The sequence below is a fragment of the Stegodyphus dumicola genome, chromosome 4 (genome assembly GCF_044657685.1).
Source record: "Stegodyphus dumicola isolate Sdum_Otavi_A_Nest chromosome 4, ASM4465768v1".
NCBI classification, from domain to species: Eukaryota; Metazoa; Arthropoda; class Arachnida; order Araneae; family Eresidae; genus Stegodyphus; species Stegodyphus dumicola.
This window is the reverse complement of record NC_140771.1, coordinates 60435589-61012304: the sequence shown is the minus strand read 5'-3', so window position 1 is coordinate 61012304 and position 576716 is coordinate 60435589. Positions and strand designations below refer to the sequence as shown.

The 576716-nt window shown below is 32.8% G+C and overlaps 5 protein-coding genes across 11 annotated transcripts in view; 3 read left to right on the top strand and 2 right to left on the bottom strand.

Moving 5' to 3' along the window:
* The window catches only part of Prp39 (pre-mRNA processing factor 39), a 106287-nt gene extending 42096 nt beyond the window's left edge, over positions 1 to 64191 (bottom strand). For both annotated transcript variants that reach the window (XM_085815004.1, XM_085815005.1), the window contains exons 1-12: positions 64059 to 64191; positions 63625 to 63671; positions 56776 to 56885; positions 55551 to 55676; positions 47462 to 47577; positions 47202 to 47369; positions 46347 to 46584; positions 41459 to 41569; positions 41020 to 41184; positions 25934 to 26060; positions 2283 to 2491; positions 2079 to 2138 (exon numbers count right to left, since the gene is read on the bottom strand). In XM_085815004.1, coding sequence (XP_085671130.1) covers positions 2079 to 2138; positions 2283 to 2491; positions 25934 to 26060; positions 41020 to 41184; positions 41459 to 41569; positions 46347 to 46584; positions 47202 to 47369; positions 47462 to 47577; positions 55551 to 55676; positions 56776 to 56885; positions 63625 to 63652 — 1458 coding nt within the window. In that variant the 5' untranslated portion in view covers positions 63653 to 63671; positions 64059 to 64191. The remainder of the gene's footprint in view (positions 1 to 2078; positions 2139 to 2282; positions 2492 to 25933; positions 26061 to 41019; positions 41185 to 41458; positions 41570 to 46346; positions 46585 to 47201; positions 47370 to 47461; positions 47578 to 55550; positions 55677 to 56775; positions 56886 to 63624; positions 63672 to 64058) is intronic.
* A 242-nt stretch (positions 64192 to 64433) lies between these two features.
* Positions 64434 to 199559, top strand: LOC118197492 (mitogen-activated protein kinase kinase kinase 7-like). Of its 3 annotated transcripts, XM_085815003.1 has the most exons (20): positions 64434 to 64686; positions 74461 to 74518; positions 82382 to 82593; positions 82692 to 82741; positions 86282 to 86375; positions 97792 to 97902; positions 98014 to 98082; positions 99053 to 99098; positions 105124 to 105259; positions 109222 to 109346; positions 115415 to 115546; positions 119394 to 119451; positions 125738 to 125856; positions 129081 to 129178; positions 148890 to 149034; positions 163371 to 163490; positions 177522 to 177592; positions 182134 to 182246; positions 184435 to 184516; positions 195766 to 199559. In XM_085815003.1, exons 5-20 carry the CDS (start codon positions 86319 to 86321, stop codon positions 195871 to 195873), a joined length of 1590 nt encoding a protein of 529 aa, XP_085671129.1. In that variant the 5' UTR covers positions 64434 to 64686; positions 74461 to 74518; positions 82382 to 82593; positions 82692 to 82741; positions 86282 to 86318; the 3' UTR covers positions 195874 to 199559. The 3 variants fall into 3 exon arrangements, with proteins under 3 accessions (XP_085671129.1, XP_035224895.1, XP_035224894.1); XM_035369004.2 differs by lacking the exons at positions 82382 to 82593; positions 82692 to 82741; XM_035369003.2 differs by lacking the exons at positions 74461 to 74518; positions 82382 to 82593; positions 82692 to 82741 and having other exon boundaries at positions 64435 to 64686.
* A 44047-nt stretch (positions 199560 to 243606) lies between these two features.
* Positions 243607 to 350325, top strand: LOC118199404 (protein eva-1 homolog C-like). 4 transcript variants are annotated; one of them, XM_085815001.1, is made up of 8 exons: positions 243607 to 243779; positions 289626 to 289819; positions 294761 to 294884; positions 303409 to 303555; positions 307073 to 307213; positions 311405 to 311530; positions 323020 to 323172; positions 350188 to 350325. In XM_085815001.1, exons 1-8 carry the CDS (start codon positions 243692 to 243694, stop codon positions 350223 to 350225), a joined length of 1011 nt encoding a protein of 336 aa, XP_085671127.1. In that variant the 5' UTR covers positions 243607 to 243691; the 3' UTR covers positions 350226 to 350325. The 4 variants fall into 4 exon arrangements, with proteins under 4 accessions (XP_085671127.1, XP_085671126.1, XP_085671125.1 ...); XM_085815000.1 differs by lacking the exon at positions 350188 to 350325 and adding an exon at positions 333997 to 342236 and having other exon boundaries at positions 243609 to 243779; positions 323023 to 323172; XM_085814999.1 differs by lacking the exon at positions 350188 to 350325 and adding an exon at positions 333997 to 342236 and having other exon boundaries at positions 243611 to 243779.
* LOC118199405 (protein eva-1-like) lies at positions 340500 to 552609 on the bottom strand. The gene is made up of 8 exons (XM_085814998.1): positions 552246 to 552609; positions 400635 to 400834; positions 383970 to 384093; positions 380820 to 380969; positions 374558 to 374704; positions 374290 to 374451; positions 365806 to 365964; positions 340500 to 359299 (listed from the first exon to the last, which is right to left on the bottom strand). Exons 1-8 carry the CDS (start codon positions 552322 to 552324, stop codon positions 358986 to 358988), a joined length of 1335 nt encoding a protein of 444 aa, XP_085671124.1. The 5' UTR covers positions 552325 to 552609; the 3' UTR covers positions 340500 to 358985.
* Positions 552610 to 552989: 380 nt separating this feature from the next.
* LOC118189096 (guanine nucleotide-binding protein subunit beta-like protein 1) lies at positions 552990 to 576042 on the top strand. Its single transcript, XM_085814997.1, has 3 exons — positions 552990 to 553283; positions 556146 to 556290; positions 572756 to 576042. The coding sequence occupies exons 1-3, from the start codon at positions 553125 to 553127 to the stop codon at positions 573418 to 573420; spliced, it is 969 nt and encodes a 322-aa protein (XP_085671123.1). The 5' UTR covers positions 552990 to 553124; the 3' UTR covers positions 573421 to 576042.
* The last annotated feature ends 674 nt before the right edge of the window (positions 576043 to 576716 follow it).

Below are 576716 nucleotides of genomic sequence, written 5' to 3'. Positions count from 1 at the left end.
GAGAAAAAGGTTTAAATAAGCCTTTTATTTAAAAATAATTTAGGACATAAAGGCATGTTCTTATGCTAATAAAGTCAATTACAGCTCGTAAGGATGCAATTAAGAAGAGTCAAATTCAAACTAAAAGTGTGGACTAGTGGTCAAAGACTATACAATTTTAATTTAAGCTGGATCGGTAACTCTTATCATAATAACAAATTCAAATGTCGGCAGCGATAATGCAAAGATAAATAATTACAAATTATCATAGCTGGCAGGAACTAATGCAGCAAACAAGCGAAGGTCAGAAACACACTCTGTCTTACACTCCAAAAACCTAAGTTTAAAAACTGTGTTTCATTCTGGTGAAGGAAATAGAAATGGGAAATTATAGTAAAGACTGAAATTACAAACAACTGTGTAATTTATATAATAAAAATTGTACATATCTTTGAAGAATAATCTTCTTGCTCTCTATGTATTCAGTTTCTTTCTTCAACACCTTCCTGAATTTGGAATGTATAGAAAATGCTGCTAATTTTATTTCTTTGGTAATAAAACATTCAGAAGAAATATGAAATACGTATGGTAAGGGCCAGTTACAGAACTGGTATGGCAGAATTTTTAAAACTTAGAGCAGACATTTAAAGCAGAATTTAGAAAGGCACTAACTAGGCAACAGTATTTAAGATGCACAGAGATTGCATCAGGTGAGAAAATACCTAGTTCCAGCCCTGTGTATGATGCATTAATACACATTAAATGAATTGTTTAAATTGTCAGTCTTCAATTTCTTTACTAATAAAAAAATTCCTTTCTATAATGCCTGTCCCTGTGATTAGAAGCATTTTTGATATTTTCTATGCTTGTGTCTAGTGAAAAGTAGAGAAGATATACATGTTAAAAAAGATTCTAGTATCAGAATAAAGACATTCAAATATTATGTTTTCATTGTTCTTCCAGACGTTCTCCAAAAAGTAAGAAATTCATTGTAAACTTTCCGTAAAATACATCTATTACCTGTGAATACCAAGAAGACATTTTCTGGAATGTTCTAGAAATGTAGGTCTATAAAGTTTGCCTTCAAATCCCCCCCCCCAAAAAAAATTACCCTTACCAATTCTGTAATAACAAAAAAAGCAGAAATATATATTTTAAAAAAAAGGGGGGGGGAGAAAAAAAGTGTAAAATTAATTTTATAGGAAACTGATGCCTATTATAAGACAATTACATGGGAAAGACTTTTATCATAAAACATTAAAAAGGCATTTTAAATTAATTACATAGCTATTTTGTTTTTGCTAAGAACTGCTTCATAAATTGTGCCTTATAGCTGGTGCTTATAGCATTACACCTTGTTTATTTATCAATGATACAATGTAAAAAAAAATTCCAGATCTTGGAATTAAAAATTGTCTATTGAAACTGATCTTAAAATCGCCGAAATGTTAATAAATTTCCAAACTTAGAAATATTTAATAAAAGAATTCACAACCCTAAAAGTGAAACGTTGTTTAAGAGCTCTTCATAGAAAAAAATGAAATAATTTCAAAATGCTTATGTTTTACTTCTTGCTTAGAAACTCGAGTACCCCACCATTTATATTAGAAATAAGAACAAATTATAATCCATTAACTCATTTAAAAGATAACCTATTTATCAGTAAATCACCAAAAATATTCGTCCAAAATGCTAATTCACAGTCAACACTGCAGTTGTAAAAACAGACAGAAATTTCAGATGATTAAGGACCTTCTGCCAAACTTTTAAGAACCAAAAATTGATTCCAAAAAACCTAAACACCTTTAAGGACCGTACGAACCCTGATTTACTCTAAAACTGAAGACAGAACTAGATCAATTTACATTTGCATTTGAAAAACCTAGCTTTAAAAATGGGTGGGGGGGGTGAGAAAAGAAAAATGTTACATAAAAATCAAACTTCAGCTAATCTTAAAGTTGCTATGCTTCTCTTACATGTATTCTATATATCTATAATTATTAGAATAAAATTATGAAGCAAAATCAGAATAAAAATTTACTGCAGTTAAAATTTTTACTGCAGTTTAAAATAATACACGTAATCCATAATATACTTACAGGATCATTCTTCAATGCATCTTTTAAAATTTGTGTTGCTTTTTCAAAATCATTTCTGATCTGTAAAATAGTTTGAAAATTATAAAGAGAAATTTCATTGTGAATAGATATATACCTAACACAAAATTATTGGAAACTAAGAAGGAAAAAAAAAAAAAAAAGAAAAGAAAAAGAAAAAGAAAAAAGAAAAACTATCAATTTTACCTTGTAAAGGTACCTAGCATATTTTGTAGCAAAGTGTGAAGACATCTGGGAGTTTTTAGCTTCAGCAATGCACTTTAAATATAGTTCATCTACTTTAGCATCATTCCCACGTCTCCTTTCCAAGTTAATCTTTCGAATAGTTATTTCAAGCATGTCCTTTATGCTTTCACCTAAATCTTCTAATATCTGTGCAGCTTTATCTACCTTACCTTAAAATAATAATAATAATAATAATAATAATAATAATATATATATATATATACTAAAAGAGATGACTTGGAGAAAGTTGCAATGGATTGGTGGTGGTTCTTTACGTTATAACTTAGAGAGACTTTATTGCATAGTTAGAAAGATGATACTTGAAAGAGAGACTGTTAAGACAGACATTGCCAACTCGAGCATAATTTTTATTGATGGACACGAACTAATTATCAAAACATATTCTTCGTCACACAAAATATGGGCCCAAAACACACCCCACAATTTTATATACAGTATCACATTTTAGATAGCGGCATAGTTAGGATTAGGAACGGGGAAGACGGGCACACCTTTACCATTTGGTTAATTAGTTTAGCATCGTCTCCCCACTACATGATCCCAGCCGTTTGTTGAATAAATACATAAATTACACAATACATAAACAGTGGCATAGTTAGCAGAACAGCACAGCAAGGGGAGCAAAGTAGCATCTTGGGTTCAGGAGAGCTAAAGCTATGCACAATTATCCATTATGGAGGCTCACCAAGAGAGGGTTTTGGTTTAACTCAGAAAGGGTTCAGTTCTCTAAACTTTGAGTTCAGGTTCCAAATTAGCTGTCATCAGCGTTACGCAAGCCATGCAAGATAAAATGATTTACAAATAACACAGTCCAGAAAAGTTATTATATTACGATTTTTAGAATACAGAAGGGGAATTAACGATTCTAATTTTAAATTTTTTAAAGTTAAATTAGTAGTAGTCCTCAATTTTTCCTCTCTATTCTAAAAATCGAAAAACTATAATAACTTTTCTGGACTGCATCATTTCTAGATCAATCTATCTTAACACTGATGACATACCTAATTCGGAACCTGGACTCAAAATCTTGAGAACTGAAACCTTTCTGACCTAAATCAAAACCTCTTGGTCCATATTGGATATAATTAAGCCTCTATATTGGATTAACTGTGCACTTTAGCTTCAGCACTCCTGCACCCAAGATGCTACTTCACTCCTTTTTGTGATACTCTACATAAAACTGTCGCGCTAATGGTCATATGTGATGAAGAATATGTGACTAGTTCGTGCCTAGCAACAAAAATTATGTCCGATTTGGCAACATCTCTCTACAAGTCTCTCCACCGAGTATCATCTTTCTAACTACACAATAAAGTCTCTCCAAGTTATAACAACAGAGAACCGCCGTCAATACGTTGTAGGTTTCTTCAAGTTCTTATTACACACACATGTATGAATTTTTTAGAGCACAGAGTTTTATTATTTAAACTTAATTATTACCAAGATAAGGCATTCAAACATATTTTTAAAAAGGGGAAATATCACTGTTTAAATCATTCTGTAAAATAGAAATAAAAATTTCTAGCAGCTCTCATTTTATATACAGTTTACACAAAACAAGAAGTTATGTGATTTGTTACTTCCCCGCTCATCACTGCACAAGCATTTATTAGCGTCATTCTTGCAACAGCAGGTATTTGCATGAAATATTTGTACAAATTCCATACATAATTTAGACACCTAGTTTTCTTCTGGAAAAATATGCTATGAATAAAAAGGCAATTCAGCTGCATTTATTTTCTGTGATGGAAGATATCTCATTTTTGGACAAACAATTTCCAATTAGACAAATAGTATCAACTTATTTTTGCTTTGTCTTGCTATTGAATAAACAATACTGATTTATTCTGTATTTTGAATTTTAGGGCAGTGTTATTTCTCACCAAACTGGCACTACTGACTTTTCTTGCTTTCACTTTTTCCCACCCCCTTTGAAAGAATGATTCATATTACAAGTCTTTAAGTAGTTCTGAGGTTCTCTTCACAGCAGGACGATACAATTGATGAAATTTATGACTTTTGTTATGCTTATTATAATGCTTAATATATATATATATATATATATATATATATGTTTATTATAATGCTTAACAATATCATCTAAATGAAGTAACAGTGATTCTTCTGCATCTCATAAGAAAAGGCTATGCTAACATTGGAAAGTAAATGTCACATTCAGAATTTTGATAACAGAATGAAAATTTGTGAATTAACAAAGAAATATCAGCTACAGGAATTCACATTAAAAGGAAGAATTCCTACAGCTGTGAAAAATTCCCAATTTTTGAACTCAAGCATAATTTGGAAGCATCATGCAAAATGAAAGTAATGCTGAAATTATGATATGAAATTCAAGTAATAATCAAGCATCATCCAGTCAATCAGAACATTGTACGTTATCACATTGACATTTGAAAGGTTGAAGGAAGAAGCTGCAACAGATAAAAACTTCATAGCTAGTAATGAAAGGTTCAACTGATTAAATATCCGTAATTGGCACAGTAGAGAGGCAGCAAGTGCAGATAAAAAATAAGATCTTTTCTCTGAGACAATTGTTACAATAAGCTGATCTGTAACATGAATTTGAAACTCTTCTGCCTTTAATTTACTATCAATGCTTCCCCTCACTCCATCATCTAAAGGTTGATGTTACTCATTTTACAACACTGTTTATAAAATTTAAAAAAATTATAGCTAATCAATCATATCACAATTGCCACTCAAACAGGAGAATGAAATTCCCTGACCTTTCAAGGTTTCCGTTTCCAGTATATACGCATAGTGCTTGTTGGCTGTGATGAGGGTACATAAATTATGGTACCCTTGAAAATGCAAAAATTTGCCAATTACATATAATATAAATAATATTTTATGTATATTTAGTCCAAATAAATTTTCTTTTTAATTACATGAAAATAGTATATAATACCGGAAGTGATCATTAATACATCTGAAATATTTGCAGTCACTGGAACTGAAATGCATTTATAATAAAATGTAAGCACAAATATAATTAGTTAAGAGTGTAACTTGAAAATTAATTCTACATTTACAAAGGAAATTAAATACTTACAATACATTCCATCAAAGTAACAGATAAAATCAGAAATGAAAATTGTTGATTTTTCAGTGCAATGTATGAAATTTTAAACATTTTTTTTCACCATTAATTGTGATAAAATTGTCATGAATGTCTGCTTTAGAATTTTAAAAAATGTTAAAGAAAAATTCTGCAATGGAAGTTACTATTTAGAAAATGGTGATGGGGGGGGCAATTTATACCTATCTTATTAAATATTAATTAAATTATTAATATCTAATTGCTAAATTCTGAAAGGTCAAAAAATCAGTTTACCTTAAGTCAACAGACTTTTCATCAAAAACTTTTAATATAAGCATATATAATACAAATTAAATGCAATTTTTATTGGAATTCCCCCCCCCCGAAAGAAAAGAAAAGAGCATTTCGACTATTTTAACAAAATATTAATAAAAAATACTAATGAAAAATTAGCAAAAAATTATATTTCTTGCTATTGGGCTTTCAACTAATTTCTGATGCAAGCTTAACCAAAAACGCTCTACACCGAGTTCTAAATTCTCTTTTCTTTAGATCAGATAGTTATTTTTAGCTAAACTCACACCAGCAGCAAAACCCACATCCATGTCTGCAACATTACAATAAACGGTTTGATCCAGAAAATCTATTTTTATCAGTTTCACAGGAGTTTTTGCCTCTCATAGTAAATCTCTTTTGACAAACTTGGAGAGATGACATAGCATACTATGGAAAATTGTATATAAAGAGGAGCACATAGGGTCAGCTGTCTGAAATGATTTTAGAAATAGATGTAGAACTGCCGCAACAGAAATAAAAAGATTTTTGTCAAAAGAAGCTCATCTTTAATAGCTTCTCTCAATCTTTCAAAAGACCCAGTTTTTGGCAGTTCTGATGATCCTACATATTTTTTCACATCAGGAAAAATATCAATAGTTCTCTCAGCAACAGGTCTGTTTCCACAACATCTTACTTTACAAAACTTTAACTGAAAAGTCATACAACTCATGATGGCAATATAATCTGCACACCAAGCAGGACTATCTTTAAATACTGTTTGCATGTCTTTAAATAATGCATTTAGATTCCAGTTAGTAGCTCGATGCCTAGCTCTAAAGGCACTGTGAACGGCATGCAAACCACAGTATCCAATACATGACAGTCATTATTATTTGCTAAATTTTCTTTCAAATCTCTGAAGAATTTAAGATTGACATTTTGTCCATCCAATGATACTTGAATAAATTTCTTTCTATCTAGTTCAGAGGTTCTTCTCAAAAAAAAAAACTTCTCAGAAGGTCATAGGCAGAAGCATGCCCCCCAAAATTGATGTGAAGTAGTTTGTACTCACTTCATTCTTCACACTGTCCTAAAATCTAACAAACAGGCCCATTTGACCTCTCTGAACAATTCTATTTAATGCTTCATTGAAGCATATTATGAATTCAGTGCTCTTAAGACCATAAATGAGCATCTTTTTGAAGCATGGAACTAAATCAAATTATACTAAACTTGACATTTTCATACATCCTAGGGTCATAGCTTTAGCTTTATTAGTAGCATCATTAAACACATTAATTATAAGAAATGTGAACAAAGTTTCATAGCTTTCATAGCAACTCCACAGCTAAAAATTTGTCCTTAGTTAAAAGGTGTTTAAATTTGATGATACAGCAACTGATTCCAGAGACTGCTGTGCTTCAGAACGGTTTTATCTGAACAGAAATTTTTTTTTATCTTCCTAGAAATTGTTTTCTAATGCTTTAGACCACCTATGTGGCTTGTGATTGCTTTCTTTCCCATATTAAAACTAAGCGGTGTAACAGCCCGCCAAGGCCTGCAGTGCCCGAAATCAGCTTTCTTGACTGTGGACCCTGGAGTGCGTAAACATATGCCCTGAACAAGTGGTCAGCTTGTCGCAGGATCCCCAGTATTTAGTCCCCAAGTGAACTTGGTACTCATTTTATCGACCCAAGTGATGAAAATCAAAGGATGAAAGGCTGAGTCAACCTTGCCCAGCCCGGAAATCGAACACCAGACCTGTAGTGCTGCTGCGCGATGTGCAAGCCACTGCACCACTGGGCCTTTTCCTTCCCATATTACTAAGCTCTTTTGGGGGGAGATGGCAAAATGTGCATCTTGCCATGTTAAGAGTTCCTTCTATACCTTGCAACCATGGACTCTACCGAGGACTGAGATTAGAACCTGTCCAATCTGGATTACAAAATTTGCAGACATTTTACAATCTGAATTAAAAAATTTTTCAGGCATTTTGCAGCTAAAGGAAAGAAAGAAATCTATTTAATATTTTAAAATAAATTCAATTATTTCATATTTATTTAGCAGCATACATAAGTAAAAAATATGTGCACTAAATTTCTTAATGGTAGGTATTCACACTGAAAGAATTAGTTTCACGAGTATGCCAGAGAAAATTGCCTGAAATTTGAAAATTAACTAATAATAAATAAATTTAGAAAGCAGAAGCCACATTAAATAATATGAATAACATTAAAGTTAATTACTGAAAGATTAAAAAATGAATTACAATAATCAATGGTATTTTGGTGAATGTAGATATATTAAATGGTTAATCTAGATGATTGATTATTATTATTTTTTATTTTACTGACAAATAAGGTATTTATTAAAAAGAAAAAAAAAAAGTTTAAGAGATTTCATTTTGTAGGAGAATGGGTAGTAGAGGGCAGAACAAAATCGAAAATTTCAAGCGGAAGCACGACTGATTACTTTTTTGCTATATGATGTGTGTAAAAACAGGGGGCAAACATATTTATCGTATTTGTTTCTTAATTTTGCCATCAGTTCTTAGGGTTTGAATGTAAATGGAAGTACTTTTAAGAACAATTCATGAAAAAAATTAAGGACCTATCTACAAATGGGAACCGAATATATTCAATTAAAGTTATTATCCATGCCTGAACTTCTCTTTTGTAACACCATCCTAAGAATAAAATACATCCGTAAGTAGGATGCATACAACAAAATATTTATGCGTCTTTTTAATTTGAAGCCTTACGAAACATTTTGGCTAATTTATAGCAATCTCCTCCTAAGCATCTCTTATAACAATTAGAAGTTTGTTTCAACGCACAAACCTATGTTCCCATCAGTTTTTCTGTGCTTCATTTCGTAACTTCAATATCTTGACAGTGTATCAATGAGGTTTCACTTGATCTAGTAAAAGGTAAATAGTCCGAAATCCCTGACAGATATGTACTAATAATAGATAATGATAAGTAAACTACCGCTGTGTCTGAAAATAACTACAAAGTCATGAAAAGGTTTAATTTGGTTTGGTTTACGTGATTACAGTAAAGGCTCAAGGGCTATTTGTTTAAAGGAAGGTATGCCTTCGTGACGACTTTTTAAGGGAAACTGGCTCGTATACATGTTACACATCAGATAAAGGTTTATATAAACCTCTTATAAAAAAAATCTGATGTATACACCACATGACTTCCTTGCACGGTATATTAAATTATAAAAATTTTTTCTTACTTACATTTAAACTTAATGGATTGAATTAAATCTACATCGTTGATAGCGCATAAACTACAATAGAATAAATGCACTTTTTAAAATTTACTATATAGGTTTACTTTACAGCATTACATTTTGTCCATATTATAACTCGGAATACACATAAATTTATATCATTTGAAGAATTATCTAATCGTTGCCACATGTTCTATTCAAATACCATAACAAATCTAAAACGATGTATAAAAGAAATTAAGCAAAGAACAACAACAAAAAGACACAGTTTTTCACAGACGATTCAGTATTTCTCATTCAATTAATTCAGTTCTCACTTCCCGACAATGCAAAAATACATAAAAACTTGAAATATCTATATTAAAAATTACGAAGTAAATCTATACACTTATTTCCTCGAATAAATTCCAGAATGGATTAAGCATGATTTAATTCGCAATAATAAAAAAAGGCTTTATCTTTGTTGTTGTGAAGCTTAGTTTCTCTAGATTGGCAACAAATCCGCTATTTTGCCAACTTTAAAATGTAAACAAACATGTCCACCATCGCAAAATTCATTAGGCTTAGCTGCACTTAAACAACTTTTAAATTGCTGATAACTCCACAAACATTGCATGCAGATTTACTAAAGGCATAAAAACCTTAACCGGAAGATAAGAACAAGATAATTCAATCATTTTTAAAGCAAAAAAATTCAAAACCTACAAATATATAAGAATAAAGAAACTGAGGCGAGTAACAGAGTGGATATATACATACATATATTTATATAATTTTGGTGCGGCAAATTGCAACCAAAATACGAGATGCACATCTACATGTTATAGCAGGCCTACATACAAAATTTCCATGTTATGAGGCTACTCATTTTTGAGTTATGCGAGATACGTACATACGTACGTACAGATGCCACGAAAATTTCTCTTCAGAATTTATTTTAAATCAGTTTTATAAATTTTTTTGGGAGTGTTAAGAGTCCTTTATTCTGTCCTGACTTGCGGATGTCACACAAAAACATCATTAAATTGCATTGTACAATAATCAAAATCGATATTTTCGCTGAAACATGATACCCGAAATTTTTCGTGATTACAATACTTCCTATTTACTTCGTACAAAGAAGTAAAAACATACAACATAAAAGCACCTCATGCTAACAAAATCAACTACAGTAGAATTTTTATATTTAATTTTTATAATTAAGTTTTCTGTTATTCTAAAAAGCTAAATGCATTTAGAATAAATAGAAAAAGCTGCTAAATTTATTTCTTTTGTAAACTGAACATTCAGAACAAATATGAAATGATATATGATAAGGGCCGGCTATAGAGCCGGTGTAGTTTCACACCGAGCAACAAAATCTAGGAATGGCAAAACTTTTAGAATTAGGGACAGGCACTGGGAGCAGAATTTAGGCAGGCAATAGGTAACAGAATTTAAGATCCACGGGAGACTGCGTTAGGTAGGAAAATACCTTGTGCAGCCCTTGTATAATGCATTGAGACATACAAGATGAATCTTTTAATTTGCCAGTTTTAAATTTCTTTACTAATAGAAAAATTCGTTTCTATAAATGCCTGTCCATGTGATAAGATTAGAAGCATTTTTGATATTTTTCATGTTTGTGTCTAGTGGAAGGTAGAGAAAATAAAAGGAAGATAAACATGTAAAAAAAAAAAAAAAAAAAAAAACTTCTAGTATCAAAAGTAAAACATTCAAATATTTTGTTTTCATTGTTCTTCCAAAAATTCTACTAAAACAGGGTTCATAGCCACATTTTACTTAAAAAAATAAGCACCTATAAGCACTTTTCAAGCACATTTTAAGAAAAAAAATAAGCGCCTGTCTAATTACATTATACACAACTGCATAACCTTAAAAGAAAAATTAGACTTGCAATTCAAAATATGAGCAATGCAATATTTATTAAATAAATAAGCATTACCTCAACCATGGAAAACAATTAATTTTTTTTTTTTTTAATTTTAAATGACAGTTCAATTTACAGAATTTGTTTACAATGAGAGAAAAAAAAAACTATGCAGAACTAAAATATATCACAAGATTTAATGATGAAATTTCAGTTCAAAATATAGAAAATAAATAATAATAAGCCATATTAATTGTATTTGCTTGGCAGATAAATACAATTTATTTTTCCTCTTATATTATATTTAAAGAATTTAACTTAAATCAAAATTCTGAACATTTTCTAAAATTTCATTGCATAACTGTTTTTCCTTAACATATATTCCAAGCAAAGTAATTTAAGTAAAAAAGAGGAACATTTCTGAAATCAGGAGATGGGAAATTGCTTCATGCAGTCATTCTTTAACAGTAAAAGCTTAACTAACCCGCATACTCAGAAATTGCCAAATATTCTGTATAGTCGAGCGTAAGTGGAAAAAGAGGAGGAGGGGAGATCGTAGCCGTTTTTTAGATTGTTCGGCTAAATAAATGATTTTGACATTCCTATATGTGCTTCATATAAAAATAGACCAACGGAACTGAGAAATATTTTGCTTAGAAAGAACAGTAAAAATCTTTTAACTGTTCATAAATAAATCTCAGACTGAACATCAAAATTAATTATCTCTGCAAAATACCGCAAACGTTATTGCACAATACGTGCAAACGTTATTGCACAATACGTGCGGCGTAATTCTTCCATACGTGATATTACGCAATCGGAATCAACAGCTGCAGGTATTCGGACAATAAAGAACTAAATAAAGGAAAAGAAAGAGACTTACTACTCTGGGGTGGTTTTGATTCTAATTTTGAACAGACCGTTAAATTTCCAGAATAGAATCATTCTTCACTTGGGTTGGGTAGACCGCAAAAACTTTTAGTCCTATTCAATACAGATTGGACAGTGACAAAAAAAAGTCAGCTGCTTCAATATTAGAGATTTTGCGGAGAAACTCCCAACCTCCATACTGTATAATGTATTGGGGGGAAAAAAATTATTATGACTATTCGATTACTTTCCTTTTATTTAAGCCATTCCGAATATTATTCCTTAGAAAGCTAATGTATGTAAAAATAAACCCATTTTTGGAAGTTTATCTACAGTTCAGTAGCTACTGCAACTATATTATAAATATTCATACATATGCTCACAATATAAGGATAACGATCATAATAAGCACGAATATGCACTGACCACGCGGAATGAGAATGCAAACGGGACGTCGCATCTCGCAATGAACTGGAAGTTGATCTGTCAGCACTATCGTTATCTTCAGGGCAGATGTTTTTATTTTATTCTGCTTATTGATCTGTCAGCAAACAAAGTAAACAAATAAATATTAAGTGTTTTTTTTTTTTTTTTGTAAAGTCCCCACGAGTCCGGATTAAAGACTTTTGACTGTACTTAGTTTTAGATTCAAAATATTGTATAATAAGTCACTGAAATAAAAAGCAACGTCACTTTATAATATGACAATGAAAAATAAAACTGTTTTATTTTAATGTTATTTCTTATTTATAATTTTAATATATTACCATTATTTTAATGAAATTTATCAGTGTTATAATGTTTGCAAAAAATCATTGAAAAATTCCAGATCTCAGATTTCAGAAGTTAAAAATTTCCTATAAAAATTGATTTTAAAATCTTCGAAATGTTGCTGATAAGTCACCAAATTTAGAATTTGGATCCCCAAATGCTTAAAGTTGTTTAAGTTAAGACCTACACTAGAAAAAATTAAGTAATTTTGAAATGCTTCTTCAACTTCCTGCCCAGAAACTCGAGTATTCCACTTTTATATTAGAAATGGGAACATATTACAACCCATGAACCCATTCAAAAGATAATCATATTTGTCAGTGAATTGTCAAAAATGTTCCTCCAAAATACCAATTTACACTCAAAATGGCAGCTGTAAATTTGTGATATCTTAAGAACATGTATATGCATGCATAAAATTTGTCAAAGAAATTAAGGCAATATATCAAAAGAAAACAAATCCAGGTATGAAATACCAGGAGAGTTTTTACATTAAAATAAAAAAAATAATAATTTGTTTTCACAGTAGTTTTAGGAAATTCATGCTTTCTTAGCAAAAACCCTAGCCGCTCAGAGGGTTAAGGACTGTATGAACCCTGGTCCTGTCACTGTCCATTCTTTGAAAATAAAATTTTAAATGCCAATGATTCAAAAATCGAAATGACAAAAAATCAAGTTTAGAACAAATAAATATTTGGGCATTTACCAACAAAAATTTTTTTTAATGTCATTTATAAAGTATCAGATTTCTTCTTCTTCTTCTCTCTCTCTCTCTCTTTTTTTTTTTTTTTTTCCCTGCACAATAATATGGTTAAAAAAGCATTAACTTTAAAAATACACTGCATAAATTCTTATCAAACATGTCCACTATCGCAAAATTCATTAGGCTTAGCTGCACTTAAACAACTTTTAAATTGTTGATAATTCCACAAATATTGCATGCAGATTTACTAAAGGCATAAAAACCTTAATCGGAAGATAAGAACAAGATAATTCAATCATTGATAATGCAAAAAATTTAAAACTTACAAATATATAAGAATAAAGAAACTGAGGCGAGTAACAGAGTGGATATATATATATATATATAAATTTAAATTTAAACAAATACGTATAAAAGTAAAAAAGTACAAAAGCAAATTTAAATTCTAAAAAAAGGAAAAAAGCCAAAATAATTTAAAATAATTTTAAAATATGCAAACATGTAAAAGATTTAATTCTCGAACTAATCTACAATATCATTTAAATTCAGAAGCATAAGCAAATCAAGTGTAAAATCTATTCATGAAAATAAATCTACTAATTTAATAAATTAAAATTAAATTAAACAATTTTTTTAAAAAATGCATATGTGAATGATCGTAGAGTAGGCAGGAGACAGACTTATCAAGGGGAAGTTGCTTCCAAACCTAACTCTCCAATCATGCAATTCGTGTTTCGTCATTCATGCAGGCAAGGGTGAAAGTCAAAACCAAAAGTAATTCCAATAAAGTGGTACCCTTAGAAATTAACATTTAAGTATTAACATTTAAGAATTAAAGTTCAAAAAGGAAAATACTAATTAAGTCTTTTGAGAAACAAACAAGTAAAGTCAAGAATTAAACTTTTTCTTAAAAAATTAAATTTTTTAAAAATTAATTTTTTATAAAATAATAAAAAAATCTAGAAACCAATGTATTTTAGAAATACTTGTCTACAGAAACTTCCCCTACACGAATATGCATATCAATAAAAAGAAACTATAAAAGAACTATACATAATCCATATAAACCAATTAGAAATAAAAAACAAAAAGAAACAAAAAGAACTAATTCACAATTTTTAAAATAAATATATATTTAAAAATATAATTTCATATTTAGAAAATACTTAGATACTACATAAAAATTTTTTTAAAAAAATACTTAAAGCAAGTAAATAGTAAGTTTTAATTCTAACTTACCTACCATATGAGTGTTGGGGTCTGCAAAAGTGTTGTGAAAGAGAAGTAAGTGTGTCCTTCAAATTATATAGATGGCGCTTATGTAGGTAAAGTTGAGTGTCAAGCTGCTATCTTTGTTATAGTAAAAAATTTTTTGTAAATATTAATATTAATTAAATTAAATTAAATTAAAAATCCTAAAGGTAGTGATATCAATTATTTAGGGAGTTAAGTAACTGAGCCAATCAAGAGATGTATGTTTGCTTGAAGGAAATTAAAGTGAAGTGGTATGTGAAAAAAATTAAAGTGGTATGTGAAAAAAATGTAAACTGTATGTAATTTGAAATGTGTGTTCTGTTGAAAAATTGTGAAAATTGTTAAAAAAAATTAAGTGAAAGATATTTTGTGTGAAAATTGCAAAAAATTAAAGTAATTAAGAAAAACTGAAATGTTTTAATATTAAAGTTTTAAAGTAAAATTTCCCAAAATTTTTTTGAAATGAAGTCCTTAAAAAACCTCTAAAAATTCCCACAAATTTCTCAAAATTTCCTTTAGGAAGTTAAATAAAACTTAAATTTGATGAAAGAAAATATTAAAAGTTTAATGAACTTGATTTAATTGGTATATCAAAACTTAACTAAATACTGGCTAAAGTATGAAAAATTAGAAGAAGATTAAAATCTTCACTCAATTCGGGCTATAATTGAGACTTTTGAAAAGAGTTAGCCCTTTATTAGTAAAAGGAAAGAATCCAGTATTGATTAAATATACATATTTACAAAATATTTACCATAAAAATTTACAATAATTTCTCTACTCTTTTATATCCTTCATTACCCTCCAGTTAAGGTTTAAGGTAATGTTATCATATCCAAAAGAGCCAAAAAATTATAAAGTAAAGTTAAGGCCTGCCTTTTTAATATATAAATTAATAAAATTTTGGTGGTACTTGGTTATCAACTTGTAAATTAATTAGTTTTATGATTTCTTCCTTTAAATCGTCATTTTCAGTACATATATTTTTTATTCTGATAATTTGGCTATGAAACGTGTTTTCTATTACTTTTCTAGAGATATTACAGTTCCAATTAATTAGTTTAATAGTAGGAAAATGGAAATTCCTTCTTTTATCAAATAATTTAATTTTGTTGTGTTTAATAATTTGCAGGTCTAGGAATTCAATAGTATCTTGATTCGTATTCATTTTATTAAGTGTTAAACTATTTGGGTAAATTTTGAATTTCTCAAAAGTAGAATTATTATTGAAAGTTATAATATCATCTATGTATCTAAAAGTATAAGCAAATAGCTTTAATTCATTTTTATTTAAACTGAGTTGGAATTTATATTCAAATGTAAAAAGAAATAGGTTACAAATTTGTGTAGAACTGTTTGCTCCCATAGGAATTCCTCTAACTTGCTGAAAGATCTTATTATTGTATTTAATGTAGTTATTAAATAATGCACAATTCAGATAAGTATTCCATCTTTCAATACAAAGGATGTCAAGTATGTCAGGAAAAAGTTGTGGGAGTTGCATTAGACTAGTAAAAATTTCTTCTAATGGTAGAGAAGTATAAAGGTTTTTAAAGTCATAGCACTTAATGTTCTTAATTGTTAAACTTTTAAAACTGCTGAGAACTGGAGCATTATTATAAATAATCCAACTATAATTGTGTTGTTTGTTAACGAGATGGATTAAACTACAGATTTTTTTAAGTATAATTGCAAATATGTAATCTATATTCTTTTTATAATTATTTGTACCATTAGCAATAAATCTAAATTTGGGTGGTGATTTATGAAATTTTGGGAGAGCATATAGATTTGCTAATCTATTGTAGTTAGATGGTTGTGAAATTTTCAGTTTCTTATGAAATGCTTTTAGCTTTTTTGCAATAACATTTTCTTGTAGATTGGTGCATTTGTAAGTAATGGTATTATTGAGTTCAGTATTAATTAATGAGACATAAAAAAATTTTCATATTATGCTAAAGTTATTATTGGCTTTGTTTATTTTGGTAATTATGAACTTTTGTTTTAAATCCTGTAAAAGAGGTAAGAGAATATTCCACTGTAAATGGCTATTAAATTCAATTCTTCGAATTTTTTGCTTGAATTCTTCTAATACTGCATGTTTCCATGCCATAAAGGTAGAATTTGGAATATTTAATTTGAAACTAGTTTTAACTATAAATTCGTCTATATTTTTTACGAAACTTTTAAAACTGTGATGTTTGTTAATTTTTAGTACTGGTCTAAATTTGGTACCTTTTTCCATTAAAATTCTTAAATGTTGGTTTTGAACTATTGCTAAATTACCTGTTATAATATGTTGATGAAATTTATCTATGAAATCTTTGTATTGAAGCTCTTTACAGTATCAATTATTTATATACTTTTGATGCAGCCAATTGCAACCAAAATACGAGGTGCACATTTACATGTTATAGCAGTCCTACATACAAAATTTCAATGTTCTGAGGCTACTCATTTTTGAGTTATACGAGATACGTACGTACACAGACGCCATGAAAAATTCTCTTCAGAATTCCTTTGAAATCAGTTTTATAAATTTTTTTAGGGGGGGAAGAGTCCTTTATTCTGTCCTTACTTGCGGATGTCACGCAAGAACATCATTAAATTGCATTGTATAGCGATCAAAATCGATATTTTCGCTGAAACACGATAACCGAAATTTTTCACATTTACAATACTTCTTATTTATTTCGTACAACGAAGTAAAAACATACAACATAAAAGCACCTTATGCTAACAAAATCAACTACAGCTCATCATGATGTAATTAAACACGAACAGTCAAATTCAAACTAACTGATACTTTATCAGACATTTTTTTTTTTTGGTGCATAATTAGGTAATCATGATATATCCATGTAGCATAGTCAGGTAATCCTGATATATCCACGTAGCCAACGATGTAGAAAAGCTTAACAGTTCAATTCGGTTTTTTAATACTGCACAATAATATGGTTCAAAAAGCATTAACTTTAAAAATACACTGCATGAATTCTTATCAGTTTAATAAAAACTTTAATTTAACAGATTTTTTAAGTAGAAACAGAAAAGCTTCTCTTAACCAAAAGGCAGAATTTTCTTTCATTCAACATGCACTGCACATGCGCAGTCAAATCTCAGGATTTTGGAGATCACTGGAAACCAAAAATGCTGGAAACTTGCTTTGCCTTTCTGAAAGACAATCCGATTGGCAAAAAATTAGCTCTATGGCAGCTGCCCGAATGATGGTCACACTGCATAATTCGGCAAGAGAGAAATCGCTTCCAAAGTTGCCGTGAGAATAGCTTTGGGGGGGGGGTCGCCGTATGAAATCCCCTACTTTTTTGTTCCAATTTTTTTTATTCCTTAACTTTTCGTGATTTTCCAGGTGATTAATGCTTAACAACTTGACCATATAACTTCCACTTTTGTCCACTATTTCCTGAGAAATTTGTTTAAAGTGTTTATTCTATTAAATTTAAACACAAATGAATGTTCTTCATTACTACTGTATTTACAATAAGCGTAAACCCAACAAAATTAAATTTTGAACAATAATAGTTTTAAGAAGAAGGCACAGTTTAAGAATATTTTAACAAGTTGCAGTGTAGTTTGGTTTATTTATTAAGCATTCGAGTACTACCTACTAAAGGGGAGGGATGCCTTAATGTAGGGCCAAGTTACACATGTGGAAAACCACAAAAATGCCAATGCGGACAGCCCATTTGCTAGAAATTGTACCCTGGACCGAACTGCCAATGTTCCATGGCTTTACTATTTGGCCGCTTGTGGGTCTCAAGTTTCAGAGTTATAAGCTCAGCTTGATAAAATTATTTGCACATAGCAGTATACATAAGCTCTACCAGGGTTCATAGCCACATTTTAGTTAAAAAAAATAAGCACTTTTCAAGCACATTTTAAGGAAAAAAATAAGCACCTGTCTAATTACATTATACACAACTGCATAACATTCATGCAGTCATCCTTTAACAGTAAAAGCTTCACTACCCGCATACTTGAAAATTGGCGAATATTCCGACAGTGGTGCGTAACTTGAAAAAGAGGAGCGGAGGGGAGGGATAGACTGTAGACCTTCTTTAGATTTTTCCACTAAATAAATGCTTTTGACATTTCGATATGTGCAACATATAAAAACAAACCAACGGAACAGAAAAATATTCTGCTTAAGCAAACACAGTAAAACTCTTTTAAGTGTTCATAAACAAATCTCGCACCAAACATCAAAATTAATTATCTCTGCAAAATACCATAAACGTTATTGCTCACTATGTGCGCCGTAATTCCTCCCTACATGATATTACACAATCGGATTCAACAGCTGCCGATATTGGGAGAATAAAGAACTAAATAAAGGTAAAGAAAGAGACTTGGGGTGTTTTTCATTCTAATTTTCAACAGACTGCGTTAAATTTCTGGAATAGAATCATTCTTCACTGGGGTTGGTTGACCGCAGAACTTTTAGTCCTATTAGTCCTTAGTTTTTCCATTCTTTCTACACCACGCAACTAGTTGGAGGGCAATGTAAGCGTATATGCACGCCCTTTTCGAGTTTCCTCGTCACCAGAGAAGACGGCATTCCAGGTCTGTTTTTTTTTCTTTAATTTTTTCTATAAGTTTTCTAGGTCTTGGCAAGACCCATGCTGCTTGTCGTCTTTTATTTATTTTTTTTTATTTAAATTTATTTACGGTTTCTTTGTAAATTAATAATCCTTTAAGCTAGCAGGTCCTGCCCATAAGTTTTTGTATATTTTAACTAACAGCATACCGCTATTTATTTTTTCTGTACATCGGAATTGCTTTTCCATTTTTACACCTTAATATGTCAATGTATGCGGACGCGTTGGGTAATTGGAACAGAGAATTGAGACTAAAGTTTTTTAGACATAGGTTATTTAATCCATTAAAAAATTTGTTGCGCAAAGTTTAAATTGTCTTGTTTCGGCGAAACACGTAATGGGGTTAGCTTAGTTTGAGGTTCATTTTAAAGAAATTTCCCTTGAAAAGCCAAAATGAGCTTCGAATTGGACTAATTAACCATTTTCCGCTTCCAGGGGTGTTTGTGGGACCCCAAAAAACCCCCTGAAACTTTTACGGACTTACTTTACCGACATTTTGGAGTTTCGAGAAGGGGGGGGGAGAAAAATGAAAAATTACAATTATGAAGTATTGAATGACCTAATTATAAAAGTTCAATGAATTACTTTTTTTGCAAAATTAATAACCATAAATTTTCAAAAATATTTTAAATTACCTGAATTAATTCTTTAAAAAAATTATCTAATTTCTCCTGCTTTTTTTTTTTTTTTTATTATTATTTTATTTTATTTTCTGATGTTTGTGGGCTTGTCTTTCTTTTGTGGTGAACTTCATAATTGCAGGAAGGTTGACTTTTATTTTCCTCATTTACAGTTGAAGAAATTTCCTCGAGAACTGCACATGCAGAGGTAGAAGCAGTTTGCTTTTCTGCTAATGTAGAAGGTTTTTCAGAGACTTTTATAGGTGACTCATCTGAAATACATGTTTTTAAGTCCTCTTGATATGTTTTCCAACTTCTGTTCATATTCAGTAAGAGATCTTTGTGAATTGGATCAGTCATTGGATTTTTTTAGCCATATTTTTCACATGAGGTTTCTTTAGAAGCCATTAAATCATATTTAATAGTCTGCACTGCATCTAGGGAATCAATCTTAAGAAAGGTTCTATAGTCAGTGACAAGTGTATCCATTAAGTTGAATGCACTTTCCACTAATGGGCCATAGAAGCAGCTAAGGCAGGCTTTGACCAATTTAGCCAATGTAGGATACTTATAATCATTTGTGAAATCATCTTTTAAATTAAAAACTTTAGACCAATATTTATCAATTGTACACTTGACTTGATTTCCACTTTCATCAGATGTGTAGAGCATTTCTTTGGTGATATCACTCTGGTATAACCTTATTTCAGCTTCTACTTTTGACTTTTCATCATCACTAAAAATATGGGACATAAAAGATGATAATTTTTCAAAAGCTAATATTGTACTGGTTTTACCTCTTAGCTCTGGATCTAATGCTGTAAAACTAATTAGATATGAATTTTTAAGGGGTAATTTCTGTTTCATATGCTGTCCTGTATTAGTATAAGCTTTAATAACTATAAGCTAACTATAAGCTCTTTTGCTACTGGATGATTTTTTGATAATTTTTTCAGGAGAGTGGAAGCTTCTGCACCAGTAAATATTACTTTGCTAGGTAGATGGAATTCTGGATTTGTGACATCAACCTTTAATAAATCATTATAAGATGTGCACTCTATATTTTCTGGCTTCATAAAAAAGGAGAAAAATTTTGCCATCAATTTATAAATACTGGAATGTATTAAATGAAGCATTGTTTTTTTTTGTTTCAAATAATTTAATATATGTGTTGAACTCTGGTAATACTGCTGAATATAATGCCATATGCAATAAAGTTTTGTTTTGCATAACAAATATAACCCATTCAGTATTCTTTTTTTCCGAGCTAAAGCATCCATTGTGAGTTGTTGGGAATGCAAGCAAGAATACACCCCTTCAACAATTTTTTTCTGAGCTGCAGAAATATTTCTTTTATTGTATACAGTTTCAACATAAGAAAAATAATCCCCTTTATCAGTTTTATCCAAGTAGTGAAAATAAAATGCAATAAGAGCATCCCACAGATCTTTGATTCTTTCTAAAACACATAAAATGTACACCCACCTATGGTCTGGTCTCTTCAAGAGCTTAAGTTTTTTAATGGCAAAGGATTCACAGGATTTTGAAAAAATTTTCTCTTTTACTGCAGCTTTTCATATCAAAATAGATGTCATCAAACAAATCTTCTAAGTATCTATAAAAACATGAAGCAAATTTTTTTGCACAGTTACTAGCTGTGTGACATGTGTCACCATCAATATCTAATAAGTGGGGTGCTTTGTTTGATCGTAGTCTGGTTTCAACACCCTTTTTTTTTTCCACGCATGGTGTTACATGAGTCCATTAATACACTAATTAAGTTTGCCCATGGAATATTATTATCTTCAATAGTATTAACAACTGCTTTAAAAACAGCTTCTGAATTGCAAGATTCCATCTTTAAAGATGCAACATGATGAACTACAACTTCATTTTGATTGTTGTCATAAAACTGCACCAATATTGCCAGTATACTTTCTTGAGCATTGCTAGTACTTTCATCCAAATTTAGAGAAAATGGAGTCTCCTTTAAAGTTTTAATGATATTTTCCTTAATAGTTTTTGCGAGCCCATATTTCCTCTTATAACATGCAGTAGTCCTGGACATTTCCAACGAGTTTAGTGCCGTCTGATCGCGGCTCAACTATTTGCAGTGTTCAATCAAATTGGGAGCTACATTGAAAGAAAGAGAATTCTCGGCGATAAACGAAGTTATTAATACCTCTTGGCATGCTTTCAGTCTCCAGTAAGTCATCAGTATTTTTTGAATTAGCAAAATTACTTAAAGTCTTTGAATGTCTAATGCACTTTGAATATTTTATGTGCGTCACAGTTTTAGAATGATTTGTGAATGCCTTGAATACTTCTCCATCATACTTCAGCAGTGAGTTACAGAAAACACAATATGCTTGTCCAGCAACATTTATTTTCTTGCACCATGTGCCGATGGTATCCCCATTACCATCTCTCCGTTCAATCCAATTCCACCTAAATGCATTCCGGACACCTTCTTCTAATTGTATAATATCACTATTTATATCGAGAAATTTCATAGTGAAATTCTCTTGCGTACATAAATAAAAAAATATTTCAATAAACGAAATGAAAAATTTACACGTGCATCAATAAATTAAACGAAAATTTGACACAGCGGAGAAAAAAAAGTTGAGAAGCGATCAATGACAAATAGCTAATATGGCGAAAAATCCCCCTTCTCTACTTATTGGCGCCACGCCAGGAGAGATAAGACCTTTGAACCCAGAGTCACGTGATCGCACATCTGGCCGAACAAAGTCTCTCCCTTTTTTTTCTGCTGCGCCTACTTGCCGAAAAGAATCCAGAAGAGAATGTCCGAGAACCGGGAGAATGAGTCATAACTTGCAATAAGGAAAGAACAAAAAAGAAGTTTTTTCCCACTTTTCACGCATTATCACTGCCTTTGGAGTAAGAAAGGAAAAGTTTTCACCACACACACTGACCTTGCATTTTCTGCTTTCAAAGCAAACAAAATTACCCAGATCAAAATAAATAATTCATTATTATTCCTACTTCCTTTTGAACGACGATCCCCGGAATTTCTGGGTATCGAAGTTCAAAATCCACGGAATTCCGGGGTTTCCCCGGAGCACAAACACCCCTGCGCTTCTTTATTTTAATATTTTTGTTTTTTACCTTGTTCAGTTGATTAGTATTTTTCTGTGTTTATAATTAACGTTTTATTGAGCATCTAGCCAATTATTTTACCATGTTCAATTGATTTTTATTATATTAAAATTCCTAATTAGTTTAGAAAATAGTTTTTTATTAATTTAAAAAAAATTTCTCCTTTTCACACTTTTCATAGATACTAAATATGTTAACTCAAATTGTAAATTTTCAAATATTTTTTCTCCTCTTTCACACTTTTCATAGTAATTAAATATGCTTATGATGGAGTTTTCTCGGAGCCACAGTTTTCGGTAACTTTTTGGCAAGCTTTCTAAAATTTCTCTAATTTCCTTAATTTTGCAGCACAATATGCAAAATTTTGACCTAAATTGGTCTTTTTTTGTTTGTTCTTACAACTTTACTTATAATAATAGCAATTAAATAATACACAAAAAGCATCAGTCTAGCTTCAATTTTTTGAAAATAAATATTCTCAGCAAAAATATGACATAACATACAAAATACATAAATGCAACTCACTCTTCCTACATGTATTTCAATATGAATATTCACTAAAAGTCCCTTTTTAAAATATGATCCAAAAATAATTATAAAAATGAACAACAGGTTAAAATAATTGTATTTCATTTATTTACACAATTCAACAAAATATTCACGTATACTCTTTTAAAAATTACGATACTGTGGAGAAGACACGGGGTTAGTTAAATAATACAAGAGATAATGATTTCATAAATTTTACTTCATTCATTAAAATTTAATTTTAACTGTTTATGAAAAGAATTAATACTAAAACAGTTTAATTCACTTTTGATACATAAATGTTCTTTATATTCCTAACACTACAAGCCGTTTCATGACTGCAGTTAAAACCTGGCGTGAAGTTGCCTTACGTTTTCCAGCACATTACAGAAAATTACCTGTGAAATTCCTTCTCATTTCAACATGTGAGTAAAGGTCTTGATTTTAAATTCCTGTTAGTTCCCAAAATGTTAAAAATCTAAAAATTTTCTGTTTCCTTCTATTTGATACTTTAACAAGATTATCTTTGATGGTCTAATATATTCACTGTTTCTTTTCTAGCATGAACTATCATTCTAGTGAACATATTCTATCATGAGCACTTTTTATCCATTTAGCTTTATTAGTACAAAATGGAAAAACTCTGAGTTTGTTGCACAGAGCTGAGACAGACAAGCCCACAGCTTCAAAATTTTACACACATTTTGTCAAAATGATGAAGAAGCAGTTTTTCCATGCTTAATAGTTTATTATTATTATTATTATTATTATTATTATTTATTTTTAAAATTTTATTTTCAGCCATATTCTTGCTTACAAATTAAATATTTTAGAATTTTATTGCTTATATTACCAGCTAGAGCATGGGAACAAATCTTTCAAATTAAGTTTATGTTAAATATTTAACATAATTTATTAGTTTTTTTACATTTTTTTTTTTAAATTACTTCACATTCATTATTTTAAAATTCCAACAACCAAAAGTGCATCATCTGTTGTAAGTTTTGAAATTTTTACAAGTTACAAAACAAACTTCCTATTTCCTAGAATTTTTCTTTTAATCAACTGTTTGAATGGCTAACCTTTACTCTCGTATGCATTAAATCATCAGATCAAAGCTGGCTGAACAAGCGGCTAGTACATCTAATAACGCAAATTTCAGACACAATACAAGTACTAACAGTTCTTTCCAGTGAATGGGACATCAATTATCAAATGTGGTAGCCTGTTCTATCACATCATGAACAGCTATTCAATGATGCTGTTGCAAATTTGACAGACATTTTTGCTGTGAAATTTTCTTAGGTTTTTAGTTGCTTAAGCCAGTGATCCCAAACTCAACTTTATATATGGATACAATACTTTTATAACCTGGGATTACATGTGTGTACAGCATGTTGCATATGAGCTTAAACATTTGGAAAATTAACATTTACAATTCAATTTGAATTGAACATAGCTTAATTTAAAATTCCTTTCAATAATTTTCAGTTAGGTTTTCTATAGTATTTTCCTCTATATTCGTTTTTTTATTTCTCATATATATATTTTTTTCCCTTCTCTCACTGACTAAAAATCATGATTCTTCTAGCAATAGTACTTCTGATTCAATAATCACAGGTTATGATGTGACATGAAATAGTTTCATACCCAATTCAGAACAGCAAATCTATAAAATAGCAAGGGCTACTGCATAAGACTCTTTTTTGGGGGTGGATCCTATTTTGTTTAGACACCCAATCACTTACTAAATATTCATCTACACAATGCACAACTAAGAATAATGTAAAGGAACAGATTCAAATTTATATTTTTGTTAGTCTAATCTGTAGGATGTAGCCCACGGGCCATAAGTTTGGAACCACTGGCTTAAGTGGAAAATTTGGCATCTCTCAAATATGAATACCAGCAAGTTAAAAATAAATACAGCTTTACTGATTCTAAAATGGGATGCCAAATGCTTGGTGAAATAAAAACAACAAAGCAACATCAGTCATCATCATCTAGATTCCTGCTTCACTGAATTCATGTGATACCTATTGCACGAAAGGACACAAATGTTTTCAGCAAGGTTGAATGAAAGTCAGTTTTATGCTTCTCGTGTAAACTGAAATTAATCTCGTATTTTATAATTCGCATTTATTCTGGATTTAATAAAATAGTTGCCCTTTTCACATAGGTTAAGTTATTTGGATATGGCAGTGGCATGTTAGCTATTTTCCTACGAGGAAGGATACCTTTGTAGAGGACTTCCTGAAGAAAACTATCTCCTAATCATGTACATGGAAAAAAAACCCAAAACTAACCATGCAGTTAGCCCTTTTGCCAGGGTTCAAATACAAATCTGGCTGCACTACTAGTATTCAGCAGTCTTAATGACTCGGCCACTGCTAGGTGGCTCTTTTCACAAATCTTTATGTTGCTAAGTTTGCCCACCATCTAGTTAGATCTTGCATCAATGTTTAAGTTTGTTCCTAAAGGACAACATAGTAACAGAAAAGTACAACATCTATTTTTAAATGCTGGAAACATTTACCATAAATTATCCACCCCCCCCCAAAAAAAGTGACAGAGAAAATAAAAATTTGTTCTACAGAATAAACTTAACAAATATTATTAACTAAGAATATATACAAATAAATTTATGCAATTTTACCTCTTTTTTCTTCAAATGAAGCCCACGAAAAATGAATGCTAGGTTTTCTGGGTAAATGAATTTTACATGCTCTTTCATAAACTTCACCTGCAGCATCAGGGTCTCGCTCTTCCATATATTTAGCATACTAGAATTTTCATAAAAGAAAAATTATAAAAAGTGATGTACTACAAATGATTTCAAATATAGAATTTTAAAAACACACAAAATTTCAAAATTTTAAATCTATCATCTCAAAGAATTTACCATTAAAGTTTCAAAAAGTTAAAACTATAAAGGGGGGAAACTTTGAATGTCAAATGCATTTACAGCAGTTTTTAAGTTGAACAGTTACAACTAGCCTACTAGTTTAACACTAGAACGGTGGTAGAAGTCATTTTGACCCCTGAACACTTCTGACCATTAATTACTTTTGTTTTATTGGAAATCGTTTGGAATTTTTTTACTTTTCTTAAATAGATAATGAATATTTGTAAAATAATTTTCAGCATTCTAAGTTTGTTAGTTTTTGAAGTATTGTATTCCTAGAACGGCGGATGGGGGTCATTTTGACTCCTTTACTTTTATCCCTCTTTCTGCTCGAAGCATTGTCAAATAACCCATGAAAAAAATTCACTGATAAGGATTTTTCTATTGCATTCATACTATCTCACAGAGAGATAAAAACCTGGGTGGTCTCACTACTTTGTAATGTCTACATAAGTTGTTATTCCTTTGTTTGCAATTATCTATTCGTTTAAAGAAAATACTACAAGGAAGGTAGATGCAACAGGGTTTTTCATGCTTACATTTCTTTTCAGAAATAATTTATTTTACAGATGTATTTTCCCATTTGTTAGTTCAGCTTACTTACTGTGGGTGATAACAGTTAGGACAGATGTTTTCTTGGTAATCCCAAATCAGTATTTGAGTACATATGAATTCCGCCGTCAAGTTCATTATAACCTTTCCCTTACACTATGAAAATCATATGCTAAAATATATTCCCTATCGTTTTTTGATAGTTCGATATTTTTCCACTTTTTCCACTTTTACAAAGTATGTCTAATAAGCGGAAAAAAGGTCTTATGGATGAAGAAATTAAAAAATTGTTGCAGGAGCTACCTGAAAATGAGTTTAACAGAGGTAAAATTGGTAATTTTTCTGTAGAAAGTAAAGATGAATTCCAGGCACAAACTATTAGTGAATCTGAGGACAGCGAAGTAAACGAAGAAAAACTCAGTAGAAATGAAAGGGCAAAAACGGATCAGGGTATTTGCAAAACTATTTTTACAGCTCCTGATAACACTATATGGAATGAAATAAATTCCAAAAATTCAGTCTGTGGCCGTGTTCCTGCTTATAATGTTTTAAAAGAAACAGCAGGACCAACATCTTTTGTAAAAGAGTCATGTTTCTGAGGACAGAGTGTCTAGTGCTTTCAAAGACTTTTATTGATGATGATATCTTGATGCATATAAAGAAATGTACAGAATCCAAAGCTCATCAGCAACTTGGAAATAAAGACTGGAAGTTATCTCTAGCTGAGTTAGATGCTTTTATCGCTATAGCGTATGTTCGAGGAGTAATACGAGCAAAGGGCTTAGATTTATATTCCTTGTGGTCCGAAGCGTGAGGAATACCATTTTGCAAAGAAACTAAATGAAGAGATTCAAAGAAATAAAACGATTTTTAAGGTTCGATGAAAAGACAAGAAGATCTACTCGATTACAGACTGAGAAATTTGCTCTTGCATCAGACATGTGGAACAAATTTATTGAAAGCTGCAAAACAAGCTACCGGCCAGGACAAAATATTATAGTTGATGAACAATTATTCCCTTCTAAAGCTGCGTGTAGATTTACACAATATATGCCTAATAAACCTGACAAATTTGGAATAAAATTTTGGTTATCTGTTGACATTGATACTAAATACTTCTTGAATGGATTTCCTTATCTAGAAAAAGATGAAACAGCAAATACTCAATTACATTTGTCTGAAAATGTTGTCATAAAATTAACGGAGCCACATCTAAACAATAGTTATATTACCATGGATAACTATTTTACTAGCATTAAATAAGCAGAAATACTAAAATAAAAAAATACAACTATGGTCGGCACAATGAAAAAGAACAGAAGAGAAATTCCATTATCTTTGAAAAATATCCGTAGTAATCTTTATTCATCGACAATAGTGGAACACATATGACACTTTACCATCTATCAAGGCAAAAGAAACAAAAGCGTTTTTCTACTGAGCTCATTACATTCTACTGTAAAAACTAAAGACAGTCTCAAAAAGTTGCCCAATCAGATGTGCTGAAAATAGTTAAATCGGCTTCAAGACGATGGCCTGTACATAGCTTTTTCAATATTTTGGATCGTGCAGCTTTGAACGCCTGGATAATTTATAGAAGTGTAACAGGAAACACCATTAACAGGAGAGATTTTCTACTGAAATTAGGAGAGGAGTTAAGAGTGGTACATATGGCTTCAAAACTCTCAAAGATACTGAGTCTTCAGAAAAAACACATGAAAAGAAAATGGATATAAAGAGAAAAAATGTCAAGTACAGAGATGCAATGGAAACAAATCTCAAGAATATTGTGCATCTTGTTCCAAAGTTGTGTGCGGAAAATGCACTGGAAAAATTGTTAAAAATTATTTTTGTATCAACTGCATTAATTCTTAATACGTATGTGTAATCTCTAATATTTTAAACATTAAATAGAATTGAAACAAAATGCTTTACATATTCCATTCAGCTACACATATAATGACAGTTCAAGTCATTTCTTAAAAAAAAAGGGATACAATAACTGCACACGATGACGAAGATGATTTCTATTAGCTAAACGGATAATGCAAGTCCTAATCTTTCCATCTTGTCTTGGTTGACACGCCTGTACAACTCCCATATTCCATAATAATCTGGTAGTTTCTCTTCATGTACTAAAACTACAGATCCCTTCAAAAGATATGTAATGGCATTACTTCCCTGAATTTGCTTTGCATTTCTAATTTTAAATAAGTATTCCCTTTTCCAAAAACTTTTTAATAATTTTAGCCGATAATTATATAGCCTTGTTAAATTTTCTTTAGTTGGATCGGGTTCAAGAAAATTGTCAGATGGTAAAGATGTCACTCCTTGTCCAATTAGAAAATAAGCTGGTGTCAGCAGTTCTGGTTTTCCAACTTCACTATAAGCATAGGTCATCAAACGTGAATTTAATATTGTCTCAATTTCAATAAAAACCTTCATTTTCGTGAAATGAAATATTTTGTTGATTGAAGCATTTTCTTCAAGCACGATTTGATAGATCTAATTGGCCTTTCCCAGAAACTGCCCCACCAGGCCGCCTTTCCACATTAAATATTTCCACTCAATAGCTTTATTAACTAAATTAATTTTGAACTTCTGTGTCCTTGATGGTATTGCATGCCCTTTCGAAGGCTTTTGCATTGTCTGAATGTATCATTCAATATACTCCTCTTCTTGAAATAAATCTTCGAAAGGACAGAAGAAATTTTTTGAAAAAAAAAAAAAAAAAAAAAATGGGGGGGGGATGCTAGTTCCAGATGCACAGCTCTTGTTACAGTGCATGTATACAAAGCAATATAAGCCTTCCCAGTTTCATCCTTTGTACTCATAGGACCAGCAAAATCGATTTCAACACCTTCAAAGGGATTTGCCTCTGTTATTCTTTCGGTTGGTAAAGGAGTGATATCTTGACTTGGCTTAGCTTTAACCCTTTGAAGGGCACCAGTATATAATATATACCGGCTGTTTGAAAATTTTTTAACCTCCGAAAAAATGCTAATTCCTCTACACCAAAAGCTATAATCATAAGTTTCTAGTGTTTCCTTTCGATTCTAAATGGCAGCACCACCCTATGAATGCTCAATATTTTGCAGTTATGAAATTAATATACCTCATTTCAAGGTATCATGTTTGAAGATTTATAAAGTCTATTAGAGGGGGAAAAAATTCAAAATCTGTAAATATATGACGTACACATGCTGAACCTTTTATATTTACTGCATTTCAATCAAACCTGATAATGAAAAGATTATGTATACATTTTTAATACCACTATATAATATATACCTGCGCCCCTACTGAGGGTACCTTGCCAATAGCTGGCAGTACCAGGCTTCTCTTTTCTACTCTGTGAGATGACAGCATTTCTTTACATTATAATAGTTCATGATGTAATAATTTGTTTATGATTAACTTACAAGTTGTTTAGAATTCAGTATTATGTTCATAAAAGGATGGGGAGTTTACTGACCCTGCACTAGGACTGAATATAAGTATATTTGTTTCTTTTTATTCTTTTTTTCTTGAGTTTCATTCGTATCTATTTAGCTTAAATTTTAACTTTAGCACTTCACCCTTTCCCAAGAGAAAGACTCATCGAATTCAAAATTGCTGTCTGGGATCAAAATTTTACACAATTGTAGGAGTTAAATGTGGCATGTTAGCCCCCAAAAGACACTCACACGTTGCTTCGTGTTTTCCAAAATCATACAATCCAACAAAAATGAAAGGACGTGATTGACAACTGATTTGTCATTCCAGAGTCACGCCTTTTTCCCTTTGTGTGGTGTGATCTTATCACACAAACAGAAAGCTTACTTAAAAATATGGGAAATGGAAGTGCACTTAAGGTCCATCTCTTCGTGCAATCACAAAAACTGGTGATTTGAAAGTATGCTTTTATTCTTATCGTCTTTATTAATTTCAGATGAAAGACTAGGGAATGCAAGAGAAATTTAGGGTTAGGTTACAAATAGGTTGTTTTTCAAAAAAATTTTCCAGTTGGTGAAATGAGGGAAAATATTTCTAAGGCCCGTTTTAGATGCAAACTAGAATTTACCCAAAAGTTGAAAAGGAGACCCTAGGAGGCCAAAGGGGTTGAAAATCGAAATAAGAGCTTTGAGGTGTATAAAATAATAAAGTTGTTTAATGTCATTTCTTCCTGAACAAAAAGATATATTACAACCTATATTTACAAAAAATAAAAAAGTGGCCTTTGCGGTCCTCGATAATCTAAAGTGTGTGTGCATGGGGAGAGGGGGGGGGGGATTCTTGGTGTCATAGCATGAGCCACGGTTTTTTTGCATATTATCTAAAGCATAAAATATGCCTTCAAAAATGCAACATACTTTCTCATCTGAGTCGTAGCGTTTCATTTTTCAATTTTTTATTTTTCGGCTGTTATATCTCCTTGTAATATAGTAGTTCAGTTCATGATACAATTTATGCATGCAGTATCATATTTGCTAATTTTTTTATAAAATAATGATACTGAATTTAAATCAAGTTCAAAAGCTTTTTACTCTTATTTTGCATAAGTATGTTCAGCTGGCTTGCATCATCAATATGCATAAAAACATAAATTTTATTTTTTAAATTTTAAAAGTTTTTGTCTTCAGACTTACATAACTATATTCAAGCACCCATCTCTACAGGTGCCTGTCAAAAGTACACAAAATTAATTTAAAAAACAAAAATTAACAATTGGCAGCTACCTGGAAAAAAATGTCTAAGAGGAGAGCCGGTATAAAATGTATACCGGCTCTCGAAATTTAGGATTTTGCTCTAGATTTTTTTTAAGTCTCAATTTTATGTCCTTAGGGTCCATAAGTTAGAGTTCATTCAAAATTTTACGACAATTTAAATTATTTTATATACCGCCCCTCAAAGGGTTAAATCTGTAGCAAATCACACACTCATTACTATCACCCAAAATTTCTCTCTAACTTCAGTTAAAGTTTCAGCTACACCAGTGTATGCTTGCATTTCGTGACAATCTTTAATGATATGATCTGTTAAATTATACTTCTCAGGTAATATTGCTGGGTAAGTTTGAATATAGCTTAACTCAGAATTTTGAAGCCTTTCAACTACTCAATTTAAATTGACAAATGAACTTAATGTAAATAGTTACAAACTATCTATGCTTTTTTTCATCTTATTTGTTCTCTGAAAATTTCCTTATTTGAAAGAAACAACAAATCATTTCCTTATTTGTTCCCTGAAAATTTCTTCCCGAGTCTTCTTGACCCAGAAATTCTCTGCTTCAGTCATCTCTTCAGCATTGACGGGTCCAATTCTTCTTAGTTTTGAGTTTTTCATATTATTGATAAATCTGAAAACATAAGATGTTAGATGTTATTCTGTATACTTTCTTTATGTCACTGAAGTTCTCGACAGGAATAGGTTCGCTCTTTTCAACAATACACTTTGCTGTTAAGATTTCTTGTTTCTTTCTTTTTCGTTTCTAAGAATTTGTTATTTTATCACCTTCATTAAAATTTCTTAAAGATCTGGGCCAAAGGATGTTTGTTATCTTTAACAAGGAAAGATGGCCATACCACCACAGTTCATTTTTTAAAGGGTTTATACTATCTGTTCTCTCATTAATACGTCCGAAGGCTTCTCATAAAGCTGGGGCAATAATTCCACCAATCTGGATTAGTTTTCTTCTGGGTTTCCGCACCATCTTGAATTATTGTCTGCATTTCTAATTTGTATTTTTTTATTTTTACCTTCAACATTTAACAATATTTGATGAGCAAACCTCTCTGCTTACGTTTTCTTGATAAAATCCACAGGATACTTGGAATTTTTGCCATTTTGTAACACGGAAAATTTTATTTACAGCTATTTACAAGTTGTTTTCTTGGAGAAAATTCACCTTATTTTCTATCGCTGCTGCTGTATCTCAATCAAATAATTCGCAAAGCGGTAAGAAAAAATGACAGAAATAAAAAAGCTGTGCCCTATTGTGGCCAGCAACATAAAACTATAGCATATTTATTATTTACCAGAAATGTCTCTGACCTTTTTTTATGCGTGTTTTTGGTTTGCTTGTGTTCTATCTAGTCTTGGAAAACCTAGTCTTGTGTTCTACCTAGTCTAGTGTTCCACCTAGTCTACCTCCCAAAGCATTAAATAAACTGAGGCATCTCATCAAAACTCACCATCTCTTTTGGCAAATGGACTGAGTTTTTCTCTCCTTCCTACAATGTGAGGACTGCTTAAAGTAGGTAGACTATAACATGTACTTAATTTCCTTAGACTCCCAGCTGTCATCGTTCTGACGCTCCTTTTCTAGCTGCAGATTAGGTTCCTTTGGAGTTTTGTTTATTCACTCTTTTCATTAATCCAGCACTCCTTCTCTAGCTGCAGATCTGGCTCCTGCACAGTTTCGATTATTTGTTCTTTTTGCTTTTAGCTTTCGCTCTGCATCTGCTCAGCTTCGATTTCTCAGTTTGGAGCACTTCTTTTGAGTTTTCGTTTCTGTTCTTCAAACTTTGTCACAGTATAAGGTGCCTATATGACGTATTACCTTTTTTATATAATATTATAATAGCATTTATATAAAATAATAAATTATACTTTTATTTATTTACTTAATTTTCTAACATCTTGCAGACAAAAGCTGGGAAATTCTCCTTAATCTTCTTCAGAATTAATATATGTTTATAAACATAAATTTTTTCATCTAATGCATTTTTTCAAGGTTGCAGAATAAAATGTCAACCCTCCCACATAGATGAACCTTGAAAAATATTTAGTATCATATTGCCAAATCAGAAAAAAAAAAAAAAAAAAAAAAAAAAAAAAAAAAAAAAAAAAGGAAAATGCTGGTACTGCCAGCAGTCAAATTTCCTTTTCCTCAAGATCTGCCTCCAATCTAAAAAGATATTTAAAGGGGAAAAAAAACCAACAGTGCCATTTAAGTGGTCAGGATAAGGTAGCCACCCAAGGCTGCTGTCAACTGACAATGAAACTGCAGCAGAAGTTAGGGAAATCCTTTCACATCTCAAATATTGGCTTTGAGTCTTCCTTTAACATCCAACTCAACTGAAGACTTTGGTCCAAAATTCGATTCTCACTCTGAATGTGGATGTAGATCCAGTTTTTCCTCACTCTCTACTACTTTACAATCGTCTATAAGCAAATTCATTAATGTAAGAAAGCAGTAGGAGTATATCATTGAACACATAGCTTTTAAAAATGGTATACAAAGAATACTATACATTTTTTATAGTTGAAGACATGGAATTTAAAAAGTTCATTCCCATGCTTTGCACAAATTTTCCAAGTTGGAACACTTTATCCAATTTGTTATTGTCGAGTATCTTTAATGAATTTGTACTTAAAATTAAAAATGACTTGACGAGTGCAAAAGCTGTTTATTTGACTTTGGATGGGTGGATAAATATCAACAAACTTAATTTTTATGCTCTTAGAGTGCACTTTATAGATGAAAGTTCAAAATTAAAATCATATATATTAGAACACTCATAATTCAAAGAAAGGCACACCATGAAAAATATTTCCAGTTGGGTCAATGCTGTTTGTTGCAAGAACATTTGATATACATTTGAAAAATAGCAGCCATAGTCACTGACAGTGCTTCAAATGTGAAATCAGCTGCTATTATTTCAAAATTTCCACACCTGCCATACTCTGCGCATTCATTAAACCTGATTTTGCAATATGTCATTAGGTTATCGCTATAGAAAATTGTTGATATAGTTAAAGAGATAGAGATGTATTTGAAAGAAAGGTTAATTTGCTTCATGTGAACTTGCTGAAATGCAGTAGAATTTAAAGATAAATTAAAATAAATGAAATTAATTCTTCCCTTATTATATTACGGGGAAAATTGTTTAATTTGTCAGATCAATACTGGAATATTATGAAACAAGCAACAGAGGTTTTAAATATGTCATCAGAACTGCTTATCTTTCCAAAATAAGAATTCTATTAAGAAAAAACATGCACGCTAGATGAAAGCTCAAGGACAGAAATAAAGACACAGGGTTTTTACAAGAAACAGAGTTGTTAATTGATGATAAACTGAAAGGGTTGTCAGAATGGTTTAGGCCTATCTCTAACAACGAGCCAGTGATGCAGGCAATTTTCCTGGATGCTCGCTTTAAAAAACATAGTTTTCCTGATGAACTGAAATGCCAAGAATGCTACAGCAATGTAGTAATAATGAAAACTTTAGGTGTGCAGTATCAGACACTGTAGGAGGAGTCAAATACAATTGTAACATATACTGAGAACTCTTCCATATGGGAAGAATTCGATGAAACTATCAACAAACTTCAAGGGACACAGGATTTGGGATTTGCTGCAATAGTGGAAATAAATAAATATTTATTGGAGGATTATTTACTTAGAAGACCCCTTATTGTGATTGGGGGACACAGAAGTTGATATATTCCATCTTGTATGAACTCGTTATAAAATGATTAAACATTCCAGCTACTTCATTGCAGAAAGACACTGTTTGACTTTTTTTTTATGCATCGTCATACTAAAAAACCTGCGTCTGATTCGATTCCACTCCCGTACCTCCCTACTATGGATTATCAGCAAACTTACCAATCAATGCTATATCTCCAAAGTTTTGCAGCCTGCCCTCCTTCCTAACGTTCAGAGCTTGCAAGTGGCCACATTTTAACAGGACAATGCACAACCACATGTTGCACATAATGTCGAGCTTTCTTCTTAGCTCACCGTATTGCCCTGTTACACAGCCTATCCATTCTCCAGATCTAATGACCGTCAAACATGTCTGGACAATGACTGGAGAAGGCTTAACCCAGAATGCCACACCTGCAAAATGCAATGAATATACCAAATGAACTTTGGCTACAAGTGGAAGCAGCATAGCAATGAACAACCACATGTTGCACATAATGTTGAGCTTTCTTCTTAGCTCACCGTATTGCCCTGTTACACAGCCTATCCATTCTCCAGATCTAACGACCATCAAACATGTCTGGACAATGACTGGAGAACGCTTAACCCAGAATGCCACACCTGCAAAATGCAATGAATATACCAAATGAACTTTGGCTACAAGTGGAAGCAGCATAGGCTACCATTCCCCACCAACACAACCAAAGCCTCTTTCACTCAAAGCCACATTGTGTTGCAGCAGTTTTGACAAATGCGAAGGAAAACTCATTACTGACTTTCCCCCCTTCCTCACCTCAAAGGAGGCTGTATTTCAAATCAATATACACTACACAATAAAAAGGGGGGCAGTTCTATATCTCCTGTTCTACTGAGACAATTGACAAAATTCAAATTGTGTTTTCCATGTCTCGAAAGCGCAACATAAGATATATATTAGATTTATATATAGCTTTGTTCTAACATAACATTTTGACACAAAATTGGCCTTTTTCTGAAATAACATACCAATTGTTTTTCATATTTCAATTCTACAACTCAAATTATGCCTAGATATTAAATTTTGTAATTTTTGGTGAGAAATTTATGGAGAACTTTAAAAATTTATCTCGGCAAATTATTTTCAGGTTATGCCAAGAATAATTCACTTGGCGAACTTCGAATTTATACCAAATTTTTTCCTTTCCTTTTTCTTCATTGTCCATGGAGACAGGAAAAAGTCATTGTTCATACTTTCAAATAATTTTATCAAAGTGCGTAAACCACATTTTCATTATTATTGTTTATAATATGCCAAATTTCAAAACATGCCAAAATGTAAAATTATGTATATCTTAGGAAGCTTTGAATGAAAAACTATAATTTTTTGCAGGTATGCTTAGAAATACATCTACTTGATAAGATGATGGCAAAACATTTATAGGTTATAAATTAAAAATGTTTTTTGAAAAATTTATAAAAATTATTTTAAAATATAAATTTTAAAAATAAATCAATAAAAAAGAATGTTTTATTTGGAATGAACCTAAATTTCGAATTCTGAAAGAAGGAATCAAGTAAATTTAATAAAAAAAGAGATATTAATAAATACATATCAAATTCAATTAACATACAAAACTTGGCAATCTGGCATAATCTGAGTCATAGAATTGAAATATTGATAAAAATCGCCATGTCATTAAAAAAAAAAGTCGGATTGTGTCCAAATACCTATTTTAGAACAATGCCATATATATAAATCTAATACATATCCTAGGTCGCACTTTTGAGACATGAAAAAAGCAATTTGAATTTGGTCCATCGGCCCAGTAGAACAGGAGATGTAAAACTGTGCCGCCTTTTTTTGCACACTGTACATTGATACTATGTATAATCTCTGGTATCTCTTGTCCTTCTTCATGTTGCATTTTAGATGGCTAACAGTGTACCTTTACACACTGAGCTGTAATACAAAAACCTTAAGAAGTTTCAGTTAGTTCTTCAAAGTTTCTGGTCCTAAAGAATAACAATGACATGCACATATACTGCCCAGTAAAAGTATATGGAAGGCCACATACATAATTAATATTCATAATGGTCATAAAACAGACCACATAAACACTGCACCTAATAAAATTATGTTTACTCCAAAAGATCTTTATTAGGAAAAAATATAAACAGGAAGCTATCAATATGAATACTGTACCTATCTCTTTGATCATCTGTTCATTTGACACTACTGAACATATTTCTATTCAACTGACTGCAGAACTTAAACCTAGTTTGACAAATGTGATAATGACTGCAGAAAGTACATTCAAGATATTTATCTGAAACTTGGTTGTTATTTTACACTTTGTATATTTCATGTAGAAAAAAAATATGACTCAGTAAGTATGTTTTCCAAAAAAAAAACCTCATAAATAAGAAATGCTCATGAAACCCTAGAAATTTTTTTAGACATGCATAACTACTAAAAAAATTCTTAATCTTCTTTACTTTGTAACTCGACTGTAACTCTACATTTTGTTTATAATTTTATAATTTTGCACATAAGCCTGATACTAACTTAGAATGCAACAGCAAATACCGTATTAAGTCCAAAATATGGATCTCCAATATCCAAAATGATCTAATACATAAGAACCTGCTGACTACCCCCAATTCATACATACATACATACATACATACATACATATACATACATATATATATAATTTAGGAATGGAGAATATAATACTCTAGAAAAGCAGGTATACCACAAAAGCAATTTTTGTTCCAAATCAGTTTCCTACATGTCATTTTTGAATACCTGCTGGATAGAAATCACATGGTGGCTAATGACAATACACTAACTGATGTTAGCAACAACTGACTTTCTAGCCTTGAGTGCTTGTAAAGGTTGGCAAAGAGGAAAAGAAATGATATTTTTCAAGTTGTCCTGCAGGCTATTATTACAGCTACCTTACCAAAATTACAGTTGGAATTTTAATCATGTCAAAAAGTCTTTGAGATTCTGGCAGCTGTAGCAGGATCTGAAAAGTGAACGTATATTTGGTACTTGATTTCTAATACAGCCTTAGGAGAGAAAATAATGTTGCCACATTTCGGACTTAATAAAGTACAAATTCAAAATTAATATACTGTGGTCTGAAGAGAAATGCTATTTCTTAAAATTAAATCGTTATAAACAGCAACTCTCTTTAGACCAGAATATAACGCAAACCAACTCAACACCCAGCAATAATACCCTTCATCTGCAAAAAAGAGCTACCTTTTATTTCTACTTGAAACCTGCTAAGGATTTCTGTTCCACATTGGAGTTACAGGCAATTGAATATAATTACATACCAAAAATTCTGAAAACAATAAATATCCTACTGATTTTGTCAAAAAACTCACCAAAGAAATCAGTAAATAAACTTCAAGGCATTTCTCAAAAACATTAGTCTGTAAGTCTTTACCGATGCAAGCATCAAATATAGTACATTTATAGGAACTTTTCACTACTATCCGATCATCCTATTCATTAAAACATTTGGTTATAAACTTATCATTATCCATCTGGAAATTGTTAAGATCAAATAAATCAGATATTGCTACAAGAGATTTTTTAAATGTATATACTATTCCAATTCGCAATGAAGACACAAGCATAAAAACTCAATATATCAGCTCAAAATCCAGAAAACTATTGATAGGAATTGCCAAACATAAAAACGATATGTCCAACCTCTCTGCCAACTAGTTAATCAATGAAAACAACACATCTTCAATCAAGTAATTTGCCAAGCATCTACATTCAGTAACTGAATGAAATAAGACCAAACTCATAACCAAACACTGACAAAAAAACACTCTAAAAAATTACACAAGCAAATGAAACCACCACCAAAATGTGTTGCAAAATACCTTTCTTATAAGTGAATCACATCCATCCTGTGGAAAGCAATAAAAGAGCATGAATCTGATGAAGCCACATATTCCAGCTCCAGCTGATAAAGCTCTTGCATTTTCACTTTATTAGTGTTTAATCATGATTTCAAACTGTTGGCCTAGAGCAGAGTTTCTTAAACAGTGGGTCACGGTACTTGCAGCAAGGGGGGTTGACAAAAATTTTAGCAGTTTTGATATTTCTTATTACAGTCAAAAGTCGTTAATTCGGACACCCATAATTCGGAATGATCTATAATCCGGACATCAAAACTAAAAACTTTCTGCGCATGCGCCACGTTGACACATGCGCAGAAGACCTTTTACGACTGCGCATATGAGTGTGCGCAAGTACAGAATACGTTTTCGCGTGCGCATTTTATGTATAATGGACGTATAAGCTAAAATTATCTAATTATCTGTTTCAGTTAATGTTGATGATTGCGTTGTTCCTTAATTTTCGAATTGCATCCGGCTTATTATTTTTTGCAGACTGTAAGAGCAATTTTATAAAAGTAAGCTTAAACTTTCGATTATATCAAATAGAATTTCCGATATATATTTGTTAATATGTAAAGGATCTAAAGCGAAAGTATGTTTTGAAATCCGAAATCTGTTTATCAATTTCACGCTGCTCGGTGGCGGGCGCCTAATGAGTTGGAAGTTGATTTGTCAGCACTATCCTTATCTTCAGCGCAGATGTTTTTATTTTATTTGGCTTATAATTCCTTGTAGTATTTCATCTCGATATGCTCCGTCTTTGATATGATTTAAAACAAGTTCCTCGTCATTATAATTCGCTTCCGATAGCGAAGAAAAGTGACAGAGGTTATTGAAAACAAAAAACAAGAAATTATGTCTGTTTAATAGAATTAAAGAGAAAGTATTATCACATGAAACGAAGCAAAACTTAAACAACTTACATTGAAAGAAATGTTTAATAAAGTAAACAAATAAATATTAAGCTTTTTCTTTTTGCAAATTTTGATACCCTTTAGATAATAATTGTTCTTTATTTCATAAATTTCGGTTTCATATTTTTAATTTTAGAATTTCTGCATGCCATCTTACGAGATTTAAACTGATGATCTATAATCCGGAAAAATCGATAATCCGGAATCGCCGAAGTCCCGACGAGTCCGGATTAACGACTTTTGACTGTATAATAATTTTGCAATTACCAAATGTTTTTACACAATGTATCTGAAAATAGATAAAAAAAAAGACAATAAACAAAGAAAAACAAAAACATTTCAAAGCATTCTTTTTATAATAGAAACGTTCATTTTACTTGCTTTGCACTCTGTTACTTATTTAAAATTTTCACATTTTCTGTCTTAAAGTTAATGACCTAAAACTGCAATAGTATATTACAGTACAAGTGAAAAAATTGACAGTTTCATACACGCGTGTGTTGGATTTGCGTAATGCTTATGGGATCCCACAAAATTTTCATACATATTATGGGGTCCTGGGAGCCATGACTGAAAAAAGTTTAAGAAGCCCTGCCCTACAGTATTTTATCTTGCTTTTAACTTCAATTAAAAATCCTTTAACAAGTTTTTGTTTTCAGTGTTGCATATACTTATTTTTATTTATATGATGAGAGATGAAGGTAAGAGATTTAAAGCCACAAGTTTTCAGATGACCTATTTTGTAAAATAAAATCACATGTTGAGCATAAAATACAATTTTGTTCCTAAAAAATTTCTTAATTTGTTTCCATAAAAGAGATTTTAGTAATATATTTTCAAACTGCACCTAGCTCTGAATGCCAAAGAACGCAAATATGAAGTAAAATAACTTCCAATGAAAAGCAGTTATGCAACTGATCAGTCATAAGCAAGCAATAGATAATTAATAAATGCTATCCAAAATAGAAACTCGATTTTTAATTTCATTCTCTAACTTTAATTATTGTTAAAAATAATAAAATTAAATCTTGGGGGGGGGAATACTACCTTAAGCCACATATCTTCATATAGGGCGCAGGCAATCATACACCGTTCAAAAAGGATAACAGTGCTCTCATGTGTCCCATTTTCAATTTCAAAATCCAGATAGTCCTTCCAGTTCTTCAACTGTGCTCTTTCCAGTGGCTTTACATGAAAATACGGACGTTTGATCTGAAAAGAAAAATAGTCCTCATGTTAGTTGAAAAAACACCATCCTGTGGGATAATACTAAAGTTACCCTAAGGGACTACAGTAATTTCCATACCTGAGACGGGCCGCTGTCATGATAAAGAAATCAGGGCTTCAAAAATCACATTCTCAGCATAGAAACTGCATGTAAATGGTCATATACAGACATTGTTATAAAATAATTTCTATGCACTGGGGCATGCTGGTTTTTGTATTATGTTCTCTCAACTCCATGATATTAAATAATTATACTTACGGCTTCCTCGAAAGACCATCGTTTTCCAACTTCAATTTCATTCTTTTCATGCAAGAGCTTTCGTTTTTCAACAATCTTTTGCTTCATGATATCGATTTCCCGGGCACTCATCTACAACAAACATTTCATAGCATTATTATTTTATCATAAAACTAACATATTTATATATTTTATTCATAGCATATAACAAAATACAAAATAATAGTAGAATAATATATATGTGCTTCAAGTGTTTTTTAGCTTGTATAAATGATTAAAAATGTCTCCTATAACAAGAGAGATTTCAATTTCACTCGTTTTAGACATTGACATAATTATTTGCATTAGAAGGATGATTTATTTTTCATACATTTTAGTCTATATTTAACATTTAATTATTTACATTTCCTTGTATTATCTTAAATACTGAAAATCTTTGCTATATAGTTTCAAATAAAATCTTAACAGCAGTTTCAAACCTATGATAATGCTTCAATTGTAATTTCACTTACACTCGAATCCTGTAGCTTCTTTTACACCTTTGTGTACTTTTTCATCTTAAACCCATTAAAAAATATTTTAATTACTATTTATTTATGTTAAATATCAAATGAAAGGAAAAAAAGTTCAACAATAGAATATATTATGAAGACCATGTTACAGTTTATGTAGCTGGCCACGAGAGGGCGCAGCTTTTTTACTTTTAGCTTGTTATTTTTTTCTTACCGCATTGCGGATTTTGATATAGATGTAGTGGCAACCAGAGAAACATGATGAATGTTCTAATGTAAGCATACAATTGTTGTACATAGCTGTAAATAAAGCTTCTGTGTGAAAAAAAATGGAAAAGAATTCCAAGCGTTCCTGAGGATTTTCATCAAGAAAGGTAAGCAAAAGATTATTCTGAGACACGAAAAGGAAAGAAGCAAGAAATCTTAACAGCAAACTATTGTTGAAAACAGCGAACCTATCATCCCTATCGAGAACTTCAGTGACCCAAAATTAAGAAGAATTGGACCTGTCAAGGCTGAAGAGATGAATGAAGCAGAGAATTTCTGGATCAAGAAAACTCAGAAAATTTTAGAGAAGAAATAAGGAAATTAATGATGAAACAAAGCATACATAGTTCGAAAATATTTACATTAAATCCATTTGTAGACTCAAAGTAGGTGGAAGGCTTCAAAATGCTGAGTTAAGCTATAATCAAACATACCCAGCAATATTACCTGAGAAGTCTCATTTGACAGACCAATACCATTAAAGATTGTCACGTAACGCAAGGACACACTGGTGTAGCCGAAACTTTAACTCAAGTTAGAGAAAAATTTTGGATACTTAAGGGTCAAACGCGTGTAAAGAGTAATATTAACAAGTGTGTGATTTGCTACAGATTTAAAGCTAAGCCAAGAAGTCAGGATATCGCTCCCTTATCAACCAAAAGAATAACATAGGCAAATCCCTTCGAAGTTGTAGGACTTTATTTTGCTGGTCCTAGGAGTACAAAGGATGAAACTGGGAAAGCTTATATTGCTCCGTATACATGCGCTGTAACCAGAGCAGTGCATCTGGAACTAGTGTCTAGCGAAACTGCAAACAATTTTTTTCTATCCTTTAGAAGATTTATTTCAAGAAGAGGAGTATGTCGAATAATATATTCAGACAATGCAAAAACCTTCAAAAGAGCAGACAAGGATTTAAAAAACTATAGAATTCCATCAAGGACAGAGAAGTTCAAAATTATTTTGGTAATAAAGGTACTGAGTGGAAATTCAATGTGGAGAAGGCAGCCTGGCGGGCTGGTTTCTGGGAAAGGCTTGTTAGATCTATCAAATCATGTTTGAAGAAAATACTCATGAAGGCTTCACTTAAATTTGAAGAGTTGGAAACAGTTGTAATTGAAATTGAGGCAATATTGAATTCACGTCTGCTGACTTATGTTTATAGTGAAGTTGGAGAAACAGAACCGATGACACCAGCTCATTTTCTAGTTGGACGAAGGCTGACATCCTTACCATCTGGCAAAATTCTTGAACTCAATTCAACTAAAGAAAATTTAAAAAGGCGATATAAATACTGGCTCAGGTTATTAGAAGGGTTTTGGAAAAGATGGAAAAGGGAATACTTACTTGAAAATAAGAAACGCAAACAAACTCAGAGAGGTAATGCCGTAACAGATCTTTTGAAGGGATCTGTAGTTCTAGTGCATGAAGAAAAATTACCAAGATTATTATGGAAGATGAGAGTTCTACAGAAGTGTCATCCAGGACGAGATGGGAAAATAAGGGCTTGTGTCCGTTTAGCTAATGAAACTCATCTTCGTCATCCTGTGCAGTTATTGTACCCGATAGAAATGACTTGAACTTTTTGAACTGAATACAGTGAATTTAAATTACGAACACTGCGTCTATGAACATTTTAAACTTATAGAACATTAAAAACATTTAGTGTTTAAGATAGCTTAAGAATCCAATCCTTTGATGAACCAAGAGTTCATCTAAGGGGAGGATGTTACAGTTTATGTAGCTGGCTATGATAGGGTGCAGCCTTTTTATTTTTCGCTTGTTATTTTTTCCTTACCGCATTGCATGGTATAGATAATTGGTATATATGTAGTGGCAACCGGAGAATCATGATGAATGTTCTGATGTAAGCATACAATTGTTGTACATAGCTGTAAATAAAGCTTCTGTGTGAAAAAAATGGAAAAGAATTCCAAGCATTACTGAGGATTTTCATCAAGAAAGGTAAGCAAAAGATTATTTATCAAATGTTAAAAATACAAATAAGAAAAAAGATCATAAATTTCAACAGACCATACTTTCCAAAACAACTGTATGTACATGCTCTTTGGGAAAAAAAAGGGGGAGCCAAATAATATAACTTGATATATAACATGTGTTGTGTATTTTATCCTAAACCCATTAAGAAAATAATTTGAATTACTATTTATTTATGTTAAAATATCAAATGAAAGAAAAAAAAGTTCAACAATAGAATAGATTATGAAGACCATACTTTCCAAAACAACTGTATGTACATGCTCTTTGGAGGGGAAAAAAAAAAAAAGACAAATAATATAATTTTATATATAACACATGTTTGCATCATATTTGAGTAAACATGAAAAACATATTTCAGTTATACAATTATAAATCACTTTTTTTTAAGCAATTCTGATTCAGATCTAGAACCAAATCCTCCCACCCCCAAATTTTTAATGTGTTACGTCTTAAAAGTTTTACATACAGTAAAAGCCTAACTATTTGACATTCAACTAACTAAATAAGAATTTTTCAAATTTTATAAACTTAAATATTAAAAATTGCAAACGAAAGACATGTAAAGCCATTACAAGCTCAGATAGGACTACATGGATCTTTTTTGTATACTAATTCCCCCTTAGACTTTGACAAAGAGAAGACACGAATTAATACAGCACAGGGAATTAGAATATGAGATTCGTGATATGCATTTAGTCTGTCTATCACAAGAACTTTTCTCCGCAGCATCGACAATTTACAACTATCTCATTGACAAATTTTGACAAAAACTAATACTAAAACAGAACAATTCAGCTCCAATAATGGATATACATGGCATTTACACAATGACAATGCAGTGTGAAGGCATTGTCATTGTGTAAATGTATTTTAAAATTAAGGCAATTAAATGAAGTTTTTTATATGCTATATTTGCAACTTGTATGTCTTGATTATCTAGTTTGAAAAACAGTGATGCTTTCTTTCAAACTTCTATTGGAATGACTGGCGCAAGTTTCGTTGATCTCCACCAACTTTCATGTTCAACAGGATTTTACAATCAGGTATGATGTTTTACTTTTATACGTTTTTAAGGACTACAGCAACATGACAGTTCTGAAATAGACTTCCTTTTCAAAATCTTACATATGTTAAATGTAGGTGTTTTATATTAATACTTATAACAAATACTATGAGACTATAATTTTAGATTACAAATTTCCTCTCCATTAATTTGCTTCTTCTATCATGAATTCCAATTTTTATATGCTCATCTATCCAGAATTCCCACCAAGATTAATTAAACACCCTTGCAGCAGTACAATTTCCATTTTCGCAAATTGAATGACTTTGCATCTGAAACCAGCATTGTATTTGTTTTGTTTGGCAGAACCCACATTTTCTACTAAAAAGATCCCGGGATCAACTGTATTTCAACTAAAGGAAATGTAATTTACTTAAGTCTTCGATGTTTACTTCAAAATCATGGTTTCAAATCACTATATAAAGAGAAAACATCTGACTCGTATGTGAATTCATTCAGGTTGGAAGTACATTCTTACCCAAAATTATGTCCCTCTTTTCTCGATACGCTAAAATATCATTCTTGTGCACACCTGCATTGTATATAACTCACTGTCTTAGCAGAATGTTTTACTCTCTCAAACATTTCTCGACATACATATTGTTTCCATTATTTCTTGTGAATTCACTATACCATTATCAAAAGCCTCAGAAAAATCTTTGAATAAATGACTTCAAAAGATAAGAGCATTATGCATATATCTTTACGGTTTCTTTATAAATAAAAAAAGCTGCCCATTATACTGCAAATATACCTAAAAGTTTAAAACTACAATTTGAAATTATAGGTGCGAGTTATATTCCGGAATATGCAGTAAATGAAAATATAGTAAGCAATGTAAATTATAGGGTGTTACAATTCTTCCATATGTACGATAAGTTGATACATACATCAAAGTTTATCTGGGGGAACAGACATAATTAGGAAAGTTGTTTTATGCTATTAAAATAAAAATTTTGCTGCGCACAATATTTCACAATGTCAGTCTACACATGAAAACTTCTGTGCAATCTTGTATATAATGCTCAGATTCTAAACTGGAAGAAAAATTATAACATAAATATACCATGTCCTTTTCAATAGTAGTACCATCTGCTTCTAAGCCAGGTGGAGCATCATCTATTTCCATCCCGGGTGGTAATGCATCTTCACACTTATCAGCGATCTTTTCATCATCATCCTCATCATCTATTATTGAATCTGCAGTACTTTTGAGAGCTTTTACAACACTCTGTCTCAACTCAAGAAATTCATCAGTTGAAAGAATTTCCCTGGGAGTATTTTTCTTTACATGTTTACGAAACCTGTAAAAATTAAGAAAAGTTTGTAAATATCCAATTCTTCTGGGAAATAAACATGTTTAATTCTCAGTTTGATAAAGTCTCATAGACTCAACAAAAAAAAAAAAAATTTTTTTAATTAATAATACTATTAACATTGCGAACAGTGCTCTAGTTGTTCAATTAAGCAATGAAATATTTTCATGAAGAATAAATTAGTTTTAGTAATACAATGGTAAAAAAAAAATCAAAATACATATTTCTTTTTTTTCTTTCAGATGGCATGAGAGAATAATGTAAAGAAGATAATCAGTCTTTTAAAAATGAAAGACTTTAGTTTCCTTTTCCCTTATAAATATTTTACAATATAGATAAATTAGAATACAAGATCTGAAGTCAAAGCTTCTTGATAAATAATATAAATAAATTCAAAACTTCAAGGAAAAATCATAGTTGTAATACAAGTATCTACATCTGGGCACCTGTAATAAGAAAAATTTGAAGTTTTTTGGATGTCAATACATGGGATGACTGACAATTCTCTGCCCCCCTCCAAAAAAAAAAAACTTATCACACATAATTTTACCTTAAAACATTCTCATAAAGAAATTCTATTAAAAAGAGACAATTCTCAAACTTACATCTCAAAATGATGGCTATATAACTGAGTAGGAATGGTTAGAAGCTGATCATACGCATTGGTAACTTCTTTGAGCTTTTTATTTTTTTCTTCCCAGTTCACATACAAATCCCACAGACGATCAGATCTGAATTCCCGTCCTGCTGCTGCTAAGGCACGTTTAAATAACCTACATTAATGACGAATATAAAATTAAATTTAAGCAGTTTGTTTTTATGTAACAACACAAGAAGCTAATTAATGCAAAATTAAAAAACTCACGCTTTAATATTTTCATAAGAATTTTCCTTATCAGCCTGTTGAGCTATATAAAAATTTATATAATGAATCCACAGGTCAACACTCAAAGGAATAGCTTTTGTACCTTCTTCAAATATCTAAATCAAAATGTAAAAGAAAGAACATGTAAATAACACAAAATAATTAACAATTAAATTTTTTCTATGATTTGCAGCTCAAATGACAAATTATATCTATTTGATATAAACTAAAAACATCCTTAAAAGTACAAAATTTAAAACACAGAAATTATATAAAATAATCAGTAAATTTAACTATGCAAAGCAATTTATGGCAAAAATTTTGGGTGTCATATTTCAAAGAAAATATCCATTTTGACTGCTCTCGAATCCATCTGAACGATATTTTTGCATAACATCTGTATGTATGGCCGGAATAAAGGTCTCTTTTTCCCAAAACGTATTAATGTACATTTGTATGTATATGTATGCGTCTCGCATAAATCAAAAGCAAGTAGCCCCAGAACATTGAAATTTTGTATATGGGACTTCTGTAACGTACTTGAGCACCTCCCTTTCTGGTTGCAATCGGCAGCACAAAAAGTATATACAGTAGAAGTCCGTAATCCAGACTCGTAGGGACTTCGGTTCCGGATTAGGGTTTTTTCCGAATCATAGATCATCAATTTAAATCTGGTAAGATGGAATGCAGAAATTATACAATTAAAAATATGAAACCATAATTTATGAAATAAAGAGCAATTATGATCTAAATGGTATCAAATTTTACAAAAAAAGCTTAATATTTATCTGTTTACTTTATTAAATATTTCTTTCAACACTGTAATATTTTGTTATTTATCAAATAACTATATTTATTGCTGAAGTGGCAATGCCATATTTGTATGATGTAACCATTGCTCAGCAATGTAAGAAATAGTTTTAAGTTTGGAATACTGAAGTTTTACTAGCTAGTAGATGTATGAAAATTTTGCCACTTAAGAATTGTATACAAATTATCTATCTCTGTAAACTAAAAATAATATTTATGTTTTAAAGAAGATTATCTGTTTTGTCAATTACTGAAAAATACGTAACAGTCATATAAATTGAGGTTTCACCAAGATCCTGGAAATTAGGAGTGCAATTATCGATTTCGATGGTGCTGGTCCTCCAGAAAATTGCTGAATTTTTTAGAACAAGTTTGCTAATACCAATTGCCAAGTTTGTTTATTTCAAGGAGAAATGGATGTCAGAAGTCTGCCGTTTTAAAGCCAGATTTTGAAGCGGATCATTCAAAGGTTATCTTCTGTGTTTCTATAACTCGCATCCGAGCAAAGAATTGTCAGAACAGGATATTGCTGATCCTCAAAGATAAGATTAACTTTTGGTTTCATAAAAAAGTGTTTATTGAATTCAAATATTTCATTTCAGAATTATATTTAAATAGTGTAAGTTTTTGTGTGAAATAACTGATAAAAAAAAAAGAACTCCCAGCTGAGTTTTTGAATTTGTTGCCAAGCAGGTACATGGAAAATAAGTAGTAGTCTTTAACTAACATGATTTGATTAACTTGCAGAATTGGCAAAAGTCTTTTATTTAGTTCTCGCCATCCAGGCGTGTGGTAAAAATAGTAATGTCATCCTGATTTATTACAGATTGTATATTCTAAAAGTTGTATTGCCAAACTGGCAAAAATTGCTTGTTATTGCCAACCAGGCGTGGAGAGAGATAGTAAAATCGTCAAACTGACGTGCGTAAAATTCCATTGTATTGCCTAACTGGCAAAGGTGTTTATAGCTTACGAGGCTTGTGAATAGCGAGTTAAAACATCAACCCGACATAGTATTACATTATTTTGTGCCAACCTGGCAAAGTTGTTTAAATAATTCTCTCCAATTGATTAGTGTGAATTTCGTATTAGAGAAGAAAGGGAAAGAAAAGAAGAAAACAAAAGAGAAGAAAGAGAAAAGGAATCCGAAAGAGAAGAAAGGGAAAGAAATAAAGAGCGTGAAAGAGAAGAGCAAATTAGAGCCTTTAAGCTACAGAAACTTCAGTTGGAAGCAATGGCTGCCAGAGCACAGCCAGTAGAAACAATGCAGTTACCTGAGCAGCCTTTAAAAATCAGAATTCACGATGTCATGTCATGCTTCAACACTAAAGAAGATAAAATAAGTTTATTTCTGGTGTTATTTGAGCATCAAGCTAAAATAATGAATATACCTGCTGAAAATCAAGTGACTCAACTTATTTCAATGCTGGCTCCTGACATTGTTCAGCATATTGCTAGAGAACCAGAAGAGGATGAGAAAAAATATGAATATGTAAAAAATTTTACTGTTACAACGATTAAACTGAGAGCGGAAAAATTTTGACAACTATTAACCTTCCAGAACACGCGTGTCGTATTTTTTACGACATCCTTTATTTTACCGTTTTTGGCACGAAAAACGACAGAAATGAGTGAATATTGATAATAAATTTGTTAAGAAATAAATATTCACATTCAAATATAAGTAAATTATTTTTAAGTTCTTATGTTAGTGAGATGGAAATGCAATGATTATAGAAAATTTTAAATTTATTATTTAATAATTATATTTTAAAATCGAAGCTAATTTTAATATTCATCAAAGACAAGTATAGACAATAAAAAAGGAAAACACCTTGGTAGGAAAAAAAGTAAGTTTAGCATTACTTACTTCTGGAAGGAAATTTACTTCTTACTGGTTACAAAAACCTACTTTAATCTAACTTTAATGTTTTTATTTATTTCTAAGAAATAGAAATAAAATAAAATAAGGAATGGAAATCACTATTGTTCTCCCATCCAAAGGTTTCCTTTTCTTCATCAGATAATTCTTGAAGAATCCGAGCAAAATCAGCTGGTTGCACATATTTTTTGGCTATGAAAACCAATATAAAATTTACAGAGCCAAATGTATTTAAATTAAAATAATACACGGCAATTAATAACGCAAAATATTTAAGAAAAAAATTAATTTCCAAATTTTAAAACACAACTATGTGTGCGTCGTAACTTTTATGAAAACGCGGCGACATAACCCAAAAGCCCAGTTAAAAAAAATAGTCAAATGAGTTCCTGTTGGCACATTCTATGATGTGGGGAAGGGTAGAAAGGAGGAATAAAAATGACCTTCAGATGTCAGCTTCGATATGCAAAAAAAGTGCATTAAAAACTGAATTTGTAGTAAATTTTGCGCATGCACGCGTGCTGGAAGGTTAAATAAACACCAAAAATCTACTGAAACTACTTGGTATGATTTCTACTATGAATTAAAGAATTATTTAGAAGGATGGCTTAACAGATGAGTAAGACGAAGTACATCGAGATGAAATACTACATTTAGTAAGGAATTATAAGCCGAATAAAATAAAAACATCTGTCCTGAAGATGAGGATAGTGCTGACAGATCAATTTCCAGTTCATTGCACGCCGTGACACCCCCCCCCTCCGCAGACCAGCATGAAATTGATAAACAGATTTCAGAGTGGTTAGAGAAACAAATCATTAAGCCAAGCTGTTCTGATTACACAAGTAATATCGTGCTAAGTAGAAAAAATGCGGTTCATTTAGACTATGCCTAGACTTAAACGACACTTAAAACCTGGTGGATCCTTTCCATATATTTAATTGCCATGTGTGAAATAGCCAGTCAGGTTCTGTTAATGATTCTTCAATTCTTGATTATGTAATCAATGGGATACCGGATCAGAGTAGTAACAAAATTATTTTGCATGGGTGTAACACTATTTCTGAATTCAAAGAGAAATTAAAAATTTATGAGAAAAATCCGCTTTTAAGATACAAAGAATAAGGGTTATTCAAGTACTAACACAAATATAGCATGCGCTATACCTAATAAGAGGACAGAATAAAGGTGTTATGACCGTGGAAGTATAGGGCGCGTAATGAATGCGCATTCTTTACACGCATGCGTAAAGCATACAAAAAAAAGTTTGTGGCTTTGATGTCCGGATTATAGATTATTCCGAATAATGGACGTCTGGATTACGGACTTTGTAAAGTTAAGTTAAATTTAAATAATTCTCTTGTGCCATTGCTGCAAGGAATGAAATTTGAATTTAACAAATATTCTCTATTCGTATAAAGCTAATATAAATTTAATAAATTTAAATAAAAAATCAAAACTAAGAGCATATGTAAATTACGCGCACGTATCTAAAACCATGGAAAAATATATACACGTATCTAAAACCATGGAAAAATATATAATATTCCAAAAAATTAATCTCAAAAAATTTTTAAGGAATTTTTAAGACCAAATTAAATTACATTAGTGAATAATTGTTGAGCAGTAGTAATTTAGGTTTTACTTTTTGTTGTGAATTTTACTTTTACCCTTGCCTATATGGATGAGGAAACACGAATTGAGTAATTGAAGAGTTAAGTTTGGAGGTTTGATAAGTCTGTCTCCTGCCTGCCAACAATTATATACTTATGCAATTTAATTTGGTCTTAAAAATTCCTTAAAAAAATTTTTGAGATTAATTTTTTGGAATATATATGGTTTTAGATACGTGCACTTAATTTACATATGCTCTTAGAATTTAAATGATATTGTAAATTAGTTCTCAGCATTAATTTTATTTTTACAATTAAAATTTCTTTATTAAATTTTAAATTTATATTAGCTTTATACTAATAGAGAATATAAACAACCACTCTGTTACCCGGCTGAGCTGAGTTTTTTTATTCTTATATCTCGGTAAATGGTGCATTTTTTGCAAGAAAAGTGATTGAATTATGTTGTTCTTATGTTCTGGTTAAGGATTTTATACCTTTAGTTAATCAACTGAATAGTTGTAGAATTATAAACAATTTAAAAGTTGTAAGTGCAACAAAGCCTAATGTAGCAGCCCTCTGCTTACATTTGAAAATAGTAGAATAGTTAATGAAGTCAATTTTTGGACTATCAATGTCCTTTTTGCTGAGTGGGACCAAAAGTAAACTTTCAGTTTGATACACCAAAAAATATGCTGTCTTGTCTGCTGGCTGAATCGCCTGTTTCTATGTAGAAACTCTAATTTCAAAAACTGTTTTTTAAAGAGTTTTAATTTGGTGTTCTATGTTATTCTATATTTTTAAATTTTTAATGAAGATGTTTTTAGTTTTTATGCATTTTTGCCTTGCTGCAAAGTGAGAACAGAATTAAAAGAGAAATATATCTCTAATGAAATTCGAGGAAATAAGTTTAAATGGAACGCAGAAGAAAATGTATAGAATTTAATAGGCCATACAAGGAAGTCATGTCCCCATTAGATTTTTTCTTTAATGTGAGTTGGATTGTATAAGAGGAGTGAGGTCTGAACATTTGACTTGTTGAATAGATATTGTTGAATAGAAAACTAAACAAAAAGACTTCATCCTGTCATCTTGATGTTAAAACATTTGATACTCATCAATAAATTTATTGAAATTAGATAGCTTTTCCCAGCACCTGTTTAAATTTTAGATATGTACAGTGAATTTGGACTTACTTAAATTAAACATACAAGACACTTGTTCTCAGAAAGACAAACTTAATGTAAGTCAAGTATTGACATGCATCTGATGTAGTTTTCAAGGAATAAATAAATAAGCGAAAAAAAAAAAGGACTCCTGAATTATACATGGATTTGACAAAAGGTTGACAAAAATTGCCTGAAGTACCCTTCTAGATGTGGATCATACACACAATGTTCTGCTCTTTGACAGCAGCAGAGTATCAGCGCCAGAGTAGCAAGCCTGTTAACAGCAAGATGTCAAATTTTTTAGCCCCGCTTTCTTTGAACTAGTAGTACAAGAATCCCTGACATATTACTGGTATATTAAAATAATGAGCATTTAAAAATGGTACAAATGCATGTTGACCTTGAAGGTGTATCACATTCCACTGTTTTTAAAACACCTGAAACTTCTGTAAATTATTAGTTTTGTGTGCAGTATTTGGTATTTCAGTTTATATCAAATAGATATAATTTGTCAATTGAGCTGCAAATCATAGAAAAAATGTATTTATTAATTATTTTCTCTATAAATTATGAAGTATTTTCTCCATGAATTTTGTAAACTGCATAGCTTTAACTCGCTCAGAAACACAGCTTTTTGAAGTTGCTCATGAACACCTGTATTTAAACAGCATTTATTAGCCAAATTTGTATAACTACTTACTTTAGAATCTGTTTTCATAAACTTCCATTCCTTAAAATGATATTTACATCGTTAAAGCAAGTAAGAAAGTACCAAATTTTAAATAAAAAGCTAATGTATTAATAAGTGACAAAAAAATCTCGTGACTGTATAAAAGCGGTCATGCAACTCAGAAAGGTTAATACACATGTTATAGTGAATTAATAAAATAATTAGCAATTCTACTGATACTTTGTTTTTATAAGACAAAGTGTGAGCCCTTTGCTAAAACACTTCCAACATCAACAACACAGTGCTAAGATTGATAACCAGGGTTCATAGCCACATTTTAGTTAAAAAAATAAGCACCTATAAGCACTTTTCATGCACATTTTAAGAAAAAAAATAAGCACCTGCCTAATTACATCATACACAACTGCATAACCTTAAAAATTAGACTGGTAATTTAAAATATGAGAAATGCAGTACTTGTTAAGAGAGAATAAGCATTACCTCAACCATGGAAAATAATTACTTTTTTTTTTTTTAATAATAGTTCAATTTACAGAACTAGTTTACAATGAGAGAAAAAAAACTATGCAGAACTAAACTATATTGTAATAACAAGATTTAATGATGAAATTTCAGTTCAAAATAGAGAAAATAAATAATAATAAGGCATATTTATTGTATTCGCTTGGAACCTAATAATAAATACAATTTCTTTTTCCATTCATATTGATATTTAAATAATTTAAATCTAAATTCTGAACATTTTCTAAATTTTCGTTGTATATCAGTTTTCCCTTAACAAATATTGCAAGCAAAGTAATTTAAGTAAAAAAGAGGAATATTTCTGAAATCAGAAGACAGAAATTTGCTTCATGCAGTCATCCTTTAACAGTAAAAGCTTAACTAACCCAAATACTTGGAAATTGGCGAATATTCGGACAGTCGAGCGTAACTTGAAGGAGCGGAAGGGGGGGGGTAGACTGTAGCCGCTCTTTAGATTTTTCCGCAAAATAAATGCTTTTGACATTTCAATATGTGCACCATATAAAAATAAACCAACGGAACTAAAAAATATTCTGCTTAGCAAGCACAGTAAAACTCTTTTAAGTGTTCATTGTGCAATATGTGCACTGTAATTCTTCCCTACATGATATTACGCAATCGGAAGCAACAACTGCCGGTATTGGGAGAATAAAGAATTAAATAACTGGGGTGTTTTTCATTCTAATTTTCAACAGACGCGTTAAATTTCCGGAATAGAATCATTCTTCACTTGGGTTGGTAGCCGCAGAACTTTTAGTCCTATTCAATCCAGATTGGAAAGTGACAACAAAAAAAAAAAAAAAAAAAAAAAAAAAAAAAAGGTCCGTTGCTTGTTTTGCAGTGAACTGTAACAGTTTCAATATTCAAGATTTTGTGGAGAAAGGGGAGACCTCCCAACCTTCGTACTGTATAATGTATTGGCCAAAAAAATGAAATTATTTTGACTATTCGATTACTTTCCCTTTATTTAAGCCATTCTGAATATTATTCCTTGTTTCATCAACAGATGGTATCAGTAGCTTAACTCCTGTTTAATCTTTCTTATCCTATCTAATCTTATCTTGTTCATTTGTGCTTTTGCAGTTGAGGATGATGGTTCGGTAAAACCGTTGAAACTAGTCCTGTGAAAATTTGAAAATATAACGCTGGTTTTTGTTGTTCGACTTCTAAATTAATACTTGTTCAGCGTGTTATTGTATTTTAAACTAATTGTGGGTAAAATAATCTCAAGGTAACAGACTTGACATGAAGCAGAAGACAAATTTTTTTATTGATATGCTAAATTTAATACTAAAAAATTTCAATCGATTTTCTGAGATAGCATATGTAAGCAAATATGGGTCTCTAAGTCAAACATCTGCTCCAGTTTGAAAGAAAAATGCAATCTTGCAGAGCTAATTACCTTTTCAGCAGCTTCAGGATTATTCAGAGTTTTCTCCATATCAGCAAATTTTTTCCAGTAACCATAGCAATATGGGTAATGTTGAAAAAATGCATGAAATGCTTCTCTTGCTGCTTCAATATTATTCTGTTAAAACAAAAATTCATAATGGAACAACTTTAATATACTTTCAAATTCAGATTAAAACAAAGATAATCAAAAATCAATGAAAACTATGATATAGAAAGAATTTCAATTTAAGGATTACAACAAAATGAAATTAAGGATAACAAACAAAATGAAAAATTCTTATACAGTTAATATTTATACAACTTACTCTAACTACTATTTAAAACAGAAACATGAAGTCAATGTCCAACACAAGCAAAATAAAAGTCCCACTGATACTACGAAGAAAATTATTATTTTTTACTTATATAAATTTCTTTTTTTTTATTTACAAGCAATATCTAATTATATAAGATTTTACATAAAAATTAAAAAATTAAATTGTTTAAGAATTATGCTTCATTTTCTTCAAAATATAAATAACTTGAGTGAAACAAGAACAATTTTATTCTATTGTATTTGAATATATTAAAGAAAAGAAAATTCAGTATAATATATAACATGTATTATTGTGTGGACTGTGAAACTATATCTAAACAGCATAATTTAGTGCCAATTATGGCTACGTGTCATATAACAATACACTAATAACAGCTGCTCTTTCATCTGATTTTTAACCCTTCTCGATAAACCATGTTTTGTTTTTATGAACAAGGATTTAAATTAGTTATTACCGCTGTATTTTTTAAACACATTTTGTAAAAATGATTTAAAGTTTGGGACCTACATTCTATAGAACAGTAATCCAATATATTTTTTTTTAAAGTTATGGGATCCTATCATCAAAAAAGTATACAATTAGGAACACGACATGGTCAGCTGAATATGGCAGACAAAAAAGTAATAGATTGGAAAAATTACTACTCAAAATGTTCTAAATAAAGCTTTTGATAAAATTGGAGAACCTATCAAAATAGCAGAAACTGAGAAAAGCCTTTTATGAAGCACACAAAAATGAAGCAGGTTCAACAGTGATTGTTTATTAAATATACAGGTGTCAGTTCACTGAGAACTGATCTAACTTTTAAGAGATCTATCTCTGTCTGTTCTAGGGTAGCCAACTTTTACAGTGACAGGATAATACGTAAGCACCAAAAATTTTTTAATTAATACTCACTTCTTGTTCTATTTGATGAAGCAAAAAAGTCCAGCCAGCAAAATCAAAGGGATTATCACGTACAACTTGCCAATATTTTTCAAGTTCTGATGGTTTAGCCGCTTCTTTTTCTATAGCAAACAAAATACAATTTAAATCACAAAACTGCATCACAAGAAGCTATAAATCTAATGCTATTTTATTGCCAGTTGAAAATCACACAGAAAAAAAACCATCAAATGTATTTATTTCATTATTCTTAGTTACATGTTATATATTTTTAATATTTTTACTTATATTACAAAGCCAAGTAAAGTGGACATATAAAAAATTATATAAAACTAAATTAGTTTTATGTAATAAATATCATATTTAGATATTAGTCTAAATAAATAATATAAAATAGGAAAAGTAAGGGAAGGGGAAACCTAAATGTAATTTTAAGTGCAAGCAGTTGAACTGCAAACAATTACTATTATGTTGCACAATGAACGCAAAGTATTTCAGGACTATTATTATGTGAGGCTATTTTCACAGGTTAATGTGAATGATTTTAATCAATTCAAGTCCAGTCGAAGATTGCAAAACATCATAAAAAAATTGAGAGGCTATTAAAAACACAATAAAGTTAGAAATGCTGTAAATTTACAAACGTATTATATATATATTTTTACAAACTATTTGTAAGTACAGTCTTATAATTCAGTTCTATACGAAAATTCACAATCCCTTATTAGATATGAAAATCTTAACTGTCCTTGATCTTTGTTTTTTTTTAGGGGTGTCCATATAGTATTTGGTAACATTATTAGTGAATATATCTGACACACTGTCCACTTCTGTTTCACTGGAATACCTCTGGTTAGCTGCAGCCTGCATCTCTTCTGACTTCTTCCAAAGTTTATTAATTAATTGCAGTAGGCATGAACTATTTGTAGTCTTCTCATCGGAAGAAACTTCCTTTCAGTTTTCTCGTGTTCCTGCTTAAGAAATGGTTGCAACTCTTCAATCTATACTATTAAAATCTCTGCACGTATGCCTATGTGTTTGTAACATCATCTCCTAGTAAACCTGGATTCCAAAAATTCATTAGAAGGCATTTCGATCATTCTCATCTTCGTATCACTTTAATCAGAAGTTATATTAATTAAAAACTCTGAAAACACTAATTTTCACATTCATTTTTCTGCATGGCAACAGTCTCACATGCTAGAGATAAAAAATGTTTTCCTTCGAAAAGCGCTGCCACTGCTCACTTTCAAATCGTAGAATTCGTTAATAAAAATTTTGTAAGTGTTACAAAATATGCAATAAAAATAGCACTATTTTTTACATCTGTTATTTTAATGTTTTGGGCATGAAAAACAACAGAAATGAGTTAATACTGATAATGAATTTGTTAAGAAATAAAATATTAAACTTACTATTGCAAAATACAAATATGTTGCATTGAAATAAAAGTAAATTATTTTTGAATACTTAAATTAGTGAGGTGGATAGGCAATGATGTATTTTATTATAGAAAATTTAAAAATTTGGCTTATCTTTGGAATATGGTAACAGGTAGTTTGGCGACATTTTGGTAAGGCGATAAAGGTTACTAGCTAGGACTTTAGCAGAGTACATGGATAAAGTCAAGTGTGCGCAATGCCATTTTTGTGCAATTCTGGGATGTTTTTTTAAGTGAAAATAGGTCAACGTGTACATGGATGATACTGTGTATGTGCAATTCTTAAAAACGCGGCAAGCAGTTTGCGATTCTACACTTTCTCCCAATTTCGCACCTAATCTTCATCGTGATTAAGCACTTTTGTTCCATAAAAGTTCTAGCATAAGCGTAATTCGGCTAGCAGATTGTTGGAAAAAAATGTTGAGTAAAAGGAAAAAAAATGCCTTTGCTTCGTGAAAACAAAATGGCGTCCAAACAAGTGTGCTATCTGCCTGAGGGAATTGATGCCTTTGTGGAGGACTTTCTAAGGAAAACTGGCTCCTAAACACATTACACATGGTAAAAACCACAGCAGGTTGCTGTTGCAGGGTTGGTCGTCAAATTTTCGCCAAAAAATCGCCAAGTTACCATAATCCAAAGATTAACCAAAAATTTTTCATTTAATAACTGTATTTTAAAATATAAGCTAGTTTTAATACTCATCAAAGGCAAGTGTAGATAAATAAAAAAGGAAACTACACACACCTTGCTAGGAAAAAAACATAAGCTTAGCATTACTTAACTCTGCAAGGAAATTTACTTCTTACTGGTTACAAAAACTAATTTTAAACTAACTTTAATTTCAATATTTTTTTATTTCTAAATAAAAGAAAATAAAGAATAGTTAAATAGAAATAGAAAAGAGTACAGTAAAAAAAGAAAAACATATTTCTCAATGTTCAAAGTTCACATTGCTTTCCATGCAAATAATTTTGGTAACAGAATGATGTTTGTCTGTGTATTATCTAAGGCATGTCTTGCACTTCGATGCCATGATCACTTTTTTTCCTCTGATATGCAAACTGCATGTTCCTCACTTCAATGAGGATTGCTCTGTCACTTCAGAATTAGGAGCAGCATAATTAACACTGAAGATGTCAGAAGGTAATGTGCCCAAACGAAGATGCTCTTTCATACGACTAATAGATAAATTCTTCAGGAAAATTCTTTGGCTATATTAACTGGCTTTGCAGGAATGTGCTAAACCTATGCATTTATTGCAGTAATATTCAGAAGACTGAAAAAGATAGTAAAGGCCATCTCGTTATGATTCTCGAAACTATATAGGTTGCACACAATTTATCGACAGTGTCCACTCCTCTTTTTGCAGCATTATAATCCACGATTATTTCAGTTTTACTTGTGATTATATATGATGCATCAGGCATAGTAGAAAGAAAAGTTACAGCTTTGTTTCTAAGAGAAATGTAAGAAACAAGGACTTTGCCCGGCTGGAAAACAAATACTGCTGTTCGCATCATCCGTCCCTTATTTGGCAAACATTCCTTGGCACTTCCCTCTTATTTTTTCAATTTTCCAATAAGAGACAGTTTCTTTTTCAGTAACTAATCTGCAAGTGGGATGCTTATGTAGTTATTATTTGTTGTAATATTCCTGCATGAGTTTTCAAGTGGAGAGATCACCCTTTTCAGAACACCCATACGACTGTTTCAAACAGCGTAACAACTGTTAGGTTGCGCTCTATAATAAATTTCGAGGCCAGATGTATAAAATGTTTTTAAGTCTCACAAAGCATACATTTTTGTGCCACAGTTCTATGGTTTACTAGGCATGTACTGAAGCTATTGAAAGCAACCTCGAAAAGGATGCAACATCTCACTGATAGTGACGAATTCATCCAAAGTAAAGCAATCATTACATTTTTTTAGAAATGATTCAAAGATATTCTGAACAACTGGCAATTGGTCCATTTTACGTCCAGTCAAGAAGAGTATGAACAGTTGTATATTTTGATTTGGATTAAGCCCTCAGGCATAGAATAAATATACTTGCAAATGTTGCTCTGAATGTTGGATTTATATAAAAAAATATTTTTACGCTGCCATCGCGTGGGCTCGAACCACCAACCTTTCGGTTAACAGCCGAACGCGCTATCCGATTGCAACTGCTGACACAATTGGATGTAGTTTTAAAGAATGTCAATCCATATGCAAAAGCTTACAAGATGCGGAAAGAATCTGAAGGAACTAAAAAGGACATCACAACACTCAAAAAGAAAATGAAGCACTTGTTTTCAAGAGTGCAGATGACGGGCTGATCTTTAGAATATGATAACTGGTAGTTTGGCGAGATTTTGGAGGCGATAAAGGTTACTACTTGGGACTTTGGTAATAATGTGAGCAGTACTCAGTTCCGATTACGCATTATTTTGTGTGAGGGAAATGAGAGATCATGGGATATGTCATGTGATATTAATAGACGAATTACGGTTCTTTAATCGGAAAAGGGGGGAATTTGGAAAAATATCTGTGGCTGTATATTATTTTGTATTAAGCTTCATTGTGTGTTGTGTGAAGTAGGGTTGAATAATTTTGGGATTGTATGGCGCTGTCTAAAGTGAATTCTAGATTTTTAATGCGTTTGTGTGATAATTCAAAAGAATTGGTTGAATGGTGCATGAGTGTAGGTTTAATTGTGGATAAGTAAATATGAATGTCCAAAATGTGGGAATCAAATGAGATTGTGTGAAAGGAAGGATATTACTGATAAGTTTGAATGGCGGTGCAAGAAATCAGGTGAAAATGGACATTTTGTGATCTGCCATGCACTCAAGATTCTGTAAAAGATTAAGTAAGTTAGTATTTTTAATCACTTGAGGATATTATTTTTATGCATTGTTCTAAATATAAGGAATAAATAAATTAATATGTTATTATTGGAAAAATTTTATAAGCACTAAATTAGTTTAAAGTAATTAAGATTTTAAGCTAATTTTTATTAATTTAATGTATGTGCTTATTTATATTTTAAGTAGTGTTTTTGAATTTAATTATATTTTAATTAAATGATAGTTATTTTGTGAATTTTATGTTTGTAGGAATTTGGTATACGTTTTAATTGAAGTAATGCATGGAAATAATTTAAATATTTGACACTAAGTATTTGTAATGTTTGCGGTATGAATTCGTTGGTGACGTTTATAATATAATAGATAATTTAGAAGTAAAAGTTTTTGGATATTTTATTTATTTTATACGTGGAAATGTTCATATTTGGAAAGGGTATATACTTTTTCGTTATTAGGTAATTTCATATATGTTCTTTCTAACGGGTTTAAAGATTCAGAAAATTGTCATGCATTTTCCTGAAATTTTTCTAATTTATGAGAAAAAAGCAGTGCACATGGATATGGTAAAGAGTGTGCGCAATGCCATTTTTGTGCAATTCTGGGATTTTTTTTTTTAAGTAAAAATAAGTCGACATGTACATGGTTTAGTGATATTTTAATTAAATGATAGTTATTTTGTGAATTTTATGTTTGTAGTAATTTGGTATACGTTTTAGTTGAAGTAAACTTGCATGGAAACAATTTAAATATTTGACACTAAGTATTTGTAATGCTTGGGGTATGAATTCGTTGGTGACGTTTATAATATAATAGATGATTTAGAGGTAAAAGTTTTTAGATATTTTATTTATTTTATATGTGGAAATGCTCATATTTGGAAAGGGTATATACGTTTTCGCAATCAGGTAATTTTATATATGTTCTTTTTACCGGGTTTAAAGATTCAGAAAATTGCCATGTATTTTCATGAAATTTTTCTAATTTATGAGAAAAAAGCAGTGTACATGGATATAGTGAAGAGTGTGCGCAATGCCATTTTTGTGTAATTCTGGGATTTTTTTTTAAGTAAAAATAAGTCGACGTGTACATGGTTTATGTGTATGTGTTATTTTGAGAAACGCGTAAGGAGTATGGTATTGTGCACTTTTTCCCAATTTTGCAGTGAATATTTGTCATGATTAAGCAGTTTTGTTAGATAAAATTTCTAGCATAAGTGTAATTCGGCTAGTAGATTGTTGGAAGAAGTGTTCAGTAGATAAAAAGAAAAGAAACATGTCTTCATGAAGACATTACTTCATGAAGACAAAATGGCGGCGGGGAAAAAAAAATAGAGGGTTGCTGTAAGAGAGTTGGTCGCCAAATTTTCGCCAAAAAATCGCCAAGTTACCATAATCTAAAGATCAACCCAGATGACATTCCTCTATAAAATTTAGATATTGAGATACTAGCAAGAGGTGTTGGTCTTATTAATATCAGTACTTAAATCTTAACTTGAAACCAATGACATATGTAATTTCCTATCCTCATGATGATCAAGGATTCAGAGTTCGACAGCAGTATTATAGTCACAGATGGCCTGTACAAGATTGCTACAACCCTATTTTATATGGCTAAAAATTGTTAGTCAAGCCAATATAAAGCTGAAACATTTCATATTGAAATGCTTTTATGGATTTTCTTTTAAGAGTAAATACTGTATAAATGTTGCTTTGGCCACAGCCCACTCATCTGGCGGGTTTGCGAGCTAGTGTAATAAAATAAAAAAAATGATTAATGGTTGCTTCTCTGTCTGCTTTTTCTGTTTCATACACTGATGCACTTTTTGTATTTATGCACCAGCTAAATAGAATGTAAACCAAATTAGGCTCCTAACACATTAATAATGTACATGGGATATTTATCAACCTACACACTTGTTTATTATAAGGGGCATTCATTATTTGAGGCAACAATGTTGCATATTGATAATAAATGTTGGAACTCTTTTGTTATTAGGACCAGATTCAAAAATGTATGTATGATTTTATATATGCATTTATACATATGCATATACACATACACAAATATAGTATACAATTCTGAATCTGGTCACGATAACAGAAAAGTACAGAAATTTTTAAAATAATGTGTTACACCGTGTTTACTGAACATCATAATGTCGCCAAATACCGTGTATCCCATATTAAACTCAAAACTGCAATAATTAAAATAAGAAATATCAGTTTACATTAAATTGCATTACATAAACTGTACACATCGGATAAATTACTTGTATGTATTAGTAACCATGTTTCTTGGCAAGGCTAAATCACACACCCTCGCCAACACCAACACGGACTATCATATCAATTACATACAGCAAATTTTGTACATTTATTTTTCCTAAACACTAAATAAACGGCATTTGGGACTAAAAGTCGACGACAGTATTTAATGATTTACAAATGTCATTTTTTGTGCCTGAGAGAACAAATTTGCAATTTTAACCACGAAAGTCAGAAATAACAATCTACTGACAAATATATACAAAAAATGTTTCAGGGTATTAAAAGCAGATTTAAGATAGTCTTACCTTTCTTTTTTGATCGTTCCTCTTCCATTTTTATCTTGCTTTTTTCACTAAACATAAAAATAGAAAGAAAAGCAATATAAAAATGCTAGCAAATTCTTTAAAACTAATATATATATTTGTGAAAATGTACAAAAGTTCTTCAAAAGAATCTGAAAATGATAATAAACCGGTATGTTTTACGAACGCAGTTTGAATAATGCATTCGAGAAATGTTCTAAAAAGGGATCGGCACTATATTAAACAATTTAGGGATTCAAATACCAAGGATGTGGCTACAAAGAAATAACTTGAGATCCACACATAATTTTTATAACACGGGTGACAAAAAGTAATGCAATAGGCTTATGAAGCAAAGAACAATACCGGTTTGTTTCTAGACAATGACATAAAATAAAGAAGTATAATAATTTAATAATAAAGCTTTATAAACTTACACAAAAACACTCAATGACGAAAAAGCCGAAGATTTAGTACGACAAAAACACTTAGGAAATAGGAATAAAACAATACACGTTAGTGTACAATAAACCGCGGAGAAGTACGTTAACTATGACCGTAATTAGTGGTCAGATATCTTTTTCTTTATCTGTCTACTTTGTCTGTCTGTCTGTCATTATTATTATTTTTTATTATTATTATTTCTTTTATTTTCATTTAGCTGAAAATTTTAGATAGTTCTAATTATATCAGATAAATATATCCTAGTTTGAAAAAAAATTAATTTTTTAATTTTCTATAATCAAAATAATTTTGAAAATGTGGGAAGAAAGCCTGGCAACAGCAAATTTAGTTTTTGCCTAAAAGTGAGCTGAAGAGTTGTATCCTGGTTGTTGATGTTAGTAATGTGGAACCACCGTGTGTGTGAAACAGAAACAGGTTAAATTCAAAATAAAATATCCGTCTGAATTTTTAAGGCAGTGATTTGATTGAGTAATCTGTATTCTCAAATTCATTATTACTTTCCCTTCATTGATTTAAATCTGTGTATAAGTATGATTTAAGAAAAAAAACTTACTAATTATTCATATTGGTGACTTTTGATGTTGAAAATTATTTTTGAGTGTAAGTATCTCGTTAAATTTTATGTAATGAAATTTAGCCATTCTTTCTGTGTTGGTTATAAAGTGCATGCGAAACAACTATGACAAATTATTATTAAGCCGAAATACTGGAGAGCAGAATAACATTTAATTTAAAAAAAGTGAACTAGTCATTTCCAGTTCTTTAGAAACTACCCGCTCCTTACACGAACACGTTATTTTATTCTTTACAGTTAACGATTCATATATATTTTTAACGGAAGCAAATGATCAGTATTATAAGCAAAATGTGAATTTTTTTTCCGGGAAATGACTTCGTGTATCTACTTTTATTAATGAACTGTATGAAGTCACTTTAAAATAAAAAAAATAGCGGAAAGTTTTTTTGGTTGATCTTTGGATTATGGTAACTTGGTGAAAATTTGGCGACCAAATCTGCTACAGCAACCCTCTATTTTTTTTTCCGCCGCCATTTTGTCTTCACGAAGTAAAGATATGTTTCTTTTCTTTTTATCTACTGAACACTTTTTCCAACAATCTACTAGCCAAATTACACTTATACTAGAAATTTTATCTAACAAAACTGCTTAATCATGACAAATGTTCACTGCAAAATTGGGAAAAAGTGCACAATCGGAAACTCTTTGCACATTTTTCACAATAACACATACACATAAACCATGTACATGTCGACTTATTTTTACTTAAAAAAACATTCCAGAATTGCACAAAAATGGCATTGCGCACACTCTTCACTATATCCATGTACACTGCTTTTTTCTCATAAATTAGAAAAATTTCAGGAAAATGCATGACAATTTTCTGAATCTTTAAACCCGGTAAAAAGAACATATATGAAATTACTTTATCGCGAAAAAGTATATACCCTTTCCAAATATGAACATTTCCACGTATAAAATAAATAAAATATCTAAAACTTTTACCTCTAAATTATCTATTATATTATAAAAGTCACCAACGAATTCATACCGCAAACATTACAAATGCTTAGTGTCAAATATTTAAATTATTTCCATGCACGTTTACTTTAACTAAAACGTATACCAAATTCCTACAAACATAAAATTCACAAAATAACTATCATTTAATTAAAATATCACTAAACCATGTACACATTGACTTATTTTTACTTAAAAAACCATCTCAGAATTGCACAAAAATGGCATTGCGCACACTCTTCACTATATCCATGTACACTGCTTTTTTCTCATAAATTAGAAAAATTTCACGAAAATGCATGAAAATAATACTACAAATATATAACTCACAAAATCACGATCATTAAGTTAAAATATAATTAAATTAAAAAAACACTACTTAAAATATAAATAAGCACATACATTAAATTAATAAAAATTAGATTACAATCCTAATTACTTTAAACTAAATCATTGCTAATAACAATTTTCAAATAAAACCATTTTAATTTATTTACTCTTTACATTTAGAACAATGCATAAAAATAATATCCTCAAATGATTAAAAATACTAACTTAACTAATCTTCTTCAGAATCTTCATTACGTCGCTGCAGTATTACTGCTAATTTCTAAATCCTAAATCCAGTAGTCAACTGGAAGTCTATTCACCAAGTAATAAGAAATTAATAAAATTTCACCAATACTCAAACTACTTTACGCAAACCACGTACCCTTCCTTACACTCCTTTTCACAAAATGTCCATTTTCACCATATTTCTTGCATCGCCATTTAAACTTGTAATATCCTTCCTTTCACACAATCTCAACTTATTATTATTATCAGATAAACACATTAAAAATTTAGAATTCACTTTACATAGCGCCATGCAATCTGAAAATTAATCAACACTATTTCACACAACACACAATGAAGCTTTTCCAAATTAACCCCCTTTTCCGATTAAAGAACTGTAATTCGTCCATTAATGTCACATTTCACACAACACAGAATATAGCTAAATACGAAATTTCCAGATTTCCCCCCTTTTCCGATTAAACAACTGTAATTCGTCCATTAATGTCACATGACATATCTCGTGATCTCTCATTTCCCTCACACAAAATAATGCGTAATCGGATCTGAGTGCTTCTCACATTATTACCAAAGTCCTAGGTAGTAGCCTTTATCGCCTCCAAAATGTCGCCAAACTACCAGTTACCATATTCCAAAGATCAGCCCTTTTTTTAAGTTGCCGAAAATGAAAACATAAAAAATTCACATTAATTATCAAAAACAATTATTTTGCTGTGTATCCCCAGTGAGAATTGCATTGCCATAAGATAATTTGTCACTGGAAATCGCCAATGTCCACAATATTCTTGTGGAGGGTTTTTTCTTTCTTTTAAAGTAGAAGTCTCCGGGCTATTAATTGACGTTATAATTTTTTGGTAAAATATATTTTAGGGTACGCCTTGGTGATTTTTGGAGGTACATGGATACCAAGTTTGTGCAATTCTTTGACTTGTTATTTTGGCTTTGTGTAGGAGCGATTTTTGCACTAAAATTTGGCAACCAACCCTGCTACAGCAACCTCTTAGTTTTTTTTTTCGGTGCCATTTTGTCTTCACGAAGTAAAGAAATATTTCTTTTTTTTTATTTACTGAACAATTTGCTAGCCGAATTTCGCTTATGCTAGAAATTTTATGGAACAAAAGTGCTTAATCATGACGAATATTAAGTGCAAAATTGGGAGAAAGTGAAGAATCGCAAACTCCTTGCCGCGTTTTTAAGAATTGCACATACACGGTAACCATGTACACGTCAACCTATTTTCACTGTAAAAAACATCCCAGAATTGCACAAAAATGTCATTGCGCACACTCTTGACTTTATCCATGTACACTGCTTTTTTTCTCATAAATTAGAAAAATTTCCACGAAAATGCAAGAAAGTTTTGTGAATCTTTAAAGTCGGTAAAAAGGACATATATGAAATTACCTGATCGCGAAAAAGTATATACCCTTTCCAAGGATGAACATTTGCACGTATAAAATAAATAAAATATCCAAAAACGTTTCCCTCTAAATTATCCATTATAAACATCACCTGCGAATTTATAAGGCAAACATTAAAAATAATTGCAAATACTTAGTGTCAAATATTTAACTTATTTCCATGCAGGTTTACTTTTACTGAAATCTATTCCAAAATGCTACAAACGCATAATTCACAAAATCACTATCATTTAATTAAAATATAATTAAATTAAAAAACACTAGTTAAAATATAAATAAACACATACATTAAATTAATAAAAATTAGCTTAAAATCTTAATTACTTTAAACTAATTTATTGCTAATAAAAATTTTCCAATAATAACATATTAATTTATTTATTCCTTATATTTAGAACAATGCATAAAAGTAATATCCTCAAGTGATTAAAAATACTAACTTACTTAATCTTTTACAGAATCTTGAGTGCATGGCAGATCACAAAATGTCCATTTTCACCAGATTTCTTGCACCGCCTTTCAAACTTATCTGTTATATCCTTCCTTTCACACAATCTCATTTCATTCCCACAAGTTGGACATTCATACTTATCCGCAATTAATCCTACACTCATACACCATTCAAGCAATTCTTTTGGATTATCACATAAACGCAATAAAAATTTCGAATTTACTTTACATGAGGCCATGGGATCAAATATTAAGCAACACTGTTTCACACAACATAGAATGAAGCTAAATACAAAATGCTATAAAGTACTGCAGATATTTTTGCAAATTTCCCCCCTTTTCGATTAAAGAACTGTGATTCGTCCATAAATGTCACATGACATATCTCATGATCTCTCATTTCTCTCAGACAAAATAATCCGTAATTGAAACTGGGTAAGTAACCTTTATCGCCTACCAAAATGTCGCCAAACTGCCTGTTACCATATTCCAAAGATTAGCCACCAATAGCAAGAGAAAAATTGCACAAAAATGGCATTGTGCACTCCCTTGACTTTATCCATGTATACATCAACCTATTTTCACTTATAAAAACATCACAGAATTGCACAAACTAAGCTAAATCGCCATTACACAAAGACAAAATAGCAAGCACAAACTCAGTATTCATGTACACATCGACCTATTTGCACTTAAAACAAATCCCAGAATCGCACAAAAATGGCATTGCGCACTCCCTTGACTTTATCCATGTACATATCGACCTATTTTCACTTAAAAAAACATCAGATAATTGTGCAAACTATGCTTTACGCACTTTCTTGAGTTTGTCCATGTACACATCGATATATTTTCACTTGAAAAGTCAAAAGAGCACCCAATTCTACAGTAGAGGCAAACAAAAAATACATAATCTAAATAAACTACATTTTAAACCAAACAATAAAATAACATAATAAAGGAAAAACTGTTATGTACTATTTTAGCACTACACAAAGTAAATATCCACTTACGTAATTTAGAAATTCCTTCGTCTTCATTCTTTGGCACACAAAATTCCTTAACAGCATCCAAAAACTCCCTAACATTAATTATCTGAACTACAATCCGTATATTGGCATCACCATATAAATTCACAAAAATAAGAGTCAAAAACATAGTTCCGGACTGTCTGGAAAATGGCCACTAAGTAAACCTTCATTTACACACCAGTCAATTAATGCACATTTCCCCTTTCGTTCCAAATCGTACAGAAACTTCAAATTAATCCTACTACATTCAGCTACTGTACCGTCTAAACAATGAAACAAGCAATGTACTTCTAAGCAATACACACCACAAAAGCTCTTACAAAACATCCCACGATTCAAAATTTCCTGGAATAATGCAAGCGGTTACGTCATAAAAGGGTTTCCATAACATTCAACTACTCGGGTTACCGTATAAATGATACAACAGCTTTGCAATAATATAAGGGGTACCTTAAAGTCAATTCTTATTTTTTTTAAGTTATACTTTTATGAATTTCATTTACTTTTTGTTAATATCAAAGTCAGCGTTAACAAGTTAAAATTTTTTTGTCTGCATCTCAAAACCGCTCAATTTGAGTGACTGAGTAATCATATTGAATGTTACTAAAAATCTTCTTCGTGCCTTACTGTCTTCACTACTACAAGTGACCGTATAACTCCACACCTCTTTAAAACCACTACTGATTAGTGTATTATGTGTAAATTACAATACTATTAATTTTTCTAAGCTCTATAATCCTAGTATACAGTACATACGAGATTTGGCGACATTATGATAAGCTGTTAACGCAGAATTTAGGATGATCATAAACGAGCTAGGATTTTACCAAACACTTTAAAATTCATTTATGAGACATTTGTTTAGTTATATAGAAGTGAAAATTGTGATTAAATTTTGGGTAATGGGCAGAATCACCCACTTTTTTGCACGTTTCTCACAATCACCAACTTGAAAATAACAAGTCAAAGAATTGCACAAACTCGGTATCCATGTACACATCGACTTATTTTCACTTAAAAAAAAATCAGAGAGTTGCACAAACTTGGCATTGCTCACTCCCTTGACTTTATCCATGTGTACATCGATATGTGCCATATAAGTGGGCGATTCCTCATCAACTTGAAAATAAAAAGTCAGGTTCAGGTCGTAGTGCAGCGCACACCCAATGTTTAACCATAGGTAATGTGGTTATTTTCCAACTGCACTATCTTTTTATTTTAACATTATAATATTGTTTGAAAGAATTTTGACATATGTACATTTTTTCATATGATTACAATATAGTTGTGACATATGGTGCCTTTCATACTCGAATACATAACGGTAAATGTTGAACATAATAATAAGTACAGAACATAAAGGCAAATATATAACATAAAGGTAAATATATAACATATTGGGTCATAATGACATACATATAACAATACATAGCTAATCTTTGGAATGTGGTAACAGGTAGTTTGGCGACATTTTGGTAAGGCGATAAAGGTTACTAGCTAGGACTTTAGCAGTGTACATGGATAAAGTCAAGAGTTTGTGCAATTCTGGGATGTTTTTTTAAGTGAAAATAGGTCGACGTGTACATGGATACCGTGTATGTGCAATTCTTAAAAGATGCTGCAAGCAGTGCGCAATTCTGTACTTTCTCCCAATTTTGCACCTAATCTTCGTCATGATTATGCACTTTTGTTCCATAAAAGTTCTAGCATAAGCGTAATTCGGCTAACAGATTGTTGGAAAAAAAAATGTTGAGTTAAAAAAAGAAAAAACGTTTATTTTGTGAAAACAAAATGGCGTCCAAAAAAAAAACGGTACTTACGTATTAACGCAACCAGGCCAAAATTCGCATAAATCGCCAAATTTGGCGACCCTACTTACGGCAACCCTACGTGTTATACGTAGTTTTCTGCAAAGAAATTATTTTTCTTACTGGTTAGATTGAATGCCCTGAAATACTTTAATTACTTTTTTGCAGAATTACTTTTTTGGTTACTGTACCTCATGGAAAAAATTTGCGAAAATATCAAGGAAGAAAGCATCATTTATTCGGATTGCTGGAAAGGATACAATACAAGTGAGTTCGAAAATGCTGGATTTCTGCATGGAACTGTTAATCACAAATATAACTTTGTGGATCCCAACACGGGCATTCACACACAACATGTATAGCGCATGTGGGGCTCAGCCAAATGGCGCAGCAAAAAACAGAGAGGAACAGCCCGTCATCATCTTGACTCATACCTTCTCGAATTTATATGCCGCCAAGCTCAAGCTGTTAATGGCGAAGACGGTTTTGAATCAGTGCTAAAAGCAATAGCCAAAAGATTTCCGCCGAAAAAATAATTCTGCAACTTATTCAAATTCGAAACCGGAAGGGTTTAATTGCTATTTTATATTTTAAAACAAAATAATAGAAAAAACTGTATTAAAAATTATCTGTAATTAATAAATGTACATTTTATTTCTATTCATACTTTTTTACTCAAACTTACAAATCGCGCCAACCTGGTTGCGATAATATGTAAGTACCAAAAAACTAGCAGGTTGCTGTAGCAGGGTTGGTCGCCAAAAAAATCGCCAAGTTACCATAATCCGAAGATTAACCCAATGCATTTAGAAACATATATATAGCATTATTATATACATAAATACAAAGAGCACTTTTTTGCCTGTATATGTAAGAGAGTATATACTGAGTCAGGCAGAAATTATTTTGTATATTTTTTTTTTCAGAATATTTTTTATTTTTTAAAATTTTATTGGATGCATAGGGGTGTTGTATCGTCCTCTAGTCGTTATATTAATTTTAGTCTGTACTTTTGTCAATTTTGTCCTTCAATATTTTGTCAAGTAGGTAGTTTTGTCAATTCTAATTTAAATTTTTTTTAAGTTCCAGTGTGTTATTTTTTGCCTGTATTGCACAATTCTTCTCCTCTACTAGCGAGGAATATAACGGAGAGTTCTATTTTTCATCTTAGTTGTTTTATTTTAAAGCTATTTGCAAGCACTGATATATGTTAGTCTCAGGAAGTATCAAGTAATAATTTTTTGTTAACGGACATTTGAAGATGTAATGGTTGGGGTCGCCCCTTTCCCCACATATACATTGCTCGGAAAAAGCTATGTTTCGTTCGTAAAAATACTTGGGAAAAGGGCCATGTCCTGTCATAAACCAATTCATTAGATGATTCGTACTGAGTCTGTCTGTATTGATATAAGGTATGAGTTGGAAGAGTCTTCTCTCCTTATTGCTATTTTTCCATTCTTCTTCCAATACATGTTCCCGTAAGCATTTAAGTTGGTATTTTAGCTGAGATTGGGGCCAAGAGGGATTTTTTAATTCTGAGTCAGTGTCAATAATAGCAGATTTTGCTGCTTCATCTGCTTCTTCATTTCCAGAAATACAAACATGGAATTTAACCCATTAAATAGTAGGATGCATATCGGGATTCAAGATGGAGATATTATAGATATCTTGAATGATCAGAGAATTATGTTTAGTATTTTTCATAGCTAGAATCGTGGATAGACTATCTGTGTATATTTGAATTTTTTTCGTTTTCGGTACAATATTCTAGGGCCATTTTTATTGCTGATAACTCAGCGTGGAAAATACTGTTTTCATTTTGAAGTTTAGCTTTTCGTATTATTTTAATTTGAGAATTTATATAAATAATGCATGCACATCCGACTCCTTCTTCCATTTTGGAGCCATCTGTGTATGTGCATGGGTAGTAGTCTCTAGTTTGTGTATCTTTTGCAATACAGTTGATTTTTGGATTTACTGCTGGGTGCCTTCTGTATGGGTTACAAGGAGATTCATAATGGGAATATTCGAAGTCTCTATCTTTTATGGAACAGTTCCTTTTAACCCTTAAAATTGTGCCTTTGGTATGTTCCGTTTGAGCTGTTATATGCAGGGGGCCTATTCCTGCCAACACACAGAGTGCTGCATTTGAAGTTGTTCTGTAGCACCTTGTAATGCATCTACAGCTGTGTTTTCTTTCTTTTGGTAAGAGGTTGGGCCCAGATCTCTGCCCCATATAACACAATTTTTTCAATAACTGTATTAAAGAGAGTTTTTTGAATATATGGACTTAATCCCCAATTTAATCCTTTCAATTTTCGGATGTTGTTTGCAATTTTGGAGGTTTTATTTTTAATGAATTTTAAATGCTCAATCCAATTTAGTTTCTTGTCAATGATTAGGCCAAGGAATTTGATGCTATCAGCAATTTTTATTTTCTTATCTTCTATAGCAAATCTAGGCAGGCGTGTAAACTTGGGAGGGCTTTGGAAATATAATGGCCTTAGACTTATCTTGGCTAATGGTTAATTTCAGACTTTTACAGAGGGAGTTGAAGTTACATAGTGTTTCGTTAATATTTTTCTCTAAGAGATTTCTGGTTCTTCCTGCTATGATAAATGCAGCGTCATCCGCAAATGCTATTCCTTTTGAATGGGTTGGCCATATGTAGTTAGTAATGGAATTGAAAGTTATGTTCCATAAATTCGCACTTAGGCAAGAACCTTGAGGGCAACCTCTTTCTTGGTACTTTTCAATTATTCTACTGTTATGAATAATTATGCTTTTCCTGTTTTGTAGAAAATTCTGTAATATGATGAATATATTTTTTGGGCATTTCGCATCCCTGAGGGCCTGCAGAACTGCGGGCCACCACATAGAATCGAATGCCTTTTTCAAGTCAAGGCAAAGTAATGTTGAGTGTAAATCTTGAACTCTGTTTTTCTGTATTTGAGACAATGCTTTGTCTGTTGCATTTAGTCTTGTTAGGTAAGAATCCAAACTGGTTTTCACTTATGATCTTGTTTTTTGTAATGTTGTGATGTAAACGGCCTGCTAATTGCTCTTTCTAGAACTTTTCCAATTGTTGGTAGAAGGTTTATTGGCCTATATGAGTTTGGGCTTTCTGGAAAATAAAAAGTCAAAGAATTGCACAATCTCAGTGTCCATGTACACATCGACCTATTTTAACTTTAAAAAAAAATCAGAGAATTGCACAAACTTGGCATTACGCACTCTCTTGACTTTATCCATGTACACCTCAGTACGTGTCATATAAGTGGGCAATTCTACACTTTACCCAAAATTTTTTGAAAAATTGTACCTCCTCTTTTTATCTGCGGTGGAGGAGGGGTAATTTTTCATGCACATTATTTCTTTTGGCATTTACATAATATCCCATTGGCCATGAAAGTTCGCAGAAGTTCTGCCAAAGTTACTCAATCGTCGTTCCTGCAGATTTTGATGCCTCTTTGTTTAATAAACTATGAGTATTTGATCCACTTTGTTCCTGCACTTTACAAAACTTTTTCTATCAATTTCTTTTTTGTTAGGTCATCTTATTTTATTAAAAGCTCTGTTCAGAATGCTTTGAGTGCAGATTTCCCATAGGTAAGTGTTTCAATCTATAACTGTTTTGCTGGTAATATCATGTCCTTAAATAAACACTTTTTTTGATGGCAGGATCATGTAACTTTGAAAATAATCTGCTGTTTATTGTTCTGTAAAATGCAGGTCCAAGATTTTAATAACTGCTTTTTTCAGAATGCAGGGGGAAAATACGGCAATGATAGGTTATGTATATCCTTTTTCACAAAACGTAAAGGTGTTTATCTGGAAATGATCGGAATTATGAACATTAAAATAAAGCTGATATTATGAGTTTCTAGTTATGTCACATATATCCATAAGTAGCTCTAAATCGGACAATTTCAGGGTTGATGAGATAATATGCAAGTACCTTTTTTTTACACAGTCTATTGTTAAAAGTATTGTATTAAATTGCCAATACTGTATGTTGTTTACTACTAAATTTTATGCAAAACATTTTATGACATTAATTAGTTTTGAGTATATATTTAAAAATGTGTGTCATATAATCTTAAATAAGTAGGTAAAATCCTAGTATATGATATAGCCTTGGTGCGATTTTGAATATTGTCGCCAACACCAAAATGACATTTACCGCTAATCATAATCATCATAATAGATGGCATCCTATGTCCATTACTTTTGAAATGAACACAGTTTTAGATTCCTGACCTTGAGTTTGATATATTCTACCTGACTTTGGTATTTTACTCATCAGCTGTTACGAGGGTGGGAAGGAGGGAAAGCATAAACAGAGGTGGGCTGTTTAAATACCCGCATGTAATATAAACATTCAAGCCTCACCTCCAGTCTATTATGGTGGGAAGGCGCTATTTATCAGCGGAAGAATACGCTCTTATTGTTAATAAACTATTTACTAACATAGATAAGAGTGATGATTCATTTTCTAAAGAGTTAGAAAGTGATACTTTTTCTAAGGGTTAGAAAGTGATACTTCTCCGTGCTTTGAGATTTTCCACACTCAGTCTTCATTTTTAATTTTGTTACTTCTTAATGTAACTAGTCTTTATTGTGTTGTTTTGTTAATTTTAAACTTTATTGATGGATTTTATCTATTAAAACTTTGGAATAATTTGATTAGAGTATCCGAAATTTATTTTACAAGAAAAGCAATTTTTTAAATATATTTTCATGTAAAATAAAGGAAAAAAGGTTATTAAGTGCTAATTTTAACATATATAAGAGCTCAAGTAATAATCTAAAATGATACCAAAAATTACAATGCTAGAAGTGAAAGTTCTTTTCTTCTGATTTTGTTTTTATAAAATTAGGCTTAGCTATGCAAAATCCCCGTCCTGTATGATTGATTGCCTACGATTCCCTTCCATCCTGCACAAGCGTCTCAAACAAAGGTGCACCATCGCAAAAGGGTTAAGGTATAGATGGAAGGGGCTGTCAAATCAGTTTAAGAAAAAATTGAAGCAGGCAGGGGCATAGCTAGAGGGGGGCAAGGGGAGGCATCTGTTCCCGGGCACAGAATCCAAGGGGTGCCAAACTGATGTTACGACTTTCCATCCTTGGCAAGGAATAAGGGGCGTGAAATCTTCAGTTGTACCTGGGCGCTGAAAACCCTAGCTACGACTCTGGAAGCAGGTCAAGAGGAAATGAAAAGAGAAATTACTTGCATAACAGAAAAAAAAAATTTTAACATGGAAGGCAGAACAGACATGGTTGAAAATAAAGTTGGAGAAATTGAAGGAGAGATTCTTCTGTCAAACAAAACATCAAAGGCAGAGTTTCTGCCATCCAACAACAAATTCATGGCAGAGTTTCTGCTGCTGTTTCCAAAGAATTGAAAGTTTAAGGAAATCCATAATGGCAGCTGATCACATTCTGATGCCTTTAAATTCAAATGTATGTTGTCATGACCCTCTCTAAAGCTCTCATTATACGATGGAAAGTTTATCTGGCAAGTGTACAAAACGCAGTTCTCTATAGTACCTAGCAGAAATGGATGGGATTCTGAAGCTAAAGCCTGCCATCTCGCTGCTTCTCTGAGACCTAATGCACCGGATATTCTTCAAATTCTGCTTGAAAACTGGATGCTAGACCTCAAAGCTCTATCCAGCATGTTAGAGTTGCGCTTTGGGGAGAAATGTTTGAAAATCTATAGCTGGCTTCAGCTAAAATCTCACCAACAGAAGCTCACAGAAACACTCCAGGAGCTCATCACAGATGTTGAAAGGCTGTCCCGTCTTCCTTTTTTGAACTGCCCAACAGAGACTTAGGAAATATTGTTACATCAGTACTCATCGATGACATCTAAGATCATGAGATATAAAAAACCCTGAGAATGAGGATGTGAAGGATTTAAAAAAATGCTTTGGTGTATGCCATGAAATTCGAGGCAGCCTAGCAAGCAACTCAGAGACTGCCACCCAGTCAGAGTTGCTCAAGTCCAGGAGCCAGTGGATCAACTGGCTGCTCATCTAGATGACTCACAAATTTAATACTCGCAAAGATTGCCTTGAGCGCAAAATACATAGTGCCAGTCCTGCTTGCCAGACGGGTAACTGCCCCCTTTTTATACAGGCTTTCTTCAAGATGCCATGGTTCTCATCCACAGAGGACTTCTTTTCTAATCTTCTGTTTAACCCGTAATGATATTTTTTACAGTCTTTTCAGCCAATGCTTCCCTTATGTATTTCCATCTTTCATTTCGATGACTGTAAATGTTTGATGCAGAAATAACTGTAAATGTTTTACAAATGTACTTCATAAACATCGCATTGGTCCTTGGTCCTTTTCTGAGTTCTTGAGCATCTTTACGTGATGCTCTAAGCGAGTACTTATTTTGCTAGGGCTAATGCACAAGTGTATTCAATAATAGGCTTCTAAATTTCCCAAGGCCAAAATTTTATTTCCTGCTGAAAGGTTTAATAAACTGGAATTTAAACGAATAAATGCAGTACATAAATTTTTTTTATGATTTTTCTTTTTAAAAAAGTGTAAGTATTGAGTTGCATATTAAATACCTATTGTCTTTATAAAAATATATATATGTGAAACATTTATTACTATTTCCATACTTTCTGAAATGTAAAATTTATCAGTAACCTTTAAAAAATCTACTTGTTTAATTATGCTATTAATAAATATTTTTGTAAGAGCTAATGCCTAAAATGACCTCAATAAGCATTTGAGAGCATGAAAAATAAATCGTTCGCTATTTTTTCGAGGATATGTATTTAAAGTTCCCTCTGACACAGGACAAGGACACAGTGACAGGAACAGTCCAGTCCCACATTATGAATGAATGCTGAACTACCATTTATTCTGAAGTATTTTAATGAACTTTATCAATAACAATAGGATGCAATTAAATTGGGACACCATCATAACACTGCCACAACAGGGAGCGTGCACAAACTGGAGATCAGGTTCTCCCTTGAAACTGATCGTTGTCACCCTTATGCATATTTGATTTTCATTTCAGTTACTGATTAATTAATTAAGCAGGATATGAAAGATATATATTTGGAATCTTTATGAAAAGGGACTTTGAATAAGTGTCTGTACTCTTAGGTAAAATATTAAATTGTTATAAAGCTGTTCAGACCTTTATGAAAAATGGTGAGTTGGCATCAGAATAGTTTTTCAGGTTGGGCTTCTAGGAAGAGCACTTGGGTATTTTAATAAATTAATATTTTGTTCTCTCCATAATAGGTTTTCAAGTGGAAGATTTTAATTTAAATAATATTGGAAATAAAACAAATAAATAAATAAACTTGAACATATTTTTATATAATGATGATGTATCACTAGTAATGTTACAAAAAACGTAAATATATATATATATATATATATTCTACTGAATAATATTGGACAAAGGAAATTTGAAGTAGTGTATATTACTAAAAGAATATTCTGCATTGACTTTCAGATATTACTAAAAGAATATTCTGCATTCAGATAAAAATATTCTAAATAGATTAATGAATATACGTTCAGATAAAATATTACTAAAATAATATTCTGCATTCAGGTAGAAAAATTCTTAGTTCAGTTTTTTTTTTTTTTTTTTTCCCTCAAAGATTATTTATACTTTGCTTCACATGTTAAATGGCGGCTCAAATTAATAAAACTTGCATTCATAATTCAACAAAGCAAAATTATAAAAATATATGTGGTATACTCTTGGTTATCTGGCTGTGAATCATCCGGTTTGCGAATTATCCATGCATGCCTGGGCAGGCATGCTCATTACTGTGCGTGAGAGTGTGTAAAAAAACAAACACGCAAAGTCAATCATGGAAAAAGATTCTTCCTAATACAGAAATCGGAGATTTATCTAATTCTAAAGAAGTCGAGGCAGTAACTGAAGTTGTTTGCCAAAAAGATTGAAAATGTAAAAATTCTGGATACCAGGGAAAATTCCATGACAGTCCATCATATACAAAGCATTATGTTATAATTATTTGTAATCTTTTTTTTTTTTTTTTTCATTCATGAATCAAGTTAAACTTTGTTAATGTTACCAGCTTCACTACAAGAGATCCTGTTGGTGTTTTGATACATTATAAGCTATAAATGCAAACATTTTTTATAGTGTCCTTCTAAGGAGAATTAGTTCTTACACTTAAATCGTGAAAACTTCAATGCAGACAGTTCATTCGCTGGGGTGTGAACTGGAGTTGATCTACCTGTTTTAAACAATTTACCACGGGCTGCTGATGGATCTTAAAACTTGTTTTCATATATGTAAAAATTTGAAGCTAATGCATGGTTTACAACACTGTCAATTATAGGCATTATCGTGCATAAGTTGATGCATATCAGTGGATAATCAATCAGCAAGTTCCTTATTATAGATATAACAGCACATAGCTTGGTAACACTTCCTTTTTTGAAAGACGTTGAATTTTAATTTTCCTGTTCAAGAGAAAATAGTAAGGCTTACTGCCAAGTGCTAATAAAGAGCTGAAACACAGATATCAGAACTTAAATTTACAATGTATTCACATGTTTTTATAACTAACAGACACATATTTTTATCCAGGTAACTTGCTTCCTTTTTTGTATTTTTCATATAAATTTAATTAATGCTTTTTGTTATGTATGCAAACTTCATCTTCCTTTCTTTAATTCTTGTGATGTCAGACACAGTGGCATAGCTAGAGTGAGCCAGGCTACTTCGGATGACACCATTTTGCAGGTGGCGTTTTCATATGAAATAATATTTAATAGAGGTTAGTTCTGTGGATGGTTCAAACAGATGGAAATCAGCAAAATTCTGAATTTGCATATGAAATTAATTTAAGAAGAAAAGTAATTTTTTCTGTAGGTCTGGCATCCAAAGAAATCACCACGAGATTTCAACAGCTGCGCACTCTTATACCATTTTTATTTCTTTAAAACTTTAAAATTACGAATATCAACTAAATTATTATCATGGTGACATTAAGCCTTCAGAGTTTACAAGATTAAGGAATTCTTTCTTCCCAATATGCACAATATCTGTCATTCATAAATTTGTAATGCAAGCTACAATCACATTATAAATTTATAGTACTAAATCACTGGAATAGAGCTGAGTTCATTGAGTATCATTCATTAAAAGGTTAATGAGGTGGTGGTGACAGGTGAATGCAGGGCCAGACTCTCAAATGGCTTTATATAATTAACCGGCTGTCGTCAAGTACCTGCCATTCTGGTGCCTCGCATGACAACATCAGGAGTTTGTAAAATCAGATAAAGTGCAGTAAAGATAAAGATTACATATTCCCTTACAAGGGCTAAGTGAAAACACATCACCATTATAAATATACCAAAATACAGTACGTAAATACATTATGATAATTAAAAACACCTATATGTTCATACCTAGCACGGTTATTGGATGTATATATACACTAATACACAACATATTTATATATAATACATGTATTACTACACATTACAGTAAGAAGATATCTATATAATAAGCACACTAGAGTTGTACATATGAATAATACACTATTTATATACATTAATGCACATAAATATAATGCACAATTTATGAAGGTTAATATATAGATATATATAATACACTAGTTATACATATTTGATTCCTAAACATGTATATGTAATACACAATTAACGAAGATAACAAATACCTGTATATACTATGCTGCACAAATTACACCTGATTAATACACAAGTACTTATATATGATACTTACCAATATGATGGTAAAATATTTCTGGAGTACTGTAGTATGGGTTGTAGATTGTTTTGTACCTAAGAATTGCACTTAGGTACATAACAATCTACAACCCTGCTCAACACTTAGAAACTAGACTGTGGATCAGCAGCTACTGCCTACTGCTGTCCACTAATTGGAACTGTACAAGTAAAGATTAATGAGAAAGAATTCCTTGGTAAATGAGAAATGTTTCAAAGTTTTATTTGCATTAGTATTGGTAAAAAAAAAAAGAAAAAAAAAATTAGGAATGTGTGAAAGGTGGTCCTATTGGCATTTTATAATTTATTCTAAAATACAATTCTTCAGAACAAAGTTCCAAATATTGTAATACTGCTGCAGACTTCTCCCACAATTGCTTTCAGTGTTTCTAGTTGTAATAAGAGAATTTTTTTTAATGAAAACCATTTCAGAAGTACAAATGATAAATTTTGCATTTAAAAAATAGGTCTGTTCTATCAGCATAGCAGCAAATGGAGCAATCAAATAGGCCTCTAATGTGTTAAAGGTAGTTTAGAAAACAAATCATGATGATAATAATAATAATAAAATTTTTAAATGATTGAATTATAATTTTTCTTCAAAAATAAAGGTAGCTTAAAATTATTTTTCTCTATGTCATTTTTATGAGTAAATTAATTTTTCTTTATGTCATTTTTACATTTTTGAAAGTTATTTTCGTATATCAAGAGGATCGAGAAATTCAAAGATGCCCAGGTGGACAAACTCAGGGTCTGCCCCAGGGGCAAATGTTCTAGCTTTGCCACTAGTCAGATATGACATATATATGTATATATGCTATGTTATTGTGAGGATGATGAAAATACCATATTCAGTCTCTGATTTATTATTTAAATTGAAGACATTTACAGAATAGAATATACAATCTTCTACATTTCCAAAGGATTTGGTTTTCTGTGGAGATGATTGTTTAAACGAAATGATGTTGAATACCAATGTTTTATCTGTGTTTCAGAAAAATTGGTCATTTTCAGTTATCATACAAGAAGTTTGATTATAACAGCTTTATTTTTATTTTAACCACTTGTGTTACAACTAAACTTCACGGTTGCAGTGCTGTGTGCTACAATATAACAAGTGGTAAAGTGTCTCATTTACGCCGCTCCGCATCTGCAAGTGCAATCCAGAGCTGTAACTCGAGAAATAAACAATCTCTTTGTTAGGCGACGTGTGCACCACGTTATTTTCATTTTTGCGATAAATGCCTATCGACGTGGTGTTCACATCGCTCGCGGTTTGAGACAAAAACATCTCGGCGTGTGTGGCACGTCTTTTTAGCGCAAGTGATTAATGCTTGTGTCACTTTTTCTTTATGTCATAAAAATGTTATAATATCTGATGCTGAATAGATCAAAATTTGTAAATAAAACAAGAATAAAAAAATTAACAACATAACACTTGCTTTCTGTGGAAGATAAAAAGGTTGCTTTGATTATTAATAATTATTATCTTAGAGTTTATAATCCTACCGAAAAGTGAGTCAGTGTCTTCAAATATAATTTACTAAATCTACAGAAGGCAGTAAATGAACAGACGATATTTATTAATTCTTTACGGCCGTTAACAGGGGACAGTAATAATTTTAGATGATCACTGAATGTATTTTCTTTCTGCTTTGAAAAAAGCTTATATACTTCCTACTGAAACCTTTTTACCTCTAGTATTTCAGATAGTGTCCATAGCTTAAGGCATTGTGTTAATTAAATCCAAATGCAGTGCTGCTATGGTTACCCCGGTCATTAGCTTCAATGGTCTTTGGCAGAAAGTTCCATTTTGATCTTGGCGAGAATCCTGCCAAAGGTAGCAACCAACTCGTAATTCTGACATCAGAAATCCAGTGTAGCTAACTGTCAATGCCATCTGTTGACAAAAGGTAACATTGACTTTTCTCAAAGCATACTCTAAGCACTCCAATTTTTCAGCCATATTCAACTGATCATATCATGTCCACTAATGCACATTTTTTTATAGTAGGATCCCATAATTTTGAAAATGATCCACTGCTTGCTCTTTTGTAGAAGGTGGGTTCAAAATTTTGATCATTTTTTTTTTTTTAATGCAAAGACAAATACAGCAACAACAGTTAATTTATATCCTTGTTCATAAAAACAAATCATGGCTAATCGAGAATAAATCGGACTACATCAAATGAAAGTGCAAATATTATTATGAGTGTTTTGTGATTTCTTGCTGATCCATGATCGCAATTAAATTGCATTTCTTGGTGACAGTTCCACAGTCAGTGGGATAATACTTAAGTACCCACTTCCAAGTTTAAGATTATTTTTTCAGTTTTGTTTTGTATTCTTAGATTTAGTGTAAAGTTGCTTACTTCCTGTGAAAATTTGTTACTTCTCATAGTTCAAATAAACAAACCTGTTACTGATTATAATTTATTTGCACCAGAATTCAGAGATATAGTAATTCCTTACCAAATGTGGACTTGCAGAACATGATTTTATGCATACTCACTTTCATAATTGTCTCCATTTAATGTGTTTAGTGCGAGAACTTCAATTATACATGGTATTCTGTACAGCATCGGCTATGTTGCAATAGCCCTCTAATTACTGATTTGAAAATTCATTCATTAAAGAAGTCAAACATTATTTAGAACATCAAAATCTGAACTTTAAAATTCTCCAGTTCTGAATAATGCTCCAAGGCACAACTGAAGCCCTCATAGCATTGTATCCACTTTAAAGATGTATAAAGGTGTTCTTTCCACCGAATACCACTTCCTTATCTAACCAGTAGATCAAGGAATCATTAAACTATTAAACATTTTTATTGTTTACATCTTTACAAATAAAGCACTAGATGAAGGTAAGGACAGCACACTAAGGTCATTTTGGAAGCAATTTAATATAAGACACTGCATAGAAATGATTAGACTCGCATGGGCGGAAGTGAATTCATCAACAGTGAATGCTTGCTGGCATCAACTATGGCCAGAAGTTGTTAAGAGTTTTAAAGAATTCCATCAATTTAAATTGAAGCCGAGGAAATTGTACAAATTTCTAAAAGCAATAGGTAACATATGATTTTCAGAAGGAGAAATCAAAGGATTAGTTGAGAATGATGCTCGTAAAATGGCAAATGAAAAATTAGATGATCATATAACACCAGCAGATGGTGAAAGCTGTGATAGTGAAGAAGATAAAGAGCCTTTAGCATGTAAAAAGTTAAACTAATTGTTAAACAAGACACGAATAGTCTGATTTTGTAATGAAGTTTGATCGAAATGAGGAAAAAAGAGGACACTTTATGAAAGATATGGAAAACTTGGTGCTACTTTGGTAGACAGTTGCACGTATTTTGGCGATTTTTCTTTTGGTGAGTAATACGACTTATGGTAAACCAATTGCTGGATAAGTTATTTATGGTAACCGATACTTTGTTGTCATTTTATTTTTAAAATAATGCATTTTATTATGCATAAATTCCATGTTTTAAATATTGTTTATGCCTTCTAAATATTAAAAAATCAATTTAATTTTGCATTTTTATTTGAAATAAAAATTTTATTATTTATGATATTTCACGGGGGGGTTAAAGAATTTTAAAAACAATACCTATTACTGGAGGAAGTTTTTTTTTTTTTTGTTTTTTTTTTTTTTTTTTTTTTTCTTTTTAAATCTTTATGATCCATTACTTTGGCTCTAAATTGCTTTACCTATTTATAATTTTTTTTAATTTCTGGCCTTGCTTGATATCATTACATTTTTCAAATTTTTTTCGGTGATATCTAAATTATGATTCCGATTTTTTTGTGGTACTTATCAATAAACAACAGGTTAAATGACTCAAAAAAATGTTAAGTACATATTTTTCTTTTATTTTATAATTCTATACTTCAATTTTTGTTAAAAAATTAATACACTATTTTCAAAAATTGCTGAGATAATTATTGTCACATATGTTTTAATGTTAATTATATTCTATATAATGTATTTTAAAGTATTTGACTTTAGTAATACTATTTTAATTCTTTTAACCTATCATAAATGTTGGTATAATGTTTTTAATTCGATATTCAATTTAAGTAATATTTTAATCTAATTAAACGTTGGTACAATGTTTTTTAAGTAATATTTTAATCTAATTAAACGTTGGTACAATGTTTTTATAGCGGTGTTTTTATTATCTTCTTTGCTATATGAAAGTAATAATAAGCTTACTTTAGTATTTTATACTCATAGTAAATGTTAATTTACACTTGCCTGCCATGTTAAAAAAACGACATTTTCAACAAAAAATTCATCCATTACTTTTAACGATATTTATTTTTTTTTAAGTTTCGAATACTTTACTATGCGTAAAAAGATCATTTTTCAAGATGGCTGCCGATTGTAAAAACTGCACCAACAATTGTGCCAACGTACATCGCCAAAATCCGTGCAACCGTCTACCAAAGTAGCACCGAAAACCTTTGCACTCCTTATTTTAAAACTTTAAATGAGTTGTATCATTGTTCCAAACAAAAATCACCAGCTATTAAAAAAAATACTGTCATGTGCTTATTTTAAGCAGTAATAAAAACCCTTTCAATTAACATTTGTGTGATTTTTCCCTTTCAGTTAGAATAATAGTTTGGTTTGTTGAAATTATATATACTATAATAATCTGAACTATAACCTAACACCTTTTTTCTTCTATAGTTAACTTTGCCATACATGGGATATGTTATTGACATAACATCTCATGTTTAGCAGGGGTTTATTGTATCTAAGATTAAACATGCTTAAAATTAATATATTAACATAAAAGTATACAAAATATATATATAAAAATTTAAATTCAATTATACTTTTAGTCATCAAATATATCCTGGGCCCACCAGCGGCCGAGAGGTAACGTCGCTGAACATTGGTAGTTCGGTCCGAGGTTCGAATCCCACAAACAAGCTGGCTGCATGGGTGTTTTCGTGGTTTCCCCCATGTGTAACGTGTATACAGCCCAGTTTCTCTTAAAAAGTCCTCCACAAAGGCATCCCTCCCTTAAGGCAGATAGCCCTCGAGTGCTTTGCTGTAATCTAATAAACCAAACCAACCAAATATATCCTGATGTGTTTTATATGCAATATAGAAAACTGCATATAGAAAAATCAGATTGTTTAAAATTTCATATTCTTTGCTGTCTGCAGTTACTTTTTTATAGTTTTCTCCCATTCTAAAAAAATTATTTTTAATAGTTAATTGTCAGAGAGGCTGTTTATTAATCATTAACTTTGATTATTAGTTAGGAAGTAATATAATACTGTTCTATTTTTGATTAGTGTAATGGATAAATTCTATTATGTGTATAGTGATAGGTAATTAAAATTTGGAAAATGTGTGAATAAATAAAAAAACTGACTTAATATACTAAGTTCTAAAAATTAGTAGCAATCAAAATTTAAATGACAGTAATAGTATGCACTATGCTAGGTAATTCATATATGAAAAAAATTACAAAAACAATTCTAGTTATATGCCAAATTTTTCAGAATTTCATCTAATTTTGCATTTTCTTATATTTAATGCCTGTTAATTTCTTGTTTGTTGTTATTACCCTCTTAGGTTTTGAATTATGTGAGAAAGCGTAATATTTGTTGCCATGGCAGGCAATCCATTTGTTGAAGAAATTGACTTTAAAGAAATCACCTTGGAAGGGGTAATAAGTATATTCAGTTTTTGATTATTTGGTGATATTCTATCGTAATAATGCATTTTTGTTATGCAAGTTTATAGTATGATCATTATATTCTTATGCACTTGTAATGTGTTGCTACCAAATCTAATGTTTCAAACATTATTTAACTTGTAATGTGTTACTGGTGCTATAGAATGTCAACTAATTAATTAAGAGCATAAATGTAATTTTAATGTGTGACTATATAAAAACAAACTATCTAATAAGAGTAACAATAATGAAAATTCAAATAGTGAAAGTTAAAACAAAAATTGATTTGTTGTAAGAATATGAGGAAATTTAAGCAAAGGTTTTTATTTCAAAATTTTCTGAGTAAATTTGTTTTTTAATTAGCAGTTCTTGCAGATAGCATTAACCATGCATTAGTAGTGTTCTCAGTTTAACCCTTTGACGCACGGTGGTCGCGCCTTGAAACCACCAATTTTCGAATTTTTTTCTCCTCTTCCTTCTGAAATTTTTGAGTGAAAATCAATTGATTACTGATCTTTTACCTCTAAATAACACAAAATGACTGCAGAATCATACGTGTTTTAGGTCTTAGTACTTCAAAACGGATGCCTTTTAAAATTTGTTTTCAATGAGATAAAATAACTTCCTTTTATTAATATAAACAACTTTAAATTTCAAAAGTTATTCATCGCACATCATGATTTCTATCATAAACAATAAAAAATAGCAATAATTAAACTGCATATATTAAAAAAACCTCTATATGTATGACATTTGCTTTGTGCTTTCAGGGCACGACCACTGCACCACTTGAGCATTGTGTCACAATACTCTAGAAGCTCGGTGGTCCCGCCTTGAAACCACTGCTCTTCACAATGGCATTTGTTTGCTTCTCAAATAGGAATGTTTATTTTTACCCGGATATAAATAAGGGGTTGTGAAATCACAGAGTTATTTTATTACTAAACAATACATGCACCTGCCCAGTAAAAAAGTCTTTCTTTTCCAGAGACTTTTCTCTGACCTCAACACACTTGCTCCCCAAGCTAGTATTGTGATTTTATAAATTATTTCCTGTGGTTTAAATTTAATGTAAATATACCTTGCTGTAATTAAAAATAGAAATTGCGTAAAGTTTTATTTAAGTTAAAAATATATTCTGAATTTTGTGACGAAATACAAATAAAATAAGTATGAATGGGAAACGAATGATCCGTATCAAAGCCTAAAAGACCAAGCCCCCTCCTCATTAACATAAAAAAACCACAAATTTCATGTGCCAGATGAAAAGAAACTAAATAACACTGGACATATACCAGTGAAATTTAGATCAAATCAGTGTACATTTTGTAGCACAAGGAAGAAACCTCGTAGAAGAAGCTACATGTGGCAAAACGTGCAATGTGGGCATGCATGTACCAAAAAGACAAAACATGCTTTGAACAGTGACACAAAAAATATTTATTCTTTGAAATAAAAAAAAAAAAAAAAAAAAACTGAGTCTTTTTTTTTTATCCTTATTTTATTGAGTTTTTTAATCCATGTAGCCAAACGTCCTAATTATGTAGGTACTTTCACTGCTATAGAAAAATTACATAAATGTTTATTTTTTCAGACGATTTACTTTGTAAAATAATGTAAAAAATATATGTATTAGATATTATGCAATTCCTACATGCATTTTGTTTTAAATTCGTAAATTTCGTCATTTATTGGAAATGCGCACGGAGAAAGGTAAGTTTTTTTTTCCTACTTACCTCGGTAAGTTTCAAAGTCCTAGATGCGCGGTGGTTTCACAGTGCGACCACCACCCACAGAACAATGGGCAAGAGTAGATTTTTTTAAATCCGTATATTATTTGTCTCTAGGATCATAATATTTAATTTCTAGAGTTTTTAGTTTAAAAAATTATAAAAATAATATCGCATGCATCAAAGGGTTAAAGCATTTGCATTCATTGTGATTTATATGATGCAGAGTATTAAAATGCACTAGAAATTTGAAGTATAATTAAAAAAAAGTTCTGATTTTTATCAGAACATATGAACTATGTTTATAAGAAAAGCTTTAGTAAAAAAATGTGAAGGAATCTTTATATCAAATTACATTGATGAGAAATTTGGGTAATGATATAGTGGGCCATCTGTTTTTTAGTTATTTATATTTTAGATGGCATCATTAAAGTTGTTTGTTGTTTTAAACATTTCTTTTTCCCACCATTGTATTGCATTTTCAAACACTAAAGCAGCTGAATTTTTTATTTTATGAAGCTATTTAGATTTAAGGGAACAGAAAATGTAATGAGTTATTAAATTAATTGATGGGATCATTTGCATTTATTTTCATATTTTATAATATATATGGCTGGATGACTGATAAAAAATGGGTCCCAAAGCAAAAGCACTAGAAATTTAACTTTAATGCCATCAAAAAATAACTAACTAAAAGCAATATATCACATACTACATTAATATTGAAATTTGAATAAACATCATGACAAATTGCTAATCTGCAACTATGTTATTTAGATTCTGTGATGAAATTCAAAAGAACTTTTTCATAGAAAATGTGTTTAGTAGATAATTATCATTATACAGTACAAAGTCCGAAATCCGGTCTTCTCGGGACTGTTTGGACAAGTGGAAAGATATAAAGCTCGTTTAGTTGCTCGTGGCTACATCCAAGTCAAAAGAATTGACTAGAAAGAGATGTTTTCTCCTGTAATAAAAACAAAATTAATTAGAACTTTATTAGCATTCTCAGTTGAGCAAGACTGGCAGGTTTATTAACTGTATATTACTGAAGCCTATTTAAATGGAAAATTGAGTGAGACAATTTTCATGAAACAGCCACCAGTGAGTCTGCACGAGGAAACACATAGAGACATTTGCTTGCTAAAGAGAAGCCGTTATGGACTTCATCAGTCTGGGAGAGAGTGGAATATCTGCCTCGATAAATTTCTGAAATCAGGGAACGTAACAAGATTCAGAGCAGATCCTTGTGTTTACTTCAGTAAAGAAAAGGAGTTAATTGTAGATGTGTATGTGGATGATCTCCTTGTAATGTCCAGCAAAGATTTCATCATTCAGGAATTTAAGGGCAATATTGCAGCCATATTTAAAATGAAGGACTTGGGAGAAGTACATCACCTTCTTTCAATTAGGATAAGCAAAAAGGAAGATGGCTGTGTGACTCTTGACCAAAGTGTCTATGCTAGTGAGCTCTTGGAAACAACTAATATGCAAGACGCTAAAGAAGCATCAACACCATTAGACCCAAGTATGAAATATGTAACAGCCATTAAGGATAACATGTTGAATGCTGAAGGAGCATTAAAATATAGGCAGGCTGTTGGAGGGCTCTTGTACCTAGCAGGAGGAACAAGGCCGGATTTAGCTTTTGCTACTACTTACATGAGCCAATTCAATAATTACCCAAGCAAGGAACATTGGGCTGGCATACAACAAATATATCCTTCGTTACCTAAAACAGACCAAGGAATTAAAGCTGACTTTCCAAAAGACTGAAAAGGATTTGGAAGCGTTCTATGATTCTGATTGGGCTGGTGATAAAATTGATAGATAATCATTTGGTGGCTATGTGGTATTACTAGGAGGGGGAACTGTCTCATGGAGCAGTAAGAAACAACAGACAACTGCATTGTCAACAGTTGAAGCTGAGTACCTCTCAATGTGCCACACAGCCAAGAAAGTACCATGGTTCCAAAATTTTTTTAAGAAAATTGTGGGAGAAAATTTTTTAAATTTTCCACAAAACTTATTTGTTGATAATCAGGGTGCCATTTCTTTAGCTGAAAACTATGTCACTTCAGAGCGTAACAAACATATTGAACTTGGGCATTTTTTTCTTGAGAGAGAAGGTTGAAGAGAAGTTGTCGAACTTTACCTATGTGCCTTCTAGTTCAAATGCAGCAGACATGTTGACAAAGAGTGTGCAAAAGAAAGCCTTGTTCAATCAAAGGTTCAGTGTAGGACTGAGGGAAATTTAATCAAGGAGGAGTGCTGCAAATAACTTTTAATTTGTGATTATATTTCCCATTTGTATTTTGCAACATATGTGGCAACACGATTTTTATTTCTTGTTTTTGGGAAGGTTTTCAGTTGTTGTCACTTGTTAACTTTACTATGCTTACCATGTAACATTTACCGTGCCTATAATGATTTTGTATTTCAATATATGATAATCCAGATGAATCTTTGCTTATTTATTTGTCTCCATTCCTATCAGGAACGTCAGTGATTCGATTTGGGATTTGAGATTTTTCCTGATATTAGATCATCAATTTAAATCTAGTAAGATGGCATGTAGAAATTATAAAATTAAAAATATGAAATTGTAATTTATGAAATAATTAAGTATTTATGATCTAAAGGGTATAAAAAAAAAGCATAATATTTATTTGTTTACCTTATTACACATTTCTTTCAATTGAGTTGTTTAAGTTGTTCGTTTTTTGTGTTAATACTTTCTCTTTAATTCTGTAGACAGACATAATCTCTTGTTTAGTTACATTGTTAAGTCCTGTAACTGCTGTGTCGAGAATTCCGACTAACTTGTCAATCGAATTTTTTTTAATTTTCAGTAACTTCACTGTAACTTTCTTCACTATCAGTAGCAGTATTTTCTGGATCTAGAACCATACTACAGATTTCTCCATTCATTAATTGATTGATGATTGAGCAGCATTGTCATCACAATGAAAAACTTCTTTTATATCATCTTCATTTATTACCGCTTCTCTACATTTCTTTACAAAATCCGTTAATTGGAAAATTTCACCTTTGTTTTGCAATATCCAAAAACCTTTAAAATATCATCAAATTTAGCTATCGTTCACTGTACATATTTGAGTTTATATATGCATCATGAGCTTGGCGACTAATGATAAAATGTTCCGTTGAATTTTATCTTGCTTCTATCGCACACTGAGACAATTAAGCCTGAATTGTATTAGTTACTTATTATACTTATGTCTATTTCTTGCACATGCTTAAGGGTTATCCGAGTTCTGAATAAATAAATTTTATCATATACTTAAGCCTTATTGAGGGCCTGCGCATGTGATGCAGTCTCAGCAAGTCCTAAATTCTGCGACCCGTTGCAGTAGTACAAGCCCTGGCGCTGGTTCTGGGTTTATGTGAATAACAAATCAATTATTAATTCAAATAGCCCTAAATGTAATCTTTGGGTCTATGAGTATCATCAACAAAATCTATTTTTAGCATATTGTAAGAAATTTTTGTTAAATTTTTCATCATCAACATTTTTTTTAGCGCATTTAACTTAAATCTGTAATCATCGCCTAGTGTAATGTCAACATAAAAGGTTACTATACATCTTTATTGTTCAATTACTAACATTAAAAAAAAAAAAAATGTTTAGGCATTGCTACATAAGTCATTACTCAAGTTATCATATGTTGGTAAACATGCGGTGATGAAAGGAAAGTATAATAAATAATGGTTCGCCAGGTTGGCGTCATTTCGATGATGTATCTGTGTAAAATGTTTTAGTTTGAGATGTGTGCCAAGCAGATACGCAGAACGGAGCCAAATTACTGATTGTACAAATTTATGCTAAAATGATTTTTTCTTGAATAACAAGGTATTTTATTTAGTGTTGAAGTGAAATTAAGAATAAGTACTCCCCAGATGTTTTATTATGCGCGGAGGGGGGAATTAAGTGCGCATGCATAAAGCCTACGAGATAAATTTTGTTGGTGGTTTTGAGGTCCGGATATTAGATGTCCTGATTTCGGACTTTGTACTATATAATAAAATTACTGGAATTTCCAGACAGTGTTCTGGATTTCCATTTTAATCAATGAAGTTGTTACTATTCAGTATTGATTATTTTTAGAAGAATCTTGAGGAGTTACAGGTAGGAAATAAAAAACATGATTAATGTTTAAACTGTCTTAAAGTTTTACCCGGCATTTGTTTATGTATTGTGTTGGAATTATTTGCGTAAAATTTAAAAGAAAAAAAAAATCGCATCAATTTTGAAGAGCAAAATCTAATAGTTGCTTTAAAATTGGAAAGCTATGTAATAGATTTGTCATTTCTCTATTTGAGGAGTTTATAAAATTAACAGCAGAATATGATTTACAACAGCTTTAGTTATTGTAGAAAATAAATATCCAAAGCCTTTGACTAAACTTAATTTTTCACTGTTTGTTCTGCATTAATACCCACCTGTAATCATTTCATAGTTACATCATGAGTCCATTTCATAATTTTCTCCTCTATGCGAAATCTTGGCTTTTCAACTTTTAGTCGATATCAGGCAGCCTAGTAAAGTCTAGAAATAAGCAGAAAGTTTACATCATCTACATAATTACTTGCTGCAGTATTATTAAAAGCAGGGCAGATGTAGAGGTAGTCACCAGCTGTATCAGCCAAACCACAGAGCAGGACCATTGGTGAATCCACCAGATCCATATGATGGAGATAGTTTTGCAAATAGTCATGACCAGTTCTTAGATAAAAATTTTCTGCACATACAGTTCTGTGTAGATTATATGTAACTGAAGTACTCAAAAAGAATTCTAGGCCTTTTCCCGAGGAAATTCTGTAAAGAGTTTTCTCCAATATACGGTGCCCGAAACAATTAGGGGATATAATGATTTTGGATATGAACTGCAGATGAAAAAATGTTTTGGTGACTGACAAATTATTGCACAAGCAAACAAAAAACGTGATTTCTCAGATAAAAATGAGTTTCATTAAGGAGTATGGATTCCTCTGACCAAAAACAATGTCATACATCTACAAGACATGGAGTCATTGAGGTTATCAATGAGGGACTGAAATATTCTCTTTCACTCCTGTTAAAGAGAACTTTCAAACTGCTGCATTGTTTCTGGGGGGGATAAGTAACTAGCAGTTCTCCCTAGAATGCCCCAAACATGTTCTTTTGGGTTCATATCTGGGAAACAGGCTGGCCAATCCATTCAAAGGAGTCCATCATCAAAAAGGAAATTGTTCACTAGCTGAGCACATTCAGGCATTATTATCTGTGAGAATGAATCCATGCCCTATTGTTACCGATTCAGCTCAGTCATATTGCTGAAACATCATATTCGCTGTTACAAAACGTTCAGTGCATGTCAGTTGTATTTAATCTCCTACAGAAAGAGTGCTGCAGGTGGCTTTTCACTACTTATGTAAAACGTGTAATTTTTGATATCACAGACAAAATTTCCATATTCCCAGCTTTGCAAATGTTTTAATTTTCCTTTTTAAGCTCTTTTATTTCATTTTTTAATAAAAATTACTGATTATGTGGTTATTTTGTACCAAACTCGCAACATCCCCTGATTTTTTTTTAGTATTGTGCATTGAAGCTGGTCTTAATAAGCTACTTAAAGAGTAGAAAAATCAACAAAAGAATATGGTTGAGGTAAATCAGAAACAGCTTTAGACAGGACATCTGTCGAACTACTTCCAACAGTGCGAAATTTGAGGTTAGATCCATTGTAATGGATCCACCTCATTCATTGCATTGGTTCTAGGTGCCACAATTATCAATCAATGCAGAGGATATACATGCATACAGATTTTCCATTATTTTATAATAGAATTAAATATAAAACTTTTTCCTATAGAATTTTGTATCTATGCTGAGAGATATAATTGAGTGCTCGCCCAATTCAAATTACCACATGCATATTTTGTAAAAGAACATTTTTCAGCCTTTCTTACTGTAGGAAAATCATGATTTTGTTTGCTATATGATTACTGTAAATGTGTAAGGTGCTAATTAAACTAACCTTTAAGTTTTACTTTCTCTTATTCTCATTTCAACTCAAGTCTGTCCAGAAAATGCATAACAGGTATCAAAGAAGATGCTGAGAGAGCAATTAATAAATAATTAAAAATCTCTTCTCTATAGATTTATGGCACATTTTTAGCCTGATATTCATTGTAAAGAATGGCACAGCATTTTCTTGTATTCCATTTCAGAAGATACTGTGCTTGCAGTTAAGTTTATTCAAGTTTCTAGGAGTAACAAAGTCTAAACTGTTAAAGTGTTTGGTTAAAGTAGCTATCCATTTGACTGTTAGTGCTTGCTTTTAGTATTTAAGGTTTCCATTGTATTTATTAGTTGTTTGCAATTTATATCACATCTTTGATTTCTTATTTAAATTTTTGTAATTCTTTTTTGCCAGAGATTAGCAAACTGTAGGTTGAATTTAAATTTGATGTTTCTTTATTATAGTTAAGATGTGCATGATAGTCATGAACTACCAAGTAGTCTTGCATATTATTTGATATTTTTTAAGTTAAGAATATTGGAAAGATTACAGTTTGTTTTGTAAATATCTTAAGAAGAAAAATTATTAATTAGAAATATTGAAGTGACTCTAATTTAAATTAAAACTAATGTTCTTTTAAAGCATGATGAAGGTAAATATTATTTAATTTTAAAGTAGTAATTAAATAATTTATGTATAATTTATTAATTTTAAATAATCTCATTTGCCTTGATATTTATAAACTTTTACCCTGCCAACCAAATAAGGTGAACACTTTTTATTAAAAACTCAGTAATGATTCATGAAGCATGGAACCATCTATCATGACAAATGCATTACATAACATTTTAGGGAATAAGCTTGTTTGTACTTATTACGAATGAATGAGTATGTAGTAAGATTTTAGATTGAATGGTTGCTGGCCGTATTTCTAGCGATAACACTGATTTCATAAGCATAAACTTTTTTATCAGTTTTTTTTCCATCTGTTTATCAGTTCCTAAATCTGTAATCAGTTCCTGAAGTGAAAGCTGAAAAATGAATTGTTATCAATCAGTTCTTTTCCCAACTTTCATTTACTTTATAATAAAATATTTTGAGTCTGAAATTTTTTTTTAACATTGCTTCCTTGTTTAAAAACTGCAATGTTAACTATGAAAATCTTAGATCTTTATATAAAATTAATTTTACAAGCATGTTAAAATAATGCAGTAAATCATTTTTTTTAAGTAAATGTGATGCATTGTAAAGTAATATTTGTAGGCTATTCATAAAGTTTTTGTGTTAAAAGTTATGAAAAAATTATTGAGCTGCATTGTTAATTTACATAATCACATACATTACATAAATCTCTTTTCCATTTTTCTGTTTTAAGATATTATAAACATATACATTAAAGTGAATAAAAAGTTTTATATAATATAAATACAACATCTGTCCAGAAAGTTTGGTGAATATGTCTATAGTTACAATGGCTTGTTGTCGTATGTAAAACAGCTGTTACTGTCGTTTGAAGTAATCCTGTTGGTGGTAATGCACATCTGGGAATGGCTGTACAAGTCGTGCAAACTTCTGGTGTAATTGTCTTCTTTAGGGATGGCCTTCAGCTGGGGTCGTAGCATTACGTTGGATGTCCAAAAATCTCTGGCCCTTCAGGGCTGATTTCAGTTTGGAAAACAAGAAAAAGTTCGGGGAAAAAAAATCTGGAGAGTAGGTTGGGTGATTCAGGAATACAACTGCACTGTTGGCCAGGAAAGGTCGTGTGTGGGTGGACAACACTGTCATGGAGCAGGGTTCTATTGTGTTGCTTGGCATACTGGGGGCATAGACACTTGATCCATTGCAGACATTTCAGTATTTCTATGTATGTAGTGGCATTTAACATGGCACCCTCAGCAAGGAATTCTTTATAGATGAGTCACTCAGAGTCAAAGAACACTACAAGCATTGTCTTGATGCGGGATTTCTCATTTCGCACCTTCTTGCTTTTCAATGACCCTGGACCCTGCCACTCCGTACTTTCACTCTTGCCTTCGGGGTTGAGCCTCATTCACCAGGTCTTGTCACCCATGATGATGTCTATCAGGAAATTTGAGTTTTGATCCAGCATGTCGATGAGGTATCCACTGGCATTAAGCCGAAGTTGTATTTGTTCTGGCACCAGGATGTGGGGCATAAGTTGGAAACAAAGCTTGTGTTTACCCAAATTATGGGCCACTATGAGTGGGCCATCTCACAACTAGTTCCCACTTTTCTGCTATCATTTACACTGTCACGCGACGATTCTGGGCCAAAAGTTCCTTCACTTTCTGTACGTTTTCCGGGTACGGGCAACTGCAGGCCAGCCACTTCGATGGGAATCTTCAATAATGTCCCACTATTCTCAGAAGCATTTAAACCAGACACACACTTCAAGATGATGTACTTTCTTTGTAAACTTTTATCAGCATTTCACGAGTTACTTTTACTGATTTTACAAGTTTGAAACAGAGCAGCATATTCGTTCGCTGATCCTTTTAAAGTTTCAACTGCACATACAATATCTACACTCTAGGATGAGTTGTTTCCATGTGATAAATGCACTTGCAATGTTGCCGCTTGAGAACTGGTTCAGAACGGTATTGACCAGTCCAGTGCTGCGCACTCATATGACTGTGAGCACTGTGATATCACACACACACGTAAGGATTAAATACTTTCTGGACAGAGGTTTTATATGTATACACACACACACACATAAAGATTAAATTTCGCTGAAGAAATAAAAGGAAGTCTTTGATGATGAGGGCTTAGCTCCTGTGAGCCAGTTTAACGATCACAACAAATTTTTATATACAAGAATCAAAGTCCATATAAAAGTAAAATATATGAAAAAATTAGAAAGTTGCAAATGTGAGAATTTAAAATAAAATAAAATGTAATGCATATCATCAAACACGCACACATATTTTTTTTTTATTATTATTATTTATTTAAACCAATATGAAAATTAAAAAGACTATGAAACTGTACATACATATTATCAGGATGCAATACAGCGATACTATATAATTGTATTAAAAAATTTCTTTTATTGAGTATTTTTATTTACATTGCATATTTTGTTACTAATTTAATTGCTGCATTTGCAGATTTTTTAAAATTGTCAAACTAGTCCTAGGTGAGAAGAGCTGTCATTATTAAATACTTTCTTTGTATCTTCTGACTATATGCATTGCCATGAAGAGTCACCAACACATTGATGATTATATAATGATACAAAAATGTTTGTTTCCCTATCTTTACAGCTTTTAAATAATATTCTGCTTAGAAGTATTAGGAAAACTGCTCTTGGCAGGAGTGTTTAGTAACCAATGAAACAATGGTTATAGTGTGTAAATCCATGCACCCTCAGATATGTGTGTGTGGTAATAAAAAATCGTATGTTTACAAAGGTAGGGGAGAATTACGTGGAGGGGGAATATTTGAATAGATATGATAGTGCTCTTTAGTATATAATTACACATTCAAGTTAATTTGTGCTAGTTTTGCTTACTACTGACTACTGGTTTTATAAAACTTACAAGTCAAAATGATAAAGAATGTCCATTTCTAAGATTTTCAGTATTTTCTATTAATTATTGTTTCTTATTTTATTTGTTCATTTCCAAGATTCTTGGGAAAGGTTCATTTGGTACTGTAAGAAAAGGAAAGTGGCGTAATATAGATGTGGCAGTTAAAGTTATAGAAACAGAGCAAGAAAAAAAAGCTTTTATTGTGGAGGTTTGTATTGATGAAAATTATATTCAGTTGTGAACTATCTTATATCAAACGTACTCATTCATAAGTCTTATTTTTTTTTTTTTTTTTTTTTTTTTTTTTTTTTCATTTTAGGTTCAGCAACTATCTAGAGTGAATCACCCTAATATTGTAAAATTATATGGAGCTTGTACAAAACAGCCAGTAAGTTTTAAAAAAAAATATTGGAATTCTTTTAGAGAATTCTTTTGCATCAATATTCTATCAAACAGCTTATTTTAATATTTTAAATTATAAAACTTGTAATAAAATCCATTCTGATTTGGAATACTTGCTCATTGTCATAAATTAAATAAATAATATTAAATGAGATTTAAAAAAGTTAGTACTGAAAACATAAATTGTAAATTAGCTGCATATTTGTTCATCTGATTTGTAATTAATGTTTCAATATTATATCTATAATTAAAGTATAATTTTCTTAGTTTTATTTCTATTCTTCATGTGTGTATAAAATGTGATTTATTCCACAAAGGAGATCATGTATTTAAAAATATATATATAGGAAATGAAAAAATAAATATTGAATCATGTTTGTATGTATAGATATTTTGCCAGAATTTTTTTTTAATTCATTCACCAAATCTAATAAAATGCTCTGGAAAAGTTATAAAAAATACTAAATAATTTAAATAAAGCTAGACATCTTATCATTAAGTTTTGCAGTTTGTTTAGAAAAACCACCAAAGTTAAATTTTGTAAATTCAAAAGTTATTAATATGTGTCACACATTCATGCTCAAGACATTAAAAATAAAACTACTGGTGAAATAAGGAAAGGAATAAAAGCTGTTTTAGACTGGAAAAGTGTCTCGTGTATATATACATAATATGTTATGAATAAATTCATTACATAATGTGCTCTTGATAAAGCTGTGTTTTAAATGGCAATGTATCCTCAGTGCAGTGCAAGACAAAAATGATAGGTTGGGTTTCTTTTTTTCCCCATAATGTTAACTGATAAGCTTATTTGTGTTAATAATATGTATTGTCACTCTAGACAATTTTAATTTTAGAATGAGATTATGCAAATTTTTTTTTCCCACATTTATGTAAGGAAAATGTGTGATTATTCAGATTAAAAATGCGTTTTTTCATTATTTCTTTTTACACAGGTGTGTCTAATAATGGAATATGCTGAAGGTGGATCACTGTATGATGGTAATTAAAGTATTTCATTTTGTTGGAAAAAATTTTCTTAACTGCAGTTTGCATTTATTATATTGTTCTTTAATGCATTTACAAATAAAATTTTACTACGTACATCTGATTATAAGATAAATTGATTTCTTTCACTTTTGTAGTTGACATCTAAAACTTTGCTTTTCCAAATAGATAGCTGTTATGATAAAAAATGAGCTTAAAAAAATAGTGTTATTAATCTAAGAAAATGCGAGTTCTCTTTGTTTTCTGTTATGATAATTATATGTTACTTATGACAATTATATGTTAACTACATTTAATAAAGCCTGAAACTACAAAATTATTCTTTGCTTTATTTTAATTGAAGTAAAAATAATGTTATTTAATTTTTAAAAAAGAGAACAGCCGCCTTTAAAAAATTTTTTGTAATAATCTAACCAAATAAGAAGCAAATGATTCATATTTATTTAATTTAATAACATTTTTCATTGATTATAAATGGAAATAGCTGAAAGATATTTTTAGATTTCGCTAATGTATAATCAGCTTTAAAAGTGAATAATATAAGATACCTGAAATTTTTTAGCTTTGCTGGAAAGGTAATGAAATGGTAAGATTCTTAAAACGTTTGCCTTTTTTAAGATTCGACAACATCTGGTCTTAGTATCATAGCATTTTATTTGTAACTATTCAAAACAGGGCTGTGGAGTCGGAATCAGAGTCCGGCGGCAGATTTTAGGGTAAAAAGAGTCGGGGCTGGAGTCGCTAAAAACAGGTTGACTGTGACTCCAGTTTTTGTTGGACAGTTTGAATTTGAAATGAAAGTAAAATTAATTGAAAAAAAATTAATGACAAGCTGAGTTATTATTTTTATTTATGAACTATATACATTAATGAATAGTTATCTTCTATTTTATTGACATATTAATAAATAAATATAAAGGAGGAGGATAGATGTGATAATTGCCATTAGTAATTAAACTGATTCATTTAGTTACAAATTTCACTGGTAAATTTAGGTAAGCAACTATAGCAGCAAGAACTCCTAAAATTGATGCCATTCTTATTAAGCGAGCAGGAAAAGGAGCCATTATTGATCAAGCAGTGTGATAAAGAAGTACATATTCAATGATAAAGACATTGTTAGAATTAAGAACTTTTTTAGAAGATGTAGATAACCCTAATGTTTCACTAACGGAAAGACTGTGGAATGATCTTGCAAAATTGGAAACTCTTCTTTCTACACCCTATATAGCCACAAAAAAAAGCTACAATCTGAAGAATTGATAGGAGGCGAGAATAGAAGAATGGGATGTTTGTTCTTTCTGAAATGGAGGATTTATTGCAGATGGAATCATTCCTTCAATGAAGAAAAGAGAAACTAGTTTGCAAGACAAGGAGATCGTGCTGTGTTCAATATATGTAGATCTGAAACACTGAATTTTCTTGGATGACGAACAAATTAAAAAGGCAAAGAAAGCCATCTATGAACTTTCATTAAGAATGAAATTATTCTTAGAACAATTGGAGAATTCAAATCGGGACAGTCAAACTGCAGACATTTTAATTGAGTCTCTATCATCCTCTTCCAATGATGAATTAGATTTTGATAAATATTTTTGGATAATATTGAAAAGGCTAAGACAAAGCGAATGAAAATGAAGAACCAAGAGCCTTTAGACGTAAAAATGAAAAAATACAAACAAAATTTCTACACGGTCTTTGAAGAAATAGAGAAATATTATTGCACTTGCAAGACACCTATTTTAGAAAATCTATCCTGAAAAGTTAAAAGAAGTAGCCCTAATAGTAAGAGCTCTTCTTCCTACTCAAGTTAGTGTGGAAAGACTCTTCTCAGGTTATTAAATTGGATCTATGGCCCTCCAACAAAGAAGATCTTGCCAAAGCTATACTGTTTCTTAGAAATAATTAATGCAAGTTTTTCCATTTCTTAATAAATGCTAATTAATGTAAATAATTTGCTATGTTTCCTGTAGCATCTATTACTTCTTTTATGTTAAAAAAATAAGCTGTAACCCATGTGTATATGTTTACATATATATACATGAGGAAATCGGAGTCTTTAAAATTCCAGGAGTCAGAGTCAGACATTTTCCCTACCAACTCCACAGCCCCGATTCAAAATATGCCTCTGATGACAGAGTTAAGATCTGAAATTTTGGGATAACTCTTTATTAAACAAATAATCACAAAAATGAGTTTAAATTCAGAAAATCTTAAGGCTAATTATTTGTTTTCTTTATAAGTATGTTCATTGATCCAGAATATGATTCAGAAAGTCATTAACAATGATACTGCAAAATTTGTTGTTGATACAAAAAAGAATTTTGCAAAATACCAGTACTCGCTAGTCATACTAATACCAGTGGAAATGTTGTTTTTAAAAAAAGATTTTCATACAAATAGGTTGGTTTAGCAGTAGCAGATATGCATTTTTAATATCCCAAAGTCAGCAATTGTAACAAGTGATGTAATTACAGTGCAATGTAATAGAAATGACCTTTTTTAGAGAATTAGATTTTTGAGTTAAAAAAAAGTATTATTTGCTATATTCATACCAGAATGATTAATATAAATTCATAAAATAAGACACAGAATTATTCATATTAACATCAGAATTTATTTACGTGAGTTAATTAGGAATGCAGAAACTATTACAGCACTTCTGGAAACAATAACAGTAGCTCTGAAAAGCGTACTTCCAAACACCAAGTCGAATACAAGAAGACTTCGATGCCCATTCATTTCTCCTCCAAGTGAGCTGCGTCACATGCTCTCCTCTCCTGTCTTCATCTGCTGCACCCCTCCATATGTAATTTGATGACCTTTGCAACGCCTTTGTTGAAAATCAAGGGCTAGGGACTGAAAATATAAGGCTTACTTTTTATTTTATATTGTGAGTTTATAGAAATGTGACTATAATTATCAAATATTACACAGGGCAAGGTCAGTTTTAATTGTCTGTGAAGATCCATCCGATAGGAAATATGTGAATTATGTGTCATTATATACAGTCAACTATACTATTGTTTTCAAGATTTTCATATTAATTGAACAGATTATAAAGTTTTGGCAGTGGGCAAAGGAGATGCAGAAATTGTACATGAAGTAACCGAAGAGGTTACAAGCAACGATGAACTAGACATAGATGGTCTTCATCCTTTCTCTGTTACAAGTCACTGCTACACTATAATCTCCAACAACTTGGCATGAATCATTATTACTGGTTCTCCACTGTGCTTTTGTTTTCCCAGTTTTGGAAGAATAAACTGCAGTGTACATGCACGTACCACCGAAAGTCTGTGTGCATTGAATCATTTCCATTTTGTGCTCAGATCACTATTGAAATTTCACTGAAAAAATCACACCTTTCTGTGATCCTTGAACTTAACCTTGTTCAAACAGAAAAAAAAAAAACAAGAATCACCGTGAAACAGTCGCCAGTCACCTTCGCCTAAGTCAGAATCCACTTAAAATGAGTGCATTTAAAGACATTTTACTGTGAGATAATTCCACCAAGTTACTTTTTTAGTAATTGTAAGCCTCTATTACTAAATAAATTTTGAATACTTGTACTTGATTTAAATTAAATAGGACTTGAGATTTTAAATACTGGTGGGATTTCATGTCAGGAACAGAAAGGAGATCAGAATTGCTTAAAGAAAGATCATTGTAGATCTTTGGAAAAGAAGGAGATTTCTTAGAGCAGTTGCTGAAACTGTTAATAGGAGACATTCGTTGATGAAAAAAGTGATCATGAATTACAAATCAACAATGTACTTGGGGTTTACGTACTTAGCTACATGATTTCAGTCCCGTAGATTTGTTCCTGGAACTCTATGAAGCAGCATGAAAATTTATGATTAAACTTTGATAAAAATGCATTTGTTGATTGAAGTTAATGCGATTATTGAGCAGTGTTACTCGTACTGACTATGTTTTAAAGAATAATATTCTGGAATGTTTTTAATTCAATGAGATAGAACATTTCTGAATGCCGTCCTATCAGAGAAAATATAGGACAAATATCAGAGGACTTTGAAAGTTCATGTTAAATGGAAGAAATCTAATGACACAACAGACTGAAAAACGATTCGTAATGACCCCGAATACCAGTATACATGGTGAGGCTATGGCTACTCTACCATATGTCAAACTATTACTCCAATACCCAGACCTAAACCCAAAGAGTATTTGTGGAATTTACTGGAATAGAGAAACAGGGAGCATGAAATAACATCTAAAGAAATGCTTAGATATATAATATAATAATGGAACAAATTATTATGAAAATAATTACAGAAATGACCTCCAAACTGGTTGAATCCATGCCAAATAGGTTGTGAGAGATTATAAAAAGGAAAGGATGCTTCACAAAGTATTATTTTTTAGTTACAATCAGTTTTTATAAATGTTTTTGTTAGTGTACATAGACTTTTGATGCACACACTTCGTCTCATTCTTTAAGCTTTGAATATTTGGATAATTTTATGTAACACTTAGGTGATTGTTGCTTGTACCATAAGATGTTTGAGGAATCAATGAAAGTTGTATTGATTCAGAAAAGTTCTGTTTACATAGTGATCCTTGCAGGATAGGTTACTTGTATGCAGACTTTTGATAGTAAATGTATATTATTTTTGTTTATATGATTTGATCTTACAAATCGAAATCGTAAACCTCTTAAGTAAGGATAAATCCTTTAAGTTCCTTTTCCTTTTAATTAAAAAAGAAATTATTAAATTTGAAAGAAAAAAAACTTTTCAATTGGGTTCTAAAAACACTGTGACAGTTGGTCCACAACTTGGGAATATTCATATGTGTGTATGCAAAAAATAAATGCAAAATTTTTTTATATTTTATTCATAACAGCTCATGTATTTGTATGTGATAAATGTAGATTTTTCTTGTAATTTTTTTATATATAATAAAGTAAATATTTTAAATAACTTTGTTATTAAAAATAGAATTAGCCAGAAATAGAGTGTAAGATTTTTCTTTTCAATTCTATGTATGCACTTGAAATATAACACTCATTTATTATAGAACAGATTTCTTTGGAAATATTAGCCATATTTTGCTTAATATTTCATTAATTTTAATCTTAAAATTTTGTATTAATATGTTGCTTGTACCATAAGATGTTTGAGGAATCAATAAAAGTTGTATTTAGTTAGAAAAACTCTGTTTAAATAGTGATCATTGCATGATAGGTCACTTGTATGCAGATTTTTTATAGTAAGTGTATATTATTTCTGTTTATATGATTCTGTATACATACCATATTACAGCCTGTACTGCAGTGGGGAAAAAAAAAAAAACTATTATAGGGTAAAACACAAAAAGGGAACAACTCCGCTGCCTGCTATGAGCCTTCACTATTGTGATTCTCTATTGAAGGTAGTACATCTGCCTAAACTCCTTCAGAATTTTTTTTTAAACCTATGTGATCTGATCATGGATTTTGTAATCTCTATGATAGCCTACAGTTGTCATAACAATGATGCAGGAGAGACAAACTAGCATCAATCTGATATTTTACCTGCCACTTTGTATAAATGCCAAAAATACTGGATAGATTAAAAAAACAACTTGTGAACATTAAAGTGTGATGATATTATGGTTTAAAGAAGGATTAAAAAGTTTGAATGAAAATGTATAATGAGAAAGATAAAATGGTGTAAAAACCTCTGAAATGTAGAAAAATGAGGAGATAAATATTAGGGGGGAAGGAGAAATGCATACCGTCTCCTCCCGAAAAGAATCAAAACAACAGAGTTAGTTGATTTCTTCAGGAAAACACACAGTGTAGAATGGAATTCAATAAAAATAATTATATTTCCATTTGAGGTATTTGTTGGTTGGTTGGACATAAATTTATATGAGTTTGTTAGTTATGTATAATTTATTTTCTGTGATGGTGGTATCATTTCTGTATTGAGAATATTTAATTAATTTACAGCTATTTTATCATTTAGCGTGATTGTAAGATGCTGTTTTTTCTATTTCTTTATATTTAAAGTTCTTCATGTTATGAAACAAGTTCAGTATACAGCAGCACATGCCATCAGTTGGCTCCTTCAGACAGCCAATGGTGTTGCATATCTTCATAATATGAAACCACGTCCTCTTATCCATCGAGATCTTAAGCCTCCCAAGTAAGGATAAATTCTTTAAGTTCTTTTCCTCTTAATTAAAAGAGAAATTATTAAATTTTTTAAAAAAACTTTTCTATTGAGTTCTAAAAACAGTTGGACCACAACTTGGGAATATTCATATGTATGTATGCAAAAAATAAATGCAATTTTTTTTATATATATATTTTATTCATAACAGCTCATGTATCTGTGTGTGATAAATGTAGATTTTTCTTGTAACTTTTTTTATATATAATAAAGTAAATATTTTAAATAACTTTGTTATTAAAAAATAGAATTAGCCAGAAATAGTGTTCTTTTAGAAATAGAGTGCAAGATTTTTCTTTTCAATTTTATGTATGCACTCTAAATATAACATTCATTTATTACTGAACACATTTATTTGGGAATGTTAGCCATATTCTGCTTAATATTTCTTTAATTTTAGTGTTAAAATTTTGTATTAATATGAAATATAAACAAAATCAATTGATTCAAGTTTTTTTTTTTTTTTTTAAATCCATAAATAAACAACAATATTCATTTATCTCAAAAATGGTTAAAAAAACCATAGCTTTGTTGTACAATTTATAAAATCTCAAATATTCCCTTCCATGTTTATTATCCAAATTTAGGTCATACTGAATAGTAGTACAGTTAAAAGTCTTTAATCCGAACTCGTCGGGACTTCGGCGATTCCAGATTATCAGTTTTTCCGGATTATAGATCATCAGTTTAAATCTGGTAAGATGGCATGCAGAAATCATAAAATTAAAAATATGAAACCATAATTTATGAAATAAAAAGCAATTATGATCTAAAGGGTATCAAAATTTACAAAAAAAAAATTTGTATTTTTATTTGTTTACTTTATTAAACATTTCTTTCAATGCGCACATGCCTAAAGCATACATTACGCATAGTCGAAATTAGAAAATTGCAACCAGACAACTATTTGATGTGTATTCGTGATATTTATAATGACGAGGAATTTGATTTATATCATATCAAAGACAGAGTACATCGAGATGAAATACTACATTTAGTAAGGAATTATAAGCCGAATAAAATAAAAACATCTGCCTTGAAGATAAGGATAGTGCTGACAGATCAACTTCCAGTTCATTGCGCTGCCGCGACGTTTCCCCCCACGAGAGCAGCGTGAAATTGATAAACAGATTCGGAATGGTTAGAGAAACAAAGGATATGCCTTTATCCATTTTTTGCAGCAATTCCACTTTTTGTTTGATGGACATCGAAACATGCTTTCGCTTTGTAGATCCTTTGGTAGCTCCAGAATCGGAAATTCTTTTTGACATAATCGAAAGTTCAAGCTTAGTTTTATAAAATTGCTCTAACAGTCTGCAAAAAATAATAAGCCAGATCCAATTAGAAGATTAAGGAACAAAGCAATCTGCAACATTAACTGAAATAGATAATTAGATAATTTTAGCTTAGCTTATACCGTCCGTTAATAATACCGTTTAATGTATAACATTAAATGCGCATGCGTAAACGTATATGTGCATAATACCTTTGCATGCGCCAAAAGTTTGTAGCTTTGAGGTCCGGATTATAGATCATTCCGGATTAAAGACTTTTGACTGTATATGTAATTAATTTCTAACATGTGTCATATAGCATTGAATAAAAGAGTATATTTTCCTTCCTTAAAATGTATTTCTGAAAAACATATCTGTTTCGCATAAATAACCTAACATTTTTAAAATGCATATAATAAATATAATATATCATTTAATTTTGTCTGGAGTTAAAATCCCAGCAAACGCTCCATGGGGATTTGCATGATTTTCTTTTTGTGTACGAGCCAATTTCCCTCATGAAGTCCTCGATGAGGGCATCCTTTCCCTTAAGCAGATAGCCTTCAAGTGCTTTGTCATAATTAAAATAGCTAATCATCGTTTAATTTTTGTATTGAAAGATAATGTACTTACATTCTTCAAGAAACTAGAAGTTTAAAGATTGAATATAGTTCATCCAATTCACTATCTAATAGATAAAAACATGGATAAAGTGCAGGAAATCATTATTTTATTTATTTATTTATTTTTAATAACAGTGAATCCTTTGAACATAATTCAAACTGAGATAAATCTGAATTGTGTAGGCATTTTGTTCAAGAGGTCAAGAAAAATTCTTCCACAGATGTTTTAAGGTGCTGAGCCTTTAAGACTGCTGGCACTGAATGTCCAGAGTGTGAGTAGTTATACATGTATATGGATGTGTCATATTCTGATGTCTGTATGATAGCAAGCTTGGAAGTTTTTCTGAGTCTTTTCTGTTTTTATGCTTTTGCAGGTAAACATAGATGATTTTCAGTGAAGAGATAGAGGCCATTCAGATTGCATTAAAACAAGTATTGTTTAAAGCATAAATTTGAGAAAGTGTGGGGGAGGGGGCAATTCATTGGCAGCAGTCTAGATTTTAAGCTCAGTAGTGGCTGGTACATTAACTAAAATTATCACTGCTAGGACTTTCTTCAGCTTTTGAAACTGAAAGATAAATAGTTTATGTTACAATTGGATTCCTAAGCATAATAGTATTTTTGCAAATGGGAAAAATATAGCAGTGTAAAATTAAAATGAGAAATAATCTTCTTTGTATTATAACTGCTCTGCAGTCATCTTAGCTATTAATTTAATTATGTACATTGCTAATTTTTACTTTTCCTAATTTACAGTCTGTAAGTCCAAAAATTTGTATTCTTATTTAGCAACTGCATGTTACAAGTATGAATATTACAGAGATAAAAGACATAAATAAGACAGATTTTATCACATAATTTAGCATGCATAACTTTCCTTCCATCCATTTTATTTATTATTTATTTCAAAATCATTTGTTATTGCAAGTTGTTTTTTAACTTTAAAAGCATGATGTACAGTATTCACATAATATTCTCTTAAAACTATGAAACTCTGAAATGTATACATTTATAATATTTGCCCTGAATTAAATGCTAATAACCATTTTAACAGAACATTGCCTGTTCTTTGGTCTCAAAATCTGCAGCTTTATGTAATAAATTGCATTTTTAAACTTGCTACATCCATTTTAATATTTGCTTTAGCACATGCAAAGATCATATTACATTGTTATTGGCTTATTTTTTGTTATTTAAGCTCTGATAATTAAGTGGTTGGTATTATTAATGTAGTATTTCTTTCAGGTTTGATCTTTTTATCATTTAAAAAATATAGTTGAATCAAATCTAAAATTTCAAATAATAAAAAAAAAAAAAAAAAATCATTTACTTTGAATTTGTTTGTGTAAAATGCAATACAGTCTTATTTAACTTTATGAAGCCTTAGAATCACTAATTCATCTTTTGATATTAAAAATTAGGGTAATAAATAAAAACTATCCCAAGTTTCTTTGTTGTTATGCTGGCACTATATTTAAACTGCCATGTCTCATGCAAAGTTTTAATTAATAATCAATTAAAACTTTGCATGAGACATGGCAGTTTCAATTAAAACTTTGCATGAGACATGGCAGTTTAAATATAGTGTCAGCGTAACAACAACGCATGTAAAGTTTTATTTAATAATCAATTCTGACTTTATGAATTACTGCTTTAGGAATTTCTGTTGGAAACAAATTAGTTCATAAAAGTGTAATTTTCATGTATATTGTGTATGTTATTGAACCTTTTCAGTCCTAATGGGCACATATGTCCCAGAGATTAGATTTCATTCCCTATTGGGCAAACAAAACCCACCTTAAAATGGGTTTTTACATTTGCAAGTGTTTTTAAGGAATTAGGGAACAAATATATGACTAAAGAAACTTGGCCTATTTTCGCCAAATGTGTCAAGTTGCACTTTGTAAAGACTGCTTTACACCATATCATACTTAACTTGTACTGTAAGCATAAAATATTTGGTACATTTCATTCAACTTTATTACTTATTCACATGCATTGTTCATGCCTTCTATCATGTTTTATTTATTTTTGGCAGCCTTTTATTAGTAAATGGTGGTACTGTATTGAAAATATGTGATTTTGGCACTGCATGTGATAAGCACACAAATATGACTAATAGTAAAGGTAGTGCTGCTTGGATGGCTCCAGAAGTGTTTGAAGGTATTAAATTTTTGTATTAATATTTTTTAGTGTGCAATTTTTTTAAGAAGTTCTTATGTTAGTTTTACATTATTAATCTTATATTTGGATTTATTCTGGACTGAGGAATGTTAGATTATCCCTCTCTTTTATTTATTTATGCATCTTTATGTTAACAAGCGATCATTTGTGAAACAGAATTGTGCATTTTTATAAGTAGTAACTGCTACCTTACTAGAAGTATTAAAAAAAAAGTCTTTTAAAAAACTGTGCTTAGCAGCTGTGTTCTGTACATCTGAACTTCTAACTGAGTTATACAGCTGGTGTAAATTAATCAGGCATTTGAGCAGAAAAAAAAATGATTTTTTTTTTTCAACTCACCTCTGGTAACCCTAGAAATGCCAAGATGCGTGCGTGTCAATCACGCCCAATTACTGTATCTTATGATTCTTTTGCTCTTTATTCTTATTAAGCTTTCATACGTGCTTGTATACAACATTAATGTATCTATCGTTATATATTATTTTAGTTACAGTCATTAGTGTTTAAATCTGCATCCTATTATTAATGGATAGATCCCTCACACCAACAAAATTTGGGAGACTTAACCACACTGCTGGGTGCGAAAAAGGTTAGCTAAATTTTGCTATCTTTTTTTTCCTTCAGCTGCGATATCCCCCTTTTTATCTCTACATGTAATAAAACAAAGAGTCTGTCTGTATGTGTGTGTGTGTGTGTGTCTTTCATTCGCGCTGCGCGTAAGCTAATAGACCCACGGCTACGAAATTTGGTACATAGGTGCATCTAGACAAGAGCCAGTGCACCTCGAAGCAATTTTTTCGAAATTCAAATTAGGATTTTTTTATTTTATGTATTGTGATGAAATCGCATCATTTTGAGACATAATGGGCTATAGGAAGGCGAGATTTTACTCTGCACACTCCATTTTCACATCGTCATGAAACGTAGGCACTTAGCTATTTTACGAACTTAAAATAAATTTCGTGTTTCAATAAATCGATTAAATACGAATTTATTTAACAACGTGAGCTTAACACCTTTTCAACGGGATTTTTTCTAAAAAAACTTTTTTTTAAAAATGTACAGTTTATTTTTCTTTGATTTTTGGACACGTTAAACTTTCATCCTTGTGACTGCTTTTAAAAAGAGAATTTTAGAAAAATGATAATATTTTGTATTTTTAAAAGATTTTTTAAATGAAGCTTCCGAGTACACTTTTCACATCTCACATCTTTAAAAATGTGATTTTGGCAACAATTTTCCTTATTGTTGTTGATAGATTTTTAATGAAATTGCATCATTTTAAATAGTTTCATTCTTTTAGAAATATGGGTTTGGCAACAGGTTTTCATCATATTTCTAATGTCACTGTTTTTAAGAGATTAGCGTATTTCATTGTCATTTTTACATACATATAATACATTTTTATTTATTTATTTATTTATTTTTTTATAAAGTTGTTCTGCAGAGTAAAATTCTGTGCGGAATTTTCTGGTTTTTGAGTTGCTTTCATGTTATTGTTTGCTTATTTCACTGTTTGTAAGATATTGAAAAGTTTTGCATGATTTTTTTTTTTCAACGGAAAGTTTGTTAATTTTTTATTAGGATAATTAATATTTGTATTAAGAGATATAGCTTATTTCATTGTAATTTTTTTCTCTTGAAAATATGAGATAAAATGTCATTAATTATACTTCTCTTTTCAGAATTTTTTTGTTTTTTGTATTCTTTTATGTTATTTATTGCTTATTTCACTGCTTTTAAGATATTGAAAAGTTTTGAGTGATTTTTCTAGGAAACAATGTTTTTAAGATATTGAAAAGTTTTGAGTGATTTTTTTTAGGAAACAAAGTTCTTAACCTCCTTTATACCATTTGAGTTCTTAAGATTTTGCAAGGGGAATTTGGTTAATTTATTTATTAGGGTAACTAATATTTGTATTAAGGGATATTGCTTATTTCATTGTAATTTTGGTATACGTAATAACTTTTTTTTTTTTTTTTTTTTTTTTTTTTTTTTTTTTTTTTTTTTGTGAAGTTGTTCTGCAGAGTAAAATTCTATGCAGTTTTTAAATTATTTGTTTGGTGTTTCCTTCAGCCATTTTTCAGGTACATTTAAAAGCCAGACGAAGGCTGGCAGCGAAGCTGCTAATATTCACATAAGTTTCATCCCCCCTGACAGATAATCTTTCAGTCCGAGCAGGGAAAATAATAATTTCTATGTGGAAAGCAAAAGTAAATATTTTAATATTTAATGTAGGTAAAATTGTTAAATTTGCAAATAATCGTATGAAGAAAAATTATCAAGAGCTGTTAATTTAAGTAAGACTAAAATATTTTTCTAAGACTATAATGCAATAATAAATGTTTTAATATGTATAGATAAATATGAAATATTAATCTTTGAATCACATTGTGAAGAAAAAGAATTGGATATAGAAACTAATGATGCAACTAAAACAGTTTTAGTGAGTTATCTGTCATAGTCCAGATTTAGTTATTTTTTTGTTATTAGTATTATATATTGAAAGAGATAAGTTTAAACAATGATAAAATTATATACTAGGTTAATAATATTTTTTTATTGTAAAGTGTTTAGATCAAAAATTCCTTATTCTGCTGAAACACAAAACCAAAGCATGCCCTCTTCTTCTCCCTTACATATTTGTCAGAATTGGTTATTCTGTTATGTCCAAATACATTCTTTCAATTTCAAGTTTAAATTAATTTAAACTTTTATTTATTTCTACCTGTACTGAAAAACCCCATTACAGTTTATTAGAAATATGCAAAATAAATTTTTTAAAAAATTTCGTTGGTCTTTTTGCAGAGAAACATTCCAGTTTTTTAATTGTTCCTCATCCCATTAAAAGATCATTTAGAAGATAACCTACTTCTGCAATAAAAATTATAAAAATTGTATGATTTTGAGATCAATGTTTCTGTGTTAATCTATCTGATAAATAATATGGGATCAGTATAAGTTTGGTAAGGCACCCCATGTTATCTCCAGAATCTTCCTAAATGTACTATAGCTTTCAGCTAGTTTACTTTCAAAGTCTGATAGTTAAGACTTTTTCTCATCTGTAAGAGCATCACATCATCTGATTTCATTCATATATTATGTAGTCTGTTGTCAATGAAAATAGCTAAGACTTTTTCTCATCTGTAAGAACATCACATCGTCTGATTTCATTCATATATTATGTTTGCTTCATAGAAGCAGTAAATGCAAAATGTGTGTGATAAATATGAAGAAATTCTGAAGCTTACAAGCTTATTTTTATTATTAAAGAATCATCTGTTTTAGAAAGCTAATCAGGAACATTGAGCCATTATCATGGGACCCGTCAATGGCATGCCCTGACTGCAATGCTGTCTGGCCCATTCAATCATCACTTTATCATGATTGTAACTTCTAGCATAATGAATAATTTTTCAGTTATTCATTGTAAGTGTGGTGTCAGAATTCATGAAAAATTCCATTTTTTTAATGCCATATACAATTGACTTTTGAATGCCATACTCCTCTTATACTTTTTAAACAGATATACCTTTATCCATTTTTTGCAGCTATTCCACTTTTTGTTTAATGGACTTCGAAACATGTTTTTGCTTCGTAGATCCTGCTGCAGCTCCAGAATTAGAAACTCTTTTCGACATAATCAAAAGCTCAAACTTCATTTATCATAAAAGTGCTGTAATAATAACAGCTTGCAAAAATAAAAAATAATAATAATAATAATAATAAAGTAATAAGCTGGATCAAATTAGAAAGTTAAGGAACAGTGCAGTCTGCTATATTAACTGAAATTCCTTGAAATTAGTAAAGTATAATTTTAGCTTAGCCTTATAGCATCCACTATACATTATTGGCTATGTATCATGAGATTGGCGACGCAACACCAGTTCTTCCGCTAAATTTTGTGTTTCTTCTATTGCACACTGAGACAATTAACTTTATTAGTTTAGCTATTTATTATACTTATGTCTATTTCTTGTATATGCTTAAGGCTTATCCAAGTCCTGAATAAATAAATTCCCACATATACTTAATGCTTATCGAGGGCTGCCACTAGCTATCTTACTCCCTGGTACAGTCTCTGCAGGTCCTAAATTCTGCTACCAAGCACCTCCGTTAGTTATACATTTTTGCCGCCCTTAAAGTTTGGGTCCCAATGCTTTCATTAATTCTAAAAATTTGGTCATCCCTTAATTTTGTTGCTCAGTGCTTCTCTAAATTCCAAAAATGCTGTCTTCCCTAAATTCTGTCGTCTGGTGCCGCCATATGAGTTCTGGCATTGGTTCTAGGTTTGTGTGAATAACAAATTAGTTATTATTAATTCAAGTAGCACTAAATGTAATCTTTTAGCCTATGAGTATCATTAAAAAAATCTATTTTTAGCATATGGAAAGTAATTTTTGTTAAATTTTTCCTGGTCAACATTTTTAGCACATTTAACTTAAATCTGTAATCATCCCCAAGCATAATGTCAATGTAAAAGGTTACCATACTCTTTGTTATTCAGTTACTGTTATAAAAACAAAAAAATTGTTAGGGTATTGCTGCATGAGTCATTACTCAAGTTGTCATGTGTTGATAAACATGCAATGATGAAAGCAAAATATAAGAAATAATGATTTGCCAGGTGGGTGTCAGGGAAATAAAATATTAGTAGGTGTAATATCAACGATGTTTCAACATAGAATGTTTCAGTTTGAGATGTATGCCAAGCAGATGCACAGCTATAGAGCCAAGTAATTGATGACACAAATTTATGCTAAAGTTATTGTTTCTTCAATAATGGGGTATCTTATTTCGTGCCTAAGTGAAATTAAGAATCGGGTTTGAGGCACGGATTTTCATTCATTTTGGATATTGGACGTCCACATCTCGGACTTTGTACTGTATCAATATTGTTTTAATATATTTCACTAGATAGCTTTTCCAAAATGTGAGTCATGGTTTCCAACATATTCTGTGTAGAAATGTGATATGTGATTTTCATTCTGTCATTGTGCATGGGAATGTAACATCATTAAAAACAGCGCTGGAAATCACTGTCACTTATTTATATTCAGGCTTATATGAGCTTGATGTTCTAAATAAAATTTCTTTGCACCATTTTTTATTAGTATTCAAAATTGTTTATTAATGTTACTGTCTAGGTTTTCTGATGAGCATAGTGCAGTTTTTCTAAGCATGACATCCTGTGCATTCTTATAAGAAACACCAACAAGCAAAATCGGGTGGATGAGACTATAAAATCATTTTTAAAGTGAGATGCATGTATTTTGCAGCAGAACATAAACAATCATTCGGCTCAAATGCACATCTGTTAAACATTCCCTATTCTGAATACCATGCATTTGGCAAGGCACAAGTGCCCATCAGTGATTTAGTGAATAAGACAGCTGAATTTTGATCAAATCTTGTAAACACACTAGCTGCATGGGCATTTATGTAATGTATAATCATGCATTATCTAAATATGAACCAATTCCTCTTAGAAAATTTTCCATAAAGGCATCTGCCTTTTATGCATATAGCCCGTTTATGCTTCTCATTAATCTGTTTACATAATCTATTCTTAATAAGACTCAAGCTCATTTGAAAATTATCTTTTTGTGGGTAGGGAGAGGAAAGATATAGGATCTGTCTTTGTAGATACTAGTGAAATAGTTTGGGTAAATAAATTTGCTGCTAATTTGCAATAAATAGCTTACTTATAAAATGATTTGCAATTGCAGCATCCATCCAGCTTCAGTTAATTCAATCCAGCTTCAGTTAATTCTGAAGTGATTTTGGTTTATCACAAAATGCTTCTTTAATGAATATGTGTTGACCCATATTCCTGTATTTTCACTTTTTGCTAAAAATTATCACAGTGTGTAACATGAAAGTGTAATTTTTCTTTGTTATTTTAAGGATATAAGTCACCATACTAAGAATGAAATAACAGATATGTAATTTTGTATGTTGTTTCGTGTATAAAATTATTAATAAATTACCATATAATATGTTGTTTTATATGCACATTTGAGAAGGGAAAAAATTATGCATTTTAGGTTCCCAGTATAGTGAAAAATGTGATATATTCAGTTGGTCTATAATCTTGTGGGAAGTTCTGACCCGACAAAAGCCTTTTCATGATGGTGAGCGTGCTACTGCATTCTGCATCATGTGGGCTGTCCATAATGGTATAGTATTTTTACTTACTTTTATTAGTTAAAATAATCATAATGATGACGTGCATAAATTGCAATTGCATACTTGTGGTTCTGACATAAAGTAATCAGTTATTGATGAAGAAAAAAATTAAATTAATAACACAATGAACATATGATATAACAAAAGAATATTGAAACTCTACCTAATGTGAACTGAGAGGGTGACAAGTTGCCGAAATATTGAGTTTGATGAAAGAAGGAGTGGGTTATTCACAACTCATATTATTTCATCCAGCACCTTAATCCATGGCAATTTTATTAATATTTCAATTCCTTGTCCAGCCTCTTAAGGCATCCAGTTTCATTTCCATTATCATGTTAATTTCTTTTCTTTTCTTCTCATTCAACATCTCCACTAGCATATACAACACAATACAGCACTTTTAATCTTGGGTATAAACTGAAACATTTTACCCAGAACGAATTAACAGTTTAATTCACAGTAGGATTCAGCTATAAGCTTTTAGCAAGTGTACTAATGACTAGCAACAGAAAGGAATATGAGTTTAATCAACAGCAGCTACCTGACTTTCTTCAGCCACTTTGAAAGAAGGAATGAGCTGAATCAGAATTTCCTGTAAAAGAACAAAACCTGTCCTCAGACTTGCTAAATGGGTTTTAAGAAATAGTCTTGCAAAGGGAAAGGGGCAAAAATTGCAAAATTAGAATACTGTAAAAAAATCTTTGAATCTAACAGGAAAATGTACAGACATTCATATGGATAAATATGTATTGTAATACCAACAATATGTTAATTAAAATGTACTTGAACTGTTTAGGCAATGTTCAAAATTATTACAGTCTATCTTAGTGGTTCTCATTCCCCCCCCCACGCATCCCTTTCACCATTTCTAAACAATAATCTCCCACCTTCTTTCCAAAACTCTAAAAATACATATACATTTATTTATAGTTAGATACCTTATATATATATATATATATATATATATATATATATATAAACTAAACAAGGAAAAGTATAGAAACCATTGATAAGGATCAAATCTTGAATAAAAGTTTTTCATATTCATAAATTAAAAGTAAATACTTAATTTGTAAATAAAAGTCTAATTGCATCACTCCCTCCTGAAACTATGAAATATCCCCTGGAGGGTCTCTTCTAATTGAAAATCCTGGTTAACCAGCAGAAATCATTTAGCAATTTAAAAAAGGAGAAATCATAGAGTTTGCGGAACTCTACTCAGTCAAGTACTGTAGCTCCAAACATGTTAGGGGGGGAAAGCTTCAGACTATTTAAGATCTGTTTTTCATTCTTAAAAAGTTTTAGTGTTATTTAAAGATAAGTTAAATAAAGCAACTCAAAATTAAAATTTTATTTTAAATAAAGTAATTGCAACTTGTTTTTCCATGCATGCAAAGAAAGACTAAGCAAAAATGGTTTGAAAATGCAATAATCAAGATAAGAATTAACAGAATTAAATTTTGATTAAATTAAATAATTCACATAATTTTGCATTCTTATTTATCTTTGAATTAATCAAGTTAAACTACATATGTGTATGCATTTTGTGTTATTATAGTTAAATACCTTCCTTTGAATTCAGTGTAATGCATGCTCTTCTTCAAGCTAATTGTTTAAGTGATTATTTGACAGCTTTCCTTTATATTTGAATATATATTAGAATTTGATTTTTGCTTAAGACATTGCAACAATTCTGCATGCTCACAAAAAAGACTTTAGTATCTGGGCTTGGACTTTAGCATTTGCACTTAGGACATAATTTTAGTGGTTCCTTAAGTACTTGCAATGAAACTATATGTCTGACAGTGGGAAACATGGCACTTTCAACTTCCAATTCTTTTCTTTTACAAGATGCCATTTAGCATTAAAGCATAAATTTAGGCATAAAATCTAACTAGAACGCAAACCTAACAATATATACCTTCAAGCAAAAGCAGACTTTTTTTAATTAAATCCAGATAAAAAAATTAATAAATGAAAAAGAAATATAAAAGTAGGAAATAGATTTTCCCACACATATTTCTGATTAGACAGGTTGCATAAAGCTGCCTGTTTTACTTGATATTGCAAAAAATATTTGCATCTTCTGATACCACATAAATTCAATTATGTAAGAATCTAGAGATGGAGAACAATGCCTTGCTGACATTGATTTCTTTATTCCTCACAACCAATCAACAGTCTCTTTCTTTTCTTTAAAGAAAGGGAAAAAAAAAAAAATCAGAATTTGGAAAAAAAGCAACTCAAAATTTAGGAGAGAAAAGGACTGAATTGATGTTCTTTGTGTATTTATTTACATTGACATCATTGTTTAAACAAGCTACCAAATTTTACATTTTGACTCAGAATTACAGCTCGTGTCTTGCTAACTGAAAAGAATTCAAATTAGTTTTGAAAGTTGATACTACTACTGTAACCTATTATAAAAATTAAATAGAAGATCATTGCTTTATTGTAAGTTATCAAAATATTTTCTACATCTGTAACAGAGGTATGAAGCAAAATTGACGATTAGCTCTCTCTTTTGACAGTAGGCACAGTATCATAATGAGTTAGAAAAATAACTATTTTTTAGCCTAAAAGTGCTAACTGTGTTAGAAATTTTTATAAAAAAATTGAAGGTAGGTTAGTTTGAAGAGGCTCTGGTGTTTAATGCATAGGATTACTAATGGAAGTATGAGGATGTTATAAAACAAACAAAAGATCTTACACACACATACTATATTTTATTTTATTTTTTTATTTATTATAATTATTCATTAAATGTCCTTATGTAAAATTGGTCAATGATATGAGAAATAAGATATATAATTTAAGATGTCTACAGTTGTATACTAAATGTAAATCTATAAATGAATTGCAAAGTGTATTTGGATAGTTACTTTGCACCATATTGTGATTAAAATGATGTTTCATAAAATCAAATGCCTTTTCATTTCATATAACATCTACATTGAAATCTATCACAGTAATAGATTTCAATGTAGGCATTATTTCAATGTAGCTGTATCTACTGTAAACACTTCATTGGTCAATAAAATATTCTCAGAATATTTCATCAATGCACTAAACAAGAACATCTTCAAATTTCCTGAATTAACAGTTGGCTAAATATATGCGAATGCTAGAATAAATCTTGACTGTCCATTAACAATTATATCAACCATACAAATATCGCCTGCTTCTGTATCCTGTATTCTCTTACGCTGCTTAACAGTATATTCTCTTGGTACACAATCAGCTACTCCTGTCAAATTTCTATAAACAATAACATCACTACCTTAATAAAATAAAACAAAATACAGCAAACACCACCTAAACACACTGACTGTCTACCAGACAACCTTTCCCCTCACATGCAGTCACACAACTGCACGAAGCTTTGACTTCACAAAAACTTCACTATTCTTAATGCATTACTTTGTCCAATTTAAAAATTTGTATGTTTGCTAATGTGGTCTTTTAACTATCTAATGATGTAGTTAAATTGATTGTAACATTTTTAGTTTTGAAGATATAAGCAATTGCGCACACCTCAAAATAGTATCTTCATTTTTGCTTTCCCATCAGACCATTATAAAGGAATGTAATCCTATATTAAAAGGAGTTTAGCCCTTTATTTAAAAAACATTAAGACCATATTTCCATATTTTTCATTCAGATATTCAGTCATTTTGCTATTATACTATTTATAGTAAATATATCAAGTTTATATTAGTGAATATAAAATTCTGTGTTTGAAAAATGGCATACAGCTGAAGTGATGATATGTTAAATGCTTAATTCTCTTGAAAAAAATTCATTTTTATAATAAACATGCATACTTTTTTATAGGTAAACGTCCTCCCTTAATCCAGGGTTGTCCCAAGCCTCTTGAAAGCCTGATGACAAGGTGATGTTTCAAAGCTATTTTCGGTTTCTAAATTCTAATCTTAGTCAAAATATGTCTGTGTTCAAAATATTCATGAAAAATTTTCATAAGGCAGTTATGTTTGAGATGTGAGAGATTGTTATTTTGTTGCCTTCAACTGGTCCAGGAAACTAGATAATTATTGCCATGGTAACACGTACCACTAACTTCATTCTGGTCATTTCCGAAAACAATGGTAGAATGCATTTTATGGTATCATTATGTTGGCCATTATGTTATTCTGTATATTTGAACAATCTGTTACATTCATTTCATTTGCTTAGAATCAAAGCCTTAATTTTCTGGTGATGGTATTTTAATTGAAAGATAGGTCTTGGATTTAGGGATATGTACATTTTTATATATATAGCTACATTACAGTGTACTAAAAGAAAATACGGTTCATATTTTCATAGCAACCATCTCCCTATTATGTCCCCTAGTCAAAAGTGACTTGTATTTGTGAACATAAGCAAATGTCAACATCGAGTATCCCTTCTCTAAGATGATCACCTCTACAGAAGAAAATATAATCTGGTTAGTTAGTTATCTTAAAGAAGATTCACTCACTAAGATAATGATTTGCAATTCAATACCATGGTGAATTTTCAGTTTTACATATTATCTGACATCAAAGTCTTAATGTGTAGACACTACAACATATATTGGGAACAGAATGGGACATAACAAAATACGGTGATAGGCATTAAATTATTCAAAATAAAATAAATTCAGAACTAGTTTTGGAACTACTCTTATACATGCACTCGGCTGGTGACAAATTTCTCGCCAAACATTTTTGGCAAGATTCTCCATGGTGCCATATTACTATCTCAATTTTGTGTCTACATTCCAAGCTTCAAGCTTAAAATGTCTACAAAAAACATGTTTTTAACACACAATTTAGATAGCAAAAACGTAAAGTTTCTAACCAAAATATTTGACAAGAATCCATGTACACAACGATCTGTTTTAACTTAAAAAAACATCAGAGAATTTCACAATCTGTGCAGCGTAGGAATCTAAGAATTACGGACACCTCACTAAAATAAAGTAACATAACAACAGTAAATTTCAAACAATACCATGTACACAGCATTCTGTTTTAACTTAAAAAACATCAGCGGATTGCACAATCTGTATTGTGCACAGCCTTGGCATTACACATAAATCAACAAAATAAACTAAAATACAAAGAATTCAAAAAACAACAATAATGACAGAAATTCATAACAAAAAAACAATGAACATAACATTCTACAAAATAAGAACAACAATAAAATAAAATGCACTCACCATTGTAAATGTTTCTTCAAACAGCATAAATATCAATTTCAAACATCATCAAAACTTATCAATTTCCACCACTTTGGCCTTCCCCCCTATCTTCTGAGACAGAGAGCATACATTCGTGAATAAAATTTCACCAGTCTCACAATGTCTGTGAATAAAAGTGCCACGATTTTGCAATATTGCATGTCTTTCTACGATTCAAAATTTCGAAAGTAGCGATAAAAACTTCCTCCAAAGTTAAATTTACTACATGAAAACCAGGATCCAAATCTTAAACTTCACTGACAGCCACATACTTTACCTGCAATCATTTGCCTGCAAACCCACACAAGTCAATCAGAAATGCCATTCTTTGTATGAGTTCTCATATCAGTTCCGCATTTGAAACAACCACTCCAGCAAAATAATGTTTAAACTTCAAAAGGGTTGCCATAAAATCATCGCAGAACACACAATTGTGCCAAAAACCAGCGCAGAACACATATCGCCACATTTGGCAACGCCAGACATCTGAGGGCGTATATAAGAGTAGTAGTGTACTAGTTTTATTAGTTTCATTCGTACTGCAGATAATAAAAAATAGTATCCTGAAATGAAAGTCCATAGCTACTAAACTTGTTAATTTTTGAAACTTGTAAGTAAAAGTGGGAAGTAGTAATTTTTAACTTTTGCATATAATTCGTAAAGTTTTGTGATTAAAAGCAGACACTGCTATTCTTTAAATAAAACAGTACCCACATAGCACAAAAACATCCTTGGGATATCCTGAGGATGTTGCTCGCGGGATATGCGCACATCCTCAGGACATCCCGGAATATCCTGCGAACCTCCTAAACACCTCCTCCCGAGTGCTTAATGTCACATCCCAGGATATCCTCAGGACATCCTAACTAAGTCCCATTGACAGTGTGCGGGATGTTATTAGGATATGAACTCCTACTTACTGCATCCTCAGGACATCCCGGGATATCCCACTAACTTCCTAAACACATCCCATTATATCCTAAAAACATCCTATCTATGTCCCATTGACAGCGTATGGGATGTTATTAGGATTTAAAGTCCTACTTACTACATCCTCAGGACATCCCGTAATAACCCAGTTTCCTCCTAAACTCATCCTCCCGAGTGCTTAATGTCACATCCCAGTATATCCTTAGGACATCCTATCTAGGTCCTACCGACAGCGTATGGGATGTTATCAGGATTTGAAATACTAGTTACAATATCCCTTTAACCTCTTAAATACATACTCTCAACTGCTTAATGTTACATCCCAGTATATCCCAGAAATCTTCTTTATATTCCAGTGAAAGTGTGTGAAGGTGTTGTGATAACCTGAAACTTGCTTATTTTCCACAGACAGTCTCAGGTCCTCCATCTGTGGTTACTATGGAAAAATAAGAAATTTTAAGAATATTTATACAATTTATTTTCTAATTTGAATTTCAATTTATTTAATAATTTGTAAATATATATAAAACTGAGCAAGAAACTTGAAATGAATTATTAATACAAAATATTATAAGAGAAAATTTTGCTTTAAAATATTAAAAATCTTTCGATCATTTTTAACCATTCAATAGCCCAAAACTGAATTCTTCGATATATTCATAATTAAATTATTGTACAAATTCAGTTCTGACTTCAGTTAATTTGTATTCAAAATTCAATAGTAAAATTAAGCATTCAATAACCTTTAAGTAGTGGACCAGATGTGTGTAAATTTTGAAATTCTGAACTTAAGTCGGTTACGTTGATTGAATCATTATTCATGGCTACAATATGATTAAACAATTCATGAGTTCGTCTTGCTATTTGCTGTAATGGAGCAGAAGATTTTCTAATCAATTTTTTTATAGAAGATATATAGCTTTCAAATTTAAATGCACTGTAATTATCTAACGGCCCAAACATTTTTACATCTTCGCAAATATGCAGTAGGCCGTGAACATTATGAGCAATATACTGTTTTTCATAATAAAGCTCAAAATTTACTACGAAGAGTTTTAATAGAGACTGTGCGTATTCATCAATTGCCGTCTGATTCTGTATTTTGCATAAGAGTCTAATCGAAATATAAAGTAGTAAAAAATTATCATGTAGCTTTTTGTTAAATTTTAAAAAAATAATAAATAAGTGGGCTAGTGTGCGGTAAAAATTGACGGTATTCTGTAGCTTTCTAGTGTTTCAATTCTTTTAGAGTTGATTCCTTGGTTTTCTTGCAAATTCAATTGGTACATAAGGCTTTAAAAACTGGTCATTTAAAAAAAATTAGTTCAACATTTTTATGTGGTAATCGTGCTTGTAAGGTGCCTCCGCCTATCCTAATAGTAATCATTTTTTGTACTACTCCTAAGCACACAAGGGACATAAAGTCTAACGGAATATTTATTAGTCCTATATTTGGAATATTCCTTAAAATGGGATAATCGTTTTGGTAATCGTCATCAGTCAGTTCTTCTTGAGACATAAAAGTTCGTATTCCGAATCACGGTTTGAAATGGAACTTAAAGAATATTTGTTAGCGCGAAAATTTGACACAGTCCTTTTTCATAATTAAATACTACTTCATCTTCTGACAAATCCGATAATATATGTTGATTTATTCTGCTGTAAATCTGTCTTTTAGATATCTGAGATATTTTTTTTTTAGTTCTGATCATTTTTGTAGAATAAAGGAAACATTTAGAAACTTACTTTTCACACTCTGTCAATGTAACGCTTGCAAGCGTCAGCAAGTCAGTTCGTAACTGCAAGAGAATTTGGAACGACGGCTATTAACGTTTAGCAGAATAGCTGAATTCTGGAAATCAGAAAGTAAGTACGTGTACTTACTTTCTGATTTTTGATTTTGACTTTGGGGATTCTTCAAGGATATCACTATTACGGAGCAATTAAAACCGTTGGAGGCATTCTGCGTCCTTTGTTGTGAAGGGATGTTTCCCTTGTAGGGGGATACAAAAGAAGGGGAGGTCTGACACATAAATCTGCCACGTTAACAAAAGAGAAATCTTCTTGAGGCATACAGAAAAAGTGCTCAGAGCGGAGCTCGGTTTTTCAAAAGCTTTCATACTTTCATTCTGAGCGGAGCTCGGTTTTTCAAAAGCAAAGAAAATTTGAGAAGCAGTTTTACGGACAATGATAATGATGGAATCGAAACTTTAAGATTTTCAACTTCAATTGTTATTTAGAGTATAAAATAAAGTAATAAAACTGCTGAGTTTAAAGAACGTGTTTAATTTAAAAATTAAATCATTTTAATTTAAAGTTTGAACATCTATTTAATCTGTTATCTAATTTTGAGTTTTCATAACAACATTTAACTTTGTGTTATATACCTTGAAGAAACGTGTTTACTGCATTTTCTGGATGTTACAAATAAATTAATAAAGCAGCAATTATTGTTAAATTATGAGGAGTCATGTAGCATTGTCGGCATAACGTATAAGACTGCAGAGCGCTGGATATACTTTTTTCGCGCTTTGTTTAGCAAAGACCGAATATTTGTATGGTTAAAGAGGTAGCAAAGTGTGGTTTGAGGAGAGTAAGAACTTAATGTTAGTTCTTCCCCTTCTCAAACCTTATTTTCCTATTACAGAGAGGTAAAAAATAAGTTACTTCTTATCTCAGTCGCTTTGAAAGACTAATTCTCATTATTAAAGAACTTACCAGAAAATGAACGAAGAAACTGCAATGAATTTTTTAGCCCAATAAAATTATGCTTCTGTTTATAAATTCAAATTAAAGGAGGTTAAACCTCATACAGACTAGTTTCTAACTGCGTCTGTAAACTAAAATTTCGTTTGTTAAAAAAATATATTGTTACTTATTACTGCACAGCACTGAACATCATTCATTACTAATATAATAGTGTAACAGATCAAAAAGTATTTTTTTCTTTTGCAGTTTCAAAGTATAGTTATTTCTATGCTAAGAACTATCGATGAATTTAATAGAATACTTTTATAACTTGATATTTCTGATTAGTGCCTCAGAGACGAGTAAGTGAATATAGTGACTGATTGCCGTACAGAAGGGCTCAAGTTCGAATGCCATATAAGGCATGGATGCACATCATGCCCATCTGTTCATAGGATAAATGTCTTCGTAAAAGATTTTCTGAGTTAACCTGTAACGTAAGTAATATTTGTGTTCAAAGATATTAGAAAAGTATTTACAAAATATATTATGTAGCAATTAGAATTTAATCGTAAACACACTTTCAATATGAAACTCAAAACGGATGAAAACACGTGCCTGTAATTTGTAAGAAAGTACTCTGATCAATAGACACTGTGAAACAACAACAAAAATTTGAAAATATTATTACTTAATACTTACAGCCAACATATGCAAGACGAAAACCAATGTAAGCATAACGATTAAATTTTCATATGCAGAATAGGTAATCCATAGAGTAAGATTTCGATTCTTATAACATGACTTGCGTGTGGTACTAGGTTACTTTAATATTTTCAGATATGAGCTTCCATAAAAAGTAAGTACTGAAGATATCTGAGAAACAACATCCTCAGGAGATCTTCATATATCCCGGGACATTACGACTTGAACAGGACATCCTTAAGATGTTGATGTACGAAGTCCTCAGGATATCTGAAAATCAACATCCTGAGGAGATCTTCATATATCCCAGGACATTGAGACTTGAATAGGATATCCTCAGGATGTTGACTTAAGAAGTCCTCAGGATATCTGAGAATCAACATCCTCAGGATATCCTAACTGCTTCCCCAGACAGTGCGACTTAAATATGATATCCTAAGGATGTCTTGTGTTATGGGGGTATAATGTAACATCCAGACTTCAATGAAGTGCTAGGTAAAATGTTTAAATAACAATTTTCAAAAGAATATGATTAAAAGTTTTACACAATTTCTGATATATATTTTAGCTGTTTCAATATATGGACTGTTAACATTATTTGACAATACTGTGAAATGTATTTATCTAGGTGTTGGGCCAAAAATGCTAAAGACAGGCCTGATATGATAGATGTACAAAGTGAACTTTCAGAAATATTTAAATATATGAAAGGTGCTGACCAACCAATTACATTATTACGCTCAGAAGGTTAGTTATTTGTATTATGTATTTCTTTATTCTTGAAGATGTCCAGTATTTGTATTTAACTGATCTTATATAGTGCTTATCATTTTCAAAAGGTGTCTGTTTCAACAGTGTGAGATTTTAATCTTAGTCAAAATAATATATTCCTTTAAAAATAGCATGTAAAATGTTAAAAATTTGTAAGATTAATGTTTTAAAACAATTATTCATTTCTCAGCGAAATTTACACGTATTAAAAAAGGAGATGCTGTTTCACCAGTTGTATATTGTTGCATAAATATTTTTAATGTATTTTAAATGCATTTATGACCCAGAATCCACTAAAAAAATTCCTGTATTTTCTAATATGATGCAAAACTTTATAAAAGTGCATTATCTATTTTTAGGTAACAGTTTTTGTTTTGCTTGGTACAGTCAAAAGTCGTTAATTCGGACACCCATAATCCGGAATAATCTATAATCCGGACCTCAAAGCTACAAACTTTCTGTGCATGTGCGTAAGACTTTTACAGCTGCGAATATGCATGTGTGCATGCACATAATACGTTTACGCATGCACGTTTAATGTATAACGGACGGTATAAGCTAAGCTAAAATTATCTAATTCAGTTAATGTTGCAGATTGCGTTGTTCCTTAAACTTCAAATTGGATCCGGCTTATTATTTTTTTGCAGACTATTAGAGCAATTTTATAAAAGTAAGCTTAGAATTTCCCATATATATTTACTAATATGTAAAGGATCTACAAAGCGAAAGTAAGTTTCGAAGTCCATTAAACAAAAAGTGGAATTGCTGCAAAAAATTGATAAAGGCATATCCTTAGTTTCTCTAACCATTCCGAAATCTGTTTATCAATTTCACGCTGCTCTGTGGGGGGGGGGCAATGAATTGGAAGTTGATCTCTCAGCACTATCCTTATCTTCAGGGCAGATGTTTTTATTTTATTTGGCTTATAATTCCTTACTAAATGTAGTATTTTATCTCGATGTACTCCGTCTTTGATATGATTTAAATCAAATTCCAAGTCATTATAATTCGCTTCCCATAATGAAGAAAGTGACACAGAGGTTATTGAAAACGGTTATTGAAATTAATCGGTATTCTCGATCATAATTGTTCTTTATTTCATAAATTACGGTTTCATATTTTTAATTTTATAATTTCTGCATGCCATCTTACTAGATTTAAACTGATGATCTATAATCTGGAAAAATTGATAATCCGGAATCGCCGAACACCCGATGAGTCCAGATTAACAACTTTTGACTGTATTAATATTGTTTCTTCTTTTTGGACTCATACTGTCACTTGATAGAAAATTTTTACAGTCAAAAGTCTTTAATCCGGACTCGTTGGAACTTCGGCGATTCCGGATTATCGGTTTTTCCGGATTATAGACCATCAGTTTAAATCTGGTAAGATGGCGTGCAGAAATTATAAAATTAAAAATATGAAACTGTACTTTATGAAATAAAGAGCAATTATGATCTAAAGGGTATCAAAATTTACAAAAAAAAAAAAAAAAAAAAAAGCTTTATATGTATTTGTTTATTTTATTAAACATTTCTTTCAACGCGCGCATTCATAAAGCATGCATTACGTATTGTTAAAATTAGAAAATTGCAACCAGAAAACTATTTGATGTGTATTCGTGATATTTATAATGACGAGGAATTTGATTTAAATCATATCAAAGGCGGAATACGTCGAGATGAAGTACTACATTTAGTAAGGAATTATGAGCCGAATAAAATAAAAATATCTGCCCTAAAGATAAGGATAGTGCTGACAGATCAACTTCCAGTTCATTGCGCGCCGCGATTCCCCCCCCCCCCCAGAGCAGCATGAAATTGATAAACATATTTCGTAATGATTAGAGAATCAAAGGATATGCCTTTACCCATTTTTTGCAGCAATTCCACTTTTTGTTTGATGGACATCGAAACATGCTTTCATTTTGTATATGCTTTGGTAGCTCCAGAATTGGAAATTCTTTTTGACATAATCGAAAGTTCAAGCTTACTTTTATAAAATTGCTCTAACAGTCTGCAAAAAATAATAAGCCGGATCCAATTAGAAGATTAAGGAACAACACAATCTGCAACATTAACTGAAATAGATAATTGGATAATTTTAGCTTAGCTTATGCCGTCCGTTATACGTTAAACGAGCGTGCGTAAACGTATGTGCATGCGTTGCTGCATGCACAGAAAGTTTGTAGCTTTGAGGTCCAGATTATAGATCGTTCCGGATTAAAGACTTTTGACTGTAATTTTTTATTTTTGTTTGTTGAATAATAAATAGGTGAAAATGTAAAAATACAATCTTGATTAATAGGATTGACAATCTTGTATTGGTTTTATAGAAGTAAAAAAAATATTTTTATAAGAAAATACATTTGAATCTTTATTTTTTGAATGAATTAAAAAGAAGAAGCATCACTGTGGGTCAATGTCTAATTACCATTTTTTATAGGCTATAAATTGGTGTAAATTTAAGGTTGAATTATGGTTTGTTACTTTTTTAAGCATGGTGTTGCAACTATATTAGCATCAAATATAAGTGAAAGTTGATAATTTTCATTTTTTTTTAATCGTTCTCAAACTATTAATATTTATTGTAATTCCGAAAACATTATCAACATATGAAAAGAAATCATGCTTAAATTTAAAATACACATTTTTAATTATTAAATAAGGATTGTATGATGCATTAAAAAAAATAAAATACATTCTTCACTAACATTTTCTGCAATTTTTCATGCTGTTCAACCATCTGTTTTTACTTTAAAAAACTCACAGAACTGTGCAAACTTAGGCAACATGGACTAACTACCAAATGCATCTCATTTCTGTTCTCTTTGGTGATTTTATGACAAAATTCTGTATTCATGCAGATTTTTACTGCCTTTTCTCTCATTGTTGGCCACTCTCCCAAGCACATATTTTTAAAATTGATATTAAGGCAAAATATATAACGATTTGTCAATAAAATCTGTTGGAATCACAAATACAATAAAGAGAATGCATTTGAGAATGGTGATGTTGCTTAACAGAAAGGTTGTTATGAGCATGATTGCCTTAAGAATGGTTATGCGCGTGGTTGCCAGAGTTTGGCACATTCTAAAAATTTGACAACTTCTATTAAGGTGATTGTAATAATATGTAAGAACCGTTATTTCTAAGAAATTTTATGCTATTAATTCTGAAATTTTATTGCCATTTCAGAAACCAATACTACAGTAGAAACATCACCCTTGACAACACCTGCAGCAAAGAATGAAAACGGAGGTTCAAATTCCAAGACTGTACTGCCATGCAGGCTTGTAAGTGTATAAGCTATCTGTATAAAGTTTAAATCTTTATGATAAAAAGACGTAGTACAATTTCATATTGTGCTTCAAAACCTCTTCCAGATCAGTTACTAAAATATTGATTTATTTCAAGAATATTATCATCTTAAAATAGGAAAGAAGTTGAAAAAACATTTAACTTTCTGTTGCCTTTAAAACTGTCAATTGCAACAAGCCTTTCCTTATTCTCAATTTCAATCATATTCATTTATTGCATTACTTCAGCACTTTTTGCTGCTTGAGCAGCAAAGAATAACTTTTTGGTGATGTATTCTTGTCACATATGAAAAAGGATCTAATTACTTTAAATGCAAGCATGTTCTTCAATCAGTTTTTGAGTTTTGGGTTATACGTTATATTGATAGTGCGTATAGTATTGAGTAGTTTTAATTTGTTGCTTTGTAATAAATTATACTGAAACTCTGAGTGACTTAAATTCTAGAAAATATAAATTGATATCTTTAAAACATATCCCATCAAAATATGGAGATTCAACAATAGCTAACTTGGCAGCAGATGATGAAAAAAGAAATTATTATCTTAAAAGTGTTATATTCAACTTTCTGAAGAAGCACTTGAAGAAATAAATAGTGTAGATAATATTTTTAACTTCAAAAGAAAAGTTAATAAATGTTATGATTACAAATTGGAGAAAAAGTATACTTTATAAATGGATATCAGTTGTCAAGAAGTTTCAAGGATAGTTAAATTATCTGAAGGTTTGATTAGAAATTTTGAAAATGCTGTGAATTGGACTAGTATTTCAAAATATCAGATAATATCAGAGCTTTTGTATTAGAATATAAGCACAAAGCAGATTAGCATAATATTTATGCATATCAAAGATTATCTGAAAAATAAAATATCATCAAGAATGAGCATTTAATTCATTGAGTTATCCTTTCTAGATATTAGCTGAAAAGTTTATAATTGAAAATACTTCTAATGTGGATTGGGAAAAAAATTCAGAATTTCAAACTTTAAATTATAGTTTTGTTGTAGAGAACTCTGATAAATTAAGTATGACATTAGTGCATAGGTATAAACAATTATCCAAAAGTACTATAAAATGCTTGAAAGATGTTATAGATTGAAATGAAACACTTTCAAAACCTTTTGTAGTTAAGTATATAGTAAAATACAGGATTGTAACATTATTCTGAAAATGAATGGGGCACTAATCACTGAGTGGTAAAGTTGCTGAACACTGGTAGTCAGTGTGGGATCGGTCCATTTTCAGATTTTGGTGAATGGGCTGGTTTCATGGTTTTCCCCATGTGTAATGTGTATACGAGCTGGTTTCCCTTAGAAAGTCCTCCACGAAGGCATCTTTTCCCTTAGGCAGATAGCCCTCGAGTGTTTTGCCATAACGGAATAAACCAATCTGAAAACAGACATGTCAGAAGAAGTCATGAATTTTATATTCAAGAAAATGGTTTTAAATTATTTAGCTAAATTTTCAAAAATCTGAATTTTATTATTATGTTTAATTAATTTATTCCAATTCTTATTTTTATGCCTTCTTTTTTATCATTCATCCAATTTTATATATTTTATAATTCTACTCTCGTCCATTTTTACATTTTTTTTGATCTTCATCCATTAATTTTACCTTTTAAAAACATGACTTCAGCTACCATTAAAAACTCTCAAAATAAATTTTAATTTACATACATAGTATGTTTACATGTTTACATAGATTTTTTTTTTTTTTTTTTTTATGTTTCATGAGCCCTTTTCTATGTGTTTGCAAGGGCAAGAGACCTTTTGTTGCCACATTAAAAGGCTGAAGGAACCAAAAAAAATTATCATTTTTTTTTTATATGGTAGATAATTCCTCTTCAGAATTTTGAATTTTCAGTTTTGATTATCTTCAGTTTTTTTAAAGTTCTTTTCATTCTATTTTTCAAGTTTTGAGGATTTTCCTTTAATTGGCAATTTTTAATTTTTTGTATGCATAATGATTTTTCAAGTGAATTGACAGACTCTTTAGTTATGGCCGCAGTTGTACAAACACTACAAAAACACATCCAAGCATTAGAGTCCTGGATGACCAGATGGAAAATCAGAAGCTATTTACTTTACTAACAAGAAAAACATCAACCTGAAGATCGCTCTCAAAATGTATGATATCAGCATTCCCAAGCAAATTAAGTACCTTGGTTTCATTTTAGACCAAAGACTCACTTGGGCCCAACACGTAACATACACTTTAAATAAGTTTCAGGGTGCTAAAGCTTTACTCAATCCCTTAATTTCCCTAAACTCGAGTTTATCTAAGTCCTTAATTTTAATCATCTGAAATTTCTATCTGTTTTTACGACTACCATTTTGAGTGTGAGTTAGCATTTTGGAGGAATATTTTTGACGATTCACTGATGTATATGGTTATCTTTTGAATGGGTTCATGGGTTATAATTTGCTTCTATTTCTAATATAAATAATGGGATATTCGAGGTTCTAAGCAAGAAGGGAAACACAAGCATAGCGAAATTCATTTTTTCTAATAAAGAGCTCTTAAACAACTTTTCGCTTTTGGTGATGTGAACTCTTTTATTAAACGATTCTAAATTTGGCGACTTATCAACATTTTGGCGATTTTAAGATCAGTTTCTATAAAAAAAAAAAAATTTTAATTCCAAGATATAAGAATTTTTCAACTTTTTTTTCCCCCCATCGTAACATTGATAAGCTTCATTAAAATAATGGTAATATATTGAAATTATATTTAAAAAATAGTACTAAAATAAAACATTTTTATTGTTCGTTGTCATATTATAAAGTTTCATTTTGGCAACTTATTATACAACATTTTGAATCCAAAAAATAAACAAGGTATAAGGCTATAAAGCACAGTTTATGAAACAGCTCTTAGCAAAAGCAAAATTAGCTATGTAATTAATTAAAAATGTCTTCTTTTTAATTTTTTTCATAGTAAGCATTTTTCCCATGTAATGGTCTCAGAATATTTAGAATTCTCAGAATTTGCATCTGTTTTTACCTATAAAATTTATTTTACACTTTTCCCCCTCCCCCCTTTTTTCCCAAAATATTTCTGGCCTTTTGCTGTTACAGAATTGGTAGCGATAATTTTTCTTTAGGATTTTAGACATTGCAGCTTGGAAGGATTTGAAGGCAAGATTTATAGAGTCACAATTCTAGGAGATTCAAGAAATGTGTGTCAAAATGAGAACTGTCTCCATGGTATCAACAAGTAATGGATGCATTTTATAGAAAGTTTGCGATGAATTTCTTACTTTTCGGAGAACGTCTGGAAGAACAATCAAAACATAATATTTGAATGTTTTATACTCCTGATACTAGAATCTTTTTCTTAACATGTTTATTTTCCCTTTATTTTCTCTACTTTTCACTAGACACAAGCATGGAAAATATCAAAAATGCTTCTAATTTTATCACTTGGGCAGGTATTATAGAAGGAGATTTTTTATTAATAAAAAAATTGAAAACTTACAATTTAAAAGATTCATCTAATATGTCTTAATGCATCATACATAGAGATGGCACTAGGCATTTTTCCGCCTAATGCAATCTCTGTGGATCCTAATTCTGCTGATTAGTGCCTTTCTAAATTCTGCTTCCAATGCTTGCTCTAAATTCTAAAATTTTTGCTATTTCTAGATTTTGTTTTAACGGTGTGTCACTAAATTCTAAAAATTCCACCACACCAGCTCTGTAACCAACTTTTACCATATATATTTCATATTTCTTGTGAATGTTCATATTACTAAAGAAATAAAATGAGCCACTTTTTCTGTACATTCTAAATGCATTTAGTGTTTTTTAGAATAACAGAAATCCTTAATTAAATTCTAAAATGAAAAGAAAACATGCTGAAGAAAGAAACTGAATACATAAAAAAAATTATTCTTCAAAGATATGTGCAGTTATTATTATGTAAATTACCCAATTGTTTATGATTTCAGCCTTTACTATAATTTCCCCTTTCTATTTCTTCATATGATAGAGTTACTGTGCCAGATTAAATTGAAATTAGATTGTATAATCTTTGACAACTAGTCCATATTTTTAGTTTGAATTTAACTGTTCTTGTTTAATTACCTCACTGTGAGCTATAATTGATTTTGTTAGCATCAGAACATGTCTTTATGTTCTAAGTTGCTTATTTAAATCGTTATCTGATATTGTAGCTACTTTCAGACATAGTGATAGTTTGTTTGACATCTGTGGGGGGTTTTTGACTATTTAACTTTTCCCAGATCAAGTAAACCCTCATAGGTACATTGTGGAGAGATTGGCAAGTTAGGAGGTAAAGCACGTGGAAACTTGCAAGAGCATTGGTTTGCATGGTGAGACAAATCTGTAATTGTTAGAAAAGATGCTTAAAGAGAAAGAAATCGTTTATATACTAACCAAAATGTTTCGGAGGGCTTCAAATTAAAATGACGGATAAATATTTTGTTGAGTGTTGTTGTTACAAAACATAAATGTTTTGTAGCCTTTAATGTGTCCTAATATCATTTAAGAATCAATGTCATAAATAGCATGCATTTTAAACTGTGAAATTTTATTAGCTTTTGATTTTAATAGGGCATTTTTAATAAATTTTGTTAAAAAATAAAATTTAATAGTGGCTATGTAATTCCATAATGACTAAGGTTATCTAATTACCTAATAATTATCTAAAAATAGTTGTTTTTTATTATTTTAAGCAGTTATAAATAATCTAATTAATTATTTATAACTAACTGCTTAAAAGAATATAAAACAACGTATCACCTCTGGTGCTTTAATGGCTTATTGGAACCTTAAAGTATATTAACTGGGTTACAACCCCTGGAACTCTACATGAAGCTACGACACTAACTGCGTCAAACAGAGCCTGACTAACTTTCAACACTTGGCAACTGTGCTTATATCAGGCCTTTCAGGTTTGTTCTTATCAGCAGGTCTCTAGAAAAGCAGCAGCGGTGACAATATTAGTCTTTTGGTATGAATCATGCTGATAATGATCTTACTTCTCATTTTAACCTATGCCATTTGACATAAAATCTACCTGCTATTTACTAAACCTCTAGATTGACTAAGTATGTGACAAAGTGAGACATTTAAAAAAAAAAAAAAAAAAAAATCAACATAAAGCTAACTGTTAGTAAAACATAAATGTCACTTATCTTCTGTCAAATATGTCCAACTATTATAAGTGTAAAATATTTAATGCTACTTGATAAATTGCATAAAGTTTATTTTATTCTCAAACTTATTAATAATTATGTTAATTAATTCATGTTTAGTAATGATGAATACTACTCAGGGATCTATTTTATTTTTAGAATGGTATTACAAAAGGGAAATTCAGGCATAGGTAATATATTTAATTGAATTTATTCAGTTCCCATTTGCTCATAGATCCTTAATTTTTTTCATTAATGGTCCTTAAAAGTATTTAATTGCTGTGTGCAGAAATGTGTACAAACCCTGTAATAAAATTCTTGAATTCAAATCCATGTTGCATCCCATCATTACCTATGCCTGTCCGGTCTGGGGTTTTGTATGTGATACCACTATAAAAAAATTCCAGCAAATTCAGAATATTAAGACAAATGGCAAACTGATGACCTTGATGTGGATAAGATCAATGTATGTTTTGCAAAAAATTTCAAAGAAATTCTTTAGAAACATTCATAAAGTTTTCAACAGTTCTATTCCTCAGTTAGATTACAACTACCATAATAGAGATACCAGAAAACAACCGAAAGTGGTCTTAATGCATTTAAATGCTTAATTTGTAAATTGTAACTGTGTGCTCTATTTAATTTTATGCTGCAGTCTCTTTATTCTACCTTAAATTTATTAAAGTTTATCATTTTAATAACAGTTCAATACAATTGCATATGTTGGATCTAGGATGGAAAGTTAGAACTATTATAACTTCACTCTGCAACTGTGTTGCCATCTAAGGCTTAAAGGCTCAACTACTACATGTCTACAATGCAACTGTGTCGCCATCTAGGAGGCATTTTCATATTCTACCTTCAGTTACAATAATTTCATTGCCTATAATTTTCTCATTTTAAATTTGACCTTTCAACTTCATGTTTTATCTTAATAGATGTTTAGGCCACTTATTATTTCATTCCTTGATCTTATTATTTTAAAATAGTTAAAATTAAACTTCTAACTTAAGCTGTAATGCTTATTTCAACTTAACCCCCCCCGACCAATGCCTGATTTGCAAGTAGATGCACTTCCTTTCCATGTTCACCATTGGACAGCTGACAACTGAACCAGTAGCGCTCCAGCCCCACCATCCAGATACCTCCAGTGACTATGCCTCTCCACTCCTTCAAGCCTTCACCGTCCTGACGCTAGCACGTAGCAAAGTTATGCCTATAATTGCTCGTTAGGGAAACAGTTGCTAAATTGCATTAGCACCACCAGACATAGTTAGATGGAGTAACTGACGTATATGCCAAGACTTGTTCAATGCAGTTGCAGGAGATTTATTCTCAGACTTTTGTTCACGTTATGCCAGAAAAGTTATGCGATTTCATATGAGTTCCATACAGGATGCAGTTTTCATCCAGGCATCTGATACCAAGTGTTTCTAACACCTGAGTCTTTAAGTGTGTCCTCATTTTAAGACTTTTTTATTGGAAAATTTAAATCTCTTGCAAAGTGTTCTAGGTCGGGGACCTGTAGGGGAAATATGAGCCTGTAAATAATGGGAGATTTGGAAAATTGTTAATTTATACATATTAATTCTCTATCTATATTATATTCTTATTTGTTAGAAAAATTACATTTCCTTTTTGTTACTCTTAAAGTGTCCTATCTCGAGCCTTTATTAACTACCTGTTTGTGATGGATATTGTAAATAGGAGGTGTTATATGGATGGAAAATAAAACCTTTCACAGCTAACATTAGCAGTTATTATTACGTGATATTAATTAGACCATTATGAAGAGTTATTTTAAAATGTACTAGCGATATCAAGAAGAAACATGATATGCAATGTTATATACTAAAATTAAATTATGACTAAGTGTATTTCTAATAGTTTGATGACTTCTTCACTTACTGCATAGTTTAAAATGAGGGGGGGGGTCTTTCAGGATAGTGTTACAAAATCATCATCAGAAGTATAATGAAATTTACGAAAAGCTTTCAGTTTTCCACCAAAATCTGTAATTAGGTGTATTTTTCAAATGCCATGAGAAAATGGTGACTATTTAGCATGTATCTTATGTTAAAATTTAATAGAAAATTTATCTCATTTGTGAGGTTTTTTTTTTTTTTTTTTTTTTTTTTTTTTTTTTTTTTTTTTGAGGGGAGAGACTAAATCTCTCTCTCTCTCTCCTTCTTTCCCCCCCCCTAAGTTCTTTCTAAGTAATATTCTTTCAGAGGCATCTATATAAAATATCTTAATGACAATAAAATCGTGCATTTATTTATTTTTTTCAATGAAAATTTTTAAGATCATGCATGGAAGTACTCTGGTTTTAAAAATTGTTCACAAAAAAATGTTTATAGGGCAATTACGTTTGACATAACATTTATTTAAAAAAGAAAAAAGTCCTTTTTCGCCATAGAAGTAACATCCATTGGAACACAGTCAATTTATTACTTTTGCTATTGAGAAACCATTAACCTTCTGAGTGGCACATGTTTTTGGACCTGTATTTAAAGAGCCTTTATTAGCTAAATATGTATATTTACCTATTTAGTCTGTATTTTCGTAAGCTTACGTTCATCAAGATGGTATTTATATTATTAATGAAAGTAAGAAAGCAAAATATCTTAAATTATAAGCTAATATATAAGAAGTGACAAAAAATCTCATCAGTCATGGCACATAGAGAGGGTTTTTTTTTTTTTTTTTTTTTTTTTTTTTTTTTTTTTTTTTTTCCCATTCATAGGCCAGGCCATTGCATTGTGTCATTTTGCTTAATTCTCTGAAAATTCGACCTCCATGAAACCATCGTATTAAAACAAAACAGTGCTCAGAGAGGGAGAAATCTGGAAAATTAAATGGTTGTAACATGATAGGAGTTTGCTTCTATCATGTTACAACCATTTGCTTCTATCATATCACAAACACTTGCTACTCAAAATGTGTCATTGTACCAAATGATAAAAAGAGAATATAAGTCCATTTGCATCACAAAATACATTGTAATTGATGATGTCATTTAATACATTTTTTAAATGGAGTTAAATGTCTTTTGGCAACCAAATTCAATTACTCTTAATTTTACATCCTTTTTCATGAACTTTTTTAACATAGAAGCATGACTCAACTTATATCGATGTTATGAGGTGAATGACTCGCTGCATAACACACCTTGATTATGCCAGGTTGCCACGCTAACTGGAAAACCGGAAAAGGTCAGGGAATTCGAAAGTAGACCAAAAAATTCAGGGAAAAATCAGGGAATTTCATATGACGATCCCTAAAAAATGTGAGTTTTGCGCTGATGTTGGAAGCAATCACTTTCTTGGCAAATTATGTATCTCGTAAGCGTTATTCAGCCAGCTGGCATTTTCCAGCCAGTGCCAGTTTTCGCAGCTCCAATTAGATTGTCTTTTAAAAAGACAAAGCAAGTTTTTTTCAAGGTTATGCATATTTCTCGTATGAAACAAAATCAGTTTTATCCCAGTCTATGGTACTATGAAAGTTAGAATAGCCTCCATGTACCGTACTCATGAGATTTGGCGACATTATGATGAACTGTAAACAAGTCATTTTGGTGTTGGTGACAGTTTTCAAAATAGTGCCAAGGCCATCATAGGACTTTAGGATTTTACCGCAAAATCTTTTAAGCCTTTTCTTTTTAATAAATGCTTTATTTGTCATTTTGCATTAAAATAAAAAAAATAATAATAATCAGTCACAGGGTTCGTAGCGGTCCTTATAAGTGCTTATATATATTATTATATATGAAAATAAAATATAAAGGCCCTTATAGGTGCTTACTTTTTCTTTAAAGCCCTTATTTTTTTCCTTTTACTGCTTTTTTTTTTTTTTTTTTTTTTTTTTGAACGCGCTATTTTTTCCCGTACCAAAGCCGAAACTAAATAAACAACTTTTCTTTCTAACATGGAATGTCAGATGGTGAGTCATACTCCCGGAAATAGCTTTTACCCCCTTTCTCTGCATTAACATAACCTTTGGTGTGCACGAAGAGTACAGACAGGTGCCCGTCGTTCTATTGGTCAAAGAATTGCAAAAACAGTAGAAAATTCCGCTACATTCGGCATTCTTTTCCTCCCACCCAAATACTACACACGTTTGAATTTCTATCAAGATCTTAATAATTTGCATTCTCATTCCACTTGGTCAGTTCATATTCGTATTTATTATGATTATTATGCTTATATTATGAGTATATGTATGAATGTTTATAATAACATAGTTGCAGTAACTGCTGAAGTATAGTAAACTTCCAAAAATTGTTGTGTTTTAACACAGATTAGCTTTCTAAGGAATAATATTCGGAATGGCTTAAATAAAGGGAAAGTAATCGAATAGTCAAAATAATTTAATTTTTTTGGCCAATACATTATACAGTATGAAGATTGGGAGGTTCTCACTTTTCTTCGCAAAATCTCGAATATTGGAACTGTTACAGTTCGCTGCAAAACAAGCAACGGACTTTTTTTTTTTTTTTTTTTTTTGGGGTCACTTTCCAATCTGGATTGAATAGGACTAAAAGTTCTGCGGTCTGCCAAGCAAAGGATGATTCTATTCTGGAAATTTAACGCCGTCTGTTGAAAATTAGAATGAAAAACACCCCAGTTATTTAGTTTTTTATTCTCCCAATACCGGCAGCTGTTGATTCCGATTGCATAATATGACGTAGGGAAGAATTACGGCACGCGTATTGCGCAATAACGTTTGCGATATTGTGCAGAGATAATTAATTTTGATGTTCTGTCCGAGATTTGTTTATGAACACTTAAAAGAGTTTTACTGTGCTTGCTAAGCTGAATATTTTTCAGTTCCATTGGTTTGTTTTTGTAGGATGCAGTCTATCCCCCCCCGCTCCTCTTTTTCGAGTTAAGCCGACACCACCGAGACTTAAGAAGGCCGTATCACTGAAAAGTGACGTCACGGCAAGGAGACCACAGCCAACTCTATCATGGCCTTGAAGCGAAATCAGTTTCGGAAGGTCACGTGATCAAAATAGTCTATCTTTTTCTCTTCGCTATAAGCGCGAAATTTAACTTGCCAAAAAAAGGTCCGGCCGAAAACGGAAAATTCCTTTTCTCTTAATATAAATATAAGTAAAATAAATAAACGTGACTAGGTCGCATTAAATTTTTCATAGTGTAATATTTTCACAGCCGGTAAAATGAATATCTTCAATAATTTTTAAAACAATTGTACTTTGTTTATGTAACTAAAAATATCATTGAGAATCACCAGATAAAAACTTTATTTCTGCAATTTTAATAAAAATGGAATCCATTTATGTAATCTAAATCAAATTTGTTCCCAAAATAATATAAAATCCACAAAAGGGGAAAAATTCAATAGGTTTATAGATGTAAATTTTATTTAGATTTTCTCAACACTAAAATAAATATTAAGAGCAGAATATTTTGTAAAAATTCATGCCGCTCCCATTGCATCAGCTATATAAATTTTTAGAATGCAAATATTCATAGTCATCTCTCATCACTTCATTCACTAATAAAAACTTAAATATCACAATTTTATCAAAACAGGGAAATTAATTAAAAATTCCTTAAATGCTAGGAAATTTGTGTATAAAAACAAACTTACATGCATGTTATGCTATAAATAAATCTTTCAAGAAAATTTTGGCAAATTAAATGCTAATTACATTCATAAAAAGGACAGCCTTCTATTTGTGCCAGCTCCAGTTTTATGTTGTATCACTTTTTCCAAACCACCGAAGAGGTAAGTGATTAGGATCGTTTTTTTTTTACAAATTTACAGATTGCCCCAAATTACAGGCCTATTCCATTATCAAAAATAGATTCATAAAACTTGGAGCTGTGCCATATACACACATCCTACATATCATACATCATTTATGCAGAAGCATACATAAAAACAAACAGTTGTGACTTATTAACTGAAATTAACTGGTAAATTTTTTAACATTTTTATATGAACATTTTATATTAATTTTGTCATTTTTATATTTTGTGTAATTATTTAACATTATTTTACAAGTTATCAAACAGATATTTTCTAATCGGGTTTGCAAAGTCATTCCACAAATGCAAGAATATGTTAAATTAAAGTTAATTCTACCTAACTGTATGCAAGATAACTTATATAAAATACCCAGTTGCTTTCCTGATATAAGAAATGTATCTTCCATGCTTTCAAGAATTCCACCAAATAAGAAATGTACAATTGAAGATGTTAGTAAAGCAACTTCAGACGGTAAAGTTAATTTCCCCCTATCTAATTCTTTAAGAAAACCAAAAATATCATCTGCTATATCTACCGAATGAACACTTTGCAACCAGTCCTGGCAAATACTGCATTTTACCACCCTTAATTCTTTCATGGAAGCATAACCTGAAATATAAACTAGCACTGGTAAAATATCAGAAGGAACATTTTCTGTAGAAAAATCATTAACTAGTAAATTTGAATAATCATCAATATTCACAAAGGTAAAGATAGAATCCTTATCATAATCTGGTAAAAGAGAAGTTAAAGGGATATTGATATTTGATGATGAAATTATAATATTGCTTTTAAAACGAAGCTTCTTCTCACTTTCTAATAATTGTACGTAATTTATGTAATAATTTGAACCTGACATTTGCCGATACATTCCAAAACGTGATTCAAGAGCATCAGTTTGAAATTTTCCTAATAATACGTATTCAGCCTCATACTTTTGAAACAAATATGGAATCAATTGAATGAATGCATCTGTAGTTATTATCAATGCCTGAAATGTTTGTGGTGATAAAGTTTCTTTTATTGGAACAGACTGTTTCCATATCTTAAGCCACAATACTAGTTTCTTTAAGAAATTAATCTGCTCAACATTCTGAGAGTTAATAGCACCACGAAATTTATCATTAAAGCGCTTACTTTCAAAATTGCTTTTACAGTTTACAATTTTCCACCATGTTGTGAACACTGAAATAAAATCACAAGTTTCATCTGAGTTCACAAAAACATCTGCATGATCCTTTGATATACATTTTAGTGCTGCTATGTTTTTTTCATTTAAGACTTGAAGTGATAGTTTCACGTTTTGTTTCTGAATTGTTGAAGGATAAAGAGCTTTATTTGTAAGTAAATGGCCATATTTAACAATGGAAGATTTCTCTATATCATACATGATTTCCAAATGCTTAAAGTTAGCTTTCTTTAAAATATCCTTATTTTCTAGATCAGGAAATGTAATTAATTTTTTGTTGCACCAATTATTGCGTACTGATTTTAACATATGAACTGTGTCAAAAAGAAAGAAGAGAAGCATTGAATCATCTAAAGGGTGCTTAATATATGGCTGCAAAGTTTTATTAGGGGTCATTAGTTCAAATGCGCGTTTATTCACAGCATTATTATCAGAAATCAAACAAACAACTTTAAATCCTATATTTTCTAATGCTATTAAAATCTGCTGAATCATATCTTGTAGCTCATTAGCTTGCAATCCATTAACTGGAACAATACTAACTACATCCTTATATGAAGAAAAAACTGATGTTATCATGAAAACCTGAGCTGTTTTGGCAGTAAGTGCTGGTTTATCATGAGAACCTCCATAAATAGAACCACCTTTAAAGTTGAACATAGGCTGAATGTAAATTTCATCTAATAAAACATTTACTACAAGTTCTTGTTCATTAAGAAAACATTTTTTCCTCTCTAAATAATTAATGCTGCCAGCCAAACTTAATTTTGACAACGAATAACTACTCATAATATTGCGTAAGACTCGAGTACTTGGAATGCACAAATAGTCGCAGTTTAGTAAAGCATTGTATGCCGAAGAAGATTGCACAAATAATGTTGAAGCTAAAATTAAAGTTCTATTACTGTAACGCCTATTATTTTTTGATACTCTTAACAATTTTAATTGCTCTATTATAAAAGAAATATGTTCAGAATTATCTAAATTACAATCAACAGAATTTAGTAATGTAATTGCTGATTCTAACACAGATGGAAATGTTGTATTAGTAACAGAAGTTTCAACATTGTTCATTAAATCATGTAATACTGAAATTGTATCAACAACGGGTGATTTTGAAAATTTCTTCTTACTTTCTTTCCGATTTTCAATGTATACTTCAAAATTCATGTCAGTACTTATATTGATGCATCCTAAAATTTTTGGACAATTTTCATGAGCTGCATATAAACATAAGCGAATTATATCATCATCATCGTCATCTAAGTAAAACCATTTATTTTTATATTTACATATGTTTTCCCGAAAGTAATTGACCACATCTTGAGGACATTTTAATGCACTTTTTTCTAAATCAGCTTTCTGCTGAAGTAAACTTTCCTGAACAGCTTTCTTATAATTTACTTCTTCTACATCAACAAGTCTGCGAGGTTTGGATTTATTTGTACTTAAATATGAGGGAGCATTTTCAAATATACATGGCACAGCGCCTTGAATGAGACCAGGGATTTTTCTGTCATATTCCTTATATTCATTTTTATAGATTACACAGTGCTTTCTTATTATCTGTGATTCATCAAAATGCTTTATACAAATTACGGGGTTTTTTAATTTGCTTAAATCTCTCGGAATTTTCCTTAACCACTGAGCTCTTCTTTTAGGTGATTTAGGTAAAGAGTAAGTAGTGACATTCTCATTTTTGTCGTAATTGGATTTGCAGCCAAATACACTGCAATGTCGAGGCATTCTGTATTCCAATATGTTATTAGAAACAAATAATCAAAAATAATAAAGAATTCCTGATTTCCAAACAAATAGTCAAACCAATACTACTCAAAATGTTCAAACTAAAGTAAATGCATTCGCTGTTAAAACGAAACACTTGCATAGGCTTGAAAACAACTACATATTTTCCCAAATAAATCTAAAATTTAAAAATATATAAAACGAAATATAGATAAAACTATTATTTACCATTACATAAAGCTCACGTTATTTAAAATCACTTAGAATACCAAAATAATCTACTTACATAACACTAATGGCAAAATATATATCCACAAAATTCACGACCACAGTTTCGTAGCCACACGCTACCATAAGAACCAAGGGGGTTAGAATAGACCTCTGACCTCCTTGGTCAGAACAAATCGACCATCTTGATCACGTGACTTTTGCGCTTCAAGGCCATTATAGAGTTGGCTGTGAAGGAGACCCCGTACCTTCGAGCGCCGGGAGGAAAAATGATCATTGCTGTTGAGTAGAAAGATACAACTTCTTTTGCGTCAGATCTGAAAGCGGCGTTTTGGCTAGTGTTTATATATTTTGTGCTTTTAATAATGAATGTTATTTTTTTCCTAGAGAATTGCAGAAAACCATATAGATAAAAGGAAACTATTATTAATTTTTATATTCAGATGGATAATATCATATCTTGTTTAATCATGTTTACGTCGACCCAAAATTAATATATTAATTTTCTAGATTTTTTTTAATTTTCCAAAAAATTTCTATTCAGTATTTTAAAACTTTATATAATAATTATCTTCTAGCATCTAACTAGAAAGCAAAGTTAACAAAGTAATATTCAGTAGCATACTACTGGCTAAAAATATATTTACAAAAATTACCATTAGTTTCGTTAATCCAAAAAAACTTAGTTCCATGTAAAGAAAAGAATGCAAAAAGTTTTGCGTCAAAAAACAAATTTTTATTAGCATTTCAAAGATTATAAAATATTAAAAATTCACAAGGAAAAAAACAGACTCCATGTAGCAGATAAGTGACATAAACATGCTTTTCTTTAATACTCTTATTTTAATGCAATTATTTATTTAGTATTACTGCAGTTTTTAATTCCAAGAATAAATGAGCAATTAATAGCATTATCCCATTTCTCAAAGCTCAAAACATTATAGAGCTTTAAAAAAGCATGAAAATGCCTTTTCAGTTGAGTATATAAAGTAAATTACAGGTAAAAAGCTAAAACAAAACTCAAATTTTAAAAACACTATGCATTATTCAAACAAATTACTGCACCACTGTAGCAAGTGAATTCCTTTCCATATAAATTTAAATGCTAGCAGCAAAAATTATAATAACAATAAAATTACCTTTATATGTATATTTGCACATTATTTATGCCTTGAGTTTAAAAAAATCATCTAAATAAATCCGATTTTGCAATACATGAAATAACAATTACATTACATATTAGCACATTAGATGCAGCAAAACATTAAGGTTTCTACATTTAGAAAAATATACACATAAGAAATAAAGCATTGAAATAAAAGTAGTACGTTTCGTGCTTTATAAAATATATAAAGGAGTTTTGCTAAATCAAAAGCTTAATGTCGTATAAAAAGAGTAAACTGCTACTTTGACCTTTCTATAGAATTCATTTTCACACATCTATAATAAATTCGCATGGTATCATAAGTATTGTTGATCATCATACATAATGCAAATAGCATATTATTTATATTAGTAGAACTGAAATTAAACTAACTCTATAAATATTTCTTTGCAAATTGTTTATGCTTATTTTTCTAGAAAAATGCCTAAAACTTAATTAGTATAAAAATGAAATAAATGTATACATTTGCATATTAATATTGCAAATATTATGGGTACACAAGTACTACCTCATACATCTTTATCTATCATTCTTAATCACACTAATCAAAACTAATAACACTACTTTCTCTTTTCAATTGTAACCAGAAATCGTTAAATACAATTAAAATATATAAGTCATCTAAATGTTTAATTAAAGATTAGATTTCCATTAAATTATGAAGTTTGCATATAATACAACAAAATAAATAATTCATTCAAATTGCCATAAAAATATATGTATATGTTTCATTAATATTTAAAACATTTTATACAAGCATAAATAAAACTTACAGTTACATAAACTTAAGGCCTTATTTAAACTGAACACAAATTATCTATTTTACTAGAGTTTGAAGCTTTCGTTTCCTTAAAGTACTTCTCAGCACATCATTCTTTTGATTACAGTAATTTTTAAAAAAAGTATTGCATGATGCTTTTATAACAAAATTTAGAATATTTTCTAAGGTTATTACATTGGTCATAGGTTATGCATTCACCGTCTATTAAAATTTGATACGTTAATGCCCATGCAAGAGATCGCTGATTGCGTACCTTTAAAAAATTGTCTTCATGTTCTTCAGATACTAATTTTTTTACTACAATATAGGTATATGATACGACAGTTATTACATCTGGTTGTGGACATAGCAATCCGCCTCTGTCCATATTCAGTATGAAACGATATTCTTCATCCAATTCCAAAGTTTTGTCTAAAGTTAGGTTTCCCGACAATACTCGCATTTCACAGTCTTCAGAAATCTATATACGCAATATCCAGCGAGATATGTTATGAGTGGCATTACATTAATAGAATCCAGTTCATTTTGAGTTACTTGTAACGTACAGAAGGCACTAATAAAATTCTTGTCAGTATTAATGAGGTCAATATTATCTGTATCAAAACTTCTGATTTCAATTTTTCCAGGAACAGCATTGCATGCTAGACGAGGATGCTGTAAAACTGCTGTCACTTTTCTGCCAGTTCTTTCATCTTAGATTTCTGAAACTCTTTCGATGTCACATGCAGCAAAATGAAGCTCACAGACCTAATAAAATAAAAGAGACAATTAGAATCCTCATAAAAATTCTATAAGGAAAAAAATTCTTTTTTTAAAACTTTCTAAAATGTTGCAATAGGTTTATTTAAGTAAAAAATATTAGCTTAATTGAAAATCAAGAATTTTCATTAATCAGTAAGTTCAAAAAATTACTTCTTATAACAAGAAAACAAAATATGGTTATTTTAAAATTTGATGGTTTTGCCAGATTCTTTATTAGCTTAAATTCGAAGCTAAATTTTAGGGAACATATACTTTTAAAATATTTATCATTATAGTTCAAGAATATATTTAATGGAAATTTTCTTCTTTTGTTTACCTTTTTTAAATTATAAATACAGTTTTGACTAATGTACTTCCTAATGTTTTACAATTGGTCTCTTTTAACTATTACTGAATTTGAAAACGGACGTCAATTGTTCAGTTTTTATGTGAACTAAGTATTAAAATATTTTGGGCCTAAAATGCTACATTTTTAATACCTATTATAATTAATATTGGAGTTCTCTTATGTCAATATCACTCTAGATTGCTAATTCTAAATATTTGTTAGTTACAATACTTAAATTATTTAACCATTTAATTAACATTTTCTAAAATTAACGATTCGTTAAAAGATTAGAATTATAACTAGGATAATCATGAATTTTTTCATTACAAATTTACGTTAACCAAAAAGTATTTTATTATTCAGTTGTGAAAGGTGACAACTGAAATTTTCAAATCATCTGACATTTTGCATACAAAAATATATAGCTAATTTTTTTTTCCTCTTAATTCTTTTGAAAATATTTCTTACCTAGACCAAAAAATTCAGTTGCATAAATACAGTGAACGATAAAATATATAGTGAATGATATAGAATACATTAAAATATATAATGAGCAGATTGATATTTAGTATGATAGACAGTAATCAGTAATCAAGAAAACACATGTTTCTTACCCTAGAAGCTTTCGTAGGCTGGAAGTTTTTTCGATGGATCGCCATTATCCATTTCTTTCGAAGATCTGGATCCCTCGGGAAACGAAAAATTGACACTTTGGGCTGTCCTTTGTAGTTGATGTGTGTTTAATCCAAAACGTAAGCATAAAACAAAAGGAAGAGAAAAACGTTTTCTACAGGAGATACAAAAATACAGCAATGGCGAACGGTCACACCAAGACTACTGAGAGCTCGTGAACATATCAGTCAAAGGTCAAGGCTACGAGTCGCAAGAGGTCTCCTCATCGTGACGTAAGATGACGTAGCGAGGGGAGTGATACGGCCTTCTAAGTCTCGGTGGTGTCGGTTAAGCTCGACTGTCCGAATATTCGCCAATTTCCAAGTATGCGAGTTAGTTAAGCTTTTACTGTTAAAGGATGACTGCATGAAGCAAATTTCTGTCTTCTGATTTCAGAAATGTTCCTCTTTTTTATTTAAATTACTTTTCTTGCAGTATCTGTTAAGGGAAAACTGATATACAATGAAAATTTAGAAAATGTTCATAATTTATATTTAAATTATTTAAATATCAATATGAGTGGAAAAATAAATTGTATTTATTATTAGGTTCCAAGCGAATACAATAAATATGCCTTATTATTATTTATTTTCTCTATTTTGAACTGAAATTTCATCATTAAATCTTGTAATATAGTTTACTTCTGCATAGTTTTTTTCCCCCTCTTATTGTAAACTAGTTCTGTAAATTGAACTGTTATTTAAAATAAAAAATAAAAAAGTAATTATTTTCCATGGTTTAGGTAATGCTTATTCTCTCTTAATATCTTATTTCACATATTTTAAATTACAAGTCTAATTTTTAAGGTTATGCAGTTGTGTATAATGTAATTAGACAGGTGCTTTTTTTTTTTTTTTTTTTTTTTTTTTTTCTTAAAATGTGCTTGAAAAGTGCTTATAGGTGCTGAACCCTGAGTAACCTATGCTAACCATTTAATATAACTGTATTCGCCAAAATATCTTTGATTATTCTAATTCAAATTTTAAGCAATTATCTTTATTTTAATGTTATTCGTATCATTTAATGTTGTTTCTTCCCTCTAAATTTATTTATTATTAGTAAATAATACTTTCAAATTTCAGGAAATTTTCTGTGGCATAATCCTGAAACTAATTATTGTGGCAGTATGATGACATATCATCACAAAATTTAATTTGCATATTTTTTGCTTATGTATGCTGCTAAATAAATATAAAATACCTGAGTTTATTTTAAAATATCATTAAATAGATTTCTTTCTTTCGTTTAGCTGCAAAATGTCTGCAGAAAAAGACATTTCTTAATCCATATTGGGCAGATTCTAATCTTAGTCTTCAGTGGAGAAAACAACTTCTATTATAGTTATAAAAATAATGCTTTGATAATTATATATTAAAGTCATATGTAATTGGCAAATTTTTGTGCTTTCAAGTGATACCATAATTAATTTACCACTAAACACAACCAACGTGCATTATGCGGATAGACTGGAATTTTGTTAAAACACACTTGGAAAACCTGGAAAAGTCAGGAAATTTCATTCTTCTGCTTGAGTGGCAACCCTGTTATGTAATCCAGCTGAAATGGTGAAACTGAATGTGTGTGTTCACAAATTATGTGATCCAACTGAAATTGTGAAAGGAATAACATCACTTACAATAGTATTATTCTTTTCACCTCTTCAATTCACAATTTTGTTTGTTCATAATCTTTTATTTAGAAATCTCTTTTTTGCTCTTGGAATTGTGTTCTTTTTTTATTAATTTTATTTCTTAATTTTTAAATGATTAAGTAAATGTAGAAATGTACAGAAAGTGCATTTGAAATTGTATTTGTTAAAGAAATTAATGTATTTCATAATATTCATTTTATGTGTATAACTTTATTTCGTTTTTCCTAGGAGGAGATTCCACTCAGTTCACTTTTTATGAGTGATGATAAATTTCTTTCTGTTGAAAATGCTGGGGAAAAATATGCAAAAGATGCAAGAAAACGTCGTTCTACTGATTTTAGCATTTGTGATATAAAATTGCCTGACAATTTAGGTTTGTACCTGTTTTGTTTGGTTCTTCAATTTCTTTTGCTTGTGAAAGAAATTTCCTTAAAGTTATATTTAAAATAATTTTTTCAACATACTCTCGTTCACTTATGTCCCAAACCAAGTTTTTCCCCCTCTAATATCCAGAAGGAAGGATTGGATTGAAATATTATTTGGAAAGAAACTGGTAACCATAAAAATAATAAGTAATTGAAAAATGAGAATGGTATGACCAATATTTATTGCACAACATATAAAAACAGTATAACTCTCAATAGAATGTCATGCTGTCATTATTTCTAATGTATTTTATCACATGCTGCTGCATGCTCTTTAATCTAGTCTTGCATTAACTTATCCCATGCAGACTGAACTCTGTCTTGTAGTTATGCAGACTTTGTGGCAGTACTGGAGTCTTGAGTGGCACATAGCATTTCAAATATTTCTATTGGGGACCAATCTAACAATATATCTGGTTAACAGTTGAGTGTCCATGGCTGCAGAACAAGCTCTTGAGATTCCAGTTGCCAGTGAATGTTATCCTGCTTAAATAGAGCACTGGGATATGTATTCACAAATGGCAGAGCCATTGGTTGAAAGATTTCATTATCATACCACTGGCTGTCAAAGTGCTCAAGTTGAAGCTGATAGTAATTGGAGTCATATGAAATGATATCCTCCATCTGTGCCACCCTCCATTTGGAGATGTGACATCAAACAAAATATCTTGACACTGATCACATTGCCTTTACAAGTAAATACATTGGTCATCTGCACGCCGAAAAACTCAAGACTCATTTCTTAAGATTACCTACTGTCATTCAGTATAGCTTCGTGATGCTCTCTCGTATTCTGTGGTATCATAGGCAACTACATTAACATCTGCGTTCCTATAATCCAATAGTGTGCAGATGTATGCTAATAATACAGTACAAAGTCTTTAATCTGGTCTTGTCGGGGCTTCGGCGATTCTGGATTATTGATTTTTCCGGATTATAGATCATCATTTTAAATCTGGTAAGATGGCATGTAAAAATTATAAAATTAAAAATCTGAAACTGTAATTTATGAAATAAAGAACAATTATGATCTATAGGGTATCAAAATTTACAAAAAAAAAAAAAAAAAAAAAAAAAAAAAGCTTAATATTTATTTGTTTACTTTATTAAATATTTCTTTCAATGTAAGTTGTTTAAGTTGCTTCGTTTTATGTGATAATAGTTTCTCTTTAATTCTATAAACAGACATAATTCTTCTTCAGTTACAAAGTTACGCTGTTCAAGTCCTATAATTGCTGTGTCGAAAGTACTGACTAATTTGTCAATCGAAATTTTTTCGTTTTCAGTAACCTCTCTGTCACTTTCTTCACTATCAGAAACGGTACATCGAAACATGCCTTCACTTTGTAGATCCTTTGGCAGCTCCAGAATCGGAAAGTCTTTTTGACATAATCGAAAGTTTAAGCTTACTTTTTATAAAATTGCTCTAACAGTCTGCACAAAATAATAAGCCGAATCCAACTAGAAGATTAAGGAACAACGCATTCTGCAACATTAATTGAAATAGATAATTAGATATTTTTAGCCTACCTTATACCATGCGTTATATATTAAACGCGCATGCGTAAAGGTATTATGCATGTTTGTAGCTTTGAGGTCTGGATTTTAGATCATTCCGGATTATGGACGTCCGGATTAAAGACTTTGTACTGTACTTGTTTTAAAAGAATGCTGCAGGAAGTGAATCACTGCTTGCTGAATATCTGCAGTCATGGGTTATGCAGCAGGTTGGGCATGTCAGACAACCCTTTCGGCCTTTCCTTATTATCTGTAGAGGTCTCCTAGAGCCTGCATATCATAAGTGCATACCTTCCTGATTTCGGTACTATCAGTAGTATGCATAAGTAACATTTACTCAAATAAAATGGTGCGCTATCTGATTAAATGACCACCTGCCTTTATGCATGCGTATAATGCAACCCTTCTGGAAAGTCTCTAACTGCTGATATTGTTTTAATTTTTTTTCAAAGGCACAGTGAAACCAATGATTTTAACATACTTATTGAACAATACTCAAAATGAAACTTACACTTATGTGAATGATCTTGGAAGAATGTGACAGATATAACTTTGTCCTTGCTCACTCATGCAGACAAGTTTAGAATTTGAATCATTCGCAACAATGATTAATCTGTATGCTTGAGTTTTTGATTGTTGTTTCCCTTTTAGGTGGGTGTTATATACAGATTGATGTGTAGTTTTATAATTGAGAATAATTACAATACTTGAATTTCTTTCAGATTATTTGTATTCTGAATATTGATTATCTTTATTATTATTTATCTCTAGGTTTTTTTTTTCAGTTTTTTAAATTTATTTTCAATAACTTTCTTCTGTATTCTGAATTACTGCATTAATTGAATAATTATCATAAAAATAAATGGCCCATGTAGCACAGCAACATCGTAACAACGTTGCAAACTCGTTGCGGATGTCATTGTAAAAACGTTGCAGTATGTCGTCTTTAAGATACCCAGATGTTCGTGAAACTCCACTGTTTTGCAACCATTGAAAAGACATCCTTATTATGTCTTTGCGGATGAGGTTTTTGTTGCATAGATGTCATTATTGCATCTTTCGCAGGTGATATTTTGGTTGTGAAAACATCATATCACGACGCCTAAATGTTTGCAAAATTCTACCTTTTTGCAACAGTTGTGAAAATGTCATTATTATGTCCTTGTGTTACATATTGATTTATGCAGAAAAATAAGCTTAATAGTTAATATATATATATATGATGTACCAGCTTTTGTCCGGAATAAATAGATTGGTGAAGAATCATAAACGTAGTCGAAGCTCAAAGTATCAGACAATAAGTTTAAAAAACAGGATCCATTTATTATTATTCAGGAGAAATAGCAGTTACAAAAGTCAGATATCCGGAGTAAATAAAAAAAACTACTAATAACTTTTTGTATGAAGTTTACTGCATTGTTATATTAAAGAAAAGACCCCGATATTCCTTTGCGAGTCTTTTTATAGTCTCTGGAAAGGCCAAGAAATGACGTCAGCCATTCCAGTTCGCTTTAATTATCTCCAGAACATTCTATAACTGTACGTGTAGAAAAAGCGGGAAAAACAACTTTACTACGGGGCTGTGGGTTTAATTCCACGTACTTTCAAATAAAAGACCGTCGCCATTAAAAATGAAAAGAACATACAGTTAGAATTTTAAGTGTATTTTTGACTATGGAATTTTATTATTACATACAGTGGATGGACAAAAATATGGAAACACCTTGTGAAATGCATGTTTGAAAAGAAAGATTGATTTTAATGAAATATGTAGGTGGCGCTGGCGTTTTTGACTACTGACGCCACCTATACAACTTCGTAAATGTGCTAAACAGTTCAGTTGTTGTCGGAGTACTGTTATGTGAGGTTGTCATTACATTATGTCAGAGTTAACAGACTTCGAACGTGGGCAAATTGTTGGAGCATGTATGGTAGGTGCTTCCGTAAGCAAGGTAGCCGAGGTGTTTAGTGTTTCAAGAGGTACTATATCGAAGATTTATTCCGCATATTTGAAAAGCGGAAAAACATAATCTGCTAAATCACAGCGCGGACGAAAGTGTGTCCTGAGTGATCGTGACAGACGATCATTGAGGGCGATTGCAACGAAAAATAAGAAGACCACAGCTGCAAAAGTTACTGCTGAAATGAATGTTGTGTTACCGAACCCTGTGAGTACCAAAACAATTAGAAGGGAGCTTCATAAACAGGGAATTGCTGGCCATGCTGCAATTGAGAAGCCACTCATCAGTGATGCTAATGCCCGTAACAGGAAAAGGTGGTGTTTAAGTCATAAAGCCTGGACTATAGAGCAGTGGAAGCGAGTAATATGGTCTGACGAGTCTTCTTTCACATTGTTTCCCACTTCTGGCCGAGTTTATGTCTGGAGAACGCCATCTCAAGCCTATAATACAGACTGCTTGTTGCCAAGAGTGAAACATGGCGGGGGTTCTGTTATGGTTTGGGCAGCCATATCGTGGTTCTCTGCTAGCCCCATGATAACTGTGTCAGGGCACATGACTGCCAAGACTTATGTGAACATTTTGGCTGATCAAGTTCATCACATGGTACAAACTTTGTTCCCCAATGGTGATGGTGTCTTCCAAGACGACAAAGTCCCTGTTCATACAGCTCACATTGTCCAGGACTGGTTTTCTGAGCACGAGGATGAGTTGTCCCATCTCCCCTGGCCACCACAGTCACCAGACCTGAATATTATCGAACCTTTGTGGTCTACATTGGAACGGAAAGTGCGTTCTCGTTATCCACCGCCAACATCATTATCTGAACTTGCCACCGTTTTGCAGGAAGAATGGTATAATATTCCCTTGGCAAGCATACAGGAACTGTATTTATCCATTCCGAGAAGATTGCAAGCTGTTTTGGATGCCAACGGGTTTCCTACACCATATTAAGCAAAGAAACATGTTTTTTTAAAGGTGTTTCCATATTTTTGTCCAACCCCTGTATATATATATATTTTTTTTTTAATTTTTTATTCCTTGTATTTATTTAAAGTTTAAATATTTTATCATTTCCTGAAAACCAGAAGGTAATACAATTTTTTTCTCTTTAGACTAAATACGCATAATTAATAATATTCTTAATTATTTTCAGTACTTTAAACTATATTTTTTAAATAACTAAAATTCTAAGTTACGATTATTTAAGATTTCATCATTTTTTTCCCTTAAGTGAGAGTAATTATGAAAGTGGTTATTATAAATATGTAACATTAATAGTAGGCAGAGTTGCCAACTCTCCCAATTTTCGACCGCTCTCCCGCCAACCCGATTTACAATATATTTCTCCCGACTTTTTCTTATTCTTAATATTTCTCACGATTTTTATGGAACTTAGCTTAATACTTCATTATATGAACGAAAAAAAAAGTGATTTTCGACGTCTGAAAGCAACTGAATTTTCTCTACATTATATCTAAAATGAAACCTTGCGAATCAGATGAGAATTTCTGCTTTGTGATTGACAGCATACGTATCCAGAAACGTCGTTCTCCAGTTGTCCAATGGGCATCGAGCTCCACTGCGTGTCATCTGGCATATATTAGCCAATGAGCACAAAGCAAGCTCAAGGCCGTTGGCCGTTCTTTGGATGTTCTTTCGCTATTTCGTTCATCTTGTTCTGAGTTGTGTGAGTACACGTGCCTTTAGGAAATAGTTTTAGAAATTATCGTCTTTTGATACGTCTGCGAGAAAGGTGAAATACTCATGCACGTTTCAAAAATCGTACACAGTTGACTTTCCTTCATTATTTCTTCAAGGAAATGTAATAAATTTGCGAGGTGTACCATCTGTCGTTGCGATTTTTCGATTTCGCTTGGTGGAAGGGCAGATGTTCTCAAACATGTGCGTACACAAAAACACAAGGACAACATGAGTTGTTTTGAAAAAACGAAAAATTAAATTTTTCTTCGGAAACAAAAGACCAAAAAGTGATTAATGCAGAATGTCTGTTCTCTGCCTTTTTACTGGAGCACAACCTGCAACTGAATGCATCGGATCACGCTGCAGCTTTATTTAGAAAAATGTTTCCCGATAGTGAAATCGCTAAGAAATACTCAAGTGCAAGGACCAAAACAGGTGCAATTGTTAAAGAAATGGGTTTGAAAAATAAATCTTCAGTTATTGATTGCATTATAACAGCTCCGTTCTGCCTCTCTACGGATGGAAGCAATAATACCAATTCAAAACTGTATCCAATTGTTGTTTCTTTTTTTAATCCAGAGTCTTCAGAAATTGAGTGCAGTTTACTTTCTGTCCCCACTTTAGAAGGACATTCGACAGGCTTTAATATAGCACAGCTAATTATTAAAACTTTAAAATAAAATGCAGTCCCTCTGGATAATTGCTTAGCGCTTGGTGCCGATAATGCACCAGTAATGGTAGGCTTGAAGACTGGTGTTCCAGGCATCTTAAGAAAGGCAAATTCAGATTTGCAGATTATGAGGTGCACCTGTCACCTCTTAAATTTAGCAGCTGAAAAAGGGGCAGCTTCTTTACCATTAAATGTGGATGAACACATTGTTGATATTTATTATTATCTTGAAAGGAGTTCTAAAAGAAAGGAAAAATTGAAACAGTTCCAACAGCTGCATAATACTGAAATGAGAAAAATTTTGATTTTTTGTAATTTCTGCATCATTCAGCAATTCAACTGGCAGTTCTCAAAATAATACTGCAAAATATAAGCGTAAAGCTGATACAAATTTCTCTCAAAATAAGAAATTAAAAAAATTGCTCAACACACGAAAAATTTTCCGATTACTGTAAGTTTATCTTGTGAAGAACGAATATTTATGTTTTTTTCTTTGGACCTTAGCAAAGCTTTTTGCTTTTTTTTTACAATTCATTTTGCCATCATTCGATGTTCTGAACACAATTATACAAAGCAGAATTCCATTAATTCATGTTTTGCAATCAATGATTTATGATCTGTTTAAAGACATTTTATCAAAGTTTGTAAAACCAGTCTGTGTTTTATCTTGTAATTCTATATATGATGTGATTTATGGTGAAACAGAAAATCAGAAGGAAGATGAAGATTTGGTAATAGGAGCTGCAACTACAAAAGTAGTGGAAGAACTTTCAGAAGAAGACAAAAATAAGTTTTATCTTCATGTTAGAAGTTACTTCTGTCAAGTATGTGATTACACACTACATAAATTTCCAGTCAACGATGAAGTGATTTTGCATGCTAAAGTTGCTGATGTTTCTGCTCTAGCAAATGCATCTTTTTTTGATATAAGGTACTTTTTGAACAGATTTCCTGTGTTACTTCGTTTAGTCATGAAAGATGATGATATTGATGTTGCTACTGATATACTGCAGTCGCAATTTTGCAGTTTACAATTAGAAAACTTATATGAAGTTATAAAATCAGCTAAGATTGACACCCAGTGGAGGTTAATTGGAAAATTGACAGGTGCTGATGGAATTTTAAAATATAGTGAACTTTATGTCTAAAGTATTTTTGTTTTGCTTGCATTTAAGACTTAGTAACTATTTAAAGTTAATTCATTATTAAAAACTATATTTTTATCATTTAAAAAGTCTTTTTAACATTGTGAAAAATCTCCTGATTTCTTAAAAAAATCTGATTTTTGAGTGTCATAGGTTGGCAAGTATGTAGTAGGTTTTAAGTAACTAAATTAGATATAAATAAAAGTAAAGATATATATGTGGGTTTAAAAAAATGTTTCTGATAACTGCATTATCACATTTATTTCTGTTAAATCTCAGAGACATTGCAACTTGCCCCTGTCATGATAAATTAGGAAGCAGTTCTTAAGGTAACATAATCAGTATTTTACCTGAACTCAAGTATAAATTTATTCACGTTTCACAGTAAAAAATGTAACCATTAACTTCTATATTTCCAAGATATGCAAATGAAAGGCAGTATAAAGTAGTTAATAAATGTGATCAGAAATATTTCATACAAAAATATACCTAAATCTAATAACTTCCCATATTCATATTTAAAATGAAATAATAACCTAACAAACAGCATACAACACTATTTAAGAAAAAACATGAACTAGTAGTGTTTGAAAGAATAAATAGCAGAAGGAAGATAGCAGAACTAAAATTTCCAATTAATAAAAAAAAAATTGTGTTTTTTAAATAGTAAACAATTGAAAGTGCAATAATTATGGATTGCAGTATTTACTGGTAATGCTGATGTTTCTTAACACCATTTCTTTCGGTCATATGTAAATGTATTTACCTATTTTTAGTTTCTAGATTTTAGAATAGTGCTAGATTACAATGATCATTTCAGGGACTTCTTATAATCAATAACTTTCCTTTTGATACTGTACAGAAATAATTTAAATAATATACGATAGTAAGCTAAGTACATTAAAGTAAGCTCTTCGTTAAATAGCACACGATGAAACTATTTGTTTCTATTTATTATGAATTTCTTTGTTATCACAAGCACATAAAATGTAAGCGAAGAATATACTTAATGAATTTACTTAAATTATGAATATAATATACTTAAATGACTTACTTAATATACTTATTTAAGTATAATGAATATACTTAAATTTAAAAAAGAACAAAACTAAATTTCCAACATTCATTTATTGAGATAATCTAATAGACATACATAACAGCAATATTTAAAAAAACGTGAATTACACAGTGTTTGGAAGAATAGATACCAAATGACAAGTAATAAAACAAAACTGCAATTTGCAATCAATAAAAAATATTTAGTGTTTTTAGTAATATTACACAATTATGTGTGGCATAATTATCGATTACAAAATTTCATAGTAATGCTAATGTTTCCTTAACACTATTTTTTCAATCATATGTGCAAAGTCTGAGCACCAACTTGTATCATGAACACAATAATTGATTAATATGAATGATATACAATATAGCACTTAGGATGTTATAACCGAATCTGTGTATCCAAATATACCGATAATCTGTATATCCAAATATTGCATGACGTTATAACTGAATCTGTGTATCCAAATATAACAATAATCCATATATCCAAATGCTGCACCGCTGGAGCCACTGAATGGGAAACCACAATAACATTTTAATCATCGGAAAGTCATAAAACACCAAAACAGAACACTATTTAACTGTATGGATGATTTTAGCACATTGCAAACAGATGTTCACAAACAAAATAAGCAGAAATTCAGCATTACCATGATGATTTCTCCTTAATTCAAAATAAACTGCCATCATTATATTTTTGTACGTCGTTCTCTTTCTGTATTGAAGCTCTCCAGCATTTAATTCTGACAGTAAATTACAAAAGCGTGAAGAAAATATTCCTGAAAATAAGATGGAGTAAAATTATTGCGCAGCTACTAACTTGTTCAAATTCGGCAGCTAGCCAAAGCGTCCAAGCCTCGAGCTTAGATGTTTGTTTATGTAATCATCCAGTAAATAATATACATTAAACCTTTCAACTGTTCTTCTGATAATTTAATATAATCTTTTTTAAATGGCTTAGAAGAATTATTTCAACTGAATAGAATTACAAACAATGTTCGCAAAATTCAAAATTTACAAAAAAATATTTATCGGGCTCGCTAAAACATTTGTAATGTCAATGTCGCTAAATTCCGAGTGTGCCATAATACTAGGATTAAACCAAGCATTTTTTAATGCACGGGAATAGCGTAAAAAACATAACAAACAGTTCATCAGAATTTTTATAAGTAATGAATTTCGTATTTTTGTTTACAGTTTCTCTAATTTTGATGTCAACATTTATTAGTAATTTATCAAAGCCATTAATTTTGTTGTTTTCCATTAAAATTGTTAATATTGCTTTCTCCTTTTCCAGTAATTTTTTTGTTCTGCTTCTCCTGACTTTCGATGATTTTTCCGTCATATATATTGGACAGATGTTAAAAATGCATGGATATGCATCGTCTTTTAACATTGGAAGTTTTCTCGGAATTCTTAAAATTGCCCCATTTGTATCCATGTATACATCTTCGCAAAAATTGTACTTTTTGCTCTGTATGCGCTAAAATGTTTCATATTATGTCAGCATATTAATTCAAATAAATTCATCCTTACTTAAAAAATAAAAAATAGTCATCTTTTAGCAGTGAAATAATTGCTAACATGTGATTTGCATTGATTTCAGAAATATAATTTTTTTAAATATATAAAATGCATAACTACTTATAGAACATAAAATACAACTTACTTTATAATTTAGTTTCATTTTTAAATATTTTGCTATAATATTTATTAAAAAAATATTTTAAGTATTAATTATTTTTCAAAATTTAAACAATAATTTATCATGTATTTTTAGTACTAATTAAATTTAATAATTCAAGTATTTATATTAAATTTATATTTCATTAGATGAATCTACCTTAGATTAATATATTTAGATGAAATAAAGTAGTGAAACATTGCAAAATAAATCTTATGCAGACTTCAGATTCTTGAAAAGGCAGATTTAGTCTGTTTTCATTCTAAAAGTAATGCTGATGAGCTATGAAAAAGATGCTAAAATGACCACGTCTTAAAGCGGTCATATCATGACTTTTCAACGACGTCAACAAATGGCCAAGATGCAATGGCAAATATTTTGCATCTTCGCAATGTTGTAAAGACGTTGTAAAAGTTACCATGACCACTTTGCAACCTCTCTGACCAGTTTGTAACGTGTGTACTAGTTGGGGGGTACATCATAGTTTTTGAATTTTTTGCAACATTATGTATCGGACATTTGTCTATTCAGAAGCCCCAAAAATGTAGACTAAAGTTAAAATATGTATTTAATAGTTTATGCCCGTTTGTTTGGCTGTTATTAAACTTCTGCAGAATCCCAAACTTTCAGTCAGTTTGCATAAAGAACACGTGGCATTCATATAGCAACATAAAAATTTATGCTGTCACCCATGGAAGTTAGAATTGGCAACCTTTGTTCTGATCAAAGGCAGCATTTTAAATGCTAAAAATTTTTCAAATTGACATGAAAAACTGCAAAGAACCAAGTTTCTACCACTTTTAGATGACTTAAGTTTAACTAATAAATAATCTGTTCAATAAAGAATAAGAATGATTCTTCCCCAAAAAAGGGTTTTTGTTCTAGATTGTAACTGCTAATGATCTAATGAATCTAATTTCAAAATAATTATCATTAATTGAAGTATTCTTCTAGATATGTTTCTTTCAGTCATCAAATATGTGCTTCAGGCAGTTTTCATGCAAGTATAAGATGAAGGCATCTAATTTATGTTAGATAAGAAATAAATTCAATTTATTTTTTAGCAGATACTCTGTTATGATGTTTGTGGATTGAGCATGTGTTTTATCTTGATGAAGGCACATATAAGAAGGATGCATTTCTGGATGTTTCTTATGCTATGATGTGGTAATTCAATCTGAAAAGACCTTGAACCAGTGAAATGTTGTATGTCTGTATTTGTTTTCTGGAGCATTTCATAGTGTTTTTTTATAGACTGATAGCTACTATTAAATTGTCAATTTTGCCAGAGATGAAAGCACAAGGGAAACTTTGTTGCCAAGTTAAGACCCACAACCTCCCAAAAAAGAGGCTTTTAAATGAAAAAATTTTGAGGGAAATACATATGAAAAAGGAGCTTATTTTATTTCTAAAAATACATATTTCTACCTAAAACAAAAGTTATAGTTTATTTTTCATGTGACCATAAGGCTGCTGTCAGGAATGTTGCAACAGACTAATGTGATGCCTCTGGGGCTTTACAAGGCACTTGAGCCAATGTCTAGTTCAATTACCATTTGATAAAGTTAACATTACTATGCATTCTTATCTGAATGTATGTTTCTTTTAAGGGAATAATATTGTGATAATTAACAGTAGTTTGCCCATGACTCTTTTTCATTTATGTTCTTACTATAACTGCTTTCTTCGGAAACTGAATTACTCACATAATTTTCCCCTCTTGATTTTCATACAATAACGTGAGTTAAGAAAAGGTGAATAGTACACGAGGAAATACTGGCTGAATGATAAATTTTCTGTCTGTTTTCAAAATTTTAGCCTCCAGTAATAATTTTAGTGATATCTGATTCATAGAAGTCTTACAATTAAATATTTTTAAAAAACTGTTATTCTTTCAGTCAAGAATTAGCATTATTCTTTCAATTTTATTTCAAACTTTAGAAATGAGATTTACTACTTCAGAAATTTTGAGTTTCTTAAACAAATCACAAATTTTTCTTTAAGTATCAGTTAAAGAATATTTTTGGAGGACAGCATGTGGATAATCTGCAAACCAGATAATTGGAGTTCAGAATATTAATGGCTTTTCATTTTGGTAGAAAAAAAAAAAAACAGTAATTTTAAACATAGTAAAAGAATGACTCTTCCAAAAACTCAGGAAATGTCAGATACATGAAAATTCCAAAATTTAGTCTAGCGTATCAAAATTTCAATTCAGGGGTGAAAACCAAATGAATGGAAGAAGAAATTTCCTGTCTAAAATTATAAAAACAGTCATCTTATTTCTTAGGTACTTTAATATCAAAATCCTACATTTACTTAATATTGTAAGATTTTTTTTAAAGTGCATTTTAGACATAAATACTGACATAGTTTCATAAGCCTTAAATATCTGATTGGATTATAAAATTGTGTTGACTATGAAATTTGCTGATTTCATTAAGCTTGTGCTAGTCTTTTCAGCAGAATTTTGAAGGAAGTGACTTTTTTTTTTTTTTTTTTTTTTTTAGTCAGTCTTTATTTAATTAGATAATCAAAAAATACAAGTTAAGAATATAGCATATAAAAAACATCAAATTATTTGTGGTAATTTTTCACATTGCATTGCAGTTGTTTCTATTTTCAAGTGAAGTCACATATCATGCTCATTAATGCACATTCCTAATGCCAGGATTCCATAATTTTAGAAATACGCCATTGCATATTGTTCAGTTGAAGGCAGATCCCAAATTTTAAATTATATTCTTCTGTGCAAAAATTAAACCTACTTATGAAGTTTACATAAAGCGAAGATGAAGATCTTTTGTTTCTATTGTCATTTATGCACTAAATCAAACTGTTTCACGACAGTTTTTGTTTGTCAAAAATTGTTGATGTCAAACATACTGGTGAGAGTAGTTCTCACAATAGTTAGAATAAAAGCACGTTGTGAACTCTGGTGGTGTGGTGTATTTAATTATGGCAAAGCATACTAGGGCTATCTGCCTAAGGGGAGAGATGCCTTCGTGGAGGACTTTCTAAGGGAAACTGGCTCGTATACACGTTACACATGGGGAAAACCACGAAGACACCCATGCAGCCACCCCGTTCGCGGGATTCGAACCTCGGACCGAACTACCAGTGTTCAGCGACTTTACCACTCGGCCGCAGGTGTGCTGTGAACTCTGGAACCTCTCATATGTTCCTGTGCCATATAGATATAATGATAGGATAAGTATAATCAGCATCTCAAAGATAGCCAGGGGTATTTACATTTTAGATACTAAAAGCAGAATTTTGAATCTTAATCATAAGCATTATTTATGATGGCTTTGCAAGTCTCTCATTTGCTTAATTTTTCATTAAACTGTGTGAGCTTTCTGTTTACATGAATGCTGGATAGTTGAGCTTTTAACTGTATTTATTAATTTTTATTATGGTTAGACTTCACATCTTTAGTTTATTTGAGCATTGAGTTTTTATTGACAAAATAATTTATTTTAGAGATCAGTTACAAAGTAATTTTATTACAGAGTGTTATAGTAAAATTTATTGCAGTATAGTCATGTTGAAATTTATAATTAAAAATCCCCTCTTAGATATAAATCTTCATTTCAGAATATGAGAAATACATTAGTCTGTTTTAATGAAAAATTTGATTTTTTCCACTATAAAGTAGCTTGTGCCAGTTTTCTACAGAAGGGTATATGCATTTACATTGCCTGTTGACCAATATTAAAATTAAATGTGCTCCTGTTCTCTGTTTTAAAACTGTTTTCAGAATACATATTATCAATAAAAAGTTTTTAAATACAGTCATAAGTCTTTAATCCAGACGTCCATAAACCGGAATGATCTGTAATCCAAACCTCAAAGCTACAAACTTTCTGCGCATGCATTTAAATGCGTTTGCGCATGCGATTTTAATGTATAATGGACAGTATAAGCTAAGCTAAAATTATCTAATTATCTATTTCAGTTAATGTTAAAGTAAACAAATAAATATTAAGCTTTTTTTGTAAATTTTGATACCCTTTAGATCATAATTGCTCTTTATTTCATAAATTACAGTTTCATATTTTTAATTTTATAATTTCTTCATGCCATCTTACCAGATTTAAACTGATGATCTATAATCCGGAAAAACTGATAATCCGGAATCGCCGAAGCCCCGAGAGTCCGGATTAAAGACTGTATGTCATTTTGTTTTATTCTTTGTTTATTGAAAAACTACATTTATGCTTAGAAAAATATTTTGCCACTGTTAATAAAAAGTGAAAATAAAAGTATGTTTCCTTGATGCATATATCGTTCTAAAGAAAATTGCTCGCCACTTATTATCCTATAATGAGAAAAGATCCAAACATTAAAATTTTTATTGGCAATAAAAGGTAAAAAATTTTATAATTTTTCCTCCTATTTTCAGTTGTTTTCATAATGTTATTTTTGTGATCTTTTTATTATTCTGTTTGTTTTTGAACAACAATTAAAATAATTGTTTAAAAATATATTAAATAAAAATATTCTTGTGATTTTCCTTTCTGCTCAATTTATATTTTAGGTCATCGTAGATCTAGATCTTGTGATTCCCCTCAGTGGAAGTCTCCAGATAGTGATGTTAAAAATGACAGTAACCTTCTTATTTCAAATGAATTAACTAATAGAAACATCAGCAAAAATGGTTTGTAAATTGTTATCAGAATTCTTTTAAATTTATCATATCTCTCCATTTCTCAGTTTAAAGAAAGCTTTTTTGTATATTTTTTTATGGTTTATTATAATTTGTAATAATTTATCATATTTTGCATATGTACATTTCAAGCTATCTTTATGCTTTATCTCTCCTGTTTACTGGAAGCATATTATTAAGAGTTTATTTTATCTTCATCTCTACATATAATAAAAGAAAGAGTGTGTCAGTGTGTATGTCTTTCGTTCGCGCTGCGCGTAAGCTAATAGACCCACGGCTACGAAATTGGTAAGTAGGTGCACCTAGACAAGAGCCAGTGCACCTCAAAGCGATTTTTTTCAAAATTCGAATCAGTTTTTTTTTTTTTTTTTTTTTTTTTATGTTTTATGACGAAATTGCATCATCTTATAGTGGGCTATAGGAAAGCGAGATTTTACCCTACACACTCGATTTTCACATCATCATGAAACGTAGGCACTTAGCTATTTTACGAACTTAAAATAAATTTCGTGTTTCAATAAATCGATTAAATACAAATTTATTTAATAAAGTGAGCTTAACATCTTTTCAATGGGATTTTTTCTAAAAAAGTTTATTTTTAAAAATGTACAGTTTATTTTTCTTTGATTTTTGGACATGTTAAACTTTCATCCTTGTGACTGCTTTTACAAAAAGAATTTTGGAAAAATGATAATATTTTGTAATTTAAAAAAAAAAAAAATTTAATGAAGCTTCCGAGTACACTTCTCATGTCTCACATCTTTAAAAATATGACTTTGGTTACAATTTTCCTTTCTTTTTGTTATTGATAGATTTTTGATGAAATCACATCATTTTGAATAGTTTCATTCTTTTAGAAATATGGGTTTGGCAACAATTTTTCATCGTATTTCATATGTCACTGTTTTTAAGAGATTGGCATATTTCATTGTCATTTTTTTATATATATAATAGGAAGAAATATTGTAGAGAGCTCGCTAAAAAGTTACCAGGAGCTCTGGCTCCAAGAAATAGTTCAACGCAGAATTTTTTTAAAAATTAACATGGAAGTAATTTTTAAAATATTAACATGGAAAGGTGAAAAAACAGCCTACACGCGAAATAAAATACAGAACAAAAAACTGTTAAAATCAATTGTTGGAAACATGTGAATGCACAAAAAAAAAGAGAAAAACCTATCGATGTGATATGTGTTAAGTTAACACTTATAAAAAACTGATCGACGGAACAAGTTAAAACAAAATTAAAACATAAAAATAAAACATAAATTGCAAAAACTAAAATGATAAAAATTACAAAGAGGAAAATGGTAAATTAGCCCAATTGGATCTCCAACCAGGCTTTACAAGGGAAAATTAGTTGAATGTCGAATCAAGCTAACACCATTACGCGTTTCGTCAAAACAGACAATTGAAGCTCTTGTTTGACGAAAAAAAATTTTTAAATAAAATGAATTGACCCGAAAAAATCTTTTTTGGAGCCTCAATTTTCTGTTCCATTTTCCCGACGGGTCCGCAAAAAAAACACATTAAGGTGTAAGAAATAGTAAATGCAACACCGAGCAAATTAAAATTAAAATAAAATAAATAGCGGTCTGCTATTAGTCAAATTCAGTAACGTACGGGCTGGTCCTGCTAGCTTAGAGAATAAGACCTTTATAAATATTATGGTTCTGAAATCAAAATCTAAAGAAATTAAATACTAATGAAAACAAACGTCGTGGGTCTTGCTAAGACCAAGAAAAAGATTTTAAAAAACAGACCTGTGGCTGAGCCGTCCTCCTGATCGCGAAACATATTTAAAAAGGGATGTAATCCCCTCCGAGTCGTACAAAGCCAACCATCTCGTCGTGTGACGTAGGCGAGTGAAACATTTCATATCAGCCAATGCGATTAGATTGTACTTTGGATGTCATTTCGTATCAGCCAATGCGATTAGATTGTACTTTGGACACTTTACTTATAAGCTTTTCAATTTCTATTTTAATTATATATATATATATATAAAGTTGTTCTGCCGAGTAAAATTCTGCACAGAATTTTTTCAGTTTCTTTCATGTTATTTTTTGCTTATTTCACTATTTTAAGATATTGAAAAGTTTTGCATGATTTTTTTTTTCTTCAACGGAAAGTTGGTTAATTTTTTTATTAGGATAATTAATATTTGTATTAAGGGATATAGCTTATTTCTTTGTAATTTTTTTCTTTTAAAAATATAAGATAAAATATCATTAATTATACTTTGCTTTTCAGAATTTTTTGTTTTTTGTATTCTTTTATGTTGCTCATTTCGCTGTCTTTTAATATATTGAAAAGTTTTGAGTGATTTTTTTAGGAAACAAAGTTCTTAACCTCCTTTATACCATTTGAGGTCTTAAGATTGTGATACTTCTTTGGCAATATGAAGCAACTCCAATGATGGAACACAGAAAAAACTTTATTTAGCACTCAAAATGGCGACATACCAAAAGAAGAAAAAAAAATTCTAACATTTAAAAATAAATTACATTCTTCGTGCGAGAGTCGCACGTGGCACTCGAGTCTGGTTTCAAATATTTCCATTCACAAATACCTTAATGTTCCTCTATTTAAATTATTTTAAACTACAAGATTTTAATAATATTTAAAGCTGTTACAACCTCTCCCCCAACAGAGAGACTTTTACCGAAGGGTAAAGTTCTGTAAAATTCGAAAGTTTACAAGCTCGGCTTGCTCAATTGCTTAAAGAGAAAAGGTAACTTCTCTCATAAGTTTCCAAATTTCAGGCCAAAAATTGTAAGTTTTAAACAAATACTTTTACACCATATTTAAATAGAAAGAAATGGAGAATGTTCAAATACATCAGTTGAGCATACATTAAATAATAAAATAAATTCTAAACGTGGTTACATATACTAAGAGTTATTATATTACTTAATTCTACTCAGAACATCTACGTTCTTGTGCAAAAATCCTTTCCGATGAATGACCTTAAAATTATAAGGTTGTAATGAGAGTGCCCAGTGCATCAATCCAGAGTTACATTTGGCATTGGATTGTAGCCAGACCAAAGAGTTATGATCAGTTTGAATCAAGAATTCTTGCTGACCATCCAGATAAAAATGTAGTTTCTTGATAGCGTAGATGATAGCAGCACACTCCTTTTCAGTAGTACAATAATTCTTTTCAAATTTAGTATATTTTTTGCTTATATACAAGATAGGATGTTCATGTTGTTTATCATCTAATTGGCATAGTACTATACCCATGCCATTGTCTGAGGCATCGGTTTGTATAATAAACCTTTTATCAAAGTTGGGAGCATACAGAATTGGTTTCTTGCATAGCAACTCTTTTAAATTTTTAAAAGCTTTGTCACATATTTCAGACCATTGTATATTTCCTTTTTTTGTTACCCCCTTCAAAGCGTCCGTGAGGGGTGAAGCAATTTCCGAAAATCTCGGTATGTACTGGCGATAATACCCTACTAGTCCTAAGAAAGCACATACTTCTGTTTTGGTTTTAGGTGTAGAATACTCCTTTACAGCCAGGATCTTTTCTTCATCCGGGGTTCGTTGTCCTTGTCCCACAACATGGCCTAGGTATCTCACTTGATCTTGTGCAAATTTACATTTTGATGGTTTTAGTCGTATGTTTGCTTTCTGTATTCTCTCTAGAACAGAAGTTAGGTTTTTAAGGTGCTCTTCCCAGTTTTCTGAGTAAATGGCAATGTCATCCAGGTGCAGCCAGTATGGTACAGCGAATCCTTCGCATCCAGCCAGGACTTTAGTCATAACTTTGCTTAAAAAATATGGGGCATTTTTTAATCCAAAGGGTAAACGTAGAGGCCTGAAACTTCCAAAACTAGTTACAAATGTTGCATATCTTTGGGCTCTTTCTGTTAACGGAATTTGCCAGTAGCCTCTAGATAAATGTAATATGGTAATATATTTTGCTTTTGCTACAGTTTCGATACGTTCTTCAATATTAGGCAAAAGATAGTATTTAGTTTTAGTAACAGCATTGAGTTTACAGTACATTGAATCAGTACAAGGCCGAGGATCCTTTGATGAAGATTCTATCAAAATCATGGGAGATTTATAGTCCGGTTCTCCCGGCTCTATAATTTTAAGATCGAGCATTTTCTGGATTTCCTTTTTGAGAATTTCAGTCTGTCGGGGCAACAGTCTGTATGGCTTTATTTGTATTGGTTCATTATTTAATAACTCAATATGGTGACAAACTAAGTTTGTTAGTCCAGGATTATTTGAAAAACAACCAGAATATTTTCATAAAACCTCTCGTAAATCTTCTATTTGCTCGGGTTTCAACCTATTCTCGAGTTCATTCTCCTCTATGATGTCCGAGAAATTTAATATACTTGGATTGGAAGATAGATGAGGAATGTCCATTTCTAAGTCTCCTTCCACTTCAGTTATCATATTAATCATTTCTGGTCTTTTGTAATATGGTTTAAGCATGCTAATGTGATATACTTGATTTGGCTCATTTTGTTTCTCGAAACTTACAATAAAATTGGTTTCTGAAATTTTCTGCTCTTTTTTTCCAAGTCCTTTCCATTGTACTTCTAGTTTACATTGATGATTCGTTGATAAAACAAGAACTAAACCTCCTCTAGCAAATTCCCTTTTCACTGTGTTTTGATCGTACCATGTTTTCCTCCGTTGTTGAGCTTCTTTCATGTTTTCCAAGGCAAGTTCTTGGCATCTCTTCATTTGATTAATAAGTTCGAAAATGTAACTGACAACATTATTACTTTCTTCAATCGGTTCTAGCCACTGCTCATAAAGTGACTGGCGTTCGTAGGTTTTTGCCATGAACTAATTCTGCTGGAGTAAAACCAGTGCTTTCGTGTGTGACTGTTCTGAGAGCAAAAAGAAGATGGTAGATAATTCTCCCAATCTGAAGTCGCTCCTATACATACGACTCTTAACACCCTTTTTAGCATTCTATGGAATCGCTCAACAGGATTACTCTGCAGATGATACACAGAGCTTCTTACATGTTTAATGCCGAAATGCTCCAAAAATTCCTCTGTCAAAGCACTGACGAAAGAGGTCCCCTGATCTGTTTGGATTGGGAAACCCTTATGACTGAAAATCTGTAAGAAAGCATCAGTCACAGATGGCGAAGAAATGTCTGTCACCGCAACAGCATCTGGATATTTGGACGACATACACAGAGCTGTAATAATATATTTTTTCCAGTCTTTGAAATAAGTAGCGGACCAACAGCATCGACATTTATTTTAGTGAATATTTTGGAAATTACTGGTACTAATGTCATTGAAGCCTTCTTTTTGTCATTTCCTTTTCCAGCGCACTGACAAGCATCACAGGTTCTTACAAAATCATCGGTTTCTTTGTAACACCTCGTCCAGTAAAAATATCTAGCAAGTCTGTCTTTGGTCTTTTTGACACCCAAATGACCAGAAGTTCCTTCGTGGCACATCTTTATAATTGACGGCTTGAGTTTTTCAGGTATAACGACAAGCTGTCTTTCAAAGCCTGTTTTATTCATCGTTTTTTTAACTAAAAGCTCTTTTCTTGTCAGACTATAGTTCTCATTTTGCATGTACCTTCTTTAACTTCTTTGATGATTTTAGGCAGTTCCTTATCAGTAAGCTGAGTTCAGTGATGAACTAATAACATAAAGCAATTCAATATTAACAGGTAGTAATAATCTGGTATCGCCAATATTGCATTCAGTGATGAACTAATAACATAAAGCAATTCAATATTAACAGGAAGTAATAATCTGGTATCACTAATATTATGTTCAGTGATGAACTAATAAAATAAAAATATGCACGATTATTCGATCCCGGCCGTTGCCTCCAAAATAATTATTTATGACTGTGATACTTCTTTGGCAATATGAAGCAACTCCAATGATGAAACACAAAAAAAAAAAAAAAACTTTATTTAGCACTCAAAATGGCGACATACCAAAAGAAGAAAAAAAAATGTAATTTATTTATTAGGATAATTAATATTTATCTTCTTCTGAGTCAATGTTTACCAGCTTCATAAGAGCTTCATCTTCCGTATTTAGTTCCGGTAAATTATCTTCTTCTTCAAAAACATCTCTGGATGCTTTATTTTCTTCCTTCATTGGTTCCAAGATCTTCTCTTCAGCTATTTCTCTTTTCCTTTGAGCTCGGTTACAGCCGAAAACATCGCGGAGAAAACTATGCAAGGCGAAAACGTCGTGCTACAAAACATCGTGGGAGAAAACATCGCAGTTCTAAAACATCGTGGTACAAAACATCATCGTCGAAAATAAAGCGGTTCAAAAATTTCGTAGTTTAGAAACATCATCGTCGAAAATATCGCGGTAAAAAATAAAGTATCTACAAATCATCGCATGATGATAACATCGTAGACAAGCTTTTTTCAGGCTTTGATAACTGTAAATGGATATTCCCATAATGATTTGTGTTGGCAAGATGGAAAGAAGGATAATATTTACTTTCATATTTTTTATTAATCAATAAATTTTTGCTGAGAAAATCAAAAAGGAAACTTAAGCATAGAAAATTAATGCAACTTATGGTACTTAATAGAATTTTAAACCGACATAATTAACTAACAAAGACCATTAATAAATAATTTTTTATAAAGTTTTTACTGGCAATTTTTCATGAGAAGTATAATCTATAAGTTACATTTAATTTTCTATGCTTAAATTTCCTTACGTTTTCAGCAAAAATTTATTAGTTAATAAAAAAATGTGAAAGTAAAAATTATCTTTCTTTACATCTTGCGCTCACAAATCATTATGAGAATATCCATTTACAATTATTAAAACCTGAAAAAGCATGTCTGCGATGTTATCGGCATGCGATGATTTGTAGATACTTTATTTTTTACCACAATATTTTCGACGACGATGTTTTTAAACTGCGAAGTTTTTGAACCGCTTTATTTTCGACGACGATATTTTGTACCGCGATGTTTCAGAACTGCAATGTTTTCTCCCACAATGTTTTGTAGCACGACGTTTTCGCCTTGCGTTGTTTTCTCCGCGATGTTATCGGCGGACACCTTTCAGCTCTAGTAGAGACAGCATTAACCTGGTGAGGACAACTATCAGGCTTGTTTCCTTGTTTATTAAACAGTGCAAAAGTTCGATTGCCTAATAAATACCTTCCTTTGTCGAGTTCATTTCTAATAATGGTAGCCTTAGTTATTACTCACTCAAGATCGCAATTTAGTTCGATCTCAGCCAATGGTAAACAGGTTGGATTCAAATCTAATGGCTGTTGCACCCACACATTTTCACCTGTCAGCATTTCCGATGTGATGTATTTGCGACAAACTATATCAATACTAGCATCCGAATCCCTTAATATAGGAATTTTATGACCGTTTACGTAACCCATACTAATATAAGGTAATGGAAATTTATCCTCTGGTTTTGCACTAATTCTGTTAAGGTTAGCAGGAGATTCAGTACTATTCTTAAGTTTTGGACAATGGGGTCTTAAATGTTGATAGGACCCACACTGATAGCATTGTGGCGTCTTTTGTTTTTCATATTTTTCATCTGGACATGGACTTCTAGGTCTATGAAACCAGCTTTGCGAATTAAATCCTGATGACAATTTTTTTTCACTTTTATTTTTATTATCTGAACTCAATTTACCTTGAGTTAGTGTATTGTGTCTTTCTTTCTGCCGATCCACTACAGGCAATTCAATTACTTTAATTAATTAATGCAGTCAGGAATCACAGAATTAAATGTACTCTGTTAAATACGTATACCTCAAAAATGAAATATTTAAATTATATGAAGTTCATTCTCTCTACCACATTAATTGTGACTAAAATAAGAAAACAACATAGAGCAATATATACATCTACTGTCTGGACAACTAAAATGAATATTAAAAATAATATCCAATACGGTAATAAGACAATTCAATATTAACAGGAAGTAATAATCTGGTATCCCTAATGTTGCGTTCAGTGATGAACTAATAACATAAAGCAATTCAATATTAACAGGAATTAATAATCTGGTATCACTAATATTATGTTCAGTAATGAACTAATAAAATAAAAATATGCACGATTATTCGATCCCGGCCGTTGCCTCCAAAATAATTATTTATGGCTGTGATACTTCTTTGGCAATATGAAGCAACTCCAATGATGAAACACAAAAAAAAAAAAAACTTTATTTAGCACTCAAAATGGCGACATACCAAAAGAAGAAAAAAAAAATTCTAACATTTAAAAATAAATTACATTCTTCATGCGAGAGTCGCACGTGGCACTCGAGTCTGGTTTCAAATATTGCCATTCACAAATACCTTAATGTTCCTCTATTTAAATTATTTAAACTACAAGATTTTAATAATATTTAAAGCTATTACACCTCCTTTATACCATTTGAGGTCTTAAGATTTTACAAAGGGAAGTTGAGTAATTTATTTATTAGGATAATTAATATTTGTATTAAGGGGTATTGCTTATTTCATTGTAATTTTGTTATATGTAATAACTTTTTTTTATGAAGTTGTTCTGCAGAGTAAAATTCTAAGCAGTTTTTAAATTTAACATTTGGTGTTCCCTTCAGCCGTTTTTCTGGTACATTTAAAAGCCAGACGATTGTTTTATATAAGCAAATCTTTGGGGAGACTATTGCCAGTTTTAGAAAATGTATTGTGTCTTTAGTTCATTTAAATAATTAGATGCATAGTTTCAAACTAAAATTTTAATGATTTGGTTTATCATGACAAAGCATATGAAGGCTATCTGCCTAGGGAGAGGCATGCCTTCATGGAGGACTTTCTAAGGGAAACTGGCTTATATACATGTTAGATGTGAGGAAAACTACAAAAACACCCATGCAGCCAACCCATTTGGTTTGATTCCAACCCCAGATTGAACTACCAGTGTTCAGCGAATTTACTGCTCGGCTGCTGGTGGGCCAGTAAAATTTTGAATTAAGTACTGTTTTTATATTTAAATTCAGTAGATATGTTGCTTCTATAATGTTTGCTGTAACTAATTTTCTAAGATAAAAAAGTGCATTTTTAGATTATCCGTGAGTAGTTATAGCTTTTTCTAACTTCCTACTTCTTGTTGTGAACTTCTTTCTACTTTTCATTGTGAACTCTTAATTTTTATATACATAAACAAACTGTTATTTTATTTTTAATGAAAAAGTATTTTCAGTTTCTCCAATACTTTAATAGCATGCTTATAATATTTATTTTCAATCTTATTTTGGTTTTTAGTTTAGTTATTGATGTAATTTATTAACATTTTACATGCTGCACTATGATCCAAAAATGAAAGTTACAACCAAGTCATCAAATTCACATTAGAATACACCCATAAAGACTATAAAACAAAAAAAAAAAAAAATTCTGTCTATGATTTCTTGGATGTTCTATTTTTGGAACATTGGCATGTGATGCTGTCTTTTCTCTTCCCCCCCCCCTTCATGGAAACAAAGCATTGTATGATGAATCATTTAAAATTTTATGCTTTAATAATGGTTTATTGAACAATTTAATGTGAAATTAGTAAAATTTAAATAAAACTCATTTAAAAAATTCACATAATATTTAATTAGCATACTATTTTGAAGAAATGCAATGCAAAAGTGTAAAGAAACAATAAAAACAAATTTACACTTAAACACAAGCTTGACTAACAACATACATAATATGAATAAGTGCGATTTTAAAAATGAAAATACCTTACCAATAAAAAATAAAATATTTTATCATTCAGATGACATGTTCGATTTCAATCAGTAGCACAAAAAATGTAAAACACTAATTTTTTGTAATCCTTTTTAGCAGTTTCTCAGTATGCCTGATATTTCAAGAAGCAATATATATTGAGCATTTTTTTGCATTCAAAATACATATTTCTAGTGGGGGTTTTTATGGCACACTACACAACACCCTTGTGATGATGTAACGATATAATGTGCATCTGATTTTCTTGCAGATGTCGACTGATGGGCATGGGATCCAGGTATAATGGGAATTTTATGTTTCGCCTCGAAGCAAATTCAAAGTAATTTCTCTTATAAAATTAACATGAGTCATTTCTAATGTGGTCTTTTTTGTGTAAATCAGTGTGTAAGATCCACCCAGCAGCCACAACCGTATTCAGTACATTGATTAGTTCCAGTACCATTTTTGACTGTGAAATTTTGGTCGATAACTCCAAGAAGTCAGTCCAGCAGGTCTACTTCACCTATTCCTTCATTATATAATTTTATAATGTAAGGTTGGAGAGCATCAACCTTCTTTTTTTTAAGCTCGGACACATCTTTTTTCTTTTCCTAGTGGTTCATGAGTGATAAAATTTGATGCAATAGTTACAACAGAATTGTTTTCCCAACGGCACATATAAACTTCTCCATCGCATTGGTAATCAAATTCTCCATGATGAAATTTCAACATCTCTTTTGCTGTTCTGCTCTTTGCATCTCTTTTACTCGTACTGTGCAAATTGCCTTAAAGCCTCTGTTATACAAATCTGTCAGCAGACTGTGCGATGAAAAAAATTTATCGAAAAATACTTTGTGTTTCTGTGGATTGTAAATAAAAGATAATTGTTCAGAGAAAACTTGTGATCCAAGCGGCAAATTTTCATTTTTCGAACTTTTCAAAAGACCTAATATAAACAATGAAGCAGATATGATCATTTCTAACAAAAGAAACAAGCAGATATCAGAGCTTAAAACAGCGAAATACAGCTGAAACCAATTACCACCACCCCTTGGTGAGAGAGGTCATACCCCCTTCCAGTCCCTGCCCCCTCATTTCTACAGAAATAAATGTCACACCATTAATGCGTCTAAAAAAAGGCATGTTAACGAGATTATGAGCGCTGAAGGTATTTAAAATCTAATAAAGAAAAATATATGTGTGATATCACTGTCTATGTATATCGTTACATGCCAATGTTCCTTTTTTTGGAACATTGCAATTTTGCAATTTTAGTATTTGTTGTTATTATCTGAATTTCTTTTAACTCATTAAAGTTGTCCTTTGCAAGTACAATGGGAAATGATTGGGTGGATTGGAATTTTATAGAATTTTTTCCTGAAGTGCTGTAAAAATCGTAAAAAAAAAGTCAATTTTTAGAAATTTTCGATGCTGAAATATTTATATTTGAAAAAAAATTATGTCAAAAAATCAGTCATACTTTCTATAATAAACGGTAATATTTTTCAAATTGACAGATATGATAGTTTATTTTTTAAAAAATATTAAACATTATGTTCCAAAAAAGTAACATTGGCATTTAAAAGGTTAAGTAGTTAATCCATTGAACTTAATAATATATAAATTTTTAGTTTTTCTACACTCATTTTCAAGTTAATCAACGAATGGATATTAAAACTTTCTGTATATTTTGTGCATCTGGATTTATTGTAATATTTCTTAAGTATGGTTCTTCTATCTCTTTTATTAACCAATGAGCCTGTTTTATTTCCAAGTGTTCTTGATTGAAGTTCCTTCTTTTTTATCATCTGCCCTTTTATTCACTTTTTTTAGTTGTTTATTAAATATTTTCTACTGTAGTTTGCTGATTACTACCTTGCAATGATTCTGTTTGTAAGCTTATTTGTCACTTTGCTTTTATTTCCATTATTTTAGCATATTTATATACAGACGCTACTTTATTTCTCTATATGTAATTAGTTTTTATAAAGTACCCATGGAATGGGAAAGGAAGCATAGTTGATTGGGGTTAAAAACCAACATTAACATACTAAAACATAACGGACAGTTTTGTTGATTTAAAAAATTATAATAAGAAACCAGCTTTTATTACTGTTTCATAAATCATCCTGGATTAAATATAGCAAAATATTTCTTCATTCAGAGTGGTCTTTTTATCTTATTATATTGTTTTTAATTGCCTTCCTTTACACTCGTTAATTTTCCTACATCAATTCATTGGTATAATAAATTTTTACTATACAAAATTAGAATACAGGAAATTTTATTAATACCCTACTATGTATATATGGTACCTCTTTTATTTCCTTTTACAGCTATAACAACACTGCCTTCTTAAATTGTCCTTAAAAACAAAAAAAAAGCAGAAAATTTAAAGTTCTACTTATTCAGATAATTAGACTGTTTAAAATCAAACCTTTGAAAACAAGAACAAGAATAGCGTATATTGTCATTATATTTTTTAATAATTTTCCAGCTTCTCCTATTTTTCATCAAGATTTTAAAAGAATAAAGTTTGTCATGTATAAAAATATTGCCTTTTATTTTGGAGAAATTTGCTCAGAGTTATGTATCTGATATAATTTTTTTCTCTTTTATGCAAAAATTAGAATTAATAACAAATTTTGACATTTTTCTATCTCTGTTTCTTTTTCATATTTTATAAAATCTAAGAAGTATTTGTTTTTGTGGAAAACAGAGAGAATTTATGTGTAAAATATTGAATTGTATTGATGTTTGCAATAAAAGTGTGTTTATGGTGAGCAGGGATGGTGATAGGCTTTTTGCTACTTGGTTCAGTCTCTACAATTCCCAAATTCTGGCACCCAGTGCATCCAAGTTTAAAATAATTTGCTGTATGGTACAGCCACCATTGGCTCAGCCAATCCTGATGATCAGATGTCATTAATGCATACAAATCTGAAGCTGTTCACAGAAAAAAGAAAGCTTCAAACAAATTTATTATAACAAATGCGATCATCATCTTTTATCTTCATTTCTGTGAAAATCTCGGATGCATAAAAAAATGTCCTTCTTTAGGGAGAGATACCCTCATATGCTCTGACTTAGTAAGATGTAAGTACTAACTTTTACCAGAAAAATAAAACTAGAATTATTAGCAAGCCCTTTTTTATGATAAATGAGTCATATGTATTAAAACATAAATATTTTTTAGATAAATTAATTGGAGAGGGAATCAACCATATAATAAAGTCATATGTATTTAAACTTTAATATTTTTTAAGTAAATTAATTGGAGACAGAATTAACCATAAAATAAACATACTGAAAGATTCCTTATGAAAAACCATATACAAAAGTGCCCGACCCCTTTTTATTGAACTTTGCCTTCCAGAAGTACATATGATGAAAATAAAAAAACACTTCCAGTAATGCAAGTTCTTGATAAAGAACATCATAAATAATTGTATAGACATATATATCATAAAATAGATCTCACAGAATTTCCGCTGTCAGTTCTTATACTCTTTGTAATACATCAGTTGTGTGCACCATTCAGCCTTAGAGCCAAGCAGCCAGATGAAGCCTAGGGTATTCTCGAACTGATTATATATTCTCATTGCGCCTCTGATGTAGTATAATGAAAATTTCAGAACATTTAATTTCAGAAAATAGCATGCAATCTTCCTTTCTCCCCCCCCCTCTCTCTCTCTTTTTTTTTTTTTTTTTTTTTTAAAATAACAGTGTTTGATTTTCAAAACCACTATAAACTTTGTTGTAATATCTTCTTGGACTGAGATCTATTTATATTATTAAAATGACATATTGAACAGAATGTTGTGCCTGTATGTTTGGGTGCTGTATCATTCACCTTATTATTATTTTAAAAAATCTATGTTTCTATTCTTATATGATTAATATTTTGTGTTTCTTCAACAGCTATCAGTCATCAAAATGCTTAATACTGTAGATCTCTCCTAACAAGTACATGAAATAGACAATAGTGTTGTCTATTGTATCTGAAAAATAAGATTTGTATATTAAAAATTGAAAAACTTCATTCTTTTAAAATCTTAATGAAAAATAGGAGAAGCTGGAAAATTATTTAAAAATATGATGACAATATACGCTATTCTTGTTCTTGTTTTCAAAGGTTTGATTTTAATGGGTCTAATTATCTGAATAAGTAGAACTTTAAATTTTCTGCCTTGCCTCTCAAGGCAGTGTTGTTATAGCTGTAAAAGAAAATAAAAGAGGTACCATGTATATATAGTAGGGGTATTAATGAAATTCCCTGTATTGTAATTTTAAAGCTATATTTTTTTTTTTCTCTCCTTACAGTTGCAGATGGAAATGTTGGCAGTGTGTCATATCCTGGAAACTACGTTTTACTTCTTGAACCAAAATTTCAGGTAATTACGTTTAATAAATTTGTAAATATTTGGTCAGAATAGGAGCTTATGTGTATTGGATTCTATTTATTTTTTAAAGGGAAATTATATTGATAATGCGATTAATAAATAATAATATTGAATGAAAATTAAATTGTTTTTTGTGACCTTTTTTCCTTCTACAGTTATATGTAATGTCAGATTTTACTGAAAACTAAAAGCTAACTTTTCATACTTTTGAAAGTAGTATTTCAAATCAATCAAAAAATTTGAGTCGTGATTTATTTGTATGCTATAAGTAGTTTAAATTACCCCTGCATGAAAATCATATGTTTCATTAAGCTGGAAATTCAGAGCAAACTGATGCTACGACATTTTAGAATTAAATCTTTTCCATCCTTGACAAGCAGTAGGGGGCGCGAAATCTTCAGTTGTCCCTGGGCACTGAAAACCCTAGCTACGACTCTGACTTTTACCAGTACTTCAGTTCATCCATGCATCAGGACTGCCATGCTACCAGAAAAAGGCAGGGAATTTAAATATTTTAGTCAAAATCTGGGAAAGTCAGGGAATTTCATACAGCAATCCCCAAAAATGTAAGTTTTGTGCCAACACTAGAAATGATCACTTTCTTGGCGAATTATGCTTCGCTTGGGAATCATTTAAGCAGCTGGCGTAGAGCCAATTTTTGCAGTTCCAATCAGATTGTCTTTTAGATAACCAAAGCAAGTTGTCAGTAGCTTTGGTTTCCAGTAATCTCAAAAACCGCATGTGCATTGCATGTTGAACGAAAAAAAATACCTTCCATTTCCCGTTTAAAACAAAATCATTTTAATCCTAGTAACGGTACACATAGGATTTGGCGCCATTATGGTCATTTTGACGTTGGCGACAGTTTTCAAAATCGTGCGAAGGCCGTAGCATATATTGAGATTTTACAGCAAATTTTTAAACCTCCTCTCTCCCCTTAATAAATGCTTTATTTGTCATTTTGCAGTAAAATTTTAAAAAAATAGTAATCAATCAATATAACTATATTCACCAAAAAATCATTCATTTTTGCAATTTAATTTTTAAGTAATTAACTTTATTTTAATATTCATATCATTTACTGTTTGCTTCTTCCCTCTAAATTTATTTATTATTAGTTAATAATACATTCAAATTTAGGCAATTTTCTCTGGCAAAATCTTGAAACTAATTCTAGCAGTATGATAGCATACCATCACAAAATTTAATGCACATATTTTTTGCTTATGTATGCTGCTAAATAAATATGAAATACCTTAATTTATTTTAAAATATAATTAAATAGTTTTCTTTCTTTCGTTTAGTTGCAAAATGTCTGCAAAAAAGAAAATTTTTTAATCCTGATTGGGCAGATTCTAATCTCGAACTTCAGAGGAGAAAACAACTCCTATTACAGTTATAATAGTAATGCTTTGGGGATTATATATAATGTATATAATCATATGCAATTAACAAATTTTTGTGTTTTCAATTAATTTACCTCTCAGAACAGCCAATGCGCACTGCGCAGATAGACTGGGATTTTTTTTAAACACACCTGGAAAAGTCAGGGAATTTCATTCTCCTGTTTGAGTGGCAACCCTGATGCATCTACAGAGGGTGTTTGTATAGTTTTAGAATGGTATCACTAATAAATTTTAAAAAGGCAAATGTTTTGAAATAAAAATTTTTGGCAACAGCTTATTATTTGAAATGAGAAATAGTGTCTCCCACTTCTTAAATGTATTCTTCTTTCAAAATGCATGTAAATAAGCTATGGATTGAAGGATGTTTTTTGCACTTTCCAAAGAGAAGCATTCCTATAACATAATTGAAAAGCTTCATGAAATACACGGTATTAAAATTTCAAGGTGCAAAATAAGTGTCATTATTTATCAAAAAAGGAGAAACCATAAATCATTAATTAAGACACAATAGCACGCCGAACAAATACTAATTCAGAAGTCAAACAACAAAAATCAGCATTATATTATCAAATTTGTACAAAACTAGTGGTTTGGTAAAACCATCAAAACTAGTCCTGTGAAAATTTGAAAATATAATACTGATTTTTGTTGTTTGACTTCTGAATTAGCATCAATCGTTACTTTGAAATGGAAAGAAGACTCCAAACGCATACCCAAAAAAGATGCATATTGTTTCAAATATTTTTAAAGTTAAACCATTTGTAAGAAGGGAAAATATGGCAATTCAGAAAATAAGCTCAGATTCTTTAAATACATCTATAGAAACAATAAATAAAATAATAAACAAAGATGTACAACTTAAAAAATCTAAAAAACATAATGTTCACCAGCCTTTGCTGAGCATGTAGGTCAACACAGAATTATTTCTAAAATCCTGTATGAGAAAACTATTTACCAGGAGATAAATGAAAATGCGACCCTTGATGAAGCGTGAAAATGACTGAAATAAAAAAAAGGGTATTAGTATCGAAGACCAAGAGAGGGAAAAAAAGTGTACAAACATGTTTTCTTCAGCGCAAGGGTAGCCTCAGTAAAGGGTATGATTTTCACAGGAATTTCTTATGATGTGAAGTTAAAAATAAGAAAAGTGGAAGAAAATGTTAAAATCAGCTCAACATACTATCAAAAGAAAGTTTTGCATCTGATATTTACAGAAGAAATTCTGTTTCTTTATCCCAATGATTTTCAGAGAATGAAACCTAGTGAAGACAAAGCTACAAAGTCATACTTCAAAAAGTGCCACTGCATTCCTTGAAAAAATTAAGACTGATATAGATAATGTATTCCTATGAAGTTCCTTGACATTTCATTGACAGAATATTTTGCATCGCTAAATCCAACTTTAAAAAAAAAAAAAAAAAAAAAAAAATCATTAAAAATTATTTTTTATCAATTGGTTTTATTTTTTCTGTATTGGTATCTAACAGTAATATAATCATAAATACAAAATATCAAATGGTCTCTTGAAAAGAGCTGTTTCTACGCACATGCAAACCCACCACAGTTGATTGACTTTGGAAAGTACTGAAAGTGGAATGTCTTTTATATAAGTCAATATTCCTGGAAATTTACAAAAAAACTTTTGTATCAAGGAAATCACTACACAGGCTTATAATCCAGTGAGGGAAGGCTATCAGATCAAACGTTAAAAAAAAATACTCTTTACATTTTAAATATTAATCAAACAGCCCCAAAATCGTTCCAAAAATTTTTAAACACTCTCTGTATTTGAGTAATAAAAATCATTTTTTATTACTACAGGTACATCATATATGATTGCATATTCCTTCAACTAATTTACAAATATTTAAAGCAGCATTTGAGCAAAAAAATGTGCCTTAAATACTGAAATGTTATTGAGCAAATGTTGTTATTTTTTCATACTTGTCACTTAGTTTAAAAAGAATATCACTGATAATTTAAAAAGCATCATATAAGTATAATGCATATTTCTAAATTTAATTAAACCTTTTATGTTTATTTTTACTGCATTAACATACTCACTCATAACTTCTATGTATCTTCTATGTATACAAGAAATTATGCAAAAAAAATTGTCTATTAAAGGAAGGTACTGTTCAATAGGAAAGAGGGGGAAAAAATTGGTATTTTTCCTTTTCGCCGGCGCAAATCTCGCCAAGCAGACTTGACAACACACCGTATACACATGAAAAATGTTGACAAATGTTAGTTCTAAGAATTTTTTGTTTTGAAGGTATAAACATTTTAATGCTTCAAATTTTGTAAAAAAGCCAATAAATTTGTAAAAAGACATTAATTTAAGAATTTACTGTGCTTTCATGGTACAACATCCTGATTCCCTGGATCATATCACATGACCCTAAGTGATCTTATCTCACATAAACTATGCTACAAAAATCTAATTCTCTCAATAATTATCTACATTAATTTCAAGTTAAATCTTAATTTGGAACACAAGTTTAAATGCAAGGATTATTTCAATTCGTGCGAATAGCTTACTCAGAATTTATCTAAAACTGCAGTGCTTTACTTCACTAGTGCATTCTCATTGGAATTGATGAATTTAACCCTTGGCTTTGCTTTTCTATATTTTCACCATTGGGTGAGCAGTGTAATTGCATCCTAATGGACTTAATTACCTCCTGTAAATGCCCTTAGGGCATAAAATTTAACTATCTGGTAAAAATTCTATGAATTGTATGCCAGTATTGAAAGAAACAATCAATCTGATAAGAAATGGCTGGGACTTGTTTTGAAAATGAGGAGTAAATGTTACCAGCAAGGATATTCCATTTGGCATTGGTTGTACCATTATTGGCGACTTTATCGCCTGTGCTGGCAAAACAGAAAAGTACCAAAAAATCTAACCCACTAATAAACGCCCTATGTATAGGCAACAAGTGCCTTATTGCAATAAATCATGAGAAAGTATCTTTCATGTAATTAAAATCCTTACAGACCTAATTTGTTATTTTGTTCACTGATGACAAAGTATATAATATGTTTTAAGAATTTATTAAACTTTTCTCATTTAATAAAGAGAATATTGCAATGTCTATTCTTTTAATTTATTTCATATTGTAGCCATTGCCTCCAGTGCAATGTCCAGAATCTATAGAAATCTATCAAAAGCACCTTAACCTTGCACGTGAATTGTTTCTGTGTAGGAATGAAGTAGCTCTGTTAACGGAAAGGAGGTAAAAATATTTTCTAATCTATCTATCTAATCTATTGCATTTTAAATTACAGAAAAGTATTCTAAATGGTTTTTAATATGACTTCTTGATTTTACATTTGTTATTCCATTTACTTAATATAATGTTATTCCATTTACTTTATGCACAAGCAATTATTTGAAATTTTTTACCTTTTTGAGGAAATAAAGGTCATAAAAACTTGTAGATAATCTTCGTATTTAAATGGAAAAATTTTAATTTTTTCCTGAATGTTTTAATTCTAAAGCATACAGTTATAAAACAACAATCAAAGGGAATTATTTTTTTTAACCCCTTAATAACAGATATAGCATTTATGCATCAACAGTTAATCCTCTTACGCGATGGCGTGCCGCTTAGCGCAACTCACCTTGGAGATGGTGTGTTGTAGTAGTATGATCTCGCAAGACAGAATATTTCGTGTTGCTAAGCCTAACTTTAAAAAAAATTCAATAAATTTTTTTTTAATTCATTGATTTTTCTGTAATGGTATCTAACAGTAATATAATCATAAATACTGAATATCAAGAGATTCTGAACAAACTTTAATTAAAATTTAGATGCAAAATAAAATATTTGACTCGTCTTGATGAAATGGGTAAAAAACTTACTTGAATCAATATCTTAACATATGTAAAAAATAATAAAATATATGATCAAATATTATAGCATAAATTATTCAGAAAGGAGACAATGTGTGATAATCTAGTTGCTATCATTTCATTAGTTATGAAACACATTTTCAGTTCAAACTTTAATTCCATCCCTGCAGAATAATTAATTAATCCTAGGAATCCCCTCATTTTAGCCACATCTAGAGGAGTTTGTTGATTTTGGATGAAAATGGATTTTCACCCATCTTTTGTTTGTAGAAATTATTATATCTTCAGCTAGTATGTTCATTAGATTATCGGAAAAAAAGGTAAAAAAAGTCAATTTCATTTGCATAATTCTGAATTAAGTTTACTTCTGTGATTCCTGTAAATTCATAAAGCTTCAATTGCTGAACAGAATGAGTTCATGACGGAGTAGCTACTATTCTGTTGGATTGTGAGGTGAAAACAAAACAAACTTCCAGTTCAGCCTTTGAGAAAATTTGGTATTAAAATCGCTATTCTCACTTAAGTCTAGAGTTTTTGGTGTCAGAATAGTCACTCATAGGCTTTACAATTCAAATATACTCCTTCTTCTGTTAAAAACTTCTTTGTCCTGGATATTGCACTATTAGTCTTTTACCCAGTGCAAAACACTTACGTCTGCCATCTAAAGAAGATGCAAACTGAATACAAATCGGAGTTCCTAAAACCACAACTCCACTCTCAATCTTCCCATGGGGAGGTGGAATTGAAGCATCAAAAACTGTTCAATGTTTATATCATGCAAAGCCAACTGGGCATCAGCTTGGTTTTGTTTAATTTACATCATCTGCTCGTACATCTAAGTGAATCACCAGAATCAGAAAGTACTTCACCAATACAAGGTCAACGATGTATATGTTCATATTAGCTAACTGTAATGGACACGGAGTGCCATCTAGTGATTTTAAAAAATTCTAAAAGTGTGTGTTTGAAAGTGCATATATGCCGCATCCAACTGAAAGATCAATAAGCGTCGATGTACCAGTTGCATCCAGCTGCTAGTGACTGATGAGTATATGACACATCTATCTGCATAGGGTTCTTAGTTCAACAACATGCCGTCATGAAGGAGTTAAATCTAGTAATGCGAAAAATTTGCTTAAAGTCAGATTATTATTATTATTATTAATGTTATTGTTATTACTAATGCTTAAATTTAACCTGATAAAACAGCTGCTGAAGCCTAATGAGACTTAAGTGATATTGAGTAAGCTAGCTTATTAACCTAAAAGCTTTGCATATTTTCATTTTTCCAATGCTATTTTGAATATTTTTGTTCATAGCATTGTAAGGAAGTTCTTAAAAGTTTAAATAATAATTTTTTAATTTATCAGTATATTATTTCTTCTAATGTACCAATTTCAAACTATTGCTGTTCCCTACCCTAAAACTTTATTACATTTTTTTATTGTGTATTTATAGATTTTGTAATACATTTACTTGTGTTTTGCTTTTTTATTTTAATGTTATTCTTTTGGTATTTTTTCATGAAAACAAATAACTTTTATTCCCTTATCTTTGATGTTTAATAGGAATGAATTGAAAGCTCAGCTGCAAGACAGAGATTCTTCAAGCACTTATATTGATGAATACTTGCATTTGAAAACAGAAAAAGTAAGTATTCCTTCTTATTTTTTTTTATTATTATTATTTTATTTAATTTTTGATTTGATGAAGCTGTTAGACTGTTATTGTGTTTTAAAAAAAATATTATTATTATTTTATGTAAGTATTTAAGGCTATATAGATGTTTAATAGGAAAAGATATCAGAAATTTAAGAATAGTTAATTAATAAATGATATTAACTAAGGCAAAGTATATAGAATTGATATCAGACTATGTAACAGGAAGGCACAAATTGAAAACAATTAAAGCAAAAACTAGGAAAACAAAACTGAAGGAAAGGTTAATTATGCAAATAAAATAATGTTAACTCTTAAAGGATGATTAATAATTATCATAAATAATAATTGAAAAGTACTTGGTCTTAGACCAAGTTGCTTCTAGACCTATTTTAAGATAATTGAATGAGATTATTAGATAATTGAAGAGATATTTATATAATATTTTTAAAAAATTTTAAGAAATTTCGGCACCTCGGCAGTCATTAAGATATAGCCTGCTCTGTGACTCAAAAGAAAATATGTAAATAATTTACAAGAAAAAAATAATAAATCAAAATTCATAAACAAGATAGGAAAATTTTTTATTTTAAACATTAATAATTTAGAATACAGTGCGGTAAAATGTACAAGTTGCTAGTAATAAGACGATTGGAATGAAAAATCGTGTAAATCAAAATTATAACTTAAACTAGCAATAGCCTTTTAATTTGAGTGTTTTCCCTTTCCATCCTGTGCATAACCATGATAATGCAACTAATTAGGAATTTAAAATTTCTGGAACCGAAAACTTGCTCCTGAACTAAACTTGCATGCTGAATAACTAGACACTTGGTTCCAGCACCTCGGCATAGTTAGACTACTACTTGCTTCTTCTCTCCATAACACAAAGCTATCAAAAGATGTAAATGTTTGAATCAGGCACAATTAGAGTGCCAAATGAATTGTGATTACAAATGTATATTTAATCTGCCAAATTTGCTGTTCATAATGGATCAACGTCTGTGCAATCAATAATTATGCTACATTGCATTTAGTTGTAAGGATCTCACATGTGCAGGTACATGAATGGAAAATTCATCTATGGAATTATAAAGCATGTTAATGACAAGGATTGAGGGTTTGTTATACTGCTAATTTTATGTTATTTTGCATCCATATGAAACATTGCTCTTGAACTCTATCTGGAAGTGAAAAAAATTCCTATCATTGTTCTCCTGCGGCTATATGAAAAATAATCCAACATGATGTCTATATTAAATGTGATGTAATGAGTTTTTCAAGGATGAATAATTGTTCCTGTGCAAAAATAAAAATGGTATTTTAACCATCAAGCCAGTTGTGATTTTTGCACCAGTCATCTTCTAAGCACCAGTCTGCTCAGCTGTGTCTAAAGAGTGTATTGTTTTCATCACCTGCTATTGTGTAGTGGTATCTTAAATTTAAATTAATAAACATAGGAATATATCTTTGTGAGTGGACTGTAATTCAGTTTTTATTCAGCGATTTCAACTTTAGAACACAACATAGCAAAAAGGCAAAGCATGAAAGTTACAGTTAGCATTTTGAAGAATGCAAAACAAAATACGAGCTGGCATGCGAACTGTGCGTTGCAAAATAAGATCTCACTGACAGGCAGACGATCTGGTGGCTAAAATATTCCGCCCGGCATTGAAACATCATTTCAAATCTAAATACCTTTTACAAAATAAAAATTGTCATAACAAAATTATGCATAAATTATGCAAAAATGTGTCATTAAAATATTAACAATAAACATAATATGAAATTATTAAATGAGACTAAATTGTTCTCAAAACAGATGCACAGAAGCCTTGATACAGTTTAGGAACTTAATTATATTTAAAGCAAAGTACAAAGTTATAATGCTGTATGAGAAAAAAACTTAAGCACTGAATAAACAAAACACTAAGTTTGTGAACTGGCCTTTTGAAAACTCCATTAGCAGTTTTGAGCTTCACGACACACACAATATTATCTGAGCTAGGAAAAACTTCTAGCACTCTTCCTAATTTCCATCCTAGCAGAGGTAAATTGTCCTCCTTTATGATAACTAAATCATTAATTTTTAAATTAGGTTGCTCTTTAAACCATTTTGAACGTCGTTACAAATTAGAAATGTATTCATTGGACCACCTTTTCCAAAAGCTTTGAAACATTTTCTCAACAAGCTTCCAGCATTGTAATATGGGAATTTTTTGATCATGTAAACTTTCTTCCGGTAAAGCAGTTAGTGGGGTACCAGTTAAGAAATGGTCTGGCGTAAGTGCAGAAAATTCTGATGGATCTTTAGACATTGGACACAAAAGTCGCGAATTTAAACAAGCTTCAATCTGAGCTAACAATCTCGTAAATTCTTGCTTTAGAAATTGTTCACCTACAGTTTGCTTGAGATGTAACTTTGTAGATTTGACTGCAGCTTCCCATAATCATCCAAAATGTGATGCAATGAGAGACTTAAATATTCACTTAATACCTTCAGTAGAGCAATATTTGTTAACCAATTTATTACTCTTTTCAATTCCTTATCTGCAGCAATTGCCACAGTCGCTATGCACTTCTATTGCTTTTCTTTTCTGAGATACAAAGCGCTTCAGAGCGGCACTAAACGATTCTGATGTTAGATTACCTACTAATTCAATATGTATAGCTCTTGTAGTAAAACACATGAATACACAAATGTAGCATTTCATTGGTTTTACTCCTCGAACTTGTTGGGCTTCACATGAAAGGACCCGGTGTAGTCAATTCCAACCTTAGAGAAAACCTTTGATGAAACGACTCTAGACAATGGTAAGTCAGACATTATCTGGGTAGATGTTTTAGCACATACACGATGACATTTCACACATTTCCAAACCTGTTGTCTTTTAACTGACCTAGTGTGGATTATCAAATATTATCTTCTAATCACTGATAGCAATAGCAGAGGGTCAGCATGAAGATGGAATTCATGGAAATGATTCACTATAATCTGGGTTATGTGATATTTCTTGAGCAACAAATTAGGATATTTTCTGTCCTACATGATGTTTCTGTCCTACTTAATCTTCCTCCGACGCATATAAGTCCATTCTTATCGATAAAGGGGTTCAAAGAAAGGATCTTACTATTTGAGTTTAACAGATAGTTCTCCTTCAGAAGATTATATTCATTCAAAAACTCGTCCCTTTGAACTACTCTAACAATTGCATTTCTAGCGTATTGCAATTTTTCGGTTTTAAGGTAACCCTTAATCCTTGTTGCTGTAGATTTAGCTGAAGTATTCGCAAACCGAAAACACCATGTTATATGATTCTTTTAAGTTTCAAGAATGATGAAACTCCATTAACACTTTGACATGCACAATATTATTTTTATAATTTTTTTAACTAAAAACTGTAGAAATTGAATATTATGATCATAGAGACAAAGAATATATGAATTTAAAAAAATCTACCCTTGCCCATTGTACTGTGGGTGGTGGTCGCACTGTAAGACCACCGCACGTCTAGGACTCTGAAACTTACTGAGGTAGTGGGGGGGGGAACTTACCTTTCTCCGTGCAGATTTCCAATAAATGATGAAATATACAAATTTTAAAAACAATTTATATAAGAATTGCATTATAGTACAAAGTCCATAATCTGGACTTGTTGGGACTTCGATGATTCCGTATTAAGAGTTTTTCCAGATTATAGATAATCAATTTAAATCTGATAAGATGGGATGCAGAAATTATAAAATTAAAAATATGAAACCGTAATTTATGAAATAAAGAGCAATTATGATCTAAAGGGTATCAAAATGTACAAAAAAAAAAAGCTTAATATTTATTTGTTTACTTTATTAAATATTTCTTTCAGTGTAAGTTTTTTAAGTTGCTTCATTTTTTGTGCTAAACGTGCATGCATAAACATTAAACGCACATACGTAAAACATACCAAAAAAAAAAGTTTGTGGCTTTGAGGTCCAGATTATAGATCATTCCGGATAATGAACGTCCGGATTACAGACTTTGTACTGTATATATATATATATATATATATATATATATATATATATATATACTTACATTATTTTACAAAGTAAATCTTCAGAAAAAATTAAAAAATAAACATTTATGCAATTTTTCTCTAGCAGTGAAAATATAAGTACCTACATAATAAGGACGTTTGGCTAAATGGATTAAAAAAACTCATTAAAATAAGGATTTTAAAAAAAAAATTAAAAAACCCTACCCTCCCCCCTTTATATATATGTAATAATAAAATTCCGTAGTCAAGAATACACTTAAATTTCTAACTGTATGTTCTTTTCATTTTTAATGGTGACATTCTCTTATTTGAAAATACGTGGAATTAAATCCACAGCCCCGTAGTCAAGTTGTTTTTCCCGCCTTTTCTACACGTACAGTTTTAGAATGTTCTGGAAATATTTAAAGTGAACTGGATTGGCTGACATCATTTCTTGGAAGCTCTGCCTTTCCAGAGGCTATAAAAGGACTTTCAAAAGAATATTGGGGGCTTTTTCTTAAATGTCACGATGCAGTAAACTTCATACAAAAAGTTATTAGTAATTCTTTTTATTTACTCCGGATATCTGATTTTGTAACTGCTATTTCTCCTGAATAATAATAAATAGATCCTTTTTTTTTTTAAACTTATCGTCTGATAATTTAAGCTACGACTAAAGCTGGTACATCACATATATATATATATATATATATATATATAAATTTCAAAGAACAAAGTTTTTTTGTGACACTGTTTAAAGCATGTTTCGTCTTTTTGGTACATACATAGACCCACGTTGCACGTTTCGCACATGTATCTTCTATGAGGTTTCTTCCTTGTGCTACAAAATGTGCACTGCCTGGATCTAAATTTCACTGGTATATGTCCAGCGTTATTTAGTTTCTTTTTGTCTGGCACATGAAATTTGTGGTTTTTTATACTAATGGGGGGGGGCTTGGCCTTTCTGGCTTTGGTATGGATCATTCGTTTCCCGTTCATACTTATTTTTTTCGTATTTCGTCCCAAAATATTCAGAAAGTATTTTTAATTTAAATAAAGCTTTAAGCAATTTCTATTTTTAATTACAGCAAAGTATATTTACATTAATAACTCTGTGATTTCACAACCCCTTATCTATATCCGGGTAAAAATAAACATTCCTATTTGAGAAGCAAGCAAATGCCATTGTGAAGAGCGGTGTTTTCAAGGCGTGACCACCGAGCTTCTAGAGCATTGTGACACAATGCTCTACTGGTGCAGTGGTCATGCCCTGAAACCACAAAGCAAATGCCATACATATAGAGGTTTTTTTTCTTTAATATGTAGTTTAATTATTGCTATTTTTTATTGTTTATGAGAGAAATCATCATGTGCGAAGAATAACTTTTGAAATTTAAAGTTTTTTATATTAATAAAAGAAAGTTATTTTGTCTCATTGAAAACGAATTTTAAAAGGCATCCGATTTGAAGTTCTAAGACCTAAAACATGTTTGATTCTGCAGTCATTTTGTATTATTTAGAGGTAAAAGATCAGTAATCAATTGATTTTCTCTCAAAAATTTCGGAAAGAAGAGGAGAATAATTTCAAAAATTGGTGGTTTCAGGGTGCGGGTCAAAGGGTTAAAGACTAGAATTTGTGAAACGACTGTTCCAATTAGACAAGAAACATTTTTCTGTTGTTCTTTTAAAGACTTTTCTGAAAATGGTAAGTTGATAGAGAACAGAATATTATTTGAATTAAGCCACTGAGGACCTGTCCACCATAAGTCATGAGTAGAAAGTTCTGAGGGCAAAAGACCTCTTAATGCGCAATCAGCTGGACTCTCCTTGCCTCTTATGCGATGATGGTAAAACTGATTGAATTTCCGAAACGCGGTTGGCTACGAAGGTTTGCCAGCGTGTGGGTTCTGATTGTATCTATGACAAAACAATCATTGAATCACTCCATGTGTAAATATTATCAATATGAATTTGTAATGAATTCTGCACAGCTTGAACCAAATGCACTAATAGAACGGCAGAGCAGAGTTCTAAACGAGGAATAGAAATTACTTTCCAGGGAGCTACATGAGTCTTTGATGTTAGTAGCTGCATCGAAACTGAAGAATTATTTGAAGACTTTAAATAAATCACTGCAGCGTAAGCTTTCTCTGATGCGTCACAGAAACAATGAAGTTCTACATTTGTAGCTTTGGGTAATAATACTCTTCTAGGAATGCAAATGCATTCAAGATGTGCAATATCTTTACAATAGATTTTTCATTTTTTATTGATTTCATCTGGTAAGGGATCATCCCACGAGATTTGTAATTTCCATATATTTTAAAGCAAGATTTTTGCTGCAATTATGAAAGGTGCTAACCAACCAAGTGGATCAAAGATTTTCAAAATAGAAGTCAAAATCATTCTATTAGTAGAATGCTGTATGTTCTCGAGATTTTCAAAGTGACAAGTAAACTCGTCTTGCGTTTGATACCACTCCAAACCCAATAATTTTATTGAATTAGTATCAACAATTGTGCATGAAGAATTAGCGTTCTGAGCATTCAATGCAGTTTTTAAAATCGAGCAATCATTTGTACACCATTTACGCAATTGAAAACCACCATTTTGTAAAAGTTCACTCAGTTGTGAAATAAACTCTACCATGTTCTCTGCTGTGTCTGAACCAAATGTGACATTATCAATATAACAGTTTTGTAATATTATCTCAGCTGCTTTTGGGAATTTAGCTCCTTCATCAAATATTAATTGTTTGAGTACGCGAATAGCCAGATATGAAGCTGAAGTAGTGCCGTGCGCAACTGTGCTCAACCTATAAGTTTTAATCGGCTTCGATGGATCATCTCTCTACAATTATTTTTCGGTAATCATGATCTTCATCATGATTTTGAACTTGTAGATACATTTCCAATAAGTTGCTAGTGATGGCTGTGGGATAGTATCTAAACCTCAAAAGAATAGTAAATGAGTCATCTTGCAACTTGGGATCATTCAGTAGCGTGTCGTTAAGCGATCGATATCCCTGATGTAGTTTTGGCACTAGTATTGAAAACAACATGTAGTTTTGTGGTAAGACTTGATTTCTTTAGCACGGGATGATGAGGTATGTAGTAATGCTCATTTACTTTATCTAGATTATCATCGGATAATTCTTCCATATGTCCAAGTGATGAATTTTTGGACATGAAATCTTTATATTGTTGATATATTTCAGGAGATTCAGAGAGATTTATATTGTTGATATATTTCAGGAGAGAGAAGTTTTTGTTCCAGACTAAGAAACCTGCAAACAGTTAATGGTCTGGAATTGCCTAACTTTTTTTTTTTTTTTTAGGTTTGAATGGCAATTTTACTGAGTAATGACCGTTTTCACTGCAGACGTACGTGATTTTCCACAAAATGGTTTTCACACAATCTTTCCTCTTTAGTTAAAGGTTTTGATGTGGGAATTTGTTCGAATTCCCAAAATGATATAACTAATTCCTCAGTGTTTACATTTAGCGTATTGGCTGAAACTTGCTCATGGTTTGGGAATTCAAAATATGTAGTTCCAGCAATTACCATCCTAACTTAGAACAAAATACAAATGGAAGATTTTTGTCCCTTTTAATTACCTCTCCATTGATTAAAATAAGGAATACATTAACTCCCAGCAAAATATCAATTTCTCCCAATTCATGAAATGTAGAATCTGCTAAAGTTAAATCTTAGCTTTTATATAAATTCAAAGGTAATGTTACACTTGGAATGTTTCCTGTAATTTTGTCTATTATGTAAGCGGATGTAAAAATTCTGTAACTAGTATTAAAATGAGGTGTAAACAATAAGTCAACTTCTCCAGTAGTAGTTGTATTGAAACTTCCTCAGCATGACACTAATATCTTCGAATCCTTTATGCTCAATCCTAAATTGATAACTGTTTCCCAATGAATGAATGATTTTTCACTACCTGAATCTAGTAAACATCTACAATTTATGAATTCATTTTTTGAGTTTTTAACCTTAATTAAAGCAGTACACAGTACACAAAAGTACATGACTACGTTTAACATTAGCATGAGCTCCAAAATGGTGATTTTCATAGTTGTTTGCACAAACAGTTCGAAAAACATCACTCAAGTTGTTTTCTGTTTTTATTTTCGATTTCAGAACAAACACTTGTGCTTCCGGTGAAAAGAAATTAGATGCATATTTTGGTTTGAAATTATTTTCTAAAATCAAAATGCTATTATGATGCTTAAAACAAAGTTTACAAGTATTTGAACTCTTACACATTTTAACTTTATGGACATTAGACAAGCAATTAAAACAAAGTTTATTCAAAACAAACTCTATTCATTTTTGCACTGGTAAGTTTAAAAAATTAGAACATTTGTGTAAAAAATTATCTTCTTTACAAAATAAGCAAGTAGAATTACTAATCAGAGAAGTAACCCTATTATACACTGGTTTATCTGATTTATGCGTTTTACTAATTAAAGGTTTACTGTTCTGTAATGTTCTAGCGTAATTCTTCAAAAATTCTATCAAGTCATTCAATTTTAGTATTTCGTCTTTTTTTAATTGACGCTCCCACCACAACTTTGTCAAAATATCAAGCTTTTTCAAAATAATATACATCAACAAAGTATCATTAAAATTATCTGTCTTTTGATCTAATAATTCCAATGAGCGAGTTATTTCATTTACATTACCTACTAAATTTAATATCGAGGATGCAGATTCCGTTTGTATATGTGAAACATTAAGAATTCTTTTAATAATATAAGCAAATATCTGTTCTCTTTTATTAGAAAATCTCTCTTCTAGTAAATTCCAATCAATACTGAAATTTTGATTACTTATGGGAATTGACTGAATAATGCGATAAGCATCATTTTTTAAAGAACTCTTTAAATATTGTAATTTTTGAGCTCCAGAAAGATTTGGATTGTTGGGAACACTAGCATTAAATAAATATTTAAATGTTATCCATTCTGTTAAATTTCTGCTAAATGTGGGTAAAGATAATTTTGGTAACTTAAAACTTTCAGCGGTTGATTCAGGTACGACAGGTTTGTCGCCATTAGCATTTACGACCTTGTCCATCTTTAACTTACGAATAATTTTTAAGTGAACCTCTTCAGTTTTCTCTAAAATCGACTGTTCTTCCTCAACGAAAGTGTCTACATTATTATTATCACAATTTGTATAAATTTTGCTAAAACGAGATTTGAAATCTTCCTTAAAGATTTTACATTTTCCTAAAATTAATTCTGCTTCAGCATTATCTAAGTTACCATAATATATTTTCTCGATGAATTTTGTTAACTGTGTTTTCAAAACTCTCTTTCGTTTTTTTCTGTATCTGACATTTTGAAAATATTCTAAATTCTTGATTTTACTAATATACTTTAATCACAACAAAGCAGCAATAAAGAAATGTCAAATGCAATTAAAATGCATTAATGTTTTCACTCACCTCGTACACTGTATCCATTGCGTAACTCTTGATAATTCTAAACCGAAAGTGCATTATCAGCAACATCATGAAGACGTAAAATTTTTATTCACAAGCGCATTTTTTTCTCGAAGTTCCGGCATATGATGGAACAAATATTATGTTACGTAGCGGTATCTAAATTTAAATTAATAAACATAAGAATACATCTTTGCGAGCGGCATGTAATTCAACTTTTATTCAGCGATTTCAACTTTAGAACAGCAAAAAGGCAAAGCGTGAAAATTACAGTTAGCGTTTTGAAGAATGCAAAAACAAAATGCGACTGCGCATGCGAACTGCGCGTCGCAAAATAAGATCTCACAGACAGGCAGACAATCTAGTGGCCGAAACAGCTGCAAAAACCACATCATCATCATCATCATCATATATGTATATATATATATGTAGCTTTTAATAAAAATTGTGTATTTTAAAAATTATTTGATTATTTTAAGTAGTTAATTCTGATTGCCAGTTTTGGGGAGGGGATGATCATTAACCCTCTCGCTGCATAATTTTTTTTATCAAAATAGGTTAAAAAATTGTGTTACATATTTCAAATTTTGTAACTATAATATATATATATTAAAATTAAAATATACAAAATAATTTTGTAGAATTATATCATAAAGGTTGTTGGAAAATTGAAACAGAAAAATAATCATATAAAAGCAAAATTTTGAAAATTAATCTTGGTTAAATTATGATTTATTTTATAAAATGCCAAGGTAAAATGTATATACTAATGAAAATAGGCAAAATATTTACAAAACATTTATTAGAAATGAAGTTTAATATGATATACTTTGAAACAAAGCTTTACTTTGCAGTCCTTTCACCAAATTTTATTTCCTTTGCATTCCCCCCCCCAACAAACAGCACACTGTCTACGAGTCTCTTTCTTGATGTAATTAGGTGGTATATGGCTAGCAAAATGTCAGCCAGTTAGTCTCATGGGATTGAGAGCTAAGCTACATCTGCCAAAGTAAACACTGGAATTTCCTTCTCAATAATTTGAAAAAGAAACTCTAGAAGCATTATATTTCACTATGGGTTATCCTTTTCATGAAGAATAAAAGCATTCTACAGTGATTACATTTGAAATCAGAGTCAGAACTGCTATTAGTGTCAGAAATATTGTCAGGAATGAAGGTTATATCACTCGCTTAACGCTTCCTGCCAAACATCTTTGAGTTTTGAAAATAGTATAAAACATGCTTTTATATTTTGTAGAAATATGGACAACTGACACCATCCATTAACCCCGATCTGACTAAACAACTAAACATCATAGAGAAGCCAAAAAGAATGGGTTGCACAGTTAAATAGACGGAGGGAAATGCATCCCCGTGGAAATCACTGGTTGTGCAAATTTTGGAACTTCTACATTGCCCGTGGGAATCATGGGATACGCAGCGAGAAGGTTAAATGAAGTTACATTAACTTTCTAAAACATGCATCTTTCTGTTGTAATGTCCTACCCCAAACAAGTTCTTTGCTATCCAAACAAGAATTATTGAATAAGATCTCTTTTTTTTTTTTTTTTTTTTTTTTTCAAATTTAGTAACGTTTTTAATAATATTTCAATCTATTGAAAAATTTTTAAATCCAAATAATTTAATACCTTCCATATTAATATTATTGATTTTCTGAGAGTCATCATACCACTTTCTAAATATCACTTTGGGCATTTTGAACATATTCAAATTGAATTCTCAAAATATGTTTCATAATTTTAGGAAGGTCTTCTTCAACTTCGACAGAATCTTAAAAGACAGCTTGAAATCATCCGTAATCGACAGCAGCAAAATCAAACCAAGAATTCTGATGACTGGGTCATGCTTTGATAGGAAGCTATACCTTGAAGTTAAGAAAAGCTGATTGTTATAGAAACTGTATTGTTTCTAATACACTAAACTGAATTTTAAGGGTAATTAATATACTTTATTTACTATAATAAATGTATCATTTTAAGTTCCCTCTCCTTTTTTAACAAATTAAATTTTAGTGATGTAGGTCAGTAGTACTGTATCCTCAGTTTATTTACATTTTGATTACTTACTTTTATATAAACTTTTCCCATTAAATGCATGTCTGCAAACCAGATGTCTGAAATAATGTGAACTTAGCATTATTTTCTATTTTGGAAGATTATTTAATTGAAAGTGAAATTTATCAGATTGTGATTCATCTGTATAGAAAAGTGTACTGTGACTTTGTAATGATATTAATCCTCAGTAATGCATATATGCATTTTGTTTTAGTGCCTTTATTTATTGTTAAAATTTTTAATTATAAAAAGAAATATATGTAGGAAAACGCGTTCGGTGCAAACACTAATTGACTTAGCAACCCGTTAAGGTATAGTTATGTAATGTAGTGAAATTAAGTGTTGATTTATAAACCCTAACAGCAGATGGCTTCTGTTATATTACAAAAATAAAATGTGAAGTACAATTTGAATGTGAATTGAAACCCAAAATATTACACTAAACAAGTATTCTTCCTAAATGTTCTGAATATGTGGTATAGCTTTACAGCTAAGCCTTACTTATCCTTGATTACAAATTAATAGTCAACCTCCACCAAGCACCATATCATCCAGGATGGCAAAAAAACATTATATAAAAATGAATATGCTACAAGAATTTCAAAAAATATATCTGAAGAGTGCTGTAAGCAAACAAAGTACCGTATTTGACTGCATATAAGACGCACCCTTATTTAGAAGGCCATACACGTGTAGATGGAGAAAAAGTTATGTGTGTCTAGACCTTTATCCGGGCTAAAAATAGCATTCAGTATTGAAAGTTGACCTGTGTCCTTCACGTATAAGATGAAGGTAACTTTTTTTTAGACCAAATTTAGGAAAAAAGTGCGTCTTATATGCCGTCAAATATGCTAAATAGTCTCCATACAAGATACCCACCCACTTGAACTATATCTTGCTTCCAAGAGGATCCATCATAAGATTTACAACATAGTTATATCTTGCAATTGAGTGTATCATCTGGTACCTATACTCATTAGTCTGTTTGATTTTTTTCCATACTGTAGAGCTGTCTTGCTTTATGTATATGGTAGTTTTTGTGTCGTGTGACAGGTGTTGAGCAGAGGTATCTGAGTTGACTGATTGCTTCTATACCTCATAGTGAAGAGTCCATTCTGGATGATATGACTGCTCGCACTTCACTATACCTCATAGTGAAGAGTTCATTCTGGATGATATGACTGCTTGCACTTCACTGTTCTCCAACATTAGTTTGTTGGCTGATCTGCTGTACTGTGGCTTGTCTCTCTGCTGCTACTGAGCTACCCCACAGCAAAGCTTTTTATTCACAAGTTTTTATGCCACGAGAGTTTATTTTGTCAATGGTAATATTATTAAAATCCACGTACTCATAACAGACTATTAACATAATGGCTTGTGAAAAGCTTAATGTCTGCGTGAGTATGGAGATGAATGTCCCGTATGTCTAACCCTGACAATCTGGCCATGATCAAATACACCAAGGTTTCTAGTCATACCCATCAGAAGCTCTTATGTCTTTGATGTATAGTATAAGTTTCAATGAGTTCCCAATCATGTGCGTTTTCATAATTTTCATTTGCCACCGATGCATAATGTAACATTGCCAGAATGCCAACCATCTCTCATTAAATTCCTCATCGGTATACTGGTAGTAAGTTTTTTATAATATTGGTATTTATAAATAACAGTTTGCTGCCTGGATGCTGCAGTCCAATTGGCATATATTTTATCAACAATTAAATTTATACAGTATAATAATACCTCTGTTGGTTGCATTATTAACCAATATACTGTTACAATTTGAAAAGCATATTAAAGGTACTGTATGGTTGGTTGATTCATCCACTTATGGCCCACCATTTTATTTTCTTTCTTTTATAAATGAAGAAATTATGATAATGATTATATAAACGATACTCATGGAATTATATATACGATTACTTATTGAATTAAATTTTTAAAATTTTTGTATTAATTTTTAAAGGAATATATTTTTTTCTTTTTTGGGAAGGAAGGGCAGGATAGGTGCATCACTTTAATTCTCCCCCCCCCAAAAAAAACAAATCGCTAAATATTGGTAGTTCAATCCAGGTTTGAGTCTTTGTGAATGGGCTGGTTGGATGGAAATTTTCATGGTTTTTCCTATGTATAACGTAAATATCAGCTAGTTAGCCTTAAAAAGTCCTCCATAAAAACTCTCATTTCTCTTAAGCAAAAAGCCCTCACATGCTTTGTTATAATTTGAATAATTTTCTGACCCTCAAAATATAACTAAAAATTCAAACAGATTTGTAATTCTCATTACAACTTAGTTGCTTTTCAATTTTTAATATAAATTTATAAATGTAAAGTTTGAAAAAAAATTCTTTTTTCCTACCAAACTAAGTACATTAGTTTGGTAGTTCAAAGAATAAGTTTTTATTATTATTATTATTATTTCCTCTTTATCCTTTTGCTTATAAATGGAGACTTGTTTTAATGTATTCCTCTTCTTGACGAAATTCCAAATAATATATGTAAAAGTATATTGATTACTAGAATGGAAATAAACAAGCTTGTAATATTTATTGTTTATAGTTATATTTTTAAGTAATAAAATGAAATACATACATAAATAAAGTATGTAATTTTATATGTTTCCTCTGAAGAGTGAAATGTCATTTTTGTATTCAGACCACTTTGAAGAATAGGTTTGCAACAAATTTCAAGTAAGGATATGGCATTTCATCAATGCATATCATCATTATGAATGATATTGTTATCAGTAAAATAAAAAAAATTATATTAAATATTAATCAGAAGTATAATGTAGGTAATGTTAATTTTTAAAATGCACCTTTATGTAAAAAGGTGAGTAATAAATAGTATTTCACTCAAAAAAAAATTGGAGATCATGTAGCTTATGATTATTTTTTGCATTATTATTGAACTTTGCACATTAAATGCTTGCTAGTTACTTTTATACTGCATAATTTTAGATTTGTGTGAAATGCAGCTTATTAATAGTTGTGATCTTCCAGTATGATTGTGTTTGTAAAATCTCAGTGTGCAGCATATTTAATCTGTTATGACTGTAATCAATCAAAGCTTTCAGTCTTGTTTCAAATTTACAAATAAATATTTTTCATAAATGTTTTATATTGCATACTCACGTGTAATTTATCTTGTCTTACTAGAGTACTGATTGATTCAGCTTTTAATGCTGTGAATATAGATTTTAAATATTGACTTTTTACCAAATGTACAGTTGCTGTAACATTGAACGTGAGATTTTGTACAAAATGTATTTATGCTCAAGTTGAAATTTAACGTTCTGGCTTATAAGCAGATGGTTTAAATGTAAAATTCAAAATGCTCATATTATATGAGTTAAGTGGTACAAAAGAAATTCTTGATCATATCTTATAGCAGTTAATTGTTCTTGTTTAAAGTTTATTATTAATGTTTATGTAAACAGCCTGTACAGTATAATTATGTTTAAATAAACTGTTTTTCCAAACATTTTAAGCATTTTGATTAATGATTTTACATAAAACCCATTATTTGAATGGATTAATTATTAGAAGCTTGTATAAACACAAGTTAAAATATAAAAGAATGGAATGTATTTCAGTGCATTCAGTTTAAATTTCACTATTTATGCTTGATACATATTTACATTTTCATAAGTCACACACATCTCTCTCTCTATCTATCTATCTAAATAAATAATAAAAAATACATAAATCTCAAAATTATAATTTAAACTAGCCATGGCTTCTTAATTCTTCCTCTCTATTTTAAAAAATAGTTATGTAGACTATGTCATTATTGTAATGAAAGCATGTAATGAATATTGTAGAGACAATGACTTAGATGGAGAAATATGGCATTTTGGCATTGTAACGAAAAAGATGTAGCAGTATTGGTGGCGTAGAATGCTGGATCTATAATGAACAGCAAACCTGGCAGTCGAGCCATATTAAATATTCATTTTATTTCAATTGTCATTTGCAGCCACAATTAATTCACTTGGCACTTTAATTGGGCCTATTCAAGAAGATATTAATATGTAAAATAAATTACTAAATTAGGAATAGCTTTTCAAATTTCTTCTTTAGATTTTTATGACTCCTCTTAGCATCTACACTGCATTTTTAAATTTAAAAAATCTGGTGTGAACATCACATGACTTTTTTGTACAGCATATTAAATTATAAAGATTTTTTGCTGCACTTAATTAAATCTTTTTTCCTCAAATTATTGTTACTTAATTAACCAGTCCCTCAAGGCAAGTTGAAAATAACATCAAAAACTGCAATTTTTTAAATTAAATATCCCACTTAATTTTTGTCATATGGGAGTCAAACTTGTTACAGTTTTATTTTTTTCACAATGAGTATAAAACTTTTCCAGATATAAGAACTGGGAGACTGCATTAAAAGTTAAACTTTGCTGTATGTCCAAAATAAATATTTTTTTTTAATTTGACATTGTGAACACATGAATATATGTAATTTTTGTCATTTAAAACACTTCTCTAATTGGAAGCATATGACTACAAACAACGATTGCAAAAATAAAGGCTGGGTAAGGGATTTTAAATATATATATTGGGTGTACAAAATAGTTTTGAGAAATTTACATAAGATGGCTTTACTAGTATTAAATCCTGTCAGACAATCTTGTAGCATTTCCATCTAAAAAATCATCTGTTTCATTTTGCTGAAGTGTAATAACAAACTTTCTTTGTGCTCAACCCATGTCAACCTTTGAACCAACAAAACAAAATTTCTGGTAAGTCTTTCTTTTTTGTTTAAATTTGAAAAAAAGTGCAGCTGATGGACATGGGGAACATTCTCCATCAATAACTCCATGTGACCATTTAAGTTTGAAGATGCTGATTTGGAGAGGTTCACGCCAAACCAAGATTCATGCCAAACTTAAGAGGAGCTCGCCAGAAACCTTGGAAGTGACTTAACAAGTGATTTCAAAGTGTCCCAAGGCCATGGATGTGGTGCAGAAACAAGAAAATTGGGTTCGGTATGAACTCAACCTAACAGACGCCGAATGCCGTTTTTTCACTTGCAAACAGCTGCTCCAAAGGCAAAATCGGAAGCTGTTTTTGCATCTAATCATGACAGGGGACAAAAACGTATCTACTATGACAATCCAAAGAGCAGAAAATCGTGTTCACCTTGTCCTAATGATGGTATAGTACCATAAGTTACCAATTCTCTGAGAGCCTTAAAATTGCATAAATATTAAATATTGCATCCATGTGTTTTTGATAAAAACATCGGGGTCTATAATTTCAGTGGTTGTCCCTCCAAATAACGAATGCTGTAATTTTTCTTTGCATTTGCTCATAAATTGTATTTTCATAGCGGTATTCTTCAAAACATAGGACCCATGTGACACTGAATCAGTGATAGCTCTTGCTTGTCATTTTTTATTTTTTCCTCTCAAAGTAACCATCAGAGTTTGTAATAAGACGTTTGTAGTTTTCGACAAATTTGCAAGTGTCTCGTCATATTTTGGTATTTGTTTATCGTCTTCTCTGATACTGCTGTTGGCATTACTTTTGGGTTTAGACTTGATGTTTTCGCACAAAAGTATGTGATGCTTTTTCCCACAAACTGCACATAAAACTTTTTCCGACATTTAGCTATTCCATGTCCCCTATCCAAATACAAGAAACAGCTGCGGCTGTTTTGTACTATGCCTAAGCTTTCTTCTACTGACATCTTTCTGTCTTTCCAACAATCACTGGGTTCATGAACTCGCGAAAAAAATGTGCACAAATTTTGATTTTTTTTCTTTTGTCATAATTAAGGTGGAGGCCGATGGTATTGGCAGAGATTGGCTATGATTTTTTAAAACGAGCGTTTTGTGTTCCGTTGTCTGGAAGATGATTGGCTATGATTTTTTAAAACGAGCGTTTTGTGTTCCGTTGTCTGGAAGATTGATCTTTGACAAAACCTTTGCTAGCTATGGATACACATTCTTCACCCTCAATTTCATCAAGCAAAAACGAAGGTAAACCATCTAAATCCAAATGATGTGTCAATTCCTTTTCTCTTTTATTATTATTTTCCCCTTTTGCTTCTAGTTGTCTGTGGTCACGAATAACTGATCTAAATCTTTGCCACGCACAAAGAGTATCATCAGGTAATGATGATTCTACAGGTGTGTATAACATAGTTGCATGTTTATCTGTAGCAACACCAAGAACTTCTAACATGCAAAGTTTTGGTTCTAAATTATCATATCATATACAATTTTCTCGAACAAAATTTATGATTCGAATTCTTTTGCAGCACTAAAGAGAGAAGATCCCTCACATAAACTTCTATAAGACTGTCTTCTTTATCAAAACGTAATTGAAGTTGTTGCTAAGCTTTGTTGTAACATCACCCCCAGGGGGGAAACTTTTAATTAACTGTTAGGCAGGTGCCCCTCTTTCCATAGATTGTAATAAATATGCAAACTCGTCATCATTATCCAAATTATAATCGTAGTTTATTTTTTTAAATTGCCCTCAAAACCCTAATCAATTCTTTAAGTGTCCTCCGAAAACATCGTCGGAGAAAATAAAGCAAAGAGAAAATATCGCAGTTTTAAAACATCGTGGTACAAAATATCGTTGTCGAAAATAAAGCGGTTCAAAAACTTCGCAGTTTAGAAACATCGTCGTCAAAAATATCGTGATAAAAAATAAAGTACCTACAAATCATTGCATGCTGATAACATCGCAGATATGCGTTTTTATTAACTAATTAATATTTAGAAGTCAGACAACAAAAATCAGCGTTATATTTTCAAATTTTCACAGGTGATTTTTGTTGTCTGACTTCTAAATTAATATTTGTTCGGCATGTTATTGTATCTTAATTAATACTTGTTGAAAATGCAAAATGGAAACTTAAGCATAGAAAATTAATGCAACTTATAGCACTTAATAGAATTTTAAACTGACATAGTTAACTAACAAAGGTCATTGATAAATTATTTTTTATAAAGTTTTACTGGTAAATTTTCATGAAAAATATAATCTAAAAAGGAAAATAAGTAACTATGAGTTTATCTATAAAAAATCTGATTTTTACACCACATGACTGATAGTGTTTGTTTATAAAGCATAATTTTAAGTTTTAATATTTTGGCAACATTGATATTAAATTGTAAAAAGAATGAGTTAAAAATGTATCTGGAAGAGGGAGAGTTTCATTATTAAGGTTTGGTAGAATGTGGTAAGATTTGTATTTTTGTTAGAAGTGGATCTTAAAAACCAACATATGGTACCAGAGCGTGGCTGCCCCCTCTGTTAATAAACTTTCAGATAGAACATTGATGTAGTTTAGGCTTAACAAAATCGCCAATTTCTCTAAGAGATAAATTAGACTTTTATTATAATTAGTGAATATAAATTAAAAAATATGGCATATAATATGATAAATTTGAGTCATATAGAAAAATTAAGTGACGCTAATTATCTTATTTGGGACAACAGAATTGAAATTGAATTAATTATGGAGTTTAAAAATATGGAGAAGTGTGATAGAAGCTGATGAACCACCAAAACCATATAAATAGGATGATGTTAATTTCGAAAATGAAATAAAAACTTGGGAAATATGGGATGATAATAACGCGATAGCAAGAAATATAATGAATCAAACTATGACAGCTCCACAAGCGTTAAAATATGCGAATGAAAAGTACGCAAAGAAGTTATGGGAGAAAATCAAAAATGAAATGGCAGCAAGAACAGAAGATATTCAAATCAAATGTAGAATAGAATTAGCTCAGCTGAAAATGAGTCAAAATGAATCAGTAGATGATTATATGAATAGAGCTGTAATTCTGAAAAGTAAAAGTATTCAAGTTGGAGATGAAATAAGAGATAAAGAATTAATTTACTTCATACTAAAAGGACTTAGAAAGGAATTTGATGTTAAAGTTATTAAAAGCAAGAAAGAGAAAGATCTAGCTTCAATTAGACAATCTTTAAAAGAAACAGAAGGAAAAAATAAACAAAGAGGAAAAGAAATAGAAGTACGTTCTAAGGCAAAAGAAAACTGAATAAAATCGAAATATGAAAGAAGATGCTTTAATTGTGGAAAATTAGGACATTTAATAAAAGAATGTCGAAATAATAATAATAGTATAAAGTGCTTTTGCTATGGAAAATTCGGCCACAAATCAACTGAATGTAAAATGAAAACTAAACTAGAACACCGACAGCAGAGAAATGTAACAAATAAAACTTATAGAATGTCAAGCAAGGAAAGAGAATATGAATAAGCTACATGCTTATTTGACGTTATCTTAATCAAGATAGAAATGATGGAAAGAATAAAATAAATGAACAAGAGAATAGAAAAATGGATTATTGATTCAGGAGCCACTTCTCACATGGCAACTAATAAAGAAATATTTACTAGTTTTAAAGATGAAGAATGACAAATAATGACTGCTGAAAAAGGGGCCATGATCAAATCAGTTGGTATTGGTAACATTAAAATGCACACTGATAGAAATAAGAACATCTTGAGAGTAGAAAATATTCTGTAAGTACCGAATTTAAGAGAAAATCTGCTGTCAGTATCAAAAATTGTAGATCATGATTTAAAAGTAATTTTTACCAAGAATAAAGCAGAAGTGATCAATAAACAGGGAAACATTCTATATATAGCTAACAGAAATGGAAATAAATTGGAATGGAAATAAAGTTGAAGGAAATATTGTTGAAGAAGCTAAAATTAGTTATGTTAATGATGTACTATGGCATCAGAGACTAGGTCATATAAATTATCAAAGGCTGATAGAAATGAAAAAACACTCATCGGTCATTGGATTAGAAAATGTAAAAATTTCTAAAAATAATTGTGAACCTTGTACATTAGGTAAAATAACACGAACATCTTATAAAAGTGTGAAATTTAAGCAATCTGAAGATATTTTAGAATTATGGCACATAGATTTAGTTGGACCAATTGAGAAATCAATAGATGGAAGCTGTTACTTTTTAACAATGGTAGATGATTACAGTAATTTCATATTTGTGATAACAATTGAGAAGAAGAGTGAAACTTCAGAAGCTCTAATCAAACTTATCATTCAAGAAGAAAGACAAACAGGAAAGAAACTAAAAAGAATTCGTAGTGATAATGGTAGTGAGTTTTTAGTTAAAAATATACAAGAGTTTTTTGAAAAAATGGGAATTAAACATGAACTTACAACCCCTTATACTCCGGAAAGTAATGGAAAAGCTGAACGTTCTAATCGTACTATAATTGAATCTGCTAGAACTATGTTAATTGATGCAGAATTACTGATAAAATTTTGGTCTGAAAGCGTTAAAGTAGCTGTACATGTGAATAACAGGAGTCACAAATATGATAAAAGGTTTACACCATATGAACTATATAAAGGACGCAAGCCTAACATTGCTTATCTTAAAAGATTTGCATGTGAAGCATATGTTCATATAAGATGAGAAAAACGTAGAAAGATGGATCTAAAAGCTAAAAAGGGAATTATGATAGGCCATAGCATGAAGAGAAAAGCATACAAAATTTATATCCCTGAACTAAATAAAATTCAAGAAGGGAGAGATGTAAAATTTGATGAACAGAAACTTGGATCACCTTTACTAAAAGAAAATTATTTAAACTTCGATAAAAATCAAATATTAGAAGAACTTATTATTTTTTATAAGGAACAAACTAATGGAAATGTAAATAATTCAGAAATAACTGACAGATACTATATAGAGAAGATAATAAATACAACAGATGAAGAAGCAGAGAAAATTTTGCCATCCAACAGTGATGATGAACACGATGATAACAATTCATTGAAAAAGCCAACCGAGATCGCCAACCGAATCATTTGTGGATACAAATAAATGAAGAACCTGAAAATGATAGTCATGGAAATTCTGTACAGAAAAGACCAACGCGAACTACGAAGCCCCCAGAAAAATTAAAAGATTATGTAGTATACAATACAAATGAAGGATTACCTAAGACGTATGATGAAGCTATAGAATCTGCTGAAAGTGAATTCTGGCTACACGCAATGACAGAAGAATTGAGTTCATTGGAGGCTAATGAAGTCTGGGAATTAGTTGAAAGACCCATCGATAAGAAAGTTATTAAAAACCGCTGGATATTCTCAAAAAGGGATGAAAAGGGTAATTTAGAAACAATTTACAAAGCAAGACTAGTAGCAATCGGATTTAATCAAAGAAAAGGAATTGATTATGAAGATGGATTTAGCCCAGTAATGAGACTTGCAACCTTTAGAACATTACTATCGATTGCAGTTTACAAAAACTACAAAATAAGATTTTTCGATGTAAAAACTGCATATTTAAATGGATACTTGGATAAGCCAATTTACATGGAACAACCACCTGGCTTTATATGAGATCCGAACAAAGTATATCTTGTAAACAAAAGTATATATGGATTACCACAATCAGGAAAATGCTGGTATGATGAATTATGTAAAGTTCTTAAAGAAAAGAATTTAACTAGACTAAAGTCAGATCCCTGTGTTTCTATTTATAAAGATAAGATCAAATATTTTATCATAGCAGTATATGTAGATGACTTAATGGTGATTGGAAATTCAAATTCTGAGATAAATGACATCATCTCTCAACTATCTAAATCGTTCACATTACGAGAAGTCACTAAAACACAAAAGTTTTTAAGAATAGACATCCGGCAAGAATCTGAAAAACTTATACTCAGTCAAGAAAACTATATAACAAAAATCTTTAAAAACTTTGAAATGGATGATTGTAAACCTATCAAGACTCCAGGAATATTGGGTGCAAATCTTGATGACATAGCATCTTCGCCACTTGTGTCGAAGACAAAATATCAAGAAGCATTAGGTTCATTGATGCACTTAACAACAGGCACAAGGCCAGACTTAGCTTTTGCAGTAAGTAATTTGTCAAGATATAATCAAGATCCCAGAGAGAAACACTGGAAAGCTGTAAAGAGGATATTTATATATATTAAAGGAACAGAAAATGCTTGTTTAGTGTATACTTCAGACAATGGGAAATTAAATGCTACATCAGATGCAAGTTGGTGTACCACTGAAGATGGAAAATCATTTGGAGGTTATTTCATTAAATTAGGTAAAATTTTCATAAATTGGAAGTGCAACAAACAAAGAATAGTTGCTCTATCTACAATGGAAGCTGAACTTTTAGCATTTTGTGAATGTGCATGTGAAGTTAAATGGTACGTCTTTTTACTTGAAGAATTGGGTCAAGATGATCTAATTGACAAACCAATAGAAATTAAAACAGACTGTCAAGCATTAATAGATTGGATTAAAAAACCAAAACAAAGTAGGAGTTTAAGGCACATTAATAGAAAATATTTCTTTGTTAAGGATAAATATGAAATGAATCAAATCATTCCTCAGTTTGTGTGTTCACAAAATCAAGAAGCGGATATTTTAACAAAGTATCTATCTAGGGTGAAATTAAAAGATGGACTATTAAAGTATGGACATGACCGACTGATTAAAATTATATCTTTAAATACAAATAAGGGGAGGAATTGATAGTATTTGTTTATAAAGCATAATTTTAAGTTTTAATATTTTGGGAAACATTGATATTAGATTGTAAAAAGAATGAGTTAAAAATGTATCTGGAAGAGAGAGAGTTTCATTATTAGGTTTGGCAGAATGTGGTGAGATTTCTTATGTCTGATTTTCTTTAGTAAAGTTTCCTTTTTGTATATTGCCATAATGTATTTTTGTTAGAAGTGAATGATTCTTTTGAGAATGTTATATATGTGCCAATCTTAAAAACTAAGGTACTTTTCCGTTTTGCCGGCGCAAGCGATAAAGTCGCCAATAATGGTACAACCGATGCCAAACGGAATATTCTCGCTGGTAACCTTTCACGCCTCATTTTCAAAACAAGTCGCTGCTTTTCCCTATCAGATTGATTGTTTCTTTCAATAGTGGCATATAATTACATAGAATTTTTATCAGATAGTTCAGTTTTATGTCTAAGGCCATTTTCGGTAATTAAGTCAATCAGGATGCAATCAAATCGCTTACCCGAAGCCGAAAATATAGAAAAGGTAAAGTCAAGGGTTAAATTCATCAATTCTAATGAGAATGCATTAGCGAAGTAAAGCACTGCAGTTTTACATATTTTCTGAGTAAGATATTCGTACAAATTGAAATATTTCTTGCATTTAAACTTGCGTTCCAAATTAAGATTTAACTTGAAATTAATGTAGATAATTACTGAAAGCATTAGATTTTTGTAGAGTAGTTTACGCGAGATGAGATCGCTTGGGGTCACGTGATATGAACCAGCGAATCAGGATGTTGAACCATGAAAGCATAGTAAATTCTTAAATTAATGTCTTTTTACAAATTTATTGTCTTTATTTATTGGCTTTTTATAAAATTTTAAGCGATATTAAAATGTTTATGCCTTAAAAAAAAAGAATTCTTAGAACTAACATTTTTTTAAAATATTTTTTTATGTGTATACTGTATGTTGTCGCCAATAAAGTCTGCTTGGCGAGATTTGCGCCGGCCAAACGGAAAAGTACCAAAACTAACAATGACTTCCTTTCACGGAATATTAAATTATACACATTTTTCTTGCATTTCATTTAAACTTATTGGATTGAATTAAATCTACATCGTCAATAACGCATAAACCACAATAGAATAAATGCACTTTTTTAAAATTCACTATATTTGTTTACCATAGCGACACTCTGGCGCTATGCTAAACAAATATAGTGACACTATGGCGCTAGGTTCACTTAACAGCTTTATATGTCGCCCATATTATAATTCAGAATGCATATAATTTTATCCCTGCTAAAAATGCCCCGTAGAAACCCATAAAATTTTTTACGGGGAATTGGCCTACGGGTACCCGTACAGCTCTGTGGGTACCCGTAGGCCAAATCCCCATAAAAACCCACAGACAGAAACCCGTACAACTGTACGGGTACCCGTAGGCCAAATCCCCGTAAAAACCCATAGAAAGAAACCCGTATGGTTGTACGGGTACCCGTAGGCCAAATCCCCGTAAAAACCCATAGAAAGAAACCTGTACGTTTGTACGGGTACCCGTAGGCCAAATTCCCGTAAAAACCAATAAAAAGAAACCCGTACGATTGTACGGGTACCCATAGGGCGTATACCCGTAAAAACCCATTGAAAGAAACCTGCACGGCTGTATAGGTACCTGTAGGCGAAATATCCATAAAAAACCTGTAAACGGAAACCCGTACGACTGTACGGTTACGAGTAGGCCATATCTCTGTAGAACTGTAGGCACTATAAACAAAATCCCAGTAAAAACCCATAGCCAAAAATCAAAACTTTATATGCATATCCATTGGCCAAATTTCTATTAAAAAAATGGATATTCCGTAGGGTAATGCTTTGTAAAAACCAGTAAACAAAAGCATGTACACCTATACAGGCACCCATACGCCAAATCCTGTAAAAACCACTACACAAAAATCCACAGACCTATAAAGGTACCTCTTGGAAAAATCGCTGCACAAAACCCATAAACAGAACCAATAGCATTATACCATAATGGAGTATCCATACAAAGAATCGTGCATAGAACGGGTATCCATATACAGAATCCCTATAAAAAACAATACACAAAAATAGAACTGTAAATCAAATTTCCATAAAAACATAAACCAGCAGAAGTACATAATTAGCACTGATGAAATGTACAGATCTAAATTGCGGAGAAAGCATGTAAAGTAATTTTAAATAAAACTCAATGCGAATAAATAAAAATTTTAAAATATCTAGAAGCCTACGAGCCCGTCCTTCTTAATGCATGTCAATATCTATAAACATATTACAAAATATTTGTATAAATTCTCTTTACAAAATTTTAAACTACCTTTATATAATTCTGAAAATAAAATGAATAGAAAGATAATAACCAAAGTCATGATTCACAACCATCGAATGATAAATGTACATATACATATGTAAGAAAAATAAGGAATATGCAAAAGATTAAATTAGCAGCGTAAAATTAATTTTCCTTCTCTATTCTAAAAACAGTAATCTTTCTGCACTGCATCATTTGGAGATTAATTCATGTCATATGACTCTTACATAATTTGATGTTGTAAAAGAAACTAAAACTCAAACAGCCAATAGTAATTTTACAGCAGTATTAACTATCAAAGACGAGTAAAAATGCATCGAGAACCAAAATTAACTCGGTCTGAATTAAGATTTCACCCTTAACATAACACATTTGCTTTTTATGCTTTGTATTAGCTGGATTGCAGTCTGTCTGCTCCTTGTTTCTTACTACACATTTATCAAAAATGTTAATTTTTGGAATAGGCATAAATAATGTGCCAACTTGTTTGTGGCTGCAACATATTTGCTGAAAGATAAGTTGAATTAAATCTACCTCAACTGCCAAATTTCTTATTCATTGCGGATTGGAGTTTCATCATCTCTAAGCCATCAAAATTCTTGCTGTTCATTACAGATTCAGCTGTTTGTATTCGACTACAGAATCTATTACATATATATATAATATCATTTCATTTGATGGTTGTGAATCATTACTTTGACTGTATATATATTATTGATTTCATTATAAATATATACATATAGTACTGTACCTCACTGCATATATTTGTATTTCAGTTCTTTAATTGGGAAATTAAACAATTGTATTTAATCACATCAGCTTGTTTAACAATTTGATACCTAATGAGAAATGTATTGCCAAAGGATGGTACTTTCTAGCATCTGCTTAAATTTTAAGTTACCTACAATGCACTAAACCAAATTTAAAAAAAAAAAAAAAAAAAAAAAAACTAGAAGAAACCCAAATTTTCAGGAAGAGAAACATTATTAACAAGCAAGCAAAAAGAATACGGGACTTGCAAATTAGAAACTTAACATAGAGTTCAAATTTAGCATACTTGCTATCCCCTTAAAGCTCGCTTACCAATGATAGTAACATCCTGCAGCTTATTATGACATGCATACACATAGATGTTTTGCGTGGAAGAAAGGATGAATCCAAGAATATAATGTAGTGAAGAAATAACAATATACAAACACTGTGTCGACCCCTTATTACAATACTTTGAATGTTACCTGTATCTCTCAAAAGATAAATGAAACATGAAGATAACATATAATAAACTTAATAGTACCCAAAATACAATAAATTATATTGTAACAAAATGAATTTTAAAAAATTTACAAGTTTCAACAAATACTAATTCTCAACGCACAGTTCGGAAATTAAGAAAATATCTCATAGCGTATAATGTTTTATTCCGTATCTCACTTTTAGTGCTATATAATCTTCCACAGATTTTACATAAATAAAATCTATAACATAATGGGTATTTATAGTATATGTAGTTCTTGATGTAAAAAAGATTAACTTTTGTACTGTAAAAATTCCATCTATGTGAATAAGTATGAATATACTCATATACACATAATTATACTAAATAACTAATTTAATGAAACTAAATTCCTATAGAAAAATGGGGAAAGTGTAGAATCGCCCACTGCTTGGCGTGTTTTTAAGAATTGCATATACTCGGTATCCATGTACACATCAACCTATTTTCACTTAAAAAAACATCTCAGAATTGCACAAAAATGACATTGTGCACTCCTTTGACTTTATTCATGTACACATCAACCTATTTTCACTTAAAAAGTCAAAAGAAAATTGACAAAAATCCAACTCCTTTTACTTTTGTACAAAGTGCCAAATAAATAAGTGGGCGATTCTGCAATTTACCCGAAAAAATATATAAAAATACCATTTACCTATATATATTAATAATTTATTATTACACAAGATTTTTCATATATCATCTCAAAGGAACATAAATTTAATTAAAGCGATGCATTATTGGAATAAATTTGAGTCAGTGTTTTACGTGCAAGTTATTTAGATTTCTATTATAGAAAGAATACTTGAAATAATGTATAGAAATATTATTTTGAACCATAAAAATTCTCAATAGTAAAATTTAAAGTACTGAAAAGGTAGCTATTGTTTTTGACAGTAGATTATATAATATAAAAATACCTCATGCCGAGCATTTTCTGAAATTACAATGCTAAATGAAATTGATATAGTGCAGTATTTAGCAATAATAACTTTTTGTAAACAAATGTGGCTATATTCGCTTAATTGTAACGACAGTAATTTTAACTGCATTTGTATAAGGCTGTACAGAAGATTTATTTATATGGGTTTTCATTCGCAGAGAACAACCAGATTCCCTGTGGAAGTGCTTCCGAAAATAATGTTTAAATATTACTCATTTGAAAGCAATGCTATAACAGTGCCCTTATAAGACTCATGATCCGAAGAGCTTTGGTTTTAAATGTCTCGTAAAAACTTTCAATTACTTCTGCAAAATTCATACCCACGTAAAAATTACTACACCGAAGTCAATTGATTATACAGCAAAACGTTCCTAAAACAATCAACTCCACAATTCGAGATAATGCCAGTTTCCTGTAGCCTGACAAAACTATGAATGATTTTTAAGTCCTGTTATTTAATTATTGTCCTGACAAATGTGTCATTATCAGAGGTGGTCATTTAAGAAAATAACCACTATATGAGGTTTCAACTTAATGTAATTTTTTTCAAATAAATAATTCACTTTTTATACTCCCAAGACTAGTACATTTAATATTACATTTAATATTACATAAATCTTATTCACAAATCTATTTCTATTTCAAAAGCAATTTATGAAAAACACATTTGAAATTTTCTTCATCAAACTAATAATAATGAAAATTAAAGTATGCATAAAAATGATTATATGTGTTTTAACAAAATAGCACAAAATATTTAATGTAAAAATGTGGTTCTAGTCTCATACTTGTAAAGAAAAATAGACCAAAAAGGAAAAACAATGTAAACTACTATGATCATCTAAATTTTCACATAATTTTAGTAGTGGAATAAAGATTCCTTAAGCTTGTATGTCTTGTCTACCCCATTCAATAAGTAATAAACACATTAAATACTTCAATGTTAATTTCATTAATAAAACTTACCTTTTTTGCTCGCGAAATATAATTAGTACATTTTTTAAAACATAAAAAAACATTCTTTTTGCTCGGCCACATCACATTAGTCGAAAAATTCAAAATTGAATCATGCAAGATCATTTTTAAGTAAGGTATGCTCAAATTTATTAGTACATAGTATTCAAATGATAAAGCATCTACATGAACAAGCTTTAAAAAAGTATTCCTAAACTGTAATCAAAAAAATAAATTTTCCAAAATACAGTTTCAGTAGAATGCAAAAACTACATTTCTGCATCTGCACACTGAAACAAATTATCAAGCCTGAAATTATCACTTTTCAGTCTTCAAGCACATTGTTTTTCAGGATAAAAGTAAAGATGGAAAATCAATTTCACGCTCAGAAACTCCATTTCACAACTAGTCAGTTATCAGCAACGTTCTCTCAAACATTAGACACGATTACACGTGCATGGCTTTAGTGGTATATTCATAGTCAGTGCTGGTATTTTATTATTTATTACTAATTTCTAAACAGTAAAACATAGTAAAATTTGTAATACAGTAAATCCTAGTAAATAATATACTGCATTACTACAACTACGAAGAAAATAACACCACCATCACACAACAATAACTAGAGCGGCGCCATATTGCTTGTTTGGGAAACTTCTGAGAGTGGGGGAGGGAGGGGGAATTTTTTTTTTTTTCACGTCAGCGTTAACAGGGAGAAAAGTTTTGCGATTGTGAATGAACTTGTTCGCGTTAAAGAGATGTTGGTTGATATCGGTGTTTATTTGTAATATCAGAAATGTAAGTGCTTATGTGTGTGTATTCAGAGAACCAACTCGTAGCAAAAACCACCTCCCTAAGACGACCGCCTCTGAAAGAAACCAGTATTTCTAAAAACATAAGTATACTTTGGTATTGAATATTCCCTCTGTAAAGCGACCATTCACAAAGAAAAGTCTGCAAGTGTGTCTGGTCGCCTTAGAGAGCTTCATTCCGTAGATGCAATCTCCCTAAGACGACCACCTCTAAAAGATAAACGTATCTCTGAGAACGTGAGATTCTATTGGTATTGAGCATCACGTCTCTAAGGCGACCACTTACAAAGATGAATTTTTATTTGCGGCTGGTCGCCTTGGAGAGACCTCGTTGTGTGTGGTGTATATTACTGTTATTGTTTCCGAAAAAAATTTAAATCAAATAAATAAGCATATTTAGTAAAAACCCTCTCTAAAACGACCACCTGCGTTTCCAGGTTACTTTGGTGATCTTAAAGAGATCATATTTTCATTCTGTTAATTTTATTGTTTACAAGGAGTATATTAACGTCAGATAAAAAAATAGCACAAACCCATATAAACCAACAAAAGATTTATTATTATATTGATAATAGTAAGTCAATATAAACCTATACAAACCAGTACAAAGTTCTGCCATTGAATGTTGGTTGTATGGGTGTCAATTGATACCAGTAAGAAAAACCCACAGAGATCAATAGAAACCAGTAAAAGTCAATAGAGACCATCAAAAATTCTATAGGTACCAGTAGAAAGTTTTACTGGTTTATATGGGTCATTTTGAAACCAGTAAAAAAAACCCACAGAGACCAACAGAAACCAGTAAAAGTCAATAGAAACCCATAAAATCTTATGGGTACCCATAAAAAGTTTTACTGGTTTCTATGGGGCATTTTTAGTAGGGATATCATTTGAAGAATTATCTAATCTTTGCCAAATGTTCTATTCAAATACTATAATAAATCTTAAACGATGTATAAAAGAAATTAAGCAAACAAAACAAAAAAGAAATGGCTTTTCACAGACGTATTTCTCATTCAATTAATTCAGTTCTCACTTCCCGACAAGGCAAAAATATATAAAAACTCAAAATATCTATATTAAAAATTACGAAGTAAATTTGAAACACTTATTTCCTCAAATAAATTCCAGAATGGATTAAGCATGATTTAATTCGCAATAATAAATGAAGGCGTTAGCTTTGTTGTTGCGAAGCTTAGTATCTCTAGGATGGCAACAAATTGAAATCGCAAAATTAATTAGCTGCACTTAAAGAACTTTTAAATTGTTGATAATTGCACAATGCAGATTTACTAAAGGCATAAAAACCTAACCGGAAGATAAGAACAACATAATTCAATCATTTTAAAGCAAAAAAATGCGCAATTTACAAACATATAAGAATAAAGAAACTGAGCTCACTGAGCTGAGTAACACAGGGGATATATATAGTATATATATACCTATATATATATACTTTTGGTGTGGCCGATTGCAATCAAAATACGAGGTGCACATCTACATGTTATAACTGTCCTACATACAAAATTTCAATGTTCTGAGGCTACTCGTTTGTGAGTTATGCGAGATACGTACGTACGCACAGACGCCACGAAAAATTCTCTTCAGAATTAATTTTAAATCAGTTCTATAATTTTTTTGGGGGGAAAAGAGTCCTTTATTCTGTCCTTACTTGCGGATGCTTTGTAGGTACTTTAGTTTTTATAACGATATTTTCGACGATGATGTTTTTAAAGCGCTTTATTTTCGACGACGATAGTTTGTACCACGACGTTTTAGAACTGCGGTGTTTTCTGTTTGCTTTATTTTCTCCTACGATGTTTTGTACCACGACGTTTTCGCCTTGCGTTGTTTTCTATGCGAAGTTTTTGTCGACGATGTTTTTACCGCAATGTTTTCGACTGTGACCATTCTTTACATTACCGTCAAAAGTCAGCAATTTATGTTTTGGGTAACGCAGAATTGTGTTCTGCAAAACATTCATATCAGCAGCATTAAAACTGTTGACCTTCTCATTCAATAGGTTAGCTAACTCAGTTTCTGTTATTCTCCATTTATCTATATAAGATTCTGATTCATCAAATTCTTTATTAACTATATCCTCACATTCCTCAAATTTAAGAAACTCTTCTCTAATCGCTTGTTCAACTTCTCTTTTCAGCAATTATTAATTATTCAAAAATGTAAATGTTCTTGAGCAGGCTCAATTAGTGTGCCAAGTTATTTTTGCCTGCAAAAGTCAGTCAAAATTTAAAAAAAAATAAATATTTAAATCTGCCACGACTGCTGCTTATTGCATCTACACTCTTTCGGGGGAAAAAAAGAACTTTTGCGATCGTGACGAAATTTGGTATGCAAAAACATCTTAATCAAACATGCAAATGATCAAAGTTTCAAGGCAAATGATCAGGAATTGCGATCATAGCGCGCATTTCTAGTGCGCAATTCGCAAAGTATAAAACCAGTAGCAGAGGCGGAAAATTTAACGTTTTGTTGTGTAAGAATTTCGTAAAGAAGCAACTAAAGATGCCATTGCGACGATATCGAAGACCTTAGACAATTAAACGACGAACGTGGTCGCATTGTAGGGTTGCGTGAAGCTGGGTGGTCATACCGAGCAATAGGCGGCCATCTGCAGCGTACAGACACTGCTGTGCAAAGATGTTGTCAGCAATGGTTGCTACAAGGAAACTGCCGACGAAATGAAGGCTCTGGAAGGCCAAGAATCACAAATACGAGGCAAGATAGGATAATTGTTCGCCAGGCCCGAAACGCCCCAACGGTATCATTGTCGACTATTCAACGCATTACAGCCACGTCTACACCTCCCGTGGTACCATCCACCACCTCACGGCGCTTGTATGAGGCGGGGTTACTCTCACAGAAGCCTTTAACACTTTACCGACCGCTAGCGGTTCAACAGCATACGCACGTCCGAGTGGCCGCAGATTCTTCACGTTCTAAACAACTGTCAGGACAATCTGATAAATCGTCTAAATAAAACTCTCCAGTACCATTTTTTTCGCTCATCGTGAAGGGTAATTTTTTTTAAAACGGTGTGAAAATGCGGAAGTTGTCCGAAGCAACGCACTTAACGCAAGTGAGCAATGTACCTCCATACTAATAATAAAATGCAGATGATATTGCAAATGGCAATTGTTTATCGCCATGGCTACCGATTGATAGGCTATTTTTAGGTAGCCCCGAGAAAAAAGCGATTAATAGGCTATCGGTCGATAGGCGTTGCCTAAAAAAAGCCGATTAATAGGCGATCGGTCGGTAGACATTGGTAATGAAAAGCCGATTAATAGGTTATCGGTCGATAAGCGTTGGCGATAAAAAGCCGATTAATAGGTTACCGGTCCGTAATGTGTTAAGGCGTTTGCCTTTGACCCCACAATATCGGCGGAGTCGTCTAGAGTGGTGTCCCAGCCGATCATCATGGCTGCCATCAGACTGGCATCGTATAGTATTCAGCGATGAATCCCGCTTCACTCTTGAAGCAGATGACTACCGTGTTCGTGTTTGGAGAGGACGGGGCCAACGGTCCCAATCAGCCTTTGTTTTACAAAGACATACAGCCATAAACTTTGGTGTGATGGTGTGTGGCGCTATTTCTTATGACAGCAGGTGATCTTTAGTCATCCTCCGTACATCTTTAACAGCTCAACAATATGTTGATACCATCCTGCGGCCCGGTTGCATTACCCTTCATGGCATGCCATCCTCGGGCCATTTTCCAACAAGATAATGCCAGGCCACATACCGCTCGCATATCTTTGGACTAGTGCGCTACAAACCGAAAATTACCGTACAAAGTTAGATGAAACGGGCTCCAGAAGGGACTCATCAGTGGCGGCGGCGCAGACCCCACAGTCCCTGCCCGGCTTTATACATAGCCTCGGCGAGGTAAAAAAGAAGCTTAATACGAAAAAAATACACTAGGACACCTTTGCCTCGGGGCACCACTCCCTCAGCAGCAGATATATTCGTGTGGGTGCCTCACCTTACTTTGTCAGTCCCCGTCACTGGGACAATGAGGGCTAAACCCCCATCGAAGAGACCCACTTAAATCTACATATAGCTCCACCACAGCCGTAGGAACAGACACGACAGTACCAGTACGGTCCCTGCCAAGCCTGAACCAACCTAAGTACAATACTCGGGTTCTAGTCCTGTGAAGACTGTTTGTTTGCCCCCGTGGTTGAGACTGCCTAGGTACAGATCCTAACTAGTACTTCCCAGGAATTCTCCTGAGTCAACCCCCGGGGGGCATATCTTTGGACTGTCTCCGTGCGATTGATACTCTTCCTTGGCCAGCAAGTTCACCAGATCTTTCACCAATCGAGCATGGTAGGCCGCCAGATTCGGGCACCACAAAATATCGCAGATCTGGAGCGACAACTGATGAATGCCTGGCAGAATGTGTCGTAGGATAACATAAGGAAACTCTAACCACTCCTCGCCTCGACGAATTCAAACATGCATTGCCGCCAGGGGCGGTTCAACCAAGTACTAATTTGAACACTCAGTGGGTGATTGTGAGCCGTGAACAAGTACTATGACCTTGATTTTTTAATCATTTTACTATCTATGTATGAGTTATACACATATTCAATTTCATCAAAAACCACCACATCCTTCGTGGTGCTTCGAGTTTTGCAAAAGAGTGTATATCAGCGGTCGTCAACCCTTGGATTTTTATGGACCACTACATATATAATTTTATATTTGGCGGACCACTAATATGAATTTATAAAAAAGGTATATACATTTATGCAATAATAATCAGCAAATTACACATATTTCGCTGACATTGAAAAATTACATGAAAAGTACAAAAATCTTACCTTCTTGTACAGAAAGCTTCACATTTCCATATCACTGAAAAGGAACTTTACGAAAAGCAAGAACAAACCGGCGAACGCAAAGCAATATCAATAAACTGACAGTGTTACGCCGCCAATTTTTAATTATTGTAAACATAATAACCATCGCTTACTCAGCAATTTCGCTATCGATCAACAGTTAGACAAAACAAAAACGAAAACTTCCAGTGATGCAATTATAAACAAGTATACAGATGGTTCTCATAACAATCATCAAGATGCTTATTGACACGGGAAAAAACTGTTATTAACGACCATAATAGCGTATGTTTGTAATTCAAAAGGAAAACGAATTCCAGTTAATAGCAGCAGCATATCCATGGATGCCAGCTATCACTATCAAATGTGGCTAGATACACCTGCAAAAGTAGCTAAAAAGTCGCTAAATTCAGAAGGAATTTCGCTAAAAGTAGTAGCTAAAATTTAAAAAAAAACGTATAATCCATACTCCATAATAGGTTTTGTTACTCGTCATTTTTTAAACTGAATCTTCATAAAAATATAAATAATGCCCCAATTTTTCTGCGGACTATCAAAAAGCTTTCGTGGACCACCAGTGGCCTGTGGGACACCGGTTGGAGACCGCTGATCTATATAACTTCGAATATTTCTAAAATATGGATCAAAATCTATGCCGTCAGTTTTTCAAATTATCCTAATTATTACATCTAGTCGATAGGATGCCATCTGCCTCAAAAAATCCTTACCTTAAAACTAACCATATACAAAATTCAAGCAAGTGCATTTATTCTCATCTGAAATTCAAAATTTTTCAACTCAGTGCATGAACGCATGTCTTCAACCATCTCTCTACGCCGTAGCGTAATAGTGTTACGAATTTGGCATTTAAATAATTAACGTTAGTTGAATTGTAAATTAAATGGTTTTATTTCCCGCGCAGTACAGCGCGTGACGAATATTAAAAGAAAGCTAAGACGGAAAATTAAAAATACAAGAGCGCATGCATGTAACATTTAATAAATATCTCTTTTTGATTTCGAGAAAGTACTAGAAAATTCCCGCGCGCGATTTTAAAATCTTATAAAAGGAGGAAAACCTCTCAGTTCGTAGTAGTTACTTAGTTTGTTGTTTAGAAAACTGCTCTGGTTGACTGTAGCGAATTCGCGGATTTGCTTTCTTTAGCTATTTTGAATTAAGTTCTATTGAACGTTTGAGTAGTTCAAAGATAACTACTGTGAGATATTGTACTACTGCACGAATATTTTAGGAAATTTAAGCATATTTGTTATGATAATAATAAATTTTTGTTCACTTTTCATCGGACTTGTGCATTCATTTCGTAACGAACCCGTACGCACGCAACAATTTTTGGTGTCAGGAGTGGGGTTTGAATGCCAATTACTAAAGCGATGGAAGAACAATTGAGGCAGCTCATCAGTGCTTTTACTGCATTCCAAGAAAAGATGGAAGCTGGCCAAGCATCTGTTAAAGAAGAGATTAAATCCGTTAAAAAGGAGATAAAATCTAGCCATGAAAAGATTGAAAAGGTCAAGAAGATGAAAAGAGAAATTACCTGCATAATAGAAAATAAATTTGAAGCTATGGAAGGCAGAATTGACACAGTTGAAAATAAAGTTGGACAAATTGAAGAAAAAGTTTCTTCCTTAAAAGAAAGAGTTTCTTCGGTGAAAGGAGAAATAGAAAAAAAGAGTTTCTTCTGTAAAAGAACATATAGAAGGGAGAGTTTCTGCTGTGGAGGAACGAATTGAAGGAAGAGTTTGTGCCGTCCAACACCAAATCGAACAACAAATTGATGATAGGGTTTCTGAAGTAGCCAAAGAAGTGGATATTTTAAAGAAATTCGTATCGCCGGCACGGAACAATAGTGATGATTTTAAATTTTTACTCGTGCCTGCTCGTCCCTCTCTGAAGTTATCTACATATGAAAGCAAGACCTCCTGGTAAATGTATAAAATACAATTTTCTATCGTTGCGGATGCGAATGGATGGGATTCCCAAACTAAGGCCTGTCATCTCGCCGCTTCTCTGAGAGCAGACGCAGCGGATATCTTGCTGACGCTTCCAGAAAACCAGAGACTTGACTTCGAAACTCTATCCGGCGCATTGGAGCTGCGCTTTGGCGAGAAATGTTTAAAAGACTACAGCAGACTTCAACTAAAATCCCGTCAACAGAAGCCCACCCAAACACTTCAGGAGCTCGCCACGGATGTTGAAAGGCTGTCACATCACGCCTTTTCGGAGTGCCCGACAGAAACAAGAGAAATCCTGTCGCTGCAATATTTCATCGATGGCATCCGGGACCCTGAAATACAGAAAGCACTGCGAATGGCGGATGTTAAAGATTTGAAAAGCGCTTTAGTGTACGCCATGAAATTCGAGGCAGCCCAGCAAGCCACTCGTCGAGACCGCCACCCAGTCAGAGCTGCTCAAGTCCAGGAGCCAGGGGATCAAGTCAGTGCTCGTCAAGACGATTTATCTAGACAACTGAACTTCTTGAGACGGAATATTGATGATAAGAAACCGACCGTTAAGTGCTGTAAACTGCTGTGCTGAAGGACACGTACGACAAAACTGCAGAATACGCCAGGGTACGGATGTTAAGACCGCTACTAACAAACAACAGGGAAACTAATTAGTGGCCATCTCGCGAGGCGGAGGTTGCCAGATAATGAAAAGCCCCGATTTAAAGCGCTTCAGATTTCTGCAGTGAGAGGCGGCAGTAATGAACTTTTCATAATAGGACATCTTAATGGAGTTCCCTGCAATATGACGATAGATACAGGAGCCAACGTTACCATCATCCGAAAAGATTTGGCTCAACAACTGGAAAACAAATTTATCTGGACGCCGCGCTGCGTTACCCTCCAGACTGTGTCCGGCGAGAAGATCGACATCGACGGAAAAGTAAACGTTAACATCACGTTTGGAAGTGCCGTTTACCATCACACGGCCTATGTAGCAGAGATCACTGATTCTTGCATACTCGGATTGGACTTTCTAAGGAAATACAATTTTTCCTTGGACTTTAAAAATAACGAATTGCATTCTACATCTGAGGACATAGCCCTATTCGGAATTAATGATGGAGTGAAATCTATCCACAAAATTATAGCTCAAGATGATATCACAATACCCGCAAGAACCAAGTTTTTACTTCCTGGATCCATAGCCGAAAATAGGAATTTTCGCTACGGCATCATAGAATATCCCAGTAACTGTAATAGCCCAAAAGGAGTATTATTAGCCTCAACATTCGTCGACCTATCCAGAACGGTTATCCCGGTGAGAGTCGCCAATGTAACTGAGAAGATGAGAGTTATTAAGAAAGGTGAAGTGGTTGCAACATGTACTCCAGTAACCAGCGTTGAAAGAAAGTGTAACATCCCAGAATCCGTATACTCAGAGAGCATTACATCGGAGTTATTGCAGAATGCACAATTAAACGATAAACAGAGAAATGCTGCCGAACGCGTCATTAAAAATCTTAAAGTTGTTTTCTCCCGCTCGTCTTCTGACGTGGGTTGAACTAGTTTGACACAACATAGAATAGATACCGGCAATCAACCCCCGATCAAGCAACATCCAGGACATCTACCATTTGCTAAACAGGAAGAGGTGCGAACACTGTTAAAAGATATGGAAGAAGGCGATGTCATCGAGCCTTCAGCAAGTCCATGGGCATCTCCCATCGTTCTCGTCAGAAAGAAAGACGGCTCAACAAAATTTTGCGTTGACTATCGCCGGTTGAATGAGGTTACGAAGAAAGACAGTTACCCTCTTCCTAGAATTGACGACATTCTAGACACTCTTTCTGGAAGCAAGTGATTCTCAACACTTGATTTAAAGAGTGGGTCTTGGCAGGTAGAAATACAGCCTGATGACCGAGAAAAGACGGCATTTACTATGGGACAAGGGCTTTGGCAATTCAAGGTGATGCTGTTTGGACTGTGTAATGCGCCGGCAACATTCGAACGTCTTTTGGAGACTGTTTTGAAAGGCCTTTCCTACGAAGCCTGCCTCACATACCTGGACGACATCGTCGGAAAGAGTTTTGAAGAACATTTAGAAAATCTTAGGAATGTGCTTCAGAAACTGACAGAAGCCAATCTAAAGCTGAATCCCGCTAAATGCAAATTGTTCCCGAAGGAAGTGACTTACCTGGGACATGTCATCTCTGCAGAAGGTGTGTGCACGGATCCTGAAAAGGTGTCAACCGTTAAATCATGGAAACGTCCCGAAAATTTCCATCAGCTGAGAAGCTTCCTAGGGCTTTGCACCTACTATAGGAGATTAGTGAAGGACTTTTCTTCCATCGCAAGACCCCTTCACAAGCTGACAGAAAGCAAGCAAAGGTTCTTGTGGACAAAAGAATGCGAGGATGCATTTAACAACTTAAAGGAAGCTTTAACAACTGCTCCAATCCTGACGTATCCTCAGCTCGACAGACCATTTATTCTCGACACCGACGCGAGCAATGAAAGTGTCGGTGCTGTTTTGTCCCAAGAAATAAGACGGCCAAGAACGTGTAGTAGCTTACTGGAGCAAGTGCCTGTCTAAACCGGAGAGGAATTACTGTGTCACCAGGAAAGAATTGCTCGCCATAGTCAAAGCCGTAGAGCATTTCCATCATTATGTATACGGCAGAAAATTCCTGCTCCGCACCGATCATGCATCATTGACCTGGCTTTTAAATTTCAAGAATCCTGAGGGTCAAATAGCCAAGTGGATACAGAGACTCCAGGAATATGACATCAATATCCGTCATCGTAAGGGATCATCACACGGAAACGCGGACGCCCTGTCTAGAAGACCTTGCCAAGAAAGCTGCCGATATTGTTCCAGGGTCGAAGCGAAATACGAGCTGCTGAGTCCGGTCGCACGACAAATTACATCAACATCGGCTGATCCAGACCCGTGGAATGATGATGAAATCAGGAAAGACCAGCTGGAAGATCGTGACATTAAACCCATAATTGATTTGATGGAGTCATCAAACAGAAAACCTACATGGCAGGACATTTCTGTCTATAGTCCTACAACAAAAGAATACTGGGCACTCTGGGATTCACTTCACATTCGAAACGGCGTCTTATACCGAAAATTCGAATCGAATGATGGGAAGACGTTCCAATGACAACTGATACTTCCAAGATCCCGGATTCCTGATGTCCTTAAAGAACTACATACAGGAGGTCACTTTGGAATAACGAAGACCTTACAGAGAGTTCGTGAGCGCTTTTACTGGAATAATGCAAAGGATGACGTGCAAAAGTGGTGCCGATCTTGCGATGCCTGTGCAGGTCGGAAAGGGCCGAAGAGACGCAGCCGAGGCAAGCTGCAACGTTACAACGTAGGGGCGCCTTTTGAACGTATCGCCTTTGACATTTTGGGACCTCTGCCACGAACTGCTGATGGCAACAAATACATACTCGTTGTCATTGATTACTTCACCAAGTGTGCCTGAAGCGTACCCTATTCCTGATCAAGAGGCTGTCACAATAGCTGAGGTGATGGTACAACACTGGATTTCCAGGACAAGGAGACAAGGTGTGATTGTGGAGTGCCTCTGCAGTTACATTCCGATCAGCGAAGGAATTTTACCTAGGCAGTAATAAAAGAACTATGCAAACTACTCGGGATTGACAAAACCCAAACAACGCCATTGCATCCCCAGTCGGACGGCATGGTAGAGAGGTTCAATCGAACCATCCTTAATAACTTCTCATTAGTGATTTTCAGAAGCCAACAAGACTGGGACAAGAAATTACCACTGTTTTTACTGGCTTACCGCAGTGCTGTCCATGAGACTACCGCCTATTCCCCATCACAGATGCTCTTCGGTCGTCTACCTTGTGATCTCTTGTTTGGTGGACCTCTGGATGCTCCTTCATCGCTTGAGGAATATATTCAAGATCTCCAGGCCCGGTTTGAAGTGATGTACAACTTTGCACGAGAGCGAGTCAACTTGGCGACGGAGAAGTTGAAGACCCGTTACGACACAAGAGCTACTAAACCACGAAGGAGACAAGGTGTGATTGTGGAATCCGACTCGACGGAAAGGACTTTGCCCGAAATTACAGTCACCTTGGGATGGTCCGTACACAGTCCTGAACAGACTGAATGACGTCGTGGTTCGTATCCTTCGAAGTCTTTGAAAATCTTCGAACTCTAAACCTAAAGTCGTTCATTACGACAGGTTAGCTCATTACTATAGCCATAGTACGTAGTGTAAATAATTGTAAATATTGTAAGACCATGGTCCTTTATGTTTCTAAATGTGTATTTGATTTGTATTTGGTATTTCATTTGAGTTGTAGTTAGTATTTGATTTGTATTTTGTATTTGATTTGTATTTGATAGCATTTGATTTGTTTTATTTATTGCATTTAGTGTTCATGTTGTATATTGTATTTATGCCATAGTTGTAAGTTTGGCTTCCTGTCCAGGGATTGTACTGCCCGGGACGTGCAATCCTTGGGAAGGGGTAGTGTTACGAATTTGGCATTTAAATAATTAACGTTAGTTGAATGGTAAATTAAATGGTTTTATTTACCGCGCAATGCAGCGCGTGACGAATATTAAAAGAAAGCTAAGACGGAAGATTGAAAATACAAGAGCGCGTGCATGTAACATTTAATAAATATCCCTTTTTGATTTCGAGAAAGTACTAGAAAATTCTCGCGAGCGATTTTAAAATCTTATAAAAGGAGGAAAACCTCTCAGTTCGTAGTAGTTACTTAGTTTGTTGTTGTTTAGAAAACTGCTCTTGCTGACTGTAGCGAATTCGCGGATTAGCTTTCTTTAGCTGTTTTGAATTAAGTTCTATTGAACGTTTCAGTAGTTAGAAGATAATTACTGTGATATATTATGATAGTGCACGATTATTTGAGGACACTTAACCATATTTGTTGTGATAATAACAAATTTTCTTCATTTTTCATCGGACTTGTGCATTCATTTCGTAACGAACCCGTACGCACGCAACAATACTTATAATAAAAGCCATTAAAAGTGCTTGAGAAGATTTTTCTCTTCTATTCAAGGCTAGAGCTAAGCTTTCTGGCGGTCGGATCCTCCTAAATTTTGCAGCCCGATTCCTGCCTAAATTTTAAAAATTTGCAGCCCCTGCATTCCTCTGCACTGTGCGATAGCACTGGCTCTTCTATTTTCAGTTTAATTTAGTAAGGTCATCGATCTTCGTTCACCTTTCGCTATTCTTTATTTCCTTCGGCTATTCCATCGAATAAATTAAATAGAACGTGATTTAATTTATTCGATGGAATAGCCGAATTTTTCACCTGATGCAAGAATAGAAAACTATGCTACGAGTATCTATATAAAGTGCTTAAAGTTTATTTCTAATTTTGCTGTTTTGAGAAAAAATAATTTATTGTTCAAAAATTTAAAATAAGGATTTGACTAACTTTGAATTTATATATTTTTAACGTGCCTAAAATAGCGGTTATGAAAAAAGAAAATATATATAATGATTTTAATGAGTCCTGCTAGTGTAATTTCATAAAAACATTTAATATTTCTAATAAGAAATTTCATAATTTAAATCCATTTTTATTATAAATCAATCAGATTAAAAAGTAGAAATACTATTCTTAAAAACAGTGCTTTTTTAATAGTGTTGTTTGTTAATCAGTAACAGACATATAAAATTTGAATGTTAAATATATTATGCTTTTGCGAATGGCTACTCCTTGGCAAGATAAAAAGATTTTATTTTAAGCAATGGCAATTTATTGATTTTAAATAGCCAAATTTGTTTATTTCTAACTTCTGATAGTACTGGTGTATCACTGGAGTGCCTGTTTTTCAAGATCTACATTCATCGAGAAAGCAAATAATTGCCAACATATCACAACGAGATTTGATAACTAAAGCTGATGCAACAAACAGTGCGAATTAGTAAAGAGTAAAATATTGGCTTACGTCAAGAATTATGTCTAGAAAATAGTATCATCACTATAATCGAAGCAGAACTAGTGAACGGAAATTGAGTATAGTGACAACTTGTAGGGTTTATATTTATTTTAACTAACATTTATTTTAAGTTTAAACTATCTTTCCTGTCAAGCCTTACTTTCCCCTAGAATTGCCAATGCCAGAGTATATAAATTTTAGTAGAACGCGCAAAGTATTCAAAATTGTCAGCGGAAGTAATCTGAGTTAAATAGAAGGGAAACGAGTTCGAAAGTGTGCTTTCTTGCTTCACGAGCGTGGAAGTGGCTAGTTAGAAATTGAAGAACCACGCGTTTCGGTCTGTGTGCTTGCCTCGGTAGATAGTTAAATCTTTCAACGTAATATTCAGAAGTTTGCTGAATTGTCAGCGGTATCTTAGAACGCGATTAGGTTAGTTACGTTTTAGAGAGCCTCGTAGGTAGTCACTTGTTATTATTCATTTTTAGTTTCTTATTTTTATTTTACCGCCGGGTCGGCGTAGTTTGTGAGCGTCAAGAGCACGCATCTGTAATTTCTAAAGTTGAATAAAAAGGGATTTAAAGCCTTTTCAAGACTTTGTGTAATTTCCAGTTCATAGCAATGGTTGAAATTTGGATGGAAGCTGCTGGACAACAACAAGAAATGGCAAACCAATTGGAAGGATTTGGATACCTGGTCCAGACGATGAGAGCGTCAATCAAGCCAAACGTCAATTTCGACGGAAAAAATTCGGTGGCGATATTTCTAGAAGGCCTCGAAAACCACTTCCAGCTCTACCCTGTGCCTGAAAGACAAAAAGTTGCCATTGCCACATCTGCACTAAGAGGACAGGCCTCGCTATGGTGGAAGAATATAGGCAAATTTTTATTAGGGGAATTGAGGCCAGACATATACATTTGAAAATTTCAAAAAATTGTTATTAAAGGCCTATCCCATAGTGAAAGACCGAGCAAGGCTAGAAACCGAACTATATAGTTTTTATCAACGGGATATAGAAGAGTTGACGGACTTTATTCTGCGAAAAATTAAACTGACGGATATGCTGTATGGGAAGAAACCCGACGCGGAGATTATTGAAATAATCTTACCAAGATTGCTACCTGCTGCTCAAGATTACTTCGAAATTAGAAACCCAAGCACATTCAGGAAAATTAGAAACCCAAGCAGGAGCTCTTCGAATTGGCGGTCAAGTTCCAAAATCGCAGAATAGCGGAAAAAGTTAAAGGGGCATCGTATTCTCAAAGTATCCGAAGGCAATCTTCAAATGAGCAGACTAGAAATGCAAACCGCTGTTATGGGGGAAAGAGCTATCAAGCTAACTCATCGAAGCTCGAAGGTCAAGGCCCAAAAAGGAAATTTGAAAACAACCGTCCGCGTACCCAGAAGGCAGAAGTTGAAAGGAAAGCTTTAAACGAGTAGAGGGGCCTGTGAAAGCGAGGGTCCAGACCCCGGAAGTTTTGAAAAAACCCTCAAGAAGATACTTAAATACGGTCATCGTAAAAAACTCACAATTACCAATTATACAAGTCTTGGTTGGCGATGTACCAGTAGAAGCCATCATCGATACAGGAGCAGAAGGTAATTTTATGAGTGATATTTTTTTAAGAAGAATTTTAATAGGTTTCGATTATTTAACAATAAAAACACAGAAATCATAGCAGCGCAAGGACAAACTTGTCATTGTATTGGAAAACTATCTTTAAAAATACAGGTTCAAAACGAAAGCCCTAAAGTATTAATTTTTGTAGTAAAAAACTTTCAAAGTCCACTTATTTTAGGTATGGAGTTTTTAAAAGCCGCGAAGGCCAAACTGAATTTTCAGGAAAGTTCTATCGTGCTGGAGATGGATCGGAGGGTGGTGGAACCAGTGGAACAACCGCAAGTCGACCTTAGCCATTTTGAATGACCATGAAAGCCAAGCCATCCAGTAAGTGGTGAGTACTTTTTCGAACTTGTTTTCAGAACGGCCTGGTAGTTGTCAAATAGTTACGCATGAGATACAGTTAACTGCCGACAAACCCTGTAGGACTAAACCTTACCGCTATGATAAAGAGAAAGAGCAAATCATAGAAGAACACATTCAGGAAACGTTAAAGAACCAAATAATAACGCCCATAAATAATGAGTACGCGAGTCCAGTCGTACTATGTAGGAAAAAGAACGAGTTTCCTCCTTCGGATAAAAGGGCTTGGAGGTTTGCTATCGATTACAGAAAACTTAATAGTGTTACTAAATTCCCAGTTTACCCTTTGCCGGTTATAGAGGAAATTATTAGAAAGATTAAATCTACAAGATACATGACTACGTTGGACTTAACGTCTGGCTACTATCAAATAGCTATGAGACCCGAAGACATACATAAAAACGCGTTTATAACAAAATCGGGCACTTATGCATTTTTACGCATGCCCTTTGGGTTGTGTAGGGCCCCGTCAACATTCCAGATAGCTATGGACGTTGTTCTAAAGCCTGTCCTAGGAAAATCGATTTTAATCTATCTAGATGATATAATTATAACGTTGGAACAACATATTAAAGACCTAGAAGAAGTTTTTAAATTATTAAAAGAGGCCAGTCTTACAATTAACGCCTCAAAATGCAAGTTCGCAACTAAAGAACTTAAATATCTGGGTTATAAAATTTCGCACAAGGGTATAGAAACTCAAGATTCAAAAATAAAAGCAATCAAGAATTTTCCACCGCCCAACACCGCCAAGAAACTTTCTTCTTTCCTTGGGTTATGTTCTTATTATCGGTCATTCATAAAAGATTTTGCTAATATTGTTGAACCCTTGTTAGTAATTAAAAGAAAGAAAAGTAAATTCACGTGGACAGCAGAAGCAAATACCGCATTTGAAAGGTTAAAAGAAGCGCTCATCAATGCCCCTGTTTTGAAATTCCCGGAGGGGGACGAAAACCTGGAAATTGCAGCAGATGCGTCGGACTATGCTGTGGGTGCTGTTCTCATGCAAAATGGCTATCTTTTGGTATTTTTTAGTAAAACGTTGAACCCTACACAAAGGAATTATACAGCTACAGAGAGAGAAACATTAGCCGTATTAATGGCTGTACACAAATTTCGAGTTTATTTCGGCAAAGCGCCAGTAACAGTCTTTTCGGATCATGCGGCTGTTGGTAGACTTTACTCGGGGAAAAACCTAACGCCCAGGTTAATAAGATGGGCTTTAAAACTTCAAGAATATAATCTCATAATTAAATATAAACCGGGTAAGGAAAACAATGTAGCTGACGCACTTTCTCGTATAAAACTGGACGATGAAGGAAATGAACTCAAATGCGCTGTGTTAACTTCAAAAATTTTAGATTCTAGAGAAACAATTATTGCTGAATTGAAAGCTGATCCTGAATTTGGAAGTATCTATGCATATTTGAAAGACCCCGAAAGCTTTGAGCACACAGATATCGATGCGATAAGAAATAGAGCAGAAAATTATGAAATAATAGATAATTTATTATTTTATACGAAAACAACAAACGAAAATCTCGAGTACAAACCAGTCATCCCAGCCTCGCTTCGATTAAGCATTTTGAAGGAATTATACGACGCGAAAACAGCGGGTTATTTAGGGGTCAGAAAGACTTTAAAAAGGGTACGCGAAGCGGTATATTTCCCGTAATTATACAAAATAGTAACTGCGTATGTCAGGTCCTGCAATCAATGTCAGTTAATAAATGATATTAATTACAGCCCGGCCGGGTACTTAAATAGCATTCGCGCTACATTTCCGAATGAAATTTTAGGCATAGATCTTCTTGGTCCTTTCCCCCAGAGTGAGTTAAATAAAAATCGTTTTCTTTTAGTAATTGTAGATCATTTTTCAAAATGGACAGAAATTGTTCCACTTAAACGCGCGTCAGCCAAAACAGTCGCAGATGCATTCTTACACGGATACATTTTAAAATACGGTGCACCGATAAAAGTCATTAGCGATAACGGTAAACAATTCGTTAGCCAAATATTTGAAAACATTTGCATTGGACTTGGCATACGCCATATCAAAATGGTTCCGTATAGACCACAGGCAAACATAGCAGAAAGAGTTAATAAAAATATTGTAAAAATAATTCGAAGTTATGTTAGCACACATCACAAGCGCTGGGATGGCTACATAAATGAGTTAGCTTATGCTTTAAGAACGGCAAATCACGATACTACGGGAAAAACTCCAGCAGAATTATTTTTAGGACGGAAGTTAATTACGCCATTAGATAAATTATTCTTTGTGCAACAAAGAAAGCAAGAATTTAAACAAAAAGATGTGCAAAAACTCATTGACCAGGCGGTTAAAAGCTCGGATACGGCAAGAAATAGACAAAAATTATACTATGATAGAAAACGCCGTGAAGCAGATTTTAAAGTTGGAGATAAAGTGTTGAAGCGGAAATTTTCTTTATCAAGTGCCCCAGACAATTTTACTGCAAAGTTAGCTCCAAAATTTGAAGGTCCCTATGTAATTCAGGAAATAAAGGGAGTCGTATTGTACCTTAAGAACGAGAGAGGGGAAATCTGTAAAGCAAGTCCCGACCAGGTGAAAAAATATTATAATCAAAATGATTTTGAAATCCTTAAAAGTTTCTTGCAAGACTCAAGCGTAAAAGAAGTAGAAGGTCTAGAAGTAACGTCACCCGCTCCACCACCCAAGAAGCAGAGAACTGAAGAGAAACCTAGCCCTGCTACAAGTCATGCGACGGTACCGAAAAGAAGAAATGAAAACGTGCAGACTCCAGCATTTAAGAAAGACAAGAAAGCAACGCCGCCGCGTAAAGAAGCTTTGGTAAAGAGGAAAAGACCACTTACAACGTGTCGCAGTAGAAATTCTGCATCCAGGAAAACGCTTCCAGGGCCAGAGTGTCAGGTGCAAACAAGGCCGCCGTTCCCGAGAACGAAAAGACAGCAGGAGGAACGAAAAGACCACCACCAACAGAAGAAATTCAAGCATGATTCCAGACCGGAGGACGCCAAGACCAGCCGTCCAGGTTCAAAACGGAAAAGACAGCAACCCGACGACTACCACTCCAAGAGGCCAGCATGCAGAGGGCGAAAAAGAAATATCAACATGGACGACACTCGAAGGACACAAAGGAGACGACTGACGTCGGTGAATTCCATATCGTGGGAGCAGTTCTGCCAGAAGAGGATGTCGGAGTTCCAATCATCGAAAACTCAAAGATAAGTTAAAATCTTCTATAATTTTTTTTCTTTTGTTCCGAAATGTTATGCGTAAATACGAAGTTCTATGTTTTGACGGAAGTCAATTTGTCTCGGTTGAGACTTAGTTTTGTTTTACTTTATTTAGCTAAGGCAAAAGTATTATTTTCTTTAAGTATAAAATCTAAGAACAAGCAGTTTCTGTTGGTCGAAAGACTAATTCTGTTATGTTAAAGCCAAAATTTGGCCGAAGATAAAAATAACTTCGTATTCTTGTATTAATAAGAAATTTAGTTTCAGTGCCGCTAGCTTGGCGAAGAATGCGTAAAGTAAAAATTTATTTTTCTCTTATTCATTTTATGGTAAATTGTAAAAAGCATATGTATTAAACTTTTGTAAATGTATGTAAATACTTGCATGTTATGTAAAAGTAGAATTTAGTCTAGAAGCATAAAATTGTAGATGCTAAAAGTGAATGCTTAAAAGCAATGAAGTCAAAATTTAAGTATTAAACTGTAAAGTCATGCTTTAGAGCGAAAGCCTGCATGTTTAAAAGATGAATGAGGGGGAAGTTAGAATGAATGTGTTTTGTAGGGTTCTCCACCTACATTTGAATTTTTAAGAATATTAAAATAGCTCATCGAGTTTTAGAATGTCGAGTAAGGTGTGTCTATTTGGTCGTTGAATTCTAACAAATCATTGTGGTTAGGGAAAGTGTTGCAATACTAAAACACGAATATTCCCGTTTGACACCACACATGGTGGAGAGCCAGGGTAAAGTTAAATTCATGTTTGAATACTTGAATGAATGTGAATTAAGCAGTAACTAAGGGAAATAAATCGATCAAAAACAAAAACTTATTCAGTGTCAAGAAAGTGTAAATTATAATGTATTTAGAAAGATACTGATACTTATTCCTTCCAGATGCTGGAAGGAAGAAAACAGATTGATTGCTGAAGTCCAGGAAAGGTTGCTGTAAGAAGAGAGGGTTAAATAAGTATCTACAGAAATTTATTCTACCTTTTGTGAGGAAACAGTTTTTTTATGTAAACGAGGCTCTTAAACTTTAGTTCAGAATTGTGGAAACTTTTCAACAGGTCGTTTCTAGGACCTGCTTCCAAGTTTACCAAATTCTGGCAGCGGCAAATGTAGGGTTTATATTTATTTTAACTAACATTTATTTTAAGTTTAAACTATCTTTCCTGTCAAGCCTTACTTTCCCCTGGAATTGCCAATGCCAGAGTATGTAAATTTTAGTAGAACGCGCAAGGATTCAAATTGTCAGCGGACGTAATCTGAGTTAAATAGAAGGGAAACGAGTTCGAAAGTGTGCTTTCTTGCTTCACGAGCATGGAGGTGGCTAGTTAGAAATTGAAGAACCACGCGTTTCGGTCTGTGTGCTTGCCTCGGTAGATAGTTAAATCTTTCAACGTAATATTCAGAAGTTTGCTGAATTGTCAGCGGTATCTTAGAACGCGATTAGGTTAGTTACGTTTTAGAGAGCCTCGTAGGTAGTCACTTGTTATTATTCATTTTTAGTTTCTTATTTTTATTTTACCGCCGGGTCGGCGTAGTTTGTGAGCGTCAAGAGCACGCATCTGTAATTTCTAAAGTTGAATAAAAAGGGATTTAAAGCCTTTTCAAGACTTTGTGTAATTTCCAGTTCATAGCAGTCACCACTATTGTTGCGTGCAGGTTGGGAGCGCACAGCATTACAAACTCATAACAATTGAAAGGCAACATAAATACTTACGGCAACACAACAATCAAAATACGATAAAAAGAAAATAAAGTATGCAAGAAAAGCTAACAAATAGAGACAAAAAAATGAAAAAGTCTGAATAATATGTTCTAAAATCAATTATTTTCACAAGGGGTACAATTGTTGAATAAGAAAAATATTTTATCATTTGAACTTGGGACACTTTTAACCTCATACTTAATCCAGAATTGAAAATTCCTGGAAAATTTCCTTTACTTCATTAATGATTTTAAAAGTGTCGAGAAAGGTAATAGAAATACTCCCGATACTGTTTTGCGGTTTCTTTTTCGAAGTTTTGTGCCTCTCGGTTGCTCGAGTATGCTAATTTTTCCATGAAGGTGATATTTTTCAAAGAGTACTAAGTTGAAATATCTGCTTGGTGACTTTCACGAGAGAGATAATTTTTTTTTTTTCTTGGTTCGATGGTTTGGCTTGTGCAGTGAGGTCTATCATTCTACCACTTGGTTCCTAGACAGTTGCTGTAGGAGCTTGGGTTCTGTCTGGAGATTTTCTCTTGATACTCCGTAGACTTTTTTTAAGTTTTTTTTTTTTTTTTTATTATTGTCGGCATAATCCCCGCGATAATTGCAACAGATCAGCTTGGTAAGCTTCGCAATCAGAACTTTTTGCGGAAGCCCATACTTCAAGCGCCTTAGAACAAGCAGTCGATTTTTGTTGAAAGAATATTTTAAAGGGTTTAATTAATTAACGAAAATCAATCCTTGCTTAGTTTTTTTCGCGTCATGGATGCCGAAAGTGACGAACGCTCGCTCACGAGCTCTGAGCCCGCCAGCGCAGCTTATGTAAACCGAAATGCGGCTCCGCGAACATGCAATGTCTTAGCTATGATGAATAACTCTCAAGTCTCTGTACCTCTGACCGTTAATATCTGCACTGAGATGGATACCTCTGCTCCTCCAAAGCTCACCGAAGATGAACTTGTTCATAATTCTCTTCAAATCTACGCTCTCAAAAATCGATACACTGAAACTTATCCAACTAGAAAGACAGAACCAGGACTACTCTGACAAGGACCGGATGCTAGCTCCGCAACGAGGGTAAGAAAATTTTACTTTTTCTAAATCTACTCAGTACGAGATTAGGAGTTAATGTTTTTTTCCCTTCCGGCCGCCGAAGCAGACTTTATAACAAAAGCTCTAAACGTACTGATGCAAAAAAGGCTGAAAAATCAAAAACCAATACCCTGCTCCTTTACCTAGCCCAGCTAATTATACTAGAAGCAAAACCGAAAGTAAACCGAAAGAAACCGATTATGTTGTTCTTATCTTCCGGTCAGGGGCGTAGCTAGAGGGGGGAAAGGGGGGCATCTGTCCCCGGGCGCAGAATCCAAGGGGCGCCAAACTGATGTTACGACATTTTAGAATTAAATGTTTTCCATCCTTGGCAAGCAGTAGGGGGAGAGAAATTTTCAGTTGCCCCTGGGCGCTGAAAATCCTAGCTACGACTCTGCTTCCGGTTAAGGTTTTTATGCCTTTTGTAAATCTGCATGCGATATTTTTAGAATTATTAACAATTTAAAAGTTGTTTAAGTGCCGCTAAGCCTTATGCAATGGCTGCAATGTTTGTTTACATTTGAAACAGCAGATAGTAGATTTGTTGCCAATGTAGAGAAAGTAAGCTTCGCAAAAACAAAGATAACGCCTTCTTTTATTATTGCGAATTAAATCATGCTTAATCCATTCTGGAATTTATTCGAGGAAATAAATGTTTAAGATTTCCTTCATAATTTTCAATACAGATATTTTGAGTTTTATGTATTTTTGCCTTCTTGCGAAGTAAAAACTAAATTAATTGAATGAGAAATACTGAATTCGTCTGTGGAAAACCTTTTTTTTTTTTTTTTTTTTTTGGTTGTTTGCTTAATTTCTTTTATATATCGTTTTATATTTATTATAGTATTTGAATAGAATATGTGGCAACGATTAGATAATTCTTAAGATGATATAAATTTTCTGCATTCTGAGTTAAAAAATGAATGGAACTTAACGCTGTTAAGCGAACCTAGGGGCAGAGTGTTTTTTATGGTAAACAAATATAGTGAATTTTAAAGAGTGCATTTATTCTATTGTGGTTTATGCGCTAATGACGAAATAAATTTAATTCAATCCGATAAGTTTAAATGAAATGCAAGAAAAAATGCGTATAATTTAATATCCGGTACAAGGAAGTCATGCGGTGTGCACATCAGATTTTTAATTTTTAATTTTACACATATAGTTGAATATTTAACTGATAAATAATTTAGTTGCACTAATATATAATATCTCTATATACCTTAATTAAGGTTTATGGTAATTTACCAAAAATCCTTTAGGACTTTTCTTTTTCCCTCTCCCCCATTTTTTTTTTTTTTTTTTTTTTTTTGGAGGGGGGAGGGACGGTTCAGTTTATTTCAGAAAAGTCCTCGTTTGAAATATGTAAGTTTATATTTTACTAGCAGCTATGCGGCCAGCCTTCGTCTGGCTTTTAAACGTATCGGAAAAATGCCTAAAAGACACACCTGGGACCGATGGCCACGTAAGTTCTTCCAACTTTTTCTCTTTGTTAAGATTCCAGCCCTACCTTGCATACGGCCCTGATGTATCTCCAGAAAAATATATACATCTTGAATTTTTAGCAAACTGATTGCATGAGATGTGCATTAAACATTTGTTAAAGCATAATTTATATCCTCCTTCTTAACCACCACCCTAACTACATAAAAAATTATATAAAAATCAAAATTTTTTAAACAGTTTGAATAATTCTTTTTCTGAAATATTGAAATGTTATGATACTGTTGCATGCGTACGGGTTCGTTACGAAAAGAATGCACAAGTCTGATGAAAAATGAACAAAAATTTATTATTATCACAACAAATATGCTTAAATTTCCTAAAGTATTCGTGCAGTAGTACAATATCTCACAGTAGTTATCTTTTAACTACTCAAACGTTCAATAGAACTTAATTCAAAATAGCTAAAGACAACTAATCCGCGAATTCGCTACAGTCAACAAGAGCAGTTTTCTAAACAACAGCAAACTAAGTAACTACTAGGAATCGAGAGGTTTTCCTCTTATTATAAGATTTTAAAGTCGCGCGCGAGAATTTTCTAGTACTTTCTCGAAATCGAAAAGAGATATTTATTAAATATTAAATGCACGTGCTCTAGTATTTTCAATTTTCCGGCTTAACTTTCTTTTAATGTTCGTCACGCGCTGCACTGCGCGAGAAATAAAACCATTTAATTTATAATTGAACTAACATTAGCTTTTTAAATACCAAATTCGTAACACTGCCTCCTTCCCAAGAACTGCACGTCCCGGGCAGTGCAATCCCTGGACAGGAAGCCAAAGTTACAACTAAGGCATGAATACAATAATAAAAATTACATTACAATAACAACCAACATGAACAATAAACGCGATCAATCAAATACTAAATACACAAATCAAATACTAAATACACATTTAGAAACAAAAAGGACCATGGCCTTACACTATTTACAATTATTTACATTACGTACTATGGCCATTGTAGTGAGCTAACCTGTCGTAATGAACGACTTTAGGTTTAGAGTTCGAAGACTTACGTATCATAACTTCATTCAGTCTCTTCAAGACTGTATATATACCATCCAAAGGTGACTGTAATTTAGAACTGAGTTCTTTTCGTTGAATCGGGTTCCACAACAACACCTTGTCTCCTTCTTTGAATTGATGTTGAGTAGCCCTTGTGTCGTATCGGGTTTCACTTTCTCCGTCGCCAGGTTCACTTGCTTTCGTGCGGAACGGTGCATCACTTCAAAACGGGCCTGGACATCTTAGATGTATTCCTCAGGCGATGAAGGCGCATCCGTTTAAAAGTTGTTTAAGTGCCGCTAAGCCTTTTGCAATGGCTGCAATGTTTGTTTACATTTGAAACAGCAGATAGTAGATTTGTTGCCAATCTAGAGAAAGTAAGCTTCGCAAAAACAAAGATAACGCCTTCTTTTATTATTGCGAATTAAATCATGCTTAATCCATTCTGGAATTTATTCGAGGAAGTAAATGTTTAAGATTTACTTCATAATTTTCAATACAGCTATTTTGCTTAAAGACGCCTAAAAATGCCTAAAAGACACACATGGGACCAATGGCCGAGTAAGTTCTTCCAACTATTTTCTCTTTGTTAAGATTCCAACCCTCCCTTGCATACGGCCCTGATGTATCTCCAGAAAAAACATATACACCTTGAATTTTTAGCAAACTGATTGCATAGGCGTAGGGCGACCAAACAGACGGTCACAAGGCTGACGAAGGTCTCGACCGAAGAGCATCTGGGATAGAGAATAGCCGGTACTCTGGTGTTTCTCTTCGACACTAGTATGATTTCGGCAGGTTTCTAAGCTGGGTCTTTCAGACAAGGCGTCGGCGTTTCCTGGTGAGGATCCCTTCTGACGATGGATAGCATGTCCTCAGATGCTGAAAGCATTTTGTTGTTTTTGAAGTCTAAGGAAAAATTGTATTTCCTTAAAAAGTCCAGTCCGAGTATGCATGGATTTGTAATATCCGCCACATAAGCCGTAAGATGGTAAGCGGCACTTCCAAACGTGATGCTCAAGTTTAACTTCCCAGCTATGTCGATCTTATGACCAGACGCAGTCTGAAGGGTAACACAGGATGGTGTCCAAATAAGTTTATCTTTAAAATGTTCAGCTAAATCTTTCCTAATGATGGTAACATTAGCTCCTGTGTCAATGATCATATTGCAAGGAATTCCATCGATATGCCCATTGATGGACAGTCCGTTACTGTTGCCACTCATTGTAGAAATCTTGAGTGCTTTAAAACAAGATTTTTTATTGTCTGGCAACCTCCGTTCCTTGATATGGTCATTAATTTGTTTCTTGCGTCGTTGCTGAGAAATGGTCTCAATTTTCGTACCCTGGGGTGTTCTACAATTCTTTCGTACGTGGCCTTTAGCTCCACAGTTCCAGCATTTTAGTTTCTTGTCAATCCTTTTCCGTCCCATGGCATTTAATTGTCTGTTTAACCCGCCTCTCTTATTTTTCGTGCTCTGGGGTATTCTGCAGTTCCTTCGTATGTGGCCTGCAACACCGCAGTTCCAGCACTTTAGGGTTGGTTTCTTCTCGCCAGTATTCCGTCTCAAGGCATTCACTGATCTTATCAAATCATCGATTTTATTATCCGTGCTCTGGGGTGTTCTGCAATGCCGTTGGATATGCCCTTCAATACCACATTTCCAACACCTTAGAGCCACTTTGTTCTCACTCCTACTCTGTATCAAAGCATTGACTTCTCTGGCTAAATCATCTAAACGAGCCATCAGTTGATCCCCTGGCTCGTGGACTCGCACAGCTCTGACTGGGTAGTGATCTCTACGAGTTGCTTGCTGGGCTGACTCCAATTTCACGGCGTACAACAGAGCGCTTTTTACATCTTTAACATCCGCCATTCGCAGTGCTTTCTGTATTTCAGGGTCCCGGATGCCATCGATGAAATATTGCAGCGACAGGATTTCTCTTGTTTCTGTCGGGCACTCCGAAGAGACGTGATATGACAGCCTTTCAACATCCGTGGCGAGCTCCTGAAGTGTTTCGGTGGGCTTCTGCTGACGGGATTTTCGTTGAAGCCTGTGTAGTCTTTTAAACATTTCTCTCACAAGCGCAGCTCCAATGCCCCGGATAGAGCTTCAAAGTCTAATCTCTGGTTTTCAGGAAGCGTCTGCCGGATATCCGCTACGTCTGCTCTCAGCGAAACGGCGAGATGACAGGTCTTAGTTTGGGAATCCTATCCATTCGCATCCGCCACTATAGAAAATTGTGTTTTATACAATTTTTAGTAGCCAGGAGGTCGTCCCATCATAAGTGGATAACTTCAGAGCGGGACGAGCAAGCATGGGTAAAAATTTAAAAACATCACTATTGTTCCCTGCCGGCGCTACGAATTTCTTTAAAATATCCACTTCTTTGGCTACTTCAGAAACCCTATCATCAATTTGTTGTTCGATTTGGTGTTGGACGGCACAAACTCTTCCTTCAATTCGTTCCTCCACAGCAGAAACTCTCCCTTCTATATGTTCTTTTACAGAAGAAACTCTTTCTTTTATTTCTTCTTTCACCGAAGAAACTCTTTCTTCAATTTGATCTTTTAAGGAAGAAACTTTTTCTTCAATTTGTCCAACTTTATTTTCAACTGTGTCAATTCTGCCTTCCATAGCTTCAAATTTATTTTCTATTATGCAGGTAATTTCTCTTTTCATTTCTTCTTGACCTGCTTCAATCTTTTCTTGACCAGCTTGAACGGCTTTCATTTCGTCGTTAACGGATTCCTGGCCCACTTTCATTTCCGCTTTAACAGAATCTTTCATCTGTTCTTTAAATGATGCTTGGCCAGCTTCCATCTTTTCTTGGAATGCAGCAAAAGCAGTAATAAGCTGCCTCAATTGTTCTTCCATCGCTCTAGTAACTGGCATTAAAATCCCACTTCTGACACCAAAAATTGTTGCGTGCGCACGGGTTCGTTACGAAATGAATGCACAAGTCCGATGAAAAATGAACAAAAATTTATTATTATCACAACAAATATGCTTAAATTTCCTAAAATATTCATGCAGTAGTACAATATCTCACAGTAGTTATCTTTTAACTACTCAAACGTTCAATAGAACTTAATTCAAAACAGCTAAAGAAAGCTAATCCGCGAATTTGCTACAGTCAACAAGAGCAGTTTTCTAAACAACAACAAACTAAGTAACTACTACGAACTGAGATGTTTTCCTCCTTTTATAAGATTTTAAAATCCCGCGCGAGAATTTTCTAGTACTTTCTCGAAATCAAAAAGAGATATTTATTAAATGTTAAATGCACGCGCGCCCTTGTATTTTCAATTTTCCGGCTTAGCTTTCTTTTAATATTCGTCACGCGCTGCACTGCGCGGGAAATAAAACGATTTAATTTATAATTGAACTAACATTAGCTTTTTAAATACCAAATTCGTAAGAATACTTAGTAATCTTCTGAGAAAATGTGTCAGTAGTCACATCGCAGCCATTTAACCTGTAAAAAACATAAAAGAATACAAAAAACAAAAAGTTCTGAAAAGCAAAATATAATTAATGATATTTTATCTTACATTTTCAAGAGAAAAATATTGCAATGAAATAAGCTATATCCCTTAATACAGATATTAATTATCCTAATTAAAAAAATGGTACTATTCGGTTTTGAGCGCCGTAAAATATCGCCAAACTATTGTTGATGCCAGTGCTGCCAAAAATAATTGCGACATCCCTAATGCAAGAAAGGAAGTATAATAGTAAATAACTATTTAAGATTGATGTTTTATTTTAGATGAAAGGTTAATTTCATATAATACTTTTTTATTATTATAATTTATATAAAAAATGCTAAATATGACTGAATGGAAGCATAAGAGTAAATAACTGTTTCAAATCATTATTATAATTTATATAAAAATTGCTAAACACAACTGAATGGATTCCTGCATCGCTATTTCGCTATCGAGTTATCGCTAAAGCATAATTTCATCTCGTTAGTTGTTCAAACATAATTTTCTATAATAAATTATGTCTTTTCTTTGAAAAAATTCAGGGTAAAGTGCAGAATCGCCACTTATTTGTTTGCCGTTTTTACAAAGGTAAAAACAATTGGATTTTTGTCAATTTTCTTTTACTTTTTAAGTGAAAATAGGTCGATATGTACATAGATAAAGTCAAGGGTTGTGCGCAGTGCCGTTTTTGTGCAATTCTGGGATTTTTTTTTTTTTTTTAAGTGAAAATAGGTCGATGTGTACATGGATACTGAGTATGTGCAATTCTTAAAAGCATGTCAAGCAGTGGGTGATTCTGCACTTTACCCAAAATTCTATTGCAGACTTTTCGTCATGGGCAATTCCGAAATTGCTAAATCCACAGGATATCGAAAAAGGATTTAAAATCAAAAAAGGATTTAAAAATTAAACTAGTATTTCAATGGCGTCTTAAGAAATATAGAACTATATAAACTTACGCAATCTGAAATCAGCTGCAATTTTTTTACTTTCCTCAAAACGGAATAGTGCCAAAAAAATTAACCAACTTTCCGTTGAACAAAAAAAAAAAAAAAAAAAATCAAAACTTTTCAATATCTTACAAACAGTGAAATAAGCAAAAAATAACATGAAACTCAAAAAACATAAAATTCCGCGCAGAATTTTACTCTGCAGAACAACTTTATCAAAATAAAATCAATAAAAATGTATTATATATATAAAAAAATGACAATGAAATATGCCAATCTCTTAAAAACAGTGACATAAGAAATACGATGAAAACTTGTTACCAAACCCATATTTCTAAAAGAATGAAATTATTCAAAATGATGCGATTTCATCAAAAATCTATCAACAACAATAAGAAAGGAAAATTGTTGCCAAAATTACATTTTTGAAGATGTGAGATGTGAGAAATGTACTCGGAAGCTTCATTTAAAAAATTTTTTTAAAATACAAAATATTATCATTTTTCCAAAATTCTTTTTGTAAAAGCAGTTGCAAGGATAAAAGTTTAACATGTCCAAAAATCAAAGAAAAATAAACTGTACATTTTTAAAAATAAAGTTTTTTTAGAAAAAATCCCGTTGAAAAGATGTTAAGCTCACTTTGTTACATAAATTCGTATTTAATCGATTTATTTGAAACACGAAAGTTCGTAAAATAGCTAAGTGCCTACGTTTCATGACGATAGAGTAAAATCTCGCTTTCCTATAGCCCATTATGTCTCAAAATGACGCGATTTCGCCACGAAACATAAAATAAAAAAATTCTAATTCGAATTTTGAAAAAATCGCTTCGAGGTGCACTGGCTCTTGTCTAGATACACCTATGTACCAAATTTTGTAGCCGTGGGTCTGTTAGCTTACGCGCAGCGCGAACGAAAGACACACACACAGACAAGCTCTTTCTTTTATTATATGTAGAGAAGATGGTGTATTTTTTTTTTTTTTTTGGTGTATTTAATTATGGCAAAGCACACTAGGGCTATCTGCCTAAGAGGAGGGATGCCTTCGTGGAGGACTTTCTAAGGGAAACTGGCTCGTATACACGTTACACATGGGGAAAACCACGAAAACACCCATGCAGCCAGCCCGTTCGCGGGATTCGAACCTCGGACCGAACTACCAGTGTTCAGCGACTTTACCGCTCGGCCGCTGGTGGGCCATGTAGAGAAGATGAACAGGTATTGATCTGAAATCATGATATGAAACGTTCAAAAACGGGAAATGTGAATTTATTAAATTTAAGAACATTTCATAAAATATTTTAAAATTTAACTGTTCTTATTCAGATTCGAATGGATTTTGCATCAAATATAACTAAGCACCAACGATTTCTAATATTTTAAAAAAGTTAGGCAAGCATTCTTCACAAGTTTTTCCCCAGGTCTCCAGTTTTGTAAGGCCCACCCTAATCCTCTCCACACACAAATTTTGCCCCTTTCTCGCCATTATAAAATTATTGCCTATATAATTAAATGTCTTGTTTCACATAAATAATTTTACTCAGAGAGCAACAAAGCAATCAATTTTGATGCGTTTGTATGATATCAAATTTGATGACTTGTATCCGATCAATGGTATCAACCGATAAGCTAAGAATTAAAAATAAAGATTTAAAAAAAAAAAAAAAAAAGTTGCAAGATAGGCTACTTGTTCTTGTAACGGAAAAAAAAAATAGTTCATATCACATCGATATCTACAATACTTTTCTTATAATAAATCATGAAAGCCCTTACTGTCTTGAGAAAAAAACGAAGATAAAAGTGTGTTTATATCAACGGATCTTTTGGCGATTTGGCGATTATTGGCTTCTTCTTCAGACAAGAGATAAGTGTGTGGTTGAGAATTGAGGGAAAGTGGTTAGCTGCTGTTGAAGACCAAACTGGGTAGAAAATGTGATCTTCGCAACCGAGAAAAAATGGATTTAAATTTTCTTTCTGGATTAAGCATTTCTTTATTTTTGGCGTTTTGTGTCTTAGAGCGAACAACAGCACAAGATAATTTTGGTATGTATTTTAAATATGCTATTATATATTTTTAAATATGTTTTATTAAAAATAGATTTTATCATAATTCAGAAACATAATTTTATATTTGATAATATTGGAATTATAATTTAACTGTTATATTAGTAAACTAAAATTAATGCTTAACAGAAATTTTCAGAAATATAGGTCGTGTTTTTCAGCATTTGATTTTGTAAAATTTGTAACCTTACCAGAAGGGGGAAACACTAATTAAATGTTTTAAAAATTTCATGCTATTATAAATTGAAAATTATGACATTTCATAACTAAGTTGTTGAATAAATGTTTAGAATGTTATGTAAAATAACCCATAGTATTAGACGTACTACCTGCAACTTCTTTCCATCCAAACTGTTTACAAATTGAAAAATATTAGTGACCAAGAGAGATTTTAAATTATACTTGTATGACTTTTGAGAAAATTGAGACGAGGGCTTTTATTTCGCTAAGACAAAATGTAAAATAAAGTTTTATGAAAAAATTAGACAACGTATTGGACTAAAAATTAAAATACTTTTTGTGGACATAGTTGCTTTATCCCTGAGGGAGTATTGTTTACGTTTTGCGATTTTTCGTCGAATCACTCTGAATGTCCGTTTCACTTTTCAAACTGTTGCCACCAAATATTATCGCCCTTTATTATATTTGAAGAAATTAAATAATGAAGAATCTGCATAAATATATATTTTTTTCTGACATTGTGAAAAACAACGGTACTTAAGAACCACAAATTTTGAATGACGTAATCCTACTGCAAATATGGACATCTGGAAGCTTAAATTTGCAGTTTGCTTTATTATTGATTTCATATTTTGTAAAACTTTAACGAATTTTTGATTAACAAACTCAAGGATTTCAAAGCGAGCAATGGCAATGTTGTATAGAAAAATAATTTTTATCTCCAGCGCGCGAGACTGTGTATCGGAAATTCTAAAGATAGGCTCAATTTAAAATTATTTTGTGATATTGCTCTGGAACTGAATTTTACGGTTTAATAGGAAGAACATGATATTTAATAAACAAAGGTAACGCACAAAAATTTAAAAAAAAAACGCTCCTTTGGACGTAATTTAATATCTGAAACCTTTCAGATTTTTTTTAGTTAATTAATAAAATGCAATATATTATTAACATTTACTCTTTAAAGATTGTAATAAATTTATGATTTTAATGATAATGTTGATGAAAAGAATGACGTCACATTTAATTAGCCTTTTTTTCTTTTTTTTTGAAAGCATTTGATGTGATTAAGTTGTGACTAATAGAGTGAACACAGATTAAGTCTGTTAAGGACAAAAAAGTTTTATCTAACGCAAGTAATGAAGGCGCCTCTTAATGTGATCAGATTTGTCCACGACTATTTTGATAACATTACACGATTAGAAAATATACCTTTCAAAACTAATAGAATTTAATCTAATACAAATGCAAAAAGAGAACTATAAATAAGTGCTTTCACAGAATTTTTATTACGACAATGAAAAAATTTGTTTATGAACTGTTCATAAGTTCATTCATAAACTGTCTTGGAATTTATTTGACTGGAAATAAACATTTCTGGAAATTATTTGACTGATGCTGTAGCCTTAATATTTCGAAGGACATCTCTCATCCACGGGAAGAGAACACGCAAATGTAAAATTTATTAGGGAAGCACTTCCGCAGAGAACCCGGTAAATGTAAACATCGCCAATTTTGGCGATAATAGTTCAAACCTGGTAACCTAGCCAATTCCACCTATTCGCTTATGCGAAGGTTGTCGTTGTTCGTATTTGAAGATTTATATTATTCTTCTCTTATTTATTTATTTTTTTTTTCTGAATTTTTTAACAACGAATAGAAATATTTTCGCATAATTAAAGAAGTTTTCGTCGAAAGATGCCGGTTCTCGGCTCGTCAGTTCGGTATCAAAGGAAGAAAATATGGCGGGAGGAGTGAATGCTAATTTGTAAGATGGTTGTACACGTTATGTTCTTAATTATTAACAGCTGTAAGCACGCAAAACCATGAGGTTTCCAACCCCTATAATAATTTTAAAATGTATAAAGTTCTAGTTTTATTGACAATGTTACTGAAGAAAATTTGATTACTGTTGAAGGTTATTTGTATTGTGAAATATATTATGAAAAAGGATAGGTATTTGTTTCAACGTAAAATGCTTTAAGCTATATGCAAGTAACTTGAAAAAAAAAATACTGAAAACTATGTAAAATGGATGTATTAAAGGTCATGCATTCATTAATTTATTACATGGGATACCGAAATACATCAATCCACAGGCAAAGTACTTAATAATGAAAAAAGACACTTCTAATAGAAACATTAGTATTCTTTATGAATTAGAGAAAATACGTATAAGTATAATGTAAACATAAGTATAAGAATACTAATTGTTATTTTTTTAATGAATTTTTACTTCCCGTTACGTTTAATACATTGTTTTCTGTCCTAACTTGAATTTAATATAAATTTATTTTCGTATATCACGTTTAACCTGTTAGTTTTACATCTACATACTTATTATCTGTGAATTTTTACTACCACTGCCTGCTAACTTAAATTTACATATACTAAAAACCACGTTTACAAAACATCACGCTTACGGCTCGGCTCATAGCTTGGCGAGTAAAAATGCAACGGCGCCAACGGGTTCTCTGCGGATGAAAACCCTTTATTAGTATGGCAAAACAAGCAACTTTTAGTTTATTTAGCCTAGTTGTTTTCAGGTGAATCTTTCTTAAGGACTAAGAGAAAAAAAAAATGAATCTGATTTTTTTAGTTCATGAAGAAGCGAGACCTGTGTCTGATCATCCGCAGAAGCGAAAAGAAATATTCAGAATTTAAGCCGAACTAAGGTTGCTTTTTTTGCGTATTTTTAAATGGTTGATTAAAATAGAAGGTATGCTGTTTAACGACACAGTCCTTTACCTGACGACATTTTTCTGTTGCTTTGTAATTTTCAGGACCCATTTTGATCGTATTTGAGGACATTATCCGTTGTATGGCATCTTTACTTAAAAAAATTACTGGATAATAAATAACCTTGATAATATTAACCGAATTATGCGATGCATTTTCCATGTTTTTGTATACAAACCAATGGGACTTCGGTAATTCGATAAAAATATCCGAATGATGACAATAGTGGCGTCGCGTCTACTGTAATTCATTCATCAGCTAATGTGCCTTAAACGAACACAGTAAACGGTTTTTGGTTTCGTTGATTATGGCAAAGCACAACAGGGCTATCTTCCTAAAGGGAGGAATGTCTTTGTGGAGGTATTTGTAATGGATCTGCCTCGTATTCAAGTTACACTTGGGGAAAACCACGAAAACGCTCATGCAGCCAGCCCGTTCGCCTGAAATCGAACCTAGGTCTTAACTACCATTGTCCATCGATTTTATCGTAGTAATTTTTTTTATCACATACTAAAGTGTGGTACGGTGAGTAAAGGGAGGACACTTTACTCAATGATAAAAAAAAAAAAAAAAAAAAAAAAAATTACTAGCTAATTACTCTTAGATGTTCTCGGAAATATTATACACACACACACACCATATGTATGCATATATACACGGAAATATTTCATTCTAAAGTGTATTTAAAAGTATTGTTACGTGTGTACGGGTTCGTTTGGAATTGAATGCACAAGTCCGATGAAAAATGAATAAGATTTATTATTATCACAAATAAATAAAACACAATACTTCAATTTCCTCAGATATTCGTACAGTATCTCACAGTAGTTACCTTTTAACTACTCAAACGTTCAACAGAACTTAATTCAAAACAGCTAGAGAAAGCTAATCCGCGAATTCACTACGGTCGTCAACAAGAGCAGTTTTCTAAACAAACTAATTAAATTGTTCAAGTTCCAAGTACCGCTGGATGCGCCGCTGATTAACTTGCAGGATTTGCAAGTTTTGTTCCGGCTGTCTGAGTTAGTTGCTATAGAGCGCTGAAAGTAGGAGAATGCATGAGTGAGACCTATGTCAGGATTGCAGATGTTGAGAGGGCGTGACTACCTTGTCACGTGAGGTGAAGAAGAAGTCATTAATACGTTGCGAGATTTCAGGTAAGAAATGCTGAAGAAAACATTAAATGTACAAATTTGCAGAAATAATTACATAAAATGGAAATTTTTCTAGTAATCTTCAGAGTAACAACATATGGAATAAACCAAATTTCATCACATAATACAGTCTAAATATCAAATCAGACAAATTATTGCTGGGATAGCGCGCGAAGCGCGCTGTTTCCAGCTCATGAAGAGTTGCGTAAAGCACATGACTTTAAAAAATTCTGAAGTTGCAGCTGAACTATTGAAGTGATGAAAAAGAAGGCCTAAAGCATGGCAGGCGTAGAGGTAGGTATCAGTCATGAGAAGTAGGCGTGTCTACTAACCAGAGCAGGAACGCAGAGTCCGGAGGGCGGTGCTATCCCCTGAAGCCCGAGCAAACTCGAAATTAAGCAAAGTTAACATCATGCAAAAGAATAATAGAAAATTTACAAGTCCATTTTTATCATCTGTTCAACCATTCCCAGGGCAAGTAATATGTTGTCCTGCGGCGAATCAATTTTCTTACATTTTTCAACAAATTCTAGGAATTTGACTGCAATCTTCTGAAGGTTTTTATCCATCGCGAAATCCACTTTAGCTGGAGTACTAGCATCTGAGTGGGAGTCTGATGGCATACTATTTTCTTTCTGTAGTGGTATTTCAGTCAACGGAGACATATTCATAGACTGCGACTTACGCGCTGAAATCCTTTTCATCCTGTCAGAGACAACACGAATTTTTGGTTTAAATTCGCATAACTTCGAAGTTGCAATATGATCCTTTTTACAGTTCGCGCAAGTAGGTTTCAGTTCTTTGGCTAATTTGCATGTGTAGGTCAGGTGTCCCTGCCCACACTTGAGACATCTTGGCGAATTGTTACAAAACCTCTGACCATGTCCATATCGTTGACATCTGAAGCAAATCATGTTGCTTAGATTGCATCTGTATCTTCTAAACTTGGCTCTGAGGTCCAGCAGAGTGTTCTTTCTGTAGATGTTTCTACTCACTCCGTCCCTCTTGAATGATGCAAAGAAAACTGGTAACTTTATTTCTTTTCCATCAACTTTCTTGGTAAACTGCGTTACGTTTAATACAGAGAATCCATCTTTAACCAACTCAGCCTTGATTTCTTCCACAGACGAGTCGTCAGGCAATCCACGAATAACCACTTTAAGCGGTGTATCTTTCTTAGGGCGAAAGGTGCTAAATTGCACTTCATCTTTCATTAGCACAGCTAGTGCTCTATCTCTTTGATCGGCTGTATTAAAAATCAGCTTGATTTTATCGTTAGTCAAAACATTAACGTAATCCTTGACATCAAATTTGTTAAATTGTCCTCTCAATTCGCTCCATTTCACATCCGGTCTTGGGCAGAAAATCGGTGGAAGTCGTTCACTTTTATGATCAGTCTTAGCGTTAGAAACAAACATAAGATCTTTATCAGCTTTCTCGGAATTATCAGCACAGTCCATATGGATCAGGAACTGTAGCGAGAGCTTCAAAACAATTCGACGTTACTACTTTGGAAATCTCAGTAGCAGTGGAAGTCTTCTTCGTAGGGGTTTTCAACGGTTCCTTAACAGGAGCAGCGAAAATCTTAGCAGTCTTCGTAGGCTTTTGCCATTCATCATCTGTAGTTTTATCTGATATGAGAAACTGCTTTCTCTTCCTTTCAGCTTGCCTTCGGTGAAATTCAATCACAATCGGATGTTTTTTGGGAAATTCTTTCATGAAATCTTTATCACAGAATCGATCTAATGAAAGGCTTTCCTTCTCCATAAGGGCAAGGAAAATCTTCTCCGCTTTCCTTAGCGCTGCTTTAGCAGGCCTGCCGTTTCGTAATTTTTCTTGCAGAACAACCATTTTGTTAAGAGCTTCGTATATCTCATTATTTGCAGGATCATCCAAAGCATGTCCAAAATTCATTAATACAGCATACGACTGATCCACAAGGACCGAACGATGTTCATTAGGCATAGCGATAATGCACGAGGCAAGGGACGTACTTCGAAAAATTCACGTGGTTAAAACCAGAGAAGCGTCGAAGAAAGACAACCTTCACGTATGATAGCCACACCTCGAATGAACGAAATACAGTCTAGCAGTCCTGTAAGTTGAAGTTCTGAGTCCAGGAAAACGTGATGCGGGTGGTGTAAACAGAATCATGGTTTCATTATAACAGTCGAAGATGTTTCAGGAAAGCAATAATTTTAGTAAGAGTTACAAAATAACAGAATAAATGCAGAACAAATGTTAACACAAAATGCATATATACAAATTCAAAATGTCTATCCCAGAGTATACTTAGAATAAGTCACAGATCACGTGAGCGGAATCAGAGGTTTTCCTCCTTTTTATAAGATTTTAAATCGCGCGCGAGAATTTTCTGGAATCTACTCGAAATCAAAAAGAGATATTTATTTGTTAAATGTTAAATGCATGTGCTCTCGTATTTTTAATTTTCCGGCTTAGCTTTCCTATAATATTCGTCATGCGCTACACTGCACGGGGGAATAAAACAATTTAATTTATAATTCAACTAACATTAGCTATTTAAATACCAAATGCTTAACACTATATATATTGTTTCTCAAGAATATAGTAAAGTTAAATAAAATTTAAATAATTCTCTCGCGCGATTGCTGCAAGGAAGGAAATTTGAATTTAACAGACATTCTCTATTCGTATAAAGCTAATATAAATTAAAAATTTAATTAAGAAATTTTAATTGCGAAAAATAAAAATAAAATTACTTATTGCTGCGAACTAATTTACAATATCATTTAAATTCTAAGAGCACATGTAAATTAAGCGCACGTATCTAAAACCATGGAAAATATATATATATATAATATTCCACAAAAAATCTCAAAAATTTTTTTAAGGAATTTTTAAGACCAAATTAAATTGCATAAGTGAATAATTGTTTTTTTACCCATGGTTTAAGATACGTGCACTTAATTTGCATATGCTCTTAGAATTTAAATGATATTGTAAATTAGTTCGCAGCAATAATTAATTTTATTTTTATTTTCTGTAATTAAAATTTCTTAATTAAATTTTAAATTTATATTAGCTTTATACAAATAGAGAATATTTGTTAAATTTAAAAGTATATATATATTTAAAAGTATTTTAAATTTAACAACCGTTTGCAACCTTCGTCGGCGCAAGCGATAAAGTCGCCGAAAATGATACAACCGACGCCAAATAGTATAACCCGACTGGTTATCTTTTACCGCCACATTTTCAGAACAAGTCGCGACCATTTTTTTTATCACTCACGTCTTTTTCTAATACGTCAAAAATGGATTATAAACCAATGAAAATTTGGAATTTGCCCAGAACAGAGTAAGAATCTGTCAAATTCTTTCAAGTGACAGGCGTTTTGTCTAAAATTGCTATTTATGATAAAAATCATGGCATGAAATTGTATTTCGGAGACGAAATTCAGGGGCGCTGCAACCTTTAAATTTGTCGCAGTAAAAGAAGTTTCAGGTGTGGTGTGGTGTTAATGCTTCAACGGTGTGGTGTTGAACTCCAATGAAAACTCTAATGATGGAACACCGCATGAAAATTTTACTGAACGCCCAAAATAAAAGGCTGCATACAATCAACAAGAGAAAAACTTAAATCTTCCTTTTTTTTCTTCAAACAAATTCCAATATTTCTACAATTTTCGTGCAAAAGCCGTACGTGGCTTTCGAGCCTGGGTTTGAAACAATGCCAACATATTAATATTATTTTTAAAACAATTAATCCAACGTAACAACTATTGAAAACGTGTTCAGAAGTTTAATAATAATAATATTCATCTTATGCCGTCGAGACATCCTTGTCTATATTAATCTTCAGTTTCTTCTTCCTTTATGCGACCTTATCACACCGGAAAGGCACATTGTTTGAGACATCGAAATTGAATTTTTTGACGTGTGCGAGGTTCGTTTATGGTTGGAGCGAAGAATTAACTTCAGTTAAATGGTGTGAAAATCAGCCATTTGAAAATCGGTCATGGAAAAATTGTGGACTGAAATAACTACATGCGCGAGGTTTTTGTGGATTCTTTGCTTAAATGTAAACAACGGAAAATAGGAGGACCGGGTATGATCCTTAAAGTGGATGAAGTATGTTCACGAAGCGCAAAAACAATGCGAGACGGATTCTACCACAGCAGTGCATCTTTGGTGGAGCATGCCGTGAAACAAACGAATGTTTCGTTGTTGAAGCTGCCAAACCGATCCATGAGCATTATATTAGAAGCAATTAAGGAAAATATCGAAAAAGGAACTATAATATATTCGGATTCGTGGAAATCATATTGCACTGAAAAACTGGAAGAGGGAAGTTTCAAACATTTTAAAGTGAACTATAAATACAATTTTGTCGATCCGGAAACTGGAACGCACACATAAAAAATAGACGATGAGGTAGCGCCAAATAGCGAAATAAGAAATATAGAACACAGCACTTCAATTATCTGAAAAGTTATCTCGCGGCATTTATGTAAAGAGGGGAAACAAAAGACCCATTTGAAAAAAAAAAAAAAAAAAAAAAAAAAAAAAAAAAATCGATATTAAAATGTTATGCCTCTAAAGAAAAAAAATTCTTAGAACTAACATTTGTTAAAATTTTTTATGTGTACACTGTTTGTTGTCGTCAATAAAATCTGCTTGGCGACATTTACGCCGACGAAATGGAAAAGCACCATATGATATGGTATATAAGCTAATTTAAATTTAAATTTTAAAATATGAAAATTTAATTGTATACAAATAAAAAGTTAGTTACTGCTGCGAACTAATTTGCAATATCATTCAAATTCAGAAAGCGTATGTAAATTAAGTGCAATTATCTAAAGACTTGAAAAAATATATAATAATCCAAAAAGTTAATCCTAAAAATTTTTAAGGAATTCTCTTAAGGCTAAATTAATTTGCATAAAGTGAATAATTGTTGAGCAGGCAGGAGACGGATCTTTTCAAAGGGTAGTTGCCTCCATACCTAACTCTTCAATTAGTCAATTCGTGTTTCGTCGATTAATTTTTTGGATTATTATATATTTTTTCAAGTTTTTAGATACTTGCACTTAATTTACATACGCTTTCTGAATTTGAATGATGTTGCAAATTAGTTCGCAGCAATCACTAACTTTTTATTTGTATACAATTAAATTTTCATAATTTAAAATAAATTTAAATTAGCTTTATATGAATGAGAGATTATTTGTTAAATTCAAATTTCATTCCTTGCAGCAATGGCGCAAGAGAATTATTTAATTTTAATTGAACTCTACTATTAGTATATATTCACTTTTGGTGCAGCCGATTGCAACCAAAAAAGGGACTTCATGCTATATCAGTCCTACATACAAAATTTCAACGTTCTGAGGCTACTCGCTTTTGAGTTATGCGAGACACGTACATACGTACGCACGTCCTTACGTACAGATGTCACGAAAAAATATCTCCTGAGTCCATTTTAAATCCTTTTTGTAACCCAGTTTAGGATAAAGGAGTCCTTTATTCTGTAATACGTGCAGATGTCACGCAAAAACATCATTAATTGCATTAGTTAGCGATCCAAATGGATAATTTTCGTTGAAATATGACATCCTAAAATTTTCGCGATTACAGTATTTCCTTTACCTCGTACAAGTAAGTAAAAATTGTCTTTTAATTTCACGGGAACAAATATTTTGAAAAATTTTGTACAAAATTCCTCTACAGTTTTATATAACGAATAATGAATCGATGGGACGCCCTTAATTAAATTATAAACGTAGCGACTTATACTTTTTACAGTACAATTCGATTAATATGTTTCGTTATTTGGACAACTTCGCCAATAAATGTGTCACGTCAGATGGTTGAAAAAGGCGAGCAGTCTCCGAAAATTCGGCCAAAATCGGAAATTACGTGAAAATTTTTAAATAAACTTCATTTAAACGATTTTTCCCGGCTGTAACCAATGGTACAACAGCAAAATTATGAAGAGTTTAGTTTTCTCGTGAAATGAAGATATGGGCGAAAGTCGTTTCAATATTAAGCCCACCAGCGGCCGAGCGGTAAAGACGCTGAACACTGGTAGTTCGGTCCGAGGTTCGAATCCCGCGAACGGGCTGGCTGCATGGGCGTTTTCGTGGTTTTCCCCATGTGTAACGTGTATACGAGCCAGTTTCCCTTAGAAAGTCCTCCACAAAAGGCATCCCTCCCCTTAGGCAGATAGCCCTAGTGTGCTTTGCCATAATTAAATACACCAACACCGTTTCAATATTAAAATAAAAAAGAATACCGAATTTTTAAAAGCACATCCCTTTATGACATTGCAATGACATCATCAGGAAATAGTTTTTTTTTTTTTTTTTTCTATGTTAAAGTTTTGACCGCAGCGACAAAACCATGTTCGAATTAAAAAAAAAAAAAGTAGTAATAATAAAAATTTTAAAAACCCTAAAATATCTGAAAATTTTCAGATTTTATATTACGTTCAAAGGGGGCTTTTTTTTTTTTTTTTTTTTTTTTTTTTTTAACGTTTTGTGTGTTACCTTTATTTATTAATTATCATGTTCTGGCCACGAAATCCCTCGTGCCACCTCTCCTTGCCACGAAATTTCTCGTTGCAAGGAGCGCAAGTTTACGCCTGTCGCTTTGAGCACTTTATAGATGACAGCGCGATTTAGCTCAGATCTGCCCCGAATTTTGATAGAGAGCTTCCAGGGAAGACCCTCTGCCGCCATGCTGCACCGACACTATGCATTTACAAACATTCATGCCTTCTCCGGGATTCGAACCCAGGCCCTTCGGTGCGGCAGTCAGCAACACTAACCACTATACCGCTTGGGTGGCTGACTATGGACTTGCCCTTGCAACCTTATTTTTGCGACGAAGTTTCTCATTCATGAGGCCTTTCCCATTACATTATACAAGAGATAGTACAATTTTTATATAATTTCACTAAAATGATTACCATGTATACAAAATTCCTAACAATGATGTTCCTAAGCCCTCGAACTGTTTTAATAAGGCCCTTGGCGCGTATCTTTGTTTATTGGTCTTACCGACTGCCCACTTCCTTTTTGTTCGAGACATATCTTAAGGAAGAAATTTCAGCAGGTGAAAATGATAGGAACTGTTTTCCTTTTTAGGGGACAAATGCCGTTTATTTGATATTCACTCATGAAAAAACATATAAATATATTAATAAATCGTAATTAGATTTAGAAACAAGACCGTTTGCTTGAGATAAATCTTTAGTAAAAATATCATAAAAAATGAACATAAATTATTTTTCCTCATATGGCACCCGTACTTTAACAGAGAACGCTTTATTACGGATATTTGAGATTTCAATGCTTAAAAATTACAGCGAACATCTCAGAGTTTGACTTACTTCGGTAGCATAAACTACACTCATGTCCATAAATTAAGGATAAAGCAAAATCAGGCAAAGGAAGAGTTATGAGCAAAACAAATTTGACTTATATGTAAAGCTTATTAATTAAACAAAAGGTAAAGAGCAAAAAAAGATGCTATATGTTTGATATTATTAAAAAAATTAGCGATTTTTTCTCCCTGGAGAAAATTACAAAAAAAAAAAACCTATTTACAAAAAACCAATATTACATGGTTGGTATGATTGTTAATATATTGTATGTCTCCCAGACGATGCAATGCAGTCCCGTACAACGCCTAGGCATGCTGAGTATCAAATTATCGATCTGATCTTGGGAGATATTACACCACTCATAAAGCAATGCTCTCCGAAGTTCCGGTAGACATGTAGGAGGAGGTTGATGGGCTGCAACTCGTTGGCCAAGCATGTCCCACACTTGCTCTACTGGATTCAAGTCCGGTGAGCATATTTCACAAGTGCACATAAGCGTAGCCACTGAGGGAGGGGTTTCGAAAATAGACCAATGAGCGTCTATTGCTCTTGTGACGCTAAATCTTCATGCATGTGAGCGTATTTCGTTTACTTTTTAATTTGAATTTGTTTCGCGGTAAAAAATGTATGGCGTAGTAGAAGAAAATCTCGTAGTGCATTCGTTTCATGAGTTTAATTAATCGCTGACATTTTACTTTCGCGATTTTTATCACAATATTTGGATTGATGTTCACGGCATATTATCGCTCTTTTCATCGAGAAAATGACTCAAGCTATAATTAGCTTCGAATATTATGCATTTACTTAACACCTGTGAATTAAGAAAATTCGAGTGTATAGTTTTTTTAAATAATTTTTCATGTAGACCGCAATAAAAAGTTCTGACTTCTATTTACATATATAATTGGTGTAAATATGTTTCTCATATGCATAGTTTTATATAAAGATAGCATTTGGGCTCAGATGTTTAGCACATACTTCTTTGTTCATCTTATTTACCATTTATTAAGTAATATTTCACATGGATATTTTTGCGGAGTATACAAAATGTGTTTTTATTTATTTTAAATTCTTTCAACCAAGTAGTGAAATCTTCACATTTGCTTATATTTGATCTAACTTCGCAATGAAAATTTTCAGAAGAACTTGACGGTACTTTAATTATTTTGTACAGAAAATAGCGTGGCAAAATATTTTAAACCCTTTCACTTAAATTTTAAAGCACGCGAAAGGTCATGTGACAGGTCAGAAATATTAATGGATGCCCATTGGTCCATCCTAGAAGCCCCACCCTCGGTGGCTACACAAATGTGCACTTGTGAAATATGCGTCCGGTGAGAATGCTGGCCAGTCTATACGGGTGATATCCTCCGATTGAAGGCATTTGCTTACGATGTTTGCACGGTGAGGACGGGCGTTGTCATCCATAAATACAAATTGTGCGCCCATGGCGCCCCGAAACAAACGTGCATGTTGTTCCAGAATGACGTCCCGATAGATTTGGCTTGTGATGGTTCCAATTTGAACATGCAGGTCAGTTCTGGAACCCAGAATAATTCCACCTCAAACGAGCACTCCTGCACCACCGTAACGGTGTCGTTCAATGATGTTTTCTTGGTGGTAACGGGTACCTGGAGCTCTCCATATGAAAGTCCGGAGAATCAGACTGCAAGCTAAACCTGGACTCGTCGGAAAACATCACATAAGCCCACTGTTGCGGTGTCCACAATGCTCTCTACTCCAGGCTAACCGCAGGCGACAGTGAGTTGCAGTAAGTGGAACGCATCTGACAGGTCTACGAGCATATAGACCAATCTGCCCTAAGCGTCTCTACACGGTCTGCCTTGAAATTGTCGTACCAGTGGCTGAAGAGAGCTGACGAGACAGGTCTGAGGCTGTGCTCCGCCTGTTTTTTTTTGGCAGTAACTGCCAAATACCGGCCCTCATTCGGCGCTGTAATTCTGGGGCGACCTATGCTGTAACGTCTACTCACATTACCATCCTCTTGGAATCGTTGCCAAAGCCTGGAGATGACACTCTGGGCAATTCCAAGTTCGTCTGATACTTCCAGTTGGGTACGCTCACATTCCAGACGGCCGATAATTCTACCACGTAAAAAATCATCCAAATGCGTCCTTTGTGTCATAATTATTCCGTTATTGCACTGAAATGCTTATAAAGCGCCTGCGAACAATTTTACTTCTTTGCCTGTATTCCTTATATATTAGTCTCTTACACTCTCGTCATTGTGACGTACCATCGGTGTCATCTGGTTACTTTCTGAAATTTGCATATGATTCTTGAAGATGTGTGTAGTGATTTTGCAGGTGATATATTTATTTTAGAGTTCGATTTCCGCGTGACTCCGAATTATCCTTAATTTATGGACATGAGTGTAGTATCAAACCCCAACAGACTTGGAGCGAATTCTCGCTGTGTCTGAAATTAACTACAAAGTCTTGAAAAGGTTTTAAAATAATCTGCTTATTAAAACGGAACTTGAACATAAACGTGCTTCTTGTGCTTGCTAAGATCAATTACTACTTGTGGCGATGAAACGTAAATTCAAATTCAGATTAAAACTTAACCTAACAGTCAAAGACTACACAATTTAATTTAAAACTAAGTTGGCTCAAAACTTTGCACTGGCGTAACAATTTAAATTGACGGCAACCATAACGCAAAGCCGAGTAATTACAATCTTATGAGAGATAGCGAAACCTTGTAATGTGGTCTCTAAAGATAGAAAGACGCTGTGTCCTAGGGTATAAAAACCTTAGCTTAAATACTCTCTTAACTCACTTCGGTAAGGAAACGAAAAGAAGTGATAGTAAAGGCAAAAAATATAGACAACTGGTTAATGCAAAGTAATAGTAACTGTACAACTTTAGTCAGTTGTTTATTTACGTTAAGAAAAAAATATTTTCGAAATTTAATTTGCACAGAGATTTTTATAGACTTGAAGGTGTTACTTAAACACACTGAAATTTTTTAGTCAGTTACAAAAATATTTCTTGATGACGCTTCAGAAAGAAATTTGTTCTTTTTATTGAAGTTTAGCAAATGAGTATTGTTCTTGCCGAAGATAGCTCGAACTTATTTAATGATACTTAACTTCAGTAAGTGGACTGTAATATTAACAATAACAAATTTATTTTAACAAAAACAACATTATTGAATACTAGCACACGCATGTGCTTATAGTTACCTATGTAACTTAGCTAAGAGCGAGCAACCATATGCTCTTACATCAAGTCAGAAATCATTCATACTAATAAAGCAAAAACGAAATAACTTTAGGGTTACACTAAAGCCAAACTCTGCTTGGCGTAAAACAATGCTGCCAAGCAATACTCTTTCAGACACCGAACAAGTATCAAAATATGCAGTCTATTTGTCTTCGTTCAGTGAGTCCGTTAATTGATGAATTGAAGAGCACATGAGTCCTGTTTGCCGAATGCCTTGTGAAAGACTTTGGGCAGTAGCACTCTCTCTGGTTTTCTAGAAGTGGCTTTTCATCGGTTTCGTTGAATCAGCTGTTACGTAGGCTGGACCGGAGTGAACTATGACACCGAAGTCACGCATTTATTGATATCTACACTTCAAGATAAATTATCTGTAGTCCTATTCTCTTGCAGAATCCAAGCTTAAAAAATATAAAAATAATCCATAGCCAAACTTGACAAGCGGGGGGAGGGGGACATACTAAAGAGTTCAATATGTTCTTGGTTTACTGCGGGTTACTTGGTTTACTTTAAAAATAACGTCTCAATTAAGTGAAAAACTACGGTAGTTAAAATAATATCCTCTAATAAACTTACAGTACCCATATTCCTCATTTTTCCTCTTCCTGTTGAAGGAAATGGGAGACATTACTTTTTTTTTCCGGCAAGCGTGAAATTCTCTTCCGGCCAGTTACCGTCTTTTGTTTACACTTCGTCGTCTATCGTCGGCATTTAACATCTGCTGTGCACCCAGTTCACCGCGCCGCTTGCGTAGAAGGCACGTGTAGCGTGATTATTAACGATAGTTCTCAGGAATGCTTTGGGCAACTAGACGTTTCCTACATCAGTCGGAGGGGGGAATAAGAGAAGCCCTTTTTTTTAACTTTGTTTGATGCGAAATGTATTTTTTTACAAATAATTGGCCGTTCTTATTCAGTCAACTATTTCTAAAAATAAAATAAATATAAAAAAATTACAAAATATTGAACTCTAGTAATCCAAATTTCAGATGCCAAGACTGCCTTTGTTTAGATCGCTTGTTCATTTTCCCCTTCCAAATGAAATCATAAGCTTATAACAAGGACCATTACTCCAAGTCGAAAGAAACAATGGTAAAAGTTTCCTACTGTGATGGCCCAGCGTGTACACCCGTAAGAGGTAGGTATGAAGCTTAAACGGAACAAGAAATTGTTATATACACCAAGAATTTCACGTACCACAATTTTTGTCTAAAATGACCGGTTTCTGAATTAAGCGTTCTGTTAATTTATCTACATGTTTTTGTTCTCACCCCACTGGTTTAAATATGAAAAAGTAATATAATGCAGTATATATTTTTAAGCTATCGATTTAGGTGAATGTGTATAGTACATAGATAGATCTTGACAAATGTAGTCTATAATTATTATTGAAAAAGCCGTTGCGTACTATGTGGATATTTAGAAGATGGTAGGCTTCTTGTTCTTTGTTTAATTCGTGAATCATCATTCCTTTGCTGTAAAAAGACTGCATTCGTTACATCAGACGTCTCCAAATGATTGAACCCTTGCTTTTCGAACATTCGTGAGAAATAACCTTACCATAAGCTATTTAACCGTCTTTCATTTGAAGAAATGCTTCGAATACATCATAGGAGGCGACCGACATTAAACCTGCGAAGTAAGATGACACATACCTAAGCCTAACCTGAGAATCGAACTCTTAACTTCGGGTTACAGCCTAGGCTCGCTACTGCTTTTTGTAAGACAGCTCATTATAGTTGACTATAAACCTGTGCTGAAGTTATATCAACTCCTTCTTCTATAATAAAATTTTTGGGGTTAAAATATGCAGCATAATTTATATGTTGTCTGTTTGGTGTAAGTCCTTACTCCTTGATGTGTATGCGAGATAGAGAAATTGCAGCTGGTTGGTGTTTCTTTCCCCGTAAATGCAAAGTGTATTTATTTGTTTATTTTTTACTTTCTTATACGAATCATAAATGAGGTATTGCAATAGCGAAATATTTCGGTTTTCAGATTTCAATAGAAATACCTGTCTTGACCGTTCCCAAATCCATTTGGATGATTTTTGCGTGGCGTCTGTACGTACGGGCAGAATAAAGATCTCTTTTTCCCAAACTGGATTGTAAAATGGATTCAGAAGGTATTTTTTCGTTGCAAAAAGTTTTAAACTGTGTGGTTTCTAAGATTAATAGTATGAAATAGTAAATGAAAAATATATGTATAAAAATGGGGCGAAGAAGAAGTATGATTTATAAAACGGCATAAGACTTCCGTAACGAGCTTTATTCTTTGCGAGTAATTATTTCTAGCTAAGAGAGGGAGGTAAATAAATAAAACCAGTGTTAAATGTTATCAGCAAAATATGAAATCCTGCATTCTGTAAAATATCTAGTAACATTTTATAGAATGTCGAAAACTACCCGGTAATATATAAAACGATTAAATATTTCAAGTACTGCCTAGGTATTCTGTAGAATGCTAAATGACAAACCAGCAAAGTATGAAATACATCTCCGTAATTATACAGGGTGAATTTGAACAAGTGGGCAAAACTTTAGGGGCTGATAGAAGGCAGCTATACGAGCCAGTATGCTTCCTAGAATGTATAGTCGGAACGCAAAAGGCGAGCCGCTACGTGGTATTGTAAATAAATACTATAAAAAGGGTCCGTCATCGCACCCAACGGGGTTTCTATCATGGATTGCCGAGAGGATTGCTAGTTATACGAATCACAAAGTTTTCAGGGCGATGAGTTGGTCGAGGTGGTCCCATAGCTTGATAGCCGCCAAGATCACCGGATGCCTTGTGTTTGGACTTTTTCCTTTGGGGGCCATATGAAAAGCTTGATCTGCCCCGAGTGCTCCATTGAAACCAATAGGGATCTAGTCGCCAGGACCGCCGTTGTTGGTGGCGATATTCGGGAAATGCCTGGTGTCGCAAGTGTGCATCAATCCCTATCCCGCAGGTGTGAAGCCTGCATTATAGCTGGCGTAAGGCCTTTCCAGCAATTTCTATGAGCATATTCATTCAATAAAATGTCTTCTGAAGTATCTCCTCTCATTCGTGTGTTAATTCTTTAAATGTGACAGTAAAACACTACCCTATAACTTCTCACTTTGCTTGCGTTCTGTGAGGAATATTGCTTGTATAGCTGACTTCTACACCCCCTAAAGTTTTGCCTACTTTTTCTGATTCACCTTGTATACAATGCCTAGGGAAAGTATAATAGTTCGTGCAATATATTAGTAGTTGTAATGAGCGTGACACAGTACAGTTTCTATCGGCTTTGAACTTCTGAAAGAATTTTAAAACAACTACTACATACGAGATGACAGTTCATTTTATGTTCTAAGAACTTCTTAGAATTGAAGATATTCCTAACGACGAAATTTCTCTGTGGTGAATTGCAATTACTCAATCCAGTGAAAAGTAGCTAAGGATTCATCGAGTGTGTGTAAAACAAAGTTTTGAAATATGAAATGTCTTTGTGTCAAAAAGTAATGAGTAAATTCAAAATGTCATTTAAGCCTGCCGTGTTGCAACAAATAGATTAATTTTAATTTTTTACTTTTTGCATGAAAATTTTGGTTACTTTAATAAGAAAGGCATGAATTTTGTTTCGTATAACTTTCATTTTTCATTCATTCATTTAATGGCATTCTTTAATTATTATTTTATAAATATTATTATTTTTTTTCAAAATAACATTAGTATTTTTGAAGAAAGAATGTGTATTAAATAATAGTCTTATCATGACTTTTTTGCATGCTTTGCCTAAAGAACATTTTCCATTCTATGGAATGCCTAGTTATTATATACAATGCCTAGGTAAAGTATATAATAATTCTCATATTTTATATTTTGCCAAAAAACGCCAGGTAAATGCCGAGGTATTCTATAGAATGCCGGCGTTTCATACGTTTCCAGTGACATATACATGAGCAAGAAAACGCATTATGAGGTCATAACTTTGAAACTGTTTCCAAACGAATCATGTAATTACCGAGGGAAAAAAGAATTTACTCTTCTGCTTACTGTAGCAGTCATTCTGCATACTGTCTCATATTTGTTTTAATGCTAAAAATTGCCCATTTAATAACTTTCTTGTTTTAAAAGTTCTTGTTTTAAAAGAGCAACGGCAAATTATAAAAGAGGGTGAAGAATATGTTGAAAAATCTGTGAAAATTTCAAAACTGTACAACAAATACAGTTTTAGTTGCATTTTCAGATGTTGAAATTTAAAAATAATTGATGTGAAATAATTAAAAAAATTGGGCAACTGTGGCAAATTCCCCAGAAAATCAGGCATTGCATTAAAAATTTTATATAAATCTCATTCAAAAGATTTTTTTTCTGCTATACCTGATGGCAGACAGTAAAATTGTGAAATTTTTAGCTTGTTTCGTAAAAGAAGAAAAAAAATTGAAGAAAAAAAATCGTGTGTGAAAAATTGTTTCAGTATTAAATTAAAAATAATCGAAATCGAATTTTTAAAAATTGCGTCTGTGCATTGTATTGTCTTCCACAATATGTGTGCAAAATTTGAGCTCGGTAGTGTATCATAAAGTACTTTAAATCGATGACAAACTTTTAAATATAGCAATAAACACGAATAGCTAAATAAAGGCCTTTAAATGTGCTACCATTCTCCCTCCAGGTTTCTCCTGTTTGAAAATTGTTTAAGACTTTCAAAATTGTGTAGATTAAACTAAAATAGCTCTTTTGCCAAAAGCAGGATTTCACGCTGCAGATTTGGAGGATAAATACTAGTTCCTTGTTATGTCTCGTCTGGGAATAGCTTCTTCTTTGGAGTTCCTGGAAGTACCTCTAGTTCCTGCAAATCTTTTTCTCTCTGTTTTCATGACTTGAAAATGTTTCTATATGAATATATATATATATCGAAAATTGCTGCACTTGTTTAAATAAAATTAATATAGTTTATAGCGAAGCAAAACTATATTTAAAAACTAAATTGCGTATTCATAGTAAAAAAGTGGATTAAAAGAATGACTAGGCTAGCCATGGACGTCATGGACGTCCCTGGAAAAAAAATGGAATTTATCGAAAATTGCAACACTTGTTTTATAAGGTATTTCTTCTGCCTTCGTGGTGTGGTGGTCGACACTCTGGACCATGCAAACCAAATGGAGGCAAGGAAAATTCGACTTGACATGAATAACACCCTCAGCATGTATAATACAGCAATCCCATGGGCGAAGAAAGGAAAACATTTTGGTATTATTTTAGACCAAAACCAAGGTATAGTTTTAGATTGACATGGACTCCATCACATATGTTACTACAAGTTTCGGGGTACTAAAGCTTTACTCAACGATTAATCGTGTATAAAAGTCGTGTATTATTTACTCGTGTATAAAACCATATTGCGTCCCATTATTATCTATGGATATCATGGCTAGGGTTTTTCTCTGCAATATCGTTTGAAAGTGACTTCAAATTGTGCAAAACATTATTCTACGGCAAATTATCAAAAGCCTGTGGTCTATCAGCAACGATGTCATCCACTATGAAATGAATGTTGGTAAAATAGCAGAACTTATTGCTAAAATAGCTAAAAAATTCTTTAAAAAATCCCCCGAATGAATAATATCTATTTTCTTTTGATGAATTAAGACTGCTGAGAACAAAGTAACAGAAACAGGCTCCCGGAGCAGTTTTGCTCCACTTAACATAATTCTATTAAAAAAAATTAAAATGCATAAATAAATCGTACTATTTCCTTAAATTCTTTAATGTAATTCTCGTGTACTTTGCTTATTCTCCCCTTCCCCTATTATTATTAAAAATTTATATATGGTTCTACGAGAATCTACCATTAACCTATGCCTGACATGCTTTAAGTTACACTTTACTTCCAGCCTCCTTATTGTGGGCCCACCAGCGGCTGAGCGGTAACGTCGCTGAACACTGGTAGTTCGGTCTGAGGTTCGAATCCCGCGAACGGGCTGGCTGCATGGGTGTTTTCGTGGTTTTCCCCATGTGTAACGTGTATACGAGCCAGTTTCCCTTAAAAAGTCCTCCATGAAGGCATCCCTCCCTTAAGGCAGATAGCCCTCGAGTGCTTTGCCGTAATCTAATAAACCAAACCAAACCTTATTGTGGACCAATTCATAACGACAGCAAAGAGGCTGTACAACAACTCCGACGTTAGTTTCCCCCTCACCCCCGCTAACTGTAATTGGACTTGATAAAAAAAAAAAAAAAAAAAAAAAAAAAAAAAAAAAAGAAGAAGAAGAAGGAGAAACAATTTCTCCTTGTATGACTCACTTCTCGCGTTATGCAATGGATAGTAAACAACGCTTGTAACCATCGCTATTTTTTCTCTTCTAATACCTAATAAATATGTTATTTTGTGTTTGCTAATATAATGATCGTGTTCCTTACATCAGCAGCTTGGATTACACTTTATTAAGGTAAGAACTTTAATTATGTTTTATTCATCTGCTCGTCTCGATTTAGCGAAGTTGTAAGAGTAAACAAAAATGAACCACGAATACCTTCAACACTTATTGCCCTGAGTTGATCTGTCCAGAAGCTCCGGCTGCTACATCATCTTTCCATGCCTTCATCTTGTTCTTGAACATTTTGGACACTGAACTGATTGGCTCGCCTACTCTGATGTAGCTGCAGACTTTCTTACGAGTAATGGCTTTACCAACCGTTAATTGCGTATTTTTCTTTATCTTCCCTAAGCATCTTCAGCCGAACAATAGTTCTCCATGCTATTATATCTTCACTGTTTAGTACGGACGTAACTTGGCATCCGAAAGACTTTCTACGCAGCAGGAGATTAGACTAGCCTTTTTCCCGTCATCTGTATTCTTATGTTAGCCAAAAGAATGCTATGACCATTTCCACCAACGTCGTTAAAAGCAGGATGGGGCTTACTCCCAGGTGTCTGGTTTCTGTGAACACATTTACCTAAGTTTTTTAAAGTAAGTCTAAATAAGATCGACACTGGCATACAGTTGACAGTGCACAGTATAGATGAGATTTACAATTTACGACCAAGAGGGAATCAAGAGGGAAATTTTTTCTTTAGACTATCATAATTACCAACTTTAAAAATATCAAAAAGGTTTTCGCAACTCATGGCAACTCGACTTTAGAAGGACTCCAAACTATCAACTTGAAGTCAAATGCATAATTGGATTATTAAACTGTTTATAACATGATTTTAATATAAAATATATTTAATTAAAATTTAGAATAACGAATTATTACATGGCATGACAATAAACAGGAGCGGATGGGGCTATGAGAAATGTTCGCAGGCACCGGTTGCTATAATTCCGACGTTTCACTAAAATTACCGGCACCTTTATGCAGTTCGGCGACTGTTCGCCAAGACAGAAGCCAACATAAAGGTGTTGGCATCGCGACGAAAGATACTTCCGAAAGGTAACGTCACCATTATGAAGTTCAATTTATAACGCGCAAAAGAACTTTCCGCGCGTTTAAATTGAACCTCATAATGGTGATGTTACCTTTATGGGGACTTTTGCCAAGACTTGGTAAAGGTGTTTGATATAGAGGTACCAGCACCTTCATGAAAGTTGCTTTCAGACATTCCTTATGTCTTGATTAACAATGGTTAACTTGCAGAAGGTGCCGACACCGTTATTGAAGTCCGTGGATTCACTTAGATCTCCGAAGGAATGTTTCGGAATCTTGATGGAAGTTGCATTCTTCACTGTAGATATTCAATTTAATAAATTTGCCTGGCCCCTCTGTGTCTTAACCCATTATCCGCTAGTGTTGCGTTGACGCAACGGTCAAACTAAATGCGTATATAAATGTAACTACCTAAGATATTTTATACCAGCAGATGATTTTGTGTAGGGAATATTATGAAGATTATTTCTGTAAAAAAATATTTGCCTTCAACAATCATTTTGTTTATAATAATTAATCTCATACTTTAACCAAAATTTTCGACCGGGTATTTTTGCTGAAAATATTTAACCAAAGAATCGCCGTCTTTATAAGTGATCTATTTTTAGTCAAGGTCACCGTTTATCAGAACATTACATCAGTCAGATGTTTATATTTGTGTTGGGAAGGAAGGGAAAACAGGTGTTGCGCTGACGCAACGTCAGCAGAAAATGGGTAAATCAATCTCCTTTTTCACTCATTCCTTTCGATGTTCTGGTTCATGTTCTCGCTGCTTTGAAAATGCGTAGAACGAGGTATCTTACATTAGGAGAAGCCTTTCAAAGATTTTTTGATGAAGAAACAGATGATGATAATGTTAATAATGACCAGAATGAAACTGATATTGTTGTTGTTCCCCCAGAAATTGCAGAAGCTAGTGATGAAGAGGAAAGGAATAACAATGTTTTGTTGTTGTTATTCCTTTCCTGCATATTCCGCAAATGTATTACTGCTGGGGAAGTTGAAATTCACGTAAGAAGTAAGTTTCAGCCTTCTAAAAGCCTTTGTAGTCATACTAAATAGTTTAAAAAACAGAAGACTGAAAGCTTGAAGTGGATAAAAAAGGAACTGTTAGTTATGTCTCAGAAAGAACATGAAGAAAGAGATAGAAGAGAAACTATAAAAGACAAAATACAAGGTAAACTAGTGCACAGATTTTTGATTCCCTTTCAGGTTTAGACATTTACCCTCTTCTCGTTGAACACACAAATATATACGCTGAGCGGGGGGAAAAATGCCCAGCATTTATTACATCTGAAGCCTATATGAGAAGATTTATTGGAATATTATTGCTTACAGGATATCATTCTTTACCTCAAGAAAAAAATGTATTGTTTATTTGATAATGACATTTCTGTTCCTGTTGTACGAGAATCGATAACACGTTTGCAGTACAGGAATATGAAGCAGAATTTGCATTTGACAATAGTCAAATTGACAATACTGATAAATTATATGATGTGAGACCGTATCTAAACTTACTAAATATCGCCACTTTTTACTTGTGGAAATATAAAGTCTCTTTTAGATTTCAGACGCGAGAATGCATTATTCCTTTTGCAAACTCCTATTGAGAGTGTAGAATTAGCCAGAAATAAATCAGCAACAGGAAGACCTAGTAAATTCAGCATTCAAAAACCATTTCATGGAGATGGTAGACATTTTATCGTAAAGTACGTTGATAACAAAAGACTTTGTTGTAAAGAGTACCACAGCCAGACTGTTTATAGATGCAAACTATGTAATGTAGCGTTATATCATGATTGTAATCAAGCTTTTCATGCTTGAATCTTTCAATTGAAATAAGCTGTATTTGTAAAAGAAATACAATGTATATTTTAATATTAAATTAGTTACAAGAAAAGTGATTTGTAGATTTATAGTTATATAGATAAAAAGTAATCCTGCGCTCCACTCAAAGAAAACATCGCACACGAGTACAATCCTACTCACTAAACATCCGTAACTTATTCCGCTGACGTTGCGCGAACGCAACACTCGCTTTTTACACAGGTAAGAGCATTTTTTTTTTAAATTTTCAATGTAAATTTACGTTATAAATGCTTGTTATTATTTTCACGAGAAAAGAATCATTCCTTGTAGTTTTGGCGGTTAATGGGTTAATGCTGAAGCATCCTTGAGCCTTGGCGAACAATGCTCAACATGTATAAAGGTGCCGCACACTTATGCAAATTGGCCGCACTAGTCCGATTACCTTCATTCGTTTCTAATAATAAAGTTTGGTGAATGTGTCCATTAAGCAAACTATTATTTAAATAAGAGAGGCGGCGACCGTTTATATTCCTTTGAAGTAATGTTCGTCGTTTGCTTTGCAATTTTGACAAGACTGTGCAGTTCCTGAAAACTATGGCTAAAGTTCTCTTTTGGTAATGTATGGAGAACCATCGTCACATGACTTTGAACGTCTGGAATATTCAAAACTTGCTCATATGTTTCGAGTGTGGGAATAGGGAAAAAAAGGCCTGCTGGGAGGCAAGATCAAGTAAGTACAGTGATGATAGAGGGTTACTGTTTCTTTAAAGGTCTTTAACTATTTTACGATGAGGACTGAATGTGGCTGAGCATTATAACGAACAAGAAGCTTAGAGACACCTTGGCGTATTCTGGAAGTACAGAAGAGAGTGTTTCTTCCTAAACATTCCTTGTATATATGTTAGTATTCATTGTTTCCTCATTCTGGCTAACATTTTCCCTTCATCTATGTTTTCATCAGCGTCTTTAGTGAAATTCCATCCATCATACTTTAAAGATACCGCTTCATCAGCGCAAATTTGTTTCAGCGCGTATCATAACTTTCTTTTGCAGATTACTAAGCCTGAAACAAAGCTTTAAAGTCGTTTGCTGTCCCATTTTACAGCCACTGTTATACATTTAATAATTAACGTGTATATAATTCTATGAATAAAATTAGCTATGTAGTATTAAAAATTTTTCGGCAAACAAAGTTAATGCAAATAATTCCTCTTAAATATTTGTTAAGTCTTCACAAAATGTAAATCTCTAATGCCTTAGAACAGTTCAAATCTAATTAAAGTTAAACAGAGCAGGTACTCTCCAAATCACCTCGCAAAAAGCAGAATTTATTCAGTTTAAGTTTCATTAAAAGATGAGAACATCTTTTCTTTTAACATTTTAAAGATTTTGTTACCGAAATAGCTTACTTTATTATCAAATGAATATTTAAAAATTTCTTCATGGTATCCCCTACCTTTGACTCCTAGCGATCAAAATGACTTTCAGATTTACTTTTGAAAGAGACAATATGAATTCATACATATTAAAATCCAAGAAGTTTGCTGAATATCGTGAGATGTGATGAAAAACCGAGAATCTCCCAGGTTTCAACGGAAGACTGGCAAATTATTGTTTTAGATGTAAATTTTTTTTTAGAGATCAAATCTAAAATATTTTGTTTTTAATTCTACATTTGATCCACATTGGCATTGACAGTTTTCTTATATAAAAATATATAAAGGTTGAGGAATTAGGAAAGTTCCTTCCTCACAAGGATGATTTCATTTTCGTAAGGGGAGGAAAAATCGCCTCACAGCCGCAGATCTAGGTTGCATAATGAATAACCCAGATCTGCGAAAATTTTGGGCCAGGCACAGTGTCACAAGCATGTGAGCCCCTGCATTTTCCTGGTGAAGAGGGATGTAGTTTTTGAGGTTTCCATCGGATCTTACATCTAGATTTACAGTGTAATGTAACTGTTCCAGTTCGGTGAAATGTGCTTGGTTAAACCAATACATTTCCCCCTTCTCGCTTCTGTCTCACTTTCTACTGCCTGGGCCAGATGCCAGTGATTTGAAACTGGTGGCTCCTGAAGCAATTTTATGCGGCCCGCGAATACGTTTAAGCTATATATTTATAGTGTTACGAAATGTCCAGCCGCGGTGAGATAGCTTCTCCGCAAAGAAGTTTTAGGGTTGCCATAAAATGGCAAGATAAGGCAGGGTTGCGATATTTAGCGAGAAATCGCCCATTTGGCGTCAAGCCATGAACGGATGGAGAACCTTCTGGAACGAATTCTTACCGGTTGAGCCCAGAATGTTTTCGAACACCAGCCAAAAGCTATATAAACCCTGCTGGTACGCGGAGAGTTAGTTAGTACCGAGTTGGTGTCTCGTCTAGCAAGTCAATCCCTGTGGAGTCGATCGAGTTGACAGCCGGGCAGCGAGTGCCGAGTGCACCGAAAGAGTCTCGTAGTGTATCGTGTTTAGTGCATTGTCGAGAGAGCGTATTGAGCTCCGGGAACGACTGAACCGAAGAGTCGGGAGCTGTGCTCTGTGTGTCGTCGATTGCATCGCGAGTTGTAGCGTGGAGAGTCTCGAGAGTACGTGGAGTTCCGGAAATGACCAAGCAGAGTCGGGAGCTGTACTCTAGTGCTTTGCCGTGAAGCTGTCTCCACCGTGATAGCCTGATGACCTGGAGCCTGTGTCGCTGATCGTGTCAGCGTGTTTATATTAGTTCATCGACGACTGCAAAAATGTGTTTTGGAGCTGTCCTGATTAATACTGAAAATTACAGTGAGTTTCGATACTGCATCTAGTAGTATTGCCATTATTCACCCCAAATCTCCACGAACCCTGTATGAACGTGAAGGAAGAAAATAACGTAACAACTGGTGTCAGAAGAGAAAAACGTAACAACATGCGTCAGAAGTGGGATTTGTAAGTGAATGCCAGTGACTCGCCTGCAGAGGAAAACCATGGCGGTAGAGATGAAGATTGATGGACATTTTAGCCGAGACAAAAGCCGGATATGATGAGATAATAGCTGTATATAAAGAGAAAAAAGCCCGACGAGAAGAAATAAATGTCGGCCAAGAAAAGGTGCGAGAGCAACTCCAACAGGTGAAATTGGAGTTTACAGAAGATATTGGAGGTATAAAAGCTGATGTGGAAATGAGAGAAGTGGCAGTTAAGAATCAAAGGATGAAGAAAAGAAGGAAGTAGCTAATGAACTATCTGAGAAAGATCCAGAAATGAAGGATGAACTATCTAACGAGATTAAAGATAGAGATCGAAAAGATGAAGAAATGAAGGACGGGAAAGAAGCTTTTGATTCTCAAGTGCCTGAAGTGGAAGAAAGTGAAAATGCGACTGTTTAAGTTCGTCGAAACTGATAGTGAAATTACGAAGTCGCAGTTAGCAAGTGTTGAACATCTGAAAATGTATGTGATACAGAGATGGGAGAAGCTGATGAACAGCTTAAGCAGTGTGCTCCAGTATTGCAATAAAATTCACCCACCTCGCAAATTATGTGTTCGTCTCATAGTGCAGGTTTTGCAGACAAGGACTTGATTCTAAACTTGAATACTTCTCCTTCTAAAGGACCGGATTCTATTCATGGCTCTGATGCAGAATTTGGAACTGGTTCCTAGGCAACGGAGGTAAATGGGCATGTACCAGCGGCTGAAAATACCGAGATGAACTGTATACATGGTGGGAATAAACTACAGAGTGGTGAACGAACTGTTTTGGATTTTCCTGTGGGTGAAAAGTCTGAGAGAACTGAATCTCCAGACTGTGATATGCAAAACAGAAATACATCTGCGAACTGCAGTGGAAAAGTATTTGGCCCGGGTATAAATTAATGCAAAGACTGAGACTGAATTTCATTATGAAATTTAATTTGCAAAATTTAAAATTGTTGTGTGTTTAATTTGTGTGTATAAGTTGTACATAGTGTAAATATTTATTTCTTTAGTTATGTTACCTATATGTTTTAAAACGTTTTGTTTGTATCGAATTTGGCTTCTGACCAAGGGTTGTACTGCCCGGGACGTGCAGTCCTTGGGAGGGGCAGTGTTACGAAATGTCCAGGCGCGGTGAGATAGCTTCCCCGCAAGTGAGTTTTAAGGTTGCCATAAAATGGCAAGATAAGGCAGGTCTGAGATATTTAGCGAGAATTCGCCCATTTGGCGACAAAATTGGCGATATGCCATGGACGGATGGAGAACCTTTTGGAACAAATTCTTACCGGTTTAGCCCAGAATGTTCTCGAACACCAGCCAAAAGCTATATAAACCTTGCTGGAACGCGGAGAGTTACTAGCTAGTATCGAGTTGGTGTCTCGTCTAGCGAGTCAGTCTCTGCGGAGTCAATCGAGTTGACAGCCGGGCAGCGAGTGCCAAGTGGGTCGTCGAGTGCACCGAAAGAGTCTTGTAGTGTATCGCGGTTAGTGCATCGTCGAGAGAGCGTGTTGAGCTCCGGGAACGACTGAACCGAAGAGTCGGGAGCTGTGCTCTGTGTGTGGTCGAGTGCATCGCGAGTTGTATATGGAGTACGTGGAGTTCTGGGAACGACCATGCAGCGTCGGGAACTGTACTCTAGTGCTTTGCCGTGAAGCTGTCTCCACCGTGATAGCCTGATAATCTGGAGGCTGTGTCACTGATCATGTCAGCGTGTTTATGGTAGTTCATCGACGACTGTAAAAACGTGTTTTAGAGCTGTCCTGATTAATATTGATAAATAAAGTGAGTTTCGTTACTGCATCAAGTAGTATTGTCATTATTTGCTCCAAATCCCCACGAACCCTGTACGAACGTGAAGGAAGAAAATAACGTAACAACTGGTGTCAGAAGAGAAAAACGTAACAATAGCAAATATTTTACATATGCCTATTTACTTATTTGAAGTAATTTACATTTTTTTCATTACCATGAAAAACGAACGTTAATGACCCGTTAAAAAATCTACAAATGGAGCTATATATTTTAAAATTTGTTATAAATCCTATTCAAAGATTTGAAGATACAGATTTGAATTAACTTTTCTTGGTACTTATAAAAAGATAAATATGCTGAATTACAAGTTTTTTCTGTTAAGAATAATCGTTTTATTTGGGTTTACATTTATTTGTGAACAGCGCTTTTTTCACAACTGAAAATGAATAATAAAAGAATCTGATTGACCAATGAGCAACTGCAATCCATGATAAAAATAGTTTCTAGTAATTTTTTAAAGGCTTCAAACTTTATCGGAATCAAGTCTCAAGTGTCGAGATGTAGAAGAAGTTTATAATTGTTTACATACATGCATATGTTTTTTACGTATGAGCGGAAGAAGTATTTAATGAATAAAAGAGAAAAAAAAAAAAAGGTTGTCACTATTCATTCTCAAGACTTTCCCTTTCGGGAGGTTTTTTCTGAAAGTTTTCATATTTTTGTTAAATTTAAAGTAAATTATTAAACGATTAATCAAACATAATAAAAATTTATCTGAAATAAATAGCAGTCTCAAAATTTAATATTTAGTTGATTGTATATTTGACTTACAATGTATAAATAACAAAAATGTCTTATAAGTACCGAACTTTAGATTTCAGATAATAAACATAAATTTGAATTTTTTCTTTTCGGCTATTATTATTACTATTTACGTATGTTTTGATGAATATTTAATGATTTATTATTTGCTTATGTTTTGATAAATATTTAACGAGCCAAATTTAAAATTTAATTAAAATATTTTTTGTTTTGTTAGTGAAAAGAAATTTGGCCCGTCGTTTGCTTTCAAATGGTGCATTTAGCTCACATGCAATTAGAATCTTATGGTTTGATCAATGCAAGCAGCTTAAAACAAGGTGCCGGTATATTTTCGGGTTATCCTGCACTCGCCAGCGCGCGAGAGTGCCACGTCATAATAATGTGTCGCCCACCATTGTGAAGTTAAATAACATTATGAGAAAAGCAACCTCATCAAAGCTGCCGTGACGCTCATGTGAAGGTCTTGGCGACCAGTCGTCAAAAGTCACAATTGACAAACGTTTGCCAAGTCATAAAGGTGCATCGTCATAAAGGCACAAATGTTCTTTATGAAGTTTAGTATTACGAAGAAAGCAACCCTCATCAACGCTGCCGAAACACTCATGGTAAGGTCTTAGTCTTGGCGAACAGTTGGCTATTTGTATAAAAGTGAAAGCATCTTCATAACGTTTTATGAAATCATCATGTGAAGGTTTTAATGTTATGAAGGTCTTAATCCCATGTGAAGGTCTTAATCTTGGCGACCAGTAGTGAAGAGTGCACAGAATTTACAACTGGCAAATGTTTGCCAAGACATAAAGGTGCTCTATCATAAAAGCACAACTGTTCCTTATGAAGTTTAGTATCACGAAGAAAGAAAACCTCATCAAGCTGAAAAAACACCCATGGTAAGATCTGAATCTTTACGAACAGTTGCCTACTTGTATAGAGGTGAAAGCATCTTTTAACATTTTATGAAATCATCCGGATGGCAGGGCATGAAAAGTTCTAGCTTTTATACTCTGAAATAAAGGACTTAGGAACACTTGCACAGAGAAAAATTCTAACATTTGCGCAGAAAAACATTCAAACACTTGCACAGAAAAACATTCAGATACTTGCGCAGAAAAACATTTATTACTAAATGGGTAATAGAAGTTTGCATTGTTTAGTGGCATTTCCCAGCGCAAAATTATTTTTTTGATTATGTTTTGATAACTTGAGACAGCGACTTAGATTATTAATTTGCTTTACAAACTATTAAGCTACTGGACTTTACAAATATAAATCTTAACGAAATGTTTATATTATGTACGTGTTATCCGTGTTAAGAATGATAAAAACCTAAAGGAGTCAGGTACATTTAAAATTTCAAAATCCGCAAAATGCAACATATTTTGAAGCTTAATATTTTTATAACTGGTTTATGAGAGTAAAATTTTGTGTACTTGTTTCGATATTTTGAATGATGTATTCACTACTTTTATTTTACATTCCAAATATTAAAATATTTTACTTAAAATACCTTTTTTGTCATACAAATAATATTGTAGTATATACGAGTACAATATAATTCTGTCAAAAGTATTAAAAAAAAAAAAGGCATTTGCTCTCTCTCTCTCTTTTTTTTTTAAGTGTGTGTGTAACTTCAAAATCAGTTATTTAATAGTAATAAAACCTCCTTAAGATTTTAAAGCGACCTATGTGAATTCATTCTTGAAACTGATAGCGTTTAATTAAAAATCTATGCGAATCTAAGGTTGCTCCTCCGTCTAATTTTAATTTTTACATTACCATGTTTCTTCTGTATATAATCCTAATTATACTGTTTATTCTAAACAGTCTTATCTTTAATTAGTTTCTTGAAATATAAATAATTATAAGAATGGCAAGTATGTTAAAATGTCTTTCTCGTATTTTCCTTCAAAATTAAGAAAACTTCGATTAGATATACTAGCTATCTAAAGTTAACGGTAAATTCAACAAAAGGGGGAAAATAAAGTTTTGATTAATATCAAAATTAGACATGAAGGTAGCGAATGTGTTTATGCGTGAAAGAAAACAAGCATTATATACACAGATGAAAGCAATATTTTTGTAATTTGATGGCGTTACATTTGGTGGTGTATTTAATTATGGCAAAGCACACGAGGGCTATCTGCCTAAGGGGAGGGATGCCTTTCGTGGAGGACTTTCTAAGGGAAACTGGCTCGTATACACGTTACACATGGGGAAAACCACGAAAACGCCCATGCAGCCAGCCCGTTCGCGGGATTCGAACCTCGGACCGAACTACCAGTGTTCAGCGACTTTACCGCTCGGCCGCTGGTGGGCCCCGGCGTTACATTTGGGTCATCAACATTTGGGTGTTTAAAGCTAAAAACAAATGAAGAAAAACTTGCATTAATAAGATGCGTGACCTCCCGACCGAGCATAAAAACTTTGCAGCGATTGCACATGGTTTTAGTACGGTGATCAACAACCGCAGATGCTATAGTTTGTTGCTTTAGAATGGGCACTTCAAGGCCATATCCTACCCTCAAACCGTGATTCATGACTATGATTGCTACTGCTATGGAAAAAAAAAGGTCCAATCCTTTAATTTACTAAGTTCGCCTACTTTTTTTTGTGCAATCATGACGAACCCGGTACCATCATAAATGAGGGGAAGGTCCTATGATCTTTAAGTGCCTGTTCTAAAGTAATAAACCGTAACCATTCCTCCATTAGGGTGCAACTTTCAACTGTCTGAGACCGACTGGAGGAGAACGTCAGAGAATATCAAAAGATTTTCATTGGAATTAAGGTCAAAGGAATACGGCGGTCACTCCGCACTAGAAATGTCCACTTTTTTCAGGTATTCGTTAACGATGTTGCTCGATGAGGACGGGGATTATCATCTATCAGAAGGTTATCATGACCAATTGCTGCAGTATAGAATCCCAGAGTTGGATATAGGACTTACCCCAATATTTTACAGCCGTCACAGAACAGTCTTTAAAGATTTGCAGCTGGGTGTTGTATCCCATTGAAATTTGAGCCCAGACTGCCACCTCTGAATTGGTGATGTTCAGTGATATTCTTTCTATCCAGATCCTTACATGCTTATCATCTAATTCTAGGGTATATCTGGACTCGTCGGTGAACAGAACGTGGAGTCAATCTGAGAGAGTCCAATAGAGATTCCCATGATACCAATTTAATCTTTCTACTCTGGATTAGTCGGTTTGTGAAACCCAGGAGCTTGTTACTTAGGCCCAATAATGGTAGCTACTCTAACAAAAGTGATGATAACCTTTGCCCTACTGGGAACAGGTCTCTGGACAACTGCTTGACTTATTTGGAATTGTTTTCACATTCGAGAACATAAAAAAGATCAACACCAAAGAAAATAGCTATATCTTTAAGTCAGTGCTCCGCAACCGGTGTGCCGCGGCACACTGGTGTGCCATGAGTAGGATATAGGTGTGCCGCAATCAAATACATGTATTTGACATTTTGCAATTTTTTATCATGTATTTAATACACAATGACAATTTGTTTTCCTTAATAATGTCTATTTTAAATGTTTTTATATATTTCACTGTTGTGTGGTTGTGTTTGTGATTGTAAGTGTGGCAGCATTTGAATTTTTTCGACACTTCCTTGATAACTCGGAACTCTTTGGTGTGCCACGAAATTCCAGAAAGATTTTTTGTGCGTCGCAGGTGAGAAAAGGTTGCGGAGCACTGCTTTAAGTGACTATCCTGTTTCTTTGTGTCTGACAGCACGCCAACGCTCACCATATGCCTTCATCTACTATCAGCCATAGAAGCGCAAATATCATAAAATATCATCCTACGAATGTTATAATATCGTCATTGAAACGAATCTGCTTAAACCTTCATCTTCAACAACTGTATTAGTTCGGATAGTCAGTTGTGATTTTCTGTAGCATACGGTATTTGATTACTGCCGTCTGCGTTCGCAGCGATTTTCAGCCACTCAAATTCAACTCCGTTTTCGAAAATTGGTAATTTGCATCGCATACTTAATTTTTGGAAGCCTGTGTATGAAGTCCAGTACACTGTTAAAGTTTGTGTATTTTGCAATGGCAATAAATAGAACTTTATCAGTAAAAATATCAACATCTCGATACTTTATTTTTTCTAGAAATGACTGATAAAGTTAACCGTGTCATATATCCCTTGCTTGGAATAATTCAAGTTTTTCCAAAATTTTCAGTTGGGGGCTTTTTTCCAGCCCTCAATCTAAAGTTTCGTATGAATTGTACCTGCAATTAAAGCCCCGTTCACAAGAGCAGATTCGACCGGTAGCGAAAACCGGTTCTTCCAACGTGTCCCGTTCACATGGGACAAGCATTAACTGCCTCGCCGAATTGGAGGTAGAACTTGGTTGAATTTTCCTTACCTCTCGGGAGCAGGGCAAATGGGGAGATTTCCCGTACTATACAGCGCGGTTCACTTAATTTTAGTTAGTGCTCGCTGGACTGTCAGCGAAACAATCGCGCTGATAGATGTCTGGGGATGTGATAGCATTCCCCCCAAAAATTAGATAGAGCTGTACAAGATACGGAAATTATAGACAAATACAGACAAGGTTATCTGATGCTAGGTATTCCAGAAATATCGTTCAAATTAAAACTAAAGTTAAGACAAATGCTTATCGGCTTCAACGCGACAAGGGACTCGGTACCTTTTGAATGATTTTTTTAAAAAACTTTAAGCATTTTCATCTACTTTTTATGAATATTATTAAATGGTTTTGTGAGACAAAATAATTTTGAGATAAAAAAAAGTTTTTGCTAGTAATTTTTTTATTTTAAATTTTTGAAGAAAAATTTTACAATTAAAATGTCTTTCTTCTCCTACAATTTTCAATGTCCCCCCCCCAAGGTTTTTTATTGTACTTATTAGAGTGTTCTTAATAACGTCAAGGAATGATTTTGCAATTAATGAATTAGTTTCTGAGAAAAAAATAAAAATACAATTTTATCTAAAAACTTTAAAACAAATATGATCTCAGTAACATTTTCATTTCAAATAATTTTTCCTTTCAGTATTTTTCGAAACCCATCCTTGTTTCTATAAAGTTTATGATTTTAAATAAGCAGTAAAAATAATAAAAAATTTAGTCCATACCTGTATATGTTTTAGGAGTTTAAGTAAAATTATTTATTGAAAAAAATGCGAAAGGTTTCTCAGTTTGCATTTGCAGTTTAAAGAATACAAACTGTCTAAACAGACATTTAATCATTTCAAATCTTTAAAATTTTATTATTGAATTTCAATAAACATATATATATATAAATCAAACCTAGGGCTATTTATTCAATTGGTAAATATAAACATAAATTACAAACCTTTTTTTAAAACTTTATGTGGCCAGAAAAATTGCAAACTCATAAAACGCAAGCAGAATTTTCCTTTACCTGCTTTTCTTTTGTAAAACACGTTCAAAACAATTTTAATACATTGATTAATTATAATATTGTTGCGTGCGTACAGGTTTGTAATAGATTGATAATAGTTCGTAAATGATTGTCATTGGACTCAAATCCGATGATAGCTTAATTAAATTTATTTTATAAACAGAAACACTTCAAAGTTCTGGAATTTTCCACAAATACTCGCACAAGTGTGTAGAATATCACTAAGTATAATCAGTAGTTATGCTTCAATCTAATAAGAACGTTAAACACAACGGAATGCAAAACGCATCTTAAGAGAAAGTTAATTCAGAAATATCTCCAATCTCACACTGAACTAACAACTGGTAACAATAACAACTTATATAGCATAAATAATGTCATAAAAATAGTGTGGTATAATGAGATTATTACTTTGAAACCGATGTTTCGAATTGATACCCAAGAAGAACCAATATTTCCCATTCTGCTTCATTGCATATCTTTCAAAAAAGTAAAAAAATTCCTCCAATTAATTTTCTTTATCATTTTTTTAAATGCGAAAAGTTTGTTTTATAAGCTGTGAAAATGTCGGAAGTTTGTAACCGATATATTTCTAGATATAAAATTTTAAAATTAATGGGCGTCAAAAAGTCTAAAAATATGAACGATTTTTAAAAATTCTCCCAAAATATTTTTAAAAAACATTACGCTAAAAATTTCATTTAATTTTTTTTCCCTCCACAGTGTGTTATGGTGCAAAGTATAATATTCTGAGATTCTCAGTTTATTTGTTAATATTTGCAAAAAACCGTTTCAACTTTAAATTTGAAAAAAAATCTAAAGTTCAGGTACCAGTTGCGAAAGTACAGATTGCAAAAGTAACAACAGTAAACAACGTTAAAAATATGTAAACAGTATTAGAAATCTGCCAATTCAGAGACGTGATTGTTCACAGAGGCTTAGGTGTAAAGGGTAGGAAGACGGTGGTCTTCTGAACGGGTCCTAAAGACAAAACTCTTTCATGTCTCCTTTTTCTCCTCTTGCTAACGGCAGCTGTGCGAAGGAGCGTTGCATGTGAACGGGGCTTAATGCTCTAGATAAAGAATTTTGTAAGAAAATCATAAAAATCTGTACATGTAACACAGTTTAATTAACAGTAATGTGTACCGATGCAAGAAAATTAATTTTAGATATTTATTCTTCACTCCCCGTTCTGTAAATTTTAGATTCCAGAAGCTTTACTTCAAGAGTTATGACGCAGATAATGTGCAAAATAAAAAAGCTATTAAATGCAAATATTTATCTTAAGCATTTCTGTTATCAAAAAGAGCCAGTCAGTTTCGTAAGAGCATCCACTTTTAACCTCATCCGTGAAATATCAGATAATATATAATGATGTAATGTAGTAGTTACAGCAGTCTTTTAAGTAAAAAATACCATTTCGGAGGAATAACATATTGTTGATGTGATGATGCCACTCCAACATAAAATTTGCCAGATGCCAGGAATGTGTCATTGCTTACAGTGTATGTCAGGCTTCATTAATTAAATAATCTTAAATTAATCATATTTTGGGTTTATTTTGGTTCTGTGAATATTAGGAAGTGCAAGTGGGCGAAGAACTGCACACTGCTTAGGAAATGCTGTTGTTGAAACTTCGTTTAGAAAAGTTCTTTAATTCTTAAATTCCTGAGGTAAGTGAGCCTCATGATCCCACATTCATGAACACTTTATTTCCATATATAATCCATGGCTTTCAATAATATGAATTATTAGGCTTACACTTTCATATCCATTCGTAAACTTCATAGCCGTGTTTCTCCTCGCAAAAGTTCTGAAGACATGAATCTTGAACTGCCACAGGCTGAAGTATGAAGCTGTCTTACATGCTGCATAGAGAAAAACTGAAACGGAACAATTTTCTTAAATGCTTCATCTAGGAAACTATGAAGTAGAATATAATTAATTTTCCCAATACAAAACACGAATCGAAAAAACGATTCGTGACTACGATTCATGTTTTATTTATTAAATTTGAGATCAAGATTTCTACCTTATGTGCTTACTGCCAGGAATAGAAAAGTCATTTCAGTCAATAAATTCATTCTGAAATATCTCGCCTCGGAATTTGCACCTTTAATTATAGATCTTTTTTAATTTATTAGAGCATTATCAAAACATCCTGTATCAAGATAACAGTTTCATACAAAATATTGTTGCACTGATGTTGTATACTGATAATGCTGTTACCCTAATAAGTTGTTGCAGAGGTATTGTAAACTAATATTTAAACATTTGACATTGATATTTAGATATTTTATACCGATTTTACTCTGATTATCCTTTGAAGTAAGTTACATTCTTGCATCACATAAAAAGGGCATATTCAAACGAGGCCACTGTGACAGAAACAATGCTGGCGATGTCAGTTTTTTTAAAAATTTATTTCACGAATTTAAAAACAGAAATGAAATAATCTCAACTATAAAGGAGATGCCTCTATCATGAAACACGGTGGCACTACGAATGGACAACATGGCGAACGATATCTATGTACAGATAAGATCTGATTTGGAAAAATGTGCGCATTTTCCCTTGCAGTTTGATGAATCCATCACTGGTATTACTAACACCAACTTCTGATGCTCACGAGAATGGTGTTCTGCGTGAAAGAAGCATTATTGACTATGTTTAACTTTGGCAAAACACACTGGAGGGCAAGGCATATATGATGTAGTTAAAAACTACGTTATTGGAAAAAAAGTACCAATAAAAACTCATCTTTGTAAGCATGACACATTTTCCCACCACTGCATCATTCTTTAAGAAAATTTAGCCGCTAAGAAACTCAATCGCAGAAGTGAGGTGGCTGAGTCGAAGAAAGGTTTTAACAAGATTTTTGCTGGAATGCTGTTGGAGGTTAAAACTTTTCTCATAAAGAGTAACAGGAATTTTCATCATTTACCATCATTTATTCTGGACATTATTATAATTTATTCTGAAGTATGATTCATACATGTTGAAAGCATCTTCAGTAGCTCACCGGCAGCCGAGCGGTAAAGTCGCTGAACACTGGTAGTTCGGTCCGAGTTTCCAATCCCGCGAACGGGCTGGCTGCATGGGCGTTATCGTGTTTTTCCTATGTGTAACGTGTATACAAGCCAGTTTCTTTTATAAAGTCCTCCAAGAAAGCATCCCTCCTCTTAGGCAGATAGCCTCGAGACTTTATCATAATCACATAAACTAAACCAAAGTAAATATCTTCTGTAGCTTAGGTTAGAATTTAAAAGCTGATTCCCAAGACATGTTTTTCACAGAGCCCTATTTATTGTTCCCAAAAGGTCTTTTCTTATAATAAGGGAGAATAGAAATGACTTTGTCAATGAAAAAAATTTGTTTTATTAACAAATCGAAAACTAAATGACAGATTACTACTCTTCATATTGATATAACACTCAAAATCACATAAAATAAAGTTTTTACACCTCTAAAGTTTGGTATATTTAGCAGTCATTAGTTAGTGACCAAACGTTTAGTAGACGTTAAGCACATTATCGCTAAGTCTAAAATTAGAGCTGAAACTTGAAAAGGGTGTAAAAGATTCTTATTTAAAACTAGGAAGAACAGAAGCACACCTGGTGCTTAATGTTGGCGAGATAACTTAAATGAATAATTGAAATGTCTTTCATTTAACACAGATAAGGCGTTTGAGTACACTATGCTCTATTTAGCACAGTTTTATTAAAGAATCATAAGTTAGAATAACTATGAAATCTTTATTTAACAAGTTACAGAGTTTGCTTAACTCAGAACACAAATAGCATATAAATCAAAGTTAACAACCATTACAAGCATTTAAATCGAAGTGCTGGAAATAAAAAAAAAAAATAAAAAAAACTTACAAGAGATTTATTTATGAATTTTAAATAGCTTCAGGCTTACGTATTAGGCAATATTATCAGAAGTATATTCCAGAAAATAAGGTAACGCGCTGAAAAGAATGAAGCACAAATACAATGCAAGTACAAAAGTCTTTTTAAGACTTTTGCATCTAAAAATATAAATAGAATCCTCTCTCGTCAATATATTGTTTGGCGCTCGTTTGTTTTTAACGTTTGCCCAATTTCATTATGCGAAAGTTGCACTAATTTATTCCAACAATAATTCAGTATAAATTTAAATTAAAGCTAATTGCCGAAGGTTACACAGATCATTTTAACGCGAAGTTGGCTCACAATCCCAACCAGCTAGATATTCAAATGTCGTCAAATATAATGTTCAGATAAGACTACAAATATTATCTGAGCTAGCAGTAACTTAGCAACTTGGCCTCGAAAGGCAGCGCACGCTCTGACTTATAATCTAAAAAGCTCAATTTAAATACTCGCGAACTAATTTGCATTCTTGCGTGAAAACGGAAAGAAGTGACAGTAAAAGTCTGAATAATAAAATAATTGGTTAAATACATAAAACAAACTAATGGACCCTATTAAATACAAAAGCATATTTAGGTATGCACTAACGGTGAAAGCATTTTTTGGATCAACATATTTCTGTAAGCAGGCTTCTTCACAGCTTAAAATAATAAAAAGCAAGTGCGTGAAAAACAACAATGGTGCTGGCATGCTGGGGCTCGGAATATACTCCAAATTTTAATAAATTGTTATTGAATAATAATAATCAAATATCTCATTAATAGCAAGACTCAATGCAGTACCCGTTTAATAAGTTATTTGACAATTTAACAGTTACATTTTCTAGTATTAGCAATTAGTTAATTAGTATGTCCCTTTCTTTATTTTCTAATGTGAAACAAAATGAGTTTGAACCTATACCGCATTTGCGTTTTATAAGTGGATTTTTTTAACTTTTTTGTAGGCTCTTATTAATTTTCCCTATTATTTGGAAACGCAAAAAGCATCCAGTAAAATCACATATTTTAATGAAATTGTTATTTTTCCAAACGTAAAACACCAGGTGTCCGTGGCAGGACGGAAAATTAAAAGTAGCTCTTAAGGCGAAACCGGTTGGACACCGCTGAACTAAGTAAAAGTATATTTGCTTTGAATTATTAATATGTTCAATTCATGGAGGATGGGGGCGCTATGAGTTTCGATTGTCTAGGATGCCGAAAACGCTGCAGTATGGCTTATCCATGTAATGAATTTATATTGAAAGGCATTAGGTGAAACTTCAGGCAATTTGTCATCAGTATAGTTTAAATTTCAGTCATAAAGGTGCTTCTTAAGAATCTGAAGGCGTGATTCAAATAATTCAAATGTTAAAAGCTGTATATTATTATTAATGTAAATGCGAGTATATTATGCAATTGAGTATCAAGATCACTCATCATTTAAGTGATCGTCAGTTGACTTGTGGAATTAAGAGAATAAAGAATTTCATTTGAAACGAAACTTCAGCATGATCCTCAGTATAACTCTAGTATGCTTTGCCATAATAGAACTGTCAGCAATCAACAGTTTCAGAATAAATACAATGTAGCATCACAAGGATTTGCTAACTGTCTTTAGTGAATCAAAATGCGTAGCGAGATTTATTAATATAAGGAATATTTATTTTCGGCGCTAATTTAGTCTTTTATTTTTACTTATTTATTTTTTAAGTAATGAGATTATGACAAGTTTATTACCGTATTATACATCCATTTTTTTTCCTATACTAAAACACCGGGAATGTTGGACTGCCGATCTTTACTAAACAATTTTAACTCGTATTGAATGGCAATAGACTTTTAGACCCAAGAATGGGTAGGCCATTAGTTCTCTTCGACCCAACCCTTAATCCCCCAAGGGAAATACCAATTGCAAAATGGTTTCCGTTTTCGAGGAAAATAAAATTTGCAACGACCGCGCGTCTAACATTTATCGCTTCTCGTTTCTGTAAACTCCGCTGACATTTGTTTACGTTCTCACATACTGTCAGGATGTTGAACGCAACTGCGAGAAATTTCGTGGGAAGACACGATTCCCTGTACATTTCTTTCTCCCCGTGCCTCTATGCTTATCTGCTTACATCATCCCAGATGGTGAAGGATTCGATAATTATTATTTGCTTAGATAATACACTAAATAGGCCAGTTGAGAGTTGGTAAGCGATGACCGCAAAAATGCTTATTTAATGAGATCGGATGGAGGTCTCAACTTGTGTGGTTAAAGCCTTCAGTGGCAATCTTGACTCTTTGTTTATTTCAGATTTTATTATCCATAGCTCTTTGTTAAACTTCAGCTTGAGGAATTTTAAATGATTAAAAGCTGAAGGAAGAAAAATGTTATTCTTCGTAAGGTTGCAATTTAGTAGAAATAGGGGGGATTGCGTCATTTTGTATTTTATATTCAAAATATATCTCTTTGATACTTTTCTATCATTATGGATTCCGTTAGATAACATTATTTAAAAATAGCCAACGTAATGTCTCAAATCTTCGGAAATGATCGCCGTTTCTTGGATCTTCTTCATTCTTTGGTAAACAAAAGTTGTTAACACTTTTTTTTGGCGGGGGGAGAGAAATTGCCGACGAGGCTCATAGCCGATAAAACATTCGAGCTCGGACAGTCAGCCGACACGGACATTTACCGACAGGGACATTTAACTCAAAGCACATGTAGTCGACAAGACATGTAGCCGACAGCATGTTTAAGCATATTAAGTACGTATAGAAATAGATGACAACGCGTACATGTAGACAAAAAACATGCGACAATAATGAAATTTGTCATTATTTACATGACAAAAGGCTATTCTCAGGGTACACAACGAGAAGACATGAACATGTACTCCGTTTTTGACTAATGATGCTACATGTACTAAGTTTTTGACTAATGATGTAATGCCAAAGAGAGTATAGATTCTTAAGTTTGACAAAAAAATTTATTTTGGCGTACATTTTGAAATCAGTTTCGAGAGAAATCAGACATAGAAAGAAATAGACATTCCATGAGGAGCGAAACGATTTTATATGGAAAGATATGAGCGAAGCAAAACGAAAACAAATGTAACATGACCTGTCGAGGAAATTAATAATGAAACTTAGGAAAAAATTTTAGAATATTAGAAATGTGAAATCGTTAAAAAATTAATATCATTAACTAAAGCATAAAAATTGTTGTTAATGCGAAAGGCTTCAAAGAAATCTTATTTACTGACAGAAGAAAATTTACGGATAATTTTTGTAGATCCATTATGATTATGTAGATCCATATTGTAGATCCATTATGATCTATGATTAAGTGCCCAATTGTGATTAGCTATCAAAATTTTGTTTATTTCTCTTTATTCTTTTTCCTATTAATGTTCCCTGACTAAAAATTTCAAAGCTCTTTCAGTTTGGCCGGTATTGTCAAACCATTGTGAAATGTTAAGCTAAAATTCCACACAAATTAAAGCCATAAATGCGATCTTAAAGAAATGAATAGCGAGTTTTAGTGACGGTTGCAAAAATAACGGAAAATTGATTTTTTAGAGAACTCGAGCAATTTTGTAACTCATAGAGGGATTAAATGGTATTGAAAGAAGATTGTTAGGATTAATCTGATAGCTGAATATATTTTATGATAGCAAAGAGAACACTTTAAAAGACTTTATCACTGTCGTTGCAAATAATATCCCCTCTCAAGAGAAATTGATTTTAAATAATTGGTTTCTTAGAAAGCAAGTATTCTGAAAAGCAAATTTTGAAAAGTAGATATATATATGTAAAGGTAAAAAGAAGATATTTTTTAGTTGACAGAATGACATGATTTTGCATAGAGAGGAAAACGAACATAAAAAAGATTTATGATAAACAATTTCAATTCCAGACCAAGAATTAGGATCAATATATGAATAATTAGAAGTCAAATTGGCTGTTTAAACCTGGCTAGCAAATGGCGATTGTAGTGTCGCTTCAGTTCCGTCAAGTTTCTAATTTAGTTAAAGCCGAGTGGCAACACTTTCTAGTCTCCACGAAGAACGAAGTAAACAAAGTTCGGTTTTCTATCACGCGATTCAACGTGCACGTAAAATGTAAATAAATTTATGAATAAGTATGTATAACTTCGTAAGGAATAAAATATTGGTTCTGTTGGAGTCAGAGAAGTGTTATTTTTCCACATTTGCGTACGAGACACTTCAGCGATCATGTTTGTTAAATCGAAACATGCCTCTGAGACGATGAAATGAAATGTTCCTAATATGGCGTTGCTTAAATAGGTTTTTAGTAAAAAGTTATAAAAATTCGTAATAAAATATGAGGCTGTGATGAATTCAATGAAATACAAGGCATATACTATCAATGAAAAATATAATGCACAGTATTAGAAGAAAAACTATTAAGCAATACTATGAAATAGGATGTTTAACACTGAAGTATTTCAAATTATATTTATGGGTGTTTAACAGAAAACTTCTCATTTTAATTTGCTGCTAAATTTTTATTTGAGTAATTTGTTAATAAAAACAAATAGCTCCATTTCGTAGTCACCAGCCTTCAAACAACCAAAAATATGTTTAAAAAATACAAGTTGTCTAAATTTAATAATTTTATTTCATTCTTGCTTTTATAAATTTAACAAGCTTGATTAAATTATTTGTCTTAAAATCAAGTTTGATTTAAAAAGTTTATTTACACAGTTATGAATTTATCCGTTGCAGATGCTGAAGTTTGATAATTATTACATTTATTTTAACTCTTAGCTTGCACATATAATTATAAATCTTCAGGATACAGTAAGAAAAATTGCATTTTGTAAAACAGGTTTATGTTAAAAAATACATCAAAATAACAACAAAAAACAAACAAACAAAAAAGTCAGTATAGCGTATAACCATATTTGATAGGCAATTCAGAAATACCTCTTGCCGTCATAAAATGCATTTCGCAATTAAAAATAATCCTAACAAAATACTGTGTAATGTTTCTATCATTTACGGAATTACTTGAATTCGTCATAAGTTCAACTGTGATGTTATTTTCTCACTTATCAGTAAATTTCGTTGTTCAGTTCTTAAAGATCCCATCTCTGATTTTATTTCTTAAGAAATTTCAGCCTGTCAGTCATCGCGGTTTGACATATATCGGCCAAACTGTTAACTGGGTACAAAATTCTCGTCATGTAACATGAATCATATGTTTGAAAGGAAAACAAGCAAAGTTTTTATAGCTAATCATATGTGGCACTTAATCGTAGTTTTAACCTAAGATCTACAAATTTTATCCTTAGAGCTTCTTCAGCTAGTAAATTGTATTTCTTTGAAATTTTCACATTAAAAAACACTTTTCTTCTGTCATTAATGACATTAATTTTTCTGCGCTTTCAAAATGCTAATATCTTACTTTTTTTCACGTTTTAGTACTATTTTCCTCGACAGATTACGTTACATTTATTTTCGTTTTCGTCCTCTCATTGCTTACCATAGAAAATCGTTTTGCTCCTCCGATTGCTGAAATTTTCTTTTCCTTCTTCCAAGATACACCTATGTCTGATTACTCTCGAAATTGATTTCAAAATCTGCGTTAAAATAAAGGTTGTTTTTCTGCCTAATTTTAAAATCTGTAGTCTCTCTAGCATTAAATAGGCAAAACAAAAATGTGGTACTTGTTCATAAATCTTCCCAATGTGTACCTTGGAAGCAGTCTTTTATCAGATGAACATGGACAAATTTGGACATTATCGCACGCTTTCTGTTTACATGTACGTATTGTCAATATAAAACGTGTTTTCGGCTAAATGTGCTGTCGACTAATCATCTTGTGGGCTAAATGTTCTGTCTACTAACCGTCCATGGTAAATTCAGGGACCCAGATAAGACGTAGCCTAATCAGAGCTCTTTTCGTGACGAGCGTCAATGACTGTGGTTAGGATTACTAGACATTTGGCGATGGTGTGTGATATACATTGGCAATTTATCGACATTATTGGCATAGTTTAAACAACAGGAGTCATAATGTTAAGAAGTTTGTTTTCGTACATTTTTAATAAAACGTCTATTATATTATTTACTTATTAATTTTACATTTTAAGTGAATCTTTTTGAAGACAGAAACACCGGTAAATTACTACAAAATTACTTTTAATTGGATTCCAATTAAAACTAATTTAGCCTTATTTTTATAATAAATTTCCGATGATTGAAGAATCGTTTTCTTTGATGATTTTTAAATAACTATCTCACGTGCTAGAAAATAAATCCTCACATTTCGGAAACATTATTTTTAAACTAACAAAAAGGTAAAAATCTGCTGATTATTATTATTATTTCTCATATGGTATCTCATATTTTCGATGGTTCAGAAAGATTTCTAAATAATTTAAACAACTTCAGTCTTTCAAGATCCTTCTAAATGCAATTATTCGCAATATTACTCCTATTTAAGTTTTATTTGAGGGTATGTTTGAAAGATAGTAAACGTATTAGCATTTTCCTATAAGTTTTTTTTCCCCCAAACATTGAAATTCCGTAACGTGTATATATTAGAATTCAGTTGTACAACATTGTTCAACTTGTTACAAGCAGTATTTGTGTAACTGATATGGACATATGCCATAGCAAGAATTCCGGAATGCAATAAAAAATTATTACAAAATTTTCAATAAATGGAAGGAGGAAAATGGTTTAGAAGGGTTCATTAATTAAAGGTTCAAAGAGATTGACAATGATCTATCTCAGCTGGAAATTACTAGAATTCAGTCGTATGTTTCGCCAATCAGTTTTGTTGTCAGTCACTTTGTTTTTCATTCAGTCGTTTGTACAAACTGTCAAACAAATTTCTGCTTTTCTTCGCAAAATATTCGTTATTTTAAATAATAGCTTTAATTATGTATTAACACTTATAAAGCTTAAACTAGTTTAATAACATCTTATTATGTCGATATTTAGGAATCGAATTAACAGAAAGTTTGCATATGTCTTCTCAATTGCTCATAAAATAACCAATTAACAGTTACATTTTCTTGTATAAGTGCTTTAATATATTAAAATACTTTATTTCACTAAGTATGATCTCTCTTTCACATAGGTCTGTTGTACGGGACTTTAAGTACCTTTCAAGCCCATGCATGCGATGGCGAAGACCTTCATCTCACTTGTCCCAACAACACCATCATCAGTATCAATTTCGTACGTTACGGAAGACAAGAGAAATCTGGACATCTTTGTCCGGGTATCAACACAGAAAATGCTAAGACATGCCACTTAGATAGTGCCCCGAAGGTCTGATACCCAAAAGTTATTCTGAAAATCTATACTGAAATTAACAACTATTATCTTTAATATGATTTATAGTTCTATGTTACCTTTGAAACTGAAACTTTTCGAGGAAAGCCATGAAATTAAATGCTATAATATTTTACTTACACGACCATCCTTAGTTTCAGAAGCTTTACGTCTTTTGCGGAGGTGATCACATTACCTTCGTTTCCGTATCTGTGAAATTCGAATTTATGAATGCTCCAAACAAAACAAAAAAATTATTTCGGCAAAATCATGGTACCTTTATTTTCTACTTGAAGGTATGCACATTTACCTGCTTTTAAACAACCCGCGACAACGATCAATTGATGAAAATTTATGTAACACTCATTATGTCTCATTGCTGAAGCTTGAAGAGCCATAATAAACTAAAACTCTTAAATAATATAAAAGTTCAACGAAAAACAAATACGAGCATAATGGAGTCGAAACTGCACTATGCTTCAACAATAGATAATTAATTACATTAAAATACTTAATTTTCTTTGTTGTAATTCTTGCAATGTCCAAGAAGAGTTTAAATAGCAAAGAAAATTATATTTTTATTGGCTTTTAATGTCGTTTTATAAGTAATCGAAGAAGCTGCTTTAAAAAGCTATATTACGAATGATTTTAATTATATTGTTACGGATTTGGTATTTAAATAGCTAATGCTAGTTGAATTATAAATTATACTGTTTTATTCCCCGTGCAGTGTAGCGCGTGATGAATATTTAAGGAAAGCTAAGCTGGAAAATTAAAAATACAAGAGCACGTGCATTTAACATTTAATAAATATCTCCTTTTGATTTCGAAGAAGTTCCAGAAAGTTCTCGCGCACGATTTAAAATCTTATAAAAAGGAGGAAAACATCTCAGTTTGTAGTACGCTGTTGTCAAAAATTTTTGTGTCTATAAATAAGTCATTAATTTGCGAAATCGAAAAACAAAAATGTCCTTTTATAGGACACCACTCGATAGTTCTGATGAAGAGGACTACCGAAGCGAGCGTTCGTCCAAAACCAACAAGACCTATCCATTGAAGAAAGAGGATTTCATTCTTATGGCCAAAGAAAAGAAAAGTAAAGCGAAAAAGGCGAAAACTATGTCAGATACGGAAAGCGAACAACCAAGTAAGAAGAAAGATGTTAAACCTGGTAAGGAAAAAAGAGACATTCAAACAACGAATGGAGAAGCTACTGATGAACAGACACCAGAAGATTTATCAATGGGAAATGATGAGGACATCCCAAAATTCAAGTCATGTTCTGAAGAAGAAATCCGGGACCAGATTGCGAAATTTGGATTTGACGTAATTTGCAATTACTTTCATAAAAGAACTAAGGGTGAGATGGATGTAGAGACATTCACGAAAAAATTTTATCCAGGGCAGATAACTGAAAGAGGAACAGACAGCAGGGAACAAGAATGGATTTCTCCTAAGAAAACCGCGAAAGTATCAGAAAACGAAGCTCCAATGGAAGTTACGACGGAAAATCGATTTGAGTAGCTAAGTGCAGTAGAAGGTATGGAAGAAGAAGGAGGAGCCGAAAAAGAGGAAACTCCACCCCCAATAATTTTCCAGCAAAGCGAAGTGGATTGGCCTAAAATTCATGAAATCCTTATCAATACCTGCAGTGAAGAATTCGGAGCCGATATGAAAATGAAACTACTATATGTTAATTTAAAGTCAGTAGACGATTACAGAAAAGCAACTCTGTTTTGCAGAAAAGAAATATACCATTTCATACTTTCCAGTTACTCAGCGAAAAACCTATTAAGGTTGTTCTTAAGGGCCGTCCATCGACGATGAAGGAAGAACTAATCCAGGCAGATCTGGAGAGAAGGAAATTACCAATAAGTAAAGTCAAGCAGTTTTCCAGACGAAGAGGAGACGCTATCGAGAAACTTCCGATTTTCCTGTTGGAGCTGAAGAAAACGAAGGAAGGACGTGCAATTCATGGACTCAAGAATATGTTAAGTGTTAATGTCAAGATCGAGAAGTTTGCCCCGAAAAAACGCGTAATTCAATGCTATAGATGTCAAGAATATGGACATTCGCAACATCTTTGCTCAAATCCTGAGCAATGCTGCAAGTGTGGACAGCACCATAGAAGTAAAGAATGCCCTCTAAAGCCAGAAGAAAAACCTAAGTGCATCTTCTGCTCACTACCGCATGTAAGTTCATACAGGGGTTGCCCCGTGTACAAGAAGCGATATGAAGCAAAGAAGCAGCAGGCGAAGCCAGCAGCTAAGATCCCTACGCCGGCAGATTTTCCGAAATTCATCGAAACATAGGAAGACAGCAGTAAAACCCAGATGAAACCTCTCTACAGTGATAGAGTAAAAAAAAAATTGGAAAACCCACCCACAGAGTACAAGGATATCATAAACTGGATCCAAGATCCTAAAATCAAAAAATTTCTGAACAGTATGGTTGAGCACGTTGAGAAGATCCGCTCTGCAAAAACCACGGCTGAGAAGTTTACTGCCGGGTTCAAAGCAGCCATGACACTGATGAGATTTGCTGAAAGTGAAGAGTAATCAATCACCAGCTTAGAAGCATTTGAGGGAATTTGACTATGTTTACGATTTCTTTTCACTATTTAACACACAGGTTCCCCTGTTTACAGCAGCAGAGCTCAGGGTCAGTACTTGGGTGGGTGATCACCCACGTGACTGGCCTCGACGTATCATCTTTCTTCAACTAGTAAAGATACATCACAGCTTGTACGGCGGCCAGATGCTTGAACCCTCCTTCTCCAAAGTCTACTTGACCAACTCACGTGCATTAGCACATGTTCCTGCTTCACCTTTGCCGGTGCGGTGTAAATCACCTTAATTTTTAATTCTTCCCAACGCCTTAGGGCATATCTCCAACACAGTCGGTTAAAGTAGCATAGGCTACTAAATGCCGCCTAACCATTCACTCGATTTCGATTTCAATTCGATGATTTTAGTTTGTTTGTTGTTGTTTTAAGAGTTAGTTTAGAAAACTGCTCTTGTTGACTGTAGCGAATTCACGGATTAGCTTTCTTTAGCTGTTTTGAATTAAGTTCTCTTGAACGTTTGATTAGTTAAAAGATAACGACTGTGAAATATACTGCACGAATATCTGAGGAGATTTAAGCTTTTTTTTTTTTTTTTTGTGTGTGTGTGTGTGATAATAACAAATTTTGTTCATTTTTCATCGGACTTGTACATTCATTTCGTAACAAACCCTTTCGTAGGTAATCTAAGAAGTTTTCTTGATGATTTCGTAACGATGATTTTACAGAGGTAGGACAACGAAATTGAAACAGCAGAATCTGTTAATGTAATATTTTGTTAACACGGTCTAGAGAGCGCTTTTTAAGAGCTGTAGCAATTCTTGTTGAAAAGAACAAATACAAGTACTTTTTAACATTAAAAGTATTTTTGCTCTTTAGAAACAGTGATTATTTCACCGGTTGATTAGGAAAAAAACGTTTATCAGTTCTGTTTTCCTCTAGCAATACTCCATCCACATTCAGTGGTGTTAAGATCAGAGGCTTTTGCAGGATGTGCAACATGCTCAAGCTCATACTTATTTGTTCAATTTACTCTGTCACCAACAATGTGAACCGGTGCATTTTCATCGTAATACATTTCACTTCATTCACGATTCAAAATTTGAAAAATTGTGTGAACAGTTCACCAATAGATCTTGAAAGTGATGTGGTCACCAAGAACAGTTTGCATCGCCAAAGATTAGCTTGAAATTTCAATTGAAATTGTCATAGTCCACCTCTGTGCTCCGGGCAAGTTTTTGGTTTTATTTAACTATGGCAAAGCACTCAAGATTTATCTACTAAGGGGAAGGATCACTTCTTGGAGAACTTTCTGAGGAAAACTGGCTCGTTTTCCTTCTTCTCTAAACTGGCTCGTTTCTATTCACAAGGTTAATAGCCACTGTTTGGCTCGTGCACACGTTACACATGGGTTGGTTTGGTATATTATGGCAAAGCACACTAGGGCTATTTGCGTAAGTGGAGAGATTCCTTCGTGGAGGACATTCTAAGGGAAACTGGATCACATTACACATGGGGAAAATCATGAAAAGACCCATGCTGCCATCGAACACAAGTCAGAACTACAAATGTTCAGCGATTTTACCGCTCTGCCGCTGGTGGGCCCGTTACACGTTGGGAAAACCACGAAAACGCCCATGCAGCCAGTCCGCTTGCCTCGAACCCCGAATCGAACTGCTAGTATTCAGTGATTTTACCGCTTAGGCCGCTGGTAGACATTTAATCAGACAAGGGAGAGTCCCGAAATTCCTCTGACAGAGCTTTCTTCATTTTTATTCATTTAGACGTGGAAAAAATTTAAACTTATGGAAAAAATTGTAAATTTTGCTTTCAGGACACGAAACATTGTTTAGCATGGGTGCTGGTTGTCAGGAGCTCTGCCTAACAGTAGCTATTAACCTTGTAAAGCTTCAAACGGATGGTTGTTTCGAGAAATGATTGAGTTCAGGACAATGTATTGTTCTGCAAACTTGAGTAATAATTGTTTCATGTTTTCGGCAAAACTGTTGTTGATACTAATACCATACTTTTTAGAAAACTTCTCGGCAGTTATTCCGGTTAGGAGGAAGTTCTTAACTTTTTTAGGTATACGGATACGAGCTTGAATATGATAAAATTCAGGGTTTCCAACCAAAAGTGCATGAGCTGGTTTGAAATTTGGAATTGCTATATTTACCATGTGTTTCAGTTTCCTTATATAACGTCTATAAGTGCTTATTGATGTTTTTTCCGAATCAAAAAGTTAATCAAAAAAGTTTCTTAAAATATGTTCACGTGAATAATGCATGTTTACTTATACTTTTAGTAATGAAATTCTCTTAAGAATTGCGTTTTCTTCAGAATTAACTGATGGGATTTTTTTTATACCTTCATAGACAATCGAAGCGAGATGCCGGGGAGCTATGGAGTGCCATTTCCAGATATCACCTCAAATATTTTTCGAAGATCCTTGTCCAGGCATACGGAAGTATGCTGAAGTAGCGTACAAATGCAAACCAGGTATTATATTTTATGTTTACGATTGACTAGCCCAGTGAGTTTATTGCGGCGCAAATTTTGGGGAATTTTTGAAATTTTGATATCAAAATTTTCCTCCAATGCCCGATAATTTTCGAATTCCCCCCCCAGTTTTTTTGTTTTCAATTAATTTCAGGTACATTTGCCGGAATATTATTCGTATTTAAGTGACCCTAATATACTAACTTTCATTAGACTTTATGTTAAAAGTATGCAGCTAAACCTCATTTAGGCTCTGAACTGTAACTTTAAACCTTAAATTAGCTTTCAGTTTTTATTAGACCTTTTTAGAGTATAGGAGAAAAAAAAATTTTTTTTCCTCGAATGTTTGGCCTCTGATGTCTATGAGTACAGATAAAAGTTTCAATGTTGAACAAACTCTTTTCTGTTATTTCAAAACACGCTAAAGAAATTTATATCTGCAGTATAATAAAACCCATTAAATATGCAAAATGATCTTTCTAGCTTTGATCGCGTATAAGTCAGAAATGGTATAGATAGAAAGGTTTGCGGCATAATATTAACACACACCTAAAGTTTTAGTAGCAGTTTAACAGAGTTCAATGTGTGCGCCATCTGTAGCACACAGGATATCTAAGCTATATTTCAGTTCCCCCCCACGTCCGGCCTAGCATGTCCTCCGTAACGTGTTCAAATGCTGCGTCAATGCAAGACCCTATGGGTGGAGACTTCGGGGGACAGGCAATGGGCCTTCCTCGACCAGTCCAGCGACCTGGAAATGTGTTGTCCAAAGCTGTTGTAACGATCGTGGTCCAATGATGAGGGCATCCTGCTGCAGTGAGATATCAGGTTGCCAGTTGACGCTGCTAGCTGCAACTGTCGAGACGCTTCACGAATTGGTTTGGTTAGGCTCCGAATAAAAGCCTATTGCACCCTTTCCACATCTGCAAAACCTAAGGAAACTCCGGTTCCGATGGATGTTACTTATGGAAACCGCTTTCAAGGCTTAGAAGTAGGCGGAGCAGAAGATGAAGGAGAAGCTTCCTCAACGGAGACGCCCCCACCAATTGTAAATCCACTTAAAGATATTAATTGGCTGCAATTAAATGTAATTATCGGAATTTTTGCAAGATCAGGACATGAAGTTTCCATGAAATCAAATTCTATAGATTCCGAAAGAAATCAGTAGATGACTACAGACGAGTTACGAAAAGGCTTGAAATAGGTAAAATCCCATTCCACACGTATCAACTGTCAAGTGAGAAGAATGTTCGAGCAATATTGAAGGACCTACCAGAAACCATCACTGAAGCTGCGATTTACGAGGACCTTGAAAGACGCAAGTACCCAATCATTAAGGTGAAGCAATTCTCACGGACTAGAAGAAGTGAAATCGAGAAACTTCCAATTTTCTTTTTGGAGTTGAAAAGGAATATGGTCGGAAATGCGATCTTTGATTTAAATAATATATTCAGCATAAATATTCGCAATGAAAAATACTCTCCGAGGAAAAGGCCAACTCAATGCTACCTTTGTCAGGGCTTCGGCCATACACAACATCTATGATCTAATCCGATCCGTTGCTGTTAATGCGGTGAACCGCACAGAACAAGCGAATGCAATAAGAAGCCAGAGGAAAAGCCGACTTATATTTTCTGTGGTGAAGACCACGTAAGTAGTTATAGAAGCTGTAAGAAATATCAGAAAAAATTCTCGAAGATGGAAAGAAAATCTAAAAGAAAGTCACCCACCTCCACCCAGCATAGATGATTTCCCGAGCCTGTGAAGACTACCGAGAAGAAAATTAGTTCGGAACAGAAGGATTCCTTATAGTAAGAAATTGAAGGAACCCAAAAATTGCAATCTCACGAAATTACCCACAGCTCTAAAGAATTCAGCAAACTGGTTGTTTGACGAAAACATCTTAAATCTCATGCAGGTAATTATTCAATGCATTGTAAAAATTCAGAATGAAAGAACTCAGCTGAAGGCCAGAGTCACTGAGCTCCGTTGCCTGACAGTTGTGGGACTGCCTTACTGCCTTACACAGAATAATGACCAGACCTCCGGATATTTATTTTTACTAAATCAAAAAAAAAAAAAAAGTTTTACATGGGCATACAGAGCCGTTTTTCTTTACAGAGTTATGAGTTACATTGTTCTGTTTTGGTCCTAATGATTCTTCTTGACATGACATGGATAACACTTCAGACTAACTTTATACTTTTACATGTTAATATTTCAGAAACACTTGGTAAATTTTAGAACATTGGAGACTTTTTACAGCACATGACACATTTGATACATTTCACAATACTTGATGTATCAAATGTGTCATGTGCTGTAAAAAAGTCTACAATGTTCTAAAATGTAAAATGTTTCATGTGCTGTAAACAGTCTCCAATGTTCTAAAATTTACCAAGTGTTTCTGAAATATTAGCATATAAAAGTATGTCTGAAGTGTTATGCATGTCATGTCAAGAAGTTTCATTATGACCAAAGCAGAACAATGTAACTCATAACTCTGTAAAGAAAAACGGCTCTGTATGCCCATGTAAAACTTTTTTTTTTTTTATTTAGTACAAATAAATATCCGGAGGTCTGGGCTTTAATCTGTGTAAAGCGACGCCCATAATGCAGATGAAATTTGATTTATGGGCAGATGAAATTTTATGAAAAATTTCACGGGTTATATACCGTGCTCCTTCAAACTTCTCCCTTGGACCTGATTTTCTGCTCGGCATCGATCCTTCGGCCACTTCTAGCGACCAGAATTGCCTGACTACAGTCTAACTGCATTTACGCCCCGAGCGATAGGTGTAGACATGGTACACCTTACTTTTTTCTACCAAAGCGAACTGCCTATGGATTACTCGAAAGATTGGCGAAAGCTCTTAGAAGCTGAGGCCAAAAACGAAAGATCTGCATCCGCATCCACATCTGCTTCTTCGTGCTCGGACGTCCAGAACTCGTTCTGTTCATGACACTTCCGGTTTCCGTGAACCTTGTGTAACACTGCCGTTTGGTCGGACGTTATGGGGGTGGGCGAAAAAAAAGCGCTGATTGCATAACTGCTTCATAAATTATCGGCATAGCGCCTAAACCATAAATATCACCTTTTTATTGCTTACATTTACTTATATTTTTATGTTATTTTTCTATTATGTGTGTCTCATTTGCACAGAAAATACATTCAAAAATGAATTGAGAAACAGGTGTAGTATTCTATGAGATATATATTAGAATTATTATATATTAGAATTATTGCGTCATATTTCAGGTTTTCTGTAAATCAAGTACATTCTAAACCTTTTAACTACATTTCTGGAAATAGCATATTTCAGATTCATGCTTTTGGCAGGGAGTCGATGAAACATAAGTTTCGGTTTTAGAAGTGTGTTATAAATACAATGCGTTTTAAATTATCAGTACTTAGTTGTGTAACATCTTCGCAACTGGTGGAATTCCTCCGCTCTTGAAATGCTAAATCCGCAGTTACGAAGTTTTAGATGAAATTGTTAGAGTAAATCCTAGGCTGCGAAAACTTCGCGAAATTCATTTTTTAATTCATTGATAAAATTATTGCCTTAGCGATATCTTATTAGAAGTGAAATCTTAAATTCGCCAATACTTCGCAGAAGATAATATAATAATTTTCTAATTCCTCTCCATAACAATAAATTCAAGTATTAAATCAATAATGCTAAAAAAACCTTGAATCTGTTCTTTTATTATTAGATTAATTCCTATAAAAAGATATATTAATATCTAATATTGACTATCGACCACAGTTAAATTAAATTCTGTTGTTCTTGTATGTGTTAATAATGTGCTTGTTTTCAGAGTAAATGTTGTTAATGGAGCGCTTTACTATGTGTAATTTTATTTTGTTCGTTGTTTATTAAAATAATTAATCTAAGAAACAGATAGATAGGTATAAGAACACCTATAACAGAACAAAAGGGAGGCAAGTATAATTCTTCTCTATGCTACGTATAAAACACACCAAATTTATAAAGCACAAGATATATTTCTTATGATAAGATAAATTTCGCTGTAATCGAAAAGAGATGATGACAAAAGTATGTTTTTTCAACGAGCAGTATCAAAGTTGGCACTTGTACGTTTTAATAGAAAACTGAGTAGCGCATGATGCTGTATAACGGAAAAGATGCTTAACATTTAATAAAAGTTATTATTAAATTATGCTTAATTATTATATATAATTAATTAATTATGCAACAGTGAATATTCTCAGTCTATAAAATACTCATTTTTATGTTGCATCTTATCTTTTCAGTTAACAGCAAAAAAATCATGATATTTTCCGTTATGGGACAACAAGCGCCAGACAATTTTCACTAGAAAGATATATTCTGAAACTTAAAACTTCCATTCAGAGGGACTACCAGCGGCCGAACGGTCACGTCGCCGAATACTAGTAGTTAGGTCCGGGGTTCGAATCCCGACGAACGAGCTGGCTACATGGGCGTTTTCATGTTTTTTCCTGTGTGCAACGTATGTATATTTTCCCATATGTATGTAACGAGCCAGTTTTCTCTAGAAAGTCCAGCTCGAAGGCTATCCCTCTATTTAGGCAGATAACCCTGGAGTGCTTCGCCACAATCAAATGAAAGCAAATAAGAAACCAAATTTTCAGTCAGAAAAAGTTACTTTCACTGGCTTATTTCGACTGCAGTAAAAATTTTCTGAGTATAAGATATGTATCTTTTAGATTAGTTATTTTAATAGATTAATAAAAGAAACAAACTTTTTTATTGCCGATACTTACTTTGGAAACAAGAGCAGTGTTATGACAGACGGTTTGCTTTGGGTTATTTGAGTATAGCAACGGACGCGATTGCCTTTATGGGGGACTTTCTTAGGGAAACTATTTCATATCTGCGTTACATATGGGGAATTCAGTTTGAGTCGAATTACCACTTTTCAGTAATCATAATCACTAGGCCAGAGTGGGGGAAGGGCTTATGAGAGATAAGAGCAACAAATTTAATTTAATAGCTGCCTGTAGGCAACGCTGGTACATTACCTTGTTACAGAAAAATGTTTGGCTATTGTTGTTCTGTAACATTTAAAATTTTAGGGAGTGATGCCTTCGTGAAGGACTTTCTAAGAAAAACTGTCTCGTATGCACGTTACACATAGAGAAAACCACGAAAATGTCCATGCAATCAGCCCATTCGCCGCAGTTCCAGTCCCAGACTAAATTACCAATGTTCAGCGACTTTACCATTAAGAAAACGTGTTTCCGAAGTGCAGCATTTGAAAGAGCTGACATATAATGAGAAAATGTAAATAGGAAGTTCTTTGAAAAGAAACCAGTCATAGTTACAACAGGCTTATGATTTATCTACTGCATTATGATTCACAAGTGCTTATAAAATTGTCATAGAGTGGAACAATTTTCTTCAAAATGTTTGTATTTACGTGAGAATAATGTCCTTATCACATCTAGCGATTCTCATATTCATTCTCTTGAGGAGTGATGTGTGCAGGAGCTGTCCAAGTCTATAGTTAGGCGGACGGCGAGGTGTTTTATTTTTTTTTACTGCTATTTCTAGTTGTGATTTAGGTACTCTAGGGTACAGCATTATATCCTTTTACAGGACACTGGCTGACTCTACGGATGACGAAGGAATGGATACGGACAGGTCAAGAATATCGATGAAATCTCAACCGACGAAATGGAATGTAGAGGATTTTGTTACGAAAGAAAAAAAGAAGAAAGTCAAGTCTTGCACGGATGATAAGAAATACAGTTCTGGTCCAATTGAACAGGAAAAAATGGATTATCTGATGGAAAGTATTAGAAAGCATGGAAGGGATCACCTTGTGGGACTTATGAAACCAGGACGAGGCGAACAAGCAACGATTCCACAGAGCATTCAAAATACTAAGAAACTCAAGCGAGATGATGATGACCACAAAGAGACAGAGAGCCAGGTGGATAATGAGAACCCAGATAGCGAGTGGAAAATTCCAAGGAAAACGGGAAAATCCCCGGAAAAAGAGGCTGCCATGGAAATTAGGCATGAAAATAAATCCCTTCAAGCAGCTTGGAGAAAAAGATGCTAATGAGGAAGGCGGAGCTACTGAAATGGAAACGCCCTCGCCCATTGTGTTCTCGTGCGATACGCCTGATTGGCTGAAGATCGATGAACTCTTTACCCAAAACTGCCCAGATGGATATGAATCGAGTTCAAGTCGAGGGCCATTCATGTTTATGTGAAAAGCCATATGGATTGCCAAACTATGATGAAACTTCTCAAGGGAAGGAATACTGCATTTCATACGTACCAACCACGTCACGAAAGGAACATAAGAGTGATTCTGAAGGGACTCCTTGTTTCTATCAAGAAAGACTCTATATTCTTAGAGATTTGAGAAGTAGAAAATTTCCTACTGTCAAGGTAAAGCAGTTTGAAAGTAGCAAAAACGGAGTTAAGCCAAACTGCCCATATTTTTTGTTGAACTCAAGAGAAACACCGAAGGGAACCAGATCTTCCAGCTGAACAACGTCTTTTCGACATACCTGTTGAGAAATTACAACCCGAAGAAAAGGCCTGTGCAACGGCATCTATGCAATAATCCGGAAAGATGCGTGAAGTGCGGAGGGCTGCACAGGAGTAACACATGTTTGAAAAGATCTGAAGAAAAGCCGTGCTGTATATTTTGCCAAGGGGAGCATGTAAGCAGTTTCCGTGGTTGAGCGGAATATAAGAAGAGGTTTGAAAAAGGAGGACAGCTCAGAACCCAGAGGAAACCACCCCCAGATGTCACCCAAGAAAATTTTCCTGAGTTGACACCGACAGATCTTAGGCGGAGCAGAACTACGAGCAAAGCCAGCTACAGTGAAAAGTTGAGAAGTAAGCCTGCAACGTCGCCAAATATCATGGAAGGACTTCTATCTCGGTTTGTTAGCCCGGATATTCTGGAACTGTTTAAAGTCTTCTTTGAAATATTTAGCTTTCTTCGAAATATCAACCTAGCTGAGAAACTTCGTGATTTGCTCCAAACTATACAGACAATTACGCAGATGACCTGTGAGTAATTCCTTCATGCAAGTTAATGCTTTCATCGTAATTTATTTTCTCATTTTCTCGTTCGTGGATAGTACTCAGGTTATTTATCAAGATTCGAAAATTTCTTTTTGTTCTACAAGGGGTAGGATCTCAGAACCCAGGTACCCTGGTGTTAGGGCACCGTTCTACTGGATGACATCTAGCGACGTGCAGTGGAATAAGGAACTTTTACCAGAAACGCATTTCCCTTAGCATTTGTTTGAAGAGGAGGGAGGTATTTAGTCACAACAGTTGCGCTCAGCAATCATGTGCATGTGTAGATTGTCGAATGCGGCGTTCTTAGCCGCAGTATTTTAACACTCTTGGAACAAATTATGCTTCCAGCTCTGCATGGAGTAGGAAGGAATGGAGAGGAACCAATCAGTGGGAGCTCTTCTTGTTTACTTCTGGGACATTTCTTATATTTTTTCGGAAAATTTTTCTATTGAGTTGCTTGTTGATAGATCTGATAAAAATTTTACTCAACGACATCGCTTTTATCGAATAAAACCAACTTTTTGATAATGAAACGAAAGCTTAAGTTCGATCAACAAAATACTACTCTACGGACAAAGAGGATATGAGTTCGATCCTGATAAGTATGAGAGTTGAAGCTGCAAACAGCATTCTCTGCTAAAAGTCGTTCAGAACTTCACATGCAGATGGGGCCTTAGACAAAAGGCGATGATGGAAAGAAACTGTTTTAACGTAAATAGATGGTGAAACGTAATCACGATTCTTCAACGAGCAAGCGAAGTCACTAATATCTAAATTATCGGTAAATTTACCTTGAAGCCAAGTGAAGTTTTCCACTGGAGATAATACCCAATAAGTATCCAAATATAGATTTGGATGGAAGAAAACTTTACCAGCATCAGATAGGTTTCTTTTTAGAGTTTCAGTTTCCTCTAAAAAGAGGGAGCATCAAGAGAGGACAAAGAGGGAGCATCAGAGGGAAAAAAATGTTAAAATCAACTCAACGTATTAACCAAAGAAATTTTAACATCCGATATTTTCAGAAAAAATTCCATTTTGTATGCTAATGGCTTTCACAGACTGAAACTTAATCATGACAAAGCAACAACAGGTCGTACTTCGAAATATATCACTGCATTCCTTGACAAAATGAAGACTTGTACTGGTTTTGTATTCCTGCGAAGTGCCCTGACGTCACCTATGGTTTACAAAAACTTTTTTTTTTTTAAATCATGAAAATCACGATGGCTATCAGATCGAACATTTACAAAAATATGCTTTCCATTTTAAACGTTAATTAAACGGCCTCGAAATCACTCTAAATATATGTAAACACCTCTGTACTAATAATCGAATTACGCTTCAGGAATAGAAATATTAGATACTGTTTTCCAGTATGAATTTTTGTACTTCCTTATTTTTTAACCATTGTAGGCGTTTCGTTAAATATCTTATTCTAATAAACATTTTCTTTTTCTCCTTTGCAGAAAACTTTAGAAATAAAGTAGTATGTGAAGGTCAGCGAATATTTTTAAAGTGCCCTATGCAGAGTATAGTAATTTATTCAGCAACATTCGGTACATCCAAAGCCGATATTCTCGAATGTCCTAGGATAGACCCTATCAAAGGTGAAGGTATGTATATTTTCTGTTCTAAGTATATAATATTGAAACACATGCAGTATGTTGCTATGATGTTTATGGTGATATCTCTATGACACGATTATCAGTGAACTAGAGATTCTGGCTCTGCTGGCAGTTGCTCTGAAACCGTTACTAGGGTTAAGAGAACTTACGGCATCTTAAGCGTTTCAAGCGACTGTGCGCAGTCGAATATTTGCAGTAATTATCTCCTATTATATTTTCAAAGAAATACGGCCCCCAATGAAATCATTTGCAGAAATTCCAGATTAAACTGTCGCCTTAACGCTGTGATGAGCGCTTAGTTTACCAAGTTTTGTTAATTCTGCTGATTGTATTAATAAACAACTGTATCGCTGCAGTATGGTATTCCATGGCCCACCGCTTCATCTCAAGTCAACTGCCGACTGTAGAGATTATCACTGAATCAATACACAGCAAAAGAATGTCATGTATTCTTGTTTGAAAAATGTCTTTGTTTCTGACGCGTCTTTCATTATTAAGTTCCAGGAAGGAATTAAATTTATCCAGCCGTGAAATTCAAGAATGCATTTTTCTATCAGATGCTGAAGATTTACTTATGTGGTTAGGTTTATTCAGTTTTGATATCTAGTGATTTTTATGTAAAGTGCTAGATGATCCCTACTACATACTAAATTCTTCCGATAATATTTCTAATTTTGTTGGAAAATTCCATATGCCAAAACCTAAAAAGTAAAAAAAATGTCATTTCCGACAAAATCAAGAAATGTAAGTTGTTTGTAAAAAGGTAATTTTTACGTTCGAAATTGATTGAATGCACCCAGAACCGATGGTAGCTTGATAAAATTTATTGTCCCAAGCGAGACACTTTATAGCTCCGAAACATTTCATAAAAGTATTCTTACAGCACAGCTTACCACTTCAAGCCACTAAGAACGTTAACCTCAAGGCAGTGCAAAGCGTATCTGAAGAGCGAAGCTCGCACGGAGATCTCTCAAAAATCCGAACTCAACTCACAACTAAAAACCTGGGAACTGATGCTTTCTCCGATTTTATATAGTTTTCCTTAGGCCTCCGAGAATTGCCCAGTACCTTCGACTTCTGGAAATTGCTGGAAGGCATACACAGTCACAGTTATATACGGCCGAATACAATTGAGGTTACATAGTTATTGGGCTAATTACAATTATACAGGAACCAGACCGAAATGTCGCCAAGTGGTCGCCAAGTTTGGCGACTTTGGTTAATTTTTGAAACAATTTGGCGACAAAAATTAGTTTTCAAAACTATATCCAGTTTAGCACTATCTCGCCAAAATGACAATATAGCCTTTTACCGCAATGTTAAATAGACCTGTCCCTGTAGTTTTATTTTTCCGACGGTGCATTCTCGGGGTATTTTATCTTACATTATGTAAGAGTTACTACGATTCTTATGTAATGCCTCTAAAATTACTTGCGTGTATACAAAGTTTGTTACAGTGTGATTTTGCTAAAGAAAGCGCCAAATGTGCTGATTAGCTGATGCGTAGCAAAAGATAGCTCAAATGTTTTCACAGACGGTATAAAAGATTTGACATTTAAGTCATAATAACTCTTACTGTGGTAAAAATGACATCTTAATTATGGTAAAAATTAATCTTTTATTTCATAAGAAAGAAAGGATGTTTCTCATGTTAACAAGTATTGAAGTAATCATTCAAAGTAGTCACTCACAAATATGTTATACTTACTCACTTATATGTTAACTCTATTGTAACGATATAAGCTTCAGCGGATTGGTTGCGAGGATCTTTTGCATCCATATTACTGTTTTCCACTGATCTTGTGGCAAACAACATATTGGGATACTTCCTATTAAATGCCAGAATTTTAGAAGCTGTTCATATAAGTTTCTAACTTTGTAACCTGAATGTGGCCACCAGTTAAGCGATGGTATACTACGGATATATCGTAAAACTCTTCATAACTAAAAAGCGTTTAACTTTCGTTAAGTGGAATGAAGTTACTTATAGTTACAGTGACATGAACTGTTACTGGATTTGTAAGTTCAAAAAGCAATCATTTCCAATTTTTAAATAATTTTCTTTTCATTTCTTTATTACTCGAAAAGTAAAAGAAGATTTTAAAAGAAGTGATCGCATTATATACATTCAAAATGGTGAATTTTTACATGTGTGTCCTGAAGATGATTTTGAAGGTAAATGGATTATATAAATTAAAATTTGCGCTGTCCTAAAATACTATTTTTAAGTGAGTAAGGTGTAAAAAACGGAAGCATCAAAGATTTCAGTAAACTAAATAGTCTTGCAGTAAGTTCTAAACTTTTTTTTTCATTTTTATTCTGTGATAATAACGCATTTTGCCATACATGACGGTTGAACAAAATTTGTCAAGTTTGCTGCGAGTCCTGCCACAAAAGTTTAATTTTACTCTGAACAGTATTCCAAAGTAACATCATTGTTCAAAATGATATGTGCAAAAATGAACCGCATGTGTTTTTTGTAAAAACTAGCCTAAGCGTGAGTTATCCGAAAGGAAATTACTATTCGAAATTATCCCGACGTAATTAGTGCAAGTAACTTTTATATATATTTGCTGTGTTGTTTCTCACTTTTATCGGATTGTTTTCAGGTACATTAAACAAGAATACCTAGCAAACGAATATTAACACGTAACTAAGATAAACTTGAGTAAAGTTAATTTAGCCGTTGAACACTGTGATTGCTTTAAGTTCTGAAATGTAAAGGGGGAAATAAACATACGAAATAGAAAACTTCGAATAACTTTTGAGAATAGTATTTTTTTTATATTTTACTTCTTTGTACGAAGTAAAAGAAGTATTCAATCACGAAAAATTTTCGGTATCATATTTCAACGGAAATATCCATTTGACCGTTCCCGAATCCATTTGGACAATTATTTGCATACTTTTCTACGTACACATAGAATAAAGGACTCTTTTTTTCCAAAACGGATTGTAAAATGGATTCACAAGGGATTTTTTTCGTGACATCCGTACACGTGCGTACCTTGCATAATTTGAAAATGATTAGCCGTCTGCTATAACCTCTTTTTTCTATTACAATTGGCTGTATTAAACGCATGTATATATCGACTCTCTTACCCGGTTTAAAAGTACCTACCCACCCTTTATTTTCGAAATCAATCATCGGTCGTAGACAGTCATATACCTCTAGTTACAGAAGTGTTTTAAATGAGGAAAATATTCATGTTTTGGCAAGCTCAAGTTTAGAAAAAAAAAAAATTATTTTTGGTAAATAATGAAATCTGACTACGTATAGAATTTTATCCACGTAGTTAATTTAACAATAAATAGCTAACAATATTTAATATCAGTTTATTGTTGCAGCAAAAAAATGTGTATAAATTAAGAGACTCTACAAGGAAGTCGTGTGGTGTCCATATCAGACCTTTTTATGTATAGAATTCTGCAATATAAATGTGATTAAAAATTCCTAAAAATTTCTGTAAAAAATTGTACAAAACATTTTTTTTATCCTCAATAGATTGTCTTGTTAGTTACGCTACGGAGACCGTAATGCGCCTTTGCTCTAGACGTGAAGAATGCTCTATAACAGCAGATATAGATACTTTTGGAAATCCTAACTGTGCAGGCAGGAAGTACTTGAAAGTAACCTACAGTTGCGGTAAGTCTATTAGTAGCATTATGTATCAAAATTTGGTTTTAGAAATACTTATTTTCATACGCGACACATCGGAACACATCTGTAGCGACACACCGGAAGTTTGGTGTTTCCTTCTGACAAGGAAAAAGCCAGCCGTATAATTAGTATAAATTCGTACAACGCGGCATCTGCGTGTGCGTATGTGGCGAGAGGACACATCGAATTTCGATTGCTGTAGAGTTTTGAATTGACATCGAAAATATGTGTGTGTATAAAACCTTTAAAGAAAATTATTTGTGGGAAGAAGCTGAAAAATTAAAGTTTTGATCCTAACAACCACACAAATCAACTTAAAAATAAAACGCACAATAAAAAGAAAATACACGAAAGATTAAGATACCAGTGGGTCTCAATCTTTTTTGTCCCATGCAGGCCTTTATCATTTCTCCTCCGCCCCTCACACCCCAGCGGTTGAGCGGTCGCTGAACACTGGTACTTCGGTTCGGGTTCGAATCCCGGCGAACGAGCTGTGGCTTCATGGGTGTTTTCGTGTTTTTTGCCATGCATAACGTGTATAATGAGCTTTTTCCTTAGAAGTCCACCACGAAGGCATCCCTTCCTTTAGGCAGATATCTCTGAAGCAGCGGTCGCCAACCGGTGGTCCGTGAAAACGTTTTGATGATCCGCAGAAAAATTGGGACATTATTTATATTTTTTATGAAGATTCAGTTTAAAAAATGACGAGTAACAAACCCTATTGTGGAATATGGATTATACTTTTTTTAAATTTTTAGCTACTACTTTTAGCAAAATTCCTTCAATGAATTTATCGACCTTTTAGCTACTTTTGCTGGTGTATCTAGCGACATTTTGAAAGTGAGAGTTGGTATCCCTGGATATGCTGCTATTACCAAAAATAGCGCGAAAGGGAATTTTCTTTCCTTTTGAATTACAAACATATGCTAACATTGGTCGTTGAATAACACAGTTTTTCTCCGTGTCAATAGGCATATTGATGGATTTTTTATGAGAACCATCTGCATTCTTGTTTATATTTGCATCACTGGAAGTTTCCGTTTTTGTTTTGTCGAACTGTTGATGGATGGCCCCATTGCTGAGTAAGCGATGATTATTATGTTTACAATAATTAAAAATTGGCAGTATAACAGTTTCAGTTGATAGATATTGCCTTACTCTTGCCGGTTTGTTCTTGCTTTTCGTGAAGTTCCTTTTCAGTGATCTTCTATACAAGAAGGTAAGATGTTTTGTACTTTTCATATAATTTTTCAATGTGAACGAAATATGTGTATCAGTGAGACGTTAATAGTGTTTAATTGTTAGTCATAATCAGGGGCGTAGCTTGAATTTCCATAAAGGCATGCTGCTGATCACCAAATGTTTCGAAAATTATATTAACAAATGGAAATTAGAATTACATCTATTGTAAAGTTGAATATTGTTTTTGTGTGTTAGTGTGTTGTTTTTAAGGTCTGATTTAAGGGTTTCTTTTTCTTAAATTCATGTTAGTAGTCCGCTAAATATAAAATTATATATGTATGTAGTGATCCGTGAAATTCTAGGGGTTGATGACGGCTGCCCTGGAGTACTTCGCCACGATCAAAATAAACCAAATAAACCATTCCTCCTCTCCTCCTTTCCAATACTAAAGAAATACATATACATTTATCTAAATTGATTATTTTTAAATGTGTATTATAAATTAAACAAGAAAAAGTATAGGAAATGTTGATAAATACAAAAACCTGAATAATAGTAGATTTTTATATTCATAAACTAAATACTTAAGAGGTCAGTAAAAGGATGCTTGCATTCCTCCATGAAAGTATGAAATCCCCTCCCTCTGCTGTATACCAAGGTCACTACAGTAAAAGGTCTCTTCTCGACCAAGGTCGACCAGCGTGGTGACGTCGACGTCCTGCTTAGAAAGGTTTCTTCCACTTTTGAGTAAAGTGACGTCACTGAGCAGATAGATAAGTTACGTCAGTATCTAAGCTACATCAGTGCCTCCGAACGTCTAAAGTAGAAAGGTTTGACCTTGAAAGTATTGTTGTGAAAGTGCACTTTGTGAAGTGTACCTTGAAGTTAAAAAGAAAGTGTACTCTATGAGGTGCGGCTTGAAGCGAATTTGTGCCTTGTGAAGTGTAACTTGAAATGAAAGTTTACCTTGTTTATCTACTGATCTTACTATATACTTAGAGTGTCCAAATTTCATGTCAATATGAGCCCTATATTAGAAAAGAGAAAAACTGAAGAACTGCAATTAGACATTTAAACCATTTTTAAAATATTAAAACAGTTTCTGATTAAAAAGAATTGAGTAAGAATTTGATATTGCAACTAATTAAACAATTGGTAGTTTATATAAAGTAATATTACGAACTAATGCGGCTATTTAGTAAAAATATAAGCAAATAATTCTTGATGTTTGTAAACTTTAGCCGGGGAAGTATTTCTGCGTCATACAAATATAAAACATTTGTACGATGAACATTCTATATTCAGACAGAAAACTGAACATTTTTCTTTTTATTTCCTACGATTTCTTTCCGATTCAAATCAAAACTGTACATAAGTAAATTTCAGAAATCGAAATATGGAAAAAAAAATGGCATACCATTCAGGAAAATCCAGTTTGTGTCTGTTAAACAACGCTACTATGTAAAAATCTAATATCTTAAGTCGCGCTTTCGAGACATGAAAACTGCAAGATAAATTTTATGAATCGGCACAGTAGAACGAGAGATAAAGTATAACTATTCGCTCCCGCTTTTTTGTGGACTGAGTGAAAATCATTAACGAATAATGTTCCTAAGTTATCTTTTCTGCTGTCATGATAGCATTTACCTGTTCTTAGCACTTACCTATCTGTAATCTGGTGGTGTGTATTTAATTATGGCAAAGGACACAAAAGCTATCTGCCTAAGGGGATGGATGCCTCCGTGAAGGACTTTCTAAGGGAAACTGGCTCGTATACACGTTACACATGGGGAAAACCACGAAAACGCCCATGCAGCCAGCCCGTTCGCGGGGTTCGAACCACGGACCGAACTACCAGTGTTCAGCGACGTTACCGCTCGGCCGCTGGTGGGCCTGTAATCTGGTGGAAGTTTCGTCGCCATGGTAGTAAATCGCAGATGGTTTGAAATCGTTTAAAACTGAGGTACTTACATACTTAACGCAACCACATCGGCGCAATTTAGCAAATTTTACGGAAGAAAAGAATGATGACTTATAATTGTCTTTAAAAAATATATACAAATTAAATATAATCAATAAGTACACTTACAATCGAGTTTTTGATTTTTTTTAAACTTAATGGAAATTTCACCGCAATTGTTTTGAGGAGCGATTGAAAGCAATTGTCCTTTTAGAAATTTTGCTGAAAAATACTATTTTTCTGCAGAAATGTTATCACAGTTTCTTGCACAATAGAGAGATCTCACAAGTATGTATTTTAAAATTGAAGATAAAAACATTTTACGATTTGTCTAATAAAAATCCATGAGAACTTCGAATGCAACAAAAAGTATACATTCGAAAATGGCGATGTTTGTTGTTAAAACTGAAGAATTGAAACTAAAGAACTGAAGCTGCGTAGTTGGCAGAACTTGGCGCATTCTGAAACTTTGGTAATTTCTATTTAAGAGCTTGGGATATAAGTAACAAAATTAAAAACTATGTAATGTAATTTAAAAAAATGAAGTTACTGATTGTTGAAAAAACCGTGTCAAAGCACGATTTTTGTTTTCAAGTCGGGATGATGCTAAATAAAAGTAATTTTTGTTACATAGTGAACTGCAGTTCGGCCATGCGTACTGTAGACTTTGCTATATTGGCGTTGTGTATAAGATAGAGATGAAGAGAAAATTTCGAAGAAATAACAGCCAACACCGAATGCAACGGAGGAAATCAATGAAACCACCATTGAACAAGAGAACAATATATTTTTCTTTGCGAAAAATGAGTATTTGTTATTATTATTATTATTAGCATTAGTAGTAGTAGTATTCTTGTTTTTTAATATTTCCTTGTAGACGTCATTGTATATGCTAATTTTTTCCTTGTTTTTCATATGTTGTTTATGATAATATGATTTATTGTGTTCGAAGTAGGTATCAAAGCATGTATCGTGAGTTTTGTGCAGTTTGTTTATAACTTGAATTATTCAGTTATTCATATTTTTGTCAATAGTTGACTCGAAACTTTTGGTGGAGACGTCTGTCAGAGAGAAATCTACAGAGGAAATCATCCACACGACCTCTTTTCCCGCATGGGTGCGTGGTTTGGATCACTCAGTACAGAACAATCACCGCTTTCGTAAGTATAAATCGAGCGCTCTTTGTTAATATCACGCTTTCAACGCAGCTCTCTGTCTTCTTCTCTCTTAACAGTGGCTTTTGCTGTTTTTACAAAGTGAATCAAATATCCGGTTAAGAAAAACTGCCATTTCTAACGTATCCTCAGAAGGTCTATTTTTGCAGAATGATAACTTCAAGGTATAAACGACTTCTTGCTTTCTGTTTACTTAAGAAAAAAGTTCCGAAACCCAATGATGGCTTTAGAGTAGCTTATTTTGAATAAATTATTGGGATGATTAAACGGCTTTACTTTAAAAATGACTTTGCTGTAAAAATAGTACGAAATGAAGAAATTTGGTGGAACTACAATAGAACAAAAATGTAGTAATAAATCGGGTTACATGAAACACGTAATAATATGCAGGGGACGCTCTTATAACGATTAGCTGCCTACGATTACCGTTTCTAATGACCATTAATTCTGCTAGCATGAATAAACATCAGTATTGAAGGTCTCGTCTAAATTTAACACATTTCACAGAACATCAAAATCTTTTGGAACCACAGATGGTCGATCGTCTTAGAGAAGATCTACATATTTGATAAAGTGAATATATGAAAAGTATTTTATATGTAATGTGTAACGGCGGGAATTTTGAATGTAATGAATTATTGCTTAGAAAATAATTCTAATATTGAAGATCTATGTTTATTTCAAAGATTTCATTCATCATTTTTTTAAAAATCAAACTTCTGGAAATTTGGACACTTTTCATCATCTATACTTGAAAGGGCATATGAGAACGATGAGTTGATGTATTTTCCATTCATTATTAACGTAAACACGTGCATGCTTAATTATAAGCAGATGCTGTTCTGGTGGTCAACAGATCCAATGTCTTTATAGCGTATAATAATTTGAAAACTTATTAAGTCTATGAAATTTTCTTTCACTCTGAGACAGCATCTCCTTAAGAGTTCTCTGTGATATTAATCACATTACATTTGATTGCGAATTGTAAAATTCTCGGTTTTGTAAAAATTACAAAAGAGAAAAAAAGTTTTCTATGTTAGCTATTATGTGTGCGCGCATTTTCCAAGAACATGCTAAAATGGTATTCAGTTCCGTACTACATCAGTTCCATTCGCGCAGCAATTATGAAATATTTCACTGCATAATTTGTTATCTAATTTCTAGCAATATAAGGGATAGTAGCGGTTTCTATACAGTATTTTTGAGAAACCCAGAAGAAAACTAATATAAGAGATTAGCTCTTACGACCTGGGAGGCCAAAAACGCCTAACTATATATAACCTTGGAATATATATAACCTTGGAAAAAAAAAAAAGTCAGTGGTAGTCTATTTCAAGTACAAATATATAAACTGATGCAGCGTTTCGACTTATCTAGCAATGGTAAATACTTATAGTTACATAAAATGAATAAAACTGTAAAATTAGGAAAAAAAAAAAAAAAAAAAAAACTTTAGACTGGCGTACATTCCGAGTAATATTCTATAGACTTTCGAGAGCAACCGGACATGGTCCTTAACTTCAGGAGCGGAAAACAAATTTGCAAAAGTGGGAGGAGCGACAAACATTTTGTATGGAAATCAATTGCGGAGCAAAGATGAAATGAATGTAACGCCACCTGTCGAGGGAAAAGGCAATGAAACAAGCCATGGCAATAGAATTTTGAAAACTTTTGGAAGAACAAGATCAGAATTAAACTAAAAAAGATAAATGGTTTTGAATGTGAAAAGCTTCAAGAAAATTCATTTTTATAACTAAATAGCCTCATTAATATGATGTGATATAAATTCCTCAAGAATTAAAATCAAAGACAGGATATTAAAAGAATCGCCCAGCGATAATCCTATTGATGCAAGAAAAAATCACCTGAAAGATGAACTACAGAACATGGTGGTGGTGTATTGAGAATACGGCAAAGCACACTAGGGCTATCTGCCTAAGGGGAGGGGTGCCTTCGTGGAGGACTTTCTTATGGAAACTGGCTCGTATACGCGTTACACATGAGTAAAACCACGAAAACGCCCATGCAGCCAGCCCTTTCGCGGGATTCAAACCTCGGACCGAACTACCAGTGTTTAGCGATTTTACCGCTCGGCCGCTAGTGGACCGAACAACAGAATATGAAAAATGTTGTAACTGATAGAAGGATGAAATGGGATAGAGGGATATAGCTGTGTATGGTAACTTTTTTTATAATGGTAAGAAGGGTGAAAATTATAGGTATCAGTAACCACGTAAAATATATATATATATATATATTTCCTAAACAATATTGATTAATTGATTATATTATCTCCTAAGTTTAAGTCCTAAGTTAAGTCCTCCTAAGTCCCCTTGAAAAGTCAACTAATTTCCGATCAATAACAATGATTACATGCTTCTAATTTAATTTTTCCTTTTACAATTGTAATTTTGTTCCTCATAATTATTTAATTCCAGTCCCCGTTAAAACATTATTAACATATTACTTTCAAGTTACTTCAAAACATCTTTCAAAATATAACTTACCAGTATGGATTCACTCTTTTAAAATAATTCTACTTTAATTTAACTTAGGAGATAATATAATCAATTAATCAATACTGTTTAGGAAAAAAATTATATATATTATAGTAGTAGGTAGAATATATATAACCTTGGAAAAAAATACACACTCAGTGGTAGTCTATTTCAAGTACAAATATTTTGAGAGCGTGATGTACGTAAGAGTAAAAAAAAAAAAAAAAAAAAGAAATAAAAAAGGGCTATATTTATTAGGAAAACATACTTTCGCATAGGTAGGCAAGCAGAATAAAAAAACAAAAATTGCAAACATTACTGCTGAAATCCAATTCATTGAGGTTAACTGAATTTCCTGAATGTATTTGAACATGAGAATAAAATATTTTACTTTATGTTTTGTCATGGGATATTACGATAGTTTTTATACTGCAAGGAAAAAAAAAATAGATTAAAAAAGAAAACCCAAAAGGTTTCAGGTTTTAAATTACCTCCAAAGGGGCGTTTTTTTTAACCTAAAGGGGTGTGCTACCTTTATTTATTAAGTATCGTGTTCTTCTCACCTAAACAATAAAATTCAGTTGAAGAGCAATCTCGCAAAATAATTTTTAATTGAGCATATCTTAAGTATTTTCCGATACACAGTCTCCGCTGGAGATAAAAATGTTTTTTCTGTACAACGTTGCCATTGCTTTCTTTGAAATCCTTGAGTTTGTTAATCAAAAATTCGTTAATGTTTTACAAAATATGTAACCGATAAAAAAACAAATTCCAAATTTCAAATTTGGGCTTCCAGACGCCCATATTCGTAGTAGGATTACGTCATTCAAAATTTGATGGCTCTAGGTACCTTTGTTTCATCGCAATACGAGAAACATTTATGCAAATTCTTCATTATTTAATTTCTACAAACATAATACAGGGCCATAATATTTGGTGGCAACAGTTTGAAAAGTGAAAAGGACATTCAGACTGATTCGACGCAAAATCGCAAAACGAAAACAATAGTCCCTCAGGGCAGGGCTTAATTTCTAAATTTAGAATTGCCAGAGCCTATGGAATATCATCAGAAAAGAGGAACAAGAATAAACAAAATGACTGATAAAATGATAAAGTGATTGATAATTAAAAAATTGAATAATTAATGATTAGAATGCATATATAATAAAAAATTGAAATTTAACAAAATGTGAAGAGACAAATGAAAATTCAATAAGTTATTAAATAAATGGTAAATGGTTAAATGATAAAACAAAGTACTGGACCTTGACTCATTTAGGGTTGCGGCTGGAATTACAATTTCACACAAAACTAAAAAATAGCTGTACCAGTCCCCGGTTGAGTTTAATCTCTGAATGTAATGTACTACTTCAATTGATGATATAAAGACCTTTTTTTTTTTTTTTTTTTTAAAGAGACACCAATAAAAAACGTTAAAATGGTTAAAGCATCACTAATGAGACTAAAGAGAATGCTATAAAAAGTAACAGAGTATAGGGAAAATTTTAACTGAGGGTATATATGTATGAAACCAAAGAGAGAAGAGTCTAGCATTTTCTGACCATGATGTCTTGTCAATATAATTCTAGCTGTTAAGCAAAAAAGTGAGAACAAATTTTCCCCGAATCCGAGGGCTAGCTAAGAAAAATGTCGCAAGAAAGAAGTTTCCGTCTTCCAAAAAGACTGCAGATGCACTTTTCCGCGGGGAGACACTAGCGTCGGAATAAAAAATTTACGCGCTGTCATAAAATCATTATACTTTATGCAGAATAAGCCTTTGACATATGGGTGAGAGTTTTTCTTCCCTTAAAAGTTTCCACCTCCATTCAAGGGTTTGTGTGTCAAAGAAAGAGAGGCATGCATTTAGAAATGAGGATCAATTTTTAATATAATTTTATTATTAAAAATAAAACTTTCGAGATCTAATTTCTGCTCAAACTGTTGTTCAGTTACATTAAGAACTGCCAGACTCTTCTTATTTAGGACTCCGGTGCACTCGCTTGAATTATGATTTAACCCCAAAACTAAGAAGTACCGGAGCCGGCAACCTATGGGCTCCGGCGCAATTTAAACTCCGCCTCAGAGACTAAGTCCCTTTCGACTAATAAAAATTTCCCTTCCTTTGGAAGTACCATATATTTACTGTCACTGCTTGATGCCACTATACTGTACTGGAGTTAAACTGAAAAATAATTTTTTCTAATGTATCAAACTTCAAGAAAATTCAATTCGTGGATAGTTAGTGATATAAAATGCATTAAAAATGGCTTTTGTTTTGCTTCCTAAATCTGAAGCAAAATTTATTTCTACTCAGAACTTTCAGTTTATCCATCTTTGAGATTTCTCGAGTGGCCCAAGATAAGCCGATCTGATAAATAATTTTCTATCTACCGTTTTAAATTATCAAATTATTTAAGTAATTTTCTATCAACCGTTTTAAATTATCAAATTTTTTCCTTATTCAGAGGCTATAGTTAGTTCTCTTCTCTTTTACAACTTGTTGAGAAACGAGAATAATTCCGACTCGCTTATCAACAAGAGACGTGTGAATGTTAAATTGTTCACTTTCAGAAACAAATTCTTAAAGTCTAGGAATGAAAAAAAAATTGGATTTTTTTTGGTTCAGTTCGTTAAATAGGTATAAATATTGCGTTGTTTTTGTTTAGTTCTTATTTGGAAAGCGAAAACAGCTTTTAAACTGTATTATTTAAATCGATAACTTTATTTCCCTATCGAAGATAATAGAAAATTTACATATAGTAATAAATCTAATATCTGACACTGACTGCCATACAGAAAGGCCCGGATTCGAATCCCGCAGAAAGCATGGTAGTAATTTATCTGTCCCTTCGTAGGATGCCCACCTATAAGGTGCTTCCATAATGACCGTCGTATCCGGCCTTAGTAGAGGCCAATGGCTGTAATGGCTAATTCCCGCCGATGGAAATAAATAAATAAATAAATAAAACAGATATACAAAGGATACTCGCTTATTTTTAGATGATTTTCATTGTATTTCCCCCCTTAGACTTGGTAGAAGAGCGTGAGGCGTTACAGAATTCTGCGTCTTCGCATAAATAGCTCACTATGGCTAGTAAGCTAAAACCACGAAGCATATGAGTCAAAGGAAATACGCTACCTCTATCATCCAGCTAAGAATAATATTTATGACTACGCTTTTGCCGAGCACCCTAATAATATAATAACAACGGGCATGGAGATCTGCACTAACGGATCCCGAATGGAAGACAGAACAGGCTGCGAACTATGCCTAAAAAATAATGACTCGATTCCATCTTCCAGGCAGAACTCACAGCCTTGGAAAAAGCGATAACTCTCACAAAGTATTTTACACAGCGTATCATAATTTATACAGACTCGCAATCAAGCTTGGAGGCAATTCGAGGCAGTACATCTCGCCACCCTCTGGTCTTGGAAAGACAAGCAAATCTGTTAAATACAGATCCTGAACTTCGACCATACTTTTGCTGGGTCCCAGCACACAAAGGAATAGGTGGAAACGAAAAAGCGGATGAGATGGCCAAAGCTGCCGCACTAGGCACTCAACTCCTTGAAGACCCTTTACCATTGCCAAACTCCTACCTCAAGCGCATCATATTCGAACAACTGGCACAACAATGACAGCGTAGAGATGAGTGACTGACACAACGATAGTTAGATATACGCAATGAGTGACTAACACAACAATGACAATAATGAGTGACTGACAACAATGAGTGACAACAATGAGTGAACAACAATGAGTGACTGACACAACGATGGTTAGATATATGCACAAGTTACTTCCAAAAGATTCAACAAAACTTATTACTACTTCTCCAGCACTAGCTGCCTTTCTTTCCGGACACGGATCTTTCACCACCTATTTGAACAGGTTCAACATAAGAGATGAAGACTTGTGTGCATGTGGACAGCAAGGTACACCCGAACATTACATGTTCTCCTGTGTACGCACAACTCAATTTCATCTCCCGAAACCCAATGACCAAAATTGGCCACATTGGACAATACGGCTACTTAACTCAACGGGTGTACTATCGAAAATTTCCAATATATACAAAATATGTGGCGAATTGAATGGTGGTCACCAAAACCCTACTACTTGTACTCTGACAGAACAGAACTAAGTAACAGGGCTAACTCTTATATGATATATGTACAGTTATCTACTCAAAGACTAGCACTATGTAAGAGCATATTTTAACTTGGGTTTCGTAGAGACTTCTTATCACCCATTACACTTATATTTTGTCTGAAACGTATAACGTGAACCCAAAATGTTAAGTTTTGCAATTGTATGCATATCCTTGTATTATAACGAACAGCCAGTTATACGTACTCCCTAGTATAATGTTATATATGCAGCCAAAAACTTCAAGAAACAACTAACATTGCAGTTACATGTACTTCCTAGTATACGTACTGTGCACTGTCTGTATTTTCGAGATGCAAACAACAATACGCTTTAAGCCAAAATAGTTTAATGCATAACTATATGTGGAATATGTTCCTTTAATAGGTAGTGATTGTGAGTGAATTGTTTCTTAATACATCTCTTCATAAGAATGCATAAATCTAATATCGTAATGCTTGCATTAATTGTACTTGCAATACATGTTTTCGTAATTTGTACTTAGAATTTCGCAATTTGTAATCTATTAACGTAATATTTGCATTATTTGTACTTGTTAATACCTGTTTTTGTAATTCTCACCCAATATTTTGCAATTCGTACTGTTTAATTTATCTGTAACTACTATTTGTAATAATTCTTGTAATTATTTTTGGTATTTGTATTATCAATTTATTTGTATTATTATAATATTATTTGTGATTCCTGTTTTTGTAACTTGTACTTAGTATTTTGCAATTTGTATTGTTTTCTATTTTGCACTTATCTATACAGTAAATACATACTGTAACGGAGGTTTCGTAGAGATTTTATACCGGGTAAACATTTACCTTTTGTTAGATTTGCAACTATATGTAAATCATTGAACAAGAACAGCTACTCGTAATACCTGTTTTGTGATTTGTACTAATTGTTTTGCAATCTGTACTATCTAATTTATCTGCAATTATTATTAGTAAGTATGTAGGATTATTATTAGTAGTATGCAATTATTATTAGTAGTATGTGGAGTCGGTAGGGAAAATGACCGACTCCGACTTCTGAAATTTTAATAACTCTAACTTCGACTCCTTAATATATACGTAAACATGGTAATAGCTTATTTTTTTAATATAAAATAAGTAATAGATGCTACAGGAAAAAAATTGATGCATAGCAAATTTTTATATTAATTTTAATATTAAATTTTTTATATTATTATGAAATGGAAAAAATGGCATTAGTAATTTCTAAGAAACAGTAAAACTTCGGCAAGATCCTCTTTGTTAGAGGACCATAGATCCAATTTGTTAAACTTTAGATCTGAGAAGAATCTTTCCACACTGACTTGAGATAGGAAGAAAAGCTGTTACTGTTAGGGCTACTTCCTTTAACTTTTCAGGATAAATTTTTATAAGTTCTAAAAGAGGTGTCTTGCAAGAGGAATCATATTTATGTATTTCTTGAAAGGCCGTGTATAAATCTTGTTTGTATTTTTTCATTTTTATACCTAAAGGCTCTTGGTTATTTATTTTCATTCGCTTTGCCTTAGCCAACAATATTATCCAAAACATAAAAAATATTATTGATTTCTTACACCGCCAAAGACTGGACCTGTGTCATCCATAGCTTACAATCTCAAATAATCCTCTAAGTTCATAAAACGCAACAATAAGAATATCCACTCTCACCCTCATACTATACAGGAGTGCCTTTAGAAAACACACTTAAATATATCCATTCATTGAGACAACCGTAACTTTTCTCATACCACGAACTATGAACTACTTCATACTGTGCAATGTGTGACAGATGCACCAGTACTATGTACTCAACACTATGTACCATGAAATGAATTCATAAACTGTATGCTGTATTATGAACTGCACTATGAATGATAACTTATAAACTGTGAATCGTGTAACAAAAAAACCAAACAAACAACGAACCACATACCATAAGCACTCCCCCTCCCACCACCAACAAAGCTCCAAACCGAAACACAAAAGAAATATGTATATACATCTGTAAATAACTTATTGTAATTATCCATTGTAATTATTGTATCTATCCATTCAACTGCAAAGTACCCGTGTAAAGTATATCTGAGACAATATTGTCTGCAATGCAAATTAATGCACCATTAATATATAACAGTGTATTATGAATGCTGCTTGCTGCAATGTAAACTAATTCCCGAGCATGGTGTTAGCGTGCCCGGTAAGGGTACACTTCTATAGATGGTTAGTGCAGTGGGGAGATACCAGTTTTGCTCATGGCGATGTTTTGGTGCCTCCTGTACTTCTTTCTGTCTGTCTGTCAATATTATCCAAATATTTTTCAAAATCTAATTCATCAGTGGAAGACGATGATAGAAACTCAGTTACAATATCTGCAGTTTCTGATTTGAATACCCCAGTTGTTCTGATAATAATTTCATTCTTAATGAAAGTTCATAGATGCCTTTCTTTGCCTTTTTAATTTGTTTGTCATCCAATAAAATTTGGCGATTTGGATATACATATATCGAACCCATCACAATCTTATTGTCTAGCAAACTAGTTTCTCTTTTCTTCATTGAAGAAATGATTCCTTCTGCAATAAACCCTCCAGAATAGAAGAGAAACACGCCAATGTGACAATCAAAATCTCAATAAAAACCTTGTATTTAGCGTACATATATTAAAACAATCGATTTCGAGGGCAGCTAAAGGTCCCTCCTCATCAGAAGAACGAAATTACTAATTACGAAATTAGAAAGGGGAAAAAAGAAGAAAAATAAAGCATTGGCAAAGGAGTCTCAGAAACACGTGGTCGTTATCAGCAACGCACGTTTACTTAAACGGATTTTGAATCAGAGTCACACCGACCGCCCACTTTTACTGAGCGAGGCTATCGGATCAAACATAAAACACATAGACTAAAACGGGAAAAAAAAATTCATTCGAGGTTCAGACTTGGTGCGTGAAGGTGCAGTTGCCCTTCGTTCCCTATTTTTTGACTTCGCTGATTTTTTTGATTGCCTGCTTTGTCTTGGTGTAGTTATACTGATGGATGGCACTGTAGGTGAAGAGAAGATATTTCATATTTGAAAACTGGGTATAAAATATGTTCCTCTGTAATACAGAAAAGCAGTAACAATCATAAATCCCTCTAAAAAACTTTCTTTAGATTCTTTGAATCATATTTTAAGATTTTGCTTGTATCAAATTTGGCTTCTGACCAAGAATGGTACTGCCCGGGACGTGCAGTTCTTGGAAGGGAGGGACAGTGTTACGAAATGCCCAGCTGTGCTAAGATAGCTTCCCCGCAAAGCAGGATTAGGGTTGCCAGAAAGTGGCAGGGAAAGGCATGATTGCCATATTAGACGAGAAATCGCCCATTTGGCGATAAAATTGAAGATATGCCATGACGGAGCGAGAACATTCTAGAATGCATTCTTGGCGGTTTTCCTTTCCGCGTGTTCTCGAAGCTGGGATAAGCCTATATATACCCTGACTGTATGAGGATAATAGTATGTTGAGTTCAGTAATTGTGTCTTAAGTTCAAATCGAGCGAGTCAGGAGCTGTACTTTAGTACTTTGTCGTGAAGCTGTCTTCACAGTTATAGCCTGATAGCGTGTTGCTGATTATTTCAGCATGTTTGTCGTAGTTTTTCGACGACTGTACTGACACATAAATTGTGTTATGATTTTCATCAAGTGTTGTAATTAATCACTCCAAGTCCACGAACCCTAGTATGCAACAATATTTAAACGTGTATTTGGCTCTTGACCCTACTACCAACGTAGATTAACTGGCAATTAATATGCACAACCGTAAAATAGCAAGCATAAATAGCAGACACCTAACGTGGCCGAAAAGCAGAACACGCTGTGTCTGAAGTAACTCAGACACCACCTTAAATAGTAACTTTCTACCCTACTTGGATAATAACTGACATATTCTGGCAGGAAAGCGTAGATTGAAAACAAGAGATAAAGAAAAGGTTGATTCCAGAAAAGAATTATCTGTTAATAATAATAAATAAAAACCTCACAACTTGAATAAAAGTAGTTTTAGATATTTATAAGCTAAAATACTGAACAGGCAAGTAAAAGCCTGACATTCCTCTCCCCTGAAACTGTGAAATTTCCCTCTGGTTAAGAACGCCTGCTCTAGCCTGTATGAAAATGGGAGAGCAAGCTGTAGTGTCCATGATATGTTGACATGCAGGGACTATTTTTACGATGAACTGTCTAAAGTGTGAGATATTGCTGCAGAAACATTGCTTTCTTAACTGAAACTATTTAACAGAAGTTAATCAGGAAAAGACCAAGATGACTGCTAAAAAGGAACCACGGGCCCTTCGGCTGTTGAATCGCCATGAGGTGATTTTAGTGGGAAGAAAAAGTGATTTATCGTATTACAGAATGCGTTAGTGATGCCAAGTTCTACCTTAACGTCTTCTCAATGAAAGTCTTTTCATAACTTTCTTTCAATACTTCGCCTAATTAGCATGTGTTATTCTATGTAATGCATGGGTATTACATACAATGCCTGTACAAAATACATAAAATATTTCAATAATTCGAATGTTTCCCTTTACTCCAAACGTCAGATATTCAATATATTTCTCAAACATTTCATAGAACGCTTATTCTTCATACATTGGCCGTATACATCTGGAAAGAATTTTTGCGTTATAAATCCATTTTCGAAGTTGGATATACGTCAGAAACTTTTTAAAATTTGCTGTAATAAATCCTATAACTTGTAATGTTCTGCTTTAAAATAGATGTTTAGAATGAACGAGTAGGAAAAATAAAAGTTAATTATTGTTTTATGAAATAATTGTTTTCTAGAAGGATTTGATGTTAAAACTCCTACGAAACCGCCCAACTCCTTTCATTTGGAGATGCAAAGTGACGAAGAGGACAACGACAGTACTAAACCTACGAATCAGAAATTTGTCAATTTCCTGTCCGGATGGGTGTCAGCTCACAAATATGTAGAGAGTAAGAAAAGAGTTATTTTCTTTTCCTTTCTATTTTCTCCTTTTCCCCCCTCTTTTTTTCAAAATCAAAAGTGGACATAATATACAGTGCCCACCAAAAGTTAAGGAACAACATGTTTTTTGTGTGTAATTTGAATATATAGAAATAATAAATTTACAGGACATGTTCATTAAACGACTTTAATGAATGCGATGTAGAGTGTTTCTAAAGTTCAACACAAACATGAATTACAACAAAAAATTGCACTTTTGGCAGATAAATCGAGTCTTCGAGAAACAGTATATCACAGTTTTTTGAGGAAAAATGGGATGGTAACATTACAAAAATGGGTTCTATTAAGGAATATATCCAATCCTAGATGCAATACATTGGCGGCAGCGAAGTTCCATGCTGTAAATTAAGTTGCCGGTCAGTGAAATGGGAAGCGATGACCAGACATGGAATAATCCTTTTTCAAGCTCTCTAACGACTTAAAGCAGCAACCTGTCTTCCAAGGTAGTACCAGAGATGCTCTATCGGATTCAAGTTTGAGGACTGAGCTGGCCATTCCATCCGCTCCATAACCGTGATTCTCAAGCTATTCTTCAGCAACCCAAGCTCAGTGCGGGCGCGCATTGTCGTCCATCAGAAGAAATCCCGGACCAATAGCAGTAGCATATGGGCGGACATATTGATCAAGGATCTCGTCTCGATATCTTGCACCGGTCAAAGTTCCTCCATGGAACACATGCAGGTCAGTGTGACCACCGAGAAAGATCCCAGTCCAAACCATTATTCCACCACCTCTGTAACTGTGTCTTTCCACAATGTGGGATTGGTTGTTCCCTCCAGATATGCTGACGACCTGAATCACTCTTCAATGTGAACCTGGACTCGTCTGTGAAGAGAGCAGACGCCCATTATTGACTAATCCAGGTGTTCACTTGCCCAACATAAACGGGAACCTCTGTGTCCTTGGGTCAATGGGACACAAACAGTTGGTTGTCTTACATACAGACAATGTGCAGGTGTCTGCGCACTGTAGTAGCTAAAATTATTGTTCCTGTTGCCACTAAATGATCTGCTATGAGCTGAGGCACAGTAATGTTATTCCTCCTTCGGTCCTAAAGAGCTAAATAACGGTCTCCCCCAGATGCTGTAACGCTAGGTCTGCCTGAAATATGTCTTCTAAACACAGAATTTTCGGATTCAAACCGATTACATAGTCGATTGACCACACTACGAGAGACATTGAGACGTCTAGCAGCATCAACTTGTAAAATCCCCATTTCCATCCATCCGATCGCCCGCTACCTCAACGAATCGGGCAAACGACTTCTCATGAACATTGACAGACTCTCCTGGACATTGTTCATGAAACTGTAATAACAACTGAAGATCAAAACTCGTGAATAAAAATTACAATTTTTGCATTTTTTTTCCAGCTCCTATATAAATATTCATTTCTATATAAAATAAAAGTGGTAGCTATTATTTTTGCATATAATTTCTTAAACTTCGTTACTGTCATGCATATGAACTATAAACGTTACTGACATTTTTGTAATGGTGAGCTTTGAAAAACATGCTGTTCCTTAGATTTTGGAGGCTTCAGTGTACTTAAATTCATGGATGAACGCAGGGCGGTCATAAACAAACTTTCCGAATGGGAACCCCTAGCGGCCCATCCGTTCAATTAATCGAAATGAAATTTCGGATATTGTAATTTGAAGGTACACGCTGGAGGTTGTGATGATTTGAAATAATAGAGGTCTCATGTTTACAGTTACAGTAAAACCATTTCGAAGTTCTCGAATGTCAACTTCTGAATGGCCACTTTTTCCTGCGCAAATCAATCAGCGCATTGAAAAACCATAATGGCATTGGAACGATATATATTTGATGAAAATTGCCGGATTAAAACATTTGCAAAGATGAGTATTGTAAAGGACCAATGGCAACTAAGAGAGGAGAGGAAAATAACTTGATTGACATTACAAGTTTTCATCGTGCCGACTTTCACGGATGATAATGCATTACATGCGGGAGATGATTGATAACAATGACGAATCTAGCATCGCAGGAAGAATCTGTAACTTCACGTCTTATGGCACGTTTCAGTGCCAATCTCATGGATTTGATGTGTACACCATAGAATTCAGATAACCATAGAACCAGAAATTTATCGGAGATCGGCGGATTGCTGTGGCCACGAAACTGTAAAGTTACAGGAGATGCGTCTATCGTAAAACGTTGTACACGTTAGAAACTTGTAATTGCAATAAAAGTTGTTTCCCTTCTAGTGTCGTGTGTTGTCGTTGTTCCTTTACAATGCTCTTCTTTGCAAATGAATTACGCCGGCAATTTTCGTCATACGTGTATTATTCCAAGGTCAGTTATGGTTTCTCAAAGGGCTGTTAAATTAGGGTGTGATAAGGTGGCATAAAGGTTCTTTGTCTAGGATGAGTTTTCAGAGTGCAATAGTTTTCAAATCCGTGGTGAAATCCTTTGCCTTTGTTAACGATTCCGGTTGCAGCCTCGAAGGTCGCTCCAGTTGACAAAGAAGTAAAGTCTTTTCTTTTCATCAGGATCAGGAGATGAACACTTTGTTAGGTAGGAGTGAAAGAATCTAGTTCAGCGCAAGTAAACACAGGGAGATACTATATAAGGTGGTTTCCTGAGAAGAGAGGACAAACTTTCCTGTTTAGAGCGGTTGTAATTGCAATAAAAGTTGTTTTCCGCCTAGTGTCTTGTGTTGTCGTTGTTCCTTTACAGTGCTCTTCTTTGCAAATGTATTACGCCAGCAATTTTCGCCATAAGTGTATTATTCCAGCGTCAGTTATGGTTTCTCAACGGGCTGTTCAATTAGGGTGTGATAAGGTGGCATAAAGATTCTTTGTCTAGGAGGAGTTTTCAGAGTGCAATAGTTTTCATATCCGCGGTGAAATCCTGTGCCTTTGTTAATGATTCCGGTTGTAGCCTGGAAGGTCGCTCCAGTCGACAAAGAGGTAAATCATTTTCATCAAGGTCAGGAGATGGACACTTTGTTATGTATGAGTGAAAGAATCTTCCCCCCCCCCCGGGAGTTCAGCGCAAGTAAACACAGGGAGATATATGAGGTGGTTTCCTGAGAAGAGAGGACAAACTTTCCTGTTTAGAGCGATGGGCATGTTGGCCTGCTAAGTACTATCATTCCTCGTGTTAAAACTGTTAAGGTTTTCATCTTATTAAAATTCATGTTATTGTTAAAACTTTAGTTTGAAGTTTATTTTAACCCTGTGTCACAACCCAGGGTTTGCGTAGCGGTTTCGGCCACTACACTACAATGGCATGGAAAAAGTGGGTGTTACCATTCGAAAATTTTGAATTTTTTTACTGTAACCGTAACTGTGAGAGCTGTGTTGTTTTTAAATCGTCACAATCTCGAGCGCATACCTTCAAATAATAATATCTGAAATTTCATTTTGATTGGTTGAGCGGATAGGCTGTTAGGGGTTCCTATATCGGGAAAGTGTTTTTATGATCACCCTGTATATTTCGTGCATAAAACTTTGCATTTCAGTGAAGTCAAAATTTGACAAGAAATGTTTAATATTTGTGATCATGTGCAAAGCCTGTGAAGCAGAGCTGGATTAACCATTGAAGAAAATAAGCGTGCTTATGGTATCAACGAGTGGGGACACTACAGAAAACTTTTTAAGGACACTAGAAGAGGGGGCACCATAAAAATTTCTCATTGCCGACATTACAGCGGAATGCGTGGTAGAGCTGAACTAAAAATGAGACACAAGGAATGAGGGAAAAAATGTGCGTTTGTGGGGTCACTTAATTATCTTAAATGCTTAGGTCCTTTAAAAGTCTTAATGCAACTCTGATATGAAGTGGTGAGTGGTGGAGTAAAATTTTGGAGTTACTGGGAATTTTCATTGCTATGTCGATTGTATGCTGCAACATTTCTCAGTCTGTGGTTCTCAAAGCCTGTCCTTGTAGATTTCTAGATTTCCAAAAAGGACACAAAATAAAATTCAAATTAATTGCATATAATAAAATTCCAATTAATTTTATATAATAAAACTCAAATTAATTTATGCATTTAATTAATTGTATATATTCAAATTAATTGAATCTGGAAATTACACATGGCAAATATCTATCTCATTTCGTATTTTAAAAACGTAAGTATACTAATAGTAACTTTGCTAAAAAAAATTGCTTTCGATGGAGGCGAGAATAATGTGGCCCGCAGAACATCCTGTAATGTATATTTTAATTTTATAACAGTTATTTTAATTGAATATTTCCTATCTTACCTCGTTTCAATTTACAACTCCCTACCAGAAGGAGTTTCAGAATTGCGTTGAATGCAAATGAGGAAGAAAGATTATTAAAGGAAAGTTCAACTGACTTCAAGAGAGAGAGTTAGGAATCCTGAGTAGCCTGAGTAATAGCCTTTGGGCTTGTGTTTCTCTAAGCTGTTTTTACCTTCGGCCGTATTATTACGTGCATTTTCATAGTTCGCCGTCTAGTTTAAGATTAGAGGCCAGCTACAGTAGAACAGTGTTAACTTCGACTAAATCTATTAGTTAGTTATAGTTAGTTCCTATTTCATACTTTTGAGTTTAAGCCCAAATGGAGGCTTTGCTGTAAAACCGATGAAAGGGGCCGACTGTTAATCTTATTTTGAGTGAATAAAGGGTAATTAACCCTTCTTGAGTTTACGCTTTCTGTTCTTTGAATTAAGCGATAATTCGCTTAGCAGTTCACTAGGTTTCTTGACATTTCATTTAGCAGGATGAAAGTGAAGAACTCTACATATAATCCCAGCCTGTAAAAGTAGTCTGCACTTGAAAGGAATTTAAGAAACATCGGTATTTAGCATTAAAGCAGAAGCCTACGCATCCTTGAAAATAGTTTTTAGACGCTTAACATCCCTTTTAAAAGAGAAATATAAATAAATAGCTATTCATATACAATCTTACTTTTAATTGACAATTTTAACAATACAAATGCTAATTAGTAAAGTAGTTATTTAATGTCATAGCATGCATTCAAATGGTCTTTATCAAGTACAAAGAAGTTAAAATAAAATTAGCGGGTCTCACATACTTAATCTCTGTAGTACTGGATTAATGGCTGAAACATTCCAAATTTAAAAAAAAAAAAAAAAAAAAAAAGAACTACTAGAGATTAGGGGGGAAAAAATGAAAAGCTTTCAGATTTTACATTATTTCCAAAGGGTCTTTTTTTAACGTTTTTTGTGTTACCTTTATTTATTAAATATAAATGTTCTTAGCACTTAAAGCATAAAATTCAGTTGAACAGCAAATATCGCAAAATAATTTTAAAAAGAGCATATCTTTAGAATTTCCAATACAGTCTTGCGAGCTGGATATAAAAATGCTTTTTTTTTTCGTACAGTGTTGCCATTGCTCGTTTTGAAATCGTTGAGTTTGTTAATCAAAAATTCGATAAAGCTTTCGAAATATGAAATAGATAATAAAAAAAATTCCAAATTTGGGCTTCCGGAAGCTCATATTCGATGGAGGATTACGTTATTCAAAATTCGATAGCTTTAGGTACCGTTGTTTTTTCAAAATGCAAGAAGCATACATATATTTATGCGGATTCTTCATTATTTAATTTCTTTAAATATAATACAGGGCTCTAATATTTTCTAGCAACAATTTAAAAAGTAAATCGACATTTAAAATTTTCAACGCAAGATGACAAAACGAAATTAGCCCTTCTGGGCTAACGGCCTTTCGGCTAAAATTGCAGAATTTTACTAATTCACAGCAGGTTGCTTTTCGACCTGTTAATAATTGTTAAAGAAATGATGTTCGATTTTGCCAAAGCTTTTCCGGGGAGGGGGAATTGTCTACTGTATTGAAGCTTTGAAGAAAATTGCGAGAACGGTAATGAGCGCTCCTACCGATACTTTTACTTCTAAATGTCATTATAAGTAGGATGCAAAACCTTGATGAAACGATGCGCAAATAATGTATTTGCTTCAGGTAAAAAATCAGAAGGGCTCAAAATTAAAATATAATATATTGATTATTAAAGCACGGTGCTGTCATTGAAGACCCTAGTCGTTGTCTTGATGCTGCAGCGAGCAGAACGCAAACAGCGGGTCTTCTGGTATGCAATCCTATTTCATAAAACCTTCGGGCACCTGAAGACCGTGAAACTCGGGTTTCACTGGCAGGATACAGCTTACATGAGAGTTGTATAGCTACAGCAGTCCTGTGTCGCTCTGAAAATGCCAGATAACGATCCTCATTCGTCGTTATTGATCTTGGTTGACCTTGTCCAGTTCGTTATGGGTCCAGTGTCTTGAGACTGTTTCCATAAATTGCAGACAACACTGGGCGTTACACTAAGCTCTGTAGCCACCATCAGGGCTTGTGATCGGCCGGCTTCCAATCTACCGGCTATTCTCCAACTCATTCCGTTATTCATAGGTTTGTGACTATTCATTTTACTTGATATCTTTTATAAAATTTACCAAATTCTTGCGACAAACGCGGCGAATGGCTTGGAGTCTGAGCACGGAAATCGCCGAAAACCCCTCGTGCGCTTATATCTCCTCCACAATAACAGCTCCACAGACACTCACGTATAAGCTTACGTATTCAGCTCCATTTGCATAATTCTTAGGCGGCATAATTAATACCTTTGGATCAATACCTTTTCTAAAAATGGGCATAATTTGAAAATTTTCAACCTCCCGAGAAGATTTTTGTTTCGCCATGTATTTTGAATGATCTCTTTTCTTGCAGACACAGATGCAAATATCCTTTCTTTCTGCGGTATTAAAATCTGAGCCTATTGGTACACTAGTCAGCATCACTAACCATAATACCGGCTGGGCGAGGCAAACTATACTGTAGTGTGAATTGTATTTTATTTGGTTCTCATTCAGTTGAATTTCACGTGTAGATGCTGGAATTAAAAATGCCTAATGCTGACCTGCCGCATCATTAGGCACATATTCAAATCCCAAAGAATGCATAGATGTGCGTAAGTGTATACTGTCTACGCGGTATGGGGGCATTTAAAATATTGACTAGCCGAAAATCTTATCAAGTGGATTGATGATTGAGAATGAGGAGAATGGGAGACCCTCGAATCTGTCTCCTCCCCCGGAGTGTTTTACATCAAAATTGAGGCGAAGCTTCATAATTAGTGCGGTGGAAATATACCTGTACGACTCAGGATAAAATTTTGGTATCCCGCTCAATTCTTACCTGTACCTAGAAGTCAGCTGCCCTGATCGGTATAGTGTTTAGCGACGCTGGTTGCAGTATCGTTGGGCCCCGGGCTCTAAATCCAGAGAATACTTGGTACAATGTAAGTGTACAATGTCTGCGCAGCATGGGGGTACTTAAAATACAGGCTTTGGATTAAAAATGGATTAATCCGTACCTGTTGTACCTGATGTTTGGTTATTTAAATTTTACTACAGTACTTCATGTACAAGTTCATAAATGGAAATTCCCAAACCTAAAGCAAAAAATCTGCTGTGCACATCATATTACTTGTATGGCTTACTTAACTACACACACTTTTTTGCTGTACTTCATTTAAACTTTTTTCCTCGAATTATTCTGAATTAATGAACCGATCCGTCAGGTCAAATTGAAAACGACATCCAAAACTGAAAACTTTTAGATTAACCCCGGTCAATTTTCGTTGTACGGGTGTCAAACTTCTTATAATTTTATTTTCTCATAACGAGTATAAAACTTTCCCAAATGTAAGTATAGGAACCGGGAGACCGCTTTAAGAGTTAGATTTCGTTATTTGTCGAAAATAGGTTTTTTTTTTTTAACTTCCTTGTACGAAGTAAAAAGGAAGTATTGTAATCGCGAAAAGTTTCAGGCAGCATATTTCAACGAAAATATCCACTTTGACCGCTATCGAATGCAATTTAACGATGTTTTTGCGTGATATCTGTACGTAAGGACAGAATAAAATACTCTTTTCCTTCAAAAAAATTATACAACTGCTTTCAAATTAATTCTGAAGAGAATTTTTCGTGGCGTCTGTACGAACGTATGTACGTACGTGCGTACGCATGTCGCATATCTCAAAAACGAGTAGCCTCAGAACGTTGAAACTTTGTATATAGGACTGCTATAATATGTAGATGTGCACCTCGTATTTTGGTTGCAATCGGGCGCACAAAACGTATATAAATATATTTATATATATATATCCACTCTGTTACCCGGCTCAGTGATCTCAGTTTCTTTACTCTTATATGTTTGTAAATTGTACATTTTTTCCTTTAAAAATGATTGTATTATGTTGTTTTTATCTTCCGGTTAAGGTTTTATGCCTTTAGTAAATCTGTATGCAATATTTTTAGAATTATCAACAATTTTAAAGTTGTCTAAGTGTCGCCAAGCCTTTTTTTATGGCGGCCATTGATGTTTACATTTGAAACAGGAGACTAGTGGATTTGTTGCCAATCTAAAGAAACTTAGCTTCGCAACAAAAAAGATAATGCATTCATTTATTATTGCCAATTAAATCATGCTTAATTCTTTCTGGAATTTTTTCGAGGAAATAAGTGTTTAAGATTTACTTCGTAATTTTCAATATAGATATTTTGAGTTTTTATGTATTTTGGCCTTCTCGCGAAGTGAGAACTGAATTAATTAAATCAGAAATACTCAATCGTCTGTGAAAACGGTTTCTTTTTTGTTTTGTTTGCTTAATTTCTTTTATACATCATTCTAGCTTTATTATAGTATTTGAATAGAACATGTGGCAACGATTAGATAATTCTATTCTTTAAATGATATAAATTTTGTGCATTATGAGTTATAATATGAACGAAATATATAAGTTAACTGTTATATAATTATTGGATTATATAACAGTTAATTTAGTTTCCGTTATATAATTATTATATAAGTTAACTGTTATATAATTATTAATACTGTTAAGAGAATCTAGCGCCAGAGTGTCGCTATGGTAAACAAATACTAAAGTGAATTTTAAAGAATGCATTTATTCTATTGTGGTTTATGCGCTGTCGGCGAAGAAGATTTAATTCAATCCAATAAGTTTAAATGAAATGCAAGAAAAATTGCGTATTATTTAATATTCCGTACAAGGAAGTCATGTGGTGTACACATCAGATTTTTTTTAATTTGATATTGCCAAAACATGAATATTTCCGACATTTAAAACACTTCTGTAGTTAGAAGTATATGACTACGACCAATGATCACGAAAATAAAGGCCGGGTAAAATGGGGATGGGTATTTTTCGTATTGGCAATTGCTATAAGAAAGGTAGGTGTTGTATACATCTAGTTGTTACAACTAGATGTTATAGCAGTTCCATAAGCACAATTTAAATGTTCTATAGCTAATGTTTTTTGAGCAGTGGAATATAGGTACGTACGTACGTAACAGGCGTTACGTAGAAGTCCATTTTGAATCAGTTTAAATCCATTTTACTTGGGAAAAAAAGTACTTTAATCTGTCCGTACGCACAGACGTCACGCAAAAAAGTAGTCAAAATGGAATCGGGAATGGTCAAAATGAATATGTCTGATGAAATAAGATTCTTGAAATTTTCGGCCATTACAATACTTCCTTTACTTCGTATAAGGAGTAAAAAGGTAAACACTGATTATTATCTCTTTTATTAAACTGATAAATAGAAGAGATTTTAATTTTACCGTAGTCAGAGAAAGGGGGGAGTAGACGACATAAGTGGAAAATGCTGAGGATAAAAATAAGAGTTAAATGATATTGTTCGAATGAGAGGTATTCTATAAAACATCAGGTAACTGTCTTTTTGGATCATCCTCTTTTATCTTTTCTTTGTCTAGCATCGGTCGACTCTGCTTGTGAAAAATTTGTTTTCGTTTTAAGATGTTTCATAATGGAGATTTAACAATGTCATAGAATATTCTTTGCTACTGCTTAATCAAGGTGAATCCATCACATGAAGCTTCGAACCTTATCCTATTTTGCTTAAATTTCGTGGATAAAGAATTGGCTTTAACTTGTTTTTGTACTTCTTCCTCTGAAGGCACTTAAATAACAATTACCTTTTGTTGTTCCTGAGGTGTTGAACAGTTTCTTATCGTCGTCTAATAACTCCTTCGCGTCTTTATTGTAACTTCCAAGCCTATGGTTTTACCTAGAGATACATCATAGACAATAACAACAACAATAATTTTGGAGTTCTTTAGTATAAAAGTCCTCAAAATTCCCGCTTGCAACACAGTCTGGCCATAATTTCCTCCAGGCATAAATCTTGTAAATCATTTGGTTCAGTGCTTTGTTAATGAGGAGTTAAGCAAAGAAAAATATTAAAATGATGTTTCTAGATGCCCCTGAGGATTATTTCTGTATCAGAAGTTACCTCAAAACACTTTTGGGAATCGTTTGTTGTCAATTTGAGTGTTCGTAACTCGGAACAACTTTTGTTTGAAAAGATCCAAAAATAATTTTTACGAATAAATTTAAGAAACAAAGAGTTAGGCTATTTGAGATTTTATCATGGAATTCTTTGTCTGAACGATCCATGTGTTATAACCAGATCAAGCAGACTTCAACCGTCGGAAGAACTCATATTACTTAGAAAATATTAATTTTCCTTGCTTATTTCATAAAGCTGTAAATGGGTTTTCGAATGTTATTGTTATAAATGTTATCGTTCGGAATTTTACTGAAATCTGACTTCTAAAGATGGTACAAAAATGAATAAAACAAATTATAGAAATGAAATAAAAAAAAGTATCACTTTATTCAGAACACAATTATGTTGATTTCAACTAACAAAAGTATCTAAAGTATTATTTATTTTTAAAACTAGATAACAAGCAGAAATTCATTCTATACCTTGCTGTGAGCCTGAGCGTTGGCGTCATAGCTTTCCTGACTGTCCTCGGTGTTCGATTGTTTGTCATCCGAAGGCCGCGAAACAGCAGCAAACTAGATATTACGCCGGACACAGAGGATCAATTCTTCAGTGATAGTGATCTGGAACAGTTCGATCCTCCTGAAGACCTGCCTCCAGCACCACCAGTGACGACTACACTGCGGCGTCATGACAGTGATGCACAGCCAAGAGCACCAGTTACTACTGGTCCCGAACTCAATCATTACTTCAGCTGAGAGCCAGAACTCTATCATTACTTCAGCTGAAAACGTTTTCAGAAACGAAATGCCAAGAAGACAGAATTTAAAAATGGTGGATGCAGTTTAGTACAGTGATGAAACAAATTGATTACTGTTACCACAACATGAAAAGTGCTAGTGACAAGTGTTACAGTAATATGATAAGTGCAGTTCATAAAGTAATGCAGTAAAACAAACATTTCTGCAGAGCAAACCTGTTTGTTGGCTTCTAATAGCATCATGATAATTGAAAATCCTTATGTTGAGACTGCAGAGATTAAAAAGCAATTTTTAAAGCATTGTCATAAGTGCTTCTGAAATGATCATTTTGTAAGCATTTTATGTAGATAAATATCGCGTTTTTATACTTTTTTTGTAATTTATGTGATGTTTTATTAAATTTGTACAAATAATTTAATTAACAGAATGATCCAATTTGTTTATTTGCAACTTAAAAGAGTTTAATAATATAGAATTACAAATAAACAGATAGTTGTCTGATAATTGCTAATATAGAATTCCTTACACATGGGAATATTCAAAGTAAAGACTTTTTATAATTCTTCTCACATTTTGATTGGAAGATATTATTATTTACTAATTACGTAGATTAAAAAATATTGTAAAGTTGATTTCTGGTAGTTAATAATGATATTTAGACAACTGATTATACACTAACTCGGTCGAAGAGTGCTGATAAAAATTCAAAGTAACTCTGAAATAGTTTTCGTTAGCACTTCATAAAAATATGATTTATCACTTATACATATCAATCTTGCATGCACTTTGGACGTATCATAATGAAATTTTACATATCAATCTTACATGTACTCTGGACAAGAACGACTTTATCAAACTTGTTATGAACAATTCCATGTCCTGAAGAAATGCATTTGTACTGGAAACAGTTGTGCTGAAAAAAAAAGACAACTTACCTGAAAAGTAGAAGGGTTTCAGAAGGAAAAAATAAGTGGCTCTTTAAATTATTTATGTAAAATTAAATGAAAATTTTTCAGGAGCCACATCTACCAGCTATTCCCATAATCTCCATCAGCTATCATGTGGCTGTCAGCTGTCTACATAGTATCCTAGGAATACAATACGCAGTCCGTATAAGTATTCCAGGCACTAGAATCATTTAATAAGAAAGAGGTTATTGCCACTTTTTTTTTAAAAGATCTTTGGATCACTTTGGTTAAAGGCATAAGTTGCAGTCTCGTGACATATAACTGTTCATCTTCTCTCCTTTGTCTGTTTGATGACTATCTTACAAGGTAGAAATTTCATGTTAAAAATGGAAGAAACTTTCAGCTATTGAACAGAAAAACTTGTGTTTTCTAAAGTGTGTCACAGAACCGAAGACAGCTACATAATGCACGCAGAATCGATAATAGCTTGACAAAATTTACTTTACAAAAGAAATCCTTTACAGTTCTAGAACTATCCACAGAAAGACTCGTACAGCTCTTCTTAGTATCACAGAATATAACCAGTAGTTTGTACTAAGAACATTAAACACAGTACCAATGCAAAGCTCATCTAAAAAGCCAAAGCTCCTACGGAGATCTCTCAGTACTCATGCTGAACTAAACAATTGAGAGCTGATACTCTCTGCCCGATCTTATATAGTTTTTTTCTCGGCCGCCGAGAAATCTCTAGTACCTTCCATTTATCGAAATTACAGGAAGACATATACGGTTAAAGTTACATCTAAGGGCCGAATACGGTTACAGTTATATATAGGGATCAATTACAGTTATTCAGTTACAATACGCATTTTATTTACTCACTCGCCATATGGTTGCAAAGTTTGGCGATATCTCTCCAAATATCTCGACTTTTGGCGAATACTTGCCTTTCTTTTGTCGATTTCCTTTTCTCTTACTTCTTAAGTCGCCAATTTTGGCGACAAAAGTTAGACGCCAGAACCATCGTCAGCTTGGCGATATTTCGCCAGTTTAGCGAGACAGCCATTTACCTTAAATATAGACTTGCCCCTGTAATCGTTTTTTTCTGCAGACTTTTGACTCCTTCAAGCATTTCATGTTATATTAGACAAAAATACTACAATTTTACATATAATTTCCCTAAAATTATTTGCATATATGCAAAATTTGTAACATTGCCTCTCTCCCAAGAACTGCAACTCCCGAACAGTACAATACCAGGATAAGAAGCCATACTTATAACTAAGGAAAATCAATGCAATATTAAAAAATAATTTCAGTAAAACAAATTAAATTCTAAACCAGTAAATAAATGCGTAAATTTACAGATTTATATACAAAGAGGTGCATGATCTTATGATATTTACATTATTATATACACCAAGGGGATTACATATTGTGGCCATAGTAAGGGACTACTCAATCGTAATGCACGACTTTAGGCTTTAAATTTGATGACTTAGGAATCCGAACCGCGGCGTCTTTCAGCCTATTTAAGACGGTATAAGGGCGTCCATGATGATTTTTGACGGAAAGGTGAGTCCTTTCAGTCGAATCGGATTCCATAATCATACCTTGTCACCTTCATTGAATCGATGATCTGTAGCTTTTGTGTAATATCGGGGTCTTCATCTTCTCCGTCGCCAATTTGACCCATTCTGATGAAAAATTGTGGATCATTTTAAACTGTGCTTGGAGATCCTCAGGCGATAAAGGAGCATCCGGGGGAGGGGGGCGACGAAACAAGAGAATACAAGGCAGCAAAGGTCACGACCGAAGAGTATCTGAGATGTGGAATAGCCGTTAGTTTCATGAACAGAACTGCGATAGGCCAGTAAGATCAGGATTAACTTCTGGTCGCAGCCCTGCTGGACCATCAGCGGAAAATCCGTCTGGAAACCTTCAATGGGAGGCTATTAAGAATGGTTCGATTACACTTCCCTACCGTTGGTCGATACCGAGTAGCTTGCAGAGTTCTTTAATTACGGCCAAGATAAAATTCCTTCCTTGATCAGAATGTAACTAAAGAGACATTACGAATCTGGAAATTCAATACTGTATCATTATCTCTGTTATCGTGAGAGCCCGTTGATCAGCGATAGGATATGCTTCACCCCCTTTTGTGAAGTAATCAATGACAACAAAAATGTATTTGTGACAGCAGCAGTTCGTGGCACATGTCCTAGGATGTGAAAGCCGATGAGTTTAAAAGGCGTTCTTACATTGAAACGTTGCAGCTTTTCTTGGTTGCGTTTTTCGGTCCTTTTCGAACCGCATAAACATTGCGTGATTAGAACCACCACTTTTGCACATCAGCCCTTGCATTACTCCAGTAAAAGAGCTCCCAAACTTTATGCAGAACTTTCATTATTCCCAAATGGCCTGCTTTCGAGCTGATATGTAGTTCTTTAAGGACGTCCAGGATCTTAAAATTATCAGCTGCCTTCGGAATGCCTTTCCATTATCAGACTTGAATTTCCGGTACGAGACGCCGTTTCAATATTGAGGGAGTCTCCAGAGGGCCCAATATTGTTTTGTCGTAGCACTATAGATCGAAATGTCCTGCCAGGTAGGTTTCTTGTTTGAAGACTTGATTAAATAAATTATGGGTTTATTATCGCCATCTTCCAGCTGTTCTTTATTGACCTTTTCGTCACTCTATGGCTGAGAATTTTGAAGTTGTAACTTGACATGCGCCTAGAATAACCAGTTCGTATTTCCCTTGGACCCTGGAACAATATCGGCAGATTTCTAGAGAGAGTCTTGCAGAATAGGGGCTCGGCGTTTCCATTTCATAATCCTATCCGATGGCGTACAGTTATTTCATATTCCGGGAATTTCTGTATCCGTCTTTTAAATTTCAGGATTCCTGGAATTTAAAAGCCAGGCCAATGATCTGTGCGGAACAGGAATATTTTGCTTTAGAGATAATGATGGGAATAGTTTACGGCTTTAACTATGTCGAGCAACTTTTTCCTCGTGACACAGTAATTCCTCTCCAGTTTAGATAGACACTTGCTCCAGTATGCCACGACACGTTCTTGACCATTTATTTCTTCGGAAGAAACAGAATCGACCCTCTCAATTCTCGCATCCTTGTCTAGAACAAAGGATTTGTTGAGCTGAGGATAACGTTAGGATTGTAGCAGATGTTGAAATCTCCTTTAATTTGTTGAATGCATCCTCACATTCTTTGTCCACTAGAAATTTTGTTTGTTCTCTGTCAGTTTCTGAAGGGGTTTTTCTATGGACGACAAGTCCTTCACAAAGCTCCTATTATAAGTGTAATGTTCCAGAAAACTGCTCAGCTGGTCGATATTTTTCAGTCTTTAACTGCTGACACATTTTCTGGTTTTGTACACACAGAGAGGCAGAGATGTCATTTCTTACCTGGACTTATATTTGGCTGGATGTAATTTTAGACAGACTTCCTTCAGTTTCTGAAACACTTTCCTAATACTTCCTGATGCTCTTCAGATGTTTTCCCGGCGACGACAGTGTCTTCTCATCCAGGTATGTCAGGCTGGCTTTGATGCTTTGCCTGGTCTTATGTAGTTTTCCCTCGGCCGCCGAGAAATCTCTAGTACTTTCCAGTTCTCGATATTATGGGAAATAATGTGAGGGCTGGATATGGTTACTCTTGCGTATAAGGATCAATTACAGTTATCCAATTGCAATACCCATTACAGTTATAAAGGGACTGGACCTAAATGGTCACCAAGTTTGGCGACTTTTGGGCGATTTCTCGCCGAATATGGAGACAAAAGTTAGTCGCCAAAAACCATTGTCAGCTTGGCGATATCTCAACTAAATTAGCTAGATACCTTAATGTTAAATAGGCTTAAATCTGTAATCTTATATTTCCCGCAGAGCTTCGTCTCTTTCAAGCATTTCATTTTATATTATACAAAGAATACTACAACATCACATAGATTTCCACTAAAGTTATTTACATATATACAAAATTCGTTAAAATTCTGAACCTGAGCTAAAACTTCATTCATATTACTCCAAATCTCAATGACTTTAATTATATTGGTATCTCTCTTTATTGAGCTGTAGTTCACAAATTACATGCTATTCTTAAAGGTGAAAATTGTGTATGAGCAAATATGCATATTCAGATAGCTCCTGTATGCTCTGTCTGTGGAATAATTCGATCAAAGCCAATGTACATTATTTGAAAGCGAGACCGCAAGATGTTTACGGATGCCAAGACTTTTTGATTACACCCATTTTAATCCAGTATAGTCAGGTTCATCTTTCAGAAGAAAATTTTAGAATAAGATAATTGCTTATATTCGTAATGCGCCTTTACACATGGAAAATCCATTATTCGAAATGATCTGATTAGTTTTACTGATATGCTATGACTGCAAATAATACATAACATCTTCATCAAGATGCCTACTTCTGATTCCGCCGTTCACGACTACATGAGAACAGTCCACCCTGTCACGTCTTGACAACTGACGCCAATTTTAAAATTAAAATACCCATTTCAAATAAAGATACATATAAAAATACGGAAATATTTTGAATAATAATTTCTTTCAAATAATTACATTTTTTTAAAGCTTGTAGTCCAAAAAGAACACTAAAATTAAAGGAATTAAGAGCAAAATAATAAACTGATAAAACAATAATGGGTAAACTGATCTAGCAGTTTAATGGGGATATGAAATTAGTAAGAAGAAAAGAGTCATCCTGATGGATTGTGGAAATGTTAGAAGCTGGAAGTTTCTGAAGCGCAGAAGTCTATGGTTCTTGATTCAATTGTAGTAAGTTAAGATTTTGTTTTTAACTTTTAAAATGAATAAAGGGAAAATATTTGGGAAATGAAAAAAATTCTATGATTAAAATTTATAACATCGTGCATTTAACTAATACCCTTTATTTCTAACCAAACTATTTTCATATTTAATCCAGAACATTATTTTATGTCCTTTTGTGTGTCTTATGACCAAAATTCTTATAATACCTTTTTCTAAATTAATTTCATATTTTCTGCTCCTTTGAATATTATCCAGATATACTGAATACATTTCTGTGCGTTTTTCCATGCTTCTGTGGAAGAAATTTCAGCGGAATATAGCTCTAGGCAGTGTGTTTTATTAAAAGGAATTATACATTTTTTCCTAATTTATTTGTTCTTTTCATGCTAGAACTAATTTCATGATATAACTGTTACAATTTTAAATGCATTTAATAAAAGTAATTTGACATGAAAATTTAAATAACACAACAAAACTTCAAACACTAAGCATAATTTTATTTCAACTTGCTATATATATATAATTCAGTTATATTTCAAAACAATGCTTATTTTATATATATTTATACCAGAATCTCTGTAAAGTAAAAAGCCACGTATTTAAGTTTTTCCTTAAATCTGACTACTTTGTATTACAGCTGCACACTATTTCTACATAAATTGTATTACACAATTTTAAATATATTTGCATTTGATAATATGTATAATATATATTCATATATATAGATATACTATGTAACAAATGTTTTTAATAACTAGCACTAGTAGGCGTAAAGATAAGTTGGAGAGGTACTTAACAATATTCAATAAATAACATTTCCAAAAATACTTTTGTACTTATAACCTTTCTTATTAGTCTAAAATGTATAGTGTCTGCGTAGTAAGCATTTAAAAGTTCAGCTAAAATCCAGAATATGATATGTTTAGCATCACCTGATAAGTACCAGTATCATCACCGATATATTATAAGTAATGAAAGTAAAATTTTAAAACAAAAGATGAATTGTAATAAAGATTGTAAGAATCAGAGATAAGCGAAGCTGCATAATGAAACCAAACATTATGGGAGATTAAGTATCATTGGTTGGAGTTCACAGACTGTATAGCTTACTGACATTACAATTACAGGAAACAATGGTTCCTTTCCGTTTGTATAAGCCATTGTGGGAAAAAAATAACTCTACCTGTGCGATTAACCTCCAGTGTTTCAAAACAGCTTTCCTAGGTTCTGTTTTCTTTGAAGAAAGGTATTTTGTACATAACAGCCACACTAAAAAAATCTTAATCCTTTTAAATGCGAAATGTGCTGTCAATTTTCGATCTACCACGAGCTGAGAAAAATGCAATGATATTATTTCAAGAAAAACTAATTCTATTTTCGTAATAAAATATGTGAAAATGGTCAACAAATGTAGAACAGTAACGAAAGCATTTGAAGGCAGAAATTTTACGAAAATTCCAGCAAAAGAAGGGCATTAATAATTCTCATTATACTTGGGTAAGTATAATTTCATAATTTTTTATCCCATCGACCGTGAAATGGTCGGTGCGATTTAGGACCTAGTTATGGATCAGGGTTGATGTGGTTTATTTCAGGTTATGGCAAAGCACACCAGGGCTATCTGCCTAAGAGCAGGGATACCTTCGTGGAGAGCTTTCTAAGGGAAACTGGTTCGTATGCACGTTACAGCTGGGGAAAACCACGAAAACGCCCATGCAGCCAGCCCTTTCGCGGGATTTCGAAACTGGGACCAAACTACCAGCAGTGGCGTAGCTAGGGTGTGGCAAGAGCGCTGTCCCCGGGCGCAGCATCCAAGGGGCTCCAAACTGATGCTACGAAATTTTTTAATGAAATGTTTTCCATTCTTGGGCACACAGAAAGGAGCGCAAATTCTTCAGCTGTCCCCGGGTGCTGGAAACTAGCTACGTCCCTGTCTACCAGTGTTCAGCGACTTTACCGCTCGGCCCAGTTACGGATATGTGTGACAACAACACACTAATAACATCGGCACTTTCATCTTATGAACTCTGACTGACTCGATAAGCCACGTTTCGTTTCATGAATAAAGATATAAATGGATTGTTATTGCTGTGTTTTTTCCTTGCATTCTGTACCTGAAAAGTGACCCGCCTTCTGTAGAATAGGAAGCAGGGTGTATGTTGTGGTATATTACGATTAAAAAAAAATAATAAATAAATAAATAAATAAAAAAACTTTGTTTTGATGCACAGGATATGGTTAGCTGAATATGCCCAAAAAACACTTATATTGGAACAATTATCTACAAGAAGTATGTACCAATAGTGTTCTAAATAGAGCTTCCTGTAAAATCGGAGTGTCTAACAAGACAGTACAAATTCACGAAAGCCTTTTTACGAAGCGCAAAAACGAAGCAGATGGAATACTGATCGTTTGTTAAATAACCAGGTATCAGTCCCTTGAAAATTCGGCAGAAATGATTAGCGCAACTTTGACGGGATCTCAGCCAACTTTCATGGTTTGATGGTAGCCACTCTTCACAGTCGACGGGATAATACATAAGTACCCGCAATTGTCTCACATTTTCCTTTTTCCATATTTTTTTTAAGTGTGTTTTTCTGTCCAGCGACTTTTTTTGCGTGACAAAATATGTGCTTGGAAATTTTTTCACAGTGGCCACTATAAACATGCCAAAAGTATTCATAATAGGATACTTTGTCATAAGCAAATAAATCAAACCATAATAGGATACGTACTGGTTATGCTGACTAACATCTTTTTGCAGTGTTTGACGCCAAGAATTTTTTTAGCGATAAACATATCTAGAGGCGTTTTGGTAATCCTTATCTACTATTTCATTACCAAAGCACACTAGGGCTATCTGTCTGAGAGGAATGGTGCCTTCGTGGAGATCTTTCTCAGGAAAACTTGTTCATAACCACGTTACACATGGCGAAAGGGATGAAAACAGCCATGCAGCCACCCCATTTGCCTGGAATCGAACCCACTTCTAATTACCAGTGTTCAGCGCTGTTACCGCTCGGCTACTGGTGGGCACTACTATTACGTCTAATATTTTGGAAATATTACTGAACCCTCAGCCATGATGTCTGCAACTAAGCTCCTTTAAAGTTTTATAGTTCTGTTTTCAAATGTTAAAAGAATAAATAATAAAAAATAATAATAAATTCCTTGTTTGCCTACAGTGTATTGTTCAGGTAATTTATTAACATGGCTTTTTCTGTTTTGTGCAGCTACAAATAGTAGCAAAAATTTAAGTTTTATGAGATTTTTTTATACATCACAAAATTCCTTAAAGTAAATTCGAATTTTCAGCTACTTTTTGCTCACTTTTTTACCTTCCATATTTATTTTGTTACTTGGCGACAAAATATTTTCCCGAAAAAATGCAAAATGGGATAACCGTTAGGTAGCTATTTCACTTGTGAGCCATACTATATAGTGGTAAAGAACATACTTATTAAGGCTTTACATTAAAAATATTAGTTTCAAAATTTGTTTCAGTATTTGTACTTTGATAAGTATAAAGATTTTTAAATGATGAAATATTTTTCTACAATAAAGGAAGGATAATTAATGCAGTTATATATATATATTTTAAATTTCGATGTAATTTGGAACATACTGCTGCTTTATCTTTGGCTTATAAAGAGATATTACCCCCTTAAACTCAGTTTTACATATTATATCTTGTTTGGCTTCACCAGCATGCATCATTATCTCTATTTTGTATTTTAACTATATCATAAACAATAAAAAGTATTTATAGTACTAATACTGACATTTGAATCATTCTCAAGAAAAATGTAGGTTTTATCTTTCTTCTAAACAGAAAACGAAAAAATATACAAATTAGTGCATACCATTTTGTTCAAAAATTTATTTTTAGCTGGATAGGAAAAATTATGTTTATATATTAAAAAATTATTTAGGATATATCATAAATAAAATAATTTTCTGTAGTTAAAAAAATTGGGTATTTGTATTTTAGAATTAGCATGCATTTACTAGGTTTGCCTAGAAATGAAGTAGTCCATTATTTTCAGGCATGTAAAATTTTACCAAAAAAATCAAAAGTGTACCTTTCATGCTCTGAAACTGAAATTGATGGAAGCTGTACGATGGAAATGCATGTTAACCACTACTTAAAGTATTAGAATAAAAATTGGACACTGATTCCAGAATGTAACTGTCAAACTATACTTGCATGCATCATTATCTCTATAAATTGAAAACGTGGTTAATCGATCTGCTGAAAGGAAGCAACATATGTTGGAAGCGGCCATTGCAAGGGCAGGTACCGGTTTATACCCAAATACTAAAAATTAATATAACTTGCAGTTCTTTCATAAATTTGTGGCAGATTTGTTAGCAGCAACTAGGAGGCAATAATATATTAATTATATCACTATTATCAGCATTATATATTTCATACTGATGATGTGATTAACATCATACAATGATTATTGAGAAAAATCTCAAATTTATATGAATCAGTAAGTTCAAGAAAAATGGAATTCTTACTTTTGAACTCTTAGCTTATACAGAATCTGGTCACAGCAGACAAGTCTTCAGTAACTACCTATTAAAAATACATACTGCAATGCAAACCCAGAATTTGCTATATGCTACTTTTCAATATAAAGATAAGAGTTTTTCTTCAATATAAAGTCTTGAAATGATATTATTTAAAATAAAACTAACAATTATGTGTTTCACTACCTAGGATTGCCTCTCACTAATAAGATGATAAATTCTAATTAATGTATAATTAAGAAATCGGTATTTTTTTCCTCTTTTTATTTATTATATTTTCTTATTTTGCAAATGCTAAACATTCTGCTGCTGAAGAATGGAAATAAGTATTTAACTGTTATATAAATTTTTAGAAACAGCTTGAGAATGATTCAATTGACAAATGACTCGATTCAGATTATATGAATATGATGAAATATGACATATGAATTTGGAAATATAAACAGAAATTATAAAAGATTGTACACAACTTTTTTTTCTTTGTAACTACATTTGACACATTTGAATCTATACATTATCATACATAGCAGTAACTATGGTATAAAAATATAAGTACATCTTGAAATAATTATGAAAAGGGAACTACTAGAATAAACAATATTGATAAATAAATGTAAGTACATTATATAATAAAATTATACTCATTTTCTAGAGATTTCTTGAATAGTATTTGTACATTATAAATGCACAAAAGCAAGTCCTGTTTCTAAGAAAATATGCATTTTAAAGAATCATATGTAACTCCTTCCCAAAGAAAAGGAAAATAATTATAACTGAAATATATATCATTCTAAAAACATTAAAAAGGCTGACAGCATGGCATAAATTACAATATAATGAAAAAACAAAGAATTCAAGTAACTTATTTTATATTTTTCTGTAATTGTGAAACTTAATTTCAAGTGATATAATTTATATTATTAAAGAGGTTGTATGATAATATGAAATATGTTTCACACAAAAATCATGAGAATTGTTTTATGAAAAACACTATATAGTTCAACATAAAACAAATGTGTATGAAATAAATCATTGCAATACACATAATTTGCACAAAATCTGAGTAATATATTTAAGTTTTTAAATTAGTTCCCATTATTAATCTTTGAACCTCTTGATGTTTTATTTTAAGAAATTTAAATGTGACCGTTTTCAGTAAAATGAAATAAATTTCAAAAAGTAAATATTCAGCTAATAAAAGTCATAAAAGTTAAAAAAAGATTACCCTGTTTCTGTAGAAAGAATTGATATACAAAAATATCATTAAATAGTTTAAATCTTGCTAAAAGAACATGATTTTTTTTTTTACCACAGTATTGCTTTTGAACTTATTTTTTCTTAAAAATTATCTCTTAACTTTAATTAGCTTTAATCTACGACTCTAAATTTAATTTAAATTTAGAATGATAAACATTTTCTAATTAATACTTCAAGCTAAAAAAATAGAAAATGCTATATATTAAAGAAAGTTGTTTACTTTTCAGACTGAAAAATTCTAAATTTGATAACTATCACAAAAATATTTATGTAATTTGACTTTCCAAAATAAAATAAGAAGTAATTATCAACCATGCAAAAATGAACAAGGCTTTGATTTTTCTATGAGTAATATAAATATAATAGTGATAGAAACTTCTTCAGGATTAATAAAATCATGCACATTAGAAAAAATGCATTTTAGAATTCTAATTATGCTGATCTAATTGTTAATATTATGCACAACAATGCATGGCATATTAGGGAAGTTCTCAGCATAAGGCAGTTTTACTGTTACATGATATGTATATTTCTTCGCACAGATAACTATGGAACATTACTTCTTGCTACATCCTATCAGTATACCTGACATATGCATTTAATAGTAGTATGTGCACCTATTATCTATTGTGCATAGTTATATACAAAAGTAGTATTATCATTGCTAACTTTTAACAGTTTGTACAAAGCCATATTAAGGTGCACAAGACATTTTAAAATTAGAAAATATATAAATTATATGATTTATAACACATACTTCTGAACATCTTAAAACAAAATTAAACATAAATTTTACAACTAGTTGCCTCCAAATATTACATTTAACAACCATTTAATGAAAATATTTTATGACAATATATTTGCTCTTTGCATATACAGAAAAAATTATCACATCACAAGTGCTCACGAACCTGTTTGAAAAATTTCAAAAACACAGATTTCAAAAGCATCAAAAATGCATTCACACGAAACATCATATATGTGAATAGTACAGATGCAAACAATTACATGCACACATAACAAATGCATTTGTGCTAACAAATTCTATAGTTTATGTTGCAGATTGACATTTAAGATTCAAAGCAGGTCCCCAACCAACAAATCTGACTGCTAATAAACTAGGCAGAAAAATCAAAATATATTTTACTTAATACAAATTTATAACAATTACATGTTTATGGCACAAATAGCACTTCAAACACATTAAAAAATAAAATTATGTGAATGCTATACATACATGAATAACAACATTAACAGCATAATTGTAAAACACAGTTGAATAATGTGTTCAATAAATAAAAGAACACGTTGTGACATTCATATCTATACATTATGATTATTTGCTATAATGAAATAATTTTCACATTGCTAGATCACTATTAACATTGTTTAATGTATTTTTTTGGGGGAAAAGATTTTTAATTCTTAATGGTTTTAATCTTAATGGGGTATTGATCCATTCAACATACATATACCACAGCTGAGATTTTTAAATATTACATACATACTTAACTAATAGAATTATATTAAAATTATGGATTTATGTATTTTGGAACATATGAAATATTAAGTGAAATAAATGGAAGAAAAATGTTAAGAAAAAAATGGAAATTTTCTAATAAAATCTATAAAAAGAATTAATATAAGAAAATAAAGCTATTCCTTTCTTCAATAGTCTTAATTTTTCCATCGCATAGAGTTTTCCTCGTAAATAATGTTTTCATTTTCAATAGGGTCATAAAAAGAGAAAAATGCAAAAGCATCACACTGAATATTAATAAAATTTATTAGGCAGTTTACAATGAAACGTCTCATAATAACCACCTTCTGTAGATAAACACTTCTGAAGTTTACTAGTTCCAAGAATACATATAAATATTGGTATTTAACATCAATAACAGTCATGTTCTTTATGATAAGCATTAACTGTGAAAACCAAAATTACTTGGAAATACTGGTAATTAATTGTCTTGGAAAGATTTTACTTTATTTTTTGATTTCATCTGGCATAGAATTATTCAGCATTAATTTTATACACATCTTCAGCCAAGTATAAATTTCCATGATTAAGATGTAAGTGAATATTTTTTTTTTTTTTTTTTGTATATCAAGTACTTGACCAATTTCTGACTTTCATATGCAATAATTTTTAAACTCTTCACAGATACTACAGCTTAATATTTTGCCATTATAAGTAATTAATGATGCCATATCACAGAAAACTGGGATACTTAAAAAAAGTGCATTTCATATTAGTGGCAAAAATCAAATCATGAGATGAAAACAGAGTTAATAATCACACATAAAAATTTTTAACAGCGCAAATGGCTATACATAAAGATGATTCAAGGAAATGTAGATTTTGTTATGAAGATTTGCATCACATAATACTATTAAATAATATTTTATAATCTTTTGATATCTGTTATAAAATGATTGCACATGCACATATAAAAAATGGTAAAAAAGCGCTCTTATATCTTGAAATTATTTATATCTTAAAATCTCTGATGAAGTTAAAATTCTCCTTTTATACAGTATTTAGAGCTAACATTAATCATTTTACATTATTTATTTTCAATAATTCTAAACAGTGAACAATTATTTTAATATTAGTTTATAGGGATATTTTTACATAAAAAACAATAGTGATAATTTCATACATATTAAAGAAAAATAATTTGCTAAATCTACTATTAACACACTTTCCTATATAAATAATATAAAAATTCCAGACTGATATCAAAATGAATAATTTTCCATGTATATGATATGTTATTCATACTTTAATGCAATATAATGCATTATTTAAAATGCATATTTGGACGAATTATAATATAATTACTCACTTTATTATTTTTACAATAGGTAGCTTATTTATTTATTCCACACACTAAAAAACTTATAGGAAGTTATTTTAAATAATCCCAACTTTGAGCAATTGTGATTTTTAATGCACTACTGATAATTTTACTTGAGCATAATACACTTATTTTTTCAAGATGGTGCTACAAATGCTCTGCACATAGGATATTAACGCCTTTTAAAAAGCCTTTCAATTAAAGATGCTAAGATATCTAAAAATACATGGCAGGGGTATTTTATTAATGCTTTAAAACATACATAGTAGTCAATTTAGTACAACTAAGCTACATTAATTCCTACTGTATTATTAAAGTTATACCACTCAGTGTAAGTTATTGTTATTTTTACATAATAAATTAAATTAACATTAATAATGTTTACAGTAATGAATAAAACTATTTTCCAAAGATTGCATACTTTTCCTATATATAATTAAATAATAAGAAAAAATAAAGAAAATAAATAATATTAATATTCTTTAGTGTAGCATGTAGAAAAAAGTTTGGTTGTAAAAAAAGATCACATGACAAACATAAATCTAGAATTAATTTAAGCGTATTCCAATACAGACTGGACTCGGATTCAATACTGAAAAAAATAGTTGCAACAAAGACCTGGCACTTACAGTGTGCCAATAGCAGGATGTTTATGACAACCAACACTGACTGATTTTATACAGCATAAAAATTAATTAAAATGAAAAAAATCAATAAAAGCACAAGCTATTTTAATACCTAAGGAAGAAAATTAATATCTATGGAATATCTTAGTAAACATTATAATAATTAAATAGTAATAAGTGCTAAATGATAAAGCTTTAAATTATTATAAATGTGTTAATATGAAATTAAATTATATCTCCAATATAAATCATGGACTACCTGCATTAGATAATGATAAACTAGCAGAAATTCTGAATACTTTTTAAATGCATTGCAAGCATTGAATTAATATTAGCTGTTTAATAACAAAATGAATATGGACAAGAAGAATTAATAATTTATTAGAAAAATATAGCTTATAAACTAGAGATTTTTGCTTAAATAAACAATAGCAATAACTGATTGAAAGACAAAAAACAGGTAGAAAAATATTTATATTTTTATACTGCTGCTCAAGCAGAGCTTGGAAAGATAATTAAACTTTTTAATACATAAAAGTTTCACAAAATGATTACAGTTTGATAAACCATTATATAATTAAAGAAATACGCATTTGAAAAGATCAAAGAACTAATGAGGTAAGCTGATATTAAGTTTATCACACTTCATTAAAAAATACTATCAGATGGAAATGACATGATTAAGTTATATAAAAACAAGTAAAGACAGAAGAAAATCCAACAGAAAGGGGGGTATAAAGACCAATTAAAAGTGAATTATAATTAAATCTTATGTTCCAAAGTGCTAATATATTAATAAATTATCTGGACTAATTAAAACTTATTAATGCTTATACTTAAGGCATATAATCTGGTTTTCTTATGTAAACTTTTATATTTAACAGGCTGGGGGTCATCAGATATGAAGTTTTGTTCCAGATGACTGAAAAAAGTGAACCATACTTAAGAAATATTTTTTCTTCTTTGAAATCTACTAATGATAAATAAAGTAAGCAGTTCAAATAAAATGCACTTAAAATCTCTCTTAATTTTCAAGTATTTCAAAATTTCAGATTTCTCACATCAGATAAAAGTTAAACAGCAAAATAATTTCTGTAAAGCTTTGAAATTAATAATAGAAATTCCATGTGATTAACTAAAAAATGTAACAGATTATTGATTTAACCACTGATATTTTAGTCCTCTTGTTAATTTTATAACAAATACTAACAAAATGCTTAAAACAAATTTTTTATCATATTTTAGTATAATTTAATACAGTACATTACATTTTTTATGTGATAATCACTCTATAAAAAGAATTTAGCAATTATTTGTAATTCACTAAGTATATAAATATTTTATTTAAAAAAATTTCTCTGATTTTAAGTCCGTGTAAAAAGAAAACTTATTTTATAACTACTTAAAAAGTATATGCTTTCATTAAACCTAAGAAAATAATATATTTTCAGGAAGATCTGATTCTGTTAGTTTTAATTAAAGATCATTCACACTTATTTGTTCATCAAACTGTAGCAATTAGAGGGGGAAATGTTAGACTTGAAATTTAATTACTTTATGACAGTAACATGCTATAATAATTTTAACAAATTAATTTTTTATTAGTCATGCTCTTTGGACTATCAGTCACTGCACAAGCCTAAATATAAACAATTACAGAAAAAGCACCACAGGTTTTTTTTTTTTTTTATAATAATGTTTAACTAAGTAGGTGGCTTGTGATTATTATGATGTATTAACAAAAAACAATACTTTTAATTAGATATGCGATCAACTTTAATAAATGCAGTGTTTAAATTGTTTTTATTTTGTTGGCAGATTGCAACCTTTTAATTGATGGTTCTTAATTTTATTTACCAAAGACCTTCATATTTCATAGTTTATTTTCCTAATGGCTATCCAAAAGTGTTTCCAGCTGCATTGGTTAATTTATTTATAATTCACTTTCTTTGGCAAAGCTTTGCATAATTTCATTACTCATAATAAAGTCTCAATTTTTTTCGACAATATTTGAGAAATTTTAAAATCAAATATCTAATTTTAGAAATTTTTATGATTTTGAAAAAATACTGAATTAATATTACATTTTTATTCCTACTAAAAAGAAATACTTATACATAAATAGTATAGAATTTAAAATGAAGAAGTTCATACAAATGCTGTTAGTTTTAAAAACAAGAAAGTGAAAAAATAAACAATAAGCACTAAAATTCTAATTAAATCTTATGAAAAAATGACAAATTAAAACTATATAAAATCTGACATAAATAAGAATCATATACATATAAGTATTTTTGCTTTGATAATAATATTAAAATTTTATTAAATATTCCAATTTTTAGCTAATTTATATATTATAATTAAATATTAAGCCAGTTTATACTATACATAGTTTGAAAACAATAGCATAATATTTTTATTAGCATTAAATTTTTAAAATCTGATGGCAAATATCAATAAAAATAGACAAATGAAAGGTTTTAATGCTTAAATAATTAAATAAGAGATAACATATTTTCATGTTAGAAGTTCACATACCTCAAACAACACAAAAACTTTACTTTCAAGGAAGTCATTCAAGAAGGACTATTCTAGTCACTTTCAACTGAGTCAAGTTAATGATAAATCATTTCTAGATAATATAAATTTCAAATAAGAGATTAAAAAAATTACGTTATTACTATCTGATAAAAAAAATAGTTTTAAGTTAATCTTTTTTCAATTTTAGGCAACTAGGAACTTTTCGGATTCCATGTGAAATACATTTGTAAATTCTGAATTTAAATGATGACATGAGTAAATATAGAGGAGGAAAGTATAAAAATTGCATAGATATGAGGTTTTTAACAGATTGGCAACAATACATAGCATATATTTTTACAGTACTTGTGAATATATGCAAAATAGCATCATATAAGGAGCATATTAGTATGTGAGAATTAAGGTATTATAATGCAAACATTTCATTGGCAGTAGAAATTTCCTACTTTTTTTAGTTTGTAAGTACACCTTTGTTAAATTAAAAGCTCACAGTATGTTTATTATTTTTATTTTAAATTATTTAATCTTGTTATTGGTTCAGAATTTAGCAATCCAGAAATCATTTCAAATGATATAAATTTATTTCTATCTGAACATACTGTTTTAGGAAATTTTTTTTTTTCTAAGACACTTTCTAACTTTATAAGTATGAAAAAATATGGAGATTGGAGATTTTAAGATATAGTGCTGTACTGCCACAAATGTGTACTTACAAGTTAAAAAACTTATAAACACACCTTTGTGTTGTATTTACAACTAGTAAAAACTATGGATATTCATCTAGTGAAAAATAATAATAACATTACAATTCTATAGGCAGGACCAGCTCCAGGTATAGGCAACATAGGCAGCTGCTTAAAGTACCCAATTTTTAAAGGGTGCTAGGTTGAGAGATATTCTCAGAAGTGACAATTATATAAAGATATATTTTTCTTTGAATTAATTATATATTTAATTAATTAATTAATTTTTATAGGCATGAATTGTAATTATTCCTTAGGGTGCTGAAAATGTTAAAGTCAGGCCTGTCTGCACATGAACTCTTTCACGACCAAAGCGCCCAAGATGACCGTTCATTCAAAAGACCAGTGGCTGCCTGGATTTCTGAGACTGCATACTCAGTTTTACCCTCCCCCTAAAGAACACAATAGTTTAAGGTGCAGTCTCCCAAAAGGCATTGATTCAGTTCTTCACTGTACACAGTGTTGTTGTAAAAGGGTTCTTTTGTGGTTCCGTAACTTTAGGTTAAATACGGCATTGTATACGCTCAGTGGCTAATGCAAGTTCCTTTCGTTGGAACTAGAAACAATATCATTTGGAACTCCCACGCCTATTTCTTTGTTAATGAAAGGGTAAGAAATAATTGTGAACCTGAAATGAAATTTGAGGCATCTTGGTTTTTAAGGCAAACAGATAAGTGAAGGCCTTGCCTTCAAGGGGTTAAATTCTACAAGATTTTTATTTCCGATATGAATTTGACAATATAAACCAGTGCATCATCACTTAACATTAAAATTCAATCATCTATTGATTTTAGATAAAAATTTTTAAATAAACGAAAAACTTTAAAATATAACTGAACATTTCCAGAAATATTGCATACCCCCCCATTAAAGTTATATATATGTGTCAAATAATACAATATTTCGTTTTTTATTGCTTTGTTCTATAAATAATAATATATATAATCAATAAATTTATAAACTTTTCATATGTATTGAAATAGTTGTAATTATAATGAACTATATGTATATTGATATTGCAAATATTTAAAAATATATTATGAAATCATCAAAACATTTCTTAAGAAGTTCTTACATCTCTTTTTAAAATACAACTAATTAAACACATGTATATATTAAATTTATTTCATTTCATATTTTAATTAATTTTAAAAAATGACAGGTAATAAAATATCACTCTGCTAAAAGAGATGAAAAGTATAAATAGTTGAGAAACAGTTATGTGGACAAATAATGATATTTGGTTTCATCAGTTGTAAGGAGGTCAAATCTACAATTCAAGTACTAGATAGCAATTTCCATCTTCTAATAAAGAAAATATTGAATGTTAGGTAAAATTTCAGGCCATCGTATAGTAAAGTTAAAAAAGTGTAATACATTACAGCTTGAAAAGAACTTAAAAAGGAAATCTGATAGAATGAAAACTTAAATTCTGGAGTAATTTAACTATCCATTAATTATTAGTTAAATACACACACAAAAAAAATTACAATTTTATAACAAAACAGCTCTTTTTTGGGCAAAAGAACCTGCTATAATGAAACAATATAGCAGATTCTTAAAATTAATTCAATAGCATCTAGAGACAAGTTTATAGAAAATACAGTCTGCTTAAAAACATCTATTATCCTGCTTGATGTCTGTGTGTGTATGATCACAGACACACATAAAATATCCTAAAAAATGATTTCTGGATTTAAGTGGTTCTTCCAAACACTTTCAAGAAAGCATTATAAAACTTATGGGGCCTCTATATAATCTTTTAATAAAAGAAATAAAGTTTTATATTTTTGTTTGTATGCATACTGTGAAACATATAAATCAATAATAGCAAGAAACATTGCTCAGAATTCATTTAAAAGGATGCTCAGTCCCACAAGGCACTTGTTCCTTTCATTGTGTTGTTTAGAATAAATCTGAAAACAGCATTTCCCATATTAATAATGCTAAGAATTTTCCTCTTTATTATAGTTCAACAACTTACAGTGAAACCAGCACTAATTGTAATTATGTATGCTATAACTGAGGACCTGCCTCACATACATAAGTAATTCATACCTATTATTATTTCTTTTTGGCAAAACACATTTAAAAACACAAGCAAATACAAAACAATAACTTGTACGACACAATTCTTCTTGTAAACATTAAATGCTATTAAAAAAACTTGTTCATCACAAAATTCTCTCAAAACAAAAAAGTAAAATAAAAATATAATAAAAATGATTGCCATATCCAGTGATATTTTTATTTTAAAGAAATTTTTAATGAATGCTCAGTGACAATCTGATATAAAAGCACAATTTTTAATGCAGAATTTTATATACATGGTACAATGATGGACATTTAATCGCTTATTAAATTAGCAAGAACATTTAAGAAAAATCACAGGGATTTTAGTACAAAATTTAGGGAGTGGAATTATGAAAATACAAATACTGCTTATGAAATACATTGTGAATATATTATAAAATTATTAATTAATAAGAAATAAAATGAAATAACTGACTGACAAATGGTCCTTTTTTAAAATTTAAAAATTAAGCTTATGAATTTTTCAACCTTAAAGGAAAGGGGAAATGTATTTTTTCACTTGAACTATTTTTCAGATTATCCAGTTTTTCATTTATTACATTAAAACAAAATGAAAAAAATGTTTACACTTTTTAAACCTGTGATTTAGTGTACTAATGAAGAATAAATAACATCTTTAGAAAGCCATGAATCATCACAAAAATAATGCTATTGTTTATTACAGTTAGTGAAAGAAAAATTTAGAAAAGTTTTCTTTAACTAACTGAATACCAAAACTATTTTTTATTTCAAAATATATGTTATAGGCTAAATGATTCAGTTTAATATTCTTTGAAGTTACTTTGTTTTTACTTTTGGCTTTTTATTTTTAGAAATTATGAGTTTAAGCTGTAAATTTATCAACATTCAAATTGATATACATTTAATTTATGATAATATATAATGTAAAAATATATCATACTAAATGCTACTATGTCAATATCAAGAACATATAATGATTCGTAAATCAGTTTTATACTGTTATGCATGTTAAAGATTTTGGATGAGGTTTTATGTTGTTTATCTCTAGAATATTAATAATATTTGTAACAAGTCACTGGAACAGCAATCCAAGAGGATTAAGAGGGAAAAAAATCTGAAGTACAATATATGTATTAAAAAATAAATGGAAATACATTTACAGACATTCGAATACAAGTTAACTATATTTTTTAAACAGCAAAATATCACTCTGCAAACTAATTTCTAAAGAATAACATTCTTGAGGTGAGAGTACTAAAATAACAAAACATTTAATAAAGTGTTTAAGTAACATGTTAAACATAAAACCATACTATGATTCATATGTCATTCACTGCTTTAATATCATGACCAGAGCACTTCATACAAGTTTGTTAAAAAAAATTTAAATACTTTGGGATGTCAAGATGCACTGCATTTAATATGTATGAGCAACTGCATTCTATTATTTAAAACTATGAGATAAATTTAGGTATGACTATTAATTAGAGGATAATATATTTTAAATATTTTAAAAATAGCAATAAATTTTAATTCAGTGTTATTTATTACTATAAATATAATGAGTAAATATTTGCATACTTATATACTTGTATACACTATGTACTTCCTTGCTGAAAATTTTCAACAGAAAAAGCTGTCACCAAACTGTGTGATTTAGCAACAATTATAAGATCTTCAACTTGGCTTAATATTATTCCCATTTACTCTTTGATGAGACAGTTCAAATTCTGGAAAGAAATATTTCTTTGTTTTTTCTTTCTATTTTCAAAAAATGATTAAAATTTAGAACCTGTCTTCTGTGTAAAAGCATAGAATCATGTATTTTCAAAGTTAATGGATGCCAGCATAAAAAAGGAGTCAATGGGCACAACATGGGACTTTATTTGGAAATGGATAAACAGTGGCAACACAATGGGAAAAAATTAGATAAATGAATATATATTTGGCAGTGTAATTTTATTCCAATCAATATAACTTCTGTTTGTTGACTATGTAACTCAATAAAAAATATTTCTTCTTTCAAACTTCTACTGGAATGTTTGGTGCAGATTTCCCAGAATCTTCACCAACTTACATGGCTAATAAAAAAAGACATAAGCACCAAAAAATTGCTTTCCAATTTTAAAAATTAATTCACTCATAAGAATATGCATATCACACAGCTGTGAATATTTTTTTATAGTAAAGATATAAATTTCCCCTTTTGAATGCATTAAATAAAATAGCATTACATGCATTTCAAATGTAATTATGTGATAACTCAGATTTCTGCATCTATATAACTTTTTTTTTTTTCTTAAATACACTTAGATTTAACTCAAAGGGAAAAAAGTATCTTTATAACAAAGCTGTACAAGTAACACAATATTGTTAGTTTCCGCACAGAAGTTCTGAAGTGAAATGTTTTGGTCAATAACTGGTTAAGAATTTGGAATATGTATAGATTAAAACCCCACGTAATAAAATTTTGCATAACTATAAAAATGGTACAGAAAAGTAACTATATGTATTTGTGAATAAAAAAATTGAAAATACTCACCTCCTTTTTTTTTTAAATGAAAAGACTTTTTAATTCCTTGTACAAAGTAAAAAGGAAGTATTGTAATCGCAAAAAGTTTCGGGCAGCATATTTCAATGAAAATATCCATTTTGACCGCTTTCGAATGCAATTTAACGATGTTTTTGCTTGATATCTGTACGTGACAGAATAAAAGACTCTTTTTCTCCAAAAAAATTATAAAACTGCTTTAAAATTAATTCTGAAGAGAAATTTTCGTGGCGTCTGTACGAATGTACGTATGTAAGTATCTCGCATAACTCTAAAAACGAGTAGCCTCAGAACGTTGAAATTTTGTATATAGGACTACTATAACATGTAGATGTGCACCTCGTATTTTGGTTGCAATCGGCCAAGCCAAATGTATATAAATATATTTATATATATATCCACTCTGTTACCCGGCTCAGTGATTTCAGTTTCTTTACTCTTATATGTTTGTAAATTGTACATTTTTTGCTTTAAAAATGATTGAATTATGTTGTTCTTATCTTCTGGTTAAGGCTTTTATGCCTTTAGTAAATCTGTATGCAATATTTTTAGAATTATCAACAATTTTAAAGTTGTTTAAATGACGCTAAGCTTAATAATATTTTTGATGGCGGCCATTGCTTGTTTACATTTGAAAGAGCAGAGTAGTGGGTTTGTTGCCAATCTAGAGAAACATAGCTTCGCAACAACAAAGCTAATGCCTTCATTTATTATTGCGAATTAAATCATGCTTAATCCTTTCTGGAATTTTTTCGAGGAAATAAGTGTTTAAGATTTACTTCGTAATTTTTAATACAGATATTTTGAGTTATGCATTTTTGCCTTGCCGCGAAGTGAGAACTGAATTAATTGAATGAGAAATACTCAATCCTCTGTGAAAAACTGTTTCTTTTTCGTTTTGTTTGCTTAATTTCTTTTATACATTGTTCTAGCTTTATTATAGTATTTGAATAGAACATGTGGCAACGATTAGATAATTCTTTAAATGATATGAATTTTGTTGTGCATTTTGAGTTATAATATGAACGAAATATAATACTGTTAAGTGAACCTAGCGCCAGTGTGTCGCTACAGTAAACAAATAGCGTGAAATTTAAAGAATGCATTTATTCTATTGTGGTTTATGCACTGTCGGCAAAGTAGATTTAATTCAATCCAATGAGTTTAAATGAAATGCAAGAAAAAATGCGTGTAATTTAATATTCCATACAAGGAAGTCATGTGGTGTACACATCAGGTTTTTTTCTATTTGCTTTATGTAATAAAACATGATCTTAGAATATTACATGAAAAAACAGTGAATCATGAAATGCCTGCATAGGTTGCCAAATGAACACAAAAATAGCTGCTCATTGTAAAGATAAAGGGGAATTATATAACTATATATATTTTAAATAATAAAGATATGAAAATGTGTCTTAATAAATACACTATATAATAAATACACTATATAGTGTTATAAGTATGTTTTCCAGTTTTTAGCTATCAAAAATAGCTAATTATTAAAAAATCTAAAATGTTTTGTCTCTTTTTTAGTTAAGATAAATGGCATTCAAATGCATATTAAAATTACAAGAAAACATAACTATAAAATTTCAATTATTTAACTCCGAGTATTATTTTTTTATGTAAATATATAACAATGCAATAATATAGGATACTTCATACTTTCTGACATTCCTTATTATCTTGGAACATTTGATCTTGCAGTTGCTAATACATATCAACACAAACATCAGCTTAGCCTCTATCAAACTGTATAGAACACTGATTACACACCACAGTATTATCACTAACTATAGTAGTAATTGTTCATGGAATGGGACAATGGCGCACGTGGCTGGCTGGTGCTATCCTGTCGCCTGATTGTTGACATGTTTGTATACCGAACAACTTCAACACTTTGATCTTGTCGTGGGTCATATTGATCTAAATCAGAACAATCTTCATCAAACGTAAGAGGTAATGGTTCTGATATGTTAAGCTTTGCTTTTTTCAGAGTCTGTTGCTGCTGTGTATACAGTCGGAAAGTTAACACCAGCAGAAAAAGAAGAACACCAAGTCCTAAACTTAAAGTTATATATAAGATGAATTTTTCTTTATTTTCTGAAAAACAAAAAGTAAAGATCATAATAAAAAAAACCTGAACAGAATAAATTTACACAATTAACAAAAAGCTGACAAAATAAGTAACAATTTTTTTTTTCTTCTAAAATATAATTGTATTCACATCATTATATAAAAGTTTAATTTTTTGCTACAATTTACATTGAAAAGAAAACTGGCAGAAACAAAGCAAACAGAACTAACAGTTTCAAAAAAACTTTGAATCAGTAAGTAATCTTGGAAGAGTTCCGAACAGTACATAATTTGGTACTTTTATAAACATTTACCACTGCAACATTCCTTTTCTTTTCAAGGAACTTGGGAACATGAAGGAATCACCATGCTTACACAGGTAGGGATTCTCCTCCCTTAATTCACAGGTTTTTTTCATTATGCGCTAGAACTTTGTGCAACCTCAGAAAGAGGCACAAAGTAGTTGCCTCTGCCAGTAGGGGGTTTTCTTACATACTGTAACATTCTTACATTCTGTAACATTCTTCTTTTCTTACATACTGTAACATAACTTTATAGATAATTAAATTTATTTAACCTAGAAATGCAAGTCCAGGTCATTTTAGTTGTCAGCAATACAACACATACCTACTTTTCTTGCTTAAAGATATCAAATGCATTTTTCAAATAAAATCCGTACATTATTGGTAAACTTATTACAATAAAGCATGTGAAGGCTTTGTACTTTAGAAAAGATGCTTCTGTAGAGAATCTTCTAAAAGACACTGCCCCATATTTATATGACATATGGATATAAAAAAAAATTTACACAACCAACCATTTCTGCATTCTGATTGACCAATAATAGTTTCATCTAACCCCTACTTATGGGCCATCATATATTTTATAAACTATTAATAAAATTTTCAGTAGTATAATCATGAATATAGATGAATTCAGATGGCAGTTTTAGTTATGAACAGCCACAGACCTGGTGCACAATAAAGAAAACAGCAGCAGAAATTATATATTCAATAGCTCTTAATCTTAATGTTATCCATAGATATTTTTTAAATATACAAATAAATGAAGAACTAAACTTTATTGATTAGATATTCATGAGGAATTATGGTCAAATATTTGTCATTTAACCATCTCATCTTTAAGAATGACCATTAAGATCCATTTAGTGATGATACATATTTCACACATACACATGGGGGAAAGACAACCAAACTTTATATGGGAAATTAAACTAGAATCCTCAGTTGTGAATTGATACTGTTACGAAATTTGTGTATGTGTACATAATTTTAGTGAAATTATAGTTTTTTTTTGTTTTTTTTTTTTTGTTTTGTTTGTATAGTGTTACATGAAATGCTTGGAAGAGATACAGCTCAACCAGAAAAGTAAGATTACAGAGGCAAGTCTATTTAACACTTAGTAAACAGCTATCTTGCCAAAATGACGAGATATCACCAAGCTTACGATGGTTTCAGCGAAAAAGTTTTGATGCCAAATTTGGTGAGAAATAGATAAAAGTCATCAAACTTAGTGACCATTTAGGTGACATTTTGGTCCAGCCACTGTATAACTATAATTGGTATTATAATTGAATAATTATAGTTGATCCCTATATTTTACTGTAACCATATTTGTACATGTAACTTTAACTGTTTAACTTCCAGTAAATTTCAAAAATAGTAGGTACTAGAGATTTCTCGGTGGCCGTGAGAAAACTATATAAAACCAGAGAGAGCATCTGCTCTCGGTTGTTTAGTTCAGTATAAGTTTGGAGTCTTGAGAGATTTCTGAAAGAGCTTTCCCTTTCTTAGATGCTCTGTGCATTGCATTGCGTTTAATGTTCTTAGTAGTTTGAAATGTAAATATTGATTGTCATATCAGGTGCAATGCCTTTATCAGACAATAAGTGTCCTAAATAAGTCACAGAGTTCCGAGATAGCTGTGTCTTCTCGATGTTAAATTTTAGATTAGCACTTCTGGCTATCGTAAGTAGTGTCTTCTGCAACAGCTTGCAATGTTCTTCGACAGACGGCGATCCTAGGGCTAAAATCATCAAAATATGGGTTTATCTCGTTCTCACTGCTAAAAATCTCCTCCACGGCCCTTTGAAATTCCTCAGGTGCATTGTTCAGACCGAAAGGAAGAACCAAAAATCCGAATCTTCCCCAGGGCATTGTAAATGTTGTCAAGTATGATGACTCCTCATCAAATGGTAGTTGCCAAAATCCATTCTTGGCATCCAAGATGGTAAATATTTTACATCCTTGGAGTTTTGTCATAAGAGCTTCTGCTGTAGGGATTGGATAATGAGGTCTTTGAATAGCCTCATTAAGCTGCCTTGGATCTAAACAAATTCTCAATTTCTTTGGCGTATTTATCACAACCATGTTGCTCCCCATTCTGTAAGCTTATCAACGCTATGATACCAGTTTCAACCATTCTGTTCAGCTCCTGCTTTTCTTTTTCATGCAAAGCAAGTGGCACTTTACGTGGTGCTGCAACATGAGGTGCGACATTTACTTTTATTTTTATCTTTACTGAGCGATTTAGTAAACACATCTGCAAATTCCTGTATCACTTGCTCTGGTGTCTCTTCATTTTGTTTCTTTTCCTGTGTGACTTGATACACTCTTTCAATCAGACCCAAGCCTTGGCAAGCCTGAAGACCCAAAATAGGAGATGATTCCAGAGTGGTTACCAGAAATTTGAGAGTTTTTGTACATTTTTTAGTTTTACATGTAAGGTAGCACTCACCTAGTATTGTTACTTGGTTGTCACTATAATCCAGTACTGGTTGTTTATTTTTCTTAATTATTGATTTCTCACTCCACTTTAACAATTCACTCTTGGGTATAATGTTAACTTGAGCTCCAGTATCTAATTTGAAGTTCACTTCATTTTTATTTACAGTGATCTTTTGGTACCAGACTGATGCTTTATTTGAATCCACTGCGTCAACAGTTTTTACTTCCCCTAGGTAAATAAACTCTGAGTTGCTATCTTCCATATGTTCAATGGTGTGCACTCTCTGTTTTGGTTTGGCGCGACACATTTTTGCCCAAGTGATTTTTCCTACCACACTTTCGGCAGACCGTTCCGAACGCGGTGCACTAATTTAGCTCATGTTTTCTCTCACATCGCTTGCACTCTTTTACTTGTGTTATCTGTAAGGGATTTGATCGATGTTTTTTTTTTTTTTTTTTTTTTCCCTGAGGGCATCTACAGAGATTTTGTTCTCGTCCATTTCAGTGGCTTGTGTTTTGCTATGTTCGGCCGCCTTGCATTCACTGATGATATTTTGCAGCATCTTTTTTGCTCTATTTGTCTCTTGTATTAGCCGTTCTTGTAATGCTTTATCTGAGATGCCTTGCACTATTTTATCACAGAGCATTCTATCTTGCACCTGCCCATAGTTGCAATCTACTATTGCACATCGTAGCCTTGAGTAAAAATCTGTGAATTTCTCTCCTTTCTCTTGCTTTATTTTGAGAAACTTGAATGATGCATAAATCTCATTCTGATAATGTGCAAAATATTTGTCGAATTCTTGTAGCACTTCTTTCAAGGACACTTCACTGCTGCCTACTTCTTGCTTCAAATCAAAGGATTGATATTGCTTTTTTAATTCGTCACCAAAAACATGTCAAAAAGTGCAGTTTTTGTGCTTTCCGACTCTTGGCTATATCTTAATGCCACAATATAGTCTTTGAAGTCTTCCTTCCAGTGTCTCCAAGCTTCAGAAGGGTTTGATCCAGCGCTAAACGGTGACAACGTGGGTAGGTTATGCGCCATTTTTGATTCCAAGTTTTTAAAATGCACGTAATCCTTAAAATATTAATTTATGCATTAAATTTGTGAGCATGGTTAACACTGACACCATGTTATATATGTTGACTCGTCAAACATAGATAAATTACTGTTTATTTATAAGATTAAATTAGATTACTTTATACATAAGATAGACATTGATGCTACATGGTTGGCGGCAAGTGACGAGAGTGTGACGCAGCACAAATACCATGCACTTGCCTAGTTAGTCAGGTTAGAGGCACTGCCATCTATCGGCAAGCAAAGTAATTAATATCTAACATGAACCATCCTTAATAATTTCTTGTTGATGGTTTCCAGAAATCAACAGGGCTGGGATCAGAAGATAACTCTGTTTTTGTTGGCCTATCAGAATGCTGTCCACCAGACTACTGGCTATTTACCATCCCAGATGCTTGAGTCGTGACCTTCGTCTGCCTTGAGATCTTTTGTTTGGTCACTCTAATGATACGCCTTCGTTGCCTGAGCAGTAAGTACATTTAAGATCTTCACACATGGTTTGAAGTGATGCACAGTTTCTCTTAAGAACAAGTCAGTTTGGTGATGGAGAAGATGAAAAGCTTATACGACACAAGAGCTACAGGACGTCGATTCTATGAAGATGACAAGGGGTGGTTATGGAATCCGATATGATGGAAAAGACTTTCTCCTAAACTACAGTCACTGAAACTTTGCTCAAACAGTCCTAAGCAGGTTGACCAATATCAGAGTTCAAATCCATAAGTCATCATATCCTACAGTTATTTGTTAGGATAGGCTAGCCAAGTTACTATGGCCATAATACATAATCTCCATAATGTGTATAACGTAAATAGAATACTAAGACCATGATCCTATTTGTTTTTAAGTTATTTATTGAAATCGTTTTTGTATTACATTGATTTTCCTTATTTGTAAGTATTGCTTCCTGTCCAGGGATTGTACTGCTCTGGATGTTAGTGCTTGGGAAAGGGGCATTGTTATGAATTTTGTTTATGTGAACATAATTTTAGTTGAATTATATGTGAAACTGTAGTATTTTTTTTTTTTTTTTTTTTTTTTTTTTGTATAATGTAACATGAAATGCTTGAAAAGAGGCGGAACTCTGCTGGAAAAATAACCTTACAGGGGCAAATCTATTTAACATTTATAAATGGCTCTCTTTCTAAATTGGCGAGATATCACCAAGTTGGCAGTGGGTTTGGCAACTAATTTTTGTGGCCAAGTTTAGCAACCACTTGGTCCTATCACAGTATAAACTGTAAGTGGTATTGTAATTGAATAACTCTAATTGATCCTTATATGTAACTGTAACCATATCAAATTCTTATATGTAGCTTTAACTCAATATGCCTTCCAGTAATTTAGAGAAATGGAAGGTACTAGAGGTTTCCTGGTGGCCAGGGTAAAACTATGTAAGACTGGAGAGAGCATTAGCTCTCGGTTGTTTAGTTCAGCATGAGTATTGAGAGATCTCCATAGGAGCTTTGCTTTCTAGATGAGCTTTGCATTGGCGCTGTGTTTAATGTTCTTAGTAATTTGAAGTGTAATTACCGATTATACTGTGTGATACTGAGAACAGCTGTACTAGTATTTTTGTGAAAAGTTCAAAAACTGTAAAGTGTTTCTTTTGGTAAAAATCAGTTTTATCAAGCTATTATTGATTCAGTGTGTATTCTATCTATTTCGAACCTGTATGCATGGTGCAATATCTTCCCCCAAGTACTATCTAGAGTGATATGGTTAATATACTAAAAGATTTATTTTATAAAAATGAAATTATGAACCATAATACCAGAATAATTTGTCGTTTTCTGATTATCTACACTCTGCACACCCCCACACAAAACGTCACAAGCTCATTGGTTAAAAAAAAAACTGTTTGGATATCTTTTATGGCTAATAGATACTGGCTTGTTCACAAATAATAATAAATAAAGGAATTTCATAAGAAACAAGAAATCTTATGAAAAAAAAATCTACACAGTTAATAATTAAAGTTTTAGAGCTGGTGGATAATGCTTAACAAAACTGATATTAAATATTAAGTGTGCAAATCCACATGTACTCAAGCATGTATGAGCTATTTATTATCAAATGTATACTAAAAAATACATCAGAAATGGACAGTTTTACTGAAAACTGAAATCAAGGAAGGCAGAAAATCAAAAAGTACCAATATTTTTTAAAAACAGATGTTACTAAAAATTATCAACTGAGAAATACATTAGAAAAAACTGTAAGCACAAAAACATATTATATATTGGTCTACTAAAATTATTTACATTACTAATGAATGTATTAAAAATGTCATTTTTATTTTATTGAAATATACTGTATAACTACCAGAATAATTCTTTTAAAAAAAAGCCTGGTTTTAGAATCTTCCTTCCTGTCCTACCCCCAAAATAACAAAAAATACATAACAATTTCTTTAATTTTACAACCAATACTATAAAGATTATTTATATTAAAAACTGATACTGCGGAGAAGGAATGCATAATAAACTAACAAGTGAAAAAAGCAAAAATTAATGAAGCATTAGAATTAGTATCTGGTTTCCAAATTGTAACTTATATCCACTTTTGAATACATTTATCATTTCAAAAACTATTAATTTTAAATGAATTTAAAAGTAAAATTAGAAAATGGAGGAAAAAAGAATAAAAGATTTTTATACTTTACATGTTGCATAATTTATTTACTAGAAATACGACTTTACCTGTAATAAATTTATAGGCAGCTATCCATTCTGTGATGAAGCCTATAACCTTCTGATTGTCATCTACGGTAGTGCAATTTGCATCAACTAAATCATCACTAGTTTCATCACTTTGTACATCAACTTTCTTAGTTGTAGTTACATTTAAATCTATGGAACCTTAGAAATAAGAAAGAAAGCCAATTACACTCTGCTATGCTGTTTCACATTTTTTTTTTTTAAATAGAATTATTCTTTGCAATTTTTCAACTTAATAACTAAATTGTTTTTATAACACATATTCTTACAGAAATATGAAACAAAAACCTAACAATATTCATTTAATAAGTTAATGGTGATCTTTAACTATAATATTACTAGACATAAAAGTTATCATTCACAGGATTACACGTAAACTTTCAATATTAAAATGAATACAACAATATAATCAAAATTTATCAAACAACAAAATTAAATAATTAATATTATTAAAATGAAACAACAAACTTGTATAAATCTGAATAAGATAATTTCCTCAAAAATTAGAAATGCATTTATAAAAAAGCAGAATAAAAGTTATTCTGAGTTAATCTTTACTACAAAGGAACCTTGGTTCATGAACAAATTTTCCACATGAAAAATGTCTTGGATGATAAACGATGTCTCAAGATACAAGCAAGTAATCCAGCAACTAATTGCTCCAAAATGCATTTAATGAAGTGGAGGAAATCTCTTCAGATGAAGACAGAAGGGAAGATATTCCTAGTTATTTGATCTGTGAAATGTGTGCAAAAACAGGTAAGGTGCAAAGATTCAGAGAACTTGATAAAGAAGTAGTAATCTGCAGCAAAAATATTTGCAATGACAATACTACTATCTTGCTTTAGGAACATTTTAAAATTTAGAAAGAAACATGGACTTTAAATGCTTGTTCATCAGCTATGTTCAAGTAGAGACAAACAGTATAAAAAGGGAAGTTGGGGAAAAAAAAGGGAGAGCAACTACATGATATTTTCGTGCAATGGAATTTCCATCTCATACAATAACAGTTTTTTACTTGCGCCATCAACTTTTCTTCACAGAGATATTGTAAAACTTAATTCAAGTTTTTTATGTTTAGTATTGTGTTAAATATTGAATATATAGTAATATTGTATATGTGTTACATTTAATGAATTCACTGGTTTTACATATAAACTTTCATATAAAGTACTCTTTTCTGAGTAATCACCTGGGTTCTGGGAATGGATTACTTCATTAATTTCTATGGAGAAAATTGTATAAATAGTTCTGATGATAAACTATCAACAGGAATGAATTAAGTTTGTGAAACAAGGTTTCATTGTAGTAATACAATACTTCTGATTTTAATTGGAAGGAAATAATTGAAACTTTATACAGCAGGTGATGAAAATTGCTTTAAACACCTTGTTATGGTCTGATTAATGACTTTTTGAAATGCATAAAATTACTTTGTAGAACACTGGAAGTTATTAATGTAGAAATTAGTCAGAAAATATCCTTTTCTAAACTTTACCATAAAAACTTATGACAAATAAAATTAAGAAACTTAAAAAAAGTTACAGTCTAAAGTCTTATTTGTTTCATATTTCTTTTGCTCTCTTTAGATCACATATTCCCCTAATTTTTTAATGCACCGTATTGATAATGAGATTTTACATATAAATATAGTTGTGTAAAGTATATGAAAAGACATTTCAGAGTGATACTTAAATGATTTTAATTTGTAAGCTTCAGTAAATAATTTTTTACTGCATAAAGGATTTATTTTTCTTTGCTTTCTTTACATTATGTATACACACCCTAAATTTTTAACTCAAATGCATTGTATTGCTAATGAGTTTTTAAACACAAATATAGCTGCTGAAATTATACAGAAAGATATTTTAAAGTATATTATGATATTTAAAGTATTTTAATGCATAAGCTTCAATAAACAATTTTTCAGTACACAAAGGAAAAGTGCAAGTTATTTCAAATAACTAAATTTTGGCTTGTGGAAAAATAAGAAGAAATTAATATAAGAGACTTTTTTTTTTTTTTTTTTTTTCCATTTTAGAATTCATATATTATCCTACAAAATCTACTATTTTCCACAACTCATTCCCCCTCCCCAGTATTTTATCAAACATGGTTGCTAGTGATGTTAAATTATTTTGATACTGAATGCTTTTTAATAAACAATCAGTATCTGCATATGTTAAACTAGGTGCATATGAAGATGAGTTAATAATGCTAATTCCAATAATTCATAACTCATTATTTTTGGAAGTCAGGAATCTAGTTTAATTATGAAAAAAAAATTTATGCTATGGATATTTTTTAGTTCAAATTTTCAAATTATGCACAGCATATATCTAGCACTTATAACGTAATGATTAAAAATTATTTCACTCATATTCTATCATACTGTATCACTCCTCTGGAATGAAATTTTATCTTTTAGAACTGATTCCAGCACACACATCCTGATGCTTTTAGTATGTAAGTGATATTCTATAATACTGTGATCACATGCAAGTATTTACGTTTTGGGCAGCCAGTGTCAATACATAAATAAATTTATAAATAGTTGGATTAAAAAACATTGGAATTATATCCAGCACACATAGCTAAAAACGTAACATCCTATAAAAAATACACAAGTCAAATGTCCAATGATTTCACATCACATGGGGGGGGATTTACTTACCCTCATATAAACCATAACTTGATCTTATGGAATCAATTTAAAATTAATAATTATAATAACTTGATTAACAAGAGATAATTTTACATGCTTGTTCAAAATAATAAAAACTATTTCAAATGACACTAAAAAGTATATACAACATTAACTTAATATTACGCATATCTAATATGACCAATTATAAGAGATCAAATCCTGTATATTTTAAATTATTAAAAAATCACATAATAATCTATATTAAAAATAATGAATATTTTGAAATTTCTCTTACTACAAGAAATAATTTATTAGGTATTTTAAAAACCAATAAATTCAATGTTGAACTTTTAAAAACATACTTCCTATTTTATTAATCTTAACACAAAATCTACATTATTTTATAATCTTACACAACAATAATGTGTAAGATTTATGGGCATATAAATATATAGCCTTTTATGGGCATACAAATATATAGGCTTTTATGGGCATACAAATATATAGTATGCCCATAAAAATCATTATGACACCTTTATTTTTGCAACTTTTGGTTGCAGACATGTACATCCACTTGCAAAAATCTTTTAGGTGAAATAAATATTTGTTATGATTAATGTATATGATGAATTTCTCAAAATTATAAAATATTAACTTTTTTATGCCCTGCATTCCTTACAGTTATATTTAGTAAAAGTTTATGCTTCATCTAGAAAATAAAATACAAAAAGGTTGGGGGCCTTTTGTAAGATCTTTTAAGGCAAAAAACTTAATTTTATTGCTTAAGAGGTTTTTTTAAAAATAAATTAGGATAATATGAGGATAAGTTTTTTTATTAATATTCAGTGACATTCTTTTGTGATTTACTAGTGCTTAACAACTTTTAGTTTACATATATATAGTATACATTTTAACATTTGGCATATCAAAAGTGCTTTTGTGCAAGTAATTAGTAAGTTTTCAAATGCTAAAAGAGTACTGTTAATACTAACATGGAAGTTTTTTTTTTTTCCCTTCAGATTCATAATCTAATAAACATATGAAGAAAAAAAATCAATGGTCTAGCAGATTTTTTTTCTTTTAATTTATGAAAATAATGGTATGAGTTGACTATGAGCTAAAATTTGAATGTGTGCTAAAATTCACAGAATCTTAGAGAAGTCATATACTGTGTTTTTAGTATACGACTTCTCTAAGATTCTGCGAATGAAATTTTACTTTTGAAAAAATTTGTGTCAATCAAAACGTTTTATGACAGTCTACAAAGCAATGCTCATCACTTATTAACATCAAAAACCGTTTCTTAAATAAATATTTCACTTCTGGTTATGCACAAATTTTAATATTTTACTCTTAATTTTTGAGTGACTTATGAATTTTCAAGAAATATGATTTTAATGGCATATGAAAATTAAACTTCTTATGTTTAATCTTTTTAGAATAAATATAAACAAAAGATTCTAAATATAACTATAGCTAGCTACCAAGCAACCATATAAGATATCAGATTTCATAATTTTACTCAAATTATTTCTTTAATTAAACAATGCCGAAACATGAATATTTGTGTTATTTGAAATATTTTTGTGATAGAAAGTATATGTCTACCACAATAGTTGCCTAAGGACATTTACAAACATGGCGCACATTCGTCATATTGCATCACTTTACTTAAAAATGCCTCACATAACTCAAAATAATTTTTGTAACTGGAAGTCTATGGCCAATGGTTGTGAAAATAAAGGCGGTGTTATTGCTTTTTTGAACAAACACACTGTATGTATGTCAGACCACAACAAAAATAAATTTAAAAATCATTTATTACTTGAAATGCATCTTTCTCTTTGTGAGATTTTTATATAGTTTTCAACAGAGTCGCATAAATTTAATACAGGTATCAAAAATTTTTTCACAAAAAATTTGAGTTGGAAGTATTTTGTATTTCTTTAAGGTTTAGATAACATACACAATGGATCTACAGATGAATTATACTTACAACATGCATATAAACTATACTTACAAAGTTTGTTTTAACTTAAAATCTATTAAAAGTGCAGAAAACCCTTATGACATGTTAAAACTTGATTAGGACAGATAAGCTTTCAGTAAAAATGCATATGTAAAATAACACTTTTTGCTATGGTCTAATGTTACTTTTTTCTACAAAGACTGAATTTTGTTTTAAATATATATTTAAGATAGCATTTTTATATTTAATATCAATTGTATTATCCTATAAAATTCTGTCTTTTGGTAGATGATTAACTTTCTCATTACCTACAAGACTAACACAAATCTTAACCAACTGATAACAAAATAAAATAATTAATGAGTATGTGTATATATATATAATAATTTTGTCACAAGGTAATTAAAAATTTTTAGTAAATGAAAGGCAATATGTATAGTTTATTGGATTTAGAGCATTCTTATGCAGTAGCAGTGTTTCCTGTGAAAAAATTATATTCATACCACCTATTCATATTAAATATCGAGCTTTAAGACAGTTTGAAGAAATTTCTTTAATTATATTGAGTTCCTAATAAACTGCTGATCTTACAAAATTTCTCAACTTGAAGAAGAAAGGAGAAGGAACAGGAGGCTTAAAAGTTATACAGTACAAAGTCTTTAATCCAGACTCATCGGGGCTTCGGTGATTCCGGATTAGGGGTTTTTCTGGATTAGAGATCATCAATTTAAATCTGATAAGATGGCATGCAGAAATTATAAAATTAAAAATATGAAACCGTAATTTCTGAAATAAAGAACAATTATGATCTAAAGTGTATCAAACTTTACAAGAAAAAAAGCTTAATATTTATTTGTTTACTTTATTAAACATTTCTTTCAACACGTGCATGTGTAAAGCATACATTACGCATAGTCGAAATTAAGAAAATTGCAACCAGAAAACTATTTGATGTGTATTCGTGATATTTATTGCGATGACCATCTTAGACCATCTTGGATGGAGATACATGAAGCAACACATCTAGGTACAGAGTAAATGAAACTACGTATGGTGTCTTCAGGAATGGCTCTCCATTTTCTGTCAACCATTTGCCACAGTTCGTCTTCTGAATGTGGCAATGGTAGGGTATGCAAATGGCATCCAATCACATCCCAAATGTGTTCAATTGGTGAGAGATCAGGATAGAATGGTGGCCAGGGAAGCATCTGTACACCTTGCAGAGCACATTGGCAAGTATGTATGTGGTCGGATGTTATCCTGCAGATAAAAGGCATTGGACACTCCCTGAAGGCAGGGGAATGTCACTGGCAGCAGCACATCATCTATATATCATTGGGCAGTCATAATGCTCTGAATATAAACTAGAGGTGACCTGGAATCATACACAATTACACTCCAAACCATGATGCCCCAATGTTGTGCTTTGGAGTGTTCAACAATTGCTGCTGGATTGGACCTGTGTCCACATCGATGCCACACTCGTATGCGGCAACTATCATTGGAGAAACAGAAGTGTGACTCCTCCTGAGAACTTGACCCTGTGCCATTCAGTCCTTCACATCACTCAAGCCCGGCACCATTGAAGACGTTGGCGTCTATAATGTGGGGTCAATGGCAATCTTTTTAACGGATGCCACGAGTACAGGCTACTAGCCACCAATCAATGGCAAATGGGTCTGGTTGATATGTGAACATCCAAGGGTGTCTTGAACATGCTGTAGAATGGAGGTAGAAGTGGCTTGGGGGTGCGCCACCACTTGTCAGCAGATGCGTCAATCCACGCATGCTGACGTCACTCTGGCTGCACCAGCACCACTCCAACTTACCACATTTCCTTGGTCTAACCATCATCATCATAGCCAATGTACTGCGAACACGTTTAGGTGTGTGTCAGCTGAGATTTGCCACATGGGCTAACCTGCCCTTCTCAATCTGATCACCATGCCCCTTGTAAAATCATTTGTCTGCTGAAACTACCTTCATTGACAATGGCCTGGCATTCTGTGCTATTACATGCATCCTCTGAGACAAGAACAAATTTCTTATGATGATTTATCTATTAGAAATAATGGCACGAGAATTGAACATTCCACAGGTTCCTTTCCATATATCTTCTTCAACATGCACTGGAGAGCTGTGCATTTGACATCATTCACATCATTTGGTGACGTGCATCTACCCTGAAATTTGGATAATTTTTGGGCCACTACTTCTTGGTGTTGCACTTTCAGCGTTGAGTAGTGTATTTGCCAATATCATGATCTTTCATGCAAGAATTATTTTCGTTCTTTTTTTCTAAAATAAAATTGTTCACCCCCACTTCAACTCTAATAAAATAATGCATATAGATTTTAGTCCCCAAATCAAAAAGAAATATAATAATAATTTATTACAATTAAATAACAACAACAATCATTTATTATTGTACAATTATTATAACTAATTATCAAGAAATTTTTTTCAGCATACTCTACATATATTTTAGTTCAAAGATAAATAAGATGTAATTTTTAATTGTAGTATTATAATAATTATTATTATTTATTATCACTGAAATTATTATAATCTATTAAAATAATTATTACATTAGAATTCCTTGTAATAACAATTATACCATAAAATGTCCTAATTAAATAATAATATTAATTATTATTATGCGATAATAGTTATTACAATTTACCACAAAATGATATCTATATAATAAAATTTAAGCTTTGAAAACACATTTTTATTAATATATAAATAAAAATGTAAATGTAACAAAATTAAATACAATGTAATCAAATAGTTAATTAGAAATAATGATCAGCATATTATCTTAGATTACTTAAAACTAATTTTATGCCTCATTAAGTCTGTACCCTTTGAATGCAGTGAAAATAACATAATACATTGGCATTCCACGTTCCCTCAGACTAAATGACACTATGTGTCCAACCCAACCTCGGAACCAGGTCCTGTGGTTCAACTCCTGTCATCACACCTTGGAGAGGGTTGGCACCATCACCATTTGGTGAAACTGGTCATCAATTTGCTACCTATTGGTCACATGGGCTGCCCGTCACCCAACGACATTACCCAGCATAACGAGAGCACCACCCCTGGGCTACCAGAACTTTAAACTCTAGAACCTGCCAGCCCCAGGGGTCAACTGAAAAGCAATCTTTTCGGGGCCTTTAGAACCACTAGGTTCGTTATTTGTACACCTCTCTGGCCGAGACCGCCTAGGTACAAATCCTAGCCATAAGCTTCACACAGTTCTCTGTGTCAATCCCTGGGGGGGGGGAAGTAAAAATAAGAATGGAAAAAATTGCTACTACATGATTCACCCATCCTATTTCATCAATAAATCCTATTTCATCAATGAATGGCACTTGTGTGTTTGTGCTTATGGTTGGGGTCAGCATGGTTAAACTATACATGGTATTGGGCTCCAATGAAATTCTTTTTGGTGTTCAAAGCCTTGCTAATACAAGGAAATAGACATGTAAAGAAAAGAAAAAAATGAAGGTAACAAGAATTCTGTCAAATAGAGATATTCTTAATGCAATGGCATGGAATCGTTAATTAGCATGGAATGACTTCAAGTGAACTGGCAAACATACTTTATTTTAAACAGTGAACTGCACAACAGTTATTCAAAATCTCTGAAGAGTTACTGTTTTAGGGTACCATGCATTAATTAGTATTTTACAAAAAGTTTTTGACTATTTGTGCATTAATTAGCAAGGATAATCAGAAGTTCTGTTAGTTTGACAGCTATTACATAATGAAAAGTGTAATTTCCATGTATGTTGGTTTGGGTAGACTGTCTCCATTTACAAGAAAACTGAAAATATTAACCAACCTTTATGGTAATTAGATGGTGTGGTGGGCTTTATAATATTTATATTATCAGAAGACTTTAGATTATGTAGAATTTCTGATACATCAGGTTCTTTCAATATGCTTGGATAATCTATTTCAGTCTCTTCATGAAACTCCAGATCTTGCAAAGAATCTTTGGGGACTAAAAAAATAAATTTTTTAGAAGATTTAAATGGTAGATGGTTTTTTGAAATATATTAAAATTTTAATTTATTCAAATATTAACACTGTATGATCTGAATACATACCACAGGTAAATACAACTCTTAAAAAAATGCGAGTCTTGGCAGAGCAGCCAGTTACCCCAAATGTTTTAGTATCAGCAGTCAAAACACACTTTCGACGGCCATTACAGCTGTTCATTGCTGTTTCTGTTGCAAAATTTGCTGAGCAAGCTTTATAAAAGAAAACAGAATATGTAAGCAAAACTTCAATTCTGCCAATATAATCACAATTTATTCTTTATATAAGAAATGGAAAAGTGTTGCTAAAATTTAACATAATTTTTAATTCTAAACAAAAGCACACATTAATACTTTATTGGCTTACTGAAGAAAGTTCTCTTAAAAATTCTTTAACTGTTTAAATTAGAGAATTTAATTTAAAAGCATAATTTACTTCACACTTAATTTAATAGCATATAAATATCTTCTACGAACTTTTTAAAATATTTTTTTTAATCTTTTTTCTTAAATAATTTCTTTCAATCATTGAATTTAAAATTAATTTTCAATTTTGTTTATTTAAAGTTAATCTTTTATGTGAAAATTTCCTATCACTGAAACTTTTTTTCAAATAAAAAAAGACAGATCATTTCACTTTTACATTAATAGCAAATAAATAATCAAATTATAAGGAAACATGTAAATGTAAAATTTAAAATTACATAAAAATGTCTAATTACACTCAAAATAAGCAGAATTTTATCAAAACCCACACCAACCTAAGGTTGCTTTTATCCCTAATTTTGAAATATTTATTTTAAATATGAAATTTACTTGTTTTTCTTTAAAAATTTCCACCCCCCTTAAATTTGCTTTTTCCATAGTCTTTTTTTTAATATCAATGATATAAATATATTTATTTTATATCATTTATTGAAACACTTCTGATATAAGGAAGATGGGTCACTTTGTAGAGACATTAGGATTTTTTTAAAGAGATGAGACATGAATATGAGTAATGCCTTCGCTGATCTCAAAGCACGGACATCTCGAATACGCATCGAGCGTGCTGACCACTACACCACGAAGGCATGCTAAGAAGGTGGGAGGGGACCCAATCGCCAAATCCTGGTGGTGAAGAATCATCATTCCCCACCTTTTTTAGTTCGGGTGCCACTGTAGAGACATAAGGATTTTTTTGAAAAGATGAGACACGAAAATGAGCAACGCCTTCTCCGGGACTCAAAACACGGACCTCTTGAATACGCATTGAGCATGCTGACCACTACACCACAAAGGCATGCTAAGAAGGCGGGAGAAATTGCATATTTAAAATTTTCTTTTTTAAACTAACAGCAAATATATGGTTTTATTGTAGTTTTTAATTATTTATGCTTTAATTCATATAACAGACTCTTTTAATCTAAGGAGAACTTTTTTCAAGTAAAAATATTAATGTTTAATGTGTGTTATTGTTTTGAACTTATAACAAAGTGCATTGCATAATTCTACTATATTTATGAAAAAAATACAAGTTAAAATTTAAATTAAGTTCATAACAAATTTTTCCTCAAGTAAAAAGTTATAAAATTTCTGTATTTTACTGCTTTGTTGATAGTGAATAGTCAATTGTTTATAAGGAATAACTAGTTAAAACCCTATGCTACAAAATAAAAAATTTGCACTTTTTGGTTTACTTGAATATGACAAAGCCCTCTAGGGCTATTTGCCTAAGCAGAGGGATGCCTAAGGGGAGTGCTTTCTAAGGTAAACTGGTTCATATTCACATTACACATGCAGAAAACCATGAAAACGCCATGTAGCCAGTCCATCCACCAAGATTCGAGCCCGAGTCAAACTACCAGCGTTCAGCGACTTCACTGCTTGGCTGCTGGTGTGCAGAAATTTTCTCAGAATGATTTTGTTCGATTATTTATTCCAGTTTGTCTTTTGAATGACAGTAGTTACAAAATGCTGTATTTACTTGAAAAAGCATTTTTAACTATGAAAGCCGTATGTAGAAAGTATCCAGTTAAGGTTAAATTTCACAAATTTCTTGTATTTGTCTAGAATAATTTTTATTATAGTATTAAACTTTTTTATTTGTTTCAATAAAAATGCTGTGCAATACAGTTTCTTAGCTAAATTTATTATTCAGAGATTCAGTTTTATGTAAGACAATGGAGGTAATGATAATAATTTTTTGGCCTCAGAAAGAGTCTGTGTATATGTGTATTTCGTTCATACTGCATATAAGCTAATAGACTTAGGCCTACGTAATTGAGTACATAGGTGTATCTAGACAACAGCCAGTGCATCTCGAAGTGATGTTTTCAAAATTCGAATGAGTTTTTTTTTTTTTAATGTTATGTTTTTTGATTAAATCACATCAAATCCATAATTCTTTCTCATATCAGCAACAATGGCACAACAATGGCACATAGCCATTGTTGAGGATATATCACTGTTGCCATTGTTGCTGATATGAGCACTGTTGCCACTCAGAAAAATGAAGGCGATAATTCTGTGCAGTTTGTAAATTTAATTTATTTATTACAATAATTAATATTTGTATTAAGGGATATTGCTTATTTCATTGTAAATTTTTTTTATATGCAATACATTTTTATTGAAATTTGTGTTTTTTTTTTTATTATTATTATTATTTTAGTCCAAAGGGGCTTTGTCCCTGAAGGACTATTGTTTTCGTTTTGCGATTTTGCATTGAATCACTATAAATGTCCATTTCACTTTTCAAACTGTTGCCACCAAATGTTAGAGTCCTGCATTATACTTGAAGAAATTAAATAATGAAAAATCTGCATAAATGTACATATATTTCTCGCATTGTGATAAAAAAATGGTACATAGAGCTATTGAATTTTGAATGACGTAATCCTACTGCGAATATGGGCATGTGGAAGCCCAAATTTGAAATTTGTTTTATTATCAATTTCATATTTTGTAAAATGTTAAAGAATTTTTGAGTAACAAACTCAATGATTTGAAAGTGAGCAATGGTAACAATCGACAGGGGAAAAAAAAAAAAAAAAAAAAAAAAAAAAAAAAACCCTTTTTGTCCTCGCGGACTGGAGGAAACGGCATTTGCCAAAGTCCTCATCTCCTTTCTTCTTGTTTAAATGCAAGATTGCTAAATACTGCTAAAATATCTCCAGCGTGCGAAACTGCCTATCGAAAATTCTAAAGATAGGCTCATTTAAAAATTATTTTGCGACATTGTTATTGAACTGAAATTTATGGTTTTAAGTGCAAAGAACATAATATTCAATAAAGGTAACACACAAAATGTTAAAAAAACGTCATTTTGGACGTAATTTAAATTCTGAAACCTTAATTTTTTTTTAGGGGGGGATAAAGTTGTTCTGCAGAGTTAAACTCTGTGCAGTTTTTAAATTTAAAATGCTTGGTGTTCCCTTTAGGAATTTTTCCGGTACATTTAAAAGCCAGATGAAAGCAAGCTGGCCGTGTAGCGGCTAGTAGTAAATAAAATGTTCTTGGCTATTAAAACTGCAGTTATAATATTCTGAAAAATATTTTTAGATGTAACATCAAATTTAAACAAAATACAAACACAAAGTGAATTTAAAGATAATTCCAAGAATACAGTGAAAAATTACATACTTTTTTCACAAGCAGAGGTTTTGACGTTCTAAGAAAATTTTATATTTTTATTCCAAAATTAAATAAATAGTTTTATTTTCAGTTTTTTACATCCTTCCATTTTTGGAGGTATGAAAAAATAATATGATATAAAGATCACGAGGAATCTTTTCCTTGGTAAACTTCATGTTCTTCCTTCTCCTTGCTTATTATGTTTATGCAAGTTTAAATTTATTTAAATGCAATTCACATCACATTTGACGAAAGACATTTTATAATTTTTAAAAAAATATTATAGATGAGTATAATTGTTTAATAGATAATTCTTAATTCATAGAAGGCAATTTTAACTAACTACAAAGAATTTGAGCAGTTAAATCCCGCCATTTAAAATACAGATATATTGATCTTTATCAATGGCAATTGCCATCTATGTCTAAATAATTATTTTTTCTTAATTTCAAAAGAATTAGGTCTGATCTGCATTCTGAATACTTTCTTAAAGATAATAATAATAAACCTGAATATACACAGAAGAAAAAATTGTGAAATATTTTATTTATAGAAAAAAAAAAAAAAAAAAAAGAGAGAAACACACAATTGAAGTCAATAACTATTCTTAGGAATTGTGATAAGAATTTTTGACTAACAAAAAATTTCATTCTTGGTTATATGTACAGGGTTAGCAAGAAATAAAATTTCCTACTTCTGAGGGCTCTAGAATGCATATTATTGGTCAAAATAAATTCAAATTTGAAATACAGATAATTCCAATGATGTGCTTGAAATTCATTAAACAAAAAAGTTTAGTACAGAAATCTGCCGATAGGTAGCTTCATAACACAAATGGTATTTATTTTCATATATTGAAAATGTGAAACATCATTTGCATTACAGCACATGCCTATTAGCATTATTCTTTGGATAAAAAGAAGGCATATTCTGCACGAGTAGTTATGTATCTACACACCATGCCTAAGTTGCAAGAAAAAGTGCTACTGGTTTAATTGTTCTACCACGAGAACTACTGTGTGGCTGTAAAAACATTCCATTGTAGAAAGCAGATACGAAGAGGTCCAATGTCTCCATGTGTCCTATTCAAGATGATGAAGAAATTTGAAACAACTGGGCCACTCTGCATTCTTCCAAGTAGGCACTGAAAGCAAATCTAGCTTTTGGCATAAAAAATGTGGCTAACACGGTCCTTATTCCACTGTATGAAAAATTTTATGGTGGATTTTGAGTTTTTATCCCTAAAAAATCAAGCTTGTGCACCTATTGCAGGATGGAGACTCAGAGGTTCATAAAACTTTTGCATTTCAGTTCCTAGCTCAAACAGTGGTTGATGTCACTTGGCCTTGGGACATTCTGTAGACTGATGAAGCACACTTTTACCAGTGACAGTATGGTATGGTTTTACAGCTATTTTTACTATTGGACTATTTTCTTGAAAGGATAACTGCAAATGGAATCCAAACCTGTTCCGCTACAGGACGACGGTATCATGATATGTTGAGAGATTTTGTGATTCCACAACTTTAACAGTGTGGATGCCTTTAGGACCCCATTTTCATGCAGGATAGTATACTTTCTCACATTGATCATCCTGTAATGCAATTGCTAAGATAGCATTTCATAGATGAATGGGTAATCAGCCCGCACTTTCCAACAGCATGTCCTCCTTGTTTGCAGGATATCCTACCACTACGACTTTTGGTTATGGGATTTCCTGAAGGACAAGGCAATCCAAACAAGATCATAAGGTCTATTTTTAGACCAGGTAGATCAGGCCGTATTCCTCTCTTGTAACCTACCATAATGGGCCTGCACCTGTGTCAGATCTGATGGACAGCAATTAGCGCCATGTTCTTGATATTCTGGCAAACTCACTCCAATCAGCTGTGGAAAAATAATTTCTGCAATTAAAGAACATTGTTGAACATAAAGGGGACATACTGAGCAGTTATAATGCTATGCTTTTATATTATTTAACATTTATAAAGCATATTAAATGTTTTTATGTGTATTGCAAAGCAATCTATTGGTTGGTTCTTGTACTAAACATTTTGATTTAATAACTGTCAAGCACCTCATTTGAATTATCTGCAATTCAAATTTTATCTCATTTGGACCAAAACAATGCATTCTACAGCCTTCTGAAATGGGAAAATTATTTCTTGCTGGTCTTGTATATATAGCGGCTCACATTTGTTTTTAGACACTTGTAATGTTGAAATTTAGATTTTTTTTTTTTTTTTTTTTTCTGATGCATTATTTTTTTGTCAATTTTAAGCCTTACTTGTAGCAAAACAAATATCATCAAAATATTTCTTGAAATAAAAGAATTAGAAATTCAAAATAAAAATAAATAAATAAATAAAATAAAATAAATGGATATATAACTCAGTGGTTATCAAACTGAAATTTTAAACTTTTAAACACATTGTAGCACAGCACATCTTTCAAAATATAAATCAAGCAACTGAAAAACCTTTCTCAAACATTGATAGGTGCAAAATAGAAAGTTCTTAAGATATGTAACCCCAAAAATCCATCTTAAAAATTACTGCATAAGATAACAAAATTAAAAAGTTACTGAAATATCAAAAAGTAAATGAAAAATAATCAAAGAAATTTATTTTACAAACCTTTTTTTTTTTTTAATTTTAATTTTATTTATTTATTTATTTATTTATTAGGAAACTGCTATAAAAATGAAACTTACATTCATATATTTGATGCTTCTCTGCAGCACAAATTTGTTCTCCATTCTCTGTGCTTCCAAAGAATGCACTGAATATAATAATCCTTAAGGATTTGTGGCAGCGCAATCGTAACTTTCCATCTTCACATGCAATACGAGTGAAAAACTTATCTGAAAATTCAATAAAATATTTAATTTGTAAACACTAAACATAAATTTTAACATAAAGTATATTCAAGTATAATCCATTAATTTAAACACTGCATACGGAAGTAATTCCTATTTCAAAACAGGTCTGATCTGCATCCTGAACATTTGCTTAAAGATAATAATAAGCCTGAATATATACACACCAGAAGAAAATTTTGAAATATTTCATTTATAGTAAAAAAAGGAAACAAACTATACCAGTGAGTTATTATTGCCAGTAATTTTGACTAGTACTTTTGACAATCAGAAAATTTCTTTCTTGGTTATATGTATATACAATAGATCACATTTGTCTTTGGACACTTATATTGTTGAAATTTAGACTTCTGATATAATGTTTTTGTCTATTTTAAGCTTTGCTTGTTGCAAAACAAATATCATCAAAATATTGCTTGAAATAAAATAAAATTATTCAAAAAGTGTTGATCAGTAACTTGCATTGTAATTCTCAGACACTCAAAAATTTTGTTGAAATGTTTTGCTATATTGCGCAAAACAAAAAAATGGGACAGTTCTATGTCTCCCGTTCTACTGAGCTAATTGACAAAATTCAAATTGTGTTTTTCCTGTCTTGAAAGCGCAATTTAGGATATATATTATATTTATATATAGCACTGTCCTAACATAGGTATTTTGACACAAAACGGGACATTTTTTTGAAATAATTTTTTTTTTTTTTTTTTTTACATATTCTGAGTCTACGTTACAAATTATGCATAAATATTAAATTCTGTAAAATTTGGTGCGAAATTTATGGAGAAATTCAAAATTTTATCTTGGCAGATTTTTTTCAGTTTGCGGCAAGAACAGTTCACTTGGCGAAATTCTTAATATATGGCAACCTATTTTCCTTTCCCTTTTTACATTGTGCATGAGCGGAGAAAAAGTCACTCGTTTTGACAAATAATTTTCTTTACATTATATTTTTAATTATAATATACATAGTTATTAATATACATTTTCCAGAATTTGATTTTATTTATTTGAGAATTGCATTTCTTTCTAAAGAATACTTTGTGACTCAGACCATGATGCATTTGAAAACTGCATATATTAAAAGAGAAAATACAGTAAAGCACAGTTAACATGCCTTTCAATGGGCCGTTCAGAAAAGATACATACAGAGAGATGTATAAGTGACATTCTAACCTAGGATGATTTGCATACCATTGCTTTAAACAGTTTTATCATTATGCCCATTGTTTTACACAATTTTGTGATCCTACATTTAGTGTTTTAAAATGTTATTCATATTTTAGTCAAATATTTTATTTTTGAAATAGCAAGAATCGAATATCATAAGATAAAAAAAAGCTTTAAATTAAAAAAAATACTAAATTTTATGCAAAAATTTATTTTTCTTCTTAATGGCTTGCTCTTCAGGCATTCTGCAAGTATATTAAAAAGCATCCAGCTCTTTGAAACATCTTGGTATTTCTGACATTCATTTTAAATAAAGTTTTTGCCTTCCATTTCATAAGGGCCCACAAACAGCCGAGCGGTAACGTCGCTGAACGCTGGTAGTTCACTCCGAGGTTCGAATCCCGGCGAACAGGCTAGTTGCATGGGTGTTTTCAAGGTTTTTCTCATGTGTAATGCGCATACGAGCTGGTTTCGCTGAGAAAGTTCTTCCCGAAGGCACTCCTCCTTTTAGGCAGAAAGTCCTGCTTTCCCATAACTTAATAATCAAATTCAATTCATTTCATCAGTATTTAGTCAGAGTTTTTATCAATCTTTAGAGGCTAGGCATTTTGAAGGCATGAGATGAAAGGAAAGACTGGTTTCATCAAGAGGAAAAAACGTCTTTAGATGACATTTAAGTCACTGGATAAATTCCTGAATCTTCAAATAATTCGACAGAGAAATCATGAGATTCTCCGTTTATACCACATGATGTTCTATGATGTAATTTAAATTTATATGATCATATAATCGAAAACTGGTTCTTCACTTTAATCTGCAATGATATCATTTTTGTCTTTTCCGTTAGCACAAGCTCAATTGCTGGTATTTGCTGGCATACACTCCAAGTGTTTCCTCTTTGAATACCCAACTTTCTTGAAATAGCTTGCCCTTCAAATTTTTGCTTCCACCCCTCAAATTTCCTTCTTTCCTTCAACATTTGTTTTCAGTGCTGACACAAGAAATTTAAGATTTTTTTTATTGTTGCACTTCCAAAAATTTTGCATTCTTGTTCAATATTTTAAAAATATCAATTGCATAAAATGCATTTCAATTGCAATGATTGAATTCAATCTTCTGTTTTGTTCATTTTTCTTTAAATATCATTAATTTTTTGAATTGGGGTATTGCTTGTTTGAAGAGTTTTGGTTTTAACATTTTTTTAAATTCTATGTAACATTTAATGGATTATTTGAAATTTATTAATTATGATTTTTAATTTTTGATCTTTGTGAAACATTTGTTCTAAATTTCTTACTTTATGCCTTTACATATATACACATATATATATTTAAGTTACTTAATGATCAGTGTATGTGCAATATAATGTATAAAAACAGTAACCAGCTGAATGATATTCTTGATTTAAAGTAACTGTTAAATATATTTCAACAATTTGATTGGCTTATAAACATACATTGCAATTAAAATAATTATAATATAATATTCACTTAGTTATTTGTGCTATTACTTTGTTTCTGGTAGACTTCCATTCAATTCTGAATTTTTAATACAAATCTACACAAGGAGTCTTTTGCGAAATTGTTAGCATAAATTCCAGGTCGTGAAAGTTTCACCAACTTTTATTACTTATCCTGTGAATTTTGCATTTTTCTTCTCCCACAATAAAATTACTGCATTGATAACTACTTAAAGATTACATAAATTACAAATAATTCAATCTTGTTTAAAAAGCACCATTATGAATTTTTTAAACTGATAAAAGTAAAAAATGTATATTTAATTTATTTTCCCTTTAATTTAAAAAGAATAGCTTACTTGGTCTACATTTGTAAGCCACATCGAAGTACCTCTGAACACCAAGACACAAATCTTCATTTAATAATTTAGGTGATACTTCTAATTTGCATTCTTGTTTTTCTTTGCATAATGCTTGCACACGCTGTGGGGAAAAAAATGTTCAAAGTTAGAGTTTTAGGAATTATAAAATTCATACATTTTGTTGAAAAACATTCTGTTTGCTAATATTGCTGTCTAGCCAGTACAGAGGTTAGTGACACTAACTGCCATACCGATGGGCCTGAGCTCAAATCTTGGAGAACGGATGGATGTTTGCAAGTATACAAGTTCTGTGCAGCAAGAGGGCACTCAGAACATAGGACAAGCCAAAGTCCTTTTAAGATGTTTGTAGCAGTGGAAATAGGGGGTGAAAGACTTTGATTGCCATCTCCCTCAGGGTGCTCTTTTTCAAAATTCCGGAGGAAGCTTAATGCCTTCTAACCATTTACCAATACCTGTGGTAATACAGAGGTGCCGTGCTAGATTCCACATGTACCTGTTCATTAAAATTGTTTCTTTCTCACTTTGCAGGGAATTTAATTTACTAAATTTTTTTATTATCGATAACTTAGCAAAACTGACAATGTAATTCGTAGTCAATTTTTTTGTAATTCCTTCCATACCTTAAAAGGTATTTCTCCCACTTTCCTAGCGTATCTTTGTGGTCTAGCGGTTCTGCACACTGGGCCGGTATTCCAGAGGTCCGTGGCTCGATTCCCGGCAAAGGTGGTTGCTATTTTTCATCTTTCCTGCTTCTAAAAATATACCTAATGTCTCTACAACCTTGTTGGAAATATAAATTTACCATTTATTTAGTATTATTCGTTCCTTATTTTGTAAAAGATGTAAATTTACAAACTTTTCCAGTTGCCAGTCATTTGCCAAAATTGAGAATTAAAACAAGATTGCTGATAATTTACCATCATTTTTTATTTTCTAAAATCTTTTGCTGACAACATAACATGAGTAAATAGAACAGAAACAAATGTTTTATTCAAAACTTAATAGACACCAGGAAAAAAAAAAAAAAAAAAAAAAGCATGAAAATAAATTATATTTTGAGCTTAAAATTTAAAATAATTTAAGATATATAGAAAAATGATTAAAAATAATTTGCGATATGTTACCAACCATTTCCATGTACTTAAAAGTTCATTTAACCTAGAGGTAAATGGCTTTGGCAACATAGCTCCAAGCTGGTGATGGTTTTGACGACTAATTTTTGTCCCATCTCAGTGTAACTATAACTGAGTATGCCTTCCAGCAATTTTGAGAAATTGAAAGTGCTATAAATTTACCGGTGGATGGGCGAAAACTATACAGTCAAAAGTCGTTAATCCGGACTCGTCGGGACTTCGGCGATTCCGGATTATAGATCATCAGTTTAAATCTGGTAATATGGCATGCAGAAATTATAAAATTAAAAATATGAAACCATAATTTATGAAATAAAGAACAATTATGATCTAAAGGGTATCAAAATTTACAAAACTTTATTAAACACTTCTTTCAATGTAAGTTGTTTAAGTTGCTTCGTTTTATGTGATAATACTTTCTCTTTAATTCTATAAACAGACATAATTTCTTGTTCAGTTACAAAGTTCCGCTGTTCAAGTCCTATAATTGCTGTGTCGAGAATACTGACTAATTTCTCAATCGAAATTTTTCCGTTTTCAATAACCTCTGTGTCACTTTCTTCACTATCGGAAGCGAATTATAATGACGGGGAATTTTATTTAAATCATATTAAAGACGGAGTACATTGAGATGAAATACTGCATTTAGTAAGGAATTATAAGCCAAATAAAATAAAAACATTTGCCCTGAAGATAAGGATAGTGCTGACAGATCAACTTCCAATTCATTGCGCGCCGCGGCATCCCCTCACCCGCCGCAGAGCAGTGTGAAATTGATAAACAGATTTCGGAATGGTTAGAGAAACAAAGGATATGCCTTTATCCACTTTTTGCAGCAATTCCACTTTTTGTTTGATGGACATCGAAATATACTTTCGCTTTGTAGATCCTTTGGGAGCTCCAGCATCGGAAATTCTATTTGATATAATCGAAAGTTCAAGCTAACTTATATAAAATTGCTCTAACAGTCTGAAAAAAATTTTCTGAAGCCAAATCCAATTCGAAGATTATGGAACAACGCAATCTGCAACATTAACTGAATTAGATAATTTTAGCTTAGCTTATACCGTCCGTTATACATTAAACGCGCTTGCGTGAACGTATTATGCGCATGCGCACACGCATATTCGCAGCCGTAAAGGCCCGTCCACATGAGTACGCTCGAAACGTAGCTGACGAACGCGCTTTTACGTTACCAGCGTAAAAGAGTCCAAATGAGTGCGCTTGCGAAGAGTGCGTTTAACCAATAGAATTATTTTGCGCAAAAATCACGTGACGCTGTAATATAGCGTCAACAGAGCTGTATCTTATTACTTCGCTGTGCTTCTGTATGTTTTGCGGCAAGTTGTCCGAATCAGATAATTTTTTTTTTATAGCTGAAAAATATTTTAGAATTATGAAAAATATTTATAGCTGAAAAAAATTTTTTTTATAGCTGAAAAATATTATAAAATTTTTATACTCTTTTACGTTACCAGCGTAAAAGAGTCCAAATGAGTACGCTTGCGAAGAGTGCGTTTAACCAATAGAATTATTTTGCGCAAAAATCACGTGACGCTGTAATATAGCGTCAACAGAGCTGTATCTTATTACTTCGCTGTGCTTCTGTATGTTTTGCGGCAAGTTGTCCGAATTAGATAATTTTTTTTTATAGCTGAAACTTTACTCTTAAGTGCAATTATTAAGCAGAGGCAAAACTGCAAAAAATGACAAGAATGGCTCCGAAAGATTTATTTAGAGCGATCTGTTCAAAGAGATTTTTTTTTTTACCGATTCGTTTGCGAAATGAATATCCGGAATTATTAAATTCCTACTATTAGCTCACACTCTCCCTATATCTTGTTCAAATTTTCAGTACATAAAATGCTTGTTATTCATCCCCTCAAGTTCAAATACAGCTTTTTCATACATTAAAATTTTTTAAATTTTTAATTAAAAAAATTCTGTTTATATTTTTATTTATTTATTTATTTATTTGTTTGTATTTTTTAAATTTTTCTTTGTGGGCCTAAGTAGGAATTGACTTTTTTTTTTTTTTTTTTTTTTTTTTTTTGTATATTACTTGTTTTTAAATTACTTCAGGATGAGTATCGACCAGTTTGACAGACTTGCAGATTCTATATTGTATGAAAATTAGGATTTATAATAAATTACTTAATTCTCTTTACCATCCACCATCCACCGCATAATAAAACCAGCTTCATATTTTTTCATATTTATCATGGAACATGGAACATCCCTTGGTCTTTTGTTTTTCTTTTTATTTATTTTTGAATTTAAAATGAGGTTCAAACTTTGAGCAGTTTATGAGAAATTATGTGCATGATAAAATATGCAATAAAATAAAAATAAAGAGAGAATTTATAGATGATATATGATAAAGAGATGCAGATATATTATTACATAAGGATTTCTATTTGCACTGCACATTTTTAAACTAAATTAAAAACAATAACAACAATGAATAAAATAAGAAATGAAAACACTAATTATAGGTAAAATAAGAATACAATGATTCATGATTAAATATATGAAACACGTTTCAAAATGAGAAAAGCTAACTGAATTATAATACCGTCTACGGGTGAGGTTCGAACTCGCCACCTTTCCATTCCTCTGCCACCAAAGCAGCGCGCTGACCACTCAGCTATCTGTGACAGCATTGCTTGTGAAAAATAATGAAACAAGTAGAAGTCGCAGCAAATGTAATTTAATTAAACTTCAATAAATGATTGCTGTATGACACAAGTTGTAACTTTCCTCCAAAATTTCGTAATTGTATTTTATTGAATACTCTTTCACAGTCAACTACTTTATTTTAGAAGTTGTTATATTGCCGAAGTTAGTTTTTGGTGTATTTAATATAGGGATATTTATAGAGCTTTTTATTACACGATATAGCCAATATTTATAATAATTAAGGAGAATGTTGTAAGGCAGAAACTTTGATTTCGTAGAAACAGTAATTTATTTAGGTTCCTATTACTTACGGTGTTATAAATACGTGAAGCATATGGATATACTGGTCGGATCATTGCTTTATAAATATAGTTTTCCCCTTTAATGAAAATTTTCAATTTATACCAATATATACGGTTTGAGAAATCTGAAGATGGCGTGAATAATGCTGCTTATTTTATTGCTGTATACTGTTATGATATTTCTAAGCAAAAACTCATCTTTGTGTGGTTCTGACGCCATATTCAAATGGGTAAGCAAGAAGGTTTTCTGATCATGACACGTGATAAGAACTCGGTCAGCTATTGACTATATGCGCGCGTCGCGGGCAAAAAAGCTGAAGACGAACTCAGTTTTACGTCTTCTACGTCACGCGAATTTACGCCGGCGTCAAAAAAGTTGTGTCAACTACGTAGCGAGCATACTCGTGTGGATGGGCTTTTACGCGCATGCATCAACGCGACACATGCGAAGAAAGTTTGTAGCTTTGAGGTCCGGATTATAGATCATTTCGAATTATGGGTGTCCGAATTAACGACTTTTGACTGTTCGGTGGGTTGGCGCCCCATCGACACAGTTGTCTGAAGGCCCGTCCACACAAGTACACTCGAAACATAGCTGACGAACGCGCTTTTACGTTACCAGCGTAAAAGCGTCCAAACGAGTACACTTGCGAAGAGTGCGTTTAACCAATAGAATTATTTTGCGCAAAAATCACGTGACGCTGTAATATAGCGTCAACAGAGCTGTATCTTATTACTTCGCTGTGCTTTTGTATGTTTTGCGGCAAGTTGTCCGAATCAGATGATTTTTTTTTATAGCTGAAACTTTACTATTAAGTGCAATCATTAAGCAGAGGCAAAACTGCAAAAAATGACAAGAATGGGTCCGAAAGATTTATTTAGAGCGACCTGTTCAAAGAGATTTTTTTTTTTTCGTACTGATTCGTTTGCGAAATGAATATCCAGAATTATTAAATTCCTACTATTAGCTCACACTCTCCCTATATCTTGTTGAAATTTTGAGTACATAAAATCCTTTTTATTCATCCACTCAAGTTCAAATACAATTTTTTAAACTTGTAGTGAATGACACTTAATGTTAATACAGTTTTTTCACATATTAAATTTTTTAAAATTTTTAATTTAAAAAATATTCTGTCTGTATTTTTATTTATTTATTTATTTATTTTTGTATTTTTTAAATTTTCTTTGTGGAAGTAGGAATTGACTTAATTTTTTTTTTTTTTGGTATATTACTTGTTTTTTAATTACTTCAGGATGAGTATGGACCAGTTTGACAGACTTGCAGATTCTACATTGTATGAAAATTAGGATTTATAAAATTGGTTTGGAATACAGTATATAAAGAGAATTAAATTACTTAATTCTCTTTATATACACCATCCACCATATAATAAAACCAACTTCATATTTTTTTAACTGCCCCTCCCTTGGCCTTTTATTTTTCTTCTTATTTATTTTTGAATTTAGAATGAGGTTCAAACTTTGGAGAGTTTATGAGAAATTATGTGCATGATAAAATACTCAATAAAGTAAAAATAAAGAGAGAATTTATAGATGATATATGATAAAGAGATGCAGATATGTTATTACATAAGGATTTTTATTTACACTGCACATTTTTAAACTAAATTAAAAACAATAATAATAATGAATAAAAACAATAACAATAGGTAAAATAAGAATATAATGATTCATGATTAAATATAAGAAACATGTTTAAAAATGAGAATAGCTAACTGATTTATATATTCGTCTACGGGTGAGGATCGAACTCGCCACCTTTAACTTCCTCCGCCACCAAAGCAGCGCGCTGACCACTCAGCTATCTGTGATAGTAGTACTTGTGAAAAATAATGTAACAAGTAGAAGTCGCTGCAAAGGTAATTTAATTAAATTTCAATAAATGATTGCTGTATGACACAAATTGTAACTTTCCTCCAAAAATTTCGTAATTGTATTTTATTGAATACTCTTTCACAGTCAACTGCTTTATTTTAGAAGCTGTTATATTGCTGAAGTTAGTTTTTGGTGTATTTAATATTGGGATACTTATAGAGCTTTTTATTACGCATGATATATAATAATTAAGGAGAATGTTGTAAGGCAGAAATTTTGATTTCGTAGAAACTGTAATTTATTTAGGTTCTTATTACTTACGGTGTTATAAATAGGTGAAGCATATGGATATACTGCTCGGATCATTGCTTTATAAATATAGTTTTTCCCTTTAATGAGAATTTTAAATGTATACCATGTATGTAACGTTTAAATTCTATGACTCTTTTTTGTACCTGTACTTTTATCGGATGTATTACAAATTCAATTATTTTAGTCATTCCAGTATTTTTAAATAAGAATCAAATAACTGACTGCACAACTTCGGAATAACTTGTTCATTTTTCTTTTATACTTTGCCTCAAAATATTATTAACTTCATTGTTTAAAATTATGCTTTGATTTGGTAGTTCGTCAAACATGAATTTCAGCATAATGCTAGCAATACATAAATTTAATTTTCACAATAAAACGTTTTGATATCAAATTTTATCGGTTTAACAGAGTGGATATATATATATAAATATATTTATATACATTTGGTGCGGCTGATTGCAACCAAAATACGAGGTGCACATCTACATGTTATACAAAATTTCAACGTTCTGAGGCTACTCGTTTTTGAGTTAAGGCCCGTTTCCACTGCTGCGTATGCGTTGCGGTGCGTATGCGTTTCTCTAATCAGCGAGCGAATTCACTTTGATTGACATCTGCAATCCGGTCAGTGTGCGGTGACGGATGACATATGGATGGAGTTCAACAATGTTCAACTTCTATCCGTATGTCTGCGGATGCGTTGGGGTCACGTGGTAAAAAAGGTGAAATCAGGTGCAGTCACTAAAAATTAATGGCGGCAGAAGTAGCGATGAACGCTCGCTAATAGGGAAAGAATGTTTTGCTAAAAAATACTTATTTCTGAATTAACATTATAGCGAGAAATCTGTGTGCTGAAAAAGACAGCAATCAGCTGAATTTAGTTAAAAAAAAGATAAGAAAAACAAGATAACTGCAACTACAGTACTTGTTCGTTCAAGAAAATCAGCGGCAAAAATTATAATTCCATGTCCATGAAATAGCAAAATTTGTTCTGATAATCATATTTTAGTTCTGCATACTTATTTAGCTTTAATGAAAATGAATGTCTGACATCAAACTGCTATAACAAATTAGATATGATTAAAAGATTTGCTATTTTTTTCTTTTGAAACAGGTAAAAACTAAAAACGTTAATTATAAATTAAATTTGATAGCCTTTTATAAATACTCCAGTTCATTGAAGAGTATGTTAAATTTGTATTTCCCTTTATAAGTATATCTTTTTGGATAACATATATTTGTAAGCACATGAAATATATCTTTAGCAGCCCGTTTAACTTCAATACGAACGCCACTTTAAAAGATAATGATTTTTGTAAAAAATGTACTAGAAGCTGAAGAACAAACTCTGGTAAATTTTTCAGACGATAGCACACTGAAATAGGACCAAAAAACTTAAGTTTTAAGAATTGATTTAGTTGATGATGTATATAAGCCAAAATATGCATGCGACTCATGTGCAATCCTAGCTTAGTGGTAAAGCTGATGGTAAGGATGTTCATGTTTTTGGAGTCGTGAATTCGAATCCCATACGCTTTTTGCACCCTGTCTGTAACTTTCTTACCTTTTTATTCCAATTTGATCTATATTCGTGTTTTATAATTTATTTATATTATATGCATTAAATATATTGTTTTATTTATGCTCTTATTTATTTAAATTTTTCCCGCAAAAAAGTTTGAAAATTATATAATACTAATTTAAAGCATATCCTGTACATATATATTTGAATTTAACAAACATTCTCTATTCGTACAAAGCAAATTTAAAGTTAATTAAATTTAAATTAAATTTAATGCAAACAAAGAAATGATTAATTATTACTGCGAACTAATCTACAATATCATTTAAATTCTGAGAACATATGTAAATCAAGTGCAAGTATCAAAATCCATGAATAAATATATAATTCCAAAAATTTATTAATCCTAAAAAATTTATAAAAATGCATAAGTGAATAATGGGATAGATTATTAATCCTAAAAAAATTATAAAAATGCATAAGTGAATAATAGGATAGATTATTAATCCTAAAAAAATTATAAAAATGCATAAGTGAATAATAGGATAGCTAATTAATCCTTAAAAATTTATAAAAATGCATAAATGAATAATAGGATAGATTTAATCCTAAAAAATTTATAAAAATGCATAAGTGAATAATAGGATAAATAAATTTTTGGAATTATATATTTATTCATGGATTTTGATACTTGCACTTGATTTACATATGCTCTCAGAATTTAAATGATATTGTATATTAGTTCGCAGCAATAATTAATCCTTTATTTGTTTGCATTAAATTTCATTTAAATTTAATTAACTTTTAATTTGCTTTTTACGAACAGAAAATGTTTGTTAAATTCAAATTTCATTCCTTGCAGCAATGGCGCAAGAGAATTATTTAAATTTAATTTATTTTGAAACCCTGCAGATATATATATATATTTTCGTTTCACTTTTATATGAATGTATATACATGTGCTCAGACTTCGGGATGTTTACGACTCTAAACTTTCATTCCAATTAACATGAGACAGTATTAATGCCCTAAACATTTTTTAACAAAAAATTACTATAATAATTGCTTTTAAATTCAGTCCTCTCCAGCAGAAGCGCAGGAATTAATTAATTAAATATTTCTTTTTTCTTTACCTAATGTGTGTATATATAAAGAGAAAAATCTTATTTTTATAACTTCTATAAAAAGAGATATGAGTTAAAAATGTTTAAATTAAAAATAATATTTTATGGATTATGCATAAAATATAACTGCCCATAGTGCATTTTAAAAGAAACGAGATTTCTAATAAATTATCCAGCTATGACCCTGAAGTCAGCGGTATACAAGCATAGCAAATTTTGCGTAAATATCGTGAACCTTTCTTTACAGTTGCTCTGTACTTTTAAAGTACCAATTTTTTTTAATCCCTTTAACTTTTTTATTTTATTTATTTGTTTGTTTACTTTTTCACTAACAGTACATCTTAGTTTTAATAATATATATATTATTTCATAATATTTAAGGCTTCTAGAAACACAAATTTTTTTTTTTTTTTTTAATTTACTTAAGCTTCTATGGAATTAGTGATGTTCATAATATGCATTATTACCTTACTTATGTAAAAATTGGTTTGATCTTTACATTATGGTAACTTGGCGTTTTTTTGGCGAAAATTTGGCGACCAACTCTCCTACAGCAACCCTCTATTTTTTTTTCCCGCCGCCATTTTGTCTTCATGAAGTAAAGACATGTTTCTTTTCTTTTTATCTACTGAACACTTCTTCCAACAATCTACTAGCCGAATTACACTTATGCTAGAAATTTTATCTAACAAAACTGCTTAATCATGACAAATATTCACTGCAAAATTGGGAAAAAGTGCACAATACCATACTCCTTACGCGTTTTTCAAAATAACACATACACATAAACCATGTACACGCCGACTTATTTTTACTTAAAAAAACATTCCAGAATTGCACAAAAATGGCATGCATTGCTCACACTCTTCACTATATCCATGTACACTGCTTTTTTCTCATAAATTAGAAAAATTTCACGAAAATACATGACAATTTTCTCAATCTTTAAACCCGGTAAAAAGAACATATATGAAATTACCTGATCGCGAAAAAGTATTTACCCTTTCCAAATATGAACATTTCCACATATAAAATAAATAAAATATCCAAAAACCTCTAAATCATCTATTACATTATACACGTCACCAACGAATTCATACCGCAAGCATTACAAATACTTAGTATCAAAAATTTAAATTATTTCCATGCACGTTTACTTCAACTTAAACGTGTACCAAATTCCTACAAACATAAAATTCACAAAATAACTATCATTTAATTAAAATATCACTAAACCATGTACACGTCGACTTATTTTTACTTAAAAAAACATCCCAGAATTGCACAAAAATGGCATTGCGCACACTCTTCACTATATCCATGTACACTGCTTTTTTCTCATAAATTAGAAAAATTTCACGAAAATACATGACAATTTTCTCAATCTTTAAACCCGGTAAAAAGAACATATATGAAATTACCTGATCGCGAAAAAGTATTTACCCTTTCCAAATATGAACATTTCCACATATAAAATAAATAAAATATCCAAAAACTTTTACCTCTTAATCATCTATTACATTATACACATCACCAACGAATTCATACCGCAACCATTACAAATACTTAGTGTCAGATATTTAAATTATTTCCATGCACGTTTACTTCAACTAAAACGTATACCAAATTCCTACAAACATAAAATTCACAAAATAACTATCATTTAATTAAAATATAATTAAATTCAAAAACACTACTTAAAATATAAATGAGCACATACATTAAATTAATACATACATAAATACCCATTTCGAATTCACTTTAGTTACGGCCATGGGATCCAAAAATTCACGAACACTGTTTCACACAACACAGAATAAAGCCAAATACAAAACTTCCAGATTTTTTCCCGATTTCCCCCCCTTTTCCGATTAAAGAACCGTAATTCGTCCATTAATATCACATGACATATCCCATGATCTCTCATTTCCCTCACACAAAATAATGCGTAATCGGAACTGAGTCCTGCTCACATTATTACCAAAGTCCCAGGTAGTAACCTTTATCGCCTCCAAAATGTCGCCAAACTACCAGTTACCATATTGTAAAGGTCAACCAAAAATTGCTAGCGTACTTTACTTTTGCAGTTCATAAGCAGAAATAAAAATTTCCAATAACATGGAATTTAGTAAACAAAACTTTTCTGCGTTTTACGTCAGGATCCAAAACAAACAATACTAGCTTAAGCGGGAAAAATTCAGATGTTCAGCGTCTTAACTCGCGAACTGCTTGTTTGGTGCCAAAATATTACAGTGACACCTAGCGGTGGAAAATGAAAATATTTTACGGATACGCAGCAGTGGAAACGCTTGTACGGATGCCGTAGGCGTGCCTTCAATTGACGCAACGCGTTCGTACGCAGTAGTGGAAATGAGCCTTACTCTTGAATTACTCAGTTCGTGTTTCGTCATCTATATAGGCATGAGTATAATTCATTATTATTATTAATATTCAAAACCAAAAGTAGTGAATTGCTTAAAAAATAAATTTTAACTATTAAAGATTTTCGAGAAATTTAGTAAGCAAATCTACTAGGAAACAAAATTATTAATTAAAAGTAAATTGCTAATGTAATTAAGAGAAATCTAAAGTAATTTAGAAACCCTTGCCTATTGGAATCTTCCCCTTTTCTTATATATATATATATATATATAAAACTAATTATTGGGATTAATAATTGCTATTAACATATTTCCTTTACTTCGTACAAGGAAGTAAAAATTGAACACACTTATCAACAATGAGACTTATTAGCAGAATGAGTTGAATTATTTGTATTACGCTAAAACAATTTACAGCTTTTTTTAAAATTTGACATGGGGAGAAAAAAAAAAAAAAAAAAAAAAAAAAAAAAAGGTTTAATTTATGGTTTAAAAATGCAAGCAGTGATAGACACATCCAAACATCTGGTTTCTGGCTCTGCCTGATAATCATAGCTTTTATTTAACGCCATTTTGGAAGGGAGATCTCTTTCGAGGTGATTTAGTTCTGTATGAGGGTCAGGGCCGGCGCCACAGCGTGCGCAACCGCATCGGGCTGCAAAATTTTTAGAATTTGGAAAAGAAACGGGCGACAGCATTTTGCATTTGCGGAGTTTGGACCGGGCGGTAAAACGTGTAGCACCGGCCCTAATGATGGCTGCAGGTGGATCATATGGACATTAATGTGTTCTGAACGGGCAACGGTAAAAATCAACTGAATCCTCGTCGAGATTTTGAACCACGAATTTTCCAACTGTTAGCTTGACGTGCCGACCGCTTATACCACAAGATTCGGGCAATTTCGAGAATCTTCCCTTATTTAAAGAGTGATAGGATAGAGTCACGAGATCCAATTGGTGATGAGTTATCGTTCACCACATTTTAGTTAACACTGCAGCCAGATACAATATGTTACGGATAGTCAACCTGTGTTGTGTAGAGAATTGTCTGATCGCGTTATAAAAACTAGATGAATGATTTTCTGATTTAAGAAAATCTTAATTTTATTTGATTCTGAATTATTTATTTTAATGCTTTAATTTTGGGGAAAAACAGATACTTCTGGGAATATTATTTAGTTTCAAAGAATATTATTTATTTTCCTTTTATTTGCAATTTTTGTACAAGCTTTGATTCATTGTGAAAAGAAGCAGGGAAAGGAGGCGATTTTGCTAAGTCATGATTTCGCGCGCTTTGTCCTTTAGAATGTTCTAGAAGAAATTTCATTGTGCAATTGTTCTTAGGACAGGAAGTACGTGACAGAAGGGTCAGAGGTTGCCACTTAACCTTCGATGTAAGTCATTCTGGTTTTGGCGATCGGAGGTCCGGTTGTTGGCTAAGTGAAGATGGGCGCGTACGCGCATTCACCCTTATTTCCTCATTCAGGAGTTGAAACGCAAATTTTGTCCAAATTAAGGGGGCGATAATTGAAGCCATTGTGGGAGTCCGCGTTTGTGAAGGAGACGAAGAAAATTCGAGTTTGAATCACTTACTTGCTAGACTTACTTACTTACTTTTGACTAAGACTGTAACTTCGAGCTTGCTCTTGGGTTGGGCGATAGAAAAGATGTAATTTACGAAGAGAGATGTTTTCCGGCGGGGAGCGGCAGCCATGCTCCCCGGCCGCGTTTTGGCTAAGAGGCGAGATTGAAGATGGGCGAGTTTTACTGAAATATTTAAAGAGACTTTTTGCCCGACTTTCGAAGGTGAAGGATTCTTCTGGTGATGAATAAGGTAAAATAGTTATCCTTTCCAGTTGTGATTCCGGCCGCCGACTTGCTATCAAGAAAAGGCCGGGGATGATGAGGATTTTCTCAAGTATCTTAAAATAAGAAATTTTTTATCCAGCGAGTATTAAATTCCAAAAATTATCGGCCAAGTTCCACCCCGTCAATGTGAGTTTCTCGACATCTGGACAGCGAGCTTGAAGATTCTGCTCGGGTGCTTGTTCCAGTGGCATATTTTCTTCGATGCTGAGCGTGCGGATGGGTTGCTGAAAAATAATGGAGTCGGTGTTCTTCTACATTGTGGTCAGTGATACCGAATGCGTGAGACTCCTTAGACGCCAGTGTTCCCCTTACGGAATGTACTACTTCCAGGATTTAAGGAGGACTATTTATCCCTGATTTCTCCCAGAATGCAAGGCCAGCCCGAGACATTTCCGGGTGCGTTTCAAGTCGTCTACATAACAGATAAGTGTTGCTTTGTTATCAATTTTCCTTCGAACTTTTTGGAAATTGAAACTTTACTTTAAATTGAATCTTAAATTAATTCTAAAGAACTAAATTGCCTCTTCTTTTCCCCTTCTTAATTTACCGAGACAAACCTTAAGGTCCTCATATGAATTAGGATGTAATAATATAATTTGTTTGTGTAATCTTCCTTAGAACAGATGTTGAATTGCAAATAATATGTTTTCTTTAACTTCTTAGAAATTACAGAACGGGTACCTGTTAAATTAAAAGAGTTATGTAATAGATTTGCAAATCATGAATTTAAATGTAACAAAAGAAAATGATAATTTGAAGAATTCAAATATGTCTAAAATAAGAAAATTGAACTGTAACTAAAATAAGAAATTGAGTCTCTGATTAGGATAAGATTTAATTTTAATTGTGGAGGAATTTGAATAAACTGGTATTTAATCTGGAAACCTATTACTAATGTTTTCTTTATATCTTTTATGCGTTTTTCTTATATATATATTGATTTTACATTTTGTTTATTCGATTCTCTCACGGCGCAGTCCCGGATGCATAATACACAACGCAAAAATTTGTATTTCATCTTCATTTATACGATCACTAAAAGTGTGGTAATTAGCTAACTCTTAAGAGTTTAGTTTCTCAGTTGATATTTAGTTAGTTACGGTTTCACCTGTCTGTTTTTGCATTAGTTTCCTCCCTAAGAGGAAGTAGTAACACAGCAAACAGAACATTGGTGTCGTAACAAGACACCTAGCCCCTAACGCACATTAGTGAACGATTTAAGCTTTCACTGTTTTTCCCCCCTCCCAATGGCAGATTATGAACAAGTGTAACTCATTAATCTATACAAGGCCAGATGTGGTGGTCTCTTTATTATGGAGGCACCTAATAGGTGGAGGGGTACATTCACAGTGAACGGTGGAGGTTTTTGCCCGATGATGATCGAAGAAGATCGAAACACGCGTGTATGTATAAATATATATATACACTCCTTAATGTTTAATTTGTTCCCCATAGTGCAAAAAGTAAACTACTTGGGTGTCACTCTTAACAGTAAATTTACATGGAGCGACCACATTAATAAAGTTCGAGGCAGAGCTATCTACTGATGAAAAATCTATTTCCGTTGATAGGGAAATACTCCAAACTGGATCTCCTGAAGAAGAGACATGTATACACTGCTATTATTAGACCCATCTTTACGTATGCTTCGCCGGCATGGGCGGCGGTCAACAAGAAAGATTTAAATAAATTGCAAGTTGTTCAAAATAAATACTTAAGGCTCATCACCCAAGTACACTTCTACGTGTCAAATGATACTCTACACAACGACCTCAAAATTGAATGAATGTGTAGAAGAATTTATCAATCGTATGAATAGAAGTTTCTTTAACAGGGCCACGAATTGCTCACACTTACGAGAATTCAACACCTTCGAATACATTACCTGAGGATGCTAATATCAGACCTCACGGGGCCCATCTCACCCGTAACTCGAATTTCCCGACTTAATTGCACCTTATATAGTTATGTATATATTTTGTATTTCACATTTATTCTTTTACTCTCATTTTTATTCTCATTTTAGCGTACTGACTTATTTTAGTATATAAAACTTTGTATTTTATGCATTTTCTTATGTATGTTATGTTAACATCAGTCAGATACCGACACTCTTGTCAAGCCTCTCCTGGTCTTCGTTCTTGTTCAGTTTTCTAAAACCCTTGTGGCGTATGGTCACCCCTCTTCTCTTCACCTCAGACCTCCTCTTACTCTGTCCGACTGTTACGTCATGCGCCTCTTGGGCAGACTTGCCATTGAGCCGGCAACATTGCACATATTAGCGATAGCCCAGCAATACATGTATTGATTGATTAATGTTTAATTCTTTATTTGACCATTCTCCTTCGCGCAATGCTCTCCTGTTTCCATATATTTATACGGTTTTGCTGCTTGTTAATTAATTTTCTGTCTATTTAAAGTTTAATATTGTAAATTATAGTAAAAATAAATGCATGAATTTAACTACACATTATTTACCAAATTTCCACTTTAAAAACTTCTTTCAGTTGCACCATATTAAGTTACTGTGAACGGGTGGTTGGTATAGAAATTTTACTAACCCTATAGATGAACTGAAATGATATCGCCAGGATTGTCCCAAACACCTAAACAGCGTAAATGTCATTTTACAAACAACAAATTTATTGTCTGAACAAATGCATCGCGACTGGCACTGATTATGTTCAGAAGTGGACAAGCTTTTAAAGTGAATCTAGTCTTTCTAAATGCACAGCTATTAATGGAAAGACAACGATTGTGCACTGTTATAAAGTATTTTGAAATGAATATTTAATGAATTAATTTAATGTAAATAAATGAACATTTTGACCTCCCCTCTTAAAAAAAACTGAAAGCTTTCAGATTTTTATAATACGCCGAAATGAGCGTTTCTTCTTCTTTTTCGTTTACACACACATACACGTTTCGAGAGCATTTCAGTTAATGTGCCTTTGTGCTAAAAATATTATAAACAGCATATTTTTAGAATTTCCGATACACAAGTCTCGCGCGCAGGAGATAAAAATGTTTTTTCCTTCTACAGTGTTGCCACAATTCGCTTTGAAATTGTTGAGTTTTTATCCAAAAATTAGTTAAAGTTTTACAAAATATGAAATATACAATAAAACAAATTCCAAATTCGCAGATCCAGATGCTGATATTCGGATGTTGGACAACGTTATTGATGATTCTAGGTACAGTTCTTTTTTTTAGAATGCGAAAAACATACATATATTCATGCAGATTCTTCATTATTTAATTTTTTGAAATGTAATACAGGACGCAAAGATTTGGTGGCAACAGTTTGAAAAGTGAAACGACACAAAATTGCGTTTCGAGACTAACAGTCCTTCTGGACTAATCCCCCTTTCGGCTAAAAAAAGCAAATTTAACTATAGCTTTCAACTATTATACAATGAATCCGTATTAAAACTGAAACATAATACAATATGATAATACAGGAGAGAGTTTTACTTACCTCTCGAACATCGTGCGCCCTACAACCTGGTCTGGAAAGGATATCAATACTTGGAGGTTTCATCTGTTCACGACAAAGTATATCACCTGATACAGGTTTGCCATATTCTGCTTGTGTGATGCTAATGACAGTATTCGGCCAGCATTCAATACGAAGTTTTTCATTATCACAAACTTGCATATGAAATGAACGTAATGTGTCTGAAATGCGAAAGGAAAACAAATATACTGCAATTAATGTTCGCAAAAATGGGAAAGTAAGGTTTACAAATCACAATTAAAATATTCTACGATTTACAAAAGATTCTAAGTTTATGAAAATGATTTTACAAAAAGCTTAAAATACCTACACTTGCTGAGTAGATTTAATTAAAAATATATAAAAACTTTTCCTGCAATTGGTGACAAGCGGATTAAATTGACTTGTATATCAGTTTTATAAAAATGATAATTTAACAGAAGGAAAATTGAAAACTTAGACATATCTGATATCTTTTTTAATTCAAAAAGATGAGTTATAAACATATTTATTATTGTTTCTTTTTGAAAGTTGAGACATTAAAAAATCAGAATAAAAATCATATTTTCAAGTAGTGAAATTTTATAAAATTACGAATGCGATTCGAATCCTAAAATCTTCCAAAGGATTCGAGAGTTCAAAGTATTGCACTTTTTTCGTAATTCGGTACCTATCCTAAAAAAGTATTAAATATATAATTAAAAATTTCCTGGAGACTAGTCTTACCGACAAAAAGAGAGAGAGGAAAAAAAAGAAAGAAAAGGGGAGAATGAATCTAGACCGTAAGCGGCCGTGAGTGCCACGCTCTTGAAATAATTTTTACCCCTCATTATTCGCTGTGATTCGTAAAAGATTCTTCAAACTGCATAAAAAAATTCTGAACTGTCATTCAAATATTTTTTATCGCATACCATTAAGAAAATAAGCGTTAAGATTCCAAATTCGCAGATCAATTCGCAGAGTTTCAATTATGTATTCATTTAATAAATCTCATTTGTATTCTTTTGATAAATATATAGAATACATTTATGTTTGTTTCTTATTTAAACGTATACTTCAAATTCTGATTAAAATTTGTAATATTACGTTCTTTTCCTAATAATTATTCTTATATGAAAGTTTTGAGAAATTTCAGAATTTTAAAATTCGGAAATGAGAAAATTTAGAATTTGTCCCATATATAATTAAGACGACGGTATAATAGTAATATCGTTTTTCTTCCTACACTGATTTATTAAAGCTATCTAATTATTGAATAGATAAAGTTGCGTTAAGTCACTGCAAAAGGTTCTTGTTCTTTCTAGAGTTATAAAAGACAAGATCTCATAAGAGGAAAAAAACTCTGTAGCTATTATTAACCTTATCTATAAAATACCTGATGTGGACAGCACATGACTTCCTTGTGCAGCCTACTAAATTATACAGATTTTTTGCTGCTTTTCATTTAAACTTATTTCCTCGAATTTCGTTATAGATATATTTTTAATTCAATTAATTCGGTTTTCATTTCGAGGCAAGGCAGAAATGCATAAAATCTCAATCTTCATTAAAAACTGTAAAATACAGAAAAACCAAAAACACCAAATACCGCTAAAATAGAAAAAAAAAAAAAAAAAAAAAAATTCCAGTTAAAATTAAGAGTTTCTACGCAAAATACGCAACGCAAAATGAAGCAATTCGGCCAGCGGACAGGAAGACAAAATGTTCGGTGAACAAAACAAAACTGAAAGTTAACTTTTGGTCCCATGGGCAAAAAGACACTGAAGCTGGTCACAAACTGATTTAATTCACTATTCCACTAAGGGTTTCAAATGTAAACAAATGGCCGCCTCGTTAGGCTTAGCGGAACTTAAACTTTTTAAATTATTGATAATTCTACAACTATCGCATGCAGATTGACTAAAGGCATAAAAACCTTAACAAGAACGCAAGAAAAATATAATGCAATCACATTTAAAGCAAAAACTGCACAATATACTAACGTATAAGAATAAAAAAACTGGACTCGTCTGGGTAACAGAGTGGCTATATTGCAACCAAAATGGGAGTTCATTGCGCTAGATGTAGCAGTCCCATGGACAAAATTTCAAAGTTCTACGACTACCGGTTTTTTAGTTACGCGAGATACATACGTACGTACAGAGGTCATAAAAGAAATCTCTTCTGAATGTATTTTAGACCCATTTCACAATCTGCTTTGGTAAAAAGAGTTCTGTATTCTGTTCTTAGGTAGAGGTGTCACGCAAAAACATCGTTGAAATGTATTCGAGAGCAGTCAAAATGGATAGTTTTGTTGAAATATAATATCAAAAGTATTGTAATCGTTGTAATTGTGAACTTACAGTACAGTATTCCTTCACTTCCTGCAAGGAAGTAAACATCAGGAAAAATTTAATTTTTCCTTTCCGAAACATTGATATATATATATATATATGTATATATATATATATAAAGGAGTAAAAAAAAAATTATACGTGGAAAAAAAAAAAAAAAAAAGAGTTCCAGCCAGTGAATAAATATGATTATACTTTCTACATACATGAGATTTTTCATATTTCAAACACGTTTCTGTATTTGCTGCGATGTTCTCGGCGGATATCCAGCCCTCTAATGACAACTTAATAATCAGTAGATACAAAGTAGAACTCCGTTATTAAATAATTAATAACTCGAATTAAATAATATGGGACCATTTCGAAATTACTTTTATTCCATGAAAAAAATCTTTGGTGACCTACAGGCAGCAATGAAAACACTGTTTAAAAAGAACTGTTCTTCTGTTTAAAAAGAAAATGATTCTTTTTAAACAGAAGTATGAAAATAGAGTCCTTTTGAACTGTGTTAAAATATATTCCCATCCCTATATTATATAAAATAATAAGAGGTAATGTGAATTTTCCTAGCAATGTTTATAAGGTAAGCTAAATACCGCGAGCGTTTAATTTGCAGTATACCAACTGATGTCGAAAGTAATATAGTATTAAAAAAATCTGATGTGTACATCACATGACTTCCTTGTAGGGAATATTAAATTATACGCCTTTTTTCTTGCATTTCGTTTAAACTTATTGGATTGAATTAAATCTACTTCGCCGACAGCGCATAAACCACAATAGAATAAGCATTCTTTAAAATTCACTTGATTTGTTTACCATAGGTACTCTGGCGCTAGGTTCACTTAACAGTATTATATTGCGTTCATATTATAACTCAGAATGCACAAAATTTATATCATTTAGGGAATTATCTAATCGTTGCCACATGTTCTATTCAAATACTAAAGTAAAGCAAGAACGATGTATAAAAGAAATTAAGCAAACAAAAAAGAAACAGTTTTTCACACACGATTGAGTATTTCTCATTCAATTAATTTCGTTCTCACTTCGCGACAAGGCAAAAATACATAAAAACTCAAAATATCTGTATTAAAAATTACGAAGTAAATCTTAAACACTTATTTCCTCGAAAAAATTCCAGAAAGTATTAAAAATGATTTAATTCGCAATAATAAATGAAGGCATTATGTTTGTTGCTGCGAAGCTACGTTTCTCTAAATTGGCAACAAATCCACTACTATGCTGTTTCAAATGTCAACAAGCAATGGCCGCCATCAAAAAAAAATTATTAGGCTTAGCGGCACTTAAACAACTTTAAAATTGTTGATAACTGTAAAAATATTGCACACAGATTTACTAAAGGCATAAAAACCTTAACCGGAAGATAAGAATAGCATAATTCAATCATTTTGAAAGCAAAAAATGTACTATTTACAAACATATAAGAGTAAAGAAACTGAGATCACTGAGCCGAGTAACAGAGTGGATATATATATAAATATATTTATATACGTTTGGTACGGCCGATTGCAACCAAAATACGAGGTGCACATCTACATGTTATAGTAGTCCTATATACAAAATTTCAACGTTCTGAGGATACTCGTTTTTGAGTTATGCGAGATACGTACGTACATACGTTCGTACAGACGCCACAAATAATTAATTCTCTTCAGAATTCATTTTAAAGCAGTTTTATAATTTTTTTTTTTTTTTTTTTGAGGAAAAGAGTCTTTTATTCTGTCCTTACGTACAGATATCATGCAAAAACATCGTTAAATTGCATTCGAAAGCGGTCAAAATGGATATTTTCGTTGAAATATGCTGCTTGAAACTTTTCGCGATTACAATATACAATGAAATAAAAACAGAGTAAGTTCGCTTATTTTAGTCACTAAAATACAGTAATAAAATATATTGTTTTCAAAAGAAGAATATTTGAATAAAATTTGTTATGGAAACGTTTAAATACATACCAAAAAAACTCCAAAATTTCCTTTTTTAAATTCTTCATTTCTGTTTAAGTCTGCTTCTTCTCTCCTCAGAATTTTCTACATTTTATTTTTGAATATCTTTTCTAAACTACTGAACCAGTGCTATATGGATGTATGTAAAAGCATGAAGTAAAAATTTCTCATAAATTTAACACATGTTTCATAATTATGAAGTTTTCATGTTCCAAAATTCTCCTTAGGAATAAATACTGTCAACATAAAATTTTTTTACAGAGTGGCATCTGGCTTGTACTGTGTGTGCGTGAGATTATGGCAAAGCCTCGAGGGCTATCTGCCTAAGAGGAGGGATGCCTTCGTGGAGGACTTTCTAAGGGAAACTGACTCGTATGCACGTTACACATGGGGAAAACCACGAAAACGCCCATGCAGCCAGCCCGTTCGCGGGATTCGAACCTCGGACCGAACTACCAGTGTTCAGCGACTTTACCGCTCGGCCGCTGGTGGGCCTGGCTTGTACTGAAAAAACACATTAATAATTCATTATAATTTTTTATGCTCCAAGCTTTGTCAGTTGAACTATTTTCAGAGGAAGACTCTTTTCAAAACAATTTAAAGTTTAATAGGTATCATTTATTATTAACGAACACAGCTACTTGGCAATTTCCCCCAAATTCGAGACTTCACACTTTATTATGTTTGCATACAAAATACGGAGATTACGTTTCTGTTTATAAAATATGTAGCTACCTCTGAATAATAAGCAGCGAAAAAGTTCACGGAAAAAATATTGGCAAGATTGAATTTTTGATTTACTGATTCCGTATTATTTTTTCCACCACGTTTCGGCTTAACTCATTTTTATTGTATGATAAAATCCTCGCAAATAATAGTTCTTTTAAATGAACACCTACGTTTACATTACTTACGCAAAATTGTTATGTTGAAAAAATTATATAAAACTTCAACGTTACGTTAACTAACTTCCTACTGGTGCCGAATAAAAAGAGTTCTCTGAGCTGGTAAAACTGATGATTGTTCTAAATCCAATTAAATATCTATCAATACATATCTTCAAAGTAATTCATTTCATTCCAAAATCAAATTCATTAAATGTATGATCTGAAAGTAAACCGAGATGAATCTTCCGGTATGTTCTGGTATTAAAATCAAAATATCGATCTTTCAATAAAAATGTATAGAACTTTCATGTGTGTTTCGGGATTATCAACTGGTAAATACCCTATGGAAAGACTAGGTAGCGAATTCTCGCTAGGTCTTGAAAGAAGAGATGACTGCAGAAGAATGTGATAATAAACTTTTTATTTTAACTAAACTGAACAAAACGCACTCACTCGGTGCTCACAATTTAACCACTACTTGTGGCTGAGCAATTTGAACAGAAAATAAAGATGTACAATCACAATAAAGGAAAGATTTGCTACACGATTGGCTTTTTCTTCACCCAAACCGCTAAATCGGCTGCATACTGCAAAGCCGAACTTAGAATATCAATAGAATCTAAAGAAAGTGGCTAGAACCAACTTATACAGATACAGCAACTTCAAACACGCATAAATTCAGAATTAACTCTTCTACAGCGAATTCTTAAAATTTCTGCTTAAGTAAGGTTTTCAACTCACTTAGATTTGCATATACGTCATTAAATTTACATTCTGGCAGAAAATTGAAACCAGAAGGGAAAGGAAAGCTTCTAAAACTGAAAATAATTGGTTAGAATAAAATAAGGTCTTTATAAATGAAAATTACATTTCATTACCAAATTCTATAAATATAATATCTTTCATCTAAGTCTCTAAGACAGTTTTCTTGAAAACACAAATATTCCAAAATACACAATAATTTCTAACTCCTTACAGACAGCAAGCAACATTGGATTTCACTTTTGCAATTAAACACAACCTCACAAAACACCAGAGAAGAAATAACCAAACATCAAGATCGCTCATAGAAATAATAAAAATTCAATAAATTCAGTTACAGTTTAATTATTTCGGCTCACCCTCTAATAATCAAAATTTCTCAATAACAACCAGTTGTAATTAACACTGATTTGTATTTTTACATTAAAAAAAAGAAGCTCAAGTTCTACATAAGCTCCATGTTTAAATAAATAAATAAACTTTATGGTTCAAATTAATGGAGTGATTGAATAGACCAGTATAAAACTTACATTCTAGAATTAGCAACAAAACCCATTTATTAATTTTTTCTAGATTAAATGAACATTAAGGCTCGATAACTGGCCATGTCTCTAACAATATTAGTAATAATATCTCTTAGAAGTGTGTTACATTCATAGAGACATACAAATTGCCAAACTGGCTTTTTCTAATAATACAGAAAACAATGAGTTTGATACTGAACTCGATTCCATGAAATACAAAGTTACCAATTGATTAACTTATACTATTAATAATTATAGCTTACGTAATTATCTTATTAATTATTAATTGTTTAATTAAGCTCTATGGAATAGGCATCAGAGGGCAAAATCATGTCAACATGTATTTATTCACAGAAAGGGGAGATAATTTATGCTATTTCCTTTTATCTTACGTTTTGTTTTAATTACAATAAAACCTCTCATTGGGACCATATCTCTTAGACGACTATTTTTAAATGTGACCCATTTTAGTTCTTTAAGATGACCACTTTCACAGATGACTAAAATCTTCTAGATCCGTGGGTAGTATTTTTATGTAGACGCAACGAATTCACTTTTACAAGTATTTTCGCATTATACATCCTATCAGTCCAAATTTCGGCTCAAAACTTAACACGTTCCCTGCCAGACCGTTTTTTGAAGATTTCCCGTTCAGGTCGCGTGGGGCGTATGCACCCCACGCTTTACATTTGTATTATTTTGTTTATGGCGATAAAAAAAATTGCCCATCACGCACGCCCCACGATTAAATGAGGGCATTAGCAGTAGTATTAAGATGCCCATAATTGACTGCATAATGAATTTTTTAAAAATTCTTCATTTTACAATGATAATACCAAATGGCTTGAACGGAAAGTTTAGTGTGGGTCGCATACGCCCGACGCGGCAGGGAACCTGTTAACAGGAATTATCGTGGCATCTAGCAATCCGCTCTGATTGATTAGTGGTTAACAATGCTGGGGAAAGACATTGAAATACTGGCGAGCCGAAAGTCTTCTCGATTGGTTCGATGGTAGGGAATAGAGCTGTAAGACCCTCAGATCCATACCCGGGATGTTCTCCGTCATATCTGGACGGAGCCTCCAGTAGGAACACAGATGTGAAATCAATCTTCCCTTGCGGTGAACTTTGGGCAACGGTCACGGTGATGAGACGACTAAATTACTGATAGGTCAATCTTGATGAAGCACACCTAAAGGGAAGAATATTAGAGACTCAGGGCACGAAATCACCCAAGGATTTCCGGCTCACCAGTATTTTAAATGCCCCTACTCCGCACAGACACGATACGCTCAAAAACATCCATGCTCTCTCCGAGATTCGAACTTGGTTCCCAAGATAAGACAGCCAGCATCGCTAACCACTACACCGATCAGGGCGGTAGTTATAGTCTGTTACTTTAAAAATAGGCACTTCAATGTCGTAGCGATCCTCCCTACCCCAATTAAGATAAGTCTTCGCAGCAATCATAGAATTAAGGGACTTCCGCAAATTAGATAATTAATCTTTTTTTCCCTCTCTCTGCAGCAGTTGTTGCCAAGGTTATGTGCCATGATTGGAGGGAAGAAATTACTTTCAAGGACTCTTCTAAAGTAACAGATTCTTAACTATTTTTCGCCAACCACGGCGTACGAATTAGTGTTGCAAATCTGCAATAGGCTTTACACACATGTGAAAGAAGGGTAGGTGCCAAAGCCGTTGCAACCGTGCTGCTGCACCGGGCGGCAAACGTTTGGGATCCCATGTCAGTTAAATTTTTGGAATGGGAATGGCACTCCAGCAAAAAAACTTAGGGAAAGCTTTTTGCTAGAGGGCCTCTGTAAAAGAAATACTTATGATTACCGTGATAAAATTATATTCGGCATGCAATTTTTTATGTTGAAATTTTTGTAATTACTCTGCCTTCCTTTTTACTTTAAATACGGTGAGCCTTTTCGTAGCAACGACCTTCTTAACAAGAACACTTCTGAAAGTAACCAATATTTCTGAGAATATAAACAAACATCAGCACTAAACAAATTTATAAAATGTTCGTCTCTATTTAGAAGACCCAAATCACATAGAACTGTGGATGGTCACCTAAAATTAATTATACAATAGCTACCTGAGGCAATGCCTCCTAAAGACTGACTGTGGCTTGGCCGCAACTGAGGATTTCTGGCCATAGCACTGACTGCAGATCTATTCGCTAAGTTCCCCGCTAATATTTTAATTTACCAGATAATACGCTAATTATCCTTTTGCGCAACATATTCATTTTTGCGAGCGTTTGCCTATTACTCAAAATAATTAAAGAGGACAGAAAATTAATTCGGTAGAAGAACTTTGCAATTAAAAGATGGAAGTTACTTAATGAATTACTATCCTCTAATTATCTCAAAACAGACTTTATCTTTCCAATTAAGCGATGAATTGAATCAATCAATAAATAAATAATACAATATAAGTATATGCGTATACTCACAACCGAGGAGTTTATTTTAGCTCTCAGAAAGAGATGCCAGTTTCAAGAAATGGATTAGAAAACGAAATATAATATTTAACGCGTAGAATCAATACAGTATTCGCCGTCTAGAATTTACTAGATCCGCAATACAATGGAAAAGCAAATACACGACTCATACCTTTCTTTCGCGAAATAATTTCTTGTCATCGCTGAATCGAAATAAAACAAGAAATAAAGGCAAGATTGCCGAGTTTTTAAAATTTAAGTTTTCTTTCTTTCTATTCCTTTTAAAGCTAGAGATCTTGCCTTTCTTAGAAATTTTCCTCCTTCTTTGTACAAACTGCTGGAAAAGAACGTTAATTTTCCCCCCCTTCTCTTTTTCAAAACATTCCGAAGAAAATCGTGTAAACAGAAACTAGTCTTTCAATTAGTTTGCAGAGCCATTATTTTTTTATTTAAAGCAGGAGACATGAAAAATGTGCAATGCCCTAGTCGGGTTCGAACACCGGACCTCCCGATTGCTAGGCGGACGTGCTGTCCAGTTACACTACGAAGGTAAGCGGTGAGGAGGGAGAAAATATCTTATATTAAATTAAAATTTTATTATTAGAAAAACTCACACTTAAATACTCCTTAGCCACTTCAATTAAAATATTAGGATAATATCTTCTGAAAAAAGTCAACATTATCAACAATAATAATATTTCAATATGTTTACGTTTGGAGTTAACCTGACTGATAATAGGAAGCAAATGTAAGCGCCTAGCTAAATCAAAAAGGTAACAAATAAAGAAAGAAAGGGGGGTGAAGTTTTTTTTTTATTATTTTATTTTTTATAAACCATTTACAGAAATTTCCAATGTGGAATTTTGGAGTTTCGCGTCAAGGAACATGAGGCATATGTTAGAAAAAAGGAAACACAGAAGTCTTCTGTTGCTCAACATTGTTGGTCCGAAAACCACACTTTCAGTTTTTCTGCTGCCAAAATTATTCAAAAAACATCTTCCATTGGAGAACTGGATTTTCTAGAGGCATTTCACATTCATAAAAATCTTTCTGTTCTAGTGAACGATCCTAATTCCAATCCAAATTTGCCTTCGGCCTTTAAAGAAATTATGTCTTAGTTCTGGTTTCACCAACAGATGGCGCCACTTGCTTATTCTTGCCCAGGCTTTCTTATCTTATCTAATCATTATTTCCTATCTGGTTCATTTGCGGTTTTGCAGCTGAAGATGGTGGTTCGGTAAAACCATCGAAACTAGTCCTGTGAAAAATATAACGCTGATTTTTGCTGATTTTTATTTTGTAAATATAATGCTGATTTTTGTTGTTTGACTGCTGAATTAGTAAACTTCACATCTTAGATCAAATTTTACTGCAGTGAAACGAAAGTAAATTCACTAAGTTATTTCTTCACATACTTCACAAACGCTCAGTGGGTTCAGCTTTGTTGGCATGGGAGGTATCTATGCATCGTTGAGAAAATTTACTTAAATATATTAGAACACTCGGCTGACTGATAGATACTACTGTTGAATGTAAAAAGCGATCTCTTTTAACAACACTGCTGCTTACCAACACATACAATCTGCGAGACCATTTTCAAAAGCATTTCAGTCAAAATAATTGCCTCAAAATTTAGTTCATTTGTCAGAGTATCTAAATCAAATTTTGCGCTACGGTAGATACGATGCACAGAACGATGAGATGACGTGTTAATAGAAAGGTTACCCCGGTTTTTGGAGTTAATCCTGTGACTTTTCTTTGTGGAAGTTTGTCAAAAATCTAGTATTTGTGTCTCCACTCTAATTTCTCGGATCTTCCCAATCGTATCTGCCTCGTGTGGAACAAAACAGATTACCGCTTACATTCCAGTCATGGCCTTACATAATCGAATTTAGCGTCCTCGGCAAAAATGTTTTGAATGCTTTTCTTATAAACCAAAAATTGTGGAGTTACAACAGAACATTTCAAATAAATGGCTACTTGATGTACTCAGAACATTCTGATTATACGGTACTGTGACCCTCTGTATATGGAGCCTCCTTAGAGCTGCTATTATCTATAATATGAAAAAAATCAAGCATTTGAGAGATATTAAAAATTTATTTAATTAACTTTAAAGATTTTGTATCGTTTGCCTTGTTTATTTGTTATGAATTAAAAAAATATTTCATGCAGTTATGAGTTACCTTGAATATAAAAACGTTAAATGCAGGGCCTGATTACCGACTAGGTATTGGCAGTTTTTCATAGATATTGCAAATAATTAATGAAATTAAGTTTGGAAATAAATATAGTTTTCATAATTCTCTGCATCTTAAAGACTTATTCAAAGTGTTAAAAAGTGAGCTAAAGATTCTCCCAAAGATTTATCAAATAATCCTTTCCTAATAAAAAAAAAATTTGACTGCTTTTTCAAACATTCGCCAAATACTTGTAACACAGCACTAACGCAAAAGACCTTTTGCTGCGTTATACTGTATTTGATTAACATTCTAAGCAGTAAGTAATACATCCTGAAAAGTGACGACAAACCCACAAGCACAGAAGACCAACGATCATAAATAACCTTTACAAAACATTGACATATAGCTGTTAACTAAGATCGTATCTCTTTCCAGAAAGGAACTCTCTCTCATTCTCAGCACCCTAATCACGAGCCACTCTCATGTCATTGAAAACGACAAGAAGTTGCTGGTGACGATACACCGAACAAAACACATCCCCGCGTTACAAATTTCCACATTTGTCATTCGTCTACTCCCACAATAACGTCATCACGTGTTTGAAAAATCTGGGTTCCTTTTACCAGGGCTAAAGAAAGAGCCCTGTCCTTTTACAGGATTGAATTGGCATTCACTACACTGATTCAAAACTACGGCCGGGGAGAAAAAAAATAGCGTGGGTTGCTTGCTGGAACGCAGAATGATTAACAGCCCGGAAGCTTTAACCAAAGCGAAATGAAACGTGGTTCCTGACCTTCGCTTGAGAGTTTTGTAGTGTTTTCTTGTATGCTCTTCTCCACCCTAACTTCTTCGTCTCCCTTGTAGGGGCGCTTCACACATTGCTAAAAACATCCAACTCTTAAAGATAAGTTATGTTTTAAACCACTGTACTAGAGTCTTCGCTGATCTCGACATTCAACTTAATTAATGATAAAATTTGTGTCTACTGCATATAAATATAAAGTTGTACTTATAAAGTTTTAGGACAAAATTCTTGCGAGCCAAACGATAATTCACAACATTTATTACTATAACGTCTCAACATGCTTCTTCTAGACCAGCAGTTCTCAACCTTTTGACTAACGCGTACCATTTAAACAAAAATTGAAAAACTTTAATACCACCATTACATTTTACAATTTCTCAGTAGAAATATTTAAATATATATATATATTGCCACTTGCATAACCTATTGGCTATTTGTATTAAATATGCGCACATAAAAAATTGGTTACCATTTTTAATTATCAAAATTTAAGTTATAATTCTTTAATTCTAAAATTTAGTGCGAAACTTGAGCCTGTTTAAAAGAGATCAATTTTTTTAAATCTGGTCTTATTTCATTTAGTTTTAACCGTAAATTATAGAATTCACTTTTAATTTTGTACTGCATTTATCTTTCAAATACAACACAGAAGAAAACCAATGTTCACTTAAATAAGTTGTGCAAAAAGGCAATAAAAATTTAAAAGCTATACTTGAAATGCCTTTAAATTCTTTTTTTTTTTTTCCCCTGTTTAACCAAAGTTGACGGGTGTGTTATGTTTGAAATCTTCAGTTAGCGTTCGGTCTCGGGAAATTTCTGTCAATTTTTTTTTCTTATTTCACGAGTTAAAATTTCCGGTACATTTGAACAAAATGGATTTCTAATTCAATTTTATTTTTCATAATCCTCAGAAAAATACATATTTAAATTATTTACCAATGAAAAACAAAGATTTTTAATATCGGATGTTAATACTTCTTTTATTTTCAAATTATTTTCGGTTAGAAAACTTTCTAAAAATGGTAGAAAGCTTAAAATATTATTATCCAATTCTTTGATCATTAGGTCGAGTGTTTTTAACTCTGCATTTATTTTCTCTTTAATGGTAAACAAATTAATACTTGTCCTTGTAATTCTAAACTTAACTCATGTAACTTTCCAAAAATAACAGCTAAATTTGCTAAACGCACTAAACATAATTCAATAAATATCTTAGCAATTCAAACTTTAAATCACAGAGGAAAGTTTTAATTTCTGATCGAAGCTGAAAAAGACGTTTTGAAACTTTGCATAACCACCTTTCTTCGGGATGTAACAAAAGCGTTTCATGTTCACTTCCAGTCTCTTGGCCAAAAAATCGTAAATATTCTTGAATTTACAGCTCGACTTTTAATAAAGTTAACAATTTTTTTTCATAGCTTTTTCATAGCTTGATTCCAAAACGATTTTCAGGTTTTTGGGGATTGTTCTGGCTACTAAAGCTTCACGAATGAAAGAAGAATGAAGTAGTTAGTAAATTTAGTTTCAGGTGCGACTTTTCTTTATTTGAGAAATAACAACACAATGTTTTCCTGTTAACACGTGAGCTTCGTCACTGCATACGGAAATGCATTTATTCCAAGGAATATCATTCTTACACATAAAATTGTCAATTACTTTGAAACTATCATTTGCAGTTGCTCTATCATGAAGATATTCACAAAATACTCTTCGCCAATTCATTTATCTTCTTCGAAACATACATAAACTAACAACTGAACAAAGTAAACAAAGCGAAAAAAAAACAGAGGGGTTAAAAACAAAGGAAAAAAAAATATCTCTAACGCGCGAGACTGTGTATCGGAAATTCTAAAGATATGCTCATTTTAAAATTATTTTGCTGTTGAATTGAATTTTATGGTTTACGTGCGAAGAACATATTTAATAAATAAAAATAATACATAAAACAAAAAGAAAACGCCGTTTCGGGCGTAATATAAAGTATGAAGGCTTTCGGATTTTCTTTTTTATTTATTTACATATTTATTGTTCATTAAATGGAGATATGTTCGGAAAATCGTTTCCCCGCATTGTAATGTCACGTAGAAAATGTTTGTACAAATTCAAAGCTCGATATCTTATCAGGAAGCAGTTTAAAAAATTGATGACAAACTTTTGACCATAACGACACAAAACCATAGCGAACTAAATAAAAGTTTATAAAACCTTAATATGATCTAATTGTTTTTGTTGGAACGGACAATATGATGGATGCAAAGATGCTGATAGCGGACCCAGGAACGGTCGTGTCTCCAGTCTTTAACAAGACAGAATATAAAAACAATACTAGAGCTGTTACTGAGAAATCATCATCTGTTTCTTCTGATACCATACCATAGGAGCTTAACATCTGTAAAATATCTATTCATAAAATTCAAGTGGAAGATTTTGAAAAAGAAAAATTGTTCTCGTTTTGTTCTTCACACATTTACTGCTTACAAGAAGTCTCTCTTCGTGAATTACCTTTGTCAAAGAACAGATGATAAATTCCATATTTGAGAAAGATGTACAGTCATTATAGGCTTAAACAGCATTTCCAACGATAAATTCAATGAAGGACTCAAGTCAGCTATATGAAAGCGTCAAGCATTATATATACTTGAAGAGTTGTATTTTATCATTCATTTGTTTGGATGGAGGGATTTTATAAGCTTTTGCAATAAATTATTTTTGCTAAATTAAATTAATTACAGTGGGAAATTTATTCTGAATATAATGTATTAGCAGTGATTATAAAGTGATTAAAGACTAATGAAGTAACCGAAGTTCCAAGGAAATTCAAATTTAGTACAAATTTAACTTGAATATAAAATCAGTATAAATTTCAATTAGCTATTCAAAAATGATATTTCTAGAAAATTTTTTTTTTAATGAAATGATTTGTCATTTAGCTGACAAACAGGAGCAAGTGATTGATAAGTTTCACCTTGCAGTTAAAAAGCAGTTCGTGACAAGTTATTCTTGCGTAATCCACATTTTATACTAAAGATGAAACTTCCGGATGAAGCACAAAATTATAATTAAAAAATTGCAAATACAATTAACATTGCCCCATTCTTTCTTATATGACGAAAGCGTCTCAAACCAGCTAGCTTCGTGACTATCTATTAATTAAATATTTCTGGCATATCGCTTCATGAAGAATTTTATTAGCCACTTCACCTGTGCAAAGTGTAGTAGAAACGAAAGATACATTACTTACGTATATGTGGGTGTAGGGGCGTGGAAATGTGTTTGCTACAAACAAACAATAAAAACAGGAAATTCTGTGTGTTGACAAAGACCATTCTGGTCAGAATATGAGACGGTCTCACATATAATATGATCTTACATATTTAAAGTTTTTTTTTCCAACAAGGATGGCCCACCAGCGGGCTAGCGGTGAAGTCGCTGAACACTGGTAGTTCGGTGAGGAGTTCGAATTCCAGCAAACGGGCTCGCTGCATGGACTTTCATGGTTTTCCCCATGTGTAACGTGGACATGAGCCAGTTTCCATTAGAAAGTCCTGCACGAAGGCATCTCTTCCTTTAGGCTGATAGCCCTCGAGCGCTTTGCTATAAATGAATAAACCAAACCTTTAACGATGGTGTTTGGTGTATTTAATTATGGCAAAGCACACTAGGGCTATCTACCTAAGAGGAGGGATGCCTTCGTGGAGGACTTTCTAAGGGAAACTGGCTCGTATACACGTTACACATGGGGAAAACCACGAAAACGCCCATGCAGACAGCCCGTTCGCGAGATTCGAACCTCAGACCGAACTACCAGTGTTCAGCGACTTTACCGCTCGGCCGCTGGTGAGCACCCTTTAACGATGAAAGAAGAGTTTATACACATATTCTCACATACATGAGTAGAGTAGGCTTTCAGATGTGGCCATTGATTCAGCAAAGGTTTATTTTCGTAACAGAGCAAGCTTTGATACGCATAAATAGATACACACATCATCATTTATGGGTGTGCAATGCACCCCCGCCCAATTTGTACAACTTACAAGCTTTCAGAAAAAAGATGAAACGGAGCAGCAAATTATGCGTGGCTAGCAGAAGGCGAAGCGGGGAAAAAAGGCTGCGCAGCTGTCATATAGGTCACAGGTCATAACACGTAACAGGTGCTCTGAGGTCTTTACAAATAAATTTTTACTTCCTTTTGGGCTTTTTAAGTGAGAAAAGAAGAAATCCATTTAATGAAACTTCAACTTAATGCACTATGTGCAGAGTTTTCTAGACGAGAAGTAGAAGATGTGCCTTCTTTTGGCACCAAAGTCCTAAAAAGGAGTGTAACAGTGGTGTTTATACACTTGGTTCTTTTGTTGAATGCTGAACTGCGACTGGATAAAAAAATATCCACGATGCCTGCTCTTAAGTTACGGCGTAATGTGGATTAATTTCCAGATGATGCGCTTTAAATTCACACATTAGTTCTTGAGACAGGATGGGAAAGAAGCCAAATTAAAATGAATTAAAATAACTATTGCTAAATTAAAATTAGGAGTTCTTTTTTCATATTTTTAGATATATCAAACATATTCTTAACATAGGTTGTTCAGTTAAGACTTTCAGAACGAAATTAAAGCAAAGTACACTTGTCTAACAGGACATTAGGTTAGAACTTAAAGTACATTGAAAGGATTTTATCCTCAAGTTCATTACAAGAAGAAGCTGAGTTATTAGAAGGCAGCATCTTCTTGCAATACTATATTTACACAATAATGTTGGTAACAAACCGTCAGAATCTCCAGGTTTTATTAAAATTAAAATCACAAATCATAACATTTTAAATTTGTGAATCTCTTACATCCAGCAATTTCGCAACCGTCAACTAAAATGGGTCATGATACTATAGTTTCCAAATGGGTTCGTTTTACACATTACCAAACAGAAATTCCCAAGTGTGAGAAAAGAGGCTCTGAATTTGGTAGGCGTAGACAACAAGAACGCCTAAGTTTATGACGTTGTTTGCTATTAACAACCAATGATACATGTGCAATGATTTAAAAAAACGTGCCTTTGAAAATAATGCATCTTTTGTTAAAGACAAGGTACTTGGATAGCGGTTAAGTAATCAGTTCTAAAACAATCTAGTATAAAAACTCGATCAGCAACTTATATTTATGTATAATTCGTAATATACGTCATAAGTAGATAATGACGGTTCAATAAACAACCGCGGTGTTAGCACATTATTATTCGTGAATTGCTAAACACAGCACAGTCTGAAAAGGTAACAAATGACTACAAATTTTTTAAGTACTCAATACGCTATAAACAAATGCAATAAAATTACAATATCTGTTAATTTGATGTGTACTTATATAATAAACATTAAGAAATTCTATGCTTAAAAACATAAACTAGTTCAACGTGCAAAGTTTATTTTAATTGACACGTTATTTCTTATATTAAATCTCTCCTAAACTTCTACATTTTTGCTTACTTCACCAGAAATGCAAAAAGTGAGTTTACGTAAGAAGAGGGAATATAAGCTTAAAAAAGAGAGGTCTAGATTAGGCTCTCAGCGTTATACTACTAATTCAAACCGCTGAAGTTCTGTCATGATAATTGGTGAATAAGCCTTCATATGTTGAAAATGAGAAGCTCGTTAGTATGAGACCCAGAATCTTTAATATTTTATTTGCAATATTCTTTATTGGTTTTACACGTTCTTTGTTATTAGCTTATGTTGTACGATTCTAAGTTAAGATGGGAAGAAAATGCGCCTAGCTTTTAAGAAGATTTAAGCACTGGCCATGTTATTCAATTTTAAGTTGATGTGTAATTGGAATGTAACCTTATAAAAGAAAAAAATGGAATTTTTCCCCCGTTTTTTAATTGCAAGTAATCCAATGGACAAAAATCTATAATTGGTTTAGCGACTAATAATCCTTTTTTAATAATTGGTTTTTATACATGGTAATCTACATTGGTTTAGCAACTAGCATAACAAAGTTACAGAAACGCACGCGACGGCTTACAGCCTGGAAGACGATTTCTTTCATGGAGTTCATAAAAGAAGCTGAATAATTGTGTGGAGAAATTTTAAAACTCCTTGCAATGAAGCTGTCCATCCTCCACACTGGATTTAGTGTATTATGGAGAAACAAATTTGGGCTATCTGCATTAAGGAATAGATGCTTTTGCAGAGAATTTTCTTAGGGAAACCAGCTCGCATTCATATTATACATAGCAAAAGCCACGAAAACTTCCATCCTCCAGAAACCAAGCTCGGTGCAAGCTACCAACGTTTGGCAGACAAAAATGGATCACCAGTTGGCAATAGCTTATATGCAGCTCTCCTACTGTGCATATATTTATAAGACTTTACCTTAGAAAATACTTTAGCAAAATCGTTTCCTCCAAGTCAAAAAGCTTTTGGAAACAAGTAAATGCCTGAACTGAATCGCTGGCTGCAATACATGGGGCAATGAAAAGTACAGCCGACAGAATTTTTTGTGGCATATGACCAGTGTCAATATCCAAATATCATTAATCAGTGATTAGTTTCTATGCATTTTTAGTAAACGGAGACATATTACTATGTTGTTTTTTACATATAACAACAGGAGTTAATTTTTAAAATTAAAAGTACTAGAGACATATGGATGGTCATCAGGGACTGTGAATTGTTAAAACTCAAGATTTTTAACGTATTTAGCTTTCTCCAGAAACACTGCGGATATACAGTAATCAATATCACTATCAGTTTCACTAATTGCTCCTGAAGAAATATTACATTAAATAATAGAGTTTGTCTTAATAGCACAATTCAGTTTATTTGTCATTAATAACACAATTCAGTTTATTTGTCATTAATAGCACGATTCAATTAGACAAGAAATCTCATGTCATTTATGGCTTTTAGCAAACTAAAATTTCGCTGAAAAACTGAGAAGTACCTGAACCAGACGCCGGCATTAGCAACAGTGCGCTCTCGTTTTTCATTTTTATCTGTGATTTGTGATTGCTCACAGGAAGAAATCCTTACACCAGCGGCCTCCAACCCTATGCCCACGGGCACAACTGCGCTCGCAAACGGATTTAAGTGTTCCCGCCGCTGTGCAGCCATAATAATTTTTTTTTTTTTTTTTAAAGTTTTCAATAAAATGTTATGTAAATTTTTTTATAGTAAGTAATTAATTAGAGAACTATAAGGTTTTATCGGGATTGCCCTAGTCTGGAGATATGATCCTGGCGTCCCGGCCAGTTTTTCATTTTGACAGGTTATTTGTTAAAAGTGAAAAAAAATTAATTTCATTGTTTTTAACAATGAACATCAGAGTATCAGCGTACAGATCCCGGCTTACCGGTGAGCATCTTAAAGACTGCTTATGAGCACATCACACTCTCCTAGTTATGGTGTATTTAATTATGGCAAAGCACAATAGGGCTATCTGATTAAGGGAAGGGATGCCTTAGTGGAGGACTTTCTAAGGGAAACTGGCTCGTATACACGTTACACATAGGAAAAACTACGAAAACACCCATGCAGCCAGCCCGTTCGCGGGATTCGAACCTCGGACCGAACTACGAGTGTTCAGCGACATTACCGCTCGGCCGCTGGTGGGCCCCTCCTAATTATGAAACAATGGCCTATGAAATGCAGCCAAAATATCATGTTGACCTTTATTACCTATACTTTTATTTTATAAAGAAATTCTATACCAACGAATTATGAACCAAGGAATTTATAATGTATGTATGTGTCCGTTATTACCCGAAAGCTTCGAGGACTATCTGCCTAAGAGGAGGTATGCCTTCGTGGAGGACTTTCTACGGGAAACTGGCTCGTATACACGTTACACACGGGGAAAACCACGAAAACGACCATGCAGCCAGCCCCAGGAATTTATAAACTTTGTAGTATTTAGTAATAACTTGTTTTACATAAAATATCACAATTAATTTTACTCAGACTTTCTTAAAATTCTTTAAAATGAAGCTCACACTACATTTATTGGCCGAATAAAATTGAGAATTTTTAAAAGTGGTACCGATTCTGAAGATAATCATCGTATAATTTTGAACTACTTAATAGATAAGTCTTTACATTATTCTGTGAAAGATCGAAAGACCACTAAATACAGTATTGCGAGTTCTTCCTACTGGCACTCCCCAGTTGTGGAAATTGAGAACGAGCTTAAGAATATGGGCTTTACTATTAAGAGAGTCGCTCAAATGTATAGGATTAAGAGAGAGAAACAGATGCCTTTGCATGAAATTAAGCTGACACTTGTTCCAGGTGTGGAGCAGATCTATAATATAACAGAATTTTTGTTCTTTGATGTGTCTGTTTTCCCATAAAAAGTTCGAAACAATGCGGTTCAATCATTCCTCTGAATATTGTAACATAAAATGCATTTTTAATCCAAAGGGGTAATTTGGACAGAAGAACTGTTAATTTCGTTTTGGCATTTTGCGTTGAAATGTCAATTCACTTGCCTTTCTTTAAAATAAGACATCGGGCCTTTGTCTTGCATCTCACCTGCCACCAGTTGCCGAATGGTTAAGACCGCCGAATACTAGCAGTTGGGCCTGGGTTCGAACCGAGGGAAACGGACTGGTTTAATGATTGGATTTCGTGGTTTCCTTCTTGTGTAACATGAAAACAAGCCGATTTCTAGAGAAAATCCTCCACGAAGTATCCCTGCCCTTAGGCAGATATCCCTCTGTGCACATATATCTGCCTATCTGCCCTTAGGCAGATATAATACGTGTTTTGCCATATTCAAATAACCTAACCACACGCTCTTATTGGTTAGCGATATCAGTTAGTAGAGCCTCAATTCCAAAAATACGTCCCGCGAATTTATACAGCCAACCATCGCTCTTGTATATAAAGCGTAGTTAAGGATATATCTGAGCTAAGCGCCTCGTTCTATCCAACCAACTTTGGATTCGAATGAAGTGAATTGCTACATAACACTATTATAATATAAATTTAAAATAGTTGGAAAGATGGCTGGAAAATTGACCTTTATCAACTTTCTTATTTTTTTCATCTGAAGTTTTCCTTTCACAATACTCAATTTTATTGACGCATTTTTACTTTCTTGTACGAAGTAAAGAAATCAAGAAAAATTCCAGGTACCATATTTCAACGAAAATATCCATTCTGGCCGCTATCAAATACAATTTAACTATGTTTTTGCGTGATATCTGTACGTAAGGAGAGAACAAAAGACTCCCCTCCAAAACGAATTATAAAACTGATTTAAAATGGATTCAGAAGAGATTTTTTCGTGGCGTCTCTACATACGTACGTATGTATGTATCTCGCATAACTCAAAAATGAACAGCATCAGAATGTTGAAATTTTGTATGTGGGTTTGCTATAACATGTAAATGTGCACCTCTCGTTTTGGTTGCAGTCGGTCGCAACAAAAGTATATTACATACATAAATACATATATATACCTACTCTGTTACTCGGCTCCGTGAGCTCGGTTTTTTAATTCTTATGTGTTAGTAAATTGTGTATTTTTTGCTTTAAAAAATGATTGAATTATGTTGTTCTTATCTTCCTGTTATAGTTTTTATGCCTTTAGTTAATCAGAATTTTATAGTTGTTGAATTATCAGCAATTTAAAAGTTGCTTAAGTGCGGCTAAGCCTAACTTTTCACTTTCTTGCACGAAGTAAAGGAAGTTTTGTAATCACGAAAAATTCCGGGTACCATATTTCAATGAAAATATTCATTTTGACCGCTATCGAATGCAATTTAACGATGTTTTTGCATGACATCTGTACCTAATGGCAGAATAAAGGACTCTTCTCCCCCAAACGAATTATAAAACGGATTTAAAATGGGTTCAGAAGAGATTTTTTTCGTGGCTTCTGTACGTGCGTACGTACGTATGTATGTATCTCGCATAACTCAAAAACGAATAGCATCAGAACGTTGAAATTTTGTATGTGGGACTGCTATAACATGTAGATGTGCACCTCTCGCCCCATTTTTTGCAAGCAAAAAAAAAAAAAAAAAAAAAACAAGATCCTGGTTTAAAATGATGAGATTTAGTCATCATCATTAAACATCACTTTATTCGCACTTAAAGCCGCTTAAAATTCAATAACAAAATCACAAAATATGTAAAAGCAGCATATCTTTAGAATTCCTGATAGAATTTCAAGTGCTGCCATGAAGTTTTTATATTCGTTATACGATTTCTTTAAAAATAATAATGTATGTCAATAACATTCAGTGACAACATCTTTTTATCTGAAAAGTGATACGGAGGATCGAGAGTGATAGCAAGTCTGGTAACAAAAATCAAATCAAATATTTAATTACTGAAAATCAAAACATATTTGTATGACGGTCAGTTGCACATTTTTAATTTTAGTGTAGTTTTTAAGTTTAATAATTTCGTAATCTAAAATTCAGTATTTCATTTCTAGAAACGGTATCTCACAATGATAAAAATTCAATTCGAATACAAAAACTGAGAAAATACTTCATCACACTTTCAAAGGCAAAATAGAATATTCCTTTAGTTTTGAAACGCGAGATAATGTTATTGTATATATTCATGGATTAGATTAAAGCGAAGTATTCAATAAAAAACTGAGAAAATATGCCATAACACTTTTATAGGCGAAATAGAACATTCCTTATTTTTCTAGTCTCGAAATGTGATATAATGCTACTGTGTTTATTCATGAATTGTATTAGATGGAAATTTTTAATATTTTACGCAAAGCCCAGTGCATATATTCAGAAAATATATAAAATTTTCAATTCAACAATTATACGGTCCCTTAAAAATTATGGAACGAACATTTTAAAAGCCTTAGAAAAAACTCTTACAAAAAATAGATGGCAGCACATGAAGAATTCTGGCTGGTTGCCAAACTAATGACACTAATGGCAGTTTTTTTTTTTTTTTTTTTAATAACTGTTTAGCTACGAGTTATGATACACACGCTTATGAGAATAAACCAGTTCATCATTCATTGTAACAAACCAAATCTAGATTAGTCATCAAGATGACTAATCTAGATTCACAGCATTAATAAAGGCGTTTTGTTTTTCAAGTTCATTGCTTTCTAAAAATGATCCAGCTAATTGATAGTGAAAGCAATAGCCTTTTCGTATTATTAGAGAAAATTCTGATCTACGAGATGGATCAGCATGAACTTAATTCAGCTAGTGTTATTTAATAAATGGGGAATTTATGTTCAACGCGGAAAGCATTTAGAAAATCAAACATTATTTTAAATATTTTTTTATTCCATTTCTAAAGGTATGGTATAAAAATTTAATTTCTAAAGGAATCTTAATCTTAAATTTCCTCGTGAATATATGAAAAAGTGTTGATTAGGTAATAGTTTATTAAATTTGTATGGCTTATTTCTATTTTAAGTAAAATTTTAACAGTTTTAATAAATCATTGTAATTTTCAGAATTAAACTATTTAATTTCCTGTTATAAAAATAATATTGCAACGGAAAAACGAATTATGTTTTTTTTCTTTTACAATGTTACTTTTAAAACACTGCAATTAAAGTTCCTGTACGTACAAAAACTTTAATTTGTGATACATAAAAAATGAAATAAAAAACGAAAATAGCATCTACTTGAAAGCTAAAATAATCAAAAGGGGGGGGGGAGTCAAAGAAAGTGAATTTAATATATAAAATCCTGCAATTTGTAACTAGTAGATTATACCGTAACCCCCTAGATTTAATTTTACCATCAAATAAATATATAAACCTGTCATTACAAAATGATAAAACTAAACGTTTGATGTTAGATAAAATTAATAAAACATTTGACCAAGTACGAACAAAGATACTGTTGTGCTGTGCCATTCCAGAATAGCAATTACAAAGCTTTCCACTATCACTGTTAGCTATAATTTGCAAAACATCTCAGCGCATAATATTTAACATTTAATAGCTATATAAATTAACATGAAAGAACACTATATTTTCATGATATTCCGCCGTAGTGATACTTAAGTACTGAAAAAAATTATGGTAAATGCTACCAATAGCCTATTGTTACGTTTTTCTTTTCTGACCCAAGTCGTTACGTTATTTTCTTCCTTCACGTTCGTACGGAGTTCGTGTGGATTTGGAGTGAATAACGACGACACTTAATGAAGTATCGAAACACACTTTATTGGTATTAATCAGGACCACTCCAAAATCTCGTTTACAGTCGTCGAACTGTTATAAACACGCTGATACGATTAGTGACACAGCCTCCAGGTTATCAGGCTATCACGGTGGAGACAGCTTCACGGCAAAGCATTAGAGTACAGCTCCCGACTCTTCTTGGTCGTTCTCGGAACTCCACGTACTCTCGAGACTCTCCACGCTACAACTCGCGATGCACTCGACGACACACAGAGCACGGCTCCCGACTCTTCGGTTCAGTCGTTCCTGGAGCTCAGCACGTTCTCTCGACGATGCACTAACCGCGATACACTATGAGACTCTTTCGGTGCACTCGACGACCCACTTGACACTCACTCCCCGACTGTCAACTCGATCGACTCCGCAGGGATTGACTCGCTAGACGAGACACCAGCTCGATACTAACTATCTCGCCCTCTCGACGAGGCGCACACAGTCGCCCTCTCGACGAGGCACTCTCACTCGCCCTCTCAACGAGGCACACACACTCCCTGGCTGCGAACCAGCAGGGTTTACATAGCTTTTCGGTTTGTGTTCGAGAACATTCTGGGCTAAACCGGTAAGAATTCTTTCCAGAAGGTTCTCCATCCGTCCATGGCATATCGCCAATTTTGTCGCCAAACGGGCGATTTCTCGCCAAATGTGGCAACCCTGCCTTCCCTTGCCATTTTATGGCAATGCTAAAACTTCTTAACGAGAAACCTATCTCACCGCGCCTGTACATTTCGTGACACTATGAAGGAACAGAAGGTTTTCTAAAAGAAAAATTCTTTCGCATTTTAAATTATACATAATGAAAAACCATTGACGCTTTTATGCAGCCTATAACTCAATTACACCAATCTAAGAACCTATGCATAATGTTCTTTCAAAAACTTTCAATGCCTGTTATCTTCGCTTCTATAAAGAACAAGTACAAGATGACTTAAAGGCCCTCTGAAACCTAGGACCCTAGGCCTGAGCCTTAAGTTTAAACGAGCTTGCCCATTTTGTCCCAGATACAATTATTTTACAATTTAAGCCACAAAACCTTTAGGCAATTTTGTGTAGCATAATAATTCAAAACTAATTGAAAAAAGTGGCCGACAAACCATACCGACACAAACACTTTTTGTCACAGAGAATACATTGATCGCACGTTAAGCGGTTTGGCGCTTTCCATTTCCTCAAAGCCATCTTTCGCAACGCAAACTCATAGAACGCTCTCAGGCAAGCATATAAAAGCAATGATTTTCACCATGTAAAACCATTACTGTTTTCACATTCCTTTGTGTATTGCCTTTTTTTCATGTTTGTTATATGTAGTTGCGGCATGGCTTTGCTTCTCAGTTGATGACTTTAATATTGTACTTGATGTTTTTCGTTCACACTGAGCTAGAAGTTCTCTCAAACTGTTCAAGTAACTTCTGCAGCTCCAGATTTAGTTACATCATATGTCTTCGATTTTACGAAAGATGGCGTGAATGGAAAGATCAAAAACCACAGTCGAGCGTCTAACTGCTTAACGTGCGATCATACATTTTATGGTAAAAACTGGTTATTTCAAGGCATTCCTTAAAAAGGAAAACGTTTATTAAAAAGTTACCTCTGAAAGATTTTTCTTTCTCATTAATTTTGAAACATCCCGCATATTACGCATACTACCATACATTACTTAACATATGAAAATTTCAACACTTACCTGTTAAACTTACGGTCATTAGAGAATCGACAATAACCGTAACACTCAATCGATAGAACGCTAAACAGACATACTTGGGTCTGGTAAAGAATATTCTTTTGTTGTGAAAATGTTCAGTTTAGGAAATTACATTAAAAACGAAAACAATGCCATAGCTGGTGGAACAAAAGCTCAACGAAGAATAAAACGCGCAAATACTAGAACAAAATTATGCGGTCCGAACACTACAGTAGACTGCATAATGATAATAGTTTTCTATGCTAACACTCCCTTTCCAACGATGAATATTTATACAGTTTATTTACTAAATCTGAAGTTTAGAAATGTAGGATTATATACAGTCATTTACATCAACATTCGTCATAAAAAAAAAAAAAAAAAAAAAGTGGTGGTGGAGGGAGATCTTACAATAATTTAGACAAAAGGGAAAATAATTTTTTTATTTTTTCCCCGAGAGGTGTAGCTAAATTTGCGATGGATAATTTTATTTGTGTCAAAATACAGAAAAGAAATGTTAGGGGAATATTAATGCGGTAAAATTTTCCCGAGACAGGTAGAATTAAATATATTACGTTAATGCAATGAAGTGTGAATATAAGACGTGTGTGTGTGAATGTAAATTTATCGAAAATAATGTATTGAGATATTTTCGAATCAAATAGTGATTTTAAGGACCAGATATGATATATTCTTTGCAATATTTATTATAAAAAGTAAATACGAAACAAAATAAAATTCCATCGTTCTTTCCTTTCATTTCTGTTAAGAAATAAAAAACAGTAAAAACATCTGACTTCACGTTTCTCAGATTTGCGTCATCCACGCTTATGCGCTTAATTCGCCTGCCGCTAATGTAAGAAAATGAAGAACATTGAGGAACAGAGTCGTATCAGTACCGGAACATTTGCTAAGTTTCACATTTTAACTTGGAAAATGCAAGCTTTATAAAAGTCGACGGCACTTAATGCCACGGCACCATTATGCGAGCATAATTTTAACTTGCTCCTCTGATTAATTACGCAAATGAAAATCTCACGGCACCCACGCATAATGGTGCCGCCCCCTTTGGCAGCTTCTTTCAAATTAAAAGCTGATTTTTCAAAAACTTACCACATCACTTGCGCACATTCTTATTACAGAATTTTTTCATATTAAAAATTTAATGATACCATTTTCTTAATCTCGATAAATTTATTAAAGGTCAAAGAGACAAGCTGCGTCTTTGTAGTAGCTTTTTACCTAAAGCCACTAGTGACCGAATGGATAAGATGGCCAAAAAACTGTTAGTTCAACCAGCGTTCAAGTCCACCACCGACTGAGTTGTAAAAGCCGCTGTACACTAGTAGTTTGGTCCGGGTTTGGAGTTCTGGCGAAAGGGCTGGCTACATGGGTGCTTTCGCGGTTTTCCCAAGTATAACGTGGATGCGAGCCAGTTTCCCTTACAAAGTCCTCCACGAGGCATCCCTCCCTTTCCTAAAGGCGACGCACGCAATAAATTGGGAAAAAAAAAAAAAAAAAAAAAAAAAAAAAAAAAAAAAACAACACTTTCTATTCCGCTAATGAGCTGCATGAGAGTTTTCGTAGTTTTTTTTTTTTTTTTTTTTTTTTTTTTTTAACCCCCTCCCCATGTTTAACGTGAATATAAGCCAATTTCCTTAAGAACATCCTTCACGAAGACATCCTCCTTTTAGGCGAGACAGTACTCGGCAGCTCTGCCGTAATCTAAATAATCTAAAAAAATATAATAAACTACGAGCAAAGACTCATCTATTTACGCATTTTGATAATGAATACTTACTTATTGGATTGCAAAATTTACTTTTAACCAGAAGCGAATTTCTAGGGTTGCACAAGTCGTAATGGCTAAGAATCCCCTTCTACGGGGTTTCCAAATTTAAATTAATCAGTTTAAAAAATTTCTATAAAAAATCTAATTGTACTTTATATCACAAATGCCCTGCATTTCATAAATCCACCCCTACCTTCGACCTAATGTTCTTACATTGGATATTCAGTAAAAACTCGTAGAGACTAACGCTTCTGCGAACACGTGGTAGTTCAGTGACGTAATTTTACGTTGGGTTATCTAAACCATTGACGCGTCAATACATATGCATCATTTTTAACTGTATAACTTCTCTAGAAAATTGAACAACTTGAAGAAATGATAAGTGGTTTTTGCAACGAGTGGAGCGAAGTTTTAAGAGAGCTGCAGTCAAAATAATATCGGCCGAATGTGGGAAAAACTCCGTAACTCGAACGCACTTATCCTGGCCCTTAAAAACCAAATACTAAAGAACAGCAGTCGTCTGCATGTAAAAAACGCCACGCAAATCAACATATTAATGAATGGCGTTGGAACTCTTGGTGAATAGCTTCCCTGTTCGACCAGAGGGGTAAGAGCTCAATAAGTGCTTCATTATGCAGCTACTTGCTCAATCTCCCACTGCAAGAAGTCACGCCATCACGCACCAGAAGTCAGGTTGGAGGACTATAAACACGTCAGCCTCACCACAGGGGGGTGAGGAAGTGAGGGTGGATCTTTTGGCTATCCGGGCACATGTTTATTTACTTTGACTTTCGGTGTAGGAAGTGTAGATCCGTGTAATTAATTCCAGACACGAGGAATCGTGCAGCGCAATCTCTGCAAGAGTTGGGCTTCCTCTTCTTTCTTGCAGCCATGTTCTTGAAATGTATAGAAATTCTGATGAACTTGGCGGAGTTTGTTGCACGCATCGACAATCCCATGCGCTGTTTTATAACTTGCTAGATTTTTTGGGAGGAAACTACGGATAAAATGATCATAAATGGGAAAAATTATATGTTAATGCTAAATAAATATTTATTTTAGCTGTATATTATGACAACATTATTGTTACAACAATCCTACTCAAAAATATTGTTATTTTTTCAGATTATCTTTCAGCCATTCACAATTTCTGCACATAATATCGTGGAATTAAAAAGTACTGTAACTTGTAGAACTCTTTTTCTTGCAATAAAATAATAATAAACTTACGCTTATTAAACTAATTATATTTTGCATAAGAATGAACTTTCGTTTAGAATGGCCTTCCTGATTATACAACTGAACTGTTGAATTCCCGTTACTTCAATGCTATTTTTGTTGTCACAGCTTGAAAAGTTTGAATGCAGCCATGAGCGGTTAATAATCCTATCAAAGGACTTTTTTAAAAAAAAAAAACTTCCTCAATAGTTTAAGACGATTAATATTTTAGTTCTCAAATCGAAGAATAGCAAATATTCCATATGAGGCCTATGGCTACAAATTTCATATTTATATCTAATTTAGCAGATAATAACAACGCTGACATTATTTAATTTATTTAAAATTAGAAGGAGGATTTATACTGTTACGAATTTTGTATAATGTAACATGAAAAAGTCTGAAGAAGCAAAGCTTTATCGGAAAAATAAGATTACAATGGCAATTCATCGAGTAAATGGTTGTCTCGTTAAATTGGCAAGACATCGTCAAACTGGCGACGGTTTTGGCAACTGATTTTTGTCGCCAAATTTGGAAAGAAATCACCAAAATCGGCAAACATTTGACGACATTTTAGTCCAGTCCCTGTATAAATATAACTGGTACCGCAATTAAATAATCGTAATTGATTCCTATGTGTAATTGTAACCGTATAAGGCCCTTATACATAACTTCAACCGTATATTCCTTCCATTAATTTCAAGAAATCGAAATTCTATGGATTTCTAGGCGGCCAGGCTGAAACTATATAACTCCGGAGAGAGCATGAGTTCTTAGCTTTTCATGTCAGAGTCGGCTTCGAAGTATTGAGATATCTCCATGTAAGCTTCGCTTTTTTGATGCGCTTTGCACTGCGTTGTGTTTGATTTTCTCAGTAGTTTGAAATGTAACTACTGATTGTGTTCTGTCATACTGAAAAGAGTTGTACGAGTGCTTTTGTGAAAAATTCCAGAACTGTATCAGTAAAAAATACGGACATTTTGTTTACTGTGCTAAGTATGGTACGGATATACATTAAGCACTTAAAATAAAATTTCCATACTAAATACGGAGATTTAATTTCTCCCCCCCCCTAAAAAAAGGCAAAATTTGCGGTGCGGTTGCGAAATAAGTAGCAAAAATTTAGGAAACTTTTCGAGGCTTGCGATTCACACAGTAGAACAGTGAGAGCTTTCCCCGCCTTTCTCAAAAGCACACCCCAAAATCAAATCTATAAAACGTCAAAGTGACACAAAGGGCAATAAAAGCTCCGTGTTCCTTTTCGAAATAAAACTTTTAATTCTGTTATTTAAGCGCTATTTTGTTAGTTATTCTGCCAGCAAAATCGTTGGTGACTTTCCAGAAGCTTGCTTACTTCAGTTACTCATCTCTAAGCACAGCAGTATTTATTAAATAATACTTTTTTTTAGGTCTTACATGATTCATAAACGATTTATACCTAGAAAAACTCTTCTCACAGGAAGCATGATTTACAGAAATTACGAAAAAAATTCGAACGTTTTGTTTTTGGTTTGGTTTATTTGATTACGGCAAAGCACATGAGGGCTACCTGCCTAAGGGAAAGGATGCCTTCATAAAGCCGAACGTTTATGAGATTGTATTTTAGAATAAATTATAAAAGTTCAAAACGACTGCCTTTTAACCTCTCGGTTTCGTCAACCCAAGCAATAACAAAAACTAAACTCTAAAGCATTTCTCCGTCAGTGAGGAACTCTACCTCATTATGTCATTGTGATCACTATTTAATTGTCATTCGTATTTTTCACTCAAATGTCTCAATGGATTCAGAGAGGCATAGCATTCTTGTCGCAATACAGTTTCGTTACACAATACGGCATCTCGTGACTCGTCCCCTCAGCAATGACCAAATGGATAACATGGCTGAATACTAGTAGCTTGACTTGGGGTCAAATCTCAACCAACACGCTGGTTGCGTTATGTGGTTTACCTTTATGCGTAATAAAGGGTATGAAACGTTGTACTTAGATATGCATGGCGAGAATATGAGCCAGTGTCCCTTTCGTGACGTGATTATGAACCCGTTCTCATTTTCACGCCCTTCGCGGAGAATTTTATTCCTTCACTGTGACATAATACAATAAATCTCCATTAGTCTGTAGAGACATTAGGTATTTTTTGGAAGCAGGCAAGATGAAAAATATGCAACGCCTTTCCCGGGAATCGAACCACGGACCTCTCAATTACGCGAAGCGTGCAGACGACTACACCACGAAGGCTAGTTAAGAAGGCGGAGAAATACCTTATATACTTCCCCTTTTAAAGGACGACTGGGGTTTTTTTAGGAGACCCAATTGCCAAATCCTGGGTGAGGAGAATCATCATCCAACACCCTTTTAGTTCGGGCGCCACTATAGAGATATTAGGTATATTTTGGAAGCAGACAAAATGAAAATATGCAACGCCTTCGCCGGAAATCGAACAGTGGACTTCTCAATCACGCGCTGAGCGTGCAGACCACTACATCACGAAAGCTCGCTGAGAAGGCGGGGAAAATATCTTATATGTCTTTCAGCTACGAAGATCTATATGACTAGCACCTATAATATAATTTACATGAAAAATCGCGCCCCAAAACATGCGGTGTCCGGAGCTAACCGCTTCTTCTTTCGCTCCCTTTTAGTTACGCCACTGGATTCATGCTAACTTTATGGGGGAAAATTCGCATTTCAAGTTTCACCATTAATACTTGGAGTGGAAATTTCGAGTGGGTTTAGATTACGGCAAAGAACTCGAGAGCTATCTACTAAGGAAAGAAATGCCTCCGTGGAGGATTTTCTACGTAAAACTCCCTCGTATTCACATTAAATACGGAAAAAAATTCTCATCCATCCAGCTTGTTTATCGTTATTTGAACCTGGGTCAATTTACCAGTGTTCAGCGTCTTCACCATCCGACGTAAAAGGGAGGGAGTTGGACTTTTGGGGAAAAAGAAATAATAATAGCCTAGTGTGCAAAACTTAAGCAACAAATTCATTTTTCAACATACAAACATGAAACTGTTGAAAGAGCTTTTTGAGATCTGTACAATGAAAAGCCAACACGGTAGAAAGGTGATGTAAATATCAGCACTATGACGTCAGAAGGTATGTCAGGGCATGCAAAACGCGAGGAGGGAGTCAGTGCGAGGAGTGCAAGGCAACATAAAAAGAAAAAAAAAAAGAAGGCGCGTTGTCAAGCATTCTTCTACAAGTGAAACTGAGGTTGCGCGTGCAGTTGAAAGCATCGGGATGCTTTTATACGTGGTTGGCAAGCTGCAGTTTGACGTCTGTCGCACAAGAGTTTGGAACTGATAAAAGTGTCGCTTCAAGAGATTGGAAAAGCTTCTAAATGACAGGTACATGTTTAAAAAAGGTTGATGGTGGTCGGCCAAAGAAATCAAAGTTGACTGATGACCGATTTATTGCCCCGCAGGCGAAAAGAGATCGAAACCAGACAGTGGGCATGATTCTTCTGCAGTTTCGCGCGGCAATCGGACGACAGGTGCCCCGGTTTATTATGGCCAGACGACTTTATAAAGGCGGACTGTTCGCCCGCCGTCCGGAACGCTGCATACCACTGACAGCAGCTAATAGGTGACACCATTTACAGAGGCATAGGGAATTTAAAACACTGGATACCTCATTGTTGGAGTCACGTTTTCTTTATGATGCGATTCGTTTCAGTCTAACGAATGATTATTCTCGGCGCCAGTTGATATGCAGAGAGGCAGAGACATGCTTCCATCTTACTAACATCAGGGAAAGGCAGTCCGGCTTGTTTTGGGAAGCATTATGATGAACGGACGGACCTAGCTCCACATAATCGCAAGAGGTTCGCTTACCGGAGATCGTTACTGTGATGAAGTTATCCTACCTCGCGTGCGTCTTTTCCGCGATGCCATTGTTCTAAACTTTATTTTTATGGATAACCGTTCTCGACCATGCAGGACTCATGCTGTTGAGGAGCTCGTGGTAAGTGAAGATGGAGTAAAATCCACAGAATGGATTGGACAGCGTGCTTCCCTGATTTAAATCTTTTTGAACATGTATGGGATACTTTAGGGAGAATAATCTTACCCTCCAGACAGTTGAAACAGATATTCTATGAAGAATGGGAACTCTTATCCCCAAACCTGTTAGATAATCTCGTGTTGAATATCTACAGACGATGTAACGCAACCGCTGCAGTTAGGGGATGTCGTATCTCTTATGAAGCCTCTTTGCTTTGTTGTTATCCTTCTTGGTCAGACAGGTTTTTTTTTTTTTTTTTTTAATATATATACCAACGGCAATCTGCAAATAAAACATTTATTCGTTCTGTACTGTATGCATTCTATTCATTACGCTGCTATTATACTTTTTTCATCCTTTACGTATTATGTTATATCTCCGCAGTATGAATTCCATGTCTGCGAGGTGTTTCCCCCCCCCCCGGAATTACGGCCAAAGACAGAAAAGTTGCTTAAGTTTTGCACACTAATGCACATACAGCTAGCAGGTATGTAGTAAATAAACCCTTAGTTAATGCACTTTTTAAAAGAAATTAAAAATTATAATTGAGTAATTATCCTGGGAATGCTTTTAATAATTTAATAATTTTAATAATAATTAATTATCCTGGGAATGCTTTTAACACTGTTATTTTGAGATCAAAATTAACTGGCAGCGAAAGGCGAATTTATGCAGCTTTAGGAGACGACCTTTTTCTCGCATTCCTGAAGTCCAACAAATTTTAAAGTAATTCTAAATTTTGCTTTGAATTTTGGAATATTATTACTTTGCACTGTAATGGCATAGAAATTAATAAATATTTTAAATAAATATTCTGAAATTTCTATATTTATACGCTTTTTGCGGAAAATTCTGTTATTCGCGAAAACAATCGCGGAGATTACTAGATAGCATTTTTAACGCTAAGTCAGAATGACAAAATACTTGTGTTTCGATAAGAAATATGCATTGCGTTTATCAATTTAGACAAGTATATTTACTACACCCTGAAGCTAAAGTTATGCATTATTGTAGTTAATGCAATAATGTATGACGCATTATAGTATTAATGCAGTTCATTTTAAAATTTTAGTTTTGACTGATCTGACAGATAAGACTGGATCTCGTGTCTCTTTCCCCATCCGCCCTTTTAATGGATAGGAATTACGAAATTATTGCATTCTTCACTTGCATGCTGTTGTGGTGTACAATTCTTTATACTTTTTTCCACCTAACGGTCGACTGGGGAGAGACACAGCATCCAGATGGGGACAAGTTACCGCCCATCACATTCTAATTCGGGCGCCACTGCAGTATCTATCAGGTTTGACGGAGCAGGAGTACATGCATGTACATGCAGGTACGATAATTTTTTTATACTGTTTTCTACCTAACGGTCGACTGGGGAGAGACACAACATCCAGATGGGGACAAGTTACCGCCCATCACATTCTAATTCGGGCGCCACTGCAGGATCTGTCAGGTTTGACGGAGCAGGAGTACATGCATTGTACACGCAGGTACGATAATTTTCTATACTGTTTTCCACCTAACGGTCGACTGGGGAGAGACACAACATCCAGATGGGGTCAAGTTACCGCCCGCCACATTTTAATTCGGGCGCCACTGCAGGATCTGCCAGGTTTGACGAAGCAGGAGACGTAAACAAAAAAAAAAAAAAAAAAAAAAAAAAAAAAAAAAACAAGCAGAATTCGAACCACGGATCTTCCAACAGCCAGATAAAAGAGCTAAACCACTTACACTACGAAAATACGCATAAGGAAATGCGATAATTTCTTTCAAGATATTTTGCTGGAGGAAACTGAGTTAGCATTAAGATTTTCGTAAAGCGGATATCCGTTTTGGATTCCTTTTATAAATTCAAAAGGAAGCTAATATGATTCGTAAAAATGAACTGGAGCAGTGTATCTTCGTAAAGCTGAGGATATTTGTAGTAGCAAAAAATTAAGACGATCAATACTTTCATGTATTAGACGGACAGAAAGTGCATAAAAAATTAGTTAAATAACACATGGATAATGTACTTCATTATTATAATAGAAGCGAAAGTTACAATGAAACAGCCATTGCTATAGCAGCGAAAATATAAACATAAACAATAATGATTATTGGTAACGATATTGCAAGAAGCATTTCATGATGTAATCGGTTAAAGCGAAATTTTCTTTTTTTTACTCATAAGGCATAAAAATCAATCATCTGGAAATAATAGTCTTCGTTGACCTGAATGAAAGAAATCAGAACAGAATAAATATGTATGTAATAAATCAGACGCTGTAAGAGTATTTCGACGTATTTTTCAACAACAAAAGTTTTTAATGTTATTAATAACAGTTACAAATTTTAATAACATTCCATTATGCTTAACAGCATAATTAAATTTTTTAAGTAACATCCATATAAAAGCAAAGATGAAAGACTTTGTATTTTGATATACTTCGCGAAATATATTATAAATACCATAAAATATGATGATGATAAAATAAAATATGATTATGATCTCAATACAACTGTACTCGCTTTCTACACTTTGGCCTAGCTGGACGTTTGCTTTTGTTCTTACTGCAAAGCTACTAAAAATGTAAACATTTTGAAATAGGCACAAGTAGTGTGCAAAGTTGCATGTGGCCGCAATAAATAATGATGGATATTTAATCTGTCTTGGCTGCCAGATTGCTATTCATTATGGATTTAACATTTACAAAAATGCAGTATTTCTACATTTACGCTATTAATGATTCTGCATCATTACATTTAAGTGGGCATCATTACAGCGTCTGATTTATTACATACATATGCAAACATATTCTTCATCATTTAATGACAGAGAATATATAAAGCCCACCAAATCAGTCTACGAATTAGTAACATTTAAAATGAGTACGTAACTAAATAAGTATTATATTGCGCATCTTTTAAATTAGTCACACTACGTCACTTACAACGCTGCATTTTAGTCCTTCTCAAGCCTGATATACTACCGAGAATGTACTCTTCTTATTTTATTTCTGTACATTATTCATGGCGTTCATCCAAATCAAACACCACATTTTCAAAAATCTTCTTTTAATGACTTCCAAATCGGATTTGCATCCATCCGATAAGCTCAACATTAATTCAGATTGCAAATAAGATTCAGCACGCCAAGCCTTCCTCGTTTATAAAAGCAAAGAAAATCGCCAGCTTCTCCGCTGGTAAAATGAAGACATACTACATACACATCACCGGTTTAATGCGATCGGGAATTGGTAGTTTGTTACCCGGCGCTGCTACTCTGTTTATTCGAACACATGACCCGCTCGCACGATCAATCTCGTTCCAATAAATGCCAGCCCGAAATAATCGCGCAATAAATCTGAATCAGCGGGATGGCCGGCCAAAGGATTCCGTGAGGGCCACAACAAACTTGTTCCAATCGCGTGAGCGGCCCGTCGCACGTGCGGCTGGTTACGAAGACGTGAGTGGGAGGTAACAGAGCTATCGCGCAGAGGACAGAAGGGGTAAAAAGATAAATAAATAAAAGAATAAGAAATATAAAAAGTTTGCCACCTGGGGTTAACATCAGATTGCAGCAGGTACGGGTTGGTATTACAAAAGCGTCGAATACCTGAGGCATCCAAGGTCACAAACCTTAAGAAAGGTGTGGTACTAGGCGGTCTAAAAAATACACTAGCTACTAATTATATTTCTTTACAACCTATAACAATAAAACAGATATGCTTAACTGACCACAGTTGCTATAATCTGTCTCGGAATTTGATTCATATATCAGCAGTATGCTCTGGTTTCTCTTTATCATACCAGCTAAATCTTTAGGAATTAAATTAACAGTGTGTTTGCGATACGCAGAATATTTACTTTCATAACAACAGCTTTGCAACTATTTCTCCAGAGGAGATTGGAAAATATATAAATGATTACATTATTCTAATCAGTTTCGTGAAGTTATTTTTCTCCTTAGTATAGAACTACTGCTTATTCATACCGCTGATTAAATATATGGTCTTCAAGTATGTAAATAGTGAATAACATGGTCTTCGCAATGGGAAATTTCTAATTAAAAGAAGTTAAGAACGTTAATGAATTAATTCAAATTATGCATGTGCATAATAAAAATTTTGAGATTGTCGTAGATTGTGATGATGAAAGTTGGATGATTAAGGGGTTTAGAATTAGGAACGGGAAAGATGGGCAATACACCTTTACAATTTGGTTAATTGGTTTAGCGCCGTCTCCCCACTACGTGATCCCAGCCGTTTATTGAATGAATACATTAATTACATAATACATAAATATTACATAATACACAAATAATACATAACAAGAGGCTATTTGTAAAGTTATTAAGATCCTCTGTTGTTTCACATGAAGCTGTGGTACCATTCTGGAGAGGTGCCCTCGTATACTCTCTACAAATATTTGAATTTTCTTGCCAGGCAACTTATATCTTTTGATTATTACGGTAGATGAAACTTGTGCGATTTAGAAGATTATATATTTATGATCTGAAAGACTATATTCATCAGAGACTGTCCATTCTTGAATATACGATGCTAAGGATTGATTCAATATTGTTAAGTCAGGCCATCCCATTGCAAAAATAGGTCAAAAGAAGGAGGAGCGTCTGTGCTATTGTGAATTATAAGATTTGTTGAGGCGATATAGTCTTCTAATTGGCGGCCTTTAGTATCTGTTGTATTGTAACTCCAAATGGTATTTTGGGCATTGAAATCACTGACAATAAGCTGATGAGTTGAAGTTTGAGAACGTAGGATGGACTCTAAAAATTGTATATCTCCATTAAGTGAAGCAGTAGGTATTATTCCATCTCTAGTAAACAGCTCTTGAAGAAATATATCATCAGCTTGATAATTGACAGCAAAGGTAATGTGCAGTTGCAGCTCTAGCTTTTTGTAAGTTTATTTGCAGGCATTTTATTTTATTGCGAAAATTTGCGTGTATAATATTTGCAGTTATTGGATTCATATTCTATTTGATCAGAGGTACAGAAATATTCAATTTAATTTTTGATATTGAGTTCTGCTAAGGATTTTTATTACTTCTTCTTGGTAAGATGGACAATGCGGAGCATATGCAGGAAGATCACAATAATAATGCGTACCAGAATACATATTATTTACGGTGCAGTTTATACAATTTAGTTTACTGGCAGGACATTCAACTTCGCTGTGTTTTTCGCCACAGTAAGCGCAGTGACAGTGATATGGGCAATTATTTGCTTTATGGTCAAAAGCTTGACAGCTGGCACATCGTCTGGCACCTATGAATTCGGAGATATAGCAAGTATGCCAGCCATACTGGATTGTTTTCAATGAAATACATTTATGAAAGGTAACAGGTGTACACTGCTCAAAAAAAAAAAAAAAGGGGGGGGGGACAGTCCTATATCTCCCGATCTACTGGGCCGATTGACAAAATTCAAATTGCGTTCTTCATGTCTCGAAAGCGCGACTTAGGATATATATTAGATTTATATATAGCACTATTCTAACATAGATATTTTGACACAAAATCGGACTTTTTCTGAAATAACATACCAATTTTTTTACATATTTCGATTCTACGACTCAAATTACGCCTAATTATGAAATTTTGTAAAATTTGGAGCGAAATTTACGGAGAAATTCACAAATTTTTGTTGGCAATTTTTTGTCAGTTTGCGCCAAGAATACTTCACTTGGCGAACTTCTTAATATATGGCAACCTAGTTTCCTTTCCTATGAGAGGAAAAAAAGTCACCATCGTTCCTTTTTTCCAAATAATATTCTTTATATTATATTTTTAATTATAACTTATTATTTTAAGTAATTTTTTCTTTTTCGAATTTCATTTTAATTGTTTAAGTTGCACTTTTTTTTTTTTTTTTTCGAATAATTGTTTTAAAAATTTCTATTTACCTATTCGAACTGCGTAAATAAAGGTGCAGCGTTTATTTTTTTTAAAATAGTTTTCTTTATATATATTTTTCGTCTTAGTTATTATTTTAGGTAATTTTTAAATTTTTATTTTAATTGTTTGTGTTGCATTATCTCTTCAGATAATTGTTTTAAAATTTTATATTTATTTCTTCGAACTGAGCATTTTAAATATATTTATTAATATCAATTTTCCAGAATTTGATTTTATTTATTTGAACTGCGTTTCTTTCGGAAGAATACTTTGTAACCCAGACTACGATGAGTTTGAAAACTGCATACTATATTAAAAGAGAAAATACAGTAAAGCACAGTTTTACACACCTTTCAATGTTCCGTTCAGAAAAGATATATATAAATAAGAGAGATGTATAACCGACATTTTAACTTAGGATGACTTGCATACACTGCTTTAAACAGTTTTATCATTGTGCCCATTGCTTTACACAATTTTATCCTACATTTGGCTTCTTAAATGTTATTCATATTTTAGTCAAATATTTTATTTTTGAAATCTTAAAAATCAAATATCATAAGATTAAAAAGTTTTAAATTTAAAAAAGAAATACAAATACTAAATTTTACCGTAAAATGTATTTTTTCTTCTCTTTTTCTTCAGGCATTCTACTTTATTCTTGTTCTTTTTCTTCATTCTACTTTATTCTTGCTCTTTTTCTTTAGGCATTCCGCAAGTATATTAAGAAGTATCCAAATTTTCGAAATATCTTGATATTTCTGACAATCATTTTAAATAAAGTTATCGCCTTCCATTTCATAAAGGCTCACAAACGGCCGAGCGGTAAAGTCGCTGAACACTGATAGTTCACTCCGGGGTTCGAATCCCGGTAAACAGGCTGGTTGCATGGGCGTTTTCGTGGATTTTCTCATGTGTACCGTGTATGCCAGCTGATTTCCCTTAGAAAGTTCTTCACAAAGGCATCCCTCCTTTTAGGCAGATAGCCCTGCTTTGACGTAACTTAATAATTCAATTCAATCCATTTCATCAATATTTGGTCAGAGCCTTTATCAGTCTTTAGAGGCTAAACATTTTGAAGGTATGAGATGAAAGGAAAGACTGCTTTCATCAAGAGGTTTTGGTTTAATTATGACAAAGCACACTAGGGCTATCTGCCTAAGGGGAGGGATGCCTTCGTGGAGGACTTTCTAAGGGAAACTGGCTCGCATACACGTTACACATGGGGAAAACAACGAAAACGCCCATGCAGCCAGCCCGTTCGCGGGAACTCGGACAGAACTACCAGCGTTCAGTGACTTTATCGCTCGGCCGCTGTTTCATCAGGAGGAAAAAAAAAAACATCTTTAGGTGACATCCACATACATCACTGGATAAACTCCTGAATCTTCAAATAATTCGAATGAGAAAATCATGGAATTCTCCATTTATGATACGATATGATGTTCTATAACGTAATTTAAATTTATACAACCATATAGTCTAAACCATATTGTCTTTTCTGTTAACCACAAGCTCAATTAATGGTATTTGCTGGTGTACACGTCCAAGTGTTTTTTTCTTTGAACACCTAAATTCATTGAAGTATCCTGAAAGTATCTTCAAAAGCGTCCAACTTTTTGAAACATCTTGGTATGTCTGACAGCCAAATTTCTCTGCAAATTTTTGCTTACTTTTCTCCCTAATTTTCTTCTTTCCTTCTACAGTTATTTTCATTGCACACACAAGAAAATTAAGATTTTTCGATTGCTAGACTTCCATAAATTTTGCTTTCTTGTCAATTTTTTTAAAATATCAATTACATGAATTGCGTTTCAGCTGAAGACAGCTTTTCATTTTCTAGTCATTTTAACTATAAATAAAAAAAAGCGAAGTCCAAAGGATAAATATTTTAATTAAAAAATTTTTGCTAAATGACAAAGAAATAAAACAGTCCAGCAGGGTTAATTCTGTACCACCGAGTAACCCGATTCTTATGTCGGCTGAAACAATCTAAATCATATTAAAGATCATGTTTTTTTATACGATCTATAACGCGAGAGAAAAATTAGCTTCTTAAAACATTCTTTCTAAGAGGATTAATATAAAAGATTATATTTATATATATTTTTTTAAAGCTGGGACTTGAACCAAACTTTTAAACTAAAGTTTAATTTACATGGTGGTTATAATTAAAGTTCCAACTTGAAATGGTCATAAAAGGAAAACTACCGTACCAAATGTTATCAAACTTGGGAATCATGTAAAGGAGGTTATGAGAATTTATTTTCAGCGAGGAAAAAATAGTTAAAAAAACTCATCACCAGGGGGAAAATGACGCTGTATACAAGATTCTTAAATGAAATAAGACACGAAAACATCTGCTTAAAATGTGTTTATATTTTCCGAAACGTGTTAAAAAGCATGTTCAATGTAGCGTCTAGCATTTTCCGAAAGCAAGTTAAATCCTGTTACTGCATTCTCAACAGCAGCTCTTAGCATATCGGGAGGAATGTTACGGACATGTCAGTGTTTAACATTTTTCATTTCTGCCAAATTGTTTAGATTATCACCATAAACAGCGCTTTTGAGAAAATCCCATAGCTAAAAGTCACAGAGGTTGGGAAAAGGGCAAGTGTTGGCGTATAAGACGTTCATTCGTGAAATGTTGCCTAAGTAACTGTGCGATACACGTGAGGTGGGGCCCAGCCGTGCATAAAAATCGTAGTATCTAAAATGCCACGTTACTGCAGTTCATGCATCACGAAACATTTTAACATTGACTCTAAATGAGCTGCAATCACAGTAGTCCAGCTGTCGACTGTTCTTCAGAGAAAAATGGTTCAGTTATAAAACTAGCTGTCATTCCACACCAAACGGTGTGGAATGACTGCTATGCAATCGAATGCAGTAGGAGAATGCAATGGAACTAGATAGATAACATGAGGGATTTTTTTGGCTCAAATCGATTAAAAGCGTTTTGAATCAGTATCTTCATGTTTTAGGGCCGAATTCAGGCTTCAAAATTACAAATTAGCGATCTGTAAGAAAACGATTTCCAGATTGTACGCACTTGTGCGAGTGATTTGCGATCTCACATTTTCTAATCGCTAATTCGTGGTTTTCACGGACGAATTTCTCACTTACACGGATGGCGCACTCGACGTTTATCGAATTTAAAGCCTTTAAATGGTAATTTTCTTACTTCAAAATTTCTTAAGGGTATGCAACATATTAAACCCGTGTAACAAAAGGTTAAGTTAGATTCCGACTCATATTTCGTTTAAAAATATTGCATACAGCGCCATTTTCCCCCTGGTGGTGAGGTTTGGAACGTTTTTCGCGGAAAATAAATTCCTATGATCTCTTTTACACGATTACCAGGTTTGATAACATTTGATCCAGTAGTTTTTGTTTTATGACCGTTTCAATGTGGAACTTTAATTATAAACACCCTGTATATTATTAAATTTTAATTGAAGCTATGCGTTATATGTATACCATGCGTAAGATTTCCGCTTTTATAGAAAAAATAAAGAATCGAAGCAAATATACTTAGGATAATGGAACAAAACTGAAAAAAATTCCCCTCCCTCCGAAAATAAAATATTGAAACTTCGACCTTGAATTTATTGGATTATCGAAATATTCAATATGACCTATCTTCTAAGTCCTAGTTCCGACAACAATTCCGTCAAAAATTCCGAATTACTTAAGCTGATGTAAAAGATTTAGTATATATTCACTGTATGTTAGTAAAGTAATCAGAGTGTAATAAAAATAGATTATAGAATTTACGCTGATGCAACTTTTTTGTCTGACTGCACAACATGTAATGGAAGAGAAGGCTTGTAGAGATCTGTTTTTGACATGCCTCTAAAAGTAGATGTCATACTCCTTTTGTCTCTTCAATATCAAAAAACTTTCCTTTGAGAGGCAACTTTAGTTTTTGGGAAAGAAAAAAAAATCACAAGAAGACAAATTAGAAAAACATGCAGGACGATTGAGTACACATACTTATTTTCGGAACACACGCGGTTCTCCGACTGGTTATTGAATAATGAAAAGATGCATTATCATGCAATACAAAACATTTGGAATACGTTGTCTGACTGAAAACGTAAGATTAAAAGTCATCTGCTTAATTCACAACCATTTACAAGTCAACTAATGGGGCAATTGCAGAATCGTTTTGATCCTGAGCTTCTAAGACAAACCTTATATCACTGGATTTAAACACTTCTTTAATCTTCCGAGAACGTACCATCTTTAGCTCATATTCCAAGAATATTAAGTGAATACAATTATTGCAAAAGAAAATGAATATTCATTTGCACTACGGCTTGGTAGTTCTGCTTTTTGTGTCTAAGTATACAACAATATTTTAAATATTTACAAATAAAATATTAAATTGGAGATTTAATTGGAGCCTCACCAGTTGCCTAGCATTTGAAGATTGTTAAATACTAACTGTTTGTTGCGAAGTCTAACCCAGGGTTTTGCATGGTTGGTTTTCGTAGTTTTCTAGGTTCTCTTTACAAAGGTTCTCTATGAAAGCATCTTAACCAAATAGCTCCCATATTCTTTCTATGTTAAAATAACCAACTAACCTAGTTTAAGCGCGATTTCCAAATGAAGTTACTAGCAAAACCCGAATACTCATTAAAAATCATGTATCTTGCCAATCAGGAGTAACATGAAAGATACGGCGCCAATAATTGAATTGCTGTTACGGTACGCTGTTTTTAAATTTAGATGGTCATTCCTTAATTAAATAGCCCACTAGCGGCCGAGCGGTAAAGACGCTGAGCACTGGTAGTTCGGTCGGAAGTTCGAATCCCGCGAACGGGCTAGCTGCATGGGCGTTTTAGTGGTTTTCCCCATGTGTAACGTGTATACGAGCCAGTTTACCTTAGAAAGTCCTCCACGAAGGCATCCCTCCCTTTAGGCAGATAGCCCTCGTGTGCTTTGCCATAATTAAATAATCCAATCCTTAATTAAATATAATTGATTTGTAACCTCTACTAGAGCTGACGGTAAAAATTGAAATGCAAATAAATAATATCGTGTGCAATCTTGATTAATATAAATTAAAAATTTTGCATAGAAAAATATTTGCATTCAGACAGAAAGTTTTTTGAAATATTTGCAATTACTTTATAAGAAGGATTTATTAATAACCGTAATAATTACTTATTATATTACTGATGATTAGGATTCAGTTCTTGACAATTACCTTCTAAATTAGAATTTTAAGGATATAATGAAAATAAGCTACGCACAAAAATACATTTTTACAGATTAAATTGACATTAAATACAAAAATACAGAATGTTGGGTGTCGTTTATATAATTATTCTTGCTTGTCCACAGAATCTGCTGACTTATCCAGCCATTAAGTAGCTGCAGATCATTTCTACATAACCATTGAACTTCCATTAATTCAGTCTCTACAGGGTTGTATGTTTATATCATAATTTGACTTTTATAAAAATGATTATTCAAAATCTTATATTTCTATAAAACTATACTATGCTTTAAAAATATGGATGATAGTATCTGCCGCTCTTTCAGCCACTTCAAAAGCAACAGTTTTAGAAATAAATTATGCAGTTAATGTCATAAAATATTTTCATTAAATTCAAATAAACATTAAATGAAAATTCTCAGTTTTAGACAATTCGATTTAAACGAAGTAAAGTAGCAGACGATAAAACGCCGAAGGTAAAAATTTACTCTTAGAAAAACGTACTTTTATTTTTTTAAAAAAAGGAAGAAAGAGAGAAATTTAAAAAAATTGTTAAAAATTTGAATAATATCATCTATAATTTAAAAAATAGATTTTCATATAGTATTAATAAATATTTATTACGCCTTATTGTGGGAAAAAATTTCATATAATTAATTCTCCGTAAAATTTTACTTGAAATTTAAGGTTAAAAATAGCTGTGGCAATTCAGTGTAACAAAAATCCATAGACCACATTTGGCGTTATTATCGCTCAAAAAAAAAAAAGATACCAAATTTCAAAGCGTGAAAATATGTAAATTCGTGTATATCTTAGAAAATTTTGAATAAAAAAGTCTAATTTTTTGCAGATATGCTTAAAAATACACCTACTTTATGATGATGGTAAAAATTTTATAGGTTATAATTCAAAATTTTTTTCGAAAAATTTATAAAAATTATTTAAAAATAGAAATTTAAAAAATAAAACACAAAAAAAGGGTAAATTTTATTTGGAATGAACCTAAATTTCGAAATGTGAGAGAAAAAAATAAAAAAAGTTTAGTAAAAAAAGAGATATTAATAAATATTTGCCAAATTCAATTAACATTGAGGAGCTAAAATTTTGAGAGCTAATATTTTAAAAACTACTCGTACGATTTTTACAAAACTTGGTATTATGGCATAATTTGAGTCGTAGAATCGAAATATGTAAAAAAAATTGGTATGTTATTTCAGAAAAAATCCGATTTTGTGTCAAAATACGTATGTTAGAGTAGTGCTATATATAAATCTAATATATATCCTAAGTCGCGCTTTCGAGACATGAAAAACGCAGTTTGAATTTTGTCAATCGGCCCAGTAGAACGGGAGATATAGCACTGTCCCATTTTTTTTTTTTTTTTTTTTTGAGCAGTGTACATTCGATAATCCATTTAATTGTATTATTTCGATCTCGAAGTTTAAATAAGGGTTTGAATTCTGAAAAATTATGGTTTGTTACACTTGAAAGAATAATTACAACGGCTTCTTCTTGCTGCGTTTGGTGGGAGTTGATGAATGATACATTTTGGTGTTCGCTTTTTTGGAATTCTAGTATGCATGATATCGTGTGCATATTCAAATTGCTGGAGTAAGTTATTTAATTCTTGAACACCTTCTTTGGTCTTGCAGTGTACGGCAATTCCTCCTTTTTTTTAATGGGAACTATTTGCTTAACTTGTGTTTCCACCTTTTTCAATCGGTAGTATGGTTTATCAGGTATCAAAATCATCAGTTTATCAGGTAGTTTGGAGATGTGTCGTGCGTCGTTCGCATATATTAGGAGTACAGGATCATTCTGCTTTGATTTTTAATGCCTGGGCATATGTACGTTGGTGTTGCACTTCTTTGTTATCCTGATTTGCAATAACATTTGATCTATTTTCCTCCACATTCGAAAGTTGTTAAAAAATACTTTGGATTGTGCACTGTTCCGTTATTGGTGTAGAAATAGGGATTTGCTGTTTTTCTTGTGGGGCAGGTATCATGCAACTTGCTGAGCTGAAATTCTGATGAAGTACTTGTGGAGCTGAAGTGATAGAGTCACTAGTTGTAGAAACAGTCATTTGATATAGAGCTGTCTAATCCTGTAGTTCCTGTCTTATGACTGTGGGTAGTACATATTTTGATCTGTGTCTGGAATTGCATATCCAAACATCTTGAGTAGATTTCGTAAGCTGCGGAGTTTGGTACAGGAGTGAGTGCGTTAGTTTGACGATCGCATTGGACAGTGGTCGTGCAGGTAGAAAAATGATCTTCATCGTCTTGGTCAAAGTCTTGGTCTTGGTCAAGTCTTGGTCAAGACGCTGGAGATAATATTGGTAGTTTGGAAGGATCAAACTGTTCAATAGCGGTCCTTAGTTCAATTAATGAGTACGTAGTTGTATCATTCAGAATCGGTCGAGAATTTCTCACTGAATTTTTTGAAGATGCAGTTCTAGGCATTGTTGTTGAAATGAAGTTTTCTTAATAATGACTAAGTTTAAACAAGTAAAGTTTTTCACTTAGTAGTACTCTCACAGAGCATTTACGATTTCACAATGAAGGTAAATTTTGCTTCAGATGAAATATATAGAAAAAAAAAAAAAAAAAAAATCTGAAATGTTTCAGATTTTAAATTACGTCCAAAGGGGCGTTTTTTAACATTTTGTGTGTTACCTTTCTTTATTAAATATCATGTTCTTCGCACTTAAACCATAAGATCCAGTGCAACAGCAATATCGCAAAATAGTTTTAAAACGAGCATATCTTTAGAATTTCCGATACAGAGACTCACGCGCTGGAGATAAAAATGTTTTTTCTGCACAACGTTGCCATTGCTCGCTTTGAAATCCTTGAGTTTGTTAATCAAAAATTCGTCAAAGTTTTAAAAAATAGGAAATCGATCATAAAACAAATTTCAAATTTCAAATTTGGTCTTCCACATGCTCATATTCGTTGGAGGATAACGTTATTCAAAATTCGATGACTCTATGTACCGTTATTTTATGACAATGTGAGAAATATACATACATTTACGCAGATTTTCATTATTTAAGATCTTCAAATATAATGCAGGACTAACATTTTATGGCAACAGTTTGAAAAGTGAACCGACATTTATCCGTCCGACGCAAAATGCCAAAACGAAAGTAATAGTCCTTCGGGATTCAAGTCTCTTTGGACTAATAATATATAATAATTCAGTCAATATAAGATTAATATATAAAAATGCAGTCAGTTTGTATACAATAAAAATCATCGCCGAGAGGAAACATTTTTTATTCTCGATACAGCAATTTTAAAAACATACACACTAAACTGGTACGTGAGGCTTGCTCGCATTTCTATGATTATAAACATTCTCATATTTATGGTATTAGAGTTTGTGATGCGAGCAGTGGCAGCTAATCCTGGTACATTTGAGATTAACCTTTTTCGGTTTTACATGAGTTTTTATGTAATATAAATTTGTTTCTTTTTTCGGTTTTTGATCTCAAATTTACTGAGAGAACGGAACACGTTGTAGAAAAAAAGAGATAGAGGGCACTGCGCCGCCCGTATGTTTAGCTAATTAAGAGTTTCGGGAGAGAGGGTTGAGAAGTTGATGAGAGTGGTTGAGAGTGACATAAACTAGATACTCTGTAATCTGTATATAATATTTGTACATAGTCTTCTCTTCATTAAATAGATTTAGTTAAAGGAAAGTGTCTTTGTTTGGCCAATAGAACACAAGAACCACCGATAAAGAAGATGTAAGTAAGTTATTACATACATCAAGTTTTTGGTAGCATCAGGCCAGAAGGTGAGTCATTTCATTTTATCTGCATGCAATTTATCTTTGAGTTTTGAAGAAACTGTCGAGAGAAATAGAAAAATTAGAGGTTCGGTTCGTACCAGTGTAACAAAATTAATAAGGAAATTAGATGAGGAATTGCAAAGCGAGAATCCGAACCTAGAAGTGTTGCAGGAATCGCTTTCAGTGTTAATCGAGAGAGAAAGTAGCTTGTTAAAATATGATGAAGTTATTAATGCTCAAAGCACTGTTCAGGAATTAGAGACAGAAGTAGAACATTGTTTAGAATACAGCGAATCCATCATTAGATGTAAATCTAAAGTCAATAGATATATTCAAAATGTGGGTAAAACCGGAACAACTTCACAAGTTTCGGAAATCAAAACTAATTATAATACTAAATTGCCTCGCATTACCTTAGAAACTTTCAGCGGCGATTTATGTAAATTTACTGAATTTTGGGCTCAGTATAAAGCTGCCATTCACGAAAACAATACGCTTCAAGATGTTGAGAAGTTTAACTATTTAAGATCTTTACTCACCGGTTCAGCTGCAAAAGCTATAAGCGGATTGCCATTAATAGGAGAAAACTGTATAAAGGCCATCGAAATCTTAACTGACAGATTTGGGAAAAAAGAAATATTAGTTAGCGCGCATATGAACGTTCTCCTAGCTTTAGAGCCAGTACGCCGATCAAGTGATGTATCCAGTTTAAGAAAACTATATGATGAAATAACAGTTCAAACAAGAAGTTTAGAGACATTAGATATTAATTTTAATTCTTACGGCAATCTATTACTTCCTATTTTCCCTATTCCTAGGGAACAAAAGGTCGACACAGAGTCAACAGTGTCAGATTTATTGTTGTTTCTAAAGAGAGAAGTAGAAGCGCGCGAAAAGTCACTAACTCTGGGTCTTAAACAACAAACACTTTCGATAACCAGTGAAAGAAATACCGTCAACTATCGTAAGAGTGTTGCTCCAATTAAAAAGAAAATGGTATCAGCGGCGACGCTTAATACATCAGTCGAAAATTATATGTGCGACAAATCTCACCTTTCTAAAGACTGCGACTTAAGCATTTCAGAGAAACACAAAGCATTATACGATCAATTTAAGTGCAAGCGCTGTTTAAAAAAGGGTCACAAAAAACCATTTTGTAAGGCAAAATGGGTTAAATGTAATATTTGCAAATCTTTGTCGCATTTAGAGAGCCTGTGTGATGCAGAAGGGCAAGAAAATAAATCCATTAAAAATACTGCGAGCGCAGCAAAAGAGACAAACGTTAGTTCACTATTCCTCGAAACACTGAGCAAGCAAATTCCTAATGACGTGATTTATTATCAAACATTGAGAGGTCAACTGGTAGGAAATAATTCCACATTTAACGTTAGGTTGTTATGCGATTCAGCTTCCGAAAGATCTTATGTTTGTCAGTCTATTTCCAGAAAAGCAAGTTTACCAACTATTGGTAAAGAAAGATTAAGAATTCATACATTTGCATCTTTGAATCCGCCAGTGCAAGAATTTAAAAGAAAAAGACTTTCTCTAAAAATTAAGACAGGGTTCACTCTAATCATCGAAGCACTCGAAGTAAAAACCATATGTTCTAGTGCATTACCCACGCCATCTGCAGAAATTATAAACAATCTTCGCCAACAAGGATTTCACTTATCTGACAGCTGCGATAGTGAAGTGGCAGAGGTACAGATTTTAATTGGGAATGATTACTTGAACTGCATCTTAACGGGGAAAACACATCGGTTAACAGACTATTTAGTACTGCATGAAAGCATATTCGGTTGGACATTGAGTGGTAGAGTGGGGGGAGAGAGTAAGAAGTTAAGTTCAGGGTCAGACTCCACCGGCTTGTTTATACACATCGATTCGGAAGAGGAATTAAAAATATCGGATCAGATTCGTCAGCTTTGGGAGATTGAAAGTCTAGGAATCTCTCAGTTCGCGTCGGAAAGGGGTTCTGGCGATGAGCGAATAATTAAACAATTTGAAGAGGATTTGAAATATGTAGACGGGAGGTATGAGGCTCGCTTGTTGTGGAATAGGAGTCCAGAGCATTTGGAAAATAATTTTGGTTTAGCGAAAAGGCAGTTCGAAAGGGTGCAGCGAGAGTTAAAAGGTAACAGCTTTGTGAGGGAACACTTTATGGAAATAATTAAATTTCAGACACAAAACATTATTCAAGAGTGTGAGGATACGAGAGAGGGATACTTTATGCCATTCCGAGCAGTGGTCCGTAAAGATAAAAAAAGCACTCAAGTTCGAATGGTATTTAATTGCAGCAGTTGCGAAAGAGGAAAGCTATCGTTGAACGATTGCTTAGAAAAGGGCCCAAACCTAAATCCGAATATTTTGGATATCATTCTTTCCTTTCGAAAATTTAAAATTGGATTCTGCGGTGACATAGAGAAGGCGTTTTTGATGATTGGGATAGCAAGGGAAGATAGGCAATATTTAAAATTTCTCTGGTATCCTGATAATGACAGTGAGGACTTTAAAATTATGCAAATGAACAGAGTATTATTTGGATGTAATTGTTCACCGTTTTTATTGAGTGCAACGATCAAACATCATTTAAAGAAATATGCGGAAACAAACAAAAACTGTGTCGAGATGCTAAATAGCTCACTGTATGCAGACGATTTGTGTTATGGAGGGGAAAGTGTAGAATCAGCTTACAGTCTTTCATCAGAGGCGGTATCTATTTTGAGAGACGCGAGTTTTAATTTGAGAAAGCTAAACACTAATTCTAAAGAGCTGTATGACTTGTGGGTTCAGGAAGGGTTGTGTGAAGAAAGTAGGTCTGAGACAGATAGTAAGTTGAAAGTGTTAGGCTTGGTGTGGAACTTAGAAGAGGATGGTTTGAGAGTAGACGTTACATCATTGTTGAGTAGTTTAGAATCGTTGAGAAATAGAAAAAGATCGGTGTTAAGCACAGCAGTTAAGGTGTTTGACCCAGTCGGATTTATTTCTCCATTTGTGGTGCGAGTTAAGAGACTGATGCAGAAAATATGGGAGAGAGGTTTGGAGTGGGATGCAGAGTTGCCAAAGGAGTTACGGTGCAAATGGATAAAGTGGTGCGATGAAATTGAGGAATTAAACGCGTTGAAAATAGAGAGGTACTACTTTACAGAAGTTCTAAATAAAGGTCAGTCGGTTGAAATTCATATTTTCAGTGATGCGTCAGTAGTGGCATATGGAGCGGTGGCATATTTTAGATATAAGAATGAGAGAGGAGAGGTATGTGCGTCGTTTATAATGTCGAAGAGTAAGATAGCTCCGTTAAAAAGGTTGTCCCTCCCTAGGTTGGAATTGATGGGGGCTGTAGTTGCAGCTAGGTTAGGAAAATATTTTTTGAAAATATTTCAGGATTTGGTAGGTAGGTTAGTTCTGTGGACGGACTCCGAAATTTGCTTGTGGTGGATAAAGGGGTCAGCGCGTGAGTAGAAGCAGTTCGTGTCGAATAGAGTTGCAGAAATACAAGACTGTACATCGCCTGATAAGTGGAAATATTGTCCAGGGTCGGAAAACCCAGCAGATAAATTAACTCGTGGTGAAACAGCAAATGCATTGGTGAAAGATAATAACTGGTGGCATGGTCCATCATGGTTGAAAGATTCTGAAGATCAATGGCCTGAGCAGAAGTTTAAAGTAGAAACTGATACTCAAAATTTGGAACGTTTAAGCACTTATGTTCAAGTGACAATTCCAGAAGAAGAAAATGTGTTAGACATTACCAAATTCAGCAGTCTCAAAAAATTGTTGAGAGTTACAGCTTGGGTAAAGCGGTTTGTCGCCAAGCTAAAAAAACGTGCCTGTGAAGAAGGTCCTCTTACTGTATTGGAGATCCAAGAAGCTGAGGAGTACTGGATAAAACAAGTACAGAGAGCGAATTACTTTTCGGATATTCAACAACTAGAGAGGAATAATCTAATAACACCAGATTCTAAGCTTTACAGTTTAGCACCATATCTGGACAGTAGAGGTATTTTGCGTGTCAGAGGTCGTTTGGAACAAGCAGAATTAATAGATGACGAAAAACATCCCATTATTCTGCCCAAAACGAAGTTCACCGAACTAGTGATATTTAGTGAACACATAAAAGTATTCCATTCAGGAGTCATGGCAACATTGTCCAAAGTCAGGAATAAATTTTGGATACCTAAAGGAAGACAAGTAGTAAAGAAAGTTATTAACACTTGTCTGGTGTGTAAAAAGTTCGCAGTGAAGCCCGCCAAACAGTTAACGGGTCAGTTACCCAGAGATCGTGTAGTCCAAAGTAATCCTTTCACAGTTGTAGGCATCGACTTAACGGGAGCAGTTACTATTAGAGAAAAAGCGGATAACCACAAAAAGGTGTACATAGCCTTATTTACATGCGCCGTCACTCGTGCTGTACACATTGAAGTGGTTTCAGATATGTCAGCAAAAAGTTTCATTTTTTCATTACGACGTTTTTTAGCAAGAAGAGGGAGCTGCAAAGTGATTTATTCAGATAATGCCAAGAATTTCCGCAGCACATGTGAAATAATTAAAGGATTTAAAAGAATCAAAGCAGATCCAAGTGTGAGTGATTTCTTGACATCCAAAGAGGTAACCTGGAAATTCATACCTGAGCATTCCCCATGGTGGGAAGGGTTCTGGGAGCGTTTGATGAGAAGCATCAAGGAACCTCTGAAGAAAATCTTAGGGAGAGCATTACTGACTTTCGAAGAGCTCTCTACAATATTAACTGAACTCGAGTGTGTGCTAAATAATAGACCTCTAACATACGAGAGCAACGAGCTGGGTGAACCTCGCCCGCTCACACCTTCACAGTTTTTATTGCCAGGACGTGGTACATTTAACTTTCCCGAGCATTTCTTGGAAATTTTTAACAAGGTATCCGACAAAGAGACTTTAACCAGGAGGAAGCTTTACCAATCTAAGCTCTTAAAATTAACATGGATCAAGTGGAAAGAGCAATATTTACTCCATCTTAGAAATGCGCATAACTTTGCTAATCCTAAAACTGAGCGGAACCTTAAGACTGGAGACGTTGTGTTGGTAGAAGGACCAAAACAATCCAAACTACTTTGGGACATGGGTGTAATTGAAAACGTGATTATAGGAAGAGATGGACATGTTCGAGCGTGCCTTGTTCGCACGCCCAAAGGACAATTCAGAAGATCGATCCAGATGTTATATCCTTTCGAGATTTAATTTAGATAAGACTTTTGATATTATTGAGTTTTATTATACGAGTATTATTAATTATTATGTTCATTTGTGGCTTTGATATACTAGTATAGATTATTCTTTTATATTATTCATTTATATATGTCATACCATTTAGTATTAATCCATTATTAATTAATGTTGATATTGTTATGTAAGTTTGTGTACTCTTATTAAAGAGTACAGGTGGGGAGTGATGTAGAAAAAAAGAGATAGAGGGCGCTGCGCCGCCCGTATGTTTAGCTAATTAAGAGTTTCGGGAGAGAGGGTTGAGAGGTTGATGAGAGTGGTTGAGAGTGACATAAACTAGATACTCTGTAATCTGTATATAATATTTGTACATAGTCTTCTCTTCATTAAATAGATTTAGTTAAAGGAAAGTGTCTTTGTTTGGCCAATAGAACACAAGAACCACCGATAAAGAAGATGTAAGTAAGTTATTACACACGTTGTCGAAGCATATTAATCAACTTTTATGCAGGTTTAATTCATTCTCCCCTGATGAGTTCTGAATTAAAGTTTTAATAAAGTTAGATTAATTTTTATTATCTTGTATATATTTTCCCTTTTTGCATTTTTAGTTTTCGAGTTTGTAATACTATGATAATTTTTATTTTGAAAATGTTTTAATTTTATGTTTAACCCCTTTACAAGGATGCACTTATTAATATTGTTAAGGAACCGCCTTGATTTGACTCCAATTTACTTTTAACTTTAGCTGCTTTAAGTTTATATATATATATAAGAACAATAAAGAATATAAAAAAAATTAAATTAGCAGCGTAAATTAATTTCCCTTCTCTATTCTAAAACTAGCAACATCTATTTGCACTGCGTCATTTCGAGAAAAATCCATGTCATATGATTCTTACAAGCAGCCAATAATAATTTTACAGCAATATTAACTATCCAATCAAAATGCTTTGAGAACCAAAACTAACTCAGTTTGACTTAAGATTTCATCCTGAACATAACGCACTTGCTTTCCACGCTTTGGCCTAGCTAGACTGCTGTCTTCTTGCTACAAAGTTATCAAAAATGTAAGCTTTGGGGAACAGGCACATTTAATGTGGCGACTCGTGTGTAGCCGCAACATGTTGCTGAAAATAAAACTGAAGATTTAATCTGCCTTCGCCTCCAATTTCCTAGTCATTATGGATCAAAACTTCTACGCCATCAAACTTTCTCCTCCTCTTCAGTTACTTCTGACTTTGTTTTTATTACATATATATCATAAAAAAAGGGACTTTGCAATATTGATGTGAATTTTGATGTCGTAGAAATGCCGATCCAAAATGAATAAGAAACTGGCAGCCGAGGCAGATTAAATCTTCATTTTATTTAAATAAACAAGTTGCGTCCACAAACAACTTGGCATTATTTGTGCTTATTTCAAAATGATTACATTTTTGATAGATTTTGCAATAAGAAGAGGACAGCAAACTGCAGTCCAGCTAGGCCGAAGAGCAGAAAGCGAGTGCGTTATGTTCAGGATGAAATCTTAATTCAGATTGAGTTAGTTTTGGCTCAAGTTTTGGAATGCATTCTGATTGGATAATTAATACTGCTGCAAAATTATAATTGGCTGCTTGAGTTTTAGTTCATTTACATCATTAGAATTATGTAAGAGCTATATGACACGGATTAGTCTCGAAATGACGCAGTGCAAAGAGAGATTACTATTTTTAGAATAGAGAAGGAAAATTAATTAACGCTGCTAATTATAATTTATAATTTTTACACTGCTAATTATAATTTTATATACTCTCTATTTTTCTTACATATTACATATTTTTCCTTTTTCTTACATATATATGTCTGTGTGTGTGTGTGTGTGGTCAAAAATCAAATTATTCGTTATATACTTAATATTTATATTAAATTAAATGTTTAAATTTTGAATTAGACTTTAATAGCACTGTGATTGTATTTGTTAAGTAATATCGAAAAAATCTAGTTTCATTTCCTCTGTTAATGCAATTTACGAACTGGTTCTAATTTATTTCTGTACTTAATTTGAATTGTTGTCATAGCTGAAAACCCTATTTCACACAAGTATGTAGTATGTTTTGATGTGGAGCTCTCCAGAGGCTAGTGAAACCACACACCAATCAGAGATCCCCGCATTCACGCGATACAAGATTATATTAGTGATACGTAATCATGAGCCAATTTCTTTGGTATACCCCAAGTATGACTTTGCGTACCCCACTTTGGAGAACGTTGATCTACAGTGTGAGCTGACTGGTCTTCGAAGCGACAAAAGACTTTGAAGGAATAACTTCGGACTAATCAGTTCGATCTCCAACATACTTTTCTGCGATTTCCAACCTATCTCACAACAGACTTTTAACATGAAGGACGCATGACAAAACGGTGGAGCAAAAGAGGGGAATCTGAATATCTCTGTACGATTTCTTAATCTGTTCAACTCTAGATTTTATCTAGAGTGCGTATGATATAATTACGAAATAAAGACGTGTAACTTGCAGCATGTCTCTCTGTGCTTTAACTTATTTATTCCACATCAGATGTTTAATTTGGTGGATGTATGCCATAACGGTGAATAAGCACGGAACTTGCAGCATATCTCTTTACGAATTTTTAACATGGCACTAATACTAGATTTTTAATATGGGAGACGTAACACATAACGATAAAGTAAAGGTATAGAATCTCCTATTCTATTAATATTCGTGAGCTAATGCACAGCCAATGACCCAAAAGCTATCACAATTACACTTAATTAGTCGCTTAGAACGAATTACTTATCAGATCGAAATAATGTCATGCCGGCTTCTTCTCGCTTGTCTTCTGACAAAGTTAAAGACATAAGAAGCTCATAGAAAACTGCCAGCAATGTATATAGTGAATTTAAAAATGTATTTACAATACTTATACTAAAAATCTATATTTGTTTTTCTACATGAAAAAATACAAAACTCAATAAAAATTTAATAGACAATACTCCAAAATGTTGAAATAAAAATAAACTTTTTTTTTTTTTTTTTAATAACTGAACCGTTGCATCTTTCTTTACTAGAAAAGCTATAGAATAACATAACGCGTTACACCGATATATTGCTACGATGTAAAACTCACATCTCTACAACGTAAATAACAGAACGCTTCAGGAAAAGGTGCACATACACAATAAATTATAGCATTACAGAAATATTGCAAACTGTCTGTGCACATAAAAAGGATTCCGTGTACATTTCTTTTTAAAAGAAACGCCTATTTACATACGAAACGAGGAAGACAAAATCAAACAGAGAAGTGTTCGTGTTTACGATGACACGCTGTTTTCAGAATTTCTGAAGAAACAATATGCATTGTTTAGAAGAAAAGGCAAATCAAATTAACAAGGAAGAGGATTTACAGAAATACAAATGCAATAAAAGAAATCCAGAAAAAGCGAATAACAAAGGATGAGATACGAGCTTAGATTCCAGTTCTATCATTTTATCGAATTAATGTTATAAAGGAAAGAGCAGCTTCTTTCAAAAGCACTTTTTACTACGCAAGACCACGTCGATAACTTGAATGAGAAACATAAAATTAAGCTAAAAAAGGGACCTCATACTGGTGTAGAATTTGAATAAAATTCTATCAATTTTAACAGCGATTTGTTTTAATAGCGACATAGTTTTTCTCTTCGTCAGGAATGGGAGAAGCGATAAATATTTTAAATAGAAATCAACGATGAAGTAAGTAGAAAACGAACGAGCGCTTTACATGGAGGGAAATAGCAATAAAATAGGTAAAAAACTTCGAAAATAAAATTATGAAAGCGCTGGTAAGAAGCGGAGTAGAATTAAATTAAACTAATCAATGAATATAATATAGTGTCTGGTCCTCATATGATTTACATTAAAACGTAAGTAGCGCCCTCTAGTCGCAGGAGGGAGTTAAGTCACATACTCGCGTTTAGCGGGAGAGGTTGAAAGTTGAATGAAGTGAGCTTGGTGTATTTGACTGCGGCTAAGCATACTACTCAGAGACAATACTCTACACTGGTTCAGAGAAGGGATGCCTTCATGGAGAACTTTTTAAGAGAAACTGTCTCGTATACACGTTACACATGGAGAAAACTGCGAAAACACCCATGCAGCCCGCCAATTTGCCAGGAATCGAGCCCCTGTCGGAATTACCAGTGTTCAGCGACTTAAACCCTCTGCCGCTAGTTAAGTGAACTATAAAATCAGCAAGTCGTAATTCATTATTATAGATTATAAAAAATAATATAGATTTTGCAACTAGTGTATGTAGATAGTATATAGATTTTGTAGATAGTGTGTTTAGATAGCATATAGATTTTGTAAACAGTGTATATACATAGCATAAAGATTTTCTAAATACTGTATATAATCTGCTTACTGTGTTGTGAATAAACACATAAGAATAATATGGGTATCATTCATTGTGTAAAAGATACAACTCGGCACAACTGGATCGTACAGATATTTTTTTGTGAATGTGAAATGATTCTAGAAAATTCAGTGCACTAAATGAAGAAGCTTCGTGGATACTTTTTGCAAAAACAAAGCCATAATTTGAGGTTGAATGATCATCTATGATTAGCTGTAGATGATTTGTCTATTTTTCGCATCTGAACATAGGAATCGTGTTCTTTGAAGCAAAATTTTAACGTTCTTCTAGTATGCCCGATGTCAAAACATACAGACAAGATATGCTATAAATTCTCCAAGAATTTAAATGAACATGAAGAATGAAAGATTTTCAATCGAACAAGAAACTAAGTTAAACTTGTGGGTAATCTGTGCAATTTCGTTGCGAACATAAATATGAAAATAGTATAACGACAAGAATATGAGGGTTATTTAAAATAGCGGAATATCTATCATGCTGGCAAAAAATTACTTACAGGCTTAACCAATGATCATGAAAGAAAAATCTTTCATCAACAGTAACCAATTTCAAATCATTCAGTTCTTGAAAGGGAAAATGTTCTAAAGAACAAACCTTGAGAGCTTTAAATTCTACATTGCCAGATTTCTCTGCCAAATAGATGAATAAAGTGATTATATTTTCCTTACTATTAAATAATGAAGAATCTGTATAAATGTACGGTTCTCGGATTGGAAAAATGGCGTCATTAACAATTCTGAACATAGTCCTTCAACCGAACAGGCGCATTTCAAAGGCCGAATTTTTAATTTCGATTTTTTTTATTTATTTCGTACCCTGCGTAAATTTAATGGACTTTTGATTAAACGCTCAACAATTTAAAAGCTTTATGTTGCCAATCTGTTTTTGTTGCGTAAGATTTATCTTTCAAATTTAATTAGAACTCCGCTTTTTGTTGTGTAAGATATTTATGTTTCAAATTTAATTACAAAACTCAGTGATATAAAGGAAGTGCGTTGCCACTTGGCAAAACGCAATATGTCTTTCGAATTTAATCGCAGTGTAGAAGAACAGCAGCATTTAGAGCCACCAAATTTTGAAAGCACACAGTGCTTCACTCAAACATGTGAACTTCGAAGGCCAAATTTTAAATTTGATTTTAACTTTCATATTTTGTGAGAATTTAAGAAACTTCTGATTAAAAACTCAGGGATATAATAGTTTTGTGTGTTACCACTAGGCAAAGCGTAAAATATTTTTGTTTATGTGTTGCCACTGGCCAATATCTAATATTTTTATCTTCCACACTCCAGTTCGCTGTTGCCATTCGGGAAAACGTATATTATTTAATTTTTATTCCAAATTTACTCTGTCTGTTACTGATTAGCAAATTAAGCAATTTAAAAACAATAAGTGCAATTATTCATCTCTATTATTATGAATTAGTAGATGAACCCAAGAAATTACACTCTTTAAAATCATCATATATAGTTTCTTCTTTTATAATGACTGTTTTAGGCAACTGGACCGCAGGCAATTAATATGCTTAGCAGATAATTCATCAACACCGATTCGTTTTCCACAATGCAGTTAATTATCTACTGATAGTTCTAATAATTTCAGAGGTGCAAAGAAATGAAAATGATATCGAGTGAAGTAATTTCAGAGATCTATCTCTCTTATTCTAACTAATAATGGTTTTGATTAATGTTTAGCATAGAGCAAAAATAAAAGTCGAAACAATTATAAAAAAAATATCCTTACTTTTATTCAGGAATTTAAGAGAGTCTTAAAAAAAAAAAAAATTGCATATGATTTCAAATTCTATTTCAATCTTAAAAAAAGTCTGAAACGAAGAACATTATGAATATCAAGAATTACAAATTACAATGATAAATTAATTAAACTATATCAGTGTTTCCTAATGTAAACTTTAAAGTATACGATGTATAACACACATTAATGATATTTTCGAAGTATACGGCGCCTCATTCTATTATCTTACTAATAGAATATTTAAATCAATCTTCCTGTTGTCCTCCCTCAAACACACAATCAATTTTCGCCATTGTGCAAAATGATTTCTACAGCGCATTATCGTCGAAGAATTAAACCGCCATTACTATCTAGAAACGAAAATAAATATTTTAACGCAGTCATTTTAGATTTAAGATTAGTTTAACAGAACGGCAAATGTAAATTTGCAAAGTAATCATTTGTTATCACTTGAATCTCTAGAGAAGTTCATTAAATTAAGCTGATACTAAACCAGCTCAGTTAGAATTTAGATTGACAATAGCTTAGGACACGTATTTAGGTTGAGCTTTTGTGAAGTAATCAAGGTTTTCTCGTAATTTTGTCAATTCGCAGTGTAGATTAATTTTATCTGCATTAGAGAGGGTGTTCTTTCTCTTTTCCCGACACAAGCACAAATGCACGTAAAATTTGTAGCATAGGAATAACTGGCATTTCATTTTACCTACTTATTGGCCGAAAAATAATAAGCAGAACTACAGCACCTGCACTGACAAATATACCTTCTATTATAAAGAAAAAAAATCCTGAAATGTTGATCATTATAGTCGCCCAAAAGGGGTTTATTAAGGTTTTTTACGCTGTCGCCGAGCTTGCAGTCTACCAGTTTGCTGTTGCACTAACTTCTGCAAAACCAATTAAAAAAAAAAAAAAAAAAAAGTATTTTAGCTTTATTATTAAGCACGTTTCCTTCGCACTTACGCTACATACAGTTCAACAGCTAAATCGCAAGAATTTTAAAGGCCGTACAGCAGTTAAAGTTTAGTGTGTTAACTTTATAGTTATTAAGATTTTCGCACTTACGCCATATTAAATTCCACAGCTAAATCAGAAAAATAGTATTTAGAAACAGCTCATCTTTAGAATTTTCGAAAGACAGTCTCGCGCGCTAGATATAAAAATGTTTTATTCCGTACATTGTTGCCACTGCTCGCTTTCGAATCGTTGAGTTTTTAATGAAAAAGTCATTATTGTTTTAAAATTATGAAATAAATAATAAAAAATATATAGCGTTAGAATTGAGTTTTATCTAGCATTTTTGTTATTTAAATCAATCCCATTCAAAAATAAGAAATGATATTCTTAAGAACTGCATCTATTGCTTTCAGATATCTTAGTTTGTTAATCCTTTAGAGATAGATTCAATTTGAGAAATAAATATCTTACATTCTGCTGAATGGCAACAATTGAAACGACGCATTTCTAGTGACTCGAAAGTCTCATTGCGAAATTAATAACAGCCCCTTCAGGACTAATAATGAAGAATCTGTATGTATGTACATTCCTCGCACTGTGGAGAAGCGGCAGCCCCTAGAGCAGGGATGGGCCAACTACGGTCTGCCGGAAGGTTCTATCCGGCCCGCGGATAAAATTTTAATTTGCCGGTCTGAGGCAAATTAAAAGAAATATATATTATATATCCACCTCCTTTTCTACTTTATTTAAATATTATTATTTGCCATCCCCTTTTTTTCAAAGGACTGATGATCTTTTTACTTTCTCTAGTTTTGTTCTACAAAACATAAATTGACGAAATAGCACAGATGCTTTCAATCGGTAAAGTGTTAAAAGTGGAAGTTCTTTATTAGCTATAGCTGTAGATTAGCGCCAACAAGCGTTATCTCTTTCTCAGGGAGCAGACATATAATAGGGGAACCCAATATAGGTGAATTAGACCTCACATGTGCCAGACTGCGCATTTTTTTTTAGGCTTCAGCCAGCGGCCTTTTTCTTTCGGCGCGAGTTCAAATATTATTAATTGCGTATGGAAAATTTGTGGTCATATAGCATCATTGCAAATAGTGGTGAAATTAATTAAAAGTAAAGCTTCTACGCTTTAAGTGCTTGTTAGGGTTATCTGTAAAATATTTCAACCCCGAAATGGCTACTAAAAAACGTAAAGTTGATTCAGAATGCAGTGCCTTTCATGATGAATGAAGCTGGAAATATTTTTTTACAGTTGTAAAAGATAAACCAGTGTGTTTCATCCGAAGTGAAGCTGTAGCAGTCTTCAAAGACTATAATATTTCTCGTCATTTCACATCTAAGCATAAGAATTCCAATAACGAAGCAATGTCTGAATATGAAAGAAAACAAACTGCAGAAAGTCTGCAAAAAATTAGCAGCCCGACGAGATTTTTTCAAGAAGGTAAACAGTATCCAAGAAGCAGCTACACATGCAAGTTACATTGTAGCACACACTATTGCTAAAAATAATAAAGCTGTCAGTGATGGGGAGTTCGTTAAACAATGCATGATCCAAGTTAGTGATGTTTTACATCCAGACAAGAAAAATAATATTGAGACAGTAAGATTATCTCGAAAAACGGTGACTTCTAGAATCGAAGACATCGATAAAAATTTGACATCACAATTACAGTCAAAGATTGGTCAATTTAAATTTTGCTCCATAGCTCTGGATGAAAGCACTGATATAAGTGATACTGCTCAATTAGTATTGTTTATAAGCGGTGTTGATGAGAATGTTGAAATTAACGAGGAACTGGCGTGAATGCGTTCTTTAAAGGGATGTGATATTTTTCATGAATTTCAGCAAGCGCTTTTAACTTTGAAAGTGCCTATAACAAATATATTGTGACCGATTAAGCATCAAATATGACAGGAAAAAAAAATCTGGATTTCTTGGACTCTTTAATCAAAACTATCCCGGGAACAATGTTGTTTTTCTACATTGTGTTATACATCAAGATGCTCTGTGTAAATCTGCGTTGAATATGAAACCCGTGCTTGATGCAGTCGTGAAGCTTGTAAATACTATCCGATCTCGTGGGCTTACTCACAGGCAATTTCGAGATTTTCTTCAGTCCGTTCAATCTAAATACACTGATGTATTGTATACTACACGAAAGTAAGGTGGCTTAGAGCAGGATGTGTTTTCGAGCGAATCTGGCAGCTCAAAGACGACATTGCATCATTCTTCCATGAGAAAGAGTGTTCTGCGGAGTGCGAAATGTTAGAAGATACAGAATGGCTTTCGGACTTTGCATTTTTCACAGTTGTCATGAGCAACTTGAAATGTCAAGATGCAAGGGAAAAATTAATTTATCGACGATATCTGGGCCCATCTCAAAGCTTTTAAACTAAAACCTAATCTGTCTGCTGGGCAGCTAGCTAAGAACGACCTGTCTCATTTCCCGAGGTTAAATTTAATACCCTCAGTAAACGAAGAGAAGCTTATGAATTATGAAGATGGCTTGAAAAAAATTGGATTTTGAGTTCGAACGCAGATTTCAAGCCATTCAAACAGAATTGGATATTTTTACCATGCCTTTCAACGTAAATTATGAAGCAGTGAGGTCAGATTTGCAGCTTGAATTAATTGAGTTGCAATCTAACAATTATTTCAAGCAGCTGTTTCTAAATATACCAAAGTTAGAATTTTACAATTCATTGTCGAAAGTAAGTTTCCCAAATTTAATACCTTAAAAAGAATACCTTAGAAACCTTATACTTTAGAAAGAATTATTTCAGAAGTAAACTAACAGATGAGCATTTAGCCTCGTTCCTTAGAATGAATACAACTCACTTCGAACCTCAATATAGGGAACTTTTTAAAATGAAACCGTAATTTCATTCATCTCATTAACATACATAAATCGTAATACTTGCATATTGTTTTTAAAATTTTAGAAAAAAATTATCTTGGCCCGCCAAACTTTTTTTTTTTTCGCTTTTTAGCCCGCGACCGAAAAAGTTTGCCCATCCCTGAACTAGAACCATAAAAATTTTGAGTACACATAGATTCCCCACCGAACATATGCACTTCGAAGCCCGAATTTTGAGATTCGAATTAGTTCTTTTTTTGGTAATTTATCAACGATTTTTCTTACTCCAAATATGTACGTAAGTGACACAGAATCCATCCCCCTTCTTTTCTTCTTAAGCCCAGAAGAGGAATTAATCTCCACACACGATTTTCACTTTTCACTCGATAAGATGTATGAAATTACCATTCCTTTCGAGTACATATGTACGATATCTTTTAAATTTAATCTGTCTGTTATTATCAACAAACTAAACTATTTAACAGCAGCAGATGCAGTTCTTAAGAATATTATTTTTTCTACTTTTTAATCTGATTGATTCAAATAAAAATATATTTATTTCAGGACATATCAAATTAAGAACATTTAATACTTTTAGAGAATTACTTTACATATTTTTTCACTTTTCAAATACAATGTACTTTCCACAATCAGGGCTAATGCCGGGAAGGCAGGTCATGGATAACTGAAAAACACGAATAATCCAAAGTATAATTTTTCATATATATTGTATATTTCTTTAAAAAATAAGTAATTTTACTTTGTTTTTGAGAACGTTTAAATATATGTCGAATTCCACTTCGTATTTTTCGAAGTGCTATTTTATCATTGTCTTCGAACGCCTTTGGTCGACGAAGCACAATACAGTTTTAACAAAAGTCATTACTGTCTCGGGGCTAAGGCGGCTCCTTTCCTTGAATTTTCAGCATCATTCTCTGCATCTTCTGTTTTATGACAACAGAAACGATATCCGCATCACGCTAGCGCTGAAATTCCGGCTCAGTCTAATCGCCATCGAACCGTTCCTCTATATTTTCTCGATCGATATATTCGAAGAATTTTATGTTTTCATTTTTTTTGGGGGGGGGGTATAAATCTTAAGTTGTTGCTTCGACTTCTTCACAATCAGATAACGTCCGATTTCTATATTAAGAAAAGAGTCTTACTCCTTGTTCGGAGTAGCACGTGTTTATTTTTTATACACTCTCGCGCCATTGCGCTGAGTGCGCGAGTGTGGGCACCGCGACGCACGGACAATCCGCACCTGAATGATGGAGAATGCAGAAGATATATAACGTTCCTATGTTAATTTAAATCTATATTCACTTAAGTGTCCTATAAAATATTTCGCTATTCCAAATGGGCTACCTCTATTGATAATTTTCATTGATAAACCCTACTAAACTTTAAGTCTTTTTTTTTTTTTTTTTTTTTTTTTGAGCTACTTTTAAAATCTGAATCCTTTTACACTTTATTTTATTTATTTTAAATTGCATAGCTTTTTACACTTTTTTAAAAGGAAAAATCCCCGTTCGAGGTGTTATACTGTAATTTTAAGACTTTAGAGAAATTGCCTTGTTCAGCAGGAGTCGTGCTAATAATTTCCATGGAAATTCTTTATTATTCATTATGCTTAGTCAGTTCAGTACATCCTATATCTTATGATAGTTTCATTAACCTCGTCTCTTGATTTTTTTAGAAAGATTCGGCAGGTTTCGTTGCATAGGCGGAATGACGAAAGATATTTTAGTACAGAAATAACATTACGAATTTTGTTATATATGTAAATAATTTTAGTGAAGTTATATGTAAATTGTAGGACCTTGAAAGGAATCAAGAATGTAAAGCACCGCTGGAAAAATATGTTAAGGAGCAGGCGAGGTAAATGGCTATTTGGCGAGATAGCGCCAAACTGAAAACTAATTTTTGCCTCCAAATTTGACGAAAAATCGTTAAAAATCACCAAAGTTGGTGACCACGAAATGAAATTTTGGTCCAATTCCTGCATAACTGTAACTGGTGCGATCCGTATATATCTGTAACTGAATATGCTTTCCAGCAATTTTGAAAGAAAATTTAAGGTATTCGAAATTTCTCGACGGACGAGAGAAAACTGTTTAACACCGGAGACAGCATTAGTTGAGTTCCAAGTATTGAGAAATCACTGTGCGAGCTTCGAAGCATTTGAGGCTTTTTATACTCTCGTGTGTTTAAGAGTCTTAAAAGTTTGAAGTGGTAACTAATGGCTACTCTCTCATACTGAAAAGAGTTGTACGAGCACTTTCGTGAAAAGTTCCAGAGTTGTAAAGCGTTTTTTTGCGAAAATAATCATCGAAAGCTATCATCGGTTCTGTGAGCATTCAATCCATTATGAACCCATATGCACGTAAAGTTACTCTTTCAGGAACTCTCACGGTCACCATACGTATACGATGACTATACAGAACCATTGTATCCCCTATCATAAAATTATTCAGCAAAAGCTAAATAAAATGAAACAACTAACATTTGAGCTAATCTGTCAATATATGCTTGAAAATAAGATACCAAATCAAAAGCAATATAATTGGAAAGGTCTGAAAGAAAAAATTATATTGATCCATATTTCATATTCCGTATTTAATTTTTAACAACAAAATGTTTTGGTGCACCAAAAAACGAAATAATACAAAACATTTTTCTTCATTCCAGGCCGTTTTGGAACATAATGAAAAGTAGCAGTTATATTAAAGAAAATTGTACAATAAACTGTACTGAATACAACAGCTCTCTGTTACAATTTCCTTTATTGCTTTATTGTAGAAGCTCACTGCACTTTACTGCTCATTCTACATCTTCTATTGCATTAAAGTCTAGAATTGTTGGATTAGAATGACCGATTAAACCAGTGTAATAGAAAAAAGAATTACTTTTAGTTTATTACTAAAATTATTAAATATTTTTCTTTTTTATAATAATTATTTTAAGTGGCTACCCGCGCAAGTGCTTATTATTAAAATCGTATTTAAGCGGTAAAGTAGCTGAACACTGGTAGTTCGGTTCGAGGTTCGAATCCCGCGAACGGGTTGGCTGCATGGGTGTTTTCGTGGTTTTCCCCATGTGTAACGTGTATACGAGCCAGTTTCCCTTAAAAGTCCTCCACGAAGGCATCCCTCCTCTTAGGCAGATAGTCCTCGAGGCTTTGCCGTAATTAAATAACCTAATCTAACCTTATTTAACTGAAATGCCAAAGACGCATTGTACGATGATAAACTTTTTGAATTAGAAAGCACCTTATTTTTTAATAAATATTTTATAAAAACGAGACATTTTATGCAATAAAGACGTAGAAGGAATAATTATTATTGTAACCCCACGGCTCAACGAGCGCCACCTAGCGGCCGCCGGAAGAAACATCAGTAAAAAAAAACTATAGCCTTCAGTCGGTGTACTGGAGTCACGAACTAAGGATGTTGTTCACCGAGATGCTGTTCCCTGAGATTTACTTTGTAACTTAAATGTGTAATTATAACGCCCTTAATTGTAAAGCTTTATTTTAACTGTGCTTTGTTAATTAAAGCTAATTAAAAAAGGCCAGGCGAGACTTTTGTTTATGGTAGTTTGGCTATATTTGGCCACCCAATGCGCGGCTCGAATGATTTACCAGTTGAGAAAAAAACCATGTTTAGTTTACGACACCAGGATATCGACTCATATTCCTTTCCAGGTTTTAGGTACTACTTCCACCAGCGAAGTCCTCACCCGAAGATTATTTTTTAAATTGAATACAGTATCGGTTTCATCTTCACCCGAAGATTACTTTGGAACCGGAGACAGTAAACGAACGTATGAAGAATCGGTTTCATCTCCACCCGAAGATAACAGGTAAGATTTTTACTTAATAGGCATTTAATAAGAAGATAACAGATTTTCACTTAATAAGCAATATAAAATTCTAACTATAACGTCCTTAATACTTTAATAATATGAAATGTCTCGTTAAAAACGAAACAGAATCATATATAAAGTATAAGCTCTGGGTGTTTCCTTTTAGATATGTTGCATAATTCTTTTAGGATTTTATAACTGTATTGCTACCAATGAATAAGTTGTGCGTTTTGTTTTATTTATTTTATTAACGGATACTTTTTTTCTTCTTTGAGAATAGAAATGATTAAAAAGTGAAAAGGGTTTTATCTAGTATATTATTTAAACCGTGCCACTAATGTTTTGTTTCTATGCAATAAAAATACTTCTTTTGAATTAATATTTTAGTTGCCGTTATTCCGAAGAGGTATTCTAAAACTTGCTGCATTTTCGAATTGTGTGTTTATCAAATTTTTAAATTATTATTTCGTAATATTTGAGAACAACTTATACATCTAATTGTGTTTCTTAAAAAAGAACTACAGTCGAAATTTAATTTCTTAAAGCATTTAGGATTTTGTAGGCATCATAGGCATTACTAATAGAAGATTTATCAAAGTTAAATTCTACTTTGGGGACTTTATGTTTACTAAATTTGTACATTTTATTGTCCATTAGCAAGAGTAATAATGCCTTGTTAAATGTTAGTTTCGTTTTCGAAATAATCTCAGATTAATGATTTTGTTAGATGTTGTTTTTAAAATATTATGTAATTGTTAAGGGTTATTAAGGAATTCATAAAATTTCTGAACATATAATTTTTCTTCAAACAAATATTGAACTTTTCAACGGACATTGATAGTACGATAACATGAATTTTTGGGACTAACCAGAAAAAAGGATGTGCAAGTGTTAGTCACAGAACTGGGTCTGACCGTCTCAGATAATTTGAAAGTGATTCGCCTCAAAGAGCTAATTACGCACATAGACAAAAATTCTATAAATTTCCAATTAAGCTAAAGTTTTGAAACATCCACTTTAGTGAATCTTCAAAGTGACGAAGGTAAACATTTGCCTACAAAACGGCGTACTCAACTAAATCACTTATTGCAAAAATTCAAGAGAACTGCTTCGAACCAGGCGAGGGAGAATCCAACCCCATGTAGTGAACTTTTCTAGAATCATCTTGATTCTATACTGTTGAATGAATCATCCCGATTCAGTAAAGTTTGAAGAGAATCATTCTGATTCTGTGCTGCTGAATGAATCATCCCGATTCAATGAAGTTTGAAAAGAATCACCCTGATTCTATGGAGTTTTGAGTGAATCATCCCGAGTCCATGAATTATGAAGAGAATCATCCTGATTCTGTGAAGTTTTGAGTGAATCATTCCGATTCCATGAAATATGAAAGAGAATCATCTTGATTCTATGCTGTGCGATGAATCATCCCGATTTAATGAAGTTTGAAGTGAATCATCCCGATTCAGAAATGTTTGAATGAATCATCCTGATTCAATGAAGTTTGAAGAGAATCATCCCGATTCAATGAAGTTTGAAAAGAATCATCCCGATTCAATGAACTATGGAGGGAATCATCTTCATTCTATGAAATTTTGAGTGAATCATCCTGATTCAGAAGTTTGAAGAGTATCATCCTAATTCTATGCTGTGCCATGAATCGTCCTGATTCAATGAAGCTTGAATGGAATCATCCAGGTTCTATGCTGCTGCTGAATCATCCCGATTTAATAAAGAGTATGAAAATCACAAAATATATTATGATTGTCGACGTCAAAACGTTTCTTACGAACCAGGTGATAAAGTATGGGTGACGTTACATCCTATTTGCAGATCACAGAATAGAAAGTTACAGAAATTCATGCCTAGACGTGAAGGAGTTTATTTAGTGATAAACAATCGTTCACCCACCACGTATGATATTGCTGATCCAGCTAAGAAATCCTTGGGATCTAGATGAAATCCTTGGGACTTGCCACAGCTGAGCAGCACGTGCAGCCTTACGTGAACTGCCCGTTTCGAGAAATAGTGGGACTGTAGCACCTCTTCGGAGAGGAGGCAGACCAAAGAAACATATTTCTGGCTCTTCGCCGAGACGTCGTACGAGCCAGGGAATCTGTAACCCCACAGCTCAACGAGTGGCCGCTGGAAGAAACACCAGCAAAAAAGCCTATAGCCTTCAGTCGGTGTACTGGAGTCACGAACTAAGCATGTTTCCCGAGATTTACTTTGTAACTTAAATGTGTAATTATAATGCTCTTAATTGTAATGTTTTATCTTAGTTGTGTTTTGTTAATTAAAGCTAATTAAAAAAGGTCAGGTAGTTTGGTTATATTATAATAAATCCAGCCATCTGCACTTTTTACATAGGAATAAGCACACTTCAAGAACATATATTGACAGCTCTTCCTCATAAAATCAATCGACTTACTTAACTAAAAATATTCATTTTTCTATATTACTACATATCCATAAACCAAAAAGAATGAATTAATTTCTACTCATCCCTATTTCCCTTCGAGTTGAAGTTGTTAGAAGAAATGATTGTCTATTAACATGCAGATAGGTATTCGATATCACTATATACAATCATCTTCGTCTAACAAATCTAATTGCAACAGTGAATAATTTATCTATTCTCATGGCGAGAGAAGTCCGACAATCGCCCTTCAATTCAGAGCTTTCAATCGATAAATAAAAGGAGCAAATTAATTCTGGAAGATAGTTTTGCGGACTTTCACTTGCGACTCCCGCAAGTTAATGACTTCGCTTTGTGGATATATTCTGGAAAGCTATTTTTTTATTCATTACGCGTTTTAAGTTTTTTTTAAAGACAGAAGGGTGTTCTTTTTGCAAAAGAAAGCAACGAGTAGTAAAATATTTTAGCATGCCTAATTATGGGTGCTTCGAAACATTGTAAAATTTCGAAATTTGCTAAACAGATTTAACAAAAAACAAAAATCTCCATTAATACTCAAATAAAATTTTTTGGATTATTTATTATTATGATTTACATTCGTAAAATGCTTTAGAATAATATTTCAAGTACTCTTTTAAAGATCTAAAGATGAATATTTCTGTATATTCTTTTTACCAACTGAAGTAAACCCACAGGCGATCGAAATCGTAAATAGCATAAATTTTTGCACTGAGAGCAGAAAAATGTACAACGAAAAGGTTGTTTATTATTGTTGTTTAACCGAGAACAGCAAAATATGCAAAAGCTCTTTAAACTGACTCGTATTCAGATTTAAACCAAGGCTAAAAACCATGGAATTGATAAAATCGTCAAAATTAAATAAAACGAAATTCAGTATTTAGATTGGTATTAATTTAATATTCAAGATCTTGCCTAGTTTCAGTGTTTAAGTCGGCTTACTTAATCTAAGAACAATAACACATTTCAATAAGAGCTATCTTATTGGTAATATCAGTTTTATTCTACTAGTATTTGAAACGTACTTAATTTTACATAAAATTATTATTTTAAGGAGAAAACAAATTTGTTAATAGATTGGTAATTTTCTAAGCTAAAGGAACACTGAGAATTTTTATAGAACACGGTATTGATGAGGGCTATTTGCAAAAGTAATAATATTAATAATAATGCAGATTTCAAATTTTGAAAATCACGATATAGTTGTCCTCAATCTTTTCAATTCAAATGAACGCGTTTCAAAGGTTACACACGATATGATAACATATTTGTAAATAATTAGAACTGTATCATCAGGTAGTATGCCAGTTGTGACTTAAATACGCTTATTGTAACAAGTATTATTACACAACAAACAAAAGAAAAAGTTTTAAAGTATTTCTAGTTCTTCATTTCAGTTTGTAATCCAGTATGGCAACCGAACAATGTAAAAGGCAGAGATATAAATTCTTCTGATATTGACAAGTAAATTCCAAATCAACTTGAAATTTTTCTATAAATTCTTCTGATAACATTTGTGTTAAAGAAATACATTTTCAATCAACCCCATCTTGAAATTTTTCAATAAATTTTTTTGATTATATCTGACTTAAAGAAATAGTTGGCCAATCAACTTTATTTTGAAATCTTTTAGTACATTCTTCAGATAAATCATGACATTCAAAACGATAAATTCTTCCGATAATTTTCGGTATTTAGAAAAGCATTACCAATTAATCTTATATTGAAATTTTTCTGATAACGTTTTAGTTGAAATACATTAAAGTTTTGTTTCAGGTATTTTAGTAATCTGACTGACATTAAACCTCAAGGACTGATATTAAACCTCAAGATTTCTCTTCAGTGAATGAAGATGTTACTACCCACATATTTACTAAACCGTAAATTTGAAGGAACAGTACGGCAAATGTTCAAAGCTCCGGAAGCAGATCACATCTGCTGACTCGAAATGGTATCAGCAGTTTCAATCTACTCTCTTCAGGCTTGAACCTCATCATAAAGTTCTAGTTTCCCCCAAAAAAGCAACGGATGTTTCACACCATCTACACAATATTTCGTTTTTAATGAGACAGTTTCTTAGAAGGGAAAAAAAGAGCAATTATAAGATAAAAAACATAGTTTGTGATACTAGCTAAATAACGCACACAATGTTCATCCTTTATTTTCTTAATCCCGTAACAAAATATTTTTGGAACTTGTTTTTAAGAATGATGTTTCAGGCGTTTTCCGCAGTACGACATCAAAGTAATAAAATATTGATACTGATAAGACTTGAAACCTAAGCGTTCAATATCATATTTCAGTTTAGAAGAGTTAATCTGATAATAACGCACAGAGCTGTAAAATTGAAACGTTTTCGCAACTTTTTTCAAAATCCAACTGTGAAGAAGTTAACAATAAAAAATTATCTTACATCAGAAAAGACGAAGAGGGGAAAAAAAGGGTATGTGCCATTTACGCCGTCAGCTGATCAGTATTCAAGTTTACAGAATGCTAAGTTTTGCCATACTTTTTTACATATGTTATAATATTTATATTTCGGATGTAAATTGATAAAAGGATCCGAATTTGCTCTGGATATCTTCACTTGTAAAAACAATTGCTGCTTGGAATTGCAAAAAAGGTTCCAAATTTTTGTTCTTCTGGCCTGTTTATATAAACTATAAACACATGCAATTATTAATTCAGTCACTGGAAAATATGAAAATGTTTAATCTAAATGTTCTTTGTTTCGAAACTGACGGACGCAATAGCGGCCGAGCGGTAAAGTCGCTGAACACCGGTAGTTCGGTCCCAGGCTCGAATCCCGCAAACGCGCTGGCTGTATGGGAATTTCCGTGGTTTTCCCCATGTGTAATGTGTATACGAACCAGTTTTCCTTAAAAAGTCTTCCATGAAGGCATCCCTTTCCTTACGCAGATAGCCTGGAGGCTTTGTCGTAATCGCATTAACCAAATAAAACGAACCTGTGATGGCAGCAATATGCATTAAAAATTTTATTTTGGAAAGCAGGCAGTATGTTATTTTTATATATTTAAACCCGAATTTTAAGATTCCAATAATGGAATCAATAAGATGTTATAAGCCTTACTATTATGATCTATATTATTTACATTTTGCGAATTGTTTTGATGTTAAATTTAAGATGAGATGTCGCGGCCGCGAGGCCGGCTTGATTTATTGCTCGCAGATGTTTAGGCTTGCTTGTTGTGACATCTACGGATCGAATGAAAAGCGCGGTGTGGGAGGCCACTTAACTTCGGGGATAGAACTTGAGTCCGTGACATGGGAGTGGATTCCTCTACCACTAGTCCAAAAGAACTTTTATGAGATAGACTGAAGAAGTCAAACTCTTTCAAATTTGCGAGTGCTGAATGCCTAAGCCGACGCCGCAAAGATATTGTGAGTTGAATGAGCTTTAAAGCAGTGTTCCTCAACTGGATTTATTACAAGGACCGGTAAAATATTTAGGTAAGTTCTCGCGGACCGGCAAGTTTAATAATTAGACCCATTGGCACAATTTTTTTATATAAATAAATCATGAAGACAAAAATTACCGGCGAATTCGTGGACCGTCAAATATTTCTTGCGTATCGGCGATTGAGAAACACTGCTTTAAAGCATGAGCTGCCAACTTTAAGTTATTATTTATTGTTACTTTAGTTATTATTCCTAGCATTAATAGTAACATCAACATCTGATTAATATGATTCAGAAAGGCGAAGAGAAAAAAAATAGGGAAAGGGGGTAAGGGCATGAGAATAAAATGTGTGTGGCAGGAACATGATCAGCTGATCAATGTTTACGTTTACAGGTACTGTTTTCGGAAATGAGAGTAGTCAAAAACAGTCCGACAGCAGTTAAAAAATGTTAGTTTTCTCCGTGCGCTCGTGAGTCACCATCAGTACATCGAAAAAATTATTTGACACAGATCATCGGGAAGTGAAAACGATGATTGAACAGTACACAGGCACTTCGGTTGGTCATTTTAATTTAGAGCATTATTCGATTTGTTAGGGAATCAGGGGCTTACTAATAATATTACATTTCAGAAATAAGTTTCTATTCGTATATCATCCTGTGGTTAACAGAATTTATCAGATAACTGTCTGTTATAGACAACGGACTTCCTGACGTATACATAGGTGGGAGACATGGTTAAGACAAAAGCAGCATTTAAAAATAAAAGTAAAAAACTCTGGAAGGATTCAGATTTCAACCTCGCATTAAAAATTTTGTTAAGGTTTTTTTTTATGCACTCGCTGTGATTGCAATTTACCAGTTTGCTCTTGAACTCATTTCTGTTAATACAGTTTCTTTCTCTCTCTCTCTTTTTTTTTAAATATTTTTTTAAGCTTATCGGCCTTATTATTAACCACCGCTTCCTTCGCAGTTATGCCATATGAAATTTAACAGCAAGATCATAAAATTTGAGAAGCAGCGTATGTTTAGAATTCCCGATAAAGTGTTAAGTACATTATTTTCCCCCCCCCTAGATTTTCTGAGCTCTTCATATTAATGTTCAGTTTTCTTCGTAAGATTATTTGCACAACTTTTTTTTGTCATTTTATTAACTTTTTGCCTTTTTACTTACTTTTTTACATTTTTTTACTTCTTCACTCTTATGTCACATAAAATTCCAATAGCAAAATCACAAAATATTTAAAAACAGAATATCTTTAAAATTTCTGACAGGATATTAAGTGTTGTCCTATTCTTTACATTATTTGCTTAAAATAATACATGGCGATAACATCTGGTGGCAACAACCTTTTATTTGAAAAACTGATATGAACAAAGAAGTCATGATCGAGAAAAATAACACCTCTGGTGCTAAAACAAATTACATAAGATATATCGCTATACTAGAATTAATTTATTCTCTAGATTCAAATGCTTGAAAGTAGACAAATTATTAATAATTTAAATGTATTTTCAACGAGTTCAATACGAAGAATAAATTCATTTGTTACATAAATTAAATCAGCATTAAAAATAAAATTAAAAAAAAAACACACACAATGAATAATGGAAAAGTCATTAAAAATGAAGAAACTAATCTTGAAAATAGCCTTATAGCGCAATATTTATAAAAGAACTTCAGTATCGTCATTGAGTTCAAATTCGAGTAGATAAATTAAAACAGTCGATAGCTTAGTTTCGAGTAAGAACAAAGGGAACTTTTTATTAATTTCTAAGTTCGAGTAAGAACAAAGGGAAGTCATATTTCTAATATATTCCAATACTGCAGAAATTAATAAAAAGTTTCCACACTTCAAATAGCATGCTGGAAATCAAAAGTGACAATAGTTTCATCAAGAAGTTGAGAATTTCCAAACTCTAAAGTTCACATTCAGGTTTTCGAAATCGATAATATCGAAAAGTAAATTAAACTCCTAGTACATTAGTTTAGTAAGTCAATTAGAACTTTCTGTTCTTTACTGTACAACGTTCATATATTCCGAACTGCGTACAGTTCAACAACTAACTCTAAAACATTGCCAACTATTACTGCTATTATTTCCAGTAATTTCCTTCTCTTCTTAGTTTTTCCTTAAAAAATATTGTTTTACGCTGACTCTTTATGATAGCATCTCCCCCACCATGGTTCAGCAATAAGAAAACTTTTTTTAATAGAAGGATCCGGTTAATTTGCCTCCAGTTATTCGGTTAGGCTATTCCAATACGGCAAATCACATAAGGGCTATGGGGAACGATGCCTGCATGAACAATTTCTAACGGAAACAGACTCGTATTCACTTCTAAAGCCTATTGCTAACAACCTCGAATTTCTGCACCTTTTTTTAAACACGTCTTCGAGATGCTACTTTTACTGTTAGCCATAAAACCTCTGTTCCTTGCAAATAAAGATCACACAGTTGCCAGTTGACGAGTATAAGATCTTCGAGATGCTACTTTTTACTGTTATCCATAAAACCTCTGTTCCTTGCAAATAAAGATCACACAGTTGCCAGTTGACGAAGTATAAGATCTTTTATTTATTTTCTGATATCATAAAGTCTCTTACTTTAGAATAAAGTAATTCGATGTCACTTCTTTTCTCCAAACCATGACAAAGACTGCTACGAAAGAAAGGGTGAATTCTCTAATTTGTTAAAATCCCACGATTCCCTTTGCCCGATGATGACGATGTACGGTAGGCCGCACAGGGAGGGTTGCTATGACCTTGAAGTGCCTATTTTAAAGTAACAGTCTATAATCAATGTAAGAAAGCGAAGCATTCAAAGTGTTATTTTACCCGTACTTCTTAATACCATTTCGCATCAAATATTACTTTATGCCGAAAATGTAACAAGTAAAATACGCTTCCATATTGACAGAAAAATTTCTAAACTTTACTTCTTTTTATGTTTAACCTAAGACAAAATCGAACAGAAATGAAGAAATTTTACAACAGAGATATATTCCCCTAATATATTTCGTTTATTCGAAAGGTCATAAACCTTTTAGATATTTTGATACTTTCCTGTTTATTTAATTTTCTATTAAAAATATAAATAAATAAAACAAAAAAGCACAAATCGGAGCTTTTAAAATTACAGTTCTTTTAACGTTGCGTTTCAGTTTTATTCAACGATAAAGATTTACATTTATGAGCTGGCAGAAAATGTATTTTTACTTGAAAGAGATGATATATATTCGAATGCTCTTTTATATCTTGTAAAATTTTTAAAGACTTTAATTGTGAACACTTCTTCAAGATTAATTTAGTCAAACTTCTTCAAGATGTTAGCTCGTAATGGATTGCAAGTTCATACAACTATACCATGGTCTCAGTTTTGCCAATATTTTTGTTGGTGCACAATGATCATTCAAAATTATAACAATAACAATTTTAAAACAGTACGTAAGAATATGTCAGGCTACATATACTATCTTATGCGCTTCTATGGTTGCATCCGTAAATGCAAAGACCGTATTTCTGTCCTTAATATAATTTGAAGATACTTGTTTGATATTTTCATTTTTTAGAACGATTTTTTAACCTAAATAACTGCTGCAGAATTTCTAGAAATATATAGATCTGTGACTGCAGAAATTAATAAAAAGTTTCCACACTTCAAACAGCATGCTGGCAATCAGAAGTGACAATATTTTCATCAAGAAGTTGAAAATTTCCCAACTCTAAAATTAACTTTCAGGTTTTCGAAATCTATAATACCTAAAAGTAAATTAAACTCCTAGTATTAAAATTAAACTCCTAACAATTAAAATCTTAGTACATTAAGCTCCTAAACAGTAATTAGTTAAATTAAACTTAAATAGTAATTAAGTAAATTAAAATGCTAGTCATTAAAATTGTAGAAAATAAGATTTATAAAACAATGATTTCAAAATTTTGGGCTATGAAGTGCAAGAATAGACAAACGCTTACTTTTTAAGGCATTGTATAAAACACGAAAAAAAAAAAAATAACGATATTGTTCGAGACTGAATAGACACATTTGTCTGTCACTAAATGGCAACACACAAACACACACACACCAAAAAAAAAAAAAAAAAAAAGCGGGGGGGGAGGGCATTTGTTTAGGTAAATGATGAATGGTAACAGTGTGAAAACTTTTTTTTTAAAAAAATTTGTATTTAATGTAGCTTGATTACATTACTTATTTGTGATATTTTCATGCAGTCACTTCATTTGAAACTAGACTGAGTATCGATTTAAACATAATTACCACTAAACTATTACATATAGAATTAAATGCGGTCTAGTTCATTAGATTTTTATTATAGAATTTGGAGGTTGCTGGCGCCATTAATGCACAATGATAAAAAAGAACTCCATTTGAAATCTATTTTTTTTTTTTTTTTTTTTTTTTACTTTTCACTGAGAAAACTCGAATTTCTTTAACGTTTCTCCCATATGGAGTAATAAGTTTTTCCCATTCAATAGAAGGAAAAAGTAAAAGAATTTTCTTTTTAGACAGTTCATAACTCAGTGGAAAGAACAAAACATAAAAAAAGAAGAGATTTTGAATTCCAAACTGCGTTTGACTTCAATGTTTTCGCGCAAAGATGATACAAGGAATTGACCGTTACGAAAGAATAAACAAACACATAAAAAACTTCGCCTCCTCGAGGGTTTGGAATTGGATAAATTCCAAATGCGACAGAAAACATATGCCAGTTCCAGACACGTGAAAACTTAAGACAGGGAAAAAAAGAAATATAATTTTTATTATTATCTTGAGTCCCCTTTTTTTATCGACTGAGAGAGTAAGAAAATACCATGTTTTCGTTCCCACTGAACAAATGGCAGCAAAACCTGGTAACAGAGCATTCATCTTATTTCCAGTTACCGAGAGAGGAACCCCTGGTACGTAGGAAAGGTGAAAAGATTTAAGCCTTGCAGGGAAAAAATGGTACGAGGGAGTTAAAATTTTGTAAGGTTGGATTTTTATGATATAATTATGTGATAGTGCCAAATTTTATGAAATTGACATGTTTTCTCTCTTTTTTTTTTTTTTTTTTTTTTTCCGTGGGAAAAATTAATGAAGTGTTTGCAAAGAGAATGGCAGGTAAGGCCATGACTACCTCTGTCGGAAGGGCCTCACTGCAACAGAAATTCACTAAGCCATACTGCAGCTCACTGACCTGGCCCCGTAAGATTTTCATCTGCATCGCTCCGAAAAATTCACTTCAAGGACGATGAGACCGTTAAGGTGATGGTTTAGGAGTATGAGTCACAAGAAAAATTCTGTAAGATGACTGTAATAAAACTGCAGCACAGGAAGCATAAGTGCATTTATAGAGAGGATTATTATATACAGAAATCATAACCCGAAACTGTAGCTCAAAATATTCCTTCGCTATAAAGGTCAACACTTTTCCCTCGTATTACGTAAAACTTTGAATATGATAGTGTACTATGTTTAAATTTTTTTATAATTCTATAATAAAAAGATTTTTCCCCTTACAGTATTCTAAATTACTACACTTTTGTGCAATTTATACCGTTTTTAGTAGAAAATAAGAGCTCCCTTTTGCTTTGCTATATTTTTGTTCTAAAATTTGGCAGGAGCTCAATTCATTTTAATACCTGAATATCGAGAATAAGACGAAGGAGTTCAACCATATATAATAATCACACTGTTTAAATACTAAATAAACCACACAGCTAATTGCTGCATATATAAACTGCACAACTACCCGCCAGTTATAGCAGCATAGCCTTTCCAGCGATTTCAGTTTAGGCTGACATCCGCTATGCTGGTTACTGGCAAGTTCGAACACAAATAGCGAATAATGCATCATTAATTTCTCCCCATTTTCCTTTCTATAATATAGCAAAGTACTATAATTAAGTAGCTTTAATCTGAATTTTTTCTCTTCTCACGGCGTGTCTTCGTGATGTAATTGGAAACACGACCGGCTGGCAGTTGGAATGTCCAAAATTCGAAATCTGGAGACATCGCTGAATTTTTGCGATTTCCGCTCTAAACCCTAGAGCGGCGCCCGGCTAAAAATGTAACACATGATAATTCGTCAGGACGTAAATTTGACGACTGGATCTCCTCTCTATCCAGTCACTCTTCATATGAGGGAGAATATAAGGATTTTCACCTTCCTCATTGCATGTCATCGTTGCAAATTCGGCTAGCAGTCGCAAGATTCGGAGTTCGAAAGCCGCCGAGGATACACTGCTGTAAGTTTTCTGGCTTTCAGAAATTCTTAATCTCTCTATAGTGCTGACGGACTAAAATATGGTGGACAATAACTTGTCACCACCTGGATTTCGCGACTGAATTCCTAACTCTCCAGTTGCACTTTAAATGGGGAAGGATATAAGGAACTTTTTCTTCTTCAGCACGTGTTTTTTAGCGTAATTGGAAGCATGGCGGCTAGCAAACGGAAGATTCGGAGTTCGAATCCTGGAAAGGGCATCGCTGATTTTTCTTGTTTCCTGCTGTGATAAATACGTCATTGCCTTTCATTCTAATCAGAACTAACTAATCTAACCTCTTGCCTTTCATTCTTATCAGGACTCCTATTAAATGTTCACCTACATTGTTATGCTTTAAAATATACCTTAAAATATAAGAGGGTCTTTTTTTATATGGTAACAAAAACTGAATAATGATAGACAGATTCAAATAGATATATCATCCAGAGCACAGAATATCCTCAGGATGTCCAATTCAAGTCACAATATCCCTGAACATACTCAGGATATCCTAACTATGCTGATTCTCAGATGTCCTGAGGCCATTATAATTTAACATTCTGAGGATGTCTTGTATAAGTCGCTGCTCGTATGACCCGGGATATGTGAGGATGTCCTGAACACTCAAACGTCCTGAGGACTTCACTAATTTAACATCCCGAGGATATAACTACTGCATTTTTCGGAGGACTTCCGTTGTCAAACATTCTGAGGATATTTGTTCTCAAATCTACCAGTTTCAGTTTTTTGACACCGCACAGCTGAAAGCACATTATTTAATTCTCATATGTATTTTTCTAAGAGTTGTTTCTAAATGCTGTTCAATAAAAATATTTATATCCAAATTATTTTTGTTATTTCGTTATTAATTTTAACTGCTACTTTTTCTGGAAATTTAAAAAAATTATTTAGGCATGGGAAAGATATTTTCAGAGGATTAGCAGTTCTTAGAATACTTACTAAATTATAAATAACACATATTTTTTTATAAAAAATTGTTTAAATAGCTTGCATAATTACTTGCAGATTACAAACATTACTATAAATGTAGGCAAAATTATTATTATTATTATTATTATTATTATTTTAAATTACAGGACGAAAAATTCCTTTCAATCGCGTTCACTGTTAATGCTTTTAAATTGCGATTGTACGATAACTTCCCAGTAAAAAGAATTCTCTCTGATGACTATCCACGATTCCAGAAATTTTGGTCTTCTACAGAGATGGTCGTCTTACAGGAATAATGTTTCATATCAGCATTTATATATATTCTCAGAGATTTTGGTCACTTTCAGAAGTGGTCGTTTGAGTGATTATTTTCTATGCATTTATTCACTAATACTCCGATTCCAAAATTTATTTATATTCTTAGAAATATTGGACACAAGGTGGTCGTCACAATTGTGTTCATTTATGTCGTACCAGCAAAGTTTTAAATTTTAATGAAAATGAATTCCTCTTTATTTAACTACAGCCGCATTAATTAATTTATGAGATACAGAAAACATTATGAAATAAATACTGTTTATTACGAAATAATGTAAACTTCTGTAAAACTATATTCTTTCGCGGCATTGCACATTCTATACGAGCAAACTGCTAGTTTCTAAAATCACCATCGTATTACTCCGCTAAAGGTCTGATCTGAAAGGCATAGATGGCTGACAGCATGCGGATTCGTTGTTCTGTGGATATTTTGTTGTATATACGGTAAGTTCAGTTGTAATATTTGTGTTTATTCTTCTGCTTTTCCAATTTATGCCTTTATATTTAATTTTGACAGTTAAATGTGTTATCGATCTTCAGCATTTAAATTTAGTAAGTTGTTAACCTTCTGTTTTAAACATTTATGTATAAATTCTTTAAAGACTGAATGGGAAATGAATTATGTGTATACCTCAATTACGTGTTTTCAAATACCTGATTTGCCCTGCTATCCAAGTGTTTATTAACAAGTGAAATACAGTGCCATAAGTATAATTTTGTTTTAAACCGTTTTACCAATTTTATCTATGCTGTTTATTTCTATTGAATGTATAACTGTTCACATTTCAGACATGCGTTTTGAACTTTATGGGCAAAAAACATCTAAATTAGGACTTTATATTTTGTTCTCATATATTACTATTTATTTCCCCGAAAACAAAAAGCATTTCAAAAATTATTTTTCTTAAAATTGAGAACATTTTTTAAATATAATTTGTCTAGAAAGTGTTGGAAAAGAACTTGCATTAACTTTTAACTGATCATATGAACTTTTGTTGCACAGAGAGTAATGTGTTGTCTGTGAAACTATTCATTTTAAAACATCTGAAAAGAGAAGTATTACCAAGATTTTTTTATAGTTAACTATAAATTGAACTTAAGCACGTATTCTTTACCACTGATACAGAAAAGCGATGCAAATTTTTAAATACTGCAACAAAAAACAACGTAAATACACTAAACTAAAATTGCATGAACCCTGCTAAATAATAATGTTGCGTGCGTACGGGTTCGTTATGAAATGAATGCACAAGTCCGATGAAAAATGAACAAAAATTTATTATTATCACAACAGAAATGCTTAAATTTTCTCAAATTATCATGCAGTATCACAATATCTCACAGTAGTTATCTTTTAACTACTTAAATGTACAATAGAACGTAATTCAAAACAGCTAAAGAACGCTAATCCGCGAATTCGCTATAATCAACAACAGCAGTTTTCTAAACAACAACAAACTAAGTAACTACTACAAACTGAGATGTTTTCCTCCTTTTATAAGATTTTAAAATCACGCGCTAGAATTTTCCAGTACTTTCTCGAAATCAAAAAGAGATATTTATTTATTTAACGCACGCGCTCTTGTATTTTTAATTTTTCCGGCTTAGCTTTCTTTTAATATTCGTCACGCGCTGCACTGCGCGAGAAATAAAACCATTTAATTTATAATTGAACTAACATTAGCTTTTTAAATACCAAATTCGTAACACTGCCCCCTTCCCAAGGACTGCACGTCCCGGGCAGTACAATCCCGGGACAGGAAGCTAAACTTACAACTGTGGCATAAATGCAACTGAGGCATAAACATTACATTACAATATCAAACAATATAAACAATAAATGCAATAACTAACTTAAACAAATGAAATGCTATCAAATACTAAATACAAATCAAATACTAAATACACATTTATAAACAAAAAGGACCATGGTCTGATACTATTTACAATTATTTACATTACGAACTATGGCCATAGTAATAAGCTAACCTGTCGTAAGAGTTCGAAGACTCACGGATCCGAACCACGACGTCATTCGTGTTCAGCACTGTACATGGATCATCCGAAGGTGACTGTAGTCTAGGACTGAGTCCTTTTCGTTGAATCGGGTTCCACAACCACACCTTGTCTCCTTTGTTGGATCTCTGTCTAGTAGCTCTTGTGTGGCATCTGGTCTTCATTTTCTCCGTCGCCAAGTTGACTCGCTTTCGTGCAGAACGGCCCAAGGCGTTTGACTTCCGGAGTACCTTTGCAACTTAATGCAATTACCTCCACAACTTCGATAAGGAAACTGAGTTGGATAAGAAAAAGCAATGGCTAAAGGAGAGATGAACAAACCATTAAGGGTTTACACTGAAAGAAATGAATAAGGAGTCCACATATGGGACGAGCAATTCTCTCTGCTTTCAACTTGTAATTCAAGATTGAAAGAGAGAAAGGTGTTGATTGAGGCGAATTCCGGAACGCATTGCGTTAATGGAATCGGAAAGATTGGAAGACAATCAGCCGGGAAACATAATTTTCCAGGGCTTGGGAAAGGTAATATTAGGTAATACGGACAGCCGCAGTGATAGCTAATGCCTTGGGGATGAGCGGGGGGGGGGGGGAAGAGTCTTACGACTAAAACTGGAATCCAGGGAAGAAGGAGCGAAGAGGAGGGGGGGAGAGTCTATTCAGGAAGGCGAAAAGGTGCAGAACGGTGCATCCCCTCAAACCGGGCCTGGACATCTTGGATGTGTTCCTCAGGCGATGAAGGCGCATCCGTAGGGCGACTAAACAGGCGGTCACAAGGCAGACGAAGGTCTCGACCGAAGAGCTTCTGGGATGGAGAATAGCTGGTAGTCTTGAGTTTCTTTTCGACCCTGGTATGATTTCGGCAGCTTCCCGAGCTCGATCTTTCGGACAAGGCGTCGACATTTCCAGGCGAGGATCCCTTTTGAGGATGGATAGTCATGCCATCAGATGCTGAAAGCAGCTTATTGTTTTTGAAATCTAAGGAAAAATTGTATTTCCTTAAAAAGTCCAATCCGAGTATGCATGGATCTGTAATATCCGCCACATATGCCGTGTGATGGTAGGCGGCACTTCCAAACGTGATGTTTACGTTTAACTTCCCAGTTATGTCGATCTTGTCACCAGACGCAGTCTGAAGGGTAACACAGGATGGCGTCCAAATAAGTTTATCTTTAAACTGTTCAGCTAAATCTTTCCTAATGATGGTAACATTAGCTCCTGTGTCAATGATCATATTGCAAGGAACTCCATCGATATTCCCATTGATGGACAGTCCGTTATTGTTGCCACTCACTATAGAGATCTTAAGCGCTTTAAAACAGGGTTTTTCATTATCTGGCAACCTCCGTTCCTTGATATGGTCATTAATTTGTTTCCTGCGTCGTTGCTCAGAAATTGTCTCAATTTTCGTACCCTGGGGTGTTCTGCAATTCTTTCGTACGTGGCCTTCAGCTCCACAGTTCCAGCACTTTGCTTTCTTGTCAGTCCTTTTCCTTGCCGTGGCATTTAATTGTCTGTTTAATTCGTATGCCTTATTTTCCGTGCTCTGGGGAGTTCTGCAGTTCCTTCGTAGGTGGCCTTCAACACCGCAATTCCAGCACTTTAGGGTCGGTTTTGTTTCACCACTATTCCGTCTTAAAGCATTCACTGGTCTTGTCAACTCATCCGTTTTATTATCCGTGCCCTGGGGTGTTCTGCAATGCCGTCGTAGGTGACCTTCAGAACCACATCTCCAACATCTTACAGCCACTTTGTTCTCACTGCTACTCCGTATCAAAGCATCGACTTGTCTGGATAAATCATCTAAACGAGCCATCAATTGGTCCCCTGGGTCGTGGACTCGCACAGCTCTGACTGGGTAGCTATCCCTAAGAGTTGCTTGCTGGGCTGCCTCAAATTTCATGGCATACACTAAAGCGCTTTTCAGATCTTTAACATCCGCCATTCGCAGTGCTTTCTGTATTTCAGGGTCCCGGATGCCATCGATGAAATATTGCAGGGACAGGATTTCCCTTGTTTCTGTCGGGCACTCCGAAAAGGCGTGATGTGACAGCCTTTCAACATCCGTGGCGAGCTCCTGAAGCGTTTCGGTGAGCTTCTGTTGACGAGATTTTAATTGGAGCCTGCTGTAGTCTTTTAAACATTTCTCGCCGAAGCGCAGCTCCAAAGCGCCGGATAGAGCTTCGAAATCTAGCCTTTGATTTTCGGGAAGCGTCTGCAGGATATCCGCTGCGTCTGCTCTCAGAGAAGCGGCGAGATGACAGGCCTTAGCTTGGGAATCCCATCCATTCGCATCCGCAACGATAGAAAATTGTGTCCTATACACCTGGCAGGAGGTCTTCCCATCATATGTAGATAGTTTCAGAACGGAACGAGCAGGCATCGATAAAAATTTGAAACCTTCAGAATTGTTTCCTACCGTCGCTATGCACTTCTTTAGGCTGTCAACTTCTTTGGCGACGGCAGCAGAAACCCTATCATCAATTTGTTGTTCGACGGCAGAAACTCTCTCTTCTATATGTTCTTTTACAGAAGAAATTCTTTCTTCTACTTGTTCTTTTACCGAAGAAACTCTTTCTTCTATTTGTCCAACTTTAGTTTCAACCGCGTCTATTCTGCCTTCCATAGCCTCAAATTTATTTTCTATTACGCAGGTAATTTCTCTTTTCATTTCGTCCTGACCTGCTTTTATCTCATTTTTAAGAGATTTCATCTCTTCCTTAACGGATTCCTGGCCCAATTTCATTTCTCCTTTAACGGATTCCTGGCCCAACTTCATTTGTTCCTGTGCCGTTTTCATTTCTTCCTTGAGGAATTCCTGGCCCAATTTCATTTCTTCTTTAACGGACCTTTGACCAGCATCCATTTTCTCTTTAATTTCTTCTTTAAAAGATGTTTGGCCAGCTTCCATCTTTTCTTGGAAAGCAGCAAAAGCAGTAATAAGCTGTCTCAATTGTTCTTCCATCCCTCTTGTTATTGGCATTCAAATCCCACTTCTGACACCAAAAATTGTTGCGTGCGTACGGGTTCGTTATGAAATGAATGCACAAGTCCGATGAAAAATGAACAAAAATTTATTATTATCACAACAGAAATGCTTAAATTTTCTCAAATTATCATGCAGTATCACAATATCTCACAGTAGTTATCTTTTAACTACTTAAATGTACAATAGAACGTAATTCAAAACAGCTAAAGAACTCTAATCCGCGAATTCGCTATAATCAACAACAGCAGTTTTCTAAACAACAACAAACTAAGTAACTACTACAAACTGAGATGTTTTCCTCGTTTTATAAGATTTTAAAATCACGCGCTAGAATTTTCCAGTACTTTCTCGAAATCAAAAAGAGATATTTATTTAACGCACGCGCTCTTGTATTTTTAAATTTTCCGGCTTGGCTTTCTTTTAATATTCGTCACGCGCTGCACTGCGCGAGAAATGAAACCATTTAATTTATAATTGAACTAACATTAGCTTTTTAAATACCAAATTCGTAACAATAACATAGAGCACTTCTTGCCAATGTGGCTTTCTACACATTGGTCAAACGAGAACTTAAATTTCTTACAAACAATCATGAAACATATATTAGGAAAAATGAAACACACAAAGTCTCTATTTTCCAATATTGCTGGAATGAAAACAACATTTTCGGTTTGTCTGAAGCCAAAATCATTCACATAGCATTTTCCGTTGGAAACTTAGGAAAAATGAAACACACAAAGTCTCTATTTTCCAATATTGCTGGAATGAAAACAACATTTTCGGTTTGTCTGAAGCCAAAATCATTCACATAGCATTTTCCGTTGGAAACTTGATTTCTTAGAGACGTTTCACATTCATAAAACTCTTTTAATTCGAATTAATGATCCCCAGTTCTAATAAGCCTTTACCATTCTAATCCATTTTCAAAGATATTACTTCATAGTTATTTTCACTTTTTGCCGATAAAGGGCTCCAATGCCTTGTTTTCTTCTTCTTTGGCTGGAACTTTCTCGAATTCTCGTCTCTAGTTATCATGTGAGTATGTTTCTCTTTTATTATTTTCACTCCTGCAATCGAAGAAGAAGATTCTACTTAACATTCGAAACTGTAGTCCTGCGTATTTGCGTAAATTACGCCGATTCTTTTGCTATAGTAACTTTTAACATTTGTTCTCTGGCATGTTATTTCTGTCATAACCTAAAAGAGGATTTTACCATTAACTAAACAATAATAATGCCTATTGCTGTCAAATGATAAAACTAAATCCTTAGTCTTAAATAAAATTACGACTCAACTCGGAAAGAATTTCAGTGTGCGAAAGCTCCGTTGCTCGTTTTATTAGTTTCTGATTTGCATACTTTTGAACAAAGAACCTAAAAAAACAAGCAAGAAAAATGTTTTAACTGTTTGCTAAATATTCATAACATTACAATAATAACAACATAATCTTCGATCTAGAGATCAACACCAAAACACTTATAACTCCATTGTATTTATCCACGAATTCCATCAATAGGACAACTTAGAATTTTCTAAATCACTTAATTTCTACTTTTATCTGTATAAAATCAATTGAATAGAGTTTATTCATTTTTTATTTGTCTATTTATTGCTGCCACAAAAAAATCGAGAAAAACTTATTTATTGAAGAATAGCCGCAGGCCGTGTTTCTCTGGTAAAAATAAAATGGTTATTATACTTAACGTGTGTAGGAGGTTTTCGAAGTATAGAAAAGCTATATTTGATAGCACAGAATTATTTTAGAAGCATGAAAGGATTTTAGAAATTGTTTTTTATATCCAATGGCTGAAGAATTCGTAAATCCTAACAAACAATGTGAGAACGGAAAGAATCTACAAATACAATAAAACTTTTACAAATGATAATTTTCTTTCCCCCCCCTCGCGAGGTCACTTTTTTTAAACTCTGCTGAATACTCCTAATTTTCCACCAATTCATACTTTTATTGTTGCACAAATGATTTTTCATACAGTTATTACTTTAATTTCCTGAAATTTCAAATTTGTCAAATATCAAAAATAAGGATTGTTAATTTCAATTCCTTGAAAGTTTTGCGCGTTATTCGAAATACCTGAAGTATTTGTTCATTAAACAGTTTGTATGGTGTGTAATTGGAAGTATATCTGCATAGAATCATCCGGAGTTTCGGCTAGAAGTCCGAAGTTCGAATCTCGGCGAGGGCACGGCTGATTCTTCGTGTTTCTTGCTGCGGCGAACCAACAGCTTCTAGATAGTTACATAGTATTCTTCGAGACGGTGTTGGGCGAGCACTCAGATGGCGCTAGAACTAAAATGCGGTGACGATAATTCATCACCACCTACATCTGGCGGCTAGGTTTCTTCTCTCTAGTCCCCTTTAAGTGTGTGGAGGGAAGGTGTAAGTATTTTTAATTTCCTTATCACGTGTCTTCGTGGAGCAACTGGAAGCACGTCCAGCTGCCAATCAAGAAGTCTGGAGTTCAGATTCCCGCGACGGCATCGTCGATTTTTTTTTTTTTTTTTTTTTACTTTTCTGTTTCGATAAATATGTAATCACTCTACAAGTTTAATATACATTAAAATTATGTGTCTTTTGCTTATTGGAATACTGCAAACACATAGGGATATTTGCATAAAGATATAGGCATATTTGCTTCCTTGAGGACTTTCTATGGGAAATTGGCTCGTATTCATGTTACACAAAAAGAAAACTATCAAAATTCTCACATAGCCAGCTCGTTCCCTGGGATTTATTTGAATCTGGATCAAATTAACAGCATACAGCGGTTACACTGCTCGGCCGTTCATGGACTGAGTCTTGGGTTGCTATAGGATTCAAATACGATTTACAGTTTTATCACAGATCTTAAAATTTGCAGTCTAAAAAGATGCATAAAATCTCTATTCAGGACATACGAAAATACAATACAAATATATTTAAATAATGTGAATGACACCAATCCAGAAGAAGTGCTTACTCGGCCTTTATTTTCTCAACCGTTGATACATCTACTTACAAAAACGTTAATAAATGACGCAAAAATTCAGGTTTCTGTATTTCAAATTAAGAAAAAGATTGTTTCGCATAAAATACAAAATGTACCTGTCAAACGTTTTTTCTAGTCCCTATACTTATATTAAGGAAATTTTGTATTCATTACAAAAATAAATGAAATACAAAAAGTTTGACAAAAATTAAGTACAGCAAAAATATGACAAAAATTGAGCGAAATATTTAGTTTCAAAATTTGTGATATTTGACGTCATTTTGAATCTGCATTAACGGGTCTGCGTCATTCAAAGCATGTTTATAATCCGAGATATTTGTTTACAGCCAACGGTTGCAAAATTAAAGGCCAGGTAAAGGCTTTTGTGGGACACGGCGTGTAATAAATGTGTTATCCTACTTAAAACTGGTTAACATTTTAAATGCCGCATCCTGCATATGTGTTATTTACAAAGTAAAATTTTCATTTGTTTTCTACGAATTTAATAAAATTTTCTTTTACATACCATTCATTACCTTTAGTATACAAAAATTTCAGTCCCAGAGAACTATTATTTTAAAAAATAGTTAATTTCAGGGTAACGTAAAATTTTTATTGAAACAGGTTTCATTTCTCGAAAGATTTTATATTTTCTCCAAAGACTGTTAGTTTAAAACTTATTGCTGAAGATTCAATAACTTGAAAATATAAAAACTTGAAATTATAAAGAACCGACGCTTTTAAAAAATGAGAGTTCATACTTGTAGAAAGATGACTGACACTCAACTATCATTAAAAGTAGTCTACCACCCTCTGAAAAATAATAAATAAATAAGAGCAACGAAATGGTTCTTCTGGCTTTGTTAAGGCCCTTTAATGGCTCTTAAGTTTCTAATTAAGACCCTTATTGCAACATTTTATTGCCACAATTTCAGGAAATGGGGTTATCGATCAAAGACAAGAACAGCAACTTTTTTTTTTTTTTTTTTTTTTTTTAAGAACCTCAATTAAATACTTATACCGGCTTTTAAAAATAAAAGGTCACACGAATTCTGCTAAATAATAAGGCGATTTAAAAATACTGCACGCAATAAGACTCTCCAGTTCAGAAAATGCTTCAGTTGTTTCCAGATACGGAATGCGCAAAGAAAATTCCATTACGGAATTTTCGTCGGCTGGAAGTGTTCCATTGCCAGATCGATTTCTTTGTTCCATTCCTGGAGGGGATTTAATGTACAGTTAGTTATGCAAATAGGGATTACGTTCGATATGCAAATTTACTGAGCAAGGAGAACAAAATTAAGAATTCTTTTTATCTTCCCCTTACGCTTTTCTCAGATGCGGTTAGAGAAATTAAGGGTACCCATGTATAACAAATATAGGTAGTTCCGGATACCTTTTTGGCTAATTAAAATTTTAAAGAAAGAAAGAAAAGGCAGGAATTTGCACATTATACTTCAAATCATTGCTTTTCCCCCCCAAGACCTCTTTTTCCCCATGATATAAAGTAATCTCTATTCAGGTAAATTTAATACGCAAACAGAATTCACTTTAAACAAAAATTACGCCGCAAGAATTAAGAATGCATATCAAATGTAATATTGCACATTTTAGGTACAAATTTTCGCTTTTTTTCTTTTGAAGATATTCTTTTTCTGAATCCCTACTCGCGTAAATATTCAGTTTATCATGCACACAAAAGTCACTTTAAGTAAAGATTATATCGTCAGAAACAGGAATTATGAAAGTATATCAAATGTAATTTTTAAGCATGTTCTTTCAATCAGAAAAGAAATAGACTAATTAAAAAGTAAATTTAGGCATAAAAGCAACCTTAGACGGTTAAATTTTGAATAAAACTCTATCGATTTCGAGGGCAATTTGACATAGATCATTCACCAAGAGCAAAGAAATTTGCAAATGTAGGAGAAGCAAAGAGAAAAGGAACTTAACGTCATCTGTAGGGAAACAACACTGATATGGGGGGGGGAAGAAGAAGAAGGAGCTTCACTGAGAAGGAGCAACACAGATTAGCTACCACACAATTTTTTTTATTTATCCTTTTCGAACATAGAATTCGTTTCCTTTCATGCGAAATTTCACTTAAATCCTAATTAATAAATTAAATAGCTAAATATTTAAATAAAACCAAATTTAAAACGAAATTATTTAAATACGAGATAAAGGCAATATCACCAATGAAGATGTAAGTTATAATAAATAAAACTGATATTTATCTGGCCGTTGGATATCGAATTTTTAAATATGGCTCGATGGCAAATTAATAAAAATTTAAATGAACTTATAATAATGATAATGAAAACTCGGGAGTATTTCATTTAGCAGAGGTAAACTATTACTTTCCCCACCACCACAAAAATGTTTCTTTTTAACCCTTAAAAACTTCGGCAATATAATCGAATAGACTACGTATCTTATAATACTAATATTGAATTTTTCAGTATAGCAATTCGTTGCAAAATATTCCTTCATAAAGGAAAGCAAATGTGTATAAGGAGGTATGAAATTCACAACACAAATCATTAACCAAATTTTAATTTTGACTTCTAAAAAAAAAAAATGTGCCACAGTCAAAGCTGTGCTGAAGGTGTGGAAAGGAAGGCAAACGCCTTATAAAAGTAATGAGAGAGTATTGTGAACTACCTAGGCCATCCGGTTGTATTGTAGAAGTTTTTTAAGAGATAAAAAGAAATTGTTTTTTAAAAAACGTCTACCTCTGCTAGCTTAAAGCTTAAATACACCTTTCTTTTTTTTGGGGGGGGGGTTATTATAATTTCATTTAAACTTCTATTAATTTGCCAGCGGGCTATGCTTAGAATTAAAATACAATATTTATGTGAAAATGATAAAACATTTTTCAAAGAGCATAATTTTGACTATAACTCAGGTGTTACACATGACTTTACGTTTATGACATATTTTAATATTAAATTACGAGGAAAGTTCTGGTCGTTTCAGTCTCTTTTTCAAAATGTTCACAGAGTTCTAGGAAAAAAAGAGGAACTATAAAATATTTATATAATGTTATATAAAAGTGAATTCAGATTAGAAGCATCCTTTTAAGCATAAAGGCGTAATCTTGAATAAGCTCCCTGTCAGTTTTGTGGCTTCAAGTGGTCCTAAAACATCACGTTAACACCATACTTGATGATAATATACAAGATACCAGTTCTTTCACCTTCATGATGGCAATAACGACCTTGCTATTTTGGCTTCGTTCAGGGTGGTTTTTAGCTACGGCTTAAATCAGACTTACGTGTAATTGTGCATAAGGTAGCAGAGAACAGGCTACCCAACATACTGATGGACCACTTCTGCGCATTTGGTATGTGGAGCAAGCTTTAATACGAGACTATCTGTCCACCGACAATCGGCGTATGGAACCTACTATTACTCTGACGTCTCGATTCTAATGTCACACAGAGTGAAGGATGTTGCCTGTATGTCAACATGAAGCTTCAGCGAAACTGAGCGCAAAAAAATAAAAGCCGGAGTAAACCTTACTGAAACACGAATCAACCGACAGAAAGTGATACTCTGTTTTTAACAGGATTCACGAGGCATGGTCTTTTAACTGCTGTTTACTTCGAAGCCTAGGTTTGATTTACAAATAGTAGTGTTAATTATTACAACATCTGTTAAAGGACGAAGTTAGAAATTGTTGGTGATAAGGAATTGTTCGTGATGTTTGCCGATATACGGTGTCATCAACAAAGGCTAACTGATGTTCATCTCTGTTAAGACAGTGATGACAGAACCAGGGGGGCTCTGAAACCGTGAAATGAACCTCCAGCGAACCAACTAAAAGTAGGCTTCTAACTTAAAAGCGCCGAGATATCGATATCATTTATAGCAAATGAAGCTGATGCAGCCTTATCCATTGCACTTTGCACTAGCAAACTGCTACATTTTTAGGCCACTAAACTGCACCCATGCCTTCGTCTAGGAATCCGAGGTGAAAACGTAGCTATAGACTTTTATCTAAGTCAACTTGCTTTTACAAGGAAAAGATTTGAAATCAATCCGAGTGTTAGAAGCAGGTCGTAGATGCAGACGGTGCCACTTTTTCGCAACGATCAGATTTCGGTTTTGTATAAAATACAGGTTTATGATCTTCTCCAGTATTTGAAACTAATAAGTTGTTTAAGAAATTATCATATCAAGGTGAAAAAAGAAAACACGTAATGCACATTTTTATACGTATATGTTTTTGTGTGTTTTGTTAAAGTTCAAACAGGAAACAGGAGCAGCCGACTTGAATGTAAAACAAGCTTTCTAGCTACTACCAAGTAATGGCAGGGAAGCCGTTAATACAGGTACCGGTATCAGAAAATTAATAGTTGACAAGAACTTCGCATTATGCATCTCATCGGAATCAAACTATTATATTTATAAAAACTACTATATTTATAAAAACTCTGTTTATAAAGCTATTCTATTAATAAAACATTAACTTTAATTCCTAAAAATGTAAGAAAAAATAGCTTTCATAAAGAGGAAACCTGTTGCGCAGTCATGGTTAGCTAATTCACAACCGGACTGAGTATAACTTCGATCGTAAATATTTGATAAGCAACATGCACAACACCTCTCTGGTATCTGGTGCCAATAATCAATCGCTAACTTATTCTTCGAAATGAAAACTAACATAAAAGGATGAATAAATAACAAAAATTTTCGAGCGGCTGGAGTGAATTATCAAGCGCGAAGATTATTCAGTCACAAAGTTCGCAACTGACATCATGTCACTTCACACGAAGACACGGCTTAAGAAACTATCGAATTCTGTGTTTAATCACTGAACAGATGGTTCAGGAAAAAAAAAGATAATTTTCATTTCAACGCACATTCTGCAACGTTTACAGACAAAAATGAACGCTTTAAACAGGTAACTTACTTCTTCAATCACTGAAAAAACATTTTTTTGTATTCGCAAAAACAAAACCTATTACGCTAGGAAAACATACATTATTTAATAAACTACGTACTGCTACTGATAACATGCAGTTTTATTGTTCCTGCAAACTGCCTTAATAGTAACTCGCCAATATATAAACTTCAGTAAAATATTGATAAAGTGATAATTTATATATAAATAAATTATTAAAGTGATAACTTATAAATGCACTTCTATTTTACATTATAATGGAGAGATTTTCAACTTTTATGAGTCCTCGGCTCACTTACCAAATCTTTTTCTACATGGTTTTTGTATTAGACACTTAGTAACAATTTATATTGTTTCCTTGGTTATCGATTTTCTTTTCGTTTAAATAGTAAAATTCGGAAGAGGCTTTTAAAGATTATAAATCATTCTTTGTTCTACTGCATATTATTTTCTAAACTATAAAATTAATGAAACGAAAAAGTTAGATTAGTTAGTTTCGTTAGCTTAATTAAAAGTTAGATTTTGTTACTTACCGAAAATATTTTTTTTAACTTGGCATGAATGTTTAACAAAACATGAATATTTTCGTCATTTAAAACACTTTTGTAAGTGGATGTATATGACTATAACCACCGATTGAGAAAATAAAGTCCGGGTAAGGACTTTAAAGCCGGGTATGTGTGGAGGGGTATATATACAGGGTGGTTCAAAACTATATGTCAAAAATGTAAAGCCAGGCAGAGGGGATCTGATTGAACTAATCCGCACTAATCTCGAGCAGTATGCACCGTTACAAATTTGGAGCTTGCCGACATGCATTTCATGTATGGGGCTGCACAAGGAAATGGATAAGCTGCTCAAAGGATGTACAGGGACGATTCTCAGATAGGAATCAGCCGATAGGAACATTCGACTGTCTTCATCGGGAGTTAAACACGAGTGGATCCCTTTATGCGTGCAGGCTTATATACTAGCATTGGAAGATATCACAGAATTCCTGAAGTGAAAGAAAGAGTACTGAACACACTAGGAGATAATCATTCATCAACCTCGAGAACTGTAGGACGCGAGTTGGGTGCGAGTCATGCAACTATTTTTAGAATTTCACATGAAGACGGAATGCATCCGTATCATTTACAGAGAGTGCAAGGAATGACCCCTGACGATTATCTTTCACGTCTCAACTTTGCCCATTGGTACCTACAGCAGACTGCAGGGAATCAAACTTTCCCTGCAGATGTTTCATTCACTGATGAGGCTACCTTTACGCGGTCGGGTATGTTTAACATCCATAATTCTCAGCTGTGGGCTCATGATAACCCACATGGCACAATAACACACACCAACTACAAAAGACTTTCCATTAATGTTTGGGCAGGCATTGTGCACAATAAATTAGTAGGACCATACATTCTATTTAGTCGTTTGTTTACCTGGCCACACGTACAACATTTTCCTACAAGAGGTCTTACCTGAACTTTTGGTCGATGCTCCTCCAGCTCTTCGCAGACGAATGCAGTTCCAGCACAATGCAGCCCCAGCTCACTTCAGCCGGAACGTCAAGAATCACCTAAACGCTGTCTAGAGCTAGCATTGGATAGGGCGGGGCGGACCAATTCCTTGGCCACCACGTTCTCCTGATTTGACCTGCTTGGATTTCTTCTTTTGGGGTTATATTAAAAGTCTCGTGTACGAGAGTCTCGTCACATCTGCAGAAGAACTTGTTGCTTGCTTGTCTGTTGCTGCTGGACATGTGCTCATCTGACGTCTTTTCCACTGTACGCGGATCTATGCGCCTCCGCTGTGAATGTATCGCTATTGCTCTTTCGAGCACCTATTGTAAACCGTTATTATTTTTTTCCTTATGTATTTACTTATCTTTCTAATTTCCTGTGACTCCTACTGCTTTACGTGCTAGCTAGCGCTTTAATGGGGCATTGCCGAACTCGCATTCCTATACGAAATCTGCTTATTCAGATCCCGTCTACCTGCCTTTATATTTTTGATATATAGTTTTGAACCACCCTGTATATATATATATATATATATATATATATATATGTATATAAATTACAAAAGAATTTAAAAAGCATAATATTATCAATATTATCGTACTAGTATTTTCGTTCACTAAGCAGCTGAAAAATTATCAGTAAAGGCAAAATACAAAATTTAGAACCGATTTTTCGCAAAGACCAAAAATTGAAATTCATAAGTAATAAATTTCATAAAATCCTATAAATGTAAAAAATAATTCGATATATTAACCAAAACACTTCAAACAAGCAATACCCCAATTAAGGAAAAAAAAAAAAAAAAAAAAAAAAAAAAAGAATGAAATTTAAAGAATATAAAAGAAAATGAATTCAATCAATTTCAGTGCCACTTCGTCAGGCAGAGGAACACTGAAATCAATTGAAATCTCTCTTCCACAAAAAATCCTTGCTTTTCTGTATCCAGAATTAGCTGATGAACCACCCCAATGTATTCTAATTATAATAGTTCACCTAAGAATTCTGACCCCTCCCCAAAGCAAGGAAAAACAAATACAAATCAAAATTTTACCTTTAAACAAAGAGAACTCAACCCAAAGAATTGAAAACGTTAAGTGAAATAATAAAATACTTAGGGAAAAGTTCAAATCAAAATTTTACTTTCATACAAAGAGATCTTTATCCAACGAATTGAGAACGCAAGTGAAATTATAAATTACTTTAGTGAAAAGACTTAATCCAAACGTAATAGAAGCATAAACTCATAAGAAATAATTAAAAACTTCGAGTACTGTCAATTACTGTACTATCAAACTATGATAAAGACCGTTCCTAGTAGTGACCCTAGGTTTGCCAGTTTGGCTTCATTGACGAAACTAAATTTCAATGGCGAGGAAGTAATCCCTTAAATGGCGAAACATTGCAACAAAAGACAGAATTCTGAAACCAAAAGAAAAACATTTTAAAACTTATATTAAAATCTTAATTTAAAATTTATATTCTGAAAAAGAATAATACTTTACTAAATAAAAATGAACTTTAAGTAAATTCTGACCTATATAAATATGTTTGAATTGCAGACTGCAATAAAAAACGGAGGTGCGCATTTAGATGTTATAGCAGTCCCATATACAAAATTCTAACGGTCTACAGATAATCGTTTTTTAATTATGCTACGTACATACGTAGACATTACGAAAAAGTCCTTTTTGAATTCATTTTAAAATCCGTTATAGAAAATTGAATGCGGGAAAGTTAAAAAAGGATATTTGTGCTGAAATATGATACCCATTTTTTTTTCGATTACAATACTTCTTTTACTTTACAAGAAAGCAAAAAATCGATACATATATATATTTTCCTCCTCACTCGGAACGCGTAACGTAACGGCTGATCTTTAGAAGTTAAACAACTTGCTTGCGAGTTATCGTCCCTCTTAATGCTTAATTTCGATACAAGACAGAACTCAGCAATAAAGGTTAAGATAAAACTTTATTTTGCACAACTTGTGGAATTACAAATGAAGTAACAGAAAACAATTAACTCAGCAATAAAGGTTAAGATAAAACTTTATTTCGCACAACTTGTGGAATTGCAAATGAAGTAATAGAAAACAATTAACTCAACTTCTCATTGTCTGCATCACGCTATAAATCTACAATATACTAATTGGGTTACAATCCCAACAAAGTCTACACAAAATTGCAACACTTGTAGGACTCAACTTTCTATACAGACCAAATGCGATCAGCGTCAGGCAATAAAAAAGCTCTTCCTCTGATGGGCGGCTCTTTAGGCAAGCAGCAGCGTAGAAGCCAGATTTCTACTCAGAAGATCGGGTACGATATCATCCTAACTTTAATCTCCGCCGCTTGCCATACAATTTACATACACCTCTGGACTAAGCGAATAGGTCATGAAACAAGGAATAATAGAAAGCAATCAATATAAAGCAAATTATTAGTAAAATTTAAATCAAGTGTTCACATGCCTATCTAACGGCATTTAACCCAAAGTTATTTGTCTACTGTTGTCGGGTTATCGCCTTGTTTACAATCAACTCGCCTAGAAATACAGACGCAAAACTCAAATGAATTCTATGCCAAAATTTAACTATGTTTTATCGCTCCTGGTAAGTTATAACTAACGCTAGAATCCAGAATGTGTAACTAAAAAGGGATGATCTCTTTTCACAGACCTGCCATCGATTAGAACAATTACCTAAAACAAATCTCCCTCTCTTAAAAAAAGAGATCACGATCTATATTCTTTTTCGAATACTCCTAATTTATCTTTGAGCTGCGCGAATATATGTGAGGTGAATCACAGAAAAGATGGGGCACGGTTAAAATTAGTTAGCAAAATTCAAAATAACTGTCGTGAAGAATTTTATAAAGAACGCAATACAAGAAGAACTTAGTTTTAGTCGAATGATGACGCTGCCAATAAAATAAACAGTCACTAAAAGAGTAAGCATACTTTTTTAGGTTAAAAATATACGGTGGCCATACAAAAACTTCCCCGATATATTGACGTGTTATCCACTCATCCAATCGAAATAAAATTACAGATATTGTTATTTGAAAGTCTGCGCGCTCGAGTTTCGGAAGATTTTAAAATCATTAGCTTTCCCGTTTACGATTACACTGAATACTTTTCGAAATTTTCGAATGGCAACACCCACTGTTTTCCTGCGTAAACGGATCAGCGCATCGAAAGACCATAAACGGCGTTGTAAGGATACACGCATGATGAAAATTGCAATTAGTTTGCAAAGAAGAGCATTGTAAAGGACCTAAGATAACGCAAAAGAGGAAAGGGGTAGAAAACTTTTATTGGAATTACAGGTTTTCAACGTATACAATGTTTCAAAATACAGTCATCTCCTGAAGCAGTTTCGTAGCTACCGCGATTCCCCGATCCTACTCCGATGGATTTCCGGTTCTGATACTATCTGAAATCTAAAGTGTACACATCAAATCCACAAAACTGGTCCGAGTTGAAAGGCGTGAAGTTACACAGATTCCTCTTGCGATGTTAAATTCATCATTGTTGTCAACAATTTCTCGTTATCGTTTGCGAAGGTGGCCAAGTTGGAAATTTAAAATTCCAATAAAAGTCGCCCCCTCCTCTTTTGTGTTGTCACTTATACTTTACAATGCTCTTCTTTGCAAATGTATTAGGCCGGCAATTTTCACAGGAAAGAAGTAGGTGTTGCCATTCAAAAATTTCGAAATTCTTTCACTGTAACCATAATCAGTGAGAGCTGTATTGTTTTGTATCATCCCAAGCTCTAGCGCATACCTTCAAATATGAATATCTAAAATTTCAGTTCAGTTGTTTGAAGGGATAGGCCGCTAGGGGTTCATAAACCGGGGAAGTTTTTTTATGACACCCCGTATGTCAAATAAATTTATATTCTTCTTGTAATAAGCATTTTTCTTGTCATCAGTAATTCATGAACTCAGCAGTACTATTGCCACTAATTTAGTCGCACTTTTAAATTGCTCTCATAAGGATACTGTATGTCTAAAAACGGATGACAATCCATTTTAGAGAATACTTAGATGTAGCTGCAAAAGTAAAGAAATAAATCTCATGAAACTTAACCTTCTTGGTTTGGGAAAATAAAACTATGTTTAAAACCATTACTCAAATGCAAAGCACATACAAAGTCTACAAGCGAGTTTCTTTTCCATTAATTTCCCTTTGAGCATTCTTTTCAGGATACAGAAAACACAGAAGCTTTTCCTTTATTCCACACTATGCCAAGACATGGACAAAAACTAATGCAAACGGATAAAAACATCCAGACATTTCGGTCATCGAAACTGCAAACAACAACAACATTCTTTATTACTTGGATCCATTCCACGTAACGAAATCTCTTTTCAATCCAGTTAGTTAGTTAGCCAGAGAAACAAAATTCCGTTCAATACCTGCCGAGAAATCTATGAAAACAAAATCTCTATTCAATTTGTCGGTAAAAGAAAAGTATTCGGAAAAGAGAAAAACGAAGCTCCCGCTTTTCTGCTGTTTTCCAAGCCAGAAGAAGAGAAATCTTCGTCCGGATTAAGTGGAGTTCATGTCCCACAGGCGAAAGACATCTGTTCGAAACAAGAAAATCCATTGTTTGAGATGCTCGTTTCCTGGATTTGAGTAAATCATTTCAGAGGATCAAAAACAGAACTCTCACTTGGTGAGTCATTATTTTTGTAAGGAGTGTTGTTATTTTATACGTCCTATAATAGTTTATATACAGAAGCAGAGTTCGATTTTATAAAACTGGACGCTCTTCTAATTCTTTTCAATCTGAAAGAAAATCACGTATGGAAGTTAAATAAAATATTTCGTGAAATAACCTCTTTTTTTTCTCGTTATTTAAAGCTTTTTAAACAAACAAAACAAAAAAAAAGCTCAGCATTGGTTGGTACAGTGGTTAGTGATGCTCTCTGCGGTATCGAAAAGCTCAAGTTTGAATTCAGAGAAGGCTCGCATATTTGAAAGTATATAGTGTCTTTGAGGAATGGGGGCACTTAACACCTTGACTACCAATATGCATAAGAGTAAATTGCATGAGGAGACCACAGTAATTTTAAAGTATTCTAAAAAAGTCCATCCAGAAAAGCCAATACTTTGGACAAATGTTACTGCATTCCATGCTTCAATTGAGAACATGCAAAGAAACGCTGGTGGACCCACGGCAGTTAAGATGTTAAAATACACGAAGTCCTCTCGAATGCTATGATGTATGAGGAAGAAGGGCGGTAACCCCTTATGTCTGTCCGCAGTCCTGGGAATTTTGTCCTGAGAATCCTTCAAAATATTGAAGCGAAGTTAGATAAAAGTTCTACAGTTACTTATACGGTGCCTAAGGTCGATCCCAATAACTACAATCTTGCGTTCCTCGCCACGATAAATTTCGTGGACTTGTTCTGATGTTACTGTCAGACAAGTGAGATTAGTCACACCACAATGACAAACAAAATAATGCATTTCATCTTTCTATATGTTTTGTTTTGCAGTTATTATTTGTTGTGCTGTGAGTAAAATAAAAGATTGAATTCATAATTAACCAGGTTCAGGATTAATAAGGCCTTGTCTAACAGAAATTCAGTTTGTTTTCTGTGGATGATGGAAACATTACAACCACAAACCCTGAGAATAAAGTAAAATTTCTACCGGAAATGCAGAAAAAAATAATGCGGAAGATAACAGTAGTAATACAAGATAACATTACAGTATGTAGGAGTTGCTTTTATCCACAACAATATGTAATTTAATATTACGTCATCAGGAATATATAAACATTGTTAAATCATTAAAAATAAATTTTTAAATCGCAACAGAAGTTTAAGTGTACAGCTATTTATGTTCTGCTTTCTGTTATCTCCTATCGAAATACTTGAGAAAAAAATCTGATGTGGACAACTTCCTTGCACATCATATTAAATAATACACATATTTTTCTGCACTACATTTAAATTTATTTCTTCGGATTATTCTAACTTAACTGATTGAAGCAAGTTGAAAATGATATAAAAAATTACAAATTGTGAAATATATAAGTTATGTATTATTTTTTTAATTTGACATTGCCCAAACATGAATATTTTCGTCATTTAAAACACTTCTGTAATTGGAAATATATGACTAACGATTGCGGAAATAAAGACAGGGTAAAGACTTACGTTTAGTTCTGCCAACTGAAAAAAAAAAAAAAAAAAAAAGTGTTGCACTACTAGATGTTATTAGCAGTTCTTCCATATACAGAATTTCAACGTTCTAGGGCTAATCGTTTTGAGTTCTGCGATTTGCACAGATACATGCATGCATGCATGGTTATGTACACACAGACGCCACGGAAAAATCTTTTGATTCCAGTTTAAATATATTTTATAATCCGTTTTGAAAAAACAGTCCTTTGTTCTGGTCGTACGTACAGACGTCAGCAAAAAAATTATTTAAAAAAAATCGTTCAAATGGATTCGGAAACGGTCAGAATGGATATGTTTCATGAAATATGAGAGCCACAATTTTTCGCAATTATAATACTTCCTTTACTTCGTACAAGGAATTAAATTATACTCAAAACCTTTGCTTTTTTTCTGTTGTAAAGTGTGTTCTTGTTTCGAATGATGCTTTAATTTACATAACGAAATGAAAGTATTCTCCAACTGCTAAAAATACATGTAAATTATTAATAGAATTCTCTGCTAATTACAATACAAATTATTTCGCTTAACAGCATTTTTTTAAAACTACTATCGGATGAACCATGATTTTGGGTTAACAATGAAAGCCGTCCTGTTAATCGAGATGACGACAATGGTCTTTCATTCCCATGCGTGAATTGCAATTAATTAGCTTTCAGACACTCTTTTGCGTGTTTTTAATTTGCCTAACCTTCCGTTCCGTAAACCTTCCGTAAATATATGATTCAAATCAAATTAAATACATAACCGTACTTAAATTAAGCATAACTGTTAATAAAAATAATTGCTACAATAAACTTTTTTATTGGACACATTCCAGAACACTAGCATTCATTCCATTTCTAATTGCATCAGACTTGCCAATTATAATTACTAACGTTTACGACTTTAAAGGCAGCAAAAAATTGAAGATTCAAGCAGGCTTAATCAGAACAAATATTAAATAGCAGCGGACCTTAGCATCATGAAAGAGATTTCTTAATAGGTATTTCTCAGAATAGATTTACTAGTTGATATCTGAAGGTTCCTTGATTTCTGGAACATGCAAGCGTACACTTTAAATTAAAATTGCTATAGGGGAAATAAGCAGCATTCAGAATTAATTAAATTTCTGTCGAACCACAGATAATACGTACCTTAAAGACAAATACATTCATTTATACACAGACAGATCGATGACGAGGTAAACGACTGGCGCTGTTGCTGGAAATTCAGTTTTCCTTTTACCAGTAGTATCTACAGCAGGTGCAGATACAACTAGCTTTTATGTGGAATATGAGACAATTTATGAAGCCTTACAACAAATGTATGTAAAAACTGTTTTACAACAGCCATCATCTTCACAGGGTCCAAAACTGCTTTTGAAATTATTGCTAACAATTGGTTATGTAACTCTAACCCGGGGGGGATTTCACAGTTTCCAGGGTCAACCTTTTCTTTATCTGCTAAGTTACTTTAGTTTATGAACCTAAGAAACTATTCTTATTCAAGTGCGGCCCAGACGGGAAAGTGGTTAGCGATTCTGTCTGCTATACTGAAGGGTCCGGGTTCTAATATCGGAGAAGGCATGGATGTAATTTGTCCGGCCTTTCACCGGAGGCAACGGTAGCCCACCTATTAAATATCTAGTGGGCAATGCCTATAAACGGCTAAAGCTCGCTATTGGGGAGGAGAATACTTTTATTGCACTTTTGGCATTCATCAACATTTTCCATTTTCTTCTTGTTTAATTTATAAAACCGTTAAAAATAATCTAAATTTAAATAAATATATAAGCATTCTTTTAATTTTTGAAATGAGAGGGGGTAATGATCATCTAACGATAGTGAAATTTGTGCATGGGGCGAAAGAAAGGTTGAGAGACACTACTCTAAACCAAGTTTGCCTAACATGTGAATAAATAGGCCACAGTATGCATCGCCAAAAGTTCTAATCTCGTTTAGTTATTATTTGTCTCAAAATTTTCTGAAATTTAAAATTACAACTTGTAGAACAGTTAAATCTTCAAAAATACTAGCATTAATAGGGTTAAATTTATAATGCATAGTTAACGCCTAGTCCTTTCTTTACGGTTTTGTTTGTATTATATTTACTACGGAAAATAACAATAAAACAGTGTGAAAACATTTAATATCTGTTTTTAAGGCTCGTTCTGAATATTTTCGTTTTTATTATATAATTATACGAAGCGAGTGGCAACCTGTGCGAATTCAACTCAAATTTTAAGCGGCCTTTCACACAACATAGTTGAATAACACTGCTCTAAAAGAATTTATAATTGCAGACATTCGTTTCACACTCTTTAGCAGATTCTACTCCTTTCATTTTCTGTTCAAAAGGGAATTGATTGTAATAAGAAAGCCGACTTTCTAGCGAAAGGCAGAGCTATTCATCAAAAACCAAATATTTTTAATGATTTATTCTTCTGATGAAATTCTTTGGAAAATAAGGTTAAGGGAGAAACCAAGGAATGTCGGGTACCTTTATTTTGGTGCTTCGTTCTTCTAATTATACATGACCGTCTTGAAACATATTGATTTCGTAGTAGAATGAGGCATTCAGCTAACTATTCTGTTTATAAATATGACCTGGAAATATCTTCACATTTATTCTGCATTTAATCACTTTAAGTGTTTCACTTAACAATGTTGAGAAGCTGAAAGGCTAATTAGCTTGGCTGAAGTTTGACATTTGCAAATAGTGAAGATTCGGAGATGGTAGGATGTTAATTAATGAGTAAAATGAAGATGCTCTACTGCTTTCCAGTTCATGTTTTTTTTTTTTTTTTTTTTTTTTTTTCCTCGTAGACATTCTTCACAACAGTTATCTTCGATAAGAAATGTTTATATACAGATCGGTTTAAAAGTGGGGAGAAGAAAATCGCCGTTTATTCTTATAAAGCTCTAAAAGGTTGTGAACGTTTCTTATCTGTTTGCAAAATTTCTGAAAATCTGCTTTTTATTTTCCACTTTTAAGTTTTCTAGAATTTTATTATTAGCCTAAAAGTGTTATTAGTACTGAAACACGATTTTGTGTTGATTCACTTTAAATGTTGTTCACTATAAATGCGTTGTTTTATTTTTCATTCGAGTCTGCTACCATTTGGCAAAATGCAAGATATTAGGTAGTGGAAAAGTTGTAGCAGGGTGATATGATTTCGCATGAAGAAACAAACAAATAGCAAAAGTTTTACAGCAAAAAATTTCGGTTCTAGACGAAGATTGGTGATCAATATATGAAAATGAAAAGTCAAAAGAAAATAATCCGATTCATACTCGGATTTAGACAAACGTTTACGTGTTTCTTATAAAGCGACTCTTTGAATTTAGGCACAATTTTGCAACTGCTTTCCACATAAAATCCTTCTCCTCATTTACTCCTTTCACTTCAGCATTTAATATTTCAGTACTTTTATCTAGCAATAAGTAAAAACTAAAGTAGTACTTGTCCATAAACCTTTCTGTTTTGCATTCTGGAAACGGCCTTTGGTTAGATAAATATGAACGAATCTCACTAAAATACTGTTTCTCGTTTTGGTCTAAACGTAAGTGTTGTTCAGCTAAAGGTCCTATCAGCTAAATGGTGTTTCGACTGGGAGTCTTGTCAGCTGATTGTCATGGACTTGTTCGCGTTGTTCTGGCGTAACGGTATGCATTTAATATTTTAACTGTTACAGGAAAATTACATAGGTTAAAACTTAAAAACAAAAATTAGCAAGAATAAAGAAACCTAATTCGCCTACTGTGCCGAGTACTTCCCTAATGGGATTATCTGAATTAGGGTCACAAGACGCTTTACGAAACTTTAAAGAGAAATTCATTTCTTTCAGCACTGCTTCGAACGACAGGTTTCTAACCGAAATAGTTGCACTGGAATATTTGTTGCGCATACGTATTAGATATTTTACGAGGCTGGGAAAAAAGTTTCGTCCGCATCTCGGTTTCACGTCGGTCTTCGCGTAAATCAACTAATTAGATATCCTGGAAGCGAAGATTCTCGGAATGTTTCAAATTCAGTCGGGGGTAGCTACCAGGTGTGACAGAGATTTTAGAAGCGCAATCTTTGAAAATTACCAGAATTTTTTAGAACATAAACATAGGTATTGAGAATCGTCTGTCTTAGACAGTCCCCACCACAGAAACCCAAAATCATCTGGAACCGTGGTGAGTTCACGAAATGTGGTATATTTATCCACGTTTACATCCGCAATAATATTCAGATATTGTACGGAACTATGATTGAGCCCTTAATGTATCTTCATACTATCTCTTCAGAAATTGCTTCTCTCGCATTCAATAGTGGGTATTCTCACTTATGAATTCAAATTTACCTAAATTTTCAGAATCCATAAAACATAAAAGTGGAGCTGCGTTCAAATTCTAGAAAACAAGTGCAGAAATTGCACACGTATTTTTTTCTCGAATGCATTTTCAATTTCGGTCGAAATTTCCCATCTGCTCTTCCTAAAGGCTTTTTTTCTGAAAGGGGGAAGGAATTTCACGGTCCGATTCTCGTGAAACGAAGACAAGTGTGAAGGGCGGGGGGGGGAATATATTCAGAAGGGGAAGGGGTAGTGTGCTCCTTCTAAGACATACATCAATGAAATTTTGAAATGGGAAAGAAAATAAATGGAAGATGGAAGCTCTGTCATGTCGGGGAGGATGAAAATCTTAGGGGGGGGCGCAAAGAATGCGATCAGAGTTGTAAATAAAAAATTCTCTTCGAGAATTTTCAGAGGAGATGTCCAACAATAGGGCGTCAATTTATTGGAATTCGCCCATGCCTTACTATCCCCCTGGAACTGCAAAATACTAAAAAATTTGTTACAGAATATTTCTGCCGGAATAAGCAAAATAGAAATGCTCAAAAGAGTTGGATAAATAAATAAATAAAGTACACAAATTCTTCAGAAAAATGGGTTATTTAAAAAAAAACTTCTTAGAACAGGAAGACCAAAACTCTAACTAGGATAAAAATATCAAATAAAACCGAGATCAATAATAATTCCGAAATGCAAATAAAAGTTTCAATTCCAGCAAGTTTTAGTAAGCAAAAGAAAGCCTAATAGAATTTGGTAAGACTTTTTCCTAAACTACTTTCTCTTTAGAAGAAACTTCAGCCGTAATCCGCATTTATTTCTGGATGGCGAATATACACTCACAAACTTCTTACGGCTTTTTCTAAGCGAAGGAAATAAAAACTATTTCAACGTAAATGTAATCAGAGTACGACATTTATCTGTTTGTAAATAGTATATATATTAAAATGAATTTTCTGCACAGAAATAGAAAAAAATTTTAAACTTTCCGCTTTGCAAATATTCAATTACGATAAAAATATCAGTATGCTTTTAAGAAATTATGTTAAAATTATTTTTTTATTGTTACGTATACTATCCTAATCTCCTCCTGTTTTGTTTTCGATTTCAATCTAACTCCTCTTTTATTTTTGAAGTTCTGCTTATTCTTTGCATGAAACTTTGATAATTTTCAGTTTCATGATATAGTAATATATTTCCTAGGAATTCAAGCAGACGGATTGGGGTCGAACAAATCGAAATCACAATGGGCTCAGCTTTCCAAAGGGCAGCCATTCATTTATTTACTAACCCTTTGTATAATTGGCAAATGCTGCTTCTGAACAACGGTGCCAAATAAAGGGATTAAAAAGAAAAAAAATTATAACAACAGAAAACGGACCTAAATAATTCGTTAAATTTAAAACTGAACTGCCTTTTTAATTTAGAATGTTACAAAGGTATTTCTAATATCTTTATTAATAAACGAATTATTATTACATTCAATAAATATAAATTAGAAAACGTACGAGTTGACTTCATTTCTTACTATGGTGTGCTAACATGATACCTAAATTTTAATTTTTGTAGCATTTTTTGGGAGTCAGCAAAGCAGCACGGTTGTTTCAACCACGTTTTTAATTGTGCTATGCTACGAGCCTTTTTTTTATTTTTTAAGTTTGAATTTACTATTTGATCAAACAGTTACTGCTTGAGACAAATTCCTCTTTATGGAACAATTCCCCTTACCTTATGCCTTATGATCAGACTCCAAAAATTCAGGTAAAGCAGGCCGCCATTTCCTAAAGTTGCCAACAGCTACATGCTCCACCAGTGGCTGAGTTCAGTGGTATAGTTCGCTCCGCGTTTTAAATTCTGGCGAACAGACACACAACAAAAGTCTAGCAGACAAAAGCTGATGCAACTAATGTGCATATTTAAGACAATTTCTTGCGCACGGAATTCATATAATCTCACCACGTTTCTCTAATTTATTTTCAGAAAAGAAGCACAACCTTTAATGATGGAGGAAAAGTATGCCAGTATATAGAATGTATACAGTATGTAACTGTTTTCCCATGACTGTATGAGGGCTATATATCTGCCGACAACTGAAAATTTTCTCGCAGACATGCAGTGGCAGTATGCATGAATAAATTTGAAGTTTCGTTACAGAAATCGTATGACTGTTAATTGAATGAAGTGACGTGAAAATTTGTTCTGAAATGTTTAAAATTGAATGTTATTCTGAGATTAAATTTTTTGACTAAAGGAGATCTTCATCCCAAAGAAATAAAACAAAACTTTGATCATGTTTATGGTGATTCGTTTCCTACCTATTCTGCAGTGAAGGAATGAGTAAAACAATTCCGCATGGTCTGACAAATCGATAGATGATGATTCTTGTAATTCGAAGCAAGAACATCAGAAAATATTGCTCGTGTCTAGGAGGAAATAATTTCTGATAGGCGATAAAAAGTCAAGAAAACAGCAAAAATATTGGATCTATCTAAAACAAATGTTTTGCGCATTCTATATGAACACCTTCACCTGAACCAAGCCTCTGCAAATGGGGTACCCCCCGTCTTTCAAAAATTCAAAAACAAGAAAGTATCAGTGTAACATATAAACAACAGTTAGGGTTTAAGTAGCTTGATCATCTCCTTAATAACCCGATATAGCTTCTGATGATTATCTGTTCTGAAACTAAAATATGACCTATGTGGAAAGAAGTTTAATGTTGATGCGGTGATAAGAGTACTTATGGAATATTCCGAGAACAAACTTTCAGATTATTCTTTCAGGGGCAGACAGTTGATCATTAAACGATGTGAAAAAAAATGAAGTATATGGAGATCATACTGAAAATTAAACTATTAAAATTTTCTGCTTCTTCCAGAAGTATATCAGGTCAGAAACATTTAGATCTACCTACATAGTTTACTTGTTCTAGTTTAATAGCCTCCTTAAAAATAATCACTATATCATATTAGTTTTTATGTTAATGAAAAAACATTCAAATACGTACATAAATTAATTACGAGCTTAATTTTATATGGCCTAGATAGAAGGAAAAGTGATCCGAGATAATTAAATTTCGGATAGCCACAATTCAGCTACACGGATAACGTCGTAATTAAAGAGTGAGGTGCCGAAAACACATAATCGCCCAAAATAAGGCAAGAGTAAAAAATACTCCTAAAAGAAACAATATGATATTCAAAAGAAGAAATATTCTAAATGATCAGCAAAAGGTTCGTAAAATATCACCCTATGAAGTATTACCCACAATAGTAGCAGTCGTACAAACAGTGAATCATTTAAAGGCTCATTTGGTTATGAAGTCTTCAGCAATAATAATAAAAACAGTAAGATATTTGAACTTAAGAGTCTTGAATCTTGTTTGAGATTCACAGAATTCAAAAATTCGAATGCCCCATCCTTAAGTAAAAAGCATACGCCATTATAGGAGGGATAAGATTATAATTGTATAACGTTACAGATATGAATACTCAAGGAAAAGGGGCGACACCAAAACTAGATTAACCATTAAGCTAAAATAAAGGCATACATAAGGCATCAATGAAAGGGGGCACCACAAAGTGCTCGGGAAAGAAGCTCCGCAAAAATTTATTATTGCCAGTTTTACCGTGAAATGTTAAGTGCAGTTAAATCAAGACTTGTAGGGAAAAAAAAAAAAAAAAAAAAAACTGGCAAAGACGTATGCAAGGGCACCAAAACCTTTTAGGTGCTTAGGGCATCTAAATTTCATAATCCGGCTCTTTGAACGATAAACCCCGCACGCACATGCACTTCCCCTCTAAAAAAATATCCGCTTTGTTAAGCCTTTTAATTAAATATAAACATTGGAAAATTATTGATCCTCAGATCAAAGCCTTCATCTTTGCCTAAATCAGCATCATCTATAATGAACGACATTACCTCGAAAGGAAAAGACGATACAATCATGGTTCATTTTTATTGTAATTAAGATAAAAATAAAATTTGAGTAATGTCAAAAGAAATGATGACAGCTTGTAGGAAATTTATTATGGCAAAGCACGCGAAAGAATTGGTTTTAAACATACTTGCAACAGGAAATTTGCTCAAATTTACATCGCGAGAAAAAACAAATGGGGAAGGGGGACATTTAATTAATGAAAAGCGGTGAGTATAATTTTACTAGTGCCTTGCTCATTATCGTAACTTAAGTTTTGAGCACTTTTTCATTGTTCCTCCCATCGATGTGTAACGTGAATACCTTTGTAAGAAAAATCTTCCACCAAAACATTCCTTCCATAAAGCAGTGCTTTGGTCTTAATCGGTTAACCTAACCTAGCTTTGAAACAACCTGACATTTTTATCTTAGTTTACAAATTGCATTAAATACATAGATAGTATATGGGTAATGCATGGATGGTGCATTTTATTAAATGCATGGAATTATATATTAGGACTGAAAACGTTATAACGCGCAATTTTTCTAATGCGATATATTGCTTCTTATGTTCATTAATAAAAAAAATCTGATGAGAACACCACATGATTTCTCTGACCTCATTTAAACTTATTTCATTATATATATATTTCTCATTCAATTAATTCCGTTCTTCTTCGCGGCAAGGCAAAAATACACAAAAACACAAACATCATTAAAATTTGCAAAATGCAAAAAGGCATAACTAACTACCTTAACCGGAACATATGAACAACATAATTCAATCACTTTAAAAGCAAAAAATGCTGTTGCTAATAATTTGTAAACAGAACATAGGACGGAAACGGAATCTATTATTATGCTACGGTTATCTATGTAAATACTGAACTAATGATACAATTTAATAATAGATTTAATTTCGTAACTTGTGTCCATACAGTGGCTAGCAAAAGTGTTCGGATTCTGCAGTTAAAAACACGCACTATATTAGAATTTTTTTCTTTCATTTTTCATATACGTATTTTTATTCTTCAGAGTCCTATATATAATATTTATCAAAATTATAATTTTTAAATTTAAAATAACTTAATTAAGTAGCAATGAAAAAAATACTTCACAAAAGTCTTGGGACACCCTTCCCGCAATGCAATAGCTAGAAAAAGTCGTTTGTTGTGCTTTTTTAGTTTTCACTACACGGAAACAACATAAAAATATCATTTAAACGGAGACTTTCAGCAAAAAAACTCAAGGCATGGTGTCATAATGAGGTAGAAAACTAATTATTAATCTGAAAATGCTAACTTTGTGAGAGATTTTTATTAAAAAGTATACCAATTTGCTATTTTCAATGTTATATTAAGGAGGGCCAAAGAAGAACATCAAGTTCTAAGCAATAAAGAAGTCGTTGTCCACCGAAGCTCATCCTACAATACCAGAGTTTTCCAAGAAATCTCGGTTAAGTGCTGTGAAACTTTTTCAGGATTTAACGAAAGATTTGATACATCATTTTCTCCTGGAAGTGTGAGAAGAGTGATTAGATCAGCCAGATACCACGGGAAATTCTGTAAAAGTTTCAGTAAGGAAGACAAAAAGTGTGGACTCCTATCCGTAAATCAACGAAACCTTTATCATATCGGAATTAGGTTATCTTTGAAAATAACAAATTTATTTTTTCTTTTCAGATGTTTTGCCTAGCATTACTGTCTAACTAAGAATGAAAATATAAATAAAGAACTTTGTACATTCAGTAAAGAATGGCTGTGGAAGTACACTTGAGTTGCATGTCTACAGCAGGAATGATCTATTTAAACCGTAATGAATCATAAAATAATTGAACATATTAAAACAGAAAATAAAAAAAAAAAAAATAAAGCAAAATATTGAGATTAAAATTATATCAAAACTATGACACTCAGTATGTGGACGTAAAAATCTACACTCGCCATTTGATTCACAAGTGTTCTGAAGTCGAAACATCGCCCCGATCCGTGAATTTCTATCCATTAGAAAGTTAGCAAAGTTGATGATATAAACAGGGAAACATAATACATGAAATAGAAAAAAAAGCCATTTATCGAAAGCTGAATTCAAAACGTTGGAAGAATACTGAAGCAAAAGTCACAAAAATGTTAGTTCTCTCAATGCAAAACTTAAATGAATCTGAAAGCAAGAGAAAGACCCAGCAGGTTTTGTTTTAAGTTAAATACTTTCTATGTTTTTAGGATTTTTTTTTTTCCAATGCCTCAAAATACCAGCTCACTTCTTTTTGAACCGCACTGATTAATTTTTAAATTACTACTTGAGTAAAAACTACAGTTTTGAATAAAATAAAAAGATACTCATAAAAATACAGATTTCAGTATCCTACCAAGCATCATCCTTGATCTTTAAATTTTAATATTTTTTCCCCCTTCTACCCGTTCTTCTCCTGCTTCCTCTTCAGTCCCTGCATCCAAAACATTGTTACGATTCGAGTGAAATTATACTATCTCTTGTATAATGTAACATGAAAGGCTTCGAAAGAGATAAAATCTGCCGGAAAAGTAATGTTATAGGAGCAAGTCTCCATTTGATACTGAGGTAAATGGCTATCTCGCCAAAGTGGCCAAAGCTGGCGATGGTTTCGGCGACTAAATTTTGTCACCAAATTTGGCTAGAAATCTCCAAAAGCCACCAAACTTGGTAAACATATGGTGACACTTTGGTCCGGTCCCAACATAACTGTAATTGGTATTGAAACTGAATAACTAATTCATCCCTATATGTAATTGCAACCGTATCCGGATCTTATATGTAACTTTAACCGTATACGCCTTTCAGTAATTTCGAGAAATGGAACGTACTAGAGATTTCTCAGCGGTCGGCGGACAGGAACTATATTAGACCGGAGATATCATCAGTTCTCAGTTTTTCAGTTCAGACTGAGAGATGTCCGCGCAAGCTTCGCTCTTGAGATGCGCTTTGTATTTCGCTGTGTTTAACGTTCTTAGTAATTTGAAGATGTAACTACTGATTGTAATCTGTTATATTGTAAAGAGCTGTACGAGTACTTCTGTGGAAAGTTTAAAGTGTTCCTTTTGGGAAAATAAATTCTTTCAAGCTATAATCGGTTCTGTGTGCATTTAATCCAATACGAAACATTTGATATTTTAGTGTTGCAAGGGTAGGCAAACGCTGAGTAGAGGAAAAAAAATAATGTCAATGGAACAGATTTAAAAAGAGATGGAAGGGGGGAACTTGAAAGTGTTCAGATTTTAATGTTCGCCCAAAAGGTTAAAGGTTATTTAAGGTTAATACGGTTTTTCATTATTTATTGTTATTAAGGTTTAGTATGGTTTATCAATAAAGATTATCAATAGAAATAGTCCGGGTGGAACAGCAAAATATTTTATAGGATACTTTGCGTAAGTCGTAACCCCTACTGGAAAATAGGTATAGATCATAAGATCTATGAAAAAATAAATATTATGTGTGGTAAAAATATCGCGTTATCGTAGGTGATATTTATTACGATAAAATTCCATACAGTCTATTCTCTTGAATAAAATTTTCATCTACATGAACTTATAATACGACTTAGACAACAAGTATTCTAAGACGTACCATCCATAGCTCAAGTCATACTACTTTTAAAATCGGACAATTATAATAAAATTAGAGACTTTCAGCTTTCTTTAAACTTTAAAAACTTTATTAAAACTTTCTTTTCCTCAATTAGTTTATTTATATAAATAATTATAACAATGATCACAAAGGTAATTTTTCATGTTCTTGTTAGCTCTACCAAATAAGTCTTGTAACCATCCTTTGAGTGAGTGAGTGAGAGATTATGGCGCAAAACCAAAGTTGATTATAGTGCGCCAAACGCGAGATGGGGTGAGTACAATTGATGAAATTAAAATACAATAAATAAAAACAAGTAGACAAATGTGTCAAATCCAGAGGATGAAGTCATAAAAATAAGTTAAAACCACACATTTAAAATTCAAGACACAATTTTCAAAACAAATTACATTAGGTGATAAAAGCCAGTCTCTTTTAAATAATAAAATAAATTACAATTCACCTCCCTTCCGATTAAACGGTCGAGAGGTAAGTCACAGCTATTAAAATACTTCTGACGAAGATTATTAAAATATGGACACTCAATTAAAATATGACGGACAGATAGACAAACATTACAATTTGAACAAACAGGCTCATTCTCTGCTTTTAAAAGGTAGCCATGTGTCACTCTTGTGTGACCAATTCTGAGGCGAGTCAAAAGAACTTCTTTACGATTTCCAGCAAAATCCCAATGCTCAATTCTAGGCTTTACATGTCTTAACTTGTTTTGACGCTGAACATCCCAAAATTGCTGCCATTTTTTACGTATCTTCTTTTTCACAACACAACAGATGTCTCCAAAAGGGATGAGGCGACTGGACAGTTCAACAGCAGATTTGGCTGTGATATCTGCCAGCTCATTCCCTTTAATTCCCACATGACCGGGAACCCAGCAGTACAGGATTTCATATCCACGACTCGTTAGGTTTATATGTATCTTGAGAACATCCACTATGACTGGGTTTTGAGTGTTAGAAAAAGCTTCTAAAGATTTCAGTGCACTATAGGAGTCTGTATAAACTATAAACTTTTTCTGGCAGAGCCTAGAGATGTACAAAAGACAATAATATATTGCAGTTAATTCAGATGTTAAGACAGAGGAGGCATGGTGCAAGCGTCTGCCCTCCATGTGGTCTTCAATTACAAATGCCATCCCCACATGATCTTTTGACTTGGATCCATCTGTATAAACTGGAAGATAACTGCTATATTTGTGCCTGTGCTCACCAAAGAGCTGTCTATAAATGATGTCATTGGTGCTTGCCTTGACGTGATGCTTGAAAACATCAAGAAGCTGAATCCGTGCATTTTCCCAAGGTGGGAATTCAAAATTCTGTACTGCTTGGGGGCGCATATCAGAGAGGGAAATTTCCTCAATAATAGGGCGAACTCTTAAAGGAAAGGTAGGAACACAGGATGGACGTGTTTCAAATAAAGTGTTACACACATCATCAAGTAAGTACAGTTTATTGGGATGTTCAGGTTGTGATAGAATATTAAAATATTGCAATAGGGACAATTGCTCACGCCTCAGATAAAGTGATGGTTCGTTAGAGTCAACATACAGGCTCTGGACAGGAGAAGTTCTGAAAGCTCCTGAACAAATCCGCAGAGCTTGATGGTGAACAGGATCGAGTTTTAACAAAACTGATGACCGAGCGGATCCGTAAACAACTGAGCCATAGTCCAGTCTAGAGCGAACAAGGGCTCTGTAAATGCGAAGCATGGAGCAACGCTCTGCACCCCAGGAGGTGTTCGCCAACACTTTTAAAATATTTAGTGTTTTTAGACACTTCTTTCTCAGGTTTAAAACATGAGGAAGGAAAGTCAATTTCTGGTCGAACGTCACTCCTAAAAATTTTACTTCGGGCGCAACTGGAATAATTGAACCATTGAGATATAACTCAGGTTCAGGATGGAGACCTCGCTTCCTACAAAAGTGCACGCACACAGTTTTTTGTTTGGAAAAAGTAAATCCCTGTTTGTTTGACCATTCTTGGATCTTATTCAGAGCCATCTGCAATTGCCTCTGTATGTATCTCATGTCTTCTCCTCGACAGCTAATCTGCAGATCATCAACATATAGAGATCCCAAGATGGTGGAAGGAAGTTCTTTTAGTACTGAGTTTATTTTTAAACTAAACAGGGTTACACTAAGCACACAGCCTTGAGGCACACCCTCTTCCTGTTGAAAAACATCCGAAAAAACAGAGCCAATCCTTACTTGAAAAGTTCTAGTGTTCAAGAAATTTTGAATGAAAATTGGTAGGTTGCCGCGCAAGCCACTCTCGTGAAGATCCCGGAGTATACCATATCTCCATGCCTTATCATAAGCTTTTTCAATGTCGAAGAATATCGAGATAAGGTGGCTTCTTCTTACAAATGCTTTTCGAATAGATGTCTCTAAGAGGAGCATGTTATCTACAGTTGTTCTCCCTTTTCGAAAACCGCTTTGATAAGGTGATATAATATTATTTTTTTCCAAGAAATAGACTAGGCGGCTGTTTACCATCTTTTCAAACAGTTTGCAAACACAACTCGTAAGAGCAATTGGCCGATAGTTCGAGGGATTCCTTGGGTCTTTCCCTGGCTTGGCAATAGGAATGACAACAGCTCTCCTCCATGCACTGGGAAAAGTACGCTCCTTCCACACTCTATTGTAAAGAGTGAGAAGGGCTTTCAGTGACTTATAGGACAGATGCTTTAGCATTTCGTAATTTATGCCATCAAAACCCGGAGAAGACCTATGTGTCTGCAATAAAGCTCTCTTTAATTCCACCATAGTAAATGCTCTATTGTAACACTCAGATTTGGAAGAGTTGAATGCGATGGGATTTATTTCCGAGTGCTGCTTGATAGTGAGAAAAGCAGGTGAATAGTTTCTGCTGGAAGAAACGGCAGCAAATGTCTCACCTATAGTATTTGCAATTTCTTCTATGGAGCTAATCACTCGGCCATCTTTTTCCAAAAAGGAAAGCGAGTGGTCCTTATATATTCCGCATGCTTTTCGAACTCTTTCCCAAACCGCCTTACTAGGCGTAGAGGAAGTTATTGACGACACATATGAAATCCAAGAATTCCTTTGGCTCTGCCTTCTTACTTTTCGTGCATTTGCTTTGGCTCTTTTAAAGGCTATGAGGTTTCGCAGAGTAGGATATCTACGAAAAATACCCCATGCTTTTTTCTGTTTTTTCAGTGCTTCATGACAGTCGCGATTCCACCACGGTTTCGAATATTTTAGTATTTTTCCTGATGTTCTAGGAATGGAAAGCATAGCTGCCTGAGTAATCGTATTAGTAACAGCTTCCACAGCGTCATCGATATGCACATCTTCTACCATTTCCTCTGTGAGCTCTGCGGAGGAAGAGAAGAGTTCCCAGTCTGCCCTGTCCAGTATAAACCGAGGGAGTCTCGACTTGGGGTTTGCTCCTCTTCGTGCAAGAGATACAAAAATGGGATAATGATCGCTGTTGTACAGGTCATTTCCGACACTAAAAGTGCAAGATGGCAACAGAGACGGTGAACAGATGGCAAGGTCGAGAGCGTGGAATGTCCTTGAAGGCTCATGGAAGTACGTATCCTGCCCATTATTTAGGAGACAAAGGCTATGATCTTCGATCATCTGCTCAATTTGTCTTCCTCCGCAATTTGTATCTCTACTACCCCAGAGCGGACTATGGCCGTTAAAATCTCCTATTATGATGAAAGGCTCAGGCAGCTGCTCTAAAAGACCGTTTAAATCTTGCTGATCAATATTCTGATTTGGAGGCAAATACAGAGAAACGACTGTAACAACAATATCTAAATTTGTTTGAGAAGCGACAACTTGGAGGGATATCGTCAAAGAAAGCACATTTGAGGGATAGTCCAGTGAGGTGAGGAGACCTACACCTCCACTGGCACGCTCACCTGCAAGGTTTCTTTCCTGACGAAGGAAAACCTCCGAAGTTTTGCCTGTTGTTCTGGTTTTAGATTTGTTTCCTGTACTGCGAAGCATACAGGATGATAAGTATTAATTACGGCTTTGATGTCGAGCAAATTTCGGTGGAAACCGCGACAGTTCCATGAGACGAGGGTGGCCATTATGGCTGGTTTTTGTTCTTTCTGTGCTCTTGTTTGGTTTTTCGTGGAAGTAGATGCCTGGGAAATTCTAGACCCTCTTCTACTTCCATGGTGTCTGAATCCGCAGATTCAGAAATCATTTCGTCAAAAGAGCTATTGCTGGAACTTCTATTTTTATTTGATACTTTTTTAGTGGCAGTTTTGGGTTTGCTTTGAATGACTGTTTCTTTATTTCGTATTAAATGAGTTGACTTTTCTGTTTTCTTGGTGGATGTAGTCGGTTGGGTTTTATTTGGTTTAGTCTGCGTGCCTATTGATGTTTGGGTGGCAATGCTACGTGTTGTTTTAACTGCACTGGCATAAGATTTCTTTGATTGGAGCTGTGTGCTTTGAACTAGTTTTCTGGCTTCAGCATACGAGATGTTCCTGGTAACTTTAAGAGTCTGTACTTCTTTTTCGGATTTCCATTTTGGGCACAGGCGTGAAAATGCTGGGTGCTGACCCTTGCAATTTATACACGAAGGCGCAGCGGTACAATTTTCGGAATCGTGGCCAATCTGTGAGCATCGGGTGCATGTGAGGCTGCCACGACAAGACATCTTAGAATGGCCGAAACGCTGGCATTGGAAACATCGCATAGGGTTAGGAATATAAGGTCTTACAGGACAATTTAAGTATTCGGCCTTAATATTCTTAGGCCGAACAGGCGTGTTGAAGGTAAGGATCACGTGTTTCGTGTCAATCAACTTACCTTCCTTTCGCATCTTGATCCGCCTAGCACCACAGACATTTTGGTCAGCTAACTCGGAGACGAACTCTTCTTCTGAAACACACAGAAGGTCGATCTCCGAGATCACACCTCTACAAGAATTAAGTGTTTTGTGTGCTGATACACTTATAGATATTTCTCCAAGTTTGGTTTGTTGAGAAAGAGAAGCAGACTGGGTGGCCGATATAGTATCAATAAGCAGGTCTCCTGATCGGAGACGCTTTATATTCTTTGGCTCACCTATGCAAGATTGAATGTATTTGCTTACGAGAAAAGGAGACATCTTTTGCAGTTCACCAGAAGGACTAGAGACAACGAGGAAGCGAGGATTGTCAGTAGATTCTTTGGCATTTGCATCGGTACGGATCTTCTTGGTAATAGATTTGTCAGTAACTTCAATATCTTTGGTATTTCCATCAGCGCGTATCTTCTTGTTAATAGATTTATCTACAATTTCTATTTCTTTGTTGGTGTCATGTAATTCAGGTTTTTTAAGAATGAAAAGAGAAGCCATATTTGAAAGAGAAAAATTCGGGTCCGACGGCCCCGCCCACCACGGAGCCCTACAAGGGAACACAGATTCCTGTGTTAGGGCTAGCCGGACCTATACGCAAACTGAAGCCCCACAGTCGGCTTTCCCGAAAGCAGGTACTCCCGAGAGCTTGACCCCAAGCCACTGACACAAGGACTAGTGACCAGCCGATTGACACCCGTGAGGACGACTAAGGTGCCTCCCGTTTAGCTGAAGCAGAGGCCAAAGCAGTGTGTTGGGGACAGTACCTCGCCCCTCAACTACCAGGACCCTCCTTTCCAGCGACACGGGTCTCCACGCACGGCAAACACGTGGGCAGTTTTCTCGCCACTCGAGAACTAGAGACAAGGGCTGCTCCAGTCTCTCGTGACGAGCCCCAAACTCCGTAGAGAGAAACCACGAGGGAGAAGAGAAGGGGAAAAGTTCCAGCCAAGAGGAGAGGAGACGGAAAAGAGGATAGATCACTGGGGCTCCAGGATCGTGACACCCGTCTCACCAAGAAGATGATCCCCTGAAGGGCTAGGGTACCTCGGGATTGCTACACCCGTACTCACAAAAGTGAGCCCCCTGAGGGGTAACCATCCTTTGAATTTTAGGCACTGAGTCATATTCTCTTCGTGGTCTTCCTCACAAATATTACAGGGAGATGAACACGATGTGAAACAATAATGGTTGACTAAGGGGTAACTCGTTTCGGCGGCAGAGCCGCAGTTGGCATGATATCACACCTAATACTTAAAAGGTACGACTTGCCCGTATATAAATTGGTGGTACGATTTACATACGTGCGCAACTTTACCCTACATTTAGGCTAACATGGAAACGTTATATATTTTCTTCGTTATATATTTGAAATAATTTCGTTATATATTTGAAAAACGAAAAAATATGCAACATAATTTTATAAACATATTTAATGCTTTTAATTAGATATATCATGAATTAAATGCATTTTTATTTAAATTAATCAGATAAAAATGTTTATAAAGATAGTAATAACTGCACTTATTGCTTTTAAATCGCAATAAATGCAGTTCAATCAATCAATATTAGAAAAGATTAAATTTGAATTATAGATATTTTTCATTTTTCCGAATGGTAATAGATTCAAATGAAAAGAGGAACAGCGTACTAAAGCGAAAGAATGTAAAATTATGTTCTCAAAATCGGAAAGAAGGCGTGGAGTTAAAAATGTTGGGATCTACTGTGTAACAGTGACGTTCAGAAGTCCAATTAATTACGCAGATACGTTTTCGATTTCTGATCAGATACATATTTAGATATCCCTTTGTAAACCTACTTAATATTTTTCTATATCACCGCTGTCAGTATCGAAGCATTTTCTCAAATGATGGATTCACTACTCGTAGCCCATATGAAAATATTTCGTCCTCTGCCTGGAGAGTTGTGATGATACAATCTCGATCTTTCTAACACTTCCCAAGCACAGAACCTGACTTTCTCGAAAAGCTAGAAATTATTACATACCAGGTCAGAGTAAAGTCCTTGTGCGACGATTGTCTTCTGAAAATTCATTATACAAGAACCTCTTCAATGAAGTGTCGTGGTAAAACCAACATTCTTTGCTCAATTATTACTTGATACAAAGCACTGGTACCGATTTTATTGAAAAGTGTTGACTAATGAAATTCTCGAACGAGAAGATGGAAAAGTTAAAATGTGTTTCTGATCAAACTTCTGATTACATATAAGGAGCTCACAGTCTACGATGACGGGAAATTTAAATTCAGATTGAATCCTAGAGTGGTTTGGTTTAGGGAAGTTTACGAGTCAATGAATTAACGTATAAAACTAATTTATTTTTATTATTTTTATTTCATTCTTTTCTAGCATTTCTTTATCTATTTTTTCTTCATTTCTATCATTTTTATTTTTTGAAAACAAATATTCAGTAACGTGTTTAAAGTTAAAACGCCATTAAAAATAAATTTCGATCAAAAATAATGATCACATCATTAAAAATATATACTTTAGAAATGAAGCAGCAGCAGCGGAAAACTGTTCATTCAATTATTTCGCAAAAAAGCGCAACGGATTTGAAAGTCGTTTAAAAATCTGTCGTTTTCATTGCATAACCACAAGGAAAATTGCCGTTCGCGACTGATGCAACAACGACAAACAATGGATAAAAATGATCTCACAAGGACACCCGGGGATATGATGAATCAGTGTCGCAATTTTAAGCTTTCTTAATGATCTGTTATAGAATAAGAGATTTATAAATAACTTTGCATTATGTATAACTAAGGTAATCATCAAATTCTAGCCACTGATGTTTAAAAATCTAACGTTGTCTGAATTGTTAACATAAAAATAAAAATGACCTTTGAAAAGCTTTTCAATATTTATTCAATATTTGCACCAAATTTTTTATTAATTTATACTGATTCAGTATGAAAAATATGAAAGTTTTCCAAGGATGACTTAATAGTTATCTTCAAAGACAAAATGCGAAAAATATTTACTAAAATAATCACAAATATATTGAACAATTAATATTTTAATTTATATTTCGATTACTGTAATTTATTATTCAACGCAGGGCCGTTCCTAGTGGGGCTGCAGCGCTTAAAAGTACACGGGCGGCCGAACTCTCGCGATACCACGCCTAAATATTTTAAATTCATTGTGAGAACTTGTAAGTGCATTTTATACAATTTGTCATATGCAAGTACTCAATGAGTATGAAATAAAATTTTTATTAATCATTGAGCATTTCTTTTTAAATTTGAGGGCGGCAATTTTAGGGAAAAGGTAAGCAGCCAATGGCCTAGGAACGGCCCTGATTCAATGTTATCGTAAAATATATCTGATATTTCGATTAAAGATTCGAGTTATTCAAAAACATCTTTTCCAGATGAATCAATATAAACCCATAACAAAAAATATACATTAATTTCTAAACCCCTAACAATCTATTTTTAATTAAGAGATTTCCCCTTTCTTCGATACAGTATACACCTTTGATGCAAGATACCTTTCCCCACAAAAAAAAAAAAAAGAGAACTTTTGAACAGATTGTGCAGTTAATACTTACTTGCACTGAATTTGAAATTAGAGGATTTTATTGCATCGTAAATTGACTTTCCTTACTTATTTGTCGACAAGAAAGTACTAAAAATTTACATCGGAATTAACCAAATTCTCTGGTCAACAAAGTCACGAATGGAGACTGTGCCGTCATCATTTTTCTTTTACTCCTATAACGAAAGGACTACCGTAATTTATTAGCCGACAGGATTAGAAGGAAAACCTTTTCTTTTTAATTTCAACTAAAATGAAAGGCCAGTGCCGACAAAATATCATATAAAACTCCAATAAAAATTCATTGCTTTAAAAACCCACAAATATGCAGTGGATGTTTAATTATTCGTCACTCTTATTATTAAATAAAAAAAAAAAATAAAAATTTGAAAGATTTCGGATTTTAAATTACGTCCAAAGGGGCGTTTTTTTAACATTTAGTCTGTTACATTTATTTATTAAATATCACGTTCTTCTCACTTAAACCATAAAATTCAGTTCAAGAGCAATATTGCAAAATAGTTTTAAATTGAGCATATCTTTAAAATTTCCGATACAGAGTCTATTTCATTAGAGATAAAAATGTTTTTTTCTGTACAACGTTGCCATTGCTCACTTTGAAATCCTTGAGTTTGTTAATCAAAAATTCGTTAAAGTTTTACAAAATGTGAAATCGATAATAAAACAAATTCCAAATTTCAAATTTGGACTTCCACATATGCCTATTCGCAGTTGGATTACGTCATTCAAAATTCGATGGCTCTATGTACCGTTGATTTATCACAATGCGAGAAACATACACGCATTTATGCAGATTTTTCATCATTTAATTTCTTCAAATATAATGCAGGACTCCATTTGGTGGCAACAGTTTGAAAAGTGAAACGGACATTTATAGTGAACTAACGCAAAATCGCAAAACGGAAACAATAGTCTTTCAGGGACAAAGCCCCAGTGGACTGAAAACTAGATTAAATTAAACAATAAATTAAAATATTACTCCTAATTTTTGAGTGTTCAGATAGTTTCTGAATTTTTCAATAATTTCGTTACTGCATTTCAAACTTGTAGGTAGGATCCCATGGCTGCAAAGCTTTGCTTTCCCTATACGCGAGAGCTTAAAATTGTTGGAGCCATCGATCTTCATTGCTTCCAGCATAACTTGATGAACGTAAACGTATTATCCAGCAATTCGGGACAAATATTATCAAAGGCTCTGTTTACTGCTTCTATGGTGCCTTTTCTGTTAAGAATATTGTTACGAATTTTGCATTTAGTTATATATTTTTAGTAGAAATTACATTAAAACTGTTTTATTGCCCTGTGCAATGCAGCACGAGACTTATTTTAAGAGAAAGCTACGCCGGAAGAGTAAAAATACAGGTGCACGTGCATTTAACATTTAATGAATATATATAACGTAATTTATATTTAAATTGAATAAAACTAATTGATTATTGTGTTAGCTGCAACCGCAATTCCATCCCCTTGTTGTTTCCAGAAATCGTGAGAAGCAAAGAAATTACTAGAACTCTCTCGCGACCGATTGAAAGCTTTAAAAAGCCGGAGAGAGAGACATCTCGGTTCAGTTGCTTAGTTACTGTTAATGCGATTTCTTCAGTTCCGCGTCAACTGAGATATTTTATTTAGCTTTCTCTTTGAACTGCGTTGTATTTTAATGTTTTTAGTAGTTTAAAATATAACTACTGGCTATATTGATATAATTTGAATACTTGTACGAAAATTCCAGCTTTCTGTTGTATTTCGTTTGATAAGAATAAATTTTATTAACTTTTCATCGGACTTGTGCATTCAATGTACTATGAACCCGTACCCACACAACACTTTTTTGAGGCACCAGTCTCTTCGGAGGCGAGGGTTCGAATCCTACTTCGGACATCAAAAATTGTTGCGTGCGTATGGGTTCTCAATAGATTGAATGCACAAGAGTTTAACATCCCTCCCCCCCAATCAGAAGATTTCTCAAGGAAGAGAAGCAATTTATGAAAAAACATTTTTTAGCTAAATCATTTTCTTTTATATCAGAAGATTTAAAGCAAACATTTAGATAAAGAGTAAAAAGAAAAAGAGCTATCTTTTACATTAAAAAAAATAGAGTTTACTATTTGACAAAATTTTATTTTCACGATTAAATTCTTTAAAAAAATCCGATATCTGCATTTTTATACAGAATATTTCTGGAGGATTACAAAACATTAAAAAGCGACTTCTTGAGTTTAGAAGCTAAGAATCTGAAAAAATTATTCTGCTTTTCAAATCACTCGGCTCAAATGCTGACGGACATATTATAAGGATATACGGCAGGAATGTTTATTTCCTTACAAGTTGGCAACAGAACAATTTCAATAAAATATCATTTTGATCAAAGGCAAGAAGATATTCGTAAAGGAGAAAAAACGGTAATCAGAAAAGAAAAAAGATTATTTAACAGTCGTAAAAATAAATTACAAAAATCAAAAATTTTCTCGGTAATTAAGAAACAGAAGTATTCAATGCTAAAGCAAACAAACAAAATATTAAAAGTTTAAAATGATGGTATCAGATCAAAGTAATATACGAAGACTTGTTTTCAGCAAGCCCTGTTATGCGAGCAGACAGAATTACATATACCCCGAGTTTGAAACAATCATAAGAGTAAAGTAAAATACTCTGAAATACACAGACGGTCATGCACCAGCATTGTTATGAATGTCAGCTAGTAACAAACATATTCTCAGAGAGGAACAATCTTGCAATAAATTCACAGAAAACAAAAAAGAATATTCTTTCTACAACTAGAAGCAGACTTCCTTTCACATTCCATAACATCGCAATTGAACGTCGCGTTTTTCTCCGATTTCATGGCCATTGTGAAATACAATGACAAATGTAGAAATTTTACTTTGAAACGTAAAAGAAAGTATGATGCCTGCGCTTAATAATTCGCTAGTTTGTAAAAAGAAAAGAGTATACCTGTACTTCATACTTCTCCAGTAGTTATTATAAATATGCATATAGCAAATTCCTTCAACACACTGCAATAAAAGCTTCTTTCTTCAATACATTTCAACGTGTAAACTAATATTATTAAAGGGAAAACTATCGTATACACCCATGTATAATTCGCGGCTACACTGCACAGTTTATTAAATAGTATTATAATGTTGAATGAATAAATCAAATGCGAAAACTCGCACCGCGAATTTAGGATTCTTACGTGACCATGCGGATATATGCATCTAAACCAGTCAGAAAAAGTAAGTACCGTTTTTTAAAAAAGGAATTTTAGATTCTTGGTTGGGGAGAGATCATTCTTCAAAAGACATTTAGAGCAGTTATCATTCATAAAAAATATTCTGCTCGTATTTCAAAATAAAACTGAGAAGCTTTAGAGTTCATTAAACTGAAAAACGTCTATAATTACACTTACGTATTATAATGCACAACTGCACAGTAATACGCACAATGCACAATTACACAGTAATGATATTATTGAAACGAGCAAAATAGTACTTACTGCGGAAGGGAGAGATTATAGGTTGTTTCTGTAGTTGCTTTTTTTTTAAGAGTTGTTTTTAACAACTTAAGATTTAAAGCACGAACTTTTATTATTTTAGAGAACTGGTGTCCGCATTTATTTATTTATTTACTTCCCTGAATTCTTAAAAAAAGTAAAAAGGTTTCATATTTTCCCTAATTATTTTTCATTTCCTTAACTTTCCACGAATTTTCAGATGAGTAAGAAAACCTGAAGTAAAAATCTTACGCTGCGTTGTATGGCAACACTCTGGAAATTGGCTAATTGCTATGCCATACAGAAGACAAAAGATTCCATGTCTCTTACAGTGACAATATTCGCTTAGTTTTCAAGGGTGATAAATCCATGCCAGTAGAATAAGTTTTGGAAACACATCTGGTTAAATCCTTTTATAACGTCAAAACCTCTCTTGCTATAACACGCCAACCCAAATGAGGCTTCACGTTCACAGACATAATATAATGTATGGCATGTGAGCAGCTGCTCTACCCCAAACCACGCATTTGTAACTCCGCTCTGAGAATATCTGTAGTCGCCACGAACATTTCCTAAATCCTCTGCGATGAAGATGAAAGATGGAATTTTTAACATTTCTTAGCAGAAAACCTTTGTTATATACTAAGTTTGTGCGGTTTCCCTGAAATTGTTTCTGGAATAGTTGTATTGTCCTGCTTTCACCGTTCTATGATATTACTCGCATCGATTTTGTTAAGGTATTTTTAGCTGCGATATCTCATGTTCAAACTAAATAAGCTAAGAACAGTCCACACTGTACGTAGAATGTTCAAATCCAGATGCCATACAATAAGAAAAGTTTTTGATAAAAATTTATAGGTGACTTCTCAATTAAAAGGTGACGTTTGCGCGCACATAATAAAAATGTAGAAATGGATACATATGTTTATGAAAATTACTTATACAAGTCTAGGTAAATATTTTTCGAATCAAAATAAAAAATAGATGGTATGCACATATTTAACGACATATTTTATTAACTATATTTATATACTAATTATCTCTCAACTAAGATTCCAAGCAGACATAAAGATGGTTGTTTAGTTATTTCACTCGTCTGTTAAATCCTCTTCTTCTAACATTGTCTAATCCCGCATATTAAAGTGTTCTATCAATATATTACATCTATTCAGTCACTTCAAATTCTCTGCACTTATCTATCATTAGTTTGCCATACATTTCTTTTGTCACGAATAAATTATTCAGTTATCGCTGCGAACAGCATTTTCATGTCCTTTGGGAAGATGTCAGCAACAAGAATGTCGTTATCTAACAGACAAACGTTCAATTTCGCAGGGACCAGAGAAACTTATGTATAAATTTATTTATCCTATTATTGGCAAATGTTGGTTGGTCATGATTTGGCGCTACGCCAGAAACGTGCCTGGACATTTCCCGATGTTTGGCATGGATTGGGTAAAAGCGCGCGTGCACTTTTTGATTGGAGTTTCCGCCAAAGTTTGAGCAATGATTGGATTAAAACTGGGCTGCGGACAAAGTTAAGCATAAAAATCTAAAGCCTTATATTTCAGCTTCTTCTATAAAGGAAGCAGAATACAAATATTTGAGAGAGAACATTCGATACATACATGCTGAATTTTAAAAGTTAGGTAATATGAAATATGACGTTATTTTTATCTATTCTTTACTTTCTGCTGACGAAAAACATGAAGATAAGCAGTATTTGAAATTTTTTTTTACCCAGCTTAATATGAGGCTGTTAAACTGCACAAACTTTCTTTTGCCAAATGAGATTTTTTTCCGATATAAGATAACAATTTTAAACAGAATAATAAATGCGCCAATACTGCCTATAAGCCATCGTTAAATTCAATGTATTATTTCGTGGCCTTGTAAGCCAATTTTCCTTCTCGATGAAAGCATCCCTTCCCTTACGCAAATAGCCCTCGTGTGCTTTGCCATAATGAAACAAACCAAACCAGTCAGTGCGTTGTCTTTATCCCTTATAAGTGTTCTTGTTTTCAAAGTAAGTATTGTAAATAAAAAATTTTCAAAATGTGTAAATCTGTTCTGTTCATTTATTAAAATAACTAGCCAAAGAGATATTTTTTATGCCTAGAAAAGACTCGGCATCGAAATATTATAATCGAAATGAGCTGATGACGCAAGCACATTTTCTGTCAGGAAGTTACAGGTTGGTGCATATACCTTTCTAAAGAAAATTGTTTGAAGCGTGTTGTGCTGTAACGGAAGAGATCGGCCTAATCTTTAAAATTTAATAATAATTCTAAAATTTGTTGGGAAATCATATATTTGATTTTTTACAAACCAAGATCTTGACTTTTTTGAAGATCAACGAATTCTTAAAACTATATATACTGCAACCACATTTCGTTTGCTTGGTTGTTTACAGCAAAGAATGCAAGAAGTACGTCTAAAGAGAGGGACTGCTTCGAGACGAACGTTTCAAAATCCTTTAAGGAAAAAAAAAAAAATCTGGCTTGTATTCATATTATGCCTGCCAGAAGAATACGAAATCGCTCATGAAGCTAGCCCGTTTGCCGAGATCCTAACCCGAGTGAAACTACTAGTATTCAATTATATTTTCCATTTGACCATATACCAGTTTAGTGTTACGAAATGTCCATTGCGGTATGATAGCTTCCCCGCAAAGCATTTTTAGGGTTGCCATATTTTACGCGAAAACGCCCATTTGGCAACATTTAGCGACAGAATTGGCGATATGCCGTGGACGGATGGAGAACATTCTGGAACGAATACTTACCGATTTAGCCCACAATGTTCTCGAAGGCAGGCCAAAAGCTATGTAAATATATATAGCAGTGAGTCAGTCAGTCAGTCTAGTGAGAGGGAGTGACAGTGTCTAGCAGTCTATCGAGTTGATCGCGAGTTAGTGCCTCGTCCAATTTTATCTTCAGTGTGTTGAGCTTCGAGAATGACCAAACCGAGTCGGCAGCTGTATTCTAGTGCTTATCGTCGAGTGCATTGCGAGTTCTAGCGCGGACAGTCTCGAGAGTGTCTCAGAATTACTGTGATGAATTTACTCTTAACATGGATGCACTCCTTCGCAATAAGCAGTTTTAGAAACTGATATACCAAATATGGATAGTTATTATTGCCCTATTCACTTAAATGTATTTTTTAGTTACTTCTTAAAAAATAAGACAGCATTATTAACAAAAGAATTCGTGAATAAAATATTCCAAGAATGAATTAATGCTGAAGTAAGTTGTTTATTGGATTTGCGATCACATTATTCAACTACAAAAATTCATTTTTCTGACAGTGAAAACAGCTTTTAATGAAGAGAAATTCGATACAACATAAAAAGTACACACTTTATTTATCAAGTTATTCGTTTCTGTGATTTACTTTCAACAACTTCTGAAGAGCTGAAACATTCGGTTATTAGATAATTCGAATATGGCAAAGCCCGAATTTTAAAATTTATTTTTATTTATTTCATAATTTGCACGGATTTAAGGAACTTTTGATTAAAATTTCAGCATTTAAAAGTTTTGTGTTTCCACTATGCAAAGTCAAAGCTATTTATGTTTCAAATTTAATTAGAAAACTCAAAGATATAACAGAAGTGTTTTGGTACTGATTAAAATACAATATATTTATCTTTCCAATTTAATCAACGAACTCGTGGATTTAAAAGAAATGCGTTGCTACGACCCGAATTAAAACATTTTTATCTTGCACGCGGCAATGTGTTGTTTAGCAAAGCGTAAAACAATATTTAATTTTTCTTCCAAATTTATTCTTTTATTAATTAACAAACTAAGCAATTTAATACATTGTTGCATTAAATTGCTTAGTTTGTATTTAAAAGCATTAACGCACGTTCATTTCGATTATTATAAATTACTAGCTGGATTCATTAAAATCTCAATATTACAGTAAATATTTTAAGCGGCTGGTTTCTAATAAATGAAGTTTTTTTCCTAAAACATTCCCTAAGGATATTTTAGCGTTACTATGCTTTAAAGTTAGTTTTGCTTTAAAATTCCAACTTTCTTCCAAAAAACTGCGTTTGATGAAAAGTTAGACAACTATAACATTGGAAATATTCAGAATTTCCTTCAAAAGCAAACGTAAGCAGCCAGACTTCGCGCTACTGCAAAGATAATATTTGCAACAATGTATCAACTGAAAGGTATATTTTAGTCAAGTCTACCACTTTAAGGCTACAACTATACACAAGGTAGATTACACGCGCCATGAAGCACTTATTGCTATGACAACAGTCGTAACATTGAATAGACATACTATGATGAGTATCGGACAGTCAAAGGATCGATCAGAAACTTCGTTATTAGTGCATCTATGTAAATAAATACAGAGGGAAAAAAATAACTTTTGAAAACTTATCAAAAATGATAATAAATGTAAAAATGATAATAAATCTTATCAAAAATGATAGCGTAACTAAAGCTTTTATCCGGTAGCGCGAAAGAGTAAAGAACATTTTATGTCATAAAGTTGTTAGTGAAATCCACCATCCTTCAATCTTACACGACTAACTCCAATTAAATTCTTCCTGCCTACGATAAATTTCCTTCTCAACAGAATGGCACAGTAACGAGCTTTAAATATGGCAATTTCGGATAACTACGCATTTTCCCAACGATATATAGCGGAACTGTTTGAAGACTTTAGAGCTATTTTGAAAATAATAATACGTATACAGCAGAGAAATTTGCAAATATGGAAACATTTTCAGTAAATAAATAAAAGATTAAATTTATTGCAGCCATTATTAAATAGTGAGAAAATTGTATTATTAGATTGTTGATTATAAAATGTATACAAGTACAAATCTATTTTATCACGTGTTACGGTTTTCAAACCTCTTAAAATTTTGTACACCATAAATAAGAAACAAAAATATCTGTACCATCATACACCAATATACACTCTTAGACGACATAAAAAAATAAAATAAATAAATAAATAAATAAAACGACGCATCAAGAAGGAGTTATCCGAATGGGACGAAAATCTGTAGAAGTAATGTACAGAAAAACAAACGATTACAGTTTGAGAAAAATTGGATGATTTATTGATGTGATAGAGCTTCACAAAGTAAAAAAGTCAGTAACGCGTTTTTCCACCTCTGGCCCTTATGCAAGCGTTATTCGGCTTGGCATCGATTGATAGAGGTTGCGGATGTCTTCCTGAGGGATTCTGTCTAACTGGCGCGTTAGATCGTCAATATCCCGAGCTGGTTGGAGGGCCCTGCCCATAATGCTCCATACGTGCTCAATAGGAGAGAGATCCGGCGACCTTGCCAAGGTAATGTTCGGCAAGCAACTAAGGCAAGCAGTAGAAATATGTGCAGCGCGGAGGCGGGCATTATCTTGCTGAAATGTAAGCCCAGAGTAGCGTAACATAAAAGGCAACACAACGGGCCTTTGAACTTCGTCGACGTTTCGCTGTGCTGTAAGGTTGCGACGGATGACAACCAAAGGGGTCCTACTATTAAATGAAATGGCACCCCAGACCATCACTCCTGGTTGTCGGCCTGTCTGCCGGAAGACAGGTTGGTATCACACCGCTGTCCGGGACGTCTCCAGACTCGCCATCGCTGGTCATCGGGGCTTAGTTCAAAGCGGGACTCATCACTAAAGAGTATTCTACTCCAGTCAGTGACATTCCAGTGCGAATGAGCCCGACACCACTGCAAACGGGCTTGACGTTGTACAGAGGTCAATGGTAGTCAGCGCCGTGACTTCAGCCCCCTTTCTGTGAGCCGCCTATGAATCGCCCTTGCGGTCACTGAAGCACTAGATGCACGTACAATCGATGATAATGATGCATCTAGGGTTGTGAGTGCCGCTGTGACGATTGCTCGGTCTTCACGTTCTGTCGTTTCTCTAGGCCTACCGCATCCTTCCTGACGCTGTGTGCGGCCATGGTTCACCCATTCCTGCCAACATCGTCTAACAGTGGCTCAAATGCAATTCGCCGATAAGACCAACCGGCTTCTTTGATCCCAACTACACGACCTCCCTCAAATTCTGACATCTGCGGATATCGTTCGCGCACCTGTATGCGAGGCATACTGTCTACCAGAGTACACGGAATGAAATTCATGAAGAATTTATGACCTGGAATCGTAATTTCTCCACTTAAATATACTGCCAGTTGCGCAGATCAAATGCGCTGTAGCGACAACCGTTCATTCATTGGCAGCCAAAATGTAAAATTTTGCATTTTCCGTCGAAACCTGCTTGCATATCAATTTGTCCAATTTGCTTTATATCTTCTCGGTGCGTCTTTTTTTTTTTTTTTTTTTGAGTGTATATCCCAAAAGGATGGCCATTTTGCATTAAAGATGCATTTAAATCATATGCGTAACAACTGTACCACCAAAAACAATGTAATGTTCTACTAGAGGTATAAGTATCATACTTCCAAAAATTGTGCTGTAATGAAAACACAAATATGCTACAAAAGATTTTTAATTTGCCAAATAGTGTTATAAATACATTAAAGATACAGATTAGGATCTAGAATACGGCGAAGTATGCGAAGGCTACCTGGCTGAAAGAAGAGCTGTGTTCGTGGTTGATTCTTTTAGGGAAACAGTCACGCCACACATGGAAAACTCCCACGCATACTTTAAAGAAATGAGTAGTTAAAGTATATTTATTGGAATAAAAATTTGCTTAAAATATATTCCAATTTCTTAAAACGCATAGTTTAGTCACTTATTTACTGGAACGTTCATATTAATAGATCGACAATTTTGAAAAATAACATACATAGTCAACTGACTTCGTGTTTAGAGAAAAGAAAGTCCTATTTCAGAAATGGATATTTTATATGGAGATTAAAATGAATATGCTAAACCATAGGATCAGTAGTTGGAACGCTCAGCTCTTATTATGACAAGCCCAGACAAGAATGGATGTACACATTTATCGTATCTACAACCTTATAATGGAGCAATCAAGCTTCCGTTTAACAAAACACAACGGATATTTGACCAGTAACAGCATATAACCGTACCGTCGAATTCATAATACCACGAATAAAGAATACTATTATTATACACCCCTTCAAAATGAATCTAGGTTAGTGCTTTTCATCAACTTGTTACTGATCTACAATTCGTCGCAACGTTATATATTCTGAGTTTCGAAACTGCGACTGCAATAATTCACGTAAGATACGCGAAGAAGTAATCTTACACAAAACAATTCCATATCTTTTTCGCTGAATGAATATGTTAAAATGCACTTTCGAAATTGAAACAATAATGGTATTGATTTCGTTGGATCTATAACGCCAGCAATGGCAAATTTGCAAGGAAAAAGTTAAAAATCCCAAACAAATCACAGACTTGTACTTATTTTGTGTAGTGCACACACCGTCGATGCAGAAAATTAACCGCGGCGCAAATTTCTGCATTATTTTCGGAAATTTTAGAGCAATTTCTAAAATTTTGTGATTATCAGACTTCTTTCTATTAGCTTAATTTCTATTATAGTTTTTTTTTTTTTTTTTTTTCCATTGCCATTTTATGCGACTTTCCATTAGAATTCGGCAAGAATACACTGCGAAGTAAATTCATATCAAATACAAAGTGAATTCTGAATTATCCTACTTATGGAATACAAGAAGTTCTTTCAAGATGCTGCAATAAAATGCCCCCCCCCCGTCTTCATTACCGGACACTGCTAACAAACAATTTTGATTACTAATAATGCTTTTTTTAAAAAGTATCACTTAGTGAAGATTGTACATCTTCATTATAACGTATAAAAACATCTTTAAATGGTAATCTTAATCTAAAAGAACTGGTTGAACATATTTCCAGAAATGACTGATTGATAATTTTCAATTTAGAAAATAATAAAATTTTATTTAATTAAGTACTGCAACATTTAGAATGTGCACTTATGCAGAAGAAAAAGAATTATGGCTTTATTGAAAAAAATTTATTTCATTATTAGCAGCTACGCAGCCAGCCTTTGTCTGGCTTTAAATGTACCGGAAAAATGCCTAAAGGAAACACCAAACGTTAAATTTAAAAACTGCGCAGAATTTTACTCCGCATAACAACTTCATAAAAAAAATTAAATTTATTATATATTACAATTAAACGAGCAATAATACAAATATTAATTATCCTAATAAATAAATTAGTCCTTAATACAAATATTAATTATCCTAATAAATAAATTAGTCAACTTCCCGTTGCAAAAGCTTAAGAATTCAAATGGTATAAAGGAAATAAAGACCTTTGTTTCCTAAAAAATCATGTAAAACATTTTATACAATTAAAATTATATATAATTAAAACAAAACATAAAAAATTACGATGAAATAAGCAATAAATCTCATATTTTCAAGAGAAAACAGTCAGCAGTTCAGTATCGAAAGCAATGAATGAAAAACTGTTGCCAAAACCACATTTCTAAAAGAATGTAACTATCATCAGAAAGCAATAACCAATCAAAATTGTGCTTTGTGGATGACATAATTTCAAAATATACAAACCTCTTTGCCATTAGCTAATAAAGAGAGGGAGGGAGGTGAAAGGAAATTCTTTCTGTTGGGGGTGCCTCGCGAGACACATGTGCGTCAGAATAAGAAGATTGCGATATGCGCGTTGCGTGTCCAAAAATCAAAAGAAAAAATCTGATGTGTACAACATGTGACTTCCTTGTACGGAATATTAAATTATACGCATTTTTTCTTGCATTTCATTCAAACTTATTGGATTGAATTAAATCTACTTCGCCGACAGCGCATAAACCACAATAGAATAAATACATTCTTTAAAATTCACTCTATTTGTTTACCATAGCGACACTCTGGCGCTAGGTTCACTTAACAGTATTATATTTCGTTCATATTATAACTCAGAATGCACAAAATTTATATCATTTGAAGAACGATCTAATCGTTGCCTCATGCATTCAAATACTATAACAAAGCTAGACCGATGTATAAAAGAAATTAAGTAAACAAAACAAAAAAGAAACAGTTTTTCACAGACGATTGAGTATTTCTCATTCAATTAATTCAGTTCTCAGTTCGTGAGAAGGCAAAAATACATAAAAACTCAAAATATCTGTATTAAAAATTACGAAGTAAATCTTAAACATTTATTTCCTCGAAAAAATTCCAGAAAGGATTAAGCCTGATTTAATTTGCAATAATAAATGAAGGCGTTATCTTTGTTGTTTTGAAGCTAAGTTTCTCTAGATTGGCAACAAATCCACTATTTTGCTGTTTTAAATGTAAACAAGCAATGGCCTCCATAAAAAAATTATTAGGCTTAGCGGCACTTAAACAACTTTAAAATTGTTGATAATCCTAAAAATATTGCATACAGGTTTACTAAAGGCATAAAAACCTTAACCGGAAGATAAGAACAACATAATTCAATCATTTTTAAAGCAAAAAATGTACAATTTACAAACATATAGGAGTAAAGAAACTGAGATCACTATGCTGGGTAACAGAGTGGTTATATATATACGTTTGGTGCGGCCGATTGCAACCAAAATACGAGGTACACATCTACATGTTATAGTAGTCCTATATACAAAATTTCAACGTTCTGAGTCTACTCGTTTTTGAGTTATGCGAGATACGTACGTACGTTCGTACAGACGCCACGAAAAATTCTCTTCAGAATTAATTTTAAAGCAGTTTTATAATTTTTTGGAGGAAACGAGTCTTTTATTCTGTCCTTACGTACAGATATCACGCAAAAACATCGTTAAATTGCATTCGATAGCGCTCAAAATGGATATTTTTATTGAAATATGCTGCCTGAAACTTTTCGCGATTACAATAGTTCTTTTTTACTTCGTACAAGGAAGTAAAAAGCAGCATTTTTATCTAATATTTTCAACAGCCAACAGTCCAATATGCAAAACATTGAATGAAAAACTGTTTCCAAAACCACATTTCTAAAAGAATGAAACTATTGAAAATGATGCGATAAAATCGAAAAGATAAAATTAAAAAAAAAAATCAGATTCGAATTTTGAAAAACTCGCTTCGAGGTGCACTGGCTCTCGTCTAGATCAGTGTAGGGGTCCATGGGTCATATTTTGGGGGTCCGCCGACTGCTCCTAATTTTTAAAATGTTTGCATCAATATTTAAAAAAACTTTTTTTTGTCACGGGCAACCTCTGTAAGCCGTCTGTCTGCCATTTAACCAATAATAGAGACCTCCACGATACGAGGAAAAAAACATTCGCAAACCATATAAAATTTGAAATTTTTAGAAACACAAAGTAGCCTTTGAATTTTACTTCACTTAGAAATAAAGTGACGTTAAAATTAGTTCCGAAAAGTTCCTGCAAATTTTTAAAACAAAATATTTGTTTTACTTTTTCATAAGTTGTAATTAAAGTATTTTTTTCAAGTTGTAATTAAAGTTTTTTTTTCAAGGATTCTGCTGCATGAAGGAATCGGACGGTGTTGAAAAGCCACAATGCTTTCTGTGTGAAAAAGTTTTGGCAAACGCCAGTATGAAACCGGCAAAATTGATAGAGCATCTCAAATCTCTTCATCCTGAAAATGCATCTAAAGATCTAGAAATTTTTACAAAGAAGAAAGCCCAGTTTTCGAAATCTGGAACATTAACCAAACTTGGATTTGGTATTTCACAAAAACCTTTGGTTGAGGCATCTTTCAGAGTTGCATATCGTATTGCCAAAAGTAAGAAACCGCATACTATTGGAGAGACATTAATTAAGCCGTGTGCGCTGGAAATGGTTGAATTAGTTTGTGGACTGGAACAGAGAAAAAAACTTGAGGCTATTCCATTGTCCAAGGATGTGATACATTCAAGAATAGTTGAAATTTCTTGCAATATCTTGAAACAGATCATCGATGAATTGAAAACATCGCCATTTCCTTTTAGTATGCAACTGGATGAAACTACAGACATCTCGAATTGTAGTCAACTTCTTGTTTTTGTTCGTTACGTGTCTGCTGATACTATCAAAGAAGAATTCTTATTTTGTGAGTCTCTTTTGCAAACTACAAAGGCAGTTGATGTTTTAGCGATTTTAAATGTTTTCTTTTCCAAACACGACTTCGACTGGAAACAAAAACTTCATTCACTTTGTACGGATGGAGCACCTGCGATGCTTGGCAATAAATCTGGTTTTGCCCATTTGGTAAAAAAAGAGGCTTCTAATGTTATTGTTACACATTGTTTTTTATATAGACATGCACTGGCTACAAAACTCTTCCAACCAGCTTAAAAGAAGTATTGTCAATAGTTATTGTGAATTTTATTAGAATTAGAGCTCTTAATCATCGTCTTTTTAAAACACTGTGTCAAGAAATGAACGCAGGTATCACACGGAAGTGCGCTGGCTGTCACGAGGGCAGGTTTTGAAACGAATTTTCATGTTGAAGACAGAAGTATTACTTTTTTTAGAAGAAAAAGATAACTCACTCTTGGAATATTTCAAGAAAAAAGGTTTTATATGTAAATTGGGTTACCTGGCAGACATTTTTAACCACATGAACGATATATGTCTTTCAATTCACGGGCCTGATACAACAATTATGGATGCCACTGAGAAAATACAGGCATTTTTATTGAAAATGTCACTTTGGAAAATTAGAATTCAAAATGGGATACATGCAAACTTTCAAATGTCGGACGAAGTGTTTTTGAAAATGGATCTCGGAAAGATAGTTTGTTATTGAATAACTTGAAAAATGAAATCTGTGAACACCTGGAAGTACTTCAAGTTTCATTTGAAAAATATTTCAATTCGGATGGAATAAATATAAAAGATGAGTTGTGGATTCGCAATCCTTTTCTTTGTGATATTGACTCGATGGCATGAACCTTGCCAAAGATGAGCTAATTGATTTGAAACAGAGTCCTTGTTAAAAATGGATTTCGATTCAAAAACTCTTGGAGAGTTTTGGTCTTCTTTAAGAGAAGCCTACCCATTGCTTGTAAAACGAGTTATGGCAGCCATTATTCCGTTTGCTACAATATATCTTTGCGAAGCGGGATTTTCCACACTTGTCACAATAAAAACAAAACATCGAAATAGACTGAATGTCGAACATGATATGCGCGTTGCTTTGTCGAAAACCATCCCTCAATTCAATCTGTTAATCAAGCAAAAGCAGCAACAGCCTTCACATTAAAAATTTCAATTTCTTCAAATTTTTTATATTATTGAAATAAAAATATTGAAATAATTAAATAATAAAACAGAATATATTTTGTAATAAATAATGTTTAAGCAATTTTTTTTTTTCACAGAGGGGTCCGTGACATATTTAAAATTTGTAAAGTGGTTCATTGTGACAAAAAGGTTAAGAAACACTGGTCTAGATGCACCCTATGCTCAAAATTTCGTACCCTTGAGTCTATTAGCTTACGCGCAGCACGAACGAAAGTCACACCGACACTTCCTTATTATATGAAGAGATATATATTTTGCATTTTAATTAGGCCTTTAATTAGGCATATAATTAATTCATAAACCAACTTATGAACGAATTTTTCTTTTGTTCTGATAGAAATTTCGTAGCGACGATTTAATAACAGAGATCCAAAATGTTCCTTTTAGCCATTTTGCGGCAAAATACTACATTCCTACAGAAATTTTACCGCAGTTTCTTTCACTGTAGTCAAATCCTACAAGCTTTAAAATTGAGTTTAAGACATAAATTATCATCATTTATTAGGAAAAACCGTCAGAAGCTGAAATATAACAAAAAGAAAGCATTAGAAAATAGTGATTTTGTTTGCTAAGACTGAAGAACTGTTAAGCGCATAGTTACCAGACTTTGACACATTCTGAAATTTGGTGACATCTACTACCGTGCTTTAGAACTGATAAGGCCCTAAGCTATTTGAGATATGGGGCCCTTTATAAGTATGTTATAATATATTTTAATACTATTTATACTATATTTAAATTTTTTGGGGGTCCCCAAGAACGTGGGGTCCCTAAGGTATAGCTTGTGCAGCCTTATACATAAATTCGGCCCTGGTTATGATAATCTAAGTAACCATTTAGGTTAGTGCTTCATTTCTGGTATGCATTCCCCACTGACATAGTTGCCAGAGTTGGGTGCAGTCTGAAAATCTAGCGCTTTCTACTAAAGTGGTTGTGCTAATACGCAAGAACCATTTATGTTAATGTTACATTTCTGGTATACATCCCCCATACACCAAATCTTAATATAAATACTCGACTACGAAATTTTTAGAGTCAAATCTCAGGTTATGGAAAGTTTCAGAAATTCTATAACTCATACAAAAGTTCCTTCTGTGACATTTAAAGACAATCTTTTCGGCCAACTTACATTGAAAAATGAATTAAATCCTGATGGAAAAGAAAACACTATTTATTGTTAGGTTACTTTTGTTAACATCGAAAAGACATTTCCACTTAAATGATTTGTCTCTTTCTTAGCACGATAATTCTTTTTTCGTTCTACCGCATTCTCTAGCGATTGTGTTTCCCCGCACATTTTGCTCCCTAAATGTTCCAGAATTTCTTAATTAGTAACAAATTTGTTGCTTAACGTTCGACATTTTTTTTCGGAAACTCGCAAGGATCTTCAGATTCTAAAAATAATGTTTAGTTAGAAAAGATCTACTAAGAAATTTTAAGAAGAAATAATAAATAAAACTCATTAAAAACCATTTAAAGTACATGATTTTCATTAAAGGCATTTAAGGCAAGTACTAAATAAATACATAAGCAAGAGAAAAAAAATTAATAACATTAAACTTCAAGAAAAGCACGGCAATATAAAAACTAAAATGCAATTCCTCCCCCCTTCTAAAGAACAAGACATATGTCTGATCACCCAGAAAATCAACAGAGTTTTATTTAAAAATCTATACCAAGACGAAATTGATTTTTTTTTTTTTTTTGCCACGTTTTAAATATAATATTCTTCTTCATATGCGACCAAAACCAAAATTGTGGAGCTGCTAGTAATGGCAGATCATAAGTTAAAATTATCCCGCGAACGGGCTGGCTGCATGGGCGTTTTCGTGGTTTTCCCCATGTGTAACGTATATACGAGCCAGTTTTCCTTAGAAAGTCCTCCACGAAGGCATCCCTCCCCTTAGGCAGATAGCCCTCGTGTGCTTTGCCGTAATTAAATACACCATAAGTTAAAATTGTCCAAAGGGAAATGCAAGCTAAGTGAATATGATCATTCTTATTCTGATGTCAAATATAAATGTCATTATTCTTATTCGCTCAAATGTAAGCTAATTGAATGTAATCATTCTTTTATTTGTCATTTCTATACTATCACTTCTATTATTCCTTGGAATTCTATTTGTGTCCCAATACATTTACAAATCAGGATTTTACTTTTACAATCGCGTATGAAAGAATGATGAGCAAGGCAATAACGATAGCTGAAAAAGAACTTTTTGTGCATTTAGATAAAACCGTGTAATTAAAGTTTCACTTTCAATCGCATTTGACCTAGAATTTTATTCATAATAGTCTAAACAGTTAAAAAAAAATTTTTTTTTTACTCCTTTCATGCATTTAATTAAAAACGTGTAATTTCAAAAGTTTAAATCTCTTTTAGATTTATTATACACGTTTAAGTTTATCACACAAATTTAAAATATGCCAGAAGAAAAACTGCTGTCTCTGAAAACTCACCGTTGCAACGAAGGGCGCATGGTACTATCTCCCCCCCCTCGCCCACGAACGGTAAAATCGTTAAATGCTGGTAATTCCGACCGGCTGGCTGCATTGGTGTTTTTGCGGTTTTCCCCATGTGTAACGGGTATACGAGGCAGTTTCTCTTAAAAAGACCTCCACGAAGGCATCCCTCCCCTTACGCAGATAGCCCTAGTGCGCTTTTAGTAATACACCAAACCAAAACAAGCTATCCCCCCTCAAGGTCTTTCTAGCCCACCAGCGGCCGAGCGGTAAAGTCGCTGAACACTGGTAGTTCGGTCCGAGGTTCGAGTCCCGCGAACGGGCTGGCTGCATGGGTGTTTTCGTGGTTTTCCCCATGTGTAACGTGTATACGAGCCAGTTTCCCTTAGAAAGTCCTCCACGAAAGGCATCCCTCCCCTTTGGCAGATAGCCCTAGTGTGCTTTGCCGTAATTAAACACACCACACCAAGGTCTTTCTATTTATCTGATGGCGTAAGATGACCCTCTTTTAAATTTCTTCCTTGATTTCGAAATCCGATTTCATTTTGACTTAAAATTATGAGCTGACAGGAAATAATTAAATTCGTTCATTTAAAAATCATCGTTCTACCAACCGTACAATGGCTAAGAACATTAAAAAATCGCCTAATTGCACTCTAAATTTTTAAAAAATCGCCAAATTTTGGTAAATTATGTTAGAAATTCCAAAAAAAACTTCGCCTGAAAGATTATTTTCGTTCTAGTCGATACAAAAAAGATTAAAATTCAGGGGATTTTAGATAAAAAGTGCAGTTGGAGCGCAGGCAATTTCAGTTTAGGAAAGAGTGGCAAAGAAATCCATCTACCAGACCTACCATCACTGGTGTCAGAGATAGTTTGAAGCAGATAGAGCTGATCAAAATGTCCACAGAAATATTCTGGAAAATATGTTACCGGCCACAGACATCAACGCGCCTCAAAAAGGCAATTAAAAAATGATGGATATATACCGCCAGAACTGAAGATAATCTGCGAGGCAAGCAAGAGATGAGAATATCAGAATCCATTAGAAATTCAGAAGCACTCTGATTAAGAATGGGGTTGGTTTAGTTTATTATGACAAAGAATACTAGGGCTATCTACCTAAGGGGAGGGAGGCCTTCGTGGAGGACTTCCTAGGGTAAGCTGGCTCGTATACACGTTATGCATGGGGAAAACAACAAAACGCACACGCAGCCAGCTTGTTCGACTGGATTCGAACACAGGTCGGAACTACCTGTTCACCGATTTTACCGCTCAGCCGCTGGTGGGCTGATTAAGAATACGACTGTTCAAATTACGGCAAAGCACTCGAGAGTTTTATGACTTGGGGATGAACTGCTTTCGCGAAGGACGTTTTAAAGGAAACTGGTTTGCATAGATGTTAAAAATGAAAAAAACCATAAAAAATTCGCATACAGCCAGCCTGTTCGTTAAGATTTGAACCGGTATCGAACAACTGGAATTCAGCGAAATCGCTAGTCAGCTTAAAGGGTTTTGAATTTGTCATCGGAAAACTTTTAGTTCAAGGATAATCCACTCTTTCAGATGAAGATAATCAGGACCGAAAAGCATAATTTTACAAGTGATATTTGTCAAAATGGGCACAGGATGTAGTAACCAAGAAAGAATGCGTGGAACGATAAAGGTACATTTTCAAAACAGGCATCAACATTGTTCATTTCTGTTGATTCCTTTAAATTTTGAAAATAAACATGTTGATTAAATACCTTTTTCACACCTAAACACTTCATTCATAACTTAAACTTCATATTTTCTGTATACAATGTTTGGGACACGCTTTTAGTCTGAAGTTGTTGCATTTCAGCGAATCTAACACAACATACTTTGTATGAGTAAATAAAAATCATTTTAATTCCTCTAAAAGCTCGTTTTCTTCGCTATGTATATTTAATGTATTATCTGTGCAATGATTAAACTGACAATGAACAGCAGATGGAAAGGTCATACCGTGTTTACTCGCATGTATCTCCCGTCCCCTTTCGCGTAATTTTCTCCTTATTTTCATTAGAATAAATTTAGAAACTTTTCATTTAATGCAAAATGTATGCTAAAATAATGTAAATATTTTGCGTAAGTAAAAAGATTATTATTATTATAATGAATAAGTCCTTTGAAATACGTAATGTAATAATATTAGTTTGCCTTCATGTACGCTTTTTAATGTGTTATATTAATCGCTTAGGCCATCTCTTAAGAAACAGTATAAAATGCATATTTTTCACTCCCTGTTTTCAAGCAATAAAATAAGTAGGAAAATGGAGAAAATATACGAGTAAATACGGTAATTAATTGGAGATACGAAACTTCTCATCTTAGCATTTAAATCGCAATTTAATACCAGCAATGTCTTCTCCAGACATGGCGGTAGAAGCTCCATGCCTCCAGAAGAGAGAAAGGCAAGGGGGGTGAAACCCTTCTCTTATTTATGCTTTTACAAACCGTGTAAAGAACAAAGTCTACCACATTTTCCAAGACGCCATAAATTTTGATACCTATTTTTGAGCTGGCTTTCATCAATAAATGCATTGTGCTTAGTAGTGTAGTGCATTTTGTCGTTTCATAACCCCATCCATGCATTTGATTTAGAAGAAATTTGAGCCGGGTCAGGTTAATGAGAACAACCCTAACATCCTCAGAAAAAGTCAAGGCTAAAAAAGCAATAAAGAGAAATCAGTGTTATGACCCTTTACGTGGAAAAATAAAAATTTTTTTTTTTTTTTTTTGAACTTTGATTTTGATTTGTGGAATCTTTAACAGAATTCCATGGAACTCTAAGAAGCCTAGGGAATACAGTTTGATGCTTTAAGCATCGACCTAATTGAAACAGGTGCGTAAAACGGATTTTAAGACAGATATGACGGTTTACTTATGACAAGAAACACTTGCAGAGCAGTTTGCACAGCAACTGCTGTTACTTGGCAATGTAGAATTTATTTTCAACCCCATTACTGGTCTAGTTTCAAAAGAAAATTATGGGCCCACCAACGGCCGAGCGGTAACGTCGCTGAACACTGATAGTTCGGTCCGAGGTTCGAATCCCGCGAACGGGCTGGCTGCATGGGCGTTTTCGTGGTTTTACCCATGTGTAACGTGTATACGAGCCAGTTTCCCTTAGAAAGTCTTCCACGAAGGCATCCCTCCGTTAAGGCAGGTAGCCCTCGAGTGCTTTGCCGTAATCTAACAAAACCAAACCAAACCAAAAGAAAATTACAACTGATATCGATGCCTGTGTTAAAGCGCCAAAAAACGACAGCATTAAATATAACAAACTTATCAGGAAATGCTTCCCCGACGGCTTTGTCAATCTTTCGTCCATTGATTCAGTAATGGATGCACAGCAAGCTATGTAAATCGAAAAACATCCAAAATACTTTTTTAATATACTCGTATATAGCTTTTAAATGGACTACTTCGCTTTATATTGCTTCTAAATGGATTTAAGCAATCCATTCACTCATTTAGCAATGCAGTAGGTTCCCGATTAACCGAGGGCAGATTAACAATCCCATTTGAAAACTTACGTTTATTTATTGTGGAATTATGAGAAAATTATTATCACAAATTATCAACCTAAAGCCATACTGTTTACGACAAAAAGAACTTGTGGGATAATAGCAATGATAACAATTCGGAAGTTAATTATTCGTAATCCGAAACATATAAACATTGCTGAATCATATGTTAAAAGTAAATTCCTCAATCGTTAAATAAATCAAGTGTACAGCCAATTAATTTTGTATTTGGGATTTATTTCTACTGAAATACAAATGTAATGCAAGTAAAAACAAACAGTAGGTATTATTCCTCTCCCCGGCCAACAATGAGTAAGTGATAAGCTTCCACTAGCTTTGCCAATTTCATCTTAGCTTGGGTTTGCATAGTTCTTTAAATTTTTATTATGCATAAACCAAGCCAATTCACATTAGTTTTCGTTTTGATCGTTTTATTGTAGTGTATTTGGGGGAAGGGAATCATAGTGATTTTATTTCAAGATATTTTGCTTTATTGAAGCTTTTTCGATTACTTTATTATTCTTTCTTCTGGAGCACTTTGCCATCTCGATTACAGTTTGGACGACAGTTAAAAAAAAGTTCTAATCGATTATTTTATGCGAGTTGGAATTCCATGCTGTTGCCAAGTTTTGTCGCAAATATTGCTCTTTAACAATATTCAAAACTTAATTTCTTCATTTTTCATGACGTTTATTCTTCTGTTATTTACAATGTGTTCTTTTTACTTTTAATACTATTTAAATTTGCATAACTCAATGAATTTATTCTCCTCTGCTTAAAAATACAGGCTACTTCTAAATACTGTTTTCTTTTAATTATAATACTGGTTACTTCTCTTTCCTGTGTTTATTAAACTGACTTCGGATTAACAGTGCATGTCATCCCCAGTATACTATGGTTAATCAGTCTACAGCAGTTTCGTTTTTGTTACGAATGCGACCTACGCGAAATAAAAACACCACCATCTAAAAGTGTTTAAAGTTTTAAAAACAACTTTCGTTCTATCAGTTTCAAAACTAATTCCCACTGAATTGTTACTGCTAATTTTTTAATTAATTACTACTAACTTTTTAATTCATTTCGAGGACCGGTGTTCTTTCTTTCCTGAATCCGAATTCGAGACTGCAATTTGCTTTGCTTGCATACTGTCGCAACGGCTTCCACCGAAGGAACAGAAACGAAACTAAAAAATGTTATAAAAAGATACAGCGTCAAGCTGTCTACAGTTTTTTCGTCTACCGGCAAGGTCTGTGAAAATAGAATGACTCCCAGCTACTAACGGCCATTTCCAACATGTTACAGAATCTTGACGCCTTTTACGTGGGGATTTCCCAAGAACTTCGAACAACATGAAATGGATACTGCTATGTGCAGTAGCATTATTCATATGCAAAATGCTTAAAGAAAGTGAATAGAGTTGTTAGAAAATCGAATTTGGGAAGATGACGATGCCAACTTTATTCACCGCAGAAACATCTGGTAACGTAAATGTTGAGAGAATAATTTTACCCCGGGAAAAAAAGAATTTCCTGGTTGGTCGCGTTGCCAGGGATGAAATTTCGCGATAGAGACAAGATCGCGAAATTAAGATCAAAGGCTTAACATTTTTAGGCATGAGCATTATATAATCACAAACAACGCAACAACACAAATAACTGGTATTTTAACTAAAAAAAAATATATTATTCATTCTTTAATTAAAACTTATTTTTATAGATAATCAAATTCTGGTAACATATTCTACACCGCTATTTTTACATCAACATAACTATTTAATTGGACGGAGTTTTTATACATTATACTGAATATACACGGATACACATCATTAAGTAACATGATTTTTAAAATAAGGAGAGTTCAGCAGCTAAATTGTTTATCAGCATTGACAGGTAACATATGGGCTTTTATGAAACTTCACGAAATGATATTTTACTCGCATTGCCGAAGTCTTGCATAACAATTATACAGTTTTGAATTTTTGAATAGTATTATTTTACCCACCACACTGGGGAAATTTTTGAAAAAATGTTATTCATTATTGAAATTGTGTACCACCATATACATTTTATATAATATATGCCTATCGTTTATTCGTTTTACTGATATCTTCATACTATAAGTATAGTGAATAATTTTTGTTTTTTTTTCCTTGCATATTTGTACACCTTTTTCAGTCTCCCGATTTAATGAACTTTTTTCCCCACTGATCCCGGGTGATTTGTTAAATCTGTCTCTAATTATAAATGATTACATATTAATAATTATAAATAACTACTGTGGACTAGTATCGAATTAATATACTTGAGTTTTGTCTGTTTGTCTGAAAATACCTCCGTCATCTCATTTATAACACAAGTCAGCATTTTTACATGCCCTTTTATCAATAAAAGGTCTTAGATTATCGCGAAGCGCTCACAAGCTAGCTGCCTAAAGGGAGGAAAGCCTTCGCGAAGAACTTTCTAAGGGAAGCTTGCTCAAATTCTCGTTAAACATGGGGAAAATCATGAAAACGTTCATCCATCCAGGCCATTGATCGGAATTTTAACTCGGGATAAATACTAGTATTCAGCGGCTGTTCAGTTGGTGGTTGGCCTATAATATAAGATACAGTCACTCTTCTGAGCTTAGAACGCTTCCGTTACAACTTTGAGATCTTCAAACCTATGACTTTTATGTAAATTTTCAAAACATGATTTAATTTAAAAGACAATAATTAGATCATCATATATTAGGGTTTCTGGGTTCCTTTCAGTTTCAACATTAATTTTATCTATGACTATCGTAACACAATTCTCATCGTAACCACTACAACAGTGATCTCAAACCCAAACTGCATGCGGGCCGCATGCATGATGTGAAAACAACTGACTAACCAGAATTTTTCCCCCCTCCAAAATGTAAAGTTTTTGTTAAAAAAATAAAAAAACTGCATACTTTAAATTTCGCTTCCTGAACATTTATCAAAACATAACATAAACAATAATTATCATAAAGGGGATAACTCAAATTTATATTCTATCTGAAATCTAAAGTTTGGTTACCTGCAAGAGTTTTTTTTTTTTTTTTTTTTAATCTAACGGTGGGCACTTGCCTATTCAGCATCGGCCACTCCTAAGGCCAAAAGTGGTGGCCATTTTATAGTGCAGGCACCTATTAGGGTGCCTTATATGAAGTTACCTCCTATGAAGGGACTTATAACCATGCCTTCTTCTATCTTAGTGGGATAAACCTGAGAATAAATAATGGCAATCTAGCTTCTTTTTCTTATTTATTATTTTTTGACGCATAAATAAAAATACATATGTTTGCATGTAAATAATTATAAACCTCTTTACTTCTTATAACAGCTTGAGAGTCCATGACGTTTCGATTGTGATAAAGTCTGCAGCCTTAAACAGAAATTACTAGGAATTTTCTTCTTGTAGATACTCATCAGTCAGACGGGTTGTTTTGTTATCAATTTTCAATTATTAAAAAAAAAAAAAAAAAAAAAATTATACATTCGCAAAGAAAACGATTTTTCTTAGTGCAAAAATTCGCAAATGAACTTGGTTTTCTTTCACAATTACGAATGAAAGTTAATAAAATCTATATCTTTAAATCTCTGAATACGATTTATATCTTATTAGCAATTAATTAGCTCGATTTATAGATTTTCTTGTGCGCTATTCATGTTCAATAGAAATGAAAATAATATAACCTCGGACCTTAAAACAACTAAATCTCGAAATCTTTACATCAGTTTAACAACAAACATACATTGAAGTGGTTGGTTTATTTAATAAAGGCAAACCACACGAGGGCTAGCTTCCTAAGGGAAGGAATGACTTCGTGGAGGACTTTCTAAGGGAAACTGGCTCGTACGCACGTTACACAAGTTAGAAACCACGAAAACGCCCATGCAGACAGCCCCGTTCGCCATGATTTGAACACCGGATTGAATTACACTGGTATTCAACGACGACCGCTAGTGGCCTCCATAACTGAAATGCCTTCGCGGTCCACATAAAATCGCTTTGAGGGCCGCCAGTTCACAGCACTACCCTATAGAGCAAAGAGCTGACGAGAAGAAAATAAGAAAAAGTTGCTATTAAATTCTGATTCCTAAAAAGGGACAAACATGAAGGCAAGCTTCTGTAAGTCAAGCGATTATTTTGTTGTGATAAATGGAGAGATAAGTCACAAATTCCTCCTGCTTTACATTTAAAAGAGGGGTGGGAATTAAGGCAAAACACCTCGAAGACTATATACCTAAAAGGAGGAATATCTTTGTGGAGGATTTTTCAACGGAAAGGGGCCCATATTCACTTATACATGGGTTACCTCATTCCCCGGGGTAGAACTACCAGTTTTCAACGATCTTACCCGTCAGTTGCTGCTGGGCTCGAGGGCTGGGAAACAAGACCGAGTTGGGAATGGTGGTCGAGTGTTATGGTTAAGTTAGGTTTGGTTTAGTTTATTTAACTACGGCAAAGCATACTACGGCTATCTGCCTAAGGGGAGGGATGTCTTCGTGGAGGTCTTTCTAAGGGAAACTGGCTCGTATACACGTTACACATGGGGAAAACCACGAAAACGCCCATGCAGCCAGCCCGCTCGCGGGATTCGAACCTCGGACCGAACTACCAGTGTTCAGCGACATACCGCTCGGCCGCTGGTGGGCCTGGCTAAGTTAGGAATAAAATTGACAGGAATGAATTATAAAATAAAAAAGGGGATATTATTTGATCATTTTTCATTATTATACCAGAAAACAGAAACTATCGTATCACTATTGTACAAAAAGGAAAAAGATCACTAGCCACTGAGGGGTCATACTTCAACAACTAGTACTATTGAAAGAATTTATTCACAGTAGTTTGAATATCCCCAAGTTTGAATTAATATAAAAAAGGAACGTATGTTATGCAAACTGATCTTAAAAAAAAAAGTTGAAACATCACAAAGTAAGATGAGGTCAAAGATAGTAAGAGAATTTCGAGTAATGGCGTTTCCGGCGGAATTTGAGGATACTCCTTCATGTACATGTGAAGAAGAAATTTCTAAAAACCGCCCTCACTCTTCACCAGGCCATTTGTATATGTTCGTCAGTTCCATTTTTAAACTTCTCCGTCACGTGCCATGGGTTATTAACTTCAACAAAATCCAGGGAGGAAAAAAAAAATTAAAAATATGGACTTCCTGGCTGCTTTGCGTGCTTATGCCCCTCTTTAAATTCCAGCCACGAAATAAACTGCATGGAAGAAAACAGTCTGAATTTTCTCACAGGTCAATAATGTTTCAATCTACACTTCAGTCGCAAAAAACACTGTCACGTCCTTCAAAAAGTCGTTCTGTTCTTCCTTCACTTCCCATCTCAACTTTTACAAAATTCTGTAGGTCCTCATGCCAAACAAAAAGACGAGATACTGTTGCAGTAACTTGATGGATACTGATACAATTAAAAAATTTAAATTCGTAAGCGTTTTTATTCCATTTTGAAACATACTTAAAAAAGGACATTTTGTAATATTTGAAAAAACTGTCACGTACTTAACACAGCAAAAATCAAAGAAAAATGCAGTCGTAAAATGACTCAGCTTTATTATTTCTATTGTGTAGACAGTTTCACTGCAGTGCAAGAGAGCATATGACTGCTGCTCTATGCTTTAAGAGAATTTCAGAATTAGAAAACAACATTTTATATACATGATATCCGCTACAGATGCATGCATGTTTTATTTCTGACAACTGAAACAGAATCCAGTTTTATTTCACGCAATCCGGTACTTATTTCCCGCAAAATGAAACCTTTTATCATTATTTTCAGAATACAGTGGAATTTCGATTCGCCTCACATCATGAACATTTCGGTTCACGAACAAATTATATGTACAAAAAAAGCCTCGGATGACGAACGGTGTTTCGAGTTACGAACACTTAAATCAGCAACTTATTTTCAAAGGTGTTTTGTGGTATCTTATGCCACATAAATAGCAGTCAGATACTTCTGGAAACACCATTTCATATTTTCCATTGCTTAACTCTCGTTAACAAAGCTTGGCAGCAATTGACCGAAAGGATCACGAATTCGGCTTGTAGGAAATTATGACCAGATTCAGCTGCAATTGAGGGCTTTGACACTTGGAACTTTTTTTGTATCTATGATATTGAGTCTCTAAAATGAAACAATAAAATAAAAATATGAAAAGTGGATCCACCTTCTAATTATATTTCGCGATTTTCTAATTATTTTTCGCGCTAATGCTCATATTTGACGCTAAGTGACGCCTTTGTTAAACGAAAAGTACAATTTTTTATTTTTCAGTATGCACTTTTGGAAAAAAAATAAATTATCAGTAGATAGGTTTTAAATAGAAATTTTACAAACTGAAAATCGGTAAATAAATTAGAAGAAAAACAGAATGAGAAATTAAAATGATTTGATGTATTAATAGACCATATTTTAGCCTTTGATTACAGGGATTTTTTACTTTTTTGTGCGAAGTAAAGGAAGTACGCTAATCGAAAAAAATTCGGGTATGATATTACAACGAAAAAATCAAATTTTGACTGTTTTCGAATTCTTTTGGACGATTTTTTGCGACGTCTGTATATACGGACAGAATAAAAATCTCTTTCTCTCTCTTTTTTTTTTTTTTTTTCCCCTCTGAAACGGATGATAAAATGGATTCAAAAGAGATTTTTTCAGTGACGTCTTTACGTATGTGTATGTATGTCGCATAACTCAAATTCGATTAGCCGTAGAACGTTGTAATTTTATGTGTGTATACATACGTCGGGTATAGGTATATAAGTTCTTATCCGAGATTTATTTTCATAATCGATAGCCGTAGTCATATACTTACAATTACAGAAGCGTTTTAATGACGAAAATATTCTTATTTTGGCAATGTCAAATTAAATAATAATAATAATAATAATAATTTTCGACAATGAACGAAATCTAACTTTCAATGAGGTCTCTCGGTTCCCAAACTTATACTTGGTTTATACGTGTTATGAAAAAATAAAATTATAAGATATTTGACTCCCGTACGACAAAAATTGACCAGGATATTTAATTTCAAAATTTGCAGTTCCTGATATCATTTTGAACTTGCCTTAAAGGATCAATTAGTTAACTTAGAATAATTTTTGGAAAATAAGTTTAAATGAAGTGCAGCAAAAAAATGTGAATAACAATAAGCCGTACAAAGAAGTCATGTTGTGTTAACATCAGATTTATATATATATATATATATATGGTACCATCTAAAGCAGGCAAACGAGAGCTTCAGAAAATGCAGAGCATATCCAGCGTATACAACCCGCTCTAGCGATGAAGAAAGGTTTACAAGATTTCTATTTATAAAGCAAAGGAAAGCGAAAGCTGCCAGAGCAGAGGAAAAGGTCTCGATAAACAAGAGTTTTCGGAAAGAAAAACGATCGCCCAGATAAAGAAAACATAAAAGAGTTTAAAATTATATCCAACAATATAAAGGAGGACGTACTACTACAATCGGTAGGAAGAAAGAATTCTCTAATGTACATCAAGTGCTTCTAAACAAATCTCGCGTCGTTTTTTTTCTTCCGTATTTTGCTTTAATTCTGACAAAATAAACTTTATCAATGTATTTAACTTCATGCATGTTTAAATAAATATCTTCGCAACAGGAAAAAATATTTAAGCAAATACAATAATCAAAATATATTCTATGACTTTACATTTTAGAAAAAATGCAGCGATTTATACAATAAGATAGCAAATATGCTTTTTAAAATACTGACTTAAGTTTTTAATATATCAGCATGAATCTAATTCTAAACATAAACATGCTATTCCTATTCCATGTATCACAATATTTTATACAATACCTGTCAATAATTTGGCATTTAGAAACTTTTAAAATTACATCAACACAAAATATAATAAGAATACAACAAACTGCAGTATAGCTCATATATTGTTTTAGGATTCAAACATATCTTGGATTTAAAAAAAATAATAATAAAATGCATTATAACTTTTAATTTTTTTGTTGCCGAATTTTAATAAGTATTATTTACAATTCTGGAATTTTTTCCTTAAATTGGACATGATGATATAGGAACTTACTATAGTCATACCAAGACAGGGGTATGAAATACAACACATTAAAACTGAACATTTAAATAATTACATTTAAATAATTTTGAAGATTTGCAGTAAAAAAACAAAATTACAGGTTTTAATTCCGTAATAGGATTATTTTTAGGAAGTGTAAGAATTATTCTGAAAGATAAAATGATTCATAACCTTTATTTATGTTAATGCGCGAATTTTTAAATTCAATGCTACTTAATTTTAAATTTATAAAATTTTAGTAGTATATTTGATAATTAAGGATTTTTATAATGAACCTGCGTTACTTTAAATACTAATGAATATTTTTAAGTTTACTGAAATCAAATACTACTTTATAAATTTTCTAGAATTAAATACTAAATTATTTATCCCGCAAATGATTTATTAAGAAATAAAATATCAAACTTATTTCCTACCCAGAAAATTTTTCTATGTCATATATATATATTTACGATAGTCATCCTATTTAAAACAGAATGTAAGTAAAATGCAAACTATATATAGGATTTCTTTCGGGTGTTTACAATATATGCAAATTGTATCTTAGATGAATATTATAATTTTATTATATTATTATACCTGACAAAAGTCCTTAATAAAAACTGCAAACTGAATTAAAATTTTAATGAAAACAAAAAAAAAAAAAAAAAATTATTATTTAACCTATTTATAAAATTCAAAAATGAACACTTACGGAGATTCGTATTGGACATGACGGCTAACGGCGAACACATAACCACCACGACCACACGCATTACCATTGCAGGCCACATCGGCAACTACAAAAGAGAAAATTTTGAAAAGCACTCTTTTCAGGGTGCCTCGTACTACGGCAGAAATTTGAGGACCCTGCTTTTTTCACCTAGGCTTCATAGAAAAACAGCCAGAAATTACTATGTTTTGGTGCATTTTCTTTCGTAAAACATTCTATATCCATGCAAAATATGCAAAATCTTTCTGCTAGAACTTTGACATTCCGCAGATTGATTACAATAAGAAATACTACTCTACTATACCCTTCGTCGGCAACATTTAGTGGTATACAAACATATTCATTGATGCTCTTGGTATTTCTCATCTTGAACCTGGTGCCGCCCTCTAGCGACAATATTTGGCGTTCCTCTAAATGCAAAAAATTTTTGTGTTTGTATTATTTAATTACATCTGGTAAATGAACTCAAATAATCATAATTTAGTTATAAATTATCTTAAATATCTTCAGTATTATTTCAGATGTAAATTAAAGCTTATTTTTAAGCAAAAGTTTAACAAATGATTATATATATTTTGCGCGGTAAATGGGAAGTTTAGATAATATTGGTTATCTTCTCTAAATAACTTTTATCTTCTTTTGAGTAGATCATATTAAAACGAGGATGTTATCTAAAAATATTATTATTGTAATATTAATAATATAAGCAATCAATTTTTCTTTCTTTTATTCTCATCACTACTGCAAATTTGGCAACAATGAGTTTGTGTACAAACAATATGGAAGGAATTGTTAGTGAAATGATTGTTTTCGTTTTTGGATAAGTATCAAAACTTTTTTGTGTTGGTTTAATTTCGAATTATGGGTAGGACACAGCCTTTACCTTTATTCATTTTAAAAGGACATGAAGGAACAATCACTTCCTTGCATTTTACCACCGAAAAAGACCATGCTGTCACTGCTCAGCCGTCATTAATATCTGGAAGTGATTGTGGCGAAATTTTTATTTGGAGTCTTGAGGTAATGAATGTATAAAACCTGGAAGATTATTTGTTTCATTTATTTGCATATCTATTACAACTATAGTAGAATAGTTATATTTCATAAGCCTCTGTTTTGTGTCACAGATGTAACTGATGTTTTAAAAATAAATTAGAAATTACGTTGACACTATCTAAAAATTCTCAGAAAGCTGAAATCTGTTTATTTTCAGTTTAGGATGTAGATTAAATGCACGCATAGCTTTTGTAGACATTATACTCAGCTGTTATCGGGACCGGATTTTGAAATGTATGTATGTACGTGTATGCATGTATGTGCACATACATACGTACGTACATAATAACATGTATACATGCGTACATACATACATTTGTGAATCCGGTCCCGATAACAGAAGAGTACCAAAAATATGAGTTTGTGCTATTCTTCATATCAGGCATGTGTCAGTTGTACACAGTAATATGTAACATTTCATTGATTTGTAGTTTTTATTTAAAATGCAACTTTTTCATTCTTTGCTTGATAAAGTGGGCTTTTTCTCTGAATAAATTAGTTATATTCAAAAATCATTATTTAACTCGTGCATTTATTTGCTATTAAGATGAGAGTTATATAACAATTTACAGTTATTTATTGAACATTGATTTGTAATAAATATTTCTGCAGGTCTGGTTCCAATAATTTTGGTATCCTAGGCATTCACTACAATTATCATGCTATATTAACTATCAATAATTCTTTGAAATAAAATGTGCCTCTTTGTTTTTTTTTTTTTTTTTTTTTTTTTTTTTTTTTTTTTTTTGTCTTTGATAAGAAAAATATTCAAAAATCAGTGTCATAAGCAGCTATGTCACTTCTATTGACTCTGCTTTTGTTTTCAGTCTTTTATTTCATGTTTATCTTATTCCAAATATGGATAAATAAATAAAATAAAACTTACTTAATCTATAAATTTAGACGTAATTTACATTTAACTTAATCTTTCTAAACTGCAAATGAATTATTTTGTTGCTTTTAATTTAGAATTCAAGAACTCTTATACAACAGTAATAAAATCCAATTGAGTTTATTTGTATTTCTAGCTTGTAGTTATGATTAAAACTTAATAAAATATAAATCACTGCTCTTTAGAGGATGCTTGGAATACAGTAAAAGTATATGAAAAAAAAAAAAAATTATTTTACATATAAAAAAAATGTAAAATGAATTAAACACTTAGAAATCTGGCCTTTAATTAAACTTCTTGACTTCTAAATGTAATTACTAGTAAAACTAGGACCTTAACAAAATTAGCACAGCTACAAAGTGAAAGAAATAGAAAAGAGACTATTAGCTGAATAGCCAACTCTTTTCTGTAACTTTTCATTTGCCATTTGAAGCCCACTTAATTTACATTACTGGTGGAGGTGATGGAACAAGTTAAGACTAATTTAACATTAAATATTACAATATACTAACTAGAATAGAATTCTTTGGCAGCTAGAATACTGGTAGAACTATGTAGAAATTTTTCGCTGGGTTCTTGTGCATAAGTACTTCTGGAGAAGGGTTAAAATAACCTTTTATTCCAACTCAGAATAGCTTTACAGATGGCCCCTCTTGGGCATGTAAAAATCCTTCATTTGAGCTTTAACTCAAAATAGAAAATATAAAACTAAATTAAATAAATTTAATCAGCCGAAGCTGCACATAATTAAATTCCCATAGTTGGCCTGTAATTAAGAATCATCCGCATATACCAGCAGACATGTATTAAGTACAGCCACAGAATACTAATAGCAGTGTAACTTTAACTAATAGCAACAATGTGGCCAAAAGGCAGAACATATTTCAGGGTATCCCTTGGTGAAAATTGGCGAATTTTTTTTTTTTTTTTTTCTTTTTTTTCTTCCTTTCCAGTAAAATGACGTCCAAAACATAATGCAATAAAACAAAATTAAAACAAAAATATACAATCTCAATGCATTTTAAATGAAACAAGGAAATAACATAAGAATGTAAATACATGTTATCTAATCTACACAACACAAAAAGAAATTTGATGTACCTTATTTAAAAATTTCTGTTTTTTTGTATGTGTGACACATGGAATTCCTTAACAGTATCCAAAAGCTATTTAAAATTATCCAAACTAGGATCTATATACTGCCATTACCACATTAATTAACAACAAAAGTAAAAATAAAAAATATTCCGACTGTCTGTAGCATTTCTTTTGAAAATCCCTTTTTATTACTCCTCACATAACTTCTATAGTGTTAATATGAGCTCTTGTTTCAAAATCGTTAAATCTCACTGCATAATTTACCAAGAGGTAATTGAAGCCATTTAAATCTTCATTTACATACCAGTCAATCAATGTTTTCTTTCCCAGTCATTCCAAAGAATTCTGAAACTTCAGGTTAATCATACCACTAGTAGGCATTTTACGGTGTAAAGCACAAAATAAACAACACACTTCCTAACCAACATCCATACCTAAGTAAGCCCTTACAAATATTTTCCCATCAGTCAAAATCGCTGCAATCGCACATTACAACGAATCACATCATAACATGGTTTCCAGAACATTCAGCTACTCAGGTTACCATAAATTAAACAACATCTTAGTAATAATCCAAGGAGTACTCTAAACTATAGACTAACCCACCTCTTCTGGGTGTCGGAAAAAATCATGATGCAAGATTTAATTGAGTATATGATTTTTGAAAATTTACAGGAAAATCTAGTCAGAGTAAAATCTGAAAGAAGGTAGACTTTTCAGTATTCTTTTCTTACCTATTCTTAAATTAAATCTCTGCTTTATCAAATATTTAAATATTTTATTAAAGAATGCCTATGTACAAATGTAACTATTTAAAATAACTTTTTCTCTTCCAGAACAATCGGACATATCATAGATTTAGTGCACATGATAAAAAAATGATCATGTTTCTATGTTATTACAAGTCATCACTTCTCAGTCAAGGAAGAGATGGTATGATAAATGTTTGGAACTATACCAGCTGTGAATGGATAGTTATGAGTAAGTTAATTTTGTATTGTACTTTTAAATAACTGATACCTTCATTAAAAAATCTGATTCTCAAAATATAAATATACAAATAATTTGAATGTTTAAATATCAGTTTAGTGTAATAAAAGCATTTTAAAATTTGTTGTGTTCTTTTATTCACAGATCAATTTTAAAATTTGATGCACAGATCAATTTTAAAATCTGTTGTGTTTTTTTATTGTAAAATTTTGGCATGTTAAATTCTTTAACATATTGTTACAAATTTATATTTAGACAAGCTAATTTTAGTAGAATTATAATTAAAATTATTGTATTTCCCTGTGCAGTGCAGCCTGTGACAAATTTTAAGAGAAAGCTATGCCGGAAAAGTAAAAATACAGGAGCACATGCATTTAACATTGAATAAATTTATATCTTTGTAAATTGCATTGAAATTAAATAAATGTAATTGACTACCGTGTTAGCTGTAACCATAATTACGTTCTCTTATTGCTTTCCAGAAATATCGAGAAACAGAAAATGCTAGAATTATCTCGTGCTGCCAGTTAAAATCTATTTCACATATATATATATATATGTCACTATATCTAAGTCATATCTGTCTGACTATATCTAAATCAGAGAGAGTCATCTCAGCTCAGTTGTTTAGTTAGCTGCTGTTGTTATTGTTGGGATTTCAGCATGAGATCAGATTAGCTTTCTCTTTAAATTCTCTGTGAATTGTGTTCTATTTAATGAATTGTTATATTTCTTGTTATATTTCTTTTGATAAAAATAAATTTTATTAACATTTATTGGACTTATGCATTCAATGTGTTACAAACCCATATGCACACAGTAATATTATATTAAAACATCAAATGTGACATACAAATGTTATCTGTCCAAGTTTACACTCCTGCTAAAAAAATAAGCAACAAAGGCAAAACACAGGTGCGTGAAATTGGTCCAAGAGGTTGGTGTGGTATTAGTAGATCACATAACAAACAGTAAAGCAAAGACATATAAAAATACATGTAGTATAACCATATCATCATGAAAGACCAAATGGGTCAGAAAGATATGCAGTGGAAACATCACGCTAATAACGATATGATATACCCTCTAGCTGAAATACATGCTTGACAACAGTAAAGCAAGCTTTTTGTGGCAGTGGCATCCATTCCTGTACTAATGCATGTTGGAACTTGTGAAGAGTTCCTGGTGGCACACTGTGACATGCTATTCTTCATCCCAACATGTTCCATACATGCTGTATGAGATTCTGGCATGGGAATCTAGGAGGCCAGTACAGATGTGGAATGGTTCTACACTCCAGATACTCGAGCTTCTATGCAAATGGGCATTATTGTCCATAAATACTGTGTCTGTACTCGCAAAAGGACTCGCAAGAGGGTGTAGAATTTCGTGGCAATATCAGATGATTGTGACAGAACCATCAGGAATCATGTAGAGAATGGTGCAGCTGTTCGTTGCTATCCGAATCTCGGCAAGTAAACCTCCTCCTCTGTAACGATGTTTAGCACCCAACAGCATGTCTCTGGCTTTCACCATAACATTGCCCTTTGGGATTTGTTCTGGATGTTAAATCGAGACTCAACACTGGGACATAGCCCCACTGTGATGTTAATGGACCGTATTCAATCTTACTGTGACATGCAATGGGGACAAAGGAATACAAACCACATACAGTCAAAAGTTGTTAATCCGGACTCGTTGGGACTTCAGTGATTCCGGATTATAGATCATCAGTTTAAATCTGGCAAGATGGCATGCAGAAATTAAAAATATGAAACCGTAATTTATGAAATAAAGAACAATTATGATCTAAAGGGTATCAAAATTTACAAAAAAAAAAAAAAAGCTTAATATTTATTTGTTTACTTTATTAAACATTTCTTTCAATGTAAGTTGTTTAAGTTGTTTCGTTTTATGTGATAATACTTTCTCTTTAATTCTATAAACAGACATAATTTCTTGTTCAAAGTTCCGCTGTTCAAGTCCTATAATTGCTGTGTTGAGAATACTGACTAATTTGTCAATCGAAATTTTTGCGAGTCCTTTTATTGCTGCAATAACTTCTGTGTCACTTTCCTTCACTGTCAGAAGTAAATTATAATGACGAGGAATTTGATTTAAATCATATCAAAGATGGAATATATTGAAATGAAATACTACATTTAGTAAGGAATTATAAGCCAAATAAAATAAAAACATCTGCCCTAAAGATAAGGATAGTGCTGACAGATCAACTTCCAATTCATTGCGCGCCACGGCATTCTCCCCCCTCCCCCCACCGTAGAGCAGCGTGAAATTGATAAACAGACTTTGGAATGGTTAGAGAAACAAAGGATATGCCTTTATCCATTTTTTGCAGCAATTCCACTTTTTGTTTGATGGACATCAAAACATACTTTCGCTTTGTAGATCCTTTGGGAGCTCCAGCATCGGAAATTCTATTTGACATAGTTGAAAGTTCAAGCTTACTTTTATAAAATTGCTCTAACAGTCTGCAAAAAATAATAAGCCGGATCCAATTAGAAGATTAAGGAACAACGCAATCTGCAATATTAACTGAAATAGAAAATTAGCTTAGCTTATACCGTCCATTATACATTAAATGCGCATGTGTAAACGTTTTATGCGCATGCGCACACACATATGCGCAGCCGTAAAGGTCTTATGCGCATGCGCAGAAAGTTTGTAGCTTTGAGGTCCGGATTATAGATCATTCGGAATTAACAACTTTTGACTGTATATATAATTATTTAAATATATATTTAATATTTCCCATCCCCCTATGTTTAAAAAGTGCCAACAAAACACTGAAAACTTATTGATTAGAAAGTAATAACAAATAATAGTGGTAAAAAATTAATTTTTATTTTTTGAGTCCTGTCAAAAAATGTTTCAGATAAAAGTAGTAGCTTATAATTAATGCAATAACTTTTGTTTGAGAATTACAGGCAGAGCAATGCCTTCACCTGAGACAAAGAGGTATATGTGCACTGCGTTTCCGACCAGTTTAAAAAAAAGGCACACATATATAGTACAAATTAACTTATCTGTACATTTTTATGTATTTCAAACCATACTACCAAGACTCTTATAATAATATTTAGTCATAGGTGTATATGTATCTAGAAAAATTACACTTAGAAAGACTGAAAGTTTTGAAATGAAAAGCATTAAGATATTCCTATCTAAGTAATGTAGCTAATATAAAAGTGATCAAACTTATTTTTCAGAGTTTTAATATTTTTTTTTTCCTTTTAAAGAAAGTAAATAATCAATAATGTGTTTGAAATATAATAGCCATGTTTGAAATATAATAGCCATGTTTGAAATATAATAGCTATGTTTGAATGAATAACCATGTTGTCATAAAAAAGAAATATTTGGAGGTTGGGACATTCTCATGGAATGGTCCATGTTTGAAAGTTTTCCTTTACAAGTGAAGGTTTCATACAATGTTTTATTATTTTAAGTTTGCTGAAATTTTCAATTCTAGCAGCACTAACTGGCAAAGTTAAAATATGTTTAATATTATTTCTAAATTTGGATGGGATTGAATTTCATGAATTATTTTTAAGTGATCCAAGTTTGTAGCTGCTTTAATGCCCAGAATTATGGAAATAGCAAAGATTTTAAAACTATATATTTCTGACTCAGTTTCTGCAGCATTTATATTATTCAGATATTTAAGTTTTAAGCTACTGCCTTTAAGTTACCTAAATATGAATTACATTAATTTTTCATGCATTGGAAATTGGGAGGTATTTCATTTACTTTTTTGTTAACCCTTTTTATTTATGAGATTAAAGCATCTAACACTTCTTTAATTTCTACAGTGGATAAATATTTTTCTGCAAAATCAGTTTTTTTATCATTTCATGTTTGACAATCATAATTTGTTAGCTCTTCTTTTTAATTTTTGTTTATCATATGATGCCATATTTTTTAATAACTGATGTACATTGGTTATTTTCAGATACAATTCTTTAGCAATATTAATTATTTGTGTTCATTGCATATCCGTGTTACTTTCCTTAAAAACAAGAACATTGTTATAAGATTAACACATTTGATTCAATGATGGCTAACAGGAATGCTAGGTAATGTATCTTTCTTGCAAAAATTCTTTGGCATGTTAATGAAAAATATTTCATAATTCAATATGATTATGGTTTAATGGTATCAAACTTTCAGCCACAAATATTTTATTAGCGTTTCAAAATCTGTAATTATTTTTAATGTACGTGAATAATCTTTTGTAGAACATAATTTTGATTTAAGTGCAACATGATTTTCATGTTGAAACTACTTGACTTTCAAAATTATCATAGCAGATTTCCATTGCTGATTTGAATTCTATTAAGTGCAATGAATTTTATAGCTTTTTCATTCCCTCCCCCCCCCTTTTAACAGTTATCAGTAAATAATTCCTTTCAGTTTCTTAAGAAAAACTTGTAACTTTCATTTTAAGAGATATTCATGATTATGAAAATCCTTCTTAGCAACTTTTAAATTATAATTTATATACACTGCTGGTTTTTCCATTAATATTTGTACTCAGAAGTGGTCGAGTGGGTAACATTGAAAGCTTATCCTGATGTGGCGAACGAGTTGGCTGCATGTTTGTTCCATGTTTACTTGAGTTTCGTACAGTTCCAAAAAAATCTCCTCCACAAAAGTATATCTCCTAAAGCAGATAGCCCATGTGCTTTACTCTAATAGATTAATAAATAAATCGGTCAATATTTGTATACCTTTTATCAGTCTGTAGAGTCATTAGGTTATTTTGAATTAGGAGACATGAAAAATTAGCAATGCACTCGCCGGGACTCAAACCTGAACCTCTGGAATATGTGACGAGTGTGCTACCATAACACCATGAAGGCATGCTGGAAAGAGGGAGAAAATGCATTATATACTCCACTTTTTAAAGGGTGACTGGGGATGAGGGGTCCCAATCGTCAAATCCTGGTGGTGACAAAGCATTGTCCACCACCTTTTAATTCAAGCACCGCTGTAGAGTCATTAGGATTTTTGAAGTAGGAAACATTAAAAATGAGCAATGCCCTTGCCACGATTTGAACCTGGACCTCTCGAATATGTGCCGAGGGTGTTACAATTACACCATGAATGCATGCTGGAAAGAGAGAGAAAATACCTTACAAGGCATATGAATTTTTAATAGTTAAAAAAGCTTATTTTATCTCTAGCAGAAATTTATATGTCAGTTAGTTAACTGGGATTTAAATATGACCATTAAATCTCTATTGTGTAATACGTTTTTATATAATTGTTCTCATAGTATTCATACACTAGAAGTACAGTTCTAAAATTAATAAGATTTAATGATGCATCATGCTTTATCTTTACCTTGCCTCGCCAGTTAACTCTGGGGCTTCAATATGTTAAAATTCATGAGTATGATAGATGTTTACAACTAATTTGTATTCACACCAAAAAAAAGTTTGCCACACCTCGTCTAAAGGATTTTATTTTTTCAATCTAAGATCTTTAAATGAATAGCTTTGTTACATTTATTTTTTTCCTTCACATTTCAACCTTTCTGAAACTGCATTTATTAAAAAATTTTTAGCAAAGAACATATCTTTCCTACTTCTGTTTTTTTTTTTTTTTTTTTTTTTTTTTTTTTTGTTACCTAAGAGAATTAATGAAACAAAAAATCCACAATCTTCCACAAAACATTCAAACTGCCAAACCCTTTTTTTCTTTCTTTAAAGTTAAAAAATATACTGTATCATTCATTATAAGCAATAAATCGAATAAAAAAAGAGGTTACATCTTATCTAGAATGTTTACATACTAGGTTTGACAAGGAATAGGATATAGCCTTAATGTGTTAAATCTTGTGTTAAAATGTGTTAAATCCTCTAACAACATATGAAACTGCTTCAGAAATTACCATAATAAAAGCAATTGTACTATTCTGATGCAAATTACATATGGAAACAAGAAGACAAATTCTTGAAACACGCATCTCATTCAGCGAGAAATTTTGCACAAAAAATCAAGCAAAATACATAATATGGTATATTTCAATTTCAGACATCCTTCTTTAATCTCCCAATGTTCTTTCAATGGACCATTATGCATTAGGTTTGCTGCAATGAACTGTAGGTAATTGCTTCATAGTTCATGCTGAGTTTTTAAAGAAAGGCTTATATATATATATATAATAAGAGCTATAGTTTAGATTACAGGAAGATAGTAGGAAATTACTAATATTATTATTGTGGTGCATTTTAAGTTTAGTCTGTATAGTTCATTACAGTAAGCCTGTATTAACCTTCCAGATATTAGTTCTAAGAATGTATTTTAATGTTAGAAAATAGTACGTATAGTACTCTGAAACCTTGGCACTTTTCAAAATAAATTAATGTTGCCATTTCAGCTATGTTGCTTAAAAGTAATGAAACGATGTGGTGCAGAAAAATACTTCAAAGAAACATGATTGTGGTAAGGCAATAAAATAAATCAATTAGTTTATATTTATTTAAATAATTTTCCTGCTTATTTTATTTACTTCAGATGTAAACTTAGAAATGCTATCCTAACCAAGAAGGGAGATACAAAAGAAGATAAATAGAAATTAAACAGTCATTCATATAATACAGAAAATAAAAGGACTATTGTGAATGTAATTCATGCAATACTGTGAATTTAAATTATTATAAGTAGTGTTAATTAAAATTATTTTATATTAAATATATTTTAATGCATCTTTATATGATTCAAAGGTGAAAAGTTAACTATCATAACTTTTTAAGAGAAATTGCAGACTTTTCGTAGCTAATTTGGTGGCCCCTCACTTGACTCACCTTTGTCCCAGCTCTAACTGCAGTTAATAGAAAAATGTAGAAATAATAGCAGAATGCCATTTTGCCAGTTGCCTGATTTTGACCAAACATTTTTTATCTGTGTCATTAATATGGAATTAAAATTAGAAAATGTCATGAAATCCACATGTGTCTGGCTGTACACATGCAAATGGTCAAATGGATTAACCAGCAAGCATCAGTGAAATTTGTGATTCATGTTAGAAACATCTAAATTTGTGCTTATCTATAAAAATTGATATTTAAAATTTTGTGTCAAACTAAAGAAAGTGTAATGCTAGACTTAAAACAAATTTTTAATGATATTTCTCAGAAATAAATATAATAAATTTATATATAATATACAGTATATATGTATTGTATATTATATATAAAATTATTACTTTAGTCTATATGAACAGTTACACCTTGCTAAAAACAAAATAATGATAAAGAAATGCTTCAAATAAAATAAAGTAAATCTATTTACATTAAATAAAAACCAAAATTGAGAAAGGTTCTGAAAAAGCCATAAAATGGGTATCTCCTTCATCCAAAATTTCGATTTTTTTAATGGTCATAATACTTTCTTTATATTATTGTTTCTAGTGATTAGTACCCCTCAAGGGGCTCACTTTTGTGAGTACGGGTGTGGCAATCCCGAGGTACCCTAACCCTTCAGGGGATCATCTTCTTGTTGAGACGGGTGTCACGATCCTGGAGCCCCAGTGATATAACCTTTTTTCCGTCTCCTCTCCTCTTGGCTGGAACTTTTTCCCTTCTCTTCTCCCTTGTGGTTTCTCTCTTCGGAGTTTGGGGCTCGTCACCAGAGACTGGAACAGCCCTTGTGTTTAGTTTGTCGAGTGGCGAGAAAACTGCCTCCGTGTTTAACGTGCGTGGAGACCCGTGTGGCTGAAAAGGAGGATCTTGGTAGTTGAGGGGCGAGGTACTGCCCCCAACACACTGCTTTGGTCTCTGCTTCAGCTAAACGGGAGGCACCTTAGTCGTCCTCACGGGTGTCAATCGGCTGGTCACTAGTCCTTGTGGTCAGTGGCTTGGTGATAAGCTGTCGGAAGTACCTGCTTTCGGGAAAGCCGACTGTGGGGCTTCAGTTTGCGTATAGGTCCGGCTAGCCCTAACACAGGAATCTGTGTTCCCTTGTTGGGCTCCGTGGTGGGCGGGGCCGTCGGACCCGAATCTTTTCCTTTTTCAATATGGCTAACCCTCACATTTACCTTCTTAAAGATTTCGAAGTCACTCCAGTTACTCAAGTCGCCCAACCTAGTTCCGAAAAATCTACTGTTAAAAAACTACGTACAGATGCAAATAATCCAAATAATAACCCCCGTTTCGTTGTTATATCTAGTCCTTCTGGAGAGCTGCAAAAGATGTCTACATTTGTAATACATAAGTACATTTATTCTTGTGTTGCTGAGCCCAGAAATATAAAGCGTCTCCGCTCTGGAGACTTGCTTGTTGATACGAATTCAGCCACCCAGTCTGCTTCTTTACTTCAAGTAACCAAACTTGGGCAAGCGAATGTCACTGTGACAGGACACAAGACCTTGAATTACTGTCGTGGTGTAATCTCGGAAGTCGACCTTCTGTGTGTTCTCGAAGAAGAGATCGCATCCGAGCTATCTAGCCAAAATGTCTGTGGTGCAAAGCGGATCAAGATGCGTAAAGAAGGTAAGTTGATCGTACGAAACCCGTGATCCTTACCTTCAACACGCCTGATCTGCCAAAGAATATTAAGGCCGGATACCTAAATTGTCCTGTAAGACCTTATATTCCAAACCCTATGCCATGCTTCCAGTGCTAGCGTTTCGGCCATTCTGAGATGTCTTGTCGTGGCAGCCTCACATGCGCCCGATGCTCACAGATTGGCCATGATTCTGAGAATTGTCCCGCTGCGCCTTTGTGTATAAATTGCAAGGGTGAGCACCCAGAATTTTCTCGCTTGTGCCCAAAATGGAAATCGGAAAAGGAAGTCCAGAGTGTAAAAGTTACTAGGAGCATCACATATGCTGAAGCCAGAAGATTAGTCCAAAGCACGCAAGTTAGACCAAATACATCTTACGCCAGCGCTCTTAAAACATCCCGTACAGTTGCCACCCAAACTTCAGTTGGTATGCAGACCCCACCAAGCAAAACTCAGCAGATTACAAACAATAAGAAAAAAGAAAATGCAACCCATATAGTACAGAGAAAAGAAACAGTAATTCAAGGCAAACCTAAAATTGTGACTCAGAAAATAATAAATAAAAGTAGAAGCCCCAGCAATAGCTCTTTTGATGAAATAACATCTGAATCCGACAGTATGGAAGTAGAGGAGGGTCTAGAAGTTCCGAGGCATCTACTTCCACGAAAAACCAAACAAGAGCACAGAAAGAACAAAAACCAATCATAATGGCCACCCTCGTCTCATAGAACTGTCGCGGTTTCCACCGAAATTTGCTCGACATCAAAGCCATAATCAATGCTTATCATCCTAAATCTAAACCAGAACAACAGGCAAAACTTCGGAGGTTTTCTTTCGTCAGGATCTTCTTTCGTCACGCTCACCTGCAAGGATAACCTTGCAGGTGAGCGTGCCAGTTGAGGTATAGGTTTTCTCACCTCACTGGACTATCCTTCAAGTTCCTTTCCTTTGACGACACCCCTTCAAGTTGTCGCTACTCAAACAAATTTTGATATCGTTGTTTCAGTAGCTTCTCTGTATTTGCCTCCAAATGAGCACATTGATCAGCAAGATTTAAATGGTCTTATAGAGCAGCTGCCTGAGCCATTTATCTTAATAGGAGATTTTAAATGCCCATAGTCCGCTCTGGGGTAGTAAAGATACAAATTGCCGAGGAAGACAAATTGAGCAGATGATCGAAGATCATAGCCTTTGTCTCCTGAATAATGGGCAGGATACGTACTTCCATGAGCCTTCAAGGACATTCCACGCTCTCGATCTTGCCATCTGTTCACCATCTCTGTTGCCTTTTTGCACTTTTAGTGTGGGAAATGATCTTTACAGCAGCGATCACTATCCCATTTTTATATCTCTTGCACGAAGAGGAACAAACCTCATGTCGAGATCCCCCTCGATTCATACTCGATATCCCAGACTGGGAACTCTTCTCTTCTACTGCAGAGCTCACAGATGAAATGGTAGAAGATGCGCGTATCGATGATGCTGTTGAAGCTGTTACTAATACTATTATTGAGGCAGCTATGCTTTCCATTCCTAGAACATCAGGAAAACTACTAAAATATTCGAAACTATGGTGGAATCGCGACTGTCACGAAGCACTGAAAAAGCAGAAAAAAGCATGGGGTATTTTTCGTAGATATCCTACTCTGCGAAACATTATAGCATTAAAAAGAGCCAAAGCAAATGCACCAAAAGTAAGGAGGCAGAGCCAAAGGAATTCCTGGATTTCATGTGTCGTCAATAACCTCCTCCACGCCTAGTAAGCGGGTTTGGGAGAGAGTTCGAAAAGCATGCGGAATATATAAAGACCACTCACTTTCCTTTTTTGGAAAAAGATGGCCGAGTGATTAGCTCCATAGAAGAAATTGCGAATACTATTGGTGAGACATTTGCTGCCGTTTCTTCCAGCAGAAACTATTCACCAGCATTTCTCTCTATAAAGCAGCACTCTGAAATGAATCCCATCGCATTCAACTCTTCCAAATCTGAGCCTTACAATAGAGCATTTACTATGTTGGAATTAAAGAGAGCTTTATTGCAGACACATAGGTCTTCTCCTGGTCTTGATGGCGTTAATTACGAAATGCTAAAACATCTGTCCTATAAGTCACTGAATGCCCTTTTCACTCTTTACAATAGAGTGTAGAAGGAGCGTACTTTTCCCAGTGCATGGAGGAGAGCTGTTGTAATTCCTATTGCTAAGCCAGGGAAAGATCCAAGGAATCCTGCCAACTATCGGCCAATTGCCCTTACCAGTTGTGTATGCAAACTGTTTGAAAAGATGGTAAACAGCCGCCTAGTCTACTTCTTGAAAAAGAATAACATTATATCGCCATATCAAAGCGGTTTTCGAAAGGGGAGAACGACCTAGATAATATGCTCCTGTTAGAGACGTCTATTCGGAAAGCTTTTGTCAGAAGAAGTAACCTTGTCTCAATATTCTTTGACATTGAGAAAGCTTATGATAAGGCATGGTGATACGGTATACTTCGGGATCTTCACGAGAGTGGCTTGGGCGGCAACCTACCAATTTTCATTCAGAATTTCTTGAATACTAGGATTTTTCAAGTAAGGATTGTCTCTGTTTTGTCAGATATTTTCAAACAGGAAGAAGGGTGTGCCTCAAGGCTGTGTGCTTAGTGTTACTCTATTCAGCCTAAAAATAAACTCTGTACTCAAAGAACTTCCTCCCACCATCTTGGGATCTCTATATGTTGATGATCTACAGATTAGCTGTCGAGGGGCAGACATGAGATACATAGAGAGGCAATTGCAGATGGCTCTGAATAAGATCTAAGAATGGTCAGAGAAACAGGGATTTACATTTTCGAAGCAAAAAACTTTGTGCGTGCACTTTTGTAGGAAGCGAGGTCTCCATCCTGAGCCCGAATTATATCTGAATGGTAAAATTATTCCAGTTGCGCACGAAGTAAAATTTTTAGGAGTGACGTTCGATCGAAAATTGACTTTCCTTTCTCATGTTTTAAACCTGAGAAAGAAGTGTCTAAAAACATTAAATATTTTAAAAGTGTTGGCGAACACATCCTGGGGTGCAGAGCGTTGCTCTATGCTTCTCATTTACAGAGCTCTTGTCCGCTCTAAACTGGACTGTGGCTCAGTTGTTTACGGATCCGCCCGGTCATCAGTATTGTTGAAACTGGATCCTGTTCACCATCAAGCTCTGCGGATTTGTTCAGGAGCTTTCAGGACTTCTCCTGTCCAGAGCCTGTATGTTGACTCTAACGAACCATCACTTTATCTGAGGCGTGAGCAATTGTCCCTTTTGCAATATTTTAATATTCTATCCCTACCTGAACATCCCAATAAGCTGTGCTTGCTTGATAATGTGTGTAACACTTTATTTGAAACACGTCCGTCCTGTGTTCCTACTTTCCTTTTAAGAGTTCGCCCTGTCATTGAGGAACTTTCCCTCTCTGATATGCGCCCCCAAGCAGTACAGAACTTTGAAATCCCACCTTGGAAAAATGCACGGATTCAGCTTCTTGATGTTTTCAAACATCACGTGAAGGCAAGCAGTAATGAGATCGTTTGCAGACAACTCTTTGCTGAGCACAGGCACAAATATAGCAGTTATTATGCGATATACACAGGATGATCAAAGTCAAATGATCATGTCGGGATGGCTTTTGTATTTGAAAATTACATAGAGGGCAGATGCCTGCACCATGCTTTCTCAGTCCTAACATCTGAACTAACTGCAATATATTATGGTCTTATATTATGGTATTATATTATGGTGTACATCTCAAAGCTCTGCCACAAAAAGTTCATAGTTTATACAGACTCGTATTGTGCTCTTTAATCTTTGGAAGCTTTTCCCAACACTCAAAATCCTGTGGTACTGGATGTTCTGAAAATTCATATAAGCTTAACGATTCGAGGATATGATGAAGTCCTGTACTGCTGGGTTCCTGGACATGCGAGCTTGCAGATATCGCAGCAAAATCTGCTGTTGAACTGTCCAGTCGCCTTATCCCTTTTAGAGATATCTGCTGTGTCATCAAGGGAAAGGTCCGAAAAAAATGGCAGCAAATTTGGGATGTTCAGCATCACAACAAGTTGAGAAATGTCAAGTCTAGAATTGAGCATTGGGATTTGCTGGAAATCGTAAGGAGGAAGTTCTTTTTGACTCGCCTCAGAATTGGCCACACTAGAGTGACACATAACTATCTTCTCAAAGCTGAAAATGAGCCTGTGTGTTTTAATTGTAATGTTTGTTTATCTGTTCGTCATATTTTAATTGAGTGTCCATGTTTTAATAGTCTTCGCCATAAATATTTTAATAGCTGTGACTTACCTCTCGACCGTTTAATCGGAAGAGAGGTCAATTGTAATTTATTTTATTATTTAAAAGAGACTGGCTTTTATTACCTAATGTAATTTGTTTTGAAGATTGTGTCTTAAATTTTAAATGTGTGCTTTTAACTTGTTTTTATATGACTTCATCCTCTGGATTTGATACATTTGTCTACTTGTTTTTATTTATTGTATTTTAATTTCATCAATTGTACTCACCCCATCTCGTGTTTGGCGCACTATAATCATCTTTGGTTTTGCGCCATAATCTCTCACTCACTCACTCACTCTAGTGATTAGTAAGAAAGTAAAAAATAGTGGTGTTTTTTTTTTTTTTTCCCCCCAAACAGAAATCTCTGCTTACTACAAAATAATAATTCTTGCACAAAAACCTTCACAACGCAATCAAGTCATACAAACAGAGTCATGACCAAGCGTGACTGACAAGGGATGTAAACCTTCTGCTCAGTTGCCACCCCTGAAATGTGCTGCTCAGGGCTGGCTGCCTCTCCCCACCCCCCAAATCGTGCCTTGTCAACTTGTTCCACAGAACATGGCAATTTTTTGTCCCCCCATTTGACCTGGTACTCGATGTGCTCTGCACCCTAGCTACACTACTTATTAAAAGTGTTTTATAGTTGATTTTTTTTTTTTATGGTGCACCCTGGAAGGGTGGTCCATTCAAGGAGTTTGGAATAAAGGACTCATGATTGATTCCATCATTCTTAGGTCATTTGCATATATAAACTTTGCCACAGAGTGACATGTAGTTTTGTGACTGTGTTTAAATTATTTTTCTATTGCTGATTGCATTTTACTTTCTTGTTCAAAGTAAAGGAAGTATTGTAATCGCAAAAATTTCAGATTTCAATTGAAATATCCATTTATATACATATATATATATATATATATATATATAATTTTTTGCATGACATCTGTACATATGGACAGATCCAAACATATAGACGTCATGCACTGTAAAATGCATATTGTAAAATGGAATTTTTCATGATATAAGTATATATGTACACTACACATCGTACGTATCTCGCACAATTCTAAAAGATTAGCTGTAAAATGTTGAAATTTTTAGGGACTGCTTTAACATCTAGTTGTTCACCTCCCATTTTTATTGCGATTTGCAGTACCAAAAATGTATATATATATATATATATATATATTATAACAAAATATTCAAGTCAAAAATAATATAAAAGTAAAAAATCCTTTTTAAAAAACAAAAGAGCAAACTAGTCAAAATTAGCGCTTTGAACTGCTGAATTTTATATAATGAACACAAATAGGGAAGGAATTTAAAACCTAGAAAAAGCAGTTAAAATACTTGAAGGTAAACCTATCTTTTTTTCAGAAACATGCTGTGATATGGAATACTTAAGAAAAATACAATTTATGAATTAAAAATTTTTAAAACAACAGGAAAAATGGGAAAATTTCAGGTTTTTTTTTTTTTTTTTTTTTTTTTTTTTTTTGTTAATCTACTCTGTTTAAAGCTTGAAACAGAACTTGTCAAGAGAAAAGAGTTTTTAAACCTCAAACCAAGTTGATTAACTACACAATGCAAACATGTTTCATTTAAACAAATTCACTGAGATTTCAAACAGTTTTAATCAAACTCAAAATTCTTTACCAACTTATCAGAAGTCTCATTAAATTCTGACTCTGCCTCTTTTCCCGGCATGTCTGTGTTTTTTAAGTCATATAAAGTTAAAAAGTGCTAAAAAATTACTACAAATATAAATTAAAATTTAAACTTAAATTTAAAATATATACTTAATTTGTAGGTTGCATTTTCACTTTTGATTATTCCTACTTAATAATTCCGTTTTAAATATACTAATGAGTAAATTCATTTCAGTAGAACTCTACTTTTTTTCCAAAGGAGATTATTTTATATATTACGTACTAGAAAATAAATTATATATATTATGTGTGTATAAATTTTAACAAACAAGTATATACGTAAAAAGCAAATTTAAATTAAAAATAATTTTAAAAATGTGCAAACATATAAAAGATATAATATTGGAACTAATCTACAATATCATTTAAATTCAGATAGCATAAGTAAATCAAGTGCAAAACCAAACCATGAAAATAAATTCACCAATTTAGCAAATTAAAATTAATCTAATTTTTTTTTTTTTTTTTTTTTTTTTTTTTTTTAAATGCATAACTGAATGACTGTTGAGCAGGCAGGAGACAGACTTATCAAGGGGAAGTTGCCTCCAAACCTAACTCTTCAATCATTCAATTCGTGTTTCTATATAATATTACAGAAATTTTTTACAACAAAAATATCCCAAATTATTTCCGTGCAAAATGCTGCTGAAATTTTAATTACAGGCAAAAAGTAATAAATTTCGATTCAAAACAACAAAGACATGTTAGGGTCTTTTTACATTTTTATTAGGAAATTTGGGATTATACTGGTTTTTTCATTTCATAGCTTTGTTGTTTTGGTTCTAAATTTATTACTTTTTTTCTATAATTAATTTATATATGATATCATATATATATATATATATACAGGTTGTCTATGATTAAAGAACCTTATTTCAAAGCTGCTTACAAGCAAAACCAAAGATCAGAAAATTGTGAAATTTTGTGCCGGACTTAGTGAAGAGATGAAAATTTTTTCACTGAATAAAAAAATTAGTTACAAATATTATCACTGAAGGATCTTTTACTTTGAAAACTAAAAGTGCAATGAATGCAAATCTATCAAAATGTAAAAATGCAAATCTTTGTCGACGTCATGCAGCACCTGTTATAAAACCTAGAAAAATTCGCAGAGACTTTGTTTGCAATGTGCATGTTGTCCACAATGACGATAAGGGTATGAGATCGCACTTTTTTAGTAAAATTTTTCTACCAAAACAGTAATTCTGCAGTAGTTGCTCAATGGAAATTTCGAACTTTTAATTTTTGTATCTTTATTTAGAATAGAATTGAAAATGTTCTTTTGCTAAATGTAGTACAATTTTGTGCTTGCATGTTAAAAAATGCACTTGTAATATTTATTATTTAAAGCAGGGTTTCTTAAACTTTCTTCAATCACAACCCCTTTTTATCACTGAGATCTTTTCACGACCCCCAGGATCCCATTATATTTACAAAAATTTTGTGGGACCCCATAAGTATTACGCAAATCCGACACACGCGTAAGTGAAACTGTCAATTTTTTCACTTATACTGTAATATACTATTGCAGTTTTAAGTCATTACCTTTAATATCTAATTTTAAGCATAGAACACTGAGAAAATTTTAAGTAAGTAACTGACAAAATGACACCGTCACATGCAAAGCAAGGAAAATGAACATTTATATTATAAAAAGAGTGCGTCGAAACATTTTCGTTTTTTTCTTTGTCTGTATTGTCTTATCTTTATCTATTTTCAGATACATTGTGTAAAAATATTTGGTAATTGTAAAATTATTATAATAAGTTAAAGAAATATCAAAACTGCTAATATTTTTGGTAACCCCCTGTTGAAGGTCGCAACCCACAGTTTAAGAAACCCTGATTTAAAGTATATGTGTTACTGAATTTTATTATTAATTTTCAGTATTTTATTTTCTCCTTAGGAAAATTTTCCAATGAAGATGTTGGATTTTGTGCATCAGAGTTTTTTGGTGGGGACAATAATGCTTTTTTATTTACTCTTGCTGATGAAAAATGTGTCATTAATGTGTATAACTATGAAACCGGAAACTCATGCCACAGATTAGAAGGAGCAAAATCAGCAGGAATGTGCATGTGCATGAAAGTTTTCCAACTTAATGAGAAGATCTTGCTTCTACTAGGTTATGAAAATGGATTCATCAGTTTGTGGGACTGTGAATCAGAAAGTGAATTGTGTTGCAGAAAATTTCATAATGATCCTGTGATGTGTTTAGATTTTGACTCTAAGCATTTTTTTAAAGGTATGAGTGGTTCTGTCGACAAAGATCTTGAAACATGGACCATAACAAAAGATTTTCAATTGGAGAAGGTACTTCAAGTGGAAATTACAAATCCAGGAATTAATTGTATTAAAATTAGACATGATGGTAAAATTGTTATTACTGCTGGTTGGGATAATAATGTTCGGGTATTCAATTGGAAGAGTCTGCGTCCATTGGCAGTAATACAGTTTCACTTAAGTTCTGTTCAGTGCTTAGCATTTTGTACTTCATTAGTTGAAAAAACAAAATCAATATTTGCGTCTGGTTCCAAGGATAAAAATATAGCTCTTTGGTCTTTATATTAAAATAAACATTTTATATTCAATGATATAGCATTTCCAATTTACTATAAAATTATTTGATGTTATCTTTTTTAAAAAATTTTGAAAAAGTTACACTTTTCCAATTAAATGTTGTTACTGCTAAAAGATTTATTTTAATGAACTGGATTATCAAAAACTGAATGCAACAAATTATAAATAAATTATTTTTGGAGTAAAGACGTTTCCATATTTCTGCAAAATAAAGTAGTTGCGTGGTATACTAATGGACAGATTTTGTGCTTTTTTTAGCTTAATCTTCATAATGTTAAGAAAAATTTTAAAAAATACTCTCTTTTGAGGGGGCGAGGACACCTGGGCATTGAAGTGATTAAGTAATAGGAATGATCATCAAGAAATAATTTTCTTTGTTAAATCAAGAGTTAATTTTCGTTGTTACAGATTCTGTGACATATTAATACAAACTGATGACATCTATCAAAATACCAAGTGATGTGTCAGATAATTTGAAAGAGGACCCTTTCTGCAGTGAAAATAGGCAAGGAATTGAATACTTCAAAAATGACTGGATGGAACTCCTTTTAATCAGTTCTTTGTATTGAAAATGTAAATATACTCATTCTGCGGGGAGAAAAAGACAGCTAAAGCCACGAATCGATCACTCTTCAGAAACGGACAGTGCCAGAAGTCACCATGGACCTTATAAGAAATAGGCTAACTGGGTAGGGATTCTTAAAGAGAAGTTGGGAAGATCAGCTCTACTGTAACGTTGAAGCCTGCACCACATAACTGTTTTTAATTATTAAATTCAGATGTTGTATGAGTCATAATTAGCCCACAAAGCAAAGTTTGAAGCCATCTAGTTGATAAGAGAATGGATATTGTTTTTCAGTTTTTGTATTAGTTGGTAAAATGACGTCACTAAAATAGCATGATAAGCAGACTTAAAAATGTGCAGTCAGCTTCTAGAGTTGGCAACTGATTTAAACATGCTCTTGTATATCAAAAGATCTATATGTAGAATATCTTCATGACATCTTATCAATAGACAAATGCAAATAACAAGTATTTGCCATTCATTTAAATTATGTAGTGGGATGCAGCCAGTTTATATGGGTGAACGGGGTCACAACTCTTAACTTTATGTGAATGTTGAGAGGATTCTCAACATTCGCAGTTGGTCTGAAATCTATTGATATCTGAAAATGGAGCTGTAGATTGTATTTTAAAAGTAGGCGTGGAATTTTGTCCAGAAGTGCACAATCTCCACAGCCATTATCCGTTAACTCCGAAGAAATGCTGTATAAAAACAGGATAATAATTTCTCTATTCCATCGTCTTACTACAGAAAAGGGTGCAGAAGCCTTGAGAATCTAGTTACTGATTTGAAGAAACAGAATTATGTAGTTCATTTTAGGACTTGAAATATTATTTGAATAAAGGCTTAAAAATTATAAAAATACTCAAATTATTATTTTTTAAAATTTTTTGTAAAACTTCTAATTATATAGTTGTATTATAAAATGTATTAAATGTATTATAAAATGTATTAAATTTAATACTTAATAAACGAGAAAAGTTATTGCATTTGAGAAAGATTTCTTCAAATTAATTAATAACTCTGTTTATGGAAAACTTCAAAAATTGAAGGGATATACAAATTGTAAATAATGCGCAAAAGGCATAAATATCAATCGCGGCTCTATCTTTCAAAGCGTTTAAGATATAAAATAATAAAAGATCTGGAGGGAATTTAGTGAAGGAAAAATGCTATTACATTGAACTGACCCATTTATGTCAGTCTTACAATCCTAGAACTGAGCAAACTTCATATGTATTCATTTCATTATGATCACATTAAGTGTTAATATGGATCAAGAGTTAATTTTCATTGTTACAGATTCTGTGACATATTAATACAAACTGATGACATCTATCAAAATACCAAGTGATGTGTCAGACAATTTGAAAGAGGACCCTTTCTGCAGTGAAAATAGGCAAGGAATTGAACACTTCAAAAATGAACTGGATGGAACTCCTTTTAATCAGTTCTTTGTATTGAAAGTGTAAATATATACTCATTCTACGGGGAGAAAAAGACAGCTAAAGCCACAAATCGATCACTCTCAGAAACGCACAGTGTCTGAAGTCACCATGGACCTTATAAGAAATAGGCTAACTGGGTAAGGATTCTTGAAGAAAAGTTGGGATGATCAGCTTTACTGTAACGTTGAAACCTGCACCACATAACTGTTTTTAATTATTAAATTCAGATGTTGTATGAGTCATGAAAACCTGAAATTCACAGCTTTTATAAATAAAATTCAGTGTATCTCATAAAACCACATTTTAACTGTATTTTATACAATTTGTCCATGCGTAATTTTTGTTTTTGTATAACAACTGTACTTTTATTCAGCAGTAGAAATGTTTACACTTAAAAATTACATTATTCTAAAAATTTGAATAATAATAGCAATATTCTGTATAAAAATTAAAAAAGAGCGTTTGTTCAGCAGTGATTTCAAATGAAAAGTCTTCAGAAATTTTGAGTGCTAACAAAATGAAGCTTTTTAATCTAAGAGCAAATTGTATACTGTCAGTATTCCTTCGAAATCATTGAATAAAAATTATTTCTAAATTCAATGCCGAGAAAATTTTTTTAGCTTGACTGATCATTTGAAATGGATTAAATTCCTGTTATTTCGACTGTTCTGTTTAGAAAATATAGCTGAGAATTTCCCTGGGGGTTTATTTTTAATTTTAGACATGCATACTTTTTACACTGCCGTCCATTAGTTAAGGAACAGCATGTTTTTTGCGTCTAATTTGAAAATGAAGCAACACAGAAACAAGAAATATTGAAAACATGTCCACTAAACAGGTCTTTAATGAATGCGACATAGAATATTTCTAAAACAGCGGTTCTCAATTTTTTGACTAATATACGTACCATCTAAACAAAAATTTAAAAACTATGGTACCACCACTACATTTTACAATGATTATTTTTCAATATCTCAATAGAAATATTTAAAATATATACCTGTATATACACTCTTAGGAAAAAAAAAAAAAAAAGACGCATCGAGAAGATATAAAGCAAATTGGATACAAATTGGTATGCATATAGGTTTCGACGGAAAATGCAAAATTTTACATTTTGGCTGCCAATGAATGAACAGTTGTCGCTACAGCGCATCTGATCTGCGCAATTGACAAGCTATTTAAGAGGAGAAATTGTGATTCCAGGTCATTTAATTTTCTACAGTATCATGATATTGATATTGCTGTGATTACCGAAACACATGCATAACAGT

Excerpts from the sequence above, each read along its gene's own strand:
- LOC118199404 (XM_085814999.1), top strand. The coding sequence starts at position 243,692 with ATGGATTTAAATTTTCTTTCTGGATTAAGCATTTCTTTATTTTTGGCG. Across the intron at positions 289,820-294,760 it reads ACTTAGATAGTGCCCCGAAG|ACAATCGAAGCGAGATGCCG; the intron begins GTCTGATACCCA and ends ATACCTTCATAG. Across the intron at positions 323,173-333,996 it reads AGCTCACAAATATGTAGAGA|ATAACAAGCAGAAATTCATT; the intron begins GTAAGAAAAGAG and ends TTTTAAAACTAG.
- LOC118197492 (XM_035369004.2), top strand. The coding sequence starts at position 86,319 with ATGGCAGGCAATCCATTTGTTGAAGAAATTGACTTTAAAGAAATCACC. Across the intron at positions 86,376-97,791 it reads AAGAAATCACCTTGGAAGGG|ATTCTTGGGAAAGGTTCATT; the intron begins GTAATAAGTATA and ends TTCATTTCCAAG. Across the intron at positions 105,260-109,221 it reads CGAGATCTTAAGCCTCCCAA|CCTTTTATTAGTAAATGGTG; the intron begins GTAAGGATAAAT and ends TATTTTTGGCAG.
- LOC118199405 (XM_085814998.1), bottom strand. The coding sequence starts at position 552,324 with ATGTGGCCTGCAATGGTAATGCGTGTGGTCGTGGTGGTTATGTGTTCG. Across the intron at positions 374,705-380,819 it reads GAAGCATCAAATATATGAAT|CTTGCTCAGCAAATTTTGCA; the intron begins GTAAGTTTCATT and ends TCTTTTATAAAG. Across the intron at positions 374,452-374,557 it reads AAGAGTTGTATTTACCTGTG|TCCCCAAAGATTCTTTGCAA; the intron begins GTATGTATTCAG and ends TTATTTTTTTAG.
- LOC118189096 (XM_085814997.1), top strand. The coding sequence starts at position 553,125 with ATGGGTAGGACACAGCCTTTACCTTTATTCATTTTAAAAGGACATGAA. Across the intron at positions 553,284-556,145 it reads TTTTTATTTGGAGTCTTGAG|AACAATCGGACATATCATAG; the intron begins GTAATGAATGTA and ends TTTCTCTTCCAG. Across the intron at positions 556,291-572,755 it reads CTGTGAATGGATAGTTATGA|GAAAATTTTCCAATGAAGAT; the intron begins GTAAGTTAATTT and ends TTTTCTCCTTAG.